The sequence below is a fragment of the Aedes aegypti genome, chromosome 2, assembly GCF_002204515.2.
Source record: "Aedes aegypti strain LVP_AGWG chromosome 2, AaegL5.0 Primary Assembly, whole genome shotgun sequence".
In the NCBI taxonomy this organism is placed as follows: Eukaryota; Metazoa; Arthropoda; class Insecta; order Diptera; family Culicidae; genus Aedes; species Aedes aegypti.
Genome location: NC_035108.1, coordinates 468,284,782 through 468,861,497, shown reverse-complemented (window position 1 = coordinate 468,861,497; position 576,716 = coordinate 468,284,782). Strand labels below are relative to the sequence as shown.

The 576,716-nt window shown below is 37.6% G+C and overlaps 12 protein-coding genes and 3 long non-coding RNA genes across 23 annotated transcripts; 11 read left to right on the top strand and 4 right to left on the bottom strand.

Moving 5' to 3' along the window:
- Positions 1 to 18,908: 18,908 nt before the first annotated feature.
- LOC110676133 lies at positions 18,909 to 19,650 on the top strand. Its single transcript, XR_002500100.1, has 2 exons — positions 18,909 to 19,219; positions 19,292 to 19,650. It is a non-coding gene; the product is annotated as an uncharacterized LOC110676133 (long non-coding RNA).
- A 7,010-nt stretch (positions 19,651 to 26,660) lies between these two features.
- Positions 26,661 to 75,374, top strand: LOC5568069 (DNA-binding protein D-ETS-6). Of its 2 annotated transcripts, none has more exons than XM_001651959.2 (4): positions 26,661 to 27,228; positions 64,852 to 64,899; positions 65,176 to 65,362; positions 74,662 to 75,374. In XM_001651959.2, exons 1-4 carry the CDS (start codon positions 26,811 to 26,813, stop codon positions 75,152 to 75,154), a joined length of 1,146 nt encoding a protein of 381 aa, XP_001652009.2. In that variant the 5' UTR covers positions 26,661 to 26,810; the 3' UTR covers positions 75,155 to 75,374. The 2 variants fall into 2 exon arrangements, with proteins under 2 accessions (XP_001652009.2, XP_021703991.1); XM_021848299.1 differs by lacking the exon at positions 26,661 to 27,228 and adding an exon at positions 49,786 to 50,077.
- Positions 64,408 to 213,841, bottom strand: LOC5568080 (protein HIRA homolog). Its single transcript, XM_021848298.1, has 6 exons — positions 213,570 to 213,841; positions 211,531 to 213,506; positions 198,286 to 198,400; positions 197,972 to 198,221; positions 197,500 to 197,907; positions 64,408 to 64,602 (listed from the first exon to the last, which is right to left on the bottom strand). Exons 1-6 carry the CDS (start codon positions 213,604 to 213,606, stop codon positions 64,572 to 64,574), a joined length of 2,817 nt encoding a protein of 938 aa, XP_021703990.1. The 5' UTR covers positions 213,607 to 213,841; the 3' UTR covers positions 64,408 to 64,571.
- On the top strand, positions 84,813 to 110,018 carry LOC5568073 (acetylcholine receptor subunit alpha-like 1). 2 transcript variants are annotated; one of them, XM_011494733.2, is made up of 7 exons: positions 84,813 to 85,028; positions 85,384 to 85,507; positions 85,615 to 85,684; positions 96,068 to 96,391; positions 96,453 to 96,774; positions 96,834 to 97,003; positions 108,429 to 108,697. In XM_011494733.2, exons 1-7 carry the CDS (start codon positions 84,956 to 84,958, stop codon positions 108,633 to 108,635), a joined length of 1,290 nt encoding a protein of 429 aa, XP_011493035.2. In that variant the 5' UTR covers positions 84,813 to 84,955; the 3' UTR covers positions 108,636 to 108,697. The 2 variants fall into 2 exon arrangements, with proteins under 2 accessions (XP_011493035.2, XP_001652010.1); XM_001651960.2 differs by lacking the exons at positions 96,068 to 96,391; positions 96,453 to 96,774; positions 96,834 to 97,003; positions 108,429 to 108,697 and adding exons at positions 108,770 to 109,096; positions 109,160 to 109,481; positions 109,553 to 110,018 and having other exon boundaries at positions 84,815 to 85,028.
- On the top strand, positions 129,356 to 146,220 carry LOC5568075 (acetylcholine receptor subunit alpha-like 1). The gene is made up of 6 exons (XM_001651961.2): positions 129,356 to 129,555; positions 129,784 to 129,907; positions 144,890 to 144,959; positions 145,019 to 145,345; positions 145,405 to 145,726; positions 145,797 to 146,220. Exons 1-6 carry the CDS (start codon positions 129,495 to 129,497, stop codon positions 146,111 to 146,113), a joined length of 1,221 nt encoding a protein of 406 aa, XP_001652011.2. The 5' UTR covers positions 129,356 to 129,494; the 3' UTR covers positions 146,114 to 146,220.
- LOC5568076 (tubulin-specific chaperone C) lies at positions 155,901 to 166,460 on the top strand. Its single transcript, XM_011494732.2, has 3 exons — positions 155,901 to 156,245; positions 164,068 to 164,476; positions 165,322 to 166,460. The coding sequence occupies exon 3, from the start codon at positions 165,369 to 165,371 to the stop codon at positions 166,422 to 166,424; it is 1,056 nt and encodes a 351-aa protein (XP_011493034.2). The 5' UTR covers positions 155,901 to 156,245; positions 164,068 to 164,476; positions 165,322 to 165,368; the 3' UTR covers positions 166,425 to 166,460.
- LOC5568078 (ATP synthase subunit g, mitochondrial) lies at positions 170,895 to 171,638 on the bottom strand. The gene is made up of 3 exons (XM_001651965.3): positions 171,485 to 171,638; positions 171,363 to 171,418; positions 170,895 to 171,241 (listed from the first exon to the last, which is right to left on the bottom strand). Exons 2-3 carry the CDS (start codon positions 171,400 to 171,402, stop codon positions 170,982 to 170,984), a joined length of 300 nt encoding a protein of 99 aa, XP_001652015.1. The 5' UTR covers positions 171,403 to 171,418; positions 171,485 to 171,638; the 3' UTR covers positions 170,895 to 170,981.
- On the top strand, positions 178,034 to 178,453 carry LOC110677231. The gene is made up of 2 exons (XR_002501041.1): positions 178,034 to 178,205; positions 178,272 to 178,453. It is a non-coding gene; the product is annotated as an uncharacterized LOC110677231 (long non-coding RNA).
- On the top strand, positions 183,320 to 184,684 carry LOC5568079 (cytidine deaminase). Its single transcript, XM_001651966.2, has 2 exons — positions 183,320 to 183,864; positions 183,964 to 184,684. The coding sequence occupies exons 1-2, from the start codon at positions 183,804 to 183,806 to the stop codon at positions 184,368 to 184,370; spliced, it is 468 nt and encodes a 155-aa protein (XP_001652016.1). The 5' UTR covers positions 183,320 to 183,803; the 3' UTR covers positions 184,371 to 184,684.
- Positions 213,842 to 226,499: 12,658 nt separating the features above from the next.
- LOC5568081 (V-type proton ATPase subunit H) lies at positions 226,500 to 233,850 on the top strand. Of its 2 annotated transcripts, XM_021848297.1 has the most exons (7): positions 226,528 to 226,755; positions 227,002 to 227,489; positions 230,454 to 230,756; positions 231,849 to 231,983; positions 232,043 to 232,605; positions 233,010 to 233,123; positions 233,200 to 233,850. In XM_021848297.1, the coding sequence occupies exons 1-7, from the start codon at positions 226,707 to 226,709 to the stop codon at positions 233,276 to 233,278; spliced, it is 1,731 nt and encodes a 576-aa protein (XP_021703989.1). In that variant the 5' UTR covers positions 226,528 to 226,706; the 3' UTR covers positions 233,279 to 233,850. The 2 variants fall into 2 exon arrangements, with proteins under 2 accessions (XP_001652018.1, XP_021703989.1); XM_001651968.2 differs by lacking the exon at positions 230,454 to 230,756 and having other exon boundaries at positions 226,500 to 226,755.
- Positions 233,851 to 245,548: 11,698 nt separating this feature from the next.
- On the top strand, positions 245,549 to 276,139 carry LOC5568095 (protein brunelleschi). Its single transcript, XM_001651969.2, has 6 exons — positions 245,549 to 246,346; positions 251,866 to 253,640; positions 269,037 to 270,190; positions 270,251 to 270,657; positions 274,922 to 275,129; positions 275,194 to 276,139. The coding sequence occupies exons 1-6, from the start codon at positions 246,154 to 246,156 to the stop codon at positions 275,390 to 275,392; spliced, it is 3,936 nt and encodes a 1,311-aa protein (XP_001652019.2). The 5' UTR covers positions 245,549 to 246,153; the 3' UTR covers positions 275,393 to 276,139.
- Positions 260,914 to 261,497, bottom strand: LOC110677230. Its single transcript, XR_002501040.1, has 2 exons — positions 261,099 to 261,497; positions 260,914 to 261,040 (listed from the first exon to the last, which is right to left on the bottom strand). It is a non-coding gene; the product is annotated as an uncharacterized LOC110677230 (long non-coding RNA).
- An 11,705-nt stretch (positions 276,140 to 287,844) lies between the features above and the next one.
- Positions 287,845 to 329,753, top strand: LOC5568082 (ral GTPase-activating protein subunit beta). Of its 6 annotated transcripts, none has more exons than XM_021848290.1 (15): positions 287,845 to 288,477; positions 289,153 to 289,372; positions 297,607 to 297,678; positions 297,758 to 298,156; positions 298,224 to 298,484; positions 299,154 to 299,630; positions 299,936 to 300,040; positions 315,605 to 315,745; positions 315,810 to 316,344; positions 316,404 to 316,612; positions 317,056 to 317,217; positions 327,066 to 327,206; positions 327,271 to 327,828; positions 327,885 to 329,301; positions 329,366 to 329,753. In XM_021848290.1, exons 1-15 carry the CDS (start codon positions 288,286 to 288,288, stop codon positions 329,478 to 329,480), a joined length of 5,004 nt encoding a protein of 1,667 aa, XP_021703982.1. In that variant the 5' UTR covers positions 287,845 to 288,285; the 3' UTR covers positions 329,481 to 329,753. The 6 variants fall into 6 exon arrangements, with proteins under 6 accessions (XP_021703982.1, XP_021703986.1, XP_021703983.1 ...); XM_021848291.1 differs by having other exon boundaries at positions 287,846 to 288,477; positions 297,649 to 297,678; XM_021848294.1 differs by lacking the exon at positions 317,056 to 317,217.
- A 7,854-nt stretch (positions 329,754 to 337,607) lies between these two features.
- On the top strand, positions 337,608 to 571,507 carry LOC5568083 (cadherin-related tumor suppressor). Its single transcript, XM_021839701.1, has 5 exons — positions 337,608 to 338,795; positions 390,379 to 390,889; positions 415,222 to 421,146; positions 538,722 to 539,199; positions 571,386 to 571,507. The coding sequence occupies exons 3-5, from the start codon at positions 415,882 to 415,884 to the stop codon at positions 571,505 to 571,507; spliced, it is 5,865 nt and encodes a 1,954-aa protein (XP_021695393.1). The 5' UTR covers positions 337,608 to 338,795; positions 390,379 to 390,889; positions 415,222 to 415,881.
- On the bottom strand, positions 363,074 to 370,271 carry LOC110677229. The gene is made up of 2 exons (XM_021848289.1): positions 369,717 to 370,271; positions 363,074 to 364,846 (listed from the first exon to the last, which is right to left on the bottom strand). The coding sequence occupies exons 1-2, from the start codon at positions 369,740 to 369,742 to the stop codon at positions 363,322 to 363,324; spliced, it is 1,551 nt and encodes a 516-aa protein (XP_021703981.1). The 5' UTR covers positions 369,743 to 370,271; the 3' UTR covers positions 363,074 to 363,321.
- Positions 571,508 to 576,716: the final 5,209 nt, after the last annotated feature.

Sequence of the window (576,716 nt, the reverse complement as noted above, 5' to 3'; positions counted from 1 at the left end):
AATAGGAATAGTAGTAGTTACTAAGCCAAAAACTTTCAGGCTCAAATTCGCGAGCTTCCTTGCATCACTGATTTTCGGGGAAGTGTCGTATTAGGGAAACTTATTTTCGGGGTAATTTACCATTCGGGGTAATGGTTTTCGGGGTAATGTGTCATTCGGGGTAACGTTGCATTCGGGGTAATGGTTTTCGGGGTACTGGTTTTTGGGGAAATGGTTTTCGGGGTAATGGTATTCGGGGAAGTGTTGTAGGACCCCTTTGAGCGCATCCCAAACTTCACGAGCAGAATCACATCCCTGGATGAGTGTATACTGTCTCGCTTCCACACAGAGAGCGATTGTAGCCCGCGCTTTCCTGTCAGCTTTCAGCCAGGCATCCGTGACGGGTTCGGGCTTCACTTCATCCACAACATGCCAGAGATCTTCTCTCGTGAGAAGCATCTCAACCTCGAACTTCCACGTCGCATAATTGTTGTTGTTGAGTTTGGCGAGGGTAAACTTTCCCACTTCTGCCATCTTGCTCTAACAAACAAACTTGCCGACGAACACCACACGCAAACAACGACGAAAAACTACCACCGCACAACACCGCGATGACCGTCGAAAACTTTTCAATTTTTATCGCGAATACAACCCGTTTTCCACCGATCCTCCACTGGGCCCATAACCTGTTGGAACCAGGGAACGGACTTAGCAGAGTGGCAACCCAATAAATGCGTGGGAATCGGATAAAATAACGTTTAACCGGAGAACTTATGTTTAACACGTGTGAACTTTAATTCGAGTAAAAAATGTCAGATGAAGGAATAATGTTTTTATTCTTCTTCTCTTCGCTGACCCTGTGACTCGGGCATTTTCTAGTTGCCAGTGCATCAGCGCCCTGCGACTGGATATGCCGACAATTTCAACTAAATTTCTATCAGAGCTTACGAGTATAATCTATAGATTGGATCCAATGACAAAAATTAACGTTATTGTTCGAATTATAGGATTTAATAGCAAAAATCTTTGGAAAACTGGCATTTCTCATAACTTTACCTAAATTTCATATATGTCCACTAATAAATTGTCCAAATATATTTCACTACATCTGAACATCATAATATAGCATTTCAGTAATCAAATAGAGCTTCTAAATTTAGTTTTGAACGTTGTGTGTATGAATTTTGGTAGGTGTACGAATATGGAATCGGGTGAATTTTAGACATCAATTCAATACTTTTCTATTAATATTCTATTCTATAATATTTATTCTAATATTCTATTAATTAATATTTCTATTAAAGATGAATGTAAATGGAAACATTTTGTGATTGGCAAACAATAGATGACACCTGTTACCTTCAATGTGGATAAAGTATTTGTAGCTCAATACTTCATTTAATAGTTTTTTACTAACTTGATGTGGAAACAGTATCCTGTACGAATATGAAATTGGGCCACTGTACAACCAATTGATCCTTCATCCTCGACTGAACAGCCACAATCCACTTTCAGCTTCACTTAACGCGGGCAGACTAACTGAGAAAAAAATCACTCTAGAGACGCGAGAAAAATAATATTTTTGCTTTTCTTGCAAAAGATCGCAAAAACAACAACAACGAGGCACGAAACCAATTCGCTTACTTGGGCCATAGAGCACTCAAAAAAAAAAAAAAGAAAACAGATAAAAACTGACATCCCGGAAAAAGAACGCGCAACTCAAATAAAAAAAACACCATTTTAGCGATCACGACTTATGCATACTTGGAGCCACGATATTGTGAAACTTGAATGAACTTAAAATTTTCCTTCGCAGGGTTTTACTTAGCACAGACAAATAGACGTAACACTTAAAACGATTTTTTTTTAATCCATCGCCCACTTCACATCATCATCATCTGGCGAGCATGTTGCACAAAGCACTGTTTTGTGCAACAAGAGCTGCAGATTGCGGTAGTCTAGCACGAAGAAAAACGATGCGCGTGCCACTCACACTTAGGCTGTGAACAGTTTCACCGATTTGTTTAACTTTTAGTTAAAATTTGACACTTCGATAGTTATGTTACCCTCAAATGGTTAAATTAAACTTCGCAGTCGACCCATTTGAGTTTTAAAAGTCGAATAGTATTTCGAATCGAAGTTGACAGATGGATGGTTATTCTCAATTTACCGGGAGCAGAAAATAACTTTTGAACTGTCAAGTTTAACCATGCTCCAGAGCAGGGTTATTTTCAACCGTAGGGGAAATAACTATCGAACTGTCAAATTTTAACTAAAAGTTAAACGAATAGGTGAAACGGTTCACAGCCTTAATCGTAGAATTTCATTCCGCACATTGGTCCAGTTTTGAAAAATCGTGGCATAAATTGCGAATTCTCTTAGCCATTACAAGTGTTTTGGGTTAAGGCTGGTTTGCTACTGACAAGAAAAGAAATCGCCTATCTCGATGCATGGGAAATTTCTTCCCAGAAATGGTCGAGAAAATCAAATTTTTCTGATCACAGTACGCAGTTGAGAAGAAATGTCATTTCAAATGGAGCTCCCTGTAGGAAATTTCTTGACCAATACAGTCAAGAAATTTCTTTACTTTTCTTGAGCGAAATAGCATACTTAGCTTTAGGGTGAAAGACTCTATTTTGGGCATAGTCACAATTTTTGGTTATCATAGGGCAACATTCAAACAAAAATACTGTTTTCATATGATTTTTGGCTTTTAACTCTTTCAAACAACTATCATTTAGATTTAGATATAGTTAGTTCAGTCTGTACGACTTTCAGTCGAAGACGGTGAAATAAATAAATAAGAAGAATCTTCTTTAATCGATCCTTAGTCTCAAACGCACGTTTGAGCAAAATATCTTCGCGGGGAGTGGCGGGGAGCGATTTGTACGCTATGGCGAAGCTCTTCTTTAAATATTTGAAGTACCTACGACACAACACAATTTGATAAGGTTGAAGACACTTGAGAATAAATTTTCATTCCAGGATGCTGAATCTATATGAGAATGAGTTATCGACCAGAAAAAATATCGAAAAGCTAAACATTACATATAATTTACAATTGAATTAGATGGACAAATTAATGAGAAGATTTGCGAATTCAATTTGTCCATCTAATCCAATTGCAAATTATATGTAATGTTTAGCTTTTCGGTAGTTGTTAAACTTCCACTCGGCTGGTTAGCCGTAAAACCACGATTCATAATTAAAAACAAGCAAAAATATGCTGAAACCCAAACTTTGCTTTGGGTTTTGATGAAAATTAATTAGTTGAATTTTGAAGCAAAAATTTAGGTTTTTGGGCATGTTTTTGTTTTTAAATTCTCATATGTATTTCTAACTATCTGATATAGTAGATTAATGTTTGATTTTGTTTTTCAACTAAAAACTAAGTTTGGAAATTTGGTTTTTGCCAGCTATCTGAAAATCAAAAATGTTTGAAAATGCAATCTCCCATATGCTGCTTACCACCCTTACCATATAAATAGTGTTCTGTGAAATTTTCAGCTTTCTAGGTGGAGATTTAAAGGTAGCCCAAAGACAATGTAGGTTTATATGGAAATTACTATGGAGAAATTTTGAGAAATGTTCCAAACACGCTAGTACTATAATGTAAGTAGAAACTTATCATCCCATAATGAAAACTCATTCTTCAAACCTTAATGAAGGATGTTGCTCAAGAAATAAATACATTTTGAGCTAGTTTTGTTTGGGGTTTCTTTACATGTTTGCAGGGTTATGATCCCATATTAAGCTAAATAATAGCAAACAAACTCAGATATTCTTCTGCTATCCATCCGATTGAATTTATCGCAGCAAATTTCTTTATTATGGTTTGAAGAATAAGTTTTTACTAGGGGATAATAAGTTTGTACTTACATTACAGTACTAGTGTGCAGGGATGAGAAGTGTACTGTAGCAAACATTTACCACCTCGACATTCACATTTTTCTACACGACCATCAAAATCCGAAGCAAACCATGACTGTTCAAAACAAAAAATGTCACGGCTCTTCAAAACTGTAATCTTCTTCTTTGCAACGTTTTTTCAAACCCGAATGCGAAATGACTCGAGCACAGTGGTGACACGATTTTTCCGGTTTTCGGGGTTTTGCATTTTTGCTCGATAAAGGCAGCATGAAATTGAATTTGTTTATATGCATCGCAACGGAATGATTGTGCTCTCGTTGTTAACGCTAATAGATATCAATTAGTTGAAAACACAAGCGAAATATTAGCGATTGAATTATTTTACATTTTTTCCAATCATTCACCTCGAGATGGCTGCCCGAAAACGGTCATAGTGGAGAGACAAAAACAGTCAAGCAGTGTGTGAACCGTTGGCAGCGCAACACCTGATGGTATTGATGCTGCTTCTGCTTTGTGTTTTGGTTGACTGGCAGAATCGATGAACTGTGGCAAATTGTGATCACAGTTCTCAAGCCTGCTAGCGTGTTTGGAACATTTCTCAAAATATCTCCATAGTAATTCCCATATAAACCTACATTGTCTTTGGGCCACCTTTAAATCACCATCAAGAAAGCTGAAAATTTCACAGTACACTATTTTTATGGTGAGGATGGTATGGAACATATGGAAGATTGGATTTTCAAACATTTTTAAATTTTGAACCGCCCTAGTGTAAATCCATTCGTTTGCTTTGTAAAAACAAGCTACACAGTCTGCTCTGCTTTTAGGGCGAGATCACAAAATATATGAGATTACATCGCTTTGAAATAGAAAAAGGGGTAAAAAACTAGGATGTCTATAGTTTTCAATAAAAATAAGATTTGAGTGGAATCCCGAATTTATATTTCTACTCAAAAATGATCAAATTAATGTCGAAAAACCTACATATGTAAATGTCCAGTTTTCGCGCAATTCCAATTACTTGGTAAACACTTATTAAATGAAACTAAATTCAGAAGCCAGAATCTTCAGGACATTCTGTTATTCTTAACTCACTGTGGTAATGAGCTATAGGCTCTCTTTGCGCTCAAGCGTTTAGCAGTGCCCTTTTTAGGGCGCTGTTCGAACCCATTGTGGTATGGAGCTGTAGGGATAGTGAAAGGCAAGGAATAAAATAATTCAAATTTAATAAGGATTTGCTCGATGTTGAAGAAAAGATACTGATTCAGATCATAGTAGGCAGTTGTTTCCGAGTATGAAAAGCAGATGTCAGTTTGTTGGTTTGTTTTGGGGAAAATAAACGTGTTTCTGTAAAACGAGTGAACATTGGTGTTTGAAATATAAAAAGTATTACTGAAACCGTGTGAAAAATTGGCCTGAGAAAAAGACAGTTCACTACATGGCGCAGCTGCTCCCACAACAAATAATGTATCAAGAAGAGCGGGTGGCTAAATCGTTTATTGGTATAGTTTTCCTTAATTGGTGTGAATTACATCAACAAGTGTTCCGAATCGCCTTATCAGACAATTTATGCTGCTTCTTTTTCCGAACTGGAAGTGAGTTATGAGTTTGGACAGAAATACTTCAACAATCTTTCATTTGCAAGTGCAGAAACGCGTGGATTTTTATGGAGTTCCAACGTCGGTAACGAAACGACAAAAAGGTGATCGTTGCATAGCAACCATTGATGCATAATAATTCTAAGGTAGGTGACACACAGAGCGTTGAATGTATGGAGACGCGGGTCAAAAATCAAAACTGGAAGATCTAGCCACATCAGCACCTCGGTATGTAAGGAACAGTTGTTCTTGGTCAAAGGATCTATAATTTTCATAAATGACATATGTTGTACACATAATCGCAAAACTGCATCATGCGCCAATTTGATTATTTTCCATGGAAAAATACGAATTGTACCTAATTTACTGACGTAAGAATTTTTATGCAAATATGTCACTTTTTACTCGTAACTGCAAAAGTGACTTTTACGCCGTAATGATAATAATAAAAATAAAGATGAAATACATACATTATGAAGCAAAACTGGTTCAAGCAGTGTTTATGCAATGTTATGCATCCTTTTATATTGGAATGTGAGTATAACATGAAGTTGAAAAAGAAGTAGGAAAAAAAGAAAGCAGAAAATGTATGTATTCTTGGTTTTAATAATATAGTTCATCAATATGAAGCATTTATAAGATATCAATACCTTTGGATACGAGTTAAATATGAAAGTAGTAATTATAGTGAACGTCAAAAAATATATTTAAAAATAAACAATTATGCTCTTTATATATTTACTAATTGGTGAATAAGAAATTTTGAGCACTTATTTGGCCAGTGTGGTATCAAAGAATGCATCTAAAAATATGAAAACAGTCAAAGTAAAGGCCAAAATCATAACATCTGTAAAAGTAGGTTCCTTAGCCGAGTGGTTACAGTCCGCGGCTACAAAACAAAGTCATGTTAAAGGTGCCTGGGTTCGATTCCCAGTCGGTCCAGGATCTTTTCGTAATGGAAATTTCCTTGACTTCCCTGGGCATAGAGTATCATCGTACCTGCCACACGATATACGAATGCGAAAAATTACAACTTTGGCAAAGAAAGCTCTCAGTTAATAACTGTGGAAGTGCTCATAAGAACTCTATGTTGAGAAGCAGGCTCTGTCCCAGTGAAGACGTAATGCCAAGAAGAGGAGATTATTACGGTTGTTAGGAAAATTTTCCAGTTTGCGGTAGCCGCAGAGTTCTACCGCAGCTGTCAAAGTTCTACCGCAGGCTTCGAAATCATCCCATCATTGAAGCAAAAATTCAATCATAGTATGCTTGAAAGAGAAAACGCTATGAAAAATAGCAACAAACAACAATCATCAAGACGGTATCCAAGGTATCATTGCAGCCTACTGATGATTTACCAGTGCAAATCAGTGATGTGACAGCTGCGGTAGCTTTTCGTTGAACCGTAAAACGGAAAGTTTTCCCTAAAATTGCAATATAAACTAAAAAAAAAAGTCTCAAGAAATCTAAATATTGTAAAAGTTGAAACTGTTTCAGAACATGTCCCCTGAGAATGTAGAATATAAAAACCATGAGATGGTAGCTCATAAAATGTGCATCTCCTGAGTATGTAGACAGTGCATCAAAAAGGGACTGCCCTGAGAGCATAGCTAAAAAAACAAGTCACCTGATAGGGTAAAAAAAACGAGTCCCCTGAGATGGTAGATTAGTAGATAAAGTGAGCCCAAGTAGTTGACTAGTAAGTGAGTTCCCTGATAGATTACCTAACAAGAAAAACGAGTCATTTGAGAGAGTGGTTACTCAAAGAACCAAGTCCCTTGAGAGGGTAACTAATGAAAACAGCTAGGGTAACTAATAAAAAACCCGAATCCCTTGTGAGGGTTCCTAATAAAAAGCAAGTCCCCTGAAAGGGGAGGCTAAAAAAAAAGCGAGTCACCTAAGAGAGTAGGCTACAAGAAGTGAGTCCCCTGAGAGGGTAGGTAATAAAAACGAGTTCCCTGAGAGGGTATCTAATAAAGAAGTGAGTCCCCTGAGAGGGTAGTCTGCAGAAAGTGAGTCCCCTGAGAGAATAGGATGAAAAGCGAGTCCCCTGAGAAAGTAGGTAATAAAAAGTGAGTCCCCTGAGAGGGTAGTCTTCATAAAGTGAGTCCCCTGAGAGGGTAGTCTTCATAAAAAGAGTTCCCTGAGAGGGCATCCAATAAAAAGTGAGTCCCCTGAGGGTAGGTAATAAAAAGTGAGTCCCATGAGAGGGTAGTCTTTATAAAGCGAGTCCCTTGAGAGGGTAGGTAATAAAAACGAGTCCCCTGAGAAGGTAGTCTTCATAAAGTGAGTCCCTTGAGAGGGTAGGTAATAAAAACGAGTCCCCTGAGAAGGTATCCAATAAAAAGTGAGAGGGTAGTCTACAAAAAGTGAGTCCCCTGAGAGGGTAGGTAATTAAAAACAAGTCCCCTGAGAGGGTAGTCTTCATAAAGTGAGTCCCCTGAGAGGGTAGAATAAAAACGAGTCCCCTGAGAGGGTAGTCTACAAAAAGTGAGTCCCCTGAGAGGGTATCCAATAGAAAGTGAGTCCCCTGAGAGGGTAGTCTACGAAAAGTGAGTCCCCTGAGAGGGTAATTAATAGCAAGTCCCCTGAGAGGGTAGTCTTCATACAGTGAGTCCCCTGAGAGGGTATCTAATAAAAAAGTGAGTCCCCTGAGAGGGTAGGTCATTAAAAGCAAGTCCCCTGAGAGGGTAGTCTTCATAAAGTGAGTCCCTTGAGAGGGTAGGTAATAAAAACGAATCCCCTGAGAGGGTATCCAATAAAAAGTGATTCCCCTGAGAGGGTAGTCTACAAAAAGTGAGTCCCCTGAGAGGGTAGGTAATTTAAAGCAAGTCCCCTGAGAGGGTAGTCTTCATACAGTGAGTCCCCTGAGAGGGTAGGTAATAAAAACGAGTCTTCTGAGAGGGTATCCAATAAAAAAAGAGCCCCTGAGAGGGTAGGTAATAAAAAAGAGAGTCCCCTGAGAGAGTAGTCTTCATAAAGCAAGTCCCCTGAGAGGGTAGGTAATAGAAACGAGTCCCCTGAGAGGGTATCCAATAAAAAGTGAGTACCCTGAGAGGGTAGTCTTCATAAAGTGAGTCCCCTGAGAGGGTAGGTAATAGAAACGAGTCCTCTGATAGGGTATCCAATAAAAAGTGAGTCCCCTGAGAGGGTAGGTAATAAAAAAGTGAGTCCCCTGAGAGAGTAGTCTTCATAAAGTGAGTCCCCTGAGAGGGTAGGTAATAGAAGCGAGTCCCCTGAGAGGGTATCCAATAAAAAGTGAGTCCCCTGAGAGGGTAGTCTTCATAAAGTGAGTCCCCTCAGAAAGTAGGTAATAAAAACGAGTCCCCTGAGAGGGTATCCAATAAAAAGTGAGTCCCCTGAGAGGGTAGTCTACAAGAAGTGAGTCCCCTGTGAGGGTATCCAATAAAAAGTGAGTCCCCAGAGAGGGTAGTCTTCATAACGTTAGTCCCCTGAGAGGGTAACTAAGCAAAACCAGCGAGGCTTACTAATAACAACATCTAGTCTCCTGAGTGAGTGGGTAATAAAAAAAAGTGCGTCCCATGAGAGGGTTGTCAATGAAAAGCAATGAAAATTTGTAATCAAAATAGCAAGGGTAATCACAAAAGGAACCGGAAAGGGTTACATGAGAGGGCAACTAATAGAAAAATTATCGCCGAATAGAGTACCTGAACAAAACCAAACGAAATGATAAACAATAGAGTAGACATACAACAAGTAAAGTGTATTGAGCCATTTTAAATAATCAAATAATTTTTATCTTTAGGGGGTCTGTAGCCTTGAGGTTACGCTTTCGCTTCATAAGCGGGAGGTCATGGGTTCGATTCCCAGCCCCTCCACAAAAAAACCCGTCCAGCCACCAGAAGACGCCTCACGGAGGACCGTGCATTGGGGAGCACATCCATCCTCCGCCAGTATCAGATGGTGCCTGAGACAAACTGACCCTCTTCGCAGGCAGCTAGCCTCACTAACAGCAGAGCTTTCTCCTACCTGCTCGGTGTGAGAGTGAAAAAGTAGGAGAGAGTGAAAGTAGATGTAAATATAGATAAGTTTAAAATAGATCTGTATCGGTAAAGAAGCTACAGATCAACTGATTCCGGCACAGTAGTGGCCACGAGCACCTTAAAAAAAAGAGTGCCTTAAAAAAAAAATTATCTTACGCTTTGATTAGAACATCTGGAAAAAGCTAATTAAAGTAGAACTTTGAGAACTAAGGTGGACAAGAAAACAGAGAAAGAATTTGTAAAACTGTTTGGTTCGTTTGAAAATTTAAATAATTTTAATTTTCGCTCACTTTGATATTCTTAGCATAGCTAACTCTCCGCAAAGGAACAATGAAAAAGGATTAGATCATATTAAATGTATTTAGTCATTTGAAAATTGAAATATTTTTTCGTAATCTAAGCTTGGAAAAGAATATTCGAAGAAGCTGAGAACAAAGGTAGACGATAAAGTAGAGTTATAACACGTGAAAAGTATAGCCGTTCCAAGTAATTTTAATCTCTTATGCTCAATGTGACGTTCTGATCCTACAAAACTCTTTCCAAAGATAGACGATGCAGCAGAATTAGAACATTTAAAGTATTTTTTTATCTTTTCTATTCTCATTGATGTCCTGAGCCTGAAAAACTTTATCCAATGATGCATTTTGAAAACAAATATAAACAATGAAGTAGAAACATGTACATGTGTTTAACCATTTAAAATTTTAATTGGTTTTTATCTCTGATGTTCTCTTTGGTGTTCTTAACCTGAAAAACTATTCGAATTAGGATTTTTAAAACAACGATAGACGATGCAGTAGAGTTAGAACAAGTAAAGTGTATTTAGCAATTATGAAAAAACTAATAATTTTGATCTTTTACGCTTTTTTTGAAGTTTTGAGCTTGCAAAACTATTCGAAGTAGCATTTTGATAAAAAAAAAATATAGAAGATGAAGTAGAGTTAGAACATGGAAAGTGTATTTAGCCATTTAAAAATGTATATATATGAACTAGCATTTTGAGAACAAAGATCTACGATGATGTAGGGTTAGAATATATAAGTATATTAGGCCATTAAAAAATAATTTTGAACTTTTAAGCTTTTTTTAATGCTGTGAGCTTGGAAAACTATCCGAAGTAGCATTTTGAGAACAAAGATAAACGATGAAGTAGTGTTAGAACATGGAAAGAGTATTTAGCTTTATAGAAATTGAAATAATTTTTATCTCTTATGATCTCTTGATGTTCAGAGCCTGAAAAACTCTGTTCGAAGTTGCAGTTTGAAGAAAAAACATGATCAATAAGGTAAACATGTAAAGCGTTAGAAATTAAAAAAAAAATGATCTCTGATGCTCTCTTTGATGTTCTGACCCTGGAAAACTCTATCCGTAGTAGTTTTTTAGAACAAAGATAGAGAATTAGGTAGAGTAAGAATATCTATACAATATTGATCTCTTATATTGTCTTTGATGTTCTTAGCCTGTAAAACTCTATCCGAAGTAGCATTTTGAGATCTCAGGTATACAATGGAGTTTAGTTATAACATGTATATAGCAATTATAAAGTATAAGTATGAAAATGATCTATTATGCCTATTTTGATATTCTAAACCAGGAAAGCTCTATCCAATGTAGCGTTATGAGAACATTAGAAGTAGCATAAGTCTAGAGGTAGAACATATTAAGTGTATTATTTCATTCAAAAAATCTAAAAATTTCAAATATACCTGTTCGTCCTACTCGTGTTCAAATTGGGTACCACTTCTAATACTGCATCTGGTCCCTTGATACTGCAAAAGGTACCCATGTTTGACAGATCACAGTACAGTTTTCATGGCATTCTAGATTTTGCTCTATTACCTTATGTTCCATAAAATTTTGGCAACTGTTAGGAACGTGGAGGTCTTTATTTTGTCTTTGATAGTATTTTAAGTCTACAGTTCTCATTACGAAATCACTAGATGTATAGAGCCTTGCAAAATCGTACATTTTTCTGACAATATATAAGTGTTAATCTTTTAATATAATTTTGATATTGAGTCTGAAAAGCAACGCATTGAGGACAGAAATCATCTAGAAGGTGTAAGATGTCGGTGTAATTTTATCTTAGAATGATTTGGAATTCTGATGCTTATGCTGGTCTTGTGCATCTATTCGTTTCCATTGAAGTTTTGAAGATTTTATTTTTTTTAATACTCCAATCAATGCATTTAAGAGAAAAGTTAAAGAACAAACTTTGAACATAGGGACAGATGATGTAACACAAAGAATTAAAGTGTGCAATGCTGCTGCCAAAAATCAGAAGCTTACCCTACTGTAGTATACCAAGTAGAGTAATAAATACTGTTTAGCATCAATAAATACTGATTAGTTTTAGCAAGCACTTATTACCTCGTTTAGGTCAGTAATTTCCAAGCCATCAGCAACAAACCATTTTTTGCAAACTACCAAAAAAACCCCGACCGCCATAAACCGCTTGTTTATGACAGCCTCAAGAAAAAACCCAAACCATCCATCCAATGCCAAGAGCTACCCGCTCTTGAGCACCGTTATTTATAAACACAAACAATACACAATAAACAGTTACCTGAACAAATGTAATCTAGTATTTAAGACCTTAGGTAAATAAACGAAGACACAGTCTAGTGACCTGAACCCTTGGAGTGTGGACACGCTGTCCAACGTATTTAAATACGAGTATCACAATCCTCGACAATCAAAAAAATCAATTGTGTACCAAATGGCGACCTGTGACTTGAGCCTCTTCTCAACACAGCTCGAGGAATAGCGAAGTGAAGTGAAAATCACGACTTTGAACAATTATCGTCGCAACAATAAACTCCCAACTCCAGTGATTTGTGTGCAAAGAAAGTCAAACACAATGGGATGGTTCACGTCGGATAATTTCATTTCGAACACCGTCGAAATACCGACAACAGAAATCCGAATTATGGTCGGTGTTGCCATTACCATCAGTGTCGTGCTTGTTGGATACCTGATCCTACGTCTATACAACAAATATCAGAAGAAATCGTTACAAAACACTATGCAACAAGAAATCCGCATGAACAATATGGAAACGAAGTGGCAGGCTAAAGTTTAAAGTGACCAAACCCGTAAAATACGCAAATGTTCGAAATAGTGTGTGGAATGAGTGGCTGCTGGCCAATTTCTGCAACGACGACAACGACGACAACGGCGATACCAACAACATCGTGGAGCAGCACCTCGATCGAAACGACCACAGTGCACGAAATTGAATCGAACATTAACAGTGAGCTTGTGCTAACGGTAATAATAGTGATAGCACTAGCTTGTTTAGCAATTGCGCTAGTATACTATGACAGACAAAGAAGAAAGAAGCAAAGTGCGAACAGGAAATTAATGCAGATCATCATCGCGACAGCGCATCGATCGATTATCGCAGATGTCACAAACGAGCAGCAGAACGAGCAATAAGCAAACCAGACGAGACAAACAGAAACAGGCATATTTTAACCAGCTAGCAGAGGAATGAGCAACCCGGATGAGACTGGCAGAAAACGGTATGTTTTATTAAACGGATTGAATAACTATTAGTATTATAACAAAAAAAAAACGACAATAATAATAATTGCAAACTAGCCTAACGAGAAACTCAGTAAATTAAAAGCCTCTTGAATGAATAGGTTAAGAGATATTGAAGAAGAAACAAAGAGGGAACACCAAAACCTAAAGAAAAGTATTAACAGGGCTAGAACTCTCCAAGGAATCTTACAAAAATCCGAAAAATTAAAAGATTTTCGTAACGAGTACAAAACCATTTTAAAGTCATACGAATATAGACTAACACCAAAAGTTTGGGACCTTGAAGTAACAAACTACGAGAAACTAAAGTTAATATTTGAGGAATGTCACACAATTCTAGACAGATCCAAAATACTACCAACATTTAAGGCAATAGCCAAAGCAGCAATTATTTGCAATCGATTGAGCCTCAAAAATCAAGAAGTTAACGTAACGGTTACTACCACCACCATGCCTCTCGATATCAAATTGGCTACCGCCATTGTACAGCCGTATGATGGTTCGCCCAATGGACTAGATACATTCATAGACTCGGCCAATCTATTAAAAGAATCGGTCGACGGAACAAATTTACAAACAGCAATAAAATTTTTACGTACCAGACTAACTGGCAAGGCAAGACTAGGTCTGCCTGACAATCTTACAACCATCGATGCTTTAATTGACAACGTAAAGTCAAGGTGCGAAGAAATAGTAACACCTGAAAGTGTTTTGGCAAAACTAAAAACAATAAAACAAAAAGGGGATATCGACAGTCTTTGTAATGATGTCGATTCCCTCTGCAGTCAACTCCGTGCGACTTACATAGCAAGCGGAGTTCCCGACAACGTAGCAAAGAAAATGGCTACAATAGCAGGCGTAGATGCACTCGCAACCGGAGTAACCAACCACGAGACCAGAATTATTTTAAAAGCCGGAAATTTCACAGACGTGAAACAGGCAATACAGAAAGTTGCTGAAAATGCAAACAGCAACACTAACAACTCCCAAATATTAAACTTACATACCAATCGGCAGTTCAATAGGAACCGGAGTGGCACTAATCGGAGCCGAGGTAATTACAATTATAACGGCAATTACAATTATAATGATAATTACAATTCTAACTACAACAATAATTACAACAATAACAGACGTGAATTTCGAAATAACGATTTTAGACGTCAACAACCTCAAGAAAGGGAAAATTTTGGCAGAAATTATCAAAGAGGTAATGGATCCTCACATCACCCACAAAACGTACAATCCAATCGCAATTATCACGGCAGAGGCGGACATAACTGCTTCCGTCGGATATATGCCACAAACATAGAAACAGATCAAAATCAACCACAAATGCAACAACAATTTACAAATTCTGCACAAATCCCGCAATCTCAACCTGTAACAAACAACAACTCTTTTTTAGGGAATTTGGCATCCCAAGCCAATCTGGGACAATATATGCACTAAATCTAAGTGCAGCAAACTTCGTAAACGTATTTGTTGGTATGACCAACTCAATATGTTCATTTATAATCGATAGTGGAGCAGATATATCAATCATGAAAGTAGATAAACTCCTACCACACCAAGTAGTAGACAGGAGCAAAAACTATCGAATAACCGGAATTACCGATGGCGTAAAAGAGACATTAGCCGAAGCCATTACGCCTCTAAAATTTAATAATGGATTAATAGTTAACCACAATTTCCAGTTAGTAGAATCTAACTTCCCCATTCCAACCGATGGCATACTCGGACGTGATTTCCTGACAACATTTAAGTGCACCATTGACTACGAGCATTGGCTGCTAAATTTCAAATTTCAACAATCGGAAATATCGATTCCCATTGAAGACAACTACAACGGAAAAATACTTATACCAGCAAGGTGCGAAGTAGTACGAAAAATTCCAAACTTCAATGTCTCAGAGGATACCTTAGTGCATTCACAAGAGATACTGCCCGGTGTTTTTTGTGGAAACACTTTAGTCTCCCAAAATTCACCATGTGTAAAATTCATTAACACTACTGAGAAAGAAGTACTAATACAAAATTTTAAACCAAAAATTGAACCGTTAAATCATTATGTGACCATTAAACACAATCATTTGAGTAAAACGCAGAACTCAGATAGAGTACAGGAAGTTATCTCACAAATAAATTTCGATAAAGTACCACAATTTGCAAGGAAAAATCTCCAAGCGCTCATCACAGAATTCCAAGATATATTCAGTCTACCCGATGAAAAACTACCCACGAACAATTTTTACAGCCAAAGTATACATGTTAACGATAAAATCCCTGTGTATATCCCCAACTACAAAAATATACACTCACAAAATGGCGAAATGGAAGCCCAAATTCAGAAAATGTTGAATGATGAAATAATAGAACCATCTATTTCATCATACAACTCACCAATTTTATTAGTTCCGAAGAAATCGGACAATGATACAAAAAAGTGGAGACTTGTTGTCGATTTCCGACAGTTAAACAAAAAAGTCTTAGCAGATAAATTTCCACTTCCACGTATTGACACAATACTTGACCAATTGGGAAGAGCCAAGTATTTCAGTACATTAGATTTGATGGCGGGTTTTCATCAAATAACACTAGATGAAGACTCTCGCAAATATACAGCCTTTTCATCAGCATCCGGACATTTCCAATTTACAAGGTTACCGTTTGGATTGAATATAAGTCCAAATAGTTTCCAACGGATGATGAATATAGCAATGGCAGGCTTAACGCCAGAATGCGCATTTGTATACATTGACGACATTGTTGTCGTAGGATGTTCTGTCAATCACCATTTTGACAATTTGAGAAAAATATTCGAACGACTGAGATATTACAATCTCAAGTTGAACCCGAATAAATGCAATTTTTTCCGAACGGAAGTGACTTATCTCGGTCACAAAATAACAAGCAATGGCATTCTTCCAGATGATTCCAAATTCAAAGCCGTGGAAAACTTTCCCACGCCTACGAATGCAGACGAAGTTCGTCGATTTGTAGCTTTCTGCAATTATTACCGCAAATTCGTCCCGAATTTTGCAAACATAGCAAAACCACTGAATGATCTGTTACGAAAAGACACAAAATTTGAATGGAATTCAGTACACCACGAAGCGTTCAATAAACTAAAAATGTATTTAATGTCACCCCAAATATTACGATACCCGGATTTCACTAAAGAATTCATAGTGACTACCGATGCTTCAGACGTGGCGTGCGGAGCAATCCTCTCGCAACGCTACGAAGAAGGAGACTTACCCATAGCATACGCCAGTAAAAGTTTTACAAAAGGCGAAAGAAATAAACCAATTATAGAAAAAGAATTAACCGCCATTCATTGGGCAATCGATTACTTTAGACCTTATTTATATGGACGAAGATTTAAGGTCCGTACAGACCATCGTCCATTAGTTTATTTATTTAATATGAAAAAACCTACATCTAAGCTGACTAGAATACGATTAGATTTGGAGGAATTTGAATTCGATATAGAATTCGTTCCTGGAAAAGCAAACGTGGGTGCAGATGCACTTTCACGAATTGTCCTAAACTCCGAAGAACTTAAGCAACTATCCATTTTATTTGTAAATACTAGATCCATGGTTAAGAAACAAAATTTAGGGCAAGATAAAGTGACACCTCAAAAATTAGTGGAACCACATTTACAGACTGATCACCTGGTTGTGCGTGAAACTGAAAATCCTTCTGAGGTCCAGAAACTTTTAAAACTTGATTGTGTAGTGCACCATAATCAATTAACGATAATATTATTAAATCATAACAGCAGAAAGATACTCAAGCAATTTACAACAAAATTTACGCGCGATAATGGAAGTCAAGCCTTAGAGTTTGCTCTTCTAGAATTAATGAAATATATGAAATTTTACAAAAGAGACAAGCTTGCATTGTCAATGGAAAACGAAATCTTCAAATTCATCTCTTTACATACACTAAAGGAAATCGCAAACAATGCCATTTCCACGTATGAGATAATTCTTTATAAACCTCCGACGTTTATAGAGAACGAAGAAGAAATTATTAAAATCTTATCACAGTATCACATGACACCTACGGGAGGTCATGTAGGCCAACACAGACTCTATTTGAAATTAAGAGAAATTTACAAATTTAAAAACATGAAACATATAATATCCAAGTTCGTCAGAAATTGTGAAAAATGCAAAATCAACAAAATAACAAGACACACTAAGGAACCAGAAGTTGTCACTACAACTCCATCTAAACCATTTGAAGTACTTTCAGTGGACACTGCAGGACCACTGACAAGAACAAATAATGGTAACCGATATATTTTAACAATACAATGCAATCTAACTAAGTACATCGTGCTAATTCCGGTACCAACCAAAGAAGCAGCAGTATTAGCTAGAGCATTGGTATACAATTTTATTTTGATTTATGGGACATTCTTGGAGCTCAGAAGCGATCAAGGATCAGAATATAACAACGAGATTCTTGAACGGATTTGTAAACTCCTAGAAATAAAACAAAATTTTTCCACCGCATATCACCCACAGTCTATTGGAACATTAGAAAGAAATCACAGATGTTTAAACGAATATCTGAGATGTTTTACTAATGCTCATCAAACAGACTGGGATGATTGGGTCAAATTCTATGAATTTTCATTTAATACAACACCTCACACAGAACATGGTTATACTCCTTATGAATTAATTTTTGGAAGAAAGGCAAGATTACCGCAAGAGTCTAAAAACTTAAGTTTAGAAGTCGAACCAATGTATAACTTCGAACAATATGATGCAGAACTAAAATTTAGACTTCAAAATTCAAACAAAATAGCAAGAAACAATTTAATTAAAAATAAACACAAAAGGCAAAATACAGCAAATACAAATGTAAACCCCATCACATTAAATGCAGGAGATAAAGTATACATCACAAACGAAAACAGGAAGAAACTAGATCCCTTTTATATAGGTCCATACGAAATTGTAAAATTAGAAGAGCCAAATTGCTTCATCAAACATACTGTAACGAATAAAGTCACCAAAGTCCATAAAAATAGATTAATAAAAGCTTAAAAGCTAGTTAAATACTTTTACCGATACATTAAGACTTATATTTTCTTTTTTCCGAATGGTTACACCATTCTCCTAAAGGGGGGAGGTGTAGTATACCAAGTAGAGTAATAAATACTGTTTAGCATCAATAAATACTGATTAGTTTTAGCAAGCACTTATTACCTCGTTTAGGTCAGTAATTTCCAAGCCATCAGCAACAAACCATTTTTTGCAAACTACCAAAAAAACCCCGACCGCCATAAACCGCTTGTTTATGACAGCCTCAAGAAAAAACCCAAACCATCCATCCAATGCCAAGAGCTACCCGCTCTTGAGCACCGTTATTTATAAACACAAACAATACACAATAAACAGTTACCTGAACAAATGTAATCTAGTATTTAAGACCTTAGGTAAATAAACGAAGACACAGTCTAGTGACCTGAACCCTTGGAGTGTGGACACGCTGTCCAACGTATTTAAATACGAGTATCACAATCCTCGACAATCAAAAAAATCAATTGTGTACCAAACTACCATCAATTTTGCTGGTAACAACACATAGCCATTGGTAGCTATGATGAACCTTTTAAAATTCTAATCTCTTATGTTCACATTGATATTTTTTCATAGTAGTATTACAAAGTAAAGAAATTTAAAATTTAGAAACTTCAAAAGATTTCGATACATTAATATTTAAAATAAATACCTATCAGCATTATAAAACCAATGATCTATGTAGAAATAATATGCAGAAATTAATAAGAATTATCTGGAGTTAAATATACAAATATGTTCATAATTTTTATTTCAATTTTAAACAGGTCGATATCTAATATAGTTCTACACTAAAGAATGCTCATTAATATAAATTTAGGTTTCAGAACAATATTCCAGTTATGATTAGCTTCCTAAAAGGAGCACTAAACTGAGGAAACATAGCGTAAATTGCTAGTGGTTAACAATAAAAGCTCGAAAACGTAAAGTTGCCGTATTTCTATATAATAACCATTTTATCAATGTCTTTTAGCCGCATAAAAACCAAATGAGGAATGAAAACGCTCTAATTTCATCTATAGGAAACGTTGCAACTTAATGGAGTGGTCGCTCTATTTGCCAAGGAGAAGACAAATTCATTTGTTGATGACATCTTCATCTATAAGCGTGGTGAAAATAAGTGAAAAGCGTTACTCGATTAACTATTAAATGGGAAGCGAAAATAAAATTAAATATGCTTTTATCTTTTCAGAATCCAATGAAGAATCTTTGAAAAACATTAGAACAGATGTTGGTTGCACAAGGATGAAGAAGCTTGAAATCGAAGATTCAACTGAAAATGGAAGCAATTGAACAGGAAGAAAAAAAATGTAACATCTAACTAAACAGATTAGAATCACAGTATATAACTAAGAGTAGAGGAAGAGGTGAATGTAGGGATAGTGAAAGGCAAGGAATAAAATAATTCAAATTTAATAAGGATTTGCTCGATGTTGAAGAAAAGATACTGATTCAGATCATAGTAGGCAGTTGTTTCCGAGTATGAAAAGCAGATGTCAGTTTGTTGGTTTGTTTTGGGGAAAATAAACGTGTTTCTGTAAAACGAGTGAACATTGGTGTTTGAAATATAAAAAGTATTACTGAAACCGTGTGAAAAATTGGCCTGAGAAAAAGACAGTTCACTACAGGAGCTACATGCTCTCATTTCGCTTATGCGATCTTCCCTCTTCAGGGGACCACACTCCTATTTCCTCGCATATTTCCCTTTCCTTTCATCTCCCATCGGGTAGATGATGAAATAGGCTCAAATATGGCGATGGCACAAATCTCTCAACCAGTGAATCAAATTGTCATTAAAACAGACGAAAAATAAACAACAAAGCAAGCACGCCCACAACCGTTTGTCTCAACTGTTGCGGATAAAGGCCGGTTTGCTACTGACAAGAAAAGGAATCGCCTATCTCGATGCGTGGAAAATTTCTCCCAAGAAATGGTCAAGAAAATCACTTTTTTCTGATCGCAGTACGCAGTTGAGAAGAAATGTCACTTCAAAGGGGGCTCTCTGTAGGAAATTTCTTGACCTTTTCAGTCAAGGAATTTCTTTACTTTTCTTGAGCGAAACAGCATACTTAGCTTAAGGACACAATCAAAAGCAAAATTGTCATGACAATCACAGAGCGCAACATTGTTGCAACCTTTTCAACTCGAGGTTAATCAGTTATTTTAAACATAAAACCACATATGTTTTATGGATGCTGTTTGATAATGTGTCAATGTTTACCAACACCGAGAAAGTTCTCGAAAATTGCAATGCGAAGCCCAGAAAATCGCTGCGTGCGTGGTGATCGATCATTGTCATATTCCGTTCAAGTGGTGATAAACTGATGTTGCGGAAGAAAATTGTTGCAACAAGAACAGGAGATGCCAATGTCTTTGTAGCTGCGTGTTAGGTGACAATTGATTCACTGCTCTCAACTGTTGGAGAACGTGCCTTTGAAGCCGGCCTTATGATACCTGATACATGTCATTGCTTTGAATTTTGGTTAATAGGCAAACGGTTAAAAAGAGGTGGTATTTCTTTTCCTTTCAGTACTATAAATTTTGAATGTAATCAAAAAAATATACTTCTGATCAAACATGATTTCAGAAATTCTACAAGCACATTTGTGTCGAAGGAACGTCAAAAATGTCTCATCGAGCAGCATGGCAAATGGAAATTTTTTTTTACTAAAACGTTCCTATCAAGAGTTAAGGCTGGTTTGCTACTGAAAAGGAATCTCTAAAGAAATTTCTTGCCAATTCCTTGCAGACATTTTCTACAGCGACTCTTATTTGAACTGACATTTCTTTTCAACTGCGTACTGCGATCAGAAAAAAGCGCATTCTTGATCGATTCCTTGCAGAAATTTTCCATGCATCAAGAGAGGCCGAGAAAATATTTGTCAGCAGTGATGCATTTCAAACTGAACGCGAGCCAAAAGTGAACTGAACGCGTTCTAATTTTGCTCGAGAACGCAGCAAACAGTGAACTTGCGTGCAAGATTATGACGCTGCTCACGAAGCACAGTGAAGCACAACACCTTAAAACACTACTTTAAACAAAATTGAATTCATATCACGCACAGCACAATGTATGGAACCTTAAGTGTTCCTTGACATCTTTTGCAAGTCTCTCTGCTTTTAAACATGTTTTAAATCTGCCATGAAAACAATTTTCCTTTCGCGTTCATTTTTCCCTTGGGTTCAAAATTTTGAACTGATCAATGTTCAAGCCTACTTGATCCTTCGCCTACTCGGAACGCAAACTGAACGCGTTCAAATGCAACACTGCTTGTCAGCAGCGAATCAGGCTTTAAAATGCAAAATCTACATATTTCGAAATATTTTTTTTGACGTTACATTGCATATTAGAAAATTGACAACATAACAGCCTACTCTTCCTAACAACATATACAGTAGCCTCATATAACCATGTATATGAAAAATTTAGAGTCTCGCTCCAGTCCACTTTTGGATTGCATTTGGGTCCCACAACAACTGTGCAAAATTTCAGCTCGATCGGTGAAACTATATTTTAGCGCCAGCCGTTCAAAGTTTGCATGGGATTTACTATGGGAAAACATTTGCAAAGAAAAATCGCCAGATGTCGCCCATCATCCTCTATAAAAATTATGAACACAGATCTTGATAGGTATTTCTACGATGAAAAACGTTGTCGAAGACCGCAAAGCAATCCGATGCTTGTAAAAAAAGTTATTAAGCATAGACTATTCGGAAATTTTGCCTGATTTTATTATTATTGTTATTCCTTTAGGGATCATCCAAAAATGACGTCCATCATTTAGGGGAGGGGGGGGGGGTCTACGAAAGTGTGACAGTACGTGTAGAAGATATTGGAAAAAGCGTGACACAGGGGGGAGGGGGGGTCTAGAAATCTCAAAAAACGATGGACGTCATATTTGAATCGTCCCTTACGTGTTAATCAACGTCGCCTTACCAATAGGTTTTCATTGATTAACTTTTTTCACAAGTGTCGAATTGTTTCGCGGTCTTCGGCAATATTCTTCATCGTAAAAATACCTATCGAGGTCTGTGTTTAGAATTTTTATAGAGGTCAATGGGCGACCTCTGCAGATTTTTCTTTGTAAAAGTAAGTTTTTCCATAGTAAATCCCAAACAAATTTTGAACGGCTGGCGCTAAAATATAGTTTCTCTGATCGAGCTGAAATTTTGCACACTTGTTGTGGGACCTAAATGTAATCCAAAAAGTGGTCTGGAGCGAGAATCTAAATTTTGTCCCACACTAATATACAGTACTGAAAAGTGATACTTTTAGCACTCTTTTTGGTGCTGAAAAGTATCACTTTTCAGTTCTGTTGTAGGAGTCACCAACTAAATATCTACATCTCGTCACACGCCTTTTTATTGAATTTCCCTGTATATCTCAATAAGTAGTTTTTGACCATGGTTCCGCTTCTGTAATCATTGGGTGATTCGTATCCGACTTAAATAAGCCCAGGGAGCCATTCTGATTTAGAATCAGGTCACCCAGTGTTCGTAAAGGTTGCAGTAGAGTAAATCCTAAAATGACTGGATCCTAACTTCACACTCCTTCACAGTTCGTGCAAATAGTTTGGCACATGACGAATAACTTAAATAAGTCGATGTTTGCATGCGGCGTCTTACCTGATTCGTCGTCGAAGTCAGATCAACATAATATCAATTGATGCGTGAAAATTTGTGACTGTCATACTCAAAATAGGGGGCCTTCCTTAGCCGAATGGTTAGAGTCCGCGGCTACAGAGCAAAGCCATGCTGAAGATGTCTGGGTTCGATTCCCGGTCGGTCCAGGATCTTTTCGTAATGGAAATTTTCTTGATTTCCCTGGGCATAGAGTATCATCGTACCTGCCACACGATATACGAATGCGAAAATGGCAACTTTGGTAAAGAAAGCTCTCAATTAATAACTGTAGAAGTGTTCATAAGAACACTAAGCTGAGAAGCAGGCTCTGTCCTAGTGAGGACATAATGCCAAGAAGAAAGAAAGAAAGATAATCAAGATCAGACTGCTGTACTGCCCATAAACGCATGATTGTCTCATGTGAATAGGAAATCCAGCAAACATGGGACTGACATACGATTATGGGCACAGCCTTCCTACTGAGTCTACTGAGTCGATGCGTCGCATGGAAAACCATGTGGACACACTTGAAATATGATTGTGTCTAACAAAATTAAATAGAACAGCTTTTTTGTAATAGAAGAGCGAGCCTCTTTGGATAAATACAACTCGTGCTGAAAATCATCATTTTGCAACTTGTTGCATAAATAACTATTTAGCTTTACATGCATTTTTGTTTAGTTGTTCGGGTTTGAAAAACCCTCAATTATAACATTTGCAATAAAATTTTACACGATTCTCATGACGCTTCAGAGCGCGAAAAAAAAATTTATTCGTTTCATTGGAGAAATTAGAATACCTTTATGAACAAATGTATTATACCGTACTAAACTATGGAATATGAACGTGAAAGAATTTCAAAAAAAACGTTGCTCGAATATGGCTGATTGAAATTTAAGGTACAACTGATCCCGGGCCTGGATTGTTAGATGAAAAATAATCGCATATCTCGATGCGTGGAAAATCAATTATCTGAAATGGTCAAGTTCATTGTTGCTATTCTTACATATGTATTCGAATCTCAATCAATAAGCTCTCCAGTGCAAAATAATTTGTAATACACACAGCTCTAAAATTTTAAGTTTGAGATGTTCATGCATGTTCTTTTGCACTAAGAAAGCATTGAATAATGAATTCCGTTGGGAAACCATATTAGAATTTGTAATTCATGTTCAGAAATTAATGATTGCTGGTCACTACTATGTCTAGGAAACTGAGACAATTGCTCAATTGTTGATCTTGTGGGAGGGTTTAAAACTCAAACCCTCTCGTGGGTACGCCACTGCGAGTGGAATTTGACAAACAACGATGAACTCTTTTTTCTTATAAGTAGCTAACCGCATGGTGTATCCTCTTCTTATTGATAGTAAGATGAAATATAAACAGAATAGGAATATAACACCTAGCTTAGCAAGAGAGCGAACCAGTGGCGCAACCAAGGGGGGGTTTTGGGGGTCAAAACCCCCCTCAGAGCCGAAAAATTATAAGGTTTCCAAGTTTATTTTTGAAATTCAACACTACACATCATACAACTACAGAGCAGTAACTTAGTTTGGTTCGTATGAACACTGTTAATGTCAGTAGTTTTTACAGATTTATTCTTCAAAGTTGTTGTTTTTTTCTTAAACTCTTCATGGAGTTTGATAAAAATAAAATTATCTGGTAATTACTGCTATACTAAGCTAATGAATAACAAAAAAATCAGGCCTTTTTTAATCAAACTGAAAGCGTTGAGTCAGCAGTTTGAACAACCTTCAGATATATTGGAATCTTTTCATTGATGCAGTATCTTAAATATCAAAATTCTTATAGTTGCCTTAGCATTGCCAAAGTTTTCGATCTCCAGAGCATATGAATTCCTTGACTTTTAAAGATTAGAGAGAAAAACAAATCTGCGAATGCTATTGAATTTAGCTCCCAGTTGAAGCATTCGCCATCAATAGGAATTTCAACAATGTTGTGATTTTGTAGGTATGAATCAATCATTACATTCTATTTTTTAAGTAAATTGTAAAAAATACATAGGGTGTTAATTTAAAATTTTTGGATTTGTCCATTAAAAATATGAATGCATTGGCGTCCCACTAAACTAGTAAAACAATCGTATTATGTACTAAGTCTTCCAAAAACAAAATTTAATTGTAGCATTGAAAATTTTAGGGTGTTATCACACATTTGCAAATAAAATATTCACAATGAAAGCAGAACTCATTTTTGACTTTTTTACTCGATGTTCTAGATTGCCATTTCTGTAAGATGTGACAATTCGTCTGCTTCTGGCAGCTTAGTTTTGTAATCTTGATTAACTTTTCACCTTCTACAACAATAGGGGCAATGATTTGTATTGCAAATTGCTGCACTTAATAATCGAAGTCATTTATATTGTTGAAAAATTTCAAAATATAGCGGTTGATTAGCATCACGCGCATGTATTGCAATTGCCTAATTTATTTTACTATGCTAAAAAAAACTTACTTAAATTCATCAATTCGATTTTTTGTCAGAAAATATCTTCTCAAAGAGTATTTTGAAATTCACAAAACCCCCCCTAGAGCCAAATCCTGGTTGCGCTACTGGAGCGAACCGTCCTAACTCTTAATGCACCACCGGCCAAAGGGGTTTTCCCAGCACATGACTAAGCGAGCGACTCGAAGTCCATAAGCATCTCTTTAGCAGCAATTACTCAATTACTCTCCCAAGCACGTACGAGCAACGAAACCAACGTCAAACTTGTGGCTTGTGAGTGCAGCACGACAACGGTCACCTGTTGATTGAAGTTTGTGTTTGAGCTTTAGCCCACGTCCTTGGCAAACAAGCGCGCAGTCATGAACTACCGAATAGTACTTAACTCTTGAAGAGTCATATGCGATTAGATGCTTCCGTAGAAACGTCATCGATTTTCCACGAATTCGTACGCTGAATTTGGGATGCTCCGCGCTCCGATGCCAAGCAAACCACGTGGAGAGAGCTCTAGCTTTTATGAATGAATCATACCAGTCGATTTTATGAATGAAAGCGCCGACGTGCGCCGCTTGCTTGTAAGATCAGCCTTTGCAGGTTCAGTACCTCTACTCATAGGCCTGCTGTGTTGTGTCGTCATCACCGTGAGCAAACCTCTTTCGTTCTCTTCTCCGTGCTTGGCACAGAGGAGTAATTGGGTTCAATCTAGGTCACAATTTTCCGCTTTCAATGGTTTCCTTATGACCAATTATTTTCCTTTAAAAGCTTATGTCGCATTCAGTGAATAATTGTTCGAATACGATTTCGTGATTGTCATACAGTTTTTCTATTTACTTTGGAAGATGACAATTTGTTAGAACAGATTAAAAGAGTTTCATTTGGTACCAACTTGTAATGCAAGTTAGGGCCTAGGGGCAAAATTATCAATTTTTTTTACAAATACATGTACAATATTTTCGTTTTATTTTTTAGCGCTGGCCTAATTTTTCTAAAATTAACAATACTTATTCGAGTCTGACAATCTGGATGAATAGTCAGAAAATAAATCTGATAGAAATACCATTGCTACTATATTATGAGGCCCTTGTATAATCTCTATGAAATGTGACTATTATGCGGTTACAATTACCAATGTGACAAATAATTGGCGAGTAGTGATTAAAGTTAGTGATGATGAAGCCACCTTATTGTAACATTACCACATTTTTTCCATAGTTTTAGACAGATTCTCAACGCAATCATGACATGGGAAATCATATCAGCCATAATATTATGGCCTTGAATTTATTCTAGTTACTCCTCTGTGCGTCGAGCCGCGCGCGAACTTTGGATCGCTCGTTGAGTTGAGAGCAGCGCGCGCGTTTCTTTTGAGGTTTGCGATCAGTCAGTGGCGCTCTCCCATATCTGCATTAATCATCGGTAGATATTTGTGAAATTCGCGGTATTCGACCACTGATTCAGTTCGCTTCCAACTCTTAATCCGTTCAGATCGACGCGCGAGCAAGTGCACAGCTTCGGAGTGAATAAAATGTAACTTTGATTGTTGAAACTTGTTAATTGATCACACGTGTGAGGCTATATTGGTGAACGCGTGCAGAAAACCGTTAAAAAAGTTAATTAGGTGTTAAATGTGCATCACAGGAAGGACAGGTGCTGGTAGCAAATGGAATCACCATCGTGTCAAGCGGAAGATGCAAGATGATGATCAATTCGTTCGTGAAGCATCCGCGGCTAGTGAATCGTCAACGGAGACTGAAGATAGTGATAATACCCTCATCTACGTACCTACGAATCCTCAGGAATGGACCAGCGAACACATCGCTTCGTGGGTTCAGTGGATTTCGAAAAAGTTCCAAATCTTCCCAAGCTTGGAACCGGCGCGGTTTCCCAACGGTGGCGTCGAGTTGGCAAAGTTTACCAAAGCGGACTTTTGGGTCTGCGCTGGCAGTAAAGCCGGCGGTAACACTCTTGCCAAACATTTTGCCCATCTTCTACAGATTGGAACCGGAATAGAAGATAACCTGCTAGGAAACGATACCGACCCAGGTAATCAGGCACTGCTTTCCCCTCATGTTACAATTCGCAGCACTCCCACAGCTAAATCTAGCACGGAAATCTTGATAAATGACCAACAGTGAACCCTAGCTTCCTTCCTTCTAGTGTATTATTCTCTCATCTCGAATTAGATCTCTGGCGATTCCGGTGTCCAAGCGGAAATGAATATAGGAAGAAAAGTGATTATGGGCGTTCAGTGATAATCCTTTCGGTATTACGAACTTCTTTTGAGGTGGACTGAGTGTGAACAATAAAACAAACTCTGCTTGATTGCAATCGGAAAACGGATTCAATTAAGAACAATAATAGTGTGCTATAGATTTATTCTTGTCTTCTATTTATGAGTTCTCGATATATGCAACATTGGTTTGAAAATTGTGGCGTTATCGATTTTTATACTGTTTTGTATTTCAATTAATTAAAAAATAGGACGTAGTTGATGCCACTACTTGTTTAAAAATTAAAACGCGAAAAAAAATCAATGAGTTACTTTTACGGATTTTGCATTTAAATACAGCTTAAAAGGTTATGCATTTGAATAATTGTATGTAGGTAACAAGGTAAGTACCTGGAAAAAGGTGTCATTAAATGAATCAAATAAATCATTATTGTACAATATATTATATTGGATACAATACAGAGTATTGTAATTGAATGTCGAAGCATGTGTAGATACAATTCAAAAACAATTTAATATTATGTAACGTAATACTGTATTGTTTTTATACCTTACGATTTTGATCAAATTCTTATTTTCGTGTAAAACAACTCAACCCATTGGAAGCCCACACAATAGATATCTCAGCCAGCGCAGTTGCTGGCTAGTGTAGTGTGCTATTCCTAATCTGCTAATCTGCTAATATCAACGCACCCCCTAGCCATGGCCAATCTGCGTTGTTTACACAAACATCCCTATAAACCCCCACGCTGGGAAATACGTTTACCGAAAACGGCGTTATGAGGCTCTGCACTGCATTCCTGTATTGGATTTACTTTAATGGCATTGTTGTTAGCAAATTCAAAAAAAGTGAAAGAGAAAGAAAACATGATTTGTGCAGGCAGAGTCCCATAGGCCATGCTATACCCGTTAGCACGCCCGACGCCCACCGATGACAGAGTGGGTAGGCTCGCACCATCGTCCCGCCCTTCTTACCTATTTTTGAGATAGGCAGTTCTGTCAAGGTGTAAATAGTTATTATTATGCATGTAATCAGGGACGAAAATACTCAATCTACCCTCGCCTACATTGATACTTGCTGGGTAGAATCTTCGTTGAATTTTATTTGTTTTTATCCTCGCCTTGACAACACAACAAAGATTGGCAAAGCGCTTGCCGCAAGATTGTCAGTTTCCTTTTACCCTGCTGATACTCAACCGCTTTATGATCATCGGAAGCAAAAAATGATATTCATTCTGGACAGCTTGACTTTTTTACATTCCGCTTCGGGAAGTTGTAATTTTTGCACAAAGCACAGTAAAGACGCGTCAACATCATCGATTCCGTGCATCGGATCGTTTATTACCCGTAAAGCAGCATACTTTTTAATTAGTATGAACCTCAATGATAATCAATTTTCTAAAACTGACACTCTTCTGCTTCTGATAATCAAAAACACCAGTGACGTACGGGCATCGTTGTTTGTTTTTTCATCTACTTTTGTGCCATCTTCATTGGTGCAATCATATTGGTGGTGGTGCGGTTACTTTGATGGTGGCATAAATGTCAGTGAATTGAGTATAGTGCGCATGATTTTTTTCGTCCCTGCATGTAATCAAACCGATTTACGACCTTCCACGTGTTAACGATCTTGAGGTGGGGATATTTGCGTGCCGGGTATGCGTATCTTCCTGTTGTGACATCACTTCTCCACAATGGCTTGGAGGTTTCCTTCTTCATTTCGGTTGTTCTGGAAAGATAATAAAACAAGGAAAGGAAGGGGCCACATCACTCCACAGAATGGCGGCCCATCTGATATTAGTTTGTGTTAAATAATTATTGTTGTGAGTAGAGATCCTGAAAGGGAGAAATGCGAGTAGGCGGTAAGCCGCCAATCGAACCGTCAAAATCCCTTTTCAAAATGCTTTTCATGTGCTAAGTAACTTGTAAACTCTTACTCAATTATGTTTTGTTGGCCTGCACGTTTTATTTAGACACAATTTTATTTAGAAAACTATTTGGATCCGAGATTTTAGGTGCAGATTGAGCATGTTTGATAAACAAGCATCCTGTTTTCAGTTAAAGAAAGTTTAAGAAGTTGATGATTCTGTCATTTATACTAGCTATATACAAGAATTCACTGAATAAGTTTCAACGCACGATTATAATACTTCAGTTTTTGTGCTGTTGTATTGGTGTATGTAGTGGGAAACCAATCAGTTTGGTGATTCTAACGTTAAAAAATAGCACGACGAAAGGAAAGTTGATAATCTATCATCATTATGATTTCAGTCCTAATTTCATGATCCGTTTAATAAATTCCGCGTATGATTCGGCCATTTTAACAATTTATACATGTGTATTCGAAGAAAACAGACTACGAGCATTTATTACCTTGCAGATATTTATCATTTTCTACAGCCTAATTTAATAATACCTACATTGGTTGTAACAAAAATTTGATCTTGGGATGTTGATTTGCCTCCTAATCATAGTTTCGACAATAGTCACATGCTTACTATCAGAGGCGCGTCCACGTTCGGAACCATGGGTAGGACAAACACTAGCAATTTTTTATTGTGTGCTGTGAAGCTACGAAAAATTTTAACCCTGGGCTGGAAATTGAAATTTACTATATTTGAGGGGCTCAAACACAGAGCGGTGTAAGTGACATATCGGTCGTTTTATGTAGAGTTGAGGAAATTCTTCTGTTTCCAAGCGTTCTAACGATATTTTCAGGTGACTTTTCCGCTCAACTAAAAATAGCATAACTCTTCAAGACTGTTCCAGGAATGTCTCCAGGGAAATGCCAAGGATTTTTTCTGAAAAATAAATCAGTGATTTATTTCTAAAAATAAACTTTTATAGTAACCTCTGACAAAACTTGAGTAAGTTTTGAAGTCACCCTTAATGAACAAGAAACTCTGAAATAACTACTAGAATCTTAAAGAAGCTTAAAAAGATGTCCTAGATAATTTGCCAAGGCGATAAAAAAAAACAATTGAATCTTGAGACAGTATTCTGCAGGATTTTCTAAAGAAATTTCTGGAAAAACATTGGACAGAAACTCTTAACAAATTTGTGGAATTTTCGGAGGAAATATTGTAAAAATTGTTGTAGTATAAACTGGTGTGAAGCCTTAAATGACCTTTTAAAGATTGCATGAGTATTTTTAGAAGAACTTTTTAAAAAATGTTTGATGAAACTGTAGGAGTAATACTTGGAAGAAATGTTCCTCAAGAAACCCTCAAGAAACCCCTCAAGGAAGTTTGGATTTCAGGAAGGGAACACGGATGAATTCTTGAAGGAATCCACATGAACAGGTGGAGCAATTCTTGCAGGATTTCTTGAAGACTAACAAGTGGATAATTCGATTCAAGGATTAGTGAAAAATATCTGGAGGAAATTCAAAGACAGTCTTGGAAAAAAATCAAAGTAATATCTGAGGAAATTACTAGAGGTAGTAGCTTTGAAGTTCTCAAGGATTTCCTGAAGCAAATTCTGGAGACATTCTTCTATGCATCCTTTGAGAAATCTCTAGAAAAACTCCTGAAGAGAACCTTATAGAAGATTCTGAAAGAATTTTAAATAAAATCACTATGATAATTCCTGAAGCTTTCAATCGGGATATTTGAGATGAAACTCTTGAAGAGCCTGTTAAACCCGTTATAGTTTCTGAAAGTCTATGGAGCCTGTAAAATTCTGCATCAGGATTAAATGCAAGCAGAATAAAGAAAAGATACCATTTCGGTGGAAATAGATACTCTAAAGACTTTCCGTTAAATGAAGAGATATCTTGCGTTTACTACGAGTGTGGTTGTTCTATTTTTTTCGTTTATTTCTAGACTAGAAATGGCTGGACAGAAAAAAAAATCTGTGAATATGAGGTGTTTTTTTTTCATTGCACCAAAATGACCCGGCTATTCGCAAAAGTTTTCAGAAGAAACTGACGATGCTTTCCTGAACAATCCAGCAATTTTTTTTTCGAAAAGTCGTTATAATTTGCTGGATAATTGCTATGAATGATGCCACAAAATATCAGTAGGAATTTGATCAAATAATTCTTAAGGAATTGACTAAGAATTACTTCCAAAAAATTCTACGCCAATACTGAATCAACCAAGAACTTCTAGACAGTGTGCTGTAAGAGTTCTATAAAAATTGCTCTGAAAATCTTCAAGAGATTCAGCAATGCTGTGATAGATTATATCAAAAGATTACGCTCTTTCAGAAATCGTAAGCATCATCACACTCGTGCTGTTTATAACAAGGTGGTATTAGACTAGTATTGGATTAACCCATTACTTCATTCAAAGATTCTTCAATAATCTTCTGATAATTATCTATGGATGTTCCAGAAACTTCTCAAAACTTACTTCCAGGAATGCTCACGGCAATTTGTCCCAAACATAAACAGGGTATTTGATACATCTACACAGTCAATATATTTAAGAATCCATTTATTGATTACTTCAGAAATGCCATAGAGTATTGCGCCATTTATTTTTCTAATGGCTGAGGAAGTTTCTTGTAGCAATTATTACAGTTAATTTCCCATGATTTTCATTACAGATATTCTCAATCGTTCTTCTCACGAGTCAGAACTTTTGGGGGTCATGTACAAACCATGTCATACTTTACTAGGCTTGAGAGTACAATGATCGCGTTTCTGCTGATCTAGTGTTTTGTTTTGTTGAATCGTGGGTAGGACAATCCTTTGACTGTCCTACCCAGGTGATTTCATGCGTAGTACATGTCCTACCTGTCCTACCCACTTCCCGCGCCACTGCTTACTATCCCTTATGGCAGTGTTGTTGATTCTATTGTCTATCGCTCATCAGTTTCGCGCCACCCGGCAGGGACTTGGTCCTATGTACCCAATACTCTGCTGTGTCTTAACTTCACGCAATACATTCTGTAGATGTGTGATACAGTTTGCGGAATATTATGATTTATCACTTCGTTCAGATGGAAAGTTCTGTTATGGTACCATATTCACATATCAGATAACTCCCACCTGGAACGATGTAATACATCGGAGACATGTAGATTCAGATGTATGTATACGATCTATGCCTAGTTCGGCTCTGATCGACAGGCAATCAGTGTATTCAGTTTTTCAACAAGCTTGAAGCGATGAACTTTTCAAGACAAGCTCTCCACTATATCTGCTAGCAATCACCGGTCGTCGATAGACATTTCGGTTCTTTTCTGCTAAAGAAAGATCCAATTGTATGCCAAAGACTATGGCTCATGCTTTTCAATACAGCTGGAAAAACAAGAACTACACCCAGCACCAAATAGTACGTAACTATGAGGCGGACCGGAAGGTTTGATGAGCAATCCCCACCTAGTGTAGTGTGCTATTCCTATACCTAAAAAACAATGCGCTCTCGGGCTAAGCATTGGATATATATAGAAAGCGTTGTGTTTGGATGGGTATCTAATTCTTCCGAAAGAGGTGCACTTTGCGAAAAAGGACCACGTGATTATTGAGCTGAAATCGAATTCAGGTTAACTTCTGCGTTCATGAGTCCTCTCATGGCGTAGTGGTAACGCGCCCCAACTAGAGATCGGGGAGTCGTGAGTTCGATTCTCACTGAGAAGACGTGTAACTTTTTCGCAAATCTTCACATCAATTTGTCCATCTAATCCAATTGCAAATTATATGTAATGTTTAGCTTTTCGGTAGTTGTTAAACTTCCACTCGGCTGGTTAGCCGTAAACCATGATTAAAAACAAGTAACTCAATAGTTGTTCAATAGTTCTTTTGAGCAGTTACTTATGTGAGATACAGAGCAACTCTGGGTAACTCTCGTTGCTTTTTCATGTTCGCTTAGCAACTCAAGTTGCAACTTATTATTGATGATGATGATGGTTTGGTTCTATCAACTATTGTAACATGGCATCTGCACAGAAATAATATGAAAAACGATTTGATCAATATTATACTGTTTTTTGTGAACAGTCAGTGTCCTGTATGAAGGGTCAAAATGGATATGCGGACCCGCACGCAGAGACACTTGCACGAAATCCGATTTCAGCTGTGGTCGATTTTTGAAAGGATCAAAACCATGTCTGTGTATTTCCAATAAAACATGTAAAAATCTAAACATTGTGTTGGCTATCCAAAAGTATAGACATTTGACATAGGTAAATTTGAAATGAAATAATTTTATTTATATTGAAAATACCTGAAAAGCTATGATTTCGTGAAGTTATCGTATGTGGAGAGAAAAACTAGCGATTTTTCAGAATTTTACCATTTGTCAAATGCTTTCTAGCAAAGCCAAATAAAATTTTAAACAAAAAATTCTACTTAAACTCACCACATCGAAGGATTTTGAAAAAATCATTCAGTTCCAACAAACCACAAAAGTAGGGTCTGTGCTGCCTAGACAAGAATTGTTTTTCTAAAATCAAAAAAATCAATGTAAAAGTTCACTTATTCAAACAAAATTTTCACAGGCAGCAAGAAAAAACACAAAAATATAAAAATATTTTTTGATGTGTTTGAAAAAATATTACGATTCTTGACATCAAAGTCGTGCCCGTCTTCAAAAAATCCCTTTCCAAGAGCTGCTGATATTTAAATTTACCAGAGCAAGATTTGTACTTAGAATCAATTTCCGCAAGAGCATGTCTGGATTTACCAAACATAGTGCTGTGAAGGTCAAATATTTGACTTAATTCGCTTCATCAAGGACGATAATGACCGCTAGTAGTGCTAACAAGTAGAGTGGTTTGATACAACTCTTGGACGTGCCTGACGACCGACATAATTTTATTGCTTTCCTTACTACTGCACCTCCCGTTTCATAGGTTTGGTTCGTCCCAATTCCCATTGAAACGTCGAATATCCGATGTACTATATCATCTGGGCAGCATTTTGTAGTCTTGTAGGGGAAGTGGTGGTAAAATTGATCTCCTGCGAGTTCAATGACAGTGATTCAATCCTGAGATTGAATCCTGGCACAAATCCCGCACGCTGAGATTGAAAAAATCAGGATTCAAAACGATCCTGCTCATTGAGATTAGTTCAAAGCATGCTTGTTTAAATCTTGTAGCAGAAGGATGATCTTAGAAAACTGTCTTTATGGGACACCCTATAATAGAAATAAAAGCAAGTAAAATCCACCATGAGAAGATCTCACCGCGGTGAACCAGTATTGCTCTGTGCGTTTGAAATGCAAATATTAAATGCGGGAGCACCAAACGCGGTTTTTCACAAGGAAAGCGAAGTCAAAGACAGTATTTCTTTGCTAGGTTGGCGGTGATATGGATCTAGGTTGCTAAGGTGTTGATTAGTTTGTGTTACCGAGTTTGGAACGCATTTGAACTAGATTTGCACGTCAAACGCAAACAGCAATACCTATATGGTTGTGGTTGGATAGATTTTGGTTGTTCAGCACAAATTACGTGTAAAGCGAAGTATGCACTTCAACAGAAAAGTAATCGCCTATCTCGATGCGTGGGAAATTTCTTGCAAGAAATGCTCAAGGAAAGCATTTTTCTTTGATCGCAGTACGCAGTTGAAAAGAAATGTCAATTCAAATGGAGCTCACTGTAGGAATTTTCTTGACCATTTCTTGACCAGAAACTTTTACTTTTCTTGAGCGGAACAGCATACTTAGCTTAATCAGGAAAAGGGCACTCCGAAGGCGTCGACAAGTTGAGCTCTGACTGTGTTTCAGCTCAAACTCTAATACATTTTTTAGAATTTTCTATATACAAAGCTCAACAAAGAGTGTCTGGGGTAATAACATTGTAGTCTACTTGGTCTATGGAATCAGCCGTTCCGTGTGCACTATAAAGTGTGCAGCTGTGGTCCGTTTCGCCCAAAAGCTCCTGCGGCAAGGGGTACACTTGTAAACCCGAGCTTTCTGTATCTATTGACGCTCGATCGGATTTTTCACTGATATCCTCCGTCTGTCATTGTCCGGATTCATATGGGAAGGGTCTCCCAGAAGGCCTTCCGGTGGAATCCTTCGTCGCAAATCAAGCAGTTAGACCAGGTCCGTCACACTCGGGCTCAGATTGTGTACCACTTCTAGTACTGCATTTGGTCCCTCGATGGTACAAAAGGTACCCAAGTTTGACAGATCGCAGTACACTTTTCACGGCATTCTAGATTACCTTATAAGCCATAAAATTTTGGGCAACTGCAAGGGACATCGAGGTCTTTAGTTTGTCTTTGGTTAGACGGGCGTGTTTCGGGGTGCGCTTGATTATAATGGTGCACGAGAAGAACTTCATCGATGGTCGCAAACGTAACATTTGCAAAGCTTTGAAACACAGCTTCTAAAATTTAAAGAGATTTACATTTAATATTACGTCACATTATAATTATTATGAAAAACTTACCTAATTTGTAAGGGTGATTGCTCGGCAAAAAGGAGGACTATTGAATGACGCGCGAAAAGTTTTTGCTTGTTTGATAGAAACAAACAACCATTAGCAACTTCGGTTTCTAAGGGATCGAAACCAGAACAACGTACACAAACTAGCCAGCTGTCATTTCTACCTCCTCCGCAGTGTACCACACCCCGCATCCACTGACTGCTTAGTTTGCTTACCTAGCATTACAGGTACCTTGGTGGAAACATTGCTACACTGCATTAGCCAATACAATTTATAAACTTCAGGCTGCAAGTCTACAGTTAACATCAATTAACTTATTCAATTGGCCTTTTTCGCTGGAATATAAGGGGCAAATCTCTGTTCCAAAAATACTATTGGAATCGCATTCAACATTAGTGTTACACGTTTTCCTAACCAATGGACGTTGCAAGCTATCGTTTAGAATGCTATCCAAAAGGTTTTTCTTAGCTTTAAAAATGACAACTTGCAGAGATTATGGAAAAAAAATATATGAATTTACAGAAGTATTCCCCATTAACTATTGAACCACCACGACTGAATTACAAACTGATTCAACTCACAAATACATGAGGTGAGCAGTTCAGTTTAAGATCTTTTTCAGAGCTCGATAGGAAACAAATTTTAGTTAATAAAATTCCTATCGAGCCCTGAAGAATATCCAAACAACTGGATCGAAACGTTGGTAATGATTTAAAATCATCAACGCTTAATTTGTGGCTAATAGTCAAAATCTCCAATTATCATCTTTAAAGTCCAGTCAATCTTCCGTAAATAGTTTTGATCTGGGAGGGAGAAACCGATACAAAATTTATGTACGTCATAGTGAGTCATAGCTGTCACGAACTGTCACTGTGAGCGTGTAACTGATCAAAACATATTTTTGCATTTCATCAAAGTTGACAACAATCGGTTGAAAATCAATTCCTGCACACCCAAAAGCAATGCCACGATAGCACCTTTTAATTTGATCGAATATAAAGTATTGAAACATGCATCTTTTTACTCTTTTCCAATCAAAATTAAAATTGAATTCACATAAAACTATGGCCCTATTCCCAAATTTGTCCAGAAAGATCGAAGGTACACAACAAAAGAAAACTAGCGATTTTTCGCAAGGCTGCCTTGATGTCGATGGTGAGCGGGAGTTATCTTGCAATTTGGAAAAGTGTTGTGTCATATTTCGTGTGTAGTATCTGTGCCTCCCTCTCAGGTTTTGATCACTTCCAGCGGTACAACCATCGCCGAACTTCATTATTAGGGTCGGAAATGCAAATTTTTTTTTTGTTTTCGAAATCCGAACAACATACTGAGTGCATATTTGATGTCAGCTGGTTTTTAGATCCAATAAGTCGCTTTGAAATATCTTTGAGTAAAATGTCACTTTAGTGCAGTGGTCGCACAGAAAAAAAATCCGTTCTCGTATCCGTGAACAGCAGACGTGAACTCGTCAACAAGCAAAAATACACCGTGAACTAGATCATGTTTATGATGGTAGTTCCTGGGTATATTTTTGACAGTTCACGTTTTCCAGAACTCTTTTTTGAGCGTGCACCATATTGAGGCCGTTCAGAATGATTTGTGTGTCACGTGAACGCATATTGAATATTAATGAGATGTGGCCAATCTGTAGCAATTCCTCGGTAACATTTATTTGTTCATGCAACCAAATTTTTTTTGTAAAATTAAGGTGAAGATGCATCGAAGCCAAACCTAAAATATTCAAGAGCACAAATCTAGAGAGCCAGATAGCGGTTTGAACTGAAAACTTAATCGATCGGTCACTCGCTGGTGGTGAGCAATCGATTAGGTTTTCAGCTTGAACGGCTATTTAGTTCTCTAGGTTTGTGCTCTTGAAAATTTGAGGTTTGGATTCGATGCATCTTAACCTTAACCACTGAAACCATGGCAAAGGTCCCTGTGCTCTCCATGCATACTTTTATGGAATCAATGGAAAATCGACTGAATTCATCAGCTCAGAAACAGATAAATTTCAATCTGTCTGATATTTAAAAATTCTCAAATCTGAAGTTTTTTTTTAATCCGTATAGAGAAGATTTGTACACACTTGAATCAGAATGCCGATCTCAGCTGTGCAAATTTTGGCTAAAGTTCGTTTGCTGAATTCTCAGTAAAAGTGATGTTTGATGTCAGCGGCATCCACAGGTGCTGCTATAAACAAACTTGATTTTTTGCTGACATGTCAGCTAAAACTCAGTTGCTGATCGCTCGGCTGTGCGGATTTCGGTAAAAGAATGAAAATTAGCCGAGTTGAAGGCATCAAAGGCTTCCAAATTCTCTCAAATCTCTAATTTCACTTCGCTCTTGTAATCAGTAGTGATCCTTTATATCAGAGATACGCGGAATAATATAAAATGATTTGGCAACAGTCCAGCAGTGCAGAGTTTGCTCGGCGTTGAGAATAATATTGTAACACGGACATGACTTCCTCATTGATAAAAAAAGGTGTATCTTGCTTCGTTATAGATCGCTGAGCTACATTTCCAAACTAATAAACAGCTGAAAAAATCAACAACTAAATATTGCATTGACAAAACATCAAAAAAGGAAAATATTTTATTATTTTTCTCTATGCAAAACAACTTTTACCGAAATAATTTCAAGCGGTTTACATTACTCCTCAAAAAAAAGTTCAAAACAAACATTACGCATGATCATTTGACTCAAGCTTTGACAGCTCTCGCTGCTCGTTTGGCTCACACTTTGACAGAAATGTCAGGTTCCGCGAATCTTTCTTATAAAGGATCACTAGTTTTAAGTCCTACGCCTGTTTGCCTGTGATTGAGCTTCTACAATTATTCATCGAGCATTTTCCTACACAATGGACAGAGAGAACGCTGCAAATGTAATTATGCGTATTTTCTCATACGTTTTGTGATTCGTTTACTCGTAACTTTGTCTTGATTGAATTTTAATGCATTTTTTTTAAATTTTAATCCAAAGTAATTTCAATAAATCTGAACATCCAACAGGAGTTGATTTTATTTATTATTAGAGAAACAGCTACACAAAATAATGAAGGAAATCGTAGAAAAAATGTGTAATGATTCCTGACGTAATTCCGGTAGAAAATCCGGGTATTAATACTGGAGGGCCCAAAAAAAATCTTCCATAGATGCTTCGAATAATATTTCCTGGTATGTCTCCAGGAGATCTTCCAGAAATTCCTGCTAGAATTTCACTAGGAGAACCGACAAAAACCGACCTCGGATAGGTGTAAAGAAAATTTTTCGAAGATTTCTCTGGTTTCTTATGATTTGATAAGAGATCCAGTGATCTCTTCAATAATACTGCGTGAAAATAACATTTTTGCGTGTTTAAGTATTAAATCATGTGTCTACAGTAATAAGTAGTGTTTGATCCATCGATTATATCGCGTGCTCCAGCGGAAGCAAGTAATGGAACCGAAAACACACTCGTTTGGCATGCAATGCGTAATATGGTTCCTAGTATCGGGAATCAGGTTAGGCGTGATTAGATCATGTATCAAATGTATACTCGGACTCTAGTAGCAATGGTTGCCTAACTAACATTCCTTCCCTTCCCCGATGACCGTGGTCGGAGCCGTCATTGACATGTATATAAACTTTGAACTCTCGATTTGCACTTTGTAAACGATTCGCTAATCCCAAGTCTCATTCATTAAATCTCGGTGTAACTCCGATAGTTCTGGTCAATCACGGAGTGCAACTACGAATTTTTTAGCAATTTTCCACGACTTCCTTCAGAAAATCCATTCAAAGCTTCCAGTTTCAAGAAAATTTCTATTCTACACTGATTCGTCAAGAAATTGCTTTATTAATTATTATAGGATTACTTCCAAAAACTATGCCGATTTTCGTACACTATCACCATAATGAGCCTGTAATTCTGTTTGTAGTTATCCAAATTGCATGAAATTTTGGCGGCGAGCTAAAAATGACTAGGCTTTGCCTAGGTTCTCAAATTTTATCATGAAAATAAATCTGGAGCAAAAAGGATATCAGCCATCAAAGTATTTGAACTGTATTGATTATTATATTTTTTTTTTTGTAAATTAACACAATTTTAAAAAAGTGTTATAAAATTGCAGTCTTGATCCTGAAGACGTTGAACTTCCTCATCACCGAAACAGCATGCTTCTGCCATAATCCTCTCCTGTCAAGACAGCCAACGCTACTCATAAAGCTCTCCATCGCTAATACAAGGGCTACGTCGAGTAGTCGTATAATAAATAAATGATCCTTGACTGCCAAAACCTTTTGTCCTCGAAACTCTAGAACACACTTCATAAAAATCACATTAAAGGTGGTGCCCTCTCGTAACCGGCATAGTCATCTATGATTCACCCGAGCAAGTCACGCTGCGGAGGACGAGATGTCACAAAATACAGTCGGGCAATCTGCCGGGCAGGTTTTTACAAGGAATTATGCTAATTTAAACAATAAAGTCAACCCGCTTAAGCCCCCGCCAGTCGGTGACATTTATATCAATTTCCCCGCTCTTCCTCAACGACGGCCGGTGGTGGCGGCGGCGATGGTGACAAGGACATGCCCCCGGAGTTGGCTGCTTGGCCTCTTCGGGAAACGCTGCGGGCGGTCGGCCAACCGGGACACTGTGCGGGAGAAATTCAGTAAACCGAAAACTTACAGCAACCCAAATCCCTTCCGATGGCTGTGGCTTCCTGCCAGGAAGGAAGCGTTTATAAATTGAATAAAGTACGATTTCCTTTTGCGCCACGTTTCCTGCAGTGAGAAGGATGCTGGAATCCGAGTAGAAGTGGTAAGGCAAGAATGGCGAATTAAATTTTTTTTACAAAATTATGATACAGTTCAAACGAACTATAGATCTAATGTTTTTAGCCAACAGGATGTTGAATATGACGAATTTTATATGCTGTTAACTCTATTCAAGTCCAAGTTTTAGTTAAGTAATTTTAACTGTTTCCAGGGATAGTAGCGACTGAGTGTCAATGGTAACTGACACTGTAAAAATTCTTTCTGCTCTCGAAAGTATTGCAATAAAACAGTACTTCTCAGTTTAAAAAAAGTACTTTTCAGTGATACTTTTTTCTACCTATCAATCCCTATTCGATATATGTTTGGATCCATGCCTTCGATTTTTCGTTGGACCTGTTTGCGCTAGCTAGCGGCAGTAATCCTTCTTAGTTACCGTCGTGGGAAAACCTCTTAGAAGGTCAACGTATCATGGTTGCAACCAAAGTCACATATCATGGTTGCAACCACAAACAAAAGGAAGAGTGAATCTCTGAATTCATAAAATCCTTCCAAAAAAGCGGGGGTTTAAAACTATCACTAAAAAGGAAGAAGCTTCTCCAGAATGCGCGTTTTCTCGCGGCGAAATGGTTAATGTTGATTATTGCATCGAAATGAGTAGTCATCTCGATACTTTAGACTAATTTTTCGAACATCAGCTGCTTCTAGCCCAGGCTCTTCGATACAAGTTAGGAAAAAAAATGCCGCCAATCTTGATCAGTTGTTCCGAATTTGGAGGATTTAAGCAGGAGATTTTGAACTCCATTAGGAAAATCAAGGTATCCTCTCAAATTGCAAAGAAAAGAGACTATCGCGTTTTGCCAAAGAGAAGAGGGCATTTTTTTACTTATGACGACAAAACTGAACGTTTATTCAAAGTCGTCTATAAGTCACCTGAAGAGATCAAAAGTGTTTACTTGGATTTTCCCCAGTCCAAGTAATCATTATGACGAAGAGAACCCAATCTGGCATTCGTCGGAAAGGACTTTCTCAAGAATATTATTTAGTTTACTTTAACAAAAGTGATCCAAATAATATTGAAGCTTTAGAAAAACAAGACTTATGTTCGATGTCCGTGTGACATGGGAACATTTCCAGAAACTTGGAGGAAATTACCAGAACCCCACTCAGTGCCGTCGGTGCCATGGTTGCTAAATACATGATTCGCGGAGGTTTTTCTCACGCAAAGGACATCTGTCCTGTGGAGGAAAATACAAAAAAAAATGTATGCGCTAATTGCGGGAGCAATCAAAAGTCTAACTTTTAGAGTTGTCCTTCGCGTAAACGAATCGTTGAGGCTCGTATTAGGCAGATGAATGGCAATGTTTTTTGCAGCCGGAATTCCCCAGGCAGAATCTCCAACAATTCTCAAGTTATTTCAGTTCCCCTCTTTCCTCCTTGTATTCGAACGTTTTTTTTTTATGAAATAGAGATAAAAATAAAAATTTCTGTTAATAAAAAGTTACACATTATTCATCAAGGGTCAAAAATGGCCAATAATTTTGAGACGCTCCCAAAATCGATATTCAAATCTATTTCTTCCGTTGAGCTTCAAATGAAAGAACACTTAGCACGACTTTTTCAGGTTTTCTTTAATCAGAAATACAAAACCACAAAATGTTGATGAAAATGAAAAAAAAAAACACTTGCTTCCAAGTGGCACATGACGAAAGTGTGATTCATATATAGCGACAATTGCTTTGTTATTTTTCGAGACCCGTCATCAGCAGATACCAAACAAGGGTGACAATTTGTGCTAAGTTGCTGCGGTAAGTATCACAGGAAATTGCCTCAAGGAATTCGGCCTGAACTTCCTCCAGCAAAAGTCTCCACAGGAATTTCTCCTCAGATTTTCATGTATTCCATGTATTCCATGAGGAACTTCTCCTAGAATTGCTCCAAGGATTCTTCCAGGAAGAACTTTTGACCGCAACCGGATTCAAATAGGGCCCACGAATACATCATGGAGTTCATACAGATTTTTTTGGAAAAGTTTCTCCAGGGATTGCATAAAAACAATCTCTATAGAGATTCCTCAAGAGATTTCTCCTGTAACACTTCCAGGGATGTCAGCAAGAATTCGACCAAGATTTTTTTTCCTGAGATTCCTCTAGAAATTCCTCCAGAAATTTTCCATATTTTTTCTAGTGATTCTTCTTGGAAGGATGTTTTGCGTTGCGTGATAATGGACTATTTCGTTGATTGCATACTGAAAACTGTCATGTTATTTATTTTACTACTCTTAAATATTCCAATTACTTACGATCAACTATTTTGGATGAAATAGCTGTTCAATCGGAAGTCAGAGATGAAAAGACCTGACAATTTGCACTGCCTGTCACGCTCATTTTCTCCGTTACTGGCAAAGGGGAGGATAATGATGATATGACACCAGGCCCTGACAACCATATATCGATACACAGTGTTCTTCGTAGCCAGGATGTCCCGGGCGATAAGTGAATATCGCCCACTATCAGTTGTAAGAACTGTGAAAATAAAGGCCATTGTTTTGTTTAATTGTTTGTTATGGTTTGATTATCAATTTTTGATATTGTTAAAACAGCTAATAATGTGGCAAAAAGTTGAAGCACATTAAAAATTTGGTTTTGGAAGGAGAGAAAACATTGAAAGGCATCCTGCAAGCCTCCAAGCAAGCAATCAGTTATTTTATTGCGACACTTGCTCGATTACGGATCATAAACATTAAACAAAACATCGCACTCTCGATTCAATTTACCCGAAAATGGGCCATGGGCCTGTATGACACCTACTTTTATTGGGGGCCCAGATAGCCGTAGCGGTTAACGCGCAGCTATTCAGTATGACCATGCAGAGGGTCGTGGGTTCGAATTCCGCTGAGCGAGGATCTTTTTGTAAAGGAAATTTTCTCGATTCCCAGGGCATAGAGTATCTTCGTACCTGCCACACGATATACACATGCAAAAATAGTCAATCGGCAAAGAAAGCTTTCAGTTAACAACTGCAGAAGTGCTCATAAGAACACTAAGCTGAGAAGCAGGTTTTGTCCCAGTTGGGACGTAACGCCAGAAAGAAGAAGACACCTACTTAAAGAGAGGCCAGCGACTCATAGATGTCAAGAAGTTGGATGATAGGGAAGGGAATGGTCTAGGTGTCTAGGATTCACTGTAAGCGAGTGATACGACCGGATTTAAATTGTTGGGAGTAACGATGCTAAGAAATTCAATGTTACTAAACATAGGAAAATTTACTCACTTACTCGAACGCTACCGATAAAAAAATAAAAAAATAGTTGCAGCCGAACGTAACTACCTAGAGTGATCGCAATTCCGACGAATCGCAAACGATTGAGATAACCCGTCTTTGATTTAGACTCACAGAACGGAGAGAGAACCAATCTCTCAACTGGGAGACACTTAAGAACGCGTTCATCATTCAATCACTGAATGCATTCAACTGAATGTACCGATTTAGCGTTCACTGAATCGTTCCGCTGGGTGTATTTTCAGTCAGTCAGTCGCTCATCAGCACTCAAATACGAATGCCACTCGAGCATGAGCATGAGCATAGATGACCGTACAATTCGTAGTTACTACTCCGTGATTGACCACAACAATCGAAGTTGCACAGGGAATTATTGAATGGGGCTTGGGATTAGTTTATCATTCCTCAATATGCTCAAATCGAGAGCTCAAATTTTAAAAGTCAATAACGGCGTCGGCCACGTCCTTATGGTCATCGGGGAAGGGCAGGAATGTTAGTTAGACAACCGTTGTTACTAGAAACCGAGTATACCTCTGCACCTGCACAGTTGTCATGGATAGAATATTGGGTTAGTGGGATAAGGTGAAAATCTGGGAGTCACCAATGGTTGGTGATGCGATCCATGATATAATCACGCCTAGTCGGATTCGCGATATAATTCGATAATCGCATTGTACGCCGGACAACTGTTCGTCACTCGCCCTTGCAAGAGCAATGCGATCAATAGATCAAACACTTCTAACGATCCGCTGCGCTTTTTCATTTCACTACGCAAACAACACGCGACATGTTTGATCCTACTCTCATCGCCCGCCCCGTAGGAGCAAGCGTCAAGGTCGAAGGATTAAACACAGGTATCAGAAGGCTCACTATCACAAAAGAAAAAAAAACTAACCGGGAGGCGCAGCACCGACTGAACCAAGCTATCTAGAAGGGAGGTACTTTAATGTGTCAGAATGTTGAATTCGCCATTTTGAAATACAGGGGAGAGCTGGCGGGTTTGTTTTGGTTAGAAGGTACTAACTCAAGACGTACCTCCAAACATTTTTCACAGCCACACTCCATCTCGTTTCGTTCGGCTTTTAATTTCACTAGTCATAGAAGAAATGTAGCTTTCTAGTAGCTTTAATTAATAAAACACTTCCATTTTACATCCTCTAAAACACACGAAGAATGTAAACGTAACTCAGAAATGCGGGAGAAAATTTTCACTTACCGGTAGGATTTGTTTTCTGTGGTAAACAATCCCTAACATTCCCATAGAAACGATACATGAAAGCATACTCGCCAGCTAGCCAGCTCACCAGCTGTCACTTTGACCTCACTTCGCACCCACTGACTGCTTAGATCAATCTTGGACTGAACCACCAGTTGAATCGCGTAAAAATCCATCACGCAGAATGCGATAAAAAAAGTGACAGGTGATTGAAAGCACAAACGTTCGCGACGCGGCCTACTGCGTTTTTTCGGAAGTTCTCCAAGAATACTTTCAGAAATTGCTTTGATGATTTTTCCAGCAATTTGATCAGGATTTTTTTTTCAGGGATATTCCCAGGAATTCCTCAACAGATTTCTCCAGTGATTCCTCCTGGGATTTCTCCATGGGTTCCTTTAGGGATTCAGCTGATAATTTCTCCAGGGATTTCTCAAAGTATTCATCCAAGGATTTCTAAAGGGCTTTCTCTTGGATTTTTGAACATTTCTTCAAAACATCCTTCAGTTATGTAATTCCATGTACCATTGTCTCAAAACAGGACTCATATTTTGAACAGTCCCGATTTCAAAGGTGAGAATTGATATTTTCACAACTTTTAAATGTGCACGATTTGAATTATAGAAGGATTCTGTGAAGAAATTGAATAATCGTGATTTGAATCAACGTATTAGAGTATTAGACCGAATGAGCACAGTATTCGACATTTGAAGCAAAATGTTGTTTCATACTTTTGAGTAAAAATAATAGTTAAACATATTTTTTTATCACACTCAATAGTTTACAGTTTAGCTTTGAGAAAACATGAAAAAAATCCAAATATTTTGCTTGATTGATGTTTGTTTTATATATATTAACTAACGCAGGGTGGCCACCGTATTTCGATTTTGAAATTCCCGCTTTTTTCCCGGTTTTCCTGGTATATTTCACATAATTTTCCCGGTTTTTCATCTATTCTTTCGAACAACTTAAATTGAGTTTTTCTGTATCAAAAATCGTTTCTATAAAAAGCATTTCAACATTTTTTTAAATTGGTTTAAAAAATTTCAGTTGTTTTTTTTATAGTAATTTGATTGTTTATCAATAGTTTCACTATTGGAACAATAAGTTGACTATTTGATTGTCCTAATCTATATGGAATCTTATTCCAAAAACTATGGCTATAGTATTCATCTGAATCGATTTGTCTCGCGTACATCGAAAATCAATGGAGCTCTGGAGCTATCTATCATAGAAAAGAGATGGTTAATTGTGCTAATAAAACAGATCCTACTCTAGAAACGACAGGGATTTAATTTAAATGCTATTCGAATCATATTTACCAACAATATGTCCTTTAAGCGAAACTTTGAATTGACAAGTTTAAGTTTTGAGATCTACAGAATCTGACAACCGTTCGCGGTGAAGATTTGATGGATTGTTTGCATTCTGGTAATGATAAAACGATCACAATTTCAGCTCAGAGCTCTGTTTGTTTCTCAAGACTCGTGCTCTTGAAATTTCTGGGTTTGGCTTTGGCTCATCATCAACTTTAGTGCATCTTATTGCTGAATTTCAAGTATTTGGCCGACAAAAGCCCCAGGTGTGTAAGTAAATCATCATGATGACCAAGTGGTTCTTTATCGTAATTGAAATTATTTCAATTCTTAATCCTCTGAATTTTCTTCATAAAAATAAAGAGTTCTCTAAAGCAAATAAGTTTAAGGTATGGATGAAACAAGGCCACACATATAGAAGCACTTATCTAGGGCTCGCTCACAATTTTAATAACACCGAAAATGGTCATTTTTGACATCCACACACTCTCTCGTAATGCTTTTTGTATGAATATTCTACACATTTTATACGAGCTGTATATGAGCTTGATCGTTATTAAAATCGTAAATGAGCCCTTATTCAAAACTTTGTCGATTAGATCACTAGTGACATATAAAAAGCATCTGTAAATAGGATTGTTTTCCAGATAAGTTGTATTGAGCTAAGATATTGAGCAATTACAGAAGAATGCTAAACCAATCTGCAATAAGTAATTCAACTTCGATTCAAAACGTGAGTACAAAAATATATAGAGAAAAATTCAAAAAATCGCCCTGACAGTGCGAGGACGAAAATAAAAAAAAAATGTTTCGAAGCATTGCTAAGAGAGAAAAGAGTGAAACATTTTAAACAAATATGGTGTAGCATAGAAGAAATTGAATCATGAATGTTTGAAAGCAACTGATTCAAAATTGCGGATGCCTCATGGAAATATCATTAAACATAACTACTTTCTATATCTTATTTTGGAGGTTGGTTTGCAGATTACTGCTTGAAGATGTTCGCTCAAAACGATTTTCCCGGAGATCGCCTCGAATTCCCGGTTTTTCCCGTCTTTTTCCCGGTGGATCCAAATTCCCGTCTTTTTCCCGCTTTTCCCGTTTTTCCCGGTTTGGTGGCCACCCTGCTAACGGTAAGCCTGAAGTGTTCACAATCAAAACGGTACCTGAAGAAATTGTTGCAGTAATCACTAGATTTAGGAGCATTCTTGAAGGAATCCCTGGAAAATTCTGTAGAAATTCTTGAAAGACTCCCTGGAAGAACTGGTGGAAGAATCGCTTGAGGAATTCCTGAAAAAACCTTAATGATATCTTGGAGGTATTTCTAGAGCCCCAAAAATCCAGTTTTGGTCATTTCATTTCGTAGTACTGTAATCCGGGGGCAAATTGATCACTATTTCACAACTTTTTGTCATATTTTCCCTTGGAATTCAAAAAAATGTCAAATAAATTTCGGTAAAATCAGTACTTCACTGATCTCTATCAGTTTATGTTATCAAATTTTTATGAAAAAAAATTAACATTTCATAAAATTAGTTTAAATATCAAAAATTGAAAATGACACTTTGGGGCGAAATTGATCACTATATAATAAAGCATATTTTAGAATGAATTTTCCTTTTGAAATTTTCCTATCTACTAAATTTGGGTCTACTGAATCTGAAATTGATGTCAAAATTCTTACAACTCGTGTATATCATCATTTTATTGCAAAATTAAACTTTGAAAATCTGCATAAAACGCCTAAATGTATGCAATTTCCCTTGAAATTAGCACGTTAGTCAACAATAAAACAGTTTTATGAGCAAAAAACTATTTTTGTAATGCTGTACGACTTCAAAAATGAGTTCAGCAGTTCACATTGAAGCTTTCGCAACATTTTTAACACTCATTTTTTACATGCTGGCCAACGGATTGTTTAGTACCGACATTTCCAACAGTATTGCTAACACCCTTAAAAACTGTAAATATTTCTATGCAAAACTTACCTTAATAAAAATGAAATAGCTATAAATCATCATTAGACATCTATAAACTAGAAAACATGGAAAGTATTTGATGGCAACGAAGCATTGAGCATCCTTGAAAGGAAATGCTATTCGGTACCGACCTGATCAAATTCACCCCAGTGATCAATTTGCCCCCGGATTACGGTATCAATAATTTAGCTGCGGTAAAAAGTTCTTCCTTGATGAGTTGTTGAATGAATTCCTGAAGGTACTGCGAGGAGAATTCATGAATTGCAACAGGAAGCCATCGAGTAATTCGTAAAGGAATTTTTGTGAGAAATCTCTTGAAAAAAATATTGATGAAATCCTAGAGAGTTCCTTTGAAGATTTTGTTGGGAGTTCTTGGAGAATTCCGTGGAGAAATTCCTGCATGAGTCTCAGCAAAAAAATATCATGAGGAATCGATGCATGTATGCCTGGACGAATCTCTGAACTGGAGAAACCAATTAGGGGCTATCCATTAACTACGTGAACATCTTTTTTTGAATTTCAGACACCCCTTTCCCTCTCGTGGTCATTTGTCCATACAAAATTTTTAAATTTTGTGTGGACCGTGGTCATTGCTCAGACCCCTCTCCTCCCTCCATAAATGACCACATGGACGACCCCTTAGATAATTGCTAGAAAATCGCTGGAAGAAATGCTGGGATTATCGTTGGGAAAATGTTTAGAGTAATCTCTGAAGAAATTACTGGAGGTAGTAATGTAAGATTGCTGAAGGTTTTCCTGGAACAAATTCTGGAGAAATTCATATCGCGTACGAATCTTAGAAGGCATTTTAGGAGACTCTAAAATTTTGCACTAGGTTTACCGCAAGGAAACATAAGTGACTTTACGGACTGTTATTGTTGAAAAATAGGCTTTGAACCTTCTATTAAAAATAGAGATTTTATTTTTATTTTGACCAAGTCTTTGAAGAGAGACTTGCTACCAGCCCTACACTTCTACACTCCGAAATGAATAGCGACAAGTTTAAATCCCCATGAATAAATTACCAATAGAACAAACCGCAGGAGACTGTTATTGAATTTTTCTAAATTTACCCTCCTGGAAGTGGAGCGTCCATACATTAAGCCATGACGTCTTATCGAAATCCCATCAAATCAACTAAATTACCTCGTTAACTGATATCCGGCGAATTACCACACGAGCGTCATTTTTCTCCACATATCACAGATAACATCTCCTACACGTGAGGAGGTGGAAATCCCCTTGTGTCTTCTTGTGACTACGGAAAAGGACCGGAAAATTTCCACCTCGCCCTCCCTTGCTCCTATCCGGCGAAGCAGTTGTTGACTCAGGAATTAAGTGTGGCTCATGCGCTTCCGCAGCGAACAAACAAATGCCGAAGCATCAGGGGGTTACACAAAAGGGGTTGGAAATTCTTGGCAAACATCATCCAGAACAAACAAAAGATTCCCGAACACGGAAGTGGTCAGTCAGTCGTGTCACGACGTCAGACTGAACCGGATCTTCCGCGGGGAATCGAATCGTATCAAGTGGTAGTTTGTACATCCCGATCCATACGAGGGCAGGGCCGGGGTTCGTGGAAATGAGCGCGAGTGTTGAGTCAATGGGCTTGGGACTGGGCACGGCTGCGATGTGGAGATTTTCCGAGGATCATTTGCATGTCGCCGCGAGGCACTTTGCATCCGTGCGGGTTTACCCCGGCAGTCACTATAATGGTCAATATCATCATCACACGCATCATCACCACCCGCATCGGTCGCTACCGCTTTTGTACGGAGGTACGATTCTGTTCTAGCGTTGTTCAGTGATTGTGATAAACCAGATTGACTATGGGGTGAATCACACCACTTAATTGGAGGCAGTTCCACAGTGCTGTAAAGGATGCTTTGCGCGGTGATATATCCAAATGTGTTTTCTACAATGGCAGACGCGTCGCCTGGGTGGTTTCAAAGATGTGAATTTATTTGGCTACGCGTCATATCGAGCGCCTCATTTCCGAGAATGATTATGATGTGCATACCAGGAATTCATTTTTGTGTTATTTGCCGCCAAGCCATGTCAGAAAATGAAGGAAAAAAAAGCGCGCGAAAAGTGGTCTCCTAACGAGTTTGTTTCGTTTTGCGGGTTCGCTTCAGTTGAATGCAAATTAAGCCATTGCCAAATTCGTACATCGAACACACACGGATCCGTGGGAATAATTCGGCAAACAGGATGAGTAATGCGCGCGATCGCCGAAAGCTGAATCTTGTTGTGCTTGAAAGTTTTGGTGATAATTGTTTGTTACTTAATGTTATTGACAGAATCATATTAATGATTAATTTGGTTTATGTTTGAAGGAAGCTTCAATAAACATTTAATAAGCTGCAATTTACAAATTTTATATACAATACCGGGCAAAAACAGGTATTTGCTGAAAAACTAAGCATTACATATAGGAGCGGGATCCTATGCTTGGTACTTTTGATTCACTTCGGCAGTAGGGGTTTTCAAAAGCTACTGAGCTCATATTTGGCCACAAGATGCGTTGTATTGAAATGCTTCTTATTGCAATTTTCAGAGAATTCGGCCGAGAAAAAACCCCCATGCCAAAGTGATTCATGGAAGTGCCCAATAATGTGGGACAAAATTTAGATTCTCGCGTCAGTCCACTTTTCGGATTGCATTTAGGCTTCATAACAACTGTGCAAAATTTCAGCCCGATCGGAGAAACTATATATTAGCGCCAGCCGTTCAAAGTTTGTATGGGATTTACTACGGGAATTAACCGCCCATTAACCTCTATAAAAATTCTGAACACAGACCTCGATAGGTATTTTTACGATGAAGAATATTGCCGAAGACCGCGAAACAATCCGACACTTGTAAAAAAAAGTTATTCAATGAAAACCTATTGGCAAGGCGTCGTTGATTAACAAAGCAATAACAATAATAACAAAATCTGACAAAATTTCCGAATAATCTAAGCTTAATAACTTTTTTTACAAGCATCGGATTGCTTTGCGGTCTTCGGCAATGTTGTTTATCGTAGAAATACCTATCGAGATCTGTATTCAGAATTTGTATAGAGGTTAATGGGCGACCTTTGGCGATTTTTCTTTGCAAAAGTAAGTTTTCCCATAGTAAATCCCATACAAACTTTGAACGGCTGGCGCTAAAATATAGTTTCTCCGATCGAGCTGAAATTTTGCACAGTTGTTATGGGACCTAAATGCAATTCAAAAAGTGGACTGGAGCGAGAATCTAAATTTTCCATATAACCGTGTCCCAGGCTAGTGCCCAAGTAGCTCTACTCTGAATAAAGGTCATTTCTTAGAGTTCTCTACGTACAAAAGTTTGTTCTTAACATCCTTAGCTACCATTTGGACGTTGAGCCACCAAGTTTTCTAACAAGTTGAAATTTTGGACACCCTGCTCCAGATATTACACACTCAAATTCCGAAATCGATATCGGTAACCGGATTCACAGAGAACCCAAAAGTTGAGATCTCGGTAATTATTTGCCGAATTTTGGCAAAACTTTGACCAAGATTTCAGTAAATGCTTACCGAATCTCAGTAACGTATTCTTCCAGAAACTGGGGAGAGAAGTTCTTAGCAATTCATCTTAGGATTGCCTCCAAGGTTTCTTTAAGACTAGGACTTCTTTGAGAATTTAACGGGTAATTTATCTAGAGGTATCTCAAATTCATAGATTCCGCAAGGGTTTTCTGAGGATTTCCCCTAAATTTTTCGTTCCGTGTTTCTTCAAGATTTGAACTTTATATCTTGAGGTGTGTCCTTGAGAGTTCTCCCAATGTCTTCAACAAATTCTTTTAGAAATCTTTCCTAATTATCCTCATAGTATTTATCCACAAATCATTTTTTTATTATAATTAACGAGATTTTTAGCCCTGGACTAGTTCATCTCCGGATCAACGGCTATATTTTCCTTCCGAAGGAAGTCGTTACTATAACTTTTTTGTCATAAGTGACTATCCCAGGTCCTCGGCATGAGAGGCGTGTGCTCTAACCACTACACCAGGTCCGTCCCCAACACAAATTGTTGCTTTCCCCGAGAATTTCGCCAGGAAATTATCAACGATTTTTCTCATTACTTATTGCAAGATGGGGATTCGGTTCGGTTTTTCTAAAGAAAATACTAAAGTAATCACTTAAGCAATTGTTGCGAAAATACATGATAAAATATTTCAGAAGAGAACCCTGCTAGGATTATTGAGGGAACTTATGAACCTTTGAAGAAGTTTTTAATGATCCTAGAAAAATCTGATTCAATTATTAAAATATAAAATCAAACAATGCGTTACCGTAGAGAATATTCTAGAGGAATACCAAAAAATCATCGGAGAATTGTATGTGAAAATAATGGGAGGAATTACAGGAATAATGGCTTCAGCATTGTTTGGTTTGAATTCCTAAACAAAGTTTTTAAATACCCATGCAAAATTTACTCCAAAAACTATACGAGTAATCTTTGTAAGAGGCTGCTGAAGTAATTCCAGGATGAAATGCAGAAGAAATGTTCAGGAATTCAGGAATTTATCACTTGTGGGTTTTTTTTCGCGCTGCACAATGGTCGGGCTCCATAAAACGAGGCGACCAAAACAACCGAATTTCAAAATGTTTTTGAGATTTCTATAATTTTTATCATTTATATTTTAAAATTTGAATACCGTAAAACGACTTATCTTTAATAATGCGGTTGACTCTGATAGGGCAGGAGCCACAACATACTAAACGAAATAAGATAAAATCTGTTAATCAGTTAAGCAAAACGAATACAAAAGTAAAGAGTATGACACTTCATGCCAGAGCTTTTTCATTCGAATCAAGAGCATTTGAGGATTTATATTCAAATATTGAAAATTTATGAGATTTTAGCATTGTTGAAACACTGACATACAATCTGTTTTACGATCACTATTTGATGAAGTTATAATGAGTTCGTCACTAAACCTTGATAGCCTAGTTATAGTAGAACATGAAATCGGTCTCAAGTCTCTTAGCGAAAAACAGTTTTACAAATTAGGATCAAGATCCGAAATTTCCATATAACGTTCAACTTCTAGAGGTATGCAACGCCCTATATACTTCACAGAATTCATTCGATTTTGTTCGAAATATTCTTACTTATACACCAAAAACGATTGATTTATGGTTAATTCAATGTCGAAACATGATGTTCAATAGATGTCTATTCAGAGATGTAATTTTATACAAATTATTATCAACTTATAATGGTGTTTGTCATGATTGTTTGGACTAAAACCTTTCAAATGTAATTTTTCTATAAATTCTGTACCGTAAAACGGGGTAACTTTGATAGTTTTTTTCGAAGAAAACTTGAATATTTATGCATGCTATTTCAAAGAATTATAATTTATATTTTTAAAACAAGTACTGACATCCTAACTATCGATTGCAGCTGATAGACTGCCAAAAGAATTATTCCGAATGAATATATAATTTTTCATATAATCCAATGTCGGTTTTCTGTTTTGGCGTAACTTTGATAATGGAGTACAAATCGAACAAAATCGAATGAATTACGGAACATTTATAGGGCGTTGCATACCTCTAGGCGTTTAACGCTATATGGAAATTTCTTACTTAAATTACAGAAAAAAATAGCCCTAGTTTGTAAAAATGGTTTTCGCTAAGAGATTTGAGACCGAATTCATATTCTACTACAACTAGGCTGTCAAGAATAAGTGACGAACTCATTATGACTTCATCAAATAGTGATCGTAGAACAGATTGTTTGTGAACGTTTCAAAAATGCTAAAATCTTATAGATTTTCAATATTTGCATATAAATCCTCAAATGTACTTGATTCCAACGAATATTTCTTTGACATGAAGTGACATACTAATACTCTTTACTTTTGCATTCGTTTTGCTTAACTGATCAACAGAATCTTTGTTATTACGTTTAGCATGATGTGGGTCTCGCACTATCAAAGTTACCCCGTTTTACGGTAATTCAATCAATAAAATCTACACGCAGCGAACTGGACTATCGGAATTCATACATTTTGCCTTATGAAAGATGCAACGATTATCGCAATACGAACGCTTTATGTATCGTTTTAGCATCACTCCACACCAAGGCGTCGATAGGCGCGGAGTGTACACACGAGCCTATCGATCGCAAGGTCCTTGGTTCGATTCCAGGTTGCCGCGAAAACTATTTTTGTTTTCAAATTTCGGTTTCATAAGGCAAATTTATGAACCATCAACCCGATTCCTTGTGACGAATTTTCATAAGGGGTTCCTATGTTTATCGATAGTCCATTTGCCTGAGTGTAATTTACGTTCTCCATTAACATGCTCCAATCTAGTTCTAACTGCAATGATGTCAAAGAGTAGTATGGTTGAGGATTTTCATATATTTATCTACCCATTACCGAAGTTACCCCAACACCGAAAATCGACTTTCTATTATTTGAAAAAATAAAGAGTAGGGTGGTCAAAGTATTTTGGACAGACCGTTACGCGTATATAATCTGGCCATTTACGGCAAAATCAAATGGAACGCTCTGTCCAAAATACAGAAAACACCCTAGTGTTTGATCCTTTGACTTTGACGCTTGCTCCTGTGGGGGCGATGAGGGCAGGATTAAACTTGTCGCGCGTCGTCAACTCAGAGAAATGAAAAAGCGCCGTGGTTCGTTAGTAGTGTTTGTGCACATTGAAGAAAGATAAGCTAATCCCAAGCCCCATTCATTAAATCTCTGTGCAACTTCGATTGTTCTGGTCAATCACGGAGTAGCAACTACGGTTATCTATGCTCATTAGTTATTAATAATTTATTTTCCTCTTTCAATGCGGGATTGGTTCCTGAGGTTTGTTCAAAATGTTGGATGATTTCCAAAAGGGCTTAAAGCCAGTGCAGTGTCCAATTGAGAATTCATTTTTAAAATGTTTGCTTCTTATTTGATTAAAACGTTTTTTAATATTTTTTTTCTGCGGATCCTGCCATATAATTTTCATAGTAGGATCGCGAATGCGTTGAAATTGCTTTCTCCTCACGTTTTTAAGACGGATCACGGGTTTAACATCATCTATGATCACGGATTCAAATTTTACTTCACATTTAGGTATTGCAATGCCCCGTGCACAATGAAATTCGTTAAAGTTTCAAGAGCATATCAAGTTTTGTTTGCGAAAAAATGTGACCATCAAGCTTGCTATCGATATGTTTCATTGCGGTTTCTTTGAAAATTTTCCGCCAAGTTCTACCGCAGCTGTCAAAGTTCTACCTGACTACTGCGGTAGCTTACTTAGCGTTGAACGAAAAGTTATCTCTAAAATTGCAATATATTCCAGTCGGCTCGAAAAAAATGAATATAGAGCTGATAGGATTGGGAATCGCTTCATGGGATATTTGAAATGTAACAGGGACATGATCAGAGTCAAAATCAGCGTGAGTAACCAGTTGTCTACAAAGGAGACTAGAATCGTAGATGAAAAGTCGAATTTAGTACTATACCATTTAATTCCACTAGAGCTTGAATCCTTTGACAGATACGCGTATTTCGACCTCAACTGTAGGGCCGTCTTCAGAGTCGTATACTAGACTCGACTTACACGACTCCGACACCTTCAGATATTACAATAAAAATTCATCAGAGTTTAATTCACAAGTTTATGCAGGAAATCTTCCAGAAAGTTCTCACAGAAGTCCATAGGATTTCGCTCAAAGATTTTGTCTAGGACTTATTTAATAATTTAACCTGCAACTCCTCTAAAGATATCTTTGGAAATTACGTCAAGGATCTTCTGAGGACTTTTTCTAAATATCTTTAAGATTTCAACTTGATATATCAAAGTGAATTCAGGCTGAGATTAATCCTGAGATTGATCTCAAGGTCCTTTCATGAGTTCTACAACAGATTAATCTAGAAATCTTTCAGAAAAGTTCTCATTAACCAGAAATTCTTGCAGGAATTTCCTCAAGAACTTCTCCTGGGAATTTTCAATAATTTTATCCATAAATTATTGGAAATCAGAAATTCGGTTCGGGAAGCACTGGAGCGATTTGAAGTACGCATGATTCTCAAAGAAAAAAAAATTGAAATAGGGTAGGTGTACCGGTCGCCATGTAGCAGTATTCGCCACCCCGGGTTATGTACCGTTTTACGGCACAAATAGGAAACGATCGTTTTGTGGTCGTCAAATCGCTTTTAAATGACACGGAAATATTCTTAAATTTGCACCTATTTCCGCCTTAGTATTCACCAGCCTTCATAAAAAATCGACGTAGGTGGCAAATTCCGGAACCGAAATTGACCTGTAACCACCCAGCAAATGGAAAAATAGTTCAAATTGCTGCTGTTTCGGAATTCTTGACAGATTTCCTTTATTTTAGTCTAAATTGAATCATCTGGATGTCTAGTTTTACAATCAATATAGGAGTTTTCGGAAATGCCCTCCGGTCCGGAGTTATTCCGGCGGATCACTGAGTCAAGTTGGTTAAAAATTAAGGCAACTTTTACCCAACAACAAGTATAAATCTGACTCCAAACCTTTTTTTTACGGTTTTGGTAATGATAGGTCTATTTTGTTTTTCTTTGTTCTTAACGTTTGTTTATTAAATTTACCTCCGCGGAGGTTCCAAAAATAACTGAAAAAATACTCAAGGCCAAAACTGGTCTTATTGTCTAATACAGTTCTCACATGACGTCGCATCTATAAAAACAAATTGATATGGAGTCAGATTTGTTTCAATTAGTTGGTTGATTGAAAAGGATGTTGGGGTCATTTTTACCCAGTGGCCAACCAGAATAACTCCAAACCAGTGGACATTTCCGCAAAATTCTAATTATGATTGTAAAACTAGACATCAGACGATTCCATTCGAACTAAAACGTCAAGAATTGTCGAAATGGCAGCAATTTGTACTTTTTTCTATATACTGGGCGAATACGTGTTAAGAACATGGCCAATACTGGTGCAAATGGTCCAGTATTTGCCACCCCAATTTTCAATACAAAAACATTTTTTCTGATCAGTTCTAATATGTTCCTGCTAAACATGGATTGAAAGCTTTCGTTTTATGTATTGACCGTATTTATTAATAAAGCACATTTTTTCTTAGCGTGGCACACCTCTCCTTATTGCAAAAATATCAAACAAAGCCCAAGCCTGTATTTTTTTTTTTTTTTTTGAGAAATCCCTTTAAAAAACCAGGTGGAATTCTTGGAGAATTTTATGTAGAAATAATTAAATGAGTAACAGGAATAATTGCTTTTGTATTTTCTGGCTTGAACCTCGTAAATAAACTTTTCAAGAATGCATAGTAAATTAACTTGGATATTTTTGGAAGTGTGTATTAAAGTAATTCCGGAATGAAATGCAGGGAGAATGTCTCAAGCTATGTCAGGAAGAAATGTTTAAGAAACTTTATAAGGAGTCCCTGTTCGAACTAATTTCAAAGGATTTCAAGGAAGATATCCTAAATGATTCAGTGGAGTAATAGCTTAGCTTAGACTGACTACAGTACACATATCAATGGTTGCTATTCCGTGATTGACCGAAGTCAATGAAAATGCACAAAGAATCAACTAGAAGTTCGGCTGAGATTGGCCATAATCTTTTTTAGTGTGCATAATTCAGTGCCTCTATTTATACAGGGTCAATAACGGCGCCGGCCACGTCCTTGCAGTCAGGTGTTGGAGACCGTGTTTGCCTCTGCATCTCCACAAAGGTTACTGGGAAGGATGTTTGGTAATGGGGAGGATCGTTGGGTCACAGGATTCACTTTGATAAGCGAATAGACCATGCTAAATAATTATTTGTGAGATATAAACATGCTTATATGTTAATATAATATTTTCATTTGATATGAACAATTTATATGTAGAAGAAAATTATGCCGACACTTGAAGTGACGAACCATTCAAAATTTGTTGATCAAATACCTAAATGTAACATTCCTACAGCTGTAACATTCCTACAGCTGTCAGGACGAAAATAAAGATAACCTTCACTGCTCTCGTTTTTTTCCGTTTTGGAGCGTCTTGCTGGGTAGTGCTTCGTGAAGCCCAAGCAGGACAGTTCGGTTTTGCGTCGTCCGATAGATTTGGCTCACGGTTTCGCGCATGTTTTCGTCGCCGGAGTTTTTTTTTTTTTTTTTTTTTTTTTTTTTTCTTCCTGTTTTAGAGCGTCTTGCTGGGTAGTGCTTCGTGAAGCCCAAGCAGGACAGTTCGGTTTTGCGTCGTCCGATAGATTTGGCTCACGGTTTCGCTCATGTTTTCGTCGCCGGAGATTTTTTTTTTTTTTTTCTTCCTGTTTTAGACCGTCTTGCTGGGTAGTGCTTCGTGAAGCCCAAGCAGGACAGTTTTTACATTCAGAAATGGAATAGTGAAAAGTGAAAAATGAAAAAGTGATTTGTTTGATTTGTGTCCTTTTTGGCTGCCCTAAGTTCACCGAACCATCAGGAAGTGACAGGCAGCACATAAATTTAGAGAATCAATCCGGTGAGTTTGTTCCAGTATGATACTTTTTCTTTTGTGAGCCTTCCGAATCGTTTTTGTCCGCGTCGTGGAACTTCTGATCGTTTCTTGAACGGAAAATGTTATTTTCGGAGATTGATAATTATGTTCAGATTGCGCATTCTGTCCGGGCGGGTCGCAACTAACAATCGGTTGTGGATGCTTTTTAACCGTTCGATGACCCTGGAGGGATCGATTCTGCTTTTCGTATAATTTGAGCAGAAAAACCGACTATGTTATCCTAGGGTGTTTAGTTCGAACGCGCTTCCTTTCGTTTTTCGATTATCTAAAAATACAGTACAGTACTGTTTTTCAATAGGCGTGATATTTTTTACGCGTATCGTTATTTTATACAATCCGATGACCCTGGAGGGATCGCTTTTGCTTTTTATTGGTTATTGAGCAAAAATATTACTGCACAATCGACAAGCATTTCGCGAAATACTATTTATACTATAAATAAGCTATTGTTTTCTCTTTTGATTGCCGGCATTCAAAAGATTAATTTGAAAACGCTTAAACAACAAATATTTATGGTCTATCGCCAGCTTTCTAGGCGAATCCTGACAATATACCTTCCCCAACCTCCAACTCCGTAGCACTTATGAGGGTGTCGCTGAGTCGGTGGCCTCTCATTAAGTAAGTGCTACATCAACATTTCCTTCCTCTATCCCAAGTTACGGTAAAGATGGGCGTGGCCGGGAATAGCGATATTCATGATTTTAGTATTCTTGTTTATGATTTGAACAAGGTATACTCCCCTGCCTTGTTCTTGAAAGTAGTCAGGATGAGATTATTAAAAAGAAACATGAATGTTGCTAGTATCCAATCTACGAAGTATACCGTAACTACGCTAACGCTAACGCTAACGCTATTCCTACAGCTGTCAGGACGAAAGCATGTGTTATTATATTTTATTTTACTGATTTGAAAAAAAAAAACAAAAAACTCGATTGTCTGGAACATCATAGAACACCCTTATTCTTATGCCGACACTTACATTGGTGGACCATCCAAAGTTTGTTGAATAAAGTGAACCTTTCGCAAGTCTACACTTGTAGTGTCGAATCATTCAAAGTTTTTTTTTTAATTTTAAAAATAAAGGTAAAAAGAAAGGACCGTTATGGAAAAAAAATAGTTAAACATAAATAATTCATAAATCAGAGTTTATGTCGACACTCACAGTGACGAACCATTCATAGTTTGTTGAAAAATCATATTTACGTCCCACCGTTGTAACAATTAAATGTGCCGTCATACATATTTTATAGATTAGTAATAGCAGCATGAAACGAGCTCACCTATTCATTCACTACTCTAAATGATTCAGTGGAGTAATAGCACTCAAAAAGGAATATATGAATGAATCCATTCTTTGATGAATCTTTATGAATGATTGTAAGGGGACCCATAGGAATTGCTCGACAAATTCTTGTAGGATTTCTTGGAATAATTCCTAAAACAAATTTCTCCAACTCAAGATAAATCCATTGTGGATTTTCCAGAAAGAACTTTAGCAGGAATTTTCGGAAGGTATCCTTGAAAAATGAATATACCCCATTAGGCATAAAGAAGTTAGGCATAAAGACATTAGGCATAAAATACGTTAGGCATAATGGACGTTTGGCATAAAATAACTTGCGTGTGTGTCAATCAAAACTCTTCTCATATCGAAAATTGTTCGGGTCTATATAAAATTCCATTACGTTGATGGGGGTGAGACGGTGTCCTTAAAATGTAACAGCTCATAAAAAATAGTGGGAAATTCATACAAAATGCATTTTTTTCAGGTGTGATAGATATGGAAGAAGTTTTTTATCATTCTAAAGTCCAGTTCAATCCATTTTTTGTAAGTATCCTTTTATATTTGCGATGTACAGTTGTTATTTATTTCTAGAGATGTTTAGTTTGGTGAGAATACTTATGACATTTTATGTTATATTTCTCTTACTTAATTGCGTTAATTTTAAAGAAGGGAAATCTTCCGTATAATAATTAGTACTTATAATGCAAATGATTAATAATTTGAAGACAACAATCTAGAGTCAAATCAAAAATTCATGACATGATAGGTGATATTATCTTCAACAATAATAAGTATGCTGGTAGTGTGACCCCAATAAAAGCGTTACATTTTCACTCCGAGTCTGCTCATCAATTTAATGTGGTGAAAACAGTTCGTTTGCCTCTTCTGCCAACAATTTTCGATGATTTTCAAACATTTTTGATCAGCCACACATGAGAGCATGCCGAAAGCACCTTGAAAATATTTGAAATTCGTCGAGTGTGAAAACTAAAATTTGATTTCAAAGTCAATTTAAAAGTCAAGTTCAAATTTAACACAGCATAGCATTCAGCATTTAGCATGGCGTGCTTTTTTGATGGTAATATTTACATCTACAATTCCAATAACTATTAGAACAGTAAGAATCCACAAAACAGTATATTATTGAAAGAAGGTTCTTTTCTTACAGTCGTTAAATTGACCGTATAAGTATAAATAACAGCCAATGATTCAAAGAAGAGAAAATGGATGATGAAAGTATTAAGAGCAATAGTGACATTATTTTTGAATAAGTTTTTCTCGAAAGAACAGTTTAATTATAAAAGAAGAAAAAATTTCGAATTAAACATTAGCAGCACTAATTTCAATAATTTTGTCGACACTATAACTATAAAGAACAACCTTCAATTTAAAGAAGGGATGATCTCTGATGAAAAATTTGCCAATAATAGGTATACAACCAAACTCAAAAGATGAGCAGCAGTTACAGCGTCGTTCATTTTCTTGGCATTACGCCCCAACCCAAGTTCTAATCTTAGTGTTCTAGGAACACTTCCACAGTTATTAACCAATTGTTTGCTTTGCCAAAGTGGCCATTTTACATTCTTATTTGTGCAGGATGCATGAGCACGTTTATACTTCATGGCCAAGGATCGACATGAAACCGAACTAAAATACCTTCTGCAGGACTTCATGGTCACTAAAGTAATCGCAAAGCTAATGAAGACAATTAACAACATTTTCGTGCTAATAATTTAATCAAGTTTTGTCCTAGAAATTGACCTCAAAGGATTCACAACTATGGGACGATTACAGGGCAACCATATTTCAAATGACACACTTTTGATCTTTGAAGCCCTCCACAATTATTAAAAAAGTCATCTCACTTTTCACACAAACAATTTTTTAAATTATTCCTATCGTCCATTATGTCAAATATCCATTATGCCAAACGTCCATTATGCCTATCGTATTTATGCCTAACGTATTTATGCTTAACGTCGTGCACCCTTGAAAAATAACTAAGAAATTGTAATTACTATAAAAATATCTGAAGAAAATCATGAGAATCAATGAACTACTGAGGTAAATTCTGTAGAAAAAAAATTCTGGGGAAATCACAAGAGGAATTTCGGGACCAATTGCTGAAAGCATTCTCAAATGAATCTCTGGAGAAGCCTGTCAAGAATCTGTAAAGGAATCAATGGAAAGCATAACCTCACATTTTACTTGTTCAACGAATCTGAAAATTGCAATTTCGTCTTGTTTGTAAACAGTAGAATATGAAAATTAGTTTTTTTTTCTATACAATTCTCTGCTCATTAAGTTAGTAATCTCGTTTCTGAAGCCTTAAGAATTTACAGAAAGATTCGCTTCAGGGAAAAAGGGGAATATTGACATTAGAGACCATTTCGCTTAAAAAGAGACTTTAGAGGCTTTTAGATTTTTTATGAAAAATAGAGACATGCATTAGAATAGCGACCAAGCCTGCTAACCAAATTTAACAATCTTAAGAAGTGGCCTTTTATACCTGAGACAATCTTGATATGGATGGCCTATAATTATTAAAGTCAGGGCTGATAGCGATAGTGTGCCTAAAAATCGGAACTTTGGAAACCACATGCATAAAAAAAATAGACCACAAAGAGATCATACAGTATCCAAACCAGACCATTCAGGAAACAAAAAGAAGACCAAACAGGGCCCTAAGAATAATCCAAGAGATTCATTGAGGATTTCTCGAGACATTACGTCAGGTAATACTCTAGATAGGCATTTTGTCAACATTTTCATCAGATACAGTCGACTCTCCACATCTCGATGTTCTTCATTTCGATATCTCTCCATATGTCGATGATTGCTTCGGTCCCTTCATTCTGCATACATTTTCTCTCGCTATATCTCGATATCCTCCTTATCTCGATATCTCCATATCTCGATGTGTTCCTGTAGATTTTTTGTTTCCAATTTTCTCTCTATATGTCGATATGAACATTATCAAAGGTTAAGCGATTCAGAACAATTTTGAAATTCGAAATGAAGTTTGTTTTGTTTATTATTTTCCTAGTAAAGGAGTGATTTTCAATCTAGTGTTCATTAAATTAATGTTCCTTATCTCGATCTTTCCCTATCTCGATGGTCCCTTCGATATCGAGATGTGGAGAATTATGAAATTTCCTAAGATTCAATCGGGAATTCCTCCAATAATATCTCTAGAAATTACTTCAGACATTCCTCTAGAGAATTTTTAAATGTTTCAAGGCAATCAACCCAAGGATTCATGCCATAGCTTTTCGTAGGGTTTCGATCAAGATTTTAATAATAGAAGTCTTCAATAAATGAAACATGAAATGATAACGATCAAATTTCTTTTAGCTCTAATATTGTGCCTATTCTGAGATAAATTTTGTCTGCGACTTGTAGTCGGTCAGAGTCGATTCGAGTGCTTGTCTTTTTTTATAAGTAGATAATGAAGTGAACAGAAGTAATGTTTAATTTCTATTACTGTTTTCTAACTAGTGTCAATAATAGCATAGTGAATTGTAAATAGAAAAAATAACAGACGATATCCAAGAAACAATAATTCTTGAATTATTTCAAAAACTTGCGTACGAATTCAGGAATTTTTGGAAGAAATCGAAGTATAGATTCAATAGTCCCTGGAAGAAATCATAGTAGAATCACTGGGATTACTGGATGTGGGACAGCTGAAAGATTTTTCTGAGGACATTCTGAGATAACTCCTTGAGCATACTTGAAGAAATCGCAGGATGAATTCCTGCACGAATCACTGCGAGGATTTTCCAGATGAACTTATGGATTCTTACATGTGTTCTTGAATGTATTGCTGGAAGGATCCTTGGATGTATCCTTGAATGTTGTTCTGAAGAAATTCTGGAGTAAACTGTGATAGAACTCCTGATGTTCTTCTTGAAGGGATTTGTGAAAAATATTTGGAGGTTAATATACACAACAGTGCATAAGTTTGGCTTCACCCACTGAAAAAAATAAAAAGTGTTTTGTTTTGTCCATATCTCTGTGGTTGCACGTCTAATTGAAACTTTTTTCTTATACGAAAAGCAATTATGATTCTTTAGTCTTAGTAAGGATTCCGATCCACATGTTTTTTAAGATTTGTTTCTTAAATTTTTGATTTAAGTCGCGACATTTTCCAAAAATTGCACAGCAAAAATATAATTATTTTTCTATAACAGAAAGGAAACAAAGCAGCTGAAGAAATAATTATATGAATTTTAATGTAAGATATCTGATTGAATCATATCAAACAATTATTTTATTCAAGAAACAATGTAAGCCAGAGATTTAATTTATATTCAGAGTTTTAGGCGTCTGCCAAAGCTCTACAATATTTAATAATTATATTAAAGGTAAGATAGAAAACAGCTGAATTATTCATTTAGACAACATAAGTGACGTATTGATCTAGAGTAATAAATTACCTGTTACATACTAGACGCTATCGTGTTTCTTCGGTTCAAGTTTCGTCGTTCACAAGGTCTAAATTCCTGCAAAAAAAATAAAAGGAGAATAAATATATTATTATGGATTTTCTTAATCTGAGAAAGTAAGTGGCTTTATTATGGCGTATCAAGTGCATTATTCCCATTATTTCAGAGAAACTTCCTTTTATTAGAGATACATTACTCAGGCATAAAACCATGTATATTGGAATGGAAACTTCGGAGGCTTTCTAAATATATTGAAGTACAGGTTGCATAAAAATAATCAAAATTTACATTTTATTCTATTTTCAGAACCATATCAACTGTTGAATGCAGCGTCACATCGATTAATAGCACAAGGTACGTTTTCTACATTCATGAAATACACTTGAAATACAAATCCATCATTGTCCAATATTGAAGGTCACTCCACAAATTCAAGTCACAATCGCGGTTTGCACCAGAAATAAAGCCACACTTCCCGGTATTACCCTAGCTGGTCGTCTGGTTTTCACAAATACACACGAACCAACTTAATCTTAGCATTCGACTAGCGTAAAGTTCCCCGATTTCAACCATTGCCCTAACGATGAAAACTACGTCTGTCTGTTTTCTTCTTCCGTCGTCTCGCTATAGGTGGGCAGATCCAACTGTGGCAGTTTTTGCTCGAACTGCTCGCTGATTCGTCGAACGAACGATTCATCCACTGGGAGGGAACCAATGGGGAGTTCAAGCTAACCGACCCGGACGAGGTGGCACGGCGGTGGGGTGAGCGGAAGGCGAAACCAAACATGAACTACGATAAGCTGAGCCGGGCCTTGAGGTGAGATTTTTTTATTTTATTTGCTGGTGGGAACTGGAAATCGAAACAAATCAACTTTTTTTTTTGGTATTATTGCCTGATTTCTGATCGTGGATAAGCAACAGGTAACTAACAGAGTCAGTCAAGTAATGAATTGACAGAAATTATCAACAGGTTTATGATTCACAGGAACATTAACGTTCAAATAGTTGATACTATTACGTAAGGGTTATTTCACACGAATTATATATCAAACGTTTTGTCAATCTTCTCAGTATTGGACCGAATTGGGTTGTTTAGGGGTGTGTATTTTTTTACATGTTTCAAATCTACCTTAACTACCTTAAATATGAACCAGAACAAAAATTTTCAAAATTATTGGTGTCCTGGAACTTAAAAAAAACGGATTGAAACTATTATGGAAATACCTTTTCAATATTTTACTAAGGAACGAACTATCACTTCATATACTTATACATATAGAAAGATCCCCCAGACACTTAAAACGATAAATTTATAATTATCTTCTTATCTCTATATAAATAAAAATGGAATGGTGTTTGTATGTCACGAAATGGCTTACGAACGGGTCATCGGATTTGAATGATTCCTTCTCCGTTTTGTTCGTCAAGGGTTCCGACATGTTTGTGTGTATAAAATCCCAGGATATTCACCGGGAAAGTTGAAAAAACGAGAGTGCACGGAACTGTCATTTTGTATGGGACGATTCATAGCGTTTTTCAACAGCCTACTTGGTGGCAAGACGAAGTTTGCCGGGACCTGGGAGGGAGGCACCGATACTACACACGAAATATGACAGAAAACTTTTACAAATTGCAACATAACTCCCGCTCACCAACGACAATCAAGGCAGGCTTGGGGAAAATCTTTTATTGTGTACCTTCGATCTTTCTGGACAAACTTGGAAAAAGGGCCATAGTTTTATGTGCATTCAATTTTAATGATGATTGGAAAACGGTAAAAAGATGCGTGTTTCATTACTTTATATTCGATCAAATTAAAAGGTACTATCGTGGCATTGCTTTTGGGTGTTGCAGGAATTGATTTTCAACCGACTGTTGTCAACTTTGTTGGAATGCAAAAATTTGTTTTGATCAATTACGCGCTTTTATCAAGTTTGTCCATTCTTCAAGATCTGGGCTCACAGTGACAGTTCGAGACAGCAGAATCTCGGCTCACTATGACGTACATAAATTTTGTATCGGTTTCTCCCTCCCAGGCGTGGACTACTAGTATATAATAAAAAAATAAGATTACGGTTCTAAGGACGCACTAACTTAAAGTTTTGATCGATATGATGCTGAGAACATAAGTCGTTTTTTTTAATGTGTGTTTTGAAAAATGTCACAACATTAAGTAAAAAATGACAACATTCAGACATAAGTTTTGTCGAAATATGTACCTACGAAGTAAGATGACCTCACTGTCTTTCGAAAGCGCCATAGAGAGTTTAAATTAGACGTGCAATCACAAAGATATGGACAAACCACTTTTTATGGTTTGAGGGAGTGAACCCAAACTTTGGCATGTGAGTCATCTTGATTGGACCACGATCTTTTTGTCAAAATTTACGCTTTAGTAAAATCGTTATAACTTTTTAACTCGTAATTGGAAAAATTATTCAAAAAAGTTATGCACGATGCTCTGTGAAAATGTCATTCAAATCGCTCCATAAATAACTGAGATCTAGCCTACCAAAGTTGATAATTTTGTAGCAAACGGACAACCATTTAAATAATTGCTCAAGTAAACTTCCTTTCATCATGAGCGTGGTAATGTAACATGAATGGAATTTTGTGCACTAGCAATACATAGTTTTGAGTACCACTTCTTGGTAAGATAGTTAGAACAGATTTTATCCAGACGCTTCCACCAAATAATTAACTGGCCCATGTCCCAGGTCTCTAATCCCATTTTGGTCAAAGTTGCGATGATTTTCTATTGCGGAAGTATTCGCGGACTTTTGGGATATCATTCATTTGAATGTTTATTTATCTTCTGATAATCCAGCTTTTTAAAACCGCTAATGGCTGCCGCCACCAGGCTAGCTTTCTGATAGGGATTGGGCGATTTGACGTTTGACTTGGGTCGCTTCTGTTGAACGAACCCAAGCCAAACGTCATATCGTTTAATCCCTACCAGAAAGCGTGCCTATTTGCGACAGCCATTAGCGCTCGTAAAAAGCTGGATGGACCGATGCACGAGTTCACTATCTGACGTTTTAGCGGTGCCGTGTTATTTACGTGACTATGGCAACTAGTGAATTCGGCACCGCTCAAACGTCAAATTAGTGAACTCATGCATTGGTCCATGGACCGATGCACGAGTTCACTTATTTGACGTTTGAGTGGTTCCGAATTCACTCGTTGCCATGGTCACGTAAATAACACGGCACCGCTTAAACGTCAGATAGTGAACTCATGCATTGGTCCATAGTTGTTACGACGACAAACGCATTCTTTGATCGATTTTGAGTCGGTTTTGACAGTTGGAAATGTTTCATGTGCAGTTTACGCAATTTTGTGAAAGATTTAATATAACCAAATAATCGTGATTTACGCAGCGTTTTATGCTGTTAAGTGAATAACTTTAATATCTTTCAAGTGCATTGATTACCTGTAATTTGGCGTATTATTAGTTTTACTTTTCCGCGTTAAGCCTTAAAACTGGTTCTGGACTTAGGTTGGCGGCTTTTCCATATTACTCCCAGTTGGCAGCCGCCCTCCAACCTTGCCTTTCTTAGAGCTTCTAAAAATGCGTAATTTGGTGAGTGAGTGAACTTGCTGTATCTAAAAAATAGATACCAACAGTCTTTTTGTATGAAAATTTGCATATTTATTATAAAAAAAGATGTTTTTTAGTGAATTTTATTGAACACTAGTCTAAATAACACATCTGTATTTTCTATGTACTGTGGCTCTTTTGAAAGTTCTACTACCGTAGGCTTAAAAATCATTGAATCATTGAACGAAACCAACTTATCAAAGTAGATCGGATTGCTTTTGCGAAAGAAGACAGCGAGTTCCTTCACTAAACTACGATTTTTTCAAAGTTCTCGAAGTAGTTCACAGACTACTTTGATGAGATATTAGAATGGAAAACGCTGGAGCTAGGAAGCCAGTTTTCAATAGATAACGCTATGTAATCATAGGGAAAAAGCTACAAAAAACTTTTCGGCACAGTTTTTTGAAATTGAATGGTCTACAACTTTACTGAAGCATGTATACCCTAATTTTTACAAATAAGAAAGTTGGTCACTTCATTTTCATGAAAAAATGAACTACTTCAAACTAATGGCCTAACTAATACAGTCAACTCTTTTTTATTCGATATTCTGTATTTCGATATTTCCCTCAACTCGGTGGAATGCGCGGTCCCTTCAATTTAGCATACTTTGTAAGTCGATACTTCTCTATCTCGATGTTCCTTAACTCGATGCGATCTGTTTGAGTTTCCCATGCAAGTTTACCTCTCTAACTCGATATTTTCATGAAAAGCCCCAAAGGTCCTCCAAATGTTAATAAATTTCATAAATTTGAATATCATGATTAAATTGATAGTAAAATGAAGGGTTACTACCATTTCTGGGTGATAAAATTTTCTTATTTTGCAAACCATTAAAAAATGCCAAATAGGTGGAAAAATTGCATTGTTTTTCACGTTAAAATCACTATTTTGAATGTATTTTGTCAAAATAATGAATAATTTAAAATTCGAAAAATATGTGTTCTGTATCTTGATACCTCCCTAACTCGATGGTCCCTTCAATATCGAGTTAGGGAGAGTTGACTGTACCAACAACTTTGTTGAAGACAGTTTTCATTTTAAAGCTCTTTGTATCTTTACGCGTGTATCTGCTTTCTGAATCACTGTGCAGTGCAAAATGTCTCAAGTAGTGTTTTATTTTGATTCATGGTTGCGTCGTGATTCCGAAATATCAATTTTACACCGAAAAGTGAAATTGGTTTAGAGTGGAGTCTAAGTTAGTTTACTTTTCTGAATTACGGTTGTTTAAATAAGTATTTGAGAATTTTCATTCAGTGCGAGAAGCGTATATGAAAGACAAACACAAAAAATACGAAAACGCACGTCTACGAATTATTAATCGTGCATCTTACGAATATTTCATAAAGTCACTGAATCGCGAAATTGTGTCAAGTACATATAATTCGTAGAATGGATGAAAATAACGTTATGTGTACGAAGTTTCATTTAGTTCGGATGAAATACGAAGAGATGTTTTCAGTGCGCGATCAGTGGGTTACAACTAAATTACATGACTTTCATTTAAACAAATATTACAAATGACAAATTGTGTTAGAAGCTAAGTTATTGGAGGGAATCATATAACAACAAAATTTATTTTAAATTAATTTCATTTGAAAACGCAATAATAACACAATTAGTCATAATGAATCAGAGAGCATTTCTTGCATAAATCTCGCATAACTTATAATCTCACCTAAAAGCCATTCCAAAACTATAACCCCTGTGGCAGTTTTGTCGATAAAGTGAACGTCACACATGATCAAAAGTGTCAAGGTTCATATTTGGACCAATTTTTAAAATTAAAGCTTAAATATATTATAGCCGTTATTTGATCTGAAGCTGAAAATTGCTAAAGTAGTTGAAAGAACGTGCTCTTTCGTATTATTGAATAAAAACAAGAATTAATTAAAAATGTTAGGAGCCAATTGTAAATGCGTCATTTCTAAAGCATTCAGATTGTTGCTCTGTTCAAAATGCTCATCAAACCCGACTCAAACCCGACCCAATCCCGAAATTTTTCAAGCCCGAACCCGACCCGTTCTCGATATTTTGTAGTTTTTCAAAACCAACTCGAACCCTAGCCCGAAAACAATAAAATTTTCGGGTTCGGGTCGGGTTTCGGGTTTGAAATCTAGGGTTTTCACCCGACCATCTCTATAATATGGTTTAACTATAAGGCTTAAATAAATATGTAAAACTATTTTATTTTTTAATCAAATGAGTGTTCAAAGTCATCGAAGAATTCGTTTGAGTTGAAATCAGATTAAACAAATGTAACCAGTAATATATCAAAGTCAAGTAAATAAGGTTCACACCCAGGCTCAATAGAGTATAACCTATCAAGAGGCTGTCCATTAATTACGTAAGACAATGTTGACGGTTTTTCGATCTCCCTTCCCCATGATAAATTATTTGTATGAGAATAATAAGGGATGGTACACAAATGATGTCACGCTAAATTTCAACTTTTTCGACCCCTCCCCCCCCCCCCCTTTGTCACACTTTTTGTATGAGTCTTCCGAAAATTTTGTAAGGCTTGTCACGCTTGGCTCGACCCCCCCCCCCCCCTTAGAGCGTGACGTAATTTGTGCATGACCCCTAAATATTTTGTACAGCGCATGAAAAGTCTCAATCTCCCCTCCCCCCAATTAACTCTTACGTAATTAATGGACGACCCCCAAGTGATGAGTCACACGACTGTACAAGGTCAAAAACGCATATGCCTAAGTTAGTTATCAGATAACTCTCGTAGTTTAAACCTTAAAAATTGTCTCCAGTATGGGAATACATTCATGCCTAATGCATTGACATTAGGTACAAAGCAGAAATCGTTATCCATTCAAGTTTGATACTGCTTATCAATAACAATAAATATTATAGACTCATATAGACTCATATTTACCGAGATATTTGAAATTATGTTTAGACTTATTATCACACTTCTCACCCATTGGGTCGTATGAATAAAAATCGTTGAACTTTACTACATGTAGCATCTACTCAAAAACAAAATCCACAAAGTTTACTACACTTTTGGTATGAATAAAAAACTTTTTGAACATGTAGTACTTTTACTTTCGAACATGAGCAGTGACTGAAGCTGCACGTTAAGAAATTTCCATTCAGAGTGCAGAGTGATTCTGCACGTAAAGAACAATCTATTCAGAGTGACGCTTATAATTAATACAATCATGCATATGAAGAAAATGCATGGAATCTAATCGATTACGCGACAATTTGCACAAATCATGAAGGTGCTGTTATTTGACAAGATTTGTAGTGTAATTTTGCGATTAGTCTGGTATTCTCTTTATGTCTATGATTTTATGATGATGGTACATCAAAGAATTTTCTGGGTGGTTTTCGGCATTCGCCAACGCCAGTGATTGATGATTTTTTAAATACTAGCTTAACATCTATGAAGAGATCTTGAGATTACAGCTATCAAATTTGGAACCACATATTTTCTAGCACCAGTAGAGATTCTGGTGAAATTGCGGTAGAATTTTGATGCTCCCCGTGTGTTTTCTTAACAGCATGTTGAATTCCGGAAGTTCTAAGTATTTCTGTGATATTCTCGTTATTTTGGTGGGGTTTCTGATAGTATCCTTGGAATGTATAGAGCTTAGAATGTCGAGATTTTTATGGAAATTGTAGTGATTCCATTGGTAGTCTTTAGAATTCAATGAGGATCTCCCCTAAAACTAGGTATGCTGTTCTGCTCAAGAAAAGTAAAAATTTCTGCTGCAGAAATGGTCAAGAAATTTTCAACAGTGAGCTCAATTTGAATTGACATTTCTTTTTAACTGCGTACTGCGATCAAAGAAAAATGTTTTTCTTGAGCATTTCTTGCAAGAAATTTCACACGCATCGAGATAGGCGATTACTTTTCTGTTGAAGTGCATACTTCCCATAAAACACCAGGGTTCTTTTTGAAATTATTAAAATTCTTATCGATTTCACAAAAAAAAAACCATTGAAATCTATAAAATATTTACCGACATTCAAAACGTTTATATTAAAGCTTTGCTTTGAAATTCCAACGGAACTGGAGATCAACTCAATCTTAAAAGTTTTTACAATAATTACAAAGATTGATTTTCAGAATATTTGTATTCACATAATAATTCGCAGGAATCCCACCGCAATCTCATAGATTTTTACAGAAATACCGTCTCAAAGACACCCACAGAATTCCAAGAGATTACCCAAGTAACCATACATATATAATGCAGCTGCATTGCCGTAAGCCTACCATTAAAGTAGTTTAAAAGTGGAAAAGGGCACTTTTACAGTTTAATTAATGCAAAAAGGACGATAAAGCAATGAAGCAATTTATAAAGTAATATAAATGCAGCAGTACAATTTATAAAGTGATGTTAGTGCATTGATACATTTGTAATGTAGGGTTAATGCTTCATTGCTTGACAGCTCTTGAAATTTGTTGAATAAAAGCAATGTTGCATCAATGGTGTTGATATGCAGTAGAATACGTGCAATGTTATAATGCTTGTGGTTACTTGGGTAATATTCGGAATCCCATTCTCACCCCAATTCTAGAGTTTTTACCAGATTCCTAATATTTCCGCAATATTCCTAGAATGGTATTTAAACTTCCAGAATTATCATAAAAAATCCGACATCCCTATCGGAATCTCAAAGTTCCTACAGGAATTCAGGAATTCAAAAGGAAATCTGAGAATCTGAGATGTCAGAATTTACACGTAAAATTCAGAATTACATTATAAATATCTGAATTCCCACCGACATCCTAAAATTCCTAGAAAATAACATAATTATCGTAATGCCAGAATTCACACGGTTATTACAAATTGCTACTGCCGGTAATCTTACCGGAATCTCAGCATTGGCGGGGCGAATGTTTTCGTAACCTCAGAATTCCTAAGCAAAACTCAAATACCATCCGAAATATCAAAACTCATATCGTTTTCCCATGATTTTTACTCAAAAGTAAATTATTCCATTCAATTCCGCAATCTCAAAGCATGTGTAGCAACCTCTGAAGCTAACTACCAGTAGCTTTGTAGTAAATGCTACCTTTATTCATAGCAATGCGTTGTTTGTAGTATGTTCGAAAGGTGTAGAAAGGAAAATGACACAAACATGTTCCACTCGTGTTCCACATAAAGCGTTTACTACCGAGAATGTAGTAAACTCAACTTTACTACATTTTATTCATACGGCCCATTGTCTCTCCCGTCGACGGTACTTTGTTCAGGATTACTAGAAGAGTTCAACTAGAAATTACTGTAGATATCTCCAGAGATTCTCCGAAAATGTTCTCAAAGCATTCCTTGATCATTCACGTACTTCCATGGGATGCCCCCTCAAACAAATGTATCATGATTTTTTATCACTCATGACGAATTGAACACAGCTGCCGAACATACAACAAGTCACCCTATGTTGCTCGAAAATAATGTGAATCATCATCTACCATACGCACGTATGTCCACATAGTCCAGTTAATGATTAATGACCATACTTTTTCACAGACCAGCATGGTTTAAGATCTCTCAAATCTGAAGACCAAGCTTCTTCGTATCTCCATGGTTCACATTTCCGCAAAAATGTATCGATGCGTCACTGATGCGCGCCTAACCAGCGCAACATAATCATGCTTTTCTTCTGATCATTTATGGCTGTGTCTTGTCGCATTGGACACGTTTTTCTTCGCGCGCAAAAGCCACGCGTCCAAGCAGGCTAGTAAAACCCATCCTAAACCACTTTTCAACAGCCAAGCGGAAGCTGCAAGTATGCGAAGAATGCGCAAGAAAGGTGAATCATCGCGTTGCTATGTTACACATTTCGCCTCCGGGATTGGTGGCCGAGCCTCCCAAATCATGCTCGTGGGAATCTGGGTGACTTGCGGTTTCAGTCTTCCCCGAACAGAATTACATAACAAGATTATAACAGTTTTTCATGGAGAGCAGTTAAAATAACAGAAGCTGATAAAATCTTGCTATCAACATGATCCTGTTCATGACTTGTTATATTTTTGTAACAAAGATACAACAATATTTATAACATTTTTGACATTGCATTCGTAAGCTTATTGTAGATAACATCCGAATTATGAACAGTAACATAATTTGCGATTATATTGTTATTTTGTAACATTCTTGAAACATATTGTAACCTTATTGTAACTTTACCTTTTTTTGCAATCCAAATTATAAAAGAAAATCATTATTCAACCACCGTTCAATACAAAGTCAGAAAAATTTCAGCGCTTAATATCACTAAATACATCCATAAATCGATATCTAGTATAGCTTGCTAGATAAATGTAACTTAATGTTAAATCATAATAAATATGTCATATTTTAGCTTTATTTGGTGCACATTTTTTTAGAATTCCTGATGTATTAACCACTAAAGTTACATGTTTTATAACAACTGGTGATATAAAAAAATCATTTCAGAGATCCACATTCTATTATAATCTTGTTTCTTCCGTTTGGTCGGGTTGGCATAAATTCTTTTCTTTCATCTCTTTCCTTTTGCAGGTACTACTACGATAAAAACATTATGACCAAAGTCCACGGCAAGCGCTATGCATATAAATTTGACTTCCACGGACTGATGGCGGCCTGTCAAGCTCAGGCCCAGCTCACCGAACCAACAACAAGTTGTATGATCTCACCCAGCTACAGTAAATACTCATCCCCGGTGGAATCGTATAGCGGCGGTAGTCCAGCATCGAATCCCACCGAAGGAAGCCCTCGAAGTTTTGGTATAGCGGCGAGTCCGGAATCTGTTTCCACCGCTTCTTCATCCTCGCCTACCTCGCTAACCCCTGGCAGCAGTGCTGCCGGTGGAAGTGGTGCTAGAACTGCTGGAATGATGCCACCCTATTGGCCCCCGTACCCAGCCTACTCAGTTGCGTCCACTTCGCAAACAATGCAAACTCCTAACACTACAAATGTTCCTGATACCTCATCATCTACGACGACGGTTACTTCCTCGGCGGGAGCAACCTTCCGGACGTACGATCATTAAATTTTGTTTTTTTTTACAGTGTATTTCAGGTTAAGGTTCCTAATCTTGCTTTAGCAAATAGGATAGTCCTCAAAGATGCTACTGTGAAATATGTTTAAAAGTTTTTGTTGCGTATTAAAATTTAATTTCCATTGTTCTACAAATAAGATAATAGAATCTATACGTAATATGAAATGTATGAATATCATAATGTACAAATAAACATGACAAATACTTAGAATACTGAAACGGAACCAGCTCAAGATCAATCCGGCAAAACCGGATGAAAACTGAGGGTCAGCTCATATCACAAGCGCAGGATAGAGAGTGAATGCGTGTCGGCTGTAAATTGCTCCACTTGTGGGTATGGTGCTCGTCTCCCTCTGGCATATTACAGACAAATTTAGAGTCATCTGCCGACGGAACCGACGCGCGTGCTATCAACCAACGATCCCACTCGAATTAAACGTAGAGAACGTGTTGTTTTCCAGCGGCGACCGTAATTGACGATAACAACGACAACGGCGACATTATGTCCCTCGGTCCCTTCAAATCGGTCAAATTTACGCTACAGTATAGTTTACTGATACCTAATTTAAAAATTCTCTAATTCTTTCTTTAAAAAAATTGATCACTATTTGTTTATCCAGCTTTTTACGCTAGCTATAAAACTGTGGGGGGTGATTTGACTATGACATTTGTTGGCAACCGATTTTATAGTTAGGTCTCAGTAGGCCATGCTCTTCGATTGTTGATTGCAATGTCAAATATTTTCACTGGGTTTGTTTTGCAGCTGTGTTTTTTATATTACAAAACTCACCTAGTTTTTACGAACTTCTTTCTATTTATTTTAGGCATCGACACGAGAAAAGCGTTCCTGACCTAATTATTTAAGATAAAGAAATTCGAGAGGACAGCATTTTGTGCATCGTTATTGGCTCTATACTCTGATTAACACAATCAACCTCGGCCGTTATATTTTTGATAACCTTCCGGAAACTTCACGGAAGAGGAGATACATTAAAAGTTACATGGATATTTTCAAAGTGGTCTGAGATGTTCAAACATAGATCTCCGTCCGGGTGTATGTCATTCACACATGCTGTTACTTTTGGGTTTATTCTGAGAGTGGGATGAGAAACTCGGTCTCGTATAGCGAGGTGACAATTCCAAACCCGAGTGAAGTGACTCGCCGTGTAAACCAAATGTGGGGTACAGTCTATCTACCTACTGGATCACTTGGTTGTTAAAAAAATGTTTCATTCCTTTGTATTAAAAAAAGGCTCAGTAACTGCTGGGGAAGGTAGAGTTGAAGGTCTGTTCTATAAACGAGAATAGCTCCGAACTCCATAAATTCATTCAAAGGTCGTCCAAGGTACGCCTTGCAGAAAAATCTAAAAAAAATATTAGTATTTGATCACTGGAGCACTGCCAAACAAACTAAATTCGTTGTAAAGTTCGTAACATTCATTCACGTTGTTTAGTTCTCAAAATAACCTATCGAGAATTAACAGGCACCAGTCCATTGCTGCTTATCATAAATCTAAAATGGCAAATAATAGTATTAAACTGTATTAAACGCAGACAATTCGGAATAAAACTTTCAGATTTTTGTTACCTGAATGAGGGATTTTTTTGACGTTCGTTTGCATAAACATGAAAATTTTTCAGCAACGCAAAGCTTGCTTAGATTCAACCATAAAAACATTATAGTGCAGACAAGGAATGTCAAAAAGGGGTAATTCAAAGTTTATGGCAAGCTAGCGTAAAAAGCTGGATAGCTTGTATATTACCCATATACACGGTGTACTATATTAAGAAGGTGATATATTCCGAAAACTGACAGCTACTTGACGACGTCATTCCTATCCACCTCGAACAAATTTGCGAAAAAAAAATGATCTAGTGGCCCGGAAGATATATGGTACGATAGGAGTGACGTCACATGTTTACAATCAAACTTGATATTTACATCAGTAAAGCTTATTAATTTACATCAGTAAAGCTTGTTAATTTTTATGCCGTGACCCACATATAATCGTTTTATAAATGTTCCATCATAATAGGCTGGTTTCGATCATGCCAATTCGTCATAAACAGGCTACTCTGACGCACCGATGTACGAGTTCGTTACTTTTTATAAATGGCATAACATTTTGTAGCCTGCTGTACTGAGGAAATATGCATTCTGCAACTTGTTGCGTAAAAGCTATCATTCTAGAGTTAGTGTAATAATGTTCGCCACTGTTTGAACTTACACATGGGGAGGGATATGCAAACAACCAAAGTATTACTCCACATATGTATATTGACTAATCCAAACGGCGGCCGCGGCGGCGGATGATTATGCAATGGAAATCTCGGTAGGCCGCAAATGGATATAGCCGCGACAGCAGCAATGTCTCTATTAGATTATGGACGGGAGTTAAGTGAACAAAGTACAAGCGCCGTAAATCAATTAAGGTGATATCATCGGCCTTGTGCGTGATGATCATGATGTTTGTGAACATAGCTAGACTTTTTTTTGGTATCATGAAACTGGAGGATTAGTTTGAGCCAGAGCTGAATATAAAGAAGATTTTAAAACTTTTATTATATTTTAGAGATTACGATTTCTTATAACATTTTTGAACAAAAACTAAATATGTTCAATAACGTTTTTGTGTTTGAAGTACAAATGACAGTCAACTCCCCACAACTCGATATTGAAGGGACCATCGATTTATGGAGGTATCAAGTTATAGAACACAAGACCAGTGCACAAGCAATCCAAATAACCATCGAGGTAGCCATGAAAACTAACTACTGATATTTTTGGCATCTATATATTTTGGATTCTCTGTGACTTTTCCCAACGAATTATTCATTTTTAAAACAAAAGACCAACTTAGTTTGTATGTCATTTGTCATATTCCTGTTTTACATTTGTATCAATAGTTTGTACATGAAAAATTTATTTATTATGACTGAAATTAATTACCGTTTAGATTCATATTACGGCCTTAGTGAAGTATAACTAATCGAAAAGCATATAAAATAAATCATTCTGTATGATTTCTCTAAGTTATCGAGCTTTGACAACATTTAACTTTAGAACGGTAGGTGAAAATTTTTCTTTCGTGATCTCTGAATTATTTTAAATGAATAGAAATGTGTAGACTTTTAATCATTCTTATTTTGGACGCTGTCTTACTTTTGCCTCAAATTCCGGACACTTTTATTCGAATACCGAACAGCTCATGAAAATCATAGATAGAAAAGTTAAATTATCGATCAAAATAAGCCAACTAATAAGATGTCTAAGGCATTATAAATTTTCATATATATCTGTTTTAAATGCTTATTGAAACGAGTATCGATAGTGAGAACGTTTGAGCGACAAAAATTGAAACATTTCGTGTGAAATGTTTCCAATACAGGGTCAATTGTATGAAATTTGAAGCTGTCGTTAATATGAATCAAAACGGTATATTCAATCGATTCATCCATGCAACCGTTAGAACACGCTACACACAGAAATTGGAGACGTCAGAAATTTTTCGAATGTAAACAAAAACTTTTTTCAAATTTCTGGGCTAAAAGCGTAAAATTCCATAGGTTTTCCATAATTTGGACTATGTGCAAGCATATTGAACAAAACGTATTTTGGGCTTTATAATTGTAAATGCTTGGGATCCACAATATACGCTTTAAGGCAGTGCCACTAAATCCAAAATAGTTATCGAAGTTTGTTCCTTATAATCCCCTTTCTTAAAAAGGGGACATCTGTTGTATATTTGCTTGTTAAGCACCAAACGACGAATCCCTTCACAAAATTGCTTGTATTGGGTATTGAACCCGCTTTCTTCATTGTTCTCTTTACATTAGCTCTGTTGGTAAGCACGTGCATTTGACGATGAGAGGTCGTTTGTTCGATTCCGTATGCGTTTTTTTTTTTTGGTTTGTGCTTTAGAATTTTTTTTTTAAAGCCCATAATCTGTCGACGACACGACTGATATTTTTGTCAGCTCAGAGGTCCCGAAAGAAGATTCTACCTCATCGATGGAAGCTTATTTATTCGTCATGACGCAAAGCCTATGTGACGGATCACAACAGCAAATAGTTATACAACGGTTGAATGCCTAAGACGATTCTTTCTTCAGTTTCGTTCCTGACTTTGTTCATTTGACGGCGGAGATTCTCTACCCTGATCCTCACATAACTTGCGGCCCGTGTCATGTTTTGAAACCATTGAAGTGGCGCGTACAAGCAGTTAGGCTGAGGACCACTGCTTTAAGGGTACAAAATGGATTGGGGTGTTCAAAATAATGAAAGACAGTGCTTTACAATTGAATTATTTGCGACGTATTCCAGACTACACATGACCATTTCAGTTTTTCTACATTCTTTCATGTTCGTTGACTTAGTTTCGCTGTGGAAATAATAAATTGGGACAAAAACCCAAAATCCCTTCCTTAGGAGGTCCAAAATATGACCGTAACCCAATTATGGCTCTCTCATTCGCTATCGAGATACCGAGATTAGTACGTACTATACCATTTAATTTCACTAGACTTTGTATCTTAACCCTCTAACACCCAAATTTTTATTTTCGATCTAAATATCATTTTTAGTTATCTAAAATCGTCCTAAACACGTTTTGGGCAATGATTTATTTTTATTCGCAAATCTATGAATTTTGGTTTTTGATTTTTATAATTTTTATTTTTGAACATCCCTATCCTCTTTCATTTTCTCTTGAAGCCTCTTCTAGTTACTGATTTTGGGCAACAATAAAAATTCAAGTTTTCACGGTACTTTTAAAAATAATAAATTTCAAATATTTTTCTGAAAATATTTTTATTTTCCGTGTAATTAACGGAAACACAGGTTTGGAATTATTTTAATACCACCAAGCCCTTCCTTTGTTATAGGTTAATAGTAGAAAAATATAAAAGGTACGATTTTTTATATTACACGTTAAATAAACCCTAGGCATTTGTAGGTTATATAAGAATATAATTTTTCAAACAATTTACAAAAATACAAAAAAGTTTCAAAAGTCATAAAAAACTTTTCTCATATGCGTGTTATGAGTCAAGGTTTAAGCCAAAAATAAAATCATTTTGATTTCCTAGCTACGAAAAAATACACAAAATTCCAAAGTGTACCCCGTCTAAAGGCGGGGTTGGGTATTAGCGGGTTAAATTAAATGGTATAGTACTATATTCGATTTTCATTTACTTATATGTATTTCACTTAACAGCTTGAGGATTTATTATCAAAGAAGAGAATATGCTGAGTAAATGAGAAACTTTATCAAACGCATCATTCTACCGAAAATTCAATGTTTCCATATTCCACTTTTTTTTCAATTTGAGGGTCAAATTTTTATAATTTTGTTATAATATTTTTATGCTTTTGTGTATTCCGATCCAAGGCAAGGCATGGAACTACGAGTATGAGTGATTTGACCAACGCACTATGGGGAAGCAGGTGGTCAAAAATCGAAAAAAAATTATGTCCTAAATCAATTTTGATTATTTTTGTGTTATTGCTAACATACTTTTTAAGAAAAATCCAAAATTTGAAGATCCTACTTGCTTTAGTTTCGGAGATATACACTATCAAAGTCAGAAATTGATGTAAAATTTAAAGCTTTTGGCGAAAAAAACCGTATTCTTCACATTTATTGAACAATTACAGTTTTGATTAATGCTCTACATCCAAATACGTTCCCATAAAGGTTTTTACATAAGCTTTCTGCTGGACTATTGAAATAATGTCATATCACTAATAGAAAAAATATTAAAAATGAAATAAACAGAAAATTTTAGAAAATAATGCCAAATTTGAACTTTGATAGTCAAGAACTTTTTTTCCTCGCATTTCCCCACACTTCTGTTTAGATAGAAATCGAGCTTGAAACTTCAACAACCATGTCCCGCAGAAAAATCTTTTAACAAATTTCAACTTTGATTTTTTTTTCCATTTTTCATGTTTTTTGTCATTTGATTTTTTTTTACCGTGCATGCTTAAAATGAATTCCTTCCACATTAACAAAGTTTCCAGATGGTCAAAATCTCTTTATTTTTAGTTGACCTACAAATGTTGTGATTTATGACGGACACATATTTTTTATTTTGCACTAGTGGTCCCGGCAAACTTCGTCTTGCCATCAAGTAGGCTGTTGAAAAACACTATGCAAGTCCCGTGTAGAAAATGTCAGATTAGTTTACTCCCGTTTTCCCCAGTACCCCGAAGACTTTCTTAATTTTTTCTTCGCACAAACACGTCGGAGCCCTGGACGAATTCAACAGTGAAAGAATCATGTAAGTCCAATCACCCGTTCTCAAGTTATTTCGTGACATACAAACATCATTCCATTTTTATTTAGATATAGATTAAGGGTAGCCATCTTCAAGTTAGGGTGGCCAGAAAACAATCTATTATTTTTAAACCAAAGGTAGTGAAATCGTGATTTTTTTTTCAATTTTTTTACTGACCACCATGAGTTTCGGAAAAATATTTCTCCGTTAGGTACCTATAGGAAACATTAATCGCTCTTTGTACAACACAAAAAAAATATGCTTTTTTGATTGCTTTGACATCAGTTAGTACCTTAGTATAGTTAGTATACTGGCAATTGAATTTTGTATATAAGTAGAGTATTTAATTGTCAATGCTTCTAAAAATGATGCTATTGTTGAGAAACTAGACACAGTGTGAGCACAAGCAAAAACAGTGATAAGTGATGATATGAAGAAGAATCACGCTGTTATTCTTCTTTTTGATGTTAAATTAAACCATATGGAGAATGTTGAAAATGCTTTCAAACATATCTGTGTCAATTTTGGAATAGTAGAAGATGTTGGATATTGATGAAAGAAATATTGAAAGGTTGCATAATTTTCTGACAGCAATCAACTGTCAAGATAGTGATATTTTACAAATTTAGATCATACCTTGCTAAAAATAAATGAAAAAACGCAATAAAACTAAAAAAATATTTTTGACCGCCTGGTTGTATGGGGATCCCCCATAGTGCATTCGTCCCGTTTTCAATGGTACAGTCCCGTTTTCGCGACCTTCATGGGCAAACAATCAATGTTCCAAAAGTCGTACTGAAGAGCACATGTCAGTCAATGCGTTGACTAGGATACTGCAATCAGCATATTACATTTCAATATGTCTTGAATGTTATTCAACAATATTGATGACAAAGAAGTGAATATCTTCATCACAAATGAGACGAGAATATCTTTCCGATTTCATGCTCTGAATATCTGGGATCAAATAGGTTATTGACAGGGTTGATAAAAACTCCTCTGCGATGAAAAGATGAGCCGATTTTAACGTTTTTCTGAGGAGTAAAATCTGAACTCAAAATTTTCAACACAGATCCTCAAGCGAGTGAGAGTGCGAAAAAAAGGCTAGAATTTTTTCTAGTACTCTCTCTCTCTCTCTCTCTTGTTGCTGCGCTCACCTTTGCTCACGCAAAGAACTCTTGAGTGTTCCGTCCGAACAAGACAGGCCTCGGAGAGTTGTGATGGCACTCTTTTTCGATGGAATTTTACTCTGTTGTGTTTTGTACTGCATCTTTCTCGCTCATGTTTCGTTGCCTCTCTGCTTAGCATTTTTTAGCTCCATCGCAAAAAGGCAAAGGCAGCACGCTGCTCTAGAAAATCACCGAACACTGATGATGTTGAGGAGTATTATCAAGCCTGGATATGGGTCTGGGTCATTTGTAGACATTCCAAGTACTGGATCATTCTGGGCATGCGGAGTAAGGCCAAGTGATCCAGAATGCACTCATGAAGTAAAATGACTACGCAATTAATAATATTTAGTGATGTTCCGATATTCGCAATAGGTCGTACTGTCGATACGTTTCTTTAAATATTCAAATTTTTTAGAATCAAACGAAGTGAACAGAATCGAGTTCCTGAACCAGATACCAGTGGAATTGTAAGGGGGGAAGCAGATTATATAACTCTTTAATATCCCTCATTTATGACAATGTCTTGTTTTTTTAATATAACTTTTGAAATAACAACTTTTTTGAACATTTTCTTTATATAGCGTTAACTTAAGTATCGAAAATTTCTAAACATCAGAGCAATCTCTTGACACGATAACAATATAACAGTGAATTCTACCCCAATATATCAATTCATCTTACTCCAACGTTTTGAGAGTACAGAACATTCATCTGGCATTTTGAACAAGAACTGATTTTGAATTTTCTTGACTTCCCTGGGCATAGAGTATAATCGTACCTGCCACACGATATACGAATGCGAAAATGGCAGCTTTGGCAAAGAAAGCTCTCAGTTAATAACTGTGGAAGTGCTCATAAGAACACTAAGCTGAGGAGCAGGCCCTGTCCCAATGAGGACGTCAAAGCCAAGAAGAAGAAGAAAAGAACAACTGGCGAAAATAATGACAGGAATTGACAAAAATTATTTGGCGGAAATCCTGAGATAGTCGCTGGAAAGCTACTGATGATAGAAGCGTTGGAGTGATCAAGGATTACGTGGAGCAAATTTTGAAAAAAAAAATCTTCTAAGCATCCCTTGAAACAACGCTGGAAGAGTTTCTGGGAGAATTGATCTGTGTAGGATTCCCTGAAAGTATATCAATAGAAATCTCGAATGAAAGCACTAGCTTAATTCCTGAAGCTTTTGCTCGACGAATCTGAGAAGAAGTTCTTTAAGAACTTGTGAAATACTCGCGTAAGTCCCTGAATGATTCTCTGGAACCTCTAAATTCATTGCAAAGTAATTAGGGCAAAAGTTTAGAGAATATTTTGGTTAAAATATAGGCCTATACCGAGCTACTCCCGGTTGAAAACTGTGGAAGTGCACTGTGGAGCACTAAGCTGAGAAGCAAGCTCTGTTCCAATTATGGCCCCTTCACAAACTTTATATCGCTGAAGGGGGTGGGTGCCCTCGTGATGTTGCAGCTCATACAATATTAGATGAATATTCTTACCAAAAGCGTTACGATTGTGTTGGTGAATAACATGAGATAACTAGACGAAAAAAGGCTTATTAATTAGTACTAGTATTATATAGATAATTTTACAAGAAAATACTTCTAGGAATTGAAATAGACGAGTGAAATAGTAGAGCGATAAGCACACAGGAAATTGTCACACAACGTCACATTAACAAGTCGTTATGTAATAATGCCAAAGACCGAATGAAACCAATTGGTGAATGCACATTACGATTCAAAACTTGCAATCAACTTATTTAAGCATTCACAAATCTTCTTACATTTAGAGTTTATTTTTATCTCAATTGTCAGATAATATATCATTTTGGCTAAATTTGATAATGCTGTGTATGTCATCATGCGACGTTCAAAAACTGTTATCTCACTTTCCATCTTTCAAAATATGAATTGCTGAATCACGAATATTCTGTCTAAAAAAAGCCATTGGATATCGTTAACAAAACAATCTATGATTAAAAAAGACGACAGCAAACATATAGACGAAGAATACTTCAACGGCCAACGCCGAAAGTGCCATACATTTATATGCTGCCGCACATACTCTACACTCTACGTACGATATCCAATCCCATCCAGTGAGAGTGGTCCCCCTAATCAGCATGCAAATGAACCTCTCTTTTATCAATTGTTGTAGAACATATAGTTGTGGAACTGAATTATAAAAACTTCCTTTCTGGAAACGGCCAGCTTCAGTTCTCGTTCGACAACGGCCCGGGAAAGTCCAGAGCGGTTCGGTTACATTCTGTCGATGGTGGATTAGAAAGTGGATAACATAACTGCTGGAGAGCACTGTTATCAAAGTGAGACCTATCATAGTTCGAAATGGGTAAAGGTCATCGCTTGGCCTTTTTGCTGGTGTGCCTAGCAGGATGCTGCTATGCAGACGATGCGACGTGTAAGTGCAACGGAAACTAGAATTAGGCGATTACTTAAAAAAAACGGAAATGAGCAAAACGTTTGAAACTTCCATATGGTGTAAATGTGCAGAATTGAAAAACAATGAAGAAATAAAGATTTAAAATCATCTTAGTGGCTTATTTATAGAACAGTGCATAATTATGGTCTCTTACGTACGATTTTATATAAAAAGGAATGTGTGACGACGACACAAATATAAAAAGTCGTTGATAAGAAATACCAGCGTAGTTTCCCATCAAAGAAGAAAAAAAAAGTTCACCGAGAAGAACGAAGAACATAATGCAAAATCAGAGCAACAATGCATTTACGTCCGGATTTTTATCGTCTTTCAGCGGACAGCAACAAACCAGCGACAACGCAAACGTGGATTGATAAGCTTAAGAAGGATTTGCTGGCCAACTACGATCGGAACGTGCGACCGACGCAGCACTACAATGTCACCCATCTGGATTTGAAGTAAGTCGTCGGATGTGGATTACTTCGGAGTGTTCGGAGATTCGCGGAGTGTTCGGAGATTGGCGGGATAGATAGTGTTTCAATGTGTTTTTTTTTTTCATTTCAAGGATGACAATTCGGCATGTGGATATCGATGAGGAAAATTCCATCTTTTCCGTTTATGGATGGGTTAAAATGGTAATTATGCTACATTTTAAACAATTAATCTCTTCGTAACAGCTGGAAACATTGAAGAAGTGCTACCTAATTGCAATTTGTGCGCGAAACTGTGGAAAAGAACCTCGTGATTTTGCAACATTTACGATATTTTATTGAACACGTTTTAGATTTAAGTAGTGCTTCAGCGTGGTGTTTTGGTCTTATGTTACTCATTCAACAGTTTCAAAATAAATCGCACTCGCTCTGCGCGCGTGTGTAGTATACATGAGATGGATGGATGTGGGTTATGAAAGAGGTCTGCCTAATGTGGGGATTTGAATTCGAAACTTGAAACCATCTGAGTTTTTGGGGTCACCAAGTGGCTTGGAAGCTTAGTTGGTAAACTGCTCGTATAGCATACAAGAGTCCTGGGTTCGAATCCCATCAAAGCATGTGGATTTTTTTTTTCATAATTTCACCCATAATTTATCCATCTTTACCACGTGTAATGAGTTAATTAATTCAATACTTCTTGCAGAAATTTCCCCATGAAATCACACTAGATTTAAAAAAGACTTCTCTTGAGATTCACTAACGGTTCTTATTGGGATTTCTAAATTTTGTTAGTAGACCTTAGACGTTTCAATAAAGGCTTCATTGATTCACTTATCCCAAATTCCAGAGATTTTTACATGTTTTTCTAGCTCGGAAATTATTAGGATTTCTGTCTGTCAATTCAGAAAACCTTGTTGTTTTTTTTTTAATTCTACAACAGGGATTTCTTACGATATTTCTTCAGGAACTACTCTAGAAATCACTTGGTTGGTTTTCCAGGTATTCTTCTAGAGATTATTTGAGAAATTTCTTCAATTACTCTTCTAAGCCCCAAAGATTTGCCATCCCAGAATCTGTAACAATTTCCTTCTGGATTTGGCGGAAAAAAAAATCTAAATTGACGCCATTACAAACATATTTAGACTTTTTAGCGAAATTGCAGAATAAAATTCTTGGGAAATTAATATCATTTGCTTGCGTTAATCTACTAGTTTGTTGAGATAAAATTTGATATTTTAGGGACTTTATTGCGGAATTATTGTCAGCATTGTTGATTGAATTCAATAACATTTTTTTTCTACTCTATTGACGAGATTTTTTTTTGTGGACTAGTTTATTTCGGGACCAAAGGCATTACTCTTCTTCCGAAGGAAGTCATTATGAATAATTCGATCCCTGGGCCATGAAGTGAGATCCGTCCCAAAATCTAGAACCCCTGCACATCTCGATCTGCGGCACCGAGTTATTGCGGGATGCGTTGAGCTTTTGATAGGATTTACGTGTTTCTTGAGACCGGCATATCTGTTCCATCTCCTCCAGGTGGCGATTTTTCTCCCGAAAGAGGCGGGTCTGCTGTTGCTGTTTCCGTCTTAAGCCGCTCTAGATCATACCGGGGCGGCCGTCGGTACCTTACGTTGTTGACGACGGAGAGTTTTGGGCAGTGGCGTAGCTAGAGTTTTGGGGGCCCGGTGCGGAGGTAGATTTGGGGGCCCCTCGAAAAGAGGTTTGCAAGATATGTCTTTTATTAGCGAGTTCACACGTACCTTCAGTATTTGTAAAAAAAAATCGTGATTAACCCCTCTACCGGCAGCCTATTTTTTTACCGCTAAAAAATATTCAAATCTCGATACCTTTTTTGTTTCTCGATATTTTTGCACCACTTTTCACAAGATCTCAAAAAACTCTTCTAATTTAAGAATCCGTATCGATAATAATCATTGGTGATCTGGTTTTGAAGATATTCCGTGTTCCTTGGAGGACCGACATGCTCCATATAAAATGTCATTGGTGGCCATTTTGTTTTAGGTCAATTTAACAAAAAAAATGTGTACTATACAAAGCCAGGTCATAAGGATCTACTCTGAAAAAATCATACAAATCGGTTCAATATTCTTGGAGAAATCTGTAAATTACGATATGAGGTTTTTTGAGTTTTCAAGATCTTTATTTATCCAACGTGGTACCAGAAACAGAAATGCTCATTACTCAAAGACAGCTGCACCAAATTGCTTAATTTTTTCATAACATACTCGCATTAATGTATCATTTCGTGGAATGAATATCCAAATACTATACAAAGTCTGTATCCTGCGATATTTACGTGAGTTATGGCTACTCGTCGGTCCCCAAGGAAATTTAATCTTAATTTAAAAAAAAATTGTCTGCTATCTTGTGAAAAAATGTGGCAAAAATTTTGAGAACCAAAGAGTTATCATGATTTGAATATTTTTAGCGGTAAAAAAATGAAGCTGCCGGTAGAGGGGTTAAAGGTTCAAAAAATAATCTGCTGGTAAAAATTACAATTTCGGCCAAGAAATCGTTTTCGTTTCAACTTCTTGTGAAACCTAAAAAAAAATATATATATACACACTTACAACAGCTGATATGTCGGAATTTTTTTTACCAAGATCTTGACAAACGTATACCGAATGTCGATAGCGATTGCCGAAATCTCGATACAAAAAACTTAGATTGCGGAAATCTCGGTAAACTAAGAACCGATATTCGGTAACGAAAAGTACCGAATTCACAGCTGTTGGATTCTCGGCTATTCGTTTTGCTGAGGTCGACGAAATAATATAAGTGTATATAAAGCTTCTATCTATTTTAATTTAAAAATATCTTCAAAGATACTCTTGGATACATGTATGTTTTACGGTATTTAGTAGTATGCTTACGGTTATTAATATTTGATTTCTTTGAAAACTCGTGAAAAACATTTGGCACAGACCATCGGTAAATATCGGGTGCTATCACTGGACAAATTCGTTTTTTTGTTTTTTGTGCAGATCTAGGAGGCAATCAAGATAATATCCTTGATTTTTTTTGTTTTTATTTATGAGGAACTCCCAGCAAAATTCATAGAGGTACCCTAAGAAAAAAATTTAGAATATACCATTAAGAAAAAAAACATGAACAGATTCTTCTGAAGTAAAATTTTGGAACTACTAGAACTCTATCGAAATTCTCTAAATTCTTGGATAAAAAAACTCCTTGTAATAGAAATCTTGGAAGACATTTTGCAGGAATATTTGAAAGAATTCTTGATAAAAAAAAAGCTGGCAGGAGTTCCTGGGGAAATTTATGCTTTTATCGCCTGAAGAACTTCTCGTACAGGGTATCCGCATATTATCCGTACTAAATTTGAAGACATGCCTCTATGCAACCGAAATAGATACATTGAGCATTCCTACATGGTTTAATATTATATTCTGAGCAACAAATTTGACCCATGTCTGATGTCAAATATTTGTAAAATCCTACCCAATCGTGTTGGGCTGGTTTAACGAACGCCGTTTTTCGGGCTTTATGATGGAAGAGAAAAGCCCTTCAATCTCATGGATTTAAACAGAATAATTTTCTGTTTCCAGCCAAGATTCTGTAGAAAATTTCAATCATATAAAGAATATTTAAACTCATCTTATAGAAATTATATCTAATATGGCTAGCACCCCTCAAAAAAATGTCTCCAATAAATTTGAATTTGATTATCTCAGTAAAAAGCAATAATTTTGAAATAACCTATCATTGTATTTTTCGCTATTTCATAGATGTATCACCCTCTGAAACCCAAATTTTTATTTTCGATCTAAATATCATTTTTAGTTATCTGAAATCGTTTTGGGCAATGATTTATTTTTTTCGCAAATCTATGAATTTTGGTTTTTGATTTTTATAATTTTTATTTTTGAGCATCCCCATCCATTTTCTTTTTTTTAAGTCTTTTCTAGTCACTGATTTTTGGCAATTATAAAATTCATATTTTAAAAACACCTTTAAAAATAATAAATTTTAAATATGTTTCTGATTTTTTTCGTTTTCCGTCTAATTAATGGAAAAACAGGTTGGAAATTATTTTAATACCACCGCAAGCTCTTCTTCTGTTATAGGTTAATAGTATAAAAAATATAAAAGATAATATTTTTTGAATTTCACGTTAAATAAACCCAAGGCATTTGTAGGTTATATAAGAATACAATTTTTCAAACAATTTTAAAATATACAAGAAAGTTTCAAAAGTCATAAAAAACTTTCCTCATATGCGTGTTATGAGTCAAGGTTTAAGCCAAAAGTAAAATCATTGATTTCCGAGCTACGAAAAAATACACAAAATGCCAAAGTGTACCCCGTCTAAAGGCGGGGTTGGGTATTAGAGGGTTAAAATACATAGATTTAGATAGACATAGATTTTTTTATTGTTTTAAATGAGAGATTATCTTTCACATATTTGTTTTGTAATTTACAGACACCCTATAGTAATGAAGAAGGGCTCCCAGGGAACAATGAAGGACAAATCCAAAAAGATTTCCAATCATCTGAGGAATTCTCGCAAACTTCAATTATGAATACCAAAAAAAAAGTCCTGAGTTAAATCTTTATGGGTATTTTTAAAAAGGTATAATTCGTGGAAGGTTCCTTGGAGTCATTGCATTGGTAAAGAAGTACTCGGGCTTGACCAAGGGTACGCCAAGAAAACCCTTCAGTTGTTTTTTAGAGAAAAATGCTGAGAAGTCCCCTCAATGAAATTCTTGGTTGAAACCTTGATAAATTCTTTGAACGATTCCTATATGCAATCTTCCAGGAATTCGGAATCTTTGAGGCAATTTTTAAAACCCCTTAATTAATTGACGCCCATATCGGAAAGCCAAAACGATTATTACTAGCTATTTTATAGTGGTTTTACGCCCGAAGCAATTCTTTCAGATATTAAGAGAAAAATTCCAGGTTGCATTGCTCAGAATGTTTTTTACATGATAGCACTGGAAAAAGATCCCTGAATTTGTTGCTAATGTTTATTCTGAAGAAACCTAGTTAAAATTTCTGTAAAAAATCTAGAAAGAATTTCTAAACAAATTCTTTGAAGAAATATTACTTTTTTTTTCAACGAAACCTTGAGAGTTTTAAAAATAAGTTTTATAAAAAAATTGGTAAAATTCATTGAATAATTTCATATAAATAACCAGGAGATTTTTGGAAAGAAAAATTTTGAATAATTATTCAAAGCCACCCGAGAATCAGATTATTTTTGGTAAGTATTTTTGGATGATCAAAAAAAAAGGAATTTTGATTGCCTCATGCTCAAAGCTCACCAATGCTTCAGATTTTTGGAGGCCAACAAAACTAAAATGCATTTAATTAAAAATCAAAATTCATGAAGTAAATATTTATAAATCCAAAGTCGTAATTAGACTCGACATTTAAAAAAAGGTATCTGAGCCTACTTAAGTATCCACATGAGGATTAGCTAAATGCGGCCCTTTTCGAAGGCTCAGTTCTTTCATGCGCCCAATCGATTTAACAACAACAAATATTTGTGGAGGCCCCTAGAATGGGGGGCCCGAAACGACGATCCCTCTGGGCCCCTCTGCTGGTTCTAAATCTAGCCATTAAATATTTAAAATAAGGGATAATGAAGGGGCCCCTGTACATAGCTGATCCAAATCTCCTTCAAAACCTATGCTTATTTTACTAATTTTTAGTTTGAGAACATACAAATTGTCAAGCTAGGTCGAACTTTCAATGCTCTGAGAAATCCGCACTGCCATTTTGGGGCCCCTATGATCTCGGGGCCCGGTGCGGCCCGCACCCACCGCACCCCCCTAGCTACGCTACTGTTTGGGTACAGTTTAATTATCACCAGATAGTGGTCAGAGTGGTTGTTAGCGCCACGATAGGTGCTGACGTCGATAGTGTCGGAAAAGTGCCGTCCATCAATCAGAATGTGGTCGATTTGTGATTCTGTCTGCTGTGGTGATCTCCAGGTGTATCGGTATGGAAGGCTGTGCTGGAAGTAGGTGCGACGAATGGCCATATTCTTGGAGGCAGCGATTTTTTTTTACGGCTGGCTTGCAGGGCCTGACACCAATACCTTAGATTTCCAGAGGACCATTCCCCCTGAATGTTCAGAGGGCCATAGTGCACAGTTTAAGGGGCCCAGATAGCCGTAGCGGTAAACGCGCAGCTATTCAGCAAGACCAAGCTGAGGGTCGTGGGTTCGAATCCCACCGGTCGAGGATCTTTTCGGGTTGGAAATTTTCTCGACTTCCCAGGGCATAGAGTATCTTCGTACTGGCCACACGATATACGCATGCAAAAATGGTCATTGGTACAGTAAGCTCTCAGTTAATAACTGTGGAAGTGCTCATAAGAACACTAAGCTGAGAAGCAGGCTCTGTCCCAGTGGGACGTAATGCCAGAAAGAAGAAGAAGAAGAAGTGCACAGTTTAAGGTGAAGATGAATCGAAGCCAAAGTTCAAATTTTCAAGAGCACGGATCTGGAGAACCAAACATCCGATTGAACTGAAAACATAATCTATTGGTCACTAGCTGGTGGTGACCAATCGATTAGGTTTTCAGCTCAAACGGATGTTTGGTTCTCCAGATCCGTGCTCTTGAAAATTTGAACTTTGGCTTCGATTCATCTTCACTTTAACTTAGAGTCCTTCTCGAGCACGCGGACGATGATCAGCCGCCCCTGACATGGCGAACATACGCTGTTGTGACCCGCTCCTAACATGGTGTACATACGCTCCAGGTTTGCAGAAGCCCCTTCTCCTTATCCACATACGACCAAAGAGGTAAGGATAGGAGTTGCTGGGCAGGAGGCTAAGGGGTCTATTATATCCCATCAGGTACGCGCGATACTAATGGTACGCCAAGCACAGGATTTACTAATCAAGGCAAGATATAGAACAGATTCAAAGCAGATATTATGGAACATCATTGAGATCCCTGGAAAAATCTAAAAGAGCACTTGAGGACTCGTTGCATGCTTGATAAATTTTCATTAAAAATCACGGAAAAGTTGAGATCTTTACACCGATCATAATGGAAATCGAGGCGATTATTGGCCAGTTAGTGAATTGCCAATAAGATGAGATACAGATGAGTTCTATGAAAGATTTTTAGTTTATTTTTTTTTATGAATTTCTTAGCAGATTTCTAGTGAGTAGTAAAAAGCTGGGCTAAAAAGATTTTTGACATATTTCTTGAGTGAAATATGTATTTTTCTACTGAAATACTGGACATAGATTCATTAACAATTCCAGTTTGGCAGATTCCTAAAACTACTGGTACCGTAATTTCGGGTGAAATTGATCATTTTTCGCGGTTTTTCTAGTTTGTTTTATATAATGTTGACAATGCCAAACAATTGAATGCAGGAAAACGAGTACGAAGGTGAGTATCATTGACTCATGTACCGACATTTTCTAACAAATGTCATTTTAGTGCTAAGAAATATCTCTAAAATAAAAAATCGGGAAATCTCATTTCGGGGTGAAATTGATCACATATAAATGCGATTATTGTTAGTTTTCAAGCCTATATAATAGATTTGAGGTCTCTGAAATCAAATATGCTTGCTAAATTCTTAACAATACAATAATTATAGAAATAATAAATAGTTAAATTTCAAGAATTACGCGAAAAACGCCTAAATGTATGCAATTTCCTAAGGAATATCCTGATATCTAACAGAAATTCGATTATTTCCACCGAATGAGCAAATTGGTACCAGTTTTGGTTATGAAATCTGGTTTGGGGATATATCTCAAGCATCCTCACAAACTTTCAGGTTTATACCATGTTCAAATCCTTGTTTAGAACAAGAAGTTTATGAATTTTTGTCAATACTGCACCGCACATGATTTTGGAATTTTACATTATTTTCAAATAAATAAACATTATTTAATGCAAAAAACTCCACAACACACAATTCAACAATAGTTACGGCAAACAACGTTCATTCACTGCAGGTTACATCGTTAAAATTAAAAAATCTCAAAAACACCAAAATATACTTCTTTGGAATTTTGACATCCGTTTCATCAAGTATTGCTCTGTGTTCCCTGAAAATTTGAGCTTGCGCTTTTTTGCGCTTTTGGAGATATTAAGGTTAAAAAATTGCTCTATTTTTCAAGTTTTTTCATGATTTCTTAAGTTTTATGCGTCGTATTATTAAAATTTTTCCACCAGAGCTTGCGTTTGTTATATATTTATCACCAAAAAATATTACATGACATGATTCTTAGGAAAAATGACAAAATCGGTGAAAAAAAAACGTTTTTTCACTAATTTTCTCTAATTTTGCCAATAACTTGAAAACAGTAGGCTGTGGAATTTTGGCGTCTTCGAGAGAGTTGTTTCTTTTATCAAAATGAACAACTTTGCCGAACATGCCAAGTCTCTAGAACGTCACGAACGTAAAAAGTTAGATTGTGGCGCCACCTATGCGGACGATTTACGAACTATCCGTTTATGTCAGTAGATGGTCCTCAAAATGGTTACAAAAAACTTTACCGAAGACACCAAATACCGGAAACGCTTCGTTACCGAGTTATTAATTATGTCCCGCCAGATTGCGTCCCTGGCCCATAGTGCATTGACATTACCCTTGGCCTCAGACCCTTGTCTCCCCGGATCCACCTTACGGTATTTCTTCGGGGAAGGGCCAGTGCATATAGCATAACAAATGTAGCAGAAGTAACCTAGGCAAACTGCTTCTCCTAGCCAACAATGTTACAAGGGATCAGCCTCGGCAAGGCTAATCTTCTGCAGCCAACTTTTGGTCAGCGCGCCATAGGCGCTGCAATTCTACCGATGTGAGTGATAGCCGTAGTTACTGCATTCCAGTACTCGGCATTCGTACACATTCTCTCTATTATATTGTCGGGAGACGTGCCCCCTCCGCATGAAGCGATCATGCGATCTCTCACTGAAACGGGGGCAATCGAACACGCCATGTTCCGCTGTTTCCTCCACACTAGCACAATTGGGGCACGCAGGAGATTCTGAGTGCCTGAACCTATGCAGGTACTGCCTACAGCAACAATGTCCTGACAGAAACTGCGTCAGGTGGAGGTTCACTTCCCCAAGGTTTCTTTTAAACCAACCCACTATGGTCCAGAAAGCAGTTTTACGCGGAAAGATGCATTTGGAGCTTTAGAAAAAAAAAAAACATTAGACGAAAACGTTCCTCTACAAAGTTGTTTGCAATAGTTAAGCCCTTTGTTTGGTGTTATTGAAAATTAGGGTGGACCACATTTTCATAGAAATTGTGTAACAACATTCTTATTTGTAGAAGTTATATTATACATGCTTCAGCAAAGTAGTGATGCGTTCAATTTCAAGCAACTTTGCCAAAAAAAGTTTTTTTGTATCTCTTAAATTAATCGATTAAGAGCTTTTTTCCTACGGTGAAATAGGGTGGTCCGAACAAAACTGGTTTTCTGGCTCTACCGTTTTCAATTCAAATATCTCATCAAAGTAGTCTATAAACCACTTTTAGAGCTTTGAAAAATGCGTAATTTGGTGAGCGAAGAAACTCGCTATCTCCTTCCGTTCGGGAGTTATTGTTGTTTTTCTCGCAAAAACATGCCTACTTTGATTGTGAATATCTCTGATTGGGGCAAACATAAAAAATATCTTTTGACGTTGAATGCCGTCAAAAGATATTTTTTATGTTTGCCTGCATATTATATCAGATTTAACATATGAACAGTTCGTAACTGTAAGTGTCGACTTAAACTCTTGTAGCACATCAACTTAAAAAATCCCGTACTTTTCCTTTTACCTGATTTTTATCATTCTAAAAAATATCCTTGGAAAGGTTCGACGCCAAAAGTATGTATGTATGTTCACGTTGTCTATAGAGTACTGAAGGGTGATTTATTGAACTGAGGTTGCATGAATAGCATCACTTCCTCATTGACTTTTTATGTTTGGAGTTCTCGAAAGTGTTCTTGGCCAAATCTATAATGAAATCCTGATAAGATCCTTTCGGGGTTTGTGCCAAGCTTAATAGGGGAACTTTTTTTTTGTGAAATATCGCTTCTGTCCATAAAAATACAGAAGCGAGAATTTCGTCGAAAATAAAGTTTGTAAACATATATTTTTAATCTCTGGAAAATATCAAATCGTAGAATCATGATGTCGTTCGGTTTTGAACTTTTAGGCCTGTGAGAAAAATCCGGAAACTGGAAAACTAATTTTGAAAAGATACCTTCAAATCTTGTAAAGGGGCTCTGATAAAAGAGTAAAAATGACGACTAGTGTTTTTATTCAATAGTTTTTCGTTCTTTTGTTGGTTTATGCGACACGTTTCAATACGATATTATCTAATGCAATCGAGAATAAGTTAGTGGAAGATCCAGGATCCAAAACATTGATAGGTTTTCCACACAAACAAAGTAAAAAGTCGGAGTGCTTTTCAGACGCCAAGTGAGTTCAATATCAGTTTCTTGCATCTTAGCATGATAAGCATGGAATCGAATTATACACTGCACGAGAATGATTGAAATCTGTCTGAGAATCATTTAAAAAAATCTTATTCATTGTAAACAATCTAATCTTGTTAACCTTTCATAGGGTTGGATGGACACCCGTCTGACATGGTCCCCGGAGGAATACGGTGGCTTGCGGTCGGTCGTATTCCACAGCTACTATCTGTGGGACCCGGAGATAAACATGCACTCGGTAACGCTGGAATCGTCCGGTTCTGCGTTCATCGGAACGGCCAATGTGCGGGTCAGCTTCGATGGCATGCACAACTGCACCGAACGGCTGAACTTCAAGTCGTTCTGCGAGATGAACTTCCGGAGATGGCCATTCGATACGCAGCACTGTTCGGTTGTGCTGGGCAAGACGACGGATGATGATATGCTGCAAATCACGACATTGCCCGCGGAATGGGTAGGATGATTTTGTATGAGAGGTAATTCAAGCTTTTATTAATGGTTTAACTTTATTCCAGGAAAAAAATGATCAAATCAACCCTATGTGGCAAATTGTCGGTGTAACCGTTGAAAAGTATCAAAATCCCATGGAAGCGCAATATGAGAAGTACAACGGATATCAGTACGGGGTAGTGGTAAGGCGCAAAGTGCAGATATTCAACAGTACGATCATCGCGCCAGCTATTGTTCTCATTCTGATGTCGCTGGCTTCCTTTTGGATGCCAGCGTATTCGAGTGAGAAAGTGCTCTTGAATTGCATTAATGCAGCTGTGGTATGTGCATTTTTGCTGTTCTTCACCATTCATTTGCCACTGCTGGCAACTCGAACGCCGTTGATAGGTAAGTTCAGTTATGTTTTGTCTCTCTACTTGATATTTGCTAATGAATCGTTATTCCAGTTATGTTTTTCAGTAACAGCTTATACCTCACGGCCTTGTCTCTGATTCTGTCGGTTACTGTTGTGAACATAGTGAAATCGAAACACAGTAAGCCACTTCATCCGTACATCAAAGGATTTATTTCGCTTCCTGGCGTAAGCATGTTTGCATGGATTGGTACCAACCAGAGGGTAAGCTTATCCCATATTCACTTATCTTTATGTAAAATTGTGATTAGAATGCGGCTTATTTTTTGAAAGTTCTCAAAACCTGAAATTTGAGTATTTTACATAAATAAGCCTCCGAGAGACAAACTTCTTCTTCTTTCTAGCGTTACGTCCCAACTAAGACAAAGCCTGCTTCTCAGCTTAGTGTTCAATGAGCACTTCCACAGTTATTAACTGAGAGCTTTCTTTGCCGATTGACCATTTTTACATGTGTATATATTGTGTGGCAGGTACGAAGATACTCTATGCCCTGGGAAGTCGAGAACATTTCCAACCCGAAAAGATCCTCGACCGGTGGGATTCGAACCCACGACCCTCAGCTTGGTCTTGCTGAATAGCTGCGCGTTTACCGCTACGGCTATCTGGGCCCCGAGAGACAAACATATTAAGATGTAAAAAGATGAACGAGTCACAGTTAATTTTTTCAATGTTTCATTTAAAAAAAAACAACAGAAAATGAAAACAGAATTTGTTACTACACCATTTAATTATATTAGAGTTAGTATCCTTTGAAAGATACGCGTATTTCAACCTAAAATGTAAGGTTAGTGTCGTGTACTCGTGGGTTCGAATCCCACCGATCGAGAATCTTTCCGGGTTGGAAATTTCCTCGACCTCTCAGGGCATAGAGTATCTTCGTATCTGACACACTATATACACATGCAAAAATGGTCAATTGGCATAGAAAGCTCTCAGTTAATAACTGTGGAAGTGCTCATAAGAACACTAAGCTGAGAAGCAGGCTTAGTCCCAGTTGGGACGTAACTCCAGAAAGAAGAAGAAGAAAAATACTCTGAAGTTCAATATGAAGGTCAAACTTTACTAGCCATTTACTTTTTATTTGATATAATTAAAACCACCGTGGTTCATAGTAATACGCCTAAATAAAGGTAATTTCCTAAGGATTTTTTTTTCAATTTCACTGTAATTATGTAATAATACTGTAATATTACTGTAATTATGTAATTTACTTTTTAACCCGTATAGGCCTGAGTGAAAGCAAAAATACTGAAACCCTCACCGCTCATAGAATTCTTAACGGATTCAAATGATTTTTTGTCAGTTCACTGGCCCACATATCTAGTTTCTAGAAGTGGCCAGAGGAACTCGGAAATATTCCTGTGGCCGGAGTTATTCCGGTGGGTCACTGGGTCAAGTCGGGTAAAAAAGGGCTGTTTTTAAGACATGCCAAGTTACCTTTATTTATTTGCAATGACAATCATTTTAATTTGCATAAATCAAGAAGATCTGATATTCAACATTATAAATGAAGAGTTTTGCATCGTTTAAAATATACCGGATGTGGCCATTCGGACGTAATGTCCGGAAGAACCGGCTATAGAATTGTTGGATACTAAACCGTTTCAATTCTCAAAAAGTAGAAATCAAACATAATTGTGCACTAAAATGCGTTCCCATAAGTTTGGCACAGATGTTCAGATACAAATTGACCACTTTATCGTAAGTTTGAGGCATCCCGGGGCCCGAAAATGGTCATTTGTAGAATTAATCAAAAGCAAAACTCTTAGTTAACCCATTCAATCGTTTCTCATCAGGTTTTCACTAATGCAATTTTCTTAAAATTCCGTCATGTCCGTCATGACGCCACTCATTATAACCGAATACGGAAATTTTCTGTGACTTGAAGTTTGCCTACCTTCAGGGGCATAAACGCACAGTACCCTTCTCACCCGACCTGACCCAGTGATGCACCCGAATAACTCCGACCACAGGAATTTTTCCGCGTTCCTCTGTCCACTTGTAGATACTAGATATGTATGTCAGTATACTGACAAAAAATCATTTGAATCCATTAAGAATTCGCTGAGCGGTGAGGGTTTTAGCATTTTTGCTGTCACTCAGGCCTATACGGGTTAATGCTTATGAATAATTTTGACAGCAAAATCATTTTCTGCGATTTAACTGTCAGTGGGAAAAATATTTCGGTAATTTATTTTGTTTGTGGAACTCATGCGAGCCACGAATCTTTGGTAAGGTTATACATTATTATGTAAATTATTGTTTTAAAAAGTTAGAAAATTCACGCATAAAATAAATTAAATTTCAACTAGAAACTTAGTTTTCATCAACTCAATAGTATAAGATCAGAAAGCAGCATTCATGTATTGAAAATGTTTGAACGAAAACTGTTAATTGGTACCTGTTATCAGAATGAACCTTATTCTGATTAATATCCCAACTAACATTCACTCATTTAACAAACACCATTATGGCACTTTTATCCAGCATCAAGTTTTATAACATTTTAATAATTTCCATGGCCAACCTTTGTTAAAGCATTGTTCACACAAATTTGGAGAAACTTTAAAGCATGTCGTTGAATACCAACTTTATTTTTCAGCTTTAAAAACGTTTTACAAGCATTTTGTTCAGCTTTTATACGGCTGGTCTAAAAATAATTAAAGACTAATAAAAACAAAAAAAAAAATTTTTCTAGGCACTTTATAAATGTAGTGTGCACTATTATTATGATAGTAAATCAAACTTATTTAAAAATCGCCTGTATACTGGATTCGAACTCGAGACCTTCCAATCGTCAGCGGTATGCCTTGCCATCTGCGCCATCCTAATATTGATGATTATACCGTCCAGTGCAAAATATAAACTTCTCATAGCTGAATATTGACCATGTTCGAGCTTCTATTCGACAACGTCTAATCAACACATGGTACGCTAATCTACAACTGAACAAGCATATTATTCAGCTGCTGTTTAGGGCTGATCCAAGCTGAGTTCAGTCGGCTATTTTTAGCGCACAGTGAGAAAATTTACGTCGATGTTGGTCAAAATAATGTTTATTTACACAAAGTAAAACAGTCTGAAATGATTAATCTAATTTCATAAAAAGTTTTAGTTTGTTCAAAACTGATTAATTAACTTAAATTAATTATAAATTATAGTTTGATTATTTTTTTATTTGTATTTTTCATAAACCTATTACATATGCATTGAAGTAAAAGTTCTCTGTATGAATATATTTGAATCATTTGAAGGGTTAGTCCTCAGAACCCACCTGAATAGAAAAATATTCGAATATCTTGATGCGATTTTTATTTTCGGAAATGGCCAAGAAAATCATTTTTCTTAGAGCGCAGTATTTATTTAGTTGTGAAGAAATGTCATTTAAAATGTAGCTGGCTATAGAAATTTATTTAATGAATTCTGTCAAAGAAATTTCCATTTTTCTTGTACGGAAAAACATCCCGAGCAGGCGAAAAAAGCTTAGCAATAGAAAATATAATATGGATAGCTAAAAGTGATATTAACTTGATAGATATATGATATAAAATATCTGGAAATGATATCTAAAATAAACTACTAGAACAAAATTGGCATGTCATATTTAGATTCTGCAAGATTTTACCAATAGCTGCGAGCTATTCATTAGATCTGCGTACATCAAATTTTTCATAGGTTTAGAAGGAACAAAATTTTGATATTATCTTCAGATATTTCACCTCTTATGTCAATCAAGTCAATATCACGCTTTGTTTGTCAGTACTTTGCTCCTACTCGGAGTACTTAGCTTAAATACTTATTTTTGTTTTTCACAATAATTCTGCATTTCTGGAGACTGACCATGTTTATTTTCTGAACAGCTCTTTCAAAAGTTTTAAGAAAGCATAATATATGAGCTTTGAAATGCATTCGGAACTCAACACGAATTTCGGATATTTTGTCCATTTTATGAAATTTAGCTATAGTGTGATCGCTTTTACAAGGCTCATTTATTGCTGAACAATGTGTTTGTTAATCGTCATTTTGGCCTCTATTGGATCAACTGTTTTTATAATATACTGAAGCTGAATTAGGATTTTATAAGATACTTATTCAGCTCTTATTCATGCTTATGTTAAACATGTGGGAATAGCTGAAGTGCGACGCAAGTAAAACGTTAGTTCATCTTCTGAATATCCTTTTATACATATATATTTGTTTAGTGGAATATTGGCTCTTTAATTGGGGGAAACATGTCTTGTTCAGCTCATTTGTAGAGCAATCTTGACTAGTCGAATGAGAATCTTTGGAAACGTTTAATAAGTGGCGATTCAACTTTTGTTCATTCTAATGCATAACGTTGAACATTGATCCAAGTTTGTGTTAAAAAAGCACCTTCTCAGCTCTTTATTGAGCAAATTTTTTATTCAGCTGCCATTACCATTATTGAGCAATAATTAAACATGCATGCTTGTTTGTGGCTCTAAATTGTTAGTTGGGATTACCCCGTTTTAAGGAACAGTGCCTACCCGATGTTAGTAACACTTAGAAAAATATTGAAAAAGTTGTGCTTGTAAGCATTTCTGCAGATATCAATTCAACTGTGTGATCAAAAAAGTTTGACGATCTAAAATGCCTCCAAATGCTTTCCTTTAATGGTTTAATGAAACAATTGTTGATTGATTTCTTTTAGGTATTGTTGGAGTGAAACAAGAATTTTAGAAAAAAAAAACATAGAGAAACTTTATGCATAACTTTAAATGGATTTTTTACCGGAACGTTAAGAATAGTTAGTATTGTCAATGAATGATACCACCAACAATACCACCACCTAAAGCATTACGTAGTTTGTTGTTGGCGCCTAAATTGATCAATCACTTCAAAATTATGTCGTTGAAAGGGTTCTATCCCGTTAAATCGAATGTCTTTAGGCCGAAGACCAATAGGCCGAACGTCGTTAGGCCGCAAACGGCCGATAGTTCTAATGAATCGTAATGGGTCGATTGGGTAACTACAAGGATAGGATCCGCCGAATGAATTTTCAAGTCGAATGGATTGATGGTTGCTAGATCAGAATAATTTGCATTACCTAGAAGCTCATAATATCTGCTGAGAAATATAATAGAGATGGTCGGGTTTCACTTTTTTAAACCCGAACCCGACCCGTACCCGACATATTTTATTCCTTCAAACCAGGACCCGACCCGAACCCGAGAACAAAATTGAAAAGCAAACCCGGACCCGACCCGAACCCGAAAAAATTTCGCTGTTCAAACCCGAACCCGACCCGAAACCCGAAAATGTTTTCTAAGAAAAACCCTAATAGAACCCGAGTTCGAAAAGATGATAAATTCATCGTTTCTGATGCATAGGGAAGCTTTCAGGTTGTTACTTTGTGAACAATTCTCACCAAACCCGACCCAAACCCGACTAAACCCGACATTTTTCAAGCCCGAACCCGACCCGTACCCGATATTTTTTTTAGCCTTCAAACCCGACCCGTACCCGAACCCGAAAAAATAAAAAATTTCAAACCCGAACCCGACCCGAACCCGTCGGGTTCGGGTCGGGTTTTGGGTTTGAAAACCCGAGACCCGACCATCTCTAAAATATAACTAGAAAGGACAGCCGCTGATTAAAAGAAGGAAAAAAAAACACTGATGTATGTGATAGTCGTTTGAAACAATAGTAGATGATCTAATGTTATCAGGGAGTGAAATTATAGGGTCACGGCGATAATCATAAGCCTATCGTTCGAGCCGATTTTTCGGAGGAAAAAGACGTGCGATAATATCAACCTGATTAAATTATTATTATAGGCAAATAATTATCGCGATAAGTTTAGAGCCGATAATGTTGGATCAATGCATATGATCGGATCTATCTTTGCTTTTCGTCAGTACAATGATCAACAATTATAGCAGTTCACGAAATCTGTTTCTTGCAGATAAAGGCGGCAACTAAATGTCGGGTTGCTTGAAAAATGCCCATTTTCGTTTTGATTCCGCGATTTAATTTACTGAATGTTATTTCGGCCTAATGACCTAATGACAGCATTCGGCCTAATGGCCTTCGGCCTAACGATCTGCATCCGTTGAAAGGCACTACATCAAATATTACAAACTAAAATATTTTAAAATTCTGATAAGTTAAGTGCGCAGCCTAGTTCTCTTGAAAAACACGACAAGCTCAGGAACATTTTAGATTGAATTTCCAAATTCCTCCCGACATGATATCGTCGGATTATATAAGAGTATGATACAATTGATCTGAGAAACTCATAAAAAACAACGAGCTACCGTTTCAGAATTACCAGTACAACTCCAAGATTTTTCTAGTTATTCCTCAAAAAGATTTTCGGAAGATTCCTCCAAGGAAACCAGAAGAGATTGCAGGTATTCTTCTTGGGATTTTTTATATGTATTCAAAACTTACTCCAGTTAACCAAGCCGATACTTCTCCAAGTCTTCTTTTAAAAATTCATCCAGGATTATCTATATGTATTTTTTTTAAAGGTATTACTTTAATTTCGTTGAAGTGCTATGATTAGCTCAAAAAATTGTTCCAAAGTTTTTAAAGTTCTTTGATGGATTATTCAGTAAACTTTGAGGGATTTATATAAATATGTACCTATTCTTTAAACAATTTCACTACTGACACCTCCATAAGTTTCTCTAGATATTGTTTCGAGCTGAACCAACCGAAAGCCTCATTGATAATACAACAAATGTATTTTATCATGATTTTCTGTAGGAATTACATTTAAAATTAATTCAGATATTTGCCCAGAGATTTCAATATTACTCCGAAGATTTCTTCAGGAGTTTTTTGAGTGAATTGAATTGAATTGAATTACTTTTAATTGAAGGGAGTTTCTGCCGAAAAATAATGGCGCGAATGCGCCATGATTCAAGTTGATGGCTACTTGTAACAACATCCGATAAACTCTTTGTCCCACGGATGCTCCATATGTCGGAAGAGTACGCGCGTGGTGAGGTGTTCAAATCATGCTTGCTGCAAGAGCGGCGGCCCTCTTAGATCGTTCGTATACCGTGTTGTTTGTCGCTAGAGACGATTTTTTTCCATCCTTGATCAGGATAGTGATATTGCACAGAGAACCACTCAGATGAAGCATGGGTCTTAGCTTTTTTCCATCTTCAATGTACAATCACACTACCCTTGATATTTTTCGTTCGATAACAGTGCCGGCCACGTCCTTATGTCCACCGGAGAGAGGAAGGAAGTTAATTAGTTAGCTGTTGTTACTAGAAAACCGGAGAATCTCCTGCATTTCCCACAGCTACCTTGGAGGTAGGAGTGTTTTGTTAGTGATGGATGAGGTATTCGACCGTATGGATACCACTGTGGTAAGCGGTTAAGCCTCAATTCTAGCGATAGATAGAACTGATGATGTTTGCGCCATAATGACGCAGAGAGATAGATAAAGACAGCTATTAGGAAGAGTGTTACAAATATGTGAAAGGGACGGGCCTGGGATTGAACCCACGATCTTGCAAAGCAGAAGCGATAGCCATTAGACCACCAACCCCGTTCTTCCAAGGATAATTACACAAGTTGTCTAAAAATCATCAGGAATTTCTCCAAAGATTCCTTCAGAAATCGTCAAGAGAACGTCAGGAATTTCTCCAAAAATTCTTTCAGAAATTTTTCAAGAATATCCTAAGCACTCCAGGGTTTCATTCAGTGATTTTTTCTAGGGCCTAAGACATTATCAAAGATTGCTATTTAGAATATAATCTACATAAATTATGCATTCAAGCAATAACTTCGCAAGATTTGTCTCCAGTTGTTTTATATTCTACGAATTTTAACTAGAAATTCCTCTAAGGATACCTTCAGGAATTATTCCAGATCGTCCTTCTAATATTTCTTCTTGAATTTCTCCAGTAATTCTTTGATATTTTCTCAAGCAAGTCTTACTTATTCTTCCAAAAATTTTCCAGGGAATTTTTGAAATATAAGTAAAATCTCTGAAACAAATGCTCTGGAGCAATTTCTAAAGAAAATCCTAAAATAATTTCTGATGAAACTTGTGAATCTGCTATCTGCTTCGGATGGAACTTGTATAGCATAGTATAGACAAAAATTGCAATTTGATTCAAATGAATAATGGATCGTACTTTCCGTTTACCCTTGAATTGCACAATTGGGTCCTAAAATGTTTAATGAAATCTTGTTTTTATTTAATGACACGAAAGAGCATGTTACTGAAACTAGTTTAGCAATTTTTCCCGCTCACGGCTACATCATATTTAAACATTAATTTAAAAATTGGGTCCATAAATGAACCTTGACACTTTTGATCATGTTTGACGTTCGCTTAATCGACAAAAACACCACAGGCTTTTAGTTTTAACACAGGACAGGCCTTTAGGACCCTATTTAGCACTTCTAAAATTATTGATCAATAGCGGCGCCGGCCACGTCGTTACAGTTAGTTGGGATGGGGAATTTTTGTTGCTTCTAGAGACCGAGAATACCTCTTCATCTCTACAATCACCACGGGAAGTGTGTTTATTAGTTAGGAATGATAATTAGGCGGCATCCATTTATTACGTAACGCTAAAATTGACAATTTCTGACCCCCTCCCCCCGGCCGTAAAGGTTTTTGTATGAAAAATTTCGAATATTTGTATGAGCCGTAACGCTTGAGCCGACTTCCCCCTCCCCCTCTAGCGTTACGTAATTTGTGGATGGAACTCAATATTAGTTTTGCATTTTTGTCTAGTGGTGAATATTTATAGATATTTATGGAAGATTAAAAAAAGTACGTCGTCATTCATAGGTTATTTTTAGTAATGACCAAAAAGAAAGGTATGTTTACATTAAAATTATATGATTAATATTTATAGATATTTATGGAAGATTAAAAAAAGTACGTCGACATTCATAGGTTATTTTTAGTAATGACCAAAAAGAAAGGTATGTTTATATTAAAATTATATGAACAGGACTAAGGGTTTATGTCGACACATTTATTGACGAAACATCCATTGTTTGTAAGAAAATTACAAAAACGTAACGTTGCCACTATAAAAATGTGTTATAAGTAAAACGCGCTCACCAGGTGGCAATCTAATCTCGTCTGAAGACGAATATTTTTTCGCATTCACACAACGCGAGCCGAACATGATTGATCTTTATTCTCATCTTAATTGCTCATTCCTCTGCTTCTGGTGAAACTTGTTTAAGTTAATATACCATACAAGTTTCCAAATGAATTTCTCGGAAAATATCGGATGGAATCCCTTGAGAATTTTGTGTGCGAATGATCAGAGGAATAACAGCAAAAATTGATGTAGTATTAACTGGTGTGGAACTTTAAACAAACTTTGGATGCATAGAAGAATTTCATTAGTTGAAATCCTGGAGAAATTCCTAGAAAATATCTAAAGGAGCTTTATGATGAATCTCATGTCGAATGTATTGAGAAATCCTTAAAGATTTTTTTAGATTTCCTCGAATAATTGAGGGGAATTTCGGATATCCGGGAGTAAACGTGGATATTTCTTAAAGGCGAGGCGGAGACATTTTGCAGGGTTTCTTGGAAGAATCTCTCAACAATTTTTTTTTTTAAACTGTGATAGATTTTTTGATTTTTTTGGAGGAGATTTTGTATCAATGCTTGGAAGTTCTCTTAGAGTAACAACTCGACATTTTGGGTTAAAGATTAGTTGAAGAATATTGTAGGAAAGTCTTTGGAAACAAATTCAAAGTGATACCCAAGGAAATTTCTAAAGGAAGTGCTCAAGGATTTCTTGGAGCAAATTCTTCTAAGCATCCTTTGAAAGAGGGCCCAGATAGCCGTTACGGTAATCGCGCAGCTATTCAGCAAGACCAAACTGAGGGTCATGGGTTCGAATCCCAGGGCATAGTGTAGCTCCGCACCTGCCTTACGATGCACACGTGCAAAAATTGTCAATTCACAAATAAAAACTTTCAGTTAATAACTGTGGAAGTTGGGATGTAACACAGAGAAAAGGAGAAGATCCTTAGGAAAATCGCAAGAAAATTTTCCGTTAAATTGGTAGATGAATCTCTAGATATTTTTTGTAGATCCTAGTAGCAGTCCTTGAATGTATTATAGATGAAATCTCTTGAGAAATCACTAGAATAATTTCTGAAGCTTTTCCTCGAGAAATTTGAGACGAAATTCTTGAAGGACCTGTTGAAAAGTCGTATTATGGTTTCTGAAAATTTCTCAGGAATTTGTAGAATTTTCCATCAGGATTCACTGTCAGCAGAATAAGCAAAATAAAGACTAATCAAGTAATTTCAGTTATTTTTGCTTTCCTGTGTATTTTTTCTAAGGATTCTCGAAGGGATGCAGAACCTTTCTAGGATTTCTGGAAACAATTTCCAAAACGAGTCTGTTGAAGAGCTTCTTGAAAAAATCTAGAGAAGCCTTAAGAGTAATTGTTGAAGAAACTGTTGTATATCATATTGAAAAAAATAGTCATATATGGAAAGAAATAAAAAACTGGATACATTGAGAGAATTCCTGCAAGAATTATTATCTTTGGCTTTGCTTTGTAGTGCCTTGTAGTCGCGGACTTTACCACTAGGCTAAGGAAGGCTCCATCTGAAGTGATATCTACTGAAATTTCCTGGAGATTTCCTTCGCATTATTACTGCATTAAATCTCTAATAAATCATCAGGAAATCTCTTTGGGAAGTGAATTTTTACAATAAATCTCAAAGCAAAGTCGTCTTTGGAATTCAGCGAACATTATCCAATGTCGTAAGGCTAACTCCCGCAAATAACGCATCACTTTTGCATTCATCCAATACCAATCTCACCGCTACTCTTCGATGGAACTTGTGCAAGCGGTATACGAGTCAAAACGAAACATGGAAACCTGTTTGATTGTCGTTCTATACATGCTTGAGATTTTTGTTCACTCTTTGGTAATGTTTTTATGTTATTGATTGTTTGATTCTTCTTCTTCTTCTTGGCATTAACGTCCTCACAGGGACAGAACCTGCTTCTCAGCTTAGTGTTCTTTATGAGCACTTCCACCGTTATTAACTGAGAGCTTTCTTTGCCAAAGTTGCCATTTTCGCATTCGTATATTGTGTGGCAGGTACGATGATACTCTATGCCCAGGGAATTCAAGGAAATTTCCATTACGAAAAGATCCTGGACCGATCGGGAATCGAACCCAGATGCTGAAGGTGTGGCTTTGTTTGATTCTAATTGGTGTGAAACTATAAAGAACTGCAAAGTGAGACGAATTGTACAATCCAATGTTCCTGTTTTTTACTTTGAATGCGTGATTTTTACCATTGGTTGCTAAATTTCTCAATTGAATTGTAATTTATGGCTTATTGTTCACTTAGTATTACGCCATTCAATGAGATTAAGATAGTCAGCTCAATTAAACAAGAAAAAACTACTAGGGCCATTTTTTGGTAATATCACTGGATGAAAACTCGGGGCAAACCTAGCAATAATTTGTGACCAAATACTAATACGATTCTTTATACATTTTGGTATGATTCAGCGAGATTGAACTATCAATAAAATTAGATTTTCTTTTTATGTGAATCAAGATCTCAATATTTTTTAACTTTAGAAATATAAGCCTCACTCTGAAGAGATATCTTATTTCGGTCATTTTCCCCACAGAAAACGACTACCGACGAAGAGGATTGGTCCGGTGAAATGAAGAACGACTCCTTGACGGAAGAATCCTGTTCATCGGCGGATGAAGCCTCGCAGGTTCAGCTTGGCATCCAGCAGGATTGGATACAGTTTGCCGTCATACTGGAGCGCATCTGCTTCGTAATATATGTGTTTTTGTACAGCGTTATGGCGGCCAGTTACTTACATTAACAATTCTTATTGTAAATTAGTAGAAATGTAAAATGAAATGAAAATAAATCAAATTGTTACAATTTAAAGGCTTTTTCTTCGAAAAACTTGTATTATTACACAATTTATAATTGATTGGATAAAAACGATTTCAGACCTGGACCGACGATAAACTCAAATGGAAACCGGCAGACTATGGGAACGTGGACCTGTTCCGGTGCAACCCGGACAGTGTGTGGAAACCGGATGTCGTTCTCTATAACAATGCCAGAGGCTCGGATAATTTGCACTACGGACAAACCAACGTCATTGTGTACAGCAGTGGTCAAGTGCTTTGGGTGCCTCCGACCGATTATCACAGCTTCTGCGAACTGAATCTCCGATACTGGCCCTTTGATTACCAAACGTGTATTCTGAAAGTGGGTTCATGGACCTACGATGGATACAAACTGAATCTCACTACTAGTGAAGCAGAACCGGAGGTATGTTATATGAAGCATACCCATCGAATCCTGAACACATTTTTGCTTTGTAAACTCTTACAGATCGATATTGGCGTCCCGAACAATGAATGGAGCATTCGGAAGGTTACAACCGATCGGAACACTGTGTACTACAAATGCTGCAGTGAACCGTACATCGACATCCAGTACAACGTCACTCTTCAACGCCATTCATCAACCCACAAGGCCATTGTTGTAAGCCCAGCATTCGTTATAATGCTACTAGCTTTATCCGTATTTTGGCTTCCGCCACATTGTGGTGAAAAGATTGTGCTGAACGGTATCATTGTGCTGGTTGTCACGGTATTCCTCATCTATTTTGCTCAGCAACTGCCGGCAATGTCAGGAAATACTCCTCTGATTGGTAACATTTTGCTATTGTTTTTGCTATTCTATATCAACAATCAACCTAACTTCAATTTTCTTGCTTTGCAGTAACCTTCTATAGCACCACGTTTTACTTGGTAGCCATCAGTACAATCCTATCGGTGATTATTTTGCGTATAACTCGTGGCAAGCGATGCCATGCCGTACCTCGCGTTTTGAAGAGTCAGTTGGACGGATGTCTCGGTTCTGTACTTCGTGTGGGCAATGTCGGTCCATCTGAAGAAGACAAAGAAGCGGCCGGTGGCGAAATATCCGTGAATTCGAAGCAACAGGATTGGTGCCGTTTAGCAGTACTACTGGACAGACTGGCATTTGTAGTTTATTTGATCGTTTTTGCCATTTCGATCATTTGCTTCAGCTTATAGTTCAAAGTTTAATGTGTGTGTTCAACATTGCCAAGTTGTCAAGAAATAAGAATTCTCAGTCAAGCAGCTTTCATTTACTTATAAGTTTACTCAAGTTCGTGTCACATTACGCTTTAATTAAATTGCCCATTTTGCTTTTTCTTATTGTTCGAACGGCTCGTGATGAGATCCGAAATTGACCCTTTACACAAAAGTTTGTGCCTCCCATTAGAACAGTTGAGTTTGATAACTTGTCAGCCTATAGAGTTATTTGAAGTGTATAAAGAAGCACACGTTATAATACGGCAGACCTCAGTGGGCTGGTCATTTATTGCGAATGCCTAAAAAAGAATTTTAAAGGATAATATCAACGTGAAACCAGGTAGAGATCTGAGTTACGTTGGTTGCATGTGGTAGAAAACCTAGAAATTTCTGAGCCATTGGAGTAGTATCAAGACCAACGAGGATTGTATCACATCCGGCAATGTCGTGATGTTACGCTATGATGTAGTCAGCCCTTTTTTTGTGAATTCTACTCCATGTTCCAAGCGATTATCTTAACATCAGAAAACTCATGCCTTTAGTTGATCAGAAATTTAAAGCTTGGCAACATTCGATTGATTTTCTGATTTGATAAGCAACATGTTAGGGTTTATAATGGTTTTTGCTGCTTAGTATTTTCTTTTTCTTTTACACAGTGATTTTATTTTCTATTCGCAAGGTTGACAAATCCATCAACACTCGAGAGCTGCCCTGGTTCAAATATCAGAGGGCCGATTTCTGAGTAAGTAGAGTAGAGCGAAACATATTTACAAGTCGAAAGATTTTTGAAAGTCATTTCAGCTTAATCTATCAATCACTACGGATTGCACCAGGAAAACCGAATAAATTTCTTGATTTCTGAAAATTAATGAACTCCTTCAAAATCTTTGGCGATCTTCAATGTCGAGCACTTGACTCGACTTCTAATACACGACAAAGAAGACGACCTTATTATTGAGATTGAGTCAAAATATGAATATCTGCCAAGGAATACAAACGCTAGTTGAAGTTAAATGGTATAGTATAAAACTTGTTTATCATTTATTTTATTTATTCCATTGAACAGCTGAAAGATGTATTGTGTTTCTGGAAATATTTTTGTACATATACTTTTGGTAACAATTTTAAGAATTTTTTTCACAAATTCTTCAATAGAATAATTTAAGCATTACTGACAGATTCCAGGAAAATTTAAATCTGCTTCAGTGACTCTCGTAGAAGAAATCTGTTGAGAAATTTTAGGAAGAATTCATACTTCCTAAAATTTCTCAACAGATTTTTCTTTTCCTATAGCTCATAAAATTGGGAAAGCATTTTTTTTTAGAATTTTCTTTAAGTTTTCTTTGTTTTAAAAGACACCAGCACGTTAATGGTTCTAGTGGACGATTTGCTCTTTGAAGGAAGCACCATACTAGACAACGAACTAGCATGCAACGCCCAGTGGCACAGTCGAAATACGTTTCTGACGAAAAGTTTTCCGGACTGAAGCGGGAATCGAACCCACACTCTTTGACTCGATGCGGCTAAATGCTTGGTAATACTAACCGCACGGCCACGAATCCCCTATTTCAGATCGAAGGTATCATCAAGGGATCTTCTTCTTCTTCTTCTTGGCGTGACGTCCTCACTGGGACAGAGCCTGCTTCTCAGATTAGTGTTCTTATGAGCACTTCCACAGTTATTAACTGAGAGCTTTCTTTGCCAAAGTTGCCATTTTCGCATTTGTATTATCGTGTGCCAGGTACGATATACTCTATGCCCAAGGAAGTCTAGGAAATTTCCATTACGAAAAGATCCTGGACTAAGGAAGGCCCCGTTTCATCAAGGGATATATAAAGAAATTCCTTTTGAATTTCTTCCAACCTTGTTTCAATATTGCCTTTGAGAATATTTCAATGAACGTCTGCGGGGATATCTCTAAAATTGCTTGAAAGATTATCAGAAGTTTCTTTAGGATCCTTCAAGAAAACTTTCGGATTCATACAGAAATAATTTTGGCATAATAGCCGTTTGACATAATGGCCGTTTGGCATAATGAGTTATTTCGCTTATCAAAGTGAATCATGTGACCCAACGACCCTCCCCATTAACAAACATCCCAGTAACCTTTGTGGAGATGCAGAGGCAAACACGGTCTCCAATTAGCAAAGGTTATACACTAACATTCCTTCCCCCAATCCCACCTGACTGCAAGGACGTGGCCGGCGCCGTTATTGACCTTGTATAAATAGAGGCACTGAATTATGCACACTGAAGAAGATTATGGCCAATCCCAGCCGAACTTATAGTTGATTCTTTGTGCATTTTCACTGGCTTCGGTCAATCACGAAATAGCAACCATTGATATGTGTAGTCAGTCTAAGCTAAGCTAATAACCTACCATTAAATTTTACATGTTTTTTAATAGTTTTCAGGATTGAAGATTCTTCAAAAACCTAAGCATTCCAAAAGTTCAATATTCTTTCATAAACAAAATCTTCTGGGCATTATTGCCTGTAATCTATTTAATTACACATAAACTTTTAAATCAACAAATTAACACTGATGAAGCTGAAAAACTTACTTTCAGATTCTTAAAAAACAGTAAGTAGATAGATTGGTGTTGTTGTGAAATCAGCTGCTTCATTTAAATGAATCAAGTCGATGTGAAACAAAGAGAAAAAAATCTTAATACTACTTCATGAACTAATCGATAATCTTGCGTCTTTACCAGATCTGTTATAGCAAACAGGCCTTTGCAGGATAAGTATGTAATTCATTTTGTAATGAGCATGAGCATAGATGACCTTACAATTCGTAGTTGCACAAAGATTTAATGAATGGGGCTTGAAATTATTCGGGGAAGGGAAGGAATGTTAGTTAGACAACCGCTATTACTTAAGACAGAGTATACCTCTGCATCTCCACAGTTGTCATGGAAAGGATATTGAGTTAGTGGGATATGGTAAAGATCTGGGAGTCACCACGCCCAATCGGATTCGCGATATAATTCGATAATCGCATTGTACGCCGAACAAGTGTTCATCACTCACCTAGGCAAGAGCAAACGACGCGATCAATAGATCAAACACTACTAACGCTCCGCGGCGCTTTTTCATTTCACTACTTGAATGATGGGCGACTAATTGATCATCGTCCGCTCCCACAAGAGCAATCGTCAAGGTCGAAGGATCAAACACAACTCAGTATGTAATTCATTTTGTAATCGCCAAAAATATGTTTTTTTTTTTTTGGTTTTTCTCCCTCTACATAAACGTAGTGTCTCAACCCAAGATTATGACGTGAGACGACGCCTTAGTTGAATCATAAAAATATAATGACACAAACTATTTAAGTAGGAAACTAATAATACATTCATTTTTTGAAACAATACTGTATTGTTTGTTGAAATAGAAAATTATTTTGTATATTTTGTTGTTGTCTAAATGTATCTCTTCTATAAATATGTTGCAAAAACTAGGGGCAGAACCCGTAGTAGATAATTTTAGAACCTACAAATATTGTTGTTGATATTATGCAACAATTTCATCGACAAAAAAGCTAGTATGTAGATGTAATGTTAACAATATATTTTGTTGAATATATCCGATAGTTTGTCAAGTTGAATGTTTATTTCTCTTCAAGAGAAAAAGCTGGGCAATGGGAAGGGATGACTAGTTTCCAAATCCATGTATTTCTCGAGAAATTCCAAATTATTTCATAGTACCTCTACCTATAGGAGGAATAATTAATAAATTAATTGTAATAAATATGGTAGAATCTTTCAAGGAATAGCTTAAGAGTCATTTGAAATTAGTGGAAGATGCTTCGAAATTTTTTTATTACATTTTCTAGTGGAATCACTGAAGGAATTTTTAAAAGTATTCCTATTGGAATTCTAACCTAAATAATTCGTGAACAAACGTCAACATCCCACCGCAAAATCGCTAGTGTTTGGAGGTGATTTTAACCTCCAAATTGCCAAATAACCTCCAAAACATCACCTCCAAGTTTTTTTTTTTTTTTGTCTTTATTTAAGAGGCTTTCAGCCGAACGCTGGTTCACCTCTTTAGATACTTATATAGTTAACTTATTACTATAAACATCAATTAGATTTTTGTGTACAAATCGGTTTTCTTCAAGAGTGCTATCAATTTTGTTTCTTCAGCTTCAGAGTTTTGCAGAATGCCCGCGATGCTGGTTTGTAAATTTATAGTAGTCCTATCTAATTCTAGTTCCGTGCAATTTACAAGAAGATGTTCCACAGTAATAGGCACTGCACATGCCGGACATATTGGCCTGCAGGTGTTCGAAATGTAGTGTGGATGTGTTACTCGAGTGTGTCCGACTCTGAGTCGCGATAGAATTTGTTGTTCCCTGCGCAATTTTCGATCATTCCACTTCCCTATGTCTACCTTTATTTTCCGAAGAAAAAGGTCACGATTCATGAACCATTGGTGCTGCCACGATTCGTAGACACATTGTTGGATACTTCGTCGTGCATCAATTCCTGGAATGCTTAGGCTCCACATACTAGAGTTTCTCCCTTGGTCAGCAAGGCGGTCTGCCTGCTCGTTACCTTTGATACCACAATGTCCAGGTATCCAGCAGAGCGTGGTGTTGGATGAGATTGCAGCCTCGATTTCTTGGATGATAGAATGTTTCTGTTGTGGGTTCTCTAATGCTGAAAGAACACTGGCTGAGTCAGTGAGGATAACGGTTGGGACTGCAGGATCGTTTATTAGATTGATAGCAAGACGAATTGCTGCGGCCTCAGAAGAAAAAACGGAGAACTCGTCTGGAACCCTTCTAGCTACGCTCAAGTTATCGCTGTATACGCCAATACCAACTTTCCCTCTAGCTCTAGATCCGTCCGTGAAAATTTTTTTGTGACTGGTGTACTTAGTGTTCAGCAAATGGTTGAGTACCGCCGATACTCTAGCAGCTGAATCTCCTGCTCGAATAGTCCGCTTCACTGACCAGTCAATTGTTGGGGCTGGTTGATTCCATTTTCTGTCTCCAACCCGATGGACTTGTGCTATCGGTGGGAAACGTATGTTCGCATTCTCTGTGAGAAGTTGTTTGGCTTTCTCGAGGACGAAAACATTTCTGCTGTCTCCATATGTTTTCTCAAGAAAGCTGATTGTCCTGTTAGCTGCTGTAATTGTCAGAAGATAGTGGAAAGGTAGTACACCAGCTTCCACACATGTAGCTAGAGTAGGAGAACTGGGAAGTAGGCCAGATGTGAGACGAATTACTCTGTTGTATACTGGACTAAGGAGATTAATCAAATCTATGTATGAGCGCACGGTAATTTCTAATCCATACAAGAGTTTGCTGATAACTATGCTACAAGCGATATTGGAGAGAGATCTTCGGTTGTTTGATTTGTGCCTACCGCTTATTGCTTTGATTAGTCTTATTCTGCACTCCGTTTCCTTCTTTATTTTATTGAAATGCGCTTCGAAATTACATTTCCTATCAATTATGACACCGAGTATTCGCAGCTCTTTTTTATAGGGTATTTCACATTGTCCTATCGTTACTGGAGTTTTCCATGGGTGATGTCTGAAGGTGCAGCAGTGTGTTACAGAGCATTTTTCAGCAGCCATGGTGAATCCAACGTTTTCTGCCCATTTAGCAACCGCTCGAACAGCTGCTTGTAGTTTCCTTCGAATTATTTTCGGACTTTTTCCAACGACAACTATTATTATGTCATCTGCATAGACAAATATGAAAATGCCTTTCGGTAGTCTATCGAAGATAGAATTCATGGCAATTAGAAAAAGTGTTACCGCCAGGACGGAGCCTTGTGGCACTCCTGTCTCCTCTTGGAACATTTTTGAACGCGTGTTTCCTATCAACACTTGAAAGGATCTCTGCTGCAGAAAGCCTTGAATAAATTTTCCCATATTTCCGACGATGCCCCAATCTATGAGCTGTCTCAGAACTTGTGGGCGCCATACTCTGTTGTAAGCTTTTGCGAGATCCAGAGCAGCGATATCCACATGGAGGTTATTCGAAAGAGCATCGTCAATTATTTGGGCAAACGAAGCAAAGTATGAACCCGTACCCCTACCTTTAAGGAATGCATGCTGCCTTTGATCAAGTTTATCCTGGAGTATTAACGTTAGGCGCCTATTCACCATACGTTCCATAATTTTAGAAGCGCAACTGGTTAGCGCAATCGGTCGATAGTGACTTGGATCACTTGAGTATGTTCCCTGCTTGGGTATAGGTACCACCAAACTATGTCTCCATCCATTTGGAAAAAGGCCCATAGTCCAGACGTTGTTGAAGCTTTCAAGAAGGGATATCTTCACCCGGAAGGGTAGACGCTTGAATAAAAGGTAGCTAAGTTCGTCAGGTCCTGCTGATTTGCTTTTTGTAGAGTCGAGGGCGAATAGCAATTCTTCGACGGTAAAAGGCATGTTGTAATCGTGGTTGTTGGTATCATCGGGGATTGCTATGTTGATGCTAGGGTATTTGCTCTTTTTCTGGGTGGCCAAGAAATTCGGCGGGTATAGCGACTGCGATGAGATTTTTGCGAAATACTCTCCGATGCTGTTGGCTACAAAGGCAGGATCATTTGAAACGGTATCGTGTTGTCGTATAGTGATTCCTTGTGATCTCCTTTTTCCGCTTAAAGCATTAACTCTCCGCCACATTTCAGTGGTGGACTGGTTGCTATCGAAACCTTCTAGAAATTCTTCCCATGAATTCTGTTTCGCTTTTCGGATGATGTCTCTGCATTCGTTTCGAAGTAGTTGGTACTCTTTATTAATGTTACTCCAGTCTGGATGATCCTTGGGAGTTCGTTTTCGTCTGCGAAGGACTTTTCTGCGAGCTTTCACTGCTGCTTTCGTTACGTCGTTCCACCAATGTAGCGCTTTTCTTCCTGGCTTACTGCTCGTTCTTGGAATGTTGGCCTTAGCAGCATCTAGGATTAGTTCGCCTAGCTGCTCAGGGTCGTACACGTGTTCTGGATTTATCGAGGTGAGTAAGTCCTGCTCATAAGTCTCCCAGTTTGCGTCGTCGAGTCGCCATCTTGGTCGCCTGGTGATTTTTGGTAAGACCTCGGTACTTAGAATTTCAATTGGATGATGGTCACTGCCCATTGGATCTGTATGGATAGTCCATCTTAAAAGTCTAAGCATTTCACAAGAAGCCAGCGAAACGTCAATACAAGATTGATAACTGCAACGGGAAAAGGTTGCACTCCCGTCGTTAAGGACGATTAGATCGTTTTCTTCGGCTACTTGTAGTATGACACTTCCTCGTTTATCGGTTTTCGATGATCCCCAGGCATAGTGATGGCTGTTCATGTCACCTAGTATTAGTACTGGTTTTTCAAGTTGGTTAAGCAGATTTTGTAGAAGGGTTCCTAGTTCGTCCACACCGTTTTGTGGAAGATATATGGAAACAACTGTATGTGGAAAGGGAAATTCCATTTTCACAGCAAGAGCGATAAGAGGCGTATTGAGTTGAACTGGAGTATGTGGAGCTGAATGGCGCACAGCGATTGCGACATTCTGAAAGCGAGTTGAGCCAGTTTTGATGTACCACTTGTATTGCCTCCGAAGAAGCTGATTAAATGCATCACCATCCGATTTTCTGCAGTGGATTTCCTGTAATGCTAAAACTTGTGGGGGATTTTCATGCGTCAATAGTTGCAGGTCGCTGAGGTTGTTGAAAAGTCCATTTATGTTCCATTGCAACGCCAGTGGAGTTGCAGTTCTGCGACTAGTCGAGGTTGTTGATGCTGAAGAGCTTGACATTCGTGTAGATTCGCAGTCTTCGGGTCTTGGTGGAGTTGGGTATTCTTGTAGAATAAGGTCACTATGCGTGACTGTAGTATGGCTGGCACTCGCCGTCTGTTGGATGTGGAACAGTCGATCGTACTCTGCGGAGTTTGATACTACTGTCGATGGTAGTGGTGCTCGGTTGCTATGCAGAACTGCTTCCTCGGGTTGATTTGGCTGAACATGGTCGGGTTTTCGGAGCGAGTGATCTTGAAGTCGATCCTCCAAAGTATGCGTGGGGACTGAAAGGGATGGCGAGACTACATACGGTGGTTCGGTGGCTTTATTGAATGTACTTGCCTGAGATATCAGGCCCCCCACACCTACTGCCGCCTGGAATGCTTCTCGGGGACGTCTGGTGATTTTTCCAGGCAGGGTCAGTGTGGGGTGAGGCCTAGGGTTTTCGAAACCCATGAAACTTTTCCGGATCTGGTCGTTTGATTTGCTGGTTACAGGGGTTGCATTTGTTCTCGTTACGATTGGTGGATTTGAAGCGTTGTCTTCTAAGGCCGCTCTGAGGGATTCCCCGTCTACGGGTTGGGGTATGGCTTCCCGGACAGTTCTTCCTCTCAGATGCGCTTCCGCTTGTGGAAGTGGGAGGGGTACTGCACTTTCCCCTCTCCCAAGCCTTTCCTCATTTGTTTGACTGATGTGATGTATAGGGGTTTCTGCGTTTTGGGCGGTGAACTGACTAGGTGCGTTGGTAGGGGTAATATTACATGCTTGTGTTTTCGTCTTGAAGAACTTAAATGGAGGAGGTACTGCTTTCTGGTGCTGGATCACCATCAGAGATATCCACAATTTCTTCTTCATCGATGTATTCTATCATTGGGTCTAGTTCCAAGTGGGATATGGCGGACTTCATCGTTTTCTTGGGAGGAGATCTTGAGCCTTCAGGAGAAGTGTTGAGGACACTCCTCATTTGTTTCAAATGTTCTTCTTCTTTCTTGGTCTTTCGTTTGCTGATTCCTTTGAGACTGCTTGTGGTAATGACAACTGGTTTCTGCTGGTCGCGTGATTCGTGTTCCGAACCCGACGGCGGCAGGGCTACATTGTCAGTTTGCTTATTAGTCGGGGTGCTGAAGTACGGTTGTAACGCTTCCACCTTTCGCTCAAGAGATTCCAACAGCGAGTTTTTCGTTTTCATTTCTTCGAAGAGTTTCAGTATCATTCCATCTTTCTTCTTGTTGTCCTCAAGTAATTTTGAAATGGTTTCGTCTTTCTTTTTATTCTCAGCCATTAGTTCTTCGAATTTACTGGCATCCAACCGAGATTGGGCAGTGACTTGCGCGTATGAACCTTGTCCTTCCTCGATACGTCTTCTGGCCTCTGGGTAGGTTAAATTCCCATCCACCTTCAATTTTACGACGGCTGCTTCTTTTCGGTATACTGGACATTTCCGACTGCCAGGGCGATGATCACCTTGACAGTTGCAACAGAAGGCCGGCGCTTGGCAGCTATCACCATCGTGTTCCTCAGAGCAGTTGTTACATCTATTCGGGCCTGGGCATCGTAGTTTTGGGTGGCCGTATCGGAAACAAGCATAGCAAAGAAGGGGATTTGGGTAAAACGGACGAGTTGGGATACGCAGAAGTCCGATTTTCACGTGATTAGGGTAGGTGGTTTGATTGAAGGTCAGTACTAGAGCTGGGGTGTTGATTAATTTGCCGTTGTCGTTCCGTGTGATTCGTTTGACGTGTGTTACATTTTGGCTGCGCAGTTTTTCGAGAGCTACTGCCTCCGAGTAGTGGATGGCATCGAACGACGAGATTACGCATTTGCTGCTGTTGAGCCGAGGATGAGGTACTATGGTGATTTCCGTTCCGTCGAGTAGAGTGGTTGTGTTGAGCAATTTGGTCACGTGAACTGGATTCCGAACACGAAGAATGTAGCGTGAGCAACGTTCTTCGCTCTGTGCCGATTCAATCGCTTTATTTCCCACTACTGCTTCAATGCTCTTCCCTATCAAATCAGGATCCACGGGTAAAGCAGCTCCATCTTTCCCAGTCATTTGCAAAATCGTTAGTCGACCGAATTCGTTTTGTGGGTCCATGAAACTCGGGTATCTTGGACCCAACGACCCTTCGGGGTCGCCCCCGTAGGGAGTTGACATTGTTTCTGTCTTGTCAGCTATGCGGTAGTTTTTTCATGCACTCGGAGATCGAAAACGAGACAATGATGGGTAACAGTCACCTGTTACCTACCCCAATATAAATTGGTCAGTGACCAATTTTGAATTCGATTTCTCCCACTGTTCGGTCGATCGTCTGGTCTCTATGTGTTTCGTATAGCTGCAAATGATGCGCTGAATACAGCGATGGTCACTCACAACTCAGTCACACACGGTCAAAACGTTGAGTTGTAGTGATAACAACACTATCACTGTGAACGAATAAACCAACGTTCGGTGTCGACGAGTGTGTTGTAATGGACGCGGATCGTACACTTGTTTAGAACAAGTGGAACCGATTTTGCAACCACTAAATAGTGATTTATGGTCGATTCGACCAATAGAGACACTAGCGAAATTGTCCGCGGTCGGTAGATCTTTGCGTCCGGTTGGAGCAAGAATTTTTCCACGACGAGTCACGGATAATTTTACGAAAAACGTAGGTGAAAAGTTCGCGACGTATTTACGCTTTGGCTATTCACGCACACATGATCACCTCCAAGTTAGTTCTAATAACCTCCGTTATATGAAATATGGTGGCGCGTCGATCGTCGCAAGTTTATCGTTAAACAGTCAATAGAGCCAAATCTAGATAATTTCTGATGAAACAACCTGGAGTAATCCCTACAAACTTATTGATGGGATTTCAAGCGGAACATTAGATTTTTTCTGGAGCATTTATTGAAGGAATACTTTAATAATATCTTGGAGGAGATAAATTTCAGGAAACATCGGTTGGAATTATCCAAAGAAATTCCTGCAGAAATCTATAGAATAACGACACATAACAAAAAAAATTCTGCATGTATCGAAAGCTAGCTTATAAAAAATACGAGTGTTTTGACTACCACTCATAGTCTTCTTCAGTGTTCACTAGTTTTTATTCCACCGGAAATACTCGTTTAGTGGGGTCATTTTAGTTTTTGTACCAAAATGAGGAATTCGACGGCTCAATTTTCCTGGTTTCTTTTGAGTATGTGACTCATTTCACACAATAATGAGTGCATGACTAGTCTAGTTATTTTCGGAGAAACCCTTGTAGTGAGACATTTTAGTTTTAGTACTCTAAATAGACATTCGACGGCTTAATCTTCCTAAGTTTTTGAGCGTGTGGCTTATCTCGCACAATAATGAGTGAATGGCCTGTTTGGCCTTTTGTGGCCACCGAAATAACCCACACACTTCGAAAAAATCGTGTAATTTTGTGTCATATAAGACCGACATATTAAAGCAAGTAAAACAGCTCAAAATTACGTTAGAATTAATTTTACACGCGTGGTTTTGTGAGCATATTAATTTTACTCGTGTCAATGTTGTGTGCTGTAAATTTCAAACATGACGTAATTGATAAAAATATAATAAACAAACATTCCAAGGGATTCCACGCACTTATTTATTTCGGATACTGATTGTGATTAATAATGAACACTTAAGTTAAATTTTCACATCGTATTTTATTCACCGAAATTATATTTCACAAATAAATTAATTCAAATGATTGATTGCTGTATCGCCGGGTGCAAGAGGAACATCTTCCATGAAATCGATCAAGCAGCAGCTGCATGCCACCACGGGCACAATGATATTTACAAATCAATGAACACTCTTTTATATTTCTTATGCACTAAATTCACTTAACACTTGCCAAGTTAAAGAACATTTAAATTGCACTGAATTGATAGCACTGCGGAACACGTTTTTGTCTCAAGCACCAAAATACCACGATTTACTAAATTAAAGGTTGCTGAGTACATTGCCGTTTCCAGAAATACCATGGCACGTCTAGTTTTCGAGATATCTACTGTTGAAAATGCAAAATTTGACTGTTTCAGACAACTTGCATGCAAGTTTACCAGCTTGTAAGGTAATTTATTTGCTTAATTTATCACAGAATTCAAACTTCATGTATAAAACAATAATTATTAACAAAGTACATAATATTATTCATTCGCAGTTCATCGGTCAGTGAAGACAGACGTTCGTTCCGATTCTCCGTGCTATGTATATTGTTCGATTCTATTGTTAGGTACTAGTGTTCGGTACACAAAGCTTTTTGACTCGAGTGGTGTGAAAAGATAAGTCGCCCCTTTTGTTGTTGTTCGAGGTTGGATTAAACACGTGATCAGAGGTACATTTTTGAAACTTTTTTGGAAAAGCCCTCCATCCGGAGATGGAAGGGTCAGGTGATCCACCTGATCCTCCGGATGAGACGGTGGGCGATAAAATGGATTTGACCTATTCGGAGGGTGCTTCTCATGGAAAATGCAACTCGAATGTCCCCCTTTGAGGCGTCCAGAGTAAGGATTTATCCTGAAAGTGCCAAAGGTCCCTACACGGTTTTCTTTCGAATAATCGATAGACCTCACAATCTTTTGCTGATCTCTGCCGAATTGAACCAAAAGTTCAAAACGGTCAAAGAAATCAAGCAAGTTGAGCTACGCAAAATTTGAGTGACGATGTCCGATCGAAACGAAGCAAATGAAGTTGTTGTCCTCCCTCGGTTCAAGGGACTGTATAGAGTATATATTCCATCAGCGGAAGTAGAAATCGACGGTGTAGTGTACGACGAAGTGATTTCTCCTGAAGAAGTGGTGAAAATTGGCAAGGGAAAATTCACAAATCCTCATCCATGATTTCCGTTTTGGAATGCGAAAGACTCGCAATGCGCGAAGAAATAGCATCCAATGAAATATCGTTCAAACCCTCAAACGTTTGCAGGGACAGCTTTACCCGATTATCTGTGCATAAACGGCGCACTAATGAAAGTCCGTCTTTATTCCCCGAAAATCATGTTATGTCGAAAGTGTGGTCGACTGGGACACACGAGTAAGTATTGTACTTTGAAACCTCGATGTGGACAATGTGGAGGGAATCATGATGTGGCTGCTTGCGAGGAAGCAAGTACATCTATTCAGAAGTGCCTTCTGTGTATGGAACCACATGGTTCCATGAAGAACTGTCGCAATTATCAAGCAAAGAAGAAAGAAAATAAGCAATTGCTGATGAATCGTAGCAGGTTGTCCTACGAGACGTTGGTTAAACAAGTTGATCCAACATTCGTTTCCGAAAACACCTACCAAGCATTGACTCATCATGAAGATGAGGACAATGATGGTACGAACAGCTCGAACAGTGGTTTTAAACCACCTAGGCTAGGAGAAAGAGAAAGCGGGATGTCAACGGTAAGTCCGTCGACAGGATCTCTTCTCAGAAAGATGACAAAACCTCTAAAAAAACTAAGCCAGAGAACAAAATAAACGATAGAAATGACCAACAGCTCCCACATAGCACGCGTGATCCATTCCCTCCTTTACCGAGTGGTAGAGATGTCTCAGGATTTAGAAAAATCCAAGAGCAAGAAGCTGCGCAAACGCAAAGTTTCTCAGGGCAAAACGTTACGGAATTAGTTAAAACCATATGCAAATTCCTCAACTTCGATCAGTTTTGGATAGACATGATCGTCAAAGTAATCCCCTTATTGACTGCCCTTTGGAACAAACTAACTTCCTTATCGACGCCCCTTGAATCTCCTCAACCACTGTAATGGCTAATTTAACCTCAAAGAAATCTTTGAAAATTCTCCAGTGGAACGCACACAGCGTTGTTCCGAAATTAGATCGTCTTAAAGTCCTCTTGCAGAAAAACAACATAGATGTTTTCTGCATATGCGAAACCTGGCTTGTGGACAGTAAATATTTTCGAATCCCGAATTATAACATTCTTCGCAAAGACCGTCTTGAGCCATACGGTGGAGTCATGATCGGATTGCGCAACGGTATTGAATTTAAATCTATCAACCTTTCTTCTTCGGGAAGCGTAGAGTGTATAGGAGCTTCCATTAAAGTGAATGAAGTGTTTGTTTCCGTGGTATCAACATACATCCCTCCAAATGGTCGGTGCACAGCCCGGGACTTGCAAACTACACTTTCACAGATAAATGAACCATTTTTCTTATTCGGTGATTTAAATGCACATGGAATTTCATGGGGCAGTTCACGAGTCAGTGCTAGAGGAAATATTTTGTATGATATTATTGATTAATACCAATTGATTATTTTGAATAATGGATCACACACAAGAATTGCGTGTCCACCGAATTCGTCAAGTTGTGTTGACCTGTCATTATGCTCTAGTTCGTTGGCATTATATTGCACTTGGGAGGTGCTAGATGATCCCAATGACAGCGATCATCTACCAATAATTACAGATTTCTCTCCGTCAGTTGGTCCAGACGTTAGATAAAGATGTATCACTTTCCACTCTTTGGTCAATTGCTAGGAAGATGAGGAATAGCAGAATTCGGACTGAGCCTACAACAGAGTATTCTAATGAATGGGTCGATCAGTTTTCGTCTAAAGTTTGCCCACCTTATGTCCCAACGGATATAAAGAACTTCGCTGATAACCGAAATGAAACTTTTGGAAACTTAAGCTTACCGTTCAGTATGGAGGAATTGAATATGGCTTTGGCATCTTCAAACAATACCTCTCCGGGATTAGATAAAATCAAAATGATTGTTCTTAGTAGTCTACCGAAAATTGCAAAAGAGACACTTTTGCAAATTTTCAATGATCTGTTTACGCAAAATGTTTGTCCCGATGAGTTATGGTCAAAAACCGGGAGAGCCAATAGTTTTAAGATTTATTGTACAGTTAGTTGTAGTGTTTGTTGGTTAAATAAAAAAAAGTACATAATATTTTTGATGGTAACATGTTATTTTTTGGTGGTTCAGAAAAGTATCTATATAGAGAAACGAAGAATTTTATATGAAGACTGCAAGCATGTTGAAAAAAATCGATTTAAACTGAATTTTATCGTGAAATTTTAACTAAATTATACCTAAATTGAAAGTTCAAGTCCTATTTAGCATGTTTGGTAGATTATATCACAAAAAATTTGATTAATCATACTATAAATTTCATGTAAACGTCAATAAAACAAGTGTTTTATTCAACTTTGGCGACCTGTAGCTAAAAATTGTGACGTGCTGGAACATTTCTGAGAACGGCATCAGATTCAGCGACCCAAAATCTGCTTGAGACACATAATTTGATCCTAGAGACACGCAAAAATGTCATTTTTGTTACGATGTGTAGTCATATAAAGTTTTTGACTCGAGAGCTAAACATTACATGGCTCATACATGTTTTGTTTTACTCCGATTGCGTTTGACGTTCAACGAATGTGCTGCGGTGCATTATGTCATCGTTCGAGTAATTTTAAATCATTATGCTGTAGAATCAAGTCAAGTGACAAAATACTGCAATGCATGTCTCAAAATGAAACTGAATTCACGTGTTTTCATGTTCACGTCATCGTGGATTTAATAATGTTTCAGATTTAAATTTATGTCATGATCAATTACGTCAATATAGACGACTACGTCACCTTCAAAAATGAGATTTTTTTAGTGTGCAGGAATGATCACCGAAGAAAACCGTATAGAGGGACATTTTAGTTTATAAACCAAAAACTAGGCATTCGGCGGCTCAATCTTTCTGCCACTGAAATAACCATCGGAGAACTCTTATAGTGGTCATTTTAGTATATGTACTTAAATGAGACAATCTACAGTTTAATCTTCTCATGTTTTTTTTTTAAGAATGTGACATATCTTACACATTCATGAGTGAAAGGCCATTCTGGTTCTTTGTTGCCACTAAAAAACAGGAATGACAACCGGTGAAACATAGCATGCCACAGTAGACAAACCAAGAAGATTGCACAGTAACAAGCTTATGTCTAGTCGAGTCTAGTACACGACACTGAAGACGGCCTTACAGTTGAGGTCGAAATACGCGTATCTGTCAAAGGATACAAACTCTAGTGGAATTAAATGGTATAGTACTAAATTCGGTTTTTTCATCTACTTATAGGTATTCTACTAAACAGCTCGAAGATTTATTATCAAGCTTATGTCGTTTTTCTTTATTTGCACCGCCTGCACCGTTTTCCCACCGGTGTAGCAAAAGTTGCAAACCGTTTTTTTATTCCGCAGGTAGCACACCGTTTTTACACTCGATCGCCAACGGTGCAGAAAATCCTACACCCTGATAGAGCTGGGTGTAGCAGGTAATGCATATTTTTTGCCAATAGAGGTCCCCAAGCAAACTGCCACGAACACCAACGCACAATCAATCTTACACAAGTCGATTTCCTCAGAATGAAAACGTATCGATGTTTGTTTGACGTTATTGAGCTTTCGGTCAACAGCAGGCCAACAAGGAAGTGGTTGTTTTGCAGCAATTCTGTTTATATTTGGATTCTCACAGCAAACAAAAGCAATGTTGTGACAGTTCTCACAGCAAACAAAGAAAATTTTGTCAACATTGCACTACTACGCATGCAACTGGATTGGTCTATAGAGCTTAGTGACATTTGAACACACGTAGACTAGCATACGCTCGTCATACACAGTTTGTTTTTGTTTTCTTCAAAGAAACTTGCACACGCTTTCCAGACTCACCAAAATGCATATGGAAATATTACCCAATTTGAAAAATTTAAACCCGTTTTCTGCGTGTTTTTCGAGACTGAGTGCATATTGTTTTCCTGTAAGGTTCACAACTACATCTACACTAGGGTACCCATACCATTGGGCGTGAAAACCACTATACATATATGGTTCTTAGCTGTCAGTGGCGTTTTTGTTTTGGTCGTTTTGGTAGGTTTCCTTGTTTTCGGTAACGAACAAGCAAGATTCTTCATTTGCCCTCATTTTCGGCTTAGCGGATAAAAATTGATTTACTTCAGAATAGAATATTTTTATTTAGTAACAGAAGACATATTCTTAGCATTTGACAATGCTAGAAAAACTACAATAAATACAGATTGTATAAGAATAATAAGGGAAACTATTATGTATGAGTATGTTTTATCAGTAGGAACTTTTACGGCTTATGTCAGAAAACGGAATTCTTTAATCAAATGTTTGGATTACATGTACACCAGTAACCACTACATTAAAAACATTACATTTCAGTCAAGTTTTTCGAAATTCGCTCATGGGTGCGAAAGAAATAAAAATCATCGGCTAGAGCTGTATGTTCCCATATTTTAAACTGGGATCACAAAATCTCTGGGTCTATATTTAACTCAAAACTATTCGATTGACGAGAAATCTATAATGTTTTTTCATTGAGGTTCTACATGCAATGATTGATTTTCATTGCTCTTTTCGCATTATTACAAAATAAAAGCATCGAGAGCTAGAAAAATTGCTGAAGTATGAGTTTTGGCGAAATCGTTAGCCAGAGAGAGGATCTGTGGAATCAGTTTTCCTTATAGCAAGTCCTCATATAGTATTGAAATATGGAAATTCTGAATTAAAAATATTTTTTTTTTTTAAATTACGAAACATATATAATGGTATAAATTCCCTAGGAAAAATCAATTTATATTTATGTACTAAACTTGTTTTTTTCGTTCACGGCATAGTATGGCGCGATCCGGTTTGGTGGCGGTGCGACAATAATGTTTTTAGCCAGTGCTGTACACACCATTAACAAACTATCCAAAACACAAATGAATCGAATGTTTCCAAATCCCTTACAGCACATCATGAATAACAGAAACAGCTGTTCTATCTGTTTGAAAAAATAACATTTTGTTTTGATTGACGCCTTCACTAACACCATCATACGCTGTCAAAATATTGTACCCAAACCGTTTTATTTTACGGTGTCAATAGGGTCCTAAAGCCCTATCCCAATGTTGGTGCCGAACGCTTATGTTTAGGCCAAAAACACATGTTTACTCAATTTTTAATGTTTTTCGTTTGTTTAAGTCCAAAAAACATTTTTTTAATAATTTTTTAAACTTCTTGGCTTAAACTCAAATTTTGGGTGTATTTAGTTTTCCGTGTCCCTTGCAAAATGTCAGATAGGAACAACCCCAGTGTTAAAGCTGAAACCCCTGTGGTGTTTTTGTCTACTAAGCGAATGTCAAACATGATCATAAGTATCAAGTTTCATTTATGGTCCCAATTTTTAAATTAAAGTTCAATAGCCGTTATTTGAGCGGGGATAATTGTAGTTGTAGTAACATGCTCTTTCGTGTTATTAAATAAAAACAAGATTTCATTAAACATTTTAGGACCCTACTGTTACACTCGCACGGTGCACCGTCGGGAATAATCGAAAACGACATTAGTTTTGAGCAGTGAATCAATTGTCACCCAACACGCATCGACAAAGACACTGTCATCTCGTATTCTTGTTGCAACAATTTTATTCCGCAACATCAGTTTATCAGCACTTGAGCATAATATGACAATGATCGATCGCCACGTGCGCAGCGATTTTCTGGGCTTCGCATTGCAATTTTCGAGAACTTTCTTAGTGTTCGTAAACAATGACGCATTATCGAACAGCATCCATAAAAAAATGTTTTTTCGTTTAAAACAACTGTACAATTGCGAGTTGAAAAGGTTGCAACAATGTTGCGCCCTGTGATTGTCATGACAATTTTGCTTTTTATTGTATCCCTATCCGCGAAAGTTGGGACACACGGGTGTGAGCGAGCTTGTTTTGTTGTTTGTTTTTCGTCTGTTATGATGACAATTTGATTCACTGGTTTTGAGCTTGGGCTTAGCCAATCAAGCTCAAGCTCAAGCTCAAAATTAAGCATGTCACTGTGCAATATTCTTGGTTTGTTTATCTCATGGGTTTCTAATGGGAGTTATTCAAAACAACTTTGTAAATTCAGACGGAATACTTCCTTGACTCTTCTAAGGATTCCTTCAAAACTAGGAAGCTTCAGCCGTCGAATGCCTCGTTTTGGTACAAAAACTACATTGTACACAAGGCATAATTTTCAAAATATTCATGCGTTCTTAAAACGTGTCTATTTATTTTAAATATTTCCCATTTCTCTATGACTGATATTAAAAGTATTGCTTCTAATCATTCTATGGTTACTAAAAAGTTCCTACACTAGAACCCACATCAAATTAATGGTAAAATCGTCAAAAAAATCGATTTGTACAGAAGTTTACCCGGGAAATCCCCCAAGAAAATCAAGAGGAAATTGAAAAAAACTGCGGGATCCATTAAAAAATGTTTAGGCTTCATTTATGGAAACCATTTGAAGGAATCATAGAAGTAACTAATCGAAACTATTCGACACCAAATTTTGCGCTTCTGTAAATGTTTGAGACCACACAGATAAATTATTTCTAAATTGCCAACACGCGATACCGAAAACCGATTTCCCACAAGTGATATCCCAAAACAAATTTTATTAAATCACGGGTGCAGTATCATCTATACAAAAGCCCAATTTAGCATCCCAAAATAACAATCCATTCATAAAGCGTGACAAGTACAACAATGTGTAGGAATGAAAGTGCTCTCACAAACAACGCCGCTAAGTGCATGCAGTCATACAATTCGAATCCCCATCACCACACAGCATCTATTCCAGTAATCTCGGCCCAGACTATCACGCAAATGGACCTTTCTCTGCCAATTGTAGGAGGACATTAAGATGTAGAACTGGATTATATAAAATTCCATCTAGGAATCAGCCAGATTCAGTTTTTATTCAGCAGCTGCCTTGATAAGTCGGTTTTCGGTCTTCAGAAGCGAGTCTTAGTATTACCGGTGGATACAATATATTGAAGTATTTCAATCAAAGTGAATACCAAAGTGCAAATGCGGGTTTCTTTGTTAATAGTGTGCCTGATAGTGCACTGCTACGCAGATGATGCATCGTGTAAGTGCAATGATGAATTATTGAATTTAACAATTAGAACACACAAAGCGTTGTGATTTCTTACCAGATGTACAAAAATCAAAAAGTTTAGAATTTCTGGTTTGGAGTACAAGAGATACACAAACGCAAAGGTTATTTAATCGCAAAGATTCGTAAATGCGTGGAGCATTCGAAAAAGAAATTGTTTTGTGTTTAGAAAAGTAAGCATAACCTTCCAACCAATTTCAGCGAACAGCATCAAACCATCAGGTTCGCAGACGTGGATTGATAAGCTGAAGAATGATTTGTTCGTCAATTATGATCGCAACCTACGGCCTGCTGAATATTACAATGTCACCAACCTGGATATTGGGTGAGTTGTTTAATGCTTTGATCAGATTCTAACCTGGAAGTCGTCCTCTTTCATAAGTTACATACGTCTTAACTAGGGCAGATCGTGTCACGGTTGTAATATCCGTCGCAATAATCATGATTCTCAAAAATCTCTTCGTTACCATAATTGTTAGTCCTTTTAGTACTTTTTTGTGATTTCCTCATCTTTAATTCCTTCACCTATCCAGCATTCGTCATAAATTATAATCTTTAATTATGGATAATATTAAATGTTAAGGTGAAAATGCATAGAAACCAAACTTCGAATTTTCCAGAGCACAAATGTTGAGAACTAGAAAAACCGTTCGGGATGAAAATTCTATCGACTGCTCAACACCAGCAAGTGACTAATCGATTAAATTTTCAAATGGTTGTCTCTAGATTTGTGCTCTGGAAAATTCAAGATTTGGGTTCGATGCATCTTAACCTTAACGAGTTCTGAATTTCATTCGAAGAATACTCTAACAGTTCCTCCAGAAATTCCATTCACAATTTCCAATAATTTATCCATAACACGTTCCATGCTTTCTCCAAAAATTCTTGTGTGTATTTCTCCGAAAGTTATCTGTAGCAAATCTTACAGGATTTTATTCTTAGAATCTTGTAAGAAACTTCTCCAAATGTTTCGACATAATCTACTCGAAGTATCGTTGGATGTTACTCCATGGTATTCCTCCAAAACTATCTTGAGCAAATAATCAAGCAAAATTCTCTCACAGGTCCCTCCATTGCGTCGTATTTAAAAAAAAAACACTGATTTGTTCAGCTATTCTTCTAAACATTCCTACGGAAATGTTTACAGAGTTTTTCCTGGAAAATGTTTTGAAAATTTTCTGAGATGTTTCTATTAATTCCACTCTGTAAGACAACTTTTAGAATTGGGTATTCTTCCAGGAATAAGGCATTCCAAAAATGTTCATTCATAAATACTTCCAACACTTTTTTTTTCTGAAAAAAAAACATCAGGAATTTTACCTTTCGTTAAATTCGGAAGTGCATTCATCAATTTCATCTAGAAATATCCCAGGGACTACTCCAGATTTTTTTCTTCGAGATTTTTTTCTGAGAATCATTCTACAAATGTTTCTCGATATTTTAATGACGATCTTGCTGGATATTTCTTTATGGATTAATCAGAGGTATTATTTTGATAAATTTTGAAAAATAATACACTATTCTCGTAAATTTCTCCAGGGATTCCTATAAGAAATATGATGCAACCATATTTTGAAAATATTAGGAATTAGAATTTTTGTTGGTATTTATAGGCGCACATTGGGAAAGATCGCAGTTTTCGTTGTCCAAAACCTCTAGTACTCTGGATATGCATCCTAGAGGTTTGGTATTTTCGATAAAGTATTTTGGAATAATTTGTACTACATTTTGACTGATATTTGATCTAGATAAGTTAAGGTTGTCTGGACGAACATGGTGCAGTTTGTTACCGTTCAACAATCCGTCATCGTAATCATCGTTCGAAACTTCAAAAGCAGCTTTTCTGTTCAAAACTGATTTTTTTTCGATGCTAATGTGTTCACTGTTTTTGATGTAAACTTTCTTAACTTTGAACGAAAAAAACTACTTTTAAAAATTCGAGAATAGTGACGGATCCTGCCCCCTTAATGCCATGCCATTTTAGTAAACATTGTTATGCTAAAGTTTACACGAGGATTTAGAAGTCCTAACAAAGATATCTTCAATAATATTATCTAAAATTGTTATAAGAAAAACGTTAGCTATTACTTCTCGAATACATACTGCTAACATATCTGCCAGATTTTTCTTTAACATCAGGATACTCTAGAAATTTACTAGTAAGTTCTGTAAGAATTCAGTCGATATATTTCACTAAAGTTAAATCCCAGAGTGCTCATAAAAAATCAAAAACTATTTCATTGAAAATTGTGTTGAGAATAACTTAAATATAATTCTGCCAAGAAACGTTGAAAAAAAATCTTCAAAAATATCTCAAAAAGTTAGTGGAAAAAATGGTGGAATATTCAATGGAGTACCAAGACAAAATTTGAATTTGGGACTGGCAGCACTCTTTCAGATTTTCAGCTAAACCCATAGGGAAATTTTAGACGTATCTTCTGTACAGCATCTGGTGTTGGGTGTTTTGATAGAATTAAAAAAAAAAATTCTAATTGGATTTGTGGAAAATATTCGAACGAAAACACGAGAAAATGTCTTGTAAAATTTCTGGTACAACCCAGACACCCAGAAGTCACATAAAAACTCACGTAATAACTCGTTCATTCATACAAATTACATCAAACCCACAAAAAACGGTGGATAAAATCTTCAGATTTATCAGTTTCCTCGCATACAACGCTTTTTTTTCTGAGTTCATTTATACATTTTGTTTCGTCCCGTACACTCGTACAAAGTAAGTCAAATCATTCCGTAGCAGCTGTCAATTCAACATACGTTAAGTCGCATAATATCACAGGTTAGTTCGGTTGAAAATTTATACACTCGCATTGTATGATATTTTTCGTCACGTAATATATGCACGTATATCGCCTCCACTTTTGTACGTAGAAGACCTTTTCGAGACATCTTATAAGTGAAATTGTGTACATTCAAAGCCTCCAGGTGATTTCGTTATACGTACATTTTGGTTGTTTGGGAATACTTTGAGGTATGATAAAATTTCTTGAAAATAATTCCTGATACAATATTTGGTGGAATTACCTGATTAACTTATTACCGTTAAATCGGGTGTAATTGATCAGAAGGGTGAGATTGATCATCGTATCACACGATTTTATATATGCGTAATGGAGCACAAATATCAATGTACACAGAAAAAAATCCGTTCTCATATCCGTGAACAGCAGACGTGAACTCGTCAACAAGCAAAAATACACCGTGGACTAGATCATGTATCTATGACCAATGATGGTAGTTCACGGTGTATTTTTGACAGTTCACGTTTTCCAGAACGCTTTTTTGAGCGTGTAAGCTGCAGTAAATGAACGTTGTTTGTCTTAAATATTGTCGAATTGTGTGTTGTGAAGTTTTTTGCGTTGAAGAATGTTTATTACTATGAAAATGAAGTAAAATTTCAAAATCATGCACGGTACAGTATTGACAAACACCTATAAACTTCTATTTCTAACAGTGGCGCGGGAAGTGGGTAGGACAGGTAGGACATGTCCTACGCACAAAAACGCCTGGGTAGGACAGCCAACGGGTTGTCCTACCCATGATTCAACAAACAAAAAATTAAATTAATGCTTTAGAAATTTTCATAGTGATTTTATTAAGAATACTTTCAGGGTCCCTGACATGGATGTCTCCAGAAATTCTTCTAGATATTTCTCTACCTATTCTCCCACAAATTATTCCAGCGATTTTTCAAAGGATGCTTAGAAGAATTTGCTCCAGGAAATCCTTGAGGACTCCAAAGCTATTTCTTTGATTTTTTCCAAATTTTCTAGAATTTCATCCAAATATTTTTTTACTAATCATTCAACCGAATTTACCAGTAGTTACTCTAGGAGATGTTCCAATGATTTCTACATTATATTTTGCGAGAAGGTTTATTCAAGAGTGTTTGAAAATATAGCCTAAGGATTTTTTTTTCAAGAAGCCCTGCGAGAATATTTCCGCCTGTTCATGTCGATTACTTCAGAAATTCATCTCATCCTCCCAGATTTCCGAAATTCCTTGATGGGTCTTTTGAACAAATCTATTTTTTTCTTCTAGGGATTTTCCAGCATTTCATCCAAGTACTCATGCCATTTTACCAAAAAATTAAAAAAAAATTCCATGCAGTTTCAAAAAGATTATTCAAATTATCTCGCCAGTTTGCACTACAGCAAATTTTCCCAATAATTCCTCCGATAATTCCTGAACAAATTTTTATGAAGATGTTGTCCAACATTTTTCAAAAAAAAATCTAGAAAAAAAAACCTGTGAAATACTTGTCAAGAAAAACTTACACAAGTCTTATCAAAGGTTATTCAAGTGTTTTCCTCAGAAATACCTCTCGGATTTATTTTCCATAAAAAAAAATCCTAGGCATTTCCTTGGAAATATTCCTACAAGAAATCTTTAAAAAATGTAAAACCTACTTGAGAAAATCTGAAAGAATCACTGGAGGAATTTTTGTAGAAATCTTTGACGGAATCTCTGGAGCAATTGATGAGGGTATATAAATCCTAGTATACAATATTGAAGAAAATCCCTAGAAATTTCTGGAGAAGTAATTTATTGAATTTTAGAAGATGTTTTGATCGGGAGTCTTGGAGCATGTCCCAAGAAAATCGATGAATGAATCGCCGGATAAAGTTTTGAAGAGTTAGGATTTCTTGAAAAATGTCTCAAATGTTGAAACTCAGATGATTTATGTAATTATCTTTCGAGAAATTCCACAGTTATTCACTGAGAGCTTACTTTGCCAATGACCATTTTTGCATGTGTATATCGTGTGGCAGGTACGAAGATACTCTATGCCCTGGGAAGTCGAGGAAATTTCCAACCCGAAAAGATCCTTGACCGGTGGGAATCGAACCCACGACCCTCAGCTTGGTCTTGCTGAATAGCTGCGCGTTTACTGCTACGGCTATCTGGGTCCCACAATATTCGAATATAGTGAACTTCAATTTCAAGCGTTAAAATATTTCTTACCTTCACTGTGCACAAAATATTTGCCAACGTTTGTCCTACCCATGGTTTCGAACGTGGACGCGCCTCTGATTTCTAAGCAAGGATTTGAACATAGTATAAACCTGAAAGTTTGTGAGGATGCTTGAGACATATCCGCAAACTAGGTTTCATCACCAAAACTCGTACCAATTAGCTCAAATGGTTGAAATAATTGAATTTCTGTTGGATATCATTGCTTTCCTTAGGAAATTGCATACATTTAGGCGTTTTCCGCGTAATTCTTGAAATTTAACTATTCGTTATTTAAATAAATATTGCATTGTTAAGATTTTGACAAGCATAATCGGATTCAGGGAGCTCAAACATATCATGTAGAGTTATTTTGAAAACTAACATTAATGGCATTGACAAGTGGTCAATTTCACCCCGAAATGAGATCACCTAATTTTTTATTTTAGAGATATTTGTTAACATTAAAATGACATTTGTTAGAAAATTTCGGTACATGAGTCGATGAGGCTCACCTAAGTACTTGTTTTCCTTCATTTAGTTGTTTGGCATTGTTAACATTATAGCAAACAGACTAGAAAAACCATGAAAAACGATCAATTTCACCCGAAATAACGGTACTTATTGATAACTCCTCAAAACTTTTTCTCCAGTGGTTTCATAGGAATTGCAAGAAAAAAGGTCAATATTCTTCAAGATTTATTTTTGGGAAAATTTTGGTGCATAACTAAGGAAAATAGAGTAGAAAGAATTGTTTATATCCTTGAGGAACTCCAAAAAGAAGTGTAATTTATGCTTTTACGGATTTCAAGATAAACTTTTAGTAGATTTTTGTTAAGTTCATCATTAAGCTGTGATTAAAAAAAACTGTGTTTTTCTTTGAAAAATACATGAAAATTGTGTGTTACGTAACCAACAATTATAATAATTTTGAATTTGAAAATGAGCGGTCGATCGAAATTTCATCAGTGTTACGTATGTTTATCTGTGATAAGGAGTGTATCGTGTATGTATGTATGTATTTGTGATGATTTGTTAAGTTGTCATCACTGCCGATGTGGGGTATTTAGAGGTGCGGGTGAACATCAAATTAGTATATGTGATAACATCAGTTTTGAAGTGGTAGTTGTGTAATGCCAACTTCGGCGAGCCGAATTTTCATCATGCAAGTGTTAAAACCATCATTAACAAGTTTGGGGAGCACTATACTTTGGATGAGCTACCAGGAAGAGGCAGAAAACCCGGTTCTTCCAACCCGAAACTGGACCGGAAAGTGGTATCTCTGATCATGAAGAACAAATCGATGTCAATACGTGATTTGGCCAAAAAAGCAGGGACAAGTGTCGGAATGATCCAGCGAATCAAGCAGCTTCCATCTGAAGACCTACAAGAAGCAGAAAATCTCGAAACAAAGGGCAGAACACTCGCGTCTTTTGCATGCGTTTTGATGGACGATGAGACTTATGTGAAGGAGGACTCAAAAACCCTTCCGGGACCACAATACTTTACTGCCGTCGTAGGGGAGGATGTCAGCGATGCGGACAGGTCGATTCAAGTGGAGAAATTTGGTCGAAAAGTGCTGGTATGGCAAGCAATATGTACCTGTGGTTTGAAGTCGACAATTTTTTACACTACCGGAACTATAAATGCGGAAATCTATCGATCTGAGTGTCTTCAGAAGAGATTGCTGCCTTTATATAAGAAGCATAGTACTCCTCCACTGTTTTGGCCGGATTTAGTGTTGGCTCACTATGCCAAAACTAGTCTCAATTGGCTTGCGGAAAATGGCATAGATTTTGTTGAGAAAAACATCAATCCACCAAATTGCCCTCAGCTTCGACCCATCGAACGTTACTGGGCAGTCGTGGAGAGGGTCTTCAAGAAGACTGGTAAAGCAGCTGGGAACATGCAGGAATTCAAAAAAATTAGGCTCAAGCGTCGATGCAACTCTTGTCTGGAACTTGATGAGTGTTCGATCAAAAGTTCGAAAGTTCGTAAAAGAATAGTTTTAATTTCATCCGGTGTTCTTTATGTTCAAGTTAAACCTTGTACAATACAGGATCAGTTTTTGTGTGAATAAAATATCATTTTTTACATGATTTGAAAGAAAAATATGTGGATAGCTTATTTTCGATACAATCCTTAGCTCTATCTTCAATACAAACATTCTGTGAAAAGAAGAACACCTCCCCTCTTTTATGATATTGGCTCTTGAAAATGCAATATTCCACTGTTTCAGCCAACTAGCATGCAATTTTATCAGCTTCTATGGCAATATATTTCTTTAATTTGCCACAGAATTCAAGCTTCACGTGTTAAACGACACATATCAACAAAGTTCATAATATTTTTGATGCTCCAAACTTATTTTTTGATGGTATTTTTCCATAGCGTAAGCATTAAGCATTAATGACCGTACAATTCGTAGTTGCTACTCCGTGATTGACCAGAACAATCGAATTTGCACAACGAACCAAGAGATGTTACCCTCTTTTCTTGAATCAAATACAATTAGTTTACTCAAATGAGGTCAAGTATCTTGGCATCACACTTGACGCACAACTAAATTGGAACACCCATCAAACAATCATAAATAAAGGTCTCAATTCACTCTGGGTTTCCTCAAAGACCTGTGGTAAAACATGGGGTCTAAAACCCAGTATGATCATGTGGATCTATAAAAAAATCGTTCGGCCTAGAATAACCTATGCTTCCCTTGTTTGGTGGCCTAAAACAAAGGAAGCTACGGCTAGAGCTAAGCTGAACAAAATTCAACGTACTGCCTGTATTGCCATAACCGGTGCAGTTCGTAGTACCCCCTCGTTTGCCCTAGATGCTATACTCAATCTGCCCCGGTTGGATCAATTCATAAAGCTGGATGCTGAGAAAAGTGCTCTTAGGCTAAAACGATCAACAGTCTTACTGTCAGGGGACTTAACAGGACACCTCAGTATATTAAACGAATTTTCGATAAATCCTATTGTTGAAAAATGTAGTGACTGAATAGAAAAAGTGGTAAACAATGACTCGCCATTCACGGTGGTCTTTCCTTCTCGTGAGGAATGGGAAGGAGGTGGACCCACGGTATATCACAATAGTCCTAAAAAATGGACGCAGTGATCCCACACCCGACAGAAGAAGAAGAGATGTAGCTTGGGAGTAGTTTTCCATCTTCAATGTACACTATCGAGAGCTCCGAACAATCCAGCTTTTTACGCCAGCTTGCCATAAACTTTGAAATAGCCCTTTTTGACGTTCTTTGTCTACACCTGGGAGGGAGAAACCAATACAAAATTTCTGTACGTCATAGTGAGCCGAGATTCCGCTGTCACGAACTGTCACTGTGAGCCCAGATCTCAAACATTGGACTAACATGGAAAAAGCGCGTAACTGATTAAAACACATTTTCGCAATTCATCAAAAGTGACAAAAATTGAATGAAAATCAATTCATGCACATAATGCAAGTAATGTCACGTGAGCACCTTTCAACTGATTGAATATAAAGCATTGAAAAACGCATCGTTTTACTTTTTCCAATGAAAATTAACATTTGGAGCATAGAAAACTGTGGCCCTTTTTCCATGTTTGTCAGGAAAGATCGAAAGTACACAACAAAAGAAAACTAGCGGTTTTCCCCAAGCCTGCCTTGATTGTTGTTGGCAAGCTGGAGTTATCTTGCAGTTCAAACAAACGTTGTTCTATATTTCGTGTGTAGTATCGGTGCCTCCCTCCCAGGTCTACACTATAATAATTTTAAGGTTCAAGCTAAGCAAGCTTTGCGTTGCTGAAAAATTTGCATGTTTATGCAAATGAACGTCAAAAAAATCCCTTGTTCAGATAACAAAAATCTGAAAGTTTTATTCCGAATTTTCTGCGTTTAATACAGTTAAATACCATTTTTTGTCAATTTAGATTTATGATAAGCAGCCATGGACTGCTGCCTGTTAATTCTCGATAGGTTATTTTGAGCACTAAACTAAAGTTTGTTTGGCAGTGCTCCAGTGATCAAATACTAATGTTTTTTTTTAGATTTTTCTGCAAGACGTACCTTGGACGACCTTTGAATGATTTTTGGAGTTCGAAGCTATTCTCGTTTAAAGAACAGACCCCCAACCCTCCCTTCCCCGGCGCTTATTGGGCCTTTTTTGAATACAAAGGAATGTAACATTTTATTATGATCCAATAGGTAGATAGACTGTACCACACATTTGGTTTACACGGCGAGCCACTTCAATAGGGTCTGGAATTGTCATCTTGCTATACGAGACCGAGATTTCTCATCCCAATCGCAGAATAAACCCAAAAGTAACAGCATGTGTGAATGACATAGACCTGGACGAAGATCTATATTAGAACATCTCAGACCACTTTGAAAATATCCATGTAACTTTTAATTTATCCCCTCTTCCGTGAAGTTTCCGGAAGGTTATCAAAAATATAACGGCCGAGCGAGGTTGGATTATGTTTGTTGATTGTGTTAATCAGAGTATAGAGCCAATAACGATGCACAAAATGCTGTCCTCGAATTTCGTTATCTTCAATAATTAGTTCAGGAACGCTTTTCTCGTGTCAATGCCTAAAATAAATAGAAATAAGTTGGTAAAAACTAGGTGAGTTTTATAATATAAAAAACACAGCTGCAAAACAAACCCAGTGAAAATATTTGACATTGCAATCAACAATCGAAAAGTATGGCCTACTAAGACCTAACTATAAAATCGGTTGGCAAGAAATGTCAGAGTCAAATCACCCCCCACAGTTTTATAGCTAGCGTAAAAAGCTGAATAAAAAGTCAATAACGGCGCCGGCCACGTCCTTACGGTCATCGGGAAAGGGAAGGAATGTTATTGTGACACTTATTGTTACTAGAGACCGAGTTCACCTCTGCATCTCCATGGTTGTCATGGAAAGGAGTATTGTTAGTGGAGAGGTATCATAGCTGCACGATCAGGATTCACCTTGGTAAGTGATGCGATTCATGCAACCTCAGTGCAAAAAAGCAACTACCAGGACGTTAAAGACAACGTGAACATACAGCAAGTCGACACTTTTAGCGCCGAACCATTCAAAGGTTATTTTTTTTATAATTATAAAAATCAGGTAAGAGTAAAGATATTGAGTTTTTAATGACGAACTGTTCATATTTCGTTAAATCAATTCAATTGAGTAACTTTCCCACCGTTGTCATTATAAAAATACGTTTCATAATACACGGTGCTCCCCTGACCGTTATTATCAGAAAAAATTCTCCATCAAATCTGTGCTCACCAGTCGTTTTCTATAGCTATGCTGCATGTATGGGCAAAATTTAAAAAAAATCGTAGGGCCCGTTTTGAAGTTACGCCCTTTTGATTGTATAAGTCTACAAATTCAATGGAAATCTGAGATATTTCAACGGATTTTTATTGGACGTGATTATCAGAAGAAAAATACCATCAAAATTTGGTTCAAATTTGGTGTTTTCAGTTATTTATAATTGCTGGGCGGAGTTTTGAATAAGAAGATCAACAAAATTTGGAGTTACGCCCTTTAAGAGGTGTAACCATTAAAGACACTTGTATTAAATATATTAAATAGGCATTATAATAACGTCAAGCATAGAGCAATGTTTTCAATGACACATTGCTCTTACATGCCGCAAAAGTCCTTCACAATTAACTGATTTTTCATATGTTCAAGCGCTATAAAGAATTACGGAGCCAATTTCATAATGTAACCATATTAGTTTTCATACAGCAATATTCTGGATAGTTTGGTAAAACAATGAACTCACGATTTAGATTATTTAACATGCAGTTCATGTTGTATATCGAAGCGTAAGTTGACGTTAGATAATACTTTCGGACTTCAGTTTTCGATTATGGGTAGAAGGGTATGGAATAAAATTAAATTAACGAAGTAGAAAGCAGCGATATAAAATGGAAAAAAATATCATTTTGTTAAACAGAATTTGAAATCGTAGCACTTTCAGAATATAATTTTAAATATTTGTTTTTGTCACCTACCGTTGTTCGGGGTGAGATTGGGTAAAAAAGGATATGCACGAATTATTTATTGAATAACTATCGCAATTTAACTCCAATAAACTACAATAACTATCCAAAAAATTAAAGAAAAATATTTATCTACTACAGCATTACAAGTGAAAGAAAAATTACCCAATCTCACTCCATCACGGCGAGACACTGAATTGAAATAACTTGTTTTTGAGGATATGATTTCGAAACAATTCACAGCTGAGAAATATTGATGAAATACGATGTGTACAAGACGAAATGACATCTAAGATTTAACCCTTTTAAAAGTACGATTATACCCACAAAAATGAATAGCTATGTAAATAGCATGTAAAACCAGCATTTATCGTCAAGTTTACATAATTTCTCTTGTTGTTTTTCATTGAAGTCTTACCTTCATTAAAATATAGTCTATTCAGTTTTCCCAAAAGCGCACTGAAAACGTGATTATTTTACACCTTCGGAAATATTTTATTTTCGGTGTGACATTCCGCTATTAATAGATTTCAGTCAGTTTGCCATAATACAGTTTGACGTCATAATACCGGTAATTCCGAGATCCATTGACTCCCTTGTACTTCCGTGAAATGTTTCTATAAGATGGTATACTAACAATAATTTGAATTTAAAAAAAAACTGGTTGATTTTTGTGCGATGTTGCTCCACACGAAAAACTGTTGCTGGTTTGTCAATCTGTCCAAATAATTTTCATTGTTATTCAATGCACGGAATCCACAAGTAGATTGTTTGATGTTTCTGCAGAATGGGTTGATTGATTCATCTAATTCTTTCACTCTTACATATATCCAGGAATCTTACGTGTTTTTTAAGATCGGAAAGACCGGCCACATGTAAAATTTATATTTGTGAAATATCTAAATGTTGTAATGTATGCCGCAAATGATCTCAAAAGCACAGACGTAACAGCTAGAACAATTATTTAATAAACACATAGTCACGTGAGCATATACGCCCTTGCTAAAAATACTTCATTTGGCCAACTGCGAACTAGGTGGCGGTAGTAAGCAAACGTCAAACTCGAACAAAAGCGATGTGAACGCTACAAGTAACCTGTCGGCCAACTAACCCAGGCAACCAGAAGTCGAATAAAAGTTTATGAAATAGCTCGATAATTCATACAAATTACATCAAACCCGCAAAATACGGTGGATGAAATTGTCAAATTGATGTGTTTCCTCGCATAAAACGCTTTTTCTGAGTTCAATTACACATTTTGTTTCGTCCCGTACACTCGTACAAAGTAAGTCGAATCAATTCGTAGCAACTGTCAAATCAACATTTGTTATCATATGCTAAGTCGCATAAGATCACAGGTTAGTTCTGTAGAAAATTTATAAACTCGCATTGTATGCTATTATCCATCTCATAATATATGCACGTACATCGCCTCCACTTTTGTACGTAGAAGGCGTTTCGCGACATCTTATAAGTGAAATTTTACACATACAACGCCTCCAGGTGATTTCATTATACATACAATTTGGTTGTTTGGGAACATATATTAGAATTGGGCACTATTCGGCTGTGCGATGAAAATAATAGAAGTGTTTCGTCTGTTTGTCTGTGACTTAAGAATTGACATGGTATTGAGTGCCATAGTTTTGACAATACTGCATTACTCAGTAATTGAGGTTTATTTTCTGGGCAGTATAAAGTTAGCCAGAATAACCGGAGGCAGCTTCTTGGGTTATAACAATATTTTATGACTATTGATAACAATACAAAATTGGCTCCGTAATGCCTTGATCGCTTGATCCTATGGAAAATCGATCAATTGTGAAATACTTTGACGGCATGTTATTGCAATGTGTCATTGAAAACATTTGAACATGCTGACCGGTATTAGAATGCCTAATTATTCTATTTAAAATTAGTGATTCAAATAGTTACACTTAAAAAAGGGCGTAACTCAAAATTTCGACAATATTCTCATTCAAAGCTCCGCCCAGAGGTTACAAATATCTGAAAACACCTACTTCGAACAAAATTTTGATGGTTTAGTACTTCTGATAATCACGACCAATAAAAATCCGTTCAAATATCTTAGATTTTCATTGAATTTGTACTCATATAACCAAAAGGGCGTAACTTCAAAACGGGCCCTACGATTTTTTTTAAATTTTGCCCAGACACGCAGCATAGCTATAGAAAACGACTGGTGAGCACAGATTTGATGGAGATTTTTTTCTGATAATAACGGTCAGGGGAGCACCGTGTAATATATTGTACATTTAAAATAAAAGCAAGAAACGAGCTCACCATCCTTGATTGACCAGTTGTGGCTACTTTAATCAGCATGCTCATTTCACAAAAGCAAAATATCACTCCGGCGACGCGAAAACCTGAACTCGATTGTACTCAGAACGCGTGCAAACTAAAACGAAAAAAAAACTTCGGCAACGCGACGCGAGTGGGTCAAGCCCCGATCCGCTGTCCGGCTCTCCAGACTTGTGCTCCCGAAAATTTGATGCTTGGCTTCGATGCATCTTCACTTGGCTTTAACACTGCCCAGCAGAACGCGTGTAGAATAAACCGTTTTATTTCCGCTATAGACATTTTTTCCAAAAAACTGCACCAGCCGTATCTAATAATTTGCGAATACGATGAAAACGTGACAGATCAATGTTCAACACATTCATTCACGCGCGCTGCCTACTGCGAACCCCAGGAAAGTATTTTTTTTCATATAAGAGAAACAAAGAATTTAGTATGGAGACCGCAAGCATGTTGAAAAGTTATAAATTAATTCAATATAAATTTAATCGGGCATTTTCAATCAAATTGTATCTTAAATCTACTTGGCATGCTTGTTGAATCACTTCAAAGTTTGACAAATCATACTTTATGTGTTTTGCAGTACACAATATGGCTAGAGTCGGCTAGCTTACGTTTTGTTAGCATGTATTGTATGTATTGGTCGGTGTTCAGACGAACCGGACTAGATGATATTTTGGCGGTCTAAAGATACGTTAAGGTGAAACAGTTTGGAATAAACTTCTAAGATTGCAGTACAACTTTAAGGTGAAACTCCTTTGAATCCACTAATAACTGTATAAAAGTAGTGGTACACAAAAAAATATTCTCCTATTTGTTGGTAATAGTGAAATTATAATTGATAAGATGTTGTTGCCAGTAATCGCTACTTCAATTTGAGTCTTTTCCCCTTCGACTAAATAAGATTGATTGATGTCGTACGTAAACATCAACGTATCTGACAGCCCTGCAAGCGAGCAGCCGGCGTAAAATTAGAAAAATAAAAAAAGCGAAATGCTGTGATCAAGTGATTGTTTTTAGCACGGTTTGGTGAAATTTCAAGTTGTTTCCATCAGAAATCCACCAGTAATTGTTCTTCAATTAACAAGTAGTGAAAGTAAACTGTGTTGGAGGTTCTACGTTTAGTGAAAGTGGTAAAATTCGACGAAAAGTGTTCTTCGTTCGCAGGCGGATAAGTGTAAACAATTGTAGCAAAGTGAAACGTCCGCGTTGGAAATTAGCACGATTCATGAAATTTCCACCAGCTACTAGTGTTAGAACTACGGAAATCGTGAGGCAATAGTGTTCTGATGTCTCGTTAGCAATTTGGGAGCGAACTTAGTGTAGGTAAGTGAAATATTTTGAGAAGTAATATGGACTTCCAGAAATGTGTTTGTATATGTGAGGAAGCCATTTTCACTGCCATGACAGGGATTCCTTCCTATATGTCCTTAAAAGCACAAATCTCGCCAAGAAAGCATCCCACAACAGTGCACTTTTTATTTTGGCTTTGTGCACTAGCAGAAAGCTTAAAATAAGAAGATCAGAAACGTTTGCCAACTATTTCTCCAGTTTTGTGCCTTTGAAAACGTGAGTAGGGTGAGAAGTCGGCCATTGTGCCGGCCATCTTTGGATTCCGAGATGTTTCACCTTAAGGACTCCATCAATTCTGATTTTTTTACGGTAATTCAATACAGATGTATCATCAAATAGATAAATACCATTTTACAGCAAACAAATATTTTGATACTTCGAATGCCTTAGGTATATTTTCCTGAAACCATAAAATCACTTAGTTCAGTCTGTCTGAAAACCGACTAACTACCTATTTGTTCAAATTAAGTGGCGTTCTAAGAATTTTCTGAAATGTTTACTCTATTAGTACAATACGGCTATGACAGTTTATAATATTATTGCTGAGTACCTGTAAGTTTACCGCTACGTCTCTCTAAAGCCCTATATACAAACGTAAAGCCGTCTCTCATTACAATTATCTGAACTTACTTCCAAATTTGATCTAGGTATTTCATTCTTGATTCTCAGGTTGACTATCTGGCATGTGGATATTGATGAGGAAAAATCCATCCTTTCCCTATACGGATGGGTAAAAATGGTAAATATTTACTTTCAACATCAAAGAACTTGTTATATCGATCCCAATTACGCTTCCAGACTTGGAACGATGACAAACTGAAGTGGAATCCGTCCGACTATGGAAATGTCGAGCAGTTCCGGTACACTCCAGAGAACGTGTGGAAACCGGATGTGGTTCTCTACAACAACGCCCGAGGTGCGGACAATCTACACTACGGCAACACGAATGTCATCATATACAACTCTGGTAAAGTTTTGTGGGTGCCTCCGACCGATTTCCACAGTTTCTGCGAGCTGAATCTCCGATTCTGGCCTTTCGATTACCAGAGGTGCTTTTTGAAAATCGGTTCGTGGACGTACGATGAGTTACATCTTAACATGACGACCACCGAAGTGAATCCGGAGGTAGGTTGTTGAAAGTTCGATTTCAAACTGTAAATTTCATATGCGGATGCCTTTTGCAGATATTGTGGCTGGTCCCGAACCATAAGTGGAGTATCCGGAAGGTCACAGTTGAACGCCATGTTAAGAAGTACGAATGCTGCAAGGAACCGTACGTCGATATCCAGTACAACGTCACTCTTCAGCGACATTCAGCAACCCACAAGGCCATTGTCGTGAGCCCAGCTTTCGTTATTATGCTAATGGCTCTATCTGTATTTTGGCTGCCACCGCAATGTGGCGAAAAGATTGTCCTGAATGGAATAATAGCGCTGATTATAACAATATTCCTCATCTACTTTGCTCAGCAATTGCCAGCGATGTCGGGAAATCCGCCTCTAATTGGTATTTATATAACTATTTATAGTATTTTCTATTAAGTTAGATATATAACTTCTATTTTCTTGATTTGCAGTAACCTTCTACAGCACCACATTTTACTTGGTTGCCATCAGTACGATTCTGTCGGTAATTGCACTGCGTATGACTCGCAACAAGCACTGCCGTGCAGTACCACGACCACTCAAGGGTCAATTGGACGGATGTCTCGGGTCTGTACTAGGCGTTGGCAACACCAGCCAGTTGGACGACGAAAAGGAAACCGTCGGTGAAGAAGTATCCGTAAACTCGAAGCAACGTGACTGGTGCCGACTGGCAACACTACTGGACCGACTGGCATTTGTGGTCTATTTGATAGTATTTGTTGCTTCAATCATTTATTTCACCTTATAGTCTAAGATATGATTTGTCTTCAAGTTCCAGTGTTTAAAGCAAAGCAGGTTTCTGTAACGTCAATTATTAGCACGATGATATGCTTTTGTTAAAAAAAAGCTTTTCGATAAACTGTTTTGTTGTGTGACATTTATTTTTGTATCCGAATTTGCCCAACTGAATCTTTTTTCTACAACCAGGCTAACTTTTGTCTCTATGCATATTTAGTGCGTAAGGCTTGCAAATGTCAAGGTAACGTGATATGTTACCATTAAAGTAGTTTATCGACTATACTATCGACTGATAATGCATAAATGTAGTACTGAACAAACATTTTCTTCTATTTTGCGAAAATCGTTCGATTTTGAATATAAAAATAGTACATCTTGTATAAAATATCTGAATCTAGTAGGTAAGATGTACCACAGACATCCACATGTCTGTGGATATACTATCCTGAATTTGAGCATGATTGATTGATTCGTTTAGACAGCATATGAGTAAACCTCTTCCTATTTCATTACACATTTTCAAATAAGATTTTAATATATAATTTTACTTATTTATTTTTTTGATTCGGTTCTCACCAAGATGACGTGTAACTTTTTCAAAAATTTTACTTCAATCCAGTTGCAAATTATATGTAATATCTAGATTAGGGCGGTTCAAAATTTAAACATTTTTGAGAATCCAATCTTCCATATGTTCCTTACCATTCATGGTAAAAATAGTGTACTGTGAAATTTTCAGCTTTCTAGGTGGTGATTTGAAGGTGACCCAAAGAAATTTTGAAAAATGTTCCAAACACGCTAGTACTGGAATGTAAGCATAAACTCATCGAAAACTCATTCTTCAAATCATAATGAAGAAATTTGCTGAAGACAACAATTCAATCTCATGGAAAAGTGAAGAGATATTTATAGGGGGAGATCCCCCAGTACCGGACACTTAAGCCACTAAATTCATAATTCGAAAATATTGATATTATTGGCTCGTGTTACCCATTTATGATAAATATTATCATTTTTATAGTGTACAAAAATTAATTCGAAAATATAAATATGAATTTTGACATTGCATTTCGATGATGTATTTTAGTACCAAATTGGGCAATCTTGAAAGGTGGCACCCAATACCGGACACCATCTGGAAATGCCTCGAATTCTGTAAATTTGAACATCATTGAATGTGTACACTATAGGAATAGTTTATAATTATCAATTAAATGCATTTGCAACATTTACAAGAATAATTTGAGTTTTTCTTAGTTTGCAAGATGCCTATCAAAAACCTCTTTCATATATAATGAAAAATAGCACATTTTACGATGTTGTTCTAAATGTTCATTCTTCTTAATTTTATTGCATGTTTGATACCATGATCGACGGAACCCATGAAAAATGAAAGTATTGCTATTGCTATTATTTAGCTTAATATCGAATTATAGCCCTGCAAACATCTACAAAAATCCCGAACAAAATTAGCTCAAAAGGGATTTGTTTCTTCAGCAACATCCTTCATTAACCCCTCTACCGGCAGCTTCATTTTTAACCGCAAAATTCAAATTAAAATCGTTATAACTTTTTTGTTTTTCAAAATTTTTGCACCATTTTTTCACAAGTTCTCAAAAAACTCTTCTAGTTCTAGGATCTGTGTCGATATTGATCATTGGTCATTTGGTTTTGAAGATATTCTAAAATTTCTTGGGGGACCGACCCGTAACTAGAACTCCCCGTTAATTTCTCAAGCTACATAATTTTAATAGTATTCGGATATTCACTCTTTGGAACAATTCATTAATGAGAGTATGTTGTGAAAAAATGATGCAATTTGGTGCCGCCGTCTTTAAGTTATGAGCATTTAGGTTTCTGGAACCCCGCTGGCCAATAAAGATCTTAAAAACTTAAAAAAACATCATATCGTAAATTTTAGGATATCTCCAAGAATACTGAACCGATTTGTATGATTTTTTCAGAGTAGCTTCTTATTACCTGGCGTTATATAGCCCATATTTTATTTTTTTGATAAATTATTAAAAAACAAAATGGCCGCAAAAACAAAATGGAAAATATCGGTCCCCCAAGGAACATCGGAATATCTTTAAAACCAGATCACCAATAATTAATGTCAACACGGATTCCTAAACTAGAAGAGTTGTTTGAGAACTTGTGAAAAAATTGTGCAAAAATATTGAAAAACAAAAAAGTTATAACGATTTGAATATTTATTTTGCGGTAAAAAATGAAGCTGCCGGTAGAGGGGTTAAGGTTTGAAGAATGAGTTTTCAATATGGGATGATAAGTTTCTACTTACATTACAGTACTAGCGTGTGAACATTTTTCAAAATTTCTTCATAGTAATTTCCATATAAACCTAACATATAACCAATATATAAGATTGGATTTTCAAACATTTTTAAAATTTGAATCGTCCTAATCTAGATTCTGCATAGGCGTCTCCACGTTCGAAACCATGACCATGTCAACGTTTGTCGGCAATTTTGTTATACACAGTGAAACGTGGTGAAACTAAGAAAAATTTTAACACTGGGCTGGAAATTGAAAGTAGCTTAAACGCAAAGGGGTGTAAGTGACATTTTGGTCGGTTTTGAGTTGAGTTGATTTGTGAAAATTCTGCTAGTTCAAAGCGTTTTGACGCTCAAATGTTTAGATACTACTCCGGAAATTTCATCTAAACTCCTCCAAAAATTCTTTGGGATTTTTTTCAAGGAAGTCCTAACTCTTCCAAGATTTTATTCAGTGATTCATTCACCGATCTCCCTGGGACATTCCCGGTCAAAACGATTTCTAAAATTCAACCAATAACTTCTCCAGTGATGATCAATAAAATTGTCTTTCAGGATTTATATAAGATTTCAACTAGGGACTTCTCTAAAGATACCTTCAGCAGATGTTCCAAAGATTCCTTATAAGTTTTGTACAGACATTCTTCCAGTAATTCTTTGAGATTTTCTCAAGTAAGCTTTGAAAGTTTTTTTACAAGAATTCTTTCAGCAATGTCTTTTGGAAATTTCAAGGAAATAATTCTGAAAAAAAATCCGTGAGGTGTTTCTAAAGAAAATTCTAGACTAACTTCTGATAAAACTGAGAGTAAGTTTTAAAGTCCCCCTAATAAACAAGGATCTCAAGTTGTCCTGGACTCTTTATGAAGTTTTAAAAGAGTTTCTAGACAATCATTCGAATCTCGGGACAGTATTCCGCAGGATTTTCTGAAGTATTTTTTCGAAAAATCAAAGGACAAAGCCATTCAATTGGTTATGATAATTTGTGTAGGAAGGTCGGAGGAATTTTTGGAAAATTTGCTGAAGTATATGCTGCTCATAATAGCATATTGGTAACATTCGACAAAAGTAGGCATTGATTAAATGGAATACCAAGTGTGCATTTTATGGCAGTATGGGAGGAAACTAAAATTTCTAACAATTACCAGGAACTCAAAAGTGCTTATTAGAGGCTGATATTTCGTACAGTTCATATCGCATACTAGGTGAATTGTCAGAAAATAATTCTGATAGAAATTTCATTGCTATCACATTACGAGGCTTATTTAAATCTCAATGTGACTGTTATGCGGTTATAATTACCAATGGGACAAAACAACTTGGTATTTTTTTAGAATTTTCTAGAACAATCTCACAGATTTCAGTAAGTTGATCGAAAGTATTTATCATTTGATGACTCTCCTTGGTATTAACTCCATTTTGTCATAAATGTCGAATGTGACTGTTTTGCAGTTATGGGCAGTATACCGGTGTTGCTTAAATAAACTTTTGTAGAATGCATGGGAATTTTTGAGGCACTTTTTAAGAAATGTTTGGTGGAACTGCAAAAGAAATACTTAGATGAAATGCTTGAAGAATTCGTAAAAAATAGATTTGTTCTAAGAACTCCTCAAGGAATTTTGGATTTCTGAGAGCAAACGTGGATGAATAGGGTAACGACTGTTTATTTCGTTCTTAAACGCTAACAGTTGGCGCTAGCGGCAAAAAGTACAGACAACAACCTTTTGAACATTCAGTTTCTCTCACTGGCCGCCGAGCGGCGGCACTGTTGTTTGTATTCCACTCACTGATCGCGCTACGCTGGATTCTCAAATATCTCAAACTTCCAGCACAAGTGCATGGAAGAATGGTAGTCGAGAACTGTCAAAACGTATGGAAAATAATGAAAAACGTGAATTAAAAGCAATTAGGAAACTGGATTGAAAAAATAGTAATTAGAAATCAAGCGTAATGTTTTTAGTTCATCTTTCATTGTGGTTTCTTTGCTTCAGGATTTCGTTTTTACTACCACTGAAAAAGAGCCATCTAGGGATCAATGCACGAGTTCACTAATTTGACGTTTGAGCGGTGCCAAATTTACTTGTTTCCATGGTCACGTAAATAACACGGCACCGCTCAAACGTCAACGAGTGAACGCGTGAATTTGTCCATGTGCTCTAAAGGAGACTCGACTCATGCGCTGCTCGGCGCTACGGCTCGCCATCGGTATCCAAGTTGTGAAACAACTGCTTAGTAAAGAAGAGCCTCTACTACTAATTTCGCCTTTTTATGCAGGTGTCTAGATGGCCTACATGATATGGTCGAAGACTCGCGATCCTCGTTGAAAACTTTTGTAATCACTTCAATTGGGTTGTTTAGTGATGAAAAATACACGGTTTTTTGTAGCTTGATCGAAAGAGCACATTTTTGTAAGTGTTACACGATTTTATTGCGCTTTACTACCTTAATTTTGATATACTAAATGATTGAAAAAGATTTCAATCCGTCGACTCAATGACATTCAAATTTACATAATGACAGCTCGTCCCGAAGTAAAATATGCCGAGGGGTGATTCAAACGCAATTTCCATACTAAGTTCAGACGTGTTTTAAAAATAGTTCCCGGGCTCGGAAAATTATGAAACTTTGGATTCTGGCTCAGCTTTTAACGTAGAATCAGAATTTGTAAAAAACAAGCCAATTATTGCACTGAATTTTAAACAGCACATGTGACGGAGCGCATGAGAACGCAGTGAGACACAATTCAAGAAAAATGAGGCGCACCAAAATAGGTATCACAATGTACACCCGATTCTGTTTTTGCGCGGGAATGCGTACCGTGCAAAAGAAGTTTTCAGTTCAAAATTTCAAAAACCGTGCAAAAAAGTAACACCATTGCTCGACGTTTCATGCAAAAATAAGGTTTTGGCGGAAAAAAAATGTATGGAAACTTTTTTGCACGGCCGTGTAAAATAAATCCGTGCAAAAACAGAATCGGGAGTACCGCGCTCCCGTGCGCTTGCAAGCAATGAGGCTGCTGCACCTAAGGCTACAGCACGTACACAGCAACTCTAGTCACTGCAAACAAAAGATATTATAGTACAAGATAGAGATTGTCGCTAGTGTTCCCATTGTTTGCCTTGCCGAACCATCCTTGCATCTGGTGGGTACATAACTCGTCAAGTTCAAAAGCGAATGTGTTAAGGCCAAACATTTTGTTACTCTACAGCAATTACTTTGAAACTCCGCTTACGCTCCTGTTTACGACACAAATCTCAATCGTTAGGGATGGTACACAAATTATGTCACGCTAAATTTCAACTTTTTCGACCCCCTCCCCCCCCTTTGTCACACTTTTTGTATGAGTCCTCCGAAAATTTTGTAAGGCTTGTCACGCTTGGCTTGACCCCCTCCCCCCCTTGGAGCGTGACGTAATTTGTGCATGACCCCTTAATGAAAATATGCATTTAATATTAATTTTAATTAATTGGTATACAATTTACTTATAGAAAGAAAACAAATAATCTCTTCATATTGCTATTTTTGTGACGATTTCTCGCGTAACTTTTCAAAACGTCCTAAGTAACAAATGTAAACAAATCGAGATTATCATTGCAAATCATTTGCGTTGCACCACTTAGCAGCACACTAGAACACTCGTTCTGATATATTAACAACAAATTAATCTATTCAAAGCTTAACAAAATGACCAATGTTCAAAACTGCATCGCTTTTAATCAATTGTTACATTGGACCTTTGATCAGAGAACCAACCACATGTCCTATATAACATTTATGAATAAACACGATTCTAATGTTACATTGGACATTCCTGAATAAAGCTTTGGAATGGAGTTTAAAAGGTAGAATGATTTGTAGAAGCGTGTCTGAGACACTACTTAGATGCATAGAATGCCATAATAACTGCTTCTCAATAATTTCAGTCGATATTTTCAGAGTCGCGCTGCCTCGCAAAATTGAAAACGCTCAAGTGACAAAAAGAGAATGAGTTACACAAAACTGTATTTTGGTCTTTTTGCCAAACCATGTTTTACCGTTTCGCTGGATTGGATCAGCTGCAACATCTCTTTTCATATTATTACCGCATTGCGTGCATATAGGGGAATGATATTGAGCACAAGATTGAGCATCATGATGTCATTGTATCAATCTGATTCAGATGCATGGTCGATCAAGCATATAAATATGCTTCCCGGCAGCAACACGAGCAACGTACATGCGCGACTTGCTCACACATATTTGCAGAGCGATCAATCACCGAAGAGAGGAGAAGCTGTATGTATTTGTTAGACGTGGACTCCTTTCTCGAGTTCCTACAACAAGATGGACGGCGTCGTCATCGTCATCATTCCCCACCGCAATTTCTTGTTTCAACCGACGGCTGCTGATTGCAACACAGCCATCACCACCACCACGTCATGCAGTGGGAAACTCTCACATGATCATGTCGGCGAAACCGTCATAAACACGGGGGGGAAATTGAGGGAGAATCAGCGAGAGAGCAAAATGTCCAACATACAGCTCAACGTTTCCCCTCCTTCTGTTGTTACATAGGACACATAGACGGATGGGAAGAAGTGACGTCGTGGGATTGAATGAATCAAAACAAAGCACAGCTGGTGTCTCCGATTAGCACACCGCAACAAAATGTTGATTATCATCGAATTGAGTGCATAGGGTGCCGGTACCAATGGTTGTAATGTACCAGTAGATTGGACTATGGAATAAAAAGTACATTTTTCGATGAAAACGACATGTGCTATTTTTGGTGAATAGATCGCCTCTAGTTTAGTCGATTTGGCAAATTTCAGCTTTTTATCTTATCAAAAAGTCATATAAATAATTAAGTTTGCGTAAAAATTTGGCTCCCTTGCACCAATAGTAGCCGTCGTGTTCCAGTAGTGGATCAATGGTTGGAAGCAATTTTTAAAATGGATGTATAAAAATAAGGAAAAGCCCTAGATCTTTATGCTTCATTCGAAAGATATTAATTGCTGTTCCGAGGGAAAAATGTTAAACCTATGTAAAAATTTACCATTTTGTTTAAAATTCCTTGTATTATTCCCGAACGTCTACTACTGGAGCACTAGCGCAACTACTGGAACACGTGTACCAATAGTGGCTCAAGCGATTTTATGTTAAAAAAAATAGTTTTACCATTCTTTTTATATTTTTCCCATATAGTAGAGGTCGAAATCTTTCTGTTGACGCCAAAAGATCTTGGTTAGGGCTTTTCGTTATTTTGTTATGATTTTTTATAGCTTAGGTAGTCCACTAATGGCACCGGCACCCTATAGGGAAATGATATTCAGCATCATGATCTTATTGTATCAATCCGATTCAGATCCATGGTCGATGAAGCATGTACATATGCTTCACGGCAGCAACACGAGCAACGTGCATGCGCGTCTTGCGCACATATATTTGCAGAGCAATCATTCACCGAAGAGCGGAGAAGCTGTATGTATTTGTTTGGCATTGGTTTCCTACAACACAATCGACGGCACCGTCATCGTCATCATTTCCCACCGCTATTTCTTGTTTGCGCCGACGGCTGGTGCCAAATGCAACACAGTCGTCACCACCCGTCGTGCAGTGGGTAACTCACACACGAACAAGTGTGGGTGAAACCAGCATTGAAACGGGGGGAATATTGAGAGAGAAACAGTGAGAAAGCAAAAAGTCCCAAATACAGCTCAACGTTTCCCCTCCTTCTGTTGTTACATAGGAGGACACATAGACGGGGGGGAAGTGACGGCGTGGCATTGAATGAATCAAATTGTTGTTGTTCGTGAGAGACTTTAACCCGAAGGTCATTCGTCTCTTCTTCAAATGAATAAAAACAAAGCACAGCTGGTGCCTGCGATTATCACACCGCAACAAAATGAGCAGTTCAACTTGAATGTTGAAGCAGTTCAACGCACGTGGATACAAAATGAAATAAAACATGATTGTTGTGTGCTCAAATCAAAATATCCGATGTTACTATAACTGAAACAAAATGACAGAAATGAATGTCCAATGTAACAATTGTTGAAACAGAACGACCTATGTGATTTATCCTATGTACATAGTTTTGGTCATAACGTCCTATCTGATGTTTTTATAGATTTCAGTGTAATTTCCAAATAAATTGACAAAATTTCATTTCATACGTTGAAATCTATTACACTGCTTCCCTCTACAAGCAACACAGTGGGGAAAAATTGTTTCGTTTTGATACAGTTTCAAAATATATTTTCACAACCTTCAAGCTCGATTTACTCGAAATGTGTGAATTGTTAGATAGGCCGTTTTGAAAAGTTACGCGAGATTTGTGTTTTTGAAAACGGCGCGCAACATTGGCAGTGTAAACATTTGGACTCTACACATTTTGACCTTAAAGGCGGCAGCGGAGCTGTCCCGTGTTTTGCTACTCTTTTTCAGCCACGCTTAACAAGATCCACGCAGCGCATGTGTTCGAACTTCACAGAATGAGGCAACCAATGCAGAACTGGCTGAATGAGTGAATATTGTGTATAAGTCGCACTCATTCTGTGAGTTGTCAATGGCCAACAAGCTGTGTGCGGATCGAAGGAAACGGAAGTCATCAGTCATCTCCCGCTCGACAGCAAACAGTTGGCCATTGGTGTTGAAGCATGTGCATCGTAGTAACCTTGCAATCCAGAATACTGAAGATCTCAATCATAGTAGTAATTATACAATAATGTCAGAAATAAATCCATTCCTTCCATTACCGTTAGCCTAGCTACACGCATTTTCCTTAATTCTATGAATTGGTAGGGTGAGAAGTTTTTCGGGATTTTTTCTAGGAAGAAGCCGGGGGTCGATGGTTTTTTCCCCAAGTGGGGAAGTGCTTCTGCAAGTCAAACAGAAAAATATTTGAAAAATAAATAAAACTGGAATTTTTGAGAGAGCATTAGGTTCAGAAGCGAAATAAAAAGGTGTTCTCGGCAATCATTCTTGAGCGGAGCAAGTTTAGCGTGAAAGTACAAACCGTTTGACAGTTATCGCCCCGGCATGTTGCGGACAGCGACGACAGCGACAATCTCTATCTTGTACCACAGACAAACAGACGTAACAGTTAGAACAAATTTCTTCAAATTCCAGTTTACACCATCATCATTTGGTGAGCATGTTACACGAAAAGGTGTTTCGTGCAACAAGACCGGCAGATAGCGGTAGTGTGAAACGTCAAACGCGAAGAAAAATGCGCGCCCCTCTGGGTGTGAGATTTGTAACATAGCGAATTTGAAATGATTGTTAAATGAGTGGTCGATGGAAATTTCGTCAGTGTTACGTCTATTTGTCTGTGCTTGTACTATAATATCTTTTCTGCAAACGCGTGAAAATGGGAAAATCATTTTCATTTTCAAGCCCCCTAGATTTGACATCAGTGAACTACCAAGCAACATCTCCACATCGACCACAAGTTGATAAACCATGACCCATTCGAGCGCACACACACCCACGTACCAATGTTATGACGTTTCATGAATCATCGTCATCAACACTGCTGATGCAGAAAAAGGAAAGATCTCTCGCTGTCCGTCCGAAGTAAAGGTTGTAGGTCACATCACACACTCGGTTCCCTGGTTACGTTTCTCGCTGCAACGGCAAAACATTCGGTGCTCGCGAGCGCTTCATCCAACCACTGTTCCAGTCAATAATCACCCCGCACACCAGGAAATGTTCCCGGATTCGGTTGTTTTCTGAAAAATATGCTTCATAAAAGTGCCCGTCCCGGTTACAAAAGAGTGGTCAAAAATACGGCACTGGTGCTGATTGCAGCGGAAGCGGTTGCCTTCGGAGTTTCCTACGCAGGCTGGTATCGGCTCAACACAAATAGAGGTGAGATGACTTTTTCAGGTTGGCCACTCGGAATCGGAAAACGAATTCCCGAGTTTTCCGCGGTGATTTTTCGGCATCAAGATTCGCTCATACAGGGCTGATAGCGACTGAATGTCTTAATTTTAGAGGCCTTGCACGGAGACGGGATTAATACTCATTTTTTGATTGTTTCAACGCAATTTCGTAGTTGAGCCCAATTCCTCATTGCTAATTGCTAAGTTACCAAGGTCCCACCAAGGTAGTTTGCTTTTAATTCCCTTAGAAAAATATATTCAATTTGTATTCATTTAACGCAAAACTGAGTTCTTTTAACGCAAGCATGAGAAAAGGCGCATTTACCCAAATTTGACTTATAAGGTCAAATAATTCCCATTGGGTAGATGCAGCTCTCTATTTCAACATTCTTGAGGAAGAAAGAGAATACCGCGAGATTTTGTGTTGAGAAAGTATAATCGATGTTTCTTGTTTTGGGCAAAGTAAACTCAAAAAGAGGGTCCAGGTAGCCGTAGCGGTAAACGCGCAGCTATTCAGCATGACCATGCTGAGGATCGTGGGTTCGAATCCCGCTGGTCGAGGATTTTTTCGTAAAGGAAATTTTCTCAATTTTGCAGGGCATAGAGTATCTTCGTACCTGCCACACGATATACGTATGCAAAAATGGTAAATCGGCAAAGAAAGCTCTCAGTTAATAACTGTGGAATTTGAGAAGCAGGCTTTGTCCCAGTTGGGACGTAACGCCAGAAAGAAGAAGAAGAAGAAACTCAAAATTTAGGTACTTTTTTCTCCGTGTATGCTTGAAAAAAGAGACCGCACAGAAATCTAAACAGGAAGAAGTTTTCATAAGAAATTTCTAGAAAATCCGGCCGAACATTTTTATATGAATATTTTTATTTTTTAGGGAATTACTTACAAGTATACAATACGAGTAGCAGGTAAACTCGTATTGCTGTATGCATTTTTCAAGATGTTTTTTCCAGGAACTTCATCAGACACCAATTCAGGTGTTTTCTAAAAGAACTCATTTTTTGATTCTACGACGACCTATTTAAGATTTTTTTTCAATATAAGTTCAATATACCTTCAAGAAATCAACCTGGAATATTTAACCCCAGAGATTACTTCAGATACTTCGTCATAAACTTCTTCGGGTATTGCTCCAGATTATTTCATACATTTCTTAGCAAAATTCTGGAGTAGATCCACACGCAAAAAAATGTGCGGTAAAAACTACCATTCGAAATCAGATTGTTGTGATTTATTTCTGTCAAATATACCAGTATAGTGGTGGGATGTACCGTAAACATAGTAAATTGGTCTGAAATTCCATGGTAGTTTCAAGAATGGGCGTAGTCAACTAAAGTAGTCATTTTCATCACAGATTTTTTTCCCGTGCACTTATTCTTCAATCGATTTATTAAAATTTAGTTCAAGATTTTCGTCTTAGACATTTTTAAAAACTCCAGCAATGTCCACATTTATTTTTAGGACTCCAATACATAAACCAAGCATAGAAGAATATCTTCAAGGATAACCTTCAGAAATTACTCCAGCGTGTCCTCTCATGACCCCATCGGAAAGTTCAGCAGAAATTCTTTGAAAAATAAAAAAAAAAAAGTTTTCAAAAACACTATTTAAGAGTTTTTCATGGAATCGTCAAGAACAATTTTTAAGGCATTATTCTGTGGAAGTCTTGGAGGGTTTTCTAGATGTATTGCTAAGAGAATCATTGAAACACTCTCATTTTCTCGGTGTTCAGACAGATTGAACTAAACGGCTTTTAATGTTTTCAAGGAAACGTACCCCAAGCGTTTTGAAATATCAAAATACTTGCATTATTTGCCGTAATAATGGATCTGCTCGATGATACGTCTGTATCAAAATACAGGGTGTCGACTGCCTGAAAAAGTTTTGAAAGACAGGGAATTCAATTTTTGACCCGGAAAGTCAGTTTCACAAGAGGCAAGGGAAAATATAAAAATGTACTATAATACAGCATCATAAGAGTATATTGTTTGCAAAGTTATCCATTAGGTCAAATCAGCAATCAAATAGTTAATAATAATATCACGATGTTCCAAGTGAATACGATTTCTGGACACAATGGATAATCAATCTTTCAGAATATCAGATAACCATTGAGACACCGCTATTATCCTTAGTGTGCACTAATAAAGTGAACCAAACAATTGTTGAAAAAATAATCGATTGATTATTTGCTATCCAATTTTCAGCTCTGAGCATAGTTTGATTCTCTAGTTTTGTGCCCCTGAAAAGTTGACAGTGACAGTTTCATGTTCTAAACCATGAAAAGCATACACATCAAAAGTTTTGACGAAACCATGTAGATCAGATATTAGGGTAAGAACAGTACATTTCCTGACTTTAATACGGTTATTTCTGGATACAATATTTTAAGAAATACCGCAATGTGTTATGATGATAGTGTTTAAATTCTTTTAGGAAGAAAACTTGATAAAAATCATATTAGAATCCTACAATATTAAATAAATAAATTACCTATCATCAATTGTCGCGAAAAATTATTAGAAATATTCTAAGAAAAAAATACATTTTGAGAAAAAAAAACCTCTGTGTTTCCTGGAAAACTGTTTGCTGCATTCCAGAAATATTCCAGGAGCTCTAAATGGTATTCTTTGAGTAATGCAAGACTGATTGACCGAGAAATTCTTTAATATTTCTAGAGAAACCGATGGAATGTGATTGATGGATCTTTTTAGAGAAATTTTTGGATGATGAAGAAGTATTTGTAAGAGCTCTTGTAACTGTAATTTCTTGTGGCATTGAAAAAATGTGTTTGAAGATAAATGTTTAGGAGCTTCTATAGGAAATCTTAAAAGAGTTCCTGGAGAAGTATTGGAGGAATACAAGAAAAAAATACGTCTAAGAAATCTGAAAAAATATTCGCCAATGCCTGAAAATTTGGCTAGAATAAGAGCTGGCCATATTTACGGAGAATCTTTTTTTACTAAAAAGAGCATGAACTGTATAATGTTACGTTTCATAAACATAATAATCAGGAATCTAAAGGTGTCAAAAATTGTCGTTCACGTCTGAAAATTTGCTAAGCTTTTTGCGCTAGTTCTGTATCCGAGCACATCCGTCTTTTTTACAACTTTGCATGTAATTTTTGCGCTAGAAGTTTTCTACTGAGTGTGGTCAGTAGGTGACTTAGGATTCTCTGAGCATCTACTCAGCTTCTACCGCTTTATTCATGCGAATGTTGATGTTCGAAAAGTAAATGCTCAAGTACACAGTTTTATCACAGACAAACAGACGTAACACTTGGAACAGATTTCTACAGAATCCATCGCCTAGTTTACCCCATCATCATCTGGTGAGCATGTTGCATGAAATACTGTTTCGTTTTGAATTGAATTTGAAATGATGGTTAAATGAGTGGTCGATGTAGATGTTGCCAGCATTAAGTCTGTTTGTCTGTAGTTTTATCATATCAAGTAAAACAGATGATCAAAAAAATGTTTTCCAATGATAACTTTAAATATACCCAATGCACATAGTCAGATATGTATCTTCTTATAAAAGTGGTACTCATTCCGATTCAAATTAACCAGTTTAATGGTCTTGAATTTTACTGGAAAACAATCTGGAAAGTTGTATGGTTCAGTTGGAGTTGCCTGACAGCTTAACTTGTCAAGGCTGAACCCTCGGTCTGGCTTTTGCCAAGTTTCCCCTCTATCAGGACTAGGCTATGGTGCCCACATGAACACTGTTTTTTATTCTTATTGTGACGTGGTAGTTTTTGAAAAGTACCCATATTACCTTGCTTCTGAGAAAAGGAAGCATTGTGAAAATCAGCAGCTCCATCAGAATTTGTTTGAAATAGTAGTGTAGTAGTGTCATTACTAATACTGTCTAGTCGAAATGGTTTTGAATAATTTGTCATTTAAGTGCTATTTTGATTACTCCTGTCTTTTACGTAAAATTAGAATCTAAATGTCAATTGTCAAGTCTTAACAAAATTGGCTGTTTAGTAGTAGTTCTAGTTAATTTCGTTTTTTGTTGTTAAAAATATTTATTGATCATTACGTTCATATATCCTTAAGGTGAAACATCTTGGAATCCAGAGATGGCCGGCACAATGGCCGACTTCTCCCCCTACTCACGTTTTTAATGGCACAAAACTGGAAGAATAGTTGGCAAACGTTCCTGAGCTTCTTATTTTAAGCATTCTGCTAGTGCACAAAGCCAAAATAAAAAGTGCACTGTTGTGGGATGCTTTCTTTGCGAGATTTGTGCCCTTGAAGTTTTAGTGCAATTTTAGAAGTTGATTCCAAACTGTTTCACCTTAAAGAAAAAGTCACTTTCCTTGTCTGTTCAACAATTTCTCGAAACTAGCAAGTGTACCCTAATGATCGATCTCAGCGTCTTACTTTCAATAGTCATTATTATAGTGAATATTTAAGAGTAGAGTTACCTTAGGCTTCTATTACAATCTCCTACAAGATTCACTTTTCGGTGGCAAATGCAATGCTTCACAACGCCTACTTTCCACTTGTAAATTTTTCGAAAATGAAGCTGGAATTAGATTGTTTATACCATTGTTACAAAAGAGGTATTCCTTGCTATGGTAATGTAAAAACCATATAAAAAAAATGTCGCCACTTATTGAATCTACTAGTCATTTTCCTCAGAGTTATATTCCCTACGTCGTATATGATACCGATGTATCTAGCTAGCTAATAGTAAGAGTGGCTACGGATCATTCTGGTTAGCAAAATGCAAACTGATCGTCGCGAATAGTATTAATGTCCATTTCGAATAGATTAATTATTTGAAATGGGCATCAATGCTATCAACGACGCAGAACGTCCGTTGGATCACATCCGAGATATTAATGCGTCTATGCCATATAAATTATGACGCGGCTCTAAGCAAAAATGTCAAAATGTGATACCACCACTACAGGTTACGCCTTTGGTTTCATCTAATAGGCTAATGGATTGTGCCCTCCTATCGCGGCAAGGTCGCATAACCACGGGGAGGGCAAGGTCAGGGAAAGTCAGGAAATTTCACTTTCAAAATTGAGTCGACACCTTGAAATAGCATCGAAAAAGTTAGAATTGATGTATTACCTAACTGTCTTTAGAACCCCAAAATATCCTGTCCGGTTTGTTTGAACCAGGGAAAAAATCATGCTCACTATACTCAATTCACTGACTGCCATCATCAAAGTAACCGCATCACCACCAATATGATTGTACTAATGAAGATGGCACAAAAGTAGATGAAGAAAACAAACAACGATGCCTATATGTCGTTGGTGTTTTTGATTATCAGAAGCAGAAGAGTGTCAGCTTTAGAAAAATGATTATAAATGAGGCTCATATTAAGGGCCCAATTTTATAAGTCGAGTCGATCAAAATGACTCGACTGGAGTCACTGTCGACCAAAAACTTCGCTCGACACGAGTCTATCACTCGAGTTTCTCAACAGTTGTCACTCTATGTGACTGGATTACTATGGGAGTCGACGGGTGACATCTGAAATATGCATGCTTACTTTGATTGACAGTGATTACAGACGAGTCACATGCATCTGCTCGATTTACAAAATAGACCCCTAATTAAAAACTATGCTGCTTTACGGGCAATGAACGATCCGACGCACGGAATCGATGATATTGACGCGTCTTTAGTGTGCTTTGTGCTAAAATTACAACTTCCCGAAGCGAAATGTAAAAAACTCAAGCTGTTTAGAATGATTTTCATTTTTTGTTTCCGATTATCACATAGCGGTTGAGTATCAGCAGTTTAAAAGGAAACTGACAATCTTGCGGCAAGCGCTTGGCCAATTTTGTTGTGTTGTCAAGGCGAGGATAAAAAAAATAAAAATCAACGAAGATTCTACCCAGCAACTGTTTGAAAGAACTGCAGGGGTAATTCGTAGATTGTGGAGAAATTTCTGGAGGAATTTAATGATGAATCATTGGTCAAATTCACTGAGGACTTCCTGAAATGAATCTTTAGAGTAATTACTGAAAAAAATCGGTGGAGCTGCGATCAGCCCTTTTTTGTTTACGTTCGATTACAAACCCTATTAAACATTTGACAGTTCAACAGCCGACTAAATTGGTTGAAAAATCGGTCGATTGTTGCACCGACGCTTATGGAAGATTAACACAGGGATCAACCGAATATCACCCGATTTAATAGGGTGGGCCGACGCAATCCTACTAAATAGGTGGATAAATCGGTATTTTAAGTAAAATCCAAGCAAGTTGACCTACTAAACATCAGATTTCCTTGGTCACCCGATTTAATCTAGCGATTAGTCAGTTGATCGCTGTGTTAATCTTCCATAAGCATCGGTGCAACAATCGACCGATTTTTCAACCAATTTAGTCGGCTGTTGAACTGTCAAATGTTTAATGGGGTTGGTATCACTTGTATGTTTTGTTTACCCTTTTTTCGGTTGCATGAACACTTTTAGATGGCAGACCTATCGTGGAAAGTTCTCATGGAAGCCTTATCATAATAAACAAGTTTGAAAAGGCTATCTTCGGTTTCCTCAAACGAACTGTACTTCTCTCAAAGAAAACCCCATCAAGTGTTAAAGTTCCAACCGATTAGTTGAGTGGCAAGTGTTTCAACTTCACACCTAAATCCACCGTAAAGCTTAAGGGAAACTTCTATTCTCTTCACAGTCTGGTCACAGTCATTGATGAAAGGTTCTCAATTTGTCCGTAAAAGTTTTGCAAGCTCTCCTCAAAGAATATAAGATTACTATTCTAATGAGGCATTGATTTAAACTTCTAGTTGATCCAAAGCTGAGCAAATAAGCCATGTTTTTTCAGCGTATTTAAAAAAAAATGGCACAATTGAAAGTTTCATTCAATAGGAAGTAAACTTGAAAACATACAAACAGACGTAACACTGGCGGAAATCTCATCGTCCACGCTTTAAACGATTTCGAATTTCCTAAACTTCACAACCAAGATGATGATTATGTAAAGTGAGCGATGAGTTTTGAAGGAAATTGTCCTAAGTGTTACGTATGTTTGTCTGTGTCACAATAATTCAAGCGTGTGCTAGAATAAGGGTGAAAGTAACATGATCGATTTCTCTTCGTCGATCCTCTCTTCAGTGAAGAAAAGTGACAAAATGCATGTTTTTTTAGTTTAACACCAGGATGCAAGATCGACGAAGAGAAATCGATCATGTTACTTACGCCCTTATTCTAGCACACGCTTAAATTTATAGAATTAGTTTAAAATATCCGAAATAAAAAAAACATTTCATTATCAAATTCTATTAGGGCATTATTTCAATTTCTTGTTAGATTCGTTTCATATTTGTTACGCACATATACAACTACAACTTGACTTATCGAAATCTATCCATAATTATTAGAGTCACCAGTCCGTCCCTTAAGCACCTGGTTTAGTGGTTAGAACACACGCCAAGGACCTGGGATCGAATCCCACCCCCGAGATAGTCATTTACGACGAAAAAGTTATAGTGACAACTTCCCTCGGAAGGGAAGTAAAGCCGTTGGTCCCGAGATGAACTAGCCCAGGGCTAAAAATCTCGTTAATAAAGTTAAAAACCATTATTAGCTTGAACAATTGTTAATTTATAACATAGTCACGTAAACATTTACTCCCAATGTTAAAAATACTTCCAACGTCCAACTCGAACAAAAGCGATGCGAGCGCCACGAGTGGCCCGTCGGCCAACTAGCGAATATTAGAATTAGGCGCTATTCTGTTGTGCGATGAAAATAATCAGAGTGTTGCGTCGGTTTGCATGTGGTAATATCTTTTAATTTCTATCTCTTACAGAGTTCCGACATTACGTAAAGGAAAACTATCCCACGGTTTTGGAAAGCTACTACCAAGTGGGCGAATTCCTCGGCGGAGACAGTTCCGTCCGTAATATAGACGAGCAGATTTGGGCTCAGGAGCGGGCAGCCAAGGGTGTGGGTGTGGGTGGAACCAAACCATGAATGTGTACATCAAATCAGTAGTCTATCTAGTAGCGTTCGGGGGCGCCGGTTACGTCCTTTCCGAACTGACCAAACCCAGCAAGGAGAAAATCGATCTACTCAAGCGGCAGCATCACGGAGGGCCAGCGGCATCAGAGGCGGCCAGCAAGAAGGCGCTGTTCATGCAGAAGCTGAAGGAAGCCAGCGAAAGCAGTGAGCCTATCTACTTGAAGAAGAAGGCTGATTAAACGATTGTATTTTGAGAGGTAAGTAAAGTTGTAGATATAAGTCACATGGTTTATAATATTCTGGCATTAAGGCAGCTCTGAATCTGAGAATTTCATTTGAAATCAAAAGTCTAATTAGGAATATAAAACAAAAAGTAATTTTGCGTCCATTGGAACAGCATTTGGATAATTATCCAATGATCTGGAAATTAATCTGAACTGAAGTTATACAACAATCTACGAATAAAATCTCTAAAAGTTCATCGAAGATTTGATAAGTTCATAGAACAATATGTTAGAATAACTTTCCGGGTACATTTTTTTTTTCGTGAGATTCCTCACGGAATTCAAAGTTTCTCCAAGAGCTCGATGTTTTTTAGAGAATTTCTTCAGAGCTTTGTTCAAAACTTTCATCCAAGGAATTTCTCCAGAGAATTGTGAAGAATAGCAATTGATTGTGGGACCTTCCTTAGCCTAGTGGTGAAGTCCGCGGTTACCAAGCAAAGCCATGCTGAAGGTGTCTGGGTTCGACTCTCTAGACATCGAGTATTACCTGCCACACGATATACGAATGCGAAAATGGCAAGTTAGGCAAAGAAGGCTCTCAGTTAATAACTGTGGAAGTGCTCTTAGAACATTAAGCTGATAAGTAGGCTCTGTCCTGGTGAGGATGTAATGCCAAGAAGAAGAAGAAGACATGTCCATGCTCATCTGATTAATAGTCAAATAACTGTTTCAATAGCAAAACTATTGATACACAAGCAATTTATTCTTGATTTTTTTAAATCATGTGTATCTTTCGCTGTTGCCGAATAATAACTCCAACTTGATAAAGATATTAAATATCGCTCACATCAGTAACACAAGTTCATCATTCTTTGCAGATATAAAAAAAAGAAACCAACATAAATTAGTCACTCCGACCAAAAACATGGCGGATATCGTAGATCATAGCGACCACGGCAGCAGTGGTTTCAGTGGAAGGGAGAAAATTACCGAAATTCTCAACCGACGTCACAAGGAACGGGAGATCCAGATCCAGGCAGCGAAACTCGAACGCCAGAAGGATGCCGACGAAACCGAAGCGATTCAATACTTTGAGGACTGCTTCGAACAGAAACTCAAACTGATCCGCGGGAGATTGGAAACGGTTCAAGGCAGCGACTCGAAGGCCCGGGTTTTCGCTGAAGTTCAGAACGAGATCTACGACCTGCAACGGTACCTTTCGACGTCTACGTTTTTCCTCAACGAGTACAAGATCAAAATTTGTCAGAATGCCATCAACGACGTTTGTAAGAAGCTGGATGCGTTGAAGAATGAGCTCATTCCTAAAAAGAAATTCGGTTTCAAGAGCAAGAAAACCGTTAAAATCAATCAGGATGGTAAGGATACCGCAGACAAGATCGGAGCGGGGGCTAACTGCGAAGAAGGCGATCGAATGAAGTGGACGTTCTCCGACAGGAAGAATGAGCTTATCGTACTTCCCCGTGCCGTGGTAGATGACCAAACCGTAACGGCCACAAATCTAACGGACTGCATCGTGAGATTGGAAGGGCATTCTGGTTCGCTGCAATTCTCCAAACTTCAGAATTGCCTAGTCATCTGCGGACCGACCTCGAGATCCATATTTCTGGATGACTGCAGCAACTGCAAGTTTGTGGTGGCATGTCAGCAGCTCCGTTGCCATCGTTCGAAGAATTGTGAGCTCTACCTAAAAGTGACCTCCCGAGCCATCATTGAGGACTGTAACCAGATCAAAGTAGCGGAATACAACAATTTCTACGACGGACTGCAGGACGATCTCGTCCGATCCGGGTTGGACAGCGACGTTAACAATTGGAACGAACTCGACGACTTCAATTGGCTAGCAACGGATAAGCCTTCCCCGAATTGGTCCATCCTGGATCCGGATCAAACCGTATCCGATTGGAACAGCTATCAGAAACAATTCCAACTAACCTATGCGCTGTGTGAAACGTTTGAATAAAAATGCTTCTTGCTTAGTTTTTTAAATAGTAACTAATCAACGACTTGAAACGCTTTCTTCAATCACATTCCAGAGATGTTACTTCACGGTCTCCCATTTTCCTTACTAATAAGCTAACAGGTAGCGCTTACTGACGTAGAAGCAGAAGCAAACCTTGCTTGTGATCAGGGAATTCAGTCAGGCTTCCTGAATTGATCCTGATAACTCTTGCAGTTTTGCTTTTGATGACTCCTTAAAGTCCTTCAAAGATCCCATAAAATCCATTTTCTTAAAATTTTCTATGAAAATCATTGATGAAATGCTACCTGCGACTTATAAACAAGTTTGTCCAGAGAAATCTCTGAGAGCTCGTTTAAAAAATGTTTTAGAAAAACTTCCAGCAATCCTATATGGAATGGATACAGATTTTACACCAAATTAGAAATTTCACTGAGAACATATCCAAGCATTGCCATAGGCAGAGATTCCTCTATAAATTGGTTCAAGTACTATTCCAGTAGTTTTAAGATATTATCCCTAGCAATTTACCGAGGGAAGCTGATAGGATTTATTACATTATTATAGGAATTTCTCCAGACACTTACATTTAATGATCTTATAACGATACTTGCAAAAAAATCTAGAGATTCTCTCTGGAATTATTTAGAGAATCTCTTGAAAAAAAGCCCTAAAAATCACAGATTTTCCCGAAATTTGTATATTTTCAAGAGTTCTAAGAATTTCACCAGAAAGGCGAAAATTATTAGAAGGCAGAAAGTACTAAAAGGCGAAAAATAAACCAGGGGGACTTGCTGGATTTTAAGGCGATTTGAGAGCATCCCCCGAAACAATTAGGCTGCTCCAAGAGTGGAATCATGAGGGGCATAATGAATTTTAAGGCGATTTGAGAGAATATTTGAATATAATTCGAAGCTGGATATAAAGAGGTTATACAAAACTGTATACACAAACCCCAAAGTCACTGACGCCCCAACAGTCCGTGTATCACAAAACTCAAAACGTTTATATCGAGGATCTGTCGTTATCTTAAAGAGAGTTCATACAAGAATTCTTCATAGGATACGTCAAAGAATTTGATAAGAGATAGTTCCAGATATTCCCTAGAAAATCGTCCTGGAATCCCTCGAGATGTTTTGTTCTTTCGATTCTTCCAAGATTCCAGCTATAGTTGATCTAGAGTTTATTCCACAAATCGTTCCCTGTAGTACCTCGAATTTCTCCAGCGTGTCTTCAGCAATAGCTCAAGGTATTTTTTGGGATTGTATCTTTGTAATTCAATCAGAACTTTCTTCAAACCCTAAGGAATAATTTAAGGAATTGTTTAAGGAGTTCTAACAAAGGACTTACTGGGACGTTTACATGGATTTCTCCAATTATTCGTCTAAGAGGGCAATGCTACGACATATTATTAGGATTTTTCAAGCATTGCCCCTCGAAATCGGCTAGGAGACAAACCCAGAGTTTCACGTTAGGAATTGTACAGTCCTAGGACTCTTTTTAGCTTTTTTCTTATTCCTTGTAAAATTCATCTAGTTTTTTTCTGTTTTCTCTATATATCTTTAGTAATTATTCCTTTGGAAATTGATTCTGATGATTCTCTTGGTATTCATGAAGAACATACATAAATAACGGAATAATTTACAACAAATTCAATTCTGTATGATCATTCTGAAAAATTCCCCAGAAAAAAAGATAAACACTTTTTTCATGCAACATGCTTACCAGATAATGATGGTGTAAAATGGGCGATGGATTTCAAAGAAATTTGTTCTAAGTGTTCAGAATGTGGTCTAAATATTTTCCCTGGATTTCTTCTGAAAGTTCCCCGAAAATTTTTAAAGAAATTTCAGAAACTATTAGAAATTTCTTCGGAAAAATAATTAATGAATTCAACCAGAAGTACCTCAATTGCATTGATTTGTTCAGGAATTAATTATGTGTTTTATTTTTCTCGAAAAAAGTCTACTTTTTTATCAGGATTCCTCCAGAAATTCAAACATGAATTTTACCAAAGACCCATTGGGAATTAATTCATAGATTTTTTTTTCAGGGCCCAATCTAACGCTTCCTTCAGGTTTTACTATCTTTTGTATATGAATACCTTTTAGAACATAAAAAATTCTCGCATAACTTGTGATCTCGCCCTGAAAGCCATTGGTAACCGATTGTGTAGCTTCTTGTTTCTGAGCAAATCAATTGGCCAGGGTGAAAACAATCAACACTGGGACATATAGGAGGATACTCTCTTCATCGAAGCATTGTTGAATAACGTGTAAATCATTTCGTTTGCTCGGTAACAACAAGCTACACACTCGGTATCCAATGGCATTTAGGGCGAGATCACAAGTTATGCGAGAATCATCTGCAGAATTTGAAAGAAACTTCACATAATATTTGTGCTTATTCTGCGTGGCGTGTGAGGTGAGACGAGTCGAATGAGGTGACAATTGTCGACTCGCTCCCATTTGATTAACATTAGACGTCTCACCTCACTCGAGGTGAGAAGGACTTGTCTCGACTCACACGTTGCGCAGAATAAGTACGTTTGATTTTTTATTCCATATGAAAATTCTGTGTGGATTTTCGAAGCATTCTTGGGATAATGTATGTAGAAATCATTGGATGAAAATCTGGAGGGTTTGTTATAAATTACATTCAAGTTATAAATAGAATTCTGAAGGACGATGGAAGATTTCTTGATGGAATTCATGGAAAGTTTATGACAGAGTCCAAGAAGAATTACCATCAGTACGGTCTAAAGGCGGCATCCACAAATTACGTAACGCTCTAGGGGGAGGGGGGGAGTAGGCTCAAGCGTTACGGCTCATACAAAAAAAATAAAATTTTCATACAAAAAGCGTCAAAAATTTCCAATTTTAGCGTTACGTAATAAATGAACGCTGCCAAATAAATATTTTGAGACTATCTCAAGAAAAAAATAAATACTATTTGAACGAATTCCTCGCAAAAATCTTGAATTGATTCCAGGAAATGGAACAGTGTTCCTGAAGCAATTCTTAGAGGAATTTCGAGTGAAATTCCTGAAAGAATTCGAGGGGTATTATTTGAAGAAATCTATTGAGAAATTGAATGTAGGTCAGGATTAGTGAAATTGAAAACATTGGAGTAGTTCAAGAAAGGATGTCAGTATAAACCTCAAGAACTCATGCTATGTGTTTGAAAGCAATAAATTCAATAGAATACCCTGAGGAATTTCTTGAAGAGCTTGGGAAAACCTTTACAGGAATCCCTTGTCTAATATCTGGTGGAATATCTGTCTGATTCATTGAAGGAATACTAGCGAGATGCCTGGACAAATCGGGGGTGAGCCTTGGGAGAAATAAAGGTGGAATAAATTTTAGGGTGTTCTTGGAGTTGTATGAAATCTTCATACCTTTTTTAAATCAGTGGGTGAATCTTACTCAATAATCATTTTGAAATGCTATCTATAAATATTTGAAAATGCCTAAAATTATTTCAAAATTAACCTGCTCATAATTTTATTATAAATTCGTTTAGTTTTCTGGCAAAATGTTACATAACGTTATGTTGCAATCTTGCCCAGGATTTTACAAACCCATGTATTAAATTCGTTTAAAAATCTGATTATGGAATCCTGGTAAACATTCTGTGAGAATCTTGTCAATGTTATCCGTGAAAGTCGTGTCCAGAACAGGGCTGGTAACAGGTCGGTTTTTTTTTGGTGACTTGGTCGCTATACTTAATGGAAGGTCTTTATAGTCACTTTTTCAACCAAAATGGTCTCTGAAGTAATTATTTTGCTTGCCTTGCTGAAATTATGATTCTAAATACCTAACCTGCGATTTCTATAGAGATTAATTGGAAAATTGTGATATTTCACTAGTTCGATACTCTAGCAATTTTCCAGTACCGGGTACCCCCGTTGGTTTGACCACATTTAATCTGCACATTTTTTAATCTGTACTCCGCTAGTTTGCACATCGTTCAGATTAAAAATGGTTCAAACGTCATTTAGCTCATGGAACGGAGTGAAGTGAGATGGAACGATGTAGAACGGAACGCAGAATCAAAAGAAAACAGTGAAAGAGCTAACCAGAAACACGTTTCTAGGGTGACTAGATGTTCAAATTAAAAAAAAATCCCGATGGTTTGCATGAGGTACCCTGCCCATACTCGCATAACAGTCCCATTTGTATAGGCAATTCCATAGAATATGGGACTGTTATGCGAGTATGGGCAGTACCGTTCAAATTAGCGGGGTTACACGGTACCAAATAGCGACTTTTCAGTGACCACGCCGAAAATAGTGACCAAGTCACTAAAAATTGACTCGCTACCAGCCCTGCTTATGTTATTTTCGACATTTTGTTAAACGTCTAGGGTAGTCTGCCTTTTGTGATTCAGTGATTCCACACAGGTTTGCCCATCTCGCCGGATTCCGCCTTTTCTTAGGGTCCGGTGAAACGTTTGATTAAAAACACTTCTTGCTTAGTTTTTACAATTACAGTTATTATTCATCGACTCGAAACACTTTCACTGATCCGACCAATACCTAGTTTAGTTTAGACGATGGCCTTAGACCTCATAACCGACCAGGTGGCGCTTGCCGATGCATTCTCCGACGTAGAACCAGAAGAAAACCTCGGCAGTGACCAGGCTGTTCAGCCAGGCCTCCTTCACGGTTAAATTCTTCCAGGCTCCGGTGCGGGCTCCGGAAACGATGCGGGCGATTCCGTCGCGGATGGCGGGGATGTCTCCGGGGGTGGGCGGCGTCAGCTCAACCTTGGCGTACTTCATGAACACATTGAACTTGGGCCGAGCGTTGGTCAACAGAGCTGGAAGCAAATAATGATCGGAATTGAAATTATGTAACCAACAAAACTCACCCAGCGGCCATTAGAAAAACGGCACAGCAGGTTATCAGCTTTTGATCCGAATGGCGCTCCTGATACTTACTCGACACCAGCGAGGATCCCTTGGTTGCTAGCGAAGCCATCGTAAGAATGTTATATCTAATAGAACAGACAGAATAGTTGATTGAAAACAACAAAAAATTGCGGAATTCAGGATCAACTTACTTTTTTGGATTGTAGTTTTCCTAGCTCCAAAACCAGCACGAAGTGTCTGACGTAAAGTTCCCGCACCACTGACAGATCGTGAAATGCACTGAACTGAAACTGAATAATGTCGACGCGAGAAAATTTAGGAGTCGACATAACTCGTCGATCGACTCTACACTGAAATGAATTTTATAGTAGAAACTACTGAATCCATGGTAAAATTACAAGGGGGCATCAAAAGATGATTTCTCCGTAGCTTACAACGAAAACACGTTGAAGATAGTTTCTCCTTTTATTTGGTGGCTTACACAATTGTTTACTCATTTACTTGCGTATTTCTAGGAATCGTGTAATGTTTAAGCAATAACACACTAAAATCAATTCCGTCATTATGCGCCTTACCCAGCTTAAACCCACGTTAATGAGTAGTTATAAGCTAACGTGTACAACCCAAAATTGTCAGATTTCCCAAAAGTGTCAGATTCCCAAAAATGTCATAATCATGTTGGCCACGGTGCATCAATATGTGGTTGACAAGCTTGGAGGGCCCGTGTAAAATTAAGAAGTGCACCAACGATTTTCGACCGACTACACTAATCTGTTAACTCTACCAGAACATAGTCAACATCACCACACAAGAAAATATGTTTGGTTTAATTAACCACAGTTGCAGCATTTATGACTAGAAACATTCTTGATTTGACAAGTTTGGCATTGTACTTTTGACCACACTGTGTTGTAAGGTGAGTGTCACGGACTGAAATACAATGCTATGTAGTCGCGACTACTATGGACATGGTCACTTTTACTGCACTGGTCAGTGATTTTTACCAGATTATAGTAAACTGAACAGATTTTTGTAGTCGGTTGAAAATCGTTGGTGCAGTTCTTAATTCTACCATGGATTCAGTAGATTATACTACAAAATTTGTTTGCGTGTGGTTGTGAAATTGTGAAATTACCGAAACTACAGTCAAACCTCCATGAGTCGATATTGAAGGAACCATCGACTCATGGAAGTATCGAGTCATGGGACAGCTTTTGTTTGAAAAGCTGTTTGAAGGGACCATCACAGTAACCATGATTTTCTGTTTTTAGTATGGTTCCGTGAGTCGATATCGAGTAATGGAACATCGACTCATGGAGGGTTGACAGTACTTGTGCCACAGACAAATAGACAAATTATGCACTGACTACACTGTGGAGAATATTATGCGGCACTAACGAACAGACGAAATACTGACGAAATTTCCATAAACCACTTATTTGACAATCATTTCAAATTCGCTAAGTTCATGGGATAAGACACTCATTAATATTGGTATTAATATTTATTATCAATTATTAAGTATATGAAAATTAAGTACCATTAAATTCCACTAGAGGGTGTATCCTTTGACAGATGAGCGTTGATCGGTAACTTTATTGTTCATTTGATTGTAGGTGAATCCGACCTGCTTTACCAATGTAACTCATATGGTTACATATGAAATATGTGTGGCGATCAGGAAGTAGAATGTATAGGAAATTTCTGATAAATTTAACTGACAGATTTATTTTAGTGCTTGACGATACAAATGTCCAACAAATAGAGACAATACACTATATAAGAAGAATGTCGGCGTCGCTGTCGGAACATGTCAGTTATGTACCCGAGCGACATGTCTCCTCTATAGTCTTCAATAGAGATATTGTTTTGAATTTTTAATTGTTCTAGCGGTTACGTCTGTATGTCTGTGGCATAATGGTCATTTTGCATAACCAGAAAATACTTTCTTTCAAAAGATAGCTGATCTTGACCAAAAATTAATATACCAAATGACCAAATGGCGTTATTCCAAATGACCCAGACCCCTTTAAATAGGTACTTTCAATGAGAGCAATTCTCGCTGAAACCAGGCCGCCATCGGCACCCATCGTTAGAATTCCAATTATAAGTCACTGATCGCTAGTTTTTGATAAAACTGAAGGGTGGTGGACCCTTCGTACGTTTGCTAGCTGAACAATTTACGAAAAAGACCATTTTTTCATAACTCTCAGGTAATAATAAAAAAAATGTGGAAATCACCCTGTTTCTAAATACTAAGCGGTCAGCATTGCTTTACCTTCAAAATGGAAAGCAATAAACTTTTCATCGACAACAAGTATTGTATTATTACTTTTCTCATTTACTACACTCAAAATAATCCAAACGTCATTGTTACGTGAAAACATACGTGATTTTTTTCCATCGCACTTTCCACGTAGCTCTTACGTTAATCATAGGTAGCCCAGAATGAACGCATGAACTTTTGAAGTTCGTCCATTCCACCGTCGCTAAACGTAAGAGCTACGTGGATTTTCCGGTAGCCTTTACGAAGCGTTTCAATAGGACCTAGATGGTTTTGCATTAAATTTAACTGTAATAAAGATCAATCTTATTTCTAATAGGCTTTGGAAGAAAACTAATTCCCAATGTAAACAAACTTAAAAGATTGTGATATTTTTATTGTCAATCTGAGCATTTTGAATCCTGTTTCCTGTTTTGTGAGTTTGGTCTGCCTTGTTGTAGCCTTCGCGTGCTATAATTGATAGAGGTTATAAATCACGTATAAAATATGAAGAATGCAGGGATTCTTCGGTATACAAAGAATATTTACCTTAAAATCAATCTTACACAGTGTTTAAAGCAGCAGCAGCTTCTGAAGTTCTTCAAAAATCAAGCGGGCGCCATCTTAGGATTTGAGCTCAACACGCAATGTACGTACACTATGCATATGTCAAAATGAACTCAGGCACCTACGTGAACTCCACGTAAGCGCGATAAGTAACCTCAGTAAACATTACCGAGTCATTATTTGGTGGTTATGAATGGTTCAGTGATCTTTATCTTAGTCAGGTGAAGTGGAGGTAAAATGAATTTGGAATGATCTACGTGATTTTTCACGTAGCAATGACGTTTGGATTTTTTTGAGTGTATTACTACGTTCAAGCAAGATGTGACAGCCAACTCTCCCTAAATCGATATTGCGTACCTTGATATCGAGTTACATAATAACTCTTTTAAGAACTCGTTTAGAAGAATCTCAAAAAAGAAAATAAAAATAGTCGTTGCAAATTGATGTTTTTTAGGCGGAAGTCGTGTAGTACACAATGAAACAGTGCTGAAAAAGTAGCACTTTTCTATACTGTTTTTGTTTGTGAGTAAAGTAGGCCATTCTGTACATTCATATGATAAAAAGTGGGCTGATATGCGACGGAACTGCAAAATAGTTGATTTGATTTGAAGGTGAAAATAAATCGAAGACAAACCTCAAATTTTCAAGACCACAAATCTGGAGAACCAAACATCCGTTTGTGCTGAAAACTTGATCGATTAAACGGATGTTTGGTTCTCCAGAATTACGACGGCTTGACTCAGTACAAAAAAGATGACCTCACTGATGGGTTGATTAGTTAGGGTTTTTTTTCCTTCGCCAGCACCCGACAGAGTACAAAATCATAATCTATCCAATCAGCAAACATTGTACAGTTAGTTGCGATTCTTGGAAGAAAGTGATAACAAGTTCTGCTCGTTCAGTTAGTTTATAAATTACGTAGAACTAAGCGGAAGATTAAACAATGTCTGTGTATTCTAGTACCTAGTAGATTCTAAGACTAAGCCAAGCAAGAGTTTAAATGTATAATGGGGGATGCTGGATGTGATAAGCGACAAATTTTAATTACATCAATCGCAACAACATCGTCACACAACAAGAGGAGTTGTATGACAAAAATTTATTAGGACTATTTTTCATAAATTTTACGAACTCGTACTTGTTTAATCTCTAGTCAGAAGAAAGGGGTGGTAGGGGATTGAAATTAGGACTTAGAGAATTACCCTAAAACAGTCGCCTTGAGATTGTACCGACGGATTCTCGGATTATATTTCTAAAAATTTAATTGTCGCGGAAGTATTTCTACCCACTACCAAATCCTAAATAAGGACCAATCCTATATCCAAAGTCCTGACCCACCATGCAGTTCAGATCCCTAGTTTCTAGTTTCCAAATGCAGAACGCGCTTTTCGGTATTTTCCCATTTTTTATTCAACCTTCACACTGTTACATACTGATATCATACAGCGTACGTTGATATTAGTAGGTATAGTAACAGCGGAATACACCTACTGCTTTTTATCGTTGGTTTGTTTTTCTCTTACGTACAACAAACTTTCCAGAATGGTAATGATATCACTAAAAATATATGCAACATGACAGAACTAATGTATTGTTCGTATGTATGCATCGTAAAGCTATTGAATATTTCCAGGGCTGTTACAAAAACTTCAAAATTTCATCCGCGAAAATCGCGACTGCCAAAAGTCGATCCGCGTCTAGAGGCAGCAATCCGCGTTAAAGAATAACATTTTCTAAAATTTTAAATTAGGACACCTGGACCAATGGTTGTATCAGTACCAAGTATCAGTACTTCAAATCACAAACAGTAGGTCACAATAAATATTTTCGATAAAAACGCCATATGCTATTTTCCATCCAAAAGAATGCTTCCAGTCGATTTACAAAATTTCAGCTTATCATCTGACAAAATGCTATAGTAAAAATTAGGATTTCTCAAAGATTTAAATTCTTTGCCACAAGTAACTACTGTCAAGTTCAATTAATGAAAGCAATGTTTCAAATGAATGTGTTGAAATAAAAAAAAACTTAAAGATGTTCTGCATGCACCATTTGAAAGAATCCAATGGAACATTAAAATAACCAAAACGGCCGCTATGGAAAGCATAGATAGCGCCACCGTAGCCTTGTGTGTTTGACAGAACAGCAATGCTGTCACAATGTTAAATCCCCAGGGGACTGACACGGCTGTCATCCTGCATACATTTCGGCTCTTCCTCACATCGTTTTGGTACTTCGCGTTTTGGTACCCACTTTCTGGTCGGTTTGCCCTAACTTTACTCCTGATTTTCGAGTATACGGCTCATACGCTGCTAGTGCTAGATTCTGGCAATTAAACATATCGCATTGAATCGTCGTTTTTGATGACGCTTTTCATTAGTTCATCATTTTGTTTAATGTTTTACGCATCAGCGAGGTATCATTGATGTCTCCTACCCATAAAAACATATGTTTTGTCCCTCCCAAAATAATCAAAACAAAAACACTGGCTGCCATAGGCTAATATTTTCAAAGCTAAACGATCACTTCGACATCTGGTGGCTAGTAGGAGAACCGTCGAATAAGAGGTTGGGTTGAGAACGCACCGTGTGCAGCATAGGAAGGAGCACACATATTACACTTTTTCTCGAAATAATTATGTTGTAGACGATCAGAGAGCATTGAAAAACATGATAAACTTTTTTTCCTTCCAAAATGTACAGATCCGGTCAGTGCTCATGTACGATTTGTGGGATAAAATTGGAAAATTGGTGTTTGGCTATATAGGTTATAAACTTCCGGATTCTTTGTTTGTGGCTAAATTTGTTGTGAAATCATGCGTATCGCAAGAATAAAGTGTCAAAATGATTATGCCAATAGAAAATAGTTTAATAATTAATTGATTATGAGCTAATTTTTGGGTCGAAAAATTGAATTTTGGACGTAAACAAACATTTTCAATGACATTTCCCTCCTTCTTACCAAGCGACCTCTATGCTGGTGGCGCATTAAATTTGCCTATGTTGAATTGATGTTGGGTTGGTAAATATTGGCTCATGCCACCCCCCTGTAAATCTCATATACAGTGGCGCCTTTGTTTTGATGCGGTGAGCACTTGCAAAAGCTATCTTCAATGATCCATTGCTGCTACGAGGGAAAAAATTAAATATATATTTAAATCAAATATTTTGTTTAAAACACAGTTTGTACAAAAATAATTATGGTTGTTGAAATTTTTTGTTTAACATGAAAAGATCAACATTTGAGACTTATCATTATTTTTTTATATTTTTTTTTGTTTTCAGGTTATTTATAATTAGGTAGCGAAAATTTAATTGAAATCATCCCCCGGGGCACCTGGAACCTACTATAGAGTGGCCAGCCGGTGGTGCTAGAAATGCTTCGGAAAGCATAACCTTTGAATATCATTAAGTTTGATGCCCATATTGATATGGTTCCAGATATGTTCCTAATTGACCATTTCCCCCAGGGCAACTGTAGCCTACTATAGAGTAGTCTGTGCTTCTAAAGGTTCTGAATATGCTGCTGGAAACATAATTTTGAAAGTTTATGTTCACTTGGATATAGCTCTGGATAAAATTTACATGATTGAAAATACATACATGACTGACCATGTTTTCCGGAACCAATTTTACAAAAAAAGTCATATTTCTGAAGATTTCCAACGAATCTTAATGCTCCGAATCTCCGGCGGAATTCAACTTCCTATTAGTTCTAGTTTCTAGGAAAATTATACACTGAACCAACAAATATCATAAAAAATATTAAAAACGTCACATACTCTTCCGATAAATGAAATCCGATTCACATCATGTGTGTCCATTGATAGTCATGTAAAAAACACATAAATCTCATTATGATACCTCATAATATTCAATTATCAACCCTGTGAAACATATATGAACAAAAGTTATGTATTTAATCCGATGAATGTTATGGGATTTGCAGATGTGAAAATTTAGCCACTGTTCCATAGCGGAATCCTCGTGATGGCTAGTTTGACTCTTAAATCATCGGTGTATTTGGAAATAAATTATAGTTTGAAGACGTGAATCATAAAACTTTGTATAGAATAGTAAAAGGTAAGTTGATTATACATAAACAAAAAAGCTGAATTTAAGTTAATCCTTTTGGACTTGAATTTACAGAATACATAAACTTCATTGCAAGCTGAAGTCAACGGAACAAGATCGGAAGGACCATCCAGAAGACTACACAGAAGAATTAATTTTTCATATCTAAATTAATCGGTTATCCAATGTAATTAATGCATCGTTTATTCACACAAATGCCGATAATGTATCAATAAAGTATTTTTTTTAAATTATGATTATATTGTTCATCAATTCTACTGGAAAAAAACTGACAAAGCATCATTTCAAATTCATTATAATTTCTTATAAAAATCACTAACAATATCAATAACTGTCATCTGAATTTCACATAAAACTCATTGGCAAAATCCAATGGTTCGTATGATAAATTTGCATTGAATGTATGTGTTCTATCAGATGAATTTAATTTAAAAGAAATCGAACAAGTTTATGTGATAAATTGATGAGCGTTATGTGAAAAGCTACATGGAAAAAAACTATATGTGTTTTCAGATAAATATGACATGATTCCTTGGTTCAGTGATAAACATTCATCTAACTCAGTGATTTCCAAAGTGGGCGAATTCGCCCCCCTGGGGTCGATTTTCAGGCTCAAGGGGCGAAATTTTGTAAAACAGAATTTGGGGGGCGAAAAATCTATAAAGGGGGCGAAAAGGCTAAAACGGGAGCATTCGAAAATAATTACTCATAACCTTTCAAGGACACACATCTGAAGATTAATCTATTCCAAACTTAACTAATTCCAAGAGTATTTTACCATGGATCGATATTTTTCAAATCATGGTCATTTTAAAATTATGATAGATTACACTTGATAATTATCAAACACAAAATTTGTGTGCTATGCATTTAGGTTTTTTAATGTCATGTAAGTTTTTAGAATGGTTGATATATGAAATTTTCACGAAATCGGATGATAAGTTACAGATGACATTTAAAACACAACATATTTTGGATGTACACAGAAATTTTAGAACTTTATGCAAATGCCAATTTTTTTATATGACGATCGTGTTTGTGTGGGAACTTTGAGGTTAGGAAGCTAATATTTCTTTCATTGGCATTCAGCTTTTTTACAGAAAAATCTACAGTACCCATTTTGTAGTTTCGGTTGCACTAATTCTGATTATTTCTTATGGTACAAATCATTTTAGAGACAGATTTTTGCTGGTGCTAGAAAAAATACCCTTTTTTTATTGCATTGAAAACTAAGTTGAAAAACATTCTGGATTTTAATATATTTTTTCAGTGTTTTTGGATTGAATGAAAAAAAAAGCATTCCAAGAAACGTCAAACATTTGTTATTCACAATTAATGAAAATTATTGCAGTAATTTTAGAAATTTAATATAAATCAGTATGAAATCACTATTAATGAATCATCTGCCAATTACGTCCCAAGTGAGCCCATATGCATATATTACATTCAAATAGTTTAAACTGAGCCGAACTTGTATCGAAAACTGATCCAGTAGCCAGTAATGCTCGCAAATTATTGTTAAAATTGCTATTTTAAATTGCGATCCAGTAAATCTTTTTTAATAATTGTGGGTTTTCGATATTTACGAAAATATTTTTATATTTACATAATAGCTATTGTACCTATTATGATTCTATGGATATGCGAGTCGAAGGCATTTTTTGACGTGCAGGGCTGAATTAAATAAAATATTGAAATCACTTATCAGGGGGGCGATTCCAAATAAATATTGCCCTCAAGGGGGCGAAACTTGAAAAAGTTTGGGAAGCACTGATCTAACTTTACACCGCACAAAAATACAAGCGACAGAAAAAATACATTTGGACATGACCTCGGAAAATCCGAAACATCTCCGGTGTCCAGTGGCCAATATGTATGACCAAGCAAGTTCCCAAGCAAGTGAAACTAGACCAAATTTGCCGTCGACTGCTTCCGAATGCATCCAATTTCATCAATTTTTCATAAAGTTATAGGCATTTGAATTTAGGCAAAATTTTGCCTATCTCAATCATTTTTTCGAAAGATTTCTTGATGGAATCTAGGAAAGGTTTCTTGATGGAATCTAGGAACAATTCCTAATAAAAATAATGGAGGAATATCTGGAGAAATGTTTGAAGAAACTAAAGAATTATTGGAAACATTCCTTGAAGAATTTGTTAAAAAATATCTGGATTAACACGTCACCATAAGTTTTGGATTGATATCTGGATTAACACTTCACCATAAGTTATGCAAGTGTATGTGTATGCAGGCAAAATCTCAGCAGGAGGAATTTCCGAAAATTTCTTTGAAAGAATTATTGAATGATTTCCTGGATGAATGGCGGGAAAATTCAGAAATAATTTAAATTTTTGCTTATCTATGCTTAACGTCAAGATACGATACTCAAAATCTTAATGTATGTACATAGAAAATTCCTGTACAAATTCATTATAAGATACGCGTATTTCGACCTCAACTGTAAGGCCGTCTTGGTCTTGGTATAGTACTAAATTCGGGTTTTCATCTACTTATTATAAGAGTATTGAAAAAAAAAAACTCCGTGAAATTTCAATTCGATTCCAATGAGCTAAAATTTCGTACTGATATCATTTTTAATTAGTTTGTCTTGAGGCTTCGAGAATATTTTTTCGAGTCTGGAACGTGGTATCATTTATTCATTGATATGTTTTATCCGGTGGACATCAGGCGCAATTTCTATCTCTTTCGCATTCACGGCAACAACAGTCAGTCGAAAATATTCTCCATCCCGGTCAAATTAATGTTGGTGCAACAAGAGTTGACAGTTCGTCAAGCGGTCGTACGAACATTAATTGGTTTGACTAACTTGGGGGCGGAGCCAATGTTGGTCAAACAAACTGAGCGTCTGTGGGCGGCATTAAACCGTGTGGATAAAAACAATGTTTATTGATCTCAAATAAGGGTTGCGCCTTTTTTTCCTTAGTAGGGGTCTGCTGTAAAAAAATAAAAACTATATTGTACAAAGATATACAGGGTGCCTACTCATTTTCAGAAATGAAATTCACTTTTTCAACAGATTCAAGAAATACATTAAATACATAAATGATCAGCGGAAGTTTAATATAAGGTGACCATAGATTTACTTGCTTCGATAGTTCTTTGAAAGTTTCAAAAATAAATCTAATGAAAAATTTTAAAGTATAATTCATTAATTGATTATTAAAACTTTTAAATATTTTCGATAAGTATAATGGTTTTTGAGGATATGTTTGAAAATTACAAATCCAAAAGAGCTCTAAAAATAGTTTTCAATAAAAAATAATGCAAACATTTTTGATCAGAGTGTGTAACTAACATAAAATATAAACATTGAGGAATAAAAATAAGTAGGTATATTTTATTCATGATGCAAAGGAAGAACTTACAGAATTACAGACGCTTAAGGTGTAGACGAAACAAGAGCTAAACTTAACAATTTTCAAGGGCACAAATTTGGAGAACGAGACATCCGTTAGGGCTGAAAACTTGATCGATTGATCACTTGCTGGCGGTAACCAATTGATCAAGTTTTCGACTCAAACAGATGTTCAGTTCACCAGATTTGTGCTCTTGATTTTTTTTTTGGTTTGGCTTTAAATTTCATATTTGAAGTTATAAGATGACTAAATTTTATTAAGGGATGAATTCATCATCACTTAAAAATTATTGGTGTGAACTAAACTAAAAATATATGTAAAAAAAAGCTCGCATTTGCCGGACTACTAGTATTCCTGTACAACACCATATAGGGTCAATAGGGGCAGTATGGTCCACCTAAGCAAAAGTTCTTGAAAAGCATAGAAAAACAATACAATTTAATCGATCCATAAGCTTAATTTGTAGTTTGAAGCATCTCCTTTCATACCACAGTTGTATTTTGGTAAAAAGATTACTTAGAATTTTTTTGGGAACATTTTTGAAAAACACTATTTTGTGTGTGACTCTACACTATACGGGGCGAAATGGTCCCCCCTACGGGGCAATATGAGCCGCCATACTAAATCTTATTATTTTAATTGGAAAACAATTTGCAAGGCTTAATTTAGAAGAAGACAATAATGTATGATAGAGTTTAGTACAAAAACTGGGTTGAAGTCTGATTTGAATCATGAAATAATATGTTTTGCTGACAGTTCAATAAATCATGGTTCTAAGAGCTTCAGTTTTCAAACATAGTCGTTCAAATAAGTTTAACCAGTTAAAAATTCTAGTTTTAATTGAAATCACGTGCGATAACAATATTGCAATTAAACTGCTAAAATGACATGCCATTTTTGGTTATCTATTTTTGTGATAAGATAGCTTTGACCGGCTATGACCATATTGCCCCGTTCCTAGATGTTTCATATAAATTATATTTATTGAAAATTTATTTTAGAATCTATACAATTTTGTGCACATAATGCCTATGAATAATGGAAGAACGAACTGCTGTGAAAAAAATTGAAGTCAATAAACAAAACTTTATGCAAAGCTTATTTTTACATCCAAAATCTTATAAGATTTTCGTAGTAGCATCAACATTTCAGATTTTTATCGATATATGAAGTTCCAAATCAGTTTTTTGCCTAGTTTTCACGGTGCTAACAAAAACTGGAAGAGCTTAAGTAGGCCATTTTCCGATAGGAGACATTTGAAATTTTATTGAGGATATTGTACCACAATTAGGACATACCCCAGTAACCACCATATGCATTTATGCATATAAACGGTGTATATAGAGCAATTAAAAATGATTTAAAGTGGGAAAGGGCCCCATTAGAGCCATATTTAAGTTATAGCTTATAACATACTCTGCATTTGATGGGCACTTTTCCACTTTAAACTATGTCGAAATAGGGAACCATCATGGCCATAACTGGAACAACTTCATTTGTCTAAAGTTTGCTTTATGAAATCTCGAATCATTCAATTATGAATAATTCATCAAAATTACGACAATTTGAATCAGTTTTCCGAAAAAAACGTCTTCAGGGTCACTTGGAAAATGTTGATATCTCGATCACGTACGCGAATAGTATGATGGATCACGATAATTTGAATCAGTACAGAAAAGATGACCTCACTGATGGGTTGATTAGTCAGGGTTTTTTTCTTTACCTCTTACCAACACCAGACCACCACCAGCTGTGGCAGAGCAGAAAATCAACAATCTATCCCATCGAACAGTTAGTTGCGATTTGCAGAAGAAAGTGATAACAAGTTCCACTCGCTCGGTTAATTTATAAACTATAGAGAAATTATGTGGAACTAAGCTAAAGACTAAACCATGTCTGTCTACTCAACCAGTAGATTGAAAGACTAAGCCAAGCAAGAGTACATATATACATATATATTAGGCAATCCTGGACGTGATAAGTGGCAAATTTTTATTTGCATCAATCGCAACAATATCACCACACGGCAAGCGGAGTGGAGTGGCTAAATTTTATTAGGGCTATTTTTATAAATATTTGTTCTACGAATTCGTACTTGTTACATCTCTAGTCAAGAGAAGGGGTCGGGGATCTCGCTTTTCATTTCGCATTTGTACTTCAGCCCGAGCGCACATCATCTTAGGAAGACGACGACCACTCGCTGGATATCATGAACAACAACATCAACGGAGTGGTCGACGGCGAATCGGTTGTGGAGTTTTCAACCCTTGGTAAGTGCAGTGGTAATCTGCGCTGATCTGATCTGATCTAATGCGATGACCTTGCTTTAACCCCCCGTGCCTAATTCTCATTCATATCCATACACACAGATGCGAAAGTGCAGGAGCTTATCAACGCGGCGATTAAGGTTCGCAACAACGCTTACTGTCCGTACAGCAATTTCGCGGTGGGGGCGGCCTTGAGGACCAAAACCGGTGAAATCATTACCGGGTGCAATGTGGAGAATGGCACCTTTGCCCCAAGTGTTTGCGCCGAACGGAACGCCATCTGTAAGGCCATCAGCGAAGGGTTCCGGGAGTTTGAATCGCTCGCCGTGGTCGCCTACCAGGAAACGGAGTTCACGTCCCCGTGCGGAACCTGTCGCCAGACTCTGTCGGAGTTTTGCAACAAGAACATGCCGGTTTACCTCGCGAAGCCATCGCCAGCACGCGTTATGTTGACGTCAATCGACAAGTTGCTGCCCCATGCATTTCGGCCGAACTTTCTGCACAAGTAGGTAGAAGAGAAAGCGAGTACATTTGAGAATGATATGGGTTTGAGAAACTTAGGCGATGCTACTTTAATATTCCCACTTGTTGAGAGGAGAGAGACAAACACATACAATGTACATGTTTTACCCTAAACAAGATATATACACCAGATTTTGCGATGGTAAGATAAGAACGAAGATGTTCACGTGGTCAAACCACAGAGATTCCGAGTTGGATCTGATGAGGCTAGTAAAAGCATAAATCAAACCGTAGACTTATTCAACATGATCATACTATTTGCACCAAATATATATATTGCATAATATATTCCATAGACAAACAGTGTTTTTTTTTTCATTCATCAAGTTTTTGTTTTAGAACTTCATAGTCTCCTAATCATAAACATAATAGCATAACGGTATGATAAAATGCAAATTACTACCATGTTCAAATATGACATTTTTATCTGCTTGTGGTAAACTAGCGTAAGTCATAAAACACTGATGCGATATATAAAGAAACAGCACTAATGATAAAAGACGTTACACATCATCCTCTTGCCCTATAGTACTTTAAGTTTTTAGGATGTTGGCGTTCTAGATCCTCCATTCGATTCATTTCTATTCATTTCCGATCCCTTTTATACAATTTTTAAACGTGTATGAATCGTCACGCATTGCTGAACTTTACACCAGCCGTGGCAGAACACATGATCATCAATCTATCCAATCAGTAATCATTAAACAGTTAGTTGTGATTTTCAGTAGAAAAAGATAACAAGTTCCACTCGTCCAGTTAATTTATGTACTATAGAGAATTTTTTTGGAACTAAACTAATGACTAAACAATGTTGTCTACTCAACCAGTAGATTGAAAGACTAAGTCAAGCACAATTAAAAAGAGGTAAGGAATCTCGTTTCCTATCGCATTTTCCAGTGAACCACGTATGGTATGACTTCGCAAAGACAAGCGTCGCGATCAAAGGATCAATCATCACTCTAGTCTTCTTTTATTCTACTATTATGTACAAAAATATGTCGACACTTCTAGTGCCGAACCATTCAAAGTGTTTGTTGCGTTATGCAGCCCACAGACGCTCAGACGGTTTGACCAACATTGACTCCGCCCCCAAGTTAGTCAATATGTGATATGTGAATATGTGATTGTTATTTTTTCGAATGATCTGGCTGTGAGGGAGAATATTTTAGCGATTTTCTGGCAATCATCGCAGTACGGAAGAGAAGAAGTTTCAACATTTAAGTACCGGAAGAAATAAATATTTATGAGGAACTCCAATTATAATTTGTACGAAATATACCGGCAAAACTCTGAAATTATGAGGGGTCTCTTTCGGGAAATATTCTGAGCAGTCATTGATATGGAAATGGCTATGGTATTTTTTTTTTTTTTCAAACATTCTATCCAGAATCTTTTAGTGGTTTCATTTACCTACCATCCCTAAGATGGTACACATATTATGTCACGCTAAATTTCAACTTTTTCGACCCCTTCCTCTCTTTTTGTATGAGTCCTTTATCAATAATTCCTCTAGAAATCAATCCACAGATTCAACCAGAAATTCCTCCGAGGAACATTCTTCAGGCATACCTTCAGGTGGAGTTTTTCCAAGGATTCCTTCAGAGGTTCCTCTACAAATTATTGTGGATTTCCTCCACTGATTCCTTCAAAGATCTGTCTAAAAAAATCCTCAAGGAATTTATTCAGTAATTCTTCAGGGCTAACTCCTAGCCAGCCTCCTAGAATTCCTCCAGAGATTGTTATAACAATTTTTTCAAAGATTTCCTCAGAAATTTCTCTATAAGTTAGTTCCAAGGATTCCATCATGCGTTACCCAGGAATCACATCACGAATTCTTTCAGATATTTCTCAAGGGATTACTCAAGAAATTCATCATCAAAAATTCCCCCAAGGATTTCACCAGGACTTTGTTCCTCCTTAAATTCCACAAGGAGTTACTTCAGAAAATTCACCAGGAATTTCTTCAGCGATTCTTCCTAGTAATTTTTCAACATATTTCTCCAGGAATCAATACAAATACTTCCCAAGGGATTTCTCCAGTAGTTCATCCAATGCTTCCTTCAAGAATTCCACCAAAAAACCCTCCAAAGATTTATTTAAGAATTCCTCCAGCGAAACTTCAAGCTTTTATATTCAGATATTACCCACAATTTATCTAAGGATTCATCAAGTTCCTACAGGGATTCCACCAAGAATTCCAACAGGAATACTGCAAAAGAATTCATCAAAATTTTGTACACGGGATATCAGCAGGAATTCCTTTAGAGATTCCACTTGCAATTTTTTGAGAGGATCCCCCAGGTTATCCTTCGGTATTCCTCTAGGGAGTCTTCAATAAATTCTTTTATAAATTCCACCAGTGTTTTCTCCAAAGATTTTTCCTTGTGTGATGTCTTCCTCCTGATTATATCCCTTGAAGAATTCTTTATGGGATAGCTATAGGAACTCCTGATAAAATCCCTGGAGGAATTCCTGATATAATTCCTGATGGAACTCCTGAAAAAATGCCTAGAGAAATCCCTATGATATCTCTAGAAGAAATCCTGATGGAATTCGTAGGGGAACTCCTGATTTAAACTCTGGAGGAATTCCTAAGAGAACCTCGGAAGAAATGCTAGCTATAATCTCTGAAGGAACTCTTGATGGAAATCCTGGAGGAACTCCTGATGAAATCCTCAGAAGAACTCTAATGGTAGCTCTAAAGACACTCCTGATAGAATCCCTGGAGGAACTCCTGATGGAGTCCTTGGAGGAATATAAAGTCATTGTTGAAGGATTTCTGATAGAATCATTGAAGGGACTCCTGGTGAAATCTCTAGATGAACTCCTCATGAAATTTCTGGAGGAATTTCTGATAAGTGTCCAGAAGGAACTCCTGATAGAATCTATAGAGGAACTTTTTATAATATTCCAAGAAGAAGTATTGATGGAATTCCTCGAAGAACTCCTGATATGATCTCTAGAGGAACTCCTGATAGAATCTCTTAAGGAATTCCAGGGGAAATCTCAGAGGAATTCCTAATGAAATCCTTGGAAGAAATCCTAATTATATTGTTGAAAAAGCTCCTGAGTAAATCAATGGAGGAATTTCTGATGAAATTCATACAATAACTAGTGATGGAATCCCTGACAGAATCTCTGGAAGAATTCCAGAAGGAATCTCTGAAGGAACTGCTGATGGAATGGTTGAAGAAACTTCTAATGGAATTGCTAGAGGTATTCCTGATGGAATATCTGGAGGAGTTCTAGTTGCAATCGCCGAAGGTACTTTTGATGGAATCCCTGGAGGAATTCCTGATGGAACTCCTGTAAGAATCCCTAGAAGAGTTCTTAATGATATTTCTAGAAGGAATCCTGATGGAATTCCTCAATCTCTCGAGGAACTCCTGATAGAATCTTTGGCGGTAATTTAGGTGGAATCTCTGAAAGAACTCTGGAGGAACTCCTGATGCAATCCCCAGAAGAACTCTGATGGAAGCTCTAAAGGTAATCCTGATAGTATCCCTATAGGAACTCCTGATGGAATCCTTGGAAGAATATCTATAGATATTCTTGAAAGAACTCCTAATCATTGAAAGGACTGCTGATGGAATCCCTGGAAGAATTCGTGTTAAGTTTTCGGATAGAATTCCTGATAGAATCCCTACAGGAATTCCTGATAATATTTATTGAAGAAACATTGATGGAATTCCTCAAGGAACATCTGATTTAATCTCTTGAAAAATTCCGGGTGAAACCTCAGAAGGAACTTTTGATGGAGCCTCCAGAAGAACTCTGATGAAAGCCCCAAAGTTACTCCTGATAGAATCCCTACAGGAGCTCCTGATGGAATCCCTGGGGAAACTCCTGAAGAAATCCTTGGATGAATTTGTAAAGATATTCTTGAAAGAACTCTTGATGGAATCATTGGAGGAATTCCTGATGAAATCCCGAGAATAACTTATGCTGGAATTCCTAGAGCAACTACTGACAGAGTCCATGGATGAATTCCAGTCCATATCTCCTAATAAAATCCCTAGAGAAACTTCTGATGAGTTCTCTAGTTGAGTTTCAGGTGCAATCCCTGAAATAACTCCTGATCGAATCTCTGGAGAATTCCAGATGGAATCCCTGAAAGAATTCCTGATGAAATTCACAGAAGAACTCTTGATGAAATTTCTAGAGGAACTTCCGATGGAATCCCTAGAGAGAGTCCTGATAAAAACCCTGAAGGAACTCCTGAATGAATCCTTCGTGAAATTTATGATTGAATCTTTAGAAGTTGTCCTGATGGAAGGCCTGGATGAAATCGTGTTTGATTCCCTAGCATAGCTCTTGATTCTAGAGGCCTTCCTTAGCCATGTGGTTAGAGTCCGCTGAAGGTTTCTGGGTTCAATTTCCGGTCGGTCCAGGATCTTTTCGTAATGGAAATTTCCTTGACTTCCCAGGGCATAGAGTATCTTCGTACCTGCCACACGATAAACGAATGCGAAAATAGCAACTTTGACAAAGAAAGCTCTCAGTTAAAAACTATGGAAGTGCTCATTGAACAGCAAGCTGAGAAGCAGCCTCTGTCCCAGTGTGGAAGTAACGCCAAGAAGAAGAAGAACTCCTGGTTCTCAGAGTAATCACTGATGGAATCCCTGTAGGAACTTCTGATGGAATCCCATGAGGAATTCCAGGTGAATTTTCGGGAGGAATTTATAAAAGAATTCTTACCGAAATTTCTTGTAAAATTACTGGACAAAATCTTGATTAAATTTCTGGAGGAACACCTGGTGGAATCTTGAAGAAATTTTGGTGAAACTCCTAAAGATATTCCAAGACGATAACCTGGAGAAATTCCTGGTTAAAATCCTGATGGAATCCCTGTAGTACAAATCCTGGTATAATCCCTGGATGGATTTTTTGAATCAAAGGTAAAACTGCTGATGAATTCCCTGAAATGTCTGGAAAAATTGGTTGAGGAATAATTAAAGAATCCCTGGTGAATTTGCTAAAAAAAACTCAATTTGACATGATGACGTCGGTGTTCGTGCAACATCCCTACAGACGGTACATCGGTTCGTCAAACATTTGGCTCCGCCCACCGGTGGTTTGAGCAAAATCAAACTCGTTTTCAATAAGATTTTTTTCTAGGACATTCTCAGAATTTCGATTCTTAAATCATGTTATGGAATCTGAGATTTTTGTGTAAGGTTCAATATGAATCCTGACTTCGGTCAGACATCCACCCAGGATGATGTGGAAACCCTGCTCATAATGTTGTGAATAATTGATTCAAAGGATTCGGAAGATTTTTGGAATGATTTTGTGAGAATTTTGACTCAGTTTTCCGTAAATTAATGCACAGAAGTGAGTAAGAATCAAGTCTTCGCGATGTTATTTTGTACGAATTACTAAACCTTTTCCCATCATTTTTTATTTAAGCTTGATTGAAGTTCAGTAAACTAAAAAGCAACTGATCGTAGCTGTCTCATGGATAGCTTTATTGCACTTCGATCTAAAAAAGGGATGGGACTTTGCGCTTACTCCCGAAGTGCACATTTTAGCAGCTCTCATACTATTTATCAATAGCGGCTCCGGCCAAGTCCTTACAGTCAGTTGGAATGGGTAAGGACTGTTAGTGTGAAATGATTGTTGCTTCTAGAGACTGAGAATACCTCTGCATCTCCACAATCATCACGGGAAGGGTGTAGATTAGTGAGGGAGGAACAAGATATGAATGTCACCTTTGGTTGGTGACGTGGAGAAGAATACGACTTTTAGGGTGCCGGTGCCATTGGTGGACTACCTAAGCTATGAAAAATCATAACAAAATAACGAAAAGCCTTAACAGAGATCTTTTGGCGTCAACAGAAAGATTTCAACCTCTACTATATGGGAAAAATATAAAAAGAGTGATAAAACTATTTTTTAACATAAAATCGCTTGAGCCACTATTGGTACACGTGTTTCAGTAGTTGCGCTAGTGCTCCAGTATTAGACGTTCGGGAATGATACAAGGAATTTTAAACAAAATGGTAAATTTTTACATAGGTTTAAGATTTTTCTCTCGGAACAGCAACTAATATCTTTTGAATGAAGCATAAAGATCATCTCTTGGACTTTTCTTCATTTTTATACATCCATTTTAAAAACTGCTTCCTTCCGTTGATCCACTACTGGAACACGACGGCAACTATTGGTGCGTAAACTTAATTGTTTATATGACTTTTTGATAGAACAAAAAGCTGAAATTTGGCAAATCGACTAAACTAAAGGCGATCTTTCCACCAAAAATAACACATGTCATTTTTATCGAAAAATGAACGTTTTATTCCATAGTCCAATCTACTGGTACATTACAATCAATGGTAACGGCACCCTACATAGTTTTATGTAAAAGCCGTATTTTTTGCATTTTTATCTCGTGGTAAAAAGATGTTGGCAAAAGATTGTACGTCGACATTTATAATGTCGAACTATTGAAAGATTGTTTCAGTAATGACGAAAAAAGAAAGGAATGTGTATATTAAAATTATATAAAACATTAATACCTAAGGATTTATGCCGACACTTGTAGTGACGAACCATCCATAGCCTGTTTGAAAATTACATAAGCGTAAGGTTGCCACGATTAAAATGTGTTGCCATGAGCATGAAACGAGCTCACCAGTTGGTAATCCATCCTCAACTTAACACGAATATATGTTTGCAATCGCACAACGCGCACCGGATACGATTTAACCCGTATAGGCCTGAGTGAAAGAAAAATTACTAAAACTCTCACCGCTCAGTGAGTACTTAACGGATTTAAATTATTTTTTGTCAGTATACTGGCACGCATATCTAGTTTCTAAAATTGGCCAAAGGATTTCGGGATTTTTTTTTTGTCCAGAGTTATTCAGGTGGGTTACTGGGTCAGGTCGGCTGAAAAAGGTGCTGTACTTCTGTGCCCCTGGAGGTGGGCAAATTTCAAGTAACAGATAATTTTCTGAATCGGCTATAATGTGGCCACTATATCAAGGAATTTCAAGAAAATCGCATCAGCATAAACATTTTGAGAAACGATTGAGTTTGATAACCTTATGTCCTGCATTTGTTTGACCCTTGAAATAATCATTTTGGGTCCCCAGGGTGCCTCAAACTTACGACAAAGTGGCCAATTTGTATCTAAACATATGTGTCAAGCCCATGGGAACGTAGTTCAGTAAACTATTATGTTTAATTTCTGCTGTTAGAGAATTGAAACGGTTTAGTATCTTACAAATCTATAGCCGATTCTTTAGGGCATTAAGCCCGAGTGACCACATCCAGTACATTCTAAACGGTGCTTACCTCTTCATTTATAATATTGAATATCAGATCTTAATGATTTATGAAAATTAAAATAATTGCCATTGCAAATAAATATAGACAACTTGGCGTGTCCCAAAAAATAGCCCTTTTTTACCCGACCTGACCCAGTGACCCACCAAAATATTTCCGACCACAGGAATATTTCCGAGATCCTTTGGCCACTTTTAGGAACTAGATATGTGGGCCAGTATACTGACAAAAAATTATTTGAATCCGTTAAGTATTCGGTGAGCGGTAAGGGTTTTAGTATTGTTGCTTTCACTCAGGCCTATACGGGTTAATACTTAAATAATTTAATACTGATTCCGTCACTCGTCCCACATGAGCATGCAACGGAATAAAAAGACAACACACTACTCACACCTAAGCGAATTACTTAAAAACTGTGGAACATAGATTTTCTTGACAGATCTCCAGTAGGAATGTTCAGAAGATCTCCTAAGAACTCAGATGTGATTAATGGAAGAATTACTGGAGGATATCATGTACTCGGAAAAAATGCGACACTTTGTTTTGGGTGTAACTTTTTATCGCGTGAAAAAAAAGGAAATTTTGGGTAATACTAGTTTAGAGCGTTATGTTTATGCGTGCAAAATTTTATCGCGATCTGTCGAGTCGTTCTCAAGATGCATTCGAAAGAAGAGCTACACCAGCAAATTTTGGGCGCAGTGAATCACTGCCAGTGATCGATAATCCTGGTCAGTCGCACAGGTGATTTTTTGAATGATTTTGTAAGAATTTTGACTCAATTTGTCCCGCGTTGTGAAGATGTTCCAGGAGACGAAGACCATCGAGCGGCGCGCTGGAAGCGGCCGAAAACCGAAAACAATTCCCAGAGAAGGCACGAAAGATAGAGCAGTACTTTAAGAATAACCCAAACTTTCCTAACATAATCTGCTGGGCTACGTGTTTTTGAGGTCAGGATGGCGCCAAACCGGACTGACAAGCAAAACACGGTAGCCCAATTTGCGTGCGCGGAAGCTGTACCGTGAGTGGCTGGTCAAGCCAGGCAGTCTCGTCATGGACGACGACACATACATCAAACCGGACATCAAACCAATCCCCAGCCTCGAATTTTGTGTCGGTACGTCCCGCATGGAGGTACCGGAAAAGTTCCGGAAGCGAAAGATGGAGAAATTCGCGAAAGGAACTTTGTGGCAGGCGATCTTCGAGGATGGTACAGCAAGCCGTTCGTTACAACCGGTACCATGAACGGGCAGATTTATCGAGAGGAAAGCTTGCAGAAACGCTTGCTGTCCTTCCTCCGCTCTCACCGTGGTCACGCTGTTCTGGCCGGATCTTGATGGCCACTACGCCAAGCCTGGTGGATTGGTACGGTATGGTACGAAATGAATGGCGTTAATGTGGTCCCGAAGGAGGCGAACCCACCAAATACACCAAAACTTCGTCCTATCGAAAAATTTTGAAGAAAAGCGGAAAAGCATTCACAGCCGATGAAGCTTTGAAGAAAAACTGAGAGAAATTGTGTAAGAAAGATGGGCAAAGCCTCGCCCAAGATTTTTTGAGCAGTGTGAAGAGAAATGTACGAGCATTCAGCTTGGGGGAGAAAATTCAATAAATAAATTATGCCAAAACATAGCTAATATATAGTTATTTATTCCCTGAAAATTTGAGAAGTATCCGAATTAAAATGAATATTTGGTGATCATTTTTGTCTGTCTCATTTTTTTCGAGTCCAGTCTTTAGTCGCTGAAAATTATCAGAGAACCCTGAGTAAATTACAGGAGCTAGTTGCGTTGGAGTATTCAAGGATTGCCAGGAGTAAATTCTGGAGAAAACAGTGTAAGCTTTCCTTGAAAAAACGCTTGAAGTATTTCTGGGAGAGTCGGTGGGGTAACCTTTACAGGAATTTCTGGAAGAGTGCCTGAAAGAAATCACTGAAGGTATTCATGAAACTTTACATCCATGAATATGATAAGAAATGTCTGAAGGATTTTTCAGACTCTTCTGTAGAATAATCGCGTAACAGTTTATTCACTTGAAGTAGAAAAAGGGAAAATGTGTTCTATTGACTGTTCAATAGTGATCCTTTATAGAGAGATAAGCGGAAGTAAAATGGAATGATTTGGCAACAGACCAGCAGTGCTGATTTTGCTCGGCGTCGAGAATAATATTGTAACACGGACATGACTTCCTCATTGCTATAAAGTGTATTTTGTTTCGTTTTAGATCTTTGAGCTACATATCAAAACTAATAAACAACCGAAAAAAATCAAAAACTAAAAATCGCATTGACAAAAATTCAAAAAAGTAAAACATTTCATATTTTTGCTTCATGCAAAATTACTTTTACCGAAATAATTTCAAGCGGATTACATTACTCCTCAAGAAAAGTTCAAAACAAACATAACACATGTTCGTTTGGCTCACACTTTGACAGATCTCGCTGCTCGATTGGCTCACACTTTGACAGAAATGTCAGCTTCCGCAAATCTCTCTTATAAAGGATTTCTACTGTTTAACGATAAACTTGCGACGATCGACGCGCCACCATATTTCATATAATGGAGGTTATTAGAACTAACTTGGAGGTGATGATTTGGAGGTTATTTAGCAATTTGGAGGTTAAAACACCTCCAAACACTAGCGCTTTTGCGGTGGGATGTTGACGTTTGATCACGAATTGCTTGGTTAAAATAGAGACTGTAGAGACCTTCCATTAAAAATCATGACTTTTTAGAGACTAGGATTTAAATAGTGTACAAGTCTTCAAAAAGACCAGCTCTGCAATCCAAGAAATTGAACCGATTAGAAGCATTTGTTCATGGTGTATAGCTGGAGAAGACACTCTTTATATTGATTGATTGTTCCAAAACACCTTCGTTTAATTTCGCCAATTTTTCACAAAATAAACTTTTGAAGCACGGAACATTTGCAAGAATCGAAGTTTGAGCGTGCGCTACACGAATGTATTGAGAAAACTTGAGAAAAAAGAACACTGCCTAATAAATTTTGTGATATTATCTCCAGAGAAATTATTTACTGGAGTAGCAATTTGAATGTTGAAAAAGAGTTGCTTTGGAAAAGTCGTTATGAGAACTCTTTGAGGAGTTCTTGAAGAATTTCAGGATGGGGCGTCATGTTAGGTGAAAACTGCTTTTTATGTCTTTTCTGTTTTAAGATCAAATGCCCAATGGACTGCGCAAATTTCCCGAAATTTGGCATAATGACCATTTGGCGTAACTAAAATTATATCCCTTCTTTCAAAATATGCCTGTTCTTGATGAAAGATGATTATGCCAAATGTGCTTTGTGATAAATGGCGTTACGCCATTTACATATAGATAATTCGTAGTCAAATAATAAATATACCGTTAAGTCACCAGTCACCGTGCGGCCTCCATTCACCGTGCACATATACAAATTCCTGCAGAATATTCATACAATTTTCACAAATTATTTTTTTGTCAGCAAAATAAGGTAAAACTGATGAAATGAAGTAGTTTTTGTCACAAAGCATTTTGAAAAACCTAGTTTATGTAGTCAAAATCATGTGAATTCTGTTTGATAATAAGATTTTTCAACACTCTTAGTAGAAACACCAAAAATTCACATTTTTCATTTTAGTATGATTTTTTTCAAAATTTCAACAAGTTTTCATTGTGGATACTCTTAGTAAGATGTATTTCATCGTATGAGCAATGAGATTTTATGCAAATTAGAATTTTATATTGTGTTTCAGTCGAAACCCAAATGCACGGTGAATGGATCCCTCTCAGTATGTATGGTTCCTATTACCGTGCAATAGTGTAAAAGGCATGAAATTATTCGGTAATATTAGATTTATTGTTATATCGTGATTAAACTACTTCATATTTAGTTTTTGAGCGAATATGGAATGATTTAGACAATACAGTCAAACCTCCTATAACGATTTTAATGAAAAAATAATTATTTAACCAATTTTTAAACTTTTATGTTTTTTATTGTAAATGAAGATTTGAACAGTCTTAAAAATGAGTGCGCTCACTATTAGCAACATAGTTGCTCCATCAACAACGTTTCTTCAAGAAACAAAATTAAATCATGGCGAAATCTATACGCACGATGAATGGTGCACTAGTGTGCACGGTAAATGGTGACATAGAACGGTACACTCAAAATAATCCACACGTCACTGCTACGTGAAAAAGCAGGTAGATCATTCCAAATTCATTTTGTCTAGACTTCACCTGACTAAGGTAATGATTATCAAAACCTATATAAACACCAAATGAAGACTTGGTCATTTTTACTGTAGTTAACCTATCGCACTTACGTGAAATTTACGTAGCCATCTAAATTCATTTTGACACTTGCATATCGCATTCATTCTGTGTTTAGCTTAAATTTCAAGATGGAGCCTGTTCATGTTTCCAAGAACATTCAGAGCGGACAGTCTGCAAAACGTATTTTATTTCGATTTCAAGGTAAATGTGGTTTGAATTCTTGAGAATTCTAGCTCAATCAATATACCAACAAATATTTTTATCAATGTCTTTTAGGAAACGTTGAACAGCAGGATGGAGTCAACTAGTAAACATCAGTACCGAAAGATTTACGGATGGGACTGACCGTGGACGGATTTTTATTAGTTGAACGGAGATAGTGCGTTTGTAAATAGTTGATATTTATAACTTAATTAGAGTATTTTGTGACAGTCAACTGAATTCGTGTTCAGAACTGGATTATGGATCTGGTTTCATTACAAATGAAGTCAGCGGTTTCATTATTGTGCAGCAACACCCAGCAATACAATGCAGCAAACTATCAGATTTTTTTGTTTCCCCATAAACCCATAAATGTTCGATTCAACATGTGTCTGTATCACCTGTATTCAATAAATAATTACGTCTATTCAAATCGTTCAATTTATTCGAATTGAAAAAAATACTTGAAAAATAGGGTGGCTTCTATAAACATACTTCAATAACTTTTAATGGAATAACATCTAGGATCGATTGAAACGCTTCGTAAAAACTACGTGAAAATCCATGTAGATGTTACGAGAAACTCTGATGGAACGGATCGAGTTCAAGAGTTCATGCGTTCATTTTGTGTTACTTATGATCCACGTAAGTGCTACGTGAAAAGTAGTATGGAAAAAATCCACATATGTTTTCACGTAGCAATGACGTGTGGATTTTTTTGAGTGTACGAGGCGACCTTAACATGAAATTTTCAAACATAATTTTTGAGTAATTTGTAGTTATGCATCACTAGTTTTAGATTTTTCCCTGAATTATTATATAATTGTACGCTACGTAGTGGTATTCTAATACGCTTCAAATTATTTGGAAAAGTTGTATAATTTTTTAAAGTGCAAATTTATCCTAAATGCACGGTGAATGGTGACTTGACGGTAGATCAAAATTATTGAAAAAAAAATGTCTGTAAGCTATACTTTGAATCTTAAATCTCCAAGAATTGGTTAAACAAAATTATACATTTAATGAATTCATCTTAGCTGCTTCATAGATGAGTGTTATTATTACTAGCTTTATTTAAGAGATTTTCAGCCCGTTGTAGATGACTGTTAAAAACATTCAAACATTGCCTTTCGTTCCAAAGTTTTAACAATTTTTCAAATCTACAGTTGAAAGGAAAAAGAATTTCAAATTTGCCAGAGTTTAAGAGCACAAAACTCTGCGGGAGCAGTCTACAAAATTTAAAAACTTGATAATACTACCAATGGTCGTCATAAAATGGCTGTCGGACTGTTTTAGTATCAATCAATCCCCCAGCGTCATACGTTCTAACCGTTTAGTTTCAGTGGAACAAAAGTGCGGTACTTACAGAGGCTGCAACTTTTCGATTTGGCCCTCGGCTAGCGGCCGCATGTCCACGTCGTCGCCGCTACTCTCCTGCTGACTTTGGAACCGCTTGAGCTGGTCCGTGTATTCCATGTAGATCCGCTGCCACTTGGGTTCCATCTTGAGCTGGGATAGGATTTCCTCCAGCAACGTGTGCTTCGGGATGCCCAGAATGGACTCTTTCGGGGCGTCGGACGCCGAAGGGAAAGGCGATCCCATCAGACTGTCCAACACTTGCCGGATCTTGGTTTCCGTGCCGTGCTGAGCCAACTGGAAGCCCAACATCAGGTACCAGTGCTTCATCTCCAACGGGGAGTTTATGGTTTCGGCAATCTTTATCTGGTTCTCGACAAACGCCAGCATTGCCTCGTACTGCCAGTTCACATTGGGACTACGATAGTTGAATGGAAATTGTTTGAAATGAATTCATTTAAAGCCTGTAGTAACAAACTTACTTATCCAGAAAGCTCCTGGCGTTGACTGGCTGGAAGTTGCAGAACGACTGGACCGTGGCCAATGGGAAAGCTTTCAAGTTACGCGCTGTCGAGCCCAGTTTGGTGGTCATTAGGCCGTGACGCATTATGGGATCCGTCGAGTTGGTTATCAGCCAGCTTTCCAGTTTTTTGCTGTAGGAAAACGAGGATCCGTTGGATAGGATGATGAACGGAACACCCTGATCCGAAACGTGTAGAAGTGAAGCATAGCCTGGAATTATTAAAAAGGACACAATTTTAGAAACTGGAACATTTCAATGCACCAAATTAGTTACTTGTGCCCATAATATCCTGACAGCTGCCCTTGAGGAAGATGCACTGCTCGTTCAGATCCCACACCCTTAAGGTACAATTCTCCGTCAGCACTGCACCCAATCGACTATCAGAGCTCTGAAAATATAGATTCGAAAACGTTATTCCTCAGTTCTCTCGAAACAAACAGCAATCACGGTATACCTGAAACGACATTATTATCGAACTTCAATGAACTTAAAAATTTTCCTCACTCAGGGCTGGTAATGAGAAAGTATTTTAAAATGATAATTTTTAGAGACATGAGCCTGAAAAAAGTAAACGAAACAGGAACCAACAAAACGAAGAGAAATTAAACGGTACTAGAAGATGAAAGTTTTTATAACGATTCATTAGACAATCCGACACGGAATTTCACTAATGTTTCTAAGATTTGTTTGAATTCCTTATTACACTAGGACAAGTATGGCTGCTAGTATCACTGTGTGTATATTTTCAGGAATTTCCATCGGAAATTAATTCCGGTGTTTGATCATAATTTCCTTCAGATATTGTTCAAAAGATTTGTTCAGGAATCAATTTATTGACTCTTTTACGGACTTCGTTGGGAATTTCTTCAAGAATTTCGTTCAAGATACTTTCAAGAGTTCTACCTGATTTTTTTTTAAATAACAGCCCCAATAATTACTCCAAACGTTCCACAGGAAATCCACCCTATTTCGAAGAACGCAAAAAAAATGCATTTACTTTTCACTGATTTAATTATTTTATCGATTTCCCTAGGAGTTCTTCTCAAAAATTCAAACAGCAATCTCTACGTAGATGATTCCTGAGATGTTTCTAGGGGTTTAATAAAAAAAATACGTGCAGAAAATCTTTAAGATTTCAACCAGGAATTTCTCTAAGGGTACCTTCAGAAATTATTCTGGAGAACTTCCTAAGACAAATTTAACCAGAAATTCTCCAAGGTAGTCCTCAAACAATTTAGCCAGGAATTCTCTGAGACATGTCCCCTGGATGTTGTGAACAAAATTTCATAAATTAGAGTAAGGTGGGGCAAAAGTTCGACCTTAGTGATATAATCAAAATTTCCATAAGAACAACATCAATTGAAAGAAATAAAAACCCACAGTGAACCTCCAATACATTGGCTATAACTTTACTGAACAAATTTGTGTCAACATATTTACCCATTTTTAGTTATAATAGTTTCAAAACTGATTGTCTTAAACACATAATATCGACACTTTTACGACAGACATGCTTTATACCAGCTATAAAGTTATGTTTACAGATAAATACACCCAAAAATGTCATCAAAACATTGCCCACAACAGGGTAAATTATAACCTACCCAAAAATAGTTCCCGCAAAACTAAGTGAGAATGTGTAATTTTGGTGATTTTTTTCGCATTACCAGGCAAATTTTGCTAAATTTGAAGATAATATGTGGATTTGGGGCAGTTTGTATTTTTTACCGCGAGTTTATATATAGATAAAACTTTTACCTCGCTGATTCGAACTTTTTGCCCCACTAGGGTAACGGTCGTATTTTGGACCCCCTAAGAAAGTGATTTTAGTTTTATATCCCAATTAATTAATTGCACAGCGTAACCAAGTCAAAGAACATGTCAAAATGTAGAGAAAAACTTCCTCTATGAGATAAAAATGCCCAAACGGTCATGTAGGATCCAAAAAACGTCGAAAATAATTGAATTGTGAAGCACTGTTTTTCATGATTTTGGACACACCAATACATTTTGGACCCTCAAAGTATATATTTTGGTCCCCCGGCATGTTTTATCGTTTGGCGACAAAGTCCACGACACTGTTTGTATAATATGCTTGCCCATAGTCTAATCAATCGATTGACAGTGGAAAACCGAAGAAATCGTACGCTTTTAGTTCAGAAATGTGAAAAAAGTTTTTGTTTACATTTGAAAAATTTCTGACGACTTCAATTTCTGTGTGTAACGTGTTGTAACGGCTGCATTAATGAACCGATTAAATTAAATTAATTTCAGATAAAATAAACACTTTTTCTATGTACAAACGGTTGATGCAAGTGCGGAATAGTCCTATCTTTCCAAATGGCATGCGAATTAAGTTGGTCTTTCGATTTAAACTGGGAAATTTGCAGGAAAATGGCCAAGGGGTTCAAAATATATAGGGGTCCAAAATATATAGGGGTCCAAAATATATAGGGGTCCAAAATATATTGGTTACCCCATGGGTCAAAAATGGATTCCAAGCATTTATGTAAAAACTAATACACCTCAAAGCATCGTTATGATAAGTCTAGAAACGCCCTTACATAGAAAATCGAACAAGATTTTATCTTCAACAACAAATAACAATAACTTTTCCAAATCTCAATCGAATCTTATGATATTTGTAATGAAAGGCCCATACTTGAATAGCATTCGAACCACCATGGCATTTATAAGTTTTATTTTGAATTGAGCTAGACATCTCAAGGAGAAACGCTTGTCCAACTTTACTCTAATGGTTGAATTCCTGAACTAAACCAGGAGGTGTTTCTTGAAAACATCCTAATAGTATTCTGTCAAATTTCTCGATGAACTCCTGCAACGTTTTCTGCAAGTCTTGAATGAGTCTTGGAGTCTTGCTACAATAATAAATCTTATCCCTGAATAATTTTCTGCAGGATTTATTGAAGAAATTCCTTGGAAACCATGCGATAGAATTTTGGAATAGTATTTTCTTAAGTTTCATCCAACGCTGGAGTAATTTTTGAAGATGCTCCATAAGGAATTCTTGGTCGAATTTATGAAAGAAGTCCTGAAAGAGTTCTTATTAGTTTTTGTGGCATAATCCCTGGATGATTTTTTGGAGTAATTCTTTGAAAAAATCAGGAAAGCATTGCTAAAACACTACATCCTATAATAATCTTCGTCGAAACTTTTGTAAAAATTCCTGATGAACTCTAGCGAGGATCTCTGAAAAACTCTCTAGCTTTTGAGAAAGTCTTGGAGTTTTTTTTTCAGATGTATTACTAAATAAACAATGAAAAAACAATCAATTGGATCCCTGAATGAAATCCTGAAGGATTTACTGGAGATATTTCTTGAAATACATCGAACAGAATCCCTGACGAACCTTTTGCAGAAACGGTCGGAATAATTGCTGTAGCATTTATTTGTATTTGTATTTGTATATTTGTCAATTCATCTGACTATGTGTCTTAATGAACAATTAAAGTTAAAAAAACAATCAACTCTTTGAAGCGCATATTGAAGACATATACAACGAATAACTTAATTGTAACACTTTAAAAATACGTCAAACAAATATCAAATATCTTCCCGTTCTTCCTCGCGTAACACTCTTTCAATCCGTTGTCGAAATGTAGAAGTTGCCAAGCCGAAATCGAAGTGGTGATAGTGCTCGTTGAAGCGTGCTGCCATGTATAGAATAGGGTCATGTAATCCGTAATTAACTGTCCGAGCAGGGAGATGTAGGAAACTTCTTGTACGGAGTGGCCGTTCTGGTGCATATACTAACAGATTGGCAAGAATTTCAGGTGAATCAATTTCGCCTACTTTAGCTACAAACACTGATTGAGCTGTAGACCTTCTGCTCTCAAGTGTGTCAATACCCAACAGTTGACACCGATGTTCATATCGCGGCAGACTTGTGGGGTCTCTCCATGGCAGATGCCGAAGGGCATAGCGCACAAATTTTCTTTGTACAGTCTCCAGTCGCATTATCCAAACCCTTTGGTATGGGCACCAGATGACGGATTCAAACTCTATGATAGAACGCACAAGGGAACAGTACAACGCTTTGAGACAGGTTGGGTCACGGAATTCATCCGCAATTTTGAATATAAATCCGAGCTGTCTATTAGCTTTGGCGATAGTGTCCAGATAATGGGGCTTAAAAGTTAGAGCTGAATCTAGCGTGATACCTAGGTCTCGAATAGTATCTACACGATGTAGTGGCAGATCATCAATGGTATAGTTGAATATAATTGGCTTTTGCTTGCGGTGAAAACTGATCACGTTGCATTTCTGAACACTTATGGTGACGAAGTTCCTATCGCACCATTCGCAAAAAAAGTGTAGATTAGATGTTGTAGCACCAGACAATCGTTCTCGCAGCGAACAACTACGACAATTTTGATGTCGTCAGCAAACAGAATTCTGCATCCAGTAGGAAGAGCGAATCCAATGTCGTTAAGAAAGATGGAGAACAACAGCGGCCCTAGGTTGCTGCCTTGGGGAACTCCCGAGGTGTTTGTAAAGTAGCCCGAATTCGCTGAACCTAGCTTTACACAAAGCTTCCGGTGCGTTAGGTATGACTGGAACCAGTGAACCAAATCCGACGATACGCCAAGTTTGCCTAATTTAGCAAGTAGTATGGAGTGGTCGACGCGATCAAACGCCGCTTTGAGGTCGGTGTAAATAACGTCCACTTGTACTCCTGCTTCCATATTCTGCAGACACAGAGATACGAAGGGAGTGAGGTTAGTTGAGATCGATCTTCGGGGGTAGAAACCATGTTGGTCAGGTAAAATGTAGTTTTTACAGCAGGAGAGTAGGACATCGTTGACAATTATTTCAAAAACCTTGAAACAGGCGCAGAGTGATGTGATGCCACGATAGTTTTCCGCATTCTTCTTATCTTCTTTCTTGAATACCGGAAACATGTAAGAATACTTCCACCGCTCTGGAAACAATCTTTGGAGCAAAGAGGCGTTGAACAGCTTCGTCAAAAGCAGAATAAGTTCGGTAGAGCATTTTTTCAAGATGCTTGGCCACTTTCGTTTGAATGCTTTAGCTCACGAATCGCTGATTCAACCATATCCGGAGTGACAGAAAACATGCTGAGATTGAACGCATCCCTTGGTGTATCACTGAGCGCTAAAGGTGTGAAACCTCGCACTAAATTTTGACGAATCTATGATGGAAAATCTCGAAAATCGTTTGCAAGAACGGCAGGAGTGACCCGTCAACGAAATGTTAGAGAAATTCCTATACTAATGTCTGGAGAAATTGAATTTATTGAGGAATTCCTAGAAGAGTTCTTAACACAGTTCCTGGGAGAATTTTTTTTATGGGTTGTTCAGCTGGAGCTGCATGACAGCTTCTTTGTCTGTGCTGGACCCCGTAGTGCAAATTTTTACCTCTACTTTTGCCAATATTTAGACGGAATAGGCTATATTGCCGCTTAACACTATTTTGTTTGAATATTGTGCAGAAGTAGTTTTATTAAATTGTTTTTGCTTCAGTTTCCCTCCCGTAGTCATGTTTGTATAGTCATCCTTTAGTTCTGAGTAATCGGATTCTTGTTTACGCATGGAGAAACGACATGAAAATATATGTTATTAATTAATGCACTTTTGGAAATAACATACAGAGCTATGTTGTAGTAGTCTATGTTGACAAATTGTAGCACAGATGTCATTTCCAAGCATCTTTTTACAATGGTAGACATAAAATGTTAATTATACATCGTCGTATACACGGGAAAAAATTCTGTGGTAAAAATAACTATTTTAACTGACTACGCCCATTCTTAAAACTACCATGGAAATTCACCGCATTACTGGTACATTTGACAGAAATAATTTACAACAATCTGATTCCAACTACAGACATGGTAAAATCAAGCGCATTTCTGGTCTTGCCGGTGCGAGCACTTAAGTTAATTCCCTAAAATTGTAGTTTTTACCGCACGCGTGTATCAAACGATATAGCGATTCGTCATCTAACGTCAACATCCCACTGCAAAACCGCTAATGTTTGGAGGGGATTTTAACCTCCAAATTGCCAAATAACCTCCAAATCATCACCTCCAAGTTAGTTCTAATTTCCACCGTTATATGAAATATGGTGGAGCGTCGATCGTTGCAAGTTTATCGTTAAACAGTCAATAGGGAGATCCTTTTTTCCCGAATGAAGGTTATTGAAGTGAAAAACATGAAATGTGCTTCCATCTATACGCGAACAAGAACTATCTGGAGTGCCTCGTCATTGTACGTCATGTATTCTCTAGTATTTTAGTCGTTTATGCTACTAGTCTGAAACGTGATTTGAATAAATTTTAAAATATGAATCAAGTGTTTGGTTTTAAATATTCTTTATCTTCTGAAGGTCGTACTGGAATGCTAATCAATACAATACATTTCTAGGAGAGATGAATGTCCATATTGCCATCTTGTAGTATCGAATCCAAGTTGTAGATATTAATATGAGAAGAAGTATCAAATCTAAATGTACTGTAAATGTGTTTGGTTTGGTCATCGATGTGCTTCATGTTCGTCTTATTGTTATTGTTCTGAGGTCTTCTCAAAATGAGAATTCAATTCAATAATGTCTCAAGTTAGTTTACAGATTGGATAGACAAAGTTATTGGTACGGTATTATCGGGCGGGTGAATATGTAGGGGGGCTGAAATGTGTACACAATATGCGTTCGCTAAAAATTAAAATGTTACTTACCCCTGTCTTAATATACCCACCGACGTATATGGATCGTTTTTACCTCAGTTTGATGTTAATTCGATCCGTGTCCGTGCTGATCTATGTGGTTCGGCTCCTAACACGACGTTTGATACATACGACAGACCACTTGCTCCCTCGTGATGGTGTTGTTGTTAGTTGTTATACATGAAAAGAAGGAAAGGAAGAAAGCTATTAGTATTAGGAATAAACAGGATTTAGTGAGTTTTCTTTGAATTACGTTTGACTACATCGCTGATTATGGTCAACGACATCGGAAACTTTATGTGTTGACTGTTGATCTAGTTTTTCCTCAGTCCCGTTGGTCAGTATTGCTAAAGGTCCTTTTTAACATGGACAACAACTTGGACAAGTTGAATATTTAAAGTTCACTACTTTTGTCATGTTGGCCCATAATAATTTTAATCAGTTTGTTTTATACATCTATTCATATTCAAATCTGGTCTCGTCTGTTTTCATTCAGAATCGTCGTAAATACATTTCTATGTGTTAGAAACTATACTATAAATAATAAAGAAATAGAAAGTCATTTTTTATTGTCCGGATCCACTTTTCGATGACAAAATAAAGCATCATCGCGCCTAAGCCCTATTTATTTATAATAATTTTGCGAGAATGAAGTTGTTGTAGTTTTATGATACCAACATAATAAATGTGGTTTTTTTATTATGATTTTAACGAGAGAAGCATAACAAATTAACATTTGTGTCACATTCTACTCGATGGATCCTTAGTCATTCTCCTCATTAGTCAATATTATGGTTATAAACAAAATCTAACCTATCTGCATCAAAGCGTGGCTACGGCTCCTGTTACCCCGATGCCTGGTAACAGGATAACCGTTGGATCACATCCGTAAGATTGATGCATCTATGCCAGATGGTTGATGAAGCGGCATTAACAAATATTTCCTGATGTGATACCACCACGACTTGACATGTCATTGGTTCCCATATAAGTGCTAATGGGGTAAGCCCACCCATCGTGGCAAGATTGCACGTCCTATGGGGAGGGAGTTCCTGAGAGAATTCGAGAACAAATTTGAGCCAATTCCTGCGATAATCCGAAAATATCATGAAGGAATTCATATGAAAATAGCTGGAGAAATTACCAAAAAAAAAAACTATACATGCACTTTTTGCGGAATTCTTGTAGGGGCTCCTGGAAAAAAGAACTTAGGGATTTTTTTTTTAAACTCTGGAATAAACCTACAGAGATTTTTTGGAAGAAGTTCAGTAGGAACCTTTGGAAGATCTGATACACCTGGTGTAACGACCCCTCGGTCGGCGCTTCTCACTACACTGGGTATACAAGAGATGTTCAGCTGTGGTAACTACAAACTTCATAGTAACAGGCCGCCTGTCACTGAATCTATGCTATTCGGCAAAATAATAGAAGAGAGAGGATGAAAGCATACCGTGGATTCATGCCAGAAGTTCGTCAATAGTATCAGCTAACTATTTACAAAATTTGCGTAGGAGTTCCGTAGAGTTCATTATCTTATAGTGCTTAGAAATAGTTCCAATAGTGAGTTACACAAGGGTATTTTCTCAAGTTAACCCCAAATATTCGTCCGTGGGACAAGACAGCTCTGCAGCTTTTCTTTTACGTATTTCTCACTCTTAGCTAGAGATTTAATCACCGTTGGTTTCCCGTAACGCGAGTGGATCACCTTTTCGAGGTGCATTACGAGATCAGATCTACCATATTGTACTCTTGTTGTAGCTGTTCTTGTTAATACTTATGAGTTACGGTCGGAAGAGTATATAAAAAAGTAACAAGCCGCTAAGACCCATCTATTTGTCCTAGATGATCAGGAGGTCGAAGTGGAAAAATTACTCAATCAGTTCTTTCCGAGTTCAAGTGCTTATCTCTCGATATCTAGGAGGTAAACGATTCCGAATCAGTGGAGTAGCAGACCTCCTACCTTCTAAAATAAGCTTCTTGTTTCAAGGAATCTCAATGTCTAATGCGATGGAACCTGTTCACAGTTACAAAAAAAAAAACGATTTTGAAACTTATAAGTAGAAGCAATAATTTGATAGAGTGCCGATGCATGGTCAAAATCAGTATCATTCAACCAGCTTACTGGCCGAACCTGTTTAAGGGCGCGCTTTTGAGAGTTTCATGGTGACACACTGGTTTCTCCAAAAGGTACCTTTTTCTTAAGAGGCTCTATGCAAAATGGTGAAGAATGATAATTGTATAAAAACGACTACTTAATTATTTCTCAATAGTAGGGGTACCGGGGGCAGTATGAACACCCGGGGCAGAATGGACACCCCCTGTATCTTTGCATATGCGAATAATTTTACACTTTAGATGCAAACAATATTTCAGTTGCCTGTCGAAAAAATAAGTTGTCCACTAAAATTTCAGAAAAAATATTTTAAACAATGATTTTACACCAAAAAATTGAGCATGATATTATTGGGTTCTAAAATTATAACATTCACACCTCACTAAATAAGGTTTCAGACGAAAATGACTGCAAGTTGGCCGATAATGTAGCTCTTGATTGAATCTTCAATTATATATGCTAAAATCAAAAATATAGTAGATTTTTCCGACTACTTTAAGACACTAAAATACTTATATGAAAATTTATTATACTGTTGGGGCAATATGGACACCGGGTGACAAAGTAGAGCTGACACTTTAAAGAGAAAGAAATGTAACTTCATACACAAAACTATCCAAACATATTTAGCGTTAAATGCAATGATTATGATGCGGAACCACAAATTAGTTGAAAATTGTCAATTCTGTATTAAAATTAATATGAAGGCAATATTGAAAGCATCACTATTAATAATGTCGTATACTGGTTTTAATCATGTTTTCAGTGGCACAGTGACCTATCACTATGGTTTCCTGAATATGTACTTCACTTTTCGAGGTTCTGGGAATGATCGTGGAACAATTTTCTTATAAACGTTAAGGTGTCCATACTGCCCCCCCCATGAGGTTGTCCACTTTGCCCCGCCAGCTTGATGGTGACTACCAAATATAAGCTTTTTTTAAACATTTTTTTTGGAAACAAACATTTTTTTTTTCAAAATTTTGTAACAATGTTTAACAAATGCTTAAGAACTCTAAAAAGCATACTCACATGAAAAACAGTATAATATTCATGTCTTTACAGTAAAAATAGGCAAATTCCTTAAGGTGTCCATACTGCCCCGTGTCCCCCTAATGGAGTAGAACGACATGCACTAAACAAAGGACACGGGTATACCACAAAAGATCAAAGAAAACTGGTCACAGTGGTTCATCCTGAACAGAAAAAAAATCACCGTTGGTAAGGTAGCTTGAACTAGGTTTCATTATTTATCCTAATACGATATGTTTGAACAGGTGGAACCCGCTCGCTGAAGATACGTAGTAGTAGCGTAATACGTTAACACTGCGGTTAGGATCTCGTCTGGTAAATCTAATTGCATCTGCTAAACGATAATCTATTTTAAAATTGAAATCCAATTGCAGAAGCTAAACTCCAAATTCAGTAGGGTGAACAGAAAACCACAATTTAAACAGAAATAAGAACACTAAACGTAAGCTATGAATATGTACAAACACAAGTTCAACTCACTCAAATTATACTTGCTTTACATGATGTCATGAAAAACTTGGACGTTCTTATTACTGGCGTGCTGTCACAAACAAAAACTATAATTGGAGGAAAACCAATGAAGGAAATCCCGGAATAGCATTTCGGAAAGTTTTCAGATTAATTACTATGGGAATTCCTGGTTATCGCAAAGAGAAGGAAAAAAGTAACCTTAGAGACCATTTTGACCAAAAGAGAGACTTTTGGGACCTTCCATTGAAAATGTCTTGAAAAACTTAAGAGCCTTCTGAAAAAATATACCAAACAGAGACAAAACAGGAACCAAAATAGGCTATTGTTGTACTTTTTCAATATTTGTCCAATATTTGCTTCAGATATTACTTGAAAGATTTCCCCAGAAGGTCATTTAGTGATTTTTATGGACTTCCTAAGGAGTCCCTCCAAGATTTAAATACATTCAAGAATTTTTCTAAGGATAACCATCTATGAGGAGTTCCTCCGAAGATACGAAAAAGCGAAATAGTTTTATTAAAATGTCCCCATTTCATTTTATTTACTGTCATATAATTGCCACACTTTTGCTGACTTTTTTTTGCAACTAGCACTAATATCACATCAGCACTAATATCGATTTTCATTCATAAACATTCGTAATATTCATGTGTATAACACATCAGATATACCTTCCATTCTATCACTTTTCTCTATCACAGCTACCAGTTTCATCAATATTATACGCCACTTTCATAAAATAAAGATTTAAATTAAATAATTGAAGGATGTTTAATTTATTTTAAACGTAGGACATCATTTTTGAGTCGTCTCTAAGTTTATCCATATTCTTCTAGTTCTGTCCAGTCATTTCCAGGGATGTCTCAAAGAAAATGTTCAGTAACTATTTATTTTTATGAGATTATTGCAGACATTTGTTTAATAAGAGAGTTTAAGAAAGAATGAAACTTGACTATGTTCTAAGGTAACTCTCAACTATCACTTGTAAGGTGCTCTAAAAAAACTCCTGGACTGTTGAGGAAATCTCGGAAGCTTTCCTAAATAACTTTCTAAGATAATCGACAAAAATAATCAATCAAATTGATAATATTTTGCAGAAAATCTTAGAGAACTATCGGTCGAAATTCCTGAAGCAATTTGTTTAGAAGAGATCAGATTAATTACTGGAATGATTACTGTAATGCAAGCTGGTGTGGGGCCTTCCTTAGCCAAGTGGTTTAGAGTCCGCGGCAACAAAGCAAAGCCATGCTGAAGGTGCATGGGTTCGATTCCCGGTCGGTCCAGGATCTTTTCGTAATGGAAATTTCCTTGACTTCCCTGGGCATAAAGTATCATCGGCACACGATATACAAAATGGCAACACTGACAAAGAAAGCTCTCAGTTAATAACTGTGGAAATGCTCATAAGAACACTAAGCTGAGAAGCAGGCTTTGTCCCAGTGAAGACTTCAATGTCAAGAAGAAAAAGAATAAGAAGACAACGAGCATTGTTATACTTTTTTAATATTTGTCCAAAATTTTCAGATATTACTTCAAAGATTTCCCTAAAAGGCGAGTCAGTGATTTTTATGGGCTTTCTAAGAAATTCCTCTAAGAATTTCGGTTTAGATGCGTTCAGGAATTTTTCTAAAGATATTCATAGAAAATACCTCAGAGATTCTGTCAGGAATTCCTCCAAAGGCATTTCAGCAAATTTTCATGAATATCCTAAGTCGTCAAGAATTTATCCAATGATTCTGTCATCGTTTTTTTCCTAGGAATCTTGGAGGAAATATTCTCGTTTGAAACATTTTCAAGAATTCAACCAGTATTTTCTCCAGGATTTTCTACAAAATGCTCGTTCAAGATTTTACATTTTTTTTTTCTAAAAATACCATTAGAAATTACTATAGAGATCCATCCTAAGATTTCTTTAGGATTTCTTCCAGAAATTCTTTGAGAAGTTTCTCCAAGAATATTTCTAGTCATTCCAGGCATGTCTCCAAAAAATGTCTAGGCTTGTTTTTTTAAACAAAGGAAAACTTTTTTTAATTAGGAAGGCATTTAAGATAGAAATTCTTAGGTAAGGTTTGATAAAACATGATTATATTCTAGAGTAACCCATGATTGGCTCCCAAAGTTTTTCGAAAAAAAAAACTCGAAACAAATAATCAGTCACATCTCTGAATAATATCTTGCAGGAAATCATTGAAAATTTTCGGTCAACATCTGAAGAAATTTGATCAGGAAAGATCGGAGAAATTACTGAATTGATTACTGCAATATAAGCTGGTGTGACACCTTAAAAGAACCTTTTTTAAATCCATGTAGATTTTACTTGAGAAATTATTCGAGAATTTGTTTGGAAGAACTGCAGGCATTCTTTAAATGATATACTGGAGATATTTTTGGAGGAACTTCAAGACGAAGCCCAGGTCGAATTAATTGAGGAATTTTTGGAAGAGTACCTATTTAATATTTTCCTACGAATATTTCTTGCACTCAATTCCGAGTCGACCTTCTGGTACCTGATACCATCAGTGCACCAGATTCAACTCATTTAAGAGAAGTTATGCGTTCAAACGGTTATTATAAAACAACTATTGAGTCGAATAATACTATTTTTTATGTCACAGCGTAGCTCAAAGTATAGGTAATCAGCGTCAAAATTAAATTAATTTGAAAAACTTTCATAAAAAAATTATGTAATAACAAAAAAACTAAACATTACATATACTTTGCAATTGGATTAAATGGACAAATTGAAGTGAAATTTTCGAAAAAGTTACACGTCTTCTCGATGAGAATCAAACTCACGATTCCCTGTTCACTAGATAGGACGCGTTACCCCTACACCACGAAAGGACTTATGGACACAGAACTTAACCTAAATTTGATTTCAACTCAATAATCAAGTGGTCCTCTTTCGCAAAGCGCACCTCTTTCGGAATAATTAGATGCCCATTCAAACACAACGTCATCCATTTGAAATTAAAGCATGAAACAAGCTCACCATAATTGATCATCCATCCTTGGCTAAGCAGCCATTAGCTACTTCATCAACATGCTCGTTGCACACAAAAATATCACTTCAGCGACGCAAAGCCCCAAAAAAAAGTTTTGTGATTAGAGTGTAAACTAAAAGCCCATGAAGGAAAATGTTTGGTTCATTGAAGTTCGATAACATGGCGGTTCCGATCGTGAGCAATCGCTACTTACAAAAGTGCTGTGGACCACCGGACTGGTCAGGCTGATAATCGGCAGCACCGGCGAGCCGTTCAGGATGTCCAGAAACCGGATGCTCCCATCCATGGTGCACAGCAGCACGTACTTTCTGGACACGGAAAAGCTGGAAACCGGCGATCCCACGACCGTTTCCCACAGCTTCTTGTCCGCCCGGGGAAGACTCAGCAGGTTGGCTACCACTTTGCCCAGGGGACCGTAGCCGGTTTTGACCGCACCATTGGTGACCTGTATCCGATAGTCGCCCATGGGTTTGACCGAGGTGCCGTGAAGGGGCGAGGCTTTCCCGGACAAGACCGGCTGAATACTGACCGGTTGCTTTTCTGGGCTTGGTAGCGTTGAGGGGTTTGCGGGTTCTGACGGTAAGGTGGCTCGGGCCGGTGGCTCCGGCCTGGACACTTTTTTCAGTCGACTGTCGAGTTTGGCCGTTTGGGCCGTGAGGTTGGCGATGTCGATATCGATTCCGTTCGTGCCGGGAACAGTCGTTGTGGGTTCTGGCCGCTTTTCGACAGTCACGATGGAACTCTTGTTGGCACTGCTACTTGAAAACTGACTGCTTCCAGCGGTCGGAACTTCCGCTTCGTCGTTCAACGGGATGAACATGGGAGTAATACGTCTTTTTCCATCGGCAGTCTTGGTTTCGATTTGTTTGAGAATTGGCCGCTGGCTTTCCTGACTAGTGGACGATTGGAACCCAGATGATGGCGGTGGCTTGGGGATTGAGCTTACTAATGTAGTGGCAGCTTGGCTTTGCTGTGGCTGAGGTATCAAGGTCGGCGCGGTCAGTTTACTCTGAGACACGTCCAGCAATTCTGCATTCTCAATTAGGGAATCCTTCCCGGTTTGACCATTCAGATCCAAGGTGATATTCTTCCCGTACATCCGCTGGTACAAACTGTTGCGATCGTCCTCGGACAAAGGAGTCCCGAGTTCCTCGGCGCTGAACTGAAGACAAGCCACGTGGCCATCTCCGCTGCAAGCCAGAAGGATGTATCCGTTGTGACTCCAGCTCAGATCCAGGATCGAATCTTGGAAGAGATCGTGTATCACCACAAGTGGCCGCTGCAAGGCAGTCAACCACACCGAGAGGCTCTTGTCCCGGGATCCAACCGCCAGGCAACAATACTGTTGGGATTTGTTCGTCTTTGGGGCCATTCTTTGCAGGATCGCATTGTGGAACCGAACGCAAGTGACCGCTTTCCTGTGGCCTACGAAATCCTTATCGCACTTCCAACCGTCCCGTTCGATGATTTGTGCCGTAGGACCTCCTCCATTCATGGCATGTGCCGAAACCAGGTACTGGCCATCCGGGGACCAGGACAGCCTCAGAATATGCGTAGTTCCGCCGCATTCCTCAAACGGTTCCGTCACCGTTTTGAACAGCGAAAAGTTCGAAGTTTTCCATATCTTCAATGTTTTGTCGTCGCTCTGCGAGGCAACAAACTTCCCGACCGGATCCCAGGTCACTCCCTTGACCAATCCGGTGTGGCCCTTCATGACTTGGACGATCGATGGGAATTCTTTCGCGTCCCAAATGATGACCGTATTGTCCACACTGCTGCTGGCAATGTACTGATCCTGTGGGGACCAAGCCAAGTCCAAAACGTCCCCCGAATGGCCTCGCAGCGTGGCAATGCACCGCCAATGTTCCGCCGTTTTGGCTGATCCAAAAGAACTTCCTCCCCCAGCGGATTTCTTCCATATCATGATCAGTTTATCATCCGCACAGGAAGCCAGCATGGTTCCGCTTCCGCTCCATCGAACACAATTCACACAGGCCAGGTGATTGTCCATCTGGCACAGCATCCGTGGCACTTTCTTATCCTTTTCCGCATCTTCGCTTATCACCGGGGCCATGTTCCAGATCACGACCCGGCCGGAATCATTGCCCTGACCACCGGTGGCGAACTTCTCCCCACCCGGATGGATGTCGATGGAAAAAATTGCTTTTTCTAAAAAACATTAAGCATTCTTTAGGACATACTTTCAAATTAAGAACCTTCTCCATTGATTACCATCGTGATGGACCCAATTCGGTTGCAAGATTTTCATGTTGAATGCTGATGACGAAGTTTTGGAACACAAATTTCCCAACTAATCACACACTGTTTCTCATAGTTTTTGCATTGCAAGTCTGATACATTACTTAACCGATAAGTTACACTACCTTTACTGCATTATTCTAACGAATTTCTACACTAAATTGAAGAAAAATGTTTGCAATTTGCGGCAAACACACAATTTCGGAGTGGAAAAAGCGACAAAACATAATGCCGAAAAGCGCCATAAACACAGCTTGTGCTATCGGGCATCGTAACGCCAGGCAAGGCGGCGAGGCGTTATTCATATTGAGTGCCTTGCGGGGTTGCACGCTATACACTGTAAACCTGGCATTACCCTTTAAAGTGTAAAAAGTACCCACTATTTTCTGATATATGAAACTGTCAAAATAAAGAGTAGTTCAAAATTTTGCATAGTGGGTAATTTTTGCCCATTTGTAAGTTCCAATGGTTTACCCTTTAATGAGTGAAAACATTCTTAAGATATTTTGGCGGAAGCTGTTCTTTATAAACTATAGTTCGTATTGTAACTGGAGTCGCGTCTGGGTCGCTGATAATGGAGAAGTGTCTAGATTTACAGGTGAGTACAAAATCGGAAAACATTATCCATCTCATTTAAAGATACGCTGTTGTTTTTACAGAATGGATATGAGAACCAAAAACTTCGTTGCTGTTCGTTCAGTCAGGACCATGATACCAGATAGGAAACTGCGGCTAAACGCCGAGAGCCGGTCGTGACACGCAGCATCCCCCCACGCAGCAGAAATTTTAATTTACTTTTATGTATAACAAAAGCAATATTTATTGAACCTAATAAAGTGCAAAACTGCTGTTTTTTTGTCCCTTATTCATTATTATTATTGTTAATAAATTGATTTCAAATTGTTATTATAAGTCGTGAAACTAGAAACAGAGTAAAATTTACTCTCTTTCCTAACTGAATTCATTTCGAATAGTGGGTAAAATTTACTCGTCAGTTTGACGTACAAGCCGTTTACTCTTTAATGGGTACAGGCCCTTTACTCTTTTTATGAGTTAAACTAGTTTCTCTCAAAGAGGGTACTTTTTTACCCTTTAAAGGGTACTTTAGTCTTACAGTGTATTAAATCTACGGAGAGCTCATTTTACAGTACCAGAATAACGGCGTAACTGACAAATATATTTAAACATATTCACACACCATGATACAATTTTCTTGAAATCAGTTCCATACTGATATTTGTCTTCATTCAAGATAGCCTTGGAATAATTTTCTTGACATCTTGTAGGAATGATTATTTTTTTGATCAATTTTAAGCGACTATTCTGCCGTGAATCATAAGTCAGTCCCACACTGAAATAAATCAATGAGAATATTTTATTGGATATTTCATATGAGATCGACTCCGTGCTGAACTTGTATGTATTATATGTGTAACTGTTTAGGTTCACCTGCGATCAAATAAAAATAACAAAAAGTAGAGCCATTTTGGATCATATGCGTATACTATATGTTCAGCACTAGCTTTACATATAACTTTGATAGATCCACCTCTGTGGTGTTTACCTGAGAGAGACTCGCGAAGAGGAAAAATATCAACGTCATATGCAGCCCAGATTCGGCTGTCATGAAACGTCAAATGCAGCCCGTCGTTTTTATGGCTGAAAAAGTGGAAAAGTATTGTATTTAAAATAAAGTATTTTGTAAAACCAAAATCAGTGGATCAGTTTTTCCAAAGATACTGATAAATCTAAACACAATACTAGTTATTAATAATGTCAGCTACGTTCGCTGGCACGAAATTTTACTCAAAATGCCGTTTATGCTTCGGTGTGATGCAAACGCAATAGTTTTTTGCCTAGATGATCATGTGAGAGCTTGAACGGCTTGCGCAAGAATGATATATAAACACTGAGTGGAATAAGAAACAAACTCAGCAATCGCAGAAAAAGAAGAACGTCTCCGCGAGTCTCGTCTCAGGTGCTTACTACCCGGTCAACCAGTCAGTGATTTTCGATAGCGATCGATATAGATTCGTTTTGAACCGTTAGCGATCGCCATCGTTGGTTAAAGATCTATAAAAAATTATGAAGACTGGTTGGTCGGGTATATGCATGTTCGTCATATCGATAGTATAATTTCAGCACTACAGCAGTGGAAGTAAATTTACAAAATGGTGAAAAAACAAAAGTTCCGAACTTGGCTGTACGCACCACCCTAAGCGAGTATATATGCAGTGGTAGCCCAATTGGTAACAAGCTACCAGTCACAATGAACGTTGTCAGGAAAAGTGGAATGAAGGAATGTATGAATGAAAACAAACGTAAAAAAGAATAATGTATAGTAGATATTTCGGTATTTCAAACGATTAAAGTGTAGATAGTTTTAAGGGATAATTGAAAAGTGTCAGAATATTGAATTTATGTAAGTAGAATTAACTAAATATCAAAGGAATTGTATGAAGAAGATATTTTCTAGATCGAAGCGAGAATTCTACAAGGGCTCCTACAGCAACAGAGCAACTTGAACTGAATCGAGAAACTTAAGTGCCATTGAAATATCCTTAAATTTAAGTATAATAATTAAATATATTTAGTTTCAAGCTGTTGAACAATTTGAACGCTGCTGTGAAAATTTTAGTTTCGAACTGTGGTCCGAACAATCTTGAATATTATATACAATGCCTGGATCGGATCAAAATCTTGAAGAGATTAACAATAGTTGTGCAGGATGCCGCCGTTCTGAGTTTGGTGAAGATGATAGAATGATTTGCCATCAATGCAAAAGATGTTACCATTGTGCATGTGCGGGTGTAACAGCAGAGCATAAGTATGTTGATTGGTCTTGCCATGAGTGCTTGGATCCAGCAGTGGATAACGATTTGCAATCTAGCTTGGAAGAAGAGCTCCGAAAGCTCGAAAAGGATTTAGAGAGGGAGAAACGGGCCATGCAATTGGAAAAGGTTCTGCACAAGAAGCGGCTCGAACATAAACAGAAGATTTTTCTCATGCGAAGACAAGCTGAAAAAGAAAAACAAGATATGGAGTTAAATTTTGAAAAAGAGCGCTTGGAAACGGAATACGAGTTTCGCAACGAATCCAGCGATGAAGACTCTGTCACTGAACTCACTACATCGGATCGAAGATTCACTACGCTTCCCGTAGCAACCAAATGTCGTCCAACGAAAGCGCAACTTTCTGCGCGACAGTTTATCTCAACCAAACTTCCGTTATTTTCCGGAAACATTGAAGAATGGCCAATGTTTATAAGTGCATTCGAAACTTCTAACGAAGTTTGCGGATTTTCTGATGTGGAAAACTTAGCTCGTCTTCAACAATGTTTGAAAGGTCAAGCATTTGAGGTAGTTAGAAGCAGGTTACTGCTTCCAAGCGCCGTGCCACAAATAATCGAGACCTTGAGGATGCTCTACGGGAGACCAGAACTTCTGTTGAATATGTTGTTAGCAAATGTTAGAAAAGCTCCAGCACCAAAAGCAGATAGATTAGCATCGTTCATCCGATTTGGCGTGGTGGTTCAGCAGTTGACGGACCACTTAGAAGCAACAAAATTGACTGCACACATGGTAAACCCTATGCTGATTCAAGAGCTTGCCGAAAAGCTTCCAGCTACAACACAACTGGAATGGGTTCGATATCGTCGAAAGGCTCACGGTGTAACATTACGCACATTCGCAAATTTTCTTTCCGAGATAGTGAGAGATGCAAGTGAATTGGTTTCGTATTGTGATTCTGCGGAAGGAACGGAGAGCGAACAAGCCCATGAGTGGATTGATATTGAGGGACAGCAAGGCTATCTCCATTCACATAGCGATGAAGAGAAGCATGGACCGGAGCTTGAACGAACAAAAATGAAACCCTGTAGGATTTGTGGTTTCTTCAATCATCGGATTCGCAACTGTGAGGCGTTCAAAAATTTCAGCTTGGCGAAACGATGGGAGGCTGTTCGAGAATGGAAATTGTGCTACCAATGTTTGAATGAACACGGAAATAGTCTCTGCAAACTGAATATAAAATGCAACGTTGATCAGTGTTATTATTATTATTGTCTTTATTAAAGAGACTTTCAGCCCTTGGCTGGTTCGTCTCTGACGTTGGTCAGTGTACTAAAAGTCACAATCCCCTGCTGCACTTCCAGAACATCAATACTACGAAAAAGAATAGAGCCCGAGATATATTCGAAACAATCGGTGCTTTTCAGGGTGATTCCGATTACTCTTTATAACGGTGAAAATACTGTTGAAACGTTAGCGTTCTTGGATGAAGGATCATCATATACGCTCATAGAAGAAGATTTGGCAAGCGCATTAGCAGTCAAAGGTGAAGCGCAACCGTTACGAGTAAAATGGACAGCAGGTGTTTTTCGAGAGGAAAAAAATTCACGGATAGTGAATCTAGAGATTTCTGCTAAAAGATCAACACTTCGATATAGTATCACAAGCGCACGTACTGTGGAAAGTCTAAAGTTACCTCAGCAGCAGGTAGTTATGTCAAACGTGATTGAAAAGTATGCACACTTCCCGGATAAAAACGTATCATTCAGTGAATGGAATAAACCATTAATGTACAATATAACGTATTGGATACAATACAGCATATTGTAATTGAATGTCGAAGCAATATTATTCTTGTTTGGATATACAATTCAAAAACAATATAACATATTGTAACAGAACATTGTATTGTTTTTAATTGGTTTTATATCTTACAATTTTGGTCAAATTCCTATTTTTGCGTAAAACAACTGTTGCTTTTTTCTATGTAGCTTTGTTGAAAGAAATAAACAAAACAAGTTCAGAAAGCAAGAAATGTTGGGTGAAAAATATTCAAAAAGTAAAAATAAGTAGTTTTTTAGAAGTCACTTGACATTAGCTGTAACGACCATGATGCAGTTCGTTGAATTGTTTTTGTATTGTACAACAATACACGAATTGCTAATCAAGACAATACATGAACAATATATCGTATTATATTTTCAAAATGTTTGTATGAGAAAATATCTATATTTGTATTGTTACGATACTTAACCACCCATACATTATATTGCAAAAATCTCATACACCATACAGTGAACTGTTTAAAACAATATATTGTACTGTAATTGTATTGTCATTTTACAATATACTGTATTATATTTCCAATATATTGAATGGTACTGTTACAATACGTTATATTGTTTTTGTATTGTATTTTTTATCCGGGTTGCGTGGATTACCTCCGATGGACATTCCGCAAGAGGTTCCCAAAATTTTGATAGGTTTGCAAGATATTCATTTATGTGCTCCTATCGAATCCAGATTCGGTGGAACGAACGAACCTATCGCCGTCAGATCAAAACTTGGCTGGACGATCTACGGTCCAATTAGCATGAGTCACGTGGAAACAAGGATCATTGGATTCCATAGCTGTGAGTCATTCGACAATAAAAAAGGTTGTGGTCTAGAAATAGGTCGAAGTGACATCAATAAAGTTGGAATGACAACATCTAAGACACCACAGTCAGCGGTAGGGACTAAAGAGTGTGAAGCATCGCGGATTTGCAACTACTTTAAGAGTGAAAAGAAGAAGAAGAAAGACAAACTTAGTATTGATTCTGCGAGAAACATTGAACCGTTGAAGATGGTACCGTCTAACATTGTAAGCTCAATAGGTTTCCCTCTGAATAGAATTATCAGTAAATTGTCGAAAATCTCTGATAATCCCTCAAGAAAAGTTTCACAAACAATACAAAGAACCTCTTTGGGCTGTGGAACGTTCAGTGGTGCTAGAAGTACTAGTAGTAAATCTAGTTCATGGTAGATTTTCACCAGGGGGTATGTACGCACCACCCTAAGCGAGTATATATGCAGTGGTAGCCCAAATGGTAACAAGCTACCAGTCACAATGAACGTTGTCAGGAAAAGTGGAATGAAGGAATGTATGAATGTAAACAAACGTAAAAAAGAAAAATGTATAGTAGATATTTCGGGATCTCAAACGATTAAAGTGTAGATAGTTTTAAGGGATAATTGAAAAGTGTCAGAATATTGAATTTATGTAAGTAGAATTAACTAAATATCAAAGGAATTGTATGAAGAAGATATTTTCTAGATCGAAGCGAGAATTCTACAAGGGCTCCTACAGCAACAGAGCAACTTGAACTAAATCGAGAAACTATATAATGTAAGTGCCATTGAAATATCCTTAAATTTAAGTATAATAATTAAAGATATTTAGTTTCAAACTGTTGAACAATTCAAACGCTGCTGTGAAAATTTTAGTTTTGAACTGTGGTCCGAACATGGCATTTCTGTGCTTTGACTTTATCATGGTAAGAAAATCTGTATAAAATTTAATCGAATAAGAAGTGTTTATTGATAAAATCTATATTTTTCAGCTTGCTATCTAAAGATGATACTGTTTGCTACTATAAATGGTTCTCTTGAGCGGCTTTCACATTCAGAGAAGGTGAAAATCATAAGTTCCGGATTAAGGCCTTCTTGTGCAGCGATTTTAATCTGGTAAATAAAACAGTTCATTCAAAATTTATATAAATGAAGATTGAAATTAATAAAATCTACATATTTTCAGCAGAAAGATGATGGATTGCTACGCATGAAAACGATATCTTGGAAAAATCGTCCAGGAATTTAGCATTTAGATTTCATTCTGGACCCAACTACAACATAATGAAGTGACCAATGCGAGCTGTCAATGATCAAGTATTATATATTTATTACGAAATATGCGTACAAAGTTTATAAAAATAAAATTTGAATAAACAGATTTTTGAAGAATCAATTTATCATAATTATTAATAAGACTCCACATAACTCATATAACCAGTACAAATCGTACGCATATGAGCTTCATATAGATTTAATAACTTTTTTCCGACAAGCAAAATCATTTTGTATATAAAATGCTTATGAAATTATCTTCACTATCCCTACATAAAAACTGAATGTTTTCAATATAACTATTATATGACAAAAAGAGACGCATATCATTTGCATCGCATATACTTTAAGACCTATAAGAAATTCTAATAGTGCAAAATTATATGCTTCACATATAACCATGAATGAGGAAGTTGGCTCAGTGCATCTGCATTTTCGTCAAAATTGAGTTGAGTTCAGTTTTCAAAATCTCTTCCAATGCTCTTTCAGCTGCACTAATAAAATAATATGCTTTGTTCGGGAAAATTAGAAAAAAAAAAACAGCAAGTCAAATTGTCCCATAATGAAAAGTAACCGCATATCAGTCTCACTACAGACTTTCGCACCATGGAACACAAAAATGTAACTTGTTTTGATGATCTTTATATTTTTCTCGGAAAGATATCTGAGTGAAAAGCAAGTAGTGAAAATTTCATAAGGATTGGAACATGTTCCAATCCTCTGGACATTTTTGAATATTCGTATGGAAAACGAGTTTGAAAACTTCACAGCCCATTTTCTCAATGCCTACAGATGGGACTGACTTGCGATTCACGGCAGTATTTTAAGGGCGGTAAATTTCTTCACTGAAACAAGCGTTGAAGTAATGAGAACCATGAACAAGTTCTTAAATTTACTATTCCAATCACGATTGAGCTATCAAGAACGCTCTTTATTTGCGTTTTGGTCCCTTTCAATCCAACCGCATCGATAGCCGAATCGCAAGATCTTCGTTTCGATTCTGGCTTGCTGCAAGTTTTTAACCATGATATAGTAATTTTTACTGTCGAAATGGTACCATGGTAAAATTGAATGCACAATATATTTGAAATAAAAGCAAATTTAGTCTGCCCAAATCAAGTGGCGTTGTGTATTTAATTTAACCCTCTAGTAATTTCAACTGCAACGCTGTTCTCAGTGTATGTGGGGAGAATCATGATTTTAGGGTGAATTTAGGGTTTTAATCGCCAGGAATCTACAGAAGAAAATTTTAAAGTGATTTTCGGATATCAATTTTATTAATGTGAAAATGTGTGTCTTGTTGCTTTTAGGATCCATCCACACATTTGATAACGCTGAAGGGGGTAGTGGGTGTCCTTGAGATTTTACAGCTTATATAAAATACAAAAATTATTCATACAAAATAACTTACAAGGGGGTGGGTGGGTGTCAAAAATGCCATTTTTTTTGTGTTATAAAATTTGTGAATGAACCCTCAGGATGTACGTACAATAAATGATGACTTTGACTCCCAATATGTTTTTTCTTCAATTTGTAGTTATTGCACTCTGTAAGATAAATCCATGTAATGCGTTTATATGAAAATGTCGATATACCGTCGCAGTGATAATAAAAATCACCAAATGTTTCAGATTTAGCAAATTTGAAACATTTGCATCCTTGAAGAACGAAAAAATCCAAGCCTACTTGAGTTTTGACGTTGCGATTAAATTGCGTTGCATATCTTCTGCGCGTTACCGCCGCCGCTGAATGTGGATTTAAAATGAGCGCCGCAATAATAGAAAACTAATGAGCCCATTCACAAATTTCATAAAGCTGAAGGGGGTGGGTGGGTGACTTCAAGTTATTACAGCTTATACAAAATTCGATAAATATTCATACAAAATGGGGGGTGGGTGGTAGTAAAAAATGGCCATTTTCGGCGTTATGAAAATTATGAATAAACCCTAAGTGTTCTTAATTGTACCATATCGATAATACACAAAATTTGAAACAACTTATTTTCAAACTACAAGATAACTCCAGCTTGCCAATGACAATCAATACCATAACATAGTCAACAAGAAAGTATACCGTACACCCCCGTTCATTTGAATGGTACCTCATGCAAACCATCGGGGTTCACTTTTAATTTGAACATCTAGTCACCCTATAAACGTGTTTCTGGTTACCTCTTTCACTGTTTTGTTTTGATTCGGCGTTCCGTTCCACAGCGTTCCATTCCACTTTACTCCGCTCCATGAGCTAAATGACGTTTGAACCATTTTTAATCTGAACGATGTGCAAATTAGCGGGTTACAGATTAAAAAGTGTTCAGATTAAATGTGGTCAAACCAACGTGGGTACCCGGTATTCTGTTTGTTTAACCAGAGTAGTAGTATTTATGACTAGAAACATTCTAGATTTGACAAGTTTGGCATTGCACTTTTCACCATACTGTGTTGTAAGGTGGGTGTCACGGATTGAAATAAAATGCTTTGTAGTCGAGGCTACTATGGACATAGTCACATTTACTACACTGCTCAGTGATTTTTACCAGATTATAGTAAACTTAACAGATTTTTGTAGTCGGTTGAAAATCGTTGGTGCAGTTCTTAATTCTACCATGGATTCGGTAGATTATACAACAAAATTTGTTTGCGTGTATTTAAACCAGGCCCATGACAATCATATATCGTTTAATTGTTTGTTATGGTTTGATTATCAATTGTTGATATTGTTAAATCAGCTAATAATGTACCAAAAAGTTGAAGCACATTCAACATTTCGATGGTTTTGGAAGGAGAGCAAACATTGAAAGGCATCCTGCAAGCCTCCAAGCAAGCAATCAGTGATTTTATTTCGACACTTGCTCGATTATGGATCATAAACATCTAACAAAACTTCGCATTCTGATTGCACTCTCGATTCAAATTACCCGAAAATGAGTAAACATATGGAGATGTTGACTACGCTAAAAGTCGTCCAGTGTCATGGGCCTGATTTAAACAATTTCTGCTACCTCCTAATGGATTTTTCAACATTACGGGATATTTTCCCATTACAGTCAACGGTCAAAATTTACATGAAAAAAATGTATTTCAGAATGGTAAACATTCTTAACAACCCGTTGTTAATATGCTCAAGATACCGAAAACAATAATCATTATAGTCAGAACATTATCCAGCTACAGTCCACTTATGGTCAAAAGTAGAGTTACTGTGCACGTGCTGTAGGCTTAAGTGCAGGAGCCTCATTGCTTGCAAGCGCACGGGCGCGAATTATATTGTGAGACCTTTTTTGGTGTGCCTCATTTTTCTTGAGATGTGCTCCGTCACATGTGCTGTTTAAAATTCAGTACAATAATTGAATTGATTACAAATGTTTTCAACGAGGATCGAAACTGTAACTCTTGGATCTAGAGCCATCTGGAAATCTGCATAATCAAGCGAAAATAGTTGTAGAGGCTCTTCGTTACTAAGCAGTTGTTTCACAACTTGGATACCGATGGCGAGCCATAGCGCCAAGCAGCACATGAGACGAGCCTCCCCGAGAGCACATCCCCTAGCGCGTGCTTTCAGAATTTTCGTGAGCCTCCATCTAGCGCAGTACACTAGAATTCCGATGAGCTGAGAGACGCCCGCATAAAAAAATACAATTTGCCCATTATTCCAAACAGTATGATTCTTCTTTCTGTTAATGTAAGTGTATCACAAACGATTGATTTTACGTTGAACAATAAAGGATCTGAAACCTTGAACTGTAAAAAGCTATAAGTAATGTATGTAGAAAAGTGACAATTTATTATAGCGTACAAAAATTGTAAAATTATTTGGCACTGCTAACTCATTTGAAATAGTTGCAATGTAATATAACTTTTCGTGAAATTGTATTTGCGCAACTGCGTTTTACTATATAATACCTATTTCAAACAGTTTGAGAAACAGTTAAACACGTTGGTGTTTGTTATACACACTTAAAAAAATGCATGCTGGCTGTGCAGTTTTCAATTATTTTATTCTGTTTTTGTTTCACATAAATAAATAAATTCGCGACATTTTGCTCTTTTCATTAGGATATACAGATTTCTCTTCTATACCAAAAAAGTAGAATGACAATAGGAAATTAAATCGGCTATAAAATTTGAAACGCTTTATGATTTTTTTAAGCGTGTGTATCTCCGTGATTTTTGCGTTTCTGTCATCTTTCAAATCAAAACAAAGAAAAAAGAGTTCGAAAACGGCCAAAAAGAAATATTCATTCTGGTATAAATTTAGTAAAAAAGTGTCCAGTTCAGTCTTCCGTGGTTTATAATATTATCGAAATACGGCCCGCAACACCCGTCAAGCGTTCCGTCCAGGAAAAAAGCACGAGATATGACGATAATCACCCAAGAACTGATGGGAGCAAGCAGATTGCTAGAAATCTCCAGAAACCGAGTCTCGGAGCACCCAAGAAGCAGGAACCTGAATGTGCCACCATTTACGTGAATGGAATGATCATGTAAGATTCGATAAGCCTACGTGTTAGAATATTATTCAATAATTCACCTCCGTTTTAGTTTCGACGAATTCGACTATCGCTAAATGACACAATACCCATGAATTTTGGCCCGCAACCAAACCCGCAGCAGAGAATCGTTGACACCAGAGGACCATCACTTAGGAGACAACATAGGTTTCACTCCAGAACGGGAATGTGATAAGAGTTAAAAAAAATGTATTATAGTGAATAATGTTTCAATCTAACAATTTTTGATTTAAGGTGAAATGAATTGGAACGACACTTCAAATTTTCAAGAGCATTAATTCCGTTCAAGCTGAAGACTTGATCGATTTGTCACTCGCTGGTGGTGACCAATCGATCAATTTTTCAGCGTGAACGGTGTCTGGGTTTCTAGATTTGTGCTCAAGAAAACTTGAGGTTTGGTTTCGATGCTAAATAACAAACGTCTTGGATATAATAAAATAAATAGTAGCATCCTAAATAATATGTTGCGTTATTATTTAATTTTAAATGATAGTGATACAAGTTTTACAGTATACACGTAACTGGACAGTATAGTATTTGGTAAAAATACAATAACGCACCATAAATCAATCATTGCATATACGTTATTTGTTCTTGTTACGAATATATTGTTCAACTGTTCTGGAACTGTTTGCGTTACAGTAGATTTGTAGAAAAATGGATAATATATCCACAATTTGTTAAACTGTAAACAGAAAATTTTGTTCGGGAAAATTGCTTATTTTGAATGGTTACATAACTTAACCGCCTATTACCCATATTGTTATTTTTCAATTTACCATTTGGCAATCTGTCGAAACAGATTGTGGTAGGGTGGACTTATTGTTATTTTTGGTGCTATACGAAACTGTTTAGATACTGTCGCGAATGGTTGAGGATGATTTCGGAAACTGTACGAATATGGTTCTTATTTATGCGGGCGGTTTGATTGGAGGCTCGTCAGTACATTAAATTTTATGTGCTCCTGAGAAATCTCGCGTAACCATTCTGAAGGGCCAATGATCAAATAGTAAACCAATCGGGTTTTGATACTATTCGATAGCATCTCCCAACATCCACAGGCTATGCAAACATTGTCAACATAATCATAAAATTTAACGTTATAAACTCGATTTTCAAAACGGCCAATAACCGCTATTTTCCAAATCATTCATTGGCCCCGCTCGAAAGGCCAATGATCGGTTCTCGCTCCATCAAGAAGGCCTACAATCGGAAAATTTCACAAACTGTCATTGGCCTTAGCATGGTGAGAGGCCAATGATTCACTCTTGCTCATTCATTGAAAACCGAAAAGGCCTAGCCTTGGGCCATGCACGCTAATAAAATTCAATTTGGCCAATAAAAAAGGCCAATGCCCTGTTGAAAATCAAAAATGGGCTAAGCATTTAAACTAATCGTTTTTCCACATTTTTCACAGTTTTCAGAATAAAATCGATTATTATTAGCGTGCAGTAATAGTAGATTGTCACTCAACTAGCAATAAATCACATTGGCTGATTTGAATACTGAGAAATATGAATTTAAAATGTGGTGAATAATATTCAAATCGAATTTTCTCAGAGTCAACGATCTGAGGATTGGCCCTTTTTGAATTACTACGCAAGAAATAATAAAATTTCGGTCCCTGTGGGTTGCCATATTTCACATTTTAATCCCTAAAAACTTTTTTACTGTGCATCTCCCAACCGTCAAAACCCGTAACGCCTGGAGCGTCATCATCCTGCTGTTTTGACCGCTCGCTGTCCCTTTTACCCCATGCAAGTCATATGACATTCAGCTGCGACGGGAATTTTTCACTGTCGACTGTCTCTGGCTTGCGAGGTCCTCTGTCTAATCGAACGAAAAGAAATCGGAAAATCTGTCCATTTTACCAGCGTTTGTGAACTTTTTTCTGTTCCATCGTAAGCTCGACCACTACCGGAAACCATGTCCGACGTTCAGGATCTGATGTCGTCCCTGCCGGACGACAAAATTGGTAAGTTTCAGACGATGACGATGGGCTTTGTTTTGTTTTCCACCAATGGAACGGGGCTCCGGAGGAAAATCGATAAATTGGATTGACTTTTCGGGTTTTCTTGGGATTTTGATGAAGATTCGATCCTAACTATGTAGAGAAAGATTGTATGATTGATGTGAAATGCGAGAAAGCGTTTTAAAATGTGAGATGAAAATGTTATCTAAGAAATTTGGAATCACGTGATGCTTTTTGTGCTTCTTCCAGATATGATCGCTGCGACCAGCGTTTTGCAGCAGCAGGCAGGAGATATCCGCCAGAACAAGCCAAACTGGTCCTCATACAAGCAGTCCCAGATGATCTCCCAGGAGGACTATGCCTGCGTGAGCAGTCTGGACAAGGACAAGAAGTCCCAGGCTCAGTACCTGCAGGAGAATCCAGGTCAATGCGCCAAGACGTTCCTGAATCTGCTGTCGCACGTTTCCAAGGACCAGACGATCCAGTACATCCTGGTCATGATCGATGATCTGCTGCAGGAGGACCGTTCCCGGGTACAGCTGTTCCACGACTACGCCAACAAGCGCAAGGAAAGCGTCTGGGCCCCGTTCCTGAATCTGCTGAACCGCCAGGACGGATTCATTGTGAATATGGCCTCGCGTGTTGTTGGCAAGTTGGCTTGCTGGGGCCAGGAGCTGATGCCCAAATCCGATCTGCACTTCTATCTGCAGTGGCTGAAGGATCAGCTGACCGTTGCGGTGAGTATTGTTTGGCGTTGCCGGGTTGAATTGTTTGAATGCTTTTCAGTTTGATAACTAACGGAACAGCTGGAAATGAAGGATTTGTGGTAAATGACTCGACAATAGGCGAATGCTGAGATGATGAGTGTGATATCCTGTCTGCTGTGTCATGAGCTAACCTATTGCTGACTTTGATACTAACAATTGTACGGCTGACAGCAGATCTCTATTTCAAGTCTATGCTTTTAACGGATAGCCTCTTAAGTTTTTTTTAATCAAAATAGTCTGAAGGGCTCAACGAAACCTTCAGAGACTCTTACAAACAAGTATTCTACAGGTTCTTTCAGAATTTCGTCTCAGATTCCTCCAGGAAATGTTTCAAGAAGGCTTCAAGTGATTTCTACGGAGATTTTTCTTGTAATACTTTCGGGGACTCATCCAAAGACGTTTCAAAGTCTAGTCCAGGAATTTCCCTAGCGATTTTTCAACGAATGCTTATAAGAATTTGCTTCAGGATATCCAGCATTACTACCTCCTGTAATTTACACAGAGAGACTCTGAAGATTTTCCTAGAGACTATTTCAGAATTTCCTCCAGAGATTTTTCCACTAATTATTCTACTGATTTTTCCAGTAGTAACTTTATCATATCTTACAAAAATTCGTGGAGGAGTTCTATGCATAACAAACTTTTGAGAATTTTGCCACATTTCTAAGAAATCGTGCAAGAATTTCAGGATTGTGTCCATTCAAGGATTTCCTGCATTTCGCGCGAGTTTGAAAGTTAATTTCATCTTTTACGCGTTGGACAACAGTCAACCAACTATTTCAATTATATTTTATGACTAGTACTAAAGTACTTAATACAGGGTCCGTTCGATTTTGGCACGGTTCAGTTTTGGCACGGTTCAATTTTGGCACGGTTCGATTTTGGCAACACCGTTTTTTTCTTTCAAATCAAAAGTATGTATTATTTTGTTTTAAATGATCCAAAAACTGTCCAAAAACTACGTAAAAAATTGGAGGTGTACGGAGGAGGAGGGGGGGTTTGGGTCTTTGGTCGATGTCGACGGTGCATACAAATAAAAAATGAATAAAAAAATGTTTTAAAAACTTCTACCCTTCCCCTCCCCCCTTTTTGGTCAAGTTGTTTATGGGCATCCCCTAATTGGTCAAAAATTTAATCGTTAGCAACATAGGAGTATTAATTAAAAAAAAAATGTGAACAAAAAATACCGTTCGATTTTGGCACGGTTCGATTTTGGCAACACGAAATTCACGAGCTTGTTGCCAAAATCGAACGGACCCTGTAATTATGCATAGTGTTCTTCTCTTCTGCAATTTTCTCTAGGAATTTCCCCATCATTTCTTCCAAGGATTCCTTTAAACATTTGTCGAGTATTTTTTCTAGTAAAAGTGAGGTTTAACATCAATGATTCCATTTGTTTTATACAAAAACGCCAAGATTTACGAACGTAATCCAACATTCAACTAGGACGTATGCGTTTTTGACCACTTCTCATCCCGATGACGGTACCCAGAAGTTTGATGCTTCCATCACATTCTCTAATATTTCTTTCTAGTTTTCTGTTCAGGACATCTTCAGGAATTGCAAAGGATACCTTTAGAAACAATTCTGTAGCTTCCACCTATAATTCTTTCAGGAAAATTCCTAAAGAAGTCCTTAAAGAATTCATCAGGGATTTCTCCTAGGATAAGCCAAGCGAGTTTTTCTAAAATTACTAACTTCTGCAAGGATCTCTGAAAAAACTCCTATAGTATCCTGCAAGCAATTCCTTGAAAATCAATTCCTTGAAGAAACTTGTTAAGAAATGATAGGTGCTGTTAGAGGAACATGCTGGTGTAGAACCTCAAGAGAACTGGATGAAATGCTGCTGCATGGAGTATTCCTGTTCGTATTTATTTAAGAATTCTCAGAAGAGTTCTTAATACAACTCCTGGAAGAACTCCTGGAGGATTTTTTTTTTTGAGTAATTCCTGGGTGAAACCATTGATAATTTCTTGGAGGAATTCATATAAAAATGGCTGGAAGAATAATTGTAATAATCGGATTTCCTGGAGGAATTCTTGTAGGATTAGTGGAATACGCCTTTGTGCATTATTTTGGAAGGACCCCAACGAGAATCTTTGGAAGATATCTTAGAGTACCATCTGAAGGAACTGGTTGGAGAGTTAGAAGAAAAATGTCTGGTGGAAATCCTGGAATAGTTGCTGGTAAAATTTTCAAAGCTTTATATGAAAATAACTGAAAGTAGTACCTTTGGAACAAATTTTGTAGAAATTCTTATAATAATCCCTTGAAAAATCGCTGGAGCAAATTCTGGACGATTTTTTGGCAGAATAGATATAGGAATCTCTAGCAGAATTGCTGGAGTGAGCTAAAAGAAATCACTAGAAGAATTTCTTTTCTTCGAGGAATCTGAGAATAAATTCTGGAGAACCTTTGAAATAATCGCGTGAGAGTCTCTAAAGGAATTTTGCACAAAGGTTGACTGCAAGCAGAGAAGGACGAAGTGTGTTTAGAGACCATTTGGATTAAAAAGATACATTAGAGACCATCGATTGAAAAAAGAGGCTTTTCAGTGGCTTGTATGAAAATAGTGACCAATTCTCTAAAAAAGACCTGTGCTATTAGTGCTATAAGTCCTGTGATTGAATAATGGTCGTTCTCTTTTGTTAAAAGTTTGATTCTCACGACATCGCTATCAGTATCAAACATTAAGTTTTATTTAAGCATGCTATTGGAGCATGCTCAATGAGTGGAAGTGATTTTATTATCCATCAAAGTAACAATACAGACGATAATTAACATTTATTCTAGTGTTCCTCACTTATGATCGCTTTATGCCTGGACTGTGGCACTGAAGGTTTGCAAACTGCTTGTTAGAATGCGTTTTCGAGCTTGATTGAAAGTTTGTAGATAGTCCTTGTTGTTAACTCTGTTAAAAATCTTCCCGAGTAGGCTCGAAAGCTTTTGAAAGAAATCGAAGATGCGGACAGAAAACGGGCAGAGGAAGCAGCGGCAGCTCATCACCACGGACATGGCCATCATGCCCATCAGAACAGCGGTGGTGCCAACGCTAGCGGAAGTGGTGCTGGTGGAGATGACCATCAGAATCATCACCACCACCATCACAATTTTCTGCACCATTTGCTCCACCATGAGCACCACAAGCATATCGAAGAAAAGTATCGCGATATTTCGAGTGCCATAGATGAACCTAGGCAGCAAGTGGAAGGCGAAGAACCTAACGTCTCCCTTACGGTAGTCCCTCTGAACACCCCCCCACAAAATTCATACATTATAAGACTCGCAATACCATCCTATAGCTGGTAGCTCCCGAAGCGATCGCCGAATTCATGTACAGATTTTAGCAAGTTTGCAATGACAAAAGTCTCTCATTTCGTCGCAATCGTCTAACAATCTTTTCTTGACCAAATGCCATAGATGCGTGCTAACCGTTTCATCAATGCAGCAAACAGACACAATATTACAATTGGGTTTCTTACGGGATTAATCCTTAGATTATGTATTCTGATTTGCACGTATCTTTGGAAATCTGAAACAATAAATATGATAGGATAATCTTGACATAGCTTCTTTTAATCCTACAACCAAACCTCAATTGATACTAATTCTACTGATTTTTAATTAGGAAATCTGGAAAAAAGGTTTGTTTTAAGGATTTTACCAAAAAATACCCAAAGAATTCTAAAACTTGCTATAGATATTTCTCTGATATTCTTCATGTAATGTTTCCAAGATGTCAAGATATCTTGCCGAAAGGAGGTTGGTTCCGGGAATCGAACTCAAGCTCCTTGACTCGATGCGGATAAATACTTGGTAACATTAACCGCATGGCCACGAATCCCACATTTTATTTATAGGAATGCGTTTGGGAAGGCGTTATTGATTTCCCTAGCATAGCGTTATATTTGAATAGACATCTAATTCTTTCGAAAGAAATGTGTACAAAGAGCACCACGAGTTTGAGTTCAATTCGGATTAATTTTACCTTCTGTGTTCTACGATTATCTTGGAGAGACGTGAGCTCGAATCTCACCGTAAAGACATGTAACATTTTTACAAATCCCACTTTGATTTGTCCATTTGAATAAACAATAAAGTATATGTAAAGTTAAGTTTTTCGGTGGTTTTCAAAACTTCAATTCGGCGGTTAAGCCCTAAATACGAATCATAATTGTTGTGTCTGATTGCCCACAAATGTACAGTAATGTAAAAAAAAGTTGTATCGTATGTCGTTATCACTGATTGGCTTTTCAATTCATCTCACTTTTTAGCCAAAAATCTTGCCCAAACTATGGACTTATAATCTGCTTTTTCCTCGTTTATCAGAACAATGAATATATCCAATCGGTGGCCCGTTGCCTGCAGATGATGCTTCGCGTTGACGAGTACCGCTTTGCGTTCGTTACAGTTGATGGAATCAGCACGTTGATCAGCATCCTGTCATCTCGGGTGAACTTCCAGGTGAGTTGATAACGTCCAACGTATTTTAGAACATCTAAACAATCTCCTTACGACCCCAGGTTCAATACCAGCTGGTGTTCTGCTTGTGGGTGCTCACGTTCAACCCACTGCTGGCGGAGAAGATGAACAAGTTCAACGTGATTCCGATCCTGGCCGACATCCTGAGCGACAGTGCCAAGGAGAAGGTCACCCGTATCATCTTGGCCGTGTTCCGCAACATGATCGAAAAACCGGAAGACGCGCAGGTCGCCAAGGAGCACTGCATTGCCATGGTCCAGTGCAAGGTCATGAAGCAGCTGCAGATTCTGGAGCAGCGCCGTTTCGACGACGAGGACATCAGTGCCGATCTGGAGTTCCTCATCGAGAAGCTGCAGAACTCCGTGCATGATCTGAGCTCGTTCGATGAGTACGCCACGGAGATCAAGAGCGCCCGCTTGGAGTGGTCGCCGGTGCACAAATCGGCCAAGTTCTGGCGCGAGAATGCCCAGCGCTTGAACGAGAAGAACTACGAACTGCTCCGTATTCTGGTGCATTTGCTGGAGACTTCCAAGGACCCCCTGGTGCTGTCCGTTGCTAGCTACGACATCGGAGAATACGTTCGTCACTACCCGAGAGGAAAGCAGTAAGTAATTGTGTTATTCTGATATCAAATTTAGTTTCTCTGATAATCTGCCAAAATCAACGCAATATATCACATTTTGTTTTCAATAATATTTTGATAACAGTTTTTGATAATCATTTTCTAAATTTGGATCTGATTTCAAAATTAGATAGTTATCAATTTGACATTCCAAAATTCAAATGGAAATTTTATTTGTTCATGAAAACTCACTAAAGACTCGATATCAACTCATGGAACCATATTGAACACCAAAATTCCTTACTATAAAGATCCCCTTAAGCAGCTTACCAAGGGTAATCTGTTCCATAACTCGATATTTCCATGAGTCCTACCATCGACTTCAATAATAGTTTTCAATTGGTTCTCATTTACGGCTCCTTAACCTTATGTTCTATGTTTCGCAGCGTTATTGAACAACTGGGTGGAAAACAGTTGGTCATGCTTCTGCTCGGCCATGACGACCCGAATGTTCGCTATGAGGCCCTGCTTGCCGTCCAGAAGCTGATGGTGCACAACTGGTAATTTGGTCACATAGTAGCTCACAAAACATTCCAAACACGTCTCACTCCTCGAATCTTCTTACCTTTTCAACAGGGAATACCTCGGCAAACAGCTGGAGAAGGAAAGCGAGAAGACACCCCAATCCGGGGCCGCTATCAGTGGAAAGGCTTAGAAAGCTTCCTGCCGCAATTTCGGAACTCGTTGTTAAATCTGTTCGTGAGTTTAGTTTTGTTGTTGACAATTTTAGTTAAAATCCCTTACCGATCGAAATTTATTGCGCGTATTCAGCTTGCGTATGGAAGCATTACATTCCCTTTAGCTTCAGTTTTTTTACTCGTTTGTCATGTTCTGGAATATATGAGAAGGTTCTTTGGATACGTTGGAGAAGAAAAAGATTGTATATATCAAATTGCGTGAAAACTAACACAATTTCAATCAACTATTATTCGATTTCTCTGGTATAATATTGAACCAACCATCAAGAAGATTGTTTTAGTGCAAAAAAAAAACAGCTTCGGCTGTTTATAAGAAATATGTATTTATAAGAATGATGTATTATTGATCAAAATGATGTTTTAGTGGTAAGCTTTTGTCTGGTGGAATGTGTAGTTTTAAAGAACATCCGTAATGGTAATAGAAACAGCTTATTAAAAACTACGCCCAACACCTAGAAACATATTACATAAAAATAATCGTGAGCAACAAACTGTATTGCCGTAATAAAGTATCGTTGTACGATGAATACTTGTGTCTTGATTATTCATGTTTATTCGATCATTCAAATGTCTGCTTCTTCCTCTTCCTGCAACCATGTACGTCGACTTGATAGAATTGATGTCGAATTTGTTTTTGTACCTAGATTCAAACTGGCGTAACCCGTTCTGAATCACAGTTTCAACCCCAACCCGATTCAGATTCGACCGAACTACAATTTGCTTGACGTTGGTTTGTTTACGTTTTGATCACCGACCCAGTTCCTAAAAACGAAAACAACAAAAGTTATATCTGCGGTTATACCTATCCACAATATTTCCCTCTTCAGTAAAACAAAAGTTCACATAACCGCCCATGTTCGCATATGTGGCTCACATGTACGTGTAGACCAAGCATACCGTATGCACATAACTCTCCAAGTTTGTTTTAACCTTTTAATACTAAACGGATTTCAACTATTTTTTGTTAGTATAATCGTACACATATCTAGTTTCCAAAAGTGGCCAAAGGAATTGGGCATGTTCCTATGGCCGAAGGTATTCCAGTAGGTCACTGGATCTGGTCGGGTGTTACAACTCACATACAATTCGAAAAATCCTGACAAATAATCGAAAAGATACCGTAAACAGGGTGTCTACTACCTGGAAAAACCTGGAAAACCTGGAATTATCAGCGAATTTTATTCAACCTGGAAAAAACCTGGAATTCTCAGGGAATTTCGATCACAATCAGGGAAATTATTTTGAGGCAGTAATTCATGATAGAATATGTTCACGATAAAAGATTTTTGCGTTATAACCCAGAGCTATCGTTAAGAAAACTATCTTCATTCGAAAAAAAATTCGGCTGCGCCGCTCTCCAAGCACTTTATTGTGCTCTGCAAGATAAATCCACGTAATGCGATTATCTGAAAATGTCGATATACCGTCGCAGTGATAATGAAAACCACCAAATGTTTCAGATTGGGCAAATTTGAAACATTTGTGTCCTTGAAGGACAAAAAAATCCAAGCCTACACACTCAATCTGTTCGGTAAAAATAACTGGGTTTTGGCAGTACCGAAAAAGTCAGTAAACTAAAAAAAATGTTTGAAATCGAAAAACAGAGATTTTTTACTGAAATTTTGCAGAGAGCTTTCTTTTTATATCATATATTGATAAAAAATAAAACATGGTGAAATTTGCTTTTCAATTACGCGTGGCGACAGTTTTCATTTTACTGACTTTTTCGGTAGTTCCAAAACCCAGTAAAATTTTACCGACCCCAGTAATTTAATCTAAGTGTGTACTTGAATTTTGACGTTGCGTTTGAATTACGCGCATATCTTCTGCACGTTACCGCCGCCGCTGGATGTGGATTAAATATAAGCGCCGCAATATGAGCTGGATGAGTGAGAATCTATTCGAGTATAAAATTTTATCAGCTTATCAAAACATGATTGATGTTTTTAATGTATCTAAATTTATTCGGTCAAGGATTAACATATCTAGGACTGGTAGCAGGTTTCTTTTTAGTTACCATTTGTATGCAAGTCTCTTAAAAGTCTCTATTTTTGATAAAAGGTGTCTACAGTCTCTATTTTAACCAAAGTAGTCTCTAAAGTCTCTTTTTTTTCGTTATCTTGCTTGCAAATTACTGAGGTTCAAAATTTCTTTTCGTATTTCTCGAGAACAGCCTAAGGAAATATCCTAGTAGTTTTTTTTTCCAGAGATTTTATCAGGAATTCTTCAAGAAATTCCTTCAGCATTTTTTTCATAGGATGCTTACAGGAGTTCCTCCATAATTTACTTCAGGCAATCCTTGAATATTTCAACGTTACCACCTCTACGAATTTTTCTCAGGCAGTACTTTGAACAAAAACTATCCTAGGACTTCCTCCAGATATTTTTTCACTAACTATCCAACCGAATTCTACAGTCGTTAATCTTAGAGATATCCAAAGTTTCTCACAGAATTTCTCCAAAGAAAACTCGACAAGAATTTCAACGCCATTTCATCTACGGTTATTCCAAAGAAAAGATCCAAAAGCTCCTCGAGGGGTTATTCGAGTGAATATATTAAGAACATTTCAAATAATTCCCTCAATTCGACCTGTATTTCATTGTTAAGTTTCTTTAGAGTATTTTTCTAGGAATTTCTCCAGCATTTCATCCAAAGATTACTGGAGTTCATCCAAACATTTTTCAATGAATTTCTTAAAAAATCCCCATGGAATTTTGAAAAGTTCATTTAAGGTTCCACACAATTTAACACCTCAGCAATTTTTTCTACGAAATCCTTCGATTGTAGGAATGATTATTCCTACACAATTTTCTAGTAATTTCGTCCTGTGTTCCAGTAGATCCTGCGTAATATCCTGCGAGCTATTATGATTTTTCTTTTTTTTTATTATAGTAGCAATAATATTGGAAAGCTTCTAAAAGTTTTTCAAGAGTAAGAAAATCCTGTTACAGTTATTTATGTAATTTCTTAGGTCACCCTTGATACCTAAGAAATTACATAAATAACTGTAACAGAGATACCCGTAAATTTGCTGTAGGAATACGTCACGAATTTTCTCAAAAATTTCTCAGCTTTCTGGGAAATTACATTCAAATTTCCTTGGTGAAAACTCTTTAAAGAATGCTTGAGAAAAAAGTTTTGAAAAATTCCTTGAGAAATTTCTTAGAATTAATAGAGGAATTTCCGGAGAAATCCTAGGAGCAATCTCGGAAGTAATTCCTGAAGGTATCCTCAGAGAAATTTGTAGTCAAAATCTTATAAAAATTCTGAAGAACAATTTTGTAGAAAATCCTGAGAAATCCTTGGAGGCATCTAGAGAAGTTTCCGGTTGAATATTAAATACAACATGTTTTAAACGGGGGCGGACCTGGTGTAGTGGTTAGAACACACGCCTCTCACGCCGAGGACCTGGGATCGAATCCCATCCCCGAGATAGTCACTAAAAATTTCAGTGACGACTTCCTTCGGAAGGGAAGTAAAGCCGTTGGTCCCGAGATGAACTAGCCCAGGGCTAAAAATCTCGTTAATAAAGATAGAAAAAAAAATGTTTTAAACGGGAGTTGTGGAGGATGTTCTAGAAAAACTGATTTGAGAATCACCGGATAAAATGCTCGAGGACTAAGGGCTTTTTCAAAAAAATATCTGAAATAATATGTGAAGGAGTTTCTGATGAAAGTCTTGAGGTATTTTTTGTGATAATGTAATGTAAAAATCCTGGTTCTATTTTCAGATATCCAAAACAAAATTTTTGGAAGAATTCCTTAGGAAAATTTTTGGAGAGTGAATATTTTAAATATAGATGTCAATCCATCCCTCTCGTAATGTCGTCGTAATACATCAATTAATGTTTGTCCTTCACTGGCATATACCAGATGTGCTGGTATGTCGTCGTAATGTCGCGAAAAATTATTTGAAAAAAAAAAGTTTTAAAAATATTTTCAGATAATTGTCTGGTCTGATTAAACTATTTTGTCCTGGTTCCTTTTGATTCCAGGGGCTACTTTGGACAATCACCTTTTGTATTTATTAGCAGCGTAAATATACTGCTTCGCGACTAAAAATGGGTAAACCAACGTGCGAAGTTCGATTGTTGACCAACTTCGCCGCGTCGCGAGTCGCTTTGCTATAGAGCGCATCTATGCCCTCCGCCGTGTGCATTATGCGCACTATTGAGAATCGAGCTGCGACGCGGCGAAGTTGGTCAAAAATCGAACTTCGCACGTTGGTTCACCCATTTTTAGTCGCGAAGCAGTATATTAATCTGAGCAATTTTGTGTCTTCAGCACTTTTATTAATCAATATATGGTCTACCACTAAGCATGATTTTTTCTTGGAACAACATCAACAATAACAGGATAAACAAGAAAACATTTAAAAAAGCCCGAATAAATATTCACAAGGTATAAAACATTGGCTATACAAACATTGTTTGAATTTTACCCATGTCGTGGAAACTTATTGGGAGCATCACAAAACTATCGAATCGTCATGTTTCATGAAAATCTTGTGATTTGCTTTGCTTAAAATTGTTGTTTTATTGAAATAATTGATCAAAGGTCTTATTTTTGTGACTTTTATTTTATTATAATTTTTTGGTTTGTGAATTTTACAACATAAAAAAATAAATAAAATAAATGTTTGTAAAGTGAATAGACACACACATATTTCAATACGTACCAATGTCAAATTCCCAACATAATCTCTAAAAACTATTTTTGTACATGAATTTGTAGTACAGAACAGTTGCATCCTTCACATGCTTAAATTAAACTACTCTTAAGTCAGCTCGAAACTGCTAAGAAGCTAAAAGCATATTACAAAAGCAAACTTACTTCTTTACGATCTTGCTAAACTTTACTTCATAGATTGCGTTTTAATGAAAATTACTTACTGGTATTAAATTAGTTACCGGTATTAATGTGATCCTTCAACATATCATTCATATAACAGTAAGAATGAAAAAAAAAAGTGTTTGTACATAACTCATTTATCATCGCAGTACCTAGTAGTAACGTCGTTCGTTTATGTCGTTTGTGAAAACCGAGCATTCGTAACTGATAGTTCCTAGTTCCATTTAAGAGGAAGTTGAAAATTTTAGTTTCATACTGCAAACTGAGAATAGTAAATGGCATGTTTCGTTGAAATATGTTATATATGTGTAATTGATTCTAGCTTTGCAATTTTCTACATAAAGTTTATCAATGAAAAACGTTCAATAACATCACAGTCCTCGACAATCTATTGAATCAGTTTATAAGTTATAAGGAAAAATCATTTCATTAGCAAATTGTGAAAATGTCCAAAGTAGCCCCTTTTTTGTCTTGATGGACATACTTTTTTCGCTATTCAAGCATTTTTGTTATTTCTTGATGGATTTGCCTCATATTTTGCACATTTGTTACCTACATATACAACTTAAATATAGGCAAAAATTATCAACATCTATCCATAATTCTAAGAGTTACAAATCCTCAAAGTTAAAGAATGTGGAAATAATGTCAAAAGAAGCCCCGTTTGACGGTACTGTTTGATCTCTTTTTGGTCTCTTTTTCATTATTTACTTTTTAATCTCTTTTTTCCTGGAAAGAGGTTTCTAAATTTCATACTTTCAAGAAACTCACTCACTCAAAATATTTAATTTCAGAAAAAAAGATTTTCAAAAAGTAAACTGGAATTTGAACAACTTTAAATTCGAAATTTCGTAACAATCATGATTAATTTAGAACTTTTTCGAATGAAATGTAAACATTTATAATTTATTCATACAGTTAAATGTGTGAATATAATTTATTCATACTGTTTAATGTTATACGGTCGAACGCGATTACCCAGGGGCTTGATAATCCGTGTTTCTTTTATCCAAAATAAAAAATGGATCCGGGATCCAAAAGTTTTACGAATTATTTGTGTTAATTTAAATAGGTTATCTACTCAAATATGTAGCAGATGATCATTAACACGATCGATTCAATTTGAGATGTTTTAAAGAATTTGTTTTTTTTTTTTGCACGTCATAACTGTATGTCAACTTGCTAATACATCGGCAATCTTAATATTTATTGTAAAATATTGCCAAATATCCAAATAAAGTTAATTTTGCGCCCATGAAGCTGTCTTAGTTATTCAAACGACCGATGGAAATAAATGGTACATAATCTGTACTAAAAATACTTTCAAAAAGAAACATACCGATGCACTTGTTCAGTTCACAGAGCTCTTACATACGAAATAAAATACATCATCATTGGCAAACACGATTCCTTTGAATAAAACGTGGCTTTGGTGTTATCATCTTCATATTGTAATATTGGATATAAAACTGTTCCATTTCAGCATGCTTTGCATAATGTTTAGAAGTGTATAAATAGTTATTAAATCGAACACACTTCAAAATTTGTCATTAATTTGTTTTAGATGTATAAAATTGAACCTGGAATTATTTTTATAAAACCTGGAAAAACCTGGAAATATCAGGGAATTTCATTTCGCTAAACGAGTAGACACCCTGCGTAAAACTAAACACTACATATCTCGCATACTCTGAGATAACGCCCTAAAAGCCATTGGTAGCCACGTGTGTAGTTCGTTGTTTCTGAGCAAAAAAAAAAGAATGAGCATTCAAACCAACATTACGAGCAGGTAGATAATGATTCTTTTTTCCCCATAGCGTTGTTAAATAGAATGAAAATCCATTCAAATGCTCCGAAACAACGAGCTACACACATGGTTACCAATGGCTTTTAGGGCGAGATCAGAAGTTATGCGAGAAATGGATAAATTGATGTGAAATTTACGAAAAAAGTTGCACGTCTTTTCGTTAAGAATCAAACTCACGACTCCCTGTTCACTATTAGATAGGACGCGTTACTTCAACACAACGGGGGGACGTCATTTGGCATAAAGCCGTTTGGCATAAAATAATTTGGCATAACGGTCATTTGGCATAATAGTCATTTGGCATAATCATTGAAAACTGAGTTGCTATGTTTTTGGCATTACCATTACTAACATTCTCATATGTGATTTTACCTTCTTTTGGTCATAGGCTGTTCTTTCTCATAACGTTGTTGAACTAGTGGTTTGCATCGTAACTACTAACATTTTTATAACAATTTTGCCTTCTTTCTTTCGTTGGCATTATGACTACTAACATTTTCATCGACGATTTTCCCTTCTTTTGATCACCAGATCTTCTTTTAAGCAGCACTATTTAAATTTCTAATTTATTTTATTTTATGCCAAACGTCCATTATGCCAAATGAACATTGTGTGAAATGACCATTATGCCAAACGACTTTATGCCAAATGGCTTTATGTCAAATGACTTTATGCCAAACGGAGTAGCCCCCTCTTTCAGAAAAATTAGATGCCCATTCAAACACAACGCTTTCTATATTGTCTGTGCAATGCCTAGTCGAGAGCGCATTATCTATTAGGTATTGAAAGATCACACATTACTCGCCAACGCGCTATACAAATCTCGTCCAGCGTAGTGTGCTGGACGAGATTTGTATAGGGTCGCGACGTTCTCAAACGACCGGTCACGGAACATTCGGTCAGTAGCAACAAGCTACACACTCGGTGATCAATTGCTTTTAGGGCGAGATCCTATTGCGTATTTCTTTCGCCACTGGACTATCACAGAAGTTTTTACAAGTGCGAGAACACTAATAAAAGTGCGCGATTGCATAAAAACCACCGACCCCTAATTTAGCGATCATTTCAGATTCGCTATGTTATCTCACAACCAGATGCGCGCGTATCGTTTTTCTTCGCATTTGACGTTTCACACTACCGCCATCTGCAGGTCTTGTTGCACAAAACAGTATTTCATGCAACATGCTCACCAGATGTTGATGGTGTAAACCTGAGACGTGTAGACTGGGCGATGGAATTTTAAGAAATTTGTTGTAAGTCTGATTGTATATGGAATAAGTGCTGTCTTCAGAGCACTTGATTCGATGCAATCTCGCACTTTTATTCACATTTTCGCGCTTATGAAGCCGCACTTCGCAGTTCAGTAGTCAGAAATATAAATATTTATGTACATAGGATAAATCACATAGGTCGTTCTGTTTCAACAATTGTTACATTGGACATTCACTTCGGTCATTTTGTTTCAGTTATAGTAACATCGGACATTTTGATTTGAGCACACAGCAAGCATGTTTTATTTCATTTTGTATCCACGTGCGTTGAACTGCTTCAACATTCAAGTTGAACTGCTCATTTTGTTGCGGTGTGATAATCGCAGGCACCAGCTGTGCTTTGTTTTGATTCATTCAATGCCACGACGTCACTTTTTCACCTCCGTCTGTGTGTCCTACACGGAGACGGAATTCAACTCAATTTTGGGTTGTTTCAACGCAATTCCGTACTTGAGCCCAATAACTCAATTGGGTCCTAAAATTTTTAATGAAATCTTGTTTTTATTTAATAACACGAAAAAGCATGTTACTGTAACTACTTTAGCAATTTTTCCCGCTCAAATAATGGCTAGAACATGTTTAAACTTTAATTTAAAAATTTGGTCCATAAATGAACCTTGACACTTTTGATCATGTTTGACGTTCGCTTAGTCGACAAAAACACCACAGGGGTTTTAGTTCGACCACTGGGGTTGTTCCTATCTGACATTTCGGAAGGGACACGGAAAACAAAATACACCCAAAATTTGAGTTTAAGCCAAGGGGTGTGACAAAATCTAAAAAAATATTTTTTGGCCTTAAACCAACGGAAAACATTAGAAAATTGAGTAAACATGTGTTTTTGGCCTAAACTTAAGCGTTTGGTACTAAAATTGGGACAGGGCTTTAGGACCCTATTTTGACTAAATTTCCAAGGTCCCCACTAGGTAGTTTGGCTTTAATTCCATTAGAAAAATATACTTAATTTTGGGTTGATTTAACGCAAAATTTAGTTCTTTCGACCCAAACATAAGAAAAGTTGCGTTTACCCAAATTTGGCTTATTGGGCCAAAGTACCCCCATTGGGTAGATGCAGCTCTCTCTATTTTTGACAACATTCGTGTGGGAGAAAGAGAAAACCGAGAGATTTTGGGTTGAAACTATAATCGATATACTTAATTATGGATAAAGTAAACTCAAAAATTAGGTAAAAATATTTCTCCGTGTATGTAACAACAGAAGGAGGGAAAACGTTGAGCTGTACATGGGACTTTTTGCTTTCTCGCTGTTTCTCTCTCAATCTTCTCCCCGTTTCAATGCTGGTTTCGCCCACACTTGTTCGTGTGTCGGTGCGGCCATAGTAACGCGTCCGCGTCCGCGAACGCGATGCGATCAAAGGATTTCCTGTTGTTGATATTCTGCTTTGCGGGCTCGCACACGCGCACGCGTCGCTCGACGCGTTTACGGTGCGGCCATAGTAACGCGTCCGCGTCCGCGAACGCGATGCGATCAAAGGATTTCCTGTTGTTGATATTCTGCTTTGCGGGCTCGCACACGCGCACGCGTCGCTCGACGCGTTTACTATGGCAGCGCCCTTACTATGGCAGCGCCCTGTGAGTTACCCACTGCACGATGGGTGGTGACGACTGTGTTGCATTCGGCGCAAACAAGAAATAGCGGTGGGAAATGATGACGATGACGGCGCCGTCGATTGTGTTGTAGGAAACCAATGCCAAACAAATACATACACCTTCTCCGCTCTTCGGTGAATTATTGCTCTGCAAATACCTATATGTGCGCAAGTCGCGCATGCACGTTGCTCGTCTTGCTGCCTTGCCAAAATACAGTTTTGTGTACCTCGTTCTCTTTTTGTTATTAATATTAATATTATTATTAATATTTAAGCGTATTCAATATTGCGAGGCAGAGCGACTCTGAAAATATCGACATTTTGTTGCGGTGTGCTAGTTGGAGACACCAGCTATGCTTTGTTTTGATTCATTCAATCCCACGACGTCATTTCTTCCCCTCCGTCTATGTGTCCTATGTAACAACAGAAGGAAGGGAAACGTTGAGCTGTATGTAGGACATTTTGCTCTCTCACTGATTCTCCCTCAATTTTTCCCCCGTTTTTATGACGGTTTCGCCCACATGATCATGTGTGAGTTTCCCACTGCATGACGTGGTGGTGGTGACGGCTGTGTTGCAATCAGCACCAGCCGTCGGTTGAAACAAGAAATCTCGCGTAACAATTCAAAAGGGCCAATCCTCAGATCGTTGACTCTGAGAAAATTCGATTTGAATATTACTCACCACATTTTCAATTCCTATTTCTCAGTATTCAAATCAATCAATGTGATTTTTTGCTAGTTGAGTGACGATTTACTATTACTACACGCTAATAATCGATTTGTTCCTGAAAACTGACAAAAATGTGGAAAAAATGATGAGTTTAAATGCTTGGCCCATTTTCGATTTTCAACAAGGCATGGGCCTTTTTTAATGGCCAAAATTGAATTTTATTAGCGTGCTTGGCCCAAAGCTAGGCCTTTTCGGTTTTCAATGAATGAGCAAGAGAGAGTCATTGGCCTCTCACCATGCTAAGGCCAATGACAGTTTGCGAAATTTTCCGATTGTAGGCCCTCTTGATAAAGCGAGAACCGATCATTGGCCGTTTCAAGCAGTGGGCCAATGAATGATTTGGTAAAAAGCGGTTGTTGGCCGTTTTGAAAATCGAGTTTATAAAGGTAAGTTTTATGATTATGTTGACAATGTTTGCATAGTTTGTGGTTGTTGGTAGATGCTATCGAATGGTATCAGAACCCGATTTGTTTACAATTTGATCATTGGCCCTTTAGAGTTGTTACGCGAGAAATTGGGTCCTAAAATGTTTAATGAATTCATGTTTTTATTTAATAATACGAAAGAACATGTTATTGCAACTACTTTAGCAAGTTTTCCAGCTCAAATAACGGCTATAACATTTTTAAACTTCAATTTTAAAAATGGTTTCGAATATGAACCTTGACACTTGTGATCTTGTTTGACATTCACTTTTTCGACAAAAATGCCACAGGGCATATAGTTTGAACACTGGGGTTGTTCCTATCTGACATTTCGGAAGGGACACGGAAAACAAAATATACCCAACATTTGAGTTTAAACCAAAAGGTGTGACAAAATCATAAAAAAATGTTTTTTGTACTTAAATTAATGAAAATCAATCAAAAATTGAGTAAACATGTGTTTCTGCCCTAAACTTAAGCGTTTGGTACTAAAATTGAGACAGGGCTTTAGGACCCTATTGCGGTGGGGAATGATGACGATGACGACGCCGTCCATCTTGTTGTAGGAACTTGAGAAAGGAGCCCACGCCTAACAACATACAGCTTCTCCTCTCTTCGGTGATTGATCGCTCTGAAAATATGTGTGAGCAAGTCGCGCATGTACGTTGCTCGTGTTGCTGCCGGGAAGCATATTTATACGCTTGATCGATCATGCATCTGAATCAGATTAATACAATGACATCATGATGCTCAATCTTGTGCTCAATATCATTCCCCTATATGCATGCAATGCGCTAATAATATGAAAAGAGAAGTTGCAGCTGATCCAATCCATCGAAACGGTAAAACATGATTTGGCAAAAAAACCAAAATACCGTTTTGTGTAACTCATTCTCTTTTTGTCACTTGAGCGTTTTCAATTTTGCGAGGCAGTGCGACTCTGAAAATATCGACTGAAATGATTGAGAAGCAGTTATTATGTCATTCTATACATCTAAGTAGTGTCTCAGACACGCTTCTACAAATCATTCTACCTTTTAAACTCCATTTCAAAGCTTTATTCAGTAATGTCCAATGTAACATTAGAATCGTGTTTATTCATAAATGTTACATAGGACATGTGGTTGGTTCTCTGATCAAAGGTCCAATGTAACAATTGATTAAAAGCGATGCAGTTTTGAACATTGGTCTTTTGTTAAGCTTTTAATAGATTAATTTATTGTTGATATATCAGAACGAGTGTTCTAGTGTGCTGCTAAGTGGTGCAACGCAAATAATTTGCAATGATAATCTCGATTTGTTTACATTTGTTACTTAGGACGTTTTGAAAAGTTACGCGAGAAATCAATTCCTGTTTCTCAGAACAGAATCGGCATTGAACCGGCCTATAATTGCAAGTGGTTCGTCTGTTCCACCAGCATCTGTGCTGGTTACAGTCCATTACAAACGTCTAACGCACAGTAACGTCCAATGACACCGTTTTTGTTTTGATTTTTTTCCTTTTTTCTCCTGCAACGTAACGCCCATCTGTCATCGCTCACCTTTTTTTTGTGCTACAGCGAGATTGTGTGACAAAAGTTTTCCAATGATCTTCTGCATCGTCTCTGTGCGTAGATCTCGTTCAAAAAAGTGCTAATTATCGGGGAAATTCCGGATGAAAAGTGTCCATCTCGCAGTGCATTTGGCTAGTTTCGTGACGGTGTGAAAATCGGTCCAGAGTGCGGCGGGGGATTTTTGATTCCATTCTTCTGAAGTGGGCTTTGTTTTGATTCAGTCTCCAGTCGGGAGGAAAAGTTGCTGCAGCAGCAATATTGAATAACAACAACACCAACAGGAACTACGATAATATACGAAAGCTGTGTGGCAACTGTGGCAAGAAGTGGCAAAAAAGCGTATCGCGAACAGAAGCGCAGAGGACAAGACGAAAAAGATGATGTGTCAAAGTGAAAGAGCTGCTCGCGAGAAGCTTTCTTCTTCTGCTGCGATGGAGTAATAAAAACAAGGGCCGTTTCCCGTAGTTCCGGAACTGTTCTTCCGGCTGGTTCCGGGAATTGCGTTCCGAGTGTGTGTGTGTGACTGGAAGTTAAGCTAGAAGAGTGGAAGGGATCAACACCGAAGTGCGATTAAATGAAGATTAAATGAGATCCTCTGTAAGCTATATGTTATCGCAAGGTCCAGGAGATCCGATAATGGCGCATCCCGATTACGAGCAGCATCACTACCATCACGGTTCTATGCTGATACTGGTGCGTGGAATCGGTCCCCTGAAGCCTCGATCCCTGCAGCGAGTATTCGAACGGATCCAGCGGATAAACAACGTTAAAATACCGGGTAAATATGGTCGGGAAGTGGGCGTGATCACCAAACTTCAGGGCTAACAGGGGTAACAGGTGTCGTTTCAGAAACTTGGTCTCTATTTTTTAATGAAAGTCTCTCAAACGTCCCTATTTTTTATGGAAGGCCTCCAAAACCTTTATTTTAATTAAAATGGTCTCTTGAATTCTCATTTTTCCTTGCAATGAATCTTGATTCAGAATTCTACAGACTCCAGAGAAACCTTCATAGACTGTACTGATTCAATAGATATACTTTTTAGACTTCTCGGGGAAAATCTTCAGTAATTATCCTTGTGATTTGTCCGGACACTATGTCTACAATAATTGCAGGGACTCCTACAAGGATCTTTCCAAAAATTCTTCTTGAGTTTCCTCAATCAATTCTCCCAGAAATTCTTCCGGGTCTACCCCGTTTGGCATAATGCCATTTGGCATAATGCCGTTTGGCATACAGTCGTTTGGCATAAAGTCGTTTGGCACAATAGTCGTTTGACATAACAGTTGTTTGGCATAATAGTCGTTTGGCATAATGGTCGTTTGGCATAATTTGAAAAGGAAGATACTACAATGGGGGGACCATAATGTGCGTCAGAAAATATTATGTTCGTTGTTTTTTTTTTTCAAACAACATGGCAAATCTTAGGCATTGGACATATTTTTTGTTATTTTTTGAATAATAATAGCGCTATAATATCCCGGACATAATGGCCTCGGGAACCATGTATGATGCAATTCCAAAAGAGCTTTATTAGATGTTGGTTTTTTTCAAAAATGAAGTTCTACAGTATGTCCTATTAAAAATTAACAGCAGAATGTACAATCGCGAGCAGTTTATCAACAGTCCCTTTGCTCAATGGAAGGAATTTGATCAAATTCAACGTTTTTCACAATCATGCCAAGCGGTTGTTATGACAAATGGCGATTATGCCAAACAGCCAAATGACATTATGCCAAACGACTGTATGCCAAACGGCATTATGCCATATGGCATTATGCCAAACGGGGTAGACCCATGTCTACAATAATTGCAGGGACTCCTACAAGGATCTTTCCAAAAATTCTTCTTGAGTTTTCTCAATCAATTCTCCCAGAAATTCTTCCAGCTATTTTTAAAAATATGCTTCGAGGAATTTCTACAGAATTTGCTCCAGAAAATCCTTGAGAACTCCTATACTACTACGTCCAGTAATTTCGTCAGACATAATTTTGATTTTTTCCCCAAAGTCATCCACATAGTTTTCCTTTAATCCTACAACCGAATCCTCCAGTTGTTGTCTGAAGATTACTACAGAATTTCTTCCGGTATTTTCCACAAAGGTTCGTTCTAGAATTTTTGACAAAATACTTTAGTGTGTTTTAAGCCTTGCAGGCATGTTTATTATCCCAAGATTCGATTGATTTTTTTTATTATCTTAGCAATTTATCTAGGAAATGTTCTGAAACTTCCTCAAGAGTCCAGGAGTCCTTTCAGAAATTCTTGTTAATTATTAGTAACTTCAAAATTTACAAGATTTTCTTTGGAAATACTTCACGGATTTGGAGAAAAAAATCTAAGAAGTCAAGTGACCAGACCCGTATCAGCTCCAACGCGGTACAAAATTGTCCATAATGTCATAAATGTTTCGAGTATGTGCAAAAGTACAAAATTGTATAGCTACTCGTTTAAAAATCTAATTGTTTCTGTGAAGATAATAAAGTCAAAGTATTCCACTAACAAGCTTAAAGATTTATTCTCATAATATTATTCAAAACAAACCTGAAAATGTTTTCTTGAAACGTGTTGCTTACGAGTTCCCTCTTTACTATCTTAAATCAACAGTTTCGTCCACAGTACCTTTTACAATTCAAAGATTAAGTTTCAGTTTGATAACTTTATAATTGTTTCCATGATTCTTAGAAATTTCCTGCTGTCATGGCGGATACACAAAAATTAATCAACATAATCTTTAAAATTCAAAAGGAATATAATTATCACTGAATTACAAGAAAAACTCGTAGGTTAGACGTAGCGGTATTCGCCAATCCAGCTTATATACCATTTTACGCCTTAAATAGGCATGAATCGCTCCAATTTTCAATAAAAAAAAAAAAAAAAAAATTTGTCACCCGTTTTTACATTATTTTTAGTTCTTTCGAATTTACGAGGGATAGGGCGAGATTCTAATGGAATCCTAGAGTTCCATCTCACAGACAATCAAGCAAGATTATCACAGAATCTGTAGAGGGATGCTTACATATACATTGAAATGAGGACCCCTCCCGGGGTTCATAATAGCAATTTGACGTTTTCTATTATGGACCTTCCATTTGATTCCCATGTAATCCGGCTCGCTGCCGACGTGACTATTATGAACCCGCTTGTGTGATTACATTTACAAAACTGTTCAAATGCTCCTCAAACCAAATATTTTGCCTCACAGACAACAAATATTTGCCTGAAACTGCTGAAACAACAAATATTTTGCCTGAAACTGCTGACTAAAAACGCAAAGGAAGTTTCCTCGGTGGATTTTCATAAGAATAAGTTGCTTTGAGTGTTGATTTGTTCCTTTTTCCAAGGCACTCAATCGCTACCAGCCATGGAAGTGTACAAAGTTAGGTTCTGGTTGCGCAAAGTATGGTTCATACATGGTAGTCCTGGATTTCCTCTAGAGATTTTCCATCGAGTCCAGTTACTTTAGCAGATCTTCTAAAGGTTCCCAGAGGAATTATTCCAAGAAAATCTCCAAGGGCTTATTTCAGAATTTTGAAGAAATCCGTTGAAGGTTTCCAAGAAATCTTTAAGGTAACACGATAGATCGTGTTATTTTTCCTATCTTTGTAGCATTCTAACAATTATCATCGAAAGTTTGCAGAAGCAAATCTCGAGTTTTAGTGAACCGATATAGCTGAAAATTCAATAGGTTGTGCACTACATTTATAGAATTATAGTGATTTTTTGCATCGATATACTGAGTGGTACTTGAGATTTGATTCTTCAAATAGAAAGAATGATTATTATGACGTACCGTGCGGCCTTGAGGAGTTCCTACAGCGATTTTTTTTTCAATTATTTCTCCAGTCACTTCAGAATTTTTTGAATTCCCTCGTGAATCCACCTACGTTTCATTGCAAAAATTCTTTCAATTTTTTTCCAGAGAATATGGGAAGAATAATTCTATAGATAAATTATTTATCTGTAATTCCTACGGAAGTTTCATCAGAGCCTAGTGTAGAATTTGTTATAGCGATACTTCCGAGATTTTTTCTTCAAGTTCTCCTATAATGTCATGAAAAATGTCACTGTCAATTCCCTGGAAAAAAAAAATCCTGGGTAATATCTTTTTAAAATTTTTTTAAGAAGCTAGTCAAAGAATTTCTGTTCGAGTTACTGAAGAAACGAGGCTCAAAATCAAAACCAGTTTTCCATGGAATTGGCAATTCCCGATTTTTTCTCGGCTGCCTAAAAAATTAAAACGAGATGTAATCATGATCTGGAAACTTGATATTCTTCAGACGTATGATAGAAATTTTTGATATTTGATTTGATTTCCAAAATATTTTAAACAGTCACAGTATTTATTTTCAGTCGAGTGGGTAAAACTACAAGTGGTGTCTGGGGTTTCGTGTATTCCCTAGAATTCACAGGGCATTCAAAAAGATTTTGGAATTGTATGTATCTAAAACCAGACTTAAAAAATCGCGTCATGTATTGATTCATCAAAGACCTCGTAATGAATACATAAAAGATCTCACAAGAAATTCGCTGGAAGTTTCCATAAGAATTCACTGTAAATCAGTAAATATCATACAAAACCACGTCAGGCGCTTCATGAAAACCTTGTCATAGAGCAAGGAGTCAAGCTAGTAATCCAAACGAGGCTTCACCAAAAATCAAATTCACGATTTCCAGGCTCCGCTAAACAAGAATTTTAAAGAATCTGGCCAGTATTTCAGTCCGAAACCACTCAAATTTCCCAGGAAATTCGACAAAAATTTACAAATGCTAGAAATTTGCTAAGAACTTCAAGGAAAAACAGTCAAGTATCTTTTATACATACCGTGACCTGCTCTAATTCCGTGTGTGTGGATTTCTAGCATATTATATTATTTTTTTTTCTAAATGATTGTCACAAACGTTAGCACATTAAGTATTATTTAGAAAGCCATGACAAACTTGAACTAAAGTTGCACACACAAACAAACAAAAATAATGATAGAACTTAGAATTTAATCGCCTGATGCCAACACACGGTATTAGGGCACGGTTGTTTATGTGTTCCAAATACCGTGTTTCAGTTATGATTCCAAAATGGCGAAATTAAATATATATTGTATTTCCCGAATCAATCATGCAAACCTCAATACGTTGTTTGATACGAAAGTTTTATTTTTGATGTGTTTCGCTCGTTCAATTGAGAGATGTTTCAAAATGTGACCCGGCAGTCAGGGTCAAATGCACGGTATTTGGAACACTGGTATGTTAAACAACATCAACTGTGACTATGATTAAAATTTTCATAATGGTTCAAATCATACTTTTTATGCAAAGTATATAAAACGGTCTAGGTACTATATAAAACATGAAAGACTCGAAAATAATCATACGTTATTTTTATCTGATCGATTGAAATTTGATTTTTTTAACTTCACGGTAATAGAGCATGTCACGGTACCACTGAAAAAAAAAACGCATTTCATGATCTCATCATCATTTCTAAAGATCTTTCAAGCAAAGTGGTCGCTGCAAAGATTTTTCAAGAATTTACGGTCCGTTATTGTGCGTAGCTCCTAACTCTGCGCACTTTCACAAAAGTCCATCAAAATCTAGTGTTATTATTTTAAGATACTTTAAATTTTTATACGATATTTATTTTTCTAATACAATTGTAATAAAAAAGTACGCGTAGATATTTTCTAACAAATTTGCGTTTTTTGCTGTAATAAAATAAAAAATTTCTTTGAAAATATGGAAAGACGTCAGAAATAACTGTCCGCTAGCAAAAATGCTAAGGGAGTGCTCCATCGCCTAAGGAATTTAGAACTAAATAAAAAATCAGGTTTTTAGTACGTAGGTTCTAGTTTATTTATCGAGCAATCATATTTATTAGTTCGATTTATAATGTTTATAAGTCAACTAAACAAATTGTTAAGTAACCATAGGAGGTATCACTGGAGTAACTTCTAAAGGTATCGTAAGAGAAAATCTTGGCTGAAATGTTTGAAAACTGAACAATTATTCTGGAGGAAATCCTAAGAAATCACTAAGGAGACTTAGGATTTATCTGGAGACATTATTGCTTGAGTTCTTGAAAATGTCCTACAGAAAAATCTTGGACGGATTCCTAGCGAAATCGATTAAAGATTACTGTTATTTGAGTGGTTCTTTTTGGGCTCTTTTTTCCATGTCCGGTCTCTTTTTGGCCTCTATTTTCATAAGCATAAGTAAGGTTTCTAAAGTTCCTATTTTAAGGGTACTTAGTCGCTACCAACCATGTCTAATACATTTCTTCTAATGATTGGTTCCTATTTCAGATTCATCCGGCCTAACGAGAGACATCTGGGTTCGCTACATAAGAGACCACCCGGTCGAGAACAACGACTGGGGAGATTTCCAAACCCATCGGAGATTGTTAGGGTTGATAACGGTTGGAAAGTTCGACAACCAAAATGAGCTTAATGAGCTGTGCAGAGTTCACGAATCTCTCAAGGTCAAATACACAAATACGTTGTTCGATTCGCGATGTTTGCTGTTTGGGCCAAGTGTTGAGGAGCTGCACAAGATCGCAAGCGGATTGGAGGAGAAGAAAGACCCCACAATCGAAAACTGCTTCCAGACGCCGTCCAATTTCAAAAGTCGAGCTTTTTGCTATCCGGAAAACGACCCCTGCTCGAATCTGGAGACCAAGATTTCAGAATTCATTACCTCTCTATACTATATATTGGAGCTGAAGCGTCTGGAAAAGACCCGGGAGAAGATTGACAAAGTGCCCCTGCTGTTGGCACCGTTCGAAAAGAAAGATTTCGTTGGACTGGATTTGGAGAGTCGCAACAACAAAAAACGCTGCATAGGACGGATGACGAAGCATCTGGGAGATTTGACGCTCCAGGCTGGCTTAGTGGCCGAATCACTGAATCTGTTTCACTCGGCTAGTGAAACCCTACGTGCCATAAGTGATTCGCTTTGGTTAGGAGCTGCCTTCGAAGGTCTCTGCGCTGCATCGGCTATTCTACTCTATCCTAACTTTCGCTACACGATGTCGATTCAACGAAACTCTAGTCTACAAGAAAACACTTCCTCCCCGCAGAAGTACAATCTCGCCCGCAATCAACTACTGACCAATAGCTACAACGGCGATTCCACCAACGGATCCAACTTCAAGCAGAAGAAATCCGACATGATGATCAATCTGAACTCGGAAACCTCCTCCATTCCGGATAAAACATCAGCCTCTTCAAATTCATCAGCCTCCTCCATCAGTTCAACCTTTTCCTCGGGATCCGGAGGAAGCACAGCCAGCGGGAGTTCATCCTCTCTCACGGACTCCGGAACATTGGTGAATAAATCAGCCACCGCCCAAAAGTTTCCGCCAAATATCCTCCAACCAGAGGAAATCCCAGCTCGCTATCGGGAAGCCATCATCAACTACAGCAAGTACCGAAATGCTGGTATCATTGAAACGGAAGCCGCCCTCAAAGCGGCGCGGATTTGCATCGAACAAGCCAAAAACCTAGACGTGGCGATGTTCCTCCAAAACGTTCTCTACATCAATCTGAACATGAGCGAACAGCAGCGAGTTCGACGATTTGAGGTGCTCACCGACCTGTACCAGAAAATCGGATACAACCGGAAGGCAGCTTTCTGTCAGAGGCTTGCCGCATGGCGTCACGTAGCGGTTAGCAACACCAATCCAGACTGGGGTCAAAGCTATCGTTTGATGCTGGAGAGCTTCTCAGGCCACAAACTTTCGCTGGAACCGCATGAAGTGCTGGAGAACAATACGGGTTGGCCGGTGCTACAGATCGACCTCCTCCAGCAGATGGTCGGAACGGCACGACGCCTAGGCCAATCCGCTCTTGCCACCCGGCACATGACGTTTTTGCTGCAGACCATGTGGAAGCATTTGACGCCTCACGAGCAGAAGGAAATGGCGCTTCAGTTGCAGAACTTGAGCGCACAGTGCGAAGGAGCACCGGTTCCGTTGGTGCTGGAAAATGGCACGGTAATACCACCGGCCAATCTTACGGACTTGCCACTGTGTAGCCAGTTGCTGGTTAAGGACTTGGCGCCGCACTTGAGGCCGTTGAAGGTGAGTGAGCTTTTTTTTAAGAATTTTGCAATTCTGTTCCTGTCTGCCGCTATATTTTAACAATAGGTATTTCCGTGAATTAATTTAAGAAGTTTCTGCACCGATTTTCCTGCATTTCTTTGAGCTATAATCCACAAGTTTTTTACCCTTCTTACAACCATAAGAAGGGTACGAACTGAGCACTTGTCCGTGTGTGTATGTGTGTGTGTACGTGTTTTTTTTTTTTTTTTTTTTTTTTTTTTTTTTTTTTTTTTTTTTTTTTTTTTTTTTTTTTTTTTTTTTTTTTAGAAGGTGGTTAATTACATTTACGAACTAACCCAGCTTTTCACGTTCGATATGGAGGCTAGTCATATCGAATTCGTCCATCGTGCGCCAGAGTGTCGGACTCTTTTATACCGACTAAAGTCCACCTTCGCCCACGAGCCATTCCCCCCGGAACTGCCTCTTGGCATTACTTCATGGGGGAGGCTATTGTGCTAAGCACTGCACTGCTCCTTGCTTCTTACGCTCCTGTACTTCCCTTGCTCTCTTTGTACTGCTGGCATCACGCCAGGGCCATGTTTCTACTGCCGCTTCTGTCATTGCTACGCTTCGTTGCTCTGCTGCGACGTGTTTGGGGCTGACATCTCGCCAGAGCCCTGCGCAACTGTTGCGCCTGCTGTTAATCCGCCGATTCTCGAGTTCTCCAGGTTGGACCAGTTGGATGCCGAGGTCGGTCCAGCGATTCCGGTTGGAGGGTAGCTTCCGGTTCGCTGGCGCCCCGACGACCCAAAACTGGTGGTTGTCACGATCGCTACTCGGCATAGTCCCCGACGGTGGAGCTAGCCTACTCCAGCGGAGAGTTCCCGACGTAGGAATGTCTCCCGAAACCGATAACGTTACGCGTTTGTTCCCGCATCACTGCTGCTGACCGGTGAAGTGCCGAGGTCGATCCAGCGATTCCGGTTGGAGGATGGCTTCCGGTTCACTGGTGCCCCGACGACTTAAGCCGGTGACTCGCTACGGACTACTCAGAATAGTCCCCGACGGTGGATCTATCCTACTCCGACAAAGATTTCCCCGACGGCGGAAGATCTTCCGAACCGATGCTTTCCGGGCTGAGGTCCGGGGTCGGTTCTGCGATTCCGGTGGAGGGAAACTTCCGGTTCACAGGCGCCCCGACGACCATTTGCCGGTGCAACTACGCGTTCTACTCAGTTAGTCCCCGACGGTGAACTTAACCTACTCCGAAGCTGACCGGGCTGATGCCGAGGTCGGTCCTGCGATTCCGGTGGAGGGAAACTTCCGGTTCACAGGCGCCCCGACTACCATTTGCCGGAGCTGTTTCGCGATCTACTCGGCTAGTCCCCGGCGGAAGGACATAGCCTACTCCGACGCGATGTTGGTCGGTAAGTGCCGAGGTCGGTCCTGCAATTCCGGTTGGAGGATGACTTCCGGTTTGCAGGCGCCTTGACGACTTATTACCGATATTACGCTACGCCCGCTCTACTCGGTCTAGTCCCCGGCGGAGGATCTAGCCTACTCCGGTCGCGCCCGTTGGTCTCCTTCATATGCTCGCTTCAACAGGCTGACTTGTCAAGCGCCAAGGTCGGTCCGACGATTCCGGCTGCCCCAACGATTCAGAGCCATGTGCTGTCCGCTGTGTAGAGTGCCGCTGCTCCTCTCGCCATCTTCGTTGTAAAAGAGACATCATCTGAACGATAGTTCTGTTTACCGCGTCCCATTTCTCTTCGTCGGCACACATTCGTTGGACGATATTGTGCACATTAACGTCATTGCCGACGACGGATGTCATCTCGGCTCGCTCATGCTCGAAGCGCGGACATTCGAAGACCACGTGCTCAGGGGTTTCGTCAACATCGCCGCACCCGGTGCATAACGGCGATCTTGCGTGTCCAAACCTATTGAGGTATTTCTTGAAACAGCCATGGCCAGACAAAAACTGCGTCAAGTGGAAATTCACTTCTCCGTGTTTTCTGTTTACCCACGTCGACAGGCACGGAATTAGACGGTGGGTCCATCTACCGTTCTCAGCGCTATCCCATTGCTGTTGCCATTTCCTCATGGTTTCATCCCGGGCTCTTTTCCGAATTCCCCGCGTGCGTCGGTCCCTGTAGCACTCGCTGTCCTCTTCGAGTTGAAGGCTTATAGGGATCAATCCTGCAATCACACAGACTGCCTCCGATGATATCGTACGATACGCGCTCGCCACACGCATGGCCATCAGTCTGAACGTACTGTTCAGCCGGGAGCGGTTCCTCTTCGTCTGCAGTGCTGTCACCCACACGGGGCCAGCGTATCTGAGTACCGACGTCGACACGCTCGCCAGTAGTCGCTTCTTGCTGCTGCTGATCGCTGAGTTGTTGGGCATGATCCGGGATAGAGCTGATATCACCTTCACGGCCCTCTCACATGCATAATCGACATGGCTGTTGAAGCTCAGCCGATCATCGATCATCACTCCCAGGTGTCTGACTTCCCGCTTTGAGTCGATGGTACACTGTCCAACCGAGATTCTCGCCTTCTGCACTGCCTTTCGGTTGCTTATCATCACAACTTCGGTTTTGTGATGGGCTAACACAAGCTTCTTCCCTCGCATCCATTCTTCCACGGCGTCTACTGCTTCGGTAGCAAGTATCTCTACTTCCTCTAGTGATTCGCCGATGACTACGAGCACCACGTCATCCGCGAAGCCGACGATCTTCACACCCCGGGGGAAGCTCAGCTTCAACACTCCATCATACATAGCGTTCCAGAGAGTCGGGCCAAGAATAGAACCCTGTGGGACGCCCGCTGTGACTGTCGTGCACCTTTTCCCAGCGTCTGTTTCGTAGATCAGTGTACGATTTTGAAAGTAGCTCCTCAAAATCTTACAAAGATACTCGGGGACCTCCAATCTGTGCAGCGATTCGGCGATCGCAGCCCAACTGGCACTGTTGAAGACATTTTTTACGTCTAGAGTGACCACACCGCAGTACCGATCTCCTCTCCTCTTTTGCTTCCGCGCCGTATCCATAGCTTCCATGACCGTTCGGATGGCATCAACGGTGGATTTACCTTTCCGAAAGCCGAACTGCATGTCGCACAGGCCGTTTTCTCCCACCGTGTATTTCGTAAGCCTGTTTAGGATTACTCGCTCCAGCACTTTGCCAACTGTGTCCAGCAGACATATCGGTCTATATGCTGAAGGATCTCCAGGAGGTTTGCCTGGTTTAGGCAGCAGCACCAGCTTTTGTCGCTTCCAAATGTCGGGGAAGTTACCCTCCTCGATACATTTTTGCAGTACGATCCTGAACATATCCGGGTTTTCTTCGATTGCTGCTTGCAGAGCTACGTTGGGGATACCGTCTGGTCCCGGAGCCTTCCTGGTTTTAAAGGCTTTCGCCACCGCGATCAGCTCATCGTTCGTTACCTGGGCTTCTTCTTCGTCGTTATCCTGAGCTCCGTAAGGTGTGGACGGCCAGCTCGTCGGTTCGTGCCGGGGGAATAGCGCTTCAATGATGGTCTTCATCTTCTCCGGACACCTATCGGGTGGTACAGCTGGGCCCTTCAACTTCGCCATTGCAACTCTGTAGGCGTCACCCCACGGATTTGAATTGGCGTTGCGACAGAGCTCCTCCAGACAGGCTTTCTTGCTGAGCCGAATTTCCTGTGTGTGTATGTGTGTGTGTATGTGTGTGTGTATGTGTGTGTGTATGTGTGTGTGTGTGTTACAAAAAATGTCACTCAATTATCCCAGCCGTTTGTCAACCGATTTAAACACTTTTAGCTCTAAAAGAAAGCCACAACATTCCCATAGAACGCTATTGAATTTCATTGCGATCGGACATTTCGTTACAGAGTTATGATTCAAACAGTATCGTGAAGTACTAGAAAAAGCATATTCTAATATTTTCAACTGTCTGCATTTTGATCGATATCTCAGCCATTTTTGAACCGATTTAAGTTCTTTTATCGGCTAATGAAAGCTCTGACATTCAATCATAAGCCTTCAAATTTTCATTGAAATCGGATTACTAGTTTCAGAGATATCATTGGAAGAATTTTCTAAAGTACTGGAAAAAAAATTTCTCTGAAATATTCATTTTTTTACATTTTGATCAATTTCTCAGCTATTTTTAATCCAATTTCAGCTCTTTTTTCGTCGATTGAAAGCTCGGATATCATTCACAACCATATTGCAATCGAATTATAAATTACAGAGATAAAAATCTTTATTTTCAAAAATCTCTAAAATAATCCTTTTTTTAATTTAAACCTGCACATAAATCTTAAAAAAAAATCGCTGGCAAAATCATTTTAGGACATCAATTTTTCATTTTTCGATATTATTTTACAGGATGGCAACATGGGTTTATAGACCCTCTTAAACTATGATAATAGGCGTATGAAAACTAATAAAGTTCAATATCCGCCTTTTGACGTGCAGTTTCCTGGACTTTTTCGCAAACCATTAAACTATTAGGGCAGATAGAACATAGTCACAACATCCTAAAGTTTAGTTATACACCGGGGATTCGCTGGTTGGAACACGACTGCCTTCCATCTAGCGAATCCGACCCGTTAGTAGGAAAGACTGACAGCTGGTGAAAATGCTCCACACGAACGCATCTGGACAGCAAATCGTCACAAAACGCACATATACATACGCATTTGTTCTATATATGGAGACTTCAAAGCGACGATACTCAGACGTCAAAGTCAGTTTGACATTTTCTGTTGACATTTGAGTGCTTTTAGTTGGAATATTTTCCAACCAGCGAACATCCAACCATCGAGTCATTCCATGTAGCGGAACCCCAACGAGCGAATCCCCACTGTACTGGTACAAGGTTCCAAATGAATGATGAATAATAATTATCTCATACCTGTATGGAAATGTAAGAAGGGTTCAGTCTCACCATCGGTGGATTAAGTCAGGTTTTTTTAATTATTACTGCTGTGGATTTTCCTAGGAAAGGCTTTAAGAACTTCTGCTGTGATTACTCCGGGAAATCCTTCATCAATTGTTCCGTAGATTTTTCTACTGTCTCCTTAAGTTACTCCAGACAGTTAATCCAGGATATTTGATTTCATACAAATATATCTATGAGATTTTTCCAGGTTTATTCAGGAATTATTCCAGAACATTCGTCCAAACATTTCTTGGATTATTTCTCAAGTAATTTTACCAATAAATACCATACTATTAGTTATTAAATGAAACTCGTATTTAGTAATATAATATACCATTGAATTCCAACAGGTAAACGAGAGTTGGTGTCGCCAATATGGCCTTTCGGTTAACCCGAATAAAACATCTATTGTTCTTTTTACGGAAAGACGAAACCGCGATGGAATTCGACCTTTACGTCTTTTTGGCACTGGGATTAATGTGACTGATCAAGTAAAGTATGTCGAAGTCATTCTAGATTCCAAACTTTCATGGACACATCACATTGATTTCAGTGTCAAAAAAGCGTGCATGGCCTTCGGTCAAACCCAAATATATCAAATGGATTTACACAACAGTTGTTCGACCAATATTGGCATATGAATGTCTTGTGTGGTGACAAAAGGGCGAAGTGAGAACAATCCAATCAAAATTGGGCCGTCTCCAAAGGATGTGCTTGTTGGCGATGTCTGGTGCGTTCTCTACAACTCCCACAGCAGCGCTTGAGGCCATTTTCGACGTTGCGCCACTACACATATATCTTAAACAAGAAGCACTTTCTTGCTCTTACCGTTTATGGGTACTGGATCTACTGGTGAAAAATCCAGTGAATCGTAGATCTACACACACTTCGTTGTTTCCACTTTTGGTGAATTGGGACAAAATTGTCCTTGCTCCAAGTGATCTCACAATTGCTTGTCACTTTCCTTACAGGACATTTACCACACAATTCCCTTCACGGGAAGAGTGGACGTCTGGCTATTTGGAAAAAAGTATGTCAAACAATATTGTTTGGGCGCACTGCGCAAATAATTTGTAACCGTTTCACTATCTCAATATCATTGGCCCATCAGGCAACACTGTAGAGGAGAAAAATCAGAATAAACCGAAACTTTGTGAACCGAAGACGCGCGTGTTTGATTCTCCCGTCCAGAACCATCCAATTTCTGCCGAATTGTGTTTTTTCTGAGCTATCGACGAACATTTTTTGGTCCGTTCTCCCGGATCTTCGGAGAATTTGGAGTGGTTCCCGGTTTCCGTCGGAACGCCATTAGCCCGGTGCTAATTTCGGATAAGTGTGAAGTGAACTTTGGTGGAGCTTAGCCACCAGCTGTTCCGGACAGCCGCCATCTTGGTGAAATTGGTGAACAGTTTGTCCCAACTGGCGAAGAAAAATCGGTCGGCGTTGCGCCACCAAGTGTGTGCCCGTGGCACGGAAGAAGCTCGCCATTTTGGCAAAACGGAGTTGTGTGCGTGTGCTCGTAGCACTGAAAAAAGTGGAGGCGAACGAAAAATGTTGCCAGCTGCCTGCGTGTGTGTCCGTGACAACACGCGTCAGTGAAAAAGTGTGTGTGTGCCCGTGGCACTGAAGCAATCGTGGAAGTTATCCTGCGAACGAATCGGTTCAACCGGTTGAACCGAAGCCATTTTGACAGTTTGGCCTGTCATGTGTGAAAGTGGTTTGAAAACAAACAAAACAAAAGTGGCCATAGAAGAGGCAAAGAAAATAATTACGAATGAGTGATTCTGAGACGCCCCGTGGACCGTTCTCAAAATTCATCCCGAGAAGAAACATTCTGGACGCTTTATCGGGACCTTCAAGCAGTGTAGTGAAAACTATAGCGGAACAGAAAGCAGAAAAACAAGCCCAAGAAAGGAGTCGCATCATGGAGAGAAATTTGGAAGTGCTGGTCGATCGGCGAGACATGCTCGTCGATAAACTCATGCGGATGAATGATTCATTGGACGCTGAATCGGTCAGTATTCATTTGTTGAAGCTGTTTGAGGAGAATCTACACTGAACGAAATCTCCCGCCATACATTGAATGATTTTTGCCTCATCCGAGCCCCATTCCTATTTTCAGACACATTCAAGATGATTTTCATCTGCATGAAAATCATCTGTTTACAAATCACACTGAATGAAAATCATCCAATCATGGAATGAATTGTCTGTTTCCAAAAGCGATCGATAATTGAATGATCATCATACATCTAAATGTAAACATATTGAATGAAATACCAATAAGATATTTAAATAATTGCAAATCGAAGAGCAAGGCTTCTTAATTGTTCAATGCACATAATTATTTATTTCCACGAACTGTTTAGCTGCATTAAAAGTATAAAAATTATCAATCTTGAATCGACGACCATCGTGACTTGGCGTGAGGTGCCTATTTGAATAACGAGTCCTTGATCCAGCCAACAATCCTTCATCTTTAGCTACAAATGATGTTTGGTGCTCCTAAATATAATAATCAGTTTGTACAGATAACAATAAGGCCATCAAAAAGTCCAATTACCTGTTAAATCAAATCGAAAAACTCCGAACTCTGCACGCGGGAACTGTTGCAACCGCCATTTTTTACTACAGTTGACAAGGATGATATTATGTCTAGCATCATTAGTCTTAAATATGACATTCAGAACATAATTGAATGATTTTTGATTTGGGACATGGTGGAAATTATTATCTTTTAAAATAAGCACATTATTCATTCATGTTGCCATAATTCAAATATCAACATATTTTCATACGGATTCATGCTGAATGCCATCACAGAATCGGATGATTTTTGTTCAACAAATAGTGGATGCATCATATTCACTCAAAATCATTCAAAATAAGGAATTTTGAGATATGCAGCCTTGTGAATTACGAATCATTCAATTCAAGGCGGGAGATTTTGTTCAGTGTACGCCGAAATGCTGACGAGTTTGAAAAAGCGTATTGCGACATTTCTCTTCTGCTGCCAAAAGAGCAAAGAGCAGAGCATCGACAAGAGTACACCAACTTCGAGCAGCTCCACAACGAGGTTTATGTCAAGCTTCAAGGGAGGATCGCTCAGACGGAGTTGACGAACAAGCTGGCGGAACTGCCGAACGCATCAGCGGTCGCTGCGGCCCCAAACCCCGTTTACGTCCAAGCCGCAGCATCAGTTTCCCATCTGCAGGCTCCGTTTCCAACGTTCAATGGTGATCCGCAGAACTGGTACAGTTTTAAGAATCTGTTCCAAAGCATCATGTCGCGGTATACACAGGAGACCCCTGCCATGAAAATATTACACCTACGAAACGCCCTCACCGGCGAAGCGAAGGATAAGATTGACCAGGACATTGTAAATAACAATGACTACGATGCTGCCTGGAGGATCTTGGAAGACGCATACGAGGACAAGCGATTAATTTTGGACACTCACATCGATGCCATCCTGGATTGCCCAAAAGTTGCAAAAGAGAATCGCGGCAAATCCATCACCAAGCTGGTCGAAATTTGTGCAAAACACATCGATGCATTGGCTGGACACGGCTATCCAGTTGAAGGTCTGGCCGAGCTGGTGTTGGTGAATATCGTGTACAAGAAGCTCGACAAAGAAACGCAGGAACAATGGGAGCTGAAAATTGGAGTCGGAGAGTTGCCCGATTTTGTTGAATTTATGGAATTCCTACGGGAGCGTGGTCGTGTTCTGCAGCGCACAAGCCGGTTCCAGCAACATCCAACGCAGCAACCGTCAGCTCCCCCAAGTAAGCAACGTCAAGCAATTGGACAGAAGCCGCAAACTCCACTCAAGTCGTTCGTTCAAACCACAACGGAAGTTTGCACCTGCTGCAAAGACGAGCACCCAATCTTCCGGTGCTCAACCTTCAAAAACATGACCTTGTCGGAGCGCAAGTCCGTTGTTACTAAAGGGAATTTATGCTTCAATTGTCTGAAAGCGAAACATCGAGTGAGTGAATGCCAATCGGAATCCTGATGCAAGGTGCAGGGTTGTGGTCGCAAACACCACAGTCTTCTGCATTCCAGCGATACCCGTGCTACCTCAGTTCCAGAACAAAGTGATGAAGTGAAACAAGCCCAGTCAACGATTCCTTCGGCACCAACCAGCAATCAAGCAACCGTTACTGAGCAGCAAAATGTTGCGGTGTCCCTTTGTGCTAACGTCGATAGGAGCAAGCGCCAAGTACTACTCTCAACGGCGGTAGTGATGCTAGTTGGACACGGCGATACCATCATCAGATGTCGTGCCTTGCTAGACTCAGGATCTGATAGCAACCTAATCACCGAGAAGCTAGCACGCAAATTGAAGCTGAAAATGGATCACGTGAATCTACCAGTTTGTGGTCTAAACGACATACAAACCCAAGTTGAGTATCAGTTGTCCACGAAGTTCATTTCCTGCATTAATTCTTTTGCCTCATCCATCCTAGATTTCCTGGTCGTAAAACGAATCACGTCGAGCTTGCCCGTGATTGAAGTTGACACCCGATTCTGGCCCTTACCACCAGGGCTGAAGCTAGCTGACCCTCAGTTCCACACCCCTGGAGAGATTGACCTTATTATCGGGAACGAAATTTTCTTCGATCTGATTAAAGAAGGTCGCCATAAGATCGGCAACAACTCGCTTACGCTAGCTGAGACGGAATTGGGATGGGTCGTTGGCGGATCGGTGCCGACCAGGAAAGCCAAACCATGCCCGCGTGTGTGCCAACTAAACCGTTATGAAGAAGAGCTGAACAAAGCGATGTCGAAGTTTTGGGAAATAGAATCCAGCTGAGGCTGCCGTTGAAGAACACTTCACTAAAACCCATACTCGTGATGACGAAGGGCGGTATGTCGTCCGACTTCCGTTCAACAGCCAACAGGGTCAACTAGGCGACTCTTACAACAATGCCCGGAAGCGTTTGGACAAACTCATGATGGCGCTGTCCAAAAATCCATCGAAGCACGACGAATATTCCTCATTTTTGGTGGAATACCTCACATTAGGACACATGAAGGAAGTCGAGCCCATCAACGACGGTGGCTACTATATTCCGCACCATGCAGTCTATAAGATGTCCAGCTCGACTACTAAAACAAGAGTAGTATTTGATGCATCAGCGAAGACCACGTCAGGTTTATCGTTGAACGACACGCTATCTGTTGGGCCCACTGTGCAAAACGACCTACTCTCAATCATATTGAAATTCTGTACACACCAAGTGGTGCTCACAGCAGATATCCCAAAAATGTACCGGCAGGTCAGACTGCACACGGAGGACTGCAAGTATCAACGGATCCTATGGCTGGATGACGACAGCAAGCTAAAAGTGTATGAGTTACAAACGGTAACGTACGGTGTTGCCAGCTCACCACACCACGCAACAAGGGCACTGGTACAATTGGCATCGGATGAAGGCAAGGATATCCCACTGGCGTCGAAGGTGATCATCGAGGATAGTTACATTGACGACTTTTTAACTGGTGGTTCATCGACGGCTGAAGTTATTCAAATCTACACGGAGCTAACGCAGTTGCTACATCGAGGAGGATTCGGCGTACACAAGTTTTGTTCCAATAGCGCCGAAGTACTGCAAGCGATTCCAGTCGAGCTGCACGAGAAACAAGTTCACTTCGAAGATGCTGATATAAATAACTCCATCAAGACACTTGGACTAATATGGAACCCGATGGAGGATTATTTCGCCTTCCGTGTCCCCCGGCCGATTGACATGAACTGGACCAAGCGAATTGTGTTATCGGAGATTTCCAAGCTCTTCGATCCTGCTGGATTTCTTGGCCCCATCGTCACAACATGCAAACTGGTTATGCAGGATATTTGGCGTCAAGGTTTACCGTGGGACGAACTATTACCAGACGAGCTTTCGTACAGGTGGAGGCTCATCCGTGAACAGATGCCAGCAATCAACGAAATGAAAAAGCAGCGATGTTTAATCTCCAAAGATGCAGTGTCCATTCAACTCCATGGTTTTTCGGACGCATCGATGCGTGCCTACGGCGGCGTGCTGTACATCCGAAGTGTCGACAGGGACGGCACTATTAGTGTAAATTTGGTTGCCAGCAAATCACGCGTGGCGCCTCTCAAAATGCAGACGATTCCCAAACTCGAAACGTGCGGCGCAAAATTGTTGGCAGAGCTCACCCAGAAAGTAGTATCATCGATGCAAGTTCCATTCGATGATGTGATCCTCCACTGTGATTCAAAAATTGTTTTATGCTGGCTCAAAAAATCTCCGTTGACACTGAAGCAGTTTGTGTCGAACCGCGTTGCTACAACGGTAGAGCTTACTCGAGGATACACGTGGCGGTATATTCCAACCGGCCACAACCCTGCTGATGTTATATCAAGGGGCGCGCTTCCGGAGGATCTCCTGCACAACGAACTGTGGTGGAGTGGTGCTCCTGAATTATGGGAATCACAGCTTCCAGAAGATTCGTCGGAACCGTTCGATGAGTCAGAGCTTCCAGAGGTCAAGACGAACAAAGTACTGGCTGTTGTGAAATCAGAACCACCGATCAATCGGACTAGGTGCAGCAACTACCGAAGGATGCTGAGAGCGTGGGTGTACATCGAGCGTTTTATCAACCTGGTGGTGCATAAAGTTTCTTCAACATCGAATATTACCGCCGACGAAATGGTTCGTTCGGCGAAGAACATGCTATTGGTACTCCAGAGGGAGGTATTTGGCGACCTTTTGAAGATGTTCAAGGAAGGGTCTACCAAGCGACACCCTCTATCCAATCTGGCTCCATTCGTGGGTGATGACGGCCTGATACGAGTTGGAGGCCGTTTGAAATATTCCGTTATTCCCTACGAAGGTAAGCATCAGGTGTTACTGCCTGAACGACATCACATTACGACGATCCTGATACGAAAGCTGCACGAAGAGCATTTCCATGTTGGCCAAAACGGACTGCTGGCCATCGTCCGTGAGCGATATTGGCCGTTACGAGCAAAAGCGGTGATCAAACGAGTTACTTCGAAGTGTCAAGTCTGTGCGAAGCAAAATCCAAGGCCTGGTAGTCAGTTCATGGGGAACCTACCGGAATCGCGAGTCAATCCCTCACCGCCATTCTCCAAGGTGGGTATCGATTATGCTGGACCGTTTATGCTGAAAACAGGAGGAAGAGGTTCAAGATTAGCAAAAGCGTACGTGGTCGTTTTTGTGTGTATGGCGGTAAAGGCAATCCATTTCGAATTAGTGTCCAACCTTTCACAACTTTATCGCCGCTTTGCAACGATTTTCGAGCCGTCGTGGACTGCCAACTGACATCCATTCTGATAATGGCACTTGCTTCGTGGGTGCCAATCATGAGCTCGCTGCATTGAGAGATTTATTCAACGATCAACAACACCAACGCAAGCTGGATGAATTCTGCAGTCTCAAGGGAATCAGATGGCATTTCATTCCCCCGAGGAGCCCTCACTTCGGGGGCATTTGGGAAGCAGGAGTGAAGTCTATGAAACACCATATGAAGCGAGTCGTAGGCGAAACCAAACTCACGTACGAGGAGATGACCACATTCCTGGCGCAGACGGAGGCCATCCTTAACTCACGGCCTTTGTGTCCGATGTCCGAAGACCCCAACGATATGGCTGTGCTTACACCATCGCATTTTTTGATTAACCGGTCCGCTGTTGCTCTTCCGGAGCCATCGTATGAAGATGAGAAGGTAGGACGTCTCAGCAGATGGCAGCATGTGCAATCCATGAAACAGCACTTGTGGAGTAGATGGTCCCGGGAATATCTCCACCATCTACAGAGTCGTCAGAAGTGGCACGATGGAGTGAAGGAGTTCAAGGTAGGTTCGTTGGTCCTGCTGATCGACGAGAATCTGCCCCCACAGCAGTGGCGACGAGGTCGAATAATCGCTACACACCCCGGCGATGATGGTGCTGTCAGAGTGGTGACAGTAAAGACGTCGAGCAACAGTTTCAAGCGAGCAATCACCAAGGTTGCTTTGTTACCTTCTGTTGAGCCTGAAGCCTCAACGGGGGGAGAGTGTTTGGGCGCACTGCGCAAATAATTTGTAACCGTTTCACTATCTCAATATCATTGGCCCATCAGGCAACACTGTAGAGGAGAAAAATCAGAATACACCGAAACTTTGTGAACCGAAGACGCGCGTGTTTGATTCTCCCGCCCAGAACCATCCAATTTCTACCGAATTGTGTTTTTTCTGAGCTATCGACGAACAAATATAGTATGTTACACTGATGGCTCCCTTCTTGAAGGTAGAGCTGGTGCAGGAGTATATTCTCGTGAGCTAAGGCTGAATCAGTTTTACTCACTTGGTATAAACTGCACCGTTTTTCAGGCGGAAATATTTGCTCTTATGTGTGGAGTGCAATCAGCACTTCAACAGCGCGTAATGGGTAAAGTCATATACCGTAAAATGGGGTGAAGTTGATCACTTTCGAGCGATTCTGTTCTGTAACTCCTAGTAGAATGCATGTATTATTATCCATATATTTTTAAAACATGTACTGGATGGATATCTATCGAATTATACAAACAAAATTTCGACGAAATGTTCATTTAATTACAAAAAGATATTTTAAAAATCAAAAAGTGGAGTTTCAGATTCCGGGGTGAAGTTGATCAACTATTGCGATAAGTTTCCTAAAATAAAGAGATATGCTATTCACTAAATTTGGGATCACTGAATCTGGATCAATTATCAGAAATCTTACAACATAATATTACATCGGTCAATTTTAAATTTGAATGTTCACCGCATTAACACCTAAAGGTATGCAATTTTCTTTGAAATTAGCAACTCGCGCACAAAAATATGCATTTTTCACTCAGAAAATGATTGTTTATCCACAGTGCAAACTCAAATCTGGGTTCACGGAACATAACTGGAATGTATGAAACAGTTTATTTAAATGGTGTCTTTATATAGCCTTGTCAATAGTCGATTGTTTGGAGAAGAACCCTTCAACAGTTCATCAAACATTTCATAAACAATCTGTTTTTCCCTGGTATAATTATCTTCAATGTCAAACCGACCTTAGGAACATCAAGAGCAATCATCAGGTAAAACAACGTCACAAAAATTGTGCTAATTGAAATCGATTCATAGCTCTCTTGACAGTTTATACATGTGGGTACGTGAATAATCAACTTCTCCCCACTGATCAACTACACCCCGAATTACGGTACTTCTGTTCAGATAGTCAGGCTGCTATAAAAGCTCTCGCTTCGGCCAACTCAAGGTCGAAGCTTGTTATCGCATGTCGAACTCAAATTGAGGAACTGAATTCAGTCAACTCTGTAAACCTTGTATGGGTACCTGGCCATTCTTCCATCGCTGGAAATGGATTGGTTGATGAGCTAGCTCGCGATAGAGCATCGCATGACTTCATTGGCCCTGAGCCGGCTATTCCAATTTCGAAGTGCTGGGTGAAGCTTCAGATAAACTCTTGGGCGGCAACTCAGCACAAGCAATATTGGAATAGTTTGGAGTCATGTCGTCAAACAAAATTGTACATTACTGAGCCATCTCCAAGGATGGCAAAGTATTTAACAAATCTGTCAAAGCAGAATTGCAGTCTCTTGGTCAGAGCGTTGACAGGCCACTGCCGACTCAACTATCACATGGCAAATATTTGTGTGTGATAGTTGTGACTCCTATTATGGAACTTCGTATCACCTGATATGTAACTGTCCAGTTTTTGTGCAAATGCGATTCCAATTACTTGGTAAACACTTATTAAGTGAAACTGAACTTAACCCGCTGTGGTAATGAGCTATAGGCTCTCTTTACGCTCATGCGTTTTGCAGTGCCCTTTTTAGGGCGCTGTTCGAACCCATTGTGGTATGGAGCTACATGCTCTCATTTCGCTTATGCGATCTTCCCTCTTCAAGGGACCCCACTCCCTTCCCTTTCCTCTCCCATCGGGTAGATGATGAAATAGGCTCAAATATGGCGATGGCACAAATCTCCCAACTGGTGGGGAACGTGCCTTTGGAGCCGGCCTTCTGATACCTGATATAATTCAGGATATCTGATTTCATACAAATATATCTATGAGGTTTTTCAAGGTTCATTCAGCAATTATTCCAGAACATTCGTCCAAACATTTCTTGGATTATTTCTCAAGTAATTTTACCAATAAATACCATACTATTAGTTATTAAATGAAACTCGTATTTAGTAATATACCATTGAATTCCAACTAGAGTTTGTATGCTTTGATGCGTATTTTGACCTCAACTGTAAGGCAGTCTTCAGTGTCGCGTACCTGAGAGTTCTAAAAAGATCATGAGCATTTTTGAATACTAACAGTTGCTACTTAGTTATTACTTGATTATTGAATGAACGGACTTTACACCCACAAATATGCAAAGGAGAATGTCTGTCCGAATGTTATGTTACTCTGCAGAAAAGGGCATTCAAAGGCTTGATTTTCATTGATTATATTACTTTTAATACGATATCCTTCTTCCAGATTGCAGTCACCAAAGTGGACAGCGGCCCATTCCTGTTCACTCCGATTCACTTCAGTTCGATAGATCGCCGCCAGGCCAAGGACGACAGTAAGATATCGTTCAACTGGATCCAGCACGACGTATGCGAAGTGAACGTCAAACTAACCAATCCTTTGCCATTCGAGCTGCAAGTAACGGACATCCGTCTGCTGACGACGGGAGTGGTATTCGAAGCCTTCCCTCAGACGGTGATGCTGCAACCGAACGTATTGACCACTGTGGCGTTGCATGGCACTCCGATTGAGAAAGGAGATTTGGATATCCAAGGCTACAGCACCCACACGCTGGGTGTGAAATCCAACTGTCGCTTAAAGTATATGCTTCACAGGAAGCTACGTAACTTGCCTTCGCACTATCAAGTGAATGTGATTCCTGCGCTTCCAAAGTTAGAGCTTAAGACAAGTCTCCCGCCGACGGCCACGTTTAGCGGAATGCCCAACGCTGATTGTGTGACTACGTCCGCCAGCATTACATTGTACAACGGGGAACGAGGAGAGTGCATCGTGACGCTAACAAACACGAGTAACATACTGATAGAATATATCGATGCAAATTTCCATTCCAACATGGACGTAAATCTGCAAAATCGAATCTTTCAACTAATAAGGGATGACATCACTTCAAAGTTACCGATCAAGCCAAATGAAAGCATCGACTTCAAGCTGGTGATCTATGGGGACGCAGATTTCTTAGGCGCTATAACCGGTGGCCAACAGCTGTACTCGCATTCATCCCACCAGGATGGCCTGAACAGTGCCGGACCGCAGAGTTTGACCGTGTCGCACAGTGGAGGAGTAATGGGAGGAACCATCAGTGGCAGTGGAAATCCAAGCATTCCCAGTAGGATCAGCTCGCCAACAAATACTCACCGTAGAAACGATCCGTTGATGTCTAGCTTTAGGTCGTCCCACTCGGGGCACTCGTCACTAGCGACGCTGAGCGTGGGAATTGCAACTGGCCATACGCCGAGGCAGCTGGAAGCACAGCTTAGGTTCAAATATTCCGGCGGGGAGGGATTGCAGGAGGGCTACTGTCGTCAGTGTGCGATTTCTTTCAACTTAGAACTTCTACCGAGTGCTCAGATAACAAACTGGGACGTTCTGTCGGCGGAAATGTAAGTTTGTTCTTCGAAGAAAAGGACCCTCTTTAAGACAATTTTCTTATGATTTCACAGACCGTCGCAGTTCTACCTGGTGCTGGACGTAGTGAACCTAACGGCGCAGGAGATGTCCCTCAATTATACTTCAAACAAGACAATACTCATCGAGGCTAAGGAGAGCTGTCGGGTGCCGGTTCCGGTGGATCGTTGCCCCCTGGATCGGATTCTGGCGGCGATGGAACAACAGCTGCATTCGATCACTTCTGGTGATGCGCATCCGAGCATAGTCAGCGGCGTGGGCGTGAACAGTGCGAGTGACTCTGGCGAATTGACCGAACGCGTCTGCTCGGAACACATTGCCGAGAATGTGAACCTCAAGTGGTCCCTGCCGGGCTTGGACTGCAATGGCGTTGCGTCCTTGCGGGGAATTTCCCTCTCGCCGACGATGCTGGATTTGGTGACGGTGCCACCACTGCAGTGGGGTAAGTTCATGTAATATCTACACTTTTAATTGTTTGATATTGATTTATCGCAATAATGGCTAACTAGTCGAGTGCTAATCTAGACATTACGTAGATGAGATTTATGTACACTTGGACACTCTTGGTTTCAAATTTATAATTCGAACAGTCAGTGTAGTTTTCTTGGCGTGAATTTGGTTCCGAATTGGAAATTCTTCGATTGAATATTTTTTTTTGGAGGCTATCACTAACAAAAGGCATGTTAAACTTTAACAACAGATTTTCGAACTTTATGTGAAGCTTTCGAGCTTTATGCAAAAGTTATTCTTCTTAGCATTACGTCCTCACCTTGACAGAGCCTGCTTCTCAGCTTAGTGTTCTTATGAGCACTTCCACAGTTATTAACAGAGAGCTTTCTTCGCCAAAGTTGTCATTTTCGCATTCGTATATCGTGTGGCAGGCCCGATGATACTTTATGCCCAGGGAAGTCAAGGAATTTCCATTACGAAAAGATCTTGGACCGAGTGGGAATCGAACCCAGACACCTTCAGCATGGCTTTGCGGACTTTAACCACTCGGCTAAGGAAGGCCCTAAACTGAATAAATCTGGCATCGAATTGATGTGACGATGCAATGACATAAATCCGAATTTCGTTTCTCATTTACTCTGCATTTCCTCTATCCAGAACGATCCAGTATCTGAAGTGTTTACAAATGACCCTTAACCTATTGATCGAAAGCATGAAATCGGCAAAGATATTCTCGTCATATTCTCGTCTCGTCGAAAAAAAAACCTGTGATCAAAATATTAACTTCTTTGTCACCAATTAATATTTTTTGTCGAAAAACACTAGAGAAATTTTAGAACCAGTGTTGATAGACTAACACTCAAATTTCAATTAATGAGCTTGTTTGAGAAAAATCTTGTACTTGACGCACCACAGAACAGCAGAGCTTTTCGTGTGTAGACTGTTAGCGCGCCTAGACTGAAAGCCTTCTAGCGTGTGTGAAGTGGTGAAAGGTACCGTTTTGAATCATATTACGAACAGCTTCAAATTCCGGACACTCTATTTTGTATGGGAAACATTTCACACGAAATGTTTCAATTTTTGCTGCTCAAAAATTCTCACATTCGAAGCTCGTTTCAGTAAGTTTTTTTCATAAAAATCTATGCAAACTTATAATGTCCAACTGCCTTACACATCTCTTTAGTGGCTTGACGACTTCAACTGATGGTTTTTAAGCTCTTTTAATGATTTATTTGAGCTGTCCGTAATTCGAATCAAAGTGTCCGGAATATGAGACAAAAGTGAGGAAGCGTCCGGAATAAGAATCATGAAAAGGCCACACATTTCGATTTATATAAAAATTTTCAAGTTGCGGTTACCTACCATTCGAAAATTAAGGGTTTCCGACGCTTGATAACGCTGAGAAATCATACAGAAAGATTTATTGTGTATGCTTCATGCTGAGTTATACTTCACTAAGGCCTTAAGTGTCCGTAATATGAATGAAAACGGTACAGTCGATATAAGAAAAAATGCAACTGAATGGAATGCATGATTGCACCGGCAACAATCCACTAGCAGGCTTCGCGGAGTGATATTCTCGCGGAGAAACCAAAGTCAATAAGTCAAAGTAATCTTGAAAATCAACCCCCGCGTTTTAAATCCAATCCAGAAAAAGAACAAAACCCCTGAGCTTTCGTCAAAACAGAGCTCTCTCGCGAGAGCAAACTCGTTAGAGACCTGCTTTGCAAACTTTATGTAAAATTTAATGCATAAGTGCACAAGTGCAGAAATGCTAATAAAAGTGCGCGATTGCTTCAAATCGAGTCGATGTCTTCAGCGGGGTTATTCCTCGAAGTCCAAACAACAACCCCGCTGAAGACACCGAAATGATTCGATGCAATCCCGCACTTTTATTAGCATTTTCGCACTTATGAAGCCGCACTTCGCAGTCCAGTAGTGAAAGAAATACACAATAACTTTGAAGTGTCTTCTATATTTTTCTTTATTTTTTTTTTATTTTACCCCATGTTTTAACCCCAGATGAGCAATTCTCGCTGGAAACAGGCAAACAAATGTTTAGTTCAGTAATAGGATACCAGTAGATTGGACTAATGGAACAATTTTTTTTTCGATGAAGACGACATGCGCTATTTGTTAATGGATAGATCGCTTCTAGTTCAGTCGATTTGTCAAATTTCAGCTTTTTATATTATCAAAAATAGGTTTTAATTAAAATCACATTTTTTTTCCTTCTATCCATGGAAAATTTTTCCTTTATCCATCGCCACAAGCTGCATTAGATTTATAGACAATTTTATCGATCGATTTCTTATGTACATATGTTAAGCTAATCATATTTCAGCTGAATCACCTTTTTTTCAGCTACTAATGTTACTACATTTTGTCTCATCTTACCCTACTGTAAAATATCCAACATGTTGTAAAAAATATGCTGAAGGTGTGAGGGGCCCAGATAGCCGTAGCGGTAAACGCGCAGCTATTCAGCAAGACCAAGCTGAGGGTCGTGGGTTCGAATCCCACCGGTCGAGGATCTTTTCGGGTTGGAAATTTTCTCGACTTCCCAGGGCATAGAGTATCTTCGTACCTGCCACACGATGTACGCATGCAAAAATGGTCATTGGCACAGTAAGCTCTCAGTTAATAACTGTGGAAGTGCTCATAAGAACACTAATGGCGTTTTCGGTTTTGAACCTGGCGTCAGAGCTGACCCGACTCGAAATAAACGAACGAAAACGGATCCAGGTTCGAGTCAAATCGAACGTGTCATACCTACATTCAAACAGTCAGCCACATAATTTTATGAAATTTCGCTTCTCTGAGTGCAAAATCACAAAATAAAGTCTCAATATTAATGCACGCAAACATCTCCTGTTATTAAAATTTTGCTTTAATTATTAATTTTGATGATTATAAAAATGTAAACAAATAATTTTTGACAGTTGAACCCCGCTCAGGTTGGATCGCAAAAAATTAGCAGAGCGAACCTCGTTGTGTTTGGGTCGAAACTGGGGCGGACCCGGGTTCGATCCGACCCAATAAAAAAACGTTCTGACAGCTGTTGGAGCGGATCCAGGGCGAAACTAGGTTTGCCCTAGCAATAAACGAAAACGCCATAAGCTGAGAAGCAGGCTCTGTCCCAGTGGGGACGTAATGCCAGAAAGAAGAAGAAGAAGAAGTGAGGTAAATAAAAATAAAATGATTTAAGAATTTTAGCTTTATGTGCTTTTGACCTTTTCTGATTCGGCCGTTTGTATGTTTCGGCCTATAGTCGTCTGCGTTCATGGGTTCTCTCGAGACATAGTTGGTAACGCTGAACGCTGGTCCGTTGTCTAGTGTGGTGCTTCCTTCAAAGGACATAACCCTCCACTGGAAGCATTAATGTGCCGGTATCTTTAAAAAATCATTTTTTCCATTTAATCCGATTGTATAATAAAGGGTAGGTATAATTATGGATTCAAAAGGCAACAATATGGATGAAAATCAGATTTTACCCGCGTTTCTAAAACGTAAGCATCAATTACTTATACAGTATTGGACAAACATTTGCAACTTTTTCGATTTTCCATACAAAATGACCAACTTTGTTAAGCTAGATCTCAGTTACTCATTGACCGATTCGAATGAAATTTTCACAGAACATCAGATATAACTTGAATTTTAACATATATATTTGAATAATTTTTCCATTTACGAGTTTAAAAGTATTAACGATTTGACTAAAGTGAAATTTTCGACGAAAAATTCAAAACTATTTATCTAAAAACCTGAGAGTCCTACACAAGAGCTGTCTTCAGTAAAACTTGTTCATCTCGTTGAAATCTACAACTTTGCTGAAGATATTATATGCTATTCCTTCAACATGTTTAATTATGTCATTTATAAAAGATCGTCAAAAAATTCACTTTAGTTAAACCGTTACTGCTTTTGAACCTATCATTGGCAAAATCACTCAAAAATATATGTTAAAATTCAAGTTATGTCTGATGTTCTGTGAAAATTTCATTAGAATCAGTCCATAAATAACTGAGATCTAGCTTACCAAAGTTGGTCATTTTGTATGGAAAATCGAAAAAGTTGCAAATGTTTTGTCCAATACTTTAGATACTCCACTAAACAGTTCGAAGATTTATTATCATACTACTTCATAAGGCTTCAACTTGCAAAATAGATTAACTGAACAGTTTCTGTAATGAATAGCGTTAATATCTAGATTTTTGGTACTTATTTAATTCCATGTACTTTCTTTTCCGCAGAGGTGAAGATCGACAACCAGCAGGTGGCCCCGCAGTCGGAGGTAACCTGTGTCACCAGTCAGTTCATAACGCTGAGCATCGGCATTTGCAATTTGTCGGCATCGGTGCTACATCAGGTGCAACTCTCGGTCCAGTTCTACCAGGATTACCAAAACGGCCACCATAACTATCGGCTGGAGACGCGTGTTACGATGACGGGAGCGAATCAGTGAGTTCAATTTCATAATTTGATTCCGTACAAATGTAACTGGCCATTCTTATTCTCATCACAGCATTCTCATCCCGGCATTGAACAAAGACGAAAAAGCATTCCACGAATGTTCGGTAGTGTTCTTCACCCCGGGTCGATTCAAGGCCGACATTCAGTGTCGCTCGCTAAGCTCGAATGGCGACGTGGGATCCACTCCTTCGTCTTCGCACGTGTGGCGGTTTATTCCGCCGGTGGAAATCACGGTCATAGATGAGCAGTGAGCGACAATTCAACAACGTTACACTACAAATTGAAGCGCTTTGAAAAAGATGTATAGCTTGCTTGCTATATATAGGCAAAAGTAAAACGTAGGTCGCTGAGCATCATTTACGTTTAATTTTCTCTATATAACCAGCGATTTAGTTAGGTTCGTTCAAATTACAATCCTCACATTATCCTTGGAGACATTTGATTCAGCATTAGAAGTTTAATTTGTGGGAAAAGAACATTTTTATACTCCTAAGTAGATTGTTAACTATAATATAGGATACTGAAAATTTATCGGAAAGCAGAGCAATATGATGATGAAATTAATTGACTTTTGTCTGAGACAAAGGAGGTATGACAACGCCACTGATAGTAACTATGGAACAAAAGCACTATTCCCACATTTAGAGTTTCCTTAATTAAAACTATCTGTAACAGAAGTACGCATATGTAAAACAAATCTACGTAAAGCAAAACGAAATTATAATAATTTTCTCTACAAATGTTAAACTACTCTCACGCGTATTCGTATTCTGGTGAGGAGCAACAAATTTAGCATTATATTCATACATTGTGTAGTCGGGTATGTAATAGCGACAAACCAGAACAACCGGAAGGCCAACATACAGTATAAGCATTAAAGAAACTGTAATAGGACGCTAGCAAACGCACTTAGATTTTCGTTTTTTTTTTTGTTACAATGGAAGAATGGATGTTATTTATTATTGAATAAACGAGTTGCGTAAGCAAAGCTATATTAAGATTGTGTTTGAATGGTTAATATTTGCCGAAATCCGAAATCAGATCAGATGCGCATCTTTATTTTATAGGCATAGATATTTCACTAGTAATGCAGTTCTTTCCATCTTTTATCGATTATTTTCTCAAGTAAATTATCCATGAATTCTTCAAAGGTTTATTTACGGTTTTACATCAGTTAATACTACAGAAATTATTTCAGTAATTCCTCCATTCCGATTGACTTTTTCAATTGGGTATATTTGTAATTTTTCTAGGAAACCCTCTAAGACTTACTATATTTTCAATACTCTTCCGTAGATCGTTATGAGTTCATCAACGGATAATTTTGAACTAATACCTGTTTTATCACAGGTTAGTTTAGGATTTGCTTTACAAATACCTCTCGATATTTTTATACCGTTTTGACTCATATTCCGAACACTTAAGGCCAACAGTCATCTGATTGGCATAAATTGGCTGATTGTGTAAATTTTAATTTCTTCGCAAAGTCTCACTGTTAGCTGCTGGGTGTACCAATAATAATGTTGATTTAATTAGTTTTAGAGCGGTTCCACAGAAAATGACGACTTTTTTCCCAAATTTCATTTTTATATATTTTGATTTGGATGATAATTTGCACATGCTTTCTTTATGCCCAAAAATGCCTTTTTGCATCATCGGCTCGTCATTTTGACTCTAGCCTTACTTTTGAGAAGGGCCTAAGAAAAAAGTCCTTAATAATTTTCAAAAAATTATAACTTATTTATTTATTTATTTTAACAAAAAATTTGGAAGAGGGAAAAACCCCTTTGAGTGATTTTCTTTAAAAATACTTCTCAAAAGGGCGCAAAACCTCTTCATCTTTTCAAAAACGTTATAAAATAAGACTAGACTACTTATAAAGTAAAGGCTCAACCGGAAATAATCCATAACAGAGCCAAGATCTTGAAGGGAGAACATCAATAAGCTGTGGTGGCCAACGGACAAACGATGAGATAGATTTCTTGAACTCTGAAAAGATAATTGAAAAAGGCGGTATCATACAACATAACAAATTTCATTTAAATACTCAAAAATAAATTTCATCATAAAAAGAGATTTGCTGCCAATAATATCACGAATGGATGAAGGTAAAGAGTGGCCTAATGTTTGACAATGATCAAGAATTTTCTTTCTAGGTAAAACATAATTCTTACAATGAAAAATAATGTGATCAATATCTTGATAAGACTCGCCACAGTCACATAAATTAGAATCTACAATATTAATGCGATATAAATGGCTATTGCAAATATAATGATTAGATATAAGCCTAGAAAAAAGGCAAATGCAATTTCTACCAACAGATAAATACTTAAACCAGGGATTTTTATTGACATTTGGGCAAATGGAATGACACCAACGACCTTTATCACTAGAATTCCAATCAATTTGCCAGAAGTTCATTGTCACTCTTTTCAATTTTGAAAAATATTCTGAATAAAAAATATCACGATTGAAAATAATACCACGAGTTGCACCCATCTTAGCTAAACAATCGGCTTGGTCGTTACCAAATATTTGACAATGAGCTGGAACCCAGACAAATTTAATCACGAATCCTTGATTATGTAAATTACACAACAAACTTCTCAACAATAATAACAAATGGTGTGTCTTATAATGAAAATTAATGGATTTAATAGCATTTATACAACTCATACTATCAGTGCATATAATGAAAACATTTGGAGAGCACTCTTTAATTAAGTTACATGTAAAATACAAAGCAATCAATTCGGCAATAAAAATGGAACAAGGAGATTGCAATTTGAAAAAATGTGTAACGTCTACATGATAGACACCAAAACCAGCATTATTATTAATGAGCGATCCATCTGTATAAAATATTTGCTTTCTATCAAATCCATTAAATTTACGCTCTAATAATAAATTTGAAAAATGATGATGCACATGATTTGGAATTTGTTTCAATTCCATGTATAAAGATAAATCAATCAAAGGATGGAAAGAGTGGATATTTATGTTACAATCATAAAAAATATTGGAAACAAATGGAACAATATTTTCCGTAATTGTATAATTAAATGAGCTCAACATTTTACATGTGGGGTTTATTTCACGTATATCTTTCAAAATTCCAATTATTGGATGATTATTACTAAAGCATTGAATTAGGAATTTACAATTTAATTCATCATAACGAAATTTAAGTGGAACTACGCCAGCTAAAACTTCAACTGATTTAGTATGAGTGGAATTCATTAATTTTAAACAAATTCTTAAACAACGAATTTGGATTTTTTCAAGTTTTGAAAAATAAGTTTGAGTAGCTGAACCAAAAGTAAAACATCCATATTCCAAAACAGAACGTATTGTAGTTTTGTAAAGAGTAATCATATCAGAAGGATGAGCTCCCCCCCAAGTACCTGTAATGGTACGAAGAAAATTAATTCTTTTTGAACAAATTTTTTGAATATATGTAATATGTGAATTCCAATTCAATTTGGAATCATACCAAATGCCAAGATATTTATACTCACATACCTGTTCAATTTCAAACCCATTTAGATATAAACTTACACTTATGGTGGAATATTTACGTGAAAATATAATAAATTTAGTTTTCGGAACTGAAAAAGTAAAACCATTATTGAAAGCCCATAATCCAATATTATCTAAACAAATTTGCATAAAATGGCGAATAATTTCTCTATTTTTCCCACTTACAGAAATAACCTTATCATCAGCAAACTGAATTAAATAACAATTATTAGGTATTATGTCTGAAATATCACTTGTAAACAAGTTATATAAAAATGGACTCAAACAAGATCCTTCAGGAAGGCCAAAATAACTATAACGGGACATTTTTGATGAACCATTATGATAAAAATGCATAATTTTAAATGAAAATAAATTGTAAATGAAATTGGATAAAATCGAAGGAACTTTATAATTATTCATTTTTTGAACAAGCAAATCAATAAGTATTGAATCATATGCGCCAGAAACATCTAAAAATGTAGAAATAACATCTTGTTTTCTGTTGAAAGAAAGTTGTATTTGAGAAGCTAAAAGAGCTGTGCAATCTCGAGTACCTCGACCTTTTCTGAAACCAAATTGTGATGAAGAAAAAATATAATTTTTTTCAGCCCACAATTCAAGACGATTCAAAATCATTCTTTCCATTAATTTACGAAGACAAGATAATAAACTTATTGGTCTACGACTATCAAACAAAGCAGGATCTTTTCCAGGTTTTAGAATACTTACTACTTTAATTGAACGCCATTCCAATGGACAAATATTTTGATTAAGGAAAGAATTGTATAAGGATAGCAAATGATTTTTTCCTTCAAAAGGTAAATTTTTAAGAACAATAAATTTAATATTATCAATACCTGGAGCTGTATTATCAGTAATAAATAAAGCCAAATTTAATTCTTCTAATGTAAATGGAGAACTTAACTCTGGAAAATAATTAATATTGTTATTATTTTTGAAAGTAATAGGACGAGGTACAAAATCAGGACAAATTTTAGATGCAAACTGATCAATCCAGTTATCGGAATATTCCAATATGACAGGCGAAGAACTATCTCGATTTCTCAAATTTCTTGCAACAGTCCACAAAGTAGATAAGGAAGTTTCTTTATCTAGATTACTAATAAAATTCTTCCAATAATTCCTCTTTTTAAATTTAGTAATGCGTGTAAATAAAGCTTCTTCCCTACAATATATCAAATAGTTTTCTCTTGTGCAAAATCGACGAAATGTTTTAAAAGCCTTAGATTTATTCTTCAAAGCATTAGAACAATCATTATCCCACCAAAAAGTGGGACGCCTTTCCCGTTGAGTATGTGAAATTATTTTCCTTTTCTGAGACTTGAGTAAACATTCAATTAAAATTTTGATGAATTGATCATAATTTTCAACTACAGAACTATAGTTTTCTAAATTAACTAACGACATTGAAATTAAATCGGAAAATTTTGTCCAGTCCACATATTTTGTAAAATCATGTAAATTTTGGTTTTCCAAATTTTCATTATTAGTAGAACTATTAACTTGAATTAAAATAGGAAGATGATCACTTCCATTTGGGTCATTGATTAACTTCCAAGATGATATAAAAGATAAAATACTCGAACATAAAGACAAATCAATACATGAATTTTGCAAGGGTGGAACAGGATAATTAAATCCATTAATAAAGAACACCGACCATCAGTTCTATCATACTACCCCAAGAATAATTATGAGCGTTGAAATCGCCTAAAATAAAAAAAGGAGCAGGAACATTATCTAAAACCATTTTAAGTTCCGAAATTGGAAAAGTTGTATTAGGGGGAGCATATAAACAAATAATACAAAATGTACATTCGTTATGTTTCACAGAAATGATAACATATTCAAATTGTACATCAAATGCAAAATCCAAATATTTAAACTCCAAATCATTTTTGATGCCAATCAAAACTCCCCCGTATGGAGTATCCCTATCTTTTCTTATGATATTAAATTTGGGAATACGCAAAAATTTGGAACTAGTTAACCACGTCTCATTCAAACAAAAAATGTCTATATTGTTATAACTAATTAAAGCTTTCAATCTATCTATTTTAGGAATAATGCTACGGCAATTCCATTGCAAAATTTTCAAGTTACTCTTCACATTCGAAGCCATTACGACGAAAACAATGAAGCAATGAAGGGACCAAATGAATTCAACTTATCAAGTAAAGAAGCTATAAATGGTAAAATCATTTTGATAATCTTTTTCCAAAAATCATTAAATCCCAAAAATTCAACTAATTCTTCCAAAATTCCTAAAATTGAAGTTTTATCATTGGCACTGGTATCATCATTTGCTTCTACGTTTGCATTAAAATTACTGTTTGATGGATTCGAATCAACACGTTGAAATCCAGGTACTGTTCGCGATGCAGATAAATTTAAACGTGGAAAATGTTTATCAAATGATTTAGTATCAGGACTGAAATTATTTTGAGCATTTGTAGCAGATTTTTGAATGCGCTTTCTTTTAGAAGGGGGTTTGTAAACAAAATTGACCGAATCAGGAGAATCATCTTGCTCATCATCACTTAAAGATTCATATATATTGGGAGCAGAAATATCTTCGGAATTTTTTAAAATTTCTGAATACGATAATTGATTTCTACTTTTTAATTTCTGATTAATTTTGAGTTGGTTATTTATGTAAACAGAGCAATCTTTCAATGAATTATGTTTTTGATTACAATAAACACAAATGTCTGGTTTTTTATTACAATCAGAAGCTAAATGTGATAATCCACATTTAGGGTCTGTCTCAATTGCGTTGTTAAAACGAGTTCGAACTTAAATTTGACAGTTCGGGAATTATTTCCCCTCTGATTTCGATCTGTCAAAAATAATTCTGCTCCAGAGGAGACTTATTTTTGACAGATCGATAATTATTTCTCTAGTTCGTGTTTGTTGTTATGAATGTCGTCCACATTTTTCGTCCCGCTTCGATTGCCGATGTGGCCATCGGTCTGACCTCCCAGCTGCACCATGGAACTATTGTAAGTTAGAAAATGCAATTCGCCGGATTTATCTCGGTATCCATGCAAGATACCCTACTTCGGAAGCAGGGCGCATTAGAGCAAATCCGGATGCGAATCGAATGCTCCACTTCCGAAGTTAGGTATCTAGCATAGATTCCGAGAGAAATCCAACTTCGGAGAAAAACCGTTTCTAACTTTTGCCGCGTCCAAAATATAAAGCTTCCGTGTGTGTTATGTAGGTTGTTCAATCCGGATGGTCAATCAGAAAATTTCTGTGTTTGCCAAAAGGAATAGTTGCAGGGCTGTTAGCGAGTAACTTTTGACCTGGTAACTAAAAAGTTACTATTTGCAACTAAAATTGAAAGGCCTAAAAGGTAGGGATTTTTGCCTCTTTCTGGAAAGTTTCAGGTGAATAGTCCTCAAACATTTTTGTCGAGAAGTCCGAATGTTTGGTCGGGGCTCTTTGAGGAATTTTTTATGCCAATCCGGATAAATTTTTGAAAACAATTATAACATCCATTTTCGTTTTTAGGCATTCTTTTGAGTGAAAACTCGTAGTTTTGAAATCACTTATTAATCTCTATCTTGATCATTTAAGTCCAGGTCTTTACATACTCCAAACAAACAAAATCTAGTTTATTTCAACCAAAATTCTACGTCGAATATTGCACAAACAAAAAATTAGTTTGCTTTCGCAATGTTACTTGGTTGAAACAAACTAAAAAACTGTTTTGATAGTTTTGCGATAATCAAATTAAATTCAAAAAAAAATTGTTAGCAACAACCAATAATTTGGATATTTCATTTGAAAGTTCTCTATTTTTTCATATTCTTTTTGTTTCATTGGAGAGGTGTCAAATGTTTATCATTGTTCAAATATTGTATAATTACAGTGCATTTTTTGTCCAATAGAACTATATCGTTCAAAATGTGCTGCGATCTTTGTCATCAGCATCATGAGCTTGAAGCGCCATATTTTGGGTAATATTTTGTAAGCGGAAATCATCAGAACCTGTGTGGGAGACAATTTTTGTTTGTTTTTGTATCGATTTATAACAGTTGTATTATAATTACCTAATTAGTTGTATTATAACTACCTACGTTTCAAGCCTTAACCTTCCAGTCGTCGCGCGGTTTGCCACCGTCAGAATCACAACGCTACTGTTGGGCACGAAAAGCGAGGTTTTTTCAACAGTATTGTACAAAATACAACAGCGCGACGACTGAAGTTTTAAGTTACATACATAGATCAGGCAATTCAAAGAGACATTCAATACCCTACACAAAACCATTGATGAGGCTCGCATCTTTCGTTCATTGTCTGAAAAAAGATTATTTACCTTATTAAAGCTGGGTCACTCAATAAAAAAAAAGTTATATGCATCACTTACCTACAAAATCTTATGCATGAGGTTTCCAAGAAAAATGTAACAGTTTGTTTAGTTTGATATTCAAAATTGTTTGAATCTCAGATATCCAAACAAAAATAAACAACCTAATAAATGATACCAATAAACCATAACTTAGTTGACATAAACTGACAAATTGGTTTAAAACTATCAGAATTATTGTTAGATTTTACTAAAACCAAAGATAGAAACAACAATGTTATTAGGTTATTTCAAATGCATTCATGAGTTTGAAACAATTAAATTAAAAAAATAGATATTTCAAACTTTGTTTTTGTCAAGAGTTGTAGTGCTTCGTGGTTTTCGATAATGTTCTTCATCATAATACAGGTCGGACTCGATTATCCGGGGACTCGATTATCCGGGATTCGATTATCCGGAATTTTAGACTCGATTATCCGGAATTTGTTTTTTGATGTTCTTGTTTTTCAATTTTTATGCATAAATTTGAGATAATTTGGTACAGGTCGGACTCGATTATCCGGAGACTCGATTATTCGGGGACTCGATTATCCGGGATTCGATTATCCGGAATTTTAGACTCGATTATCCGGAATTTGTTTTTTGATGTTCTTGTTTTTCAATTTTTATGCATAAATCTGAGATAATTTGGTATTGCAGTATACAATATGAGTTGTTTTGGAGTTTTGAACGTATTTAAGAAAAGGGGGGTTTGAAAAAGTGTTTTGTGTACGCTGGTCAAAAACAAAAAAAAAATTCTTGTAAAGACCCCTACTGTTCCTAGAAAAAAATTCTGGCCACGCCACCGCATCGTATAAATAAAACAACAAAAAAGATAATATTCAAGTTCTTTTAACAAAGATTTTAATTTTTTTCTTAGTGATTCGATTATCCGGAAAATTCGATTATCCGGAGTGGAAAAAAAATCGATACTCCGGATAATCGAGTCCGACCTGTATTGCAATATACAATATGAATGGTTTTGCAGTTTAGAACGTATTTAAGAAGAGGGGGGTTTGAAAAAGTGTTTTTTTGTGTATGCTGGTCAAAAAAAATATTTTTCTCGTAAAGACCCCTACTGTTCCTAGAAATATTTTCTGGCTACGCCACCGCATCATATAAATAAAACAACAAAAAGAGATTATATTTAAGTTCTTTTATCGAAGATTTTTTTCTTAATGATTCGATTATCCGGAGGATTTGATTATCCGGAGTGAAAAAAAAATCGATGCTCCGGATAATCGAGTCCGACCTGTATTACATGTCGTGGTCTGCGTTCAAATTTTTTTTTTTTATAGAAGTCAATGAGCGTCCTCTGACGATTTTATTTGCAAAAGTGAGTTTTGCCATACACTCAGGCAAATGGACTATCGATAAACATAGAAACCCCTTATGAAAATTCGCCACAAAGAATCGGGTTGAAATTCATAAATTTGCCTTATGAAACCGAAATTTGAAAACAAAAATAGTTTTCGCGGCAGTCGTGCAGTGATAGATTTTCAAGATGTAAAACGTTGACGTTTGTTTTCCTCTTTAGGGTATTAACTATACTCGCCCTAATAAATGTTGCGCTCACGCTGGCTATGCAATAGTACAAACGTAGAAAACTTTATTTCACGGTCTCTTCTTTGGTATCTCACTAATGACATTATGGTAAACCATTACGAAAAAACTCTCCTTCAAACGATTTTTTTTTTTGATGATGTTGTGAATCCGGTATAAAGAAGGACAAACACGTTTTTTAATTGTTTAATTCTCATTGTCTGAGCGTCACACTAATATGTGATTAGTGCACTGTGTTAATTAAAAATCGTTAGAATGCAGCGCCGCGCTTGAATAATTTGATTTCGAAGCGCGGCGAGTGTGAGTTGTGCGCTGTCCGGTTTGGTGTCGGTGCGACAATATTTTGTTTTGAAATTTCCTGAATCGACAACGATTGCGAATTGGACCAGACAAAAATTAAATTTAACAGTCCATTGATAAATTGGAGGGGAACTAATTTCCGAACTGTCAAATTTAAGTTCGGACTCGTTTTAACAACGCAATTGAGACAGACCCTTAGAACATTTGGGTTTATTAGAGCAAAATTTAATAGTATGTCCAAAAAGAAGGCATCTCTCGCAGTGCATTAATTTTGGGAAATAAAGTCTTACATGAAAAATTACTCCATCTACCTGAACAAAATCTGGAAGAACTGATCCAGCAAAAGTAATTTTAATACAATTTGAATGAATATATTGCCCACCTTTGTCATTCAAGAGAAGCTTGGATAAGCGTTGGCAATCTAAAATTTTTACTGGCGGTATAGATTTATTTTTAAAAATACCATTGCCATGATTTTTAATATCATCACATTCTAAAGATTCATCGTATATTACACCACTGATTTCACAGAAATCACATGGTGCATATACACGATATGACCCAGAAAAAAGCTGAGATTCAAGAAGGGAATTCGATTCATCACGAGAACCAAAAACAATTCTCAATTTATCAAGAGAAATCTTTTTGATTTCCTTGACTGATGAAAATTTTTCATAAACTTTGGCAGAAATTAGTAAAACGTTAATCGGTTTCTCTTTTTCCGAAAGAATACTACATACGGGCCAGAAAAAGAAGCCGGATAAATTTTAATACGAAATGACTTTTCAAATGAGGAAAATGTACCAGGAGGTGGATCACCTTTTAAAACAGAGTCATTTCCTTCAACATCCATAGTCGAGGAGCAACAGAAAAAATACTACAAAAAAAAAAACAAGCTACACTAATTAAATAAAACGAAAAGATACTTAATATTTCAAGCTTGCTAAATCCTCTAGCTTCCGATGGATCGAATGCCACCAACGCTTGAAATCTCCTTCCGCGCCACACAGGAACTCCAATCACGCACCACACAGGATTACAATCGGACCACACGATCCAAATTCGACCAGCACACGCACCAAATCTTCTTCTTTCGCGCCAAATAACACCCGTTGAAACTTCTCCTACCGCGCCACACAGGAACTTCTAAACCGCACCACACAGGAACTCAAGATCCAAATCGAATCTTCACCTTCTTCTTCAAACACGCCGTTCAGGAAATCTTGTTTGTATTTCGCACCACACAGGAGTCGTATTTCCAGAATCTTGAAAAAAATTCTCCTGAAAAGAGAAAAATGTCAGATGATGAATTATAACTTAGAAACGGTTTGTCCGATCAGTTTGGTGTCTTCCGCAATGTTTTAGGTTATTGTTGGGACTACAGTCAAATTTCGTTCGTTGCACTACGTTTAATTGCACTTCGTTTTAATTGGGCTCCCGTTAAATGGGCTATAGCCCACCTAAAACGAAGGCAAACGTCACATTCTGACATAAACCGCAATTTGTTAATGTTGGTAGCCCTGAATTTCTATTGTAATTGGTTATTTGACAGCTCAAAATTTAGCCCGATTAGTGAAAATCTTTCACTAGATGGGCCACGGGTTTAGTGCAACGAACGAAAGGTGACTGTATCTGGAAAAAAAATATACACTGTAAAAAAAATGTTGTAATGATTTCTCCATCTTTACCCACTGTGCAAAAGACTTCATTTTTTGTCTACTTTAACATATAAAAGAAAAAAATCAAAAATACGATTTTTGAGAAAATTGATTTTTAAGCTTTATTTTCGATATATAAAAAATTACAACAATTTTTTTACGATGTATATTTTTTTTCCAGATAGTCCCAACAATAACGTAAAACTTTGCGGAAGACACCAAACTGATCGGACAAACCGTTTCTAAGTTATATTATAATGACCGAAAATTGAAAATTATATCATAATTTTGTATTAAAATCGCTGTATCTTTAAAACGATAAAAGTTAGCCTGATTTTTCCGTATACCTTTTTTGTTGTAAATTTTGCGTACTTTCATAAAATCGAGTTTAAAAAAATTTAAAAAGTTTTTTATGACCATTTACAAAATTTGAACTTTTTCTAAAAATCATAACTTTTTTGTCCATGATTTCTCCATCTTGACCCACTGTGCAAAAGACTTCATTTTTTGTCTACTTTAACATATAAAAAAATCAAAAATACGATGTTTGAGAAAATTGATTTTTAAGCTTTATTTTCGATATATAAACAATTACAACATTTTTTTTACAGTGTATATTTTTTTCCAGATAGTCCCAACAATAACCTAAAACATTGCGGAAGACACCAAACTGATCGGACAAATAGTTTCTGAGTTTTAATTTTTTGAAAATTGTTAAGGCTTTTTTTCTTAGGCCCTTCTCAAAAGTAACGCTAGGGTAAAAATGGCGAACCGATGATGCAAATAGGCATTTTTGGGTATAAAGAAAGCATATGCCAAATCAAAAAATACAAAAGTAAACCGACATTCGAATTCAAATGGAACCGCTCTTTAGTATTGTTTTTACGTAGAAGTATGAAACAACATTTTGATTCAAATGCCGAACACTGTATTATTCTGTCTCATATTCCGAACACCTTGATTCAAATTCCGAACAGCACGTATACTGCCCATACTCCCATAACAGTCCCATATTAATTGGGATTTCCTACATAAATGAGACTGTTATGCGAGTATGGGCAGTATAAATCGTATTCAAATGAATAATTTCACAAATAAATTTATCTGAGCTTTTTCTACTGGTCACAAACTAGAGAATGATCGCTACTCCCGTGGTATAAATTATATTGAAGACGTTTAAATTGAATTGCAATCGACTACCAGTTCCTTGTTAGTTGGTGACATATTTCAGCAAAACATTTCAACCAAATCGTCATACAAAAACCGAGTGTTCGGAATTTGAGACAAAACGGTACAAACGCAGAGATTCCTACGGGATTTCCTCCAAAGATGTATTCAGACAATTCGAATTCGTGATTCGAAATATCTAATATGATACTCGTTACCAATTATTTCAGGGGCGTTTTCCTAAACCAAGCGAGCAAAATACATTTAATGTAAATTTTGAATTATTTTTTTAAATATGTTTAGAATTACCCTGAATTCAGCTCTGCATAATTCTGACACATTGAATGCAAACATTTCACGCACACCGTTGCGTATCCGTCACGCGAATGATTGCGATTGATGACGATGATGATCGATCCCCGCAAGTCGAAAACGTAAACACTTCTGGGGTGGAGAAAATTTTCTGTGTGGTTTTTCGTGTGGAAATTGTCCCGTGTTTTCCGTTGCAATCCGGTGCGAAATGCGCTAGAACTGTTCGCCGAGCGGTTTATTCACGATGTACTCGGAGTGGGCCTCGCTAGTGCCGACAATCACGGAAAACATCACCAATGCCCAATCGCAGAGCGTTCTGGGAAAGTTTGGAATCGTGGGAGGGCGTGATGTGGCAGCCGTGGTCGTGAAACAGTTAGCTGGCAATCTCGGAATTACGAATGCGGCCGAACCCAGCACTCTCGTTGCGGATCAGGAGGTATGTACAGGATCTACTGCATCAACAGTTCCCTTATGGCAGTCTCATAAGGGTGTCCCAAAAAATCAATGCTTGGAGAATGAAAGTGATGAACCATAGAGAGATGCTTATTTACAGTGACTCAATTTCATATTCGTACAGAGCACTTTTACTTTTGAATTTCAAATATCTCATCAAGAATGAAGGTCTTAAGGTGACAATGTCATCAATTCTCGCATAACTTCTGATCTCGCCCTAAAAGCCATTGGTAACCATGTGTGTAGCTCGTTGTTTCTGAGCATTTGAATGGATTATCATGTTATTTAACAACGCTATGGGGAGGAAAGGATCAATATCTACCTGCCTGTGATGTTGGTTAGTATGCTTATTCTTTCATTTGCTCAGGAACAACGAGCTACTCACGTGGTTACCAATGGCTTTTAGGGCGTTATCTCAGAGTATGCGAGAATTATACGACATTCCATCTACTTTCATCTTTAAGACTTGCACAAAACGAAAAAAACACATTAAAATTGCCATTTTTTATTTAATTGATCGGGCGAAACCTTCAAACGATTTTTTAGATAGTGCTATAAATAAGCATATCGTTCATCCTAAGGCTGAGCATCTTGAATTTTCAAACATTGATTTTTTCTGGAACACCCTGATCAACCATATGGCCTCTTCAAATTGTAGGTTCAATGGTGCATGGACGTAATTTGTCACGGGCTTTCGCTTCCGCTGGCGGAACATGACATCATCAAAGATTGCGTCAACATATACTGCGAGTGGCTGACGGCTTTGCTGCCCAATCCGAAGATTAGCGTTCCGAAGCCGATCTGCGACGATCCGAACACCTACGTGCGGAAGATCATCAAGCACCTGTACAACCTGTTTGTGCCCAGACCAGGAGAAGGTATCTTTTGCGTTTTAGTCGTGCGTTGAGTGTTAGGGTGTCCGGAAATTGCAATTTATTAGGAAATTTGGGGACTCAGTCTTCAAATGGTAGCTAAGACAAACTTCCGTATGGAGAGAACTCGGAGAAATGACGTTTAGAGGTTGCCCCTATGAGATTTACGAAAAAAATCGTTTTTTTGAAAAATGTTCATTCACTTAAGGCTCAAGAATCCATCATTCAATCATCAAAAATTGGAAACCAGTTTTTTTGTTCAAATTTCAATCAATCATAATGGAAATCTATCATCGTATTTCAGATAGCAAGTGCAATGCAATGATAGATTTTCTTGAGCATTGCTTCAATTTTGAGCAAAAAAAACTGGTTTTGAAAATTTGTAGAACGATGATGGTTATTTTCCTCTTAAGACCAATAAGACACTTCGTGCATGTTTGAAAAAAATATAAGAAAGGAATGAACAATATATTTCAATGCACTCAACATCAAAGGGTTAAATTGGTTGATGAATTCTTCTACAGAAGTTTCTTCTAAAACATTTTCAGACTCCTCCACGGAAAATATTTGTAGGGATTTACCTACCGCCCAAATCTCCCAAAAATCATTCAGAGATTCCTGCAGTGATTTCTCAAGGGATACTTAGAGGAACTTCTCCGAAATTTTATACCTACAATACCGTGAAGGCCCCATACTCTGCGCACTTAAGGCTTTTCAAATTTCAATCAGCTGTAATTAATTGAAAACAAAACACAATACTCTGAAATTTTGGGAGCACATTCCTATTGATCTTATGTATAAGGCAAAAATTTAAAAGCTTCACTATGTAATGATTTTCATTGCAATTTTTTTTAATCTTCTCAAGAATGTACGTGTTCCTAACTCTGCGCCCTCATTTTTGCAAGGCTACTTAGTCTGCGCATTCGATAGATTCTTTATAACGGGTGAAGTATTTTACTTAAAGCATTACTAGCATTTAAACTCCGAATTGTTCTTTATTTTCTTGCTTTTTACGACTTTACGTCCCCAGTGGAACGTGGCATGTCTTCAACATAGAATTTTACTAAGTGAAGTGAATTTTATCTATAATTCAATCCGTGATAGTTACTGTTATTGAATGCCATTAAATGTAACTCTCAAAATAATCGAAATCATCATACGATTTGCAAAATAAGTTATTACCTTAGTTTTCTAAAATCTAACCCAAAATATAAAAAGGGTACAAACTATGTTTTTTTACTTGCTTTGACTGTTTATGAACTTCCACTAGAAAATATAAAAAAACGGTTTGGATCGGGTTCGAATTTGGTATTAAATTATTGCCTCGGATTTGGGTCGGGACCGGGTTTGAAAAGAAATATAAGTAAGAGCCGGGTTCTGGCTTGTTATAAGTGAATGTTATTTGAGAGGGTACATCGATCCATCTCACTTATTTGTATGGATTTTTCGTGTTCTTAATGTATTGTTCATTACTTAATCAAGAAGTATCGCCGCTTTGTATAAGCGTGACGTAATTAATGAACGATTCCTATAGCAAATCAATAACAGTATTTTATTGGCGTTTCTATTTTGCAAGTACGATTAAACCTCCTGAGTCGATGTTCCATTACTTGATATTGGCCCATGAAATTAAACAAACAATCAAAATTACTTTATTGCATGGTTTGGGAGCATTCAAAAATAAGGTCCATAGTTCGAGGAAGGGGAAGTCTACAAAAATGTGACAATGCATTCATTAGGTACTGTAAAAAGCGAGACAGGGGAGAGAGAGGGTGGAGTGTAGAAATCTCAAAAAAAATTGGACGTCATTTTTCAATCTTCCCTTACCAAGATGGTCCCCTCAAACAATTTTCCAAAGCATTTGTATTCCATATCTCGATAGTCCGATAAGTCGATGATTTCCTTCAATATCGACTTATAGAGGGTTGATTGTATGTTGAAAATAACGTTGTATAACTGCTGCGTAGTGGAACGTAGTGGAAAAATGGTTCCTTACTATGCGCACTTAAGAAGAATAAGAAAATGAAATGAAAATAAGTTGCTTTTACCGATAAATGAACTATTGTCTACGTATTAAAAATCTAAATTATATTATTTTTAATTTGCTTCAAATGACTTAAGTGATGAGGTACTCCCTTAGCATTTTTGCTAACGAGCAGTAAATTTGGACGTTTTTCAATGTTTCCAAAGCTATTTTATGTTATATTAAAGTATTAAGCGTAAATTTGTCAAGAAACTTCTTCGCGTACTTTTTGATTACTATTGTAGCAATATATGAAAAATAAATTTTGAACGAAAATTTAAATATTTTGCCAGATTTTGATGGATTTTGGTGAAAGTTAGGAGTTAGGAGTTAGGAGCTGCGCAGAGTTAGGGGCCTTCACGGTAAATCGTAATTGTCCTCCAGTTATTGTTTCACCGATTTCTCCAGAAAATCCTTTGTGGATTCCACATTTTTGTTAGAAATTATTTCAGGAATCCCAACAAGTTATTACGTCGATTTTTTCAATTATCCTTCTAGTCATTTTCATATAGATTTCTTCAAAAATTCAGCCACACTTTCTTCCAGGAACTGCACAAATAGTTCCGTCAGGTTTATCCTAGATACCTTCTAGGATGTCCTCGATACATTCGATCAGAGATTCCTCGAGTTAAGTGTCGCCACACGGGAGACCGTGTTATTTTCCCTATCTTTCGTCTCACTCTAGCAATAATCATCAAAACTTTGTGGAAGCAAATCTCGTGTTTTAGTGAACCGATGCAGCTGAAAATGTATTGGGTTGTGTATTACATATATATAGAATCATAGTGATACATTTTCGCATCGATATATGGAGTGGTTCTTGGGATTTGCTTCTTGGAATGGATAGGGTGATTATGATGACGTCCCGTGCGGCCTTAATGCAGGTATTTCGCTAAGAACTTTCAAAGCATTTCATGCAGAAATTACTTCTACAGAGCTTCAAACTTATCTTGAGTAATTTATATAGTGAAGTCTGCATCATTTACTCATTTACGCGTTTTTCGAAACTTTACAACAGCAGCGCGATGTATCATATCCATCGCACCAGTCAATATTAGGGGCTGTCGATCTCCACGTGGTCAATAGGGCACTTGCAGCCTTTGTTTAGTGTGCCCAACGGACCCATTTGATTTTGCTGGGAAACGTTTTGTAACCTGTTTTTCGTTTCAAACCGTTACCCAGCAAAATCAAAGGGAGCCGTTGGGCACACTTTTGTTTGCTGCAAGCGCCCTATTTTTATGGATTTTAAGATACATCCCACCCCCTCCCTTCTTGTATTTTTTGTCCATACAAAAATGTTGATTAAATAAAAATGTGATTTTTGAACAAACCCTCTCCTCCACCCATATATGATCACGTGGTGATTTTCCAAATGTAAATATAATCTGGATAATATTTTAACAAAACTTAGCAAACAACCTTGAGCAATATATTCTAGCCGAAATATTTCAATAAATTTAGGCGAAACCCAGGACCAATATCTGAAAGACCTACCGAATAAATTACTAGTGAACTGTCTGCACTGCCCATAACTGCATATTTGTAACATTCGGCAAAAGTAGGCATTGCGTAAATGGAATACCAAGTGTGCATTTCATGGTAGTATGGGAGGAAACTAAACTTTCTAGAAATTACTAGGAACTCAAAAGTGCTTATTTGAGGCTAATATTTTGTATAACTCATATCGCATACTAGGTGAATTGTCAGAAAATAATTTTGATAGAAATTTCATTGCTATCACACTACGAGGGAGGCCCATTTATAATCTCAATGTGACTGTTATGCAATTATAATTACCAATGTGACAAAACAACTTGGTATTTTTTCGAATTTTCTAGAACAATCTCACAGATTTCAGTAAGTTGATCGAAAGTACAGTGGCCCAATTTCATATTCGTACATGATACTGATTCCACATCAAGTTAGTAAAAAACTATTAAATGAAGTATTGAGCTACAAATACTTTATCCACATTGAAGGTAATAGGTGTCATCTATTGTTTGCCAATCGCAAAATGTTTCCATTTACATTCATCTTTTGATTAATAGAAAAGTATTGAATTGATGTCTAAAATTCACCCAATTCCATATTCGTACACCTACCAAAATTCAAACGCATAACGTTCAAAACTAAATTTAGGAGCTCTATTTGATTACTGAAGTGCTTTATTATGATGTTCAGATGTAGTGAAATACATTTGGACAATTTATTAGTGGACATATATAAAATTTAGGTAAAATTATGAGAAATGCCAGTTTTCCAATGATTTTAGCTATAAAATCCAATAGTTCGAACAATTACGTTTATTTTTGTCATTGGATCCAATCTATAGATTATACTCGTAAGCTCTGATAGAAATTTAGTTGAAATATATACACTTTACAGAAATCATAAACAGTTTTTATCTCTTTTGAGTTCAGAAAATTGTTGTGCCATAAGTTCAAAACTCTTCTAAAATGATATTTTTAATCAATGTAAACCAAATTTTCATTCTAAACAACAGGTAAATGTTAATTTCGAATTTGTCTGTAAAAATAATTTGAACTACGAACTTCGTTTTACAATAAAGTACCCTAAACTACGCTGTACATACCTCCACATAATTGATGTCATCGTAATATTCAATTATCTTTGAAATAATATTCAAATTATATTCAAAATAGCACCCTATTTTGCAATTTATTGATTTTATAAGAAAAATACAAAATAACTTGAATGAGCAGAAAGCATTGATACACTATTTAATAGAATATATCCTGTTGTTTTCATCATTTTAAAAACACGTTTGTGTTGCGGTTATGGCAATAATATTTATTCTATAAATCTCTATAATCATGTTTGGTAGTAAAATGTAAATTAAAAATGATAACTACGCAATGTTTTGATAGGAACATTAACTATGGATTATGTATATACATTTAGGAGCCAAACATAAAGAAATTGACTAAAATTTTTGGTTTTGGATTTGTTATAAATATTATATTACCTAAGATTCAAAAGTATAAGTTGTCGATATCCACTCTTAGCTACTCTAAAACTGATTATAATTTTTTGAAACTTGTGCAATATTCGCAATTATCATTCTTAAGGAAGTGATGATGAAAAAAATGCAATTTATTGTTCGACTTACCGAACATTTTAGCAAAAAACATGGGAAAACTGGTATTTTTCTTAAATTTACTTAAGTTTCAAATATATCCGTTTATAAATTTTCCAAATGTATTCTACTGCATCTGAACAACACAACGAAGAGCTTAAGTAGTCATCTAGTCCATTAAAAATTAGTTTTGAATGCTGTATATTTCTTTTTTGTTATGTGTACGAATATGGAATTGGGTCAATTATAGACACAATCTCAATACTTTTCCATTATTCCAAAGATTTAAGCAAATGCATACAGTTTGTCATTGCCAAACAATAGATGACACCTATAACCTTCATTATTGATAAAGTATATGGAAGTCCATGCACCATTTAATAGTTTTATACCAACTTGATATGAAAACAGTGCCCCGTACGAAAATGAAATTGAGCCACTGTATTTATCATTTGATGACTCTCCATGGTATTAACTCCATTTTGTCAAAAATGTCGAATGTGACTGTTTTGCAGTTATGGGCAGTGCAGTAATCTGTTAAATCAGGAATCTTAAACCTGTATTCTGAAAGAATCCCATCAAAACTCCTCCGGAAGCCAGAGATCGTTAGAAATAACAACCAAAAAATAAAATCAAATTGTTAGTCAGAAACTCGTCCATGACTTCAAAAGCGAGTACTAATTCTGCTGGAAAAAAAACAGAAATTACATTATTAATTTAACAAAGCTATTTTTTTTTAATGATTAACCCTTGATACTGTTTTTCCACGACTTTGGTCAACAATTTTTATTAGTATTAAGCAATTCGCACAAATTCGTAGGTGGTACAGTCCTAAACCATTGTATGAGGGTTGCCTCCTCCTCGTCCGTTACCAAAGTCAACGATTTGGGGCTAACCCTTGACTCTTTGACTCTTAGACAAGGATGACGCATCCTCCAACAGTTGAGAGCTGTCCTGGCCACGTCCTTTCGAATGCTAAGGAATGGGAAGGAATGATTAATTGAACACCTACTTAAGAAAGATGCAGAGAACTCTACGACCTGTCATGGGTGTTACAGGATATTGTGGAATGTAAATGGGATGGGAAAGGCCATAGGATACGTTCTGGCACCTATGAATAATATTTTGATTGATTCATATTGGAACAAACTCACCGAATTCTGTATTTGAAACCTCTCTGGAATTCAACGTTCAATCGACCGTCCAAATATTTTTTTTCTATGCTCGGGGTAGAATGCACATAATCCATCTGTTCGGTTTGTCTCTAGTTTGTCAAAAAACAATTGTGTTCTGGCGGTACTTTTCATGTTGAAGGAAGGGTTCAATTTTACATACATTCAAATGCCACAAATTTAATCGAAGTTTCTAGTTTTTGCTTGTTTTTGAATTTTGTATTCTGTCAGATCGTTTTTCAGAAAATTCTTCCACGAGTTTTTGAGAAATCCGCCACAATGTTCCCTCGATTTTTTTTTCTAAAGATTTGTTAAATATGGTTTATTGTATATGGTATTCACTTTGTACCGCTACTTCAAAATCTTCAATGAATTTTGGCCAGTAAGTTCCTCCTAAACAGGAATTTTGCTGAAAATTTTATATCGAGTTTGTTTTCGGAGTTCATGTATTTGATAAACCATGTACTAGTTTTTTTTCCGACGGAAAACAAAAATTTAATATAATTATGAAATCTTCAATACGCCATCTTTTTGATAATTTATGGCAATCATGTCTTATCCCGGACAGATAACTGTAAGAAATATTTCAAATTACTGCAGCTCTGTATATTCTAAATTCACCCAAAATGTAGGTTGGTTAACATCCACGTAGAACGTATTTTTTTTATTTCTAGTCATTTTTATGACGAATATTTGTACCGTAAAACGGAGTAGCTTTAATAGTTTTTTTTTTTTCGAAGGAAACTTGAATATTTATGCATGCTGTTTCAAAGAATTATAATTTTTATTTTTAAAACAAGTACTGGCATCCTAGCTATCGATTGCAGTTGATAGTTAGCCAGAAGAATAATTTTGAATGGATATATAATTTTTCAGATAATCGAATGTCGGTTTTCTGTTTTGGGGTTACTTTGATAATGGAGTATAAATCGAACAACATTGAATGAATTACGCAACATTAATAGGGCATTGCATACCATAACGTTATATGGAAATTTCTGACTTAGATCACAAAAATGGTCCCAGTTTGTGAAAATGCTTTTCGCTAAGAGATTTGAGACCATGTTCGAGTTCTATGATAACTAGGCTGTCAAAGATAAGAGACCAATTATTCAAAACTTCATCAAATATTGATCGTAAAACATATTGTTTGTAAGCGTTTCGAAAATGCCAAAATCGTATCAATTTTTAATATTCGTATATAAAGCCTCAAATGCTCTAGATTCAAATGAAAACAGCTCTTACATAAAGTGTCATACTAATATTATTTAGTTCTGTATTCGTTTTGCTTAAACGATCAACAGAAATTATGATATTTCGTTTAGTATGTGGTCGCACTATCAAAGTTACCCGCAGGTTTTACGGTAGTTGCGAAGTCACTTTTAGGTCACTATTTAGACACCATTTTGATCATTTTGGACACTAAAGTCACTATTATTTTACTCTCTGTCGATGCACTCAGATGGTATCAGTCCTGAGATTGGTTCGTATCCATGATTTTAGCAACGTATTTCCATTCCAATGCATATTTTTTGGACTAATGATTGTTTTTTGAAGGTGTTTTTAGTCATTATTTTGATCATTTTATTCCCTTAAGCTCAAGCCACTATTATTTCACGGTTTGCTACCAGCTTAGATAGTACGCTATTTTGCAGAACTAGATATTATTATTTTTTATATTAGTCGCAAAAATCGGATTTTTTTCATCGGAGTAACTTCTAAACGAGAATTCGCAGAGTTCTCTCCACACAAACGTTTGATTGTAATATCCTTATCTACCATTTGGTGTTTGAGCCCCCAAGTTTCCTACCAAATTACAATTTTAAGACACCGTATTGAATATGCTCTAATAATGCTGAATGAGATTTAATATGCACACTTGTTTTATTTTTTCGCTTTCATGCACTCCTTTCGTTTCTACTAACCACTGCCTTGCGTTGAGAAAAAGGGTTTGAACTGATTTCGTTTTATTTTCCTCATGCTCTACCAGACTGGCCTTTTATATATCAAGAGGATCTAGGTGATGTCCCGCTAGATGCACGGTTTTCGAATGCGTTTTCTAAACTGTTAAATATTTTACAACCAACTTCCCCACACAGGAACCGATACCATTAACCGGCAGGCCGTTTTCTGCCATCGCGTTCTTCGGACTCTGCAGGACACGGCTCAAAACTCACAAATACTGACGGTGGAAACGTGGGAATCTCTGTTGCTGTTTCTGTTGGCCATCAACGAAATCCTTTTGGCGCCACCGATCGTCAAGGATGACGTGGGAGATCAACTTTGCGAACGTGTCTTGTCTGTACTGTTTGAGGTGTGGCTGCTGGCCTGCAGTCGATGCTTCCCTTCGCCTTCGTTGTGGAAGACCTTTCAAGAATCTTGCGCTGCCTGGCGCCATCGGATTGCTCTCGTGGAGCAGTGGAACCGAGTGAATCTCGTTTTGACTGCAAAGCTGCTCGAGTTCACTTATGGACCTGCTTTTCCGGAAATGAAGATCAGTAAGATGCTCTGGTGGTCAAAGCATGTGCATCGTTTGTGATCTAATCTTTTTTCGATCTTTTTCAGTGGACGAAGACAGCAATCTCATACCGCCGGGAATGACTAACGACGGAATTGCCCAATCTTGGATCCGGTTTCTGAAAATTCTAGGAGCCCCGACGGATCTCTGTTGCCCGCAGGTCATCAGCAGAACGCCACAGTTCATCCAGGCGGTTTTGCTGAATGCGGACGGAGTGGAACCCCATTACCATCCTTGCTTGCTGCAGTTGCCGCAAATTTTCCTGAAAACCATGAAAGGAATTGCCGGATTGGTGGACGCTTTCCTGGGTAAGTTGCTACTTCTGTATGGGATTTCTATCGACAATGAAAAAAGGATTTTTCAATCGTACAGGCGTGGGTTGAATGATGATAGATATTGAGTAGGTATTTATCCACGGAGCAGAAATAAGTCTAAAATTGAGTAAATTTGAAAAATTGGATTTGGCTCAATTCAAGACAAACGTTCGTTCTTGATGTAAGGTCGTTAGGTTTTGAAAACTATTACCATCTCCCAATTAACAATTCTAGCGCTATAAGCCGAGATTTTTTGCTTTTTGCTGTATAGCAGTTGAAATGAAGCAGCAAACGCAGCAATGAATGGAAGCTAAATGGAACGATTAACGTTAATACCTGAAATGGGATCTATTTTATAACTGCCGATACGCGAAGTACCAAAGGTACGCAGTGTCCAATTATTGACCACCCAGAAACTTGTTGTTCCACAGTTTGATTGTTATCATTTGTATTGAAATCGTTACATGCATGTCACTAGGCTCGCATTATCACCTTCCAATAAATTGTTCGTTGATCGGATAGTGTTTCCTAGTCTGTTCTCCATCAGTAGAACAACATTATGCTCGAGTGCGAAAACCATTCATCCCAAACTGTACGATGAAATTGTCTATAACCTTTCCATTCCATAATCAATCCATACCGTTTTGTAAAATGTGATACTAGGTATAGCTCAATATAGACAGAACGATTCAAGCATCCTGGAGAACATGAACCACCTGCATTTCTACAGTGGCGGAAACGTGCCAGTTAGTGCTGGTGGTGGCAACACAACACCTAACATCAATTTCAGGCACTCCGGTGGAGAGATCAAGCAGAGTCCATCAGTTCGAGCCAGTGGCGGTCTGGGTGGGCTAGGGTTGGGGGCTGCTCTGGGAGTAGCGGGAAGTGCCTCCAGCAGTAGCGGCGGTAATACCAGTCAAACCGATGGTAACGTCGTATCCGGAAACGTAGGCGTTAGTGTGATCAGCAATTTCATTAGTAGTCATTCCCACGATGGATCTCACTTCACGGCATCAGGAGGAAGTGGGGAAGGAGCACCGAGCTCCCCGACACCCCCACTGCAGAGGAGACTGGCCAAGAGTTTTAGCGTGGCTCCGTCGATTTCCGCTCACGCCGTTATTTCGATGGCCCACTCGAAGGGTGCGCATTTTCCACAACCTTGAATCCTATGTGTTACTGCTTGATCTGTGTGTTACTGAAGGACGAATGCTAGCTATCAATTATTATTTGAAATTTTTCGTTTTACAATTGTCTGTTTATTTTTAGATGTCGCCTCTTTCGTATCCAGTAGAACTTTGAATAACTCACATTACTTATATTTTAAATCTTATCTTGTGATGATGATCTTTTCAGTATATTTATGAACACATCGTGAATAATTGCATCTCTCGAGTCTGAGTATTCAATTCATGAATTAATCTCTTGTTTGTCTTCGAAATGTGTAGGTCTCACCAAGAGTTCGTTCAGTGGGCTGACCAGCAGCAGATCTTCGGCTAACCAGGCCAATTCGATTCCTCAGTCGGCATCGCTGCCTGCGTCTAATTTTTCATGTGAGTATTGAAACTACACGTTGAATTAAATGAATATGTGCTCGGCACAATTCCAGGCTTATTAGGGAGAGCCTTGAATAATTTCAGGCAAAATTTTTCAAAAAAAACTTATTCATAGTTCTATTAGAAATTCCTCTCTCTGTTTTCTTTTAAAAAGATTTCACAATTTTTGCTAGAATTTCATTCGATTGTTTGTTCAAAAGTTTTCATAAGAATACTTCCAAAATACGTCATAAATTACTTCACAAAGTTTTCGCATTATAAAAGAAATTTTTGGTGCCTCTCACTACAAGCATGAGCATGAGCATGACCGTACAATTCGTAGTTGTTACTCCGTGATTGACCAGAGCAATCGAAGTTGCACAGAGATTTAATGAATGGGGCTTGGGATTAGCTTACCATTCTCAATATGCACAAACCGAGAGCTCATAATTCAAAACTCAGTTACGTCGCCGGCCTCGTCCTTACGGTCATCAGGGATGGGGAGGAATGTTAGCTAGTCAATCATTGTTAGTAGAGACCTAGGAATCTTCTGTATCTCCACAGTTATCATGGAAAGGATAATGGGTTAGTGGATAAGATAAAGATCTGGGAGTCACCTTTGCTATATTCACGCCTAACCGGATTCGTGATATTATTCGATAAATGCATTGTACGCTGAACAAGTGTTCAGCGTACGCCCTCTTAAGAGCAAGCGATACGATCAAAAGATAAAATACAACCATACCGACACGATTGATCTAACCTTTTCCCCTCCAGTTACGTAACGTTCTCTCAAGACTACCGCCTTAGTTTCTCAACCATTAGGGGAAGAGCGCCTGCCGAGGTAAGATGGGACACCTCCAGTTTGGCATGAAAATGGCGGTTTTTCTGAAAGTTCACCAAGCACTTAAACATAAGATTTTTGACATTCCAAGGCATTTTTGGTGATATTTACATCGAAACTTTCAAAACAAATATCAAAAACAATAATTTTTCTCATCGATATTCAATTTGATCTAATTTTAGCAAATGATCATTGAAGGATTTCGCAAGGGATTTTTTTTGTAAAAACACAACAAACTTGCCGTCCCTGTATTAAAAGAAATGTTTGAACACCGACTATATCTAATAATTAAGAATCAATTTACCGAAAAAATGAATCAACATCCAGGTTAAACAATGTAGAATTCATAAAACATCATACCTCTTTGAATCACAATGAATTTATGCATTTTTTTTCGAATAATTATGCACAAAAAATATGGTGTGATAAATCCTTCTTTACTGTCCCAAGGCGAGGCCTTCTATGTTTCGGCAGCCACACTTAGATTCCAGCGGACACTTGACTAAAGGGCGGACACACTAGACGTAATCGTAACTTCTTTCTTCTCAAAAGGGTATAGCACAGCTAATTAAGATTTGACTCTGTATCGTCTCACAGCTAGTATTCGACTGATCTTTATTAATCATTCCTCGGACGAGCGAACCGCTCGTGATATCGGTTTTACCGATCGATGTTCATTTGAATTCATTTGTTCATCTCGTCTCAAACCACAGATATAACATGGTGGTCACTTTTATTCCGTCACTAAAAAAAACGTTATAAGTAATCACCTTTTCAAGACTCATAAAATAAATAAATTTTCACAAATACAACACCTATGATAATTTTTTATCATGCCCAAGGCTTCAAAAAACAACATGCTGCGTCGAAAAAGTATTTATATATTCTTGATTTTGACACATAAATTAAATGGCTTCGCCCGCCTACGTCTTACCCCGACCTCCCCTATTAAATAAAGAATGTTAAATCTGTGGAAGTATGTTTCTTCGTTTCAAATAAAAATCTAATTTCGTTACTTTTTTCGTTACGTATTTTTTGTTTTTTTCTCTCTATTGTAATTTTTTATGTTATGTAACGTAATGGCGAATTTTGTGATGCAATTTCCATTTCTGAAGAATTTCTTTTAGCAATGGATCTTTAGAATAATTAAAATGACCGCTATGAAAAGCATAGATAGCGCCATCGTAGCGTTGTGTGTTTGACAGAATAGCAATGCTGTCACAATGTTAAATCCCATATACAGTGGCGCCTTTGTTTTGACGCGGTGAGCACTGACAACAACTACCTTCAATGATCCATTGATTTTTATTTGTTGTTACTATTTGCATACGTCTGTTGAATATGTTTTATAGAAGTTTTTGGCGTTTCAGTCGGAATATTGGAATAAAAAAATACAGTGTTGTTTCTTATCCAATTTCGAATCCCTGAAGAAGATCCAATAAAGATAACATGTGAGAGGCCTACCACGTCGACCCTGATCAGAGATGTCCCGGTACAATCCGAAGAGCCTCTGGCGGCAGTCGACGTGGTCCGCCCATCCTCTCGGGCAAGTATCTCTTCAAATTATGTATGTATAAAACAGTCCAAATTCGGTTTTAATTCCCCCAAACAAGGCATAGACACAATCACCAGACCGACAGTAAAGAACACTATGTCGCCAACCGGCAAACCTCGACAAGGAGAGGGAGAGTGTATTGTTACCTCCCCCATTCCAAGCATGGAAGAGCATATCCGGTGGATATCGAATGGGGACAGCCACAAACGCATTACACTGCGTGTGTCCTCCTGGAATCAACGCAGCAACTCAACTAAGACAACAAGACCATCAATACCATATGATTCGCCAAGCGCGAGGCCTACCACGTCGACCCTGACCAGAGAAGTTCCGGAACATTCCGAAGAGCCTCTGGCGGCAGTCGACGTGGTCTGCTCGCTATCCCGGGCAAGTATTCATTCAAATTCCTTACAAACAAAACAGTTCAACCCAGTTATACCTCCCACCAACCCAGGTCAAGAAATCCACTACCATCATCGAAACAACAACAACGCATCGCCTACCAGCGTGGCTCGACGAGAAGGAAAAAGTTCTGTAGCATACTCCAGCCGTACATTTCTGGGGACGGAAGAACAAGGAAGTATGGGTGAGTTCCGATCATGCTCCTGGAATCAAACCGAGGCAAGCCATGACGTCACATGCAAATCCAATGCACCTCCATCAACCCCAAGAAACACCAGGTTCTCAATAGACGCTGACTCACCCCGTTCCTCGAGTCAAATGAACGGCATCAACTCGCCACGATCGCCGTCACGAGCTTCGGATGACTCAGAAGCCAGTAGTCTAACAGCACAAAGAACCGAATCGTCATTTGCCATTCAGTGGAATATCTGTGGGCTCCGCACTCATCTTTTGGAGATCTTTTGGAAGAACTTCCAAAACCCATTCTTGTATTGGGGGATCTGAATGCTCATCATGCCGCATGGGGCAGCAAAATAACTCAACCATCATCGAGAGCTAAAACTAGAGGCGAAGGTATTTTAGACCTAGTTGTACGTCACAATATGGTGGTACTCAACAATGGATCGCTCACTCGTATCGACCCAGTCACAGGAGCATCCCAGGCCTTTTTTTTTTTTTTTTTTTTTTTTCCTTCTAAGCAATGGGGGGATAATCTGCTCAACAGACTCCGGACCGAGGTCCGGGAGTGTGGGGTTGGGGACCATTTACTACGTACAAGCAGTAAACAGGACTACACCCCCGACCCACTAAACCATTTCCATTGCCGCCAAACCCTTCGTCTCTCCGGGACCACCAAGAAGGCATTGCTTCGGAGAGGGGCTACTGCACATCGCATCCTCCAGGTTAGCTGCGTAGCCATGCAGCAACGAACATCGATGACACGCTTATGGGGGTCCACCAAGGTAGCATGCTGGCGCATTGCCAGCTTCCCGGGTGGTCCTCCCCTCCCGTTGTCCGCTGAAGGCGGGCAGGGTCGACCACTAAGCCCGCGCCCAGCTGCACCGCAGGTATCAAGAACTGATACTGCGGGCTTCGCAATTTGACCTACTGAAGGCTCAGGCCCTATCAGCTAGCACGAGCTGGGATTGCTGACGAAGGGGCCTCCACCTGCCCCGAACAACCAGAGGCTCGTACCCACCCAGTAGGCCGGCGCCGCGACAGCAGCGCTACCAGGATGTTCTCCCCGCGGCCACTTAATCGCTGTAAGGGTCGATTTCGACCGTAGGGCACCGGTATGACCTACGTAGCCGACTGCGAACCCTTGGACCACCTGTTGATTAGCGTCTGCACTAGTCACTCCTCGAGTCCACACGCCACCTCCTTTGGAGTTCCGAGACGATGTGGGTGATAGCCGATGAAACGGCATTCCAGCCAAACTCGTCTGCACACATCCTCTGGACCAAATTGTCCGGAGTCGTGTCCCGACCGCATGTGGCAAACATGCGGTCACGCATTGTGCGGAAACGCGGGCACACGAACAAAACGTGTTCCGCCGTTTCCTCTAAACCTGCACAAACTGGACATTCGGGAGAACCCGCATGACCGAAACGGTGTAGATATTGTCTAAAGCATCCATGACCCGAAAGGACCTGTGTTAGGTGGAATGTTAGTTCCCCATGGCGCCTATTGACCCAGATATCTAACCTCGGAATCAACCTGTGAGTCCACACTCCCTTGGTGGAACTGTCCCACGCACGCTGCCATTTGACCATGGAGGCCAGTCTGGCAGTCCTGCGTATGCCTCTTGTGCCGCGCATTTCGAAGCACTCTATGTCTTCCATGATAAGGATACCAATAGGCATCATACCGGTGATGACACAGAGTGCATCGTGTGACACGGTACGGTACGCGCTCGCAACCCTCAGGCACATTAGCCTATAAGTACTCTCTAGCTTGCTACGGTAGCTATCGGTACTCAAAGCCGTGCCCCAAGCCGGGCCACCATACCTCAGTATGGACGAGGCGACACTGGCCAGAAGCTTACGCTTGCTGGCGTACACCGCAGAGCTATTGGACATCATCCGGGACAGTGCCACAATAGCTGTGGAGGCTCTCTTGCAGGCATAATCGACATGGCTACCGAAGGTAAGCTTGTCGTCGATCATCACCCCCAAGTGTTTGACGGAGCGCTTCGAAGTGATTGTGCAGTCGCCTACACTGATCACCGCTTGCTGCGCCGACTTTCGGTTGTTGACAACAACAGCCTCCGTTTTGTGGTGAGCCAATTCCAGTTTCCTGGAGCTCATCCACTCCTCCACAATTGCGATCGAGTGGGCTGCAGTCAATTCCACTTCTTCGATCGATTCACCGTAGACCTCCAGCGTAATATCGTCGGCAAAGCCAACGATGACCACACCCGCCGGGAATTTTAATCTCAACACCTCGTCGTACATGACATTCCATAACACCGGACCCAGGATGGAACCTTGCGGGACTCCTGAGGTTATGTGAAAGCACTTCCGACCCACCTCTGTGTCATAGACTAATACCCGATTCTGGAAGTAACTTCCGAGAATCTTGTACAGGTACTCGGGTATCCCCAGACGCAGGAGCGCATCAGGCCTTAGACGTCTCCATTTGCAGTACTTCACATGCAGCCAAATTCAGCTGGAAAACACTACTAGACTATTCAGGAAGCGACCATCTACCTATTCTCCTCGAAACGTACTGTAATCAATTTACCTCTAAATGCCGGAGCAGATGGATCTTCGAAAAAGCTAACTGGCAACTATACGAACAGCTAACAACTGATCCACTACGGCCTGGATATACTCTATCGGTAGACGAATTTACTGATAGGATTATAACTGCTGCTGAAGCAAGCATTCCTAAAACTTCAGGAAACATCGGACAAAAATCTGTTGTTTGGTGGAATCCAGAAGTGGCCCTAGCAATAAAATCCAGGAGAAAACGCCTACGGGCCCTCCGTCGTCTGGGTGATGATGATCCACAAAAAATCGTCGCTCTTAAACAATTCCAGGAAGCTCGGTCACATTGCCGAAAAGCTATCCATGAAGCCAAACAAAGTAGTTGGGACGCCTTCGTCGAAAGCATAAACCCAGATACTCCAGCTAGTCAGGTTTGGAATAAAATTAACAAGCTACAGGGTAAACGGCAACGCAATACAATATCGTTGAATCTGGAAACTGGACACACCAACAACGGTCCAACGGTAGCTAATGCTCTTGCTGATGAATATCAGCAGAAGTCGTCTGATGCAAACTACCCTGAAAGATTCCGAAAAAAGCACAAAAAAGATAAGCGCACGAGGTGCGTAACTCAACGTCCCAATCTTCACAAAAGATATAACACGGATTTGACTGTGGAAGAGCTGATGTGGGCACTCGACCGATGCGTTGGATCTTCTACTGGCCCTGACAATGTAAGCTACCAATTACTCCAAAGGCTACCTTTTTCGGGAAAAACTGCCCTTCTAGAACTATTTAACCGGATCTGGGCCAGCGGGTGCTTCCCTGCGCAGTGGAAAATTGGTACTGTTATCCCCATTCCGAAACCTGGTGCGGATCGCAGCAAGCCTGAGGGTTACAGGCCGATAACACTCTTAAGTTGCCTCGGAAAATTGTTCGAAAGGATTATAAACCGCCGTCTTATGACAGAGCTAGAATCCACTGGCAAACTAGACTCTCGACAACACGCTTTTCGTGCTGGGAAAGGAGTCGATTCCCACTTTGCCAAACTGGAGTCTATAATCAATCTCCAAAACGACGAACACGTCGAGATCTTATCTCTTGACATATCAAAAGCATATGATACAACGTATAGACCAGAAATCCTTCACACTTTGACAAAATGGAGGGTTACAGGGAGACTGATGAATATCATTTCTAGCTTCCTTACTGACAGATTCTTCCGGGTAGCTGCTAACGGATCACTGTCAAGCCTTAGAAGAGCGGAAAACGGAGTTCCACAAGGGTCCATTTTGTCTGTCACACTATTCTTAGTAGCTATGCAACCAGTTTTCAACGCTATACCTGGTGACACTGAAATTCTACTCTACGCAGATGACGTCATTCTGATTGTCAAGGGTAAAAACCATGTCACAATTCGCAGTAAATTGAGAAAAGCGGTTGCAGCTGCTGTCGAATGGTCTTCGAATATAGGTTTTACTATTGCTCCTACAAAATCAAAGCTACTACATATCTGCCACCTAAAGCATCGAAGACGTGGTAAGGCGATCAAGATTGATTCTAACCCAATCCCTCACACAAGGTACATGAAAGTTCTCGGAGTTCTACTGGACTGCAAGCTCAACTTTCTGAAACACCTTACATCCGTTAAACAAAGCTGCCGAAAAAGGCTGAACATCATACGCATTCTTGGATACCGATTAAAAAGAAGTAGCCGATCCAACTTACTGAAAGTAGGATCAGCCTTGATCTTGTCCAAACTTTATTTTGGAATAGGACTTACGAGCATTAACTTCGATGCTATGCAATGCACTTTAGAATAAATATATAACGATGTGGCTCGACAGGCATCTGGAGCATTCCAAACTAGCCCTATAACATCTATTATGGCTGAGACTGGATGGACCGACTTCTACTCAGCCTTGATTCAACGCCTATGCGTTTTAGCTGTTCGACTAGCTGAAAAAAATGAAGAAGCGAACGACTACCCCGTAGTGCAAAGGGCAAGAAGACTCGTTCTGGAAAAAACGGGATGGTCTTTTCCAAAAATTCATGAAACTCTTAGATCCTCCGATAGAGAATGGTACGTTCCACCACCAAACATTGATAACGAGCTCAAGCGCACCATAAGGGCTGGAACAAACCACAGCGTTGCCGTTCAAAAGTACAAAGAACTTGTCAACGTCCGATATCGTACTCACGAACAAATATTCACGGATGGATCAAAATATGGTGATCAAACAGGCGCAGGAATAGTTATGAACGACAGTCACTTTAGCTACCGGTTACCTGACACATGTAGTGTGTTTTCGGTTTGGCCGACTCAGCCAGCTGCCTGGAGGCACTCGCCGGTGGTCGATCTAAACATCCCTGGATACAAGCTATTGAGAGAAAAATAGTAGGACAAAATGTAACATTCAGCTGGATCCCTGGTCACTCCAGTATTGCTGGGAATGAGGCAGCCGATCAACTAGCCAAACAAGGTAGACATCAACCACTTCAGGACATCCCGTTACCTGCACAAGACGTTGTACGAGAAATCAAAAGAAGAATTTGGACACAATGGGAATTACAATGGCATCAACAACGTTGCGTACTTAGGTCAATCAAACCGACACCTGGAAAATATCCGGATAGGAAGAACCCCTCTGAGCAACGAGTCTTGACTCGCATCCGAATAGGTCACACAAGACTCACACATGCGTACCTAATGGATCATAACGACCCTCCCAACTGCAGGCACTGTGGAGTGCAACTCACGGTGGAGCACATATTGGTCGAATGTAGAGGACTCCAATCAAACAGGAAAAACTGTGGTATCAACGGTTCACTGGCCGAAATACTGGCGTACAATACAGAATCCGAAAAAGCAGTGATAAAATTTCTTAAGGAATGTAATCTCTTTACAAAAATTTAACTAACTTTGTGATTATATATATGTGTAATAGTAATAATAATTAATCAGACACGAATGCCATGACAAATGGTAAAGTGTCTTAAATAAAACATAAAAAAAAATAAAATAACATGTGAGATTAGAGAAAAAGCAATACTTTATTTTTATTCCAACTAATACGTCAAACACTTCTAAAAAACATTTTAATACTAGTATCATTAAAACTATTTCTAAGATTTTTTTAAGTAAGAAAATGAATTTTGAAATATTGGTTTTCTTTAATCCAAAAGCAATACTTGGTAATATACTTCAAGAAATCTGTGGAAAAAAATCTGAAGAAATTTCAAATAAATTCTAGGTGTTTTGTTATTCCTTTAGGAATTCTGATGTGTAAGTTCCGTAGAAATGCTTTCTGAAACTTTGCTTCAATATCCTGGAACAAAATCTATTCCTGCACATATTGATATTGCATCAACAGTATCTTTAATTTTTGTAGTTCCATCGGAAGTTTTACTAAGAGGTTGGGTATATTTACCTATGATTCTGGAGATTCAGTAAAAACCTGAAGAAACGCTTTACGGATTACCTGGAGACAAACTCCTTGATAATATCACAGACAAACAGACGTAACGCTTAGAGCAACTCGCGAATGAAATCATAGTCGAGCGAACATGTATACCCAATGCTAAAATCGGTGTGTTTAGCCGATGGGCCAACAGATGGCGGTAGTGTGTAAACGTCAAACACGAGCCAAAACGATGCGAGCGCTGTGGGTGGTGGATTGACCACCTACAATATATTCGAATCGACCGTTAAAAAGTTGGTCGATGTACAATGCTGAAAGTGTGACGTCTGTTTGTCTGTGATAATATCTGGAAGGCATTATGAAGGAAACATCTTGAAATATCACTAGAGAAATACTTGATAAAAACTATGCAGTTACTCGTGAAGTAGTTTTAAAACAAATCCCTGACTAATTTAGTAGGTATGAGTTGTTATTGTAAAACATGCTGGACAATGCAGGAATGTTTTATAGAAATAGAAGGAATATTTGATGGAGTTTTTGAAGAGTTCATGAATTAATTGCAATTAGCATTAGTGAATCTTAGGAAGTTCCTCAAAACTATCTGGAGAAACCTGCAGAAGACTGGCGATTTTCCCGTGAATCACTATTTCGAGGAATATCTCTTGATGGATTTGTTTGGTAGTATCCTAGAATCTCTTGGAATCAGTGAATCAAATTATCATCAAAATAGACGAAAAACAAACAACAAAGCAAGCTCGCTCACAACCGTTTGTCGCAACTGTTGCGGATAAGGACACAATCAAAAGAAAAAAATGTCATGACAATCACAGAGCGCAACATTGTTGCAACCTTTTCAACTCGCGATTAATCAGTTGTTTTAAACACAAAACCAAAATTATTTTATGGATGCTGTTTGTTAATGTGTCAATGTCTACCAACACGGAGAAAGTTCTGGAAAATTGCAATGCGAAGCCCAGAAAATCGCTGCGCACGTGGTGATCGATCTTTGTCATATTCTGCTCAAGTGATGATAAACTCATGTTGCGGAATAAAATTGTTGCAGGAGGTGATAATGTCTTTGTTGCTGCGTGATTCACTGCTTGGAATACTATAAAATAATTCTCTAGGCAATTTTCAGATCTAATTTTTCGGATAATTTCCTGGAGAGATCTCTTGGAACATTTCCCGAATCAAATTCAGCGTAATTCCTTAGCGTAAAATTACTGAGGAATTTTCTGAAATTGCTAGGGAACTCTATTGAGAATTCGTGGAAAAAAATCTTGCTAATTTGGATGGAGTGTTATCTTAAAGGCCCAAACGCAATGATAGCGGAATGGCACGAAACGAAACGGATTTGCCAGCATGAACCGTCGTAATGCTTGTCGACTTAGTGTTGGTTCAGTTTTATTCGTTGATAGCTCAGTCGAGTGATGTGATATATGCTGGTGAATCGATTTCGTTTCCGATGCCGTTCCGCCGACATTACGTTCTAAAAAAAATAATAGATGAAGAACAAAAATCCTTGGGGCAAAAGTAGGAAGTAACCTTAAAGAAATTTTTGTCCGAATTTCGATTAAAATTTCTGCTGAAAAGGATTTTTTCAAATAATTTCTAGAAGATTTTTTTTCTGAAGAAAATCTATCGAGTTTCGTTTTTTTTTGTGAAATTGAAATTAATATTTCGAAGGATTGATTTTGGTGACGGATTCGCGCGTTTTTGTTGCCGGAGAATTTTTTTCCCCCTGTTTTGGAGCGTCTTGCTGGGTAGTGCTTCGTGAAGCCCAAGCAGGACAGTTCGGTTTTGCGTCGTCCGATTGATTTTGGTGACGGATTCGCGCGTTTTTGATGCCGGAGAATTTTTTTTTCCCCCTGTTTTGGAGCGTCTTGCTGGGTAGTGCTTCGTGAAGCCCAAGCAGGACAGTTCGGTTTTGCGTCGTCCGATTGATTTTGGTGACGGATTCGCGCGTTTTTGATGCCGGAGAATTTTTTTTCCCCCTGTTTTGGAGCGTCTTGCTGGGTAGTGCTTCGTGAAGCCCAAGCAGGACAGTTCGGTTTTGCGTCGTCCGATTGATTTTGGTGACGGATTCGCGCGTTTTTGTTGCCGGAGAATTTTTTTCCCCCTGTTTTGGAGCGTCTTGCTGGGTAGTGCTTCGTGAAGCCCAAGCAGGACAGTTCGGTTTTGCGTCGTCCGATTGATTTTGGTGACGGATTCGCGCGTTTTTGATGCCGGAGAATTTTTTTTCCCCCTGTTTTGGAGCGTCTTGCTGGGTAGTGCTTCGTGAAGCCCAAGCAGGACAGTTCGGTTTTGCGTCGTCCGATTGATTTTGGTGACGGATTCGCGCGTTTTTGTTGCCGGAGAATTTTTTTCCCCCTGTTTTGGAGCGTCTTGCTGGGTAGTGCTTCGTGAAGCCCAAGCAGGACAGTTCGGTTTTGCGTCGTCCGATTGATTTTGGTGACGGATTCGCGCGTTTTTGATGCCGGAGAATTTTTTTTCCCCCTGTTTTGGAGCGTCTTGCTGGGTAGTGCTTCGTGAAGCCCAAGCAGGACAGTTCGGTTTTGCGTCGTCCGATTGATTTTGGTGACGGATTCGCGCGTTTTTGTTGCCGGAGAATTTTTTTCCCCCTGTTTTGGAGCGTCTTGCTGGGTAGTGCTTCGTGAAGCCCAAGCAGGACAGTTCGGTTTTGCGTCGTCCGATTGATTTTGCTGACGGATTCGCGCGTTTTCGTTGCCGGAGAATTTTTTTCCCTGTTTTGGAGCATCTTGCTGGGTAGTGCTTTGTGAAGCCCAAGCAGGACAGTTCGGTTTTGCGTCGTCCGATTGATTTTGGTGACGGATTCGCGCGTTTTTGATGCCGGAGAATTTTTTTTCCCCCTGTTTTGGAGCGTCTTGCTGGGTAGTGCTTCGTGAAGCCCAAGCAGGACAGTTCGGTTTTGCGTCGTCCGATTGATTTTGGTGACGGATTCGCGCGTTTTTGATGCCGGAGAATTTTTTTTTCCCCCTGTTTTGGAGCGTCTTGCTGGGTAGTGCTTCGTGAAGCCCAAGCAGGACAGTTCGGTTTTGCGTCGTCCGATTGATTTTGGTGACGGATTCGCGCGTTTTTGATGCCGGAGAATTTTTTTTCCCCCTGTTTTGGAGCGTCTTGCTGGGTAGTGCTTCGTGAAGCCCAAGCAGGACAGTTCGGTTTTGCGTCGTCCGATTGATTTTGGTGACGGATTCGCGCGTTTTTGTTGCCGGAGAATTTTTTTCCCCCTGTTTTGGAGCGTCTTGCTGGGTAGTGCTTCGTGAAGCCCAAGCAGGACAGTTCGGTTTTGCGTCGTCCGATTGATTTTGGTGACGGATTCGCGCGTTTTTGATGCCGGAGAATTTTTTTTCCCCCTGTTTTGGAGCGTCTTGCTGGGTAGTGCTTCGTGAAGCCCAAGCAGGACAGTTCGGTTTTGCGTCGTCCGATTGATTTTGGTGACGGATTCGCGCGTTTTTGATGCCGGAGAATTTTTTTTCCCCCTGTTTTGGAGCGTCTTGCTGGGTAGTGCTTCGTGAAGCCCAAGCAGGACAGTTCGGTTTTGCGTCGTCCGATTGATTTTGGTGACGGATTCGCGCGTTTTTGTTGCCGGAGAATTTTTTTCCCCCTGTTTTGGAGCGTCTTGCTGGGTAGTGCTTCGTGAAGCCCAAGCAGGACAGTTCGGTTTTGCGTCGTCCGATTGATTTTGGTGACGGATTCGCGCGTTTTTGATGCCGGAGAATTTTTTTTCCCCCTGTTTTGGAGCGTCTTGCTGGGTAGTGCTTCGTGAAGCCCAAGCAGGACAGTTCGGTTTTGCGTCGTCCGATTGATTTTGGTGACGGATTCGCGCGTTTTTGATGCCGGAGAATTTTTTTTCCCCCTGTTTTGGAGCGTCTTGCTGGGTAGTGCTTCGTGAAGCCCAAGCAGGACAGTTCGGTTTTGCGTCGTCCGATTGATTTTGGTGACGGATTCGCGCGTTTTTGTTGCCGGAGAATTTTTTTCCCCCTGTTTTGGAGCGTCTTGCTGGGTAGTGCTTCGTGAAGCCCAAGCAGGACAGTTCGGTTTTGCGTCGTCCGATTGATTTTGGTGACGGATTCGCGCGTTTTTGATGCCGGAGAATTTTTTTTCCCCCTGTTTTGGAGCGTCTTGCTGGGTAGTGCTTCGTGAAGCCCAAGCAGGACAGTTCGGTTTTGCGTCGTCCGATTGATTTTGGTGACGGATTCGCGCGTTTTTGATGCCGGAGAATTTTTTTTCCCCCTGTTTTGGAGCGTCTTGCTGGGTAGTGCTTCGTGAAGCCCAAGCAGGACAGTTCGGTTTTGCGTCGTCCGATTGATTTTGGTGACGGATTCGCGCGTTTTTGTTGCCGGAGAATTTTTTTCCCCCTGTTTTGGAGCGTCTTGCTGGGTAGTGCTTCGTGAAGCCCAAGCAGGACAGTTCGGTTTTGCGTCGTCCGATTGATTTTGGTGACGGATTCGCGCGTGTTTTCGTCGCCGGAGATTTTTTTTTTTTTTTTTTATTTTTTTTTATTTTTTTATTTTTTTTTATTTTTTTATTTTTTTTTTTTTTCACCTGTTTTGGAGCGTCTTGCTGGGTACGTATTTGGGAAGGCCCAAGCAAGACGGTTTATTTTCGGGACGCCAAGAAGTTATGCTGTCAGTGTCAGTTTTGTGTTCAGTCGAGAATGGATTACCAACTGGTGAGTTCGTTTCATGCTTATGATAACACATATTTTCTTGAAAGCGTAACTTTTATGTAATATTAAAACAAACTTTGTATGGTTCGTCACTATATGTGTCGGCATTATGCTTTTTTCTTATACAATTTGAATATACATATATTTTTCTCTTTTTGACATTATTAAAAATTATTTATTAAAAAAATCTTTTGAATTGTTTGACATTGTGAATGTTGACGTATTTTCTAAAACTTCTACCATATCGAGACAAAATGCACAGTAATACTCATATGTAATTTTCAAACAAACTATGTATGGTTCGTCACTACAAGTGTCGGCATTATTCCTGTTTCATATAAGTTAAAATATATACATGTAATTTTCAGTTTTCGTCATTAATAAAAACGTCTTGTGAATTGTTCGACATTATAGATGTTGACGTATTTTTCCAAAAACTTCTCGAGACAAAAATACAAAACTAGCTTTAAATACAAGTCGTATATTTCCCCCTTGTCCATGGATCGCATCACCGACCAGAGGTGACTCCCAGATCTTTTCCTCCCTCACTAATAAACACCCTCCCCGTGGTGATTGTGGAGATGCAGAGGTATTCTCGGTCTCTAGAAGCAACAATCATTACACCCTAACATTCCTTCCCCATCCCAACTGACTGTAAGGACTTGGCCGGCGCCGTTATTGATCAATAATATTAGATCTGCTAAAATTGCACTTCGAGAGTAAGCGGAAACTCCCATCCCTTATTCATTTGGATCGTAGTGCAATTCTTACCAGTTCCGATCAATCACGGAGTAGCAACCATTGACATGTACAGTCAGTCTATGCTATGCTATGCTATGCTATGAAATTGAAATTAATATTTCGAAATAATATCTATATGTGTCCCTGTAGAATCTTAGAGGAATCCTTTGACGAGCTTCCATGGCGGTTCTGGATAGGATTTCTAGATGTGCGATAAAATGCTTGGCAAAAAATCAGGAGCAGCTTAAGAAGTGCTCTTTGAATGATAATCTAAAAGAATGTCTGAAGTAACCATTGGAAAAGTTTTTGAAAGAATGTCTAGACTCTAGAGTAAAGTACAGTAAAACGTATCGACGCGCACATGTCTATAAAAAACACACTCATGAGACATCTGGAAATATTGTACAATTTCTTGGAGAAATCCTCAAAGGAATTTCCGAAATAATATCAGAAAACCCCGGAACAATTCTTGGAAAAACGTTTGTGATATTGGTATTTAGAATAACAATAGGAAATTTTCTGTGAGAAGTATGTGGAACACTTATAATACTGTGGACGCTCAGATAGCCGTAGAGGTAAACTCAGGGTCGTGATTTCGAATCTCAGCTGAAGCGGTCACTGTCCTAGTTAGTACGTAATGTCAGAAAGAAGATCAAGAAGAAAAAGAAGTATGAGGAAACATTCCTTTAGGCGAATTCCGGCGCGTATTTTCATCGAAGAAAAGAAAATTTTCTAGCTTATGAGTAATGACAGAAAATTTTTTCTCTTCGAAAAAAATGATAGCTGGAATTCGCCTACTGGACTTTTTTTTAAAGGAGTTTCTAAAGTAATATCTGGTGCTATTTATGAGGAGATTTTTTGATGGTATTTTGTAGATAAAAGGGAAAAAATTGGTAGGAATGGGGACGAAAGCCTAGGAAAAAATCAGAACAAATTATTATTATTATTAGCTTCATAAGAGAGAGACCAGGAGAAATTAATTGAATCATCACAACTAAATCCATGAACGATTTCTTAACCAATCTTGAAGAAATATTTGGAGTTATCCCTAGAAAAGTTCCTAGATATATTCTTCTGTATGTAAGCCGCTGATAAAATTCTTAGGGGAATCCTAAAACTTCTTCAAGAATTCTTCCTGAGTTTACATTTGCAATTTAAATATGTATATACATTAGAAGTGTTATCTAAACATTTATTACCTTCCGTTTCATTATTCACAGCAATGCTGTCGCTATGCCAGGAAAACCGCTACCCTCTGGCTGCTAATCGTCCTCGCTGCAACAGCATTCTCCATCTCTTCGGCGAGTGGCTCTTTGATGCAGCTCACATCGGCGGCGAAACGTGGATTCAGAATATGAAAAGTAAGTTCAGACGGGTTCAGTTGGATGTGGTACCCAAAATATTGAACTCTTAAATGTCCTACAGAGAAAGCAGCCGAGGCAAAGCGCCGACCTTCGTCGATGATCATGGACAACCGCAAGGGTAGCCTTTCCCAGCCTCCGTCTCTGTCGGAGATGAGCGATGTTCCTCCGGGTCTCACCATCGATAAGTACGAGTCGGGCAAGGCCGAAGCTGTTGGGGCATTGTGTCGGATCTTCTGCGCCAAGAAAACGGGCGAGGAAATATTGCCGGTCTATTTGGCCCGATTCTACATGGCTCTTCAACAGGGGCTCAAATTGAACGATTCGAAAGAGTGCGAGGAAACGCTTGCCAGCATTTTGTACAATTCGTCCGATCTGTTCCGAATCGACTTGGAAGGTATCCAAGTGCTACTGCCTTCGTTCATTGCCGCTTTGGAATTGATCCTGCCCGAAAAGGAATTGCGAATGAAGTCCAATGTCATCGTGAACAAAACGGAATTGAGACGTGCTGCGATCAATGTGCTGCTGTCCATTTTGGCCCTTCCCTTGCACTTCCAAACCCTTCCGATTAGGGACATCACCGCAGGACCAGCTGATAAGTAAGTACTCTTCAACTGAATTCAATTCAAATATTTAAATATTTAAATTTTCTTATCAGGATGATAACCTTCGTCCAGCTGAAGCCTCGTATGATTAACGTTCTCATGAACGCCTTGCAAGTTGAAAACGATCCCCAAAACACGCACATGCTGCTTGGTGGTCTCCATCTATGCGTACAGGACTCCGGAACCTTTGAGGAAATGGAGCTAGGTCCAGATGTGTTGCATACTTCTCAGCAATCCAACGATGCCAATTTGCTGAGCTCAGGTTTGGCACAGCGATTTTCACCAAACTTTTGCATTTCCTTCAAATATGAAACTGTTCAACACTTTTCTCTTTTGCTAGAAAATACGCTTAATTTCCTTTTTCTACACTTTACACAAACTCCCAAAACGCTTCTTCTATACGCCAGGCTATTTTTAGTTTTCTTAATTTCGTTTTCGTTGTACTTTTTTTTTCTCTTTTACTCAAATTGTTCGTCCGTACAACCGAATCCGAATCATCGAAACCCAATTGGAACAACACCCTGTCCGCAAACCTGGCGCGCTACTGTATCTACCCTGCTACAAATTCATCAAAAATCCCCCTACACTTCACACATTTGTACTAAATTGCACATCCCATCCCCCTCTCCATAATGTCCGTTTCGTCCAAAATTGAAACTCACCGACCAATCGAAATCGAAAAAATCGCATCCCCATCTCTTGTAGCCTGCTCGGAGAAGAGTACGTACTCGATCAATAGCGCCAATTCCAGCATCGGAGGCAACAGCACCGCAACGCTTAGCAATGAGCCCTCTAGTTTGCCGGCTTTCGATGATTTCTCATCCGACATTTTTCATGATTTAGAGTTGAGTTCGTCCGCTGTTTATGGTAATGATTCGTTCGTTTTTTACGTTAGTTGGTTGTCCGGTGGTGGCGGGTTTATTAGTTGTATGATAATAGTTGCTAGTTGGCGAATATCGGCAGGGAGTTCCTGAGTTTCGTTTATTGTTTGTTGAAAAATTTGTAAAAAGTATGTGTTTTTTCTAGAAATTTTCAGTATCAGTTATGCACTGCTTATTATTCGCTAAATAGGTGCTATCTTATAGAACTGCATTGGTGACAAAATTTGAGCCGTTCATAAACTACGCGAATGTTTAAAAGGAGGGAATACCGTAAAGTGCCCTAATTCAGCGCAGTGCCTAATTCCGCGCATTTCATACAAAATTATTTATATATGGAAATACACATTAATATTTCAGCAACTTTTAATGCTATTCGAGGCTACTTTGATTTAGCATAAGTTTGAATCACAAATAAAAGCAAATAAGGCATTTTTTCGCGGCATAAAAAAAAATCAATGAAGGCCCGTCGGAGTAGACGTCATTTTTCTAATTTTCTTAGCGTCCGTGCTAAGACTGTAGGACAACAACAAACGCGATTTCTTTATCAAAAATGTTTTATTTTTTATGCAATATTCCATGGAACTACTTGCTACAGATATGTTTCATGGTGCTTCTATGATATCTTATCAAATATTAGCAAAATTATTGAGTTTTATTCAAAAAAGTATTACGCGGAATTAGGCTACGTCTTTTTTTTATAATGCCCTAATTCCGCGCACTGTTCTTCGTATAACAACAGACAAGTAAAACATGCTATATCCGTCTTCACATCTGTCTATTTCTCTGAAAAGTAACTTCATGCATACATACGTATCATGTACAAGCTGAATATCGGGAAAGCCCACTTAGGCAGCGTCCATAAATGACGTAGCATTTTTTGACAATTTTTGACACCCCCTCCCCCTTCGTAGCCTATTTTTCCATACTTAATACATGGTTCGTAGCAAAATCGTAGACTTCCCACTCCCTTTAAAATGCTACGTCATTTATGGACGGTCCCTTACAGGGAAAAATACCACGTGGTTTCTGCACAGCCCCAAAAAAATAGTCTATACATCTGTGCGCACAAAATTGACTTAGCATAATGAACCCCACACAACATTGCCAATGTACACTTGTTATGATTCTTATTTATATTATACAATCCATATATAATTATTTTGTAGAAGACACCACAAATTACGACACATTCTCGGGAAATGATTCACGGAAACGTTACGATCCCTACATAATTTACGAAGCCTCCATACAAAAAGTAAAAGATAATACGGAGGAGAGGGATTGAAAATGGCCATATTTTGTGTGACGTAATTTATGTATGATCCTTAGGTTCTTCTGAGGTTTCTTTTTTGCTTAAAAAATAAGTTTCAGTTACCCGTGGCATTAGTGGATATCATTAATTGATTTGCTTAAACTTATTGATTCCAAGCAATAATGTTAGATTCTATGAGATAATTTCACAACATAAAATAGGATGCTCATATCACCCCATCGACAAAAAAATCGACGAAAAATTCATTCGTGATTTTTTAAGACAACGGAAATCGTGCATATCTCTAGTGTATTGATCTAAAAATTGCAATTCTAACGAATTTTCTTAAGATGGCCAAATTGCCCCACTTTCCCCTAGACGAAATTCACACGTACCAATGCCACGGTATTGGTTATCTTTATTTCATGTGATAGACAAAAAAAAATAATAATAAAAAAAAAAAAACTGAACGTAGACTAAAAAGTTACGGTTCATACAAAACTCTACGTTTTCTCATACAAAAAGTGTTACGGAAGGGGAGGGGCTTGAAAATTTTCAATTTTAAGTGTTTCGTAACGAATGGATGCAATTTGATTGTTTCATGAGTGCGCGGAATTAGGCATTCTTCTGCGCGGAATTTGGAAAAGCGTTTAAAAAATGCGCGGAATTAGGCAATTTCAACGAGTGAACTATTTCAAAAAAATCCCGAATGTAAATTATGAATACAGTCTAGTTTATATTTTTCCCATAATCTAGAATAGATTTGTTAGCGATCCACCTAAAAAGTTTTTTTGTTGATGCAATATTAATTTTTAAGTAATCATTTAAATCGTTTTATTCCTTAACTGCGCTGAATTACGGCACTTTACGGTATATGAATATCAATGGCACAAATATACACGACACGTATAGAACTATTTGGTAGGCCAATCTATATGGTAACTAAATTATTTAACTCTGCGCCTGTGTAAAGATGGACAAATTATGAGTAATATTCACAAATTATGAGAAAAATCTACGTGCTTAGGTGGGATTCGAACCCACGACTCTTGTATGCTAAACTACCAACTAAGGGGCGATCAATTAATTACGTAAGACAATTTTGGCAGTTTTTAGACCCCCCCTCCCCCCATGGTAAGATTTTTTGTATGAAAATTGAAAATAATTTGCATAGCGCGTTAGAAATCTCAAACCCCCCCTCCCCCCATAAACCCTTACCTAATTAATGGACGACCCCTAAGCTATTTAGCCTCAATTAGGGTTGTTCTATGAGTGTAGTGACATGAGAAATCTTTGTCGCGTATAGCGAGGTGACAATACTCGACTCGAATGAAGTGATTCGCCGTGTAAATCAGACGGAGACTCACCTCATCCCAGTCGTAGAACATCGTTGAATCGTTTTCTGAAGCAATTTAGTGTAATGGTCATCCATGACGACTATGCCTGCGATAAGGCGGAGAAAGCAACACAGTTGCCCAATATTGGAGAACTATGAAGTAATACGTGGCGTGTTATCGTCCATAATGAGGTACGCATTTCCGACCTGGACTGCAGCGTTGAGAATTAAGCAAAACTGCGAGAAGCTGTAAAGTACGCTACGGCTCATTATTATACAGATGGCAGCAGGTGTAGACAGGCAAGTGTATTCACCAGCTCATTCTTACTGTGTCGATTTGGACGACCAGAAATCAAGGAAGAGTCAACTTCTATCTGCTTCAGAAAATATTTTCATAGATTCAAACAAAAAAATGTTCTTGGGATCCGCGGACCACCGGTTTGGAAGCCCTGCATTAACTTCAAGCGTGTTCTGGTCTGTGAAAGCTATGTGGCATACGTGGTCTTGAAAAAAAAAAAAAAAATACTCACGATGTTTGTTCCGACGGAAGCTCAGGAAATTTGGGTTTTCTCCGGATTGGATTTAATTATTAACTTCGATTTCTTCGCGAGAACATTACTCCACGAAGCCTATTAGTGGACTGTTACCGTATAGTGCCGTAATTCAGCGCAGTTAAGGAATAAAACGATTCAAATTGTTAACTAAAAAAAAGTATTGCATCAATAAAAAAGCTTCATGAGTGGATCGCTAGCAAATCCATTTTAGATTATGGGAAAAATATAAACTAGACTGTATTCATAATTTAAAATTGAGATTTTTTTGAAATAGTTCACTTGTAGAAATTGCCTAATTCCGCGCACTTTTGAAACGCTTTTCCATATTCCGCGCACAAGAACGCCTAATTCCGCGCACTCGCGAAGCAATCAAATTAACATTAATTTCAATGTTAGGCACAAATAGAAAATTTACAACCCCCTCCACCCTCCATAATACTTTTTGTATGAAAAAAAGTAAATTTTTGTAGGAGCCGTTTAGTTTTATTTCTTTATGACCATCACATGAAACAAAGATAAACATTTGTTATGGTCTTTTAATTAACTTGGCATTGATACTTGTGAATTTCGTATAGGGGAATGTGGGGCAGTTTGGAGACCTTAAGGAAATTCGATAGAAGTGCAGAAAATATTATAGAATTATCAGTTCTTTGTACTATTTCCAACTATTTTTAGATCCGCACGATTTCCGTTGTCCTATAAAGATCACTAATGAATGAATGATTTTTCAAAATTTGTAATTTTTCGTGTCGATTTTTTATCGGTGGGATGATATGAGCATCCTATTTTAGATTGTGAAATTATCTCATAGAATCATGTAATTTAATTATTTTGTTCACTCAATTGGAAAGTAATTAGTGTTTTAAAACACTATTTGCAAAAAGATTAAATTTTAAAGAACATTATAACAATCAATCATCAACATTCTACCATCAGTGCACCAGTTTCCGCTCATGTTCCAGTAGCCCGCTCAAACTGAAAAATGATAAGTTTACACAACGTAAATTTGGAAACTTTAGCCGCTATACAATTGAAATCGCCAAACAGAACCATACTGTGGACATTTTTTTGTGTATTTGCTCAAATTACCTTACTTTTTGAACTCGTGAGCGGACTACTGGAACATGAGCGGATACTGGTAAATACGTTGATGGTATTTCGAGTATAATTTATTCATTTTTCTATTACTTTAGAAAACTGACTTATAACATACATATTGCTTAATTTCCTTGCCAGCTTTGGAGTTGCATTTTACTTCAGTTGAAATTTCAAAAATTTATGCAGTTTTCAAGAGGTGCTCATTCCAATCCATTGGCGAAACCGCCCCGACTACCCCTACATGTATTTGTATTCTGCATTGTTCATACAACACAAGAACCAGTTCGCATTATTGCTTGGAATCGATATGTCTTAAAAAATTCAATCAATTGTATCCGCTAATGCCACGGGTACCTGAAACTTAAATCTTTTAAGCAAACTAGAAACCTTAGAAGATCCATAAAGTTTATCCATAAATTACGTCTCACAAAATATGGCCATTTGCAATCTCTCTTCCCCGTATATCATACTTTTTGTTATTTGTGGTTCACAATGTTAAGTAAATTTTGTGTGCACAGATGTATAGATTCTCTCCTCTTGTGGTATATTGTTCAGACAACAATTATAAAATTTTTATGGGCTTTGGTCTTTGGATAAACTTTTCCTCTCACCATGAATGACCACGTGGTTTCTGGACGGTCGCTTTTAGTTTCCCTGTAAGTGAGCTTTCCCGAGATTCTGCTTGCCCGTGAAACGTATTTATGCATGAAGACACTTTTCATTGAAATAGTTAGATGTGAAGACGAATATAGCATGTTTAACTTGTTTATTGTTCAGCGAAGAACAGTGTGGTAGGGGGACGGACCTGGTGTAGTGGTTAGAACACACGCCTCTCACGCTGAGGACCTGGGATCGAATCCCAGCCCCGAGATAGTCACTAATAATTTCAGTGACGACTTCCTTCGGAAGGGAAGTAAAGCCGTTAGTCCCGAGATGAACTAGCCCAGGGCTAAACATCTCGTTAATAAAGATAGAAAAAAAAAGAACAGTGCGTGGAATTAAAGCATTATAAAAAAAAACGTGACCTAATTCCGCGCATTACTTTTTGGGATGAGACTCAATAATTATGCTAATATTTGATAAGATTTCATAGAAGCATCATGAAACATATCTGTAGCAAGTAGTTCCATAGAAAATTGCATAAAAAATAAAACATTTTCAATAAAAAAAATCGCTTTTGTTTTTGTCCTACAGTCTTAGCACGGACGCTAAGGAAATTAGAAAAATGGCGTCAACTTCGACGGGCCTCATCTGATTATTTTTTTACGCCGCGAAAAAATGCCTTATTTGTTTTTATTGATGATTCGAACTTATTCTAAATAGTAGTAGCATCAAATGGCATTGAAAGTTGTTGCAATTTTGATGTGTATTTCTATATATAAATCGTTTTGTATGAAATGCGCGGAATTAGGCAATGCGCTGAATTAGGGCACTTTACGGTACATGTGAGATCTTGTTTGCTCCTCAGCTGCCCTTTTTCTTCTCGTAGACTGTACAGTTTCTTTTCTCCTGGATCCTGGATCTCCAACGTGGATCCAGTATTTCAGTGATGATGCTTTGATTCCAGTGTAAATCTTGGGATTGTAGTGTGAATTGTAGGATTTCAGTGTGAATCCTGGTATTGTAATGTGAATTGCCGAATTTCAGTGTGAAACTTAGGATTCAAATGTAGATTCTATGATTCTAGTGTGGACCCTGGAACTCCAGTCTGCACCCCTTGATTACAATGTGCATCATGGGATTGCAGTATGGATCTTGGAATTTCAGTGAAAATGCTGGGATTGTAGTATGGATTGCAGGCTTTCAATGTGGATCTGGGATACCAGTGTGGATTCCAGAACTCCATTGTGCATTCTGATATTTCAGTGTCCCTTTATTCTAGTTTGGATCCTGGGATTGTAGTGTAGATTGCAGGATTTCAGAGTGGGTCCTGGGACTGTAATGTGGAACGTATGGTGACAATTTTGGTATTGCAGTGTGGATCCTTGGATTTCAGTGTGGGTATTTGAGTGTTGATCCTAGTCTTACAGTGTGGATCTTGAGATGTTCGTGTAGATCCTAGGGTTTCAGTGTGGATCTTGGAATTACCAGTGTGGATCCTGAAATTTCTGTCTGGATTTTGGTATTTGATTGTGGATTCTCGGGTAACTGTAATCTTAGGATTAAAGTGCTAATCGTAGAACTTTAATGTGGATCTTGGAATAACATTGTGGAATCAAGCCAGAATTCTGGTATTTCAGTGTGTATCCTTTGATAATAATGTGTATCTTGGGATTAAAGTATAGATATTGGGATTTCAGTATGGATTCTGGGATTCCAGTGTAAATCCTAGGATTTCAAGATAGAGCCTGGATTTTCAGTGAAGATCCTTAGATTCCTGTATAGATCCTGGTATTCCAGTGTGGATCACGGGATTTTAGTGTGAATCCTTATTAGACCATTTCACGAAAATCGAAATTTCTGGGATTCAATCTGTCACCCCCTAGTCCTAATTGCAATACTGAAGCAAACTATCAGCTAAATTTTCATCCAATTTGGAGAAGATTAGGAGGTGCCTCAAGTCGAACTTGTGTTTTTTGGCTATTTTTTACATTTAAAAAATTCTTACGAGGATTTGGAAAAACGAAAATCAATATAAATACCACTATTTGAACGTATTATTAGTACTTCACAACTTTTGTGAACAGTGTATGCCAATTGGAGATGGTTTTAACCTAATAAAATTGATTTCTGTTCATTGCACTGGTTAAAACATACATTTCTCTACAGTTTTTGTTCTACGAGATTCAAAACCCCATGCCTAATCATGAAAATTTAACCGTAGTATCATTCCTTTGCCTTTTCTGACAATTATTGTAGTACATCATTTTCGTATCTGAATTACAGATAAATTGTAAAAAATCGTTGGAAATACGACATTCCTCATTTCCTGATGGATGATGATTGAAGCAAACAGTTAGCAAATGTCATCAATACAGTCAATACAGTAGTTCAAACAACAATTGCATTTGATGCTAAGCAGTTACACATGTGACATAGCCATGATGTTTAGCTCAAACCACTAAAAAGACGTCTAAGGAAGTTAGGCATTATAAATTTGCATAGCTATTAATAAATTCTTCTTCAGGTTGGCCGATTGCGCTGCAGAATAGTTACCCGTTCTGTGGCGTAGTTGGTTAACGCGCCCAGTCTAGCGTATTGGAAGTCGTGGGATCGAAGCCCACCAGAACGATTCTATTATTTTTCACAATCTTATATCTCAATTTGTCCAAATTGACTTTTGTGTCTACGACCTTCAGGTTTTTTCAAAACACCGTCGGCTGGTTAAGCCGTAATAGACATGACAACCCTAGTTGAGTAAAATATTCTTATTTAAAGCAGCCCCGAAAGCGAGAACAATTGGACGGAAAAATGGAAACATTTCGTGTGAAATGTTTCCCATACAAACTAGAGTGTCCGGAATTAGAAGCTGTCCGTAATATGAATCAAAACGATTTTAGGAAATTACCACTTGGTGTAATTTTATAAAGACTTACTTAATTTAAAAAAGGCAATAATTGATAGCCACCTGTAATCATCTTGATGCTGCCTTCAAAATGACGCCTACAGCATGATTCTTGGCTGGGTTTCGGAGAAATTGTTTTTTTGAAAAGCCTCGTCTAGCCCAACGAAAGATCTTATCAATGTTTATGCCGGATATCTGACATACGTATTTGCACAGATTGGCTAAGAGTTACGCCTAGTATTTCGCCAGGAATTCGCCAACACGGCTCATTCAAGAATCTGACGAGGAAAAAATCCACTTATATATCCCAAAAATCCACTAAGCATCTTACCAACAACCTACAGATGATTTTACCATAAATTTGTGTCTTCTAAAGATTGCTACGAATAGGTTAAAAACACCAAGAAAAATCTGTCAAGGTTTTTTTTTTTCAAAGAGATTGTTTTTATATTATAACTAGTGGTCCCGGCAAACTTCGTCTTGCCATCAAGTAGGCTTTTGAAAAACGCTATGGATCGTCCCATACAAAATGACAGTTACGTTCGCGCTCATTTTTTCGACTCTCCCGGTGAATATCCTGGGATTTTTATACACACAAACACGTCGGAACACTTAACGAACAAAACGGAAAAATAATCATTCAAATCGGTTGACCCGTTCGGAAGCCATTTCGTGACATACAAACATCACTCCATTTTTATTTATATAGAAGAATACTCTAACGAACTTTTCAGCGATTTGCTATGAATATTCCAAGAAGTTCTTCAAGAATACTGGTTAAATTTCTCCAGAGATCTTATGAATGGCCCGCCGATTTTTTTTGGGAATCCAACAGAGACCTCGCAAAATGTTTTTCTAAAGAAATTTGACATATACTTCGAAGAGAATCCGCTAAATTCTCCTGAGAATTCAGCGAAAGCTGCTAAATATTTTCACACTAATTGAACAAAATTGTTGTAGAAGATTATGCTTAATAACTATTTATCACTTACTATCTGTAAATTTCTCACCACAGGTTAGAGTTAAGATTTTACATATTTTAAAATGTCTTAGACTAAAACTCTTGAAATACTAAGTTCATATTAAACTGAACTGGCAGCAATTGCTTTGTCGTTATACGAAAATGTTCCACCCGGCTTCTCTATTGTTCAATTAATAAATTAGTTTATAGCAGTTGCGCTTTCATTTTGATTTAGAGTTGTTGTAAGAATGTTCTAAGAACTGAATTCAGGGAGCTATTTTTAGAAATTTATTTTTTTAATGATGTCATAAAATATGCAAAGGAGAATACTTAGTTACGCTATCGACGCAGTGTTATAAAATTATATAAATCATCAAATGTAAAGGTATAGTCAGGGAATTCAATTCATAAAAATAAGTCGAAACCCTGTTCCATTCACTGAACGGTACGTTTTTAACCGGGTATGGGAGTGAAACAGAGAAAGATTCATTAGAAACTTTTCGTGCACCTCAAGAAGTCTTAAGAATGTCAATGTGTACACATAATCTAAGGTCTTAATTGTATGTTGAACATGTTCGAAGTTAAGACATGTCTTGACATCTGATATCCCTGACCACTCGATGTGGCTACAATGTTAAAGTGGTCTGTTACTTGGTTTCTATCTGCTTCCAGATCAAAACATGATTTTTTTGCAATTGCATGGTAGAAGCACATGAAACGATTTTCGTTCCCGACCGGAACCGTTAGGTCCTACCGGAACCGATTCCACGCCAACGATCATGTATTCAGAGCTTCTATGACACGATGGCTACTTGCTTTTAGATGAATATTATGTCATTGCAGCTCTCCTAGGTTACGGGCTCTGGTTATGATCAGAACCTTTCAAGATTACCTTGATTTCAGGATAGCAAATACTTATTATAGATTTAATCGCCGTAGTAGTGCAGCCAGAAAAAAGATTACCAGGAGATTCTTAAAGCTGAACACCGATAAGCTGTAGAACTGGATGTATCTATATAAAAATGATTTATGAAGTAAACGTTCAAATTTTGTCACCAATTGTCCGTAGTTTAGAGATAAACATTGAAAACTGTTAGAACACTCTAACCATATTTCTGCGACTATCAGATAGCGGACACGCTCTCTTTGTTCGAGCCACCTACTTGGTGTGCCATCGTTTGATTTCATCGTGGAAAACGGATCTGAATGTTTCGCTGGCCGCTTTGGAGCTGCTGTCCGGATTGGCCGCGATGCACATCAAAGATTCTGGTAAGTGTTGATCGTAATTTCGATTACCTTCCTTCTTCAATGCCTTATACAACAAACCTCGTAGATGCTTTGGAGTGCAAGCGCGCCGTCAAGTGGATATGCGATTACATCTGCTATCAATGTTCGCGACCGCCTCCAGCTCACAGCAAGGACCTCCACAGCACCATTGTGGCCGCCTTTCAGTGTACCTCGTCGTGGTTGATGCATCATCCGTATCTACTTCAGGACAAAGAATGCCTTACCACTGTGCTGGAGGTGGTAGAGTTGGGTATCTCCGGATCCAAAAGTGTTGGGAAGCCCGGAGAACCCGTCAAGCACAAGGATGAGAAAGAGCTCAAACCTGCTTCCATGAGAGTACGTGATGCTGCGGAAAATTTGCTGACCTTGATTCTGGAACAGATTGACTACTTTCCCAATGAGTGCGGAAAGCAGTCACTCTCTTCGCTGCTAGATGAGGTAGTCCTCGCCAAGCATTCCAATACAAACGGAGAGGAAACGTCGGAAATCAATCAGGAGCAAGCGATTCGAAAGTTCAAGTATTTTGTAACCGAAAATTCCACAATTCTTGCGTTGTTTGAAGAACCTCTAGGTAACGATCAAGATCCCCAGCCAACCGTCACTAGTAAGTAGTTTTTTTTTCACTTTTCGTATCCCAAAAATAACCGTTATTTCTTTTAGTATTGATCCGTGGACCTTTCGGGCGCCACGCGTGGACCATGCAGCTGCGACACTTGTCTCGCAGTAAATCCGGTACCAAGTATCACGCTCCAAATCCTGGCCGTCCAGTACCCATGAATGACATCATGATTCGACAGGAAGTGGAGTACAAGTACTTCCCTGATTCGGTTGACCGTATTCCACCGTGCGTCGTGGACTATTCAATCCCAACTTTAGATACGACGGAACAAAAGATTGGAAACCAATCAACAAAACACTTGTCACGACTACTAGAAGATCAACTAGTATACGAGAAGCTTTCGTGGGCTCAAACTGAGTGTTCGGTTGATGGGTTGGGACATGCACAGGAAGCAACTGCCCCCAACGTTTGCCACGAATTTCAAGCTGCACGGCTATTTCTCGCTCACTTCGGTTTCCTATCAATTGGTCAAAACAATGCTGGCCAGAAGCTGCTAACCGCGCTGGACACGTCCAAGTCCGAGTTCAGTCATGACCTAACAATGCTGGACAAGATGAGTCCTCGAACATGCGACACAATCCATGTGTTCTACGTAAAGGCTGGTCAATCATCGGAAGCGGACATCATTGGCAACATGGACCCAGAGAATATCGCCAGCATCGATGTGCACTTCTGGAATGTTCTTTACACCCTCGGCTGGCCAGTGAATGTTGAAGAGCATGCCGGATGGACTGGCTTCATCAACTCCAGCTGGAAAATTCCAAAAGATAACAAAGATCAACGCAAGGCACATACTTTCAACTCCTCTAACGTTGAAGATCTTCAGCTGAACGGCGAGAAGAAGGTTCTCTATTGGGCTGACGTGGCATCCGAAATAGCAATTGTTGTTCCGAATCGCACCAACAAGAGCGAAGTCTATTTGGAAGACTCCACGGACGGTAATCCCATGACTACGTATGAGCGAAGTGTGAGCGAAATTCAAGCTTCAAAGGCTGCCTCCAGCAAATCACGCCAATATTCGTTGGATAATGAACCGGCTCGTTTGGGCTCCATGAGCAGCAAATCAGCCGATCCCATTCCGCCAGTTCGGAGACGAACTGGAGCTTCTAAACCTACAACCCTGTACACGGCACCTACAGCCAAAATCCTACTCGTTTGGCTGGAAAGCTACGAGGACCACCTGACATTCCCGATTGATGATTTACTCCACTACACGCGGGCTGGTTACACAACAGCACACGGTCCCATTGCACCCCTCAATTCCAACGAATGCCACATCATTTTCTTGCATGCACTGAACTCCGGATTACTACGGGTCAAACTGCATGGACCGACCGGAAGGATGAACTTCGCTATTCCGCTGATCGATGGAATGGTGGTCAGCAAGAGGGTGATCGGATCGTTGATCCGGCAAACGGCCTATAACATGGCCAAACGACGGCGGTTGGATAATGACTCGTGAGTACTTCTTAAAATTTGACAAAGAAACGGTACATAACAATTCATTTGCATCTTCTTTCAGTTACCAGCCACCGCACGTTCGAAGGCGCATCAAGGTCCAGGAGATGATGCAAAAGTATAAGAAGGATATGACCGAGCCTGAACTTCTTGCGGATCTCTTCAAGGCTTCCATCTGAACGAGCTATTCAAGCCGATGGTACTGAAAACAAGTATTACTAACGCCTTTAATGACTTTCGTGTATGCATAGCAACAATGCAATTACTGTTCTGGCTTTCGTCCATTGTTAGTGTATGTTTTAACGTAAAAGCATTTTTTTTATTTTATTTATTTAACCAAAACTTATATGTAGAAACTCGTGTATTTTTTGTTCGTTCTCATTGTAATGCTCGAGGAATTATATTTTTGTACCTTGCAATACAATAAAAAAGTAAATCTAAAATACTTACTACAGTTATTTTAAAGAAGTTATTTATTTTAATATCACATCCGTTGGGAATATGCAATAACGTGATTTGCTCTCATAGTGTTTATCAAATACCGGGTACCTGACTCCCATTCACCTTTCGTCTTGTCGACGTTTTGTCCTTCGACCTTTTGTCATTGGTATGTATTTACTAATAAAAACACTCTTTTATACAACTTTGGCGACCTGTAGCAATAAATTGTGAAGTGCCGGAACATTTCTGAGCATTGCATAAGGTTAGCAACCCCAAATTTACTAGAGACACAATTTGGTACTTGGGACCCTTGGGACACGGAAAAATGTTATTTTTGTTACGCTGTGTAATGTACCAAAACTTTGAGGGCACAAATCTCGCGAAACGATAGCCCAGCTAGATATCCATGTCCCATTGCGTGTTTTACATAAACTACACTCTATTATAACCTAGGTACTGCCGTGCAGTGTATAGCGATTATGAGTCATTCATTGTTTCTGTACAATTACAAATCCTCTTGCTTCCGCTCGTGCCTTTTGCTATTGCTGCTTACTATTTGCTTTACTCATTCATCTCTGTGTCGTAGAATTTTCTGAAATTTCCTCGAAGTTTTGCTTTTGAAACTCTCTTAAAGATTTCTTAAATTCCTAAATAAAAAGGTTTTCGGCAGATAATGCTCCAGGAGTTTCTCCATTATTTTTTTAGAAATTCAACTAATCCAAGAATTATCCCATAAATTTCTATACAAATTACAGGTATGTTCCGTTTTTATCAACACGATCGGCAATTTTCAGTTGATAAAAACGGAACCGTGACAAAAACGGAATAATTTTCTTGGACAAAATATTTTACAATTTTGAAAATAAAATTGCAGATTTGTGAGGATAATACACATTTTCATCATAAAAAAGCACAGTATTGATGTTTATGAGCTTTGAGGAGAATTTATATTGTTTATTCCTATAGGTTCGTAATAAATGTTGATTGCAGACTCTCATCAATCAATATGATTTTGTAATAAATCATTAACAGGTTTGGTTTTCTTGCTTAGAAATTCAATAAATGTAATATAGAATATAAAAACGATAATCACATAAATGTCATAACCTGCATCATATAAAAAATAACTACAAGGAAAGTGGGTCAAGCTGATCATTGTTTTTTTTTAAAGGAAGATTAAACAAGAAACAACTTCTTTTCCACTGATCATCCCCATTCTTTTGCTTCTTCTTATTTTTGGTATTATATCCCAAATGAGAAAGATCCTTCTTCTCAGCTTAGTATTATTATAAAAACTTCCGCAGTTATCAACTGAGAGCTTTTTTCTTCCAAGGTACATTTTTTGTATTTTTGGCCACACCCGATAGGCGATCAAATGTGGAGTTATGTTGCGAAAGTTTTGCAAACTGAAATGAATATTTACGGTTTTCTGTGCTTTGAATCGCCAAAATGTTATCAGTAAAATTATTGTGGTGATCTTTATTCTAAACTTATTACTACCAAATTCGACACGGATGCACTAATCGACAACCTAGAACAGCGCTTTTTAGCTTTACGTTAGAACACGAAGAGACTGGCAATAAACTAACCTGAAGTTCTAGTTTTTGTTAAGTAAAAATAATAATAAATACTTGTGGTCCCTTGAAACTTTGATTGGCCTAGTAGGCTGCTCAAAAATGGCATGCAATCTACCATACAAAACGACATATTAGTTTTTCCAGCTATTCCAGAGAATTTTCCAAATCGTTTACTTCACTCAAACACGTCGGAACACTTGAACAATGTAACAGTGAAATAATTATGTAAGTCTATTAGCCGTCTCTTGAGCCATTTTGTGACATATACTGCCGTGAATCGCAAGTCAGTCCCTTCTGCATTTTTGCCAAAATTGAGTTGAGTTCAGTTTTCAACATCTCTTCCAATGCTCTTTCAGCTGCACTAATAAAATAATATGATTTGTTCGGAAAAAATAAGAAAAAACAGCAAGTCTAATTGTCCCATAATGAAAAGTAATCGCATATCAGTCCCACTACAGACTTTTGCACCGTGGAACTCAAAAATATAACTTGTTTTGATCATCTTTATATTTTTCTCGGAAAGATATCGTAGTGAAAAGCAAGTTGTGAAAGTTTTTTTTAAGATTGGAACATATTCCAATCCTCTGGAATTTTTTGAATATTCGTATGGAGAACGAGTTTGAAAACTTCACAGCCCATTTTCTCAATGCCTACTTTTTACAGATACTGATACATATTACGGACACTTAAGGACTCAGGGAAATACCGTTTTGATTCATATTACGGACACTTAAGGCCTCAGTGAAGTATAACCCAGCAGAGAGCATACAAAATAAATCATTCTGTATGATTATTTAGCGTTATCAAGCGTTGGAAGTCCTTAACTTTCGAATGGTGGGTAAAGAATTCGCTTCCGCAACTTGAATAATTTTTAATGAATCAAAATGTGTGGCCTTTTCATGATTTTTATTCCGGACGCTTCCTCACTTTTGCCTCATATTCCGGACACTTTGATTTGAATTCCGGACTGCTCATGATAATCATTAATGGAACAGTCAAATCATTAATTGAAATCGTCAAGCCACTAAAGAGACATCTAAGGTAGTTGGGCATTATAAATTTTCAAAGATATTTATGGAAAATGCTTACTAAAACGAGCCTTGAAATCGAGAACTTTTAAACGGCAAAAATTGAAACATTTCGTGTGAAATGTTTCCCATACAAAGTAGAGTGTCCGGAATTTGAAGCTGTCCGTAATATGAATCAAAACGGTATAACCCAGCATAGAGCATACAAAATAAATCATTCTGTATGATTCCTTAACGCTATCGAGCGTCGGAAGCCCTTTACTTTCGAACGGTGGGTGAAGAATACGGTTCCGCAACTTCAAAAATTTTAAATAAATCAAAATGTGTGGCCTTTTCATGATTCTTATTCCGGACGCTTCCTCACTTTTGCCTCATATTCCGGACACTTTGAATCGAATTCCGGACAGATCATGATAATCATTAATGGAACAGTCAAATCATCAATCAAAATCGTTAAACCACCAAAGAGACATCTAAGGTAGTTGGGCATTATAAATTTTCAAAGATATTTATGGAAAAAGTTGACTAAAACGAGCCTTGAAATTGAGAACTTTTGAACAGCAAAAATTGAAACATTTCGCGTGAAATGTTTCCCATACAAAGTAGAGTGTCCGGAATTTGAAGCTGTCCGTAATATGAGTATTCACGGCAGTATAAACACCATTCCATTTTTAATTTATATAGAACTTCATCAAAAACACAAAAGTGTATAAACTCTCGAACAAGCAGCACCGAATTAAAACTTTTTAGTAAGGGATGGTACACAAATTATGTCACGCTAAATTTCAACTTTTTTGACCCCCTCTTCCCCCCCCCTTTGTCACGTTTTTTGTATGAGTCCTCCAAAATTTTTGTAAGGCTTGTCACACTTGGCTTGACCACCTCCCCCCCCTCGGAGCGTGACGTAATTTGTGCATGACCCCTTAGAAGCTCTTTGTAAAGTTGTATGAATAAGCGTATGGCTGTTGAAATATGACTCCTAATTAAACTTTTAGTCTTCATGTGGAAAGTAGTTCATGTCTGCTCAAAGATCTAGATGACGTTGGAACGTCCAGTATCAACAGTTTCTCAAATTGTCAGCCATTTCAGCCCTTTACCCTCTTCCTCGATGCAAACTTATAATATGGAGATTCTAAAATTTTCTATATATTGGTTAATTTTGCTGGAGCTCTTCCCCTACCTCTTGAACAGGATCTAATCAATGGCTGTTTACTATAATGCTATCGAGTATGAGAGATATAAGATAATGTCCAATATATGACGGGCTTGACAGTCTTATCAAAAATAAAATAAACTCGATAATGTCTCTTGCCAATGCGCAAACATTCTTGAGCTCATTTCCAAGTCCCTTTTAAAGAAAACTGAACATATATGGGATCGTCCATTAATCACCCCATACGTGATGATATGGTGGTAGGAGGTGTTTTGAGATATCTTACGTGCCATACAAATTATGTTTTTATTTTTATAAAAAATCATCTTGACCAACAGACCATGCTAAGTTTGAAAACTCTAATTGATCAGTGGATAAGGAAGAGTCAAACTTTATTGAATCGTGACTTGACACCTACCATGTATTGTAGGTGCTCAACATTAACATAATTTTAAAAATTCAACTCTGAGGCCATTGAAAAGCATTTAAATTGCTTCAAAATAGGCTCTAGGATTCTACAAAATTTCGTCAATTGCCAGGGACTGCTTAACAAAATCGCTCTAGGAATCTCTTCAAATTTATCGGAGCATCGCTTCGTGGACTCTACACGCATTTACTACAATAATTATTCAAATGATTGCTCAATATATAAAGATAATCTGCGAGAAAATTTCTTCAAGAATTCGTCGAGTGATTCCTCAAAAATTCCTCCAGTGAACCCCAAAAAATATTCTTTGAGAATTTTTCCAGAGATTTATCTGCATATTTTTTCTGGGATTAATCTCAGATATTCCTTAAAGAAATTGTTCGTCTAACAACGCGTCCTCTCAGAATAACACTAGGCTTTCAGTCATCCAAAAACGTATCAAATGACTCCTTAATGAATTTGTCCAAGTTTTTTTTTCCAAGGATGCTTTACGGAATGTTCTTTAGAATTCCCTTAAAGTTCGGTTTGCTGAAATTTTCAGCGAATTCTGTTGACCACCAGTAACGCTTTACCGAAGTTCAGCAAACCGTGCTGAAATTTCAGCAATTTGGTTCGCTGATAGCTTCAGCACGGCAAATTCCAGCAAGAAATTGCTGAATGGGTTTGGTGTGTAATTTCATCTTCAAGTGGCACCTTCATGAAAATTTTCTCAGTATTCCGCAAAAAATCAAGCTAGATGCTGTAGTGTTGGTCACTACTAACACTGGACAGGCAAAAATTTGTCGCGTCGACTTGTTAACTATATTGTTCTCCGAAAGTATGCCAACGATCGATTGAACTGTTATATACGCCGGATAATATAGTTAACAGGTCGAGGCGACACATTTTTGCCTGTCTAGTGTTAGTAGTGACCAAAATTACAACATCTAGCCGTTCAAGACCAGGACATTAGGCAACAATTTGTCGTTTCGATTGTGTAGTCCACACGCGTTCACCGAAAAAAAGCCAATGAATTTTCATAATAATAATGTCATGCGATGATAAACCTTATAAATGTTTAGCTGTTTGCATTTGAGATGCAAATCATGGCTAAACGTCCTCCAAATGCGGTAACACAAAAGGAGTGTGTAGCCTGTATATAAATTGAAGTCGTGTTGAAGACCCCTTTTTATTCACCGCAGTGCTGTTAAATGTCAAAATCATGGAAATATTAAAATGCTTATATGTATCCCCTTATGCGAAATATCGCATCAGCATATCTTGCAAACCAATCGGGAAAGGTCACCGGGCAAAACATTTTCCGATTAATTTTTCCACAGGGAAAAATGATATTAGCAATATTCAACAGTCAAAGTCATGTAATATTCATAGAATTTAACAGCCCTGGTTTACTGTGAAAAAGCGTATGGTGAAAGTACTTCAAAATGTATCATTTTATTTTTTTAATGATTATCCGAAGGTTTATTATATTGAGCGTTTGTCATGGAAAAACCAGTCAAACGTTTATCGTAATACAGTCAACTCTCCCTTACTCGATATTTTGTACCTCGATAACTATAGTAAAAGTTGGCTTTCATGGCTACCTCGATGGGCCCTTGGATCGTAGTTGCACTGGTTTTGTGTTCCGTTACTCAATGATCTCTTCAGTATCGAGTTATAGAGGCATAACAGTCCCACTTTGAATTTCTTAGTTAAATTTACTTTATTTCCATAATACAAACTTTTGACTCTAATAAGGTGAAGATGAATTGAAGCCAAAACTCAAATTTTCAAGAGCACAAATCTGGAGAACCGAACATTCGTTTGAGCTGAAAAGTTAATCGATTGGTCACCTGCTGGTGGCACGCTATTTTTCATACTATTGTAAAGATTTTAATTTAATTTACCGCACACCTGGTCAATACGAGGCCTAAATATGTTAAAATCTTTAAACGCGTTTTTCTCGATTGCATATTTTGGAACATGGGATAATTATGTGTATAACGGCAATACAAAATATGTATAATATTGAAACGAGTTTACATATTAATATTGTACAGTAGGGCGATTCAAATTTTAAAAATGTTTGAAAACCCAATCTCCTATATGCTTCTTACCATCCTTACTATAAAAATAGTGTTCTGTAAAATTTTCAGCTTTCTAGGTGATGATGAGCCACCTTTAAGCCCAAAGACAATGTAGGCTTATATGGAAATTACTATGGAGAAATTTTGAGATATGTTCCAAACACGCTAGTATTGTAACGAAGTACAAACTTATTACCGCTTTGATTCATATTACGGACAGCTTCAAATTCCGGACACTCTGCTTTGTATGGGAAACATTTCACACGAAATGTTTCAAATTTTGCTATTCAAAAGTTCTCATTTTCAAGGCTCATTTTACTAAGCATTTTCCATAGATATGTATGAACATTTCTAATGCCCAACTGCCTTAGATGTCTCTTTTGTGGTTTGACAATTAAAATTTGTGATTCAACTTTTCTATTTATGGTTTTCATGAGCTGTCCGGAATTCGAAACAAAATGTCCGGAAAATGAGGCAAAAGTAAGGCAGCGTCCGGAATAAGAATTGTGCTAAGTTCACACATTTCTATTTATTTAAAATTATCCATGTTAGGGAATCAAAATCTTCAACCACCATTTGAAAGTTAGGAGTTTTGAAGGCTCGATAACGCAGTGGAATCATACAGAATGATTTATTTTATTTGCTTTCTGATGAGCTATACTTCTCTGAGGCCTTAAGTTTCCGTAATATGAATCAAAACGGTATCTAATAATCATCAAAACTACGTACGCGGCTTCTTCGGCAACAATAAAAGTAATACTAAAGTTCTTGCCTAGTCGTAGACAAAAAGTTAGCTGATGCCATCTGTCGCTTCATGAGTTATCCAGGATTATCCAGAGTACTAGAGGTTTTTACCATCGAAAACAGCGATCTGCCACAGTTTGCGGTGTACCTTAACCTTCCAGTCGTCGCGCGGATTGCCACCGTCAGAACCACCACGCTGCTGTTGTGAACGAAAAGCGAGGTTATTCCAACAGTGTTGTACAAAGTACAACAGCGCGACGACTGAAGTGTTAATAAAACAGAACATGAAAACATTATTGACGATTCATCATTATTAGAGATTTAAATTATTGGCTTTATTGGAATAGGCGCGTGCGGCACAATATGCTACATCGCAGTCGAATACTAGGGCTAACATCGCGCTAAAATGGTAAAATTCTCTCCGTGTTCCCTGGCTGTGAGAAAATACCATGTTGGCCGAGCAAAACAAAACCCCAAACATAGAAAGCATAACCGGAGAGCCAGATCAGCGCACGCTCCCAACTCAACATTGTATGGCTCTCGCGCAAAGCCACTGAACTATGAAGATAATGTTCTACGCATAAACAACACTACCACCGTGCACCATGGTAGGTACAATGATCGTGGTGCGATCGCTCACAAGACCAGAAGAATGCTAAGGAATTTCCTTATGACTTGGGGCGCACCACGCAAACATGGAAACCATTGAAGTTGTGGTGATCGTGCAAGGCATGATTGGCATCCACGCTATGTCGCAACCACCAACACATCCTTCGAAGGATGTGGCGAGCATAAGATATAGCATTAGCCATGCATAAGTTGGTGTGATCTTGGAGATCGCCGAGAGAGAAAGAGAGTCTTGCAAGCAGCCATCATCTTTGGCTGAAGCTGACCAGTCTGCGCAACGGTGCCCTCAGTATTGAAGTGATCGCGCGATCGTGTGGAAGTGAGCGCCCTGGCCCCGTCCTGGGAGAGATAGACCGATTTGAACACTTGGAGATATAGGGAGACCTCGCGACCAAACCGTCCAGGGGAAGGAACGAAGGGGCAGGAAGGAAGATTCCTCTTAATGTGCCAAAGTCGGAGGCACAAGAGACGCGACCGGGAGTGTGTGCGTGAGTGAGCTTTGCGCGGGGGTTGCGGAAACGTGAATAAGGGAGGACCTCTTTTAGAGCTCTGGAACGGAATCGGTGCTGAAGTGAGTGAGTGACCGCAGCCTGCAAAGAAGTGCGGTGTTTTTTTTTTCGGGGGCCTCTCGGGCATACCACAGTGTTGTGTGTACAGATTTTGTAGCTAACTTCTATACGAGAAGGCGATAGACCAGGAAGATCTCCAAAGTGCCTTTTGCCCGTTGTGTGTGCTCGTGGAAGAGTGTGGTGGCTATTCATCTTGTTTTTCCTATGCGCTTTTTTATGAAACTGATCTAAACTGAGACAGAAGTTTCTTAGTGTATTGTGAAGAGATGGAAACGCTGAATGCATTCTGGAAGGAAGATTTTTCAAGTGATTGAAAGCTGAAACGGAGTGAAGAGAGATAAATTACAATACGAATGAATTTGATGAAAAATTGTTGAAATTGTTTAGAAGGAGCAAAACGGAGTAGAAGGAAGAGTAAGCTGACGACGAATTGAGTTTGGTGCTTTGACTTTTGATGTCTGTGAGTGCTGAAGAAATAACAGAAAAAAAGGTAAAGCAGGAAGAAAAAATGGAGCAGTTAAAATAAGAGAAAAAAGATAATTTATGAAAATGTATGCAATTCGATTTTGCGACGTGTAACACGTTCTGGATGTTATTATTGGCCTGGCTGCTGCTGGAGGTGCTTCTGTTCTGTTCGTACGGTCGTTGAAGTCACTGCGCTGCTGAGCGAGCTGCTACTGAGCCGATACCAAAGTCCGTCGATTTTGTTCCCAGGACGCAAGCGAGTTCAACCTAAGGAACTTGACGATCATGATGATGGTGATGGTGATGAATAACGTCTGAGTCTCATGGGCATGAAGGCGCGCGTTGGGAGAAGAAAAACCTCGCCGAGACACGATCATCATCGCGCGCATCTTCCACGGTTTGTGAAAATTAAAAATGCGAATTTATTTTAGTTTTGACGACGCAGTCGATAGGAAGTCGATCGGTGGCAGTTACCGCCAGACTGGGGCACTGAAGTGAAGCTTGAAAAACGAGCTCCGGGCGATCCCATGGGAAAGCGGAATTTCATGAGTTATGTTGTCGGGAAGAGTTTTATGGCTAATTTATAATGATTTGTATTTGATTAGAAAAAAAAATGAATAATTATGTGGAGGCATTTCGGCATTTTCTGTTCAATACCATCATGATTGAATTTTTATGTACGTTTTAAGCAAAAGAATCGTTAATCGTCCCACCCAACAAGAACGCTTTCAAACGATTGTATGCTTATTGTCGAAATGCATTCTTTCATCATAGATTGAAAATGAGAATTTGAAAAACACCAAATTTGAACATATATTACCATTAGTCAAAAAACAAGTAGTATTCATACGAATAATTTCTGTTACGTCATACATAAGTACCATCATTTGCCGTATCGTAAAACGAATTGAAATTTGTAACTTTTGAGCGATTCTGGTCTTGTGGGGTGCATATAGTATTATCCAAGTATTTTTGAAGCCTGCACTGATAAGATGTTTTTCTAATTATGTCGAAATTTTAGATTGCGAGATGAAATTGATTAATTACTGCGACAAGTTTCCAAAAAAAAAAGAGATATGACAGCGTCCATTTATTACGTAACGCTAAAATTGAAAATTTTAGGCAATTGTCTTTGAAGGTGAGGACCTATTAAAAAGAAATGATTATATTCTAACCAAAATGGACTCCTAAGGGCCAATGCATTGGCGTAAATACGGGGGCTAGGGGGTCTAAGCCACACCTAGAACCTTATTCTGTTTGTAGGGAATTCTGATGCAAAAATCTTCAGGCTTCAGAGAAACCATCAAAGACTATTACGCGACTTTTCAACTGGTTCATCGAGAATTTCTCGATGGATTCCGCAAGGAAAAGCTTCGGGAATTATCCTAGTGATTTTAGGGACTCCTACAGGTACGAAAAATTTCTGTTACGTCATACCTATCATTATTTGCCGTATCGTAAAACGAATTGAAATTTGTTACTTTTGACCGATTCTGGTCTTGTGGGATGCATATAGTATTATTCAAGTATTTTTGAAACCTGATCTAATTATGTGGACAATATTTTGATTAACTTTGATTTAATCATAAAAAAATTAGAAGCGAAATTTTTGTATGCTAGATGAAGTTGACCAACTACTGCGACAAGTTTCCAAAGATAAAGAGATATGCTACTCACTAAATTTAAGGTCACTGATTTTGAATCGAGTGTCAAAAATCTTACAACTTGTTGATAAAGCGATCAATTTTTGTTTTTTTTTTAATTACGGAAGAAAAGACATTATGCGCCCAAGGGTAGGCAACTTTCTTTGAAGGTGACGACCTATCAAAAAGAAATGATTATATTTTAACGAAAATGTTCCCAAAGGGCCAATGCATTGGCGCAAATACGGGGGGCTAGGTGGTGTAAGCCACACCTAGAACCTTATTCTGCTTGTAGGAAATTCTGATGCAAAAATCTTCAGGCTTCAGAGAAACCATCAAATACTATTACGCGACTATTCAACTGATCCAACGAGAATTTCACGATGAATTCCTCATGGAAAAGCTTCGGGAGTTATCCTAGTGATTTCAGGGACTCCTACAGGAATCTCTCCAAAAATATTTCTAGAGTTTTCTCTACTAATAATCTCTATAATTTAACTGGCGGTTTTTCAAAGGATGTTTAGGGGAGTTTCGTTAGAATTTGCTCCAAGAAATCCTTGAGCACATCAACACTACTACCTCCAGGAATTTGCTCAGGGATTACTTTGATTTTTTTTTCCAAAGACTAGGATTTTCTCCATTTTTTTGCCATTAATCTTTCAATCGAATTATCAAATTTTTACTCTAGGCAATCTTACAAATATTCTTTCGGAAATTCTTAAGAATTTGTTTTTCCAAAAAACCCTACATGAACTCCCACGCCATTTTATCCACGGTTACTCTCAAGAATTGCTCGAGAAAAGCTGTTAAGAAATTTTCCAAGAATTCTTCAATATTTTCAGTCTGTGATTCATTCATAATAAAGTTCCTTAAGATTTTTGTCTGCAGTTCTTTCAAAGATTTCTCAATCAATATCTTTAAAGAAATGCTCATGGATTCCTCAAAACTTATATACAGTGGGATTCCGTTTTTGGCATGTTCCGTTTTTGGCATGCTCCGTTTTTGGCAACATTTTTGAAAACCATTAAAATTGGTAAACTTTTGCAAATATCTGTGTGTTGTTTGTGTTAGTTATTTGAAAAGCAAGTCAGCTTCACGCTTATAGCCTTCCAGAGCTCAATTTTCGTTGATATTCCCCCTAATTGCACCAACTGCTAGTATAACCTGTACGCGCCTATTTACTTCTAAAAGGTCGTGTGTTTGCAACGTTTCATAAAGTAATTAATCTCTATGGGTATCTCAACTAGAGTGCCAATATCTTCTCTCAGGCATTCATGCTGTATAACCAGCCCACTTGAGTATGCCGGTAGGTGATACACATTCTTCTTTGAATTTGGAATAGCTCATTTGAACAAATCACAAGCATCGACTCAAGAGTAACAAAAAGTCTATACATTTCTATCATGAATTTCTTCTCGCCTCTTCAGCTCACTGTTTCTTTTATTGTGGGATTATATGCATAGCGTATGTAAAAGTATCTATAATAATAGAAACAAACCAGCAAAAAGTCTCTAAGCTCGGGATAAATAAATGACCCACCAGCTGCTTCTATACGCTGTTTCACCACCATACACATGCAAACACAGTTTATTTTCAATAAGGTAGTTAAAGCATGCGATGAATACGCTAGAGATTCTGTATAATGTTAGACATTTGAAGAAACGGTCTAATGTTGCTCAGGATGGAGTAGAATGAATGCCATATCAAGATTTTAATTAAACATGCAGGCTACATGGATTAAAATGTTCCTATTGCAAGGTCTAGGAGTTTTCTAATTGTATTCTGGAGAATTCTTACGAGATCCTATGTTCTTCTGGGAATTTTCAGCGGAATCTTGAAAATACTGTGCGAAATCTGGGTATTTCTATTGGGCATTAAAATTTTCTTGCGGGTTCCTTAAGAGATTTAATTAGTTGCTTGAGACGCTGTGCAACGTCCTGTAAGTTTCTAGCGGAATGCTGTGATTTTCTAGTTGTATTCTGAACATTTCTATCTAAATCTTGAGGATTCTGAATAGTTTTCCAGCGGAATATGGAGATTGCTGTTGGTAATCTTAGAAGTCCTTATGAACTTTTGAATATTTTCAGCAATATCGCAGCGAAATCTTAAAATTCTGAGCAATGTCTTTAAAATTCCTAGCTAGCTCTTGGGTAGACGTCAATTCCTATATGAATTCTAGGCAAGATCCTGTCGATTTCTAGCGAGCTACTTTAGAGTGTTAACTGATTTCTGTGGATTCTTAACAAGCACCTGATGATTCTTATCGGGATTTAAGGGTTTCATAGCGGGATCCTGAGAATATCTGTTGGATCCATATGGTTAATTTATAATATGCAAGCTCAACTTCTAAAACTCATTTCAAATTGAAGTGATGAGAAGCTTTTTTGTGTATTCTACGAAATTGTGGGCCACAGTTAAGGATCTTGGGGTGCCAAAGCGACTTGTGGGCCGCATGTTAAGCATCACTGTTCTATACCATTTTTCAATTATTTCTAGGGGAATTTTACATCCATATTGCTTTGGAAAATCCAAATGAATGCTTTGTCAATATTATGTTTCGATAAATAGTATAGTGTTTGTATATTCCAATTGATTTCAGCTATTTCTGTGTGCCCTTTTGATTGCAATAAATCATGTTATGTAAGATACCATGCTATGAAAAGAACATAATTTTGAAGAGCCATTTTCAATTGATCAAATATTATCAAATTTGGCAGCAGAAGCGATAGCCAAATAGAAAAATCATTATATTATGTAACACCTAGAGCTTTTTTGTAAATACGTTTCTAATGGAAGGTATTGTATTTCTGTATTCTTTCCCTATTTTATGGAATTGTCCAATTCACAGCCCTCTCCTACGGAAATTCGCTTTGAAATGGACTGTTTGGAAATCTAGCCATCATTTGGATCCATAATGATGATGTAATAACGTCCAAATAATATTTTTGAAATTGAAAAAATGAGTTCCGATTTTGGCACGGTTCCGTTTTTGGCAACTGAGAATTTTGATTTTGTTGCTTAAAACGGAATCCCACTGTACCGTCAAGCTACCATTCACCGTGCATTTAAAAAAAATTTGCACTTCAATAAATTGTATAACTTTTCCAAATAATTTGATGCGTACTAGAATACCACTACGTAGCGTGCAATTATATAATAATTCAGGAAAAAAATATAAAACTAGTGTTGGATAACAAAAAATACTCTAAAAATATGTTTGAAAATGTCATGTTAAGGTCGCCTCGTACCGTTCTATGTCACCATTTACCGTGCACACTAGTGCACCATTCACCGTGCATATAGTTTTCGTCATGATTTAATTTTGTATCTTGAAGAAACGTTGGTAATGGAGCAACTATGTTGCTAGTAGTGTGCGCACTCATTTTTAAGAGCATTAAAATCTTCATTTATAATAAAAAGCATAGCATAGCATAGACTGACTGTACATGCCAATGGTTGCTACTCCGTGATTGATCGGAACTGGTAAGAATTGCACTACGATCCAAATGAATAAGGGATGGGAGTTTCCGCTTACTCTCGAAGTGCAATTTTAGCAGATTTAATATTATTGATCAATAACGGCGCCGGCCAAGTCCTTACAGTCAGTTGGGATGGGGAAGGAATGTTAGGGTGTAATGATTGTTGCTTCTAGAGACCGAGAATACCTCTGCATCTCCACAATCACCACGGGAAGGGTGTTTATTAGTGAGGGAGGAAAAGATCTGGGAGTCACCTCTGGTCGATGATGCGATCCATGGGCAAGGGGGAAATATACGACTTATATTTAAAGCTAGTTTTGTATTTTTGTCTCGAGAAGTTTTTGGTAGAAGCTTTAAAAAATACGTCAACATCTATAATGTCGAACAATTCAAAAGATGTTTTTATCAATGACTAAAACTGAAAATTACATGTATATATTTTAAATTATATGAAACAGGAATAATGCCGACACTTGTAGTGACGAACTATACATAGTTTGTTTGAAAATTACATATGAGTATTACTGTGCATTTTGTCTCGATATGGTAGAAGTTTTAAAAATTACGTCAACATTCACAATGTCGAACAATTCAAAAGATAATTTTTAATAATTTTAAAAAGAGAAAAATATATGTATATTGGAAATTGTATAAGAAAAAAGCATAATGCCGATACTTATAGTGACGAACCATACAAAGTTTGTTTTAATATTACTTAAAAGTTACGCTTTCGAGAAAAAATGTGTTATCACAAGCATGAAACAAACTCACCAGTTGGTAATCCATCCTCGACTGAACACAAAACTGACACTGACAGCAAAACTTCTTGGCGTCCCGAAAATAAACCGTCTTGCTTTTGCCTTCCAAATACCTACCCAGCAAAACGCTCCAAAACAGAAAAAAATCTTTGGAGACGAAAACACGCGCGAAACCGTGAGCCAAATCTATCGGACGACGCAAAACCGAACTGTCCTGCGTGAGCTTCATGAAGCACTCTCAATCTCGCAGATTTCAGTTAGTTGATCGAAAGTATTTATCATTTGATGACTCTTCATGGTATTAACTCCGATTTGATAAACGACGCGCATGACAATCACGCTTTTCATGGGGCGTTGCGAGCCCGCATGAAGATGATCGAAATAAATATTTTCCTGCTTTTCGCGAAGAGTAGGCAGCGTGGATCGTACCGTTCACATTCTTAAAATCTTCATTTATAATAAAAACCATAAAAAGTATAAAAATTTACTAAATAAATATTTTTTTTATTAAAATCATTATAGGAGGTTCGACTGTATTGTCCAAACCATTTCATATTCACTCAAACACTCAATATGAAGTTTTTTAATCACGACATAACAATAAATCTAGTATTATCGAATAATTTTAAGCTTTTTACAGTAATGCACGGTAATGGGAACCATACATATTGCAAAGGGTCCATTTACCGTGCATTTGGGTTTTGACTGAAACACAAGAAAAAATATAAATTGCATAAAATTTCATTGCTCATACGATGAAATACATCTAACTAGTAGTATCCACAGGATAACCTTGTTGAAATTTTGAAAAATTTCATACTCTAACGTTAAAATGAAAAATGGTAATTATTGGCGTTTCTACTAAGAGTGTTGAAAAATCTCATTATCAAACAGAATTCATATGATTTTGACTACATAAACAAGGTTTTTCAAAATGCTTTGTGACAAAAACTACTTCATTTTATCAGTTTTATCTTATATTGCTGACAAAAGAATAATTTGTGAAAATTGTATGAATATTCTGTAGGAATTTGTATATGTGCACGGTGAATGGAGCCCGCACGGTGACTGGTGACTTAACGGTATTACAATTATAAAAACTAATAGATTACGATTATACTTCTGAGAAAAATCTAATAAAAAAATCGAAGTAGATTTGAGTAGGGTAACCGTCCTATTATGGAGGACTTAAGCACGGTGTTGAAATTTAAATCGTATTTCAGTGTCCAAAACCTAAATATTATAATATTTTACAATGCAAAGTGTTAAAACTATCCTTTATCGAGAGTATAGTAAAGTAAAAAAGTAAATTTTGGAATCAAACATACATTTTTTTAACATAAATCTGAAGCTCTTCCGCTGTCCTATTATTGCGGTATTTCGTCCTATTATTGCGGTAGTGCCGTCCTATTATTGCGGTATACAAGAAATCATAGATTTTATTACATTCAGTATAAATGCAATGTCACACAATGTTCTAGCATTAAAACTATGCTCCCCCAGGTTAATGACACTGCACGGTACTGTCAGTTTGTGTGACTTTGGACATATCTATAAAGAAAACTAATTCATTACTTTACGTCACGATCCGAAAACAAATCAACAGAATCGAATGATTTTCTGGTGGTTTCGTCTCTTCTTCCGTCGTAGCTGGACAATGTTAATGTAAATAGACAAGGTTCTTCCATCTGAGACCAGACTAGTCGCTATATAAGAAATGTATTTGTTGACTCAAGTATAACCACAATTAAAAATATTTTTTCACTAGTTTTCACCAATCCAATGCAATTTTTAAAGATTGCTTCCTTGCGATCATCTTTTATCTTAGTTTTTCATCGCATATTTGGCATGTGTTACGAATTTCAATCAGTTTACGTGATTTTTCGGTAAAACATTGATTTTATTTACAATATATTTGTAAATAAGAGCAACTATAGGGTAAAAATGAACATAAACCTTTTGTTTGACTAAATAAATGTATGAATAACTCAAAATTATGTCCCTTATTAGTATCCTAATAATATAATTAATGTTTCCAGCAATTACATTTAAAATGACTATTGAAATAACGATTTTTTGAATGAGATTTACAGATACCGCAATAATACGCAAAAAGCTATTTTCATTGTCCTATTATTGCGGTATATGCTTTTTCTCAAAAATATAAAACTTTTATTCAAAATTCAATATCTATCATGTAACTACATCCATACTGAACTGATATACCCGCTACATACAATTGTTTTGGTTCTACACTTAAAAATTTAAGCTTATGAAAACCCGCCCGTAGATAGAGAGACTGGTTAAAAATATAGGCTTTTCTTGATGCATCATTTGAAACTGTTCTTCCAACGATCAAAATCGTTTAATTTTCAAAGCTTTTATCTGGTACAGCTTGGGAATACTATAGGCTTTCATCATCATCGATAATATCCATAGGAAATAGAGTTTTCGATTGATAATGAGGGTTTAACTCTTATACCGCAATAATAGGGAATACCGCAATAATGGGCAAATTACCCTATTTCATACCGTTTTACGAGAAGCTGGCATTGAGGAAGAATGTTAATGGTGTATTTCGACCACTTGTATACTTGTCGAAGGAAATTAAAAGGCACAAAACAAGGGTCCGGATCCTATTTTCAGTAATGGACCCACTTTTCGCTACAATATGCTCCATTTTACTGCCAAAGTTTTCAAAAATTTGGCTGAAAAAAACTGTTCAATTTAAAATAATAAAGGTTTCCAAGTAGTTGACACTTTATATTTTTTTTCTAAAGTTCATTTACGTGAACCATCGTAATAGTTGAACGAGTGACAGTTGTTTAACATTTTATTGAAATGTATTATTTTGCGTTACACGTCAAACTCGATTCGAACATCTTACAAACAAAGTATTAGGTTTATTCTTCGGAAAAAGGCCGATTGAGGATGTATTTTAAACATTTTATTTCAATTATTATCATGCAATATTTTACAGTACACATAAGGAGAAAAACCAAACTATACATCAATCGTTTCAAAAATTTGTGGAATATTCAAATCGCTGGGAAGGTTATTGACCAATTTTTTAATAATATTTTTGGTGGATTCTATGGAAGTTTTTTCTTTGATTTTTAGCTGATGCGAAGCGAGATTAAGAAGATTTATTAAAGAATCATCAGTAAGCTTCTCGTCGTCTAAAGACAACTAACTATTCATCGGTAGGTTGCTGGCGGGCTCTTTGGCAAATTTCTTGGGAGATTTTAGGGGATTTTCTTTTTTTTTTTCGTCGGCAGTTTTTTTCTAAGGTTTTTATCTGATTTCAAAACAGTTTCTTGACAGGATCCAAATAATACGTTTTTTCGCTCAACTTAATCATTGGTTAATTGCTGGAGAGAATTAAACCAATTGTTACATACAGTGGTCACTATTCCGGGCCACCAACTTTTATGGGTCATTTCTATTAGAATTGCATGTGGAACAGTGACTAATAATTGATATTAGGCGACCCATAATGGTATGACCAAGATGCAGGTTTCTGGCAAGGCTTCTGGTGGATTACTTGTTCTATTTGTTTTATTAGTGTATTGCGGTTGTAGGACATTTCCCAGAATGACATTCCCCAGAACACCATTGCCCAGAATGACGTTCCCCAGAATCCCATTCCCTAGATTGGGACATTCCCCAGAATCGATTTTATATATTTTTAAAGAGCGGGATGAAATAAACTTTGATTTATTTAGTCTTTTGTCTTTAAAAAAATTTACTTACCGAATTGATTCGAATTTTCAGACGCTTCAAATTCCGGACATCGACATGAATTCACCCATATTATTATTTCGTTAAAGTAATTATTATGGATCTCAAGCGAATACAAGTTGAGTCCAAAAAAAACCTTTTGAAAGGCAACTATTTGCTTCCCTTGTCTCTAGTAAATCATCTAAGGAGCCGCCCATTAACCACTTGATCATATATGGAGGTGGGAAGGTTTTGGCCGAAGACTACGGCCCATAAAAATTTCAAAACGTTTGTATGGACAAAAGTTCACGTAGCGGGAATGAGATGGTCTTGAAAATCCAATAAATGACTACGTGATTCATCGCCAGATCCGACAAAAATCTTAAGGGGAAAATGCTGTTTAAAAGCTGTTTAACATGATTGTGTTACTTTTTCCCGAAAGTAAAATCCCCGAAAGCCATTTCTCCGAATGACCCGTTGCTTCGAAGAGCGATGTAGTTTAAACAGGTACACACACAAGAATAGACTTTAGGGACTGGGTGCTACAGCCGCCTCTCCAGTAAAAGCATAAACCTAAGAATGCTAATGTCGCTATTATTCGTGTTACCAACATCTAGTTTGCCACGCGCTGACAGCGTGAGTACCGGGCCTCAAAGTATCAAATCATTTTTTAAAAACATAACAAATCATCCTCTACAACATGACATGGAACAAACAATGAAAAAGTACAGTTAAAGGTAATGATAAATTAATGATAAATAAATTCAGTTTTGTGACAACAGCGCCAGAAGCGTTCTACTACTTAGATTTCTATTACCTCTCCACATCAAGATACCGAAGGGGCCATCGAGATAGGAATAGATAGAGACAAAGAACAATTTTTTGATGAATACTAGATTGAAAAACACAGTAATACACAAACAGGCGTCATTTTGTACTCCTAATTTGTTTTGAATCCCAAAGCTTTGGTCTAGTAACCTTCAATATTGGTCATATCGACATACAGAGAAAAAAATCAGAAACACATCGAGATATGGAGATATCGAGATCTTCTTCTTCTTCTTTCTGGCGTTACGTCCCCACTGGGACAGAGCCTGCTTCTCAGCTTAGTGTTCTTATGAGCACTTCCACAGTTATTAACTGAGAGCTTACTATGCCAATGACCATTTTTGCATGCGTATATCGTGTGGCAGGTACGATGATACTCTATGCCCTGGGAAGTCGAGAAAATTTCCAACCCGAAAAGATCCTCGACCGGTGGGATTCGAACCCACGACCCTCAGCTTGGTCGTGCTGAATAGCTGCGCGTTTACCGCTACGGCTATCTGGGAGATATCGAGATATGGAGAGTGAAAATGTATGCAGACTGAAGGGACTTATGGAATCATCGGCATAGGGAGAGATATCGAGATGTAGAACATCGAGATGTGGAGAGTCGACTGTAGCAAGAATGATAAGCAATCAACAAAAGGAGATACGATAGGTTATAAGGTCATTATAGACCAAACACATCTTGCCAAAAATGCCAAGGACGGTTAAACTCGAAAGAATCGCCTATCAAGTAAAGCAGGATGCATATCAGATGACCGGTTCATCACCTTGAAACACAAAAAGTTATGACAATTATGAGAGCTAAAAACATTTCGGGGAACTGGGCTATTCGAGAAAACGGAGTATTTGGGGAAAAGTAGCTACACTGTTTAAGATAAACTGATCTTACATATGTATGTCACACTATGTTTTATGATTGAAGTTGACTCAAGCTATTCGAAAAATTATTTCTTTTGTTTTCATAGTTATTCTGTCTTCTTTTAATATTGGCTGTTCTTCCTAATTGTATTTAAAGAAGGTGATTTGTTCTTCTTCTTCTTGGCATTACGTCCCCATTGGGACAGAGCCTGCTTCTCAGCTTAGTGTTCTTATGAACACTTCCACAGTTATTAACTGAGAGTTTTCGTTGCGAAAGCTGCCATTTTTGCATTCGTATATCGTGTTTCATTACGAAAAGATCCTGGACCGACCGGAATTCGAACCCGGACACCTTCAGCATGGCAAAGGTGATTTGTATTACTGTAATGTTTTTTATATTCACAAAATAAATTGGTAGAATTCGTTTTTATTTTTGCTTTCATAGTATATTCTCCCCTCTTTTGAACATTGGCTGTTCTTCCTAGGATCATTCAATAATGAAACATAAATACCAGAGTTGCACAATATCAGTCAGATCAACTGATGGCTGATGGACTAAAACTATCAATATCACTATCGTGCTATCAATATCATTTTGATTTGACAACCAACAGCAGTGAAACGATACCGCCCTCTAGATCATAATCACTGCAGAATGAGTGATCGCGTGGTAATTATCCACGCTATCAATGTTTTTCAGTGACCAATATACAGTTTCAATCCATCTGCAGCACTATTAAGAATATCAAACGGATAAATTGCCATTTCATTTGCTTAATTTAAGAGTTAACTTTACCCATCAGTGATATCCAAAGTCTATCGCCATCAATCCACTGGTGATGGAGTAGACAGCATGATGTTGATGTGATATGGAATGATCCGAATTGTATCGCAGTCGGCCTGTATAAATCAGCAAATTTCAAGCGTTGATGGTGACAGCAAGCAACTCTGATAAATACTCTAAAAAAATTCCCTTGTCTTTGATAATTTCGTTTTACAGCAAGCTACTTTAATTAATTAGAGGATGGATGCTGAGCAGAGCAGCATCCATCCCCTATGAAACCTATGAAAACTGAAATTTGGTTTTCCCCAAATTATTCAGTTAATTGTGTTCCCTATTCACTATTTACCATTTACCTGGATTTTAACAGTCCAAAAATCTCTTATAATTTTCTTCTGGGGAATGTCCCATTCTGGGGAATGGGTTTCTGGGAAACGTCGTACAATCGTGTATGCCCTATTGCTGCACTACCACGCCCGTTCTGTATATAACCAGCGAGGCTGTGATCTTACTTTACAGTTAATATTGTAACTAAGGACAAATTGCATGAAGTTTTCATGGAGTATAAGGTTTCTTTTAAAAAAAGACGAGGTAATGAACTATTCGTCTTGATCTGGAATAGACTATAAAAGGTTTACAAAAAAAAAAGACGCTACAGCCTCAACCGAACCCGGTGATGAAGCAATTAATTCAATTGCGATCAGAAGACAGTTTTATTTCCGCGCGGATTAGCAACAGTTCATCGCGGTATTTTTCACTGTTCTGCGCAACCGCGATTCCTCCGGTGGGTTCCTACTTTTACGGTGGCAGGTGTAAAAACAACACATTTGCGCCAGGCGGCCACGTTCAACTATGGTAAATGCGCGCGCGAACATTCTGCGCGTCGAACAATGGTGTGAAATTCATTCCCTCGGAATGGTCGCTAGTAAAACCAGCAGAACAACCGTGGGCAGTCCAAAACGGTTGGGATGGAAATCGGATATAAAAGTTGCTTTTTATAAATATTTTTGCACCTCGTTGGGATGGGTGGATGGATAGAAATAAAAAGTCTTGCTGGAAACGCTTGATTTAGTGGCTTAATTAGTTTTGACTGCCGGTGCTCTCATTGCTGATGACTATCCGATTCAGTTCAGAATACATCAGTGATGGGGGAAATGGAATACGGGCAGCATTCTGTCATGGTTTTCCCCGATCAGTGATTCCTAAAGTGGACGAAACCGTATTAATTATTACTTTTACGTGTTAAACATAGGAAAGAAAAAATTTTTATTATCAAACAGCAAGTAAACAGGAGAAATTACTCCGTACTTTTCAAATTATTATCATTATAAAATCATATAAAATCTGAAAAATATCATTTCATGGTCATGATAGACAAAATATAACGATTGTCAAAAACAAAATGTTGGATTTTCATGCAGTTGGTTTTTTATCCGCGAAACCAGTGTTTGGATTTTGATCCGAATAAACCGATCGAACCATATTCAGAGAGTGTAACAGTTCGTGGATCTTAACAGTTCGTGCCATATCGCAATCGGAGAGCCCTATGAATGTTGCTATTCACTCTCTCGTTTGGTACTTGGCGAGAGAGCGTTCAAGAGCAACAACTCTCACACACCTCAATGGTATCGAGCCATTTGATTGATTTATGTTTTGCTTAAAATTGGTAATAACTTTCATATTTTCTGGTAATGCAATCTTAAACGATTTGCTTTTAATCTATTGGATAATCGAAGCGATTGCAAACATAGCACATAAAATGAAAAATGTTTGCCTCTATTTCTTGATCATAATGAGAATGTATCAGCGAATATTCGGCGCCAATAAGTGGGAGTCACGAACGATAAATGTCATGCGTGTTGTATGAATGCAGGCGGAGAAATGGGATAAAATTATGGCTCGTGTGATCGTAAATTTCCAAAGCCTGCGCGAAACCTCTTATACTCTATGAAATCTTTATTTCAAGTTTAATATGTTTCAAGATAAAAAAATGAAAAAAAAAAAACGAATGTTTTTCATTTTGAAACAACTATTTTGATTATATTCCATCAAAAACAAAAAATATTAGAAAAGATAATGGCTTGTTTGTTTAAATTTTTCTAACTATGATTCAGATTTCAAAGAATCAAACCTTGCAAATTTTCTAGGTAATTTGCGTAGAAAATCAATTCCAGCACGTCTTTTTTTAGAGACTTGGTTTGTTTTTTGATGCAAATCTCTAAAAAGTCTCTATTTTTGACGAAAGTTCTCTAATGTTTCCATTTCAATCAAAAGGCCTTCTGAAGACTTTTTTCCTTATTCTGCATGCAATAAATCCTACTGTCAAATTTTAGAGATACCAGAGAAATATTAAGAGACAATTACACGTCTATTTCACAGGTTCTTCAGCAATTCATTCTCAGATTCCTCGAAGAAAAGCGTCAGGAATTCTTATAGTGCTTTTTTAGCAATCTTTTTCATTCTTTTAGGGATTCCTTCAGAAACTTCTCAAGTGATGATTTCACCTTTTCCCCATAAATTCTTCCAGTGGTGCTTCGAAGGAATGCTTAGTGAAGTTTCTTCAAAATTTGCTCCAGGAAATCCAGGACTACTCTCAACGCTTCTACATCAATTAATTTCCCAGAGAGTATATCGGGATTTCCTCCAGGCATTTTTTCATTAATTCTTTTACCGATTTTCAGTTCTTATTATAGCAGATCTTTCAAAAATTCGCACAGGATTTATTCCAATTAAATTCACAATAATTAATGTCGGAGTTTTTTTTTCTAAAAAGATCTACAAGAATTCCTTCGCCAATAGTTGGCATTGTTATAAGAATTCTTACAAGAATTCATCTATATATACTCCCAGGAATGGCGTCAGAAAATCCCCCAAAATTCGAGGAAATATATTACACACTTTTACAGGAATTTCTCGATATTTTCAACCTAGGTTCCCATTGAGTTGCTCCAGAAATTTCTATATCAATTTCTTCAGCATTTTGTTCAACTCTTACAGTTCTTCCAAACAATTTCTCCTGAAAATTTCTAAAGTGATATCGTCATGGGTTCTTCAAAAGTTCATTTCAGATTTCACACCAACTAATACTACAGTAATCTCTCCGATAATTCCTACATAAATGTCTTCAAGGGATTCCTGCAGGATCCAGAGATTTGATTGTGTTTTATTTAGTTAGTTAAGAAATTTGTCTAAGTGATCTATCAAGATATCTTCAAGAGTCTAGGATTTCTTTCAGAGAACCTTGCGGAAGACAATGAAAGGTTACTTTCGAACTTAATCAAGTTTCATCAGATGTTACTATAGGATTTCCTTTTGAAATACCTTTGGGTTGAACAAATCTTCCATAATGTCTGACAAAAATCCCTCAGACATCCCTCAGACATCTTTGGAAAAATGACAGGAAAAAATAGCTTTCTTTGGGAAATTTCTCAAAGAATTTGTGGAACAGCTCCTGAAGGATTCCTATAAGGACTCACTTCTGGAATCTCTGATATAACTTCTGTGGTTATCCTTTGAAGTTTTTTTTAAGTTATCTAAACGAGACTCTTGGAAGGAATCCTTTGGAGTAACACAGGAAAGTTTTGGGCAATAGGGTCCTAAAGCCCTGTTCCAATTTTAGTGCCAAACGCTTAAGTTAAGGCCAAAAACACATGTTAACTCAATTTTCTAATGTTTTTCGTTGGTTTAAGCCCAAAAAACATTTTTTTAGATTTTGTCACATCCTTTGGCTTAAACTCAAATTTTGGGTGTATTTTGTTTTCCGTATCCCTTACGAAATGTCAGATAGGAACAACCCCAGTGGTCGAACTAAAACCCCTGTGGTGTTTTTGTCGACTAAGCGAACGTCAAACATGATCAAAAGTGTCAAGGTTCATTTATGGACCAAATTTAAAAATTAATGTTTAAACATGATATAGCCATTATTTGAGCGAGAAAAATTGCTAAAGTAGTTACAGTAACATGCTTTTTCGTGTTATTAAATAAAAACAAGATTTCATTAAACATTTTAGGACCCAATTAACTGAATTAATTCCTGAAAAAAAAATAAACATATAGAAATACGGTCAGTAATATTACTCGAATGGTATGGGGAATTCTAAAAAAAAACTTACTAATATTCCTTAAGAAATGTCTGTAAGATTCTCTGAGCATGTTTCATCTTAGATCGAGTTAGGTTTTTATTCTTGCTACTAATTTGTCCCTTATTGGTCTCATTTTAGTTCCTGTTTGGTCTCTTTTTGATGACTTTTCAAGGAAGAGGCATCTAAAATTCCTATTTTCATGTCATTTAGTCGATACCAGCCCTGCGATTCTACTTCATTAACCTGAAGCCCACTACCCCAATTGCAATGACATTGAATCCCATTTCCCCAAATGCACCATTACCCGGAGTTGCATAACTCCGAATCACATTAGACCGAGGAAATGTCATGCTGGATAATTGTGCATTCGGGGTAATAGCATTCGGGATTATGGAATTTGGGCTAATTCGAAGAAATGGAATTCGAGGTAATGAAATTCGGGGTAGGTAATAAAGATGAAGTTGTTCTAAAAATTTTTGAATTTAGGAACCAATTTAGGCCAAAACAAATTCGGGTGGCATATAACACTGCGGAACACGTTTTTGTCTCCAGCACCAATATACCGCTATTCACTTAATTAAGGGTTGCTGAATCCATTGCCGTTTTCAGAAAGCACGTCTAGTTTTTGAGATATTGACTGTTGAAAATGCAAAAAATGACTATTTCAGCCAACTTGCATGCAAGTTTGCCAGCTTGTAAGGTAATATATTGGCTTAATTTGCCACAGAATTCAAACTTTATGTGTATAACAATACTTATCATCAAAGGGTGGTAGGTCATTTGGCATAAAGTCGTTTGGCATAAAGCCGTTTGGCATAAAGTCGTTTGGCATAATGGTCATTTGGCATAAAGTCGTTTGGCATAATGGTCGTTTGGCATAATGGTCGTTTGGCATAATAGTCGTTTGGCATAATGAGTCTTAAACCAAGAATTTCTCAAGATGACATTCGTTTTTACGTTTCTAATGAATCTTTCTGATGGCATCAGGCTTGTTTTGGAGTCAATTGAAACAAAATGACACTTTATTCAACAAACATATGCTCTTGAACAAACTAAGGCATATTGGGAATAGTATTTTATTATTTATCCAGAAATTACCCTTCTTTCAAATATTAATGCTCCTTTTGAGTTTCGCTATAGAAATGTTTTCTTGCCCTGAAGATTTTGATATATTTAGCACAAATTTACTTTCCAACATTCTATGTTTTTTTTCTCTAAACATGATATAGCCATAATTAAAAGTATAAAGAGTGTAGATTTAAAATTTAAATAAATTTCACCTTCTTTTATACATTGGCTGTTCTTTGGAGCTATATTGTAGATATTTTTTTCCAACTGACAGAAGAGCGGCAATCGATAACATTGATCTACTCAAGTTATTGGCGAAAATAGAAATCGATTACTGCAGTAACTTCGATGGGTTGTGTTACTTTTCCCCGAATGTCGTTTCTCTTAATGCCAGTTCCATGAATATCCCGTTTCTCCGATTAGCCCACGTCCCCGAAAAGTTTTTGACACTCATAATTGTCGTAACATTATACATTTCAAGGTGGTGAACGAACTAACTATCTAATATGCACCCTTCTTTAATTAATTGGCGGTTATTTCGAGTTTTACCGTCCTCAGCATTTTTGCCAACATGTGTTTAGCCAAGAATGACAGAATACCTCCTTCTTTTGATTACTTATCGTTCTTTCTCGTTCACTATCCAGCCACTAAAGACTATTATAGCTTCTATTTAAATTGCACCATCATTTGGGGAACTGGCATTCGGGGAACCAATGATTCTGAACGTAATTTTTGATGTCTTTTCGTTATAATATGCCGCGATTGTTTTTGGCGTCCAATCTTCTATTGGTTCAATCATAAATTTTGCCTTCTTTTCAAAATAGGCTGTTCCTTATATTTATACTGTTTTAAATTTTTATTATTTAGTAAAGTTAAATGTAAATCATTTTTATATTTTGCTATATTATCAATTCTTGCTAGACGTGCTGTAAGAATGATAATTACTTTAGAACCTGCCAATATTCAACATATTTTTTTTAATCATTTACCTTAATAGATGGTGTTTTTGACGTATACTTCAAAAATTAAAATTTATATTGAATCATTCAGAAGGTTTTCCACACATTTTTTTAAATGTGTTGTTCATGTTAGTTATGCCGTGGAAACATTTTTTGCGTTAGAGCCTCAAACATTTTTAACGTAAAATTATATGCTTTCGTGTATAGGCTATTTTTGCATTATGCTGGTCTTTGGATTAGAGTTTTAAATATTCTGCAAATAAATTTTCCTTTCTTTTATCAAGTAATTTTCATCAAGTTTTACGTCCGAATTGGGACAGAGCTTGATTTGCAGCGAAATATTCTACTGCGAACTGTCTTTGCCAATTTTATATTTTCAAATATGTATATCGCAACAAGCTCAAAGATACTCTATGTTCTGAGATGTAGAAAAAATTATCATTCCGAAACACTTCCACCAGACCCATTACGAGTTTTGTACAGTTATGCTCTCTAATGTCACAACATTTTTTGACATTCATAGCTTGGAAAATCTCTGAACGAACACCATGCTTATTGAAAACCTACCAAATTTGTTTGCTATGGGCTCAATGGTGTTGATCTCTGTAAAAGCTTAAAAAAGCCGATATTCATTCTAAGTCAATCATTATGCCAAACGGCCATTATGCCAAACGGCCATTATGCCAAACGACCATTATGCCAAACGACTTTATGCCAAACGGCTTTATGCCAAACGGCTTTATGTCAAACGACCTTATGCCAAACGACTTTATGCCAAACGGCTTTATGCCAAACGGCTTTATGCCAAACGACCTTATGCCAAACGACTTTATGCCAAACGGGGTACAATCCATCAAAGTATGTATTACTTTCGATACGGAAAAGTTATTTTTTGATGGTTTATGGTCGGTACGCTGATCATAAGTACTGTGCAAGAGGATAGGAGAAGAAACGGTCAAGGAATGATTCCGCTACCGAAATTACTTGAGCTGTACGCTGCTGAGAAGTAGAGCTGATTTCATAACGCCGGTAACGTCTGCTGTGCAAATCAAATGGAGCTGTCACTTTTCCGTGCGGAAAAATGTGACGCTCTATTATTCCGCAAGTAAAAGTGACATTTCGCTCATACTGAATCAGCTGTCAAAATTACTTTGGTAAAAATGAGAAATTTTACTTGAGCGCTTTACGTTTCAGGTGCATACTACGCATTAGAGAATTATTGTATTTTGCCATATAGAAGAAACGAAGAATTTTGTATGGAGACTGCAAGTATGTTGAAAAAATCGGTTTAATCGAAATTTAATCGCGCAGTTTCAATCAAATTATGTCTGAAATGAAAGTTCATGTTCTATTTTGCATGTTTGGTGGATTAGATTACAAAAAAGTATGATAAATTGTACTTTAAATTTCATGTAAACATTAATAAAACCAGTGTTTTATACAACTTTGGCGACCTGTAGCTAAAAATTGTGACGTGCTGGAACATTTCTGAGAATGGCACCAGATTCAGCAATCCCAAATCTACTGGAGACACATAATTTGATCCTTGAGACACGCAAACATGTCATTTTTGTTACGCTGTGTAATAAAAAAAAATCCTCTAGGATGGCCTTAAAAAGTTCCTCTACTCTCGACTATATTAATTTTAAAAAGTGGGTCGAAATTTCAACCTTGACACTTTCAATACACCTCAACGTTTACTTCGTCGCCAAAAAACACTGGGGTTTTGTGGGCAACTAAGACGATGAAATCAAAATTTCGTGGCTTTCTTGTGGTTCCTTAGTTTTGGTAAAATTTTGCACACGAATGCATGTTTTCAGTAAAAAACTATATTTTGAATGTGTTAACTTAGCGTTGATTTGGAAATGGTAATTTTTATTTCACCATGTATTTTTAAGATTGAGAAAAAAGCGTATAATCAATTTAAAAATTAAAACGAGACAACCAACCCAGAAGAAGTCCAAGTTAAAAGTAAATTCAAATTGTTTATTTTTTCACCTAAGCGTTTATTCAATAGGCTCGAGCGCCGTCAGGCATGACGGAGCCGAATTCATTTTGATTTGTTTTACAAACTCGTATTGCTTCTTAACATACTATGTTAGTTTTGAAGAACTGTAAGACTCGCGGTTTGGTCAGGTTAGGGAATACAATACATTTAAATTTTTGGTAGAACCTCGAATCCAAACTGAATAAACCATTTTCTTAGACAAAACACTGGAATTTATCGCAATTTCTATATGAATTCTCCAGATTTCTTTAATTTTGCGGAATTTCCTGAATTTCACGTCGCAGGTTGAATTTCGCGAAATTGCGTATTTCCAATTTCCAATAATAGTGTGACCACGCTCACGGAAAACAAGAAAAATAACCTTTTCGCCTGTCTCAAAGATCAAATTATGTGTCTTCATTAAATTTGGGATCGCTGAATCCGTTACCGTACTCATAAATGATCCAGAACGTCGTCAAAGCTCTGTATAAAATATTGGATTTATCCTTTTGTATGAAACATAATTTGATGAAACTTTCCAGATTTCATATCGATTTAATCGATTTTTTGTACATGCTTGTTGCCTCCATACAAAATTCGTTATTTCTTATATGACCAATTGCGATACTTTTCCAAATCATCAAAAAGTACCTTTTTTTTAACGAAAATATTACAAACAGCGTTGATTCGTAATCTTCAGTACCTAAGCACTGACTGGAAACTTGTATGCAAGTGAAATGTATGACAATGGTAAATAAAGCATTTCAAATTATCAATATTTGCTGTGTGCTGTGACATTTTCGAAATTGGTAGCAACCCCAAATTGAGTAAATAGTAATATTTTGAAGCTTGAGACAGAAACTTGTTGTGTAATTCATCCAAATTTGTTTAGTTTCTTGTTGAATTTGAATTTGAAGGTATGGCATAAACTTAAAAAACAAAAGAAATTGTTTTTTTTTGACGTACTAATACAAAACTTCTGAAAATAGAGTAAACATGTAATTCCAACCAAAGCTCGAGCGTTTGGTAAAAAAATTGAGATAGTGCTTTAGGACCGAACAACATTTTTTTGGAGTTTAGATATGAATCAAATTCACATATTTACATACACCAGTAAACATAATAATTTGTAAGATTACAGTACACTAATGAGAAACTATTTGTCATAGCTATCTACTATATAACATTATAGAATTTTAGCGTAAGCGTAATTCTTTATAACATGTAAAATTAAGGAATCTTGTACATAAAGCTAAATTTTTTGTACAAGGCGGCGATTCCGAAAAATATTGGTCTTAGGGCCGATTTCTTCACCTTCGCTTAATCCGTAAACCGCGTTCACCCATATGATTAAACTAGGTTTAGGGCCTAAGCGGGGGTGAAGAAATCGACCCTTATGGTACGAAAGTCTAAACAAGTTTGGGAAACACTGTTCTAAATAATTGATTAAAACTCAAATATCCGATCTGTGCAGCGATCCTGATCAGGTTCTATTTCTGACGTTGATTGGTTGTAACACATCAGTTTTCTATGACAAAGAAAGATCATTTCAATTTATCCTTCAATGATCGATTCCCTCACTTTTCTTGGAAGGCTCATTGTACCTATATCAATTTAAACTTCACATATCAGTCAGAAACTGCCTACCTGAAAAATCCCTCTGCCCATCAGGTGCAGCAAGCACGACAGTAGCTGGACTGGTTATTGTCACCGCCGCCGTCATTGCCTTCCATCTTTCCTTTGAGGATTGCAGCAGCAAAGTTCGTCGACGACGGTAAACAGAGGGCGTTTCAAAACCGGGATGAGACCCGAATTTATACTCCTAATTCAATACATCATCGATAATTTCTGTTCGGTTCTGCTTTTTCCACATTTACGCACGGACTGTCTGGAAGCCATTCGGTTGATTTTATAAACGAAACGTCATATATTTAATTTTGATTCCCACATGATTACCGGACATGTCCCCTTGAGAGGGACAGAGAGAGAGAGAGAGAGCGAGTGAGAAGGACACCAAGCGGGTGAAGATGAGAACGAGAAATTAAAATTTTTCGGCGGAGAAACTGACCGCGCTGTCGTCGTCGGCAGGGAAACGCAAGGAGAACCGACGCGAAATCCCTTCAAATGAGCCGCAATTTTTAAGAAGTTTCATTAGTATAAATTAAGGGAACATAAAAGCAAGTTTTTTTTTTGTTTGCGTCGTTTTGCGCAATGCAGCAGCATTGGCAATGCTCGGCCAAAACGTCCACGGCCGGACACCGGCAAAATAATAAAACATCCGACATGGGCTCTAGGATAAGATAAGAGCGCTACAGTCGCGCAAAGGATCGGCTGGTCGTGCATTTTAAAAAGCGAAGTGCAATGGAAGATGCTTTCAGGATGCGAATGGAAACGAATGTTCAAAAGGAAAAGATTCCACCTGTAAGGGAATTTGAAATGTCTGATCATACAAGGAGAGAAATTCAATATTCAAAGTTTGATTATTTGTTATTTTTCATCCTTTCAATACCGGTTTTTCATAGATTTGTTTGTTATTCAAATATTTCATTTGTTTTAAATATGATTTTAATAAATTAAAATATTTTTCGGATAAATGACAAAAAGAAGTTCTTCAATGTGAGTTAAATTGCAGTAACGCAATACACGCGTTATGTTTTTAACGCTGATAGCTCAGAATCATGAATCAAATGACAAAAATCATGATTCGCACATCCGTTCATGATAAAAAAATTGGTGGAGCAAGATTTGAGCCAAGAACATTCTAATTAAGCGCAACGTACTTTATCACTCAACCATATTGTCCTGTTAAATTGTGGGTGATCGATACGAATGAGTTGAAGCAAAGTGCACCGGATGCTGACATGCGTATGAAGAATCATGATTATGACTCATGAATCATGATTTTGGTCATGACCAAACCAATTATAGATTTCATGACTTGTAATTGTGAATTAAATGTTTTCCGTGTAGAAAGGTTTGCTCTGTTTCTAGCAGAAAACAAAGAATACGTTCTTCACGTGTAATAGCTGTGGAAATACAAGCCAATGAGTCAAACGGATGATTCAATTCATTCATGATTTTTAAACTGTTAAGTTCGTGATCTTACAACTCAAGCCTGAAAAATCTCAAGCTTGAAAAATGAGAATTAGAGATTATCGCAACGCTGGGTCTATACGAGTTTTTTGAAGAGTAAATTTGGTCTTTTGGTTGGAGATAATTGAGGTTAACACCTGCTCATAATTTTCCAAAATTACAGAACTGCATGTTACACTTAAATAAAGCGTTTAGAATGAGTAGATTGAGCTAAAATATGAGCTCCTGATATGAATTTCTTATGGCATGGGCGAATCTTCGATACAAAGCCTGTGAAGAATCTCACTCCATCGTTAAGACTTTGTATTTCATCTTACGCCACCAGTCCAGTCAGTGTTTCTGACCATCTGACAGCCTATGAAATTTTGAAGCCCTATGACTAAAACATTCTTAAATTTAGATGTCATGTAATATTAGCGTCAACCGTGTAAAGTAATTAGTAGCGGATTACTCAATAATAAATCATTTAAACGCATCAATTACATCCAACAATGTTGGCAAAAACCCCGAAACTGATCGCAGTCACAGAACTCGACCATCTTCTATTTGCAGTAAACAAATGTTTTTGGTATGGTACAATAAGTGTTTTCCATAGAAAAATCGTTCATTTTGACTCGAGAATAACTTTTGAAAATGGCTAATAAATTTTTGCATGCGATTTATGTATTTGAAAAATTCTAACACTGAAGCTTGAAGCTGTTGATATTAGAGAAAAGTGTTCTATGAAGAAGTTGTAGTGAACCGTTTGGACTACAAGAAAAAAGTATACACCGAAAAAATATTTTTTTTCATGAAAAATTCAAAAATAAAATATAGCAACACATATATTAAGCTTTTTCGGTAATCCAATCCGCATGGTTATTAAATTAATTAACTCATTACGCGTTGTAAAGGTGGATAATCATCATTTTTATGAGTGGAATTATGAAAAAAATCCACTGCCCGCGTGTGTAATAATTATGAGATGGATGGATGTGGATTATGAAAAGGGTCTGCGTGGTCTGTGGGGATTTAAATTCTAAACTTGTAATCAACTGAGTTCTTGGGTCAACAACTGGCTTGGTAGCTTAGTTGGTATAGCGCTCGTCTAGTAATGAGTTAATTAATTCAAAAATAAAACTTAACTTTTAAATTACACAAAAAATCCGTTTGTAATATTTTTTAATTTTCCTCATAGAATCTTCATAGTATACAGATGTTTGGGACAAAGTTTCAAGATGGAGAAATTTTAAATAAAAATGTTTTTCTATGAACAATGTTTGGTCAATTTTCAAAATTTTGATTTTTTGTCAAATAAATACGTTTTTTATGATGATACAATAAGCATCTTGAAATGATTCCAAACCTTAATGATTTTCTGGATAACAGTTATGAGTTCTACGGACGGTTCGGTTTTTTAAAAAAGTCTACTCTCGATCACGGTCCGAAATGAACTGATTGGACATTCTTTATTTTACTTTCATCAAACCTCACAATAAACAAAACGATATTGCCTCCTAGCCTAAACAATCAGAATGATACGCGATACCGCGCGGATGTTTTGTCGTCGTCAGCGATAATCCGTGTGACCAACTGACGAATGACGATTGCTTTACTTTGCTGTGGTGCGTGGGCCACTGGGTGATAACTGCTCTCCCCCGAGTGTTGAGCCTCCTGGGTCAACGTTAGACGGTTAGCCCTGCCGGAATGGTTGAAGCTGGTTGATAGTACTGGACGTCTTTGGTAGCCGTGGGTGCCTCGATGGGTGAAGTGTTGGATCGGTCAATTTGAATGAAGGTGCCTTGAGAACGAAATTTGAACATAACGAAAATTATGATAAAAATGATGATCGATGTCGAGAATGAAAATCCTCCTATGAGAGACCAGGAATTAGCTGCCGTTGCGGATTTAAGATGTTGCAATTGTTTCAAATGCTGGTGTTGTACTTGATGAAGTGTGTGGATGTCGAATTTACGTTCGAGTCCTTCTTCCTTTACTTTTAATCCTGTTGATGGGATGAAGATTCTTTGGTTAACTGTTTTGATGACGTTGTTGGTTAAAGTGTGTTCTCCAATGGTTATAGAACAATTTTGATACATGATCATAAATGATCCGGTTAGGTTCCTATTGGAGATTCCACATGTTGTTTGAAGATTGGTATTAATGTCGTTGAGAAGTGCGGTAGTTTCGCTGATTTTGGTTACGGAAGGGTGCTTGGGATTATGTTCATATGTGCATTTACTTTCCGTTCCCCTTGCTAGTTTGGAAACGCAGTTGTCGTCCGAAATGTCTTCGACGTCTGATTGATAGCATAGACTCCAATTTCCAAGTCGTTCACAAGGTGTTTTCTGTAGTAACAATTCGTTCTTGTTTCGTAAATAAATATTTCCTTTCAAATGGATGCGTTGAGAATTTTTTAAGATGGCTTCGATTTTCAGTACTTCGTAGACCGGATGATAAAACTTGGGGATGTTTACCACGTAGAGCAATAACTCGTTGTTTGTGCCGATGGTCACCTTCGCAAAGTTGATGGCTTCTTCTAAGAGGTCCAGGTGCATGCCTTGGTTGCTTAGCAATTCGTCAATTTGGATGATTTCGTCCGTGGTTAGAAGCTTGTAATTGACTGTCCCTAATTTTGCAAATATTATGGCTTCCTGTATGCTTGCTATCTCCTGATTGATGATGTCTAAATTTAAAATCAAATGTAATACCTGAGTTTCTTCTGAAGAAAGCTTGGAATTTTGTTCTGTAATGTTGATGAGTTTATTAGTTATTTCTGTGAGGTTTCCTAAACTATCAAAAACTTGGTTGTTAATTTTGATTTGTTTGTTACTATTGTCGACCATTTCGTTTATGCCTTTTGTAATTATTCTAAGGTCGTCAGCGTCGGGTGAACCAGACATCCATTTCCATGCTCGTCCTAGCGCGTCCCAACGTTTTTGTTTTCGTCTTGGTTTGAGTTGTTTTATATTATTTCTTAGGTCGTCTGTCTTTCGTTTCAGTAGTGTGATTAGTTCTGGATGGCTGATGTTTACTGTGGATATGTGACTTTCTATCTGCGATATTGACTGTTCTATGTCCGTTATGTTGATGGCATGTACGAATTTCTGGTATCCTTCTAGGATTCTTGCTTCTCCTATCTTCACTATGACTACTGGATCGTTGCTAACGTTGTGAATTTCGATGTTGTTACAAAGTATGTGTGGGATTCTGAAATTATTTAACATTGATATTTTTAACATTAGATTTATGTAGTTTGGAATTATGCTCGTTTTTGAATGTGACATTATTATTTTGTTGTACAAAATGTTTTTTAAATTTTGGTTTATGTTTTGCCCTGATTATTTTGTCCTTAACGAAAACTTCTTTGCCAACAACAAACTCTGGTGGGTCACGTCGGTTTTTATTGATTGTTGAAAGTTGTTTGTCTTGCGTTTTTGTTAAACTAACTAGAACATCGTCATAACGTTTTTGTCGAATTTCCTCTAGTCGATCGGGGTCAATTAGTTGGTCAGTATTTCTAGTCTTCCCAAAGACAATTTCTTTGGGTGTCATGGTGGTGGACGAGTGAATACTATTGTTATACTTTTCGACAACTGTTTGAATGAGGTTTCGAACAGCCGTTTCAGGAGTGATCTGTTTTTGAATTCTATAGAGTTCTAGGATAGTTGAGTGGAATCGCTCAACTACACCATTGACTTCGGATTTATGATGGGGGGTCAAATACACACGAATATTCAGGTCTATCATCCAGCCGCGAATGGTTGGTGATTGTAAACCTTTTTCATTGTCTACAACAATAGATTCAGGAGTAACATGCGAAGTGAATATTGTCCATATTCCATCTTCAATATGGGCTGAATTTCTGGATTCTATAGGAACCATTCGACCATATTTACTGAATTTGTCGATACTTGAGAGGAAGTAATGGCTTTCTATTTGGAAGACATCAATATGCACAATTTGGAAAGGGTACCTCGGAATTGGAGTTTCTTGAATGTGTATTACAAGTGGGTGTCGATCGTATTTGGAAGTATTACAGACATCGCAAACGCTTATAAAATCTTTAATATTTTGCGTAAGTTTTGGGAAATAAAACTCTCGCAAAATTTGTTCCTTATTTTCGTTAATACCGCGGTGAGCTCTTAAATGGGTTTCGCGAATGATTCTTTCTTGCTCTTCCGTGTTTGAGACATCTGTAAGTATTTTTTGTGTAAAGCGTATTTTTAGGAGACCAGCGCGACTGAAGAATCGTTTATAAACTTCTTGAAGTTTTCCTAAGATCTCTTCGGAAGTATATAAACCATTCAATTTAGAAGGATCAAAAAATTCTTTGAGTAATGAAGCCAGTATTTGATCAGTTAGACTTGTTCTTTTAAGGACTATACGGCGGACTCCTGGGAAGGGATTTGTGATTATTGTGTCTGGGCTATCATTTACTTTTTCAATAATGACTTGATTTTTAAAGACATTAAGGGGGGCTTCAGTTGAAAGAATGTAATTAGTGTCATCATCTTCTGCCGAGTGTTGAGTTGGTGTAAGCGAGTAAATTTGGATGCGACTCAAGGCATCTGCGACAACGTTACTTCTGCCGGGTTTATACACGATCTCATAATCGTGTTCTTCTAAATATGATTTCCAATTTTTCAATTTAGCATTCACATTTCTGGGTGATAAGGAAAAAGTTAGAGGTTGATGGTCAGTAACTATTTTAAATTTTTGACCATAAATATAATTCCTGAATACTTTAAGAGCCCAGTAAATTGCTAACATTTCCTTTTCTGTTGCTGAATAATTTTCTTCAGCTCTATTCAAAGTTCTAGAGGCAAAGTGTATTGGTTTATCACTACCAATTTCACCTTGACTAAGCACAGCACCAAGAGCGAAATTTGACGCGTCTGTGGTGATCAAAAATGGTTTTGAAAAATCAGGGTAAGCTAAAACGTCGTTGCTAGTCAGAATGTTTTTCATAGTATCAAAACATTTCCGTTCATCTGGGTTTAAAATTATTTGCTTTTTTGAATCGGGATTCTTCTCCCCTCTCAAAAGATTTGTTAGAGGTTTTGCAATTTTTGCAAAATCTTTAACGAATCGTCTGTAGTATCCGATGAGTCCTAAAAATCCTCTTAATTGCTTAAGATCTTTAGGTTCCGGAAATTTCATGATTGCTTCAATCTTTTTTTCGTTTGGTTTGATTCCATTATCTGAAATCACGTAACCTAAGAATTCAATCGATGTATGCATGAATTCAGATTTGTCCAGTTGGACTTTCAAATTTGCTTTGTGTAGGGTCTTTAGAACTATTCTTAAGTTTTCATTATGTTCCTTAAGATCTTTTCCAAAAACTACCACATCGTCGATATAAACGTAGCATCGTTTACCGATGTGCTCTCGTAGAACATCGTTCATTGCTCGTTGAAAAATAGCGGGAGCGTTCTTGAGGCCAAAGGGCATACGAACAAATTCGTATTTCCCATAGTTGACCGAAAAGGCGGTTTTTTCAATGTCTTTGGGATTCATCTTGATCTGATGAAATCCGGAAGCCAAATCAAGGGTGGAAAAATATTTATTTCCTCCTAGTTGATCAAGAATATTTGATATCTCAGGCATTGGGTACCTATCAGATATCGTTTTTTGGTTTAATTTTCTGTAATCAATTACGAGACGGAATTTCTTCTCTCCCGATGCGTCCATTTTTTTAGGGACGACCCACACTGGAGAATTCCATGGGGATCTCGATGGTCTAATTATGCCAGATTTGATCAGTTTTTTCATTTGTTTGTCAACTTCATCTTTGTATGCCATGGGATAAGGGTAAGTTTTTTGATAAATGGATAAATCATCAGTGGTACGAATATCACAGTTTACATTCGTAACACAAGAAAGGGTACTGTTTGGATTATGAAAGATTTCCTGATATTCTTCTAATATTGGGATTAACGTCGATTTTTCTTGTTCACCAAGGTGTGCTAACCTCAGTTTTTCAGAAACTATGATTGAATTTACTTTCCTGGGTGCTGGTGTGGGTGTATAGAAATGTATAGGAATGTTTAGCGTTTTTTCCATGCCAAAAACTTGTAGAATTCCTTGGTTAGAGACGAAATTGAAATATTTGTTGAAAATTATACCTGTTCCTATGATTCCGTCGAAGAAAGTATGGAAATCAAAAATGGAAAATTCAAAAGCATGGTTAACAATTGGAGAAAAAATTGGAAGATATGTAACCTCGGAAATAGCGTTATTTCCTGTAACACCTTTAACAGTTTGTCGAGGTATTTTAAAAATTTGTTGTCCGGAAGAGAGCCCATTTTTTGGATATTATATTTATGTTGGCTCCACAATCGATTAGTAATTTCATATATCCCTTATTAGTTGGGATTTTGATGAATGGTAGCGGCGAAACGTTTTTCATTCGAACCATTTTGCCACCCATTCGGTATCGTTCTCTAAAAAATTGCTCTCTTGGGCCTGATTAGTTTCTTCGCTTGGGGTTTCTTCATTTGCCGCGATGTTGTCGATATTCAAATTTTCCAGAGGCTCTAGCAATTCCTCTTCATGGAAAAATTCCCTATTTAGTTCTAATTGTTCTTCATACCATTTTTGGTATTCCGAAGGGTCAAGAACATGTTCCAGAGTATGTGCGGCTCTTTTTGCTCCTGGGTCATGTGCTCGCATAGAATCGCTTGCAATTCTACGTTGAGCTATCGGTCTATTACCATAATTCACATGGTGTGTGTGAATACTGCTGGTATCCATTGGTTCAGGACGTGGTTGGGGTTGTATGAAGGTTCTATTGGGTGCAAAAACATTGGGTTTTGCATGAGAGTTGAATTGATGAAAGTTTCGAGGAGGAGCTATCGGGGGTGCTCTATAATTGAAATTATTTTGTTGAGCATGGGAGTTATTTTGTTGAATATTTCTTGGTGTGATTGGGGGTGCTCTATGAAGATTGTTATGAGCATTATATTGACGCGGTGGAACTGGAGGCCTTTCCACAAAGTTGGGTTTAGGCAATGGAGGTGCCGAAGAAGGGAGTGGATGCCAAGAAGGAACGTTTACCGGTGCATTTCGAGCGTCTAAATTTAAATAGTCCACGCAATAACTATAGGCTTGCGCCAAACTCGTTGGCCTAAAGTTTTTGCAGAATCTAGAAAGAGGGTCACCAAGTCCCCTAATGAATGTGTCCAATGCTATTTGGTTGTATAGGCGCATTAGCACCGTTTCAAAACCTTGCCATTGGTTATCCATGGCAACAGCTGAGCTTATTAGGGTTACGAGCTCCCTAACTCTGCTGTAATAGCTCTCAAGACTTTCAGCCTTGCTGCGTCTGAGCGATTTTAATTGATTGTCGAGAGTCATAAGATCTCTCTTGTCAGCATAATACAACTTTAGGACATCTTTAATGCTGTCCCATTGAGTTGGAGTATTGCTGGTTATGAGAGCGTCGTTCGCTTCTCCTTTGATTTTTCTTCTGATCGTTTTGATCAGAAGATGGTACTGAAAATTGCTTTTCAGATCCTCAAAAAGTTCAAGGACATCTTCGACATCCAAAATCCACTGACTTAAATCGCGTGGATTACCGGTAAAGTCGGGGAGGTCTCGAACAATTTGCGGAATTTTTCCGCGATCCTCGAAACTAATGTTTCGATCAATAACGAATCGAGGTGCGGGATTTGGGATTGGAGCTGGGTTTGGAGCTGGAATTTGAACAGGGATTGGTACTGGAATTGGGATTGGATCTGGAACGGGAATTTGAGCTTGAAGTGGATTTTGCACGATGTTGAGGCGTGCGGGTTGTATAATTGGAGGGGTCATGATAAGGATTAAGGACAGGTGAACTACTTAATTAATCACACAATGTTTTCACTTTCACACTTTCACTATTTTATTAATTACGGATTTATTTTGTTTTGGTTTAGGGTTAGTTCGCGCCTAAACTGTGATATTATAGTGGTTCGCTTACGGATGGGCCGGGCTTACCACTGTGTTGTTAGTAGGCGAATTCGCGTTTAGATTTTTGACACACTGAGGTGCGGTTTTAACTTATAAACTATTAATTTCTGTTGTTAATAGTACTTACAAGAGAATCAGGAAGCACAATCGCATGCTGCGGGACAACGCCTAGGTCCTGGAAAGTCCTTTGAAGCTCAGGAAGTACGGTTTGTACTGCGGGACAACGCCTCAGTCCTGGATGGTCCTATTTCCGGGGTTGGGTATCCTGATAGTGCACCTCTTCGCGCTCCGTCTCCTCAAATCACCAACTTGATTGATGATGGCTCTGGGTCCGGGATGACGAATTCTCTCTTGGAGGCAGCTGAAGGTGGCTTCGTTCGACTGAACTTATACAATTACTATCAGGTCCCAGATTCGGGCGCCAGTTACATCTTCAACGGACGGTTCGGTTTTTTAAAAAAGTCTACTCTCGATCACGGTCCGAAATGAACTGATTGGACATTCTTTATTTTACTTTCATCAAACCTCACAATAAACAAAACGATATTGCCTCCTAGCCTAAACAATCAGAATGATACGCGATACCGCGCGGATGTTTTGTCGTCGTCAGCGATAATCCGTGTGACCAACTGACGAATGACGATTGCTTTACTTTGCTGTGGTGCGTGGGCCACTGGGTGATAACTTAACTTTTCTTGAAGTAGCCATTTTCGAATTATATCAAGTTTAATGAAATGTTATTTTTTTATTTAAATATTGAAGTAGGTCATTTTTATTAGTTTGGTTAGAACACACGCCTCTCACGCCGAAGACCTGGGATCGAATCCCATCCCCGAGATAGTCACCCAAAAATTTTTCAGTGACGACTTCCTTCGGAAGGGAAGTAAAGCCGTTGGTCCCGAGATGAACTAGCCCATGGCTAAAAATCTCGTTAATAAAGATAGAATAGAATAGAATAGAATTTTTATTAGTTATTCGTGATTCTCCATCAATAACAATACGTTTTCGAGAGTAAAGACCATATTTGCTTTCCACTTACTTATTTTCCTTGATGGAGAATCACGAATATCTAATGAAAATGGCCAACTTTATTATTTAATTTATATTTTTTTTTTTACATTTAATTTGAGTAGTGTTTGATCCTTTGCTCGCGTTGCTTGCTCCTGCAGGGGCGGGTGATGTGAGCAGGATCAATCGTGTTGCGCGTCGCTCGCGCGGCATTAATAAACAGTGGCGTTAAACGGATTAGGCGTGAATGTATCATGGATCGCATCACCAATCGCTGGTGACTCCCAGATCTTTACCTTATCCCACTAACCCAATATCCTTTCCATGACAACTGTGGAGATGCAGAAGATTCTTCGGTCTCTAGTAACAACGGTGGTCTAGCTAACATTCCTTCCCTTCCCCAATGACCGTAAGGACGTGGCCGGCGCCGTTATTGACTTTTAAAATTTGAGCTCTCGATTTGTGCACATTGAAGAATGGTTAGCTAATCCCAAGCCCCATTCATTGATTCCCTGTGCAACTTCGATTGCTCTAGTCAATCACGGAGTAGCAACTACGAATTGTACGGTCATATATGCTCATGCTCATGCTCATTATATTTTTTTTACATTTAATTTATTAATATGTAGTTTCAAGATTCTTAGTGTGTCATCAAAACGTATTTATTTTGACAAAAAATCAAAATTTTGAAAATCGACCCAAAAATGTTCTTACAAAAAACTTTTTTATCAAACATTTTTCCACCATAAAACTTTGCCCCAAACATCTGTTTACTATCAGCATTCTATCGCAAAAATATTAAAAATGGGGTTTTAGTGTAATTTAAAATTTAAGCTTTATTTTTAAAATTTTCATGAAAAAATATCTTTTTAATGTATATTTTTTTCTTGTTGTCCAAGTCACTACATCTTCTTCATCATAAAATTTTTGCTAAAATCGACAGCTAGAATTGTTCAAACAAATTGCATGCAAAAACTTATACGCCATTTTCAAAACTTATTCTTGGGTCAAAATTATCGATTTATCTATGAAATACACTTATTCTACCATGTGCTAAATTTAATCTAAATCGAAGATTATCGATTACGATTTTTATTTTTTCGACTAATTCTGGATGGAATTCGTCAAATGTTTCAGTTTCACGGAAAATTACAAGCAAATCAAGAAGGTCACTCTGCAATGTTTCAGCTTGTAACCTTGAACAGGAATCTGTTCTGTTAGATCGAAGGAAACTTAGGTTTTTCAGAGATTCCTTCGAGAAATTCGTTTGGTTCAGTAGGAAGGAACACCTGATGAAACTTCTCGTGATCTCCTGAAGAAGTCCACAATCTCCGAGAAAATTCCAAAAGTCTGCAATGGAATTATTGGCGGAATTGTAGAAAAAATAAATAAATAATAAGAAATCTGAATGTTAATATTCCTTCACAAACATAACTTGATATTGACAATCCTCTTGAAACATTAACAAATTCCATTGTTGAAGCCAGAAGCATTGCAATTCCAAAATGTGAAGTAAAATTTGAATCCGTGATTATAGACGATGATCTTAAACTCTTGATCCGTCTTAAAAACGTGAGGAGAAGGCAATTTCAACGCACTCGCGATCCTGCTATGAAAATTATATGGCAGGATTTGCAGAAAGAAATCAAGAAACGTTTTGCATAATTAAGAAACAAAAATTTTGAAAATAAGATTTCTCAATTGGACCCTGGCTCTAAGCCTTTTTGGAAATTATCTATAATTTTGAAAAAACCTCAGAAGCCAATATCAGCATTGAAAGTGGAAAACAAATTATTACTAACTAATTGCGAAAAAGCTCAAAAACTTGCTATGCAGTTTGAAAGTGCGCACAATTTTAATTTAGGACTTACTAGTCCAATTGAAAATCAAGTTACTCAGAACTTCGAAAATTTATCAAGAGAACGTTCTCGAAAATGCCTGTGAGACTGATTTGGAAGAAGTGAGAACTATTATTAAAAAATTCAAAAATATGAAAACTCCTGGCGATGATGGAATTTTCTACATCCTCATCAAGAAACTTCCAAAAAGTAGCTTATCATTTTTAGTTGATATATTCAACAAATGTTTTCAGTTAGCTTATTTTCCTGCCAAATGGAAAAATGCAAAGGTTGTTCCAATTTTAAAACCAGACAAAAATCCTGCAGAAGCTTCTAGCTCGTCCAATCAGTTTGCTTTCTTCCATCAGTAAACTTTTTGAAAAGGTTATTTTGAATAGAATGATGGTCCACATCAACGAAAATTCAATTTTTGCCAATGAACAGTTCGGATTCCGCCATGGACATTCGACCACTCATCAATATTTACGTGTAACAAATTTGATCAGTTCCAACAAAACTGAAGGCTATTCTACTGGTCTTGCTCTTCTAGACATAGAAAAAGCATTCGACAGTGTTTTGCATGAAGGTTTGATCGTAAAATTAAAAAAACTTTAATTTTCCAACATACATTGTTAGAATAATTCAAAGTTATCTGTCAAATCGTACACTTCAAGTTAATTATAAGAACTCCAAATTTGAAAGACTTCCTGTAAGAGCTGGTGTTCCTCAAGGCAGCATTTTGGGACCAATATTATACAATATTTTCACATCTGACTTACCTGAGTTACCTCAGGGATGTCAAAAATCTTTGTTTGCGGATGACACAGGCCTCTCCGCCAAAGGTCGAAGCCTGCGTGTCATCTGTAGTCGATTGCAAAAAAGTTTGGATATTTTTTCTTCATACTTGCAAAAATGGAAGATTTCTCCTAATGCTTCCAAAACTCAACTAATAATATTCCCATATAAACCAAAAGCTCTTTATTTGAAACCTTCAAGTAGACATGTTGTCACGATGAGAGGGGTTCCAATAAATTGGTCAGATGAAGTTAAGTATCTAGGGCTCATGCTAGATAAAAATTTAACTTTCAAAAATCACATTGAGGGCATTCAAGCCAAATGTAATAAATATGTAAAGTGTCTCTATCCCCTTATTAATAGAAAATCGAAACTTTGTCTTAAGAACAAGCTTTTGATATTCAAACAAATTTTCAGGCCAGCCATGTTGTATGCTGTACCAATATGGACTAGCTGTTGTAATACCAGGAAGAAAGCTCTGCAGAGAATTCAAAATAAAATTTTGAAAATGATTCTGAGGCTTCCTCCCTGGTATAGTACCAATGAGTTACATAGAATATCCAATGTTGAAACATTGGAACAAATGTCAAATAAAATAATTAATAATTTCAGGCAAAAATCGTTGCAATCTTCTATTGCCACGATTAATGCGTTTTATGTTTAGGTTAAGTTAGGTTAAGTAAATTGAAAACGTTATTTTTTTCTCTTATAAGCAGGCGAAATCAACTCACCTGTAGAAAATCTGAACTGCTACGGCAAATGAAATGTAATATGTTGTTAACAAAAAATTAATAAAATCATAAATTTGTTTTACCAAATTAGGATGATAGTGTTGTCTAACACAGAACACCTAGATATAAGAAATGAATGTAATGTTTAGAATGATACTAATAAAAAAAAGAATATTTTTTTGAAATTTTTTGCAAAATTAGGTTCAACGAATAATCTCCAGATGAATTTCCATAGTAAAGTTTAAAAATTTCTAAAAAAAAAAAAAAACTGAGAGAGTATGTTATTCAAAATATTTCTAACAAAATTACTGGACAAAATTCTTATTGCCAGTAGAAAATTTAAACCTAACACTTGAAGTCAAGATATCTAAATTAATGACGAATTTTCTGAGGGTCTTGTTGCTAGAACTCACACCTAATTTAACGAAGAAGAAAATCGTAGCAATTTCCACAACATATATTCAAACACTTCTGCTAAAACATCTTAGTAATTCAACATAAAATCATCTGCAAATTCCGGAACTGTTGATACAATATTCATAAAACTAGCTATGGATTCTGCTCTCTTCGATTCCTAGATTGAAAAGTTACTCTTAACAACGAAGAAACCTGTATTTATGTTAATAGATAAATTTTTGGATGATCGTTTCTTTGTAATCAGATAACAAAAATCATGTCTAGGTCTACAAAAGTGACTAAGGTTACTATAAAAACCTTGTTATTCTGTTCCAAAAATATTCCGAATAAATTTAGATATAAAAGATTTTCTTATTAAATTTAAGGACGTTGATGTTTTGTAAATCTGTAGAAAATCTATCAATTCGAAAGTCAAAAAGTGTGTTAATTAGACACACAACAAAAAACCGCTGTCGAATATTACAGTGCAGTTTTGTTTCGTTTCACAAATCACACAACCCAACACAGGAATAGACAAATTATCGTTTCATTATCCGAGAATCGCTGGCCAGTCGCCAGTCGTAAGCAGCAGCCAGCACAGACTTCTTCCCGTCGAGACCAGCATCTGTTTTTGGTCGCCTATGCAATAGAAAGTTATGAGCACAAAACAAAAAAAAAATGAAAACCGGTAGCCGCGTTAAATACTGAAACAAAAACTGCTGATTCAAAGATGTTGGCCATCGCCATCGACTTCAGCGTAGACGGGAGGTTCGGAGGGTACAACATCTCAGCTCCTAGTTTCCTCGGGTCTATACACAAAGATTTCAATTATACAATTATATATAATTTCGGATAAATACGTACTTCTGTTTGTTCAAAGATGTTAATTGGAATTAGTTTTACAAAAACCGGCCTTCTCAACGAGGATGCTTTGGCTGGGATGAGGAGCTCAGAACGAAGAACGAGAGAAGAGGCTCCGGAGGGAACCGATCAAGGAATGGCAGGTCTCGAAGGAAGCTTGAAGTGGAAACACAGCACAAATGATGAGCCATATCGTTCTTGCTTGCAGACGCACACACAACATAGTTGAGCAGCGGCTGTTGATGACCATGATTCGACGGTTTTCGGATTGCTTTCGGGCTTACTTCGCGGTATGGAGGAGCACTTGAATGGGTTCTAATGATGGCCACGGAAGAATGACTATTTCTAGCTACAACAACAAAAGAATTCTGATTATGAGAAGGCATAATTTTCGAGCAATTTCCATGTTATAAAGTTGACATTAAGTTGCTATCTGTTAGTGGGATATTTTCCAAACAATTCCACCACAAATAGCCGACAGTAATTTGCTGACGCGGAAGAAACGAACTCCGGAGAAATGCTTCGAATTCTGGAAGTCCAAGCCGTATGGAACGCTAGTTAATTTTAATCAGAGATGAACGGTTTCTATTCCCAATCGCGAAACTTCACCCTCCCTACCTCTCGTTGCAAGGGGGATGCATGTAGTGCATCTCGAGACACGGTGTGTCTCAATTCGATTATTAACGAAAAATAATCCTAAATTCTGCACCCACTATTCGAAAGATATGCTGACATGAAAATATTCATTGAAATTCAAAGCACTATAAGTTTAATTTCCCTTGATGGAGCGTTTTAAAATTCACGGATAGGTATCATATCTGTCGAACGGTGGGTGCAGATTTAGTGGTCATTTTTTCCTCAGTAACGGCCCTAGACACACCGGGCGACCGCTACTGCCCGAACGTTCTATCCTATGGTTTTTTTTTTTCAATTTATTATTCATCTCGCTGGAGCATCGGCCGAAGAATTTTCATTTTTCCTTGTTTGTCTTTCCAATTACGTTTGATTTTTTTCACTCCGCTTACAGTGACTGGCCACCACACTGCTGCCACTTCCCGTGTCCCCAATAACTGGTGCCGGCAGAAAAAGGGGAACACACATTTATTCCTTATAGCACACATCTCTCCACGCTGCTGGATATGCTTCGGCTTAGGAGGGCACTTGTAATTTACTTTTCTCTGCATTCGATGCTCTCTCTCGCTGTATCTATCTATCCTATCTATGGAAGTGCGGTTGTGGCCGAGTCTCATCGCTATATTTGTATTTATATTTCTCTATTTGTTTACTTCTCTATTTGCTTCAATTATTTTGTGTGTACACCGCTTTCATCCGTGGTCCGTGTCTTCTTGGCCGGATCAACGTCTAGGCGTAGCGTAGCATTCGCCGTAGTGCGAGTTGTGCGACGACGGAAAGGTGCATCGTTTTTCTTACTAACAAGGCAAACCAAGAGTCATCTTCCTTAGGATGGAGCATTGAAGAAATGCTAGTGCAGCTATCGACATTGGATACTGTTGCAGCACACCATTGATTTGTGATGGAGGGTTTGCAGTTCTTAGGACAGATTCTAACTGTGCGTGGTTTAGCAAAATTTCATTAGAATCGTCCAAATTTTTAATCTTGAATTTAAATTTCTTAAAATTATTAAGAATTAACGTCATAGTAAATGGCATTACCGTGATGCATCAATACCCGGACGCTTAAGCAGCGACAGATGTTCTAATACTATTTTCAATAAGAATTATGGATTAAAAATTAAAAATTAAAGGTTTATACCAAATCTTGATAAGAGTGATGAATTTTCCCTTTAAAATAACGATTTTATAATGAAAATCGGTAGAATACCGTGATGCATCAATACCCGGACGCTTAAGCAGTGCCAAATGTTCTGATACTAATTTCAATCAATATTCTTTGAAATTTTTGAATGTACCACCATTTCACAAACCATTTCGACATTAATTTTCATGAAAATAACAAGTATTCATGTTGAAATAAAGAATTTAATACAAATATAACGAAATCAGTTGCACTAGTCTTGTTTTTAAATCCGGACACATGAATCAAAAAGCCGGACAGTTTTGAATTAAATTCCGGACACCCGTACTTAAGCTCGCTAAATTTATTTAGAGTTTAAAAAAATGCATTCAAATGCGGTTATTTGACTACAATTTTTTAAGTTCATTACATCGAAATACAAAATAATGTCTTCAAAGACCTGGTAACAATATTCATGTTTCGTTTACTTACTTTCTGTGGAGGTAGTTAGACTCAGGATTACCTGTAATAACCAAGATTGTTGGAGCAATTTTCAGAAATTATCTCATTTTTCAACCGTTCATACACTTTTTACAATTTTCCCTTAAAGTTTCCACCGCTTTTTTCTTCACGAATAGATATCTTATCCAGCAAAATATCACTTGAACGCGAGGCGTCCGGATTTTAAAACCATGGTTCAAAGAAACGGACACTCACTAATCGCTCGAAAAACTATTCTTTTATACTATTTTCGTCACCCAGATTTGTTTAAATTGTCTATTACTAAGTTTTTTGCACACCAATGTTCACAACAATTCACAAACAATGTATTTTCAACGAATTATCGTTCATTCAATTTGCACTTTGTTTGCAGGCAGCTTGAACCACAAAAAATGCACTAGTGAAAACAGTGTCAGACTGGGGTTACAATTATATTTTTGTTTTTATTAATTTTCTGCCAATGATTACTAGATGATAAATCGTACTAAAGTAATGATTGATGTTACAAGACTCAGATGTGAATAATTAAAAACACATTATTATTCAAATTCATACCTTAATTAGTAAATTTTATTGCAGTGTCCGGCTATTGATACCGTCCGGATTTTGATTCACCACGGTAATGAAGCATATCTTGTCCTTAAATCCGGACACCTGCAGTAAGTGTTGTTTTTAAATCCGGACACTGTTGATTCGAAATCCGGACACTTGTTAAATATTGAATTTCCTGCACTGCACTTCCTTTGAGTTCAACGGTAGTAATAAAAAATCTCACACTTTTTCCGCATAAATCGTTTCATTCTCATTTATGAGAAGTTGTTTTACTAGTTTTCCTTCAGTATCACTTATAAAATATGCATTAACTTCAATTTTACAGGAGAATATAATGTAATGTCCGGATTTGAGACATTTGGCCATAATCCCGGACACCCTCTTTTCACACCCCGCAGTACACATTTACACCATATTCCACGACTGTAATATTAGCAAATAGTAAAACTATCGTTTCGAGTCTATTTGAGTTGAAATCACTTCACCTATAACGAATATTAGACATATTATTCGCACATCCACATTCGACGTGCACTTGTCAACACTACTACTGGATAAACTTGCGCTGCGAAGAAATGACATCCAGCCGGAGCAGCGTAGTTATTTCCATTCTATGAATTATTTGGCAATGTTAACTAGATTGAAACAAACTGTAAAATGGTCAGAAGAATCATAAATAGTTGATATGATTAAAAAATGGCAGAATAACATTTAATTTTTCCTTTAATTATTGAATATTGCCCGAGTGTCTGGATATTGGTACCGTCCGGATTTTGATTCATCACGGTACCCTAAATTTAAGCCAATACCTAATTTTTGACAACGTTTCTTCCCCCGAGTGGACAAGCAAGGAAATATTGTCAATCTTCACCCCTATAATGTCCGAACTGAACTTTTCAAATCATATCATATCGGACGTTTGACATGTATACATAGACATAAATTGGAATCATGTTCAAGGGTGGGGAGGTGGAGTTTTTCTTCTGAGAGAAGAATTTGTTCTTACTAGGCTAGAGCCTGCTTCTCTGCTTAGTGTTCTATGAACACTTCTACTAATCCACTAAGTACTCTTTTAACTGCCACGAAGAAATCTCCTGGGAAGTCGAGAAATTTGTCAACCCGAAAAGATCCTCAACGAGCGAGATTCGAACCTATGACCCTTAGACTTGCTCAATAGCTGTATTTTTATCGCAATGATTATCTGTACCCTTGACCTTTGAAATAGTAATATAAGTTTATTGGTGAAAAAATACTCTTTGGATTAGCGACAGAATAAAACACTGGTAATTTTTCATAGAACATGGTCAAGTTTGATGGCTTGGATCTCAAAATAACTTGAAATACCTTAAAATGGGATGTTAAGAACACGTGGGGTTTTAAGAAATTGAACTTCTCTATCAAGTTCAATAAGTCACAGATACGTTGATAGGCGGTATATTAGTCATCTGGTTTGCTTGATTTGTTCGGATGATTGTTAGCTGCATTATCTGATCGGGGTAGTTATTATATTATATTGATTTTCAAGTACAACCTAGACGGAGACAGACAGGCCCCTAAAAAAGTTCTACTAAGATAAATAATAATGATTTATCATTTCTGAGCTCTTTTTGACAAAATTTTCAGGCTTCGTGTCTATGTGTTTAGTGTTGTCGAGAATTAAGTGCATTATTTTATAGAATGTAAGATTTCCGCTCCATACTGGAAAACTTTTAGCCACTGTCTGTTCTATGCAAATACGTCGTCTATGATCTAAGACCTTTCTTCAGAATTCTTCATTTTCAGAATTTCATTACAAATTTATTCAGGTATTTGCCCAAATGGTCAGATATTACTCCGGAAACTTTCAAAAGAGTTCACCTGCAGTTGTGTTCAGATAATAGTAGTGAAGTCCGATTGTCTTACAAAATGCTCAAGTTTGACATGCTGTAACTCTCTTCTCTTATGAGCAATAGACATGAAATTTTGACAGATAACTACAAATATGCTCAATTTCATTATTACAAAATTTAAAATCTTTTACAGTACCGGTTAAAAAGTCAAGCACCAGGTGAAATCGCTGAAGATAGTAGTAGTTTTACTTTGGTAAATTTTTGCTCAGCAACAATTTTGTAAAAAATTTGCTTGTTTATAAAATGGTAGCTTAACTGGAAATAGTTGAAACGCTAATAAAGATTAATTGAAATTAAATAATTTAAATTATTAAAACTACTATTATTTTGAGCGATTTCACCTGGTGCTCAACTTTTTAATCGGTACTCTGAAAAATTTCAAATTTTGAAATAATGATATTGAGCATATTTTTAGTTTTCTGTTTTTTCATGTTGAGCAATGGAAACAAAGTTACAGCATGTGAAAGTTGAGCATTTTGTATGAAAACCGACTTTCACTACTATTATTCTGAACACAACTGTATATTAATAGAAATGAAATGATGTTTGAATGTCACGAAATAACTTGAGAACAAGTAAACGGATTTACCTAATTTGGTTACAGTTAGGTTCTCGAAGTGTTCCGACGTGTTAGTGTGTACAAAATTTTAAAGAACTTCACCATAAATTTGAGAAAATAGGGATAGGAAACTGACGCTTGTGAAGTAGAATTTTGTTTCACATTACACTGCGGAACACGTTTTTGTCTCAAGCACCAAAATACCGCTATTCACTCTATTAAGAGTTGCAGAATCCATTGCCGTCTTCAGAAATATCATAGCACGTCTGGTTTTTGAAAATACAAAAATTAGCCATTTGAGCCAACATGCATGCAAGTTTGCCATCTTGTAAGGCAATTTATTTGCCTAATTTACAACAGAATTAAAAATTTATGTGTATAACAACACTTATCAATAAAGTTTAATATACTTTCGACGCGGGAAAATTATATTTTGATGCTTTAAAACAATATTGTCTTTTCCCATATGAAAGAAACGAAGAATTTTGTATGGAGACATGTTTAAAAAATCGGTTTAATCTAAATTTAATCGTGCAATTCCAACCAAATTATATCTGAATTGAAGGTTCAGGTCCTATTTTGCATGCTTAGTGGATTAGATCACAAAAAAATGATAAATTATGCTTTAAATTTTATGTGAACATCAATAAAACCAGCGTTTTATACAACTTCGGCGATCTGTACCTAAAAAATGTGACGTGCTGGAACATTTCTGAGAATGACATCAGATTCAGCAACCTAAAAACTACTAGAGACACATAATTTGATCCTTGAGACACGCAACAATGTCATTTTTGTTAAGCTGTGTCATCAAACAGCTCGGACAAAACAAGTTTTGTCAGGTCAACTAGTTTAGTAATAATTTCTAAAGGAATTTCTTCACGAATTTTGTTAAGGACACCTCAAAATCGAACATGGATTTTTTTCCGAGGACAACCATAGACATGAAATTTCTCCAAAGATCATTTCAGAAATCATCTGAATTCCTCCTGAAAATTTACTAATTTCTGAATGTCCAAAGTCCTCCAAGATTTTATCCCGTGATTTATTCATCCATTCCCTGGCACATCCTCCCCGATTCCCGGTCAAAACGTCTTCTGACATTATATCTCGAACTTCTCCAGAAATTTCTAGGGATTTCTTATAAAATGGTCTTCCAAAATAAATATAAGATTTCAAAAAAGGATTTCTTTGAAGATATCTTCAGCAAGTGCCTTGAGATTTTTTTTCTGAGATTTTTATAGACATCACTTTTTGAGAGTTACTCAAATAAGTCTTGATAGATTTTTTCAGGATTTTTTTCAGGAATGTCTCCTAAAAAATGTCAAGAAAATTTAAAGTGATAAAACTTGTAAAAGTTTTAAAACCACCATCAATGAACAAGGATCTCTGAAAATAGCTGTCGTATTAACTGGAGTGACAACTTAAATAAAACATTTGAAGACTGCTTGAGATTTTTTTGAGAAACATAAAAAATAAGAAAACTGCAGAAGTAATACCGTTTTGTCTCAAATTCCGAACAGACTCATATTCCGAACACTCGGTTTTTGTATGGCGATGTGGTTGAAATGTTTCGCTGAAATATGTCATCAAATTACAGGGAAATGGCAGTCTATTGCAATTCTTTTTTAACGTCTTCCAATCTATTTTATACCTTTGGAGTAGTGATGATTCTCTAGTTCAAGACCAGTAAAACTTGCTCAGATAAATTTATTTTCTAAATTATTCCCTTAAATGCGATTTATTCATGCTGTTCGGAATTTGAGTCAAGGTGTTCGGAATATGAGACAAAATGAATACAGTGTTCGGCATTTGAATCAAAATATTGTTTCATACTTTTACGTAAAAGCAATACTAAACAAGGTAAAATAAACAATTTTATCGGCACACCCAACAGCTAACAGTTAAACTTTGCGTAGAAATTGAAATTTTCACAAATATCAGCAAATTTATGCCTATCAGATGCGTTTGAAATCACTGTTGGCCTTAAGTGTTCGGAATATGAGTCAAAACGGTACTTAGATGAAATACTGGAGAAATTCCTAGCAAAAAAAGTAGTTTTGTTCAAAGAAACCTTTGAAGAATTTTGGGTTTCTTGAAGGAAACCTGTATGAATTCTTGAATGAACCCTTGCAGGATTTCCCTTAAGCAACTTTTTCAAAAACTCTGAAATAAACCTTTGTGGATTTTCTCGGAAGAAATTCTGTAGAAATCTTTGAAAGATCTCCTAAAGTAACAACTGGAGAATTTGGTTCAAGAATTAGTGAAAATATATGTGGAAATTCTAGGATAGAAAAAATCAAAGTAATACCTGAGGAAATTACTGGGGGTAGTAGCTTTGAAGTTCTCAAGGATTTCGTGGAGCAAATTCTAGGGAAATTCTTCTAAGCATCCTTTGAAAAATCGCTGGAAATTGGTAGAGAAATCTCCCTATATGGAGACCCTAAAAGTATTCTAAATAAAATCACTATTATAATTCCAGAAGCCTTAGAGAATCTGAGACGAAATTCTTGAAAAGCATGCTGAAACTGTTATTACCCTTAAAAGGTTTCTTTGGAGCCTGTACAATTTTGCATCAGGGTTCAATGCGAGTAAAAAAAGGAAAAAAGAGACCATTTTGGTTAAAACGTATATTTTAGAACATTCATTGGATTAATTTTTGTTATCAATCATATTAAAATATGTGATTATCATCTGTGCTGTGGGAGTTGGGGTTTACACTCGTGCTGTGTATAACACGATACTATAGATCAATTCATTAGTTCACCCAAATATTCTTCAATAATCTTCCGAAAACTTGCTATGGATGTTCCAGAAAGTTCACAAGAATTACAGGGCTGGCCGTAAATATTAAAAAAATAATAACATCAATTGATTCATTCAGAAATGACTTAGAGGTTTGTGCCATTATTTTTCTTAGCGGTAAAAGAAATTTCTTGTATCAATTATTACAGTTCGTTTCCCAGGCTTTTCAATATACCTATTCTCTACCGTTCTTCTCGTGACCCAGAACTTTTGGGGTTATGCACAAACCATGTCACATTTTACTAGGCATGAGTATACCATGAAAACCCTTATAGTGTCTTCCATCAGAATAAATACGACATTGATCGAGTTTGTATGTATATTGAACAGATGATAAAAAGTTTAATTTATTTTTCAAACTAACTGCTGATTTTCTTGTTGAATCATGGGTATAGGACCATCTTTTGACTGTCCTACCCGAGTGTTTTTGTGCGTAGTATATGTCCTACCTGTCATACCCACTTCCCGTGCCACTGCTTAGAACAATTAGGTGAGATAACATTGCACAGTAGTTGGACTGAAAACTGTATATAACATACTCGATTTAACGAGTGTGAGTCTAGTTCAGTGGTTCCCAACCTTTTTAAAATTGCGACCCCATTTGAAGTTCAAACTAAAAGTTCATGAAAAACCATCCCGAAAGATTTTCACAAGATTTGAAATATCTATTCGGGTGTCTCCAAGGGGTCCCCTACAATTCACGATCTTCACGTTCTCGCCAAGAAATTTCCCAAAAAAAAACTTAGATATCCACCAAGCACCACATCTATCCAAGCTGTGAACACCACCAAGTCTTCTGTGAATATATTAATAAGCAGGGTAATAAACTTCTTAGAAGCCAACTAACTGTCATTTGAAGAACTCGCTAAAAAATTCGTAAGACTTTTTTAAAAACCTTGTCAGATATTCCCCAAGATTCTTCAGAATAATCTTTCAGAGATTATTTCTACAGATATCAATCTAATATATTATCCATAATCCTGATGATAGTTTCGAGAAGATACCGCCGACGGTTTGAACGGAAATAGTGAAGTTGTCCAATCTCATCAATAGAGCTGTACAAGAAGTTGATAAAACTTCCATCGGATATCTGTTGGAACGATCCTAGTTTTATTTTCAAGATCGTAGTGAAAAAAAATCCCGCATAGCTGGTGAGGTTAAATTGAGCGTGTATTTTCCTTTTGAGAGAATTACATCACCAATGTCTATGAATAATTGTATAGATTAAAATAACAGAACCCATTCAATTTCACAATAGTAGTTTACGCAAAATTGAGTTCTGCACCGTGTTGCGTATGTACCGTGATGCATCAATACCCGGACGCTTAAGCAATACCAAAGGTTCAAACACTATTTTCATAAGGTTTTCTTTATATTTTGTTTAAGTACAATTATGCTACTAACAGTCTTACATCATATCTTGGGAGTAATGGTGAATTTCATGGTGAAAACTACTATAATGTAATGAAATTCGATTAAACATTTTAGTATGTCTTGTCTCTAAATCCGGACATCTGTAGTAAGCTTTGGCTTTAAATCCGGACAGCACCATTTTACCATTGAACACTCGTGAATAAATTCATAAACCATATCTCAATTCAATTGAATATAATAGTCATAAGAATTTCAACTATGTATGGGCTCTAGACTATTTTATGGAGCTATGTGTAAGTGAATTTAGGTCGTAATTACCTCTCATGAAAATGACGGTATCCGATTGATGGTAGCTTGTACAAGCTGCAACCACGAAACTACATTCACGAAGTTTATTTTAGCATTAAACTGTATTCTGATGATTCAAAACACTTTGAATAACTATTTTTCAAGTTTCCACATACAGCTATTTTACAAATATTCACACACGTAGGCAGAACACAGGGTTTCAGTACGTTGTCTGGATTTGGAGTCACTAGCACATAATTCCGGACAGCAGATTTTAACGCCAATTAATGTAAATTACCACATATTTTTTACGGCAGTTGTGTTGTCAGTTTGTTAATTTATCACTTCATTCGTTCTTATGATAGAAAAGCTGCCACAAAATATAATTGAAATTAGTTATCATCAATTACACGCCCTGGAATTTTTGCGTAAGTTATAAGCACACTGTAGAAGAATGACATTCAACTGGAGGAACATTTTTGTATTTATTTCTATTATTTATTTAGCAATGGTAACTAGATTATAAACGATAGTAAAATGATGAGCATTATTACAAGTTGAAATTATGAATATATTAAAGCAGATTAATATTCAACTATGCCTATAATCAATGAATAATATTCGAGTGTCCGGATATTGGTGCCGTCCAGATTTTGATTCACCACGGTACAACATTTTTTGCAATTTCATAAACTATTTTTCATCAATTTGCACTTGGCCGTCCGTAGCCATGTTTGAAAAATTCTGATCATAGTACCGTGCTGCATCAATATCCGGACGCTTAAGACACACCAAATCTTCCAGAGCTATTTTCACTACCTAATTATATTATTTTATCATAGAGTGGTCTGCATACAATTAGTTTAAGTTCACACAATCACGAAAACGAAGAATATTTTACCAAAAATATAACATTTTATACGAAAATCGTGAAAATAATTCGGCATGTCATGTACTTAAATCCGGACACATGAATCAATCAGCCGGACGCTGGTGAATCAAAATCCGGACAGCTTAATTTTAAGTGTTCAAATCCATATAACCTCTCCGGGAAAATCAATTAAATTGGAAAAGATCTGAATAAACTAAACCGTATCACATGCACTTGCCACATTATACTAGGAAACACATAACTTTATATTAAATTCAAGCTTTTATCACCTCCATTCCTTGCTTGTGGTTTGATACCGGAAGCTATGTAGTAGTGCCTTTGCAATTACCATTGTTTCTGCAGATTTGTTATATCACTTATAATGTTTATTTCTTCAGTAACTACTAAGTTTCTACAAATATTCTTCACATATTTAGGTTTACGTTGCAATTCGTACCGATATCACCTTATGTCTGGATTTAGAATCACTGGCTCGCAAACACGGACAACATTTATCTATGCGTAAATTAATCAATTAATTAGGTAATTTGCACATACACGCATCACTTGCATCCATTTTTGCTTATAATTTATCACCACAATCATTATTTCTAACTAAACAATTATCAAATCAAACGTTTAGCAACATTATTTCGTATGAACCAAGCTTGATGAGCCAGTGTAAATCATCACAACGCGAGCTTGTACGGCGCAGGAAAAATGCCAAACTGCGTTTGCAAATTTGTTTTTATTTTTGGCAAAGGTTACTAGATGGTGTATAAGAGTAAAATGATAACAAAAAATGAAATTTAAAATTACGAACAAAATATGATCGAATTTTTTGAGATTTTATTATAAATTAATAAAAATCGATTGAGTGTCCGGATATTGGTACTGTCCGGATTTCGATTCATCACGGTAGGTTGAACTGAGCAATTGCCACATTTTTTCAAACTATCGTCCAGAGTGCACCATTATCAATTGATATTGAGTCTGCAGCGGCAGTGGCTCTGGCTGGTCAAAATCCGGACAGCTTAATTTTAAGTGTTCAAATCCATATAACCTCTCCGGGAAAATCAATTAAATTGGAAAAGATCTGAATAAACTAAACCGTATCACATGCACTTGCCACATTATACTAGGAAACACATAACTTTATATTAAATTCAAGCTTTTATCACCTCCATTCCTTGCTTGTGGTTTGATACCGGAAGCTATGTAGTAGTGCCTTTGCAATTACCATTGTTTCTGCAGATTTGTTATATCACTTATAATGTTTATTTCTTCAGTAACTACTAAGTTTCTACAAATATTCTTCACATATTTAGGTTTACGTTGCAATTCGTACCGATATCACCTTATGTCTGGATTTAGAATCACTGGCTCGCAAACACGGACAACATTTATCTATGCGTAAATTAATCAATTAATTAGGTAATTTGCACATACACGCATCACTTGCATCCATTTTTGCTTATAATTTATCACCACAATCATTATTTCTAACTAAACAATTATCAAATCAAACGTTTAGCAACATTATTTCGTATGAACCAAGCTTGATGAGCCAGTGTAAATCATCACAACGCGAGCTTGTACGGCGCAGGAAAAATGCCAAACTGCGTTTGCAAATTTGTTTTTATTTTTGGCAAAGGTTACTAGATGGTGTATAAGAGTAAAATGATAACAAAAAATGAAATTTAAAATTACGAACAAAATATGATCGAATTTTTTGAGATTTTATTATAAATTAATAAAAATCGATTGAGTGTCCGGATATTGGTACTGTCCGGATTTCGATTCATCACGGTAGGTTGAACTGAGCAATTGCCACATTTTTTCAAACTATCGTCCAGAGTGCACCATTATCAATTGATATTGAGTCTGCAGCGGCAGTGGCTCTGGCTGGTCTCTTACCGGAGCAATGTAATCTTAAATTTTTGAAGCTATCGTCACCAGCAGATTATACAGGACACTGCTTTCGTCGATCATCCGCGTCTCTACTAGCAGATTTTGGATAGACATTCCTGTTCTGGAAAGGTATGGAGGATGAAAATATTCAACTGTTGCTAAAGGATACGTCAAAAATTGCTTGCAACAAAAAATATGATAGCTGAAAAAACAAAATGGTAATTCCAGATGAAGAATAACATGTGCTTCATTACGTTTTGATTTGGTTAATAGACTCATATGATAATGCGGGAAAGTAGGCCATTCCATGACGTGTTGGCGTGATGAAAAACAGCCTATTACGAAAAGAAACAGCAAAAATATTAATTTGAAATACCAAAAATCTGAACTCGCTTACTTTAAACGCAAGTAAAACAAGCGATGTTAGAAATTCCTCACAAAAAATCAAGAAAAAATACTCTTATTTATGGCTTTGAGCACCCCCTAAGAAATCTTTACGTCCTCCTAGAGGTCCACGGACTACCAGTTGGGAAACCTTGATCTAGTTGAATAATCTCCGAAAACTCATTGGTTATGTTAAAAATTTGTACAATAAGAAGTTTATGGATATTCAAATTTTGTTTACATCTACTATTTTCTCAATGTAACGAAAATTAGAACAAATCGAAGATTCTTAAATTTACAATGCATTTTTGGCATTGCATCCAAAGCTACGTACAGTTTATATCATTTGCTCGCTGGTTCAAAACTCTAAAAAGAACTCACTCCTAGCTATTATAAAGTAACATGCAAAGCAGTTTCCTTTCTTGTGACGAAATCACAACTGGCACAGTTCAACCGCCTCTCTCTCTCTCTTGTTTGGGGTACCGTTCTGCAGCGATGATAGTTGACCATATTTGTTTGAATCACATCTCGTCGCATCGTACCGCATGTTACCTAGGCTATTGCTAACCGTTGTCGTCATCCAATCTCTAAGGGTGATGGATCCAATAGTTATGGATGTTGCTATTTAGGCGCGTTTGATACAGTATTTCGAAAATTGATAGGCTTGCATTTCTCTCAGATGAGTTGATTTGAACAATACTCAATGGCTTCTTCTTATTTCTGGCATTACGTCCCAACTTGGGACAAATCCTGCTCCTCAGTTTCTAATGGGCACTTCCACAGTTATTAATTAAGAGCTTACTTTGCCGATTGACCATTTCTGTCAATTTTTAACTGCTGAACTGATAGAAATGTTTTCTTATCTTGTTATGTAACTTCTTAGTACTTCCAACATTAAAACAGTTACCCTAGTTAGTTTAGGTAACATCAAGAGTAAAAGGAGCTCCAACAATGCACTGAGCCCGTTTGGTTCGGTAAGCCGGGTGTCGCCTTAGAGCATGATCAGCCAGCCTTGATGATTCAAGGCTTCCGATGTTGACGGCAACAACGACCACTACGACGATGGAGACGATTTCTGCTCTTGTTCTTCCTGACTGTTGGTTACGTTTGGTCGTTCTCTTCTCGGTAAGGCATACCAGAAAGCTGTATATTTATGACCAGAGACCGGAGAGGGAAGGACACAACACGCGGTTCCCCGTGCAGGCACTTCTTGGCAGTCACAGGAAAGAATGGTGTCTTAGTGGAATTTTCCTTTTTCGCAGCACATCTTCCATCGAGCAATCAGAGAGACCGGCTCCTAGGTATTCCCTCTAAGCAATAAGTCGACTGCAGTGTGCAAGCAATGCACTGCGACAAAATTCAACCGAAGCGTACGCGAACACGGTAAAAAGCCCGGCAGCAACATGAAGATTTCGAATTCGTTCGCCACACAGAGGCACGACTTTTCGATTCAACTCGTGCGACATTCAACACCAATTGCGTTCGAGATGTCGAGATGATGCGCACCGTATGAAGCATGCACTGCACCTACTAACTAGCCCTTCCCGACCAAATGTAGTGTGAATCCGTTCTTCGGTTGTCCAAATTAGATTCTAGTTCTCGTAACGATGTGTTACATTTTCTGCAGCTTGTTTGCATTCTTCGTCGTTTATCTGTTTGCTCTTATCTTTTTCGGGGTTTGGGTATACTTTGTTGCACACTGGTGCGTTTGAGTCGACGAGCTTTTTTACGCTTCTTACGCCCATAAGAAGGGTGCATACTAGGGTGATTTCGAAAATCTTTTTTGCTCCACACCACTCATACAATTTTAGATCAAACTCTGAGTACCCTGCCAAAATTTGGGGCTCATTTTGATGAAGTGCAGGTTGGCTCCAAATTAATGATGAATCACGATGAATCATAATCACCTTAAACTTGTATTAAAATGTAAGAAGGATTCTGTCCACCATCGGTGGATTGATTAAGATTTCTCCCCATCAATACTGCCGTCCAAATCCCGTAGAATACCGCAAGATTGTTGAATTTCAAAAAATGTTATTGCCCTCAACTCCATTCCACCGTGGATTAGCGATGGCATCACCATTCTAGTCGAGTCATAAATCATTTTTTTTTTTCAGCCAGTGACTTCAACGAACCAAACAGCGCCAGCGACGAACCTGGCCGTCTCGCCAACCATATGTCATTTCATTCACGTCACTTCGCACAGATCTTGATTTATGATTAATCAATAAAGTTTGCTAATTTCTTCTTCTTTTCCCCTTAATTTTACAGATATTTTAGCTGATTAGTGTTTTTTGTTACGGCTCCTTCACCCGGTGCTGCTGGTAGTCCATCCTAGCGCCAGCCAGCAACAAACATCAACGGACCACCTCGTTTTACCTCGCGGCTGAACACCGGGAAAGAAGATCGACGAAGAAGCGTGTGCTTGAACCCAACTCAATCGGGCAGAAGAGGCAAAACCGTGAATAAAAAAATTTGGCTGCTGCCACCATCGGAATAGACATCATCCATCCGAGTGTGTGAATGTAGCACGGCCAAAAAGCGCGATTTCGATCTGGCTCTGGGTGGATCTAATAAGTCGAAAATTAAGCATTGTTGTTGGAAAACATAGTTGTGCTTTAAATTGTGTCTAATTTGGTGCAGAATTCTAAGTGAAAACAGCAAACGAAGCACAAGTGCCAAGTGCCAGAATCTGATATCAACAGTATAAAAGAAAAATAGCGTGGAAGGAATGTGAGCAGCGGCGGCAGTAAGCGGCGTGAAACGCGCGTAGAAGAGAAGTGTACGAGAAAAGTGAAAAAAATAATCTGACTATTTTTCAAGAAGAAATCCGAGAAAACTGAACCAACAACAACAGCAACGACAATCCATAGCAGCAAGAGCAACACTCGCAGCTCGCAGCGCAAGAAATAAGCCGAGAAAACGAAGAACCGGAGCGTAATGAATAGAGTATAGAATGGGATGGAAATGTGGGCCCCCAGGGAGAATTCAGAGGGTTGGGGATAGGAGAGGGAGGGGCCGTTGATGGTCGTGGGTCTCTAGCGGGCGAGGAATTTGGCTAGAGCAGGAGCTCCCAACCAGTGGAGAAGGTTCACAATATTTCAACAATATTTTATTTTTTAAATTTCGTTTTGAATTTTAAGTTTCGAATGGTAAATGAAAGATGGTTTGATGCGAGCGTTTTATTAAAAAATATGTTTTTATTAGCCCATTTTAAGATTGAAGCATGTTTTGATGTAAGCAGTTTTTTTTCAATACAGGAACTTTTGTAGATAACATTCTGAAAAAAGAACAAAAAAATATTGTTGACTGCTACGTTAAAGGCGGCCGTGAAAAAACCATGAGTATAAGAATGGATGATCTCTCCGTAGTTTCACAGAGATTTAATGAATGGGGCTTAAGATTAGTTAACCATTCTCAAAGTGCACAAATCGAGAGTGCAAAGTTTGAAAGTCAATAACGGAGATCATCTGGGAAGAGAAGGAATGTTAGTTAGACAGCCATTGTTGCTAGAGACCAATTATCTGCATCTGCACAGTTTTCATGGGAAGGATATTGGGTTAGGGGGAAAAGATGGTAATAATGGGGATGCGATGCATGATGTAATCATGCCAATCCAGATTCTAGATATTACTCGATTACGCATTGAAAGGCCAAACGAGTGTGCTACCGATCCCAGCGCTTTCTCCCGCTGGAGCAAGTGACTTAATCGATGGATCGAACACTACTGACTATTGACTACTAACTACTGATCACTATTTTTTCGCAATACGCGAAACGGACACGATTGATCCTTTTTTTGCATCGCTCTCCTACGTATGAAGTTTTATGAGTCAAGTATATTGTAGGGTATTTCAAGCAATTTTGGTCTCCTTCGCCATATTCAGGTAGCTTTTTTATCATCTGGTTTCCTCGCTAAAATGACATCAGTTCCAAGAATTAACGAATCAAGTACATTACAGACCATTCCATTTATTTGATGCAGGAATTCATAGTGGAACTGATTTTCTGGAACAAACCTTAGAGAAATCCTTGCAAAAAATCGTGGGAGAATCCATTGAGGGAATCACACGCTTTTTGTTGTTGTCAGGAATTTAAAAAAATCCCTTTTAAAAAAGTTTCACAAAAATAGGCTCTTCTGAACCATTTGGACATCGACGGAAAATTGTGGCAGGCATTTGAAAATTACAAGCTTTAGCCAACAGCTGAAGCAAATTTAAACATCTTCAAATATGACCGTTTTATTGATCGATGTGTGCTACTATTTTTCATAGTGTTTTCTCTTTCAAGCATACTATGATTGAATTGTTTGCTTCAATGATAGAATGATTTCGAAGCCTGCGGTAGAACTTTGACAGCTGCGGTAGAACTCGGCGGCTACCGCAAACCGGAAAATTTTCTTAACAATCGTTATATAGAAAATTGAAGAAATATTGTTACTATCGCCACCTAGCAAATGAATTCCCATTCATATTTTTTTTCTTTAGGGGCAATCCATCAATTACGTAAGACAATTTTCGGGGTTTTTCAACCCCCCCTCCCCCCATGGTAAGATTTTTTTTTATGAAAATTAGAAATAAGTTGTATGGCGCGTAAGAAATCTCAAACCCCCCCTCCCCCCATAAACCCTTACATAATTAATGTACAGCCCCTTACCGCCCGCGTTCTAGCTCTTCAAGATCTCAATATATAGCAGATAAAACATTTATTGCTAGCAACACCTAACGGATGAATTCGCTAACGAATGTTTTATTACCAAATAGCCCTTAATCTGTTAAAAAAAATACCGAAGACACCTTCCTTCTAGCTTATCAGCATCTCGAGATATGGAAAGTTCGAAAAAAATTGGGAATTAGCACCCAAGGGGATGAATTTTTAATTAGATTTGTTACGGCCCAAAAATTCTTGATCTGCTTGACAGCTTTGCTGAAAACATCAACCTTCTAGTTTATCAATATCTCGTGGTATAGAAGATTGAAGAAAATTTGCTACTAGCGCCACCTAGCGAATAATTTTCCAATCATTACCAGATAGTCCTTGGTCTACTAAACAACTTTGCCAAAGACACAAACCTTCTAGCTCATCAGGATATTGAGATAAGAAGATTGAAGATTTTTTTTTACTAGCGCCACCTAGCGGATATATTCTCAACTAGTTTTGCTATTGCCAAATAGCTCTTGATCTGCTGAACAACTTTGCCGAAGGCACCAGCCTTCTAGCTGATCAGGATCTTGAGATATATAAGATTTAAGAAAATTTGTTACTAGCGTCATCTAGCGGAGAAATCTTCAATTAGTTTTGCTATTGCCAGATAGCCCTTGATCTGCTGAACAACTTTGCTGAAGATACCAAGCTTTTATCTGGGTCTTGAGATATCCCTTGAATGAATGTGGCCAATTTCGGTACCCCAAGACAATCCTGAATAGCTCCGGAACCACTTGGACCATATACCCAATTTTCCTGGAGCACAAACCTCAATCACTCAACCAACCAAAATTTCAATCCACCGAGAAACACAAAAGTTATGCACATTTTAGTGTGTTTTGCATGTGAAAAGTATGTTGGCTGGATGGAGGGGGGGAGGGACGTTTCGCATAAAGACTTTTCGCATAAGGACGCTTCGCATAATTCTCCGGGTGGACGTTTCGCATAATGGACATTTGGCATAAAGAGAATTATTTGCCTTCTTTAAAATTCTACCTGTTCTTATATGAAACTGCTTTATGCGAAACGTCCATTATGCCAAACGTCCGTATGCGAAACGTCCTTATGCGAAACGTCCTTATGCGAAACGTCCTTATGCGAAATGGGTCACCCCCGGATGGAGGTTAATAGAAGCTGAATTAATTATTAACTAAATTATTTCAAAGGAAACTCCTACAAAAAATTTCTCAAGATTCTTCTGAACGAATTCTTACAAGTGCTCCTGCAAAAAATCGTGTAAGAATTCTCAAATTTGAAGGCAAAGTGCTGGTGAAATTCTTGGATATTTCCCTGAGAGTTTCTTGGAAGAATTCTTAGAATTATTTTGAATGGTTCCTTAGATGAAATCTACTAGAGGAATAAACGCCTTAATTCCTGTTAGAACTCCTGAAATATTTCATTTTTTTGAAACTTGGAAAACCCGTTGGAGGAATCCCTGGAGCAATTTCTAAGGCTACTCCGTTCCTAAAGGGATACTTGATACTTGTAAGAATTATTGCTTATTTTTGTCTCGGTTTATGTATTTTGAATGAGGTTCGGCTAACAAGTACGATTTATTGATGCTCGTTCTTTATGTCCTCATGAAATTTGTTAGTTGAATCGTTTTGTGCAAATCTCGGTCAGAGATTTGGAATTCTAAAATAAGTGTGTGAAAATTGCCATGTCGAAGATTACCCAAGTAACTATGACCAGGACTGAAAGCGTCACTGTCAAAGAGGGTGTCACGCGATTTTTACATACACCCGATTCTGTTTTTGCACGGACTTTTTTACACGGCCGTGCAAAAAAAGTTTTCATACAAAATTTTTCACCAAAACCTTATTTTTGCATGAAACGTCGAGAATTGGTGTTACTTTTTTTGCACGGTTTTTGAAATTTTGAACTGAAAACTTTTTTTGCACGGTACGCATCCCCCGTGCAAAAAAAGAATCGGGTGTAAATGCTTCATCGAACGAAGAGATATTTTTCAGAGATTGTGCCGAAATTGTATTTTTAGTTCATTATCTGGTATAATTGTAATGTGTTTTACTAGAATCGTGTCCACTTAGCATTTTAAACGCTAACGTTTTCTCGAAATTCATCTAAATTAGTTATGAATTCCAATTTTAAAACAACATTAAAATAGATTCGTGAAAAAAATTGTTTCTTCAGTGTCAAAAGCTGGCCATGATACTTAAGCATAGAAGATTTATTTTATTGCTTAAAATGCAGTAGTATTACGTTAAGGCAACCATTGGCATAGCTAGGATTTTTGTTTTGGAGGGGCCAAGGGGGTGTCTATGAAATTCTTGGTTTACCAAAGTAATCAGGATTTTCACAAATTTTGTAGTTTGCATTGATTTTATCTGTTTGTGTTTTTTTCTCATATCGCTGTACATCAGTAAAAAAAATATTCACTACGGAAAATATTCATTCTTTGTTACATCCAGACAAAAAAATCCTTAGAAAATTCTTCCAAGGAACTTGGGAAGATTTTTTTTTCAGTTCTTCCACGAATTTTTCATGAATTATTTTTGTACTTTCCCAGTGCATTCTCCAAGAACTCCTTTACCAGTTTTCACTGAGCTTTTCTTAGAAATCTCATGGAAGTTTCTATTCCGAATCCTTCAACAAATCTTCCATAAAATCTCTCAGAAATTCTTCAAGGATTGCTTGAGAAATTCACAGCAAAAATCATCTAGGAATTCCTGCAAAAAAAAACATTAAAAAATATTTTTTTATGAAATTTCTGACGATGTTCCTTACAGAAAAACAATGGTAGAATTTACTACAAAAAATCTTGTTTTTTCGTCTTTTATAATGGACAATGATTTACGTTAAAACGGATGGAATTTTTACTGAATGTATTTGTGTGTGATGTATTAGTAAATATTTTGTATGAATTCCGAACTTTCATGATACTATGGCTAACACATTACAACATTTTGTATTACTTTGAAAATTTGTTGAGGAATTCCTGATGGACTTTCAGAAATCAGAAACCATACGTGATAGAATCCTGCAATTTTTAAAAACCCCTAGAATTTACTCTCTTCTCCAGGTTCTTCAAAATGTTGCTTTTTGGAGTATGAAAAGATTTTGTGTACGAAGTTGCTCAAGGAAGCGTCATGTGAAGGAAGGAGAAACAACACTACATTACTTGAAAAAAAAAAACGAAATTAAGGAACCGAATTTTCAGAACACTGATCCGTATTAGATCAAGGTATTTTTTTGCTAAGGAGATGTCGAAAAATCGCGCTATCGCACACAATAACAAGCTGGTTTTAGCGGTAACCAATTGAGCTACAGCCGGACGATTAATCTTTCGGTTGTCGCGAAGTCAGAACCCCACACTGATGCTGTGTACGACAAGCGAGGTTTATCCATTATTGTTGTACAAAAAAAAAACATTACTACTGAAGAATATTTGTAAATTGATTCAGAAGATTTTTCTTGACGTTAGAATCATGTAAATTATTAATTTTATTTCTATATACAATATAATATCTTTCAAAATGGGGGGGCTGACCCCTGCTCCCTTGTTCCTACGCGAATGTAGGCAACCGTAAAAGTAGCTGCAAAGTGGGCATAGGCAATCATACGATTGAAGTAATTCAAAATCCTCAATAAAGCAATCACAAATAGTAACATTTGTGCATCAGTGTGGTATTGTAGTGTTCAAATCATGCATTATTGCATGACAGTTTTTGAATGAGGTCGAATAAAAGCAAGGTAACATTAGAAATGTTGAAATACGGTTAAATAAGTGTAATAATATAACGCTTGTAGTTACTTGGGTATCGTAATCCGGGGGCAAATTGATCACTATTTTACAACTTTTTGTTGTGTTATCAATCGGAATGCAAATATTGTCAAATAAATTTCGACAAAATCAGTATTCCATTGATCTTTATCAGTTCATGTAATCGACTTTTCATGAAACAATATTGAACATATCATAAAAATAGTTTTAATATCAAAAAATCAAAATGACACATTGGGGCGAAAGTTTAAGAGTAAAAATTTTTCCTATCTACTAAATTTGGGTCTCCTGAATCTGAAAATGATGTCAAAATTCTTAGAACTCGAGTATTTTATCATTTTATTGCTAAATTAAACTTTGAAAATCTGCCATATACGCCTACATGTAGGCAATTTTCCTTAAAATAAACTCATTATTGGAGAATGAACGGTTTTATGAGCAGAAAACTATACTTGCTATGCTGTATGATATAAAAAATAAGTTCAGCAGTTCATACTTCAGCTTACACAATATTTTAAGGTGAAGATGAATCGAAGCCAAACCTCAAATTTTCAAGAGCACGAATCTGGAGAACCGCACACTCGTTTGAGCTGAAAACTTAATCGATTTGTCACCACCAGCGAGTGACCAATCGATTAAGTTTTCAGCTTAAAAGGATTTTTGGTTCTCCAGATCCGTGCTCTAGAAAATTTGAGGTTTGGCTTCGATTCATCTTCATCTTAAACACTCAATGTTAACATGTAGGCACATCTATAAACTAGAAAACATAAAATGTCTGTGGTGCCAACGAAACCTTCAACATCCTTGGAAGAAAACGTTTTTTGGTCCCGACTCGCCCCAGCGATCAATTTGCCCCCGGAATACGGTATGCTTTTGAAGCATTCATCTGGGACAAGTGGGGTAGCTGAACCCCGGAGCCATGTGACCAATATCATTGTATAAACGACGGGGATATGATTTTTTGAATTGTATTCGAGTGCTTAAAACGTATTAAAAAAGGATAAAAGTTAAGCTATCCTATAATTTTGCGCTGGTCAAAACCTGAGTATATATTTTAGAGTTTGCATCTCAGAAGGAATATTTGACCAGACTAGTTAAACCAACTAAGAGAAAACCTTTCTGAAAGCAGGTCTTCATAATGAAGTTTTAGTCGAACTTTCAGAGATGTCGTAATAAGTGCTACCTTCACAGATAAAAATATTTAAATTTCAATGTAGCGTAAACAGAAGAGTATAGTAAAAATAAATCAAATTCATCTGTTGTTACAGCATCACGTTTAAATTTCAACTAAAGACGCTTGAATGTGAAATGATCGTGTAAATTTAAAGTGGATTCGATTGAAGAATAAGCGATTTGTTGTTGATATTTCAGTTTATTTTGATGCTCCAAATATGTGCATGAAAATAAACTGAAAATTACAACATATTTTTAGCTGTGTTAGAAACAAATTAAATAATCAACCAAACCTTTTGCAGACACTGCAAAATTATTCATAGTAAATAACTTATTGTTTATTCAAAAAGACTTGCAGCTTCTTATGTTGCATCAAGCAACGTTTCAGGATGATAAAAAAATAACAATGTAGATACGTAGTCAATTTTGAGCGCTATGTATGTGAATTAATTAGAAGATAATTCTAACAGTGTTTTTAAGTCATCAAATCCTAAATTCATCTTTTTTGGATTTTTTGAAAACTGATACGACTGTTCTCCAGGAGCAAAAGAACTTGAAATTATCAAAACCTTTCGATAAAATGATGAGAAATATAAATTTGGTTTGTTTGGAAGAGTTGTCTAAAATTTAATCATTATTTTAAAACAACTTTGGAGAATAGCATTAAAAAGTTAATACGTCATAAAATCAAACACAATCAAATTTCATATGATCATGAGATCATGGAACCGGACCCGAGAACCCCTGAACTAGAAGCAAATTGTGTAAGAGGAGGATCGAAAGCAAAACAGAAAGATCCGACCCGCTGCAAGGCACAACTTCGCTGGAAGTAGGGAAACGCAAGCGATGAGTGGTGGATGTTGGGTGCGGGTCTCTGGACGTGTAGGTAGTAGTATTGGAGAGGTCCACTGCGGGACTTCGGCCATATTAAATACCATTCGGGAAGTGTTGCTGGAACGCGGGATGGTTTATGGAAATTAAATTGAAAGTCGGGTACGAATTTGCGTAATTTAATCAACTCTGTTGAGATTTTTTTTTCTGAATAATTAGGTTTATAAAATTTATGTGTGATAATGTTAAACACATTTGAATAAAGCTCCCATTGTATGGCAGCCAGGACACTGTTATGCAAGTGTTAATTTCTCAAATTAGTGTTGGTAGATCGGCAGCGATGTCGTTGTCACTGTTGTCGTTCACTCCTGAATAATTAAACAGCCCCAAAGACAACGACAATGATGACCATAGAGAGTTGCACATACATGCACAGCTCGCGATGGGTCATTGAGAAGGGGGCGGAAAGGGTGGAAAATCTCTTCAGCGATGGAAAGCTGAGCGCTGAGCTCCGGTGGACAAAAAGTGGATATTCGTCTAGAGTGGGTTCAAGACTGGGACCCGGGATAGATGGTAACAAGTCGCGAGTGCAGAGCGCGACTGAGCGGGAGCGTAAGAGAGAATGGGGAGCAGTGTATAATATGCATCATAAAACCGGGTCCAGTGCGAGGGCTATGAGCATAACTGTCCCATGTGGATTTTAGAACCAGCCCCTTTATTTATCGCTACATAAATGTTGTAGAAAATTATAATGTTAGTGTAGTCTAATATTAAAATTAAAGGCATAACAGTTTCAATAACAATAACAGACTCCAAACTTTGAGTGTTATTTTTTCAATGCCGTCTTTTTCCATATAGGACAGTAATGCTTTCATGGACAGTACATGTCGTGGTCGTTGTCGTCATCGTCGCATTTGAGGGGGGTCGAAAAGAGGGATGGAGTCCATGTGCGGGGATCAGCTTGAAAGTAGGGTGGACGGGGGAGATGCTGGAACGTATTTTATATATATTAAAAATATGATGATGAAGTAAATACCTGTACCGCTCAATATAGAATTGTCGGTACGGAAAGTTGGTGTGAAAAGGCGCAAGTGGTTTTCTGTGCCCCGAAAAAACGAGAGACAGGCAGAAATTGTGCGTGGCGAATTTATTTGCGTAATAAGCAGGGCAAACGCGGAGCTGTTTGAAAATTGATTTTTATGGGGTTAAGTTACGCAAGCTGAATGCATGAATGTTGATTAGTTATACTTTACTATGTTTGACCCTTGAAAGAGCTAGGGTCCTGAGAGGAAAATACGTATGAAAGTTGACACTGGACACTAGTAGGAAAAGTATCAAGATATTTGAAGCTTTGAATAAGAGCCGAATATAAACATTAATAGCAATTTATTTAAAGCTCTGTTGACTAGTAAATTAAATCGCTACCTCGCTGATTACACACAGCACGAGCAAGAGAGTGCTGGTGATGACCATTGTCATGAACGATTTTATTCGATCTCTTAAGTGAAATGAATCACACATTTCACGCTTAAATTTCATTTTTGACCTAGTTATAAAATTCTTTTTTAGTTTTTATTGTGGTTGAAGTCGATCTAGAATTGCGACATAGCTTTCAGCTTAGTATCGAGTTTAATTTTTAGATCTTCTAGATTAAGATCTAGTCCAATGATTTAGATCATAACCGATTGTTAATTAAGAGTAATCGATTGGTCCGCATGGTTGAAAATTTTGACATGACCAGTTACTTTTCAAAATGACCAATATGACATTGAAAACATATTTAATCGAGCATGAAGTGGAAAAAGATAGATATCTGGAAAACAATTACACATCGTCTTTCGACATTTTGTCCCTAAACTAAGCAAGATATCCTCTATTATTCCTCTTGGACTCGGTTAGGAATTCCTTCAGAAATTTCATAAATCGATTCATTTATTCACCTCAAAACTTCTAAGAATTGCACCCAGAATGACTCTAGAGACTGGGCGGTATGAATAAAATGTAGTAAAGTTGAGTGTACTACATTCTCGGTAGTAAATGCTACATGTGGAACACGAGTAAAGCCCATATGTATCATTGTACTTCACTACATATTTCGAATATACTACAAATAATGCGTTGGAAAAAGCATTCACTACAAAGCCAGTGGTAGTTAGCTTCAGAGGTTCAAGCTTTGAGATTGTTGAATTGAATGGAATAATTAAAAACAGAGTTAAAATCATGAGAAAATAATGTTACATTTAGTATTTCGATACGTGTTTTGAGACATCCGAATTATTCTGGGTTTTTAAAAAGATTTTTGAGATTCCGGTAAGATCATCGTAGGAATTGAAAATTTCTGCGTGAATTCTGACATTACGATAATTATTTTGTTTCCTAGAAGTCCTGTTAGTGAGAATTCAGATATTTATAAAGTAGTTCTGAATTTTACGTGAGAAATCTGTCATCCTAGATTTTCTGATATCCTTTAAAATTCCGGAATCCATGTAGAAATTTTGGGACGCGATAGGCATTCTGGATTTATTATAATAATTATGGGATTTTTGTTGAAATATTAGAAATCCCATTTTTAATCTTTTGGAATTATTTGGGTACCTTTGAGTCACCATTTCTGTAAAAATCTATGATATTCTGGTGGGATTCCGACAAATTCTTGTTCGAATATTAGGAATTCTTGTGAAAACTTATTAGATTCGATTACTTTTCAGTTCCGTTGGGATTTTATAAGAAATATTTAATTCTATTATAAACTTTTTGAATGTCGGTTAATATTTATATTTATCTATTGTGATATTGGTAAGGATCTTTACAATTTCGATGAGAACGCTGGTGTTTCAGAGAGAAACCCAATGAATTCTAACGTGACTCTATAAAAACCTTAAGATTCATTCTACAAATTAATCTTACTGAACTCATAAAATTTTTTAACAGAATCCCATGAGCTTCCTACCAGAGTACCAACAATTTCATTAATCCAAAAACTTTTGTAAAAATTACCTACCGAAATAACGAGAATACCACAGAAATACTTAGAATCCCATATCCACCATCGGAATTCAGCATGCTGTTAACAATCGCAGAGTGAGTTCAAAATTCTACTGCAACTTCATCAGAATCTCAGTACTGGTATCTAGAAATGCTAGAGATTTTTAAAATGTTATGGTTGCTGTTATCTCTTTTCTAGCTGAAATTAAAAAAATCTCAGTAAAAACCTCAACAAAATTATTGCACATAAAGAGAATGCTTTATTTATCGCAAATTTAGACTAAAAAGTGTAAAAATACATAACTTGTCAACTACCGAAAAGCTAAACATTACATATAATTTGCAATTGGATTAGATGGACAAATTGATGTGAAGATTTGCGAAAAAGTTACACGTCTTCTCAGTGAGAATCGAACTCACGACTCCCCGATCTCTAGTTGGGGCGCGTTAACCACTACGCCATGAGAGGACTCATGAACGCAGAAGTTAACCTGAATTCGATTTCAGCTCAATAATCACGTGGTCCTCTTTCGCAAAGTGCACCTCTTTCGGAAGAATTAGATGCCCATCCAAACACAACGCTTTCTATATATATCCAATGCCTAGCCCGAGAGCGCATTGTTTTTTAGATATAGGAATAGCACACTACACTAGCCAGCAACTGCGCTGGCTGAGGTTTCTATTGTGTGGGCTTCCAATGGGTCGCGACGTTCTCAAACGACCGGTTACGGAACATGAGTCCGTTGCTCGATAAATACTTGTTTTTAATTATGAATCGTGGTTTACGGCCAACCAGCCGAGTGGAAGTTTAACAACTACCGAAAAGCTAAACATTACATATAATTTGCAATTGGATTAGATGGACAAATTGATGTGAAGATTTGCGAAAAAGTTACACGTCTTCTCAGTGAGAATCGAACTCACGACTCCCCGATCTCTAGTTGGGGCGCGTTAACCACTACGCCATGAGAGGACTCATGAACGCAGAAGTTAACCTGAATTCGATTTCAGCTCAATAATCACGTGGTCCTCTTTCGCAAAGTGCACCTCTTTCGGAAGAATTAGATGCCCATCCAAACACAACGCTTTCTATATATATCCAATGCCTAGCCCGAGAGCGCATTGTTTTTTAGATATAGGAATAGCACACTACACTAGCCAGCAACTGCGCTGGCTGAGGTTTCTATTGTGTGGGCTTCCAATGGGTCGCGACGTTCTCAAACGACCGGTTACGGAACATGAGTCCGTTGCTCGATAAATACTTGTTTTTAATTATGAATCGTGGTTTACGGCCAACCAGCCGAGTGGAAGTTTAACAACTACCGAAAAGCTAAACATTACATATAATTTGCAATTGGATTAGATGGACAAATTGATGTGAAGATTTGCGAAAAAGTTACACGTCTTCTCAGTGAGAATCGAACTCACGACTCCCCGATCTCTAGTTGGGGCGCGTTAACCACTACGCCATGAGAGGACTCATGAACGCAGAAGTTAACCTGAATTCGATTTCAGCTCAATAATCACGTGGTCCTCTTTCGCAAAGTGCACCTCTTTCGGAAGAATTAGATGCCCATCCAAACACAACGCTTTCTATATATATCCAATGCCTAGCCCGAGAGCGCATTGTTTTTTAGATATAGGAATAGCACACTACACTAGCCAGCAACTGCGCTGGCTGAGGTTTCTATTGTGTGGGCTTCCAATGGGTCGCGACGTTCTCAAACGACCGGTTACGGAACATGAGTCCGTTGCTCGATAAATACTTGTTTTTAATTATGAATCGTGGTTTACGGCCAACCAGCCGAGTGGAAGTTTAACAACTACCGAAAAGCTAAACATTACATATAATTTGCAATTGGATTAGATGGACAAATTGATGTGAAGATTTGCGAAAAAGTTACACGTCTTCTCAGTGAGAATCGAACTCACGACTCCCCGATCTCTAGTTGGGGCGCGTTAACCACTACGCCATGAGAGGACTCATGAACGCAGAAGTTAACCTGAATTCGATTTCAGCTCAATAATCACGTGGTCCTCTTTCGCAAAGTGCACCTCTTTCGGAAGAATTAGATGCCCATCCAAACACAACGCTTTCTATATATATCCAATGCCTAGCCCGAGAGCGCATTGTTTTTTAGATATAGGAATAGCACACTACACTAGCCAGCAACTGCGCTGGCTGAGGTTTCTATTGTGTGGGCTTCCAATGGGTCGCGACGTTCTCAAACGACCGGTTACGGAACATGAGTCCGTTGCTCGATAAATACTTGTTTTTAATTATGAATCGTGGTTTACGGCCAACCAGCCGAGTGGAAGTTTAACAACTACCGAAAAGCTAAACATTACATATAATTTGCAATTGGATTAGATGGACAAATTGATGTGAAGATTTGCGAAAAAGTTACACGTCTTCTCAGTGAGAATCGAACTCACGACTCCCCGATCTCTAGTTGGGGCGCGTTAACCACTACGCCATGAGAGGACTCATGAACGCAGAAGTTAACCTGAATTCGATTTCAGCTCAATAATCACGTGGTCCTCTTTCGCAAAGTGCACCTCTTTCGGAAGAATTAGATGCCCATCCAAACACAACGCTTTCTATATATATCCAATGCCTAGCCCGAGAGCGCATTGTTTTTTAGATATAGGAATAGCACACTACACTAGCCAGCAACTGCGCTGGCTGAGGTTTCTATTGTGTGGGCTTCCAATGGGTCGCGACGTTCTCAAACGACCGGTTACGGAACATGAGTCCGTTGCTCGATAAATACTTGTTTTTAATTATGAATCGTGGTTTACGGCCAACCAGCCGAGTGGAAGTTTAACAACTACCGAAAAGCTAAACATTACATATAATTTGCAATTGGATTAGATGGACAAATTGATGTGAAGATTTGCGAAAAAGTTACACGTCTTCTCAGTGAGAATCGAACTCACGACTCCCCGATCTCTAGTTGGGGCGCGTTAACCACTACGCCATGAGAGGACTCATGAACGCAGAAGTTAACCTGAATTCGATTTCAGCTCAATAATCACGTGGTCCTCTTTCGCAAAGTGCACCTCTTTCGGAAGAATTAGATGCCCATCCAAACACAACGCTTTCTATATATATCCAATGCCTAGCCCGAGAGCGCATTGTTTTTTAGATATAGGAATAGCACACTACACTAGCCAGCAACTGCGCTGGCTGAGGTTTCTATTGTGTGGGCTTCCAAAGGGTCGCGACGTTCTCAAACGACCGGTTACGGAACATGAGTCCGTTGCTCGATAAATACTTGTTTTTAATTATGAATCGTGGTTTACGGCCAACCAGCCGAGTGGAAGTTTAACAACTACCGAAAAGCTAAACATTACATATAATTTGCAATTGGATTAGATGGACAAATTGATGTGAAGATTTGCGAAAAAGTTACACGTCTTCTCAGTGAGAATCGAACTCACGACTCCCCGATCTCTAGTTGGGGCGCGTTAACCACTACGCCATGAGAGGACTCATGAACGCAGAAGTTAACCTGAATTCGATTTCAGCTCAATAATCACGTGGTCCTCTTTCGCAAAGTGCACCTCTTTCGGAAGAATTCACATCAATTTGTCCATCTAATCCAATTGCAAATTATATGTAATGTTTAGCTTTTCGGTAGTTGTTAAACTTCCACTCGGCTGGTTGGCCGTAAACCACGATTCATAATTAAAAACAAGTAACATAACTTGTGTAAATTGTCACGTATTTCATCAGAACATGGGTTCGATTATGCGATGTAGAGCGTAAAGGTAGTAATATTTATAATTTCAATGATTTGTAGCGTGAATAAGCGACAAATCATGCACTTTAAGCATGATTTCACGCTGCATTTTATACGGATTTTTTCTTTCTGTAAAGCCTACAGCTATCCATATCTACTAAACGCTCATGTTCGAAAGTAGTACGTACTACTACAAGTTTTTTTTACATTCATACCAAAATGTAGCAAACCCTATAGATTTTGTTTTTGAGTAGATGCTACAAGTAGTCTTGTTAAGTGATTTTGATTCATACCACCCATTGTTTCAGGGGTACTACCAAAAAAATTCAAAAGTCTCTCTTCTCTCACGAAATTCTTTCGAAATTCGTACAATTTTATTTTCTTCTCATACTGGAAATTGAGGGGCCCAAACGCAAAGGAATGTAGTTGACATATTAGTCAGTTTTGAGTTAAGTATACCAAAACATTCTACAGTTTCCAAGATTTCCAGTGGTATTCCGTCTAAAAGAAAAAAAATCGTGGAAGATTGGACTTTTTTTTCTGGGTTCTGGCTATACATTTTGTATGGAATGAAAAATTGCTTAAAAAAACTTCAAAATTGATTTGCTCAAAACTAGATTTTTGTCACTTGCACCACCAGTGAACCACGTATCGTATAAGAATGTGCGTCCAAAATCACATATCCGTATGTCAAAAATCAGAATCGCACAATATGCCAAACGAAACGTAATGAATGTCAACACAATTGGTATATAATTTCTCACTATAATTCATTAACGACAATTTGTGTTGACAACAAAACATGTCGCAAATAGTGCAACATATAATCGCATCCAGTTTTATGAACTGACAGATCGTATATCAGTCCAAAACAGCATCAAATGAAATCGCAGTAACTTGCACAAAAGTTTCCACCCAAGTTTGGTATTTGCTGAAGATGGGTCTCAAAAAATAACAAAGCAAGTCTCGTTGTACATAAAGCATGATTTCATATTAGGTAATAATTACGCTTCTATCAAGGATCATTTGGTGGTGTAGTGGTAAGTTGTCCACTTCTGAATCCAGAGGTTCCGTGATCAAATCTCGCTGTAGCCTTTTTTTTTATAAAAATTTGGTGCCATTGTACCAAAGAAAAAGTCATGCCAAAAACGCATTGGTATGTATAAGTGAATTGATGCATATAGAATGATGCAGTGATGCATTTGAACGCGTTCAGTTCTCGTTCCAGTTCATTTTTGGAACGGAGCGATCAAGTAGGCTTGCTCATTGTTCAGTTCAAAAATTTGAACTCTAATGAGCATAAATTTGAACGCAGATTGTTCTGACAGATTTCACGGCATCTTATTGTGTCAAAATTGTTTATGAGGTGAACAAAGCAAGACATGATGTATTTATTTAGGATTTAATTGATTTCATTATTGATTCAAGACATATTTTCCAAGTGAATACCTAAATCTATGCTTTAATTACCATTGTAGTGCATTGCGATCTGAACGGGCCATTCGAGAGCAGCGACAGGCTCCGGCTCGCGAGTTCACTGTCTACTGCGTTCTCGTGCAAAATTTGAATTTGCTCCGTTCAGTTTTAGCTCGCGTTCAGTTCAAAATGCATCACTGGAATGGTGTAGGGCAGGTGTACCAGTTATGGACATAGTGGTTCCCTATTTCGCCATACGTAATTACTTCAATGTTTTCAAATTTTGAAATTTTTTGTTTGCTGTGGTAGTTAGATTTAAGATAAATCTTGATGTTAAAACATTCAAAAAGATTTAAAATGTGAAACTTATCAAAATTTTGCATATGGCCAAATAGGGAACCACTATGGCCATAACTGGTACACTTTCCCTATAACAAAAGTTATACCAACCAAAATGTTGACTGGGCCCCTTTGCATATAACTCCCTCAATTCTTTTTGGATTCTATCATAAACGATTCCTAGAATTCATTAAAAACTTCTGAATTATTTACATGAATATTTTACAAAGGAACCTCTGAGAAATATTTTAACACCATCAGCTAAACCTGGCCTCTTCCAGGTCGCTATACTAGTTTACAATTTTTTTTAAAGATTTAATCAGAAACAACTTACAAATATCACCAGAAACTGCTCCACAAACTCTAGAAATTTCTTCAAACAAATCTATGGAGGTTCTAACTGTGGAGTTTAGATTATCGATGGAGAGAACGAAACAGACCCAGTGCAAATCGGATAATCTGTTCTGAAATGGATCATTTTAATAACCAAAACAACCTCTATGAAAAACCTGGGAGAAAGGCACCGATATTAAACACGAAATATGACACAAAGTTATTTAGAATTGCAAGAAAACTCCAGCTTGCCAACGACACTCAAGGCAGACTTGATGAAAATTGCTAGTTTTCTTTTGTTGTGTTCCTTCGATCGTTCTGGACAAACATGGAAAAATGGCCAAAGTTTTCTGTGCATTTAATTTTCGTTTTTATTGGAAAAAAGTAAAACAATGAGTATTTGAACACTTTATATTCAATCAGGATAAAAGGTGCTATTGTTACATTACTTTTGAATAAGCATGAATAGCTTTCCAATCGATTTTTTGGCACATTTGATAAAATGCAAAAATACGTTTTAATCAATTACGCGCTTTTATCATGTTTGTCCATTGTCTTAGATCTGGGCTCACAGGGACAGTTCGTGACAGCAAAATCTCGGCTCACCTTGACGTACATAAATTTCGTATTGGTTTCTCCCTCCCACTGAAAAACATAGATAGCGCCACCGCCGTCTTGTGTGTTTGACAAAACAACTGTCACCATATAATATCCCATATGAACTAATCTACGATGACGTCACGCCGCGACTTACAGCGGGAAGAAACCCTTTACTGCGGGCCGTGTTTACAAAAAATGAACGATTTCGCTGCGCATTCATCCACTCAATGTTCATCCGGTGAACATTCCTTCACTGGATGTTGGTCCGGATGTCATTTTATGTAAACACGACCCGCGTTTAGAGCGGAAAAGAAAAAGACCGAGGATAAGTCCATACGTGGTGCCTCTTGTTTGATGCGGTGAATGCAAAAAAAAACATGTCTTCAATAACACTGCGGAACACATTTTTGTCTCAAGCACCAAAATAACCGCTATTCACTCAATTAAGGGTTGCTGAATCCATTGTCGTATTCAAAAATATCATAGCACGTCTAGGTTTTGAGATATCGGCTGTTGAAAATGCAAAAATTGACTATTTCAGCCAACTTGCATGCAAGTTTGCCAGCTTGTAAGGCAATTTATTTGCATAATTTGCCACAGAATTCAAACTTTATGTGTATAACAATACTTATAGGTAAAGTTTATAATACTTTCGGTGCGGAAAATTTGTTTTTTGATTGTTTTAAAAAGTATTGTATTTTCCCATATAAGAGAAACGAAGAATTTTGTATGGAGAAAGCAAGCATGTCGAAAAAATCGGTTTAATCTAAATTTTATTGCGAAATTTCATCCAAATACTTAGTGGCTTAGATCACAAAAAAGTTTGATAAATTATACTTTATATTGTGTGTAAACATCAATAAAATCAGTGTTTTATACAACTTTGGCGACCTGTAGCTTAAAATTGTGACGTGCTGGAACATTTCTGAAAATGGCATCAGATTCAGCAACCTCAAATCTACTCGAGACACATAATTTGATCCTTGAGACACGCAAAAATGTCATTTTTGTAACGCTGTGTAATGCATTATGCACGGTCAATGCACGGCATTCCGATATTTTATTCTGTATTATGAAGGACATTCAACGCATTTATGATTTTTTGCCAATCCTCGAAAATTTATTGCCATCAAAATATCTCTTTTTATAGACAAAATAACGCTTGTACATGAGTGAAAATTTTACCACCAAAGAACTTTGCTCAATCATCAGAATCTCAATTCTTGCCAAACAAGACTCTTGATTCGAAAGTTCTCGAATATATCCCCATGACAAATCATACGCTGTAAACTTTCCTGCAGCGGACATTGCCGGGAGACCATCTTCTCCCACGGCAAACAACTCGCTGGAACTTTCCGGCAGCGGACATTGCCGGGGACCATTTTTCCCTACGGCAAACGACTCGCTGGAATCTTCCGGCAGCGGACATTGCCGGGGACCCTTTTTCCCCATGGCAAACAACACGCTGTAAGCTTATCGGCAGCGGACATTGCTGGGATTTTTCTTTCTCCACGGCAAATAACGCGCTGTAAGCTTTTCGATCTGACATTTACTTACTTGATACTTGATGGGCTACAATTCGCTACGATGAATCTGCGCCGAATGGATGAGTCTTCTCCACTGGGCTCGGTCCTGGGCCAATCGCTTCCAGTCGCCCTGAACGTTAAGTGCCCTTAAGTCCTCCTCAACCGCAAAAAGCCATCGTGTGCGCGGCCTACCACGAAGTCGGCGGCCTCGTCCGGGTTCTCTGTTGAATATTATCTTTGCTTGTCGTTCTTCCGGCATACGGGCAACGTGACCAGCCCAACGCAGCCTGCCGTGTTTTATGCGCTTGACAATATCCACCTCTTTATACACTTGGTACAACTCGTGATTCATGCGACGCCGCCAGATGCCGTTTTCTAGTTTACCGCCGAGTATTGTTCGCAGCACTTTACGTTCAAACACCCCGAAAGCTCTCCGGTCGACTTCCTTCAATGTCCATGATTCATGGCCATAAAGGACAACCGGAAGGATCAGTGTCTTGTATAACGCGAGTTTTGTTTTCGTTTGCAGGCTACGGGACTTCAGCTGGTTACGGAGCCCGTAGAAAGCCCGACTCGCAGCTGCAATACGTCTTTTCACCTCGCGGGTAACATCATTATCGCATGTCACTAGTGTTCCAAGATACACAAATTCTTCCACCACTTCAAACTTATCACCACCTAGCACCATTTCGCTACCACTAACACGTCCGGACCCACGTTGACCACCAGCTATCATGTACTTCGTTTTTGTGGTGTTGATCGTGAGCCCGATTCTCGCTGTCTCCCTCTTGAAAGGCACGAACACCTCTTCCACTGCCCGACGGTCAATCCCGATGATGTCGATATCGTCCGCGAAGCCAAGGAGCATATGAGAACGTGTGATAATGGTACCGCTTCTCTGCACACCGGCTCTCCTGATAGCACCTTCGAGCGCTATGTTAAACAGCAAGTTAGAAAGAGCGTCACCCTGTTTCAATCCATCTAAGGTTACGAACGATGATGAAATCTCGTCCACCACCCGCACACTTGATTTTGATCCATCAAGCGTTGCACGAATCAGTCTAATCAGCTTCGCCGGAACGCCATGTTCGGACATAATTTGCCACAACTCGTTTCTCTTCACTGAATCGTACGCTGCTTTGAAATCTATAAACAGATGATGAGTCTGCAAGTTGTACTCCCGGAATTTATCTAGGATTTGACGCAGGGTAAACATTTGATCCGTCGTTGATCGGCCCTCTCGAAAACCAGCTTGGTATTCGCCGACAAAGGACTCCTCATACGGTCTCAATCTGTTGAACAGAACTCCAGGCATGATTTTGTACGCCGAATTAAGCATTAATTAATTAATGCTCAAGGCAAAACATCAAGGTCGATTATAACATGCTGCTTTTTTGTTCACTTCACTAGCCACCGTAAACTTTCGGTCACCTTGTCAGATTCTGCAGGAACTTGCGTCACACTTTTTCACACAAGCAGAAAACAAACATCATACGGGGAGCCGGGAATTTCATTCTACACAAATCAACTTGTTCTTCCATTTGTATTCTTTTCTCACTAATTTCACTCTTGCAACGCTGAAGGGTGATTCCTCCCATTAAACGAATATGGGAAAACCAGGTATTTCTCCGCAAATTAGCAGAAAACTGGAGTTTAGATTATCGATGCATACGCAACTTACCCAGGCAAGTGTCGGTTCGCAAGTGACAGAAAGAATATGCTCAATGCGCTAGACCGCTTGCTGCGATCAATTATATTGCCACTACCCAACACAGTGCAATCTACGCCTCACACTAACTATAAGGTCAACACATCGAAAGGGTTTTACATTACTTTTATCAAGCGGACTCCAATGTGACCTTAGGCGTTTATTCCGAAATTGCATTTGAAATGACCCATAAATTTTTAAATCAATTTTTCCAAGAATTTATACTTCTGAAAGTAAGGATGAATTCCACTAGTATTTTTTACAGATTCCTCAGACAAATTTCCCTCATGTAAACCTTCTGGTATTCTTATGGAAATCTATTTTAGATTTTTTTAAAGAATGGCTGTAACGTTTTCCGCAAAATTCCACCAAACAAGTCTTGAAATTTGAAGAGATTTTTAAAGTGAATTCCTTGGGAATTCTTCCAAGAACAGAAATTCAAAAAACGTTACAAATACTCCCTGAACGCTTCTTAGGATTACTTTAGAAATTCTTTTAGAACACTTGTGTACACAACAAAATCAAGCTATACAAATGTTTGAATAAAAAAAGCTAAAAGAGAGGTTAAAAATATTAAAAATTAACAATGAATTATCAAAACTTCCTCCTCGATTGGTTTAGAGAATTTCTGCTGGAATTTCCTGATGAATACTATTAGGAAATTCCTAAGCAGCTGTTCCATCAGAGATGATGCCAAAGTGACTGCAGGGCATCTACTGGAATTTTCTCAGCCATTGGATTCTATGGAATCAATGGAAGATATCTTGAAAAAAAAAACTTATGGAGGAATTGCCAAATAATTTTCGGAAAAATTCGTACGTAAATGTTTGGAATGCAATTCTTTAAGCAATTTTTGGAGAATAATCGTAAAAAACTGATGATATCCCTTAAACAAAAGAAACATGTGAAACAGTTTTTCATTGAATTTCTTTTGGAACTCCTGAAGATATTCTAGTAATGGCTGTATGCATTTCTTACGTTATTCCTGTAAACAAATTTTGAGAGAAATCAATGGAGCAATTCCTATAAGAATCCGAGGAATCATGGTGTAACTATTTTTGGAATCTAAGAAGAACTGGCTCTTGATTTTTTTTAGTTCCATAGATAAATACATGGAAGAATTTTCAAAGATACCTATGGAAGATATCACTTCATGAGTCCCTTGAGGAGTGCAAAAATCAATAGAGTAAAGTGGGGCAAAAGTTCGAGTGGGGCAAGAGTTTCTTTTTAAGATTTCTAGCTCAATTCAAAACAAAACTTTTAAATGCCGTGGTGGCTCAAATGCTATTCAAATAAGAGACTTTCACTTCAAATATCATGAAAATCGATTGAGATTTGGAAAAGTTATGGATACTTGTTGGTTTTCGACGTGAATATTGTAATTTTTAGTCAAACTTTCGTAGCATGGAACCAATTGAAGATAAAATCTTTTTCAGTATTTTATGTAAGGGCGTTTCTAGGCCTATCATAAGGATGCTTTGAAGTGTATTAGTTTTTGCATAAATGCTTGGAAACAATTTTTAGCCCATAGTGGGGCAAAAGTTCGAATCAGCGGGGCAAAAGTTCGACCCATATATAAAGTCACGGAAAATTTTGCAAATTGCTTAAAATCCACATATTATCTTCAAATTTAGCAAAATTTGTCTGATCGTGCGAAAAATGTCACCAAAATTTAACATTTCCACTTAGTTTTGCGAAAAACTGCTATTTTTGAGTATATTACAATTAACCCTGTTTTGTGCCATTTTTTGATGAAAATTTAGTGAGTATATTTCGTCAATCTTAAGTTTACGGCTGGTGTAAAGTATGCCTGTCATAAAAGTATCGATATTTTGTGTTTTAGCCAGCGAACTTTTGCCCCACACTAGATTCGAACTCTTGCCCCACCGTTGGGGCAAAAGTTCGTTTAAGACAATCAATTTTGAAACTGTTATAACTAAAAATGGGTAAATTTTGTGACACAAGTTTGTTCAGCAAAATTATAGCCAATATGTTAAAGTTTCACTGTATGGTATTTGTTTTGTCTCAACTGCTCTTGTTTTCCTAGAAACTTTGATTATACCACTAAGGTCGAACTTTTGCCCCACCTTACTCTATGGGTAAATCCCTTCTCTCATATCATATCTCGAAAAATGAAGGTGGCGTAGGTGGAACTTGTTTTGAAGGAATCTTTACGAAACATTCCATGAAGAATATATGATATTATTCTTTCTGAGTTTAATGTTATTTCTTCAGAGATTCCGAGATGAATACTAAAACATTCTTTAGAAAAAACTGTTTCAAAAAAATGGTGAAATTTTGTAGAGGAACTCTTATATGAATTCCTGAGAAAATTACGAATTGAATCAAAATTCAAAGTACTTTCAGTATAAAAATTCGAAATACTCTCATAAACAATTTATGTTAGAGTTCGTAACAAACTTAAGAAGTGAACTTAAGAAAAATATTTGGATGAATATCAAGAGAAAACATTAGAGACACAGCAGGGAACATACAGAGAATCATTGAAAAATCCTCCGAAGAATTCCTGGTTGGATTAATTTTATGATTACTAGTAATTTTTCTGTCAGATTATTAGCAAAAATCTGAGCAGTTTCGCAAGATTCTGTATTAGAGAAACTTTGGAGAAGATCTTCCTCAGATATCTTGGAGTTGTTGACGTTCTCCAATAATTTTTCAAAAGTTTTATCATGCCGCATTTATTTTATGAATATAAATTTCGCACACAATCTTTGGAAAGCTCAAGCATAAAATGTATCTCCTTAGCAAAATAGTTGACTAAGTCTTTTGCTACGCCCATGTGTTCTTAGGAGAAACCTGGCAAACTTAACAAGGTATAATGTTCGCAATTCTGTTTGCAAAGGACCTAATCGATTTGGCTTAAACTTCAAAAACGAACTGTAAACGATTTCAGAGCCGCTATTTGTAAATTTTGACGAACGCATTTCCAAACGATACGCCCTGGTCCGCGGTGTCGCAATTTGTTCTGCTGAAATCGGACATACTTTCGGCACAATTAACGTCAGAATTTTCCCGCGAAGACATTCTCCCTGCGCCTGAAATTTTGCATTCGCCGGAGAGTCAACCGGACTACCGATCATTTAAGCGCGACAAGACCCCGACCAGTCCAAGTGAAGCGGTCGGTGATGCGGCGGTGCAGGAAGCCTTCCCTTGTTCCGATGCAGCATTCCTCGTCGTCTTGTTTGGAGTGGACGACTGAAGAAACGCAGCAGAAGCACAGGTTCGCATCTCGGGCGCAGCAAAGACTTGTTGTTACTTAGCCCCGAGCGGTACTGGTTGCGCTATTGAGAAATTACATGCTGCCTTTTTTTTGCTCCCATCATCGGGTTCGAGCTGGATGTGATCTTTTGCGAAAAGAGCACTTCTTTCTTGCCAAGTCTCTGCCGGAAAAGTTGCGTTCTAGCCAAACGCTATTAGGTAGTCGATCATTTTTGGACACCATCCCCGTCAGGTGATCACGTATCAGATTATTCTTCGTGGGGGAAAGAAGGCGAAAGGGGAGAAGGAAATTCTTGAAAAATGTTTTCCCTTCGGTTTTCGAGACATTCAGTAAGAATTTTTGGGCTGCAAATGTGTATGGAATGATCAACGAAGACGACGACGACGACGACCACGTCCATACGCCGTCTGAATCTCTCCTGGTGGTAGTGGTGTTAACCTGCGATGAACTTGTTCCATGCCTCTTGGCACAAAGCCTGTGTGTGAATGTGCTGATCTTATGCTGTGGCACCTCCGTCCATCGATCGCGGGGCTCAGCAGCTATGTGTGGTGAGCTTTTCGAGCTGAGCTTGTCTGGGTGAACTCTCGTGCTGGGCATCTCAAGAAACTCCATACCTTTGAAGAGTTCTCTCGGAGCTGCAGGTTTTGGGTCGTTGTTGTTGGTTCTGTTATCTCGTGTCTTGGGCATACATCCTTTTCTATGTGTGTGCGCGAAGATGTACTTTTAATAAATTACAACAACAAATTTGAAGAGAAAATTTTGTCTTGCAGGATCGCTCCCCGCTCAGGTGTGTGTGCTTCGGTGTTGTTGCCAGAGGAGCAGAGTGCAGAGGAAGAAAAAAAGTGGAAAAAATGATGTAGGAAACTTGAAGTTTTTAAAATTTCAAGAAGCAAGAAAAGGAGAGAACATCCAAAGGCAGCAAAGTGCGCGCGGTGTCAAGAAAGGTTCAAGATAAAGTGCACGAGAGTTAGAGAGAAGGAGAAGAAAACGAAGAAGAGTTAGAAACCGACCGACAGTGAGTGAAGACCTGTGTGCATAGTTTGTATTCGGGTTGTACGGCTATAATGATTTTTAATTTTTAAAATGAGTTCCATCGTCGGCTGAAGACATAGGATCGGAATAAAATTAATCATTACAATTAGCATTAAACGGTTGGTGTGGTGCTGTGGATTGTGCCGAAAAAAAAAGTGAGTTGTAAAGCCACGTGCAGCGTTGACCACTGTGAAGTTTAAGGGAGTTATAACGAAATGCGAAAAGTGTTAGCCGTTTATGATGGATCGTGCCCGCGGTAGTAGAAACCAGTCCCAGAAACTAGCTCCAGCAGTATTATGACGCACCGTTTAGGTGGAGCTAAGAATTTGGGTGCAGCAAGTAGTGAAGCAAAATTGCGCTAGAAAAATATTTCCGATTCGACACAAAGTCCAGTGAAAATGCGGTGTGCCAGTTTAAAAATTGCCTTTTGGCTGCTAGTCATACTAGAGTTGTATGCCGCGATAGACTGCGTAGGTGCACACGGGCCTGGGCCTGGACCGGGGCCAGGTGTAGTGATAGGAGCTCGACGACGATCGTCAAACGATGGTGCAATGCAATCGCGCGCCGTTGACACCAGAGTTCAGTTCGAAGTGTTTGAAAATGAACCTCGTGGAACTGTCGTGGGATATATTCCAACCAAACCCGGATTCACCTATCGATTCAATGAACCGCCACGAGAATTCGTCCTCGATCCGAACACGGGTGAAATCAAAACGAATGCAATTCTCGACAGAGAAACCACAAAAAACGATCGACACGATCTGGTGATACTGTCCAGTCAGCCAACGTATCCCATCGAAGTGCGAATAACAGTAATTGATGTTAACGACAATGCTCCGGAATTTCCAGAACCAAGCATAGCTGTGTCATTCTCGGAAAGTGCCATATCCGGTACCAGACTGTTACTGGATGCCGCTACCGATAAGGACATCGGTGAGAACGGAGTCACTGATGACTACCGGATCGTCGACGGAAATCACGACGAAAAGTTCCGTCTAGCAGTTACCACTAATCCCAGCGGAGATGTCTACTACCTTCATCTCGAAACAACTGGGAAGCTTGATCGCGAAACGCGTGGCTCTTATATGCTAAATATATCAGCTAAAGACGGAGGAACTCCACCCCGTTTCGGCTACCTGCAAGTTAACGTTACGATCCTAGATGTGAACGATAACCCTCCCATATTCGATCACAGCGACTACATTGTGTCATTGAACGAAAGTGTTGTACCGGGAACCCCGGTTCTTCAAGTGATGGCATCGGACAACGACCTGGGCGACAATAGCAAAATTACTTATTACCTTTCGGACACCGAAACGCAATTCACGGTAGACCCCGAGACCGGAGTCATCTCCACTACAGAACAACTAACCTGTCCCCATCAGAACTGCCAATCGCTATCGCGACCCGACGGAACATGCCCCAAAAGCTGCGTGTTCACCGTATTCGCCCGCGATCATGGCTCTCCGCGACAAGACGGCCGAACGTATGTAACAGTCAACCTCGTCGACACCAACGATCATGATCCGGTCATCCGATTCCAGTACTTCCCACCAACGGGAAGCTACGCGACCGTAGACGAGAATGCTGCCAACAGCTCCGTCGTTGCGGCTGTATCAGTCGTCGACATGGACGAAGGCCTCAATGGCGATACCAGTTTGAAGATCATTGCTGGCAATGATCTCCAACACTTCCGGTTGGAAAAATCGCCAAGCTTCTACATTGTACGGGTCAACGGAGTGCTCGATCGCGAGGAGATCGGCAAGTACAATCTGACTGTGGTGGCAACGGACCGTGGAACGCCTCCACGCACGGCAACTGCCCACCTGATCATCCACGTCAACGATGTGAACGATCATGAACCAGTGTTCGAAAAATCAGAATATTCCACCGTTTTGAGCGAGCTGGCTCCACCGGGAACCTATGTTGCCAGCATCACCGCAACAGACGAAGACACCGGCGTAAACGCCCAAATCATCTACGATTTCGTTTCGGGTAACAACAATCAGTGGTTCAAAATCGATCCATCATCCGGCCTGATCACAACCCAAGCACAACTGGATCGTGAGGTGAACGGAAACATCGAACTGAGCATCTCGGCCCGAGACGGAGGACCCAATCCCAAGTGGGCCCATACACAGCTCAAAGTGACCATTCTGGACGAGAACGACGAAGCTCCCCAGTTCTCACAGCCCCGCCTCAACATCACCCTGAACGAGAACACAAAACCGAAAACCGTGGTAGCCATCCTAACCGCCGAAGATCACGATCAAGGAACGAACGGCAGCATCACCTACTCCTTCCACCCCAGCGTGGAGAAAAACTATCCGGGAGTTTTCCATCTGGATTCCATATCCGGTCAACTGACTACCAAAAGCAGTCTCGATCGGGAGAAAGTTGCCAGCTACAACATCCAAGTGATCGCACGCGATCAAGGTACTCCACCGCAATCATCCACGGCAACGGTTCAGCTGAACATCGACGACACAAACGATAACAATCCGGAATTCTACCCGAAGCAGTACTTTTTAGCTTTAGCGGAGGATACTGCACCCGGAAGGCACATCCTTCAGGTGAAAGCAACCGATCAAGACGAAGGCATTAACGCAATGATATCCTATGAGATCGTCAGCGGCGGAGATGGGTTGTTTGTGATCGATAGCACTAGTGGACAAATCACGCTGAGGGGTAGCTTGAAGAAGTCGTCCAAGCCGTTGCATAAGATCGTGATTGCCGCGAAGGATAAAGGAGGACGACGAGCTGAAAAGGACGCAGTTGTGGAGATTATCAAGGAGTCGATCATGGAGGAAATCGAGTTCGATACACTCACTGGGTATGAGTTTCAGTTGGTGGAGGATAACGGTTTGGATGGAGTGAGTGCTGAACGGGAAGTTGGACAGATCAGGTCAAAATCTTCCCCGTCGGTGAGAAATGTCGAGTATTCACTTCTTCAAGGTGATCCGAGGGAATGCTTTAAAATCAATTCGAGAACTGGGATGATTAGCAGCGCAAAGATCGTTGATCGCGAAACTTCACCATTCTATAGCATCACGGTAGCAGCTCGCAATGGGCTAGCTTTTGGGCAAACGATAGTGAATATTTCGATAGTGGATTTGAACGATAATGCACCAGTGTTTACGCATGATCACGACGAGATTAATCTCCCGGAAAATACAGCCGTTGGCCAGGAAATATACCTTTCCAAAGCAAAAGACGCCGACTCGGGTGCAAACAGTCGGATAACCTATAGCTTGAACTACAACCCGCAAAACCTGTTCAGGGTTTCTGAAACAACCGGGGTAATCTATCTGAATCGACCAATTCTGGTAGATCCGGGAACGGTTTTGAATTTGGAAATCATGGCAACGGACGGTGGCGATCCGCAGTTGTCTACAAAGAGTACCGTAACAGTGACGATCGAAGATGTAAACGATCATACTCCGGTTTTCGATCACACATCGTACGAAACTTCTCTGCTGGAGTCGATGCCGGTAAATTCAAGATTTTTTGCATTGGCTGCATCCGATGCGGACATCGGCCTAAATCAAAGGATCTCATATGCGATCATCGAAGGCAACGTGGATGGGAAGTTTGGTGTCTTCCCCGATGGGTTTTTGTATGTAAAAAGCGCGCTAGATCGGGAGGAACGAGATTACTACTCGCTGACAATAACGTGTACGGACGAAGGGGAACCACCAAGGAGCTCCTCGGTTCCGGTGATTGTGCATGTGATCGATGAGAATGATAACCCACCACAGTTTACCAACAGCACGTTCATCTTCAGTGTGGCCGAGAACGAACCGGCCGATACTTTTGTGGGGAAGTTGACTGCCGTCGATCGTGACATTGGACGGAATGCCGAGCTGATCTATATGCTGTCGAGCAAGCAGGAAGACTTTATAATCGATTCGCGAAACGGATTCATAAAAACGTTGCACGAATTCGACCGGGAAGCGCTGGTACAGACGACCGGACAAAATTTTATCATGCTGGAAGCGACCGTGACCGATAATGGATTGACCCGTCTGCGGGATAAAGTCAAGATAAAGGTTTTTATAACTGATGTGAATGATAATGCACCGCAGTTCGTGCGAGCCCCTTATAAGGTCCAAATCTCGGAAGGATCATCGATCGGAACCCAGCTGATTCGGGTGTACACGAACGACGCCGATGAGGGTCTTAATGGGGATGTGTTTTATTACATTGCCGAAGGGAACAGCGATGAGCGATTCGTAATTGACGATGCTACCGGTCAGATAACGCTCGCCAAAGCCCTCGATCGTGAAACGGTGTCAATGTATAAATTAACGATCGTTGCCCATGATGCTTCAATGCAGAATCGATTAAGTACGAGCACGACGGTTACAATTGAGGTTCTCGATGAGAACGATGATGCACCGGAATTTACCCAAACCCTTAGTCAAATCGCAATCAACGAAACCACATCGATCGGGACGGAGCTAATTCGATTTCGGGCCACCGATATGGATCTCGGTGTTAATAGTCAGATTACATTTTCGATTGCCGCCGGCAATCGTCGAGACACGTTTCACATCGATCCTATCACGGGCAATTTGTACCTTCATAAATTGCTAGATTACGAGGATACACAAAGCTACTCGCTAAACATCACCGCATCGGATGGTGGCAACCCACGACTATCCACAACCATTCTGTTCGTAGTGAACGTGATCGATTCGAACGATAATCCGCCGAGCTTTCCAAACACCGCAATTGTAAGGCAAATTCGTGAAGGCATTCCCATCAAAACTCCGATCGTGACTGTTACTGCCGAGGATCCAGATTCTGGCCCCAATGGCAAAGTCTCGTACGAGATCTCCAACCAGGATCCGGAAAATCGCAATCGTCATTTCGGCATCAACCCAACTACAGGTGTGATCCATACGTTACATGCCATCGATCGCGAGGCCATAGATACATACCGCCTAACGGTGATCGCGACTGATCAAGCATTAGTTCCGTCCCAGAGAATGTCTGCGGAGAAATTAGTCACGGTTATAGTGGAAGACATCAACGATAATGCACCGGTATTTGTTTCCATGAATGCTGCCATCTTGTCTATGAAAGACGTTCGTGTGGGAGTGGACAACAGTCCCAATCCGGTCATGTACATCAATGCTCACGACGCTGACTCGAGCTCCAATGGATTAGTGACGTACGAAATGACTGGTGGAAATACAGATCTGTTCAAACTGCACCGATCAACCGGTGCCATAACGCTGCGAAAAGCCATATCGAAACCGGAAATTCGTTATCAACTATCAGTGCGTGCCACCGACGAAGCCGTACAGAATGAACGTAAAAGTAGTGACGCGTATATCACGATCCTCACTACAGTGCCATCGAACAATGGACCGGTGTTTGTGAAGAAGGACATGTTCGGTAGTGTTTCGGAAAATGAACCAATCGGTACGAGCATTTTGACCGTGTCGGCCTATTTGAATTCCGTGAGTGATATCGAGTACTATGTGACCAATGTGACCGGCGATGGAAAGCAAGTGAACCGATTGTTCGACATCGACACCAAACTTGGAATACTGTCAACGGCTGCGGAACTGGATCGCGAATCCGGCGTGGAGAGCTACGAAGTGGAGGTTTATGCGATCGCCCTCGGAGGAATGCCACGAACAACCAACACCAAGGTGAGTGAAACGTTTTCATACCTTTTAATATTCAATTGTAAATGCAATCGAACACAACCCCTACGACGACCCTCTCCATTGGCGTAGCTAGGATTTTTTCCTGGAGGGGGCCTAGAAAATTCTTGATTTACCGATTACCGCAATTTTCGTAGGTTGCGAAAATTTGCGTTGATTTTATCTGTTTGTGTTTTTGACTCATATCAGCTATTATCTTTGAATATCAGTAATGCATGTAAATTACAATTTTCATTACGGAAAATTCGACACGAATGCCAAACGTATGGTAAAGTGTCCTAAATAAATATTAGTAATAATAATAATGATAATTACGGAAAATATCAATTCTTTGTCTAATCCAGTAAAAAAATCCTTCAAGAATTTTTCCAAAGAATTCACGAAGAATATCTTGAAGTTCTTGCACAAACTTTTCAAGTATCGGGGATCTCTTGATGAACTATTTCCGTACTTTTACAGTGCAAGAACGCCTTTACCAGTTTTCACTCAGTTTTTGCTGGGACTCCCACGGAATAAGTAGTTATTATTAAACAGATTTTTCCCGGAGTTTCTTTAGGCTTTATAATCTGGAATTTTTCGAAGAAACTGTATCAAATTGCTCAAAAGAAGACATCAGAATTTTAAACATTTCTCCATGAAGCTAAACTACGTACTTATCACACATAAATTTTAATTGTTGAAAATATCATTCAGTTGTTCATTAAAAGTGTATTGAGGATTTTCTGGAAATACTTAGGATTTCTCCAAGAAATATTACAATAAATACTTTGTTCAAAAATCTCTCTAAAATTCTTAAAGTCAGGGTGTCGCTACCTGAAAAAACCTGGAAAGTCAGGGAATGTCAGGGAAACCAATTTTTAACCTGGAAAGTCAGGGAATTTCACTACAGGTCAGGGAAAATTATCTATTAATACTATATTACAACATCAAACGAGTTGATTATTTGCAAATTATTGAATACGATAAATTTATTGGATGAAATGGGTAATCAATATTAGCTATTAACCATTGATAAAGCGCTGTTATGCATGGTAAAGTAAACTATATTTTACTATCTATAAAAAAATCCTCGGAATTTCGAATTTTGAAAATGTGATGAATAAGGTTCCAAGCGCTACTTTAGGATTTTCATTAGGAGCTTTCCTATATTGATGTTTAGAATCGCAGAATGAACACAAAAAATTCCCCAGATATTCTGGAGATTCTTCTGAAATTCTCCTTAAGTGATCAATCTACGATTCTTTGCAATTTGGTATGTCTGGATCATCCCCGCTATCATAAATTTAATTTTATTGACAATTTTAGGTTTACCGAATTCTTGTGAGTCGAAATTTTAGTGCTTTTCCCCTGTTCCAAGATTTTTAAGAATCCAGAAATTCTCTAAATAGAGTTTCTGCTATGATAGATTGAAATTTTGTGAGATTTCTTGAAGATACTCTTAGAAGAATCGATTATTGAATTCTTGGAGCAGTTCCTCACAGCATTGCTGGAGGCACGACAAGTTTTTATTAGAACAATAATAAATCCCTGAATGAATTTTTAAAGCATCTTTAGATGAATTCTTCGGGGAAGAAAACCAAGGCATAATTCATATGGAAAGTCCAAAATTTTTATTAAAATAAATAAATTGTACCAAATCTTCTCGAAGAATTATTTGAAGTACCTATTCAAAAAAAAAAAAAATGAATTCATTTCGAGCGAAAAAAAATTGAGACTCTTGAAAAAATCTTCCTAAGCATTCTTGAAGAAATATTCGCATTAGTTTATGGAGGAATAATGTATGATTTTCTGTAATAGTTCATGAAATAGTATCTTCTTATATTAAACAAATACATGTAGAGAAAAACATTGAGAATTTGAAATCTTGAAGATTTTAACTGAGTATGATTAGTAAGTAGATGACTCAGGATTTTCTGGGTATCTACTCAGATTTCACTATTTTTTGTTTCATACGAATCTTTAAGCTTTGAAAGAAAACACTCAAGTGATCAGTTTAATCATACTAGCTTTAAAACACGATCTAGAAAATTATCTAACAGGTTGTATTCGAGTAAAGTTAAGGCCTTTGCTAAACTGAGCGAAAGCTTTTTCTTTATACGACCTATTACGGTCCAAATAAAGACCTTAGTTTTCCTTGTAGTTGCTCAAAATTTGACGGCACTTGAAGTAATACATCAAAATCTAGAATTTCGTAGAAAGTGAACTGCGATATGTCAAACTTGGTAAACAAAATGTCGCGCTGAGCCCGACAACTATATTTTTGTTTCGTCTTTAAACCCAATTCAGTACTCTGAAATGTTTCTGAAAAATTACTGGAAGTCGACACCCTGTAGAGGATTGCTTGAAAAATTCACAGCAAAAAATATTGATTCTCTCTTGATTTCTCCTAATATTCCACAAGGTTTTCATAAATAATGAAATAAGATTTAACTGGGAAAATGATGTGAGTGATTTCTCAGAGAAGTTTTCAACAAATCTATCTGCATTTTTTCAAAGAAAATTGTCTAAGTGTTTCTTTAGATATATCTAAAAATCAATTTGATATTAATCCCCGAATTTCTTACCCATATTTTTTCAATTCAATCATTTCAAAGTTTTTAGTGGAATGGGTTCAGCTATGCTTTCATAAACTCTTCCGTGCAAATATTCAAAAAAAAATTCCAGAAATTTGTTCAGAGATTTCTCTTTTTTTATTATTAAAGTTCAATTGAATTTGGAAAAATATTGAACTCTTATCGGGAAATTCAAGAATTAATCGTAGAATTTCTGGAACTTTCTGACGTCCTGACGATGCTTTGGCGTTTTTTGTAGGATTAACTACAAAAAATATTGTTAATTTTTATCGTCTTTATAAAAGACAATGGTTTATGTTAAAACAGATGGACTTTTTATGAAGGTGTTTGTATTTTACATTTTAGAAAATGTTTCGCATGAACTCCGAAGCTTTAATATGGCAGATTAATCTAAAAACTTTTAACTATTGTGGTAGAACTGTAAAAGTTGAAGGTGAAAATATTGACGGTTTTTATCAAGAACTCTGCTAAAAATGTTTTATAACAAAATTCATAATTTAAAACTTGGAGTAAATTTTTGCATAACTTTGAAAATTCGTTGAGGAATTCCTGATGGATTTTCAGAAATCAGGAGCCATACGTATAAGAACTCTGAAAAATTTAAAAACTCCTGGAATTCATTTTTCTCCTTTAGATTCTTTAAAATGTTGCTTTTTGAAGTACGAATTTTTGTACGAAGGTGCCTAAGAATACGTCATGTGAAGGAAGGAGAAACAACAAAATGTTAAATCAGATCGAAACAACCAAAGATAAGTGATTATCTATATTTTTTTCTTTAGAGGTGAATCAATGGGCTGGATAAATAAACAATAAACTGAAGGATAATTGAAATCGGTCAAATCATATTAAAAAAAAAAAAAACAAATTTCTCAAGGAGCTCCATCACAATCTTCATAATTAAGCCAAAAAGCTTCTAGGAATTCCGCTTTGAAAATGTACAAGAATTCAATTCCAGAATATATATTTTTGCAGAATTTATAGAACAATTTCTGAAACATTGTTTAAGGAAGATCTTCACAATTTTTTTCATGAATTTCTTAATTAATCCCTGTCCATTTATTTTGCTAAATTGCTAATTTCGGAAGTAAAAATATGCCTGGGATTTTTCAATAAATTTCTTCTGGAGATTCAAAGCCAAAAGACATTCCAAAAATACTTTTCGTATATAATTCCTGTAGAATCTGGGGTTTTGAAGTAGAATTTACAAAAAAAAAAAACAAAGGAGAATTTGTAACGCAATTTACAATGCATTTTTAAAATGTTTCTGAAGGACTTATAATGAACTTTGCGAAAAAATTTTTGATAACTTTTTTGGGAAAACTAGGATCATTTACGGCTTCGGCTCCATTGGACTATTATCGGCAATCAAATTTCAAATGCCAGATACACAGAATTTTTTCTTCAAAACACATCAATGAAAACATTCAGATGTTTCTTTGTTTTATCAGCTTCCCGTTAACGAGATTGCCGAGACTGGACGAACAATTTCACCATAGATGCCATCAATTCAAATGAACACGCCTCAAATTGTGACTGATTTGGAGATTTGCCTACAGTTCTTATGGAAAATCTGCCGAAGAGAATATTTAAGGCTGCCGACATTAGTTACAAGGATATTGGTTGTTCGAAGCGTTATAAATAAGTTTCCAAGAAGGTTTTAACAAGTCTATCGGTGTGAATTGATAGAGGATTGGGCAGCGCATACATGTAAACAGGCAAAAACGTAATTTGTCCGCTGATATTCGAAAAAAATACAAAAGAAGCGCGACATCGGTTTGGACTGCCAAGAATACGTAAATTCCCCTATATGAAGGAATTTGACAGAATTAACGATTATTTAGAAAAAAAAATGTTAGGGCAAAGTTTGAACTTTTTCAAGGTTTAGCAATTTTTAGCAAATCTCAATATTATTTGACTACTTTCTAAAAGATTTGAAGCAAAAGGTATAAACCACTCTTCGATATACATTAACGAATTTGATCACTAAAATTCTTGAGACAGTGAAAAACTTACTTGGTAAAACGTAGTTTAGAGATAAATTAAAAGGTTCATTGATACGAAATTATTTAAAAAATGAAGCGAAAACATAGAAAGAACATATTGCAGGAATCAAAAATGATGACCGATTTTTTTTACTTTTTTTGAAGCCTTAAGTAAGTTTGAAATTCTTTGAAGAGATATGTTTTGAATTAGGCCTTGTTTTTCGCCAATAATTGCAGCTATTTTACGTCTTAGAAGTTCCTTTAGTAATTTTGCCTATTTATTTCTTTGCCGAGACCTTTTTTATCAATGAATGTCTTTAAAGAAATCTTATGGGGACAATCATCATCACCGGACACCTCGATCAGGGCACGCTTCATAAACACAGGAAATCGTAATTCAGTTAAAAGGATACACTATGCTGGAACATTTGAAATAGTATGGTTTGCCCTACTCAGAAAAAACGAATTTAAGGAACCGATTTTCTAGGATACTGACACTTTGTAGTGTCACAGTATTTTGAAACGGAGATGTCGAGCGACAGCAGGACGATTAATTTTTCGATGGTCGCACAATTCAACGAATTCAGAACCGCCACACTAATGCTGTGAACGACAAGCTAGGTTTTCCCACTATTATTGAACAATATAAAAGAACGTAACTACTGAAGAATGTTTATCGATAGATTCAGAAGATTTTATTTCACTTTAGAATTAAGAAAACATTTTTTTTTTCATATATATTTTCATTCAAAATTCTGGAGGGGGCCTGGAAGACTCTGGGGGGGGCCTGGCCCCCCTGGCCCCCCTGTTCCTACGCCAATGACCCTCTCCCCGAGCGAAATAGAACGGTACACAACTCCCTGGCAGGGGTCCTCGATTATCTAAGAAGAGCTATTTCCTCCCGGGTGATTATTTAAAATTCCTTCAAATTTTCAATTTTTCATATTCTCTGTTTGCCACGATGAGCTGTTTTGCCTCATTTAAGACGACGGCAGGGGAAACATCATAAAACACTTCACCAACAGACAGACAGCACAAGCTCCAAGGAAAGACAGACAGCCTCAGCTTGATTTGGGGGAAGAGACGCGGGGCAATCATTCCACATTAAACGCAAAAATCCGCACTCTGGTCAATCTCGTTTGGTGTTTTGCTTCTCTAGTTTTTTTTTCCTACTCCATTCCCCACCGTTCGTCTCTATTAGATCTGATGCTGCTTTCGAAGTTAACTGTTTGACCGGAAAATAATTACAAACTATTACTCTTAAACATTCATTGTACGAAATTCGATTCTCACCCGAGCACCCAAGACTCAGGCCTGGTTTATGCGAGAGTAGGCAAATAGCATCACAAGCGAATCACACACGCGCTCACCTTCGAAAAATGTTCACTCACTCGTGATCAATGTTTAGTATGCGCCTTCTTGTGGTTTGAATCATGCACAGGCTCTAGCTAGAAGAAGCAATTGGTGATTTAGACTGGTTCATTGGTATGTTCTATGGTCACAGAAAGCAGACATTGAGAGATAATTTTAAAAAATGTATGGAAAGTATGATACTTATTTAGGTAATTAGTCAAGATGTTGTTGCAATTTCCCCAAACAGAAAACAGAAATTTTCTCTGAAATGAGAAAATTTTCCTTCAATACAAACCATTAAAATTTGACTTTTTTTTTTCATAAGCCTATAACTTTCTAAACACTGGAATAAATTCAAATTTACAGCGTTTACAGCGTCGGAAATGAATAAATGATGTTTCTAGCCTTTTATTCTTGTGTCTAATGTTCCCAATAACATGAAACTGATGTGAATTTTTAATTTCTGATGGTTTTTTACAAGGCATTTGTATGAACTTCAAAGTTCTAGATGGATTTAAATATTAAAAATAAGCTGCAACTAAGTACAATAACTCAACGAAGAAATGTCTTACTAAATTATCTTGTGTTTTTTTTTCACTGTAGCATATTCCAAATCAGAATGATAAACATTACCTTAAATTCATGTAGTTATTTGTTTCCTTTTTTATTGAACCAGTCTAAAGCTTCAAGGCATGTATGAAAATGAAAATGATGAAACATTGGAAGTATGCACCACTTATTTAGAAAATCATATTTTTTTAATTTCATAATAAGTATATGAAAAAAAAAAACAAATTTAGTACTATATCATTTAATTCCAGTAGAGTTTGTAGCATTTGACAGATACGCCGTTGGCGGATGTGTGGAAAGATGGAGTAGGTCCAATCAATTCGGTTTGATTCTTATTTTGAGTTGCATTCAGTGAACTCTACTCAATGCTTATAATATGGACAGATTTTCGTTTATATAAACTCGTAGAGCTTCAAAAAAGTTTTGAGTTTCATAAAGGTTGAAGTAGGGTAATACAGGTCGGACTCGATTATCCGGAGTCTCGATTTTTTTTTCACTCCGGATAATCGAATCCTCCGGATAATCGAATCACTAAGAAAAAAATTGAAATCTTCGGTAAAAGAACTTAAATATTATCTATTTTTGTTGTTTGATTTCTATGATACGGTGCCGTAGCCAGAAATTATTTCTAGGAACAATAGTGGTCTTTAGAAGACAAACAAATTTTTGACCAACATACACAGAAAACCACTTTTTCAAACACCCCTTTCTTAAATACGTTCAAAATTGCAAAACCATTCTTAATGTATATTGCATTACCAAATTATCTCAGATTTATGCATAAAAATTGAAAAACAAGAACATCAAATAATAAATAATCGAGTCTAAAATTCCGGATAATCGAATCCCGGATAATCGAGTCCCCGGATAATCGAGTCTCCGGATAATCGAGTCCGACCTGTAGCAGTTTTTTGACCCACCTTTATTTCGTACCTTTGTAACATAAAATTTGTTACCCGTACAGGCGTGAGCAGTGGCGCGGGAAGTAAGTAGGACAGGTAGGACATGTACTACCCACAAAAATACCTGGGTAGGACAGTCAAAGGATTGTCCTACCCACGATTTATCAAAAAAAAAACTAGATCATCAGAAAGCTAGAAAATAAATTCAACTACCGTCGTGCGCCATAGATTAGTTTTTTGGCGTTCATACTAGCCATGAGATTCATCGGAAGAGGCGGTCAAAGTCATCCCCTAGGCCCAATGTCACCCTGCATGGCGGTATTTATCATCTGTTCAATATGCAAGCCCTCGTGGTCGGTTCCTTAGAATATATCTACAGCCAACCGTAAATGTTCTGAAATAAATTGCCATGAGCGTTCCTGGAAGTAATTCTTGAGAAGTTTCTGAAACATCCATAGTAAATTGTCAGAAGATTATTGAAGAATTTTTGGATGAAGTTATGGATTAATCGCATCGTCGAGCACGAGTGTGTTGGTGCTAGCGATTTCTGAAAGTGCGATCACTTTTGACTTGATGTTATCTATCAAATTATTGCTGAATTTCTTAACGATTTGTAAGACAATTCCTATAGAACTTCCACAGTTAGATCCTGAAAAATGATTTCATCAAACTCCCTCTGAGATTTGTGGCATAATTCATGAAAATATTTAGAGCAGATTATGACGATTTTCTGAATGTTTTTTTTTGTTTTGCAGGATTGTTGATGATATTCCAATGAAATATATGAAGGAGTTTCTGGACGATGAAACATTCTTCAAAAATCGTACGAAACCTTTGGATTTTAACCACTTAAGGGGAATTCCGGGGCAAAAAAAACTCCATAAATTAACAGAACTTTGGCTGTTCGTCAATTTGCTATCGAGGAAATTAGAACAATCTGGCTGGTTGTAAAGACAAGCAGTGTGGTCTACTCTTGTCTAATTTGTTTAATAAAATAGATTTGAAAAGGATATTATAGGCTGATAAAAGGTTTTTTTTAGAAACTTTGTCCTTTTTTATGCAAGTCTCTAAAGTCTCTTTTTAACAAAAATAAGTGATATCAAAAGTATCCTTTTTCTTAAAACTGCTTGCATTGAATTCTGAAGCAAAATTGTACAGGCTGCAGAGAAACCTTCAGAGACTTTAACGTGTTCAACAAGCTCTTCAGTCTCAGATTTCCCTAGGAATAGCTTCAGGAATTCGCCTACAGGAATCTCTTCCGAAATTTTTCTAGATATTTATTTACCGATTCTCCCAGAAATATTCTAACAATTTTCCAAAGGATGCTTAGAAGAATTTCCACCGAATTTGCTCCAAAGCTACTACCTCCAGTAATTTATTCAGGTATTACCTTGATTTTCTTTCCCAAAACTAGCCTAGAATTTCCACCAGATATTTTTTCACTAATCTTTCAACTGCATTCTCCAGTTGTTCCTCAAGGAGATCTTTCTAAGATATCTACACAATTTCTCGTGAGGAAATCCTCAAAGGTTTATTTCAGAGTATCTGAAAAACGGGTCTACCCCGTTTGGCATAATGCCATTTGGTATAATGCCGTTTGGAACACAGTCGTTTGGCATAATAGTCATTTGGCATAACAGTCGTTTGGCATAATAGTCGTTTGGCATAATTTGAAAAAGGAAGACACTGCAGTGGTACAGTAATATGCTGTACCATAAGATGCATCATAAAATTCCATGTTCCTTTTTTTTTTCAAATGACATGGAATAACTTAGGCGTTGGATATATTTTTGTTAAAAATTCGCCATAATATCCCGGACTTAATGACACCGGAAGTCATGTATGATGCAATTCCAAAAGAGCTTTAATGGATATTGGTTTCCTTGAAAAATTATGATTAGAAGTATGTCCTATCACTAACTGACAACGGAATGTACGATCGTGAGCAGTTTATACACACCGCTTTGCTTAATGGAAGGAATTTAATCAAATTCAATGTTTTTCACAATTCTGCCAAACGGCTATTATGCCAAATGACGATTATGCCAAACGACGGATATGCCAAATGGCATTATTTCAAACAGCTATTATGCCAAACGACTGTATGCCAAACGGCATTATGCCATACGGCATTATGCCAAACGGGGTAGACCTCTGAAAAACAATAGCTAACGGGTTTTTCAAGAAATCTTGCAAGAATTCATCCTTCTGTTCATGTGGATTCCTTCAAAAATTCATCCACGATTCATCCCAGAAATCCAAAGTTCCTTGAAGGGTACTTAAAAAAAAAATATTTTTCTATAAATTTATCCAACATTTCATCTAAAACTCCTGCAGTTTTTTTCCAAACACCAGCTAATACTACAACAATTTTCCCAATAATTCCTCCGAACATTCCTACACAAACTTCTATAGAGATTCTATCCAATGTTTTTCGATTACAAAATCCCGCGAAATGCTATCTCGAGAATCGATTGATTTTTTAAGATTATTTTAGCAAATTATCTAGGAAATCTGCTGAAACTTTCTCAAGAGTCCAGGAGGAGTTGGAACTTTCTTGAAAAATTCCACAAAGAATTTTTGAAGGCATTCTGATGAGTCTTTGGGGAAATTCCATTTCTGTGATTCTCTTGGGTAAATGCAGGTTGAATTCTTGAGACATCCAACACAAAATTCTTGAAAAAATTCCCTAGTAAAACTCCTTTAGAAATTTTCGTAAAGTAATATCTGATCATTTGATCTAAATGAATTTCAGATGAAATTCTAGGAGTAAATCAAGTAATTTAAAAAAAGTTGGATTTTCAAGTGTCTGCTCTGATGCTATGAAGAATCAAACTCTTATCTCCTGGCTCTTAATAGGTTTCGTTTTTTTGTTAGATCCTGTTTGGTCTCTTTTCAGCCTCTTTCTGGTTCTTTTTAAGTCTCTTTTTTCAGGCAAGATCTCTCTTATGTCCTATTTTAAGGCATTCAGTTGCTACGAGTTGGAAAGCATTCTTAGTCTTGTGGTAACTAAAAAAAAACTAGTTTTGAGAAAATATACTTCGAACTTTCAATACAATATTCCATTCTATACAAATTGTATGAGAGTCAGAAAAGCTTGTTTTCTAATAATCATGTTATTTCTTCTGTTAAGCGGGAAAGTCACCTGAAACCATTGTAAGAATGCTTGAAAACAGAAGAATTCCCTCAACTCACTCAAAACCGACCAAAATGTAACTTACACCCCTTTGCGTTTGAGCCCTTCAAAAAATAAAATTTCCAGTCTAGGATTCCATAGAATTAAAATTTTTCTTAGCTTCAATGTGCAAAAAATATTTGCCAACGTTTGTCCTACCCATGGTTTCAAACGTGGATGTGAGTGAAAGAAAATAACAACTAAACCGCTCAGCGAATACATAACGGATTTCAATTATTTTTTGTGCGCGTACTCTTGCATATATAGAGTGTCCCAGAAAGTATGGGCACGACTTTGATAATGAAAATCATAGTACTTTTCCAAACAATCATATATTTTTATATTTTTGTTTTTTTTATCTAGGCTGTTTCAACCAGCATCTTTGATAAATTTGTGTGGTTTAATAATCATTTACATTGAAAATTCTGATTTCGGAAAATCAATTCTGATCTGGTCAGCACAGACCATACATTTTGGTTTTTGATGAAAAATAACTAGTAAAATATGTTTCTATCAAAATCTTTTGCCGTGATGAGTTCAAGTACATTGTATCAAGGATACTTTACAGAAATTTTTGTTTGAAATGATATTTGGCTTTGTTAGAGAACACTTGAAAAAACCGTAAAATTCGAAAAATTTCGGATTTTTCTCTCCACATAAGACAACATAACTCTTCAGGTATTTTAAATAGTAATCAAAATAATGCATTACAGATTTACAAATGCTTAATCCCTATTCTGTTGGATAGGCAACTTCAATTTTTGATTTATAAGTGTTTTTACGTAAATATAAGGATTTGTTTTTTGACCATTTTCAAATCGACCACGGCTGGAATCAGATTTTTAGTTCCAATATAAATTTTACATGATTAAGTTTAGAATTTCAATTTGAATATGTGACAGTCTTATCAGTTATCATATCGTCGCTGATAAATACATCTTATTAGATTTTTACGCATTTTTTGACACAGAACAAATTTTGTAAAACAAAGTCGCTCAAAAATAACGCGATTGGTGCAAGACTGATAAGAGATGTTTCAAAGAAATATTACGTTATCAACACAGTGATAATTAAATAATTCATTAAAAATTTGCAATCTACTCTTGTTGGTTACGGTAAGCAAATGTGTAAAAATAAGATTTTTATCTTCACTAGTCTTGAAATGGCAGTATGGTGAAGTCGTGTCTATACTTTCTGGGACACCCTATATCTAGTAACGAAAAGGAGCCAGAAGACGATCTCCGGAATGTTCCTGTGGATGAACTTATTCCGGTGGGTCACTGGATCAGGTCGGGTGAAAAGAGTGCTTGTGCGTTTGTGCCCCTGAAGGTAGGTAACGTTCAAGTCACATAATTTTCGGAGTCGGGTCAGTGTAAACCTTTTTAGAAACGATTGATTTAGATAACCATGTTTCCTGCATTTGATAGATCCTACAAATGTCCATTTCAGGTACCGGGACGCCTTAAATTTACGATTAAGTGGCCAATTTGTATCTAAACATCTGTGCTAAGCTTATGGGAACGCGTTATAGTGAAGTATTATGTTTGACCTCTACTTTTCAAGAATTGAAACGGTTTAGTATCCAACAAATCTATAGTCGGTTCTTCCGGGCATTGAGTCCGCGTGGCCATATCCGGTACATTCTAAATGCTCCAGAACTCTTTATGTATAATGTTGAATATCAGATGTTAATGATTTATGCAAATGTTAATGGATGTCATTGCAAATAAATAAAGACAACTCGGCATGTCTCACCGGAATAACTCCGGCCAATGGGATATTCCCGAGTTTCTCTGGCCACTTCTAGAAACTAGATGTGTGTGCCAGTATGCTGACAAAAATTATTTGTATCCGTTGAGAATTCGCTAGCGGATGGGTTTAAGTATTTCTGCTCTCACTCAGGCCTAAACGGGTTAAGAATCAGAACAAAATTACAACCATATTTATTAATTAACTTTAATTCCTTTACGTATTCCATTAACAACTCATTAACAACTTTTTATGTTTCTTCGTGAAATGCCGATGAAGTTTAGGTTGCACACCTACCTACCTCACACTCAAATTGCAATCAATGAATTCTACCGGGAGAGCAATTTCATTACAGATCTGCTTCGTAAATCTCACGCTTGAAGTTTTCATGCAAAACCACAGGGACAGACTCAAGCCGTCACAAACTATTCAGTCATAAAACTCGTCAAAAACTCGTGAAAACTGAATGGTGTTGTTAACATCAGAAAGGATCAGAAAGGATTGTGCCAGATTAACAAGAATTCATGACTTTGTGTGAGAAAACTGTGGAAATACGGAGCAATGAATCAAACAGATGAGCCAACTCATCCATGATTTTTTGACTCCTGAGCAGTGATGTAAACATTCGACACTTTGCGCGACGTTCGTTTCGTTGCCATGGTCAGCAGTCACCACTCATACACAGCACGGGCGATAGAATGAACATCGTTGTTACAGTGGCCCAATTTCATATTCGTACAGGATACTGTTTCCACATCAAGTTAGTAAAAAACTATTAAATGAAGTATTGAGCTACAAATACTTTATCCACATTGAAGGTAACAGGTGTCATCTATTGTTTGCCAATCACAAAATGTTTCCATTTACATTCATCTTTCAATTAATAGAAAAGTATTGAATTGATGTCTAAAATTCACCCAATTCCATATTCGTACACCTACCAAAATTCATACGCACAACGTTCAAAACTAAATTTAGAAGCTCTATTTGATTACTGAAGTGCTTTATTATGATGTTCAGATGTAGTGAAATACATTTGGACAATTTATTAGTGGACATATATGAAATTTAGGTAAAGTTATGTGAAAAGCCAGTTTTCCAATGATTTTTGCTATTGAATACTACAATTCGAACAATAACGTTTATTTTTGTCATTGGGTCCAATCTATAGATTATACTCGTAAGCTCTGATAGAAATTTAGTTGAAATATATATAGTTTACAGAAATCATAAACAGTTTTTATCCCTTTTGAGTTCAGAAAATTGTTGTGCCATACGTTCAAAACTCTTCTAAAATGATATTTTCAATCAATGTAAACCAAATTTTCATTCTAAACAACAGGTAAATGTTAATTTTGAATTTGTCTGTAAAAATAATTTGAACTACGAACTTCGTTTTACAATAAAGTACCCTAAACTACGCTGTACATACCTAATTGATGTCCAGGGATTGAATCCTGAGAAAATTGAGAGAATCTCTCACGTATCGCTCTCTGCAACTATCATAACATGCTGCACATTATGAGAGACTGTTTATCGTATACTGCTACAACTTTGATCAGATTGGGGGGATAGTAGTGCATGATAAAACCCCTCTAAACATGCTCCAAGCCTGGGGGACACTGTTGTTATTGGAAGTTCGTAGATTGTTTATCGTGCCAGTAAAGAAAAACACCTATCCCCAACGGGAAACAAGCGAGAAAAATGGATTTTATCATCGCTCTCTCGTTGGGGCTCTCGCTCGCTGCTTCCATTTATCAGACTTGTTACACCTTGCGATACAATGATGATCGTGGACCGCAACAGATGGGATGTTTTTCTTTGCTTGCTTTGATCGTGCTTCATTCTCAAATGAGAGCGAATTCTGCAACGCCTGTTGATGTCATCGTAATATTCAATTATCTTTGAAATAATATTCAAATTATATTCAAAATAGCACCCTATTTTGCTATTTATTGATTTTATAAGAAAAATACAAAATAACTCAAATGGGCAGAAAGCATTGATATACTATTAAATAGAATATATCCTGTTGTTTTCATCATTTTATAAAACGTTTGTTTTGCGGTTATGGCAATAATATTTATTCTTTAAATCTCTATAATCATGTTTGGTAGTAAAATGTAAATTAAAAATGATAATGACGCAATGTTTTGATAGGAACATTAACTATGGATTATGTATATACATTTAGGAGCCAAACATAAAGAAATTGACTAAAATTTTTGGTTTTGGATTTGTTATAAATGTTATACTACCTAAGATTCAAAAGTATAAGTTGTCGATATCCACTCTTAGCTACTCTAAAACTGATTATAATTTTTTGAAACTTGTGCAATATTCGCAGTTATCATTCTTAAGGAAGTGATGTTGAAAAAATGCAATTTATTGTTCGACTTATCGAATATTTTAGTAAAAAACATGGGAAAACTTGTATTTTTCTTAAATTTACTTAAGTTTCAAATATGTCCGCTTTTAAATTTTCCAAATGTATCCTACTGAATCTGAACAACACAACGAAGAGCTTAAGTAATCATCTAGTCCATTAAAAATTAGTTTTGAATGCTGTATATTTCTTTTTTGTTAGGTGTACGAATATAGAATTGGGTCAATTATAGACACAATCTCAATACTTTTCCATTATTCCAAATATTTAAGCAAATGAATACAGTTTGTCATTGCCAAACAATAGATGACACCTATAACCTTCATTATTGATAAAGTATATCGAAGTCCATGCACCATTTAATAGATTTATACCAACTTGATATGAAAACAGTGCCCCGTACGAAAATGAGATTGAGTCACTGTATGTCAAATGTGACACACATATTCACTGTATGTGTGCAGCGCCTATTATGAAAAATGACAGAAACAAACAAAACCGTAACGTTTCCTAGCAAAGCTTTCGTGGTCAGAGACATTCAATTTACATTTTTCTTTCCGACATTCGTTTGATCGCTCGTGTTGAGAATATTTAAGAGAAGCGCAGCCAAATATCAGCAAACACGTATCAACTACCGTGATTGCTTACACTGCTCCTGAGTTGCGTGGTTGACAACTCACGCATTAAAAATATCAAGCGTGATTTATGAGAATTAAGTTTTTCGCAACTCTGTAACTAAGAGCTATAACCAAATTTACCATATCTGCTATTGATATTCAAGAAAATCTAAAAATCTTTTTCGGTACGTTTGCCCTTATCTTTGTATAAGGCCTAAATGTTGAGTTACGATTGAAACTTGCTTTGTTTTTAAAGCATTTAATATTGTCAACTATATTGAGGCAACTTTTGTAGCATGTTCAAATGTTGTACTCTTATAACTGTTTGTTTTACATCTTGTTTGTTTACTCACTTGTTTGAACTGTATCTCCTCATTGGCCCAGCTGAAAAAAAGAAAAATAATTATTTAATTAATTGATCAAGTTATTAGTTTATTATGAAATAATTATTTAATAAGACGTTAAATTTTATACTGGTCTTTCAATTGTTAGAGAATTGTAATTTTATCTTATTTTCCTGCACGTATACAACAATACAATATTGCATAGTATAATATAAAACTATACCATGTCAGTAAGTGATAATAAGATGAAGTGAAATCATATTTTTCCATAAAGTGTATATTTGAAAGAATCTGTCTATGATATATTTTTTAAACAGATAATAATGCTTCCAAAGATCAAACGAGGTGAAATCAGTCCAACTGATTCTGTGGATCAATGCTGCTAAACATTGTTACGAGCAGTTAGAGGACTGAACACAAAAGGTTTGCCTTTTCCATAGTAATTTCCATATAAACTTCAAATGGCGTGTGCACAACCAAATCTCTTCCAAATCATATCAAATTCTGGGAGATATTTTTATCATAATTTACATCGTTTAAGCATAGGGGAGCAGAAACTTCAAAATTTGCATCAGTCTAATGCCCCTCCCATAGAAAAAAAAGTCCACAGCACTGTCAAAATGTCCATTACCATTCGTTTTCCGTTAAAAGTTTTCGTAGTAAGTACAATAGTAAAGTATGGATTTCATTCACCCTGAGGCTTGCTTATCAGAAGAAAAATTTTAAACCAAAAACCTGATTTTAGATATTTTTAGAATTTCTATTCATTAACAGTTAACTCTCCGTTACTCGATATTTAGTATCTCGATATCGAGTTAGGGACGTTCCGATATTACAAAGTATCGATATTTGATTCGATACGATTATCGAATCGAAGTATCGATACCACCGATATATTGAATCAAAATATCGATATATCGCAATATCATTTGCGGCCTTCAACGCAAAATACATGTATCACCTAGTTACCTGAAGTTGAACTTTCAACGATTCGCAAACAATTCTTTAAACCCTCAATATTATCGGAATTTTGATCGATATGGACATGAATATCTTTTTTTTATAATACATCATATAACAATTGGTATGTGAACTGCTTTCAAATACTAAAAAATCAATTGTTAACGTGTTGTGTCTTTAAAAAAAAATGTTTCACGAGGAAACCCTACAATTGTTATCCAAATATTGGTTTACGATATATCGGAAGGAAATATCGATACCATCGATATATTGAATAGGAAATATCGAATATCGAAAGCAAAATATCGATATTCCGATATATCGGGAGTATCGGAACGTCTCTATATCGAGTTAGAGAACCATAGTAAATATTGCTTTTCATGGCTACCTCGATGGTCCCTTGGATCGCAGCTGCACTGGTTTTGTGTTCTGTAACTCGATACCTCCCTAACTCGATGGTCCCTTCAATATCGAGTGAGGGCGAGTTGACTGTACTTCTCAAAGAACATATATGCACAACGGGCGTATTGCCCCGTTGGAGCGTATTACATCGAGTTACCCTAATCATAATCAATCTGACAAAGGAATTGATACACTTGTATAAGATCAAATCAACTTCTAACCTATTGGAAATAAGGTCAACAATTACTGACAAAACATAATTGAAATTCGTTAAGTATTTCCTGAGCGGTGAGAGTTTTAGTTTTTTTTTCTTTCACTCAGGACTATACGGGTTAATACTCGCTTGTGTTCTAGTAGTACTTCAACTTTGCGATTGAATTGTTATCCATAGACATATAAATGTTCTGCAGTTCGAACCTTATAAAAATGCACGCACAAACGTTTTTCATAGAATAAATGTGCATCTTTAGACAGTATCAACTTCATTAAATTGTACTGTAACGAACCCTGAAGAGTTCGAATAAACTGTCGAGAAAAAACCTTATGCAAAAATTGTTAGAACAGATTTTGGTAGTCATAATGTTTGATATTTATTCATCATTGGGGTTCTGACCGATTTAACAATCCATTCAAAATACAATGTGAACATTGAACTGGCTATCTTCTTCGGAAGTATATCTACATTAACCAAGGTTTTTGACCAATGCAAAACGGGATCGCCTCAAAAAATGGCTGAGTAATAACGGAAAAGTACCCAAAATTGTTCCCTTGCCCAAATGGCTTACCTCACAGCAGATACAATCTATTACAATGCCCTCGCGCAAATGTAACGCCAAGCCTCATTGGAAAATCTCCTTGCAAGCGATGAAACACAAAATTGGCCGTGTTAATAGTACCAGATGAGCAACAAACTCGAAACGATTAAAACCTTGAATGCTCAATTAAGTGCAAGATGGTTCTAAGCACTCCGCACAGTTGTGAACCCTTCGTTGTCTGCTCTGCCAAAGTGTTTTTTGATGCGGCAGTGTTGCATATAAAGTCTGGCCCTTTATTGTTCCCATAAATAAAAAAGTGAGCTTTCCATCCATCATGCAGCGACGCTTGACAGGCAAAACTACCATAGCTTTATATTTCGCCCTATAAAGAGGTTTACTTTTTTATTGGCACCGATGGCTGGGACGGTGATAACATTCCGGAACGAGTTTCCATCGCTGATTGTCAGAATATTATTGCTTCGACGATTCGGATGCCCTCCCATTTATTACGGCGACCAATTGGGATGGAATAAATATATTAGCTTTTGTTGAATTAATTTGTAGATCAACCACGCTGATACTGCCAAGAAATTTTTACTGACCGAGGGTGTCGTTTTTCTTGGTAATCTCTCTCCAGGAACGCATTTTTTAAACCCGAAATCGCTCTATTTTGACGAGACATTGACGGACGAGAAATTATCATGTTACCCCCGCTGTGGAAGCGGTCAACGAGTCTGCAGAGATGCCCCCGGGGATGGGAACTTTGCAAAGATCCATTGTTTCAGCTACTGCAGTCAGTGTGGAGGTGGTGCCTAGAAGCACATCTATAAAACAACATGTATTTTTCATTACAGCAAATAATCACCCCCAGATTAAATATTTATACGGTCGCGCTGTGCATGAGGTCCCTGCTATCGAATGGGTGCACCCGACTAGAAGCTCATAACAAGATTGTAACACTTTTTATCAAGAGCAGTTTAAAATAACAGAAGTTGGAATATAATTATGTTGTAAAAATTGCTTTGTTCTAAACTTTTTATATTTTCTGTAACAGATTCATGACCAAATTTGTTATATTGCATTTGAACATTTAAATCCAAGTTTTGAACGGTAACATAATTTGCAATAATTTTGTTATTCTGGAGCATCTTTGTAACACCTTTTACTATAGATTTGTTAGAATAACAATCAGATTTATTATATTCTTGTTTTATTTTGCAGAAATTTTATCAGATTGAAAAAAATGTATCTGCATACTAACGGTACATATTTTATAACAACAGTTTTTACCAGAGATGTAAAAAACATCAAAAAACACAATCTGTTATAATCTGGTTTTCTTCCGTCTGGTCGGGTGACGCTGAAGACGTCGCCCATGGTACTATGGGGAAGGTGGATGAAGACGCACCAAACTTACCTCTTCCCCAATTAGCGCTCCGAATGGGCGAGAGTAGAGCGTATAGGAGTGCGTAGAGGGTAAAATGGGCAAGACGGACGCGCGGCTGGTGGCAGTGGAGTAGAGCAATTATCCCGTTCCGTTGTCTTAAAGATGTTCAAACAAACTAGTCCGGGTGAGAGAGGGAAAGAGATCGAACGACAATCGACGGGAGAATAAGATATACAAAGGAATAAGATCATAAAGAAATGGGCATAAGCAAAATATTTAAAGACTCTTCCCGCAGAGGTCCGCAAACGTAAAACGTGGTCCAAAAAAGCTGTATCGTAGTTTGTTTTGACACTGTGTCTATGATAAACGCCCTTTTAGTGCAGGAAGCTCTAAGAGTAGATGTAGTAAATGTAGACTTCTTTAAAAACCATACTAGGACCATACTAATTTTCGAACTACAAGAATTCTGTGCCAATTTTAGGATTTCCATACAAAGTAGGCCAAAATCGTAAGGATGGGTCGAAAATTAGTGCTTTTTCCCTAGACCATACTTAAAAAATACCTACACTAATGGAAAACTGTTCCTATTATTGATGCTAGGATTTTCACAGGTAAATTTTGAATAAATCGTTTTTCTTACATATAATTTTTTTTAAATCTATAGATTGATCCTTACCCGAGTGGTTAGAGTCCGCGGCACAAATCTCCCATTTGTAGGGGAACGTGCCATCTTAGCCGACTTTCTGATACAAAACAAAGCCATGCTGAAGGTGTCTGGGTTCAAATCCCGGTCGGTCCAGGATCTTTTCGTAATGGAAATTTTCTTGACTTCTCTGGGCATAGAGTATCATCATATCTGCCACACGAGATACGAATGCGAAAATGGCAATTTAGGCAAAGAAAGCTCTCAGTTAATAACTGTGGAAGTGCTCATAAGAACACTATGCTGAGAAGCAGACTCTGTCCCAATGAGGACGTAATGCGAAGAATAAGAAGAAGATTGATTCGATAAAATAACATTTTTCATGATTTCGTCGGCACATTATGGCTTTTTTTCCTTAATAGCTCCACTATGGGTACACCCGCCCTTAATCCTTATATTTTTGAATAAAGAAGGATTCCATGTCAAATCGATCAGTCACAGAACTCTACCTTCTTCGATTTGGATTAAATTTTGCACATGTTTTTGGTATGGTAGAATAAGTGTTTTCCATAGAAAAATTGATCATTTTGACTCAAGTGTAACTTTTGAAAATGGCCTACAAATTTTTGCATGCAATTTATTTGAAAAATTCTATCTCCGAAACTGTTGATTTTAGAGAAAAATGTTTTATGAAGAAGTTGTAGTGAACCGTTTGGACTATAAGAAAAAAATATACACTGAAAAAATATTTTATTTATTTTCACATAAAAATCCAAAATAAAACTTGAATTTTAACTTACACAAAAACCCCATTTTTAATATGTTTTAAATTTTCACCATAGAATCTTGATAGTAAACAGATGTAGGGAGTAAACCTACTCCCTTGCAGTGGGTTCGCACTTTTCATACATGTATTAATTCATGTATTAACCCTTTGAACATGTTGTATGATTTGTCACACCTTCCATGATCAAGGGGGACAGACATACCAACCTACCGGTTGAACCTTCGGCTTTTTAAAATAGATGACTGTTTATCTTCACGTATCCTAAGCTCACAGAAGCGTAATAAGTCTTGTTAAAGATAAACCCTGCTGTTGATTCATTGGCAGCTTAGAGTTTATTGGTAATGGAGAGAACTTCAAATTAATTGGTGAGCTCGTTTTGCTCTAATTTTGCATTTTCGATAAAGCTCCATACATATCGGGAATATGAAACAGAAGAAACATGTGAATCAAAATGACGATTGTTTTGTTGACCGTTGTTTCGTTTACAACTCCTATTTGGGTAGGAAACCTTTATGCAGATACGGGCACAATACGTACAATCTAACGAGCATAGTTATGCACACATCAATGTCCCTTCTCTTTGCACATGCTTTACACCAAATAGCAGGCAATCCTTGATCCCATTGCCGAAGCAGTAAAAGCTAACAAAAAATATAATAATGAGAACAAAAAAGCGCAGCCAGCTAGCACAACAACAGCCTGTAAAACCTTCGAAAGATTGACGACTTGCCATACAATAATGCTCGCTTCGGGTCGACTGATTGAAACTCGCGCTGGTTGTGCCTTGGTTCGATTCAGGCTCCTTTTTTCGGGTCAAATCATGATCGCTTTATTAAAGTAATAATAAAAGCAACTGTGCAAAGTACCATACCTAACCTCAACCGCCGCTCAACTTTCAGCTATTTCTACGATCGAATGGCTCAGCAACCAGTTTCTCAGTCACACAAGCAACAGCAAAACATTCCAGCGCACGAATTCGTGTTGACGATGAATGCTCCCAGCCAGCCAACCAGAAGAGCCGTCCCCACTTTCGACAAGCGGCACAACAACTATTCGATAATAACAATCAAATCCCAACGATCACATTAAATATCATTTAAATAATGCATTTGTTATACGTACACTTCACCCTTCCGTTCCTTGCGTCGCTGACGGGGATTGAGAGTTTTTTTTTTCTCGACTCGTTGGCTTTATTGCAACAAATTTAGCGGCACAAAGTGCCTGAAAGCGTACCACGAGGATAAATCGGCAAAAAGTTCCATCTGTCGATTGGGGAAGTCATTACACCTCGTTTGATTTTGTTTTTCTTAGCTGGGAGTTGGCGATAAAAATTGAATCAGTCAGACACGATTCAGATAGATATTTAACGAAAATCAACTTAAAATGAGTTGATTTTTAAAAATAGGGCAAAGTGCTCCATTCCGACAAATATAATGTCTTGCTATTTTTCTGTAAAATAGATTGAGCTCAAGTTGGCATTTTGAAAGAAATAGTATCATCTTGCCCTATTAAATCATTTGAGATAAGATATCGTTCCACCTAGGGAGAAAACAGAGTTTTAGTTTCCCTCAGTATAACTTTATTGTTTCTTTACGAGAAGACTACCAGTTTGCAGTCTCTACTGTATTGATAGGAGAATCTTTAAGTCGTCATCAAAAAGATTTCATCGACTTCTGTGACACCTATGGTCAAACATGTAATTGGAACCGTTTCTCCCATATATTTGGTCGATTTTCTCCATGCAAAATTCAAACTAGTGTAGGCTCCCCTCCCTTAGAGTTGATTCGACTCATAGTTTCATAGTAACTCTAGTCGACACATTTGTGAGGTGTAACATTATGAGCCACCCTACTGCCCAAGTATTGATCCCTTATGCACGTGTCCCACGAAAAAACAGCATTTCAAAAGGGAACACCAAGCACGGGATTTTCCCACTTTTCACTTTTCTTTTGTTTGAATTCGATCGATAGATGGCCTCGGCAGTATCCTACTGTTGCCTTTTCCATACATTCGATCGACGACGACGACGACGTTGGCCCGAAGCGATGCAAACCTTTTTTCTTATCACAAGAAACAAGCTCAATTTCTATTTGCTTTTTTCTTATTCAATTTGCTCAAACTAGGCGATTGAAAGGTTTGATTCGACTCAACGGGCCTGAGAAGCCGAGAGCGAATTGTTTTTCCAGCATCACCGGCCGCGCCATGATTGCTACACTGACTTGAGGAAAAATCAACGAAAGCAAATAAAAATCTCCAAAGTATATGAATGTTGTTAGCCTGTTTGGTAACATATTGCTTCAAAACTGCAGAGCATAGATCGTGCTGCCTGTTTGTTTGTTCGTTTGAATGATCGCTGGAACACAGATAAACAGAATTGGTACTGACGAAATTACCAACGGACACTAATTTGGCGATCATTTCGTCTGTTTCGTTCAACATGTTCACCAGATGATGATGGTGTGTTCCAAATGTTACGTCTGTTTGTCTGTGGGTGCTCCAACGGTACCTCAGGAGGGAGTGGAGCACGGGAAAAGATCACCGAATGAGTTAGGAGAGACATTCACATGAAGGCAGCAAAATGCCTATAGGGAGCACTGGGCTGCGGTGAGATATTCAATCAAGCCTTCGTACCGATTCCGGTTTTTTTTTCTTCTGTAAGACACATCTGAACGGTCGGTCGTTCGGTCGCAACGGCTCGAAAAATATAATTTTTCACTTTCACGTTTTACTACGGCGGCTATGGCGAATGCTGGTTGGCGGCCCCCCGAGTAAGGCATTGACGATTGGGTACGGTTCAATGCTGTGTTTGGTCGTGGCAGGGTCTTTATTTTCTGTGAAATTTCGTCACTCCAGTGCATAGTTTTGGCTAAACAGAGGTATTTATATTTTGTAGCATAATCATAGGCAACAATAATGGCAATCATGCGGATTGAGATTTCCTATGCCGCAAAATTGCTATTTTTATGGCTTAGTCGAAGAAATCAAACAAGTGATCAATCGGTGGCACTAATGATGGTAATTTTTCTGATCGGCATTGTAATTGACATAAAAGGCACAAGTTCGAATTCGGACTCTTATATAATAGCAGATGTTTCTTTAAACCCGATCAGAGAACTTAATTCCCCGAGTGTCTAATTAAACTGCTAAATTTAGAGTAATAAATGAAGCTCGAAGTTTCGTTGTCTTTGATAAATTACAATTTCTCATAAGTTCGGATAAAAATTACCAAATGATGATAAATCCTTGAGACTGTAAAAGTAAGTCATGAATTCATTAAATGATTTCCTTAAAAAACCAGAAATATCTTTAAAAATTCATGAATTAGATTTTCAAACATTCATTCCGAAAATTCTACTAGTAATAATCAAATGATTTTTCTCTTTAAAATAATCTGGGTTTTTTCAGGGAATCCTTATGTTGTTGCTGTGAGCAATGTGTTCTAAGTATTTCCCAGGTTTTCGCTTCAAATAGGAAATAAAGAATTCCAAAAACGAAGAGTTTTCCAGAGTTCTTTCTAAGATTCTTCTACGAAGTTGTCTAAGAAATGTTTCTAGCATTGATACTGGGATTTTTCAGTAATTCCTTAAAGCATTCACAAAGATACTTTCTGAGTGTTATCCACGAATCAACAATAAAATCCCACATCGCATCCTCCAGGGTTTTCTTCAATATTTCCATCAAGAACTTTCAGGAATAATGTATTAGAATTCCACAGATTTTCCACCGTAGTTACAATAAGATTACTTTCGTTCCATTGCGCTGCGTTAAATGGTAACTGAGTACTTCGTAGATTGCATACTGGAAAGTGTCATGTTTTCTTTACTTTACCACTATTATTTCAATTACTTATGAAAAACTATTTTGGATGAAATAGTTGTTCAATCGGAAGTCAAAGATAAAAAGACATTACAATTACCATTGCCGGCCCTGCCCATCTTCTCCGTTACGAGGAAAGGGAAGGATAATGATAATATGACATTTACTTTACGCCCTCATAGATGTCAAGGAGTTGGATAATAGGGAAGGGAATGGTCTAGGATTCACTATAAGCGAGTGATACGACCGGATTAAAAATATTGGGAGTCACCTTGCTAAAAAAATTAATGTCACGCTATGCGCGTGTCTTCTACCTTGTGTTCAGCTAAAGAACTTTGGTTTAAGAGCCATTGCTCGCTCTCTGAAACAAATTACCCTCTGAAATTGCCCTGTCGGAGACATAGAAGCGCAAATTAAAAGTTTCATTCATCAGTCTTCAAGATATTTTGTTGGATTCACATGATTGCTACCGAAATTGTTTGAAAAATAAAACAATAAATTAAATGTAAATATGAAACTAACGATAAGAGATGGAGGTTTTATGTAAGTTCCGAAGAAGCAAGCTCTTCTTGGAAAAAGTTCAAAGATTTTATTTGGTATTGTTTGCTGGAATCAGTAGGCAAGTGGAATTTCTCTGCATACCAAAAAAGGTAATCTATTTCCATTTTCATTTTATTTCGTTCATTTCCTACCTAATATTAAGAAATACGCTTCTAGTAAACTAATGTTTGAGTGTTAACACCAATACGTTGGCTTCACGTTCACAATTTAGAAAAAAATAATTTAGAGCTTCTCAAGTTTTTGCGAAAAATTCAATTGATTTCTTAAAAAGGACTTAAAACAAAGAAGTTACGGTACAAAACTTTGTAACAATCTTGTCCAGAACTCTATGAGAGTTGTGATCAAGGTTACGTAAGAATCTAGCCTAGAATTACACAGCGGAACAGAAATGACCTTTGTTTCACAGAACAAATTATGTGTTTTCTGTGACTTTGAGGTTGCTGAATCCAATGTCGTTCACAGAAATATTCTAGAATGTGACAATTTTGTGTTACAGATCGTCATTGTTTAGAAAATACTGGTTTCATTGATGTTTGAGTAAAATTTTAGCATCTATTATGCAAAATAGGGCTTAGATTTTTGTAAGAGATAGTTAGATTGCAATTGCCCAATATAATATCGATCTTATTGATTTTTTTTTTGGAAAAGTTATACAAAATTACATACAAAATTTGTTGTTTTTTCTATAGAGGAAAGACACCAATTTTCGACCCATTCATACAATTTTGATTTACTTTGTATGGAAATCCAAAAATTTATACAATATTCGTGAAGGTCGAAAACTAGTGCTTTTCCCCTATGACCAAACACTATATTTTTCAAAATCACCAAAAAGTAGCTTTTTAGTAACGCCATTAAAAGAAACTTTTTTTTTCTATCTTTATTAACGAGATTTTTAGGCCTGGGCTAGTTCAACTCGGGACCAACGGCTTTAATTCCCTTCGGAAGGAAGTCGTCACTGAAATTTTTAGTGACTATCTCGGGGATGGGTTGGTTGGTTTGACTTTATTAACGAGATTTTTAGCCCTGGGCTAGTTCATCTCGGGACCAACGGCTTTACTTCCCTTCCGAAGGAAGTCGTCACTATAACTTTTTACGTCATAAGTGACTATGTCGGGGATGGGATTCGATCCCAGGTCCTCGGCGTGAGAGGCCTGTGTTCTAACCACTACACCAGGTCCGTTGTTGTTTCGTATTTATTAGTACCTAAAAAATATTTCTGTAGTGAATTAGCAACACAATTCCACTCAATATCATCTGACAACTATACCCAGGAAAGGTTCTTTAGGACCATTAATCTGGTTCCGGTATGAATTCTGTCTTAAAGGAGATTGGACAGATCTGGTCCCGGAATGTACATAGTTGATATACCATTTTATCCGTTTTGAGAGAAAAAAAAATATTCTGGATGGTTTGAGTCGAATTTTTGATATACCGTCGACTCTCCACATACATTTTCACTCTCCACATCTCGATGTCCTCCTTATATCGATGTTATTTTCATTCCCGATTCTCTCTCCGAATGTCGATATGCCCATTATCAAAGGTTACTAGACTAGATTTTTGGGTTTCAAAACAATTGGCGAAGATGAAATGACGTCTGTTTGTTTTTATTTTTCTTGGTAACGGAGTGATTTTCAGTCTAGTATTCATTAAAAATTTGTTCAATTTCTTGATCCCTCTCTATCTCGATAGTCCCTTCAATATCGAGATGTGGAGAGTCGGCTGCATTTATTTGATCATATTTTTGCTATATTTTTAAGTCGTTAACAATAAACAATCTATTTTATTCTGCACCTTCATATTGATGAAATGCTCTTTGTTTTAAAGAAATGAATTAATACTTTGATTCAAAGATGTCAAGACGGCAACACATTGAAAAATCTTAGGAAATACTTTTGTATGTTCACTTAAGTTTACTATCAGACCTCTGCACCTACATTGCATCAACCACAGTTGCTCAACTGTAACCGATTTATTTGATATCTTTGTGCTCAATAAGATTATATAATGATTAAACTTAAAACTAAAAATAACAGCTTCATTCGATAAAAACAACTGAGAAACTGTGGGAGAAAAGTGGGTGAGGAGAGAACTGATCGAAACTGATTTTGCTAAAGTACATATAACTCCAGAAGGGATTTTACAAAGAGATCAATACAGCAATCAGCTCAATATACAGTCAGTGACATAAGTTAGTAACCAAATGCTGTTTTTCCATACAAAATGCCCAAGTTTGGGGTGCTGTATCTCAGCTTCTGGCAGTCCGAATTGGCTGAAATTTGGATGACGAACTACAAATAACTTTGCATGTAAGTATCACATTGCAGTCATTTTACATAGAGTTGTTCAAAGACAAAAGTAAGTAACCGAGAGACTTTGTAATTGATTTCTAAAACGGTCTAAACCCTAGGCGAAAAAAAAATCGAAGTTTGCTCCAAAAACACCGGGCAGTGTCCGGCTTTTGATGCGTACGGCAATTCGATGCAGCACGGTATTATATCCTTTTTATAGAGGAAGAGTAGATAGATTTGTAGACACTCGCTCTTATTATAGATCGGGCATATAACTCCTTGGCTTCACGTCTCCAGCAGCAATTATGTAACAAAGAATCTGACTGTTACCGATGTAGACAAGTGACCAGGCTAATCATGATGAGTTTCGCTCCTGTACCACCCTTTACAACTGTCTAGCTATTCTTGAGCATGTTTAACTTCTCCCAAAGTGGGAGCTGGTTGGTTGCTACTGTCCAACATAACGACGTAGTCATTTCCCGCACTGCCTTGAAATTCCGTGCCTGTGCCCTCAACACCATTCAGATGTTTGTCGTAGTGCTACATCCACCTTTCAATCACCTCGTCTTCATCCAGGGAAATGATCTTTTTTCTAGTACATTTCGGGTCGTAGCATGGAGGCTTGCGGGATGCATTGAGTTTTTGATAGAACTTCCTTCTTTCGTTCCGTAGTCTACGGGAATCAAACCCGAATCGAATTAGTGGGCTTCGTGGCCGTACGGTTAGTGTTACCAAGCATTTAGCCTCATCGAGTCAAGGAGTGCGGGTTCGATTCCCGCTTCAGTCCGGAAAACTTTTCGACAGAAACGTATTTACAAAAGTTGTTTACAAAAGTTTTTGCCAGTATGCAAAAGTTCAAAGTTAGAACTTCGACTAGCTACGTCTTTTTGCGTAGAATGGAGATTTTAAGGTGAAAGTGGACTAAAAGTTTACATAAATTTGTTTATAACTTTTTAACGATGAGATGTAGAAGGTTGTCGTGTTCAAATGGGAAAAATTCTATTGAAAAGTTATTTAAAAATAAAATCAAGTTTTGAGGGGCGATGAAGACAAAACGCTACATATCTCATTACTGCGAATATATATAATTTTTGCGTCTTGAGCAAAGTTGTTTGCAATTACTTATTCTACAAATTTGCCGAAGACTTGGAAAACATTTTTTTTTATTTCATTTTTAGGGGGTTTGAACATCTAACTCATAATACCAAAATAAGCGGCTTTTAATATCAAGAAACTTCATTGAAGACATCAAATATCTAGAACCAATAGTTTTAAAGTTATTCTATTTTGATCGTGAAATAGTCATTTTTCAAAAAAAAATCGTTGTAGTTTTGGAATTGATCATCTCGCTAGATTTATGTGTGTTCAGATTCCGTTCGAGTTATTTAGATTTCAAAGGATATTGCTCAGATCTAGATGCTAAACATTCACGTATAAATTTAAATTAAGTAGACTTTGATTGGTCAAATATTAAAAGAGTCTTCAAACTCTTTGCGGGCTTGACTGGAGCCGCGTCTGTCAATTCCTTCAACCAATTTCCTGCAGTACTTCAAAAGCTCCTTGATGAATTTAATAAAATATGAGATTCACCCAGGGTTTTTTTTCGGAAATCTCGCCAGAAGTTATTCTGAGAATTCTTCCTAAGATTACTATTTGAATCTCAAATATTTCACTGGTTTACCCGCAAAAACGAAAAAAACAACAGTAAGAAATTTCTTGCGTTGCGTTGCGTTGCGTGGTAACGGAGTATTTCGTAGATTGCATACTGAAAACTGTCATGTTGGTTACATTACCACTCTTAATCCAATTGTTTATGGAGAACTATTTTGGATGGAATAGCTATCCAATCGGAAGTCATAAATGAAAAGACATGACCATGTCCATTGCCGGCCACGCCCATCTTCTCCGTCACGAGGAAAGGAAAGAAAAATGATGATATACCTACTTGAAGAGAGGCCAGCGACTCACCGACGCCCTCATAGATGTCAAGGAGTTGGATGAAGGGAAGGGTGATGGTCTAGGATTCACTATAAGCGAGTGATGCAACCGGATTGAAATTTAGTGCAGGTGTAGTTTAGTATACTTGTTGTAGTTGAGTGTAAGTGTGAATGTAATGGTTTCATCATTGTTGGGAGTGACACAGCTAAGAGAGTTAATGTCACTCCATGCGCGTTCGTATTCCAGGGATGGGACACTGATATTTTCACCTAGTGCCCTAGCAAAAAAGCTTTGGTTTGAGCGCCATTACTCGCTCTCTGAAACGAGAAAATAAATTGGCCCGTCTCCATGATACAGAAAGAGACCAGATTGTGGTCTAATCGGAACAAACACACCAAATACGTTCATATGTCTAAACGCCGAGTTGAAAACCGTTTCCTCAAAAAACTTCTATGATTCTATTGGGAATTTGAATCGACATCCTCTGAAAGGTTTCGTTTATGAATAGAACTTAACGGCATGGATATGTACCCATAATCTTTTTGTCCTTGTCAAAAATCACACAATAAATGGAGAAAACTTGGTTTGAAATAATTCTGCGTAGCACAATAATCATCATCTAATGCGGTTTTCACACTTAACACAGGTTTTTCAATATATATTCAATATTGAAGAGCATTAAAAATGATGCTAATCTCTCAACCGTATGATTTTTCTTCCCAATTTGTCAGAATCACACTTATCTCAAACGAAACAAAAACTATCCGGGTGGCGTAGCACCAACGGGATCATGTCAACATCTAGCACGCCACAAGCCATCTTCAAAATCTTCGCTAAAAATACACTTAAATTAGAGCACAATCAGCCAGTTCTATGGCAGCTATTTAGCGTTGCACAAAGCACTACAATCCGGATAACATTGCAGCTGCTAATATGAACGTGACAGAAAATTCAAAACGCAGCCACCCGCGCGCATGGCTTGCTGCGATCCGAAAAAAAAACAACAGTAAGAAATTTCTATACATTTTATCAAAATTCCTAAAAAACGCACAATTTTAGGGATGTAGACTACGGGTTTTCTAAAAGGTATCCTTAAGTAAGCTTTTTTTTCGTTCAAGCATTTCCTATCCCAGAAATATATTTTGAAAGTATTACTGGAAGAACTTCAGGAGGAATATCTGGAGGATTTCTCTACAAACTACTACAACTTCCATTGCTCAGTGAATACTTACCAGATTTCATTATTTTTTTGTCAGTACACTTGTACACATACACTTCTACACATTTTGATTCATAGACAAACATTTAAGAAAAAAAGGTACTTTTTGATTCTTTTCAGCAACATGAATTTTGAGTGTAATTAAAAATTTATATTTCTGCTCAAACATGTTCTCTACACTAACACAAGCATATAAGTTTGAAGAAATGTTAAAAATGTCTCATTGAACCACATTGCAGAGAAAAGTTTTTATCTATGACATTCATATTGTAAGATGAAACTGATCTAGATCAGTTACAAGCTATCTAGATCAAAATCAAAGCAATCAAAATGTAGCGCAACTTATTCCGAAATACTTTGTCGAAGACAAACTTGTAGCATGCATATTCAGAGAACTAGTTGGTTTTCCTGCTGTCGAATCAGCGACCTACCCAAATTTGCCTCGTTAGGCATGCTGGAAATAGTTTTTCAATTATTCACGATTATCCAGCTTTTTTACGATAGCTATAAAATAACAGGGGGAATTAGATTTTGACATTGTTTGCCTACAGAATTTTCTTTTGATGATGCATTTCTTCGTATTCAAATTCAAATTTATACATTGGCTAAATTTAATTAAAATACGTAAGACGTGAATGACCCTTGCGGTTAAATCGTCTATAATAGAAAAATCAAATTAAATTACGTTCCATTTATATGATTTGAGGGGCTCAATTAAAGGAATTCCTCGTCCTCATTGACTGGACGTCTAACATATGGCAAATCGTGCTACATTAATAATCCCTGCAATTTGGATACAGACCTTTCCAAGAAAGATTTCGTTTGATATGGTACCGTAAACAATTGCGGACAAAGCTAAAATTAATGATGGCATTATGTTTGTAACTATGTAGATATTTTTTCTTAAAATAATTCATATTCGAAATGAAAAGTAAGGTTTGTCATTATTGATATAAGGCCTGATTTATCTTTGGACTGGAAAACTGATTGGGTTTATTGATAATTGTATTGTGGGCTGTCCTCGATAGACTTGGCCTGTGATTCAGGGACAAGTGCTCATGAAAAAAAAAAAAGGAATACCATCAGTACACCAGTTTCTTGTCCCAGCACAAAAAGTGAGGTAACTTGAGCAAATACATAAATGATTGACCATATTTATATTTATTTTTTGTTGATTTGTAAAGGAGTTAAAAAATAAACGGATATTGGTGCACTAGTTAAAATAAATTAAATTTGGGTCAGTCAGTAGGTCCTTTTAGCCTTGACTTGCTATTTGAAATTCTCGATTATCAATCTAAAAAGAAAAGCGTGAACAAATTGAAAAATAAATCCGGTTTGGATTGCCTTGAAGTGGAAATTTTTCACATCCATAACCACAAAGCTTGCTTTGATCGAACTGTAAAAAATATAGTGTAGGCAAGAAATGTCAATTCAAATGTGATTCAAACTTTATAGCAAGCTAGCACAAAAAGCTGGATTCCAATCTGAGATACTTAAAATAATAACTTTTTCTTTAAGATTTTACATGATTCTCAGGTAGTTTCAGTTTACAAGGAGTTTGTATTGGTTTCTTTACTCTAGGGGAAATGTAAACACCCCTAGGAACATTTTTTTTTCTCAAACCGTACAAAACGTGAGGATATGGACATGAGATATTTGGAAGAATTTCAAAAAATGGTTGAGCGATCGCTGAAATATAGCCAATAATCCATTAAGATGTTTTTGATTCCGACGCTCCGTGTAACTTTTTTAATCCCAGGGATCCAAGCGTTACCCCGTCAGGAGATGAAAATCCGGAACACCATGTTCTGTAATTAACTAAAAGCTCCAAAAAGGATGCTACCGTGACAATCCCACCACTCACTGTCACATCCCACGTACCGCCGCAACCGATTCCGAGCGTCCCCCGCACGATGTCGTCCGGGAAAATTTACGACGTGCGTAAAAAATTTGCTCTGCCTCTAATTAGACGCACCTTTCCTAATTGGACTGACCTGTTTCGCTATTCGCCTCTCTGCCTTGCTGGTTGACTATATTGTTGTGGCCTTCCATTCGATCCTACCACGGACGACGGGCAGCTCCTTCTATGAAATATGCAAATTGTGTCGTAGGAAGGTCTGGGTATAGATATCGACGGGCAGACATGGACGAAATTGCTACCGCACCATCTAACCAACATCACTATGGGCAGTTTCCATTTAGTCTAGGGGTAAAACATATTCTAGTCACATGACATATTTATGAGTTCTGGGATACAAACTTCAACAAATACACAATGCATTGAATTCTTTATTTTTCTAGAGACATCTTAATAGATTTTCTATTGAATAATGAACAAAAAAAATCTATCAGAACAAGTCATTATTTCGATTTTTGGCCCGTTCTGGCCCAAAGTGCAGCAGTCAGTGTCCAGGTTGCGGCTAGCGAAAACAAAAGATTTGAACGGTGGGCTGGGAACGAACTCGCTTTTCACTGGTCGAGCGGTTCGAAAAGCGCAAATCTTGAGCATCACTGAATGGCAGCGGGGCTGACCGTGAAATGGGAAGCCGCGAGCAGTTCCCACTCTGTGTGCACTGAACCATGTAAAGGAAGGTGAACATTATCGAATTTACTGCATGGGCTGCGCTCCTGCCTGCCTTCAGTGGGTGGCGGCGGGTGGTCGTCGAGTCGAGCGTGGCGAAATAGTAAGTAATAACGAAAACAATATAATAATACAGGCCAGGCGGTGGCAGTAGCCTCCCATAGTCCCATGTGCAAGAATTACATACACCCCGATCCAGGAGCTGCTGCAGCAACTTCGAAATACCAATGGGATACTTGTCTATTACCATGGGCTCTCATGTGTGCGCGAGAGAGAGGCCAGATTGACTGTAATAAATATTAACTGCACAATTTATCACACCGCGAAAAAGCTGCCTCCGTTTGCTGTTGCGTTGATGACTGCAACCAGCAGACGACGCGATGTATCTCGATTGTAGCTCAGATGCATTCTATGGTGAACCATCGGAGATGGTTTGCCAACAGTAGAAAGTTCCGTAGTGCACCGACCGATCGTGTGAAATATTGATGTGTAGGATAAGTTTGAAACAATTTATGCAACTGCCAATCGCTCCTGGGGCTAGCACCAAGTCACCCAGTCCAATCGCCAAAGAAACGACCAGCGCACTCAAACTCGGTTAAGAAACCAACCGGAATGATCAAGATTTTTGATTCATATTTATCGATTTCTGTCCGGGGGGCTCGATTCAATGCATACGGTTTATTGTTGCTGTTGTAGGTAGGTTACCAATTTATGCAGGCAAACTTTGTTCAATATTAATTGAATTTCCTGAAAAGCTCCATTTTTTCCATTTAGGTTGGTTCAACTATTTTATGAATCAAATGACAATTTAAGGTTTATTTTTAATTTGAGGAATAAGATAGTGACAAATAAAGTTTTTATCTGATATATCTGGTACGCATACGTGATGTCTATTCGGCAACCATGTCTCTTCGTTGTCTTTCTTGGATATTGAAAGTGCTATCGATCACATATTGGAAGTTGCACGAAATCATGGGCTTCCTACAATGAATTTATCAAATGCTCAAAACCCGACACCTCTTCTCAACAAACAAATGTCCCATTTCAAACTTCTACAGAGCCTTAAATTTAGCAAAACCTTTAGCTGCATTTAAACCATGAAACTGGGCGGACATTCCATAAAACAAGAGAAGAATTACGTCGCCCTGGGTTAATCAATCACGTGTCTTAAAAGTCCACTTTATCGCTCTAATAAAAATGCCTAAAATAATGATCACCATGAACGCCGCAACACAGAAGATCATTCACACTTGCAACCTATCTTCGCAGCATACTTTTTCGCGCCTTACATTGTATCCGGACCGATTACTGCGGGCCGTAGCTCCACAGTTTGTGGCTGTGTGTGATAAAGCGTTGAAGTTTATGCATTAATGGCGATGCCAATAAATTCCCTCAATTTAATGTCTCGCAAAAATGCACCTAATTTTAATAGATATTTTATCTGCACCTTGGCACTCTCTGCAGAATGGCGACTGAGTTTAATGTCGGATTCTACCACACTTGCGATGGGGTCCCATTGAGCACTGAATTTTGGGATTGGCAATGAAGCACCACGGGACGCATCTACTCCGCGAGTGGTAGAATTGGGTTTCAAATGTATTATTTTTTGCCACATTGTGTCCCAAGGCTTTGTCACCGAAGGCTGAAAGTCCAAGTTGGTTTCACGAACACGCGAGCGACTATATTTGTTCTCTAATTCCAACGGTAATAAGTATGGAACTGCTATTGAAAGCGAATATTGGCCGTTATGAATATGGTAAAAGCCTTTGAAAAGTGTTAAATCACTAAATGGTGAGCTCATTCTACACTATTTTGTATATTTTTTTTTCAAAGTTGCATAATATACAATGTATAGCCTTTGGTGTGGGATGGTTCTAGTCCTTTAAACATATGAAATAGAAAACATGAAATTCATCTACCGATTTCTCTTCTCTTTTCTCTACCGAAATTAATCTAGTTTTTGTTTTGATATTTCGTATAAAAAGTTAATGCATTTCTGAAAACAAATCATTAGAGTGGTTCTCCGACATTACCCGGAAAACCATTACCCGGAATGCAATTTACCGGAAGACCATTAACCGGAAAACCATTTACCGGAATGAACAATTTACTGGAAAACCATTACCCGGAAGGACCATTTACCGGAAAATTATTTCTCTATTTCTCGTCTTTTTCATTAACGTCCTATTAACCGTTTTGCGGTCATTCAGGTCAGTATTTTACTTGAAATATTTAAAATGATCACCAACGATAATGGACATGGGACGTTCTTCCTTCAAAATACATAAGCATCGAAGAGTCAAGATATCTACATACTTGATCATGTCAATATGCACCATCTTCATATATTTGCATTTCATAGATGATTCACCCTTCTTTTAAAAATAAACTGTTCTTTCAACTTATCTTTGCAGCTTGTCTTGGCTGAACTGGCTAAATTTGGTTAAAATTATGTAACTTTACTTTTGACATTCAACCGTCTGTTCTCCAAGTGTCCAAATGTTAATTAATAAGCAATGATTAGATTTTTTAACACGATTGGTTGTGCTACTTTTCGCCTAGTGTCAATTGACCGAATGTCGTTTCTGTAAACGTCAATCAACCGAATGCAAATCCTTCGTAAATCCCTTTTTCTAGAATGACCCATTTCGGGTCATTTGATATTCACCCTTCTTTATTTCGTTGGCAGTTCTTTCGAGTTCCACCGATATCGGCATTTTTAGCAAAATGTGTTTAGTCGAAAATGACCAAATATCTTCTTCTTATGATTGCTTACTGTTCTTTCTAGTATATTATCCTGGCATTGGATTCGAGGTACAGACATTCAGAGTTATGACATTCGTAGAAAAATAGCACAATCAAGCAAATTCAAAGGAAAAGTAAATCTATTGAGGTTCAATATTTCGGAATCCAGAGATTAACGTCACAATGGCGTATAGTGTCCCTACTCTCAATCACCAAGACACTCTTAGTTTCGTCTAGATTAGATTAGATTCTAAACTGTTCTAAACTGTTATTTGAAGGGAATAAGAAAATCATCATAAATCTAAGCAATTTCAAAAGCTGAGATGTTCCATTTACTACAATGCACCCAACCATAATCGTTAGGCGATTTTTTTGATTTATATTGACCTCGTTAATATTTGACATCAAATATACATAACAAAAATTCTTTTTATCTTTGCCTGTAATATTTAGTTTTATAGCCTAAAGTTGAAGACATAGTTTTTCGATCTATAGGAAGCCGGATCCGATTGTCCGATGCAATTTCCTCGAATGACGTTTTCCCGAATGAACTATTTTCCGGAAAATTAGTTTCCTGAATGTACTATTTCCCCGAAAAAAATCGTAATGTAATCGATATACTGAAAGCTATTGATAATCTTGCTGCCAAAAAGTATTTAACGTGCTAGCTGACTAGACTAGACTAGACTAGATGAAAATTGATTAATTTGTTTTAAAATCCATGTGTTTAAAGTATCAGATGTTTAAAATAATATGCCACGTGCATTTGACTCAACACGACCTAGATTTATTTTGTGATAGCCTAATGAAAAAAAGCGAGCACATGATAGGAAATTTCATTGGAAGCGGTATCTTGGGAGTTTAGATATTTGGCTCATGGACATTTGGTCGAATAAACATTCGACTTAGTTTTCCCTTCTTAGAATAATATGCTGTTCTTCATATTTATACTGTTTCAATATTTAGTGGCACTTAACTGATAATATTTCAATTTGAATTTTCCTTTCTTTTAATAATAGGCTGTTCTTTTACATTGTTTCGCATGATTACGCAAAACTGCCTTATTTGGCCAAACGCCCTCATGCCATATGTCCGATAGGTTAAACGTAATTTCATTAGTGACTTAGTGACAGTAGCTACAGTTAGTCCATTGATACTTAGAATCTATTATTTCACTACATAATGAAACCTCGAGTCTCCTTTCTAGATATTTTTAAAAGATAACATGCTTCCTTTTTGATTTACTGAAATCTTATTAAAATCATTTTATGTCTTGGATAGAAACCGAACGTATTTTTTCCGAAACGTTCCTAAATAGGTCACATAGTCAAAAACGTCAAACACAGAGAGCATGCTAGTATTAGAAACTGAAAATGCTAATAGTCACTAATTAAATAGAAAAAAATGTCTATTTGAAAAAAAATCTTATCGATTAAGAGCAGATCGAAAATTCGTTCTTACAAAGACATTTGAAGTAGGTTTATGGACAAAAGGTCGAAGGACAAAAGGTCGAAGGACAAAAGGTCGAAAGGACAAAAGGTCGAAAGGACAAAAGGTCGAAAGACAAAAGATCGAAAGGACAAAAGGTCAAAGGTGAATTGCTTGGTGGGAAATGTTTCCTTCTTTAAAAAAATATTTTCGGCATTTTGTCCCTTCTGTTTTGTTCTTCGACCTTTTGTCCTTTCGACCTTTTGTTTTTCGACCTTCTGTCCTTTCAAACTTTTGTCTTTCGACCTTTTGTCATAAATTTTTTGAAGTAATAGCACATAATTATTAGAAAAAAATCTGATAAAAATTTCAGTATTTCTGTTAATTTTTATTGATATATTCATGTATAACTAAAAAAATCATTCATGTATAACGATGAAATCAGTACTATCGTGAATCGCAAGTCAGTCCTACCTGCAGTTGAGTTGAGTTCAGTTTTCATCATATCTTCCAATGCTCTTTCAGCCACACTAATGAGATAATATGATTTGTTCTGTAAAATTAGGAACAAACACTAAGCTGGATTGCCTTATTATGAAAAGTAATCGCATATCAGTCCCACTACAGATTTTCGCACCGTGTAACACAAAAACGAACCGTGTTTTGATCATCTCTATACTTTTCTCGGAAAGATATCGTAGTGAAAAGCAAATTGTGAAAGTTTCATTTAAATTTGATCATATTCCAATCCCCTGGATTTTTTTTTGAATTTTTGTAAGGAAAACGAGTTTGGAAACTTAACAACCTATTTTATCAATGCCTACTTTTTACAGATGAGACTGACTTACGATTCACGGCAGAACAGCAGCTGCAAACAGAACAATATTAATACAGCAAAGCTTTAAAGAACTACCTACGATGATAAGAAGGTGTGACTAGCTTTAAAATTATCAACTATTTTGATGCCAACGACCACTTATATAAGGAAGAACAACCTATGATCTGAAGAAGGGGTATTTATAAAATTGAAAACAAATCTTTTTTAAAGAAACAACCTTCTGCTTATGTTTTAAGATACAGAAAGTACTAACGTGTCAGTAATGATTGAATCATAGCCGGAACCCGGTATGCTGAACTGTCAGATGCGTCCCAAATCAACTGAGTGACTCATTTATTATTTCTAAGTTTTCATGCAGTCTTCACTGCATCTCACTTGTGTCACGTCTTTGAATCCTGCAAACAATTTTCAACCAGTCAACCTTTATTCCATAATTCTGCTTTTTCCAGTTCAGCCAGATGTCATTCAGATGAATTATGTTTGAACAAACGATATTAACCCCTCTACCGGCTTCATTTTTTACCGTCAAAAAATATTCAAATCGCGAACATTTTTCAATTTCTTGATATGTGTCCACCATTTTTTCACAAGTTCTCAAAAAACTCTTCTAGTTTTAGAATCTGTGTCAAAATTGATCATTGGTCATCAGGATCCGGAGATATTCCAAAATTCCTGGGGGGACTAACGCGTTGACCACAACCCACTTTAATTTCTCAGGCTACAGAATTTTTATCGTATTCGAATAATCACTCCTCAGGATGATACATTGATGAGAGTATGTTGTGAAAAAATGAAGCAATTTAGTGCAGCCGTCTTTGAGTAATGAGCATTTATGTTTCTGGTACCACGCTGGACAAATAAAGATCTTGAAGACTCTTAAAGACCTCATATCGTAATTTTCAGATTTCTCCAAGAATACTAAACCGATTTGTATGATTTTTTCAGAGTAGCTGCTTATTACCTGGCATTGTATAGTAAACATTTTATTTTTTTGATAAATTGATCAAAAACAAAATGGCTGCCAAAGACATTTTATATGGAGAAAGTCGGTCCCCCGAGGAACATCGGAATATCTTCAAAACTAGATTACCAATGGTTGATATCGACATGGATTCTTTAACAAGAAGAGTTTTTTGAGATCTTGTGAAAAAATGGTGCAAAAATATCGAGAAACAAAAAAGTTATCATGATTTGTAGAGGGGTTAAGCATCAGATTTGTTAATCTCTTGAATATTCTTTCAACACCTACCTTCTACATTTTATGCATTTTTTAACAATTCTTGGCATAATAAAATTTGAATACCGAACTTTATTTTTTAACATAGGCATACCAGTAACGATTGTCATCGATTTCTAATCCAAATATCACATTTGGATTCAAATCATTCGTAGGAGAATCATTCGTTTGAAACGATTATAAAACACGCTGAATATAGTCTACTGCACCGATAATAAAAAAAAGTGAATAAAAAATGTCTTTGGAAAAAGCTTTCAGGGAAACAGTGCTTTCGGGGAAACAGTTCATACGGGGAAATGGTTTTCGGGAGAAAATCCTTCGGGAAAAATTCATTCGGGGGAATAGTTTTCGGGGAAATGTCGGTCAATCGCCGGATCCTATTCTTGGCACAGTGGGGTTTTTTGAAAGCTACCCAGTTTATATTTGGCCACAATGTGCGTTGTACTGTAGTGCCTCTCTTTCTTGAAATTCAAGATAATTCGGCTGAGATAAACCTGTGGAAGTGCCCAAGTAAGTCTGCATCCTATCAGGCGATTCTTTTCTAATAAAATCCCAAATAAATGACATGTGCAATTAAAAAGACACCGACACGTTAATGCTTCTAGTGGACGATTAACCCTTTGAAGGAAGCACCACACTAGACAACGGACTAGCATGCAACGCCCAGTGGCACAGTCGAAATACGTTCCTGACCAAAAGTTTTCCGGACTGAAGCGGGAATCGAACCCACACTCCTTGGAACGATGCGGCTAAATGCTTGGTAACACTAACCGCACGGCCACGAAGCCCACAAAGATGCCTTTTGAAAATGTGTTTATAGAAACCTAGGAAGTCAAGAATGTCCATGGTGAGCGTGACATAATTTGTGCTGAGCATCATTGAAAGTGAATAAAAATTGTATACAAATGTATTGAAAAAGGTCGTCAATAATGGAAGATTTGGCTTTCCGGGTAATGGTGCATTCCGGTAAATGGTACATTTCTGTAAATGGTTTTTCCGGGTAATGGTATTCCGGGTAATGGTATAGAATCTTTAGAGTATTTTGAGAAAAAAAATACTTTGGAGGTACCTTTCAAAGAGATGTAGGAAAAACAGAGGAGAAATTTGTTGAGGACACCATAGAAAACAAAATAAAATAAAAAGCTCAGAAAACAATCATGTGCCATTAATTAAAAAAAAATAAAGTCCAAATAAATTTCAGTCGACAAAGTAGTTAACTTTTCTGAAAAAAAATCATAAAATAGATGTGGAAAAATCTCGATGAGATTTACTGATCGAATAAACTGTAAGAACTGTAAAGTTATCTTTGGAGAATATTATGGTGGTTTACCTATGGAATTCTAATACATTATTCCTAAAACTTTTTTCTTGTTATTTTTGAAAAAAAAAAACAACCTGCAGGCTCCCATGGGTTCGTGGCTCACACATCTTTCAAAAAATCGTCCAGTGATACGTGCACGCATTGATTTTCTTATTCCTATAGTGATTATTTCAATTTTTTCTTCAGGAATTATATAGATTTCGGAAGAGTTTCATCGATTCCTTCGGAAGTTTTGTGAACGGTTTCACACAGATTCTCTATGCAATATATTTTTACTTATTTTTTTTCTTTTCAAAGAAGATTATTTCTAAAAATGTCTTGAAGATTTATAGAGGCACTTCTACAAAAACTCCAACGACATGGCATCCAGGAAGGGCCTAAAACTGTGGCTTCAAGACTTCTAAATAATTAATCTGAATCGATTGGATGGCAAACGAGAAATTGCGATATACGTGTAGCCGTGTCTAATAGGGGACCTAACCTTTAGTTACCCTCCTCTAAGTCTAAAAGCCAAAACCATTAACTAGCACCCTTTCGCCAACAAGATAAACGAGATCGAAACCCAACGAATTGCTGTCCAAACTCTTAAAAGTGTAGATTCAAGGAAACCTGGATGAATCATCTGTTCCGCTCTCAACCTTGTTCCCAGGATAGAGCTAACTGGCTTGAACATTTCATCAGAAAGCAATTGCAACCGAGTCCGAATGACATTCAAGTGTGCAGCAATCGCATAAACGAACGCATCTCAGCTCAAGTCAAGTTTCCAACCACGCTTGCAATAGGCTACACTTTTCTCGAGCCTATTATCCAAACACAGGCGTTAGATAGGTACGTACCTGCTACCTAGAAGCAAACCCCTGAAGATCGAGAGCGTTCCATCCAGCAAGTAGAATAGCCCATTCCACCCAACACGAGTAGTTACCGGGAACAGCTCGAGATGTGCTCCAGATATCGCAGCAGGAACATCTCTCGCTGTTGGCCGAGAAAACGTGTGTGTGTGTGTGTGATTGTAATGGTAGAACCGGGATGCTGCGGCCATGAAGCGATCGACGTATCTCTCGTTCGACTTCGATCGGTGGTGGTTGCCAGAGCAGGATGGCAATGTATGATGGCAACGCGTTTTTCACTGATTGTTTTCTTCGTTAATTTAAAAATTACACATTTTTCGCTCTGTTACTGCGCCTGCCTGCCCACCGGCCTTCCTGCCATCAGTTCTCGGTGTGTCCAGGGAACACCAGAAGCAATCCGAGGGAGCACCACTAGCAGCAATCAGTGCGCGCGTATAAATAGGAGGATGATTGTGCCATGGTTTGAATGGGGGCCGTACATGAATTACTTGATCTCTAAATTAATACTAAAATCTTTAAATAGCCATAGCTATTCCAAATTCTAATCGATTACTTCAATATTTGTAGGGAAAAATTAAATAGTATTTGAACCACTATGACATCTTGTCAACTACCAACCGGTTATAATTCATAACACATGCTGTTATAAAATGTTGGGATAATTGTTGCGTTTGTTATAATGTTGATATTCAATTCTGATCGAGGTATGTTTTACACACCACATTGATTGATGGAATCGTATTAGGGGTCATGCACAAATTACATCACGCTCCAAGGGGGGGGGGGTCAAGCCAAGCGTGACAAGCCTTACAAAATTTTTGAAGGACTTATATAAAAAACGAGACAAAGGGGGTGGGGTGTCGAAAAAGTCGAAATTTAGCGTGACATAGTTTGTGTACCATCCCTTAGGTATTATTCAAATGAAAACTCAGAATAATTTCGACCTCACTTTATCGCGAAGAGCAACTTTTGAATCGTTATGGAGATAATTCTCCACAGCCTATTGAAAGAACTCAGATCTACGGCCACAGTTAGCCAATTGTTTGATGAAATATGTCAATTTGCAGTTATGAGGTTGAGTGTTTGCTAGCAGGCGGAAAGCCCAAGAGTGTCTGAATAATTTCCCTCATTTCTAGCTGCGTAAGTGCACAGAAGGGAGAAGGAAACTAAACAATTTCCAATTTATGACTTTACTCTGCACTTGACGTAATTTGACTTCAAGTGATTCCTCTTGAGTCGTCGGTGGTGTGCTGGCTATCAGCGAACGGCATGCGGAGTTGTCTTATGGTAGAGTGACGCTAGATGGAAATGAGTAAGGCATCGTTTTTTTTTCACGGAAGGAAATATGCAAGCGAACATCGTGCACAGAGATCATAAAACTGAACACACATTCTCCGACTATGACGTGTACTTCACGACAAATCCCTGCAAGGAAACCGTTCCATGGGTTGAGTTTGATATGCGACTTCTAAACGATATCACTATCATAACCTTTCTTACAGTGGTCTTACGCCATAATGAATCCATCATCAATTTCATTTCACCTTGCTCAAAGCTACTTCAAATTAATATCCTTTCTGTCTCCAGTCCAAATCGCTGTTTGGTGGAAACGAGCACATCTTCTCACAGTCCAACAGCTAACTGACCATGTAGAAAACAGGACCCAATCGGTATAAATTATCGGGGCGATTTATTTGCCGATGTTTATTTTCGTTTCGATGTTCGGTTTATTTAGCTATAAAAGTGGAAACACGCAAACGATGGAACCGAGTTGCAATAAAAATTATCCAGTAGATACCGTTGATGCCCAGACGGACAGAAAGGCATTCACAGTGATATGCTGGCTGGATTGGTCGCAGACGGAGGAGATACGTTTGGCATACGGACGTTTGCATGCGTACGTTTGGCTAAATGGACATTTGGCATAAAGACTTTTGACCTTTTTTTTTCTAATATTAATAACAGGTTATTTTTTGAGCTGCAGTACTTAAATAGCAATATTATTGACACTAAGCTAATAGCATTCAATCAGCTTTTCTTTTAATGATCAGCTATTCTTTCTAGTGTTTTTCGTATTAAAACTTCCCCAAATCTACGCGATTTTTTTCAGCGACTGCGACAAAAAATCGCTGTGATCTCTTTGTAGAGTCCCTGCAAATACCCTTATATGGAACCATCTAGACTGACGCGATGGAAATCGCGTCGCTGTGGCTCAGACACGCTCATTAAACTGTGCATGCAGCGAAACATCAACCAAATCGCGACGATTATTTGATACTGTCGCCGTAGAAAATCTATTCGATTTGAGGGAGCCTTCAATTCGCAAATGTGCCTTATTCGACCGAACTTCCGTTTAGCCAATTGTCCATTTGTCCAAACATACAATCCGTATTAGGCGGGTTCATTGGGGAGCTTTGCGATATTCAGTGTTCACTGTAGTGCGAAGCAAGATTAGGGAATGTTGTGGTTTGGAAGCATAGTGCGAGATTATCGTACCAATTGAACTTGTATCATTATTTTAGTTCGATACGCGATGAGGTACTAACCATGTCCTTGGATTGCACACTGGGCCAGGAGCAGAATTTGGCCAGAAAAACCTCCAGCGCTTTAGGAGTGCATTTTTTGGGGTTGATGTCAAAGGAGACTTATCTAGAATTTAGCTGTTCTTCAATTTGATGATGAAAGTTTGTTGGAAATTTCGCCGCATAGGTGGCGCTGCGATGCAAACTTTTTTGTTTTGCATCCTAGAGCTTTCGCGTCTTCGGCAAAGTTTTAGATCATGTAAAAATACGACAAGTTGTCGAAGACACCACAGTTCTAGGACTTCAAATAACAAAGCTATGGTAAAAAATGAGTAAACCACTTAAATTTTACGTTTTTAATACTTTTTACGTCAAAATCGTAAAATGTTTCATATTAAACACCATGCGTCGCTTAAATTCGATAACATATATAGTAAATGCAAAAAATCTAGTTTTATTAAAATATTTCAATTTTTAAACAAAAATAATGTAAAAATATCATATTTTTTAACATAACTTTACTCAAAAAGTTGCAAGTTTTTGCAAAAACTTATCATTTTTTTCCAAATACGCTATATTTCATCTACCAAATGTCAAACTTTGTGAAATGTATATTTTGATATATCTAAATTCAAAATAACCACCTTTTTCATATAAATAGAATAGACTTATTATTAATTTTATCATTATACTACAAGATTTTTGACACATTGCGTCAGTTAAGATTTGTTAATCAAATACTTTTATTTTAATACATTCTGTGAATTGTGATTTATGTCAGAGCAGGGATTGAATCCTGAGAAAATTGAGAGAATCTCTCACGCATCGCTCTCTGTAACATAATCGGTATCATAACATGCTGCACAATATGAGAGACTGTTTATCGTATACTGCTACAACTTTGATCAGATTATGGGGGATAGTAGTGCATGATAAAACCCCTCCATGAAAAAGAGGGTTGTTTTAAAATTTAGATATCTCAAATATATCAAAATATACATCCGGCAAATTTTGACATTTGGTAGATGCAATATAGCATATTTCGGAACATTGATAAGTTTTTGCAAAAAATTGCAACTCTCAGGGTAAAGTTAAGTTAAAAACTATGATATTTTGCAATAATTTGATCAAACACTTAAATATTCGAAAAACAATTGGATTTTTTTATCACACAGTTCGTGCAGGTTTTCAAATTTAAGTGACGCATGGTGTTTAATATGAAAAAAAAAATACGATTTTGACGTAAAAAGTTTAAATTTTAAAATTTAAGTGATTTACACATTTTTTACCATTACTTTGTTATTTGAAGTCCTAGAACTTTGGTGTCTTCGACAACTTGTAGTATTGTAACACGTTCTAAAACTTTGCCGAAGACACGAAAGCTCTAGGACGCAAAACAAAAAAGTTTGCATCACAGCGCCACCTATGCGGCGAAATTTCCAACTAACTTTCATCATTCTTTGACACCAACCCGAAAAAATGCACTAAAGCGCTAGAGGTTTTGTCTGGCAAAATTCTGCTCCTGGCCCAGTGTGGATTGGTTGATGTAGTATAACTATTGAAAATTCTAACTAAAGTGGGATTCCGTTTTTAGCATAAGAATAAGCATAGAATATTTTAATAAAAACAGAGCAAACAAGTGAGTAAAACTGAATCGGCCTTAGCTCCCGAAAATATTCACTAGTACCAGCTCTAGACGAGCCATTAACATACTAGCGGAATTTGGGGCAAGTGTGCCACCTTAAGCAAATTGTTCTCTAACTTTGCCTAAAGCTTATAAAATCCACTAGTTTAGCCTCATGATGTTAGTTTCACATCTTTTCATAACCACTGTGCCATTTAAAAAGAAAATAATTTCAAAAAGTATTAGTTTTGGAGCTTCTCAAATTTCATCCAAAATAACCTATTTTTCGACACTATGGGGCAAGTGTGCCACCCATATGGGGCAAGACGGCCACCGAATGAACATCGCATGTAATTTAATTTTAATGAAATTTTCTCTATTTCCTATTAATATTATTTACAAAGCAGACTTCAATCGATAATTAAAAAAAAATAATTTCAAGTTTACCGTAATAAGGGGATGCTTTATAACAAGGCTCAAATCATGCGTAACTCCCTAACACTCAATTCGAATAACTAAAATGGTTATTTTTGTCTCCATTCAATACAATATATGTATTACCCTTATGTAACGGCGAAAATGTAAAACATTAAACTAGATCAGCACTAAATAACGGTAAAATATTGATGTAGATGTGTAAAACGATACTTAATAAGCCGAAAAACATGTGATTATTCAATATTTTGAGAAAAAATCACTTTGGAGGGCAAAAATGTCAGTTATTCCCCTACTATTCTTCAGAAACTACTACTAGTGCCCCATTTTGGTTTATTATGATGATTTTGTTGATGATGTTTACATTTTTATAAATTTCACTCGAACAATTTTTGTTTACCAAATAGGTGGCACACTTGCCCCAATAAGTATACAATTCAACCAAACTGGATTTCGTATGTAAAACTAAATACATTTTTCTTTCAAATGCCACAATAACTTACACATTGGAATAGTTTAACGATGTACAGTACGTTAGAAAATTCTGTTAATAATTTACCTTTCACCATGCTATTTATAAACAACGAAATCTTATAAAAAATCCTCTCAAATTTAGTTGTCTCTGCACAAGTCGATGTAAATACGTGAAAAATAGAGCAATTTTCATCATATTTTGATCATTGTATTGTGAACTATAAGGGAACGTATTGTTAAGCTCAAAAAGAAAATATATTCTGTAGTATTTATAAAAAGCAGGGGTGGCACACTTGCCCCTATGGCACACTTGCCCCAAAGTCCGCTATATCGTTTGATACTCTTCTTTAAAGCTAAGTAGCCCGTCATTCGTTTTGGCAGCCTGATGGCCTTGAACCTAGCAATTCCAAAGTGATAAAACTCAGTCTTGAAAGTTTGAATAGACTTGAAAATTTATCACTGTACGCGTTAACATGCATAAGTATGCTGATACTTTTTCAGCTGTGTCAGTGCAAAAGCAACTGATATTCTTTGATTCAAAATCGTGAGATGAATTAGCAACAATCATCAACGACGCGTACACATTTCAATGACGGCCTACTTCGTCTTAAGACATTTATCGTGTGGGATCGAAATCCGTACACCTAAGCACTGAGCCAAATAAAAACCTCGGTTAAAAATCTTTGGATTTGTAAAAAGCATTTAATCACTCTTTTTCTACAACTTTCACATCTTTTACGACATAATTAATCCCAAAATGAGTCCTAATTCGAATAGAAACCTAAAAAAAACAGGAAATAAAATCACTTGTCTTGGATTAAAATCCGTACACTCTAATAAGGTTGAATCAAAATCCGTACACCCTTGATTCGAAATCCGTACAGCTGCTCAGCTGTCTGGAATTCGAAACAAAGTGTCCGGAATATGAGGCAGAAGTAAGGCAGCGTCCGGAATAAGAATCATGAAAATTGAACACATTTATATTTATTTAGAATTTTTCATGTGACGGAATCATAATCTTCACTCACCATTTGAAAGTTAAGGATTTTATAGGCTCGGTAACGCGTAGAAACGATAGAGAATGAATATTTTTTTATGTTTTTTGATGAGTTACACTTCACTGAGGCCTTAAGTGTCCGTAATATGAATCAAAACGGTATACAACTACACATCACACAAAACTACAAGCGACAGAAAAAAATGTCATTTGGACATGATCTCGGAATACTCGGAACATCTACGGTGTCCGAAGGCCAATTTGCATAGCCAAGCAAGTTCCTGAAACTAGACCTAATTTGCCGTCGACTGCTTCTGGATGCATCCAATATCATCCATTTTTCGTAAAGTTATAAGCATTTGAGTTTAGGAAAAAAAATTCCTATCTCAATCATTTTGCCTATCCTCTGTATTACCGCATCTCTGACGGTGATTTTCAAAATACCTGAAGCATTTGCAGCTTTCGTGAATTATTGGCCATTGTGCACTGTTTCAACGCTTCTTCTTAAATCATCAGCGTTATATTTCAGCTTCATACTATCATATTTATTGGCTAAAATGTGATGAAATATGTTAAAGTTTTGCACTGTACAGATAGAGATTCAATTTGGAATCATGAATCAAAATCCGTACAGCACAATAATCCGCTCAAACAGTTATTGTACTGTTCAAAAATAGCATTTACTCCTGCGGAATTACGAATACTTACTATAAGAAGTCAACATGATCAACAGTTGCTCCATAAAAAATGCGAATATGATTATTTATATGTTGAAAACTATTCTCATTCATCTTAACAAATCACTAAGAAAGAACACAAATGAATCATCACAATGATGAGCGGTCATATTTTGATTTTTACGATTTTCAAATCATGGCCTACTTGTATCAAATTAGCATAAACAACAATTTATAACTTGTTGTAATTAGACGTGTAATTTTAAAACTGTATATTAATTCATTTTAATATTAAAATAATGAAAATTCAATCAAGTGTACGGATTTCGGTCCCACACGGTATCTATTTTTGCTATGAATGAAATTATGTGAAACAAATCTTACATATAACGAAAGTCATAAGCAATTATAAAAATGTGGAAATAACAAACTACGGTTCATAGAATTGTTCTCCAATGAAAACGATAAGACAAAATTAACTTAATACTTAAGATAGAAAAGTAGGGGAGGAATTCAATACAAGCTGAAATTACCCGACAAATTTCTTAAGAATTTCTTCAAATATTCTTCTGTGTGTGTTATTCTAGAAATCTGATATAAATTGGCTATGGATATGGAGAGGTTCAATGAGTAGTTTGTATAGAAATCCCTAAGAAAATTATTAAAGTATTCCTGTAGTAGTTTTTGAACCAAAAATGGAGAGTAATTTCTAGATGTCATTTATGTAAGAATCCCAGGGAATAACATTCAGAAAAATAAGTGATTTCTAGAACCTAAACAATATTTGATGAAATTTCTAAAATTTTTATTTTTGAAGTTCAAGAATGAATTGAAAAATTCTTTAGTAAATCTGTTGAAAAATTTCATAAGACTTCTTAGAAGAATCGCAAGTGCTGTTGAAGTTAAAAAAAATCTTTGGTAAAATACTTGCGTCAATCTGTGCTAACTTTTTCGCAAGTATCCTGAACAACATCCTAGGGGACTGAATAATATATCTATCTCTAATAATTCTTGGAAGAAGTCCCTGAACAAATGGAACACCTTGAAAATTTTCTGTGAAGAAACATACAGATAGATCTGAGGAGAACTATTCTAAGGGTTCTCTAAGAATGAATTCTATTTAATTGCGTATGGAATATTAGGAGGAATCCTTAGAGTAGCACCTGGAGGAATCATTAAATATTTTTTATGCAGCAAGTATTAGATAATTTTTCTTATGATTTGTTCAAGTAACTCTTGAAGAATTTCCGAGAGGTTTTTGAAAGATTTGTTGAAGGAATCTATTCTAAGTGCTTGCACAGCCAATATTGAAAAGCATCCTGGAAATACCAAAATTTCTTCCAGTATTTTCTTATCAGCATTAATATTTGCAGCATATCAATGATTTGATACAATTACTAAATGGCCAGGCCCACTGTGCAGACTTGGGGGTTTGAAGGTAATTAAAAAAAAAATCCGGCGATCAGATTATTCACGACCAACTGTTCCATTCAGAGAGATCGGACAAAACTGTTGGGAGTGGCGTTGCTGAAAAGTTAATGCGCACTCTATTGTTGTTTTTGGTCCTAAGGATGGGACACAGGCATTTCTCCCGTATGTCCTGGCTTTGAAGCCTAAGCTTAAGTGCCCTTACTCGCTCTCTGAAACGAAAAGAAAAGTAACTCTGACCTCCCTCCCGTTTGACAGAAATCTATAATTGTGCTTATTCTGCGCGGCATGTGAGGTGACACGAGTCGAATGAGGTGACAATTGTCGACTCGCTTGACGATCCATTTGATCTCACGTCAATAGCAGTGAGAGCGACTCGTCTCACCTCACACGCCGCGCAGAATAAGCACAAACGTATGTGTCATGAATAAATCAATTCCTTTTATGAATTGTGTTGTGTGTACGTCAGGTGCTTATTTTTACACTTTTACTAAAACACATTTATTTATTTATTTACATTGTTTTTGCATTGTGTGGCTTTTTAACTACCATTTTTATTTTGTCTTATTTAACTACACAAAGCCTTGTTTCGGCAGGAATTGTTAAAAGCACAAGCTAAATTGCGAAAAATTCCCAACGAACGCGGAATCACACTCATGACAAACGAATGATAAAAACTAAACGGGTGACGTAGTGCCGGCAGAACCACCAGCAAAATCGCGTAACAATCTAAAACGCAGAACAAAAGAAACTATCTTTAAAATAAATCTCCGCGAAGAAAAACACTTTATTACTTCAAAAACATTTTTCCATAGAACAACGACAGGTAGCATAACACCATCAGACGATCCAAAAAAAAAAAAAAACGTGGGACGAAGTAAACGTGACAGAAAATTCAAAACGCAGCCGCCCGCGCGCACGGCTTGCTGCGATGTCCGATAAATTTATTGAAGAAAGCTGAAGAAAACCTCAAAGGCAATATGTTGATTAATAACTACGAAATCTTGGAATGGTTTTCCATGGGAATCCCAGGAAGAACTCGGTAAAAACTGGTAAAAAAGTTTTTAAAGAATGCAGTGAAAAAGTATGAAAATAGTTCATAAATAAATCTCCATACTTTAGTTCAACGAAGAATCTGTTAAAATTACAAGGTTGATATCTGAAAAGCTCGTGGAAAAATCACAAAGGATAATCCTCGTGATACAAAGAATGAATATTCTCCGCAGTGAAAATTGAAATTTACTATGATTTGATTCGAGACGAAATCACAAACAAACCAAATCAATACAAATCTATGCAAACTACGAAATTTGTGAAAATCGTGATGATTGCGAACGACATTACATCTGTAAAATAATAATTTTCGAAGCCCCCCCTGGGCCCCATCCAGAAAAAAAATCCTAGCTACGCCAATGGTAGTTTTATCAAATTTAGGCATAACAAATCTTCGAGCTGTTTAGTGGAATATCTGTCTTTAAGTAACTAGCTAGTAAGTAGTATTGGACACAGCTGTCTCGACGTATAGAGAAAAGGAGGTCCAATGATGGATAACTTCGAAGGTCTCCAAACGGGTGTATGAAAAAGACTACTAGAAAAGGATACCGATTGAAGTTTCATCAGGAATCTTCTCAGCATCTAGTAAAAATGGGTTATAATGGTCATCAACCTCAACAATCTATCCAAGGCTTCTCGGTGGAATTCACAAAGCTTCATCACATTTTTGCTCAGAAAAGGAACCTGCCAAAAACTCACTGTGAATATAAATGAGGAGTCTTTCCAGAAATCACCTTCATTACTATTATGTCAAGGATCTTTGCTTTTATTACTAAACCAAAAAGAAATAATCTCGCAAGGAACTACTCAAATGACACTCAAGTGACAATTATAAGTTTTATTACGTATTATGAAGTATACTAGCGAATATTTAACCCCTCCTGATGAATGCCCATCACTCAAAGAAAAATCGAAGCTTACCCTTAATCAACATTCCATAAATTCATGACCACTATTTTACTTTTGATAAACAAAAGAAAAACGTCCAATTATACTCACTGGCACACAACCAATGAGGTCGATTGGTCGATTTGTAAGGAAGGCCGGTCATCATCATCATCATCATCCTCAGATACGGAATACGCCATCGAAACAAAATCCGACAAGAGTGCTCCAACCAAGATCTGGATGTTTGGATGCCTCCTCGCCTCGCCTCGCCAAATACAACACCACCACCAAACCGAGAAGAAACCCCCGAAAAAAGAAAAACCCGCTGCTCGCTTCTTCAAGCACCACGATAATTATCGTTTGCATTTATAAACGCAGCTCAATTTGAATAATTCGGCACAATTTTCCCGAGCGTATTCATGTGTGTGCTCACTCGCGAGCGATATTTTCGCGCTCGGAAACGTAGGGGAGACTAGATCCCCTCAACTTTCAACGCAATTCAGAACCATTTCGTAGTGCATGTTTACTTGAGAGCTTTTGCAGAAATCTCGACAAATCATCATTTTCCTGTAGAGTTACAGCCGCATTAGGAAAAGGGAAACAACTAATCCCCAGTCTCCCCTACCGTAACGGACCAAGATGGCCGTGGCAGGAAGGAACGGTGGTGACCTAGGTTCGTTTCCCGATCGTTGGACCCCTTAATGAGACCAATACTGCTCATAGGGCAAACGTGATGGAAACTGAACCACTATGGCTTCCGGCTTTGGATGTTTGGCAGGCGAAAGTAATCTGGTTGCTCGAATTTAAGTGTGCGCCAAGGGTTCTCATTGTGACTGACTGATGATGAGGGTGCTGTGGATGTGCTGAAGGACATGTCTGACTCTTGGTTGGCCCTAACTGCATACAACGCACCATACCTCATTGGTCGAAGCCAGATGAGCAGCCGAAGCCAGTGAACAACTGGGTCATTTAGTAAATTGATGAAAATGACCGGATGGTGGAACGTGTGGCACTGCTGCGTGGTAGCGTTGTTCTGGGCCATTCATAAGTTTTCTGGTTGCACAAAACCTGTTATAATTAGGAACAACTTGTGGAATGCGTTGGACTTCGTGCATGGGATAATATTTCTGATTGTTAATTGATGAGGCTCAGAGTAATTTTTAGTCGATTTTTTACATAATAGAAATTGTCTTCCAATCTAATTTCATATATTTTTTTAAATTTTTTCTTCCTATTTGATTTTATAATTTCAATAATTTTTGTTTCTGAAAAGTAAAACCGGTTGAAAATGGAAAAAAAAACATTGAACGCGAAAATATTCGATAAATAAACCAAATTAACATGGCAGAGAAATTTGAAGGAATGCTATCAGATTTCCGAAGGTATGTAGTCAGAAGAGGGAACGAATGTATCTTTCAATTTTAATTCTGCTGCATCAAGCCTTGCGTCTGGTCGGTCATTCTCGAAGACTGCCTGTGTGTAAAATGATTTCGTAATTCAATCCGGCATCATAAGATTGAAATTAAAATCACTTGTAAGGAAAGTGCCACCAACTTGACCGCCCTATGAGGCAACATTGTATGATCGCCTCGAGAATCGATTCCTCGTCCTTTACTTTCTGTGGCTTTCTCCGCTTCACCTGCCATGAAGTTTATTTTTCTCCCCCACTCTCCGTATGGCGATTTTCCTCTTCGTTGAACCGATTGGTAATTTGCATGCCAATAAACATAGGCGTGGTCAGATTTTCTATCAAGGGGGCCTGCTCGCACGATCTCATGAGTTTATTAATTTATGAATTTCTCCCAAAAACGATCGTTTTTTGACACCCTCCGCACTCTCGTACCTTCTTCTTCTTCTTGGCATTACGTGCTCACTGGGACAGAGCCTGCTGCTAAGCTTAGTATTCTTATTAGCACTTCCACAGTTATTAACTGAGAGCCTTCTTTGCCAAAGTTGCTATTTTCGCATTCGTACATCGCGTGGCAGGTACGATGATACTCTATGCCCAGGGAAGTCAAGGAAATTTTCATTACGAAAAGATCCTGGACCGACCGGGAATTGAACCCAGACACCTTCAGCATGACTTTCATTCGAAATGTAGTGTAATGCGACTTATTTCAATTTACCGATTGTGCAAAAGGTCCATAAAACAGTTCAAACCATTTCCGATTGAAAGACAAAGGTTAAAAATTAACAAGTGGCGACTCCATTGGTCGTAGATTTTGCCCTGGTCAGTAAGACTTTGTTGTGCAAGATGGTGATTTATATAAGGTTTCTCCAAGAGTTTTCTAAAATAACCTCCAGAATAAATTTCTGGAATATGAAAAAAATCAGATGTATTGTTCGTTTTCAATAGCGATTTGCCACTACCTAGATAATTTAATGGCAGCCATGTCATGGACAAATTCGGTGAGAGATTTCCTTTTTTCTATATTTGCATTTGGAGATAGGAAGCTATAAATCTTCTATCTTTTCCTTACATCACATATCTTAACTATAAACGGATTCGTACGTATGTTTTGTGTATTTGTCCTTCAAACAGCCCAATGTCAATTGAAATAATAAGAGAAACATGGTTGCTGACTACTAGTTCTCCATACTAAATGGCATTCTACCCCATCATTTGGTCGAATCTATGACATTTGGCCGAATGACATTTAGTCGAATGACGTTTGGTCGAATGCCATTTAGTCGAAAGTACATTTGGTCGAATGGACATTTGATCGAAAAGAATTTTATTGCTCATAGAAGCAAAAGTTAAAAGTTAAAAGGATTTTTAGTCGAAAATTTAGTCGAATAGGGATTTTTCAGTTTATTTTACAGAGTGTAGTTTTGACGATAAAACTTAGCGATAGAATCGGGTCGGATGAATCGCGACAAGCTGATATCAAATGAAGGCAAATCAACTTGTAGCGGAGATGAACCAGCCAAGGGCTGAAAATCTCCCTAATAAAGATAAATAATAATAATAATAATAAATCAACTTGTTACATACGTCAACTCGTCTCACCTCACACGATACACAGGATTAACACAATTCTCTTGTTTGATTATTTTCGATTGAACCAATTATCAACCTATTATCAATTGAATCCATCGACACCGTTTCCAAGAAATTTAATGTAGCAATACCCAAGAAATTTAATGTAGCAATCATAACAATTAGTAGGAAAACGAATTATATAGGTAATACTCTTAGTTAATTTCGTCAAAATCGTTGGAAATAAAATTGTTATAAAAGTGCATTATATGCAGACAATTCAAGATGACGCAATTTTTTAATGTACATCTGTATCAGTTCTAGTTCCCAAATTTTTAAATTCTTACCCTAAGTCACAATGCCATTGGATAAATATCAGCAGTTTTATGTAAAGAACGATGACATTTTGAAGGAATAATAAATTCAACAATGTTTAATATTTCAATAACTGCACGACACAAACATTTAGGAGGTTTTTTTTACAAAGAATGATGATATTTTGAGAGAATAATAAACTCAACATAATGATTCAAAGTTGAGAATAAATATTTTTGAACTTCTACAAAATTGGATGAAACAAAACGTCTCGTTTTCAAGTTCAAAAAGGCTGCAGAATAATAACATTATCAAGAATAATTTGTCATATACAGACGCTAGTAGTATATGTTCTAGCGTCTATATATGAAATTTTTGCCTGGAAAATATAATTATGCTACAGCCTTTAAGCATTCACCACGTTGTAAAGCGTAGGTAATATTTATCATGTATAAATATTCGTGTTTGACTTCAGAAGAAAAATATGTTTGCCCAAAATAAACTTAAGATCATCCATTGAGCAAAAATTCTAGCTTGATTTTGGTTCTGCTGAATTAATCGATTTTTCAATCAACCATTACTAAATAAAGTTTCGACGAAATTTTCTAAAGTCATTCGACCAAACGTCCATTCGACCAAATGTCTATTCGACCAAATGTACTTTCGACTAAATGTCATTCGACCAAACGTCATTCGACCAAATATCCTAAAGCCCATTTGGTCATTTTCACAACTTTTCCACACGATTTAAACCCTTTAAAAAACTCAAATTTGGTAAATCTTTTCAGGATGGTAGCTAGCAAATATCGTAAAGTTACTGTTAAAACTTCGAATGGCGTCAAAATGTGGATCTCATTAGGAAAAAAACGACACAAATCCTTAAAGTGGCATTTTGGACCATTTGACCCTATATGTTAAAGATCACCAATTCCTTCAGTAATTCAATCGCAAATTCCACAAAAGTTTTTTTTAGAAACATCTTGAAAATACTAGAAGTTTTTACTAACTAGAAATTTTAGAAACATCTTATAGTTTTTTTTTCAATTTCTTCTGTACAATTAGAAAAAAATGATATAAATTTACGTTATATATCCTCGACATATTAAATTAAGGCGAACAATATGATGTAAATTAACGGCACATCTAACGTAATTTAATAATGTTGGATCATAAAATATATCAGTCAATTTGGACATAAGTTTTACAAAAAAAAACTTATTTTTAATTTGAGTAATTTCAAGTAAAAAATCCTGGAGATATCCTTATATTAATAGTAACGTGACTTTATATATGTAAGTAGTATGATTCCTGTTGGAATTGAAGAAGGGAAGTCTGAAAAAAACCAGGAGGGTTCTTAAAAATGTTTCTGGACGAATCATCCTGGAAAAATTCTCAAGCAAATCACTAGGAGAAAATTAAAAAAGGAATACTGGGAAAATCGAACGAAATTATGTCCTGAAGAAACGAATCTTAGAATGATGTTTGAAATTTTCAACGAATTTCTGAAATGTATGTGGGATTCTGGTATGACACAAAATAGCTGAATCCAAGAACAAATATGTGGAGCATTTTTAAAAGAAGTATCTCAAAGAATTGCTGTGAATAAAAAGCGGATGATTGTTGTGAGGAGTAAATAAAAGTATCAATAATAAATAATCAATTTCACTGATTTTACGATACATGAAAGAATCCTGTCAATAAGGTTCTTTCAACTATTCGTAATATAATAAATATAGTATAATGGAATTGAATGATAAAGTACTAAATTTTAAGTAGATGAAAAACCGAATTTAGTACTATACCATTTAATTCCACTAGAGTTGATTGTACGACATTTCCCAGAAACCCATTCCCCAGAATGACGTTCCCCAGAACGCCATTCCCCAGAATGAGACATTCCCCAGAAATCCATTCCCCAGAATAGGACATTTCCCAGAAAACCATTCCCCAGAATGGGACGTTCCCCAGAAAAAAAATTATAAGAGATTTTTGGACTGTTAAAATCCAGGTAAATGGTAAATAGTAAATAAGAAACACAATTAAGTTGAAAATTTGAGGAAAACCAAATTTAAGTTTTTGTAGGTTTCATAGGGGATGAATGCTGCTCAGCATCCATCCTCTAATGAATTAGAGTAGTTTGCTGTAAGAGGAAATTATCAAAGACTAGTGAAATTTTCTAATGAATTTATGTTTTATTATTCTTCATAATAACGAAGACAATGCACCTAAGAAGAACAGCCAATGTTGAAAAGAAGCTATGCTATGAAAGCAAAAAAAAAAACAAATTTATCCAATTTATTTTGTGAATATAAATAATATTACAGTAATACAAATCACCTTTTGAAAATACAATACGAAAGAACAGCCAATTTTAAAAGAAGGCAGAATAACTATAAATAAAAAACAAATATTTTTTCGGATAGCTTGAGTCAAGTTTAATCTTAAAACATTGTGTGACATATGTAAGAGCAGTTTATCTCAAACAGTTTTGCTACTTTTCCCCGAAAGTCGGTTCCCCGAACGTCAGTTCCCCGAATACTTCATTTTCATGAATCCAGCTTTTTACGAGCGCCAATGGCTGCCGCGAAAAGCCTCGCTTTCTGGTAGGGATCAAACGATATGACATTTGGCTTGGGTCCGTTCAATGGAAATGACCCAAGCCAAACGTCAAATCTCCCGATCCCTACCAGAAAGCGAGCCTGCTTGCGGCAGCCATTAGCGGTTTTAAAAAGCTGGATAGCCCAGTTCCCAGAAAATTTTAGCTCTCATAATTGTCATAACTTTTTGTGTTACAAGGTGATGGATGAAACGGTCATCTGATATGCACCCTTCTTTACTTGATTGGCGATTCTTTCGAATTAAACCGTCCATGGCATTTTTGGCAAGATGTGGTTAGTCTAGAATGACCTTTTAATCTATAGAATCTCCCTCTTTCTTTGCTAATCATTCTTGCTAGTTCACCGCACAATTCTTAAAGTCTATTCTTGTACGTGTACCTTCTTCGGAGAAATGGCTTCCGGGGATTTAACTTTCAGGGAGTAGTAACACAATCATGTGCAACAGCATTAAAACAGAATTTTCCCCATCAGATTTTCGTTGGGTCTGGCCATGAATCACGTAGTCATTTATTTTGGATTTTCAAGACCGTCTCATTCCCGCTGCGTGATTTTCTGTTGAAATTTGTATGGGCCGTGGTCCTTGGTCAGAACCTTCCCACTCCCTCTATTTGACCAAGTGGTTTATGGGCGGCTCCTTGGATGGTTTTCCAGAGACAAGGTAAGTAAACACTCTCCTTTAAAAGGATTTTCTTGGACTCAACTTGTATTCGCTTGAGATCCATAACAATTTAAAAGAAATATAATTTTGGGTGAATTGATGTCGATGTCCGGGATTTGAAGCGTCTGGGAATTCACATCAATTCGGTAAGTACAAGACTAAATAAATCCAAATTTATTTCTTCCCACTCTTTAAAAATATATAAAAACGATTCTTGGGAATGTCCTATTCTGGGGAATGGTTTTCTGGGGAATGTCCCATTCTGGGGAATGGATTTCTGGGGAATGTCTCATTCTGGGGAATGGGATTCTGGGGAACGTCATTCTGGGGAATGGCGTTCTGGGGAACGTCATTCTGGGAAATGTCCTACAACCCTAGAGTTTGTATCCTTTGACAGATACGCGTATATCGACCTCAAATGTAAGGCCGTCTTCAGTGTCGTGTACTAGACTCGACTTAATTTTGTTTTCTTTCTTTTATTCGTTGTTTGTTTTGAAGAAAGCTATGCAATTTCTTAAATATTTCATTTAAGGATTTTTTTTAAGAATTTCTGGAGAAATAGCGATAAAATGCTTCTGGGATTTCCCAAAAGAATTAGTAAAGAACAAATCCTGCGGAGAAATAATTCCTGGATGGTTTTATTTTTAAATAACTTGTAGCTTTGAAAAGTGCTAGTGCCTTGGCAACAACTTAATGATTTTTATAAATACGTTTGACAGATACTTGTAAGATCTGTTGTGGACTCTGATGAAACATTCATATGATGTGCGGTAAGCTATAACGAATATTTGTTAAATTTTAAGAAATCCAAGGAGAGTTCTCTCAAGACGCAATTGTTCCATAGCGATGAATGTCGGGGAATATCTTGAAAAATATCAATTATAAGTAAATGAAAACTTGTACTGTAAGGCCGTTTTCTGTGTCGTGTATTAGACTCGACTTGTCTACACGGAGAAATCAGATTACCCAAAATATAAGTTTTTTTTTTAACTCAAATTTGAGTGAACTGCAGTTAGTTTTTACCCGCAGTTGGGTTGTTTTACCTCTCTCGCAACAGCAATGTTGTCAAGAACAGAGAGAGATGTACCGACCCAGCGTTGAATGTCCGTGGAAAAAAGCCAAATTTGATTTCCAACGAGTTTACCTAAATTTCAATTTAAGTTATGGAGACTTCGAAAACTAACGCTGTGTAGAATTTTTGGGCAGTGAGATGCTTTTCCCGCTGTTGTCAAATGAAAAACTACCTACCAAGTGAGCCAGATTTGAATTATCCCACGTAAGAGCCAAATTGTTTGAGAGAATAATTTTCTTCAAGTGAAAGACACGTTCGCGTGCCAATAGCACGGTTGAAATATTTTGAATTGTGCTATCCCTGTCCAGAAACTACATTTCATAGATTTACACATTTCCCATTCAGGCAACCCGCAAAGCCACCGCACATTATTTCATTTAGTAGTAACCCTAATTTCAATCTTTCAAACTACATACTACCCCAACGCCAAAAAAACGGGCGGCCCACGAGTAGAGTAGGTTCATGTGTGGCTTTCCTAGCGGACGCATGCTGTTTGTGTTTCGATTATGTGTGAGCCATTCCTTGCTTCTCGAATCACATTCTCCACATCTCCAGCTCTGCGGATCCCCCAGAGCCAGAGCCAGATTCAGTCCCGAGCGCTTGCGGGCAGACTGACCACGGGATGATGGGCCTGCGTCAAGGAGGGGGATCAGAGGGGGGAACGAAAACACTCATGCAAAGTATATATAAATGCATGGATGTTTCATAAAGAAAAACACGTCACCATCCATCCGTAGAAACCCCTGCTGGTGCGCGTTCATTTCCCCGGTGATGCCCCAGCATCCACTTCTGGAGATGTTGCACAGTGCTTTCTGAGGCCTAAATCAGTGATCGGAATTGTTTTGCGTCCCAAAAGGTTGGTTTCAAAGTTTCGATGTCTTCATAGAAGTTTTTCGGGATCTAGTTATCCTTCCTGTGAAAAAGTATCATTTTTATGATTTTTTATATTTTTACAAACCTGAAGATATTTTGTTTTGGCAAAGTTTCGGAGCAAATCTTGGCTCTATCTATATGGGGATATGTGTCATTTTGTTGGTTAGGGAGAATCCGGAAATTGTAAAATGGAACTGCCGTCATAGCTCATTTAGGAAAAGTTTCACTAAATATGATTCATATCTCTTGAAATTCAATAGATGCAGATGTGTTCGGCCAATTTTCATGTATTGGAAATATTTATAACTTTGTCGAAGAGACAACCAATATTGAAAAGCATCCTGAAAATACCAAATTTCTGAAAGAATTTTCTTGTCAGCATTAATATTTCAGTGAAGTGGCAAAAATATTAAACTAATGAGGTTCACTGTGTAGACTTGGTTCTGATTTTTTTTTAATTTACGGCTATCAGATAATCCACGTATAAATAACATGATAAACTCAAAAATTCCTGATTTTCCTCACTCTCTGGATAGATGTGAATACCCACCCATTTTGCAATAATTTTAAATAAATAATGGAAAGCGAATCGACTTCTGGTTCTGTGGACTCATTTTTTCAAAGGATTAAATAAAGCATATTGGAACGAGCTCACCAAATTCTTCAAGTTGATTTAATTATCCATGTAGCAAACAATTCAGGAATTATTTCTGCCATTGACACCATTCGAATAGCAATTTTCCTGATTGTAATGTTTTCAACAATGATGAGAACTGTATAAGTTTTATGCACTTCTTTTGAAATTAAGATTCAATCAATGTTCAATTCTTAAACAATTTGATTGTTATTTCAATTCCTTTGTAACTTTGTTCTTGCATTAGTAGGTTTGCAATTTCGTCAGCCAAATTGAAATGCTCAATTGCTGTATCTTTACGTTTCATCACACAAATGATACTTTCGAATGAAAAACGTTTCTACGTCACAAAAAACGTCTCGGAATACATCATACTTCTGAAACCAACTTCAATCACTAATCCAGAGCTCAGGAAACACTGTGTATTGGTCTGAATCGGGATCATTGGCAATGCTGGTGGTAATAGTGGCGGCGGTGGTGGTGGTGGTGATGGTGATGGCATTGCGTGTGGAGCGCAATCAAGTGTTGGAAGAAATGGGAAGCCCGAAGAGAAATGGTCAACATCCAGCGCCGCAATGGGTCCAAACTGTCGACCGTGGCCGGGACCAGAAGGCGATATTCATTCCGTTTGGACTTATCTCGTTTGCAGGTTTGGATGCTGCGTGTATAACATACCTTCTGAACCGTAGTTGGAGCCTCTCTAGCTTTCCGAGGCAAGATTTGAGATTAGGGCGAGAGAACATGTGTGAGTGGAAAAAAAAGAGTTTTGCATTCGAATGGTGTTTCTGTTTTTCGAGTCACTCGTGGTAGGGAAAGGCCTACAACATGACCGCGGCGCCCGAATGTGGCGTTTCCATTTTTGGACATACTCACTGTGAAATAGGTTAATCTCCTCTATGGCCTCCCTACACCGATGACCGCTTAATGTTGTGTGTGGTTCATTCAGGTTATGCGAAGGATTAAATCTTCAATGTCAAAATTTCTACTCGATGGCCGTCACGCTTCCTGTAAGACTCGCTATATACTGGAATGGAACGAGAGGTGAAACGTAGTTTACGTTCAAATAACATCTCATAATGGAAATTTCCGTCAATTGAATAGAAGCAATTAACGTCTTAACTAAAAGAAATTCGAAAAATTCAAAACAAATTTCGAATTACAATGAGTTTTCAGGAATCTTTAAGTAAGATGAAGAATGGCTGAATACTTAAATAAATTTATTGAAATGTATGCCACAAAAAAAAGTTGTGGGTCTCTGGTATCAACTGCAAAATATTTCTCGCACTTGTTCTCAAAGCTCATCGCAATTTATGAATAGTATCTGCTCAGAATCCCTCAACAGATTTCTACTAATATCATTCGTTGATTCTTAGCACCATCCTAGACCAATTTCATCTGAGATCCTTCGTTCATTTCATTCGAGATTACTAGAAGCTCCTGATGGGGGAATATATACCTCGATTTACAGCAGAACTTTACTGATCCACTGCTCCATTTAATTTTGGTGTGTGCTTAGTGGATTTCAAATCTTCAAGCAAAACTGTTGAGTTACGAAACAGCTGCAGCTTGTTAAGTTGTGAACTTCTTAAGAATCTGGTTTCAAACAGTTTCACTATAAATTCACTACTTAAGATATGTTTGTTCAATCATATCTCAAACGTTTGAATATCGCTCACATAAACATTTCCTCAATAAGATACCGAAACTGGTTACACTCCGCGATATTTATTGAGTAGGTAGGCCCCGTACTGTTCCAAAAATGGCACTACCAACAGCATACGACGGACGGCTGCATAAATTCGAAAACCTGCACGTCAGATATCGATCGAGATTACCATCAGTGGCCTGGCGGCGGCGGCGGCAGCCCAACTCTGCACGGCCCCTGCGATTGCCTTATTTGCAAAATTCTCACCTTCATTTTCAGCTTCTCATAATCCTTTCATGTCTTGGTAGCAGCTCACTGCACTCGCCGTGGTGTTATAATGACAGACCCAACAACGGGTAGCTGTCGAGTCGTTAGCCTGGCGCGATATCTAAGATTAAAAGGATCACTATAAGGAGGGAAGCAACAGCCGAGCGACTAGTTGTTCAACTGATAAGATAAAGCCTATGCCTTCTGCGGTACGAAACATGCTCCGTGTCGGTCAAACTACAATCTCCAAGTGCATGGACGTAGTCAGTATTTTCTTCAGGGTGGGGGGAGCAAACTAGCTCAGAATTGTCGTCACGAATTACACTCAAAACAATCACTATACACAACTTTTGTCTCCGATTTATGGCATTTCCCGGAAAACCATTTCGCGATAAATCGTTTCCCGGAAACCATTTACCAGAACGACCGCGATTTTTTTTTTGCGGTGTGAATGTCAAAATTAAACTGGTTACAAGAGCCCTAATGTTCGTAGCGATTAACGCGTAACTATTCAGCAAGACCACAGCAAAGTTTCGCGGATTCCAATTCCGCCGGGCGAGGATCCAATCGGGTTAGAGGGCATACACTCAGGCAAATGAACTATCGATAAACATAGGAACCCCTTACGAAAATTCGCCACAAGAAATCGGATTGAAATTCATAAATTTGCCTTATGAAACCAGAATTTGAAAACAAAAAACGTTTGCGCGGCAACCTGGAATCAAACCAAGAACCTTGCGATCAATAGGCCCGAGCGTACACCAAGCGCCTATCGACGCCTTGATGTGGTGTGATGCTAAAACGATACATAAAGCGTTCGTATTGCAATAATCGTTTCACCTTTCATGTGTATGAAATTCGATAGACCAGTTCGCTGCGTGTAGAGTTTCTTTGCCAATTGGCGAAGAATATTTTCAGTTAATCATTGTGGGAGTGCGCATATGGTTATCCTAGAAGCAGGCTCTGTTGAAACATCATGCCAGAAAGAAGAAGATGATACCTACGGCATACAAAATTAACGACGCAGGCTTTTTACTATTGTAAACATCAAATTCGATTGTAAACACGTGACGTCATTCCTATCGTAGCGTATACCATCCGGACCATTAGGGCCGATTCACAAATTTCATAACACTGAAGGGGTGTCCTCAAGATCATGTTTTTCACAAGGTTGTTCGAGGTGGATAGGAATGACGCCGTCAAGTAGCTGTCAGTTTTGGGAATATATAACCTTCTTAATATTGTACACCGTGGATTCCAATTTAAACTGTAATAGTCATTCCAAAGGTGGGGAAGGAGTTGAAGGAAGTATCACAAGCCTTACAAAATTGAACAGGGAGGAGTTGGTCAAATATGTAAGAACTTTGCGTGAAATAATTTGTGCATTGATTCAACAGAATAACCTTACTTTGGAAGAAGGGAATATTTTTGATGTTCAATATTAACAGCCTTCTCGCCAATTTTTTTTTTCTATCGGCATAATTCGGAAGAACAGCAAATGTTCAAAAGAAGGGGTATTCTCTATGAAAATGGCAGTAGCTATAATTAAAGTTCATATTGATGAAATTGTTTATCAGTTTTAACATGATTATTTGGTTTAATGACATAACACGGAAGAACAGCCTATGTATGAAAAAAAGAGCAATTATCCAAAAACTTAGACGGTATGGACAGTTATAACTCTTACCAGAATAACACGAAAATGGACTGGCCGAAAAGATCCTCATAGACTGCACATAGATGGTGCAGAAGTTTAAAATGTCTTGAGAGTATTTAGTTCCAACTGTTGAGGAAACCTTTCGAAGGGAGGACACACGTTGAAATCACTTTGACTAATGCTATTGATAACACAGCGTAACAAAAATGACATTTTTCCGTGTCTCAAGGATCAAATTATGTGTCTCTAGTAGATTTGGGATTGCTGAATCTGGTGCCATTTTCAGAAATGTTCCAGCACGTCACAATTTTCAGCTACAGGTCGCCAAAGTTGTATAAAACACTGGTTTTATTCATGTTTACATGAAATTTAAAGTACAATTAATCAAAAAAATTTGTAATCTAATCCACCAAACATGCAAAATAGAACTTGAACTTTCATTTCAGACATAATTTGATTGAAATTGCGCGATTAAATTTCGATTAAACCGATTTTTTCAACGTGCTTGCAGTCTCCATACAAAATTTTTCGTTTTTTCTATATGGCAAAACACCAAAAATTCTCTAAACCATTAAACAATAACATTTCCACATCGAAAGTATTACAAACTTTGATGATAAGTATTGTTATACACATAAAGTTTGAGTTCTGTGGCAAATTAAGCCAATATATTACCTTACAAGCTGGCAAACTTGCATGCAAGTTAGCTGAAATAGTCATTTTTTGCATTTTCAACAGTCAATATCTCAAAAACTAGACGTGCTATGATATTTCTGAAAACGGCAATGGATTCAGCAACCCTTGATTAATTGAATAGCGGTATTTTGGTGCTGGAGACAAAAACGTGTTCCGCAGTGTAATTTTTGAATATTTCAACTCAACATAAAAAGTGAGGATAAAAATGAGCATGGATTTTTCAAACGAGACAACTAATATTGTAATGCCAATCAAAAAGGTTAAAAAATTTCACAAATATTTTTTTTTTTAATGAACTAAATGTCCGTTCATCCCTGAAGGTTGTGGGTAAATCATTCAAGTTTATAATCGCTCGATGGCCGAAAGATTCCTTCAAGCAGTTTGAGAGACGTCTATGGAGAATTAGCAACAAAGCTCGAGTTAACCGCGCGTAATTGAAAATGTTACGAAGATATGTTGTTGAGAATTTTGAAAGTTTGAATATTTATTCGCTGTTTAAGATGATTACTTGAACTACTTCCTAATATCACACTTTTGTTACTCGATATGTGATCATATTTTTTTAGGTTGAATACGTTTTTAGTAACGGCATTGAATACGAGCTTTAACTTCTTAATTTTTTCTTGGAAACTGACGTGTTGTGGAGTGCTATGCCTCAGTAAGACAAAAGAATGTAATACTGCATTGACTTGAGCAGACCAGTTCAAATGCGAGTCCATGAAGACATCCAAATTTTTAATAACATTCTTGAAATCAATTTCAACGTTGCCTACAATTGGTACATCTGATAGAGTAGTTCTTTAAGTTCCGTAATTCTTTTTTTTTTTCGATGCATCACGTGGCTAGCATGAACGTCAAAAAACTAATTTGTCACAATTTATTGGCTATGTACAAAGTATTCTTGAAACTTGCCACATTTTTTTCATGGTTCTTATATTACTTTTCTGTAATAAAGTGGTCCAAAGTAAAATGTCACAACGGTACATCATTTGTTCAAAAGTTGTTTGGCGTTGAATATCTTTCTGGGAAATGATTTCCGGAAAATGGTATAGAACCTCTGCATCCACTCCACTGAACTCCATCATATTATAAAGTTTTATGCAAAAAATAAAACTTTATAATATGATGGAGTTCAACTCACCTTTTCCTTCCATAATTATCAAGGTGGAATCCGAAACGCTTCTTTTGGCTGAGTAACGCCATGGGAAATTCAAGATAGGATAAAAAAAAATCATGAAAATTCATCAATCAAGCCAAAAGTTCGATTGGTAATGTTCTTATTGATCAAATTGAGCCTAGCTTGTTATTGAAACGGGATATAAGGATTTCATATAGTTCCTCCAAAAACTCTCTAAAATATATTCTACCACTATTTCATCCAGGAATTTTCAAACATCTTCAGGCTTTTAGTAAGTATTCTTCCAAGAAAACCGACATGAGATACCTAAGGAAAATGTCTAGAGATCCCTGCGAAGATTTTTCCAAGATTTGCTTTTCGTTTCCCTTCCGTTTTTTTGCATTCTTCAAGAAATTTTCTGAGAAAAAAAACTTTATAATTTTATTAGTATTTATAACAGAAATTCTTCATGTCATACCGTCTAGAATTCTTATTAAAATAACACCAAGAATCAAACAGGTCCGTCACACTCGGGCTCAGATTGGGTACCACTTCTAGTACTGCATTTCGTCCCTCGGTAGTACAAAAGGTACCCAAGTTTGACAGATCGCAGTACACTTTTCACGGCATTCTAGATTACCTTATGAGCCATAAAATTTTTGGCAACTGCAAGGGACATGGAGGTCTTTAATTTGTCTTTGAATCAAAGTTTTTTTTTCAAATTTCCAAAGTTCATACACGAATTTCGGTTGTGCTCGTTTTCCCCGAATGTCGTTTCCTCCAACGTCAGTTCCCCGAATGCCAGTTCCACGAATGCCAGTTCCACGAATACCCCGTACTCCCGAATAGCCCAGTTCCTCGAAAATCGTTTGCTATAGCTTTATGCATTTCAAAATGATCAATACATATATTGGTTGTCTGATATGCACCCTTTTTTATTATTGATTGTTTCGATCCATACCATGTTTCGATCCATGCAATATGTGTTTAATCGAGAATGACCAATATCTAATAGGAAGATCGCAGCAAGCCATGCGCGCGGGCGGCTGCGTTTTGAATTTTGTCTCACGTTTACCTCGCCCGCGTTCTTTCGCTATTTTTCCGTTTCGCTGGTGAAAATTAGATTCGGTGGATGGTGCTACGCCACGTGCAAATGATCTGTGGGAACATGTTTTTCAAAGTGATAGATATATTTTTTTTATCGGAGATTAAAACCAAAGATGCTTTGTGAAGTATTGTTTGCGTTTTGCTCGAGAGTGCTCTGTGATGGCACCATCAATTAAATTCGTTTCGCGTGACTCGTTTTTTAACCCCCGTGCGTGTTGGTTCAAAAATTGAATGTGATTCGTGGATGCTCGATACGGGATGGATTGAGAATTGCAGTGCGTGCATTTTTATGGGCAATGCTAAATTATGGCTCAAGCTATTGTTCATTATTAGAGGAGCGATAGACTGCGGAGGATTTTCGAAAATGGAATTTGGTGAGTTTGTTTTGATCAGCAACGCATAATCACAATGCGTTAATACAGTAGAAGCATTAACCTAAGAATGCTAATGTCGCTGCTGTTCGTGTTACCAACATCTAGGTTGCCACGAACTGACAGCTTGAGTACCGGGCCTCAAAGTGTCAGATTAATTTTAGAAACCAAAACAACGACATGGTATTTAACAAACAATGGAAATCCATAATTTAAGATAATAATAATTAAAATCAGTTTTGTGACAACAACGCCATTAGCGTTCTACTACTAATAATTCTATTGTAAATACTAACCATTTGTCGGCCAGAACGTCTACCGAACGTATCCTTTGGCACTACCCTTTCCATCAACATTCCACAACATCCCGTAACATCTATGAGAGGTCGTAGAGTTCTCTGCATCTTTCTTAAGTAGGTGTTCAATCAATTATCCTTTCCCATTCCCCAGCTTTCGCAAGGACGTGGCCAGGACAGCTCTCGATTATTGGAGGATGCGTCAATCTTGTCTAAGAGTTAGAGGTTAGTCCCAAATCTCTGACTTTGGTAACGGACGGGAAGCAGGCTACCCTCATACAATTGTCTAGGACTGTACCACCTACGAATTTGTGCGAAATGCTTAATGCTAACGCTAATCGAGAATGATCAATATCTAACAATGACTTGTCGTTTTTCTAGTTCGGGATTGCTGACAATTTTATCGCATAATTTTAAACTGCATTACTTTTCGGAGAAACGAGTCATTCGGAGAACTGGTGTTCGGGGAAAAGTAGCACAATCAAGAATTTTACCATGGATGTCTTAGACACTTCTGGAAGATAGTAACAATAATTTGCGCAGGAGTTTTTCTTGGAATTCCTTTAAGTATAATTTTAAAAACATCTAAAAAAATTACACCAAGGGATCTCTAAACAAATTTTTATTCAGGTGTTTTCTAAGGGACTCTTCCAGAATATTCTTCAATATTCTTTGCAAATACTTGTGGAGTCTAAGAAGTCTTATGTTGAGAAATTTCTTCTGAATACTTCAGATGATTTTTGGATATAGTAAAACCTGAAGTAAACATAAAATTATTCCTTAAGCATCTTTGAACGAATGTCTGCTTTAACCTTCGGGTAGTCGCACTGTTGTATTTGCACAGTTGTGCAGTTGTGATTTATATGCTACCATTTTGCAACAGAAGTCCAAATACACTTTAATTCGCTCTGCATGCTATTGTAGTACTACTATACAGCTCACATGCCCTTTATTAGTCGAAGAATAGAACAATAAGGCCAAAAAGGTGAAATAGCGGGCTAGCGATTACTTGGAGTAGGTTGGTTGGTTTGACTTTATTAACGAGATTTTTAGCCATGGGCTAGTTCATCTCGGGACCAACGGCTTTACTTCCCTTCCGAAGGAAGTCGTCACTATAACTTTTTACGTCATAAGTGACTATTTCGGGGATGGGATTCGATCCCAGGTCCTCGGCGTGAGAGGCGAGTGTTCTAACCACTACACCAGGTCCGTCCCATTACTTGGAGTATCTATCGACAGCAAACCAAAATGTATTCCTCAAGATTCTTCTTAAGAACAGTACTTGATAGATTTTGATTACAGTATGGCCCTTTCAAATGCGATAAAATCGAAAAATGAATATAGAAGTCGCATAGTAATAAACACACTATAAACGGTTTGAGTAAACTACAATTTGAAACTGGTATCTCTCAAAATCCAGATAATTTCGAAGCTTTGGGTCTTCAGTAAAGTTGGAGGGGCTGCGCTATCTGATGGCACCTCACTTAATTCTAAATTCGACCGCTAGGTAGTGCCAGTGGGCATGAAACTGTTACTCTTGTTTCGTAGATTGTTCAGGGGCCTCTCCACTGTCCGAAGATGGCGTCTTCCGCATAGTTGTTCAGTAAGTCAGGGCTTTCATTGTTCGAGCTAGTTGATGCAAAACTTTGCTACCAGGTGGCAATAGTGAGCATGATAAAGATGACGTCTTTGGCAAAGTTGTGCAGTAGCTTAAAAGATGTTAATATTTGATCGAAGAAATTCGATATTTTGCGAAAGCGGCGCTAGTGAGCATGAAACTTTTTGTATATTTTTTAGGATTCTGACTATCAAGAAAGATGGCGTCTTGGGCAAAGTTGTTCAGTAAGTCAAGAACTATCATACTTTATTCAAAATTTTGCCCTTAGATGGTTACTAGGTCTTCGACAGGATTGTTCAGTAGCTTGAACACTATCTTTATTTAAGCGATGAGATTTGTGATTTCGTCATCAGTTGGCGCTAGTGAGCGTGAAACTTTTGTTTTTCCGATACCCAGAATCCTGACCTGCAATGTTTTTGCCCACTAGTGCCACGTGATGACGAAATTTTGAATCAATTATCTCGAAAAATGATAGCCCTTCACTTTCTAAACAACATTGCCGAAGACGCCATATTTCTATGTGATCAGGCTCCTGAGATATATGCAAACCAAAAATTCCATGCACACTAGCGCAAACCTGGTGGTGGAATCCCGAAACTAAATGATCATCGTATGTCAGCCCTTGATCTCCTTAATTTATTTTGTCGAAGATGTTTTTTCGTAATTTAATCTAAATCGTGTGGTATTTCATATTAAACATGGAAAACCAAGGATGTTGTACAAAGTACTACGCGCGATTACTGGCGTTACTGAAAAAGTTCTTGGAGTTCATGATAAGTTGCATGTCATCAAGGATTTACAAAGAAATTGTCAGGTAAAAGGAATTCAATCTTTGCAGGAGTTTATTAATGGAGTTAAAATATACAAGTGAAAAGAAGTAAGTAATACGTAAGTAAGAATCATGCTAACGAATAAGGAAAATTTTCAGAAATGCATTCAAAAATTCCTACCGAAATATCTCCAAGAATTTCTCTAGAGACTCTTTCAGAGATTTCTCCAGGGATTTCTTCAGAAATTTTTCCAAAATAATCTGTACAGTAATACAGCGGATTCCCCGACGATTCCACTAGAGATTGCAACAGAGTTCAATTCAGGGATTCCTCAAGGAAGAACTTTTGATTGATACCAGATTTTTTAGACCGGTTCCGTAAGAGCTGTAGGAATACCTTTGAACCGGTCTAAAAATCTGGTATCAATCAAAAGTTTTTCCTCGAGGAATCCCTGAATTAAACTCTGTTGAAAGCAGTTCTGCCAGGAATTCAGAGATTCTACCAGGGATTCCTCCAAGGATTATTCCAGGGATTTCGGCAGGGAAACCTCTACTGAGATTCCTCTAGAGAATTCACAAGGAGTTCCTGTAGGTATATCTATAATAATTCATTTATAGATTCTTCAAAGAAACTTCACTCTACAAGGATTCTCCCAGGAGCTTTTCCAGAAACTGCTCCAGAAATTGCTTCATGCATTCTTCAAGCCATTTCTCCTGATATTTCTTCAGAGATTTCTCCTCCTGGGACTACGGGCAATCTCTTCAATTACTACAAATATATCTCCAAGAATTTCTACAAAGAATCTTTCAGAGATTTCTACAGGGGTTTTGCCAGAAATTCACCCACAATGATCTCCATTGTAATACTTACAGAGATAACTCCGGAAATTCTACTGGAGATTTCAAAGATATGAATCCGTGGATCCCTCGAGGAATCGATCGCTACCAGATATTGTAGACCGGTTCTGATAGGGCTACAGGAATACCTTTAGCAAGTTCTGTCCGGAGTTCCTCCAGAAGTTCTGCCAGGAGTTCTCCTAGGGATCCCTCCAAGAATTTCTGCAGGAAAATCTATACAGATCTGAGATGCTTTACTAAGATTCCTCCAGCAGTTTCTTAAAGGATTAATCCAGGATCTTTTCCAGGATTTGCTCCAGTGATTCTTCAAGGAATACTTTAAGCCATTTCTTCTAGTATTCCTTCCGAACTTCTCTAGAAATTCTTGCAGAGGCTCATCCAAAGTGAATATCAACATTCATAGGGCCCTCCGAATGCGATGTGCCATGAACTTTTATGATTCATGAACTATTATACTCTCTGCATAAAGTTCGATCGGCTTATTGGAATCAATATCCAAACTCTGGTTTTGCAGAATTTTTTGGAAGAATTCCCTGAGGTACTGCTGACGACTCGTTGGAGGAATTCGAACAACTCCGAGGAACGATTTCACGAAATGAACTCTAGAATGATTATCGATGAAATCGCTTGTAGAATTGAAAGGAAATAGAGTTATCCCAGGTGGAATTTGTAGGGAATATGTGAAGCTATCTCTTATCAAATTAATTGACGTATTGTTCGAAGAATTCATGGATAAATTCTGATGATTCACATGATAACTTCAAAAATTCTTCAAGAAATTAATCAGGATGGATGTAAATATAAATGCAGAAGACATTTTTCTTAGGAATTCAAACACAAAAATCATCCGTGGCAAAAAAGATTCTATAGACCAAAGAGGGGTGGAGCAACCCGAATTACTCTGGATGATTTCTGAAATGATCTTTGGCAGAAGTCTGATTTAATCCGGACTCTAAGATTTATTCAAAAAGAAGAGTGATGATACTACCTGACTCTGGCTACGCCCCTGACCTCGTCTGTTCACAAGAAGGGTTGACGGTTGTGCTGCAACTGGGAAGAGAAAGGCAGGTGAGATGAATGTGCGCGATTGATCACTATCTAGCTCTAGGCGCTGGCCGTTCGTTTTCTTGGCCGATTTTCTCTATGGTGGTGGCATATGTACAGACCTCAGCTATTCGTCTGCTGAAACATGCCACGGTTATGAGAGGTACCGTATGAGTCCCAGGGTGCACATTCATCACTGCTTAGTTGCTGGTCAGCCCCTCGAGTGCTCCAAGGCACGATGTAATAGCCACTACACAGCAACAGGCTACGCACCCCGCAAGATACCTTTCGTGTGAAAAACAACCCATCTGAAGGAAGAAAACGCAGGCACCGTTCAAATGCAGCCAATTTGCCAATTTCGTAGAATTTGAAAATTTCTTTTTAAAAACCCAGCAACAATCGTCACCGAAGCAAAAGAGGGGAATCGATACGAAAGCAAAAAAAAAGTGCAAGTCGCCGCCTCACTGTAAAAGTTGTGCAGAAAAGAATGACGATGATGAGGAGACGAAACGGAACGGACATTCGAACCGTGGCATCCATTCAAATTCCACAGATCAATCAACAACCCGGTCGTCATAATGTGAGATCCCGTGCCTTGGATCCGGGCACCACAACATATTTAAACATATTTTTATGATAAAATAGTCCCAGACTAAATTCTTTATGAGATCTGAATGCTAAGTAGGGATGGTGGTAACAGAGGGCTTTCGTCGTTGTGTTCATTTTCGTCTCGATGCTGATGATTTCTTCAGGTTTGACATTGACGTTTACTGTTCTTTAGGGAGGGTTTTAGCAGAAAGGGGTTGTGTTATTGGTGTGGTCGAAATGGATATAAAGAAATATTTTTATTAATTAGGATTTATTTTTCTTATCTTTACAGGTGAGTTATACGTGATCAAAGTGATTCGCATACGCAGTGATATTTAGAGGGCGAGATGTGTAGGCAAGTAATTCAATCCACCTTAAATAGTATTCGATTTATTTATTTATTTCATTTTATGTTTATGAACATATTAAAATAATCATATTTTCGGAAACTATCAATCGATTTGATCCGGATGGATCGTAAATCCGGTTTGAGGGCCGGTAAAGTCCGCGGCTAGCAAGCAAAGCCATGCTGAAGATGTCTGAGTTCGATTCCCGATCGGTTCAGGACATTTTCGTAATGGAACTATCCTTGACTTCCCTGGACATAGAGTATCATCAAACCTGCCACACGATATAGGGATGCGAAAATGGCAACTTTGGCAAAGTAAGATAGTAATATAGTTAATAACTGTGGAAGTTCTGATAAGAACACTTAACTGTGAAGCAGGCTCTTTCCCAGTGGGGAAAGAGCCTGCTGCCAAGAAATAAGACGAAGAAAAAGGATTAGAACAATTAATTAGTGAGCTCGTTCTATATGTTTTTTTTTTTGCATTTTGTAATATTTTCGTAGTGTTAAATTTTTGGTGTTTTGTACAAGTTTTGTCTAAAAATGGTACAGACTAAAACATTTCCAGTTCCAATTTCAAATTCTTGAACTGGAGGTGAATCTCTTCCATCCCTACTAGGCGTATAACTCTTTGATGTCCTTAGAAATTCCAATCCCTTCATTTTCATCATCATCGGCACATTTCAATCTTTTTCGTAGTTTTGCTTCAACATTCTGCAGTGTTCCCGATTCGTCCCAAATACGATCGAGAATCAAACATCAACCACCAATCACGTCTGTTTGAATGTGGATGATTCCTACTCACACAACGTTATCCTAAAATGATCGTTGAAGGGATCGCTTTCCGTGGTCGACTTTTATTATTGTTATTTTTGTTTTTACAAATTTGTTTTTAAGTGCCGTCTGAACTCGCAAAGCGGCTCCATTATACGGAGAGGGGATCTTTGAAAGGTCTTTTGATACATCGTTATCAAAAGTACGCCAGCACTTTGGCGAAGAAAAAAAAACCCACAAATTAATCCTAACGAACCGAGTCGATCGATCGGAGGGACCGCCGAACCGACGAGCATCAATCTTCCAGAGCCAATCCCTGCACTTTCCAATTCGTGGGGGCAGCTGTCTTATTTCGTGATTTAATTAAGTGAGCAAAAGCAGCGGAAAAATCTGCAACAGTTAAATCATCGCCGAGCGGATTCCCTTCCCAACTTTGCATCTTGCGGTTCGGTTGGGGGCAGACAGCGCCCGATGACGAATGGTTGACTGACTGACGGAATGGAAAGCCTCGACTGCAGCAGCAGTCAGTTAAGGGTAAAAAAGCGAACCCGAGAAATCAATAAGTCAAATTAACATAGGTTTTGTAGAACACAACATCATCGATCGGAATGGATCGATCGTGAGTAGAGGCATACTCCCAAGCCCGGCACCCTCACCCACCACTAGGATTGTCGCGTTTTTCAAACGAAAGTGAAACCCAGTCGGCTTGCGTCGCCACCCAGTGCTCTTCCTTCGGAGCATGTCCAGGTTAAAACGCAAATAAAAGTTGGTTTTTCAGACTAACTGTCTTCAATGTGAATGAAGCTTGGTACACTGTAACCTGAATTTACGGGGATTTGTAAATTAATTCAGTTCTTAACAGAAGATTTTGTCCTTCAGAGTCTGTTTGTATAAGACATATTTTTTTATTATTATTTTATTATGGGACAGAGCCTGCTTGTCAGCTTAGTGTTCTTATGAGCACTTCCACAGTTATTAACTGAGAGCTTTCTTTGCCAAAGTTGCCATTTTCGCATTCGTATATCGTGTGGCAGATACGATGATACTCTATGCCCAGGGAAGTCAAGGAAATTTACATTACGAAAAGTTCCTGGACCGACCAGGAATCGAACCCAGACACCTTCAGCATGGCTTTGCTTTGTAGCCGCGGACTCTAACCACTCGGCTAAGGAAGGCTCCAGTATCCTAAGTATATTTTTGATTATTTGATTGATTAATCTTGATGGGGCCAAAATGTATGCAAGTCAAGGTATCCCAAGAATTCTATGAGATTGGGCATATGATTCTTTATGATTAAGTGGAGATCTATTCATAATTTCTAAGTAGAAAAATCTCGCACAATTCTGGACCCCAGAAGACTGTTATATTTTGAATAACCGTTTGCTTCGTCATGATCTCCGTTTTGACAACCAAGTGAGTACAGTAGGTGTTCTAGTTCATCCAAAAACTTCCTGGAAAATTATCTTCGATCTACTGGTGTGAGCAGCATAATGACACAAACCTTGCATATAAGTAAACAGGGCTTGTATAAGTACCGATGTTCTTCGTCCTCGAAGGACTTAATGGAATCTGACTTAAGGATCTGCAACCCTAAGCAGTTGCATATTGAAGGTTTTGAAAAATGTTATATACTCTTAACCCTTCATTTAACTAAACGGAGCATTGAATTGATTTATACGGATGTACTTGTTCCTTCAAGCACTCCTTCGAATATATCCCTTAGGATCTATAAGTGTAACCAGTGGTACACTGATAGGTTCGATGTTCTTGATCCTTGAAGGATTCCGTGAGGCCTTGAGATCTACATATATAAGCAGTTATACATTGATCGTTTTGAATTATGGCAGATAGCTTTTACCCCTTGATATAAGTATACTAAGTTTTACGTAGATCCTATGACATTTTCTGTAGTATGAAAACCAATCAGCGCTCAGCGCATTGCGAGCTCCTCCCGTTTGAAGCACTAGTGACGAAGCATCGCACAGTATTTCGATAGGCCGAAATCGTGAACTTAATTCAGTAGCACTCTTAAACGTGATTTTTCTGGAATGGTGTCTTCGGACGAAAATTTTCTAAAAATATGGCGCATACATTGGCGGTAACTGTTAGTTCGCAACTTTGCCGTAGGCGGCGCTGTAAAATTAAAATTTCTGAAATGACGATCTTTAAATATGGTGTCTTTGGCAAAGTTGTAGATAATTTAAATATAAACAACTTTGCCGAAGACACCTAGTCTGTATCTAGTCGCATTTCCAAAATATGGAGGTATTTTATGAACGACCCCCTAAAACAGTTTTTCTTGAATATTTTGAAAATGTGAGATTTTCGGTAGTAACTTTGGCAGCTACTTCCTCTGGCCAAATTTGCCGGATAATCTCCGATCCCGACGCTCTTCCGCTCAGTTTCACTAATCAATATGTTATTCTCCAGAAAACTGATTCTGTTGTATACTTCAACCTTATCTGGACTCTTGCCAACGCAGTCTGACGAACAGAACGTGCTGTGACATGTAGCTCTTCTCGATCTTCGATATTCAACATCACGGTGACCAACATCTTGCATCTGGTTATGGTCAGACAATGCAGAACTCTTGTTAACCTCTTGCTCCACAACTTAATGTACGCTTCTCCGTTCTTAATGCACGAGTACTTCCTTGCACTACTCTCTCAGCTATCCAGAACCAATCACTTCTCGGACTCCACAAATGTCTTAATGCTCGGTTCTTTTCCTTCCCGTTTGTTGAACCTTACTCTCGGATTGAAATCTTGTCCTTCGTCACTCTTGCCGTATCTTGCAGCATGATCTTCGAAATTTGGCGCAGTCTCCGCTGGATTGTTGAGCAATCGGCTCTACGACTGGCGGCGACCAAGCGATTTCTGATTGCAGATCACTCTGGCCGTTAAACACATCCTGGAACTCTACTCTGACTAGAGATGGGCAAAACGGCTCATTTCAGGGAACGGATCCGATACGAATCAATCAGTTTAGTGAACCGGATCTTTTGAACGGTTCAGTGGCTCAGCGGCATAGCGGCTTGCAAAAGAAGAGCGAACTGAACCGAGCGAACGGAAAAAGAGCAGTTCATTCCTTGTTGCGCGACATGCGTCGTTCCTATCGTATCTTTCTCTCTCTCATTCTTCGTACATTCTTCCCCAGAAACTCACGATACACTCGGCCGTAGAAGCAAAAATTGCGCTTGCCGTTCAAGTGGGCACATTTTCTCTCTAGCTTACATCTTCCTGTGCGCAAGTCGGCGGGACAAATTTGTCTGTCTTTGCTGAAAGCGCAGAGAGCACGGTGCAGCAGAAAGCTTTGCTTGCATGTGTGGCGTGGCGCGCAAAGTAAGGCACGTTTTAAGCGTTATAATGAAGCCGAGAAAAGAACGAAGAAGAATGGGAAAAAAAATCGGTTCGTACTTTTTTCGGGTTACTTTTTGTCTGATTCGTGCTGATCAAATGAACCGACTCTCCAATTATGTTTGCCCATCTCTAACTCTGACTCTTGAGGTTTTGGAATCAAGGATGCTCGTTGGATGGATCGTTTTTCTCACTTTTATTCTGGTTCGCACTCCTTACTACGGTTAGCTTGGTACACCTCCTATGGCTTGGGTTGATTAGCTCGATGGTTCTCGTTTGCTTGGGGTTTTTCCATTGCTATCGGATGGCAGTTTCCCATCAGAGTTATGGACTCACGAAACGGTAATTGAACCGCTACTCCACATTTGTCATCGATACGTTTTACGCAGATGATCCTTGATTCTTTACTCTTCACTCTTCATCACCTGAACTTTTAAAAGCTCATCTCGTTCGGAAACACATTCGGTTAGGAACAAAGAATCCTCATTTATAGCACACAACACGTTAACAATTTCCTCTACAGGAAGCACTGGCGATAACCCATCCAAACTGGGTCTCATACAAGGCAGGATGTTTCTCAGAGAGTTTTGAGCTTGTTGAGCTTGTTTCAGGATTTTGGAAAAATAGCTCTGCACCAATCAACAGATCCACATCGGGCACTTCCACTCCGAAATGTTAACCGGAACGGATGGGATCCGTCCAGTCACTCTTGTTGTTACCAAACACTTCAACTCACGCTAATAATTGGTGTAGTCGGTGCCGAATTTGAGATTTCGGTCCATCAACTCTTATAACAGGAATATTGGTACAGTACTTCTAAAGCTCTAGCAGTTCCATAGCAGACTTCGAGACTAGGTTGACCTGGGACCCGGAATCGAGAAGGGCACGTAGCTTGAAAACCTTTGTCACATTCACCAACGTCATCATCACAAATACATGATTCGTTCGATGCTGAATGCTGGAACACGCTGTGGACACAGGCTCCTCGGGAACGGCAGACACTACTGCCGTCATCATCTCTTATTTCTGACTCGGTTCTGGTTTGGGCACTTGCTCAAAATGCAGCATGGAGTGATGCCTTTCGAACACTTCGAGCAGGACTTATCCGATGGACAAGCTTTGATTTGATGGCCTTTCCGGTGACAGTTGAAACACAGCCCAAATTGCCTCAACTAACTCAAGAATGAAGGACACTTGTAGTTGCAATGCCGACCTTCGCATATATCACACTCACTCTCTGTTGCTCGTTACTGGATGGGATGTTCTTGGCGATGAATTAGTCTTCGTCGTCACAGGAGATTTATCCGGTGGTTTGGCAAAAGATACACTATCCACTTCATATCTCTCGAGGACTTGACTTTTGAGGAACTTTAAAACCCGCCAAGGTCAGGCAGTTCTCCATGGTTAGCTCCCACTGCGACAAAATCTTCATCACTATCAAGCCGTCTGCTCCGTTGGCTTCTTGCTCCACAAACAGCAATTCTTCCACATGACTATTGCAGGTATCGACGAGGTTTCTCAACTGATTGATGCTCTGCTTGGCAATCGGTTTCATCAACAACAGAAATATGGACGTCGATAATCACTCGTGGGTTCTCGAAACGCTCTTCCAACAACTGCCACGCTTGCTCATAATTGTTGTTGTTGATGATCTTCGCATCAAGAATTTCGGAAGCTTCAGCAATCAACGCCTTATCCAGGTACTGCAGCTTGGTTGCGTCGGAGTCACTACACTTTCCAACCAAATAGTTGAAAAAGGGCCTTGAATCTTCGTACTTTCCATCGAAAGTTCTGATAGAATGTTGGGCCATAATTACTTGGGGAGCTCAATTGTTGCCAGGTTCGGCACGGAAATACTCCACTAGCCGCTTTAACATAGTTAGTATGCAGCTCGTCAAACTCCTCTAGCTTCTCATATTGGTCAGCTACGCCTTTATTCGGACATTGTTCTTCTTCTTGGCATGACGTCCTCACTGGGACAAAGCCTGCTTCTCAGCTTAGTCTTCTTATGAGCACTTCCACAGTTATTAACTGAGAGCTTTCTTTGCCAAAGTTGCCATTTTCGCATTCGTATATCGTGTGGCAGGTACGATAATACTCTATGCCTAGGGAAGTCAAGGAGATTTCCATCACAGGCAGAGGCGTCTATTCCACCTGTTCTACCTGTTCTTGGAACAGGTACGTATTTGAAATTAAATTATAATTGTATGGAATATATAACAATATATTTATAATTATATAACAATAAACACTGATAAGTATTTAATCTCAGTTGTACAGCGGAATCATACACGTACAAATCCCCTAAACTTGACCGCTTGTTGTATCCCTGCCCGTTCCATGTTCATGGAGAATGATATAAGACGAACATCCCAAGAAGCCACCTTTAAAAATCAATCAATCTACCACGAGCACTACATGCATATGAAGCAAAAGCGTGTGATGTGTTGCGAGTCAGTACGGTACCTACGGTACTCCTTAGATCTTCTTTCTTCTCTACATCTATTTCTAGCAAATCTCGTTCCACCCGTTCGACAGTTCATCAGAACAACAGGAATGGTTGCCAAACACCAAAATTGTGCAGGCATTTTCACCGCCAAATTGAGCATTCATCCGAGTTCATTTTACTATAGTTTATCTTCCATACGTTCTCCAGTGATGCCACATACACAGATTTATCTGTAATTACACAGACTTTTCCCTGCTTTTGCCTACAGATATATGTGATCACAGATCACAGATTTTTGAGATAAATAAGATTTTTAAGATTTTATGATATTTCACGAGTTTAGGACACAGTTCTGGAAGATATAAATCAGAAATGCCATTTATCTGTTTAGTTTTTCTCGAATACATCAATATTTCAATATTTTAGGAACTATGATGTACCTTTAACTTTTTTTTAGAAAAATAATCACAAAATAGAAATTGTTGACATGCCAAAAACAGTCATAATACGTTTGCAAATTTTTTTTTGACCTAAAAAATGAAAATTTGCGTCACAGATTTTTACCAAGATTTTTGGAGGTTGACTTAAGATAAAAAAGATTTTTTTAGTCGAAAACACAGATGAGAGTCGGAAAAAATTTGGCAACACTGACGTTCTCCTCGAATGTAGAGCCAACAGCAGTGATGCTAGCATTTTTCTGGTTATTCTGCCTCTCCTTCGTATTCTCGACACGCGTCGACGCTAAGGATAGATGACACAAGTATGCATTGATTGCAGTGTAAACGATAGATTGTGAAATATTTTAAAGTTATGAAGCAGTCGGGAAAAAATTAAAACAGACAAATATATTTTTATGAATTGAAATTGTAGAGTAAACTGTGTATCAATGTTTCCTATGCTAAATATCAAACAAGAAAAGTTGGGTTTGTGTGAGCGATTTTGAGCACTTCGTAGCAAAGCTACACATTACACGAAAAGGTGTCTTCAATGGGAAGCTTGCATGTGTGCAGAAATGTTGAACTTAATTCAGAATGAATTAATGCACTGAGGCAAAAATACTTAGGTTTTCCATAAATCAAGACTTATGAACCAGCCAAATTATCGTTTCATTAAACGCTTAACCATTTCGAAAATGGAATCATAAGTTTCATAAGTGAGAGCTTTGAATTATTTAAAAGCCATCACTCGAAATATTTTTTCTAGCAATCGCTAGAGGAACTGCCCCGCTATCGATGTTGGGTACAAGCTAATCGAAAGTGAACTTTGAAGAAAATCAATTTTTGAGCTCGCCTGATATAAAAAGCAACCCTTATTAGTGATTGATAATGTTGATTAGACAATTTTCATTACTATTTTTCATTGATTTACTTATGAAATTTAAACAATAATCGTTGTGGCGCCAAATCATAATTATTCCTTAAGAAATTATTAAGTTTTTTTTTGCCTCAGTGTGGAAGCTTGAAGTGTGCCTTACGCACGTTATTTTTTTCGTTCTACATGAGGTTGGAACTGGAAGCAGAATAACATTGTTTTTTAAATTGTTCAACTCCGCTGAAAAACGTGATCAATTGGCCGGTGTTTAGTCGGACTGGACCAAATGCTTTTCAATGATTTCAGGAAAACGTACTCTGAGTATTCGGAATAATAGAATTTTCGCATTATTTGCTGTTATATTGAGACTTATCTGTTCGATGAATCATCTGTATAAAAATAGTATCAAAAAGATCAGAATTGTTTTGAGTTCTTGACTACTCTGTAAAAGGCCCAAATTTCATGTAGTCCGGTCTGTCTGTTTTTTTTAATGGATACAGGAGAACGTGCGCCAGGCATTTGAAATGTCGAAATATTGGCATCATTCGCTGTAATAATGTAACTTATCTGTTTGATAAAACATCTGTATCAAAACAGCATCGGAAAAATCAAAGTTGATGAAGTCCTTAACGTATCTTTAGAACGTCAAAATATCATCTAGTCCGGTCTGTCTGAACACCGACCAATTGTGAAACGTTTAAACGGTACAATTACATTTACTTTATATTATTCAATTGTAAGTCTCACAATTTACCTTTTCCATCTAAAATAAGTGTGTTTTAACACTTATTTTAGATGGAGAAGGTAAATTGTGCTCTACTGCGTTATTGAAAGTTTGTTGGAAAAGCCGTTTTCTATAAGATCGTTGGAGGAAAAACGCTGCTTGATTGCATCCGCGGTTTGGGGGAGGAAAGATTGTTTTATTTGATGCGAATAATTGGTAGAGGAGAATTGTTACAAACTTTAAAAAAGGAGCACATTCCATGATAATATAATTGATTTGCTTGAAAATTGTATTCAAAAACGCATTCCACTATTGTATGAAAAAAAAAAGAAATAATGATAATATATTTTCGAGCTGTTTAGTGGAATACCTTTAAGTAGATGAAAAAAACCGAATTTAGTACTATACCATTTATTTCCACTAGAGTTTGTATCCTTTGACAGATACGCGTATTTCGACCTCAACTGTAAGGCCGTCTTCAGTGTCGTGTACTAGACTCGACTTAAGAAATAAATGTTGAGTGAATGCAAAATACATATTTTTTTATTAGAATGAAACCTAAGCATTTTTGTTCTATAACTCAGTATTTCCATGAGTCTGTGGTCTCTTTAATATCCACTCATGAAAGTTTAACTATAGACGAAGCTATGGTGTAAAGAACAGGTAGAGCTGAAGACCACGAGACGCCTCTGATCACAGGGCTATTTCACTTCAATCACTTCCCTGTAGTTCATTTACAAAGGGCTCTTACTTTTCACTTCACTTGGGAACCACTGTACTACGATTCACTGTTCACACGAGCTCACTTGACAGAAAGTCTGGATTGGAGGGAACACGAATATTCGCAGATCACACAACTCTCTTTACTCAGTTGGAAAATCACGAAGTTTTTCCGGATGGACGTACATAGTCTCAAATGGAGGGGAAAACTTTCTCAGTTTCGAATGGACGTATCAATTATAGTTCGCTATTTCGACATGTTTAGTAAATCATCAAAAATAAGCTTATGAGCTAAGGGCTTAAGCTTTCTAAGCATAAGCATTGATGATCGTACAATTTGTAGTTGCTACTCCGATGCGATTCATGCAACCTCAGTTCAAAAATCACCTATCAGTACTCTAAAGACGACGTGAACATATTGTAAGCCGACACTTTTATCGTCGAACCATTTAAACGTTATTTTCTATAATGATAAATATGAGATTAAAGGAAACGTATGGGGTTTTCAATGTTAATGTACAAGAGTGTATGTCGACACTTACAGTGACGAACTGTTCATATATTTTAAAACAATTTATTCAAGTAATATTCCTACCGTTGTCATGATGAAAATACGTTTAATAATGTATTGCACACTTAACATAAAAGCATGAAACGAGCTCACCAAAATGATCCAATCCAAAATGATTGAGCAACTCTAGCTACTTTAATCAGCATGCTCATTTCACAACAGCAAAATATAACTCCAGCGACTCGAAAACCTGAACTTAATTGCATTTAACCTTTCGGTCGTCGCGCGAATTTTTGTAACGCGAGTAGTCGCGCGTTGTACTTTGTACAACACCCTTGGTTTTGCGAATATCTCAGGAGTCTGACCACTTAGAAAGATGACGTCTTCGGCAAAATTGTTCAGTAGCTCAAGGGCTATCATCATTTAAACAAAGAAATTCGGGACTTTGCCACTAGGCGGCGCTAGTGAGCATAAAACGAAGCAACGAACATTGTTTCGCAGATCTCAGGATCCTGACCACTTAGAAAGATGGCGTCTTCGGCAAAGTTGTTCGGTAACTTAAGGACTATCATTGATCGAGCTAGTCAATTAAAAAAAAATCGTCTTCAGCTGAGTTGTTCAGTAGCTCAAATGCTTTCTTTGTTTAATCCTTGAAGTTCGAGATTTTGTTAAATAATGATAGTCCCTGAGCTTCTGCAGCATCCGCAGAACAAAAATTTCATGTTTACTAGCGCCGCCTGGTGGCAAAATATCCTATTTCTTGGCTCGAATAATGATAGTCCTAGAGCTACTGAACTACTTTGCCGAAGACACTATCTTTCTAAGTGATCAGGCTCCTGAGATATTGGCAAACAAAAGTTTCATGCTCACTAGCACCGCCTAGTGGCAAAATTTTGAATCACCTAGCTCGAATAATGATAGTCCTTAACTTACTAAACAACTTTGCTGAAGACGACATCCTTCTAAATGATCAGGATTCTGAGATATTTGCAAAACAAAAGTAAAACTTCCATGCCCACTAGTGCCACCTATCGGTCAAATTCCGAATTAAATGAGGTACCATCAGATAGCGCTTCACCTCCACAACAACTATACTATAGACCCCATGATAGACCCCAAGTTTCTATATTATCTGGATTTTGAGATATACCGATTTCAAACTGTGGTTTGCTCGAACCGTATATAGTGCGTTCAATGTTATGCGACTTTCATGTACATTTGTTGATTTTACCGAATTATAAAGGGCCATACTGTAAATAAAAACTGTCGAGTATTGTTCTTAAGAAGATTCTTGAGGAATACATTTTGGTTTGGTGTCGATAAATATTTTTGTTGCAAAACGATAGCACATAAATCACAACTGTTGTACAAAGTACAACAGCGCGACAGCCCGAAGGTTAAAACGCGTGCAAACTTAAACGAGAAAAAAACTCCGATTTTTCTGGTAAAGATGAAACGAAGTCAAAACTTAAATCCTCAAGAGCACATGTCTAGAGAACCAGACAGCGGTTCAAGCTGAAAACCTGATCGGCTGGTCACCACTAGCGAGTGACCATTCGATTAAGTCCTCAGCCCGATTCGTTGTTCGGCTCTCCAGATCCACGCTCCTGAAAATTTGAGGCTTGGCCTCGATGCAGCTTCCCCTGCTGCTTGGGCTTGGGCAAAGCACTGCCCAGCAGAACCCGTGCAGAATAAACCATTTTATTTCCGCTATAGACACTTTTTTCAAAAACTGCACCAGCCGAATATAATAATTTTCGGAGATGATGAAAACGTGACAGATCCATTTTCAACACATCCGTTCGTGCGCGCCGCCTACTGCGATCCCAACGTAGAGTCCTTAGGACTTAAGTTTTCTAAAAAAAAAACAATATTAAAAAATTCCGGAGAGTACGGTTCTGCCAAAATTGGCAGCCTGGACCTAGTATTTTTGATGGTTTCAGAGAAACGTACCTCTAGCGTTCAAAATACCAAAATATTTGGATTATTTGCTGTAACAATGGAACTTATCTATTCCAATGCTGTATCAAAACAGCATCGAAAAAAAAAACAAAATGGATGGAGTTAGCATATTTATGGAACACCTAAATATCATCTAGTACAGTCTGTCTGAGCAACGAGCATATAATCTAATGATTCACTATGATTTTTTGTTTCAGTGTGTTTTTTAAATATTCTCTGTTATTTGCGGAAAGTTCTCTGAAGACACCATTTTTATCATATTTTTTTGATAAACTTTTCCAAACATGATTTAGTAAATATAGAACTTTTTGATGGAAATACCATATTGTAAATCCATTAATCCATGAGCGAAATTTCATTGAGTCACTTTCCGCGATTTGCGTTTCGGTCTGGAAATGCTCTCTTCAAACGACGCTGATGAGGAACGATGAGGTGTTCACGAGACTCTTGTAGTCGCAAAAAAAAAGACGGTACTGAAAGTATATGTACTTTTAATTGAAATGTATGTATTTCAGCAAGCCCCCCAGTGAAAGTATGTTGTTAGGTTTCTATCATAATGCTGCGCGGGTTTCGGTTGGTGTGCGGCGTGCGGAATGTCTCCTCGTCGTCGGGGGCCCTTCGATCGATTGACGTCTGAATACTACAGTCTGTCTAGCGACAGTTGACCGTATGCTTCGGGTAGGTGAGTGTGTATGAGTGTGTGGTGAATCGCTTGAATGGATTATGCTAAGCTCGGGAGATTTTTTTCATCTTTCCAAGATGGTTTCATCATCGCTTCCCCGGTGTGGATGTTATGCGGCGCTCGATCTCCATACCTGCACAACACGCTGCTGGGCTGACTGTTTCGAATCAGTTATTCAGTCAGTGGGCAAGAAGTGACTGATGGGAGGCCAACTTCTTCGGAATGGGGGGGCCTCCATTACGTCGGGCCGTGGACCCAGGGCTGACGGAACGGAAAAGTTTTAATTTCATTATTCAGTTTTTTTCGGGCTCCGGATTTCTCGAGCTTTTCCGCATGTGTGGACGATGACTTCCACTCGTGGATGTCGTTTATGTGACTGTTTTTTTTGTTGTTGCTGGGCGTTGTGTTATGAGCACGAGATGAATCCGGTGGGTTTTATGCTAATTAAATATATTTATTTAGAAAGTTCATTCCATTTCTATAGCCCATAGGGAGACATACACCGCAGTAGGGTTGGTTGTCATGATACTTCATCTGACCAATTTACTGGAACTGCTCACATCGTGACAACATGTCTAATTGAAGGTTTCTAATTTTGTTTTATGTGGGAATATTTGCAGTCCTGACATGCAAATTCCGTCCTTAGCCGGAGGCTTGTGCTACCCGCAAACTAAAATTTTTGACATCCCTGAGGTAACTCAGGTAAGTCAGATGTGAAAATATTGTATAATATTGGTCCCAAACAAAACCACCAGCTCTTACAGGAAGTCTATCAGACTTGGAGTTCTGATAATAATAAATCTGAAGTGTACGATTTGTCAGACAGACTTCGGATTATTCTAACAATGTATGTTGGAAAATTGAAGTTTTTTAATTTTACAATCAAGCCTTCATGCCAAATACTGTCGAATGCTTTTACTATGTCCAGAGGAGCAAGACCAGTAGAATTGCCTTCAGATTTGTTGGAACGGATCAAGTTTGTTACACGTAAAAGTTGGTGAGTGGTTGAATGTCCCTGTCGGAGTCCGAACTGTTCATTGGCAAAAATTGAATTTTCGTTGATGTGGACCATTATTTTGTTCATGACCTTTTCAAACAGTTTACTGATGGAGGAAAGCAAACTGATTGGACGTTAGCTAGAAGCTTTTGCAGGATTTTTGTCTGGTTTTGATATTGGTACAACCCAGGCATTTTTCCATTTGTCAAGAAAATATGCTAATTAAAAACTTTTGTTAAATATATCAACTAAGAATGATAAGCTACTTTCTGGAAGATTCTTAATGAGGATGTAGAGAATTCCATCATCGCCAGGAGCGTTCATATTTTTGAATTTTTTAATAATAGTTCTCACTTCTTCCAAATCAGTCCCCCAGGAATTTTCGGAAACGTTCTCTTGATTGAGAATGCTTTTGAAATTCTGAGTAACTTGACTTTCAATTGAACTAGTGAAATTGTACGCGCTTTCAATCTGCATAGCAAGCTCACCAGCTTTTGAAAATTAGTTATTTATTTATTTATTTATTTATTGGTTTTAACAAAAAATTTGGAAGAGGGAAAAGCCCTTTTGAGTGATTTCAATTCAAATACTTCTCAAAAGGGCGCAAAACCTCTTCATCTTTTCAAAAACGTTATAAAATAAGACTAATTAAAAATAAAGGCTCAACCGGAAATAATCCATAACAGAGCCAAGATCTTGAAAGGAGAACATCATTGGGCTGTGGTGGTCGAGGGACAAACGAAGAGAATGTTTTCTTGAACTCTGAAAAGATAATTAAAAAAAGGCAGTATCAAACAACATAACAAATTTCATTTAAATATTCAAAAATAATTTTCATCATAGAAAGAGATTTACTGCCAATAATATCACGAATGGATGTAGGTACAGAGTGACCCAATGTTTGACAATTATCAAGAATTTTCTTTCTAGGTAAAACATAATTCTTGCAATGAAAAATAATGTGATCTATATCTTGATAAGACTCGCCACAGTCACATAAATTAGAATCTACAATATTTATGCGATATAAATGACTATTACAAATATAATGATTAGAAATAAGTCTGGAAAAAAGGCAAATAAAATTTCTACCAACAGATAAATACTTGAACCAGGGATTTTTATGCACAATTGGACAAATAGAATGACACCAACAACCTTTATCACTAGAATCCCAATCAATTTGCCAGAAGTCCATTGTGACTTTTTTCAATTTTGCAAAATATTCTGAATAGAAAATATCACGATGAAAAATAACACCACGAGTTGCACCCATCAGTTAATAACCGATAACAGTTATAGATAATTTACAAAAGGGCTCAGAGCCTGGGTCGAATTTAGAAAGTTTATTTTTAAAGTTTTTGTTTCTTAATTGAGTAAAACGTGTTCTAATTTCTTTTTGCAGATCCTGGCATATAATTCTCATAGCATGATCGCGAATGCGTTGAAATTGCCTTCTCCTCACGTTTTTAAGACGGATCAAGAGTTTAAGACCATCGTCTTTAATCAGGGATTCAAATTTTACTTCACATTTTGGAATTGCAATGCTCCTGGCTTCAACAATGGAATTTGTTAAAGTTTCAAGAGCATTGTCAATATCAAGTTTTGTTTGTAAAGAAATGTTAACATCAAGATTAGAGTCAATATATGTTTCATATATATTCCAGTTGGCTCGAAAATAATTGAAAGTTGAGCTGATAGGATTGAGAATCGCTTCATGGAATATTTGAAATGTAACAGGGACATGATCAGAATCAAAATCAGCATGAATAACTAATTGGCTACAAAGATGACTAGAGTCGGTTAAGACCAAATCAATCATAGAAGGGTTTCTAGAAGAGGAAAAACATGTAGGGCTATCAGGGTATCGAACTGAGAAATATCCTGAAGAGCACTCATCAAATAAAATTCTGCCGTTTGAATTACTTTGCGAATTATTCCATGAGGGATGTTTGCGATTAAAATCACCAATGACAAAAAAAAAGATTTGTTGCGAGTGAATTTACGCAAGTCAGTTTGGAGCAAATTAACTTGCTGTCCAGAGCATTGAAAAGGAAAATAGGCAGCTATGAAAGTATATTTAGCAAGCTGTGTTTCAACAGAAACACCTAAAGTTTCAAAAACTTTAGTTTCAAATGACGAAAACAGTTGATGTTTTATATGCCTAAGAATGATGATAGCAACTCCCCCACATGCCCCATCAAGTCGATCATTACGATAAAGAAAAAAATTAGGATCTCTTTTTTTAGTTTGGATTCAGGCCCAGAATTTGACTTATGATTGCCCCCGCAATTGGCGCATATGAACTTATCGGTATCTTCCTTCACATAACAGACGTCCTTAGCGTGAGAAGAACTTCCGCAAATCATGCATTTAGCATCCATGCGGCAATGTTTTGTTTCATGACCCCACTTTTGTCACCGGCGGTACTGAAAGGGGTTCTGGAAATTTCCTCCAGGTTTTTGGAAACCTTCGGACATTGAACATATGTCTTGCTTTTTCTAAAGCCTCAATATTATTTAGATCATTTGTGTTAAAGTGAACTGGCTAGTATTCTTGAGAAAGCCCTTCCCGAAGAATGCCAGATTGGGTTCTCTTTTTCATAATGATTACTTGGACTGGGGCAAATCCAAGAAAATATTTTTTTTATTTTTTGATCTCTACAGGTGACTTATAGTTATAGTCACTTAGGAGACCTTTCAAGACGACTTTGAACAAACGTTCAGTTTTGTCGTCATTAGTAAAAAATTGTGTTTTTTTTTAAGATGCTTGAGAAGAAGTTCACGATCTTTAAGAGTTGTATCTTCAACTTTCTAGAAGAATACCCCCTTAAAAAACTTTTCCTGAATGAGCTATGACAGAATGTCCCACTTACCCCGGATTCTCACTTGCCCTGGGGTACCTTACTTAGATTTTCATTTGTTCAAACGACAAAGCACCGACTCAAGAATAAGTTCTGTCGAAAGCATTAACGTTCAATTTTTATAATTATTTGTAAATGATGAAAACATGGGTACGTGTCAACGGACGTGACTGTATTTCCTGTGTTTTGCTGAGCACTGACTGAGCTGGGCAGGAACACATCAAAGACCGCATTGTCGATGACAATAACGTGTGAAGTAAATGCATGACCACAAACAAAAAGAAAAAAAAAGGGTAAAGCACCGATTTCAATGGCTTGCGAGTCCACTTCGGAAGATGCACCTTCAAACCACACGAATAGGACGGGACCACTCTCCGTCACACAATAACAACGGGCATCTGCAAATATGATGCTCCCACTCTCGGTCCAAAACGGCAACGCACAGTGGTACCGTCCGTAGGACAAAAAAAAGTAAATAAATTATCTTACATACGTTTTTGTGTATCAATAGTTTCCTTCAATTCGTCCAGCGTCACAAACGAAGTAAACACCCCGTCTGCAACACTTGATTTCCAATCATCCAGTGTTGCACGTTTCAGTCTAATTAGTTTCGTAGGAAAACCATGTTCAGACATTATCTGACACAGCTCATTTATATTCACTGAACCGTACGCTGCCTTTAAATCAATAGATAGATGATGAGTCCTTCTGTTTTACTCCCGGAATATAACCAAGATTACATTCGTTTACATTACATTCATTTCTGGTGGTATTTTTCATCGAATATTGTATGAGATGCTTTATGACCTTTACCCTAGACCAAATGAAACCACTGTCCAACGCAACCTTTTTCCTCACTCGGAGTCTTATTAATTTCTCGCACGTTGCGGCTATTATGCTGTATGTGCCATGCCACAAAGTTCAAAGCAAGGGAAAGTAATGCTGTTTCTGAGCGGCCGGCCCTCCCCTCACCATCTACCAAAACCTAACGCAGGAATGCTGGAGTTGCTACCGATCCACATGATCTTCGTCATCGTTGTTCCATGCTGGTCGTGCAAATTTTTCCTGCTCGTAGCCACAAGGATGGGGGTTCGAAAAGGAGAGATGGTCTTCGCTTAATGAATGTGTGTTTTGGAAATAAATGTTCAATGGTATGCTGTCTGTGTCCGTCGTCCTAAGACAATATGTGCAGCATACCAACCAACGGCGTGGCGACGATCACTTGAAGCACTACCACCGACCGAATCATGACAAACCTCATCAGCCTCCTTTTGGGACGACGCGACGATGGCAACGCAATCGAACAACACACAGGACGATCTGGTTCTCTCTCGGGTTCCCTTTTTTTGCCTGTTCTGTACAGTGGCGAGTAAGGGTATGCGATATGGATTTTTTTCATGTCGATGCGAAACGCAAGGAAACACGAAATTTCTAGCACCATCAATGACTAAGCGAAACGAAATGTTTTGTTTTTTTTTTTTAAAGCTCGAACAACATATTTTTGTTTTCTGTTGAATTCCGCGGTATTTCGTTTCGAACGGTTTTTCGCGGAATCATCCAAAATACCGCATACCCTTAATGCCGAGCCATGGATGCTTCCCGAGCGAACGGAACGGCAGCAAACAGCTCGGGTCCGCCCTTTTTCATGTTTCCGTAATACCAGAAGTTCTGATAATTTATATATAATTTTTCGGTTTTTTCCTTACGCGCGCGCGATTATCTGCCAGTAACCACAGTTGCCACCAATCGTCGCCCGGGAAAAAGGGAAAAGTGTAGACGTGAGTCAACGGGCGAGAAAGAAAGGAAAAAAAAAAACGTGTGTGAGATACCGGGCATCTGATAGATTAATGAAGATTGATGCCGGTTAATTCTGCGGTTTCTGGTGGCAGACTTTCTCTTTCGATTTGATTTCTGAACCCGTAGATCGATGCAAGGTAGTCACCAGAGGTCGAACACTGGCAATCATTGGCTATTGCTTCCGAACGATGTCGGCGTAATAGGCGTCGTAACACGCTCGATTAGTTAGGTAAGGCTGGTATGGTTGATAAGTATGGCTCAGTATGATGATGAAACGCTAAAATCTACGACGGAGGAGTGTTTCTATCTCTAAATCAAATTTAATTATTGGGGCATTGAAACAATTAAAGAGTTTTTCTGATTGTGTATCTTGGAAGAGTAGGGAAATAACAAAATTTGTTTGGATCGAGCTCACCAATTTAACCCAAAATCCACGGAATCTGGGTTGCCGAATGCGGTCAGAAGTGTAGGATTGTGAATGAAAGTGCGGTATTACGCCTGATTGATTTGAGCACATTTACTTCCGATTTCATACTTATAGGAGCGTTTAGCTAGCATTATGAGTTTCAAGACGGGGTTGGTGGTTCCATCATTATAGCACGCCTCTCCTCGCGCCTGATACATAGGCAGTCTGCTAACCAAGAGCAAACATCTCTGCCATAACATAATTACCTTGCCCTTATACCATCCCGCATGAACTGGCTTAGATGAAAGGGTATATTCGGTCTACTGTGGGCCTGTTTCAAATGCATCATCAATTCCTCCCCCTTCCCTCCATTAGTGTGCATTCTGACGTGGCAGGTGCCTTTGTTGCCTAAAAATAGACGATCACTAGCACTTATACACTGAGAGTGTCTGATAGGCCCAAGCAAGCAGTCATCTGTGCAGCTGATTTGGCGATACTGTAGGCCAATCAAGCTCAAGCTCAATTATAGTTAGCAGTAAAACTCATATTATTTTAACCGAATAAGTAGAATATCTGTTTATCTGTTATTATGCTTTTATTCAAGTTTTATAGTCTGTTAAAAATTTGCAGGAAACCGTCAGGATTGCATAGCATCATATAAGATGCCCCCAGAAACCTACGAATAATCCCAAAAAAACCTTCTATTAATCCTCCGGATCACGCCGAAAACCTATAGATTCCGTAAAAATCCCACTTTGATTCCCCATAGTCTGTAAGCAAGCATGGGAAAATTCACTCACTCACCCGAACGCTACCGATAAAATATCTGCAAAGTATCTGCTGCCACCGAATGTTCAATGACTGCCGAACACTACTAGGGTGAGCGCAATCCCGACGAATCGTAAACGATTGAGATAAACCGAAAATGAAAAGATATACGGAGCGGAGAGAGCACCTATCCTCTCTTGAATTGGAGACACGAAAGAACGCGTTCGCCATTCGATCACTGAAAGCTTCCTGCGAAATGTACAGATTTTGCGTTCACTGAAACATTTCGCCTTGTGTATTACCAGTCAGTGAACGCTCTTCAGCTCTCAAATACGAATGCCACTCGTGCGGAATCGGAATGTAAAGAATCATTCGCTACAGCAATCGGATGCCTTCGGCACAAGGAGTCGGTAGTGAATCATTCTGTTGCCGTTTTTGTCTAACTTGTCGCTCGGCGAACAAGAAGAAAGCGCATTGGAAATTGAAACACTCAGCTTGGTCGGAGAAACGGCAATCTCGCTCTTGACCGCTTGTGGATGTGAGCGAGAGGAATGCAATATTCGAGTGAATGTTTCCCATGCTTGTCTGTAAGAAAATTCTGAAGCTCTCTCTAAGAAAAACATGATCTGAACTAGCAATCTCAGAAGTCCACTAGGCATATCCATATATTACGGGATTGACTTTGAAAATTTTCATGAATCATCTAGGAATTCTTTTCATCATTAAATTCCACTGTAAACTTTCAAGATCACGACAAAACTTAACAAGATCTCAACAGGAATCCCAAAAGTCCACTAGGCAGTTTCCGGTTTCATAGGAAATCCTTTTAAAATGCTCAAAATTAATTAGGAATTCTCAAAATTTTAATAGAATTAAATTGTTAAAAATACTCAAAATCACACTATCAAAACCCAGGATGCATCTAGAAATCTACATTCCACTGGGAGGTCTGAGAAAATTCCGCAGGAAATACCCCGAGCACTTGGAAAAATAATTAGGATACCCACATTCCGCTGGGATATCACTGAAAATTAAATATGATTAAGTGGTTATTTGTTAAACTTATACTGAATAGATTGTTATTTCCCTGAATCGTGCAGTATAGGCGGTAAGTCTAATCCAAAACACGGCCAAGACCCCGAACAGGGTCTTCCTGGGCACCCCGGTCGGCCTCGTCCGGGTGGTAAACCCCATCTGCGTTCGACAACCTCCACCTCCAAGCATCCTATTCATTAAGGCTCTACCACGCTCGTTGTTCAGTGGAACATGAACGGTTTCCACCACCACCTGCTCGATATGGAAGTTCTGGTCTATGATTTTCAACCGGTTACCCTGGCCATCCAGGAAATACACCGCGCCAGCCCGGCGACGATGGACAGCACCTGGGAGGGAGGAACCGATACAAAATATATGTACGTCATAGTGAGCCAAGATTCTGCTGTCACTGTGAGCCCAGATCTTAAAGAATGGACAAACATGAAAAAAGCGCGTAATTGATCAAAACATAGTTTTGCATTTCAACAAAGTTGACAACAATCGGTTGAAAATCAATTCCTGCACACCCAAAAGCAATTCCACGATAGTACCTTTTAATTTGATCAAATATAAAGTACTGAAATACGCATCTTTTTACTCTTTTCCAATCAAAATTAAAATTAAATGCACATAAACCTATGGCCCTTTTTCCAAGTTTGTCCAGAAAGATCGCAAGTACACATCAAAAGAAAACTAGCGATTTTTCCCAAGCCTGCCTTGATTGTCGTGGGCGGAAGTTATCTTGCAATTTGGAAAAGTGTTATTCAATATTTCGTGTGTAGTATCTGTCCCTCCCACGAAAGGAAAGCACCTTAGGCAAGAGATAAAAGTGTTTTACTAAAACCGGCGCTAACATATACCAGTCGGTAGCAGACGGCGTGTCTATGGATATAAAGGCTGAAGAGATTGATCTCGATACCGACCTCCAAATTGTCGCGGTCAGGCTCCCCTGGCCCTTTTCCGTTTTGGTTATTTCCGTTTACCTCTCGAATGGTAAGCTTCCAGATCTAAGTAATCAACTGGAAGCAATCCTACTCAAGATCCCCAGCCCTATGGTGATACTTGGTGACGTAAATGTGCACCACCGAGCATAGGACAGTCGAACTGATAATACAAGAGGAAAATGTGTCGTCGACATAACATGTAACAACCTGGGGGGTGCGAAGTAGATATCAATAAGCAGCCAGGCTGCTGTCAAGCTTAAATTTTGATAAAAATGATCCGAGTATGCCTAGGAGTGTGCGTTCATTACTTAGTCACGCTAAAAAACGTTATACATTTTATGTGACACAAAAACTCCCAACAATTGGAGAAACATTATACTTGGTCTTTTTTTATGTATAAGTTTTCAAACCTTATATAAAATATATTTATAAATAATGTACGATCAGAAACTTTCTGTGTCAGACGATTTATTGCACTTATTGCCAAGGTTAAACCGCCGTAACTTTGTGTGAAGCGCGTTAAGTGTGCATCCTGAAAATGGTTTCCTGCGAGACAAGCCAACAAACAACGGTCAGCACTGGTAGAAAATATTGGGTTCAAATTGAATGCATAAAATGTTCAAGTTCGCACCCCTTAGGTAACAACAACTTGGCGATTCTGAATGATGGGACCCCTACATTCATCCGCGGGCAGACAGAAACGTTTCTCTTGCCTCTACCTCCATCACTAGTCGCCTCCTTTGTTCCCGATAACGTTTAGATTCGACAAATCAATCAGCCCGCAAACCTCTCGACGACCTCGCTGGATCTATGACCGGGCCGACTGACATTGACTCCGGTATTGAAAAAAAAAAAAACAATTTCACGGACCTAGTTAACGGATCAGCAGTAAAGTCCATCCCGAAGACTAGCCCAAACTCGTTTAGAAGGGCTCTCCACTGGTGGTTTCCCGAAACGAAGACGAAAACTCGCAGAAAGACCTCGGAAGTATCCTCGACGACGCAACGAAGGCGCAGGAACACGTAGAAATCGTATCTCTCGACCTTGCCAAGGCATACAACCGAGCCTGGGCCCCCAGCATCCTCAAGCAACTAGTGGAATGGGGAGTATCCTGTAAACTGATGAATTGTATTGAGAATTCCTTCACAAACCGAATCTTCAAGGTCCTGATAGGAAATCACCGATAAAAGGCCATGAGGGAGGAGACGGGAATGTCTCAAGGCTCTGTGATTTCGATCACCTAGTCACTGGAAAACATCCCCGTTCAATCCGCCGGAAGATGCAAGCGGCAGTGATTGCCGTCACCAAATGGGCTGGCAACACGGGGTTTGACATCATCCCCGAAAAGAGCTCAAGACTTCACATCTGCAACACAAATCACCGCCCACCAAAAAGTGCTGAGAGTGACGCTTGATCGAAAACTTTCTTTCCACAATTACATCCTCGCGGTCAAAGAAAGTCGTGTCAGCTTGATCAGCATATCTTCCAAATGGACGCGCAGCGACACCGGGTGGCCGACGCTGTAATTTGTAGCCGCCTCTTCTACGGAATCGAGATTACCAGCCATGCATAGGCAGTGCAAACACTGGCGCCGACCTACAACCCGCTCTGACCCTCGGGAACCGCACCGTCAGCTATCTTGAAAGGACCAAGGAAGATGGGCAAACTTGTATCCTCGAAGAGGGTGGCTAACATCCAGCTTCCTCCGGTGGCCAGGATCCATCGATTCGGACCCAGAAGCTGGTAGGCCAAAAGACCCCAGATAGCCCAAAACATGAAGACCCATTTCCGGAAACAGTGCAACCCCACGGAAGTACAGATCGCTCTTTGAGAGGTACTAAACAGAAAATTCAATTAGCACGAGGTTCGATACACCGACGGCTCCAAGCTGGCGGAGCGGGTCGGCCTCGGCATTCATAGACGCACAGCAGAAACCTAACACAGCCTCCCGGGTCAGTGCTCCGTTTTTAGGCTTAAGTTGCGGCCATATGGGTAGCCATCACGACGCCCTGCGACTACCCGGTGCTGGTCGTCGATGACTCGGACCTGCAATTACAAACCCGAGCAATCGACACCCCTACATACAATAGATCCAGGCCTATCCAATAGAGCAACATTCATGTGAGTCCCCGGTCACTACAGCATCCTCGGCAATGAGCGAGCCAGTAAAGAAAAACACCTACCTCCAACGGTAAACAAGCGAGAAAAATGGATTTTATCATCTCTCTCTCATTGGGGCTCTTGTTGGCTGCTTCCATTTATCAGACTTGTTACAACTTGCGATACATTGATGATCGTAAACCGCAACAGATGGGATGTTTTTCTTTGCTTGCTTTGATCGTGCTTCATACTCAAATGAGAGCAAATTCTGCAATGCCTGCCTGAGATGACGTAAAATCCTGGCTGAAGGGGAGTGATTGCAGATCGCCTGGTCCGGAGAATGGCACCGAATACGAACAGAGGATTGTTCCTCCGCAAAATTAAAAACACCACGACTACATGGCAAGACCAACCGCTCGGCTGCGTACGGGACATACACGGTTGACACACGACATGGGTAGCACAAGGGGCAGTTTCCACCGCCAGAAATGTGTGTTCTAACCATTGCACCAAGTCCGTCCCCGCGCCACTAATTGTTATCATGTTCATTTTACCGCAATTCCGCATTTTATCAGGTATTTGGTAAGATTTCTTGTGCACTAGAAAGTAAGCTATTCTAATAACGTTTACAAAGTTAAACCTTCTCAGTACAAAGTGTCAACATCAAAGTTCCGAAATTCTTTTAAAAAAGTAAAAAATGAGTAAAATTTTCGATGCATTCTTTTAAAAATTTTGAAGTGGTCCCTTGGGGACCCTACCGGAACCGATATCCGGTGACCATGTTTCCTAAATGAACACAATAGTTTCCAAACTGGAACAGGTGATTTCATCTACCAAATAGATCATTCAATAATATTTGTGATTTTTGTTATATTGACACCCAGTACTGTAAAGGTTAAGAAAGTGAGTGCTAGCATTAAGCTTATCGCACGGGTCGTTATCATACTCATTTTGCCCTAATTCTCATGGCATTTGATAGTACTTTTTAAACTATATACATGGAAGCTGATCATGAGAACTGAAATAATATTTTCTAAGTGAAAACACTATAAGAAAGTGAGTACTGGAATTGAAACTGACCATTATATGAGGTTTTCATATGATATCATATTATATGGCGGTGAAACCGTTATTGATATATTAATATTACGTTTTTTAAGCGATAATAGTCTAAAAAAGTGAGTGCATGAATTAAAACTGACCGCACGGATCAATATCATACTCGTTTTACCCAAATTCCCCATATGCGGCTTCTGAATGAGCTTCCAACATTCACTTTTATATAAACAGGTTAACTTCATAAACAGTTTAAATAACGTTTACTTAGTGACAACAGTCATAGTCCAGTAGTAAGAAAACGAGCAAAATATCAATAGATGACTCAACTGAAATTGAAATATGTTTGTTTTAGGGATTGTTTATATACACACTTAGAAAAATCGTGTCAATTTATGTCACATAATATTATGCCCGTCATATCGAGGCGAGCAAAATTTCGGAAATTTAAAGCATAAATGGCCCAATTTTCCGTCACATTGAACTTAATTTTGTTTCAATGAAAATACTTTTCAATTACATTGAACGTAACTTTCTGCAAATGCTACTAAATTCACGTGATTATTTTTTAACATCGTAAATGTTGCTTAACATGACCTTAAATCATGCGAACATTATTTTAATGTGTTTGGCATGTAGACCGTATTTTAGCAATAATTGCAATTATTCAATTAAGATAAAATTTAAAAATGTGTAGGAAGCTAGGTAAATAATTGTTCCCAAAGAAATCTAGATGTTTTAAATACTTTTATTAGTAAATAAACAAAGCACCTAAATCCTAGAATATGATATATATGATAATAAAACTTCGAGCTGTTTAGTGGAATACTTATAAGTAGATGAAAAAAACGAATTTGATACTATACCATTTAATTCCACTAGCACTAGAGTTTGTATCCTTTGACAGATATGCGTATTTCAACCTCAATTGTAAGGCCGTCGACTAGTACGAGTCTAGTACACGACACTGAAGACGGCCTTACAGTTGAGGTCGGAATACGCGTATCTGTCAAAGGATACAAACTCTAGTGGAATTAAATGGTATAGTACTAAATTCGGTTTTCATCTACTTAGTCTATTTTGATTTGTATGTAGAAGGTCATGAATTTATTGTACTTTGCAGATGTCTATTCACCACATGCTTCTTCTCTCATTCTAAATCCCATTTCGCTGGAATCTGAAATAAACAAGAAACTTTTTCCCTCTAACACTTTTTGTCACCTCACATCTCTCCCCTTCAGCTACGTGCAGTACAAAGAAGGTAATTGTTCTACTCAACAAAAAAGTTCAAAACGGTTCTAACTTTTTTGTTGAGTAAAACAACTACCTTCTTTGTGTACCAAAGATCCAAATCGCGAATCGAGACCGATTGATCGTATGAACCTCTCACACCGAAGCATAGCTGGAAAATTTGTGTATTGCCCCCCTGTGGTTTGGTTCATTGAGGTTATTTCCAAAATCCTCTTTGCTTTTTCTCTGTTTTTCGCGATCAAACTCACGCCAAAGGCAAGAAGTGCACGATGATAACGTTTCACATAAAGGTGGATTCGAAAAATGCATCAATTTTGAGAATATTCCAGAGGCTTGAGGTGCACCATGTCATTTCAATTAGATCTCTTGTCAAAGGATCAGATACTTTTTCCCGCAAAAGTTCTGTGTTAAGCATGATTAGAGTGCAGTCCCCCCTCTCCCTATCGCTACTCTTACTTAAGGAGTAGGTTTATGTTAAGCCAAGATTTATTTTATGATGGTCGCACGGTGTTCTGCACGGTTCCAGCAAACCAGCCGGAGGCACACGCTCATTCCGTAGTGGACGATCGCCGGATGATTACCTCACGATTCTGATTCCGGCAGAGGAGGGCGCATTTGCGCCCAGTGTCAATATTTAAGATGCTCAACCAGGTCGGTCACTGGTGCTGCGCTGCGTAACGTGATAAAAAATTAATAAACGAAAGATTACGGCCATGGCGTCGCAAGCATCTGCACGGTGGTGCCACGTCCAGAGTACACAAAATTCATTTGGTCAAACATGGTGGCTGCATTCGAGGTATGTAAATGTGCAAGGGATTCATGGACGGTGAGGCGAACAGCAGCTCAGGTAATGGATACCGGTTCAGCGCTGCTTGATGCCACCTTGATTGAGTTTATCATTTTGCCTTAATCAGTTTGAAACTCGAATTTCTTTGCGTGGTAGCGATGAAGTACCCTTAAAGGCTTCCCCAAATTTCTGCTGTGACCTAGTTTTCACGGATGATACTTTTGACCCCATCTTTTTATCTGGTGGGATTACCGTGCTCATAAAGACTTCCTTAGTCGTTTGCTACAAGATATTTGAAAACTGCCGAATTCTCTGTAAAATTTTTTGAGAAACTACAGAAGAACGTACACGATGAAGAATTCCTAGAATTAATTAAAGAAAAATTGTTAGTGAAATGTAATTTAATGCAGCTTCAGATCTTTAGTAAGGTCATGTGTAAATTTTGAGGCCCCATCAGATAATTCCAATTATCTGAGATATTCTGCATACTTTCTGGAGCAAGTCCAAAAAGCCTTCTAGGAAAAATCTCACGAATAGGTTTGCAAATTAGGAAAACTGCTGGAAGAATCCCAGGAGTAATTTTCGATAGAATTCAAAATATATGCTTGGAAAAATTCTGGAGAAAGCCTATCAAAGCAATTCTTCATGTGTAATTAGTGAAATTCTCAATCAAATCAATAAAAATCTTGATGAGATGATTCCTGTAGGAATCTTTCGATCGTAGTAAATTGAAAAACCCTCAAAATTTACTTCGTAAAAATCAACACATGTATAGTAAACATTGTTCACTATTGCGGTCAGTGCCCCTTCATAAGTAGGCATCGCCAATTTCTTGTACCCTGTTCCCTGGAATTCTTCTGGATTTCTGTGTGGCAATTGCTCGAGCGTTGTCCAACAATTTGACCACCATGACGGCGCGACGGTGAAAAGAACATCGACCGACCATGACGACAACAACAACGCCGAGAACAAACATCCTAGCATTGACCTAAAGCAGTTTTCTCACTATCACTCGCCTTTTCCCAGAACTACGAAGGCGACTGGACTGGACGGTTTCTCTGAGCTGAGTCCACCGGACGCAACATGATGACATCCACACTGTGCAGCAACTGCAGCAGCAGCAGACCTCGTGCACACGCAACAATCAGGACTTCACTCATAAATATTATGAGCCGTCACATGCTGCAGACGGGAAACCGGGGGGGAGGGACGGAAAGAAAGACGTTTCGAGTCCGGCCAGAGCACCGCGGGAAAGCGCGAAATGTTTAAGCATGACAATTTATAGTGCAACAACAGCAATAGCAACAGCAGTCACGGTGTGTCTAGAATCGATATTACCGGAAAAAATACAATCAATTCTACACCCACGTTTAGGAAGGGTACTTAGGCCGAAGTACGTTAGGCTGAATGTACCATACTTGAATATAGGATGATTCTTCTGTTTTGTTCCTAATACGAACCAATTTCAACACTCGTCTAGCGTACAAGAGTCCTGGGTTCAAATCCCAGCTGAGCACGTGGTTTTTTGTTCATAATTTCACTCATAATTCATCCATCTTTACCACGCGTAATCAGTTAATCAATTTAAAACCATGCGGATTGAACCACCGAACAGCTAAATGTATTTGTCAATATACAATTTCAGTTTCTTTGACCGGATGTCACTCTCTCGATGGTGTGAAAATGGGTCAATATTCAAACATTTATAAATCAGAATAAAATGAACGAATTACCAATATATTTTCAACGTTTGCAAATGCATTACCCACAAACATATATTCATACTGGAAAGGATATTTCAAGTCAAACTACGAGAATTATCAAATACTCAACATGGATATACCATTTCGATTCATATTACGGACAGCTTCAAATTCCGGGCACTCTACTTTGTATGGGAAACATTTCACACGAAATGTTTCAATTTTATGCCGGTCAAAGGTTCTCACTTTCAAGGCTCGTTTTAACCAGCCATTTCTATAGATATCTATGAAAATTTAAAATGCCCAACATCCTTAAGCGTCTCTCTAGTGGTTTAACACTTTCATTTGAAGATTTGACTTTTCTATTTATGATTTGTTTGACCTGTCCGGAATTTGAATCGAAGTGTCTGGAATATGAGGCAAAAGTAAGGAAGCGTCCGCAATAAGAATCATGTAAAGTCCACACATTTCTATATACCGTTTTGAATCATAATACGGACAGCTTCAAATTCCGGACACTCTACTTTGTATAGGAAACATTTCACACGAAATGTTTCAATTTTTGCTCTTCAAAAGTTCTCACTTTCGAGGCTCGTTTTAGTAAGCTTTTTCCATAGAAATCTATACAAACTCATAATGTCAAACTGCCTTAGACGTCTCTTTAGTGGCTTGACGACTTCAACTGATGGTTTGACTTTTGTATTAATGATTTCCGTGAGCTGTTCGGAATTCGAATCAAAGTGTCCGGAATATAAGGCAAAAGTGAGAAAGCGTCCGGAATAAGAATCATGAAAAGGTCACACAATTCGATTTATTTAAATTTATTGAGGTTGCGGAAGCGTATATTTACCGTACGTATTCACTAAGGCTATAAGTGTCCGTAATATGAATCAAAACGGTATTTAAAATTATTCATGTTTCGGAATCGAAATCGTCACTTACCATTCGAAAGTTAAAGGGTTTGAAGGTTCGATATCGCGGAGGAATCATACGGAGTGATTTATTTTACATGTTTTTTTGTGAGTTATACTTCACTGAGGTCTTAAGTGTCCGTAATATGAATCAAAACGGTACGTGCTTTTGATCCTTTCTCACCCCCGATGACGGTAATTTTCATTTCCTCGATGTAACATTCTCGAATCCACAGTGAGCATGCTACAATACCATATCATTCGAATGGTACACTCAAAATTCATGGTCATGTTTTTCCATGAATGACGGTTTCAGACACACCGTTGCAGCACCAGCCAAAGAGCCAAGAGAAGTTGAGTTGCTGCTTTTTTGCGGAAGAAAGAGGTTAGGATTTGTGCACACGGGGGTGTGATGGAGGGCTCTGTTTGAGGGAGGTTGAATAATGGAGCGTGGAATATTTATATGAGTGTGCCGAGGGATCGCTGGGTTGGCCGAAGCTCCTGCTGCCGTCGCTTCAACAGCAGTAATAAAATGAAATAAAAATAAAGAACTCGGAGAGACGCTCGCTCGGATGACGAGGCGAATGAACGGAATACATGCTCTAGAAGACGGTCATGTACAACATGTTCGGGCAACATGCACACACGCGGATTTGTGTGGACAATCTTCAGCGCGAAACGGCATTCACAAATGATGGAAATTGATTCCGAAGACGATTAGATTCCTTACAATTCCAGTAAGGTCCGCCGGCAGCATAATAGGGCAGGCTGGCAGGAGACTTCAGTGCACGTGTAAACGACGAACGCGATGGCAAAAGAATGCAACCACTACTAACTTCCGGAGGCTACAGAACCAGGAGGGGTCTTTAAAATTAATTATGGCGCGGCGCGATGCGTTAATAGTGGCACACCGATCTGCCGGAGGTTGAAACCAGATTAGACCAAACGCATAATGTCTGGATTTTGCTCGCGGGGGAATCGATGCTCTTCCCATCTGGTGCGCCGGTGCATTCTCCGTGCATGCTTCTTCTGCTGTATGGGATCGAAGTACAGTGGAGTGCGTAGGGAGAAAAAAAATCCCTTACTGAACTGAACCTGTGTCGGAGCTTAGCTTCAGAGATTATCTTCGACTGTGGACAATTCTTAGGCTACAACACGTAGTAGGGGAATATGGCCTACACAGTTCGAACGAAACGTGTAAATTTCTGAGACATATAATGCACATAATTGGAGCGTGGAAAATCATGGCTATTTACATGATATGTCATGTAAACTTCAATTATATGTCATGTAACCCATCTGGATTCTGTGTGATTACATGACATTTAACACATTTTTACATGATTTCGGACTTAAATTTACATGACGTCAAGTTTACATCGCATAAATGAAGTTTACATGACGTGTAATCTTCATTATTTTTAACTGTGTAATACGCACTGATGGGGTAAAATGGCTCGCCTCACTAAATCATTCCTAGAACGTTTCAATTTGTTTTCTTGCCAAACGATGTCAAAATATATGTACCCAAGAGTTGCCGCTACCACCCTTGGACATAAACTCATAGATTTTTCCTTGACTTCCCGGTGAAACTCAACAGTTGTCACTTTTTTTGCCTAAATATCAAGGATTTTTAATGATTTTATCAACGAATAAGCGTTTCCATGCCACAGAGCAAACTCATGGAGAAACTTGGTGGCTAACTCTTCGTTCTCCATATAAAATGGCTTTTTTTTTCAAAACTGTAAAAAAGCTCAAATTTAGGAAAAGTTTTCATGATGGTTGCTAGCAAATATTGTAAAGTTACTGCTAAGACTTCGAATTGTATTAAAATATGGATCATTCTAGGAGAAAACGACACAATTCCGTAAATATGCATTTTGGACCATTTTACCCGAGTTATGGGGGATTCTTACCGGGCTAGTTTTTCTGAAAATGGTGATTCAATGGGGTCTAATTCCCGGTACACGCATACTTTGAACCCCCATATTACCAAATTTGAATTAACCTAAACATTTCTTTCTTAGTGTTTTTGTTTATAATCTAACCCAGTGCATCATCCATATGCGCTCTGGAACACATATACACTCCAAAACATGTCCTCAAATCGCATATCAATAGAATAAAATTATAATTTATCGGTGGAACCCGATTTTTGTCAGTAAAATTTTCAGAGATTTATTTATTAAAACATTTGTATTATAAGAACTAGGAATGGTAAGAATGCGTGCAACAAAAATTTCAAAATGGGTACTGAAGAATGAAAAAAGTGGATGTTTAAAATAGGAATCTCGAAGACTTATTCAAACAGACTCAAGTCAGAAAACTTAACAAACTTACTTTATCAATCCTACGTGTTTCGCAGACGAAATTCTACACGTTCCGCTCTAAACCAACTCGATTTTTCACTTTTAGAACGTTTAATTTCCGGATTTACAAAACGACGAAAGTAAGATTCTCCACTTTCGCAACCTTACCGCTACTTTCGCCGCTCCGTTGTATGGGAGACAAAGTGACTTAACCACGAATCAAAACAAAAAACTACTTGAGTCGATTTTACACTGATACAAAAACGTCGTAAGTAACTGATTGAAACGGCTTATCATTTTGTCATACAATTTTTGTGGGAAGTGTTAGAAACTACTTTGAGTTTTAAAGCGAGTTGATTGCATGCAAAATTTAAGCGATGTACACGGTAAAAAAATGTTAAAAAGGGGATTCGTTTTAAAACAATTTTAGAAGAAGGGTTGTGATTCTTCTTAATTAATTTTCTCAAAACCGTATGAAAGCTACTTACGTCTATTTGAAAAAGTTATCGAGAAATATTAGCTGCCTTACTTTAAGGCGAAACAGTTTGAAATCAAACTTCTAAGATTGCACTAAAACTTCAAAAGCACTAATCTCCCGAAGGAAGCATTCAACAAAAGTGCACTTTTTATTTTGAATTTGTACATTAGTAGAAAGCTTAAAATTAGAAGATCAGAAATTTTTGCCTACTACTTCTCCAGTTTAGTCGGCCATTGTGACGGCCATCTTCGGATTCCGAGATGTTTCACCTTAAAGTTCTCCCATCGAAAATAAATCTTTCGATATTAAATACTAGTGATCATGGGCCCAGATAGCCGTAGCGGTAAACGCGCAGCTATTCAGCAAGACCAAGCTGAGGTTGTGAGTTTTGAATCCCACCGGTCGAGGATCTTTTCGGGTTGGAAATTTTCTCAACTTCCCAGGGCATAGAGTATCTTCGTACCTGCCACACGATATACGCATGCAAAAATGGTCATTGGCATAGTAAGCTCTCAGTTAATAACTGTGGAAGTGCTCATAAGAACACTAAGCTGAGAAGCAGGCTCTGTCCCATTGGGGACGTAAAGTTGGTTGATGGAAATTGCCATGAAATCTCCCATACAAAATGACTGATATGAGTTCTTCCGTTTCCTGACTATTCCGGAAATTTTCTTAAACTTTTTCTTTGCACAAGCACGTTTTCAAGTCAACTCGTAACAAATAAACCTTATTTCATTTTTTTTTTGTATGGATCGAGTATTTTGAACAATTTCCTAAAATTATTAGATGCATGTTTTGTACTTCAAAAATATGTTATTTGTGTTAGCAATGTTATCCGTAACTTAAAATCACTTGGATTTTGAGAAAATCTCGTATACTAATAATTCTCTAAATTAAAATCATATTAAAAAAAACTTGAATGCATAGCACAAATATTTTGTTTTGACAACCATCTCTTACAATTTCAAATGACCATGTGCAGCGATATAAACAATCTAAGGCAAAATAGTCTTGGAAATATGTAAACTTCGAATTGATTATTCAACAGAAGCATTAGTATAAGTTCCTTTTCACGTGTATCCTTCCAACGCACAGTGGGAAAAAAAGGTAGTAAACCGACGAAGAATTCTGTATCTTGTGAACGCAACGCGTACAATATGAGAAAACTAGTCATTTTTATAAAAAAATGTCTGGGGAATCGAATGAAAGTGGTTCCGATGGCCGCACGGATCGTTATCATGCCCATTTTGCCCAAATTCCCCATTTTTTGTAGGTTTTTCATGAAATTCAACGTCTAATGTTCAAGGGAACTGATTATAAACTATTGCAATAACGTTTCTGACACAACAAAAGTCTGAGAAAGCATGTGCAAAAAGCTAAACAGACCGCACAAATTGATATTATGTCCATTTTACCCAAATTCCACATTTTATCAGGTTTTTGGTAATAAAATTTATTATATGTGTAGGCAAAACAATTTTAAACTATTAAAACAACAATTTCGAAGCAACGATAATTTGTGTATGTGAGTGGAAGACAAGCCACACAGCACACGAATAGTTTTCATGCCCATTTTACCTATATTCCCCATTTCATCAGGTTCTAAATAGCATCTTTGGTATTATTCGTGGAAACTGTTTAGTAATTATTTTTAATAACGTTTCCAAAGCTGCAACAGTCTGAGAATATAGAGGAAATATGAAAAACTGCCCACATGGATAATTCACATGCCCGTTTCACCTATATTCCCCCTTTTATCAGATTCATGATTTAATTTTTCGTTCTCTGTCTAAGGGAACCAGTTATAAGCTATTGGAATTACGTTTTCTAATAAACAACAGACTGAGATTAAAAAAATGAAAGATTATGCCGCCAATAAAAATTATAAGTATGCCCATTTTACCCAAATTTCACATTTCTTCAGGTTTTTTTTATCTAATCTATCGTATTATGTTTAAGGAATTTGATAATGTGCTATTAAAATTGCGGATTTCAATCTTTCACAGGCCAAGATGGTGCAAAGCTATCATTTGGAATGGTATGCTGTAGTAGTTTCAATGCCTACTTTACCTCAATTCCCCATTTTGTCAGATTATATATTGCATTTCTTGTATTATTTATATGAAATATTTTTTAGCAATTGAGAGGCAATTGAGATAACAATTCCAAAGCTACAAAAAATTGGTAAGAGACTAACAATTGCCCGAACGGATAATTTCCATGCCTGTCTTACCTTTATTCCCCTTTTCATAAGATTCATGATATATTGTTTCACACTATGTCTAGGAAAATCAACTATGAGCTATTAAAATGACGTTTTTGAATGTACAACAGACTGAGATAAAGAACAAAAGAGTTAATAACACCCACATGAATCGCTATAATGCCCATTTTACCCAAATTTCACATTTCTTCAAGTTTTTGATCTAAATTCATAGTATTATGTTTAAGGAAACGGATAACGTGCTATTGAAATAATGGTTTTGAAACACTAACAGTCTAAGACTGTGAATGATAGCTTTTAAATGGACTACTTGAGTAGTTTCCTTGCCCGTTTTACCTAAATTACTTGTTATATCAGGTTCTAGATAGCATTTCTTGTGTTATTTATATGAACTATGATTTAGAAACTAAAATAACGATTCCAGCTACAAAAGTCTAAAACGGATAGTTTTCCTGTCCGTTGACCCTTTTTTGTGTAGCGAAACTAATTATGAGATAACGTATAATGTGATTCAAAAACTACTGATGTTTTTTCCGTAGACCACACAACTGTTCAAAAATTGAGTGAAATAAATTAAACTGATCATACGCATGCTGTTTTCTTGAATTTATCATTACAACAGGATTATGATTATGATGGGATTTTCATCCCGTGTTGTTGGTAAGGAAAACTATTTCGGACTAGAGAAACTTAAAAGTAGATGGAGTACCGTATACCTTTAACCTTCCAGTCGTCGCGTGGTTGACCACTGTCAGAACCACCACGCTGCTGTTGTTATCGCAAAGCGAGGTTTTTTCACTAGTATTGTACAAAATACAACAGCGCGACGACTGAAGTGTTAAATGCCGCTCCTAAATGCTTATCTTTGACAGATACGCGTATTTCGACTACCCCTTGCAGTCTTCTTCAGTGTCAGTTACACGTATCCACTGTGGATACGAGTAACTGACACTGAAGAAGACTGCAAGTGGTAGTCGAAATACGCGTATCTGTCAAAGATAAGCATTTGGGAGCGGAATTAAAAGGTATACGGTACTCCATCTACTTTTAAGTTTCTCTATTGAGATTCTGCTCAGAGGATTCGAACATTAATTAAAGAGTATTTCAGACTATTTAAATAATGTTTCAGAAACAACCACAGTCAAAGACAAAGAGTGTGAGAAATAGACACAAATGTAGGCAATCGATATTTATACCATCCAAGTGGTCTCGGATATAAAAGAAATTTTATATTTGTATCAGCCTTACAAGCTATTGAAATGACGTTTTTGAATGTACAACAGACTGAGATAAAGAACACAAGACTTAAAGCTACCCTACACCGTTATTAAACCCATTCTACCCAAATTCGACATTCATTCAGGTTTTGATGTAATTTATAGTATTATGTTTAAGGAAACGAATAACGTGCTGTTGAAAAAATGTTTTGTTGTTTAATCTTAATTTCTTAACGCCGACCATATATGGAACGTATCGCACTAATATGTTCAAAGTAACCTTGATTCCCCATTATATAAAGTTTTTGATGGAATTGATTGTGTTACGTATTAAGAAGAGAATGAACTAATGATATATTTTTTTCAAAGCTACTACAATCTAAGAAAAAAATTATTGACCACATAACTTGAGTGGTTCCCGCATTAATCTTTACATCAAAAACAAGAACATTGTTCATTTTGTAGAGGTAGTATTTAAATGGTTCCTTAGTTGGCGTAATAGATTGAAATCTTATGGGATCCTCTGGGTCAGATGCGCAACTATTGATGAAAAGAAGCATACATTTTGAAGAATACAGTCAAACCTCCATGAGTCAATGTTCCATGACTCGATATCGACTCATGGAACCATACTAAAATCAAAATTTCATGGTTACTGTGACGGTCCCCTCAAACAGCTTTCCAAGTCATAATTGTTCCTTTACTCGATATTTCCATGAGTCAATGGTCCCTTCAGATATCGACGTGAATAACTGAAAACATGAAAATTTTATATATCGATCCATAAATGTACAAAACTAATGAAAGATTTTTTTATTCAATTACAGTTAGTTTATAAATTGCAATATTTATGTGTAACGAAAATGATTAAAGTTAAAATAATAATAATAATAATAATAATAACAATAATAATAATAATAATAATAATAATAATCAGAATAATAATAATAATTACAAATACTAATACTGATCTAAAAATTCTTGTGAAATATACTTTGTAACAAGATTTTGTTTGTAGTTAATCAGCAATCATCACTTTCATCGCTGTCATCTACTTCTTCGTCACTATTGCTACTATCACCGGAACAATCAATCGGAAAAGAGCTTTCTGAGGACATTTTAACAGGTTCACTTTCCTTCGATTCGTAGTATTCTGCTAACTGTGTTTCAAATTCTACATCTTTGTTGGAATGTTTGGTGTGGCCACTCTTCAAATACGCTAAGCAGGACATTTTAGGATCCGACCATGTAAGTGCTGCTTTCATCATGTCCACTAAATTGTCTATGGCAGACGTTTTTCTCGACAGATGTGGGCGGGAAAACTTGTGGCGCTTGTGGCAACGTTCGCCAGATTGTTCGTCTACGAAGTTCATTGTATAGGGCTAAAATATGTGAAAATGAGTAATGGATTAATTATTAAATAACAATCAACTTACCAACTTCTCCACAAACTCTGCTAAATGCTTGTATTTATGAATGCATGGAGGTAGGGTTTTGATGAAGTGGAATTCTTTGTAGATTTGATTCTCCAAAATTTCATACAGCTTCTTTACCTTATCTGCTCTCAATTTTTGTGATGAAAGAGCAAGACTTCTCATTAGTCTCAGATTCTTCACCAAATCAACATTTATATTGAGTGTTTTTGCAAACTCCTCCGGTTCATCTAACAAGTTTCTCGCCATGTTTCCGTTGTTGGAGCTACCACAGCCTCCAATTTTCGGACGGTTTATATTTATTTTAAAATGCTGTTCAAGCTTATCTGCCTGAGAGCGCGCTTCTTTCTTCACGTCCTGGTTCGCTTGGGCAGGATTTCCAGGAACAGCCTTTTTTGCAGCGTTACGAAGCAGCCATTCAACTGCGTTCAATCGGCTATGAAAATATGATGGGCCAATCTTTTTTTCGATTCCGAAAAATGGAGGACACAATGGACAACCATGTGTATTCCTATTGCCTACAATTGCATTCGCCGCTTTACCATCGATCATCGAGTAAATAGCCTTGACTTGCACACGCAGGGTTATATCGTCAATTTTTATAACAATCGGATCTTTATTGATTTCGTCTATCTCATTGAAAAATTCAAGATACATTTCTCGTGTTAGAACATCCGTTTCTTTCGTCCAACACATACGACGCACTCGGCAGAATGTATCAGACTGCGGATTTGGAACTGTATATAAAACTTGATCGTTGCTCTCTAATTTCACGCTCATACAGTGCTCAGTAAACAGCGAATCGTCGCGAGCCAAGAATTTAGCCTGATTGTAGTGACTAAATCCGGTCGCGGAATCAGGGCCTGCCGACACGTGCATCGTGCAGTCTACTACCTCAGATTTTGCGATTGATTCGACTTTGGATAGAACATCTTCAAGCTGCATTATTCTGAGGACGTCGTTTTCAATTAAATCACGAACGGGAATTTGGACAGCTAAATATCCTTTATCATCATTTGGCTTGGTAAATTTTGGAATGATTTTGTCTCGATATTGCATAACATCTTTCCAGGGAAGCATCTTCTGTCCCATTTCTGTTTTCATAAATTTAGCAATTCCTGTATATTTGCTTTTTGACAAACTTAATCTTGTTTTCAGCATAAGGCAGTTTTCCACCGAAAAATTGACAGTTTCATGTTTTTGTACGTTGTGTAATGCTTTCTCTGCCCACTCTACCTTCTCTGTTCTTAACATTTTCAATACTTTCTTGGATGCCAAACAACCTTTTTTATAAGCGACTGTTTCCGCCGCTCGCAACAATTCCTCAAGCGAATGTTCCTGTGCCAATTTACAGGCGTAAGTTGTCTTTGTTCGTTCTTGCAGCTTCTCATAGCCCATAGATTTTCTACCACGTTTTTTGAAAGTGGACGGAGTTTGATCATGTGGTTTTTGTTTAATCTGCTGTTCTGGTGATTTTGCTGATGAAACCTTTTTATCTGCCTTCGATGTTGAAATCTTTAAACAGTAAAACATCAAACAATAAATTATTTTGCATATTTTTCTTTCTCATTCTTATTTCTAAATTTACTTCTTACACCAATTTACTATACATTTTTTTTTTTGAAAAATTCACATCAATCCTTGCGTTCATCTACGGAAAAATTATATTGTGGTTTTGGTGGTGCATAGATTTATTAACAATACTATAAGGTTACGCAACCTTACATATGAAGTATGCCAAGGCATAACTAGCACCTACCAACAGGAATTATAGGGTATCCTAAATCAATTGTGTGTCCTCTAGGCAATTAGTGTCAGTCTCAAATGATGTTTTACCAATTTTAGATTTGTCAGAAAATCCAACAAAATACTATTGTCATATTAAAGGCTTCTAGATCAGTGGAAGAATTTTACGTCCTTTGCAAAGTTCGCAGGCCTTCATAACCTGTTCTATGTTGTTGTTATGTTCTTAGTTAGTTAAACTTATGCTATATGCCACAGCTACATCCGCTTCTCGGAAAAGAGGGAGTTTGTAATTTGATTGGCTTGTTTATCAAAACGAAGCATATGAAGCACTCAAGTCTTATTTAATTCGAAAAAATGACAACAAGACAAGACAAGTTAGAAAGCAGACACCTGTTTGCATAATTATAAGCACAGGTAAAAACACAACCAAGTTTAAAATTTATTACATACTAGTGGTCCCAGCAAACTTCGTCTTGCCATCAAGTAGGCTGTTGAAAAACGCTATGCAAGTCCCGTGTAGAAAATGTCAGATTAGTTTTCTCCCGTTTTCCCCACTATTTCGAAGACTTTCTTAATTTTTTTCTCCGCACAAACACGTCGGAGCTCTGGACGAATTCAACAGTGAAAGAATCATGTAAGTCCAATCACCCGTTCTCAAGCTATTTCGTGACATACAAACATCATTCCATTTTTATTTATATAGATTGGTCATAGCTTTTGGAATATCTAGAGAAAATGGTGCAAAATATAGCCACATTAAAAAGTTGCGTAACAAAACTCGGTGATAATGAAACTACGGTAATAGTTTTAACAAGTTCAACTTACCGGAAATGGAGAATCTAACCAACTCGCTTTCCTTTGCAGAAACCTTTCTCTGCAACCGATTTTTTTCCAAATAGTTTTGAGCTGACGCCTCCATTCACTAAAACTACGATTGATTACATCTTCTGCATCTGTAAGATTTTGATGGAGAAACTCCAAAGCATTTTCAGTGCTCCAGTTCTTCACGTAAATTTCAAAAATGTCTCGATTAAAAACCATTATACACAGTTGTGATCAAGTGACAATGAAAAATGACCATAGCGTGAATCGTAGAGATCATCATACTTGAATGTGTGTGTGTATCGAACTTCTTGCTTAACAAATACTTAAAAAGTAACTAAGCGAGTAATTATTCACATTATACATATACACTATCTCCTAATGGTATCGTTGCAATACTCACAAAAGAAATAATTTCTAGCTATTTCGTATCATCAAACCGTTTGAAAGATAGTAGTAACATTTCTTCTCAAGGTAATAAGCATGAGAATGATAAATTGTACACTTATGATCGTCATTTTAAATTTAAGTTTTGTAGATCTTGTCGAAACCAGTATGAAGTGATGCAAAACCGATTGCCTACATTTGTGTCTATTTCTCACACTCTTTGTCTTTGAGTGTGGTTGTTTCTGAAACATTATTTAATATTTCGAAATAGTTTTCCTTACCAATAACACGAGATTAAAATCCCATCATAACCATAATCCTGTTGTTATAATAAATTCAAGAAAACAGCATGCATTTGATCAGTTTTAATTTATTTCACTCAATTTTTGAACAGTTGTGTGGTCTACGGAAAAAAAACTTCAGTAGTTTGGAATCACTCTTTTCACATCACTCTTTACACATCATAAAACTCTTATCGGTGTTTTTTTTTTCTTTTTTGTTATATCATAATTAGTTACGCTACACAAAAAAGGGTCAACGGACAGGAAAACTATCCGTTTTAGACTTTTGTAGCTGGAATCGTTACTTTAGTTTCTAAATCATAGTTCATATAAATAACACAAGAAATGCTATCTAGAACCTGATATAACAAGTAATTTAGGTAAAACGGGCAAGGAAACTACTCAAGTAGTCCATTTAAAAGCTATCATTCACAGTCTTAGACTGTTAGTGTTTCAAAACCATTATTTCAATAGCACGTTATCCGTTTCCTTAAACATAATACTATGAATTTAGATCAAAAACTTGAAGAAATGTGAAATTTGGGAAAAATGGGCATTATAGCGATTCATGTGGGTGTTATTAACTCTTTTGTTCTTTATCTCAGTCTGTTGTACATTCAAAAACGTCATTTTAATAGCTCATAGTTGATTTTCCTAGACATAGTGTGAAACAATATATCATGAATCTTATGAAAAGGGGAATAAAGGTAAGACAGGCATGGAAATTATCCGTTCGGGCAATTGTTAGTCTCTTACCAATTTTTTGTAGCTTTGGAATTGTTATCTCAATTGCCTCTCAATTGCTAAAAAATATTTCATATAAATAATACAAGAAATGCAATATATAATCTGACAAAATGGGGAATTGAGGTAAAGTAGGCATTGAAACTACTACAGCATACCATTCCAAATGATAGCTTTGCACCATCTTGGCCTGTGAAAGATTGAAATCCGCAATTTTAATAGCACATTATCAAATTCCTTAAACATAATACGATAGATTAGATAAAAAAAAACCTGAAGAAATGTGAAATTTGGGTAAAATGGGCATACTTATAATTTTTATTGGCGGCATAATCTTTCATTTTTTTAATCTCAGTCTGTTGTTTATTAGAAAACGTAATTCCAATAGCTTATAACTGGTTCCCTTAGACAGAGAACGAAAAATTAAATCATGAATCTGATAAAAGGGGGAATATAGGTGAAACGGGCATGTGAATTATCCATGTGGGCAGTTTTTCATATTTCCTCTATATTCTCAGACTGTTGCAGCTTTGGAAACGTTATTAAAAATAATTACTAAACAGTTTCCACGAATAATACCAAAGATGCTATTTAGAACCTGATGAAATGGGGAATATAGGTAAAATGGGCATGAAAACTATTCGTGTGCTGTGTGGCTTGTCTTCCACTCACATACACAAATTATCGTTGCTTCGAAATTGTTGTTTTAATAGTTTAAAATTGTTTTGCCTACACATATAATAAATTTTATTACCAAAAACCTGATAAAATGTGGAATTTGGGTAAAATGGACATAATATCAATTTGTGCGGTCTGTTTAGCTTTTTGCACATGCTTTCTCAGACTTTTGTTGTGTCAGAAACGTTATTGCAATAGTTTATAATCAGTTCCCTTGAACATTAGACGTTGAATTTCATGAAAAACCTACAAAAAATGGGGAATTTGGGCAAAATGGGCATGATAACGATCCGTGCGGCCATCGGAACCACTTTCATTCGATTCCCCAGACATTTTTTTATAAAAATGACTAGTTTTCTCATATTGTACGCGTTGCGTTCACAAGATACAGAATTCTTCGTCGGTTTACTACCTTTTTTTCCCACTGTGCAACGTTATGAGTAATTTTCCAATTGCTCCCATACTAGCCTTTTCGCCCCCCCAAATCTGTGTTACAAATTTTCGCCCCCTTGGTCCCGAAAATCGCCCCCAAGGTGGTCAATTCGCCCACTTTGGGAATCACTGGTCAAACCTTTCAAAACATCCTTGCCTCAAAATATTCTATCGATGAAAAATTGTTAACATTTTAACATTTTATATGAAAAACTTCTAGTTGGAGTACTCATCAGACAGAGTACGTGAATAACTTTCATGATTCTTAGCCTTTTAATTTTTCAAAAACTTAAAACAATGCAAACAAAAGATTTGGGAAATATAAAAAACTAAACATTTTATTACATTTAACTGAGGGCTCATGTAGCACTTAGCATTACGGAGCCGTATAAATTTCAATATTATTTCTAAAATAATCTTTGCAACCTAGCTATCTCTGTTAGTTTGGAGACCTACTCGTCTTCGGAGAGCTAGCTAGAGAAAAGCTCAGTTTTTATATGCTTATGCCATTGGGCTATATTCTGTTAACGTGATATTGTGAAAAAGTGGTTGTAGCGGCTCACTACGAAAGGTGAACATAATCGCTAAATGTTACTATACAGAGAACAATCGTTCGTTGCAACATGTTTTCATTACATAGAATGAATAGTACTCGTTTATTGCGAAGCATATGCTATGTCAAAAGGAAACTGAAGTACAATCAACTGCATATGACAATTATATAGGAGAGAATATTAGCATTTAAATGCAACATGTTGAAGATTTGCGATGCAAAGCATTGCAATGAAAGTAATAGCGATGAACGATTGTTCACTATACAGCTCAACCAATTATCAAAAAAATAGGTACTCATATATTTAAACCAACAAGGTTGTTTTGTCCAGTAAATCAGAAACATGATCAGCGATGCAGCTGAGTGTGAATAACGTTGCAAACGATTAATGAGTGCTCCCTTTGTATTTTAGCAATTTCAATAACATAGTTTTGTTATCAGTTTTCTATTCATGATTTTATTGAGTCTTTAACCTGGGCAAAAACAACAAGTACATTCATTCCCAAAACTATCATAGATAGCTCAGTTACAATGTTGAAATACAAAAATAATCTCGAAATTCATTTGGCTCCGTAATGTCATATGCTACATGAGCCCTCAGTAAAAAGTAATAAAATTATCGATTTTAGATTTCATCAAATCTTGTTTGCGTTGTTTCAGGGTTTTTAAGAAATTTAAAGGCTAAGAGTCGTCATGAAAGTTATCCTTATACTCTGTCTGATGAGTCGTCCACCTAGGACTTTTATATTTAAAATATTGAAACTCGATTAAAACGCTTAACATTTAACATTTTTGCTGTAGTCTATGTAGACCGTAAATTCCTGCGCACTGAGTAGCCTGGCAGTACTTTTCGTCTGTTACCTCAATGGTTAAAGCGATACATTTTTTCCCTCTGATCGGTTCAATCGAGAATGATGCCTGGACTATTAGTTCATCTCACTCCCGAACAGACATAGGCAAGTAGAATATGGCAATAAACAATCATAGTGAAACTTTCAGTATTAAAATGTTATGTTATAATTTAAAAATTTTACCACTGAAACATTAAGTTTACAATCAGAACAAACTTTTAACGAAGAAAAACTATCTATCATCACAATAAAACTTTATATCTTTTAAATCTATCTCATATCTATTTTGCTAATCTTACATACACAGTCGACCTTGTGATGGTGCTTCGGCTTTTGGTCAGGAAATGCCAAAGCCCCCAAAACGTTCCTACAAAAGTTTCAATCAATCTTGTTTAATTGTAACCTAGTATACCAGTGCATGCATCGGAGACTCAAGCGAAATTTCAAAGCTTTGGAACTACGAAATATTTTGTCGATCTCAGTTTTTCACTTTTCTTCTCAATGAAACTAATGATCAAAACACGCTTTCAGTTATTCGCAATTGACGCAAAAGTTATTAACTCTGAAATATGTCGTAGATTATCTTATCAGTGACAAATATGTAAAAAGTAAATTCCAAGCCATTCTTGTGCGAACAGTCGATCGAAACGGACGTATATCTGATAGTGTGAAAAAAAATCGATCAGTGACAATAGTCACACCAGCACCTATTGTGCTGTACAACAATTGTCGGAAGCGTGCTCTTGAACAAAAGAGCAAAATGGAAACTCGGGTTTGAAAGAACACGGTGAAGCTAGTGTGCTCCTCTGGAAGCAAGACCCCAGCCCACTTGGAAGTACTGAAGTTTACTCTGCAACACCTGAAAGTCCCCCCAGCTGACCTTCATTCCGTTTATCGGGATGAAAACGAAAACAGGTTTTACCTCAAGTTCATCGACGAAGCAAAGTTCTCGAACTTCATGAGTGGCCTTGAAGAGGCCTACACGTTCTACTACGAGGATGGCAGCACGACACGAGTTCACCTGGAAATGGCCAGTAGGATTTTCAGGTACGTCAGAGTGTTTAGTTTACCCCCGGAAATCGAAAATAAGGACATCGCGCACGTCCTTGGCCAGTATGGTACAATCCGGCAACAAGTAAGAGAGCGATTTGCTGCAGCACATGGTGTTAGCATCTACACGGGTGTCCGGGGAGTTCATATGGAAGTGGCCAAAGAAATCCCCCCACACGTGTACATCGGTCATTGTGTTTCCTTTGTAAGGGCGAAGGCCACGTGAAAGCAGTTTGTCCTCGAGCGGTATCCAAAGATGGCGGCAACGGCAGTAGTAGCGGTGGATCATCATACGCCAATGTGACCGCGCTGGGTGAAGCGGCAAAGAGTGAACTACCAAGCGTCAGCGTCAAGCAGCCCGGAAGTGATGGAGCGGATGCACAAAAACCGTCATACTCCAATCTTGCAATAGATCCAGCAATCAACGAAACAATCTCACAAGACACAAGCGCGGCAGAGGCTTCGAACGCGGCTGACGATCTCGAAGCATCCAATGGTGAGGATGTGCCTGTTCCACCCCAGGATCAGGAAGCAGATCAGGAGGCCAACGAGGAGATGGAAATGGACGAAAAGAAAGCGGCTCTCAAACGTACAATGATCTCTTCGTCGGAAGATGACACGCAATCAACGAATGAAACCCCATTCGTCACGGTACAGCAACGGAAAGGTAAAATCGAAGCGAAAAAAGGTAAACTAACAGAACCGCTGCCAACCGCAGCTCTTGAGAAAAGATCCTTATCCAAAAGTCAACTAACTCCCGTACCAAAGGTAGCACCCAACTTACAAAAACGAACAAAATGATCTTTATTAGAAAAATTGCAACTTTAAACATCAACGCAATTGGTACAGACACGAAAAAGTCATTGCTAAAAGATTTTATATGGAATAACGACCTGGATGTTATTTTTCTCCAGGAAGTGTCTTTCGAAAGTTTCGCGTTCATACCATCTCATTATGCATATGTCAATATTAGTTCGACCAACAAAGGCACTGCTATTCTTCTGCGTAAAAATATTGAACCAAAAAGCGTTCTACTAAATCCAAACGGTAGAATCTCGTCTATTGTCTTCGACAATGCAAATTTTGTTAACATCTACGCACACTCTGGAGCTCAATTCAAAAGGCAAAGAGACATTTTGTTCACCGAGGATGTCATCCCGCATCTCTCTGGTGACTATCCCAATATCCTACTTGGCGATTTCAATTGTATTCTTAATGCCAACGATTCAAACTCGAACGTAAAAAATTTGTGCAAGGGTTTACAAACTCTTGTCACATCGTTACAGCTTTTCGATGTAGAAAAAGTTTTAAATAAGAAAACTTTATTCACGTTTTTCCGAGGTGATTCTAGATCACGATTAGATAGGATTTACAGCCCAGATGCGTTCACTAAACAAGTAAGATCGATTGAAATTCTCCCAACGGCATTCTCTGATCACCACTCTGTGATCATGAAATACACATTAACTGATCCTGCTAGCATGGTTCGCCAAGGTAAGGGGTTTTGGAAAGTAAACTCTTCCTTAATCGATAAGCCGGAAGTTATAGACAAGTTCATTCGAATGTACAATCAGTTGAAATTGCAAAATTGTTTCAATGAAAACTTCAATGTGTGGTGGAATCTTAACTATAAGAAAAAGACAAAGTATTTTTTTAAAACAGAATCATTTGCAATCAACGCAGAAATTCGAATGCAAAAATCTTTTTTATACGCCTGCTTGAAACAAATATCTGATTCTATGATGCTCGGCAGATCATGTCCAGATGAGATGTCCTTCGTAAAATCAAAGCTAATGGAAATTGAAAACAGACGGCTTCAAAACTACAGTTTGAAGTATCAACCGAGTACCTTACATGAAGAAGAAACGCTAGGATTTTATCAAATTTCGACTCGACTGAACAACAGTAGCCAATCAAATTTGCTTAAACTAAAGATCAACGGTTGTGTAACTGCGGATAGCGCTTCCTTGAAGATTTTCTTAGAGAATCATTTCAAAGATCTCTTTGAAAAGAAAGATTTCAATAGAGTTGGTGTCGAATCCATCTTAGACCATGTCAATAGATCTTTAAATGCATTAGACAGGCAAAATTTAGTACAGCCAATCTCCAATGAGGAATTTGAAATCGTATTAAGACAATGTGCAAAAAAGAAAAGTCCCGGACCTGACGGCTTAACATACGAATTTTATATTTCGCTTAAAGATCAAATCAAGAATGAATTGATTAAATTGTTTAATATGTACCTGTTAGAAGGAGTGCCCCCACCGGCAGCTTTTTCAGAGGGAATAATAACCCTGATTCCGAAAAAAGGCGATTCCACTGAAATTTCCAACCGTCGTCCCATTTCAATGTTAAATTGTGACTACAAAATTTTTTTCAAAGATACTTATGAATCGGCTGCAACCATTAATGGAAAAACTTCTCGGACCCGGACAAGCAGCTTGTGATCCGGATAAGTCTTGTATCACCAACCTCAAGTTACTCAGAAACGTTATAATCCGGTCACAACAAACGAAACGGTTCAAGGGACTTTTGTTATCCTTAGATCTGGAGAAAGCCTTTGACCAAGTGAACCACGATTTTTTGTGGATCCTACTGGAAAAGTATGATTTTCCGAGACAATTCATAAAATGCATACAAAACTTGTACTATACTGCCTCGTCAAGAATCCTTTTTAACGGATTTCTAACGAACCCCATTAAAATTACGTCATCCGTAAGGCAAGGTTGCCCCTTGAGCATGGCGCTCTTCGTACTCTATATAGAGCCCCTCGTTAGAATGATATACAATAGTATTAATGGAGTGCTGATTGATAACATTTTTATCAAAATTGTGGCCTTTGCGGACGATATTAATATAATTGTTCTGAATGATAGTGAATTCGACACGGTTCTAGCGTTAATCAACTATTTCAGCATTTATTAAAAAATCAAACTCAACGTTCAAAAATCTCAATTTTTGAGGCTCAACACCTGTAGATCAGGACCGCATATGTTAAAAGAAGTTGAAAAACTGAAAATATTGGGAGTAACCTTCACATCAGCATTCAAAAATATTGTCAATGAAAACTATGACGATCTAATAAGGAAACTAAATATTTCTGTCAGGAATCACTCTAAGCGAAAACTCAATTTTTTCCAAAAAGTTCAAATCCTCAATTGTTATGTGCTTTCGAAAATTTGGTATGTTGCTCAGATATTTCCTGCTGAAAACAAGCATATTGCTCAAATAAGAACCATTTGCCAACAATTCATTTTTAATTCACACATATTCAAAGTTCGGATGCAACAATTATATCTACCAGTTGAAAATGGGGGATTAGCGCTTATAGATGTAGAATCAAAAACAAAAGCATTGTTCATTAAAAATTTAATTTTTGTACCAGGAGAACAACCGGTAGACAATTTTATGCTCTCTCAAAAAACAAACACGAAAGTTACACGTAATACTCGCGAGTGGATAATAATAGCAGAGGAAAAAAGACAATACGATCAGTCCAATACATGCAATCGTATATATAAAAGCTTGATAAACGATCTAAACATAACTCCTAAAATAGAATCAGAATTACCCAATCTCGATTGGGAAAACATATCAAAATATGAATCATGGATTTTTATCCACTGATGGTAAGCATGCTATGTTTATCACACTCAACGACATTGTACCATATAAAGATAAGTTGCTCCGTAATAATGTTCGTGGAACGGTTTCAAATTTATGTGAATCGTGCGGAGAAATAGATTCGTCCAAGCATCGTATCAAAGAATGCGTTACTTCGAAGAAAGTATGGACATGGGTAACGCAAGTAATGAACAACAGAATGCGATTAAAAATCAATGATCCGGAAGAAATGATATGTACAAAAATAAATAATAAGGCACCAAATCAAAAAGCAGGGCTGTATCTGTGTACAGAAGCAATGGCTTACAATTTGTTACATTTCGGTTCAGGCTCACTTTACCATTTCCAAAGTATAATACGTGATAAAAGATGGAATAACAGAAAACTGTTCAAAACACATTTTGATAACTTTATGAACATTTGTTAAAATTAGTTGTAAGTATTGTAACGTTTTTATAGGTCTCAATAAATAAACAGTAAAAAAAAAGCCACTTGGTAATTTGCTTCGGTGAAGGATAAAGGATCGATTGAGTTCTTTGGTTCCCCTTGTAGACATCCTTTAAGGTAGTGAAACTTGTCAACCTCAGGAAGTTCCGCCTTTGTATGGATGAGAGATGTAAAAAGATCCATGAAAATCATTGAGAAGATGAGGAGAAAACTCAGAGGAAAGTCTATGTGAAATTCAGTAAAATCCAATAATCTAGATGTTTTTTTTTTCTCACAAAAAGAGATACTGCTCAGAAGGTTCTGGAAGTAGATAAAATTCCGAAAGGAGCATATCCATTTATGCCGATCCCTGTTTCGATAAAGCTGAAGTAACGAAAATCCAATTTAAAATTAGCTTAACCACCATAAATCATAAAACATGTAACATATATTTAAGAGTTTAAAATACGGCATCTTCCTCTTGAGGCACGCAAGGATTTTTTACAAAATAGTAGGAGAAATTTACGAAAGAACTTCATAAGCTACTTGATAAAACGGCTAGACAAAACATTACAGAGTCTAATCAACCGTTTTCTGCTGACGTATTTTACTCGTTTTAATACTACGTCTGCGCCCAAATAAATATTTCACGTAACAAACGATCTGTTTTTCTGAACGTCCACGATCCATGTCTGGAACTACTGGAAAAATCAACGTCTTATACCGAATACATTGAGTTTACGTTTGCAAGTTCAAGACTCTGATCTGATTACGTGATACGTAAAAGGCCTTATTCGCGGCAGCAACACGTCTGATATGTACGAGAATCTTCAAAGTCGCATATTCAAAGTGTTCCAAAATAAACAAATTTTTCGACAAATACATCCCACCTATGTGCTTCCTTAGTACTATTATCGGATGGGCCCGTTTTTTTCTGGTACTGGTGGAAATTATTAACTTTTCCCGTGATTGCGATGAGCAGTTTATAACCGTATGATAATCATTTATCTGCGCACCAGATGTCCTTAGCGCATCCTTGTGTACAATATTGAACTGTAAATTTAACGATGCACTTTTTTCTTGAATCCATGTAACGTAAAAAACGAAGTTGAAACATCTTTTGGAATTCCAGCATTTGATTTCGATCCATCCTGCGTTACACGTTTCGGCCTAAATAGGTTTGATAGAAAACCTGAGAGTTTATTTAAGATCATTCATAAGATAAATATCTAATCAGTTGTTCATCGACAACGAAAAGCTCGTCAAGCGGTGTCCGAACAAACAGAAATGACAATGTTAAAAAAACGCAGCGTTCAGAAGAATTTATTCCCAATGAGGAGAATTTAAAATCCGTAAGAATTCATCTTCCTAAACTTTATTAGGATTCCTAGAGAGTTTCCTAGACTGAACACATTGATGTTCTTGACGCTTTGGTACAATATTGCAGTTAGATGCCAAGCTGCTTAAGATGCCATGCCAAGTAAACTTTCAAAAGTGGATTAGGTATAATTTACAAAAAGTGAACTTCCCTTCTGAATTAAACACCAATAATGATCCTGTTCCTGCGCAAATCATCCCTTTCGACAGGATCCTGCCACCTGCCTCTGCCCGAACAGAGAATGCATGTGTGTGTGTGCGTGCATGTTCGAGGTCATTCACAGATTATCATATCGTCAAACTAAAAGTACAAGCAGTGCCTGTTTTAAGCATCCTTTTTTATTACGTTGTATTTCTCGGTGCCAGTCAATAACAACAATAATAGCAGCAATAATAAGGCTGATATTTAGAGACGAGGGAAGAAAAGTAGTTGTAAAACTGTCAGAGTTAAAATTTAAGTATTATTTTTCCTCTCTTGCTACATTAAAATTTATGATCATATTGTTGCTTTGGGCAAAAATTTAACTGTACGTACACTGGTTTCTGTCGTGACTTTGTTCGGGGCACTTTCTGGTCCATGCGGCGGCAATCTCATGCCAGGGCAGCGCAAATTTTAGTGTTTGCCGAGTTGCGTTGACGTTCATCACTCGCTGCCTTTCGACTTTGGTCTTTGCTACGGAGTGGCGCGCTATGCATTCAACATCGGACAAAAAGCATCGATCCAAGTGCGGACATCGGCAACGGATACCCATCTAAGATGCCGCCGAAAGCTTTTAGCCAAAACCATTTAGTCAACGTCAGCGGACGGCTTTCAAAAGAGGAAAAACGACATCTCCGCGCACTAATCTCAGGCGGAAATTTGATTAAAACAAACTTTTATAATTACTCTCGCGTTTCTCGGTCCCTCACACATAATCAGCGCGCGATGCGTCGTCTTAAGTATGTACTTCTCATAGCGACCATCGCGTGACGAGCTCATGGTTTATATTGTGCAATTTATTGCTCCGCGCAAAAATGTGAACCAGAAGAGCGCAAATAACGTTAACAGGGGGCTCTCCCTTCCTGGCTGGCTTTCACGTGATTGTGGTCCCACTTTGTACCACCTCGTTGATGCGTCCGTTGACATTCGTACAATAAACGTCAGAAACGTGAACGTCGGGCAGGAAATAAAAAGCCAACACTCTCATTTTTCTTCCTCCTCCCAGGTCCCAGTGCCAGGGCTGGTAGCGCCTAATGTCTGGAAAATACGAACTTTTTATATTTTTAAGACATTTTTAGGGATTCCTCATGACATTATGACAAATATTACGGTTCTTATTACTGTATCCATTTATTTAAGTCGTGTAGTCTCTGAAGGTTTCTCTGGCAAATATATAATTTTGCAGCAGGATTACCTGCAACTAGAATAAGAAAAGAATACTTTTGAAGATCATTTCGGTTAAAACAGAGACTCCATAGACCTCTCGTTTAAAATAGAGACTTTTGCATTAAAAAGAGATCATGTCTCTAAAAAGAGACCTGCTATCAGCCCTGCAATGCAGAAGCAGCAGCAGCAGCATCATCGTCAGCAACCATTCAGCCCACATTCGGCCCAAAACGGATGGGTGACCATTCAAACTGCACGGCAGGCAGATTTGCACGAAGATTCCATCGTGGAACAGGGGATATAAATCCAACCGAGAAAAAAAATAACAGACAAAACCTTCTATAGTCCCGGGGAAAGTTCTTCCCCGAACTTAAGTTTATCAAACGATCCTTAAACGCTCCATCAACGCTCGCGCCGTCGTTATCCCCAGAACGCATGCGAACTGTGAGATAAAGACCCCACCATAGGGACCCCCACGTACCATCACCACAATGTGGTATTTTGAAGCTTTTGAAGGCCGTGTGTTTTTTGTTTTATTATACACGCTTCATCTCTGGCGCGAAAATTTATTGCAGTGCCATTTGCGTGGTTCCTCTCAAATATATATCAAACCGAGTTTATGACAGAACACGTTTGAGGGGGTGGCGACACACGGCCCCCAAATGGTGCACAGAACTGAACATAAAAACACGCGTGTTTGTGTTATTGGGGTCGATTCGGAATGTAAAATATCATCATTTGGAACCTGGGCGATACAGAGTATGGAACTAAAATGATATGGCTAAATAAAGAACTTATCTGACCGTGGTGGAGTGTAGATAAACTGTTACTGATTAAATTGGTGAGCTCGTTTTATTATATTTTTACTAAGAAGCAAAGCAACAATGAGAACACTGCCAATGTTAAATTTGGTGTGCATGGAATGTTCATGTCAAGATTGCTATCGATATATGTTTCATACACATCCCAGCAATCTCTTTGATAATTGATATTAAAACTGATGGGACTAAGTATCGCTTCATAGAGTATTTGATAAGAAATTAGATTGCAATAATTCAAGCTAGATTAAACCGATGTTGGGAAACTTTTGTAGAATAGAAATAGAACCACTCATATTTTAGTTCGGACATATATCCGGCCCAAATTTTCGAATTAGTTACATCGGTACCGTAGAATATTGAGGAAATTTAAAAAAAATTTCATGGATTAGATAAATATACACAAAGCATTCATTTGAGGTTGAATTTTCTCATATCGAATAATTTTTCCTAGCGTTTCGACTATTTATGTTCAAGGCATGCTAAAAAATTTTTTTTTTGTATCAAAAACATCATTTTTGTCACAAAAACTCAAATATCTCAAAACCCTATCGGAATACCAACGTATTTTTTTTGAGGGAAAACGGTCCATTATATTAGCTATCTACCATAAACATTTGGAGATGGTAAGCCAATAAACAAAAAAGTTATGACATTTCAAATATTTCACAAATTTGACACTTAGTGAAATTTTTTTTTTCATTGTTAATTTTTTTTAGGACCGCAGTTTGTTGCTGAATTTTTTGTTAAGGGTACCACATGAGGTTAACAAGTTGTTTTCATGATATTTTATTTAATTATTCATAACTATTATAGCATCTATTAGAAAGTTAGACGCGATCCAGTGTACCACATGAGGTTAACAAGTTGTTTTCATGATATTTTATTTAATTATTCATAACTATTATAGCATCTATTAGAAAGTTAGACGCGATCCAGTGTTGTGATCTAAAGTCTTGATAGTGTCATATTTTTTATTTTACGTAACTGAAGAAAAATTCTCTCAATAGTGTTGAAACCTTTTGATAAAAGAAACCTATAAGAAATCTAATATTGAAGACAAAAGCTACAAAAAAAGTTTTCTATACAGGTATACGACTAGTTTACCTGCAAAAAGTTTACCTCGTAGAGAACAAGGCGGGTCTATACCCAGGTGATCTAGTATACGTAAAGCAGGTCGGTTTTCTCGGCGCTGGATTTCTCCACAAAGTTAAAATCTGATTACACCTGGGTATAGACCCGCCATGGTAGAGAATAGACTTTGTTAATCATATTTGGGAGAAAGCGAGTAACTTCAACAACATCAAAAACATGATAGGTACATACCATGAACATACTCACGAAAAAGCTAAAAATATACTACCACTATGGTTATAAAAGATTTAATTGTAAAATTTTTCTTCTGTCACGACACCAAACTAGTCAGTAAAAACTTAAAAGTGATTTTGTTTATTAAAATCTAACGAGCAACATGAGTAGTCGCTTTCTCAACTGTTGCAGGCCGTTTGCAGAAAAAAAGTGTTCGAAAGAGCTACGAAATCTCACCGAAAGCACCATAGATAAACTGAAAGCGGCTGGTTATGCTCCAATGTCTACATTGAATACAAATTTACGCATTTGTACGTCCTGCCGTTTAAACGTTGACAAACGGGCAATCTGTACATCATCGGTGGATCAGGTTGCAGGAAGTTCGAAAACAACAACAACTGAGGAATTACTAGATGCACCGACAACAACTGAGGAGTTACCAGAAGTACCAAGTGCAGATAGTCTTGCCACGGTACCATCAGCGACATCTGTTTCAACAAATCAATCAGAAGACGAATGCATCCAGAAGGTCAACATCGAACGCTTCAACGAAGGGATAGCTGGAATAAAAGTGACTCCGATTAAATGGACGAAGATGGGTTACGTCAATTATCCCGAGAAAAAATACCGTGAAATCAACGAAGCTGTACGAAGAAACCTCTTCAAATTAGGACCTGAGGATGTGGAAAATACAGACTACGATGAGGTAATTATGAATATGAAGGAAAGGTTCTCGAATCTAGCCACGACAAGGAAAGAAAAATTATTGATTTTGTCGATGCTGCCAAGCTCGTGGTCTATTCAAGACGCCATTGATGAGTTCGAAACCAATAGAAATACAGCAAAAGAGGCAAAACAATTCAAAAATAACTGTCTTGCAACCAAAAATGCTAGGTCGAGTACTTCATTAACAGATGAGACAAAAGAAAAAATAATTCAATATTTTGAAGACGATGAAGTAAGTAGAGCTATGCCTGGCCAAAAAGATTATGTATCTGTAAAAAAAGATGGAAAGCGTCAAGCAATCCAAAAACGATTAATGATGACTACTTTGAAAGAAGCGTATACACGCTTCAAGGAAATTAACGAAAATATTAAGGTAGGTTTTTCCTCATTTGCAAGCCTTCGTCCAAGGCAATGCAAGCTTCTATCCAATTCAGGAACACATAATGTTTGTGTGTGCACAACACACGAAAATATTAACCTAATCTTACATAGTTTGAAAAGAATCAATTTATCAAAGGATATTAAAATGTTAACTGGTAGTCTTTTGTGTGAAAATACAACATCAAATTGCTATCTACGATCTTGTTCGGATTGTCCAGATTCTTCATCATTGGAAAATACTTTATTCGCTGAGTTTGAAGAAAATTATATTGATCAGTTATCATTTGAGCAATGGGTGACCACGGATAGGTGTGACCTTGAAACTATTGTAAAACCTGTAGATGAGTTTGTGTCATTTTTTTGCTTGAAATTAGAAAGTTTAATTCCTCACGACTTTATTAAAACAGAGCAATCCCGCTTTTTAAAAAATACGAAAAATACATTACAAGATGGTGAATTTTTAGTCATTTGTGATTTTTCTGAAAACTATAGCTTTGTATTGCAAAATGAAGTGCAGTCCCATCACTGGAACGTACAACAAGCTACAATTCATCCATTCGTTATTTATTTCAATGGAAGTACGCAAATTGAACATTTTAGTTTTATTGTAATTTCCGAAGATTTAAGACACGACTCAGTATCTGTAAATTTGTTCATTGCCAAAATGATTACCTTTTTACGCGTTGATAAGGATAAAGAAATCAGAAAGATATATTTCATGTCTGATGGAACAGCATCGCAGTACAAAAACCGTAAGAATTTTTCGAGCCTATGTCAATTTAAATCAAAGTACGGAATTGATGCAGAATGACATTTCTTTGCTACGTCACATGGCAAAGGTCCTTGTGATGCTATTGGAGGAACCATAAAGCGCATGGCCACAAGAGCAAGTTTAGCCAAAGAACGTGAGCATCCAATTAAAACTTCAAAAGAACAATTTGATTGGGCGAATCGCAGAAAAGAAGAAGATTTAACAAAATTATCATTTTGTTTTACTACTACTGAAGAGTACGAATTAACGGCATCAGAGCTCAGCGAGCAATATAATAACGCGAAAACGATCCAAGGAACCCAAAAATTTCACTGTTTCATTCCATTGTCAGAAAATACAATTAAAGCAAAACTATACTCGAACTGTACTGATAATGATGCAAAAGTGTTCGATATTGTAAAAAAATTGAATAACAATAAATAAATAAATAAGTATTGATAAAATGTTTTCATGATCTCATAACGCATACCCAAATCCAAAACTTTTAAAGTTTATATATAACATTTAGAAACTCATCGATCATACTCTAAAAAAAATATCCTGGTAAAAAAAAAATTATTTTCGTGTAATCTGTTAATGCATTTTAATTTATACATATATACATATACATATAATATTTATACATATACATAATATTTATACATATAATATACATAATACTAATGAATACATGAAAACGACTTGTTTAATTCACGCAAGGCCCTTAACAATAAAATCAGCTACAAACTGCGGTTCCCGTAATAATTTACACCGAAAAAAAAAATTTTTTTTTTCTACTAAATGTGAAATTTGTGACATGTTTGAAATGTCATAACTTTTTTGTTTATTGGTTTACCATCACCAAATTTTTATGGTAGATAGCTAATATAATGGACCGTTTTCCCTCAAAAAATTACGTTGGTATTCCGATAGGGTTTTGAGATACAGGTATGTTCCGTTTTTATCAACACGATCGGCGATTTTCAGTTGACAAAAACGGAACCGTGACAAAAACGGAATAATTTTCTTAGACAAAATATTTAACAAATTTGAAATGAAAATTGCAGTTTTGTTAGGATAACACACATTTTCATCATATCAATGCACAGTATTGACGTTTAAGAGCTGTGAGGACCATTTAGATTGTTTATTTTTATAGGTTCGTAATGAAAGTTAATTGCAGACTCCTATCAATCAATATGATTTTGTTATAAATCATTAATAGTTTTAGCTTTCTTATTCAGAATTTCAATAAAAGTAATATAGAATATTAAAATGATAATCACATAAATGTCCTTTGCATCACAAGGTACGTCATATTTGTAAAAATAACTACAAGGAAGTGGGGCAAGATGATCATTTTTTTAAAGAAAGATAAAACAAGAAACAACTCCTTTTTCTACTGTTCATCCTTCTTCTTCTTCTTCTTCTTCTTCTTCTTCTTCTTCATCTTCTTCTTCTTCTTCTTCTTCTTCTTCTTTATGACATTACATCCCAACCTAGAAAGAGCCTTCTTCTCAACTTAGTGTTCTTATATGCATTTCCGCAGCTATCAACTGAGAGCTTTTTTTGCCAAGGTACCGTAATTCGGGGTGTGGTTGATCTGTGGGGAGAAGTTGATCATTCTCGTACCCTCATGTATAAATCATCAAGAGAGCTATGATCCGATTGCAATTATCACAATTTTTGTGATGTCGCTTTACCTGATAGCTGCTCTTGATGTTCCTAAATTCGGTTTAACATTCAAGATAATTATACCATGGAAAATAGATTTTTTAAGAAATGTTTGATGAACTATTGAAGGGTTCTTCTTCAAACAATCGATTATTGCCAAGTCTGTATGAAGACACAATTTAAATAAACTTATTAGTTATTACTACCAACTTCGACAAGGATGCACTAATCGCCAATCTAGAACAGCACCACCATCGCCTTTTAGCTTTAAGGGCCAAACGCAATGATAGCGGAATAGCAACGGAAAGCGGAACCAGTTCGCCAGCATGAACTGTAGCATGCTTGTCGACCCAGACTTAGTTCACTTTCGTTCGTTGACAGCTCAGTCAAGATGGTGTGATTCATGCTGGTGAACCGGTTCCGCTTTCCGTTGCCGTTCCGCTATCATTGCGTTTGGAACTATACGTTAGATCACAAATAGACTGACGATAAACTAACTTGAGTTTTAGTTATTGTTTGTGTAAAAATAGATTGCGAGCTCCCAAAAGTTAAGGGAACCTGTCACCAACTGTCACTGGAAAACCAACACAGTTATTACAGATAATTTTCCAAACCGTTTCCTTCACTCAAACACGTTAGAAAATTTGACCAATGCAAGAGTGAAATAATCATGTAAGTCTATCAGGCCGTTCTGGCGACAAAATCTTCTACAGATTGACAACTATCGAAAAACTAAACATTACATATACTTTGCAATTGGATTAAATAGACAAATGAAAAGTATATGTAATGTTTAGTTTTTCGGTAGTTGTCAAATTTCCACTCGGCTGTTTAGCCGTAAACCACGAATCATAATTAATTAAAAACAAGTATTCTACAGATTGCTTAGTTTTGCTGGACCTCTTCCCCTACCCATTGGAACAAGATCTAATCAATTGCTGTTTGCTATAATTTGTGCAATGCTATCGAGTTTGAGAGATAGAAGGTAATGTCCCAACTATGACTAGGTCGACAGTCTTATTAAAAATAAAATAAACTTGACAATACCTATTGCATGTCTGGGATCGTCCATTAATAATGTAAGCGGTAATGGGGGGAGGCAGGTGGATTTGAGATATCTTAAGTGCCTTACAAATTATTTTTTATTTTCATACAAAAATCCATACCATAGGGGGAGGGGGGTATATATATCTATCAAATTTCCATAGAAAATTCTTTTATGCCATATTATATAAGAAAAAGGAGAGGCAACTCTCTTAAGTACGTATTCAACTAATCACAAATTCCAGTTGTTGCTAGGACGTGGCCAGAGCAACTTTCGATTATTGAAGGATGGGCTAATCTTGTCCAACAGAATATGATACGTTTGAAAACTTCAAATGAATAATTGCATAAGAAGAAGTCAAACCTTATTGAATCGTATATGACTTGACACCTACCATGTATAGTAGATGCTCAATATTGACAAAATGACGGAAAATCAACTCTGAGGCTATTAAAAAGCATTTCAATTGCTTCAAAATAAGTATTTAGTAAGCTCGAAACATTTTGAAAATTAAAAAAAAAATCAATTTTTGTGTGTTGATAAAAACGGAATAATTTGTTGACGAAATCGGAACGTGACAAAATCGGAGCGTGACAAATTCGGAACGTGATAAAAACGGAACATACCTGTATTTGAGTTTTTGTGTCAAAAATTATGTTTTTTAATGCAAAAAATTTTTTTTTTTACTGTGTGTATTTTTTTGGAATCTTTATTTAGTTGTCTAACTTTGTTTCTTTAGTTGTCTAACAATCGAACGAACCGTTTTTGCTGTGCAGCTTTTTGAATATTTTTGAACCATTTTCACATACACCCTTTTGAAAAGTTAGTCGTGACTCAACTTGAAGATTTGATATCGGAAAATGACGATTTAGATGGAACTGGAAAACTGTGCAAAGTTTCAGCTCAATAGAAAAAAATGAATTACAAAATTTACCAAATTTTGGTGCTGTTGCTTGGAATCACTCAGTTTCGCTAGACATCCTTCTAGGAATCCGTCCGATTAAATTCTAGCAGTTCCTTTTATGGATTATGAAGTTCATTTAGTATTCAAAACATTGAATGAGTTTGTTCAAGGGATCTTGAGACTGCTATCCCGGGTATCAAAGCTTGCTTCAGGATTCTTTTCCTTCTTAGATTCTTTTTTTGGAGCTCTTTCGGTGATGCTCGGAATCGGTAAAGAAATAACTATTTTTCTGTAGCAGTCCTTTTTTCGATCGGCGCAAACTAGAATTAAATTTATTTAGCAACACTTTCAAACATTTGTATCTCAACTTACAAGAAATAGTTCCTCCTCACTTCCGCGATGACCTACCACAATTTCAGCACTTTATTTGATAATTTCCTAAACACTGAACTATGCCATCCAGTAGCGTTCAAACATCTTTTGTTAAAATATATATCTCATGATCTTTTGTTTATAAGCTGAAGCAAATATGTTAATATATTCACGTACAATGCACATACAATAATGTACATGAGATGCGATTCATGCTATGTAATGTGCGTTAGAATTTTCCTGTCATGAAATATTATCATGAGCTCTGAGAGCAAATTATAGCCTTCCAGATAATCTAAAATAAGTTGTTTTATAAAGCGTGATAAAATTGAAATCAAAACCGTGCTTAAATCGAGAGTGATAAAATGGTGCGAGATTAAATCGAACCGTGATATAATCGAGATATTACTGTACTTCTCTAGTTCCTCTAGCAATTTGCCAATACAGTCGCCTCTCCACATCTCGATATCGAAGGGACCATCGAGATAGGGAGAGATCGAGACAAAGAATGAAGTTTTGATGAATACTAGATTGAAAAACACTCCGTTGCCAAGAAAATAATACACAAACAAACGTCATTTTGCGCTCCTAGTTTGTTTTGAATCCCAAAACTTTGGTCTAGTAACCTTCGATAATGGTCATATCGACATACGGAGAGAAACTTGAGAACGAAAAATCAACAGAAACACATTGAGATATGGAGATATCGAGATAAGGAGGATATCGAGATATGGAGAGTGAAAATGTATGCAGACTGAAGGGACTTATGAAATCATCGACAAAGGGAGAGATATCGAGATGTAGAACATCGAGATGTGGAGAGTCGACTGTAATTGTTTTATGATTTTTTTTCGGTAATTTTTGTATGAGTTACCTGGGATTCATTCAGCTGTTTTTGTTTTTGCATCATCAAAATTGAAGTGTTTTATTTCGTTTGCGTATTTTTCCGGCAGTGCACTTCGTACAGCCCAAGCAGACGGGTTCAATTTCGGCATCGCCGGAATAAAAATATGTTTTTATTTTCGCGCTTTGCTGAGCAGCTTCTTGTTGAATGGTCGAAGATGGAATATCAGCTGGTGAGCTCGTTTCATGCTTTAGTTTCTAATGAGTTAAATATGATACATTGCTATTGAGACAGTGAAGGGAATACTACGTTTGTGTATGAGTTCAGTAAACAGTGAACAGTCAGTTACTACCGGGATAAGCATTATTTTAAGTTTTGCATAATGTTTAAATGCTTAAAGCATTTTTTTAAATCCACAAAATCTTTGAATGGTTTGACACTATAAATGTCGACTTTTTCTTTATAGACTGATAGATGGCTTCTATTCTTCTATTGATGTTTGGGTCTGATGTAATTATTTAATATGATAAGCTATTTCTGTTTGACTTCAAGGGCTATCATAATCAAGCGTGACGTTTACTAAAACGAATCCTATTTTTCAATTCTTTCCACTTTTCCAAACTCTTAGTGGTCTTTTGGAAGTGCAGAGGACTCAAAAGCATACTCAAAGCGAGTAACACGTCAACATTTCCTCCCCATCCCAAATTGACTTATAATCGGACGCAGCTGGTACCGATAACACAGCGTAACAAAAATGACATTTTTGCGTGTCTCAAGAATCAAATTATGTGTCTCTAGTAGATTTGGGATTGCTGAATCTGATGCCGTTCTCAGAAATGTTCCAGCACGTCACAATTTTTAGCAACAGGTCGCCAAAGTTGCATAAAACATTGGTTTCAATAATGTTTACATAAAATTTAAACAATGATTTATCAAAAAATATTATGATCCAATCTACTAAGCATGCGAAATAGGACTTTAACTTTCATTTCAGATATAATTTGATAAAAATTGCACGATTAAATTGAGCTTAAATCGATTTTTTTCAACATGCTTCCAGTCTTCATACAAAATTCTTCATTTCTCTTATATGGCAAAATACAAAACCATCAAAAACTAAGTTTTGAGCATCTGAAATATTATGAACATTGTTGATAAGTATTGTTATACACATGAAGTTTGAATTCTGAGGCTAATTAAGCAAATAAATTGCCATACAAGCTGGAAAACTTGCATGCAAGTTGGCTGAAATAGCCAAATTTAGCATTTTCAACAGCCAATATCTCAAAATCTAGACGTGCTATGATATTTCTGTAAATGGCAAAACAACCCTTCATAAAGTAAATAGCGGTATTTTAGTGCTTGAGACAAAATCGTGTTCCGCAGTGTAATACTAAGTACCACAAATAACGGTGGACCTGGAATAACTTCGGTAGTAAAAATTTAAAAAAATTATTAACAAAATCGTGGTGAAATTTGTTTCAACATTTCCTGAAAAATATCAAGAGTAATGCCTAAAAAATGCTGCACGGACTCCACGAGCAATGATTGATTTAATTCCCAGAAGTATTTCAGCAGGAAAACCATGATTCTATAGAGCAATATTAAGACGATACCTTTTGGGATTGCTGCTCAAATCTTTGAAAAATTGCCGAAATATTTTCTGGAGTGATCATTGGAGAGTACCCTAATTTTTTTTTCTTTGTTTGTATTCCAGGTTCTTAAAAATCAAATACTCTTTGAAAATAATTGATGATGCAATTGTTTTACTGCCCATAAATGCATGTCAGTCCCATGTTTGCTGGATTTCCTATTTACATGGCGCAATTATGCGTTTATGGGCAGTTTAGGTCCTTAGAAAGTAATTTCTGGAGCAAATTTCGGAAGAATTATGGAAATCTGGAAGAAAAGGAATGCTTGGAAGAGTAATACGTTGAATAATTCTTAGTGATGTTCTCAGAGGAACCCTTGGACCAATTCTTAAAGAAATCGCAGAATGACTTAAGTAAACAGTGTTGTGAGAGTCCACAGGAATTCCTACAGGTATTTCATCTCCGTAATTGCTCAAGAGATTTCTTCTAAAATTTCTCAAAGGATTTCTCCCGGAATTCATTAGGAATTCAATCCCGGAAATCCTCGAGGGATTCATTCGGATTTTTCAAGGAATTTATTAAGGAATATCTCCAGGTTTCAGGAATTCCTCCAGCAATTTTACCAGAAATTTATCATAATGATTTCTTTAATTCGGGAATTTACCATTATAGAATCCAGACTCTATAAGGAGTTCCTCCTGGGATTCAAAACAGGAATTCCGTCAGGGACCCCTGAAGGATTTCCTAAAGGATTCTCTGAGGTAATTCCTGGTGAATTTCTTGGAATTTTTTTCCGGAGACTCTTGTTAATATTTTTTGAGAAATCTCTTCATGAATCTTTGAAGAAATCCCTGTCGAATAAGAATAAGAACCGCTTAATCACTCGCGACACCATGGAATTCGCGATTCCCAACGTTTTAGCGATGGAACGATGCGAGGAATCCTTGTTCTCGTGATGAATGCGCAAGATTTTATCACGCACGTGCTGTTCTTTCGACTCCATTGAGAGGATTTCATCTAGTATCCTTCAGGAAGTAATATTTGCAGAAATTTATGGAGTTGTTCGTTCAGGAATTACCGAGAATACTTTCAGACAAAATATTTGAAGTATTATTAACAATGTTCTAAGATAAAAGTCGCACGAATTTCAGGAATAGTATTCAAAAACATACCTAAGTGAAGCAGGAATTTTTTTTAAAGAAATTTTCAAATGATTCGGGTGGAGTCCCTAGAAGAATTCAAAATTTGGCAATTCCTAAAGGAGTTAATTGAGCAATTGGAAATGTAATAACTGAAACTAGATTCTTGAGCGTCGAATTCTGGAATTGGAAAAATACTTGAAAGAATCCTTTAAAAATCATGAAGTATTTGAAGGGATCTCTGCAATGTTTCGAAGAGTAATCCAACCTTGTGGTTAAAAAGGCAGTTTTGAGGGAACTCCTCGATGCATTTTCATATGTGTTTCTAGAGAAATTTCATGTTGTGCACTTATTGAAGCAATCTCATTTCAATTTTTTTTGAAAGAGCTAGAGGCAAAATCCTTTGAGTATTTCTAATAGCGATCTTTAAGTACAAGTTCTCAATTGAAAAGATCGTCGTCAAATCAGGTATGACTTTTGCAACACTTTACAAATATCGTCGTCTAGTTATTCTTGAATTACAGAAAAGTGATTCGTTAGTAGCTCCGTAATTCATTGTCCTTTTACCGTTCCTTAACACAGAGTAATTTTGTGAACAAAACGTCATACAGATGGAGAAGATTCTTACCTACGTTTCCTTTCACCGGCCTGACTACAGAAACTCCATCGCTGAGATTGGCCAAAGATAGTCTCTAACACCCTAGCCACATAAAAATAACTCCGGTTCAGAGCGTGAAGTCTGAACTTGGGCAGTTCAGACCGCAAAACAGAGCAGGCCATGCTTGCGAAGATAAGCAAAGCTGGGAAACATGAGTAGAGAAGGGCTAATAAAATGAGAATGTGTGTCCACGTCGCCCCGTTTCACGTGATGAGGACACGCATATGAACCTTCTCTGGGCACTGGACTACAAGAGCTTGCTTTGATTTAGGTGACTCTGAGGGTGCTCAACGCTGCACGTATAAATGAAGTTGAACAAAATTTCAACACATTCTAAAAAACTGGTCCTTTCCTTTTTTTTCGATTGTTTGCAAAGTATGACACATGAAGATTCTTCGCAAAATTGAGCATCTCAGTGTGTAACGAAATTTGTGAAAATGAAATCATCACCAAATCGATTTTTCACGATGTGTTAAAATTACACACAAGTCTGTTGGTCCAGCAAAGTCCGTTTTTGTGTGACTTTATTTTAGAGCGTGTACTGTGTTGCACGTATTCTGCGCCTACTACATATGTACCGGTCTGGGTATTGCATAGCAAGTGGGGGGTCACAGCAACCGGTGGCTATGGTATGCATATCGGGCGAATTGATGAAGCATGTTGATGAACTTGAAAATTAAAGCAAATTTAAATAAATTAAATAATCACATGAAATTTATTATCGCTATGCTATGTGCGTTCCCCGTGTGGGATCGACCAGGTCACTTGTGAAAACGAGCGATGCACATGCTCCCCCACAGAAAGATCAACCGGCATGATGATGATCTGCGTGTCGGCAATTGGCCGAGATCGTGCGTGACGGAGTGCAAATTTACGTCAATCCACTGTCAACGCGCAGGAATCTGACAGTCAGCAATTTGATCCGTAAAAATGCGGTAATCTACGTGAAGTGTGGTTTAACCTTTCTCAATGCTTTGAGATTGAATGGGAAGATCATGCATCGAAAGATCTTGTAGGTTGGAAAGCTGTATGAACCTTTAGCTTTTCTTGGAATAATCAGCAACTGTTTGATCTTGAGGAAAAAAAATGGAAAGTTTGCTCGCATAAGACAGATACGTCGTTGTTCCCAAAGGGATTTTCAAATTATACTGTGGAATACTCATATATTAATTATGGAATTATTTTAGCCTTATTTTCACATGAGACACAAGTGTGTAGGTTGCTGAAATTCGCCACCAAGAAGCATGCTAAGGGAACAGATTATTCCATCGTTGTTTGGTTGCGAACCTTCCTCGCTGCAAAACACAGCCCCAGTTCGATCCGTTTTGTTTTTTAGGCTTTATCGCTAATGGTGATATAATTTTGCTGCTTCTGTAAAGCGACGACGACGTCGTCGTAGTCATCGCAGCAGCTCCGTTCACATATTTTTTGTTGCTTCTGCTGCTGCTGCTGCTGCTGCTACCTACTCCTCTGTTTAAGCCCAAAGACACGTTTCGGAACGAAACACACAACACACAAGCGACGAACCCTTCGCCTTTGAATGGAGCGACTCTTATTCACACCTCCTCCAGTTTTAGAAACTCAGAAAAAGGCCTCTCGCTGACCGACGAGGCTCGAACCAGGGATGGCCCCGTTGGAGGAAGGGTCTCGTTTTTTTGTCGAGCGTTTTCAAACGGTAGCATGAGTGTCTGATTCGTCGTTTAGGCTTCCTGTAACGTGTGTGCAGTCGATCCGACAGAAATGCACTCTGCAATAACAGCCGCCACAGAGGAAGGAAGCAGCAATGGACGGTTGCAGTGAGTGGAGGGAAACCTGCAAATGCATTCCTAGTGCAGCAGGGCACTTTTGTATAATTATGATTATCACTCCAGTTTATGTGGGGCAACGAAAGAAGGACAAGTTCGCGCCGGGAGATTTAGCGTACCTATGTCTGTACATGCGAAATAAGGCGATTCGTTAGATTTCATAATGAGATGTCATTTTTGTAGGATCGGTAGGCGAGAGTGTTTGCACGATTCAAAAGCGGAATTAGTGGTATTAGTTCGGACAGATGAACTTGAGAAAAAGCTATCTTTGGATACCGTCGTTGGGGGTGACAATGGGTCAAAAAGGGATATGTGCGATTTATTTTTTGAATAACTATCGCAATTTAACTCCAATAAACTTCAAATTTGGTGTGTATGTACTTTGATGGTACATTAACAACTGTTTAAAAAATTAAAGACAAATATTTATTCACAGCGGCACCACAAGTGAATGAAAAATGACCCAATCTCACCCCATAGAGGGGGTGACATTGGGTCACTATAATTGAAATAACTTGTTTTTGAGAATATGATTTCAAAACCATTCACAACTGAAAAATATTGACAAAAAACGATGCAAACAAGAGAAAAAGATATCTAAGATGTTTCACAAGTATGATAAACCCACTTCAAAGAAAGATTATACTGAAAATTCAAGAGCTATGAGAAAAAATATGTAAACCCAACATTTATCGTCAAGTTTACATAAATTTTCTTGGTTTTTCCCTCAAATTGTCTTCAAAGTCTCATCCCCATTGATATAAAGCCCATTCAGTTTTCCCAAAGGTGTACTGAAACAGTGATTATTTTAAACCTTCGCAAATAGTTAAATTTCGGTGCGACATTCCACGATCAATAAATTTCAGGCCGAAGTTGACGTCATAATCCCAGTATTTCAGCGATCCAACTCATTTGTACTTCAATGAGATGTTTCTATAATATGAAAACACTGATAAATAATCAAATTTAGAAAAAAACACCCTTTTGATAAAAATTTACGATGTTGCTGCGCACGAAACACAGTTGCTGGTTTGAGAAGTTGTCAAAATGCGTTGTATTGTTATTCAATGCACGGAATACTCAAGTAGACTTGTTTGATGTTTCAGAGATGCTGTATTTAGAAAGAATAAACACATCTTAATGAAAAAAAGAGAACACCCGGCACCGTAAAATGTCAAAAAAGTGGACTTGGAATTTCATTTACTATCGTTCTTGCTTGACCCAATCTCACCCCCATTTTCAATGTTTTAGACATCATACCGAAAACAATCATTTTTTTTGTGGGAAAATCAAACAGATTCCGGAAAATACCTGTGATGTGTAATGAAAAGACTTTTAACATTCTACTAATACAACGATAGAGGCTAGAGTACATGCGTGATACTTTGTACAGGAGAAATTTTATGTTGTAAATTTTATCTAGTTTCAACATGCATGTTTATTGATGTAGGGTGCCGGTACCAATGGTTGTAATGTACCAATAGATTGACTATGGAATAAAACGAACATTTTTCGATAAAAACGACATGTGCTATTTTTGGTGGATAGATCGTCTCTAGTTTAGTCGTTTTGCCAAATTTCATATTTTTATTATATCAAAAAGTCATATCAATAATTACCGTTTTGACTCATATTCCGAACACTTAAGACCAACAGTGACCTCAAATGCATCTGATTGGCATAAATTGGCTGATATTTGTGTAAGTTTTAATTTCTTCGCAAAGTCTAACTGTTAGCTGTTGGATGTACCAATAATAATGTTGATTTAATTAGTTTTAGTATTGTTTTTACGTAAAAGTATGGAACAACATTTTGATTCAAATGCCGAACACTGTGTTTATTCTGTCTCATATTCCGAACACCTTGATTCAAATTCCGAACAGCACCAATAAATCATATTCAAATGAATTATTGCGCATATAAAATGATCTGAGCTTATTCTACTGGTCTCAAGCTAGAGAATCATCACTACTCCCGCGATATAAATTAAATTAAAGACGTTAAAATTGAATTGCAATTGACTGCCATTTTCTTGTTATTTGGTGACATATTTCAGCGAAATATTTCAACCAAATCGCCATACAAAAACCGAGTGTTCGGAATATGAGTCTGTTCGGAATTTGAGACAAAACGGTAAGTTTATGCAAAAAATTTGCTCCCTTGCACCAGTAGTAGCCGTCGTGTTCCAGTAGTGGATCAACGGATGGAAGCAGTTTATAAAATGGATGAAGAAAAATGAAGAAAAGCCCTAGAGATGATCTTTATGCTTCATTCAAAAGATATTAATTGCTGTTCCGAGGAAAAAATGTTAAACCTATGTAAAAATTTACCATTTTGTTTGAAATTCCTTGTATCATTCCCGAACGTCTACTACTGGAGCACTAGCGCAACTACTGGAACACGTGTACCAATAGTGGCTCAAGCGATTCTATGTTAAAATATTAGTTTTATCACTCTTTTTATATTTTTCCCATATAGTAGAGGTTGAAAGGTTTCTGTTGACGTAAAAATATCTCTGTTAAGACTCTTCGTTATTTTGTTATGCTTTTTTATAGCTTAGGTAGTCCACTAATGGCACCGGCACCCTAGTACACAAAAACTACTATTTCTAAAAATGTATATTGTTATGATTTATGTGCAATAATATGTTCCCTAACATATGAATTATAAATTTTAGTAATATCAGCGTTATTAGCTGAAATATTTCACAAAACATATTTTTCCGTTTTGACCCAATCTCACCCCCTAGACCCATTGTCACCCCCATCGACGGTACAGATAATAATGTGTTTGAAACTCATATCTAGATTTGCAATAGCAGATCGATAAATACCCTTTTACTATTTTGAATATAGCAGATTTGTATTGTGACACCTGGAATCATTTATCTATAAACATTCCCTATTGAATCTCGTTAAGTATGTTTGGAATAATCCATTGAACAATTCTTGAAAATAATTTTGGAGGATTATCTAGCCGAATTCCAACGTTAATCTTTGGAATAATATCTGGCATAAAGGAGTTCCTTAAGAATACTCTGGAAATTTCAAGAGAAATGTCAAAATTGCGGGACATTTTGAGATTCCACAAATTTCGAATACCCTTGAGAACGAATGTTTTCAAAATCATCTCGTCAGAAATCCTAAAATATCAGATATGGTTCTCTAAGAACATTCAAGTAAAAACTTGATGAAACAAGATCTCCCCATTACTCGATATTCCATATTTCGATATCGAGTTAGAGAACTAACTCAGTTTTCATGGCTAACTCGATGATCTCTTGGATCACAAATGCTCTGGTTTTGCGTTATGTAAGTTGATACCTCCCTAATGCAGCCCGTAGACGCTCAGACCGTTTGACCAACATTGACTCCGCCCCCAGGTTGATGTTCATGTTGGAGCTATGTTTGGCCGTGTGTGATGCTGCTAGACGAACCAATTTGACAGGAGGACAGGAGTTCCTCCAGGGATTTCATCTAGAATTCCTTCAGAGATTCCACCTGGAATTCCTCCAGAGATGCTATCAGGAGTTCCTCGAGGAATGCCATCAGGATTTCTTCTAGGGATATCATAACGAGTTCCTCTAGATATTATATCATGAGTTCCATCAGGAATCTTATCAGGAATTTATCCAGGGATTTCATCAAGAGTTCCTATAGGGATTCCATCAGGAGTTTTTCTAGAGATTCCATCAGAAGTTCCTTTAGAGATTCCACCTACAGTGATTCAGAGTTTCTCAAAGAAATTCATCTAGATTTCTTTTAGGAATTGCATAAAGAGTTCCTCCAAGCAGAAATTTCTTTAGGAATTTAATCAGGATAGTGATTTCTTCAGAAACTTCAACAGAAGTTCCTATATAGTTTCCATCAGAAGCTCGTCTAGAAATTACATCAGAAGTTTTTTTTAATTCCACCAAGAACTTCTCCAGAGATTACATCAGAATTTCTTTAAAAACTTTATCAGGAGTTCCTTCAGGGGTTTCATTAGCATTTTCTTTAGATATTCCACCTGGAATTTCTCGAGAGAGTTTCTGTAAAGATTCTAGAAGGAATTACCCTGAGTCTTTGAACAGGTTTTGTTTTATAGGGATTCAATTAGGAATTCCTACAGAAATAACAACAGAAGTTCTTCTAGGGTTGACATCAAGAGTTATTCCAAGAATCCAATCAGGAGTTCCTTCAGAAGTTTCTCTAGGGATTTCATCAGGAGTTTCTTCGGAGATTGCACCTGTAGAATTCCTGTACAGATTATAGCATGGGTTTTTCAAGGAATTCCATCAGGATTTTTCTTATGCCTTCGCCAGGGATTTTATCGAGTTCCTATAGGAATCCGGTCAGAAGTTCCTTCAGAGATTCCATCAGGAACTCCTCCAGGGATTACATCAGAAGTTATTCTAGGGATTTAAGCAGGAGTTTCTCTAGAGGTTCCATCCGGAGTTCTTCTAGAGATTTTATCAGAAGTCCCTACAGGGTTTTCATTAGGAGTTCCTATTGAGATTATACCTGAAATTCCTACATAAATTCTATCAAGGGTATCTTCAATGATGCCATCAGGAGTTCCTCCAGGGATTACTTCAGAAGTTCTTCTAAGGTCTAAGTCGAGTCTAGTACACGACACTGAAGACGGCCTTACAGTTGAGGTCGAAATACGCGTATCTGTCAAAGGATACAAACTCTAGTGGAATTGAATGGTATAGTACTAAATTCGGTTTTTTCATCTACTTCTTCTAAGGGTTCCATCAGAAGATTCTCTTGGAATTTCATCAGGAGTTCTTCAATATATTTCTTTGGGAGTTTCTGCAGGGATTCAATCAGAAGCTCTTCCATGGATTCCATAAAAAATACTTCCAAGTTTTCATTATGAAATCAAATCCTCCTGGGATTCAATCATGAACACCTTCTGGGATTCCATCAGAAGTTCTTTTGGGGGTTCTTTCAGGAATTCTTCTAAAGGTTCGTTCAGGAATTTCTCTAGGATTATTCTGGGTCACATCAGGCTAATTATTAAGGACTCCTCCCTGTCTATTAACGAATTATACCAGAATTTTCATCTAGGGATTTCTCTAGGCAATTCTTCAAGAGATTCCTCCAGGAACTCTTCAAGGGTGTCCTTTCGGAATTCCTTAAGTGATACCTCTTGGAATCCCTTAAGGGATTTCTGCATTCAAAGAATGCCTACCGAAATTTCTCAAGGAACTAACCCTTAAGGAATTCCTCCCGGAATATCTCCAAAGTCAACAGGAATCCCTCCAGGGATTTTTCCAGAAATTTAAATTGCTCAATAGATTTCTTCCGGAATTTCTCATAGGATTTCTCGCGGAATTCATCACGGGACTCTTCCCGTAATTCCTTTAGGAATCAATTCCGGAAACCCTCAAGGGTTTCATTCGATTTTTTCAAGGAATTTCTAGCGAAATATCTACAGGGTTTCTTGAGGGTTTTCAGCAGCAATTTTACCTTAAATTTTATATGATAAATTCTGAAGGATTCTCTAATTCCTGGTGGAATCCTTAGAAAAAATCCTTAAAAAAATACTGGAAGAAATTGATGAAGAAAATAAATAAATAAAGAAATAAATTCCTTTAAGAATTCTCGGACAAAATTTTGGTAGATTCTTAAAGTATAAATCCCAAGACGAATGTCTCGTAGGCTCCCTTCAGAAATACAAGGAAGAATCTTTGAAGGAAGGGGTAGAAGTTCTGGATCAACTTCTTATGGAATTTTGGGAGAAAGCCCTGAAAAAAGTTCTGGTGAAATTCTTGCGGGAATTTCTGGCGATGATTTGAGGAATCCCATGAGAAGTATCTGAAATAACTCGTGATGTGATTCCTGGGTAATGCGTGATGGAATCCTGGGAACTAACTTCTAGAGAAGTCCCTGGAAAAATCTTTGAAGAGGAGGAATTGTCGGAGGCAGCCTTGAAGTAAGCCCTGAAAAATTATTGAAGAAATTACTTGAGAAGTTGTTTGGATTGGTCTTTAAAGGAATCAGTGGAGGAAATTCTGAATAATTTGTGGAGGAACCTTTGAAACAATCTCTCAGAGGAATTTCTGGTTAAATCTTTGGAAAAAAATCTAGAGGAATTTCATTGTGATAATCGTGCTCTATAGGCACCACAAATAGTCGTCATTTTCTGATAGCGTCCGTTTTGTAACTGATGCCGGATGTAACTTATCTCTTTTTTTCTTGCACACTTTTCCATTTCGTTCAGCTACTTCCAGTCGTTTGTGAAAAAACTAAGCATAAATTGATGAATGTTGGCAGGAATGGTCATATCCAAAAGGTTTTATTCGATTGTAATCCGCAGAGCGGAGTAAGTGAGCGTTTCGCCACTAGTTTCCATGCGAGGAAGCGCAAATGAGTGTTGACCCCTGAAATAGCGCCGAAGGGCTCCGAAACTCCCGAGATCAACGGCTCGCGTCTACTCTAATTACATTTAGATGACTCATGAGCCGCCGGGCAAAACATACCAGCTGCTGTGCAGTTGCAATGGCTGGTTTCCGTTGCTAATGCCTGCTGGTGGCGCAGTCTCAGCAGCCCGGTAATCCAATCCGTGTGGCGCGATCAAACGCGATCAGAAACACATAATAAAAGCCAAAGCTTACTTAGGGGCTCATACCGGCGATGATCGCGAGATGCATTGCAATAAGGCTGATTAGAGGCAGACACGGGAAAAACACAGCTCATGATCGCGCCAGTTTCCCTCCGAGCAAGTAGGGGTAGGTCCTGTGAGAGATACGATTTTATCGGTTGGCGTACGCGATTCATTAATTTAAGAGTGTAGATTAATTTAATATAAGTAAGTGGTGGTCTGACGGTGGCAGAGTTGGCGTTGTGCTTGCCACTTATGGTTTGATCGGCTGACGACTGAAGCATCAAGCCAGACTTTCGTCTCATTATGAGTAATTGAACTCACAAGGCGTGCCCTTGAAATGTATTATTGCGAAGTTTTCGGAGACTTAATGGGTGAAATTACCAGAAGTGCATCTAAGGAAACACTTCTAAAAATTTCTTATTGAGCGTTCTCCAGAAAAAATATTTCAGTAAGGATTTCTGAAACTTCTCAAGGAAATTCCAATCTTTTTTTTTCAGGAAATTCCAACCTTTTTTTCAGAAAATCCCAATAGTTTTTTAGTCATTTCCCATGAATTCCTTCAAAAATTGATCTACCAGTTCTGCCAGGAACACCTGGAGAAATACATGGAGGCACCTTCCGAAGACTTCAGGTGAAACTTCTTGAATAAATCTTTATTTCTGGAGAAAAAGGCTTGAAGGAATCTATGTAGTAATTGTCTGGTGAAATTCCACATGAAGTTTCTAAAGAAGGAGTTCTTGGAAAAATATGAAGGAGTTTTCTGAAGAGACTTTCTGAGGAACTTATTGAGTAATTCCTTGCGGAACCATTTGAGGATGAATCCATTTTTAAGAGGTTATCTGTAAAAAAGGAGTCTTTGGAGGAGATTGAATTACTGGGTGAATTCATGAAAACTTAAGGAGAAATTACTATTGATCTTCTCAAATGAAGTTTGACACTTTTCCAGGAATAAGAATCAGAAGAGATTGTAAAGCTTTTCCTAAAGAAACAACACGAGGAAATCCATACGACATTTATGTAGAACTTTCTGGTGGAAATCCTGGAGAATTTCCTGAAGAACCTTTTTAAGGAATCATAGAAATAATAAATTTGTGAAACTTTGAGAAAATGTTTTAGACAAAACTACTAGAGCAATACCAATAGAATCCAATTGCGAATTTTCTGGAGGTGTTATTGGGAGACGCACAGCCGGACAGTTTGCTGTATTTTACCAATTACATTCTTCATATTCTTCTTCTCCCTCTCGAAATTACATCCCATGTAGACACAGTCTGTTTCTTAGTTTTTGAATGAATTATTGCAGTTGACTAAGTGCTTATATTTATCAAAATTGCCGTTATTACATTCGTATGTCTTTTGTCAGGAACAATGGCTTTATGTTCAAAGAATTTACAGATAATGCCCATTACGAAAAGAATCAGGGCTGCCTGAGAATGAATGACGTTACCACCACAAGGCTAAGTACAGGATTTTGCAAGGAGTCGATCAAATGTGGATAGCTGGGAATTCCAAAAGCCACTTGTCAGTTTCAAGAGTACGATGGGATTTTCGAAAGTAGTTAGAAGTTGAGTAGGCTGAAGTTTACATGGGGAATTTGAAAAATTGAATGATGAATCAGTGATTTCACGGAGAAGCTGAATCATGTCCACAGCAGAAGTAAGTTTGACCTAAAGAGTAGAGGATTTTGACAAGAAGCAAGAGTGCTCAGGATGAAATTGTATTTTAAAACAAGTATGGGTTCCAGAGAGAAAGGAGACAATTCACGATAGAAAATTGAACGGTATTATACGAAAGCTAGAGATGAAGAGACTTATTTGAAAACTTCAATCATTCAACTTTCGTGCAAGAGCTAAATTGCTTCGTAGCTTGCTCAGAAATCTCATACTTGACAATGTCATACAAACCTATCACTTACGCTCTTGATTTCAAAAATTATTGTTTTAAGGTAACCAATCAAAATTCCACAATTTAATCTTGTTGTTTCCGTCAGAGAGATATATGCTCATACGGCATTATTCTGATGGTTGAGTTGAGTGAGCCAAAACTTACATGCAAAAACCTCAAACATTAGATATTATTTTTAATTATTTCCCAATAATTAGTTTTTAATGGGATAAGAATTTCTGAAACGAATCTTCAATTCAGAGAGTAAAATGTTTTGAAATTATTCCAGATAGTCTTCAGGGTTTTCTGAAGGAGTTCGTTCAAGGATTCATGTTGAAATTCAGGAGTATTATAACTATTGGTACATTTCTCATTGCCAGCTACTCAATCAGTCAGTGTAGCTGACAGTTAGAATGACTGTTATGAGTTTTGTGTTCTGGATTCCCTAGGAAAAAAATATCGAAAAACCTCTAAAAGATTTCATGGAAAAATCCTAAGAAAATTGCTACTTAAATCTGACTGAATTCAAAACAGCATTTTTCGTCTTGGCGTTACGACCAAATTGGAGAATTCTTGTTTTTCAGCTTAGTATTCTATGATGCACTTTCATAGTTATGAACTGAGAGCTTCCTTTGTCAGTGTGATCATTGTAATACATCGGAAGCCATCTGAGCTTGAACTGAATCACACGAAAACATCACACAGCTTAGGAACCATTCACTTCCATATCGTACCTCCAACATGAAACTTTGCAACTGTTAGAAAAGTGCTATCTGAACGATTCATCCTACCCACTGTTTAGTGGGCCCTCATGGAGCTCATTTTGTTACCCCGAACATTCCATCGCGTTTCTCAGCAGCAGCAACAACAGCGGTGATGTTGCGAAAATCTGCGTGATTGTGGCGCATTAAGCTGCACACCGCCTCCTTCTCGGCGAAAAAAACGCGGATAATTTTGTGTTTGGCGCGATTATCTAACCTATCCCCCAAGACCGCTAGTCAAAAACCAACGCCACTGCGTCGTCGTTGAAGTCGTCGAAGACATGGTCCAAGTAGTCGGGGACGGGATGGATCCGTTTCAACAGCCCTTGCATCCAAGCAGGCAGCTAAACGGCTAGCTGCTGCGCCTTTCATTGTCCACTTAGTAGGCGCGTTATTCGTTTTTTTTTTCCTTCATTACTTTTTGGGCCAGTCATTATGGCTGACTTGGGTGAGATTGATGACGGGTGGGAGATAAGGTGGCAAAGGCAAAAATTAGATTCCAGTTTGCTGTAACGATCGGCAACTTTCACACAGTGGAAGGAGTCTCCACTTTTATGCTATTTTTCTCTCGTGCCGCTTTGTGTGATGCCTGGGCCAAATGTTGCAAACGCCTTCGACAAAAAGGTGAGTCCTAAATTATATGCACTGTAACATGAGATGATTTTAACCGTTGGCTTCGCTTCGGTACAAATTGTTCCAAGTGCTGGATGACTCCCTCAGTCATTAAACAGACAAGAAGAAGTTGCCGTTGTCGCGCGTGGCTGTTGTCAATCCGTCGTCGGTTGTGTCCTCCAGAGAGCGAGACTTTAGAAAATCGTTAAAACATAAAATACCCACCATGAGAAGACTTCGTTTGCAATTTGGCGCAACATTAGAGTTGGGTGGGTTAATGAGTTATGCCTGCAGGAAGTTCCCTGAACATAGCCCACACAGTACAAAATAAACTGCAATATCACGTCGTTTGCGATGCACATCACTCGCGTCGTTATTATTGCGTAAAATTACATCCGAATCGATGTAATAATACATGTTATTATAATAATTCTGACATAATTTTTAGCAATAATTACGACGTGAGTGATGTGCTGCAAAAACAATGCGATATTACAATTTACTTTTTGTTGTGCAAGAACATTCGAATGTTGGAGACCTGTGCAACTGCCATAAAAATCTCGAAAAGGCAATTAAGACACTTGGCGATGCGCACCACATGCTGGCTTTACCGGCGGATTGTTAGTCTTGTTCCTCCTTTTTTATGGGACATATTTCTCCTGACGCAAAATTATAGCCTGGAACGACGTTTCGGGTGCACAGTAGGATCAAAGTTTTAAGTGGTTTAAGCGCTCAGACTTTCTAATCTTGGACGTCGGTGGAGTGGTAGGGGAAATTAGAGGCGGCTTTTATGCATTTTTCGCAATATATTTGCGGAAATGAACACAAGACCGAGTACACAATCCGTTCATGGGAAAATGTTTTTGTTTGTGATTGGCGCCACGATGAAGGTCGTGAAACGAGGTTGACCTATTTTTCTTAAGAATCTAAGATTTAAAAATTTGCGAAACCCACCGGTCGAAAATCTTTTCATAACAGAAATTTTCTGGTCTTGCCAGGATATACAGTATTTCTGTACTTGCCATACGATATACAAATGCAAAAATGGTCAATTGGCAAATAAAGCTCTCAACTAATAACTGTGGAAGTGATCATAAGAGCGTTAAGCTGAGAAGCAGGCTCTGTCCTAGTTGTGACGTAACGCTAGAAAGAATAAGAAGAACTTTGAACATTGTCAGGAGGATGATATCAATAAATTCTATAAGAATTCTGAAATGCAGTTTCAATATGGCCTGAACTATTTTAGAAGCTGAATTAGGATAAAAACGCAAGTTTACAATTGTACAACTGCAAATAAAATTGTAACACTGCAGGATTTTTTTGGAATATTACGGTGTTTTCTAAAATAATGGATTTTCAAGCTAAGTTGGTTGAATATTTTGGTATGGTTTCAAGAAAATGCACCATTTCCGGCAGAATCCTTGACTTGTGTTTGTAATATTTGATATCTTATGATATGATTTTATCTTTGATATAATAATAATTCAAATATTTACACTGCAAAAATACAAATGGCTTACGTGTACCATTCTTCTTGTCTTCAACCTTCTCAGCCCGAGCAAAGTCGAATAACAACCGCATAACATAGTGATAACAAGATTTGCAGCATGATTTCATTTTGTATTTTTTTGTTATCAATACGAAGACTCTTGCTATCAACGAATTTTCGGCTGTCAGATCGAGGATGCTACCGACGGGTGAATGACGTCAAATGTTTGTTATCATAATTCGATCTTTATAACTAATTGATAACACAATGAGTTATCATTGAGGGAAATTTACTGGATAACAAAACTTGTTATCGATGTATTTCAAATGATAACATAATAAGATATTTAAATGATATCTTTAGTATAAACTTTTGTTGTCACGTTTGTTATGTTGCCTGCTTATTCAACCAAAATGAAAACAAACTATGTTCTCAAATGCTTGTTATCGTATAACACATCTTGTTATTTTTTGTTACCCAACTTTGCTCGGGTATAGTCTACCATCTAACAAAAGCAAGAAATCCCAGCACTATTGCATAACTCCTGTCTAATGTTCGCACTCGTCGCATCACACCAAAGAAACTCGTCCATTCTTGGAGGGTGAAATTTCCTCCTCAATGAAAGATTGATAGCCTGGCTGGAATGCTTCTCAGTCGGCAAACCGCCGATATCCAATTCAATTTAATTTGATCCGTATGACACGATTCACTTTTTATTCGGTAGGAGCTAAGCTGCCGTCGGTTCACTGGCTGTCTGTCTGCCTGCCGGACTGGAACGATCTCTCCATTAATACCCCGGGATATGTCTTTTCGGGTTACGCCACACCAATGGCGGTTGCAGTTTGAGACTTTAACTCGTGTGACATTATTTGCGCTTGGCTATCTATCACTAGTAGGCTACGGCGACGCAGTCGGCCGACGGAGATAGTATTTTAGAGGAGCAGAACGGTGCAGCTCGGAATGTAACGTGTGCAGCAGGCGAGGATTTTTTTGCTCGGTTCGCTCGATTGTAGAAATTGTCGTCGCATTACGCGCGGATGGTGGTGACTAGATTGCATGGCTTGCCTAGCATCCATCCAGTTTCTCCGGCCGTACGAATTGGATGGACGTCAGCATCGGTCTTTCGGTACACCCTCAAAGGATCCGCGTGGTGCTGGCGGAAAACCAGTTTGCCGCCGTTTGGATGTTGGTTGGCATTGGTTTTGGTCCCGTCAACGGTCCATCAGTCAGTCAGTCAGCCAGTCTGGCATTTAATTTAGCCTTAGACTGGACTCTTTTTTGTTTGGTTTGGCTTTGGCTTTTGAGACGATGTGACAGTTCCCACGGTGAGTTCTTAGATTGCGTTTGAAAATTAGATCGATTTTTATAATTGCTCGGGTTTGGAAGGGTAAGCAAAGTTGTTAGTTATATGGCGTGAAATCAAAGATTGATTTTACTTGCTCAACCAGTAAATAACAAGAGAATTGTAACTGTGTTTGTTACGCATTAAGATTTTTTTTGTAATAGAGTATTATAGTTAAGTCTATAACTAAGTCCTAACTAAGTCCTAACAAAAAAAAATTTCTTCAACATCAAATAAAACTGTTTATTAAAAGGCTCTTAGATTCTTTATAACAATTGCTGTTATAATTATGTTTTTAATTGAAATAAATAAGAAAACGGTCATTGTCAACAAAATTTATTTTTTGTATCAAATTTGCTATATGATACAATTCGATTGTTGTCCACTGATCGGGTATGGATTGATTCTGACTATTTGGCTACCATCAGAAACCAGAAACGCGCCATAAGATAAACCGCAGAGTGCCCGATCAAGAACCTACTGTACTTCGGATGCGAAGCACTGCGAAACGATACAGTGATTGATTAATTGACGTGAAAACAGTGAGTTTTATCCGTACTTCTGCTTCCACCGTACTTCCAGCTCGCGAACTGAGTCACGACGCGCACCATTGACGTAGTTGGTCTAACTTTGGTAGGCATCACTCTATCAACAACTCAAGAGCACCGCTGTACTCAAGAGCGCAAAATGAACCGTACAAAAAACGGACCAGATAGAATTACTTTTTGGTTGAATTCAATTCACAGCAGCCGATTATGAAACTGGTAGCGTGGAAGCAAGGGCGTAGCCAGGATTTTCACTATCAAACATCTCAATCTGCTATCCTCACTAGTGATTTTTAGTATTTTTCTTCCTAGCAGTGAGTCACGGCACAACTCCTACAAAGAAAAAAAAAAAAAAATTGGGGGAAATGGTCAGCAGGATAAATAAATGAAAACCGAATTTAGTACTATACCATTTAATTCCACTCGAGTTTGTATCCTTTGACAGGTACGTGTATTTCGACCTCAACTGTGAGGCCGTCTTTAGTGTCGTGTACTAGACTCGACTTTGAGTATATGAATTCTGAAAACAATCTTTCAAATAATCAAACATTGTATTACCTTCCGTAATAAAGCAGTAGGTAGATTTTGATTTGAAATTTAATCGATCAGGAAGGAGCAATGCCTAAAATCCCCACTTCCCCTGCCCTTTCTTGGCTACGCTCATCTCGGAAGCCAAAGCGCACCATAAACTTCAAGAGCCATGCTTTGCACACTTTTATTTCCCAAGCACGTGGTACCTCAATTTCAAACGGTCCATTTCGATTTGAGTCGGTTCGAGAAAATTTGTCATCTAGGTTGTTCGTTTCGAACAAAAAAAAACGCTGAAATAAAGCGAATCAGAAATTGAGCCAGCTACAATCCTAATCTTAATTACACGAAGCGGTTCTATACCACGGTCGTTTTTCTTATTTTTTACGTTTATTGTTATGATTCTCATATATAACACCAGCGGACAACGCCATTATCATTATCTCTCGCTTTTAATATTTTCTACTTTTTCTCCCGGGACAAAACCAGCTCGGCATTCCAGCGTCTTCCGAGTGGTTTCGAAAAGGCTCAGGTTTCATGCGCCGTCATGTGAGGAGACCGAATGCTACGTAGAAACATAACGAGCTTTTATAATATTTCTTCTGCCATATCCATACATACTTGCCTTTATAAACACGTTCCCGTCTTTCTGTGCCTCTCGAAGATCTCCGGCTGTAAGAATCTTCAAAGTCCAACTACTAAGATGTAGCAGCAGTGCGACACGGGCTTCCACTTCTGTGCCCTACTCGCGCAACCACCAGTCGAGTCGCAATGGTGGCAGTTTTCAATTCTTATTATTTTTGAAATGGATAAAAAAATACAGCCAGGCCAAACTCCATTCCCAATCTTGTGCTAAAACCGTCAAAAAGCATTATTCGAAAGAAAAATAAAACAGATTCGAATGAGATCTATACGTCGCGGGTTGAAAAATAACAGCAAAGAGCGAAAAAATCGGCAGATAAAATAAATATTGAGCTTTTCTATGGCCATATAAAAATAAATATCGAAACCAATAAACTTATTTCATATTTATTCCACTGGAAACGGTGACAACCATAGATAGAAGTATAGAACTTTGTCCCGGCTTTGGGGCGGCTTTTGCCTTCGTTAGTCTTGATCGTCGTCAAAAGTGGTCCTGATCGCCGCAGCCGCCGCCTCTGTCTTCTCATCTCGGTGTGCAATAAATTAGCAATATGTGCGGCTAATCCGGCAGGAGATCGCGCTCGCGCTTGCATCAGCAGCAGTCACTCGACTCGACTCGGTAAACGGTGCACGGTGATTCTCTGACCGTTTTCACTAAAAAAATCTTCATCAAATCCTTGGATTCGATCCTGCTTGACCCTTGACAAGAAAGCTTCGGAAGAAAGTAAAAATATCCGACTGATTAGAGAAAAGCTATCCATAAACTTGTTTTATACTTTTGAGTTCAATTAGGGATATCGTATCCCAGTTCAATCGTCCAGTAAACTTGTACAAAAACCTTGAAAAATAGCTTAAAATGAATTTATTTATTCTGCTATGTTCTTCTTGAAAGCTAAGCTCATACGGATTTGGATGTATTTTAGCAGCAACTTGAATATGATAGTTGGACTAGTGTTAGAAGTATCGCTTTAGTTTTCTCATATAAATGGTCATGTGAACCGTTAACCTTTTTGATTATCTTTAAGTAGTCACCAAATTGGTTGCAAACTTGGCAGAACTCTATTTTTACCATGAAAATTGTAAGGAAGGTACGGGAGATAAAATTTCCAAACTTTTTTGTTATTGGAAGTATCCTAGTGTTCACCAGACGATTTCAATAGCTATACTGCATGTTTTGGCATCGTAAGAATCGTAACGAGCCCTTCGCCCTTTAAAGGTATAAGACCACAAATTCTAAGGAAAAAAGTTATAAATTGACGCTTATATTGAGCTGTTCAGTAATCCAATCCGCATGGTTCTAAAATTAAATAACTCATTACGCGTGGTCAAGATAGACAAATTATGGGTGAAATTATGAAACAAAAAAAACACGTGCTTGGCTGGGATTTGAACCCAGGACTCTTGTATGGAAGACCCAATAACTGAGTTGGCTACAAGTTTAGAATTCAAATCCCTACAGACCACGCAGACCTCTTTTATAATCCACAGCCATCCATCTCATTTATACTGCACACGCGCGCAGAGCGAGTGCGATTTATTTTGTGTTGAAACTGTTTCCCTCTCATACCAGTGTTTGGATTTTGATCCGAATAAGCCGATCGAACCATATTCGGAGAGTATAACAGTTCGCGAACCATAACAGTTCGTGGCATATCACATTCGGAGAGCCCTATGAATGTAAACATTCACTCTCTCGTTTGGTACGTGGCACGAGAGCGTTCAAAAGCAGCAACTCTTACAGATTGCAACAGTATCGAGCCATTCGGGTGATTTATGTTTTTGTGTTAATATTGCTAAGAATGGCTATTTTCACTTCATAGTTATCCGATGGTCCAGGAGTTGGAATTTTCTCCTAGTGTTCTGGCTCTTATTATAGCCTAGGCTTAAGCGCCATACTTTTTTAAATATACATTAACGTGAGGATTGAATAGTCCTATTTCTTTGGAAATAGTGCGTTGTGTTGCGTTGCGTAGTAATGGAATAATTCAAAGATTGCATTCTGAGAGCTTCCGTGTTTTTGCTTTCTCAATCTTATTCCGATTGCATATGGAGGTCAAAGTTGAGAAAACATGAAAGCTTCCATTGCCTGCCACGCCCATCTTCTCCATTAGTGAGATAGGGAAGGACAATGAAGATATGATATCTACTAAGCAAGAGGCCAGCGACTCACCGACGCCCTCATAGATATCAAGGATTTGGATGGGTGGGAAGGTGATGGTCTAGGATACACCATAAGCAAGTGATACGACCGGGTTATGGTCGTTGGGAGTGGTATTGCTAAGAATGATTATATTCACTCCATAGTTATCCGATGGTCCAGTGGTTGGAATTTCCTCCTAGTGTTCTGGCTCTTAATATAGCCTAGGCTTAAGCGCCACTACTCGCTCTCTGGAACGATAAGATGAAAAGAGCAATAGTTTCATATTGTAATTTTCATTACTTATTATCCTCAACATCATTCCGATAGTATATGCGGTATTACAAAATTATTTTAAGGTAGTATTGGACATTTCAGAAATGAAAAAGGATTATTGTAGAATATCTACTTCGCTAGATGTCAGTGACTTTACGAGGCTAATATTTATATCAGAAACTAAGGTGAATGAGGAGGTATAGAACTACAGTCGCCTCTCCACATCTCGATATCGATGGGACCATCGAGAGAGATCGAGACCACGAACACATTTTTAATGAATACTAGATGGAAAAACACTCCGTTGCCAAGAAAGTAATACCTACACAGGCAGACGTCATTTTGCGCTCCTAATTTGTTTTGAATACCAAAACTTTGGTCTAGTAACCTCCGATATTGGTCATATCGAAATACGGAGAGAAAATTGCGAACAAAAAATCAACAGAAACACATCGAGATATGAAGATATCGAGATAAGGAGAATATCGAGATATGGAGAGTGAAATGTATGCAGACTGAAGGGACTTGAAATCATCGACATATGGAGAGATATCGAGATGTAGAACATCGAGACGTGGAGAGTCG

Excerpts from the sequence above, each read along its gene's own strand:
- LOC5568069 (XM_001651959.2), top strand. The coding sequence starts at position 26,811 with ATGTGCATCACAGGAAGGACAGGTGCTGGTAGCAAATGGAATCACCAT. Across the intron at positions 27,229-64,851 it reads AGGAAACGATACCGACCCAG|AACCATATCAACTGTTGAAT; the intron begins GTAATCAGGCAC and ends TTCTATTTTCAG. Across the intron at positions 64,900-65,175 it reads ACATCGATTAATAGCACAAG|GTGGGCAGATCCAACTGTGG; the intron begins GTACGTTTTCTA and ends GTCTCGCTATAG.
- LOC5568073 (XM_011494733.2), top strand. The coding sequence starts at position 84,956 with ATGGGTAAAGGTCATCGCTTGGCCTTTTTGCTGGTGTGCCTAGCAGGA. Across the intron at positions 85,029-85,383 it reads CTATGCAGACGATGCGACGT|CGGACAGCAACAAACCAGCG; the intron begins GTAAGTGCAACG and ends ATCGTCTTTCAG. Across the intron at positions 85,685-96,067 it reads TTTATGGATGGGTTAAAATG|GGTTGGATGGACACCCGTCT; the intron begins GTAATTATGCTA and ends AACCTTTCATAG.
- LOC5568075 (XM_001651961.2), top strand. The coding sequence starts at position 129,495 with ATGCGGGTTTCTTTGTTAATAGTGTGCCTGATAGTGCACTGCTACGCA. Across the intron at positions 129,556-129,783 it reads CTACGCAGATGATGCATCGT|CGAACAGCATCAAACCATCA; the intron begins GTAAGTGCAATG and ends AACCAATTTCAG. Across the intron at positions 129,908-144,889 it reads GTCACCAACCTGGATATTGG|GTTGACTATCTGGCATGTGG; the intron begins GTGAGTTGTTTA and ends CTTGATTCTCAG.
- LOC5568076 (XM_011494732.2), top strand. The coding sequence starts at position 165,369 with ATGGCGGATATCGTAGATCATAGCGACCACGGCAGCAGTGGTTTCAGT.
- LOC5568078 (XM_001651965.3), bottom strand. The coding sequence starts at position 171,402 with ATGGCTTCGCTAGCAACCAAGGGATCCTCGCTGGTGTCGA. Across the intron at positions 171,242-171,362 it reads GGGATCCTCGCTGGTGTCGA|CTCTGTTGACCAACGCTCGG; the intron begins GTAAGTATCAGG and ends ATTTGCTTCCAG.
- LOC5568079 (XM_001651966.2), top strand. The coding sequence starts at position 183,804 with ATGAACAACAACATCAACGGAGTGGTCGACGGCGAATCGGTTGTGGAG. Across the intron at positions 183,865-183,963 it reads TGTGGAGTTTTCAACCCTTG|ATGCGAAAGTGCAGGAGCTT; the intron begins GTAAGTGCAGTG and ends CCATACACACAG.
- LOC5568080 (XM_021848298.1), bottom strand. The coding sequence starts at position 213,606 with ATGAAAATCTTGCAACCGAATTGGGTCCATCACGATG. Across the intron at positions 198,401-211,530 it reads CGGTGGTCCACAGCACTTTT|AGCTCTGATAGTCGATTGGG; the intron begins GTAAGTAGCGAT and ends CTATATTTTCAG. Across the intron at positions 64,603-197,499 it reads ATCGAAAAGTTGCAGCCTCT|GAATTTAGACCTTGTGAACG; the intron begins GTAAGTACCGCA and ends TTTTTTTTGCAG.
- LOC5568081 (XM_021848297.1), top strand. The coding sequence starts at position 226,707 with ATGTCCGACGTTCAGGATCTGATGTCGTCCCTGCCGGACGACAAAATT. Across the intron at positions 231,984-232,042 it reads CATCTCGGGTGAACTTCCAG|GTTCAATACCAGCTGGTGTT; the intron begins GTGAGTTGATAA and ends TTACGACCCCAG. Across the intron at positions 233,124-233,199 it reads AAGCTGATGGTGCACAACTG|GGAATACCTCGGCAAACAGC; the intron begins GTAATTTGGTCA and ends CCTTTTCAACAG.
- LOC5568095 (XM_001651969.2), top strand. The coding sequence starts at position 246,154 with ATGAGATCCTCTGTAAGCTATATGTTATCGCAAGGTCCAGGAGATCCG. Across the intron at positions 253,641-269,036 it reads CGCACTTGAGGCCGTTGAAG|ATTGCAGTCACCAAAGTGGA; the intron begins GTGAGTGAGCTT and ends TCCTTCTTCCAG. Across the intron at positions 275,130-275,193 it reads ACGATGACGGGAGCGAATCA|CATTCTCATCCCGGCATTGA; the intron begins GTGAGTTCAATT and ends TTCTCATCACAG.
- LOC5568082 (XM_021848290.1), top strand. The coding sequence starts at position 288,286 with ATGTACTCGGAGTGGGCCTCGCTAGTGCCGACAATCACGGAAAACATC. Across the intron at positions 298,485-299,153 it reads ATTGGTGGACGCTTTCCTGG|GTATAGCTCAATATAGACAG; the intron begins GTAAGTTGCTAC and ends ATGTGATACTAG. Across the intron at positions 315,746-315,809 it reads GTGGATTCAGAATATGAAAA|AGAAAGCAGCCGAGGCAAAG; the intron begins GTAAGTTCAGAC and ends AATGTCCTACAG.
- LOC110677229 (XM_021848289.1), bottom strand. The coding sequence starts at position 369,742 with ATGCGATTGTGCTTCCTGATTCTCTT. Across the intron at positions 364,847-369,716 it reads TTGTGCTTCCTGATTCTCTT|AATCCCACACATACTTTGTA; the intron begins GTAAGTACTATT and ends AAATAATTTCAG.
- LOC5568083 (XM_021839701.1), top strand. The coding sequence starts at position 415,882 with ATGCGGTGTGCCAGTTTAAAAATTGCCTTTTGGCTGCTAGTCATACTA. Across the intron at positions 421,147-538,721 it reads CACGAACAACCAACACCAAG|GGCGAAGGCCACGTGAAAGC; the intron begins GTGAGTGAAACG and ends TTCCTTTGTAAG. Across the intron at positions 539,200-571,385 it reads TAAAATCGAAGCGAAAAAAG|GAGCTAAGCTGCCGTCGGTT; the intron begins GTAAACTAACAG and ends TTTATTCGGTAG.